Source organism: Podarcis filfolensis (genome assembly GCF_964270895.1).
Source record: "Podarcis filfolensis genome assembly, chromosome: 13".
Classification (NCBI taxonomy): domain Eukaryota; kingdom Metazoa; phylum Chordata; class Lepidosauria; order Squamata; family Lacertidae; genus Podarcis; species Podarcis filfolensis.
Genome location: NC_139615.1, coordinates 261,280 through 789,357, shown reverse-complemented (window position 1 = coordinate 789,357; position 528,078 = coordinate 261,280). Strand labels below are relative to the sequence as shown.

General features: G+C 49.3%; 34 protein-coding genes and 4 long non-coding RNA genes across 71 annotated transcripts; 13 read left to right on the top strand and 25 right to left on the bottom strand.

Annotated features, from left to right (window-relative positions):
* The first annotated feature begins 26,982 nt into the window (after positions 1-26,982).
* LOC310746801 (E3 ubiquitin-protein ligase TRIM56-like) lies at positions 26,983-30,785 on the top strand. Its single transcript, XM_083580918.1, has 2 exons — positions 26,983-27,108; positions 28,328-30,785. The coding sequence occupies exon 2, from the start codon at positions 28,359-28,361 to the stop codon at positions 30,522-30,524; it is 2,166 nt and encodes a 721-aa protein (XP_083437044.1). The 5' UTR covers positions 26,983-27,108; positions 28,328-28,358; the 3' UTR covers positions 30,525-30,785.
* A 6,795-nt stretch (positions 30,786-37,580) lies between these two features.
* Positions 37,581-43,012, bottom strand: LOC310746815 (E3 ubiquitin-protein ligase TRIM56-like). Of its 3 annotated transcripts, XR_014540797.1 has the most exons (3): positions 41,962-42,104; positions 38,585-41,135; positions 37,581-37,781 (listed from the first exon to the last, which is right to left on the bottom strand). XR_014540797.1 is itself a non-coding variant. In XM_083580942.1 (2 exons), exon 2 carries the CDS (start codon positions 41,102-41,104, stop codon positions 39,077-39,079), a length of 2,028 nt encoding a protein of 675 aa, XP_083437068.1. In that variant the 5' UTR covers positions 41,105-41,135; positions 42,906-43,012; the 3' UTR covers positions 37,581-39,076. The 3 variants fall into 3 exon arrangements, 2 of the variants coding, with proteins under 2 accessions (XP_083437068.1, XP_083437067.1); XM_083580942.1 differs by lacking the exon at positions 41,962-42,104 and adding an exon at positions 42,906-43,012 and having other exon boundaries at positions 37,581-41,135; XM_083580941.1 differs by having other exon boundaries at positions 37,581-41,135.
* An 8,888-nt stretch (positions 43,013-51,900) lies between these two features.
* Positions 51,901-70,327, bottom strand: LOC310746808 (uncharacterized protein). Its single transcript, XM_083580929.1, has 18 exons — positions 70,237-70,327; positions 64,549-64,674; positions 63,802-63,920; positions 62,925-62,983; positions 62,584-62,714; positions 61,768-61,827; positions 61,409-61,586; positions 61,052-61,260; positions 60,012-60,137; positions 57,539-57,657; positions 56,964-57,022; positions 56,619-56,749; positions 55,635-55,691; positions 55,119-55,296; positions 54,591-54,764; positions 54,342-54,463; positions 53,568-53,665; positions 51,901-52,967 (listed from the first exon to the last, which is right to left on the bottom strand). The coding sequence occupies exons 1-18, from the start codon at positions 70,310-70,312 to the stop codon at positions 52,932-52,934; spliced, it is 2,058 nt and encodes a 685-aa protein (XP_083437055.1). The 5' UTR covers positions 70,313-70,327; the 3' UTR covers positions 51,901-52,931.
* A 1,140-nt stretch (positions 70,328-71,467) lies between these two features.
* Positions 71,468-76,117, bottom strand: LOC310746937 (mucin-17-like). Its single transcript, XM_083581203.1, has 7 exons — positions 75,956-76,117; positions 75,254-75,379; positions 74,507-74,625; positions 73,590-73,648; positions 73,249-73,379; positions 71,884-71,943; positions 71,468-71,713 (listed from the first exon to the last, which is right to left on the bottom strand). The coding sequence occupies exons 1-7, from the start codon at positions 76,092-76,094 to the stop codon at positions 71,532-71,534; spliced, it is 816 nt and encodes a 271-aa protein (XP_083437329.1). The 5' UTR covers positions 76,095-76,117; the 3' UTR covers positions 71,468-71,531.
* A 19,799-nt stretch (positions 76,118-95,916) lies between these two features.
* LOC310747052 lies at positions 95,917-101,344 on the bottom strand. The gene is made up of 2 exons (XR_014540875.1): positions 97,435-101,344; positions 95,917-96,164 (listed from the first exon to the last, which is right to left on the bottom strand). It is a non-coding gene; the product is annotated as an uncharacterized lncRNA (long non-coding RNA).
* Positions 101,345-110,897: 9,553 nt separating this feature from the next.
* Positions 110,898-118,577, bottom strand: LOC310746941 (mucin-17-like). Its single transcript, XM_083581206.1, has 8 exons — positions 118,449-118,577; positions 117,650-117,768; positions 116,789-116,847; positions 115,863-115,993; positions 114,710-114,769; positions 113,966-114,143; positions 112,925-113,098; positions 110,898-111,039 (listed from the first exon to the last, which is right to left on the bottom strand). The coding sequence occupies exons 2-8, from the start codon at positions 117,704-117,706 to the stop codon at positions 110,913-110,915; spliced, it is 786 nt and encodes a 261-aa protein (XP_083437332.1). The 5' UTR covers positions 117,707-117,768; positions 118,449-118,577; the 3' UTR covers positions 110,898-110,912.
* Positions 118,578-145,091: 26,514 nt separating this feature from the next.
* ACHE (acetylcholinesterase (Yt blood group)) lies at positions 145,092-169,879 on the top strand. Of its 2 annotated transcripts, XM_083580994.1 has the most exons (5): positions 145,092-145,211; positions 160,958-162,479; positions 164,090-164,256; positions 164,730-164,866; positions 168,611-169,879. In XM_083580994.1, the coding sequence occupies exons 2-4, from the start codon at positions 160,978-160,980 to the stop codon at positions 164,831-164,833; spliced, it is 1,773 nt and encodes a 590-aa protein (XP_083437120.1). In that variant the 5' UTR covers positions 145,092-145,211; positions 160,958-160,977; the 3' UTR covers positions 164,834-164,866; positions 168,611-169,879. The 2 variants fall into 2 exon arrangements, with proteins under 2 accessions (XP_083437120.1, XP_083437119.1); XM_083580993.1 differs by lacking the exon at positions 164,730-164,866.
* Positions 147,127-272,519, bottom strand: LOC310746788 (uncharacterized protein). Of its 7 annotated transcripts, none has more exons than XR_014540794.1 (7): positions 254,613-254,877; positions 251,350-251,832; positions 251,093-251,174; positions 202,200-202,282; positions 201,466-201,592; positions 197,415-200,395; positions 147,127-147,198 (listed from the first exon to the last, which is right to left on the bottom strand). XR_014540794.1 is itself a non-coding variant. In XM_083580888.1 (7 exons), the coding sequence occupies exons 2-7, from the start codon at positions 271,279-271,281 to the stop codon at positions 198,669-198,671; spliced, it is 2,415 nt and encodes an 804-aa protein (XP_083437014.1). In that variant the 5' UTR covers positions 271,282-271,362; positions 272,093-272,519; the 3' UTR covers positions 197,382-198,668. The 7 variants fall into 7 exon arrangements, 6 of the variants coding, with proteins under 6 accessions (XP_083437014.1, XP_083437010.1, XP_083437011.1 ...); XM_083580888.1 differs by lacking the exons at positions 147,127-147,198; positions 251,350-251,832; positions 254,613-254,877 and adding exons at positions 270,653-270,694; positions 270,880-271,362; positions 272,093-272,519 and having other exon boundaries at positions 197,382-200,395; positions 251,093-251,126; XM_083580884.1 differs by lacking the exon at positions 147,127-147,198 and having other exon boundaries at positions 197,382-200,395.
* On the top strand, positions 175,573-177,451 carry LOC310747549 (uncharacterized protein). 2 transcript variants are annotated; one of them, XM_083582022.1, is made up of 7 exons: positions 175,587-175,787; positions 175,879-175,957; positions 176,071-176,123; positions 176,207-176,261; positions 176,354-176,403; positions 176,517-176,575; positions 176,758-177,451. In XM_083582022.1, the coding sequence occupies exons 1-7, from the start codon at positions 175,702-175,704 to the stop codon at positions 176,829-176,831; spliced, it is 456 nt and encodes a 151-aa protein (XP_083438148.1). In that variant the 5' UTR covers positions 175,587-175,701; the 3' UTR covers positions 176,832-177,451. The 2 variants fall into 2 exon arrangements, with proteins under 2 accessions (XP_083438149.1, XP_083438148.1); XM_083582023.1 differs by lacking the exons at positions 176,207-176,261; positions 176,354-176,403; positions 176,517-176,575 and having other exon boundaries at positions 175,573-175,787.
* Positions 182,453-186,643, bottom strand: BACC1 (BPTF associated chromatin complex component 1). 3 transcript variants are annotated; one of them, XM_083581960.1, is made up of 6 exons: positions 186,515-186,643; positions 185,166-185,260; positions 183,918-184,019; positions 183,482-183,660; positions 183,253-183,357; positions 182,453-182,980 (listed from the first exon to the last, which is right to left on the bottom strand). In XM_083581960.1, the coding sequence occupies exons 1-6, from the start codon at positions 186,533-186,535 to the stop codon at positions 182,913-182,915; spliced, it is 570 nt and encodes a 189-aa protein (XP_083438086.1). In that variant the 5' UTR covers positions 186,536-186,643; the 3' UTR covers positions 182,453-182,912. The 3 variants fall into 3 exon arrangements, with proteins under 3 accessions (XP_083438086.1, XP_083438084.1, XP_083438085.1); XM_083581958.1 differs by having other exon boundaries at positions 182,453-182,976; positions 186,515-186,636; XM_083581959.1 differs by lacking the exon at positions 183,918-184,019 and having other exon boundaries at positions 186,515-186,636.
* On the bottom strand, positions 188,354-191,871 carry RNASEK (ribonuclease K). The gene is made up of 3 exons (XM_083581571.1): positions 191,683-191,871; positions 189,832-189,908; positions 188,354-189,560 (listed from the first exon to the last, which is right to left on the bottom strand). The coding sequence occupies exons 1-3, from the start codon at positions 191,758-191,760 to the stop codon at positions 189,419-189,421; spliced, it is 297 nt and encodes a 98-aa protein (XP_083437697.1). The 5' UTR covers positions 191,761-191,871; the 3' UTR covers positions 188,354-189,418.
* On the bottom strand, positions 211,362-277,980 carry LOC310746890 (uncharacterized protein). Of its 10 annotated transcripts, none has more exons than XR_014540800.1 (4): positions 260,502-260,520; positions 242,487-242,613; positions 239,149-241,115; positions 211,362-212,026 (listed from the first exon to the last, which is right to left on the bottom strand). XR_014540800.1 is itself a non-coding variant. In XM_083581112.1 (4 exons), the coding sequence occupies exons 3-4, from the start codon at positions 242,497-242,499 to the stop codon at positions 240,028-240,030; spliced, it is 1,101 nt and encodes a 366-aa protein (XP_083437238.1). In that variant the 5' UTR covers positions 242,500-242,613; positions 243,477-243,532; positions 277,675-277,980; the 3' UTR covers positions 238,348-240,027. The 10 variants fall into 10 exon arrangements, 7 of the variants coding, with proteins under 7 accessions (XP_083437238.1, XP_083437236.1, XP_083437237.1 ...); XR_014540801.1 differs by lacking the exon at positions 211,362-212,026 and having other exon boundaries at positions 238,348-239,905; positions 239,961-241,115; XR_014540802.1 differs by lacking the exon at positions 211,362-212,026 and having other exon boundaries at positions 238,348-239,926; positions 239,975-241,115.
* On the bottom strand, positions 218,303-261,886 carry LOC310746991 (uncharacterized protein). The gene is made up of 4 exons (XM_083581281.1): positions 261,811-261,886; positions 221,159-221,235; positions 220,401-220,516; positions 218,303-219,803 (listed from the first exon to the last, which is right to left on the bottom strand). The coding sequence occupies exons 3-4, from the start codon at positions 220,411-220,413 to the stop codon at positions 218,971-218,973; spliced, it is 846 nt and encodes a 281-aa protein (XP_083437407.1). The 5' UTR covers positions 220,414-220,516; positions 221,159-221,235; positions 261,811-261,886; the 3' UTR covers positions 218,303-218,970.
* LOC310746867 (uncharacterized protein) lies at positions 224,611-262,048 on the bottom strand. 5 transcript variants are annotated; one of them, XM_083581068.1, is made up of 4 exons: positions 262,030-262,045; positions 234,087-234,226; positions 233,408-233,533; positions 224,611-227,562 (listed from the first exon to the last, which is right to left on the bottom strand). In XM_083581068.1, the coding sequence occupies exon 4, from the start codon at positions 227,543-227,545 to the stop codon at positions 226,229-226,231; it is 1,317 nt and encodes a 438-aa protein (XP_083437194.1). In that variant the 5' UTR covers positions 227,546-227,562; positions 233,408-233,533; positions 234,087-234,226; positions 262,030-262,045; the 3' UTR covers positions 224,611-226,228. The 5 variants fall into 5 exon arrangements, with proteins under 5 accessions (XP_083437194.1, XP_083437195.1, XP_083437191.1 ...); XM_083581069.1 differs by lacking the exons at positions 233,408-233,533; positions 262,030-262,045 and adding exons at positions 227,685-227,896; positions 236,437-236,528; XM_083581065.1 differs by lacking the exon at positions 233,408-233,533 and having other exon boundaries at positions 262,030-262,048.
* LOC310746938 (uncharacterized protein) lies at positions 256,519-276,509 on the bottom strand. 2 transcript variants are annotated; one of them, XR_014540815.1, is made up of 3 exons: positions 276,084-276,509; positions 274,343-275,661; positions 256,519-256,808 (listed from the first exon to the last, which is right to left on the bottom strand). XR_014540815.1 is itself a non-coding variant. In XM_083581204.1 (2 exons), the coding sequence occupies exons 1-2, from the start codon at positions 276,094-276,096 to the stop codon at positions 274,865-274,867; spliced, it is 810 nt and encodes a 269-aa protein (XP_083437330.1). In that variant the 5' UTR covers positions 276,097-276,509; the 3' UTR covers positions 274,219-274,864. The 2 variants fall into 2 exon arrangements, 1 of the variants encoding a protein (XP_083437330.1); XM_083581204.1 differs by lacking the exon at positions 256,519-256,808 and having other exon boundaries at positions 274,219-275,661.
* LOC310748492 (uncharacterized protein) lies at positions 257,308-260,155 on the bottom strand (the record flags this gene model as incomplete). The annotated part of the gene is made up of 2 exons (XM_083584323.1): positions 260,069-260,155; positions 257,308-258,104 (listed from the first exon to the last, which is right to left on the bottom strand). The coding sequence occupies exons 1-2, from the start codon at positions 260,079-260,081 to the stop codon at positions 257,308-257,310; spliced, it is 810 nt and encodes a 269-aa protein (XP_083440449.1). The 5' UTR covers positions 260,082-260,155.
* Positions 265,210-284,353, bottom strand: LOC310746846 (uncharacterized protein). Its single transcript, XM_083581019.1, has 5 exons — positions 283,505-284,353; positions 283,240-283,321; positions 282,716-282,798; positions 269,003-269,129; positions 265,210-266,491 (listed from the first exon to the last, which is right to left on the bottom strand). The coding sequence occupies exons 1-5, from the start codon at positions 283,904-283,906 to the stop codon at positions 265,506-265,508; spliced, it is 1,680 nt and encodes a 559-aa protein (XP_083437145.1). The 5' UTR covers positions 283,907-284,353; the 3' UTR covers positions 265,210-265,505.
* A 2,812-nt stretch (positions 284,354-287,165) lies between these two features.
* On the bottom strand, positions 287,166-295,607 carry LOC310746862 (zinc finger protein with KRAB and SCAN domains 4-like). 2 transcript variants are annotated; one of them, XM_083581053.1, is made up of 6 exons: positions 295,545-295,607; positions 290,685-291,188; positions 290,451-290,532; positions 290,113-290,195; positions 289,546-289,672; positions 287,166-288,913 (listed from the first exon to the last, which is right to left on the bottom strand). In XM_083581053.1, the coding sequence occupies exons 2-6, from the start codon at positions 291,105-291,107 to the stop codon at positions 288,186-288,188; spliced, it is 1,443 nt and encodes a 480-aa protein (XP_083437179.1). In that variant the 5' UTR covers positions 291,108-291,188; positions 295,545-295,607; the 3' UTR covers positions 287,166-288,185. The 2 variants fall into 2 exon arrangements, with proteins under 2 accessions (XP_083437179.1, XP_083437180.1); XM_083581054.1 differs by having other exon boundaries at positions 290,706-291,188.
* Positions 295,608-296,810: 1,203 nt separating this feature from the next.
* On the bottom strand, positions 296,811-298,926 carry LOC310747029. The gene is made up of 2 exons (XR_014540854.1): positions 298,848-298,926; positions 296,811-298,429 (listed from the first exon to the last, which is right to left on the bottom strand). It is a non-coding gene; the product is annotated as an uncharacterized lncRNA (long non-coding RNA).
* A 2,631-nt stretch (positions 298,927-301,557) lies between these two features.
* Positions 301,558-305,399, bottom strand: LOC310748679 (uncharacterized protein; the record flags this gene model as incomplete). Its single annotated transcript, XM_083584525.1, has 5 exons — positions 301,558-303,235; positions 303,883-304,009; positions 304,482-304,567; positions 304,768-304,849; positions 305,025-305,399. The coding sequence occupies 5 exons, from the start codon at positions 305,397-305,399 to the stop codon at positions 302,244-302,246; spliced, it is 1,662 nt and encodes a 553-aa protein (XP_083440651.1). The 3' UTR covers positions 301,558-302,243.
* A 3,115-nt stretch (positions 305,400-308,514) lies between these two features.
* Positions 308,515-353,769, bottom strand: LOC310746797 (uncharacterized protein). Its single transcript, XM_083580911.1, has 7 exons — positions 353,649-353,769; positions 349,690-350,174; positions 349,406-349,487; positions 349,071-349,162; positions 348,382-348,508; positions 341,421-343,040; positions 308,515-309,724 (listed from the first exon to the last, which is right to left on the bottom strand). The coding sequence occupies exons 2-6, from the start codon at positions 350,122-350,124 to the stop codon at positions 341,458-341,460; spliced, it is 2,319 nt and encodes a 772-aa protein (XP_083437037.1). The 5' UTR covers positions 350,125-350,174; positions 353,649-353,769; the 3' UTR covers positions 308,515-309,724; positions 341,421-341,457.
* LOC310746851 (uncharacterized protein) lies at positions 309,851-313,423 on the bottom strand. Its single transcript, XM_083581024.1, has 5 exons — positions 312,791-313,423; positions 312,535-312,616; positions 312,230-312,306; positions 311,758-311,884; positions 309,851-310,833 (listed from the first exon to the last, which is right to left on the bottom strand). The coding sequence occupies exons 1-5, from the start codon at positions 313,190-313,192 to the stop codon at positions 309,929-309,931; spliced, it is 1,593 nt and encodes a 530-aa protein (XP_083437150.1). The 5' UTR covers positions 313,193-313,423; the 3' UTR covers positions 309,851-309,928.
* On the bottom strand, positions 318,222-321,615 carry LOC310746835 (uncharacterized protein). The gene is made up of 5 exons (XM_083580992.1): positions 321,153-321,615; positions 320,937-321,018; positions 320,626-320,711; positions 320,053-320,179; positions 318,222-319,415 (listed from the first exon to the last, which is right to left on the bottom strand). Exons 1-5 carry the CDS (start codon positions 321,570-321,572, stop codon positions 318,331-318,333), a joined length of 1,800 nt encoding a protein of 599 aa, XP_083437118.1. The 5' UTR covers positions 321,573-321,615; the 3' UTR covers positions 318,222-318,330.
* On the bottom strand, positions 328,720-338,013 carry LOC310746852 (zinc finger protein 213-like). 2 transcript variants are annotated; one of them, XM_083581025.1, is made up of 6 exons: positions 337,951-338,013; positions 335,822-336,329; positions 335,538-335,619; positions 335,235-335,317; positions 334,763-334,889; positions 328,720-330,037 (listed from the first exon to the last, which is right to left on the bottom strand). In XM_083581025.1, the coding sequence occupies exons 2-6, from the start codon at positions 336,236-336,238 to the stop codon at positions 329,166-329,168; spliced, it is 1,581 nt and encodes a 526-aa protein (XP_083437151.1). In that variant the 5' UTR covers positions 336,239-336,329; positions 337,951-338,013; the 3' UTR covers positions 328,720-329,165. The 2 variants fall into 2 exon arrangements, with proteins under 2 accessions (XP_083437151.1, XP_083437152.1); XM_083581026.1 differs by having other exon boundaries at positions 335,837-336,329.
* Positions 353,770-355,517: 1,748 nt separating the features above from the next.
* PELP1 (proline, glutamate and leucine rich protein 1) lies at positions 355,518-373,728 on the bottom strand. Its single transcript, XM_083580856.1, has 18 exons — positions 373,588-373,728; positions 373,260-373,324; positions 372,661-372,766; positions 372,295-372,444; positions 371,460-371,531; positions 371,303-371,362; positions 370,604-370,754; positions 367,381-367,510; positions 367,191-367,278; positions 365,315-365,403; positions 365,084-365,200; positions 364,370-364,520; positions 363,599-363,740; positions 363,421-363,476; positions 362,480-362,686; positions 359,686-360,495; positions 357,896-358,606; positions 355,518-355,840 (listed from the first exon to the last, which is right to left on the bottom strand). The coding sequence occupies exons 4-18, from the start codon at positions 372,421-372,423 to the stop codon at positions 355,748-355,750; spliced, it is 3,006 nt and encodes a 1,001-aa protein (XP_083436982.1). The 5' UTR covers positions 372,424-372,444; positions 372,661-372,766; positions 373,260-373,324; positions 373,588-373,728; the 3' UTR covers positions 355,518-355,747.
* Positions 373,729-374,052: 324 nt separating this feature from the next.
* ARRB2 (arrestin beta 2) lies at positions 374,053-398,915 on the top strand. Of its 2 annotated transcripts, none has more exons than XM_083581081.1 (15): positions 374,053-374,203; positions 376,636-376,666; positions 379,066-379,126; positions 379,890-379,934; positions 384,044-384,240; positions 384,686-384,745; positions 384,933-385,000; positions 385,673-385,808; positions 393,465-393,549; positions 393,721-393,793; positions 394,523-394,660; positions 395,794-395,877; positions 396,621-396,703; positions 396,839-396,893; positions 397,915-398,915. In XM_083581081.1, the coding sequence occupies exons 1-15, from the start codon at positions 374,181-374,183 to the stop codon at positions 398,009-398,011; spliced, it is 1,236 nt and encodes a 411-aa protein (XP_083437207.1). In that variant the 5' UTR covers positions 374,053-374,180; the 3' UTR covers positions 398,012-398,915. The 2 variants fall into 2 exon arrangements, with proteins under 2 accessions (XP_083437207.1, XP_083437208.1); XM_083581082.1 differs by lacking the exon at positions 374,053-374,203 and adding an exon at positions 376,417-376,493.
* Positions 398,908-406,180, bottom strand: LOC310746912 (uncharacterized protein). Of its 5 annotated transcripts, none has more exons than XM_083581163.1 (9): positions 405,997-406,180; positions 403,943-404,022; positions 403,403-403,478; positions 403,093-403,166; positions 402,597-402,827; positions 402,016-402,078; positions 400,551-400,647; positions 399,505-399,577; positions 398,908-399,418 (listed from the first exon to the last, which is right to left on the bottom strand). In XM_083581163.1, exons 1-9 carry the CDS (start codon positions 406,147-406,149, stop codon positions 399,387-399,389), a joined length of 879 nt encoding a protein of 292 aa, XP_083437289.1. In that variant the 5' UTR covers positions 406,150-406,180; the 3' UTR covers positions 398,908-399,386. The 5 variants fall into 5 exon arrangements, with proteins under 5 accessions (XP_083437289.1, XP_083437288.1, XP_083437290.1 ...); XM_083581162.1 differs by having other exon boundaries at positions 402,036-402,078; positions 403,929-404,022; positions 405,997-406,089; XM_083581164.1 differs by having other exon boundaries at positions 404,984-406,081.
* A 95-nt stretch (positions 406,181-406,275) lies between these two features.
* On the top strand, positions 406,276-409,097 carry MED11 (mediator complex subunit 11). The gene is made up of 3 exons (XM_083581292.1): positions 406,276-406,437; positions 406,670-406,800; positions 408,631-409,097. Exons 1-3 carry the CDS (start codon positions 406,302-406,304, stop codon positions 408,766-408,768), a joined length of 405 nt encoding a protein of 134 aa, XP_083437418.1. The 5' UTR covers positions 406,276-406,301; the 3' UTR covers positions 408,769-409,097.
* A 2,482-nt stretch (positions 409,098-411,579) lies between these two features.
* LOC310748491 (uncharacterized protein) lies at positions 411,580-418,196 on the top strand (the record flags this gene model as incomplete). Its single annotated transcript, XM_083584322.1, has 6 exons — positions 411,580-411,673; positions 413,027-413,489; positions 413,659-413,740; positions 414,005-414,087; positions 414,655-414,781; positions 416,533-418,196. Exons 2-6 carry the CDS (start codon positions 413,118-413,120, stop codon positions 418,194-418,196), a joined length of 2,328 nt encoding a protein of 775 aa, XP_083440448.1. The 5' UTR covers positions 411,580-411,673; positions 413,027-413,117.
* Positions 418,197-430,354: 12,158 nt separating this feature from the next.
* On the top strand, positions 430,355-437,038 carry LOC310748490 (uncharacterized protein; the record flags this gene model as incomplete). Its single annotated transcript, XM_083584321.1, has 6 exons — positions 430,355-430,454; positions 431,869-432,331; positions 432,501-432,582; positions 432,847-432,929; positions 433,497-433,623; positions 435,375-437,038. Exons 2-6 carry the CDS (start codon positions 431,960-431,962, stop codon positions 437,036-437,038), a joined length of 2,328 nt encoding a protein of 775 aa, XP_083440447.1. The 5' UTR covers positions 430,355-430,454; positions 431,869-431,959.
* Positions 437,039-449,189: 12,151 nt separating this feature from the next.
* Positions 449,190-456,335, top strand: LOC310747536 (uncharacterized protein; the record flags this gene model as incomplete). Its single annotated transcript, XM_083582002.1, has 6 exons — positions 449,190-449,292; positions 450,708-451,170; positions 451,340-451,421; positions 451,703-451,785; positions 452,357-452,483; positions 454,672-456,335. Exons 2-6 carry the CDS (start codon positions 450,799-450,801, stop codon positions 456,333-456,335), a joined length of 2,328 nt encoding a protein of 775 aa, XP_083438128.1. The 5' UTR covers positions 449,190-449,292; positions 450,708-450,798.
* A 5,559-nt stretch (positions 456,336-461,894) lies between these two features.
* On the top strand, positions 461,895-469,210 carry LOC310746844 (uncharacterized protein). The gene is made up of 6 exons (XM_083581017.1): positions 461,895-462,071; positions 463,531-464,016; positions 464,205-464,286; positions 464,496-464,581; positions 464,806-464,932; positions 466,407-469,210. Exons 2-6 carry the CDS (start codon positions 463,615-463,617, stop codon positions 467,390-467,392), a joined length of 1,683 nt encoding a protein of 560 aa, XP_083437143.1. The 5' UTR covers positions 461,895-462,071; positions 463,531-463,614; the 3' UTR covers positions 467,393-469,210.
* Positions 469,211-471,601: 2,391 nt separating this feature from the next.
* LOC310747025 lies at positions 471,602-475,367 on the bottom strand. The gene is made up of 3 exons (XR_014540849.1): positions 475,283-475,367; positions 472,086-472,179; positions 471,602-471,706 (listed from the first exon to the last, which is right to left on the bottom strand). It is a non-coding gene; the product is annotated as an uncharacterized lncRNA (long non-coding RNA).
* Positions 475,178-481,315, top strand: LOC310746828 (uncharacterized protein). Its single transcript, XM_083580964.1, has 6 exons — positions 475,178-475,931; positions 476,915-477,384; positions 477,516-477,597; positions 477,808-477,893; positions 478,365-478,491; positions 479,458-481,315. Exons 1-6 carry the CDS (start codon positions 475,844-475,846, stop codon positions 480,546-480,548), a joined length of 1,944 nt encoding a protein of 647 aa, XP_083437090.1. The 5' UTR covers positions 475,178-475,843; the 3' UTR covers positions 480,549-481,315.
* LOC310747031 lies at positions 480,247-490,746 on the bottom strand. Its single transcript, XR_014540856.1, has 2 exons — positions 490,261-490,746; positions 480,247-480,464 (listed from the first exon to the last, which is right to left on the bottom strand). It is a non-coding gene; the product is annotated as an uncharacterized lncRNA (long non-coding RNA).
* Positions 490,747-492,896: 2,150 nt separating this feature from the next.
* On the top strand, positions 492,897-499,088 carry LOC310746794 (uncharacterized protein). The gene is made up of 6 exons (XM_083580902.1): positions 492,897-492,946; positions 494,126-494,595; positions 494,772-494,853; positions 495,079-495,161; positions 495,619-495,745; positions 497,023-499,088. The coding sequence occupies exons 2-6, from the start codon at positions 494,176-494,178 to the stop codon at positions 498,687-498,689; spliced, it is 2,379 nt and encodes a 792-aa protein (XP_083437028.1). The 5' UTR covers positions 492,897-492,946; positions 494,126-494,175; the 3' UTR covers positions 498,690-499,088.
* A 4,677-nt stretch (positions 499,089-503,765) lies between these two features.
* Positions 503,766-507,814, top strand: LOC310748678 (uncharacterized protein; the record flags this gene model as incomplete). Its single annotated transcript, XM_083584524.1, has 4 exons — positions 503,766-503,835; positions 504,062-504,144; positions 504,787-504,913; positions 506,148-507,814. The coding sequence occupies exons 1-4, from the start codon at positions 503,775-503,777 to the stop codon at positions 507,812-507,814; spliced, it is 1,938 nt and encodes a 645-aa protein (XP_083440650.1). The 5' UTR covers positions 503,766-503,774.
* A 7,319-nt stretch (positions 507,815-515,133) lies between these two features.
* LOC310746955 (uncharacterized protein) lies at positions 515,134-523,926 on the top strand. Its single transcript, XM_083581229.1, has 6 exons — positions 515,134-515,315; positions 520,846-520,972; positions 521,112-521,197; positions 522,519-522,764; positions 522,867-523,046; positions 523,184-523,926. The coding sequence occupies exons 1-6, from the start codon at positions 515,267-515,269 to the stop codon at positions 523,222-523,224; spliced, it is 729 nt and encodes a 242-aa protein (XP_083437355.1). The 5' UTR covers positions 515,134-515,266; the 3' UTR covers positions 523,225-523,926.
* Positions 523,927-528,078: the final 4,152 nt, after the last annotated feature.

The following is a 528,078-nucleotide window of genomic DNA, read 5'->3' as shown; positions in this document are numbered from 1 at the left end:
CTCAGGGGTCGTCTAGTCTGACCCCCTGCAATGCAGGAATCTCAGCCCTTGGCTGCAGAACTGGAGCTCCCTCCTTCTCCTGTGGCTTCAGAAATATTGCCACCTCCCACAACATAAAGCCACTGACAACCCTCTCCTCCTCCATGAATTTGCCTAACCCTCTTTTAAAGCCACCAAGGTGGAAGGCCATCACTCCCTCCTGTGGCAGGGAGTTCCGCAAGTTAGCCATTTCTTTTATCCATCCTGAATCTTCCAAATTCTGCTTCCTTGAATGGCCATGAATTCTAGTGCCACGAGAGGAGAAAAACCTTCCTCTATCCACCCTCTCCATGCCATGTAGCATTTTATAAACTTTTATCGTGTCTCATATTACTTGCCTTTTCTCTAAACTAACCCCCCCCCCACACACACACACTGCACCTTTCCCTCCTTTTGGTTGCTCTTCTTTAAACCTTCTCCAACTCTGCAATGTCCTTTTCGCAGTGAGGCCACCTGAACTGGACACACAGCACTCCAAACAGGGCCACACCACAAATTAGTATTTTGGCCGTGTGATACTGCCGTGGTCCATTCCTAAAGATCCTTAGCATGGGAACCTGCCTTGTCCACAGCGGCCACACTCTGGGTCAACATCTTCGGAGAGCTCTCTGCTGTGACTCCCAAGGTCTCCCTCCTGGCCCACAGACCCCACGAGGGCACAGGTGGAATGAAGATTCCTTGTCCCTCTGTGAACTGCATTTGCCATTTTCATTTGCCTTTTGCCTCCCACTCACTCAGTTTGGAGAGGTCCTTTTGGTGCTCTTCACAATCTCTTAATATTTTTGCAGCCACGAACAATTTAGTATCATCAGCAAACCTGGCCGCTTCACTGCCTGCGCTTAACTCTGAATCATTTTATCTATGATCAAGTTCAAATCACAGGTCCCAGCACAGATCCTTGGGGAACCACTTTCTACATCTCTCTGACTCCATTTGGAGAGCTGTCCATTTATTCCTACTCTCTGTTTCCTGTTGCTTAACTGTTTTAATGCTCCCTGGGGTTTCCTTGAACACCCACAAACCCGTATCCATTTCCGTGGCTTATTTTTTCCATTCAGCCTTTAAGGGAGTATGTTCTTGGGCTACAGATAGGCAGATCTATCAATTCTGGTTTCTCTCTATTGCTCATCTTTCAGTTGTTCACATTTGCACCTCAGTTTGTGGGTGGGTGTGTCTGCATGAAAACCTACTGGCATTTTAATGCCATTGTATCCTAATATTCACATCCTTGCCTGCAATTTCACTTCATACGCGCATTTTTGCAAAACCTGTTTCCGTCATCCAAAGCATTTCTCTCTGCTATTTCATATAGGTTCTCTTTGCCATAGTCTGTACATTTTTGTGCTCCTTACTCGATTGGGAAACTGCATTGCATAACCATGGAATTCTAGAGCTGAAAGGGACCCATCTCGTCTGTCTCCCTGCAATGCAGGAAACTCGGCTGAAACATCCATGACCGATGGCCACACAGCCTCAGTCAACAAAAATGTTGAATAGACAACTCCCTTCTCTTCCAAAGAACATTGTTGTTGGTGTCCTTCTGTCTCAGGAAACAATGGAGGACTGTTCCTTTGGAGGTGAAGTCAAGCTTTTGGAAGGTTGCAGCGCCTGCTGTGGCTACAGAAACCGATACAGGAGAGACATGTTTTGTTGCAGCCGGGGCAGAGGAAGGCGGCCGGTTGGGCTGCTGCAGATGCACCAGGGCATTTCTTCAACCTGCGCTCCCCAAAGCAGCCATTCCTCCTCTGGTCACTGCTTCGGATGCACAATCGACTGTCTCCAGGCACTGCAGTCATTTGCAAGGGATTCCCACACGGCGGAGTTGATGTTGCAGCCTCCATGTCACGCTTGCAGACATCTTTGTCATGCAGAGTTGGTCTGGTGCTGGAAGCTACTGATCTCTTGCGGGATCCTGCCCTCTTCCATTCTGTGGACGTGGCCAAGCCAGCGTAGACATCGCTGGGACACATTCTGGGAATGTGGGCTTGGGAGATCTGTTTGAGACCCTGTCCTGCCATGTGATGCCCAAAATCTTCCCAACTCAGTGCATGTGGGCGGCGTTGAGATATTGATATAGGTAGAGGGGGTGGGAGGAGACCAGCAGCACCTCCTATTTATCAAGAGGCCATTGCTGAGGCTGCATGGGGGGGGGCTGCCAATGAGGAGGCAGGTTTGGCCTCGAAGGAGTGAGAGCCAGTGTGGTGTAGTGGTTAAGAGCGGTGGACTCGTAATCTGGTGAACTGGGTTCCCGTCTCCGCTCCTCCACCTGCAGCTGCTGAGTGAAATTGGGCCAGTCACACTTCTCTGAAGTCTCTCAGCTCCACTCACCTCACAGAGTGTTTGTTGTGGGGGAGGAAGGGAAAGGAGAATGTTGGCCGCTTTGAGACTCCTGAAGGGGAATGAAAGGCGGGATATGAAATCCAAACTCTTCTGCTTCTTCTTCACCACAGCCGCTTCAGCAGCATCAGCAGTGGCTAATAATAATAATAATAATAATAATAATAATAATAATCTTATAATAATTTATTATTTGTACCCCGCCCATCTGGCTGGGCTTCCCCAGCCACTCTGGGCGGCTTCCAACAATATATTAAAATACAGTAACGCATCAAACATTAAAAGCTTCCCTAAACAGGGCTGCCTTCAGATGTCTTCTAAGACTCTGGTAGTTGTTGTTCTCTTTGACATCTGATGGGAGGGTGTTCCACAGGGCGGGCGCCACCACTGAGAAGGCCCTCTGCCTGGTTCCCTGTAGCTTGGCTTCTTGCAGGGAGGGAACTGCCAGAAGGCCCTCAGAGCTGGACCTCAGTGTCCAGGCAGAACGATGGGGGTGGAGATGTTCCTTCAAGGATACTGGACCGAGGCCGTTTAGGGCTTTAAAGGTCAGCACCAACACTGCGCCAATGTGTTCTTTGGAGGCCAGATCTGCTGTGCCTTTGGATCCTGCCACCTGAGGCATTTGCCTCATCTTGCTCCATGTTTGGAGGCGCAAGTTTGCTCCCAAAGGCATCTAGCCATCCAATCAGCCGTAGGGTCAGTCAGTGGTGTGATGTGCTTCCTAGCGCTTGCTGCACATTTGGCGAGGGGTCTGGGCCGAGCGGGTGCATCGCCGTGATGCCAGCTGAGCTCTGGGGCCGGAAAGGTCAGGGCTTTATCAGGAGAAGGGGTCAGGTTTTGCACCCTGGCCCTATCTCCTGCTGATTCAGGGGAATGGCTGCTAACTGCCCCTGCTGCACTTTTGGGGCCTTGACTCAGCATATTCCTGCCTGGCTGCCAGGCAGCTGGGCCCCGTGACGGAGGAGGCCATGCTGAGAGCTGCTGAGGAAGATTTTCCAGTGACTCTCTCCTCTGGGGGAACAAACGACAACACACAGATGAACCCGGTGTCCCCAAACACCCACAGGATGACCGCAGCTGTTCCTGAGTGTCGGGGAATGCCCCACAGCAACCACCACGCTCCCCACACATGTCAGCTGAGGTTGCTCTGGGTATGGGGCAACAGGAGGCCTGGGCAGGAAGGTCAAGAGAGCAGAAAGGAAGTGGGGAATCCCTGGTCCTCTTTAGGGGCCAAGGAGCCACATGTGAGACAGAGAGGAAGGAAGGGAGAGAAGGGGGCTGGAAGTACGTAAGACGGCAGCACAGCTATTATTATTTATTTATTAAATTTGTATACTGACCTCCACTCGAAGATCTCAGGGTGGTTCACCCTGCATATCTCCACCCTGACCTCCACCCTGAAGATCTCAGGGTGGTTCACAGCATAAGTGTACAGAGTAAAACCACAAAGTACGTAACAGGAACTGGAAGAGGAACAAAACAATAACTAATAAAGTTATTTGTCACTTTTTTTCCACAACGGCAATGCAACTTACAATATTGTAAGCCAAAAAACACATGTTGTTGTTGTTTAGTCGCGTCCGACTCTTCGTGACCCCCTGGACCAGAGCACGCCAGGCACTCCTGTCTTCCACTGCCTCCCTCATGCTAGTAGCTTCGAGAACACTGTCCCACCACCTCGTCCTCTGTCGTCCCCTTCTCCTTGCGCCCTCCATCTTTCCCAACATCAGGGTCTTTTCCAGGGAGTCTTCTCTTCTCATGAGGTGGCCAAAGCATTGGAGCCTCAGCTTCAGGATCTGTCCTTCCAGTGAGCACTCAGGGCTGATTTCCTTCAGAATGGAGAGGTTTGATCTTCTTGCAGTCCATGGGACTCTCAAGAGTCTCCTCCAGCACCATAATTCAAAAGCATCCATTCTTTGGCGATCAGCCTTCTTTATGGTCCAGCTCTCACTTCCATACATCACTACTGGGAAAACCAGAGCTTTAACTATACAGACCTTTGTACATTAAAACCAGCATTAAAAAACACACACCCCTACACCAAAATAGTTCTGCGTTGCAGGGGGGTTGGAGTAGACAACCCTCAGGGTCTCTCCCAATTCTACAATTCTGTGATTCTATGATGCTGCTAGATGAGCCTCATTGGGGAGAGTGTCCTACAAGTGGGGAGCCACCACGGAAAAAGCCCCATTGTTCTCATGCTGCCACCCTCCCGTGGAAGGGGGGAACACAAAGAAGGACTCAGATAATGATCACAAGGTCGGCGTTGGTTCCTACGGGGAAAGAGGAAGCCCTTGAGATACTGGGGTCCTGAGCCATTTCGGGCCTTCAGAAACCAGCCCTTTGAATTGGGCCCAGAAAGTGATCGGCAGCCAGTGCAGTTGGGCCAGGATTGTGTGCGCACACACACACACAAGTCTGAATCCCTGGGCCCCTCATGGCTCCCAAGGATGGCACACTGCGCATGCCCAGAGTGCAGACTGCTCCAAGGGGCCTGGACATTCAACGGACCCTGGCTTCAAGAAAGGTTTCTGGGCTGAGGCCTGAAGGACAGCGTGACCCCCGATTAAGCCAGGAGCACGTCGCCTTGTCCTTGCCAAATGCACACATGTAGTGCCATCCATGTGCAAAGGTGCGTCGTGGTGTCAGAAGTGCAAAGGCAGGTCCCTGCCCCCAAGACCCTCACGACCCAAGCTTAGCAACGGCAGAATGGCTGTGCCATGTAACCGATTGCTCTGAAGGGCTGGGCACCTGCTTTGCATCCAGAAAGTCCCTGGATCAGTCCCCAAATGGCAATTGCCAGGTAGGAACCCTGGAAAGGCCCTGCTGCCAGCCAGTGTGGGTGTTGCTGAGCGAGGTGAATTCCACCGGGTCAGACTCCACCCAAGGCGGCAGCTTCCTCTCTTTCCTTCTGCACGCCTGAGAGCCGGTGGTAGCGGACTGGTTAGAGTGTCAGGAAGTCGCAGACCTGGGTTCGAATCCCCCACTTGGCCGTGAAGCCCACTGGGTGACCTTGGGGGGCAGCCGCTGTCTTCTCTCAGCCTTGCCTACCCCACAGGGTTGTTGTGGGGATTAAGCGAGGAGGTGGGAGAAGAACCAGGCATGGAGGAAAAAGACTGGAGGAAAAAGACGGGATAGAAATGCAAATGACAGTACTGTTGGCACCCGTCTGTCTTGAGAGGCAATGGAGTGCACTTCCAGGGGTGAAGTGAAACCGCTGTGAGTTCCCCAGGGTGCAAGCCTGGGCAGTGTGTCTTGAGGTCCTGGGCTGCCCTGATGACAAGACCCCCCCCCCCGGCCTCTCAAATGTTTCCTGCAAGGCAGCAGAGGTTTAGGACCGGAGTTTTCCTTCTCCTACAGGGGCTCTCTTCCCAGGTGGATCAGCCCCACCTGCCCCTCACTTCCCTACACAGCAGAGGCAGAAACTGCCTTCTTGACTGCTGGACCCCGTCTTGGTCTTGTCCACTCAATCGGCCAGAGCCTGTCTTCACACACAGGGAAAGCCCCTAAATGAGTGACGGTTTGAGACCCACCAGCTCCCCTCACCTGCTTTAGCCGGCCTGTTCCTGGGCTGTGGCTGCTGTCACACGCCAACAGCTTCCAGGGGTGTGTGGGGTGTTGGGGGAGAGGCAGTGTCTCTGGGGGGGGGGTGTATTTTGCCCACCTTTGGTCCCCCCCTTTCCCTGCATTCAGCTCTCAATTAATAATAATAGATTTGACACAGACTCTCCTCTTTGCCTTCTGCCTAAACCTTGAAGGTCGAGGGAGGGAGCTGTGTGTGAACTACGTGGGTTTGCAGCACTCTTGATTCTGGTCCAGGGTGAGAGCTGTGTGTGTGTGTGTGTGTGTGTGTGCACGTGCGTGGAAGAAGGAGGAGGGCAGCAGCAGCAGCAGCAGCGAGGCCCCTGCCCTCCCCACCCACGTGCGAAGGAAAACATGAATGAGAGGCTAACCCCACCGGGATGCTATTTCTGTCCTGGCTGCTCTCCACGCCTCCGAGGCCCAAAATATCTCGCCTCCCCTGCGAGGGGGACACTCACCCTGCAAGCATCCCAGCCGCTGGGACTCCTGGGTTCCCTTCCCAGCACCGGGACTGGGAGAGAGGAGAGTGTGTGAATTTTTGTGGTCCACTCACTCAGCGGCTGGAGAGGGCAGGATCCCCGGATCCCCTCCTCCCGCTAAACTTCCGCCGCTGCTGCTTCGTGTGAGCCTTGAGTCAGGCATGTGGCTGGAGGGGGCCGGCCAGGGGCCAAGTGAGTGGCCCTCGGGCAAGGACATTCCGAGCCGGCTGCTCAGACCGGCAGCCCAGCGGGACTCCGCTCCATAAAGGGCCGGGCGGGAGGTCTGGATCGCGTCCCCGCGCATCGCAGAGGAATGGGGTGGGCGGGTTACGCAACGGGGGTCTCTGGGACAGCAGCGACTTTCCGTTGCCCCATCACCCGCTCCCGTCCTGCTCTTGCTGAACAATAGGCTGCTGGTCGGCCGCCCGCTCAGCGTTCCCAGGGCCGGGAGGAGCCGGAGAGAGACAAAAGCGGGGGAAGCCTCTGGGCCTGGTCAGGAGATGCCCGGGAGAGGACCAGAACAGCGCGGCCTTGGGCTGCTGACAAGCGGAGGCCTCCCCTGGGCTGACCCTGCCTCCAGGCAGACACACACACACGCACGCACACGCACACACACACACACACACACACACACACACACACACCGTGGTGGTCCTGAAACTGTGGCTTCCCATTGAAGAACTGCAGTGCTGGAAGGCAGGGACCCCAAAGGGACATCTAGCCCAACCCGCTGCAATAACGGAGGGGTCGCAGCTGCTTCAGTGCCTGCAAACTTCATTTCCTTAAGCAGCTCCTCTCTGTCTTCCCTCAGGGCCTTTTCTGCAGGTCCCTGAGCCCTCAGGCCCTCAACATTTCTTTCCTCTGCAAGGAGGGCTCCGAAAGGGGTCTTCCTTTCCTTCCCAGCTCTGCTGAACAGAGCAGGAACCCCCAGACTCTGGAGGAAAGAGAAATAAATGAGGCTGCCCTTCACGGCCTAGGACCCTCGTACCTACGGGACCGCCTCTCCCGGTCTGCCCCACGGAGGACCTTAAGGTCCATAAATAAGGTCCCGGGCCCTAAGGAAGTCAGATTAGCCTCCACCAGAGCCAGGGCCTTGTCAACACTGGCCCCGGCCTGGTGGAATGCTCTGCCTCATGAGACCAGGGCCCTGCAGGATCTGATTTCTTCCCACAGAGCTTGTAAGACAGAGTTGTTCCGCCTGGGCTTTGGCTTGGAATCAACTTGATCCCCTTCCGCTCTTTCTTTTTTCCAGGTTGGCCAAGGCTGTATTGAGCCGTGTCACACTGGGGCTTTGGGGACCCTAGGAGAGACCCTCCCTCCAGGCCATTGGCCAAGGTTCTTGCTGGCTACAGTTGCTCAACCCTGGGCTCACCCATTTTTTTAAAAGGAAAAGGCTTCTCTGGCGTGAATTTTGCTCTTGCCGCTGGACCCTGTAATGCAGCCGTGAATTCATTTCTTAGAAGCTCACAGGCTGACTGCTCTGGACGAGGGTTGAGTTGAGGGGACGGAATGACTCCCCTATGAGGAAAAGCCACAGCAGCGTTTGGGGGTTTTTTAGTTCGGAGAAAAAGCGAGGGAGAGGCAAGGTGAGAGGGGACAGAAAAACCTCCTCCTCTCTCCCTCTCCTAACAGTAGAACTCATGAACATCCACGGAAGGTTGAGTATTGGAAGATTTGGGACAGAAAACTTAATAAAAATTATATACCAAAGAAAAAGGAAGTCCCTCTGCAGGCAGCGCATAGTTGGTCTATGGAACTCACTCCCACTGGAGGCAGGCATGGCCACCAACTTAGATAGCTTTAAAAGAAGGTCGGACAAATTCACAGAGGAGGAGAGGGCTATCGGTGGCTCCTGGCCACAATGGCTGTTCTCTGTCTCCACAGTTGGAGGCAGCAATGCTTCGGGGTATCAGTTGCTGGAAAACACAGGAGGAGAGAGTTGCTCTTGCACTCGGATCCTGCCTGAGGGCTTCCCATTTGGCTGGCCACTGTGAAAACAGGATGTGGGACGTAGATGGGCCATTTGGCCTGATACAACAGAACTCTGGTTATGTTCTCACGTCCTTACATTTTCTAGAACAATAGAATTGTGGAATTGGAAGGGACCCTGACAATCATCTAGCAGTCCAATGCCCTGCGATGCAGAAATATGCAGCTGACCCGTACAGGGATCGAACCTGCAACCTTGGCATTATCAGCACTACGCTCTAACCAACAGAGCTACCCAGTGCTTGGTCCATATAGTTAAAGCTCTGGTTTTCCCAGTAGTGATGTATGGAAGTGAGAGCTGGACCATCAAGAAGGCTGATCGCCGAAGAATGGATGCTTTTGAATTCTGGTGCTGGAGGAGACTCTGGAGAGTCCCATGGACTGCAAGAAGATCAAACCTCTCCATTCGGAAGGAAATCAGCCCTGAGGGCTCACTGGAAGGACAGATCCTGAAGCTGAGGCTCCAAGACTCTGGCCACCTCATGAGAAGAGAAGACTCCCTGGAAAAGACCCTGATGTTGGGAAAGATGGGGGGCACAAGGAGAAGGGGATGACAGAGGACGAGATGGTGGGACAGTGTTCTTGAAGCTACCAGCATGAGTTTGACCAAACTGTGGGAGGCAGTGGAATACAGGAGGGCCTGGCGTGCTCTGGTCCAGGGGGTCACGAAGAGGCGGACACGACTAAACGACTAAACAACAACAACCCAGTGCTAGACATTTGCCAGGGTGGACCAGGGTGGACCATCTCTCACCTCCCCCCGTTTTGATGTTAGGGACCCCATTTGCCCACCTGCACCCTTCCATCACCTCTCCCGTTCGCCAAGCCATCAGAACGATTACAAGGAGAACCAGCAGCTCCGAGTTCCTCCAGCACCCTGGAATGGAATTCCCTTTGCCTCAAACTCATTCAGGAGTCCTCAAACTGTAATTATTATTATTTAACTCTGCTTGTGTTATTTCCCGCCTTTGTCGTTATGCGGGAACAACAACAACAGCGTCTCGTGATATTCCGGCACAGAATCTTTCATGGGTGACTCTCCACTTTGTCAGATAAACCCCAAGCCCTTATCCTGAGTTCCTGGCAGAGTTGGCAGGGAAGGAATTGTAAACAGTGAAGTCAGAGGAGAATGAAGTCCGTAGACAATGGCAGCTGCGCAACAAACTGTGTGGACATTGCTCCTGCTATCGCTGGCTTCCGGAGATTGATAGGCCCATTGGCACACGCAGCATGATAACAAGAAGAATCCCCGATTGTTTCAATTTGAGCTCTGGATTTCTAGGTGAATCCTGAAATCTCTCCCTGCTGGCTTTCAGGTATTGCCATTTCTCATGTCAGGTTTGTGTTCATCTCCATGGACACCGGCCTCTTTTACTTTATCTATAGTATTCGTTCTGCTTCTCTGGGGCTGAACGCAATTCCCCTTCGGGGAGAAGACCGAGGTAACACAGAAGCAGAGTACTTTTGTCTTCTTCCTCAGAAAGCAAGACAGACTTATTCCATGTGATTCTTCTCGCTGCAAACATAGCCTAAAGAGTCTCCTTGTGTGGTCTTAGCATCCCTCATCTACCTTTCAGCTAATGGAGAAAGGGGGCTTCTTTTTGTCATCCACCCCCACTACTGAGCAAGGAATGAGCTCCTGCTTTACTTCCAAGGAGCACAAGTCAGACAGCTGAGCTCATTTCGGCTAATCTTTCCCCCTTTGTCTTCTGTTTGGCTTCCATGGGCCCCTCCTTTCCCTGGCTCCCTGCCATGTCTGCTGGAGAGCTGCCATTACCCCAAGCCAGCCGACTGGCAAATATTTATCGGCTGGAGATGGAGGTGGGTGTGCCAGCCCCATATGGAGAGCAGCTGCTGGCGGGGCTAGGAAGGCCTCTGCAGCTCCTGCAGGACTCAAGACCTTTAATTTCTGTTACGGAAAAATCTAGGTGCGAGGCAGCTCGTGGGTCCCTGCGGAACAAAGAAGGAGTCCAGCTGCCTGTTGGATTACTTCCGCAATAAAGTGTGTTCCCCTGTCACTGTCCAGCCGACGGGGTACCCCATATCGCGGAATGATGTCCTGTAAAAGGGCTCTAGCGACTACTGAGGCGGTTGCTTTCTTACAAGGTGATATGTACTGAGTTGAATAGGATCCAAATCGCAGCAGTCTGATTGGTCCTAGAACAGTAGGACCCAGGAGAGGGTCTTCTCGGTGGCGGCCCCTGAGCTGCAGGACTCCCTCCCCACAGAGGTGTCATTGCACTGCTTCCTGCGAATGCTGAAGAAACATCGTGGAAGGAAGGACGGGGAGTCAAAACGATAAGAGAATATTGTGCTGAATTTGTTAAACTGTATGAAAAGTAAAAAAATATATGTGTCGGGGGGGGGGGGAGAGAATGGCTTTTGGCACCTCAGGTGTATGTTTTCAGCACCCACCTTATTTTTCTGGTTTCAAAATGTTTTCAATGCTGTGCTGTGCCCTTAGGGCGAAGACGGGGCAATTAAGAATGCTTATACTAATCTATTACTAATTATTTAAGCTTCACGTCTTCCAGGAAGGACCTGTCTCTCTGGCTCCAGAGACAACCCTATCGCCCCCTGACCCCCCTTGGTGTCCCAGATCAATGCGGGAGTCCTGGGACACCCCACCAGCCCCACTGCCTCCTCCCTACAGACATTTGCCCCATGAGCTGTCCTTGATTCATGGATGCCTCTTCCCCGCGATCTCCTGCTCCAGGCAGACTCGACTCAGCCCTGCATCACCACCCGGCTCTGATAAAAGCTGTGCCCGGGAGTGCAGGACGGGCCTGAACTGAGAGGTGCTGGGGCTCACAGCTTCCTGGACCCCACGGGTTCTGATGCGGCAGGAAAGGCCCTTTTCTGGCAGAGGGCAGGGGTGCCAATTGAATAAAATACTGTGAGGGCGGGGCCAGGTAAGCCCCGCCCTGCAGAATCGGTCACATGACGCAGTGCACACAAACCATCTGAATGGAAATGCCCATCGACTTTTCAAATATTTTATTGCGGGGGCTTCTAGGTGTTGGCTCCTATGACAGTGGGTGACTTAGCTGTGATTCCTGTACTGCAGGGGGATGACTTTTGGGGGTTCCCTTCCAATGCTATGATTCTAACTTATTAGCTGGGGCGGCACTCTCCGCATGCTCAGAGGCTCCGTTGTTCATTGCCGGCTGATTCACATACCCGAGGATGGAGCTCTGGCAACTGAAAACGGTTGCTGGCGGTCTAGTTAAAGGAACAAAATGCAAAAATGGCGGGTTTTGGAGTCTGTTCAGGGCTTCGAGTTAATCCCAGCACCAACTGGCAGCTTCTGCAGGAACAGGCTCAGGCACAGTGCAAAGCAACCCAGCCAGATGGGCAGGGTATAAATAATAAAAGTATTGTTTAAAAAAAGTATTATCTGGTGGCCACTGGCCTTTGTTCCTGGTCCTCGGGGGTAGGCTGCCTTTGAACATGGAGGTTTCCTCTTTGACGCTAGCCCAGAGCAGGGTTTGATGTGGAGGAGCTTGTTATGGGAGGGTAGACCCATAGCCCAGGGGGTGGGGGCTGCCTTGCAGGCAGGAGGCCCAGGTGGAGAAACCTTGGGGGGGGGAGAAGTGCTGCCAGTCAGAGCAGACAATACCAGCCTAGGTCAGGGTGTGTGTAGCTAACTACAGGGGGCCATTCTCAAGCCCAGAGGGATCCAGCAGAGAGCAGGGCCAAAGGCGAGGAGGGGGGAGGAGGAGGAGGAGGATGCTGGAAGCCAGAGCCCAGCACCCTCTGGGTGGGATCCACCCACTTCCTCACCTGGGGGCTAGCTCATGCAGGGCGGTTTCACAGGAGGGTCCATCCTGGCTATGAACCCTGGGCTGTTATTAGCCTTCTTAAGCTGGGCAATCAAAAAAACTCAATATCAAAAAAAACGAAGATCATGGCCACTGGTCCCATCACCTCCTGGCAAATAGAAGGGGAAGAAATGGAGGCAGTGAGAGATTTTACTTTCTTGGGCTCCATGATCACTGCAGATGGTGACAGCAGTCACGAAATTAAAAGACACCTGCTTCTTGGGAGAAAAGCAATGACAAACCTAGACAGCATCTTAAAAAGCAGAGACATCACCTTGCCAACAAAGGTCCGTATAGTTCAAGCTCTGGTTTTCCCAGTAGTGATGTATGGAGGTGAGAGCTGGACCATCAAGAAGGCTGATCGCCGAAGAATGGATGCTTTTGAATTCTGGTGCTGGAGGAGACTCTTGAGAGTCCCATGGACTGCAAGAAGATCCAACCTCTCCATTCTGAAGGAAATCAGCCCTGAGTGCTTACTGGAAGGACAGATCCTGAAGCTGAGGCTCCAAGACTTTGGCCACCTCATGAGAAGAGAAGACTCCCTGGAAAAGACCCTGATGTTGGGAAAGATGGAGGGCACAAGGAGAAGGGGACGACAGAGGACGAGATGGTGGGACAGTGTTCTTGAAGCTACCAGCATGAGTTTGACCCAACTGCGGGAGGCAGTGGAAGACAGGAGGGCCTGGCGTGCTCTGGTCCAGGGGGTCACAAAGAGGCGGACACGACTAAACGACTAAACAACAACAAAGCTGGGCAATGCATCTGGTTGGCCACTGTGAAGAGCGGGTGCTGGCCTCGATGGGCCTCTTTTCTTGGGTCTTGGCCCTCTCCCCAGCTCCCCTTCCCCTCAATAGGGCCCATCAATCACACACACGTCCCCCCCAGCCCCCCAGCTCCAGGTTCTCCATAGCTGAGTCACCCCCAGCTGCCGTGGAGCCACTGGGTTCGGCGCAGCCCAGAATTCCCCGCCGGTCTTTATCTGCCGCCGGAGCCTTCCTCCGTCCTTCCTGTCCCTGTCGCTCCATCTCCGAAAAGGCCTTTGGGTTTCCGTTCTTTCTCCAGATGTTTCCTGAGGGGGCGTCTCATCCTCATCCCAGATGCTTGGAAAGCCCCGAGGGGGGAGCCCAAGGAATGACTGGGCTTTCTGGGAAAGTGGGTGTCAGGATGGAAGAACAGAGAGAGAGAGAGCGGAGGAGCTGCGATGGTTCCTTTGGTAGTTGGGGCATTGAAGGGGGCTGGACTAGATGCTCCTCGTGGCCCCCTGCAAGATTCTGTGAAGAGCCTGCTGGATCAGGCCCACCGAGTCCAACACCCGCTTCTTACCAGGTGAGAAGCACCCAAGCCCAAGAGACCTCTGCCCTTCTGTCGTTTTCAGCAACTGGGGTTCAGAAGCATCGCTGCCTCTGACAGTGGAGACAGAGCCTCCTGCAGCAGGGAGTTCCACGGTTTAACTTTGTGCTTCATAAAGAAGAGTTTTTAGGGGTTTTTGAATGTTTTATGTAGTTTTATGTAGTTTTTCAATTTCATTGTTCTGCATGGGACAATGACAATAAAGATATCGTATAACTTAGGTGGGGGGGAGGGCAGTGGGCACCCTGGCAGCGTTCCCCTTGCCATAGCCTGACCTGTACCTCCTGAGCTGCTCCCAGAGATGTTCTGCTTCATCCTCCACGTCTGAACTGCTCCCTGTCACAGGTTCTTCCTGCTCACTAAACCCTGTTGCCCCTTCAGCATCCATCATCACCTCCCCCCCCCCCAATCTTCTCCCTCTGGCCTCAGGGTCCCACCACCAATCCCAGGGCTCTGAGCCTGCCTCCTCCCGGGTTTCCCTTGGGGGGGGATACCACCACTCCCCTTCCTCCAGCCAGTCCAAGACACCGTGCAAGATATCATCCGAATCCACGAGCCCTCTAGGGTCTCCTCCAGACTTCCAGCATCTTTTAAGTGCTGCTCGAGGTGGCTGCCAATTCCTCCTCCAACTTTTCTCCCCAGCGATGAATCAGGAAGAACCCACTCACCCCACTCGGGGCTCAGCCCCTGCCCCAGGGGGAAGGGGCGCCTGCCCTCTCCCTCCCTCCCAGACACAGACTCATCCCCACAGGCTTAGAGGTCTGGGTGAGAGTTCTGGGCGGGAGGCTGGGCTATGAGCTATGAGCCCCTGCAGAGAAGAGATGTGGGCGCGGCTGGCCGGCAGACAGACGCGGTGAGTTTGGCCACATGGAGAGACATGTGCCCGCTTGCTCCCTGCGCCACGGAGGAATGCCAGCCCTGCGTGTGTGCATGTGCGCGCACGGAGAGTTTCTTTAGCTCCCCCTCCCCACTGCACACACCTACACACAAGCGGCTACCGCGCAGCCACAACTCTGGATTCTGTGGGCTGACGGTTTTGGAAACTATTCCCCGGGCAAAGTTTTCCTTCGGACGACAGAGGTCCCGAGCCCCAGCTTAGCACAAGGAGTTCAACGTGACAGATGGGCGGGGAGGGAGGAGGGGCACACTGCCGGGTCCCACACAAGTCTCGGAGCAGCAGCCAAGCTGAGTCACTTCTGTCTCTTGTCTTGGAAGAAGGCGCAGAGCCGGCTCTTGAGGAATCCGAAGATCGCGGAGAGGCGAGCAGGGGGCGTGGGGAGCTCTCTGAGTGACAGCAGGGCAGGAGTTTTCTCACTAGCACCAAAACGCTTCACCGGCCAAAGTGTGCATAGGGGGGAGGCCGGCCAGGATCCTATCACCTGATAAAGAAGAATTCTGGGGTGCGGATTTACTCCGCTCCTTGGGGCGCCCCTCTCTCCGGTCAGCAAAGGAAGGTGTCTTCAGCCAAGTTGAAGAAGCAAACAGCGGTCCGTAGACCTGATCTTTATTTGTTGCAGCAAGGTTCAAACACACAAAGAGTGGGGAACCCCCCCCCCAATTCTCGGGCTGCGTGAACTTTTAAGACCTCTCCCTATTTCCCATAATCCATTTATCCAGTAGCATCTCCATACATCACAAATATGTCACAAAGTAATAATAATAATAATAATAATAATAATAATAATAATAATAATAATATTTTATTTATACCCCGCCCTTCCCGGTTCAAAAACCGGGCTCAGGGCGGCTAACAACAAATTTAAAACACTTAATTATAAAAGCAGCATAAAATACGGTATAAAAACATGAATAAGTAGGAGTGTTTGGCATTTAGAAACACGAGCCTGTCACCCATCCCTTTCAACAGCCCCCGTTCCCGACACCTTTTAACTACCCTCTTCCCCAAAGAACAATAGAAAGTATTTACACATCCCTCCGGCTGCAGGGCTTTCCTGCGCTTCTCCTTCGAAAGTATCAGCCTTCAATCCACTATCCCGATGGATGGCTGTCTGGGGTATGGGCTGCCCTTGATCGCCTCCTGCCTCCGCCTTGTGGAGGGGGAAGGAGTATGTGACCTTGTGTTTAAGGGATTATGGATTCCCCTCTTCCAGAGGAGTCATTAGCCGCTGGAAGCAAGGAAATCCGTCAATCCGTTGAATTTTGGCGATTATTTTATTCTATTTTGGAGCCAGCACCATTCATGGTATCTGCTTATTGCTACAATTTCATAGACTGCTTATCTGAGCCTCTTTGCTGTGGTGTGTTTATGGTGCTTGCATAAATGGTCATTGTCCTGGCCTTAGTTCGAGGCTGTGGTGGGGACTTGGGGTTTTGGGGGAGCTGTTTAACTGCCCACCCACTGGTTTTAACACACCAGTGGCTCTCTGGGGTTGGCATGAGAGATGCACACTTTAGATTGAAACATTTGCACAGGTAGTAGAAGCCAGCCCCATATATTGGGGTAACTAAAACACAGCTAGATGCATCTTATCTCTGCATATTCCCTGGGCACCACATTGGGCAAAGATTCCTGCAGCAGGGGGGCTGGACTAGATGACCCTGGGGGTCCCTCCCAACTCTACAATTCTATGATTTTCCAGATCCAAAGGAGATCCAAAGGGTTCCCCCACCCTCTGCTCCTCTTCTCTAGTTAATGAACAATCCACTCCAAAGTTCTCCAGGGCAAACCTCGTAGAGTTGGGAACGGTTCCCAGCGGTCATCTAGCCTGACCCTCCACAAGTCTGCCAGGGTGATGCAACAGCAACTCCTGCTACAGGCCCACATCCTCCTTTCACACCCCTCTGCTGTCGCCAGAGGATCCCACCCCCCCCCCAAAAAAAATAGAAGAACCTTTGGCTGGAGCTCTAAGTGGGTGCACTGTGTGTTTAAATGTCTTCCAGAACCTTGTGAACTGCCTGAGTGTTCAGACAAGAAGTCGCCACAGCAGATTCACCTGTAGGCCCGTTCAGACACCCCCTCTTTCCTTCCCCATTGCAGGGGGTTGGGCTAGATAACCCTCAGGGTTCCCTTCCAACTCTACAATTATAGGACTCTGTGGTTCCAGGGCCTGGAGACACAAATGCGGGGCTTCTCGCGTGTGTGGACACCCGTTCTTGCCTGTTATGCTGTACTTTGCTGTATTTTCACGAAAGTGTGGCCTACGAATGTTGAATAAATATACCCAACTCAGCCTCCTCCTGCAGAGCATCAACCCCACACCCCTGGGGCAACGTCCCACCCTCCCCACAGAGGCTGCTGATGCATCATGCGCCACCTTCGCCCCACGGATCCAGCCGTGTGGCTGCATGTCTGAACCGGCCTCCAGCCAGCCTCGTCCCTGGGCCTCCGCAGCGCAACCTTGCCGGGCTCCTCTTTGGGGAAAGAAGCTGCAGGCCGGCACCCCCCACCCAAGAATGTGGCCCAGCGGCACAGCTGGAGACTTCTGTGACTGTTGTGACAAGAGGAATGCGAGAGGGGCAAGCCCAGAGGTTTCTTCATGTCACTGGGCTTCTGAGGGAGCCTCCTCCCCTCTCGCTTTCGGGCAGTCCTTTGGCATGTAGGAATTCAAGGTTATGCAACAGGGGTTGCGTAACTTGCGGTCGGCTGACTGTGCGCACCCCTGCTTGCGCGTGTGTGTCATGGAAAGAGGCTAGATGCAGCTGGGGCAGCCTGCTTTGGTTTCAGGAGATCTTGCTGATTAAGAGGATTAAAAAGAAAAGGTTTCACCGTCTTGAGTTCAAGTTCAGAGCTTGCGGGGAGAAGAATCGAAGGAGGGCCACACCGAGCAGAAACTGCCAAGTCCACTGGCATCGTCTCTGCCACCCTGGCCGGGCGGAGGGCCATGAGCAGGGCAGAAAGGGCAGTGCCCCACCCCAGCAACTGGCATTCAGAGGTAGACTGCATCTGAATAGGGAGGTTTCGCTTAGCTAGTATGTCTTGTAGCTCAGTCCTCCTCTCTCTCCAAGCCTGCCTAGTCCAGCCAACCAGATGCTCTCCAGATGTTGGGCCGGTGGGCTTTCTGCTGGAACTCCATGGGCTCATATTAGAGCTGAGTTGGGTCTCCCCTCGATAGCAGCCAGAATTGATTTAGCTCATCTCAGATACTAAATGCCTTTGAGGACCATATTTTCACCAAGCTCTGCTGGTTGGAGCAGCTACAGGCAGGAGGCTGGTTCCCCAAAGTGTCAGACTCTCCAAATGGAGAAATATTTATCTCTTAGTTCACATGATCTTAGAAACTGGATCTTCGACCACGAAGCCAGCCAAGGCAGGGCCATCCATTATCGTTGCCCATTATTCTGTTTGGTACCCTCAAATTAAGGACATCCATTCAGGGCCTCACTGCCTTGAGATGCTGACGTTTCCACAATTACGCAGGGCCTTGGTTGAACTTGGATTTCAACAGGTGCTCAGAGGGGAGAAATCTTGGAATAGCACACATGGAACAGAAATGCACTTTAGTAGTCGGGGTGAAGATATCATTCACTATTGGTGCCTCCTCCGTGAGAGGTCTGGAGAGGGGCAGCAACAGAACAGGCCTTTTCGGCAATCTCCATTTGTGGAATACTTTGTGTTTTTGTTTTTATTATGTTTTTGTTTTTATGTTGTGATTTTAGGTTGTGAACTTCCCTGACATCTACAGGTATAGAGGTCATATACTACTACTACTACAGTGGTACCTCGGGTTAAGTACTTAATTCATTCTGGAGGTCCGTTCTTAACCTGAAACTGTTCTTAACCTGAAGCACCACTTTAGCTAATGGGGCCTCCTGCTGCTGCCAGAGCACGATTTCTGTTCTCATCCTGAAGCAAAGTTCTTACCCCGAGGTATTATTTCTGGGTTAGCGGAGTCTGTAACCTGAAGCGTATGTAACCCCAGGTACCACTGTACTACTAATAGTTGATTTGCAATTTAAATACGGTGCCCAGAGAAAAATTTATAACTCCACTTCTGGTTCTTGGATTGATCCTTCCAGGAACTGATAGTTGACCTCTTAGCCGATAAATACCTAAAAATTACACACCAGGCAACCAAATTTGCTCTGGCAGCTAAGAAGATTTGCTCCAGTTAGGTTAATGCATTGTGATTTTAATTTTGACACCAAATTATAGACTTCCAGCATCCTGTCCTCACAGTGGCCAAACAGGTGAAACTTCCCTGTTTCCAGCTACTGGCATTCAGAAGCGTTACTGCCTCCAGTTTATTATTATTACTCCAACTTTGGAGGCAGAGCAAAACCATCCTGTCTAGTGTTAATGGAGAAATCTGAGGGCTCCCTTGGACAAAAAGCAAGGACCCCAGCCCAGAATACCAGAGCAAAACAGCAGCCAGTCGGCTTGGTCTTGATGGAAGACTGTCAGACAGGACTCCCACCTGCCACCAGGTGGAACAAGATGGAAGCCCCAAACAAAAGAGAACCCAAACTTTTATTAGCTGCTAATCCCCATGCTACCCCCCCAAAACAACAACAACAACAACAATTTATTTGTACCCCGCCCATCTGGCTGGGTTTCCCCAGCCACTCTGGGCAGCTTCCAACAAAGATGAAAAATACATTAAAATGTCACACATGAAAAACTTCCCTGAACAGGGCTGCCTTCAGATGTCTTCTAAATGTTAGGTGGTTATTTGCGGGCACACGCTCTAAACCCTGTCTGTGGTGCCTACCCCTTTTCCCAAATGATGAGACAAGAGACCAGAGTATGGGTTCAAATTGGCCACAACTTTATTGAGCTTCAGACGTGGGAAACTTGGCACAGGCCTTGGCAGGTAACCCTCTCAGCCCGCCTGGCTGAGGATATGCAGGCAGTTGAGGCCCAGTGAGAGGGGACTGCAAAGCGCAAACTTACACAGCATGCCCTTCCACCGACCTCGTCCAGGGAGTTTGACCTACATGCCACAGCTCTAGGACCAGTGATAAGGAGAAGGAGCCAGGACGGATGTGACTTTTGTAAGCTGTCGTGCGCCAGCGCCCCAGTGTCCTGATGTGTGCGGGGTCCCAACACTGTATCGCTGCTGAAGTAGCAGCCCCGATACGAAACGAGTGCCCGGAATATTCCTGGGGACTAACACTGCAAGCAAATATGGCTTTGCGTAAAACCGCTGTGAATTGTGATCGCGTCAATGGGCGCGTGTTTGAGTGAATGAAGAAAAGGCCCTTGGACTTTGGCCGGACCCTGAAGAAGCGGCGTGTGTCGCGATATGGGCAGGGACCCGCCTGTTCCGTCGAGGGCAGCGCAAGCGTGACCCCTTTCCGCAATTGGTCAGTTTTGGAGGACCGAATCTTGACATTCAACGTATGCCCAGAGAACTTGATGTCGTTGTCTGCCAACCCTGATTGCAGGGGCCCATGGGCCCATGGCACCAAAAAAGGCTAGGGAGAATGCTGCCCGAAAGAGACGAGTTTCAAAATTTGACCAGCAGATCTCTGGTAGTTTTTTCCAAATTAGATAAAGTATATCTATGGTGATAGGCTTCCTGCCATCCTGACGTGGGGGAATGACTCGCCGCCACCCAGCCAGCAACTTCTTGACATGGAAGCTGTCACAGGGGTCTGGCCAATGATGGAATTTACAAAAGAAAGAAATAGCCGCCCTGTAAAGCATTAAAGTTTTTATGGCAAGGCCCTTGCGCTTTAGGAGCACCAAGAACTGAAGCACCTCCTCCTCGGATGCGCGTCGTGTTGCAGAGCCACGAAAGCGCCCAAAGGCATCCCAGGCCCTGGAATAAGAACGTCTAGTGGAAGGTGCTATTGCTGCCAACACTCCCTGGTTTACTTCTCGCTTCCAATCTCCCACAGATCGTCTGGGAAGGCGTCCGGGGACTGGGCTGCTTCTGGTGCCATCGCGCGGAAACGCTCCATCTGGAAACGAGACAGGGCATCAGCAATGTTATGGATAAGGCCAGGTATGAAGCGGGCAGTGAAAGGAATATTGTGCCGCAGGCACTCCAGCACAAACAGGCGCAGGACCCTTATGACCCTCTGGGACTTTGCTGACTGCCTAGATATAACTCTTACCACCGCTTGATTGTCGGACCAGAAACAGACCCTGGAATTCGAGAAGAGGGTTCCCCAGATGCAAATGGCGACTAGAATAGGAAAGAACTCCAGAAAGGTTAAATCCCGAGTAACGCCTGCTGCGTGCCAAGAAGATGGCCGCGGCTGGGCGCACCAATGTCCAATTCAATACCCAAGTAGGAAAGGATAGTCGAAGGGCCCTCGGTCTTGTCAGCAGTCAGAGGTATGCCAAAGTCAGCTGCAAGGCGCATGAATGTAGCTAGGGATAGAGCGCAGTCAGGGGCGTCTGGGGAGCCCCAGGGGAGTCTGGGGCCGCCATAGTAAGAAAGTCATCTAAGTAATGGATGACAAAAGGGGAACCAGATGTGGTTTTGAAGGCCCATGCAATGAATGTGCTGAAGGTTTCAAAGGCCGCGCAGGCCACAGAGCAACCCATGGGAATAGCCTTGTCAAAATACCAGCTATCCCTGAATTTGAATTGTAGAAGCCAAAAATCTTCAGGATGAACCGGGAGCAGCCGAAAGGCTGACTCGACGTCGCATTTTGCCAATAAGGCCCCAGTGCCCAATTCCCTAATCATTTTGATGGCCACGTCCAAGGACGCATATTTAACTGAACAAAGCTCCCGTGGTATGGCGGAGTTTACAGACCCACCCCTAGGATAAGAAAGGTTATGTATCATGCGGAACTCACCAGGAAGTTTTTTGGGAACTATGCCGAGAGGGGAAACTATAAACTTTTTGAAAGGGGGAGCCGGGAAAGGGCTGGCCACTCTGCCTAAACGCCGCTCTTTTTCAATTTTGTTAAATGCAACAAGGGGCATTTCCATTACCAACTTTTGATTGGGAGGGGTTCTGGATCCGGTGAACTGGAGACAGGGATGCGAAACCCTGCCTCCAAGTAGTTGGCTGCAGTCCTGTTGGGATAAGCCTGTAACAAAGGTAACATCGCGGAGAGGCGGACAGGGGTTGGGGCTAGGGTGGGGGGGGACTCATTTTCGGGAGGCAGCCTTGGCTTGCTGGGCTCCAGTGGTAGAGGCTCCTGAGTCTCCCTTGGTGTCCTTGGCTCCACTCCCCAATCCTGTTTTTCGAAAACTGCAAAAAGGGGGCTTAGCCCGAAAACACTTAGTCCGTGAATGAGGACCACCACAGCGCTCACAGGCGTGGTCAAAGCGGCTTCGGTCCCTGCTGCACAACCCATTATTAAACTCCCAACATGTTGATATTGCCACCCTTTGCACCTTGGAGGGGGGTTTACCTTACTTCTCCCCAAAAGCCCTTTTTTGGAAGTTTGGGGCCACTACTTCGGACCAAAGATCATTGTCCTTGATGTCCCAACGGGCCGTGGGTTCTTCAGCGGCCCTCTCACAGAGCAGCTCATTGTAAGCCAAAGCCGCTGAGTCCCCCGCCATTTTTCTGGCTTTTCAGATGATGCCCAGATAGTTAGCCAAGTGCCAAGCCCTATTGGGGTAAGCAGCAGCCACCAATCCCATGTAAGAGGTGAACACAGTTAGCCAATTGTCGAAAGTTCTATCAATATCCATTGCCTTGTCTTTCTTGCGACCCGATTCAGGCTTAAACTTGGAACTACAAGAATAAGCCGGGGATAGCAGGGCAAACATGTCCACAAATTGCCCATTTAGAATGCGATTGCGAATATTGTTTTTTTAAAAAATAAAATATTTATTGAAATTTTACAAAAACATAAATTTACAAAATAAATAAAAGAAAAAAAAACATACAAAAATACATAAAAAATAAAAAATAAAAATACAAAGTACAAAGAACAAATAGATACAAGAGTTAAAAACAAACCCATTTTTTGTAACTTTAAACTCATTAGCTTGTTTCCTTGACTTCCTCACACCTCCCCTTTTTGTATTCCCATTTAAATAATCAAATCAGCAAATCCTTACCCTCTTTCGTTTATCTTAACTCTATATCTTAACATATTATAACTCTATATTTTCATCCATTATCAACTCATTTTTGCATATTCTCATTAACTTTGTTGCTAGTGCCTCTTATTTTCAATTCAACATCATTTTTAACATTCATTAATTTTACAGTGTTTCTGAAGATAGTCTTTAAATTTCTTCCAATCTTCTTCCACCAACTCTTCTCCCAGGTCTCGGATTCTGCCAGTCATTTCCGCTAATTCCATATAGTCCATCACATCTTCATCTGCCACTCTTCCAGGGTGGGTAAATCTTGTGTCTTCCAATACTTTGCAATGAGTATTCTTGCTGCTGTTGTTGCATACATGAAGAAAGTTCTATCCTTCTTTGGCACCAATTGGCCGACTATGCCCAGGAGAAAGGCCTCTGGTTTCTTCAGGAAGGTATATTTAAATACCTTTTTCATTTCATTATAGATCATCTCCCAGAAAGCCTTAATCTTTGGGCACGTCCACCAAAGGTGAAAGAATGTACCTTCATTTTCTTTACATTTCCAACATTTGTTATCAGGCAAATGATATATTTTTGCAAGCTTGACTGGTGTCATGTACCACCTGTATATCATTTTCATAATATTCTCTCTTAAGGCATTACATGCCGTAAATTTCATACCGGTGGTCCACAACTGTTCCCAGTCAGCAAACATAATGTTGTGTCCAACATCTTGTGCCCATTTAATCATTGCAGATTTAACCGTTTCATCCTGCGTTTTCCATTTCAACAGCAAGTTATACATTCTTGAAAGTATCTTAGTTTTGGGATCTAACAATTCTGTTTCCAATTTTGATTTTTCCACCTGGAAGCCAATTTTTTTGTCCAAATTAAAGGCCTCTCTTATTTGATAATAATGAAGCCAGTCTCGCACTTTATCTTTTAATTTCTCAAAACTCTGCAATTTCAATTTATCTCCTTCTTGTTCCAGTATTTCCCAATATTTCGGCCATTTGGCCTCCATATTGAGCTTTTTCTGAGCCTTCGCTTCCATTGGTGACAACCACCTTGGGATTGCGAATATTGTTTTTGAGCCGGATGCCAGGAGGCTGATCCGTGGTCTTGAAGCTTGACGCCCACACCCTCCCGTTTGCAACAAGCCCATCCTCCCCACATGGCTCCTTGGCCCCAAAGGCACAGCGATAGCGCCGGGTGCGGTGTTCCCAAATCCAACTAGGCAGGCCAGGGGCCTTGTGGGTAGTAACCCAGTACTCTTTGCACCGTTCTTCCGACTTGCCACAGGAGGAATCACACGTACCTGAAAGATCTGAAGAATCTGAAGAGTCCCTCTGGCACTTACACCCATGCTTCCTTGATCTGCAAGACCTCTTCTTCCTGTGATGTGTTGGGCTGGAGGGGCTGTCCGATGAACTCGAAATGGGTGACCTATGCCTACACCTGCCCTCATGAGACCGCCGACAAGGTGACTTAGACTTATCTAAGCGCTCCTCGGCCCGAGCCAGGCGACGCTGCAGGCTGCGGTTCTGACGCAGTAATTCCTGCACATCATCCTCACTTGACTGTGCAGAATCACCCTCAGCAGAGAGCTCCTCCGGGTATACGTGCTTTTTCTTTTTTGGAAGGGCCCTGATGGGCCTGGCATCAGAGGTGGAGGGGCCAGCACCCCTCACTTTTCTCTTAGAGATTATTAACTTCATAGGTGGGACCTTCCGGCCGGAAGACAAGGCCCTTTTCTTCATTCTGTTGGCTGCCTTTCCGGCATTGCTAGGGGTGCCCTTCGCTGCAGCTCTTGGAGTGCCCCCCACCAGGTGTGGGCAAGGGAGAGCCTTCCAATTGTTCAGCTGCCACGGCAAGAGACATAATGCACCTAGAAGCAATGTTCTAGTAAAATGGCAGGGTTTTGTTTGTTTATTTTATTATTATTATTATTACTAATATACTTTGCAAACAAAAGATTTGGGCTAGGGACAGAACCAGCCAACCTAACTGCACACAAACACTAAAACTGCAAAAGAGGAATAACAGTTAGCACACATCCTTAATCATGGGCTCCTGCTATAAAGCGGGGGGGGGGGAAGGGGGTGAACATGACCGCCATGCGGCCTGACATAACCCCCCCCCCCCGCCAGACAACTGAAAGCCACGCTTATAAGACTTTTCAGTGGGTGGCTGATATGCGGCCTAGCAGCGAGGCACCCCCCCCCCGTGCCACTGCCAAATGAGAAGCCCCCCAAGCGGCCTGTTGCCAAGGAACCCTCAGGCCTGATGAGGCGCCTCCCATGGCACGGTTGGCAGCAGGGGAGCTATGCCATACCCCCGCCCGCAAACAAGCAGGCCGGCCCTTGCAGCCTGGTAGGGGCCCGCCACTCACTTGGGCCAGCAACACCGGTGGCTGGCAGCGGCTGGGGAGCAATGCCACCCCTCACCACCGTAAAAGTTATCGGGCTGCTCGGGCTGGCAGTACCCATGCCGGCGGCTGTGGGAGAGCAATGCCCCCCTGCCGTTGCCAAAGCAAACAGAGAAGGGGAGGAGGCCAGCACCGCAGCCTGGTCAGGCTCGCACAGCGCACCCGGGCTGGCCGCACTCCTCCCACCGCCACAAAAAGGCGAGCAGGCCGTGTTTGCGGCCTAGCCGAGCCCACACTGCCCGCCGGGTTGGCAGGAGCCCCAGATCGGTGGCAGGCGGTGGGGAGCGATGCCACCACCACCCCCGCCGCTGCAAAAGGCGACCAGGCCGCGATTGCGGCCTAGTTGGGCCCACAATGCCCCGGGCCGGCAGCAGGCAGCGTTGGGGAGCGATGGCACCCCCCGCCGCAGGGAAAGGGGAGCAGGCCGCGTTTGCGGCCTAGTCGGGCCCACGCCGCCCCCCTGGGTCAGGCTAGCAGCGGCCCGGGCGGCAGCCAGCGGTGGAGGAGCAAGGCTCCTTCCCACGTTGGGGACAAAAACAAAACAGCAAAACCCCCAAAGGGCCACAATGTCCCCAACTGGGCACGCCAAAATTGGGGCCTAGCTTGGCGGAGGGGGCCAAATCCCCCTCCCCATCCGGGCAAAGGAAAGAAGGTCAGCTACGTACCTCAATCTGGTGGCCTGGATACACTCCGGATCCTGATCTTGATCCTGGAAGAAAGAACAGCAAAAGAGGCTTGAGCCCAGGGGTCAGCCTCTTTTCTTTTTGGCCTTAGGCCCACCCCCAGCCGGCCGTCCATTGTCCTCCCTGGCCGAGGGCGGGTCAAAGGCCAGCTCAAGCAGGTGGGTGGCACCTGCCCAGGTGAGCCCCGCTCGGTGCCGCAAACCCCGCCCACCTGTGGGGAAGGGAGGGCGGATAATCGCTTTTGTGACTTTTGTGATTTGTCCCCACAAAACACTTCATCGCAGTTTCTTCCTCTCTATTCAAAGGGCCTTTGCTGCACGATACCAAATGTCAGAATTCACTGATCAATGTATCTCTGTACTGGCTCACTGGGAAAACTTCAGAAATTCATATAGACCTGTGAGCTCAGCTCCTCAGCAGCCCCTCTGCCTGAGGGATAATCCCTGGCCTCCTGATACCTGAGTGCCAGACAGGTAGCCATTCCAGATGAAATAACAAACCCAGATGAAGGCAAAAGGGTGGGATTCACTTGGCTGGGAAACAGGGAAATGTAAATATCTCTTTTGTTGCACTTGATGGGTGTTTGGTGGAGGGCAAGGGGAACCATGGGGCAGGGTCCAGGATGCTCAGATTCCTGCCACCAGACCTCTCCTTTCATGATGTAACCATGATGTATGAGTGATGTATTAGTAAGTTTCTGAGCACAATTCAAAGTGTTGGTGCTGACCTTTAAAGCCCTAAACAGCCTCATTCCAGTATATCTGAAAGAGCATCTCCACCCCCATCGTTCAGCCTGGACACTGAGGTCCAGCTCCGAGGGCCTTCTGGAGGTTCCCTCACTGCCAGAATCAAGTTTACAGGGAAGCAGGCAGAGGGCCTTCTCGGTGGTGGCGCCCACCCTGTGGAACGCCCTCCCACCAGATGTCAAAGAGAACAAGAACTACCAGACTTTTAGATGACATCTGAAGGCAGCCCTATTTAGGGAAACTTAATGTTTGATAGGTTGTTGTATTTTAGTGTTCTGTTGGAAGCCGCCCAGAGTGGCTGGGGAAACCCCTCTCCAGCCCATTGGCTCCCCAGCGGAACCATCCCCGACCCCCCCCCTGCCACCCCCTTGTCACAACCTCCCAGCCCCGCGGCGCCTTGCGCAAGGGGTGCCCAAACACTTTTTCAAAGAGAGACAGATTTGATGAAGTGAACATGCGTGAGGGCCGACCAAAGCTTTCTATATGATTTTACCCCAATGTTGTTGAACTTTTTTGTTGATTCAAGTTGTTGAGCTTTTAGATGGGGTTTTACCCCAGTAAATAAACTAGGCGCCGTATTAAACCTTTGGACTTTGAACACGCCTGCCCTTGCGGAATCTTCCACCCCCTGTGAGCGTCAGATTCGCTTTCGCTTCCGCGCGGTGACGCTCCCAGCCCCACATCTCGGGGCGACCTCTGGGGGAAGGGCAAGCGGAGAGGTCCCTCAGCCCAGCTGCCACTCTGAGGTAGGGGCTCCTTCGCGGGTGGGCGTTTAAGCTGCCAGTCAGTCAGGAGTCGCCCCCGAGATATGGGGTTCAGGCGGCCACCTTTGGCCTGGAGACCTTCGGAGGGTTAGGGGCGGCCGGGGTGGGTCAGGGGCAGTCCTTCTCTCCCTGGATCCCGGGAAGGGGAGGTCATGCTGGTCGCAAGGGCCTCGATGAGAGCTGGGCAAGGGCGCCCCCGCCGGCGCCAGGAGTCTCCTGGGAACCCAGGAGTCCTGCCCCCTAACCCCACTCCCATTGCACGTGTTGTAAAAACCGGGGGTCGCCTGTGCAGCTCAACCCACGGAGAGTGGCGCTTTCATCCCCGTCTGTGGGTTTCCCCGTGTTCGTGGCTGTGCGTTTAACGCGCTCCTGTGCGCTCCTTCCTACCTAGCGCACTTACGGACGTGCGCTTCTTGTACAGAGCCTCGGTTTCCTTACATCAGGCGCAAGGGCTCCTTCTCCTGCCTCCTGGGCACACCCCGATCCGGGGAGCCCCCTCTCACCCCAGCCTCCTAGATGGATTAAAGGGGGGAGCCCCAGCAGGGCTCTCCAGATGTTGCTGGACTGCCGCTCCCTCCCTTGCAGGGAGTTCAAAGGTCCAGCCATATCTGGTGTTTGCAGAACTTTTGTCCCGAGAGGACTGGACAAAGTCAGGGAGGAGGAAAGCTGTCCTTGGCTCCTAGTTACAATACAGACTCTGCTGTGCCTTAGTGAATGGTGATCTGCTCTATTGTCAAGCTGCTCTTCCTGTCAGAAAGTTCTTCCTGATGTTTAGGCTGCAATGTCCTTTCTTGTGACTGAACTCCTTTGTAAGTGAACTCAGGCTTGCTTCCTTTCCCATGTGGCAGCCCTTGAGATGTTTGAAGATGGCTCTCCTATCTCCTCTCAGTCTCCTCTTTTCCAGGCTAAACATACCCAGGTCCCTCAACTGCTCCTCATCAGGCTTAGTTTCCAGACCCTTGATCATCTTGGCAGCCCTTCTCTGCATACCTTCCACCTTGTCAACATCCTCTTTAAATTGTGCTGCCCTGGACTTCTGATGATGCCGCCTAGAATCACGTTAGTCTTTGTTTGCTGCTGCATCACAGCGTTGACTCATATTGAGCTTGTGGTTTACTAAAACCCCTGGATCCTTTTCACAGTGCGCGCTCTCTCTCTCTCTCTCTCTTTCTTGTCCACCCCCTGGCAGGTTCCCTTCAAGGCAACCTCCCTGCAGCAGGGACCACCCCACCATGGCTGCCAAGGCCCCGTCCCTCTCCGAAGCCCTCACCAGCGGCTTCCTGACCTGCACCATCTGCCTGGAGCGCCTCTGCCGCCCCAAGATCCTTCCCTGCCTGCACAGCTACTGCCAGGAGTGCCTGCGGAAGTTGGCAGGAGGCCGGAAGGAGCTTCAGTGCCCTGAGTGCCGTGAGCGGGTGGCCCTCCCAGAGGGGGGCGTGGGCGCCCTCCGGACCAACTTCTTCATCAACGGCCTGCTGGACCTGGTCCACCCCACAGGGGAGGCAGAGCCCACCTGCAGCCTCTGCCCGCTCATTGGCCAGGAGGCCGGCCGGCCAGCCGTCTCCCGCTGCCTGGACTGTGCCGACGACATGTGCCGGGACTGCGCCAGCGGGCACCGCTGCTCCCGCCTCACCCACCTCCACTGCGTGGTGGCCATGAAGGACTACCTCTCCGGAGAGCACGACGAGGAGATCCGGAAGCGCCAGGCGCTGCAGTGCAAGGAGCACACCGGCGAGGAGCTGCGCTTCTTCTGCACGCCTTGTGCCGTCGTCCTCTGCCGGGAGTGCCGGCTGGGGGCCCACCTCCAGCACCCTTGCCTGCCCCTGGCTGAGGCGGCCCAGGCCCGCCGGCCGGTCATTGTGGAGCTCCTGGCCGGGGTGGAGGAGACGGTGCAGGTCATCCGGACGGGGAGGGCCAGCCTGGAGAGGGAGGCTGCGCAGCTGCAGGTGCGCGAGGCTAGCATCCGGAATGCCGTGGAGCAGGCGTGCTCGCGGGCGGTGCAGCGGCTGCTGGCACAGCAGGAGGAGGTCCTGGCCCAGCTGGAGGACTACGTGAAGGAGCGGCAGAAGGCCTGCCAGGCCCTCTGCTCCGATCTGGAGTTCCAAGAGCAGGTGGCCTCCAGCACTGTGGCCTTTGCCCAGAAGGTGCTGAGTCTGGGGAGGGAGGTGGAGATCGTCTCCCTGGAGCAGGTCATCTGTGAGCGTCTCAGGCATCTGCAGGGCTTCTCCTGGGAGCCGCTGGCCACCCGCCTGCCCTGCCTGGAGGTCAACGCTGAGATCGAGGGCAGCGGCCCCCGCCTGTTCCACCTGGAGTTCCGGGAGGAGAGCCCCACTGGAGTGCCGGAGGGCCCGCAGGAGGCGGCTACAAAATGGGCCAAGAAGAAGACCCACCTGCCCTGCCTGGAGGTCAACACTGAGATCCCCACTGGAGTGCCGGAGGGCCACAAGGAGGCAGCCACAAAAGGGGCAAAGAAGAAAAGGAGGAAGCAACAGCAGCAAGAGCAGCCTGCCAAGGAGGGATTCCACATGACCACCCTCATCCTCAGGGGCTGCCAGCAAGCCGTAGCCCCTGTGCCTCCTCCCAAGGCCCCAGGAACCCCCCTTCTGACACCCAAGCCTCTCTTCTCATATAGCTTCTGCGTCAAGAGCCCCAGCGACCAGAAGTGCCCCCTGGTCACGGGGCTCTGCCCCTTTGGCTCTGGAGAGCTGCTGGTGGCCGACAATCAAAACAAGAATCTGAAGCGCTTCTCCCTGCAGGGGGAGTTCAAGGGCACTGTCCCTGTCCCCAGTGGCGTGGCCCCGGTCAGCGTGGCCGTTGTGGGCAGCAAGGTGGCCTTCACGGCTGGCTCCTGCCTCTACCTCCTGAATGGTGAAGGTGGCCTGGTGTGGCAGAAGGCCCTGGGGCAGGGGCAGGCCAGCCATGCCGTGGTGGGTCTGGGGGGAGACCGTATGGCAGTGTGTGTGGCTGGGCAGTTGGAGGTGTACGACCTGGAGGGGCGGCTGCTGGAGAAGATTGTGCCCGAGGGCAGTGCAGAGAGGTGCCTCGTCTTCCTGGCCAACCACAAGCACGGCTTTGTGGGCTCGGACTGGTACCACCGCAGCGTGGTCCTGTTCACCAGGACGGGGCAGCTGGTGGCCGAGTGCTCTGAGGAGCAGCTGGGCGAGTGCCAGCCGGGGGCCGTTTGTGCCGACACCATGGGCATCATTTACGTGGTCTTGAGGGAGCTGAACAAGGTGGTGGCCTTCTCCCCCAGAGGGAAGGAGTTGGGGGCATTCCTCACTGCCAAGAACAGCATCAACCGGCCGCGGGTGGTCACGGTGGCTGGGAAGCGGCGCTTTGTCGTGGCTCTGAGCAACGGCACCGTCCACATCTTCCGGATCAGGTATCAGGGCAAGTGAGACAGAGAAAGGGCAAGGGAGGGGGGTTAAAAGCTGTATGTCGCAGAGTTAATGACGCAAGGCAGACTGGTGTGACCAAGGTGAGCAATGGTGTGTGTAGGAGAGTAAAAGCAACAGTTCCTCCCGCCTGCCCTCCTGTCTGGATTGGGTCGGCTCCCAGAGTTTTGCTTTACTTACCTGGGGTTGTTGTTCCCAAGGGTGGCCACCAGAGGGCAATGTGGAAATGATAGAACCTGGCATAGATCGCCTTTGGCAGTTGCCAAAGTTTGCCTTCCTTTTGTTCTCCTGGGTAAATCAGGGGCATGAAAAAGGCTGCAACAGCTAGATAACGGCAGGCAGCAGCAGAGACCTGCTTACTCTTATATTTAGACCAGCTTGCGGTCAGGATGCTCGTAAATGGGACAGTTTGTTTGTATACAAAAAAATCTGCCCTTTTCCCTTATGGGGTATCCAAGAGCCCATACAGAGTCCTTACATAGGTTCCCTATTGGTAGGAGAAAATAAGAGGCCAACCAGAGAATACTGAGAAGCGAAGCAGCTCGTAAGCCTGATCTTTATTGAACTGTTGCAACAGGGTCCTCACGCCCCACACGCAGGAGAAGGAGGAGGAACCCAGAACAATGGCGTGCAAGGCCTTATATAGACTTTTGAAATTGCCACCCTGTAGATCAAGACCACCCCCAGAAACACCATACATACATCACAGAAGGGGTGTAGCTCAAGACCACCACCCCAGACACATCATACCTACATCACAGAAAGGGCACTTTACAGTAGAAATCTGAGTGGTTGGTTTACCTCCTGTCTGCCAGGTTACCTGTTTAATGGTCACTTGATTGGATACCCTGGGGAGCCTGGCCAGTCTTTTGTAATGATAAATACTTAGTTCCTGAGCCAGGTCAGGCTCACACCCTATTCATATATTAAGTGTGCTCTTAAGACAGGATTTGTGAGGAAAGAAACAATGGGGAGGTTTCCTACTTTGACCTTGCAGAGAAATCATTTGCTCAGTCTGGGAATCAAAATGGTTTCAGGTCGGTCTTCCTGTGCTGATCTATGTACGTGCTTGGTTGGTACACTTAGGAACATTTAACATATACCTAAGACCTCAAAATTCCTATCACAATACTTCAACAGGTATAGAACTTGTTTACACCTGTTAGTGGTCAGGATGTGGCTTTGTCTCTTGAGTCAATGTTTGAAAAGCATAGAAAACATGGACAAAATAAGGAGAAAGGTAAACAGGAGGGGTGGTCCTTGAAATCAGAGTGATGGGAGATGTCGACAAAGGCGGGAATTTAGTAGGGAAATTAGGCGGTCGTGATGGGCTGTAAACCTTGCAGTACCCAGCCAGTGGGGAGACAAGGGAGGGACCCTGCGCTTCAGGTATAGGGAATATAAGCTTATGCTTTGTCAATATTGGGTGTGCCTGCTTTGGACACCCGCTCTTGCAAGGGCGTATTGTATTCAATAAACTCTCTGCTTTTTCACCAATTTTATTCAGATTAAGGGATCAAGGGTCTTAGGAGCCACTTTTTTAAAACTTCTGACAGAGGAGGACCCCTCTGACAAGATGGTGGGCATCAAAACCTTTCCAAAGTGCCTTTTCTGCTCTCAGGAGGAAACTCGGGGCTTGGCCAGGTGTTCTGCAAAAGGGTGGCAGAATCCATTACGCAGGAGGGCTCTCGGATTTGGCCTGCTGGTGTGGCCAGCTTCCAGCTGCTAAATGGGGCATAACACAACAGAGTGTGTAATTGGAGTGCAAATCTGAGAGTGTGGGGCACGATATTAAGCCTGAACGTTATATTCATTTGCACCCCAAGGAGACCATCACTGAGTGGGGATCCCGTCTGTGCCTTCCGGAACAATCTGACAGAAGAACATGCTTTGTAACTCTGCTGTGATCACCATCCCTCTCTCTTTTTCTATAAATGTCATGCAATAATAAAACAAACGTGTATATTTGCATCTTTGCAAGAGAGGACAATTGTATATGAGCTGAAATAAAGAGTCTGGATAAAAACTTCCTGCAGTTCTGAGATTTTTGTCCTGGGATGCTTTCAGATGGGAACTTAATATGTAAAAGGGCAACAGAAACATCCTGTATGAGAAGCATAAACTCCACAGCAAACAGCTGCCTGGGAAACCCCCCCCCCCCATTTTTGAACATGCAGAAACTCCACTGGGAGCAGCCAGAGAGTCTGGGAGCAGGAGCTCACCTGTTCAGAAATGGGGCAGAATCTCACCATACAGCATATTGGAAACAACAATGAGCAGATATTTGTTTCATTCATTAATTTAGCACCCCAAAGCGATTTACAATATATTACAACAACTAAAAGAATTTCAAATATGGAAACTCTTCTTATATATATGAGAACAGTTTCAAACAACAATGTCTAAAATCAGTCTGATTCCAATGCTGATACTGGCTGGAATTGTTGCAGGAATTTATGTATAGATGGGGGCGGGTTGCTCCTCCAGCAGATACCATGCACATGCAGCCCACTACCAAAATCAGCACACTCACTTTGTGACTTTTGTGACTTGTCCCCACAAAACCCTTCATCACAGTTTCTTCCTATCTATTCAAAGGGCCTCTGCTGCACGATACCAAATGTAATAATTCACTGATAAATGTATCTATGCACTGGCTCCCTGGGAAAACTTCAGAAATTCCTATAGACTTGTGAGCTCAGCTGCCCAGCAGCCCCTCTGCCTGAATGATAATTCCTGGCATCCTGATACCTGAGTGCCAGACAGGTAGCCATTCCAGAAATAACAAACCCAGATGAAGACAAAAGGGTGGGATTAACTTGGCTGGGAAACAGGGAAATGTAAATATCCCTTTTGTTAAACTTGATGGGTGTTTGGTGGAGGGCAAGGGGAACCATGGGGCAGGGTCCAGGATGCTCAGATTCCTGCCACCAGACCTCCCCTTTCATGATATAACCGTGATGTATGAGTGATGTATTACTACATTTCCGAGCACAATTCAAAGTGTTGGTGTTGACCTTTAAAGCCCTAAATGGCCTTGGCCCGGTATACCTGACGGAACGTCTCCACCCCCATCGTTCTGCCCAGACACTGAGGTCCAGCGCCGAGGGCCTTCTGGCGGTTCCCTCATTGCGAGAAGCAAAGCTACAGGGAACCAGGCAGAGGGCCTTCTCAGTAGTGGCGCCCGCCCTGTGGAACGACCTCCCATCAGATGTCAAAGAGATAATATCTGTCCTCCCTTCCCCACAGGTGGGTGGGGTTTGTGGCACCGAGCGAGGCTCACCTGGGCGGGTGCAACCCACCTGCTTAAGCTGGCCTTTGACCCACCCTTGGCCAGTGAGGACAATGGACGTCCAGCCGGGGGTGGGCCTAAGGCCAAGAGAAAAAAGGCTGACCTTTTGGCTCAAGGCTTTTTTGCTGTTCTTCCTTCCAGGATAAATGCCAAAATGTGACATTGAGTTAGCCTTCTGGCTGCTCCCGGTTCATCCTGAAGATTTTTGGCTTCTACGATTCAAATTCAGGGATAGCTGTTATTTTGACAAGGCTATGCCCATGGGTTGCTCTGTGGCCTGCGTGGCCTTTGAAACCTTCAGCACATTCATTGCATGGGCCTTCAAAACCACATCTGGTTCCCCTTTCATCACCCATTACTTAGATGACTTTCTTACTATGGCGGCCCCAGACTCCCCTGACTGCACTCTATCCCTAGCTACATTCATGCGCCTTGCAGCTGACTTTGGCATACCTCTGGCTGCTGACAAGACCGAGGGCCCTTCGACTATCTTTTCCTACTTGGTTATTGAATTGGACACAATTTGGCAGTCATCGCGCCTCCCACAGACGAAGCTGGAATCCTTGAAAGTGTTTCTGGAGGCAATGCTTGGGGTTCAAAAGACCACCCTTTGCCAGGTGCAATCCCTATTGGGTCATCTTAATTTTGCATGTAGAGTAGTGGCGCCAGGCCGTGCCTTTTGTGCTCGTCTGGCTCGGCTCACGGCCGGGGGGGTAGTCCCCCACCATCACATCAGGGTGACAAAGCAGATAAAGGACGATCTGAGGGTTTGGCTTGCATTCCTGCAGGATTATAATGGGGTTTCATTTTGGCAGAAGAGCCTTAACCCCGAGGCGGAGTTCCAGGTTCATTCTGATGCTTCTGGCCGCTTTGGTGTCTTCTTCAGGGGACATTGGTGCGCCCAGCCGTGGCCATCTTCTTGGCACACAGCAGGCATTACTCGGGATTTAACCTTTCTGGAGTTCTTTCCTATTCTAGTCGCCATTTGCATCTGGGGAACCCTCTTCTCGAATTCCAGGGTCTGTTTCTGGTCCGACAATCAAGCGGTGGTAAGAGTTATATCTAGGCAGTCAGCAAAGTCCCAGAGGGTCATAAGGGTCCTGCGCCTGTTTGTGCTGGAGTGCCTGCGGCACAATATTCCTTTCACTGCCCGCTTCATACCTGGCCTTATCCATAACATTGCTGATGCCCTGTCTCGTTTCCAGATGGAGCGTTTCCGCGCGATGGCACCAGAAGCAGCCCAGTCCCCGGACGCCTTCCCAGACGATCTGTGGGAGATTGGAAGCGAGAAGTAAACCAGGGAGTGTTGGCAGCAATAGCACCTTCCACTAGACGTTCTTATTCCAGGGCCTGGGATGCCTTTGGGCGCTTTCGTGGCTCTGCAACACGACGCGCATCCGAGGAGGAGGTGCTTCAGTTCTTGGTGCTCCTAAAGCGCAAGGGCCTTGCCATAAAAACTTTAATGCTTTACAGGGCGGCTATTTCTTTCTTTTGTAAATTCCATCATTGGCCAGACCCCTGTGACAGCTTCCATGTCAAGAAGTTGCTGGCTGGGTGGCGGCGAGTCATTCCCCCACGTCAGGATGGCAGGAAGCCTATCACCATAGATATACTTTATCTAATTTGGAAAAAACTACCAGAGATCTGCTGGTCAAATTTTGAAACTCGTCTCTTTCGGGCAGCATTCTCCCTAGCCTTTTTTGGTGCCATGGGCCCATGGGCCCCTGCAATCAGGGTTGGCAGACAACGACATCAAGTTCTCTGGGCATACGTTGAATGTTAAGATTCGGTCCAGTTGCGGAAAGGGGTCATGCTTGCGCTGCCTCCGGCGGAACAGGCGGGTCCCTGCCCATATCGCGACACACGCCGCTTCTTCAGGGTCCGGCCACAGTCCAAGGGCCCTTTCTTCATTCACTCAAACACGCGCCCGTTGACGCGATCACAATTCACAATTCACAGCGGTTTTACGCAAAGCCTTCTCTGCTTGTGGTGTTAGTCCCCAGGAATATTCCGGGCACTCCTTCCGTATCAGGGAACGATACAGCGGCGATACAGGGTTGGGACCCTGCACACATCAAGACATTGGGGCGCTGGCGTTCGGCAGCCTACAAAAGTTACATTCGTCCCGATCCTCCTCCTTATCACTTGCAATTTAATTGTCTTACAGGTTTGCCCACCATGAAGATCTGGGTGATAGGCCACAGCATTGTCCATTGGGCGGCAGATTATGCATGGTCTCAAAATCGTGGCCATAACCTTTATACGCATTTATTGAATGGCCCAGCACGTCATGGGTTGGCGGAGCTTGATGCCCATGCTGCGTAGTGCCACAGCGGCCCGTGGCCCTCAAAGGGTCTTGATTATACATGCGAGGGAGAACGATCTAGCGGAGCAAAAAGGCATTGCCCTTGCGCTGGTCCAATCTCCTACCCTGTCTTCTCTGGAGGGGGGCTTCCAATCCCTCTCGCATTAATTATGCGGTGAGTAAAATTAGCAGGGCCATGCGCAACACCATGCGGCAAATTGGTGGGTTCTCTATCCCACATCCCACCATCACAGCAGATAGAGTTGACCTATTCCGGGGGGACGGGGTGCACCTGACCCCACTGGGCAGTGACTTCTGGCTCCACGACTTGCGACGAGCCCTTGGGGACTGGATAGATTGCGGGGTTTGATTGGTCCTTGGTTGTGGGACTTGGTCGCGAGGCCCGTTAGGGTCTCAAGTGGCGCTTTTAGGCCTTGGCAAGGTAGCCTTTAGTCTAACATCAAGTTGGGGGGGATGCATTCATGCTCCCTCCCCATGCGGCGGCGCTTGCAGGGCCTGTTAAAGGGCAAAACCAGGAGTCCCTGGTCCTAGAGCAGTGGCATGTAGGTCAAACTCCCTGGACGAGGTCGGTGGAAGGACATGCTGCTATGCAGTCCCCTCTCACTGGGCCTCAACTGCCTGCATATCCTCAGCCAGGCGGGCTGAGAGGGTTACCTGCCAAGGCCTGTGCCAAGTTTCCCACGTCTGAAGCTCAATAAAGTTGTGGCCAATTTGAACCCATACTCTGGTCTCTTGTCTTATCATTTGGGAAAAGGGGTAGGCACCACAGACAGGGTTTAGAGCGTGTTCCCGCAATATCCGCCCTCCCTTCCCCACAGGTGGGTGGGGTTTGCGGCACCGAGCGAGGCTCACCTGGGCGGGTGCCACCCACCTGCTTGAGCTGGCCTTTGACCCGCCCTCAGCCAGGGAGGACAATGGCCGGCCGGCCGGGGGCAGGCCTAAGGCCAAAAAGAAAAGAGGCAGACCCCAGGATATCTGCTGGAGGAGCAACCCGCCCCCATCTATACATAAATTCCTGCAACAATTCCAGCCAGTATCAGCACTGGAATCCAACTGATTTTAGGTATTGTTGTTTGAAACTGTTCTCATATATATTAGAAGAGTTTCCATATTTGAAATTCTTTTAGTTGTTGTAATATATTGTAAATCGCTTTGGGGTGCTAAATTAATGAATGAAACAAATATCTGCTCATTGTTGTTTCCAATATGCTGTATGGTGAGATTCTGCCCCATTTCTGAACAGGTGAGCTCCTGCTCCCAGACTCTCTGGCTGCTCCCAGTGGAGTTTCTGCATGTTCAAAAATGGGGGGGGGGGGTGTTTCCCAGGCAGCTGTTTGCTGTGGAGTTTATGCTTCTCATACAGGATGTTTCCGTTGCCCTTTTACATATTAAGTTCCCATCTGAAAGCATCCCAGGACAAAAATCTCAGAACTGCAGGAAGTTTTTATCCAGACTCTTTTATTTCAGCTCATATACAATTGTCCTCTCTTGCAAAGATGCAAATATAGACGTTTGTTTTATTATTGAATGATATTTATAGAAAAAGAGAGAAGGATGGTGATCACAACAGAGATACAAAGCATGTTCTTCTGTCAGATTGTTCCGGAAGGCACAGACGGGATCCCCACTCAGTGATGGTCTCCTTGGGGTGCAAATGAATATAACGTTCAGGCTTAATATCGTGCCCCACACTCTCAGATTTGCACTCCAATTACACACTCTGTTGCGTTATGCCCCATTTAGCAGCTGGAAGCTGGCCACACCAGCAGGCCAAATCCGAGAGCCCTCCTGCGTAATGGATTCTGCCACCCTTTTGCAGAACACCTGGCCAAGCCCCGAGTTTCCTCCTGAGAGCAGAAAAGGCACTTTGGAAAGGTTTTGATGCCCACCATCTTGTCAGAGGGGTCCTCCTCTGTCAGAAGTTTTAAAAAAGTGGCTCCTAAGACCCTTGATCCCTTAATCTGAATAAAATTGGTGAAAAAGCAGAGAGTTTATTGAATACAATACGTCCTTGCAAGAGCAGGTGTCCAAAGCAGGCACACCCACAATTGACAAAGCATAAGCTTATATTCCCTATACCTGAAGCGCAGGGTCCCTCCCTTGTCTCCCCACTGGCTGGGTACTGCAAGGTTTACAGCCCATCACGACCGCCTAATTTCCCTACTAATTTCCCGCCTTTGTCGACATCTCCCATCACTCTGATTTCGAGGACCACCCCTCCTGTTTACCTTTCTCCTTATTTGGTCCATGCTATCTATGCTTTTAGAGACGCTGGTGGCACTGTGGGTTAAACCACCAATAAAGCGAGATGAGCGCCGCAACCCCAGAGTCGGCCACGACTGGACCTAATGGTCAGGGGTCCCTTTGCCTTTACTTCTATGCTTTTACACATTGACTCAAGAGACAAAGCCACATCCTGACTAAACAAGTAAACAAGTTCTATACCTGCTGAAGTATACAAAAAACCGTGTTCCAGCCACAGGCCGTCCCATTTATGAGCATCCTGACCGCAAGCTGGTCTAAATATAAGAGTAAGCAGGTCTCTGCGGCTGCCTGCCGATATCTAGCTGTTGCAGCCTTTTGGATTTTTGGTGAAAAAAAGCAGCATTATCATTCCTCACATCCTCTGGACTTTGTCGTGCCCCTGATTTACCCGGGAGAACAAAAGGAAGGCAAACTTTGGCAGTTAGGCGATCTATGCCAGGTTCTATCATTTTCACATTGCCCTCTGGTGGCCGCCCTTGGGAACAACAACCCCAGGTAAGTAAAGCACAACTCTGGGAGCCGACCCAATCCAGACAGGAGGGCAGGCGGGAGGAACTGTTGCTTTTACTCTCCTACACACACCATTGCTCACCTTGGGCACTCCAGTCTGCCTTGGGTCATTAACTCTGGGACATACAGCTTTTAACCCCCCTCCCTTGCCCTTTCTCTGTCTCACTTGCTCTGATACCTGATCCGGAAGATGTGGACGGTGCCGTTGCTCAGAGCCACGACAAAGCGCCCCTCCCTAGCCACCGTGACCACCCGCGGTCGGTCGATGCTGTTCTCGGCAGTGAGGAACGCCCCCAACTCCTCCCCGCTGGGGGAGAAGGCCACCACCTTGTTCAGCTCCCTCAAGACCACGTAGATGATGCCCGTGGCATCGGCACAAACGGCCCCCGGCTGGCACTCGCCCAGCTGCTCCTCAGAGCACTCGGCCACCAGCTGCCCCGTCCTGGTGAACAGGACCACGCTGCGGCGGTACCAGTCCGAGCCCACAAAGCCGTCCTTGTGGTTGGCCAGGAAGACGAGGCACCTCTCCGCACTGCCCTCGGGCACAATCTTCTCCAGCAGCCGCCCCTCCAGGTCGTACACCTCCAACTGCCCAGCCACACACACTGCCATACGGTCTCCCCCCAGACCCACCACGGCATGGCTGGCCTGCCCCCTTCGCAGGGCCTTCTGCCACACCAGGCCACCTTCACCGTTCAGGAGGTAGAGGCAGGAGCCGGCTGTGAAGGCCACCTTGCTGCCCACAACGGCCACGCTGACCGGGGCCACGCCACTGGGGACAGGGACAGTGCCCTTGAACTCCCCTTGCAGGGAGAAGCGCTTCAGCTTCTGGTTTTGCTCATCGGCCACCAGAAGCTCTCCAGAGCCAAAGGGGCAGAGCCCTGTGACCTGAGGACGCTTCTTGTCGCTGGGGGTCTTGACCCAGAAGCTACACGAGAAGAGAGGCTTGGGTGTCAGAAGGGGGGCTTCTGGGGCCTTGGGAGGAGGCACAGGGGATCCCTCCTTGGCAGGCTGCTCTTGCTGCTGTTGCTTCCTCCTTTTCTTCTTTGCCCCTTTTGTGGCCTCCTCCTTGGGGCCCTCCGGCACTCCAGTGGGGATCTCCTCCCGGAACTCCAGGTGGAACAGGCGGGGGCCGCTGCCCTCGATCTCAGCGTCAACCTCCAGGCAGGGCAGGCGGGTGGCCAGCGGCTCCCAGGAGAAGCCCTGCAGATGCCTGAGACGCTCACAGATGACCTGCTCCAGGGAGACGATCTCCACCTCCCTCCCCAGACTCAGCACCTTCTGGGCAAAGGCCACAGTGCTGGAGGCCACCTGCTCTTGGAACTCCAGATCGGAGCAGAGGGCCTGGCAGGCCTTCTGCCGCTCCTTCACGTAGTCCTCCAGCTGGGCCAGGACCTCCTCCTGCTGTTCCAGCAGCCGCTGCACCGCCCGCGAGCACGCCTGCTCCACCGCATTCCGGATGCTAGCCTCGCGCACCTGCAGCTGCGCAGCCTCCCTCTCCAGGCTGGCCCTCCCCGTCCGGATGACCTGCACCGTCTCCTCCACCCCGGCCAGGAGCTCCACAATGACCGGCCGGCGGGCCTGGGCCGCCTCAGCCAGGGGCAGGCAAGGGTGCTGGAGGTGGGCCCCCAGCCGGCACTCCCGGCAGAGGACGACGGCACAAGGCGTGCAGAAGAAGCGCAGCTCCTCGCCGGTGTGCTCCTTGCACTGCAGCGCCTGGCGCTTCCGGATCTCCTCGTCGTGCTCTCCGGAGAGGTAGTCCTTCATGGCCACCACGCGGTGGAGGTGGGTGAGGCGGGAGCAGCGGTGCCCGCTGGCGCAGTCCTGGCACATGTCGTCGGCACAGTCCAGGCAGCGGGAGACGGCCGGCCGGCCGGCCTCCTGGCCAATGAGCGGACAGAGGCTGCAGGTGGGCTCTGCCTCCCCTGTGGGGTGGACCAGGTCCAGCAGGCCGTTGATGAAGAAGTTGGTCCGGAGGGCGCCCACGCCCCCCTCTGGGAGGGCCACCCGCTCACGGCACTCAGGGCACTGAAGCTCCTTCCGGCCTCCTGCCAACTTCCGCAGGCACTCCTGGCAGTAGCTGTGCAGGCAGGGAAGGATTTTGGGGCGGCAGAGGCGCTCCAGGCAGATGGTGCAGGTCAGGAAGCCGCTGGTGAGGGCTTCGGAGAGGGACGGGGCCTTGGCAGCCATGGTGGGGTGGTCCCTGCTGCAGGGAGGTTGCCTTGAAGGAACCCTGCCAGGGGGTGGACAAGAGAGAGAGAGAGAGAGAGAGAGAGAGAGAGAGAGAGAGCGCACTGTGAAAAGGATCCAGAGGACCAGCAGAGTCTGTATTGTGGCTCGGAGCCAAGGACAGCCTTCCTCCTCCCTGACTTTGTCCAGTCCTCTCGGGACAAAAGTACTGCAAACACCAGATACGGCTGGACTTTTGAATTCCCTGCAAGGCCAGCGCTCAGGGAGGGAGCGGCAGTCCAGCAACATCTGGAGAGCCCTGCTGGGCCTCCCCCCTTTAATCCATCTAGGAGGCTGGGGTGAGAGGGGGCTCCCCGGATCGGGGTGTGCCCAGGAGGCAGGAGGAGCCCTTGCGCCTGACGTAAGGAAACCGAGGCTCTGTACAAGAAGCGCACGTCCGTAAGTGCGCTAGGTAGGAAGGCGCGCACAGGAGCGCGTTAAACGCACAGCCACAAACACGTGGAAACCCACAGACGGGGTTGAAAGCGCCACTCTCCGTGGGTTGAGCTGCACAGGCGACCCCCGGTTTTTACAACACGTCCAATGGGAGTGGGGTTAGGGGGCAGGACTCCTGGGTTCCCAGGAGACTCCTGGCGCCGGCGGGGGCGCCCTTGCCCAGCTCTCATCGAGGCCCTTGCGACCAGCGTGACCTCCCCTTCCCGGGATCCAGGGAGAGAAGGACCGCCCCCCGACCCACCCCGGCAGCCCCTAACCCTCCGAAGGTCTCCGCGCCAAAGGCCGCCGCCCGAACCCCATATCTAGGGAGCGACTCCCGACTGGCTGGCAGCTTGTCCGCCCACCCGCGAAGGAGCCCCTACGTCAGAGCGGCAGCTGGGCTGGGGGTCCTCTCCGCTTGCCCTTCCCCCGGAGGTCGCCCCCGAGACGTGGGGCGGGGAGCGTCACTGCACGAAAGCGAAAGCGCATCTGACGCCTGGCCCGGCCCCCAGGGGGCGGAGGATTCCCGCAAGGCGAGGCGCCGCGGGGCTGGGAGGTTGCGACAAGGGGGTGGCGGGGGGGGGGCTCGGGGATGGTTCCGCTGGGGAGCCAAAGGGCCGGAGAGGGGGCGTCCAGCCCTCCCGCTCCCCTCGGCTCTCCTCGCTCCCTTTGAGCCTCGCAGCCCGTCTCCTCTTGGGGCATCCAGGCTGGACCACTCCCCGAGGAGTTAGCGCAAGCGGGTCTGGGCAACGTGCACTGTTCTGGGGCCGCCCCACTTCCCACCCCCCCGTCGGAGAGCTCCCTGTTTCCTTCGTGGACGCAAGAACGGAGGACAGCAGCTGGGTCAGGCCAAAAGAGTCCAGCTGTGATTCATGCATCGCAGGGGTTGGACTAGATGACCCCCGGGTTCCCTTTTGACTCCCCTAAGGTCCCCTGCAGGGACGCGGGTGGCGCTGTAGGTTAAACCACAGAGCCTAGGACTTGCCGATCAGAAGGTCGGTGGTTCGAATCCCCGCAATGGGGTGAGCTCCCGTTCCTCGGTCCCTGCTCCTGCCAACCTAGCAGTTCGAAAGCACGTCAAAGTGCAAGTAGATAAATAGGTACCGCTCTGGCGGGAAGGTAAACGGCGTTTCCGTGCGCTGCTCTGGTTCCCCAGAAGCGGCTTAGTCATGCTGGCCACATGACCCGGAAGCTGTATGCTGGCTCCCTCGGCTGGTAAAGCGAGATGAGTGACGCAACCCCAGAGTCGGCCACGACTGGACCTAATGGTCATGGGTCCCTTTACCTTTACCTTAAGGTCCCCTGCACAGCCTAGTCCTTTACTCACCAGCTCCGAAGAACATCACCCAAGAATAAAATGCAAAGTTTTATTTCTTGCAGGAGCAGGAAAGGTTACAGCAAGCGACCAAGAAAGCAGTCGGAGGCTGAACCCCGATCTTTGTTGTACACCGTTTTTATAGTCATTGTATTGTTTAGACACACCAGCTAACCACCCGGGATACAGTCCTACCACCAGCTTTAACCACAAAGGTAGATGTTTGCATGCCTCAGCTAACCTCGGCATTTCCTCTTTCTTCCCCTTTGTGTATGCTGTGCCCTTGCATGCTCACAAAACTTCCCTTTACACACCCCTTTGTGGTTTGCTCTTTCTCTGCCCCCTTTTCAGCCTGCGTTTCAGCGCAATTACAGTGAGAATAACATGTGACCATGGTGCCGGCCAGCAACAAGAAGGTGTTAGTCTTGCTGAAGCTCGAACAAAGGTGAGATGTAGGTGGTCTTGCTTAGGTTACTGCAATTCTATGGTTCTTGTCCAGCGCGTGGCTGTGTGCCAACCAAGAGACGACCTCCGCAGGTGTGTGTCAAACAAGGCCTTGGAGGCCTAATCCTGACCTGCAGGCAGGGATGTTTCAGGCAACATGGCTGGGTTCTTCACTTTGGCACAGCAGCACGTTTTTCTTGTGGGAACCATTTTAGCATCATCATTTTATTTGTATGCGCCTTTCCACAGTTAAAACAATGCTCAAGGCAGCTTGCCGTATGGGGAGGCAGTTACCAATTAAAAAAAAAAGTGCACCAACAGTCTTATTTGCCCCTGCAAGTATATAAATATATGTATGTTGTTTAGTCGTTTAGTCGTGTCCGCCTCTTCGTGACCCCCTGGACCAGAGCACGCCAGGCCCTCCTGTCTTCCACTGCCTCCCTCAGTTTGGTCAAACTCATGCTGGCACCTTCGAGAACACTGTCCAACCATCTCGTCCTCTGTCGTCCCCTTCTCCTTGTGCCCTCCATCTTTCCCAGCATCAGGGTCTTTTCCAGGGAGTCTTCTCTTCTCCTGAGGTGGCCAAAGTCTTGGAGCCTCAGCTTCAGGATCTGTCCTTCCAGTGAGCACTCAGGGCTGATTTCCTTCAGAATGGAGAGGTTTGATCTTCTTGCAGTCCATGGGAATCTCAAGAGTCTCCTCCAGCACCAGAATTCAAAAGCATCAATTCTTCAATGATCAGCCTTCTTTATGGTCCAGCTCTAACTTCCATACATCACTACTGGGAAAATCATAGCTTGAACTATACGGACCTTTGCTGGCAAGGTGATGTCTTTGCTTTTTTATATATATATGTGCAGAGCTTAAATAAAAAGGCATTTTAGCTGCAATATTTTTGGGGGTGGGGGAGTGGGAATGATGACTTAAGGGGAGTGCAGAGAGAAGAAACACAGTGGTCCATCTGCAGCAGCATAACTGGACGCCTTCATCTGCCCCTGCTGCAATAAAAACTCCTCTCATGTATCGGTGTCTACAGCCCCAGTAAATGCTGCAACCTTCCAACAGTTTGGCTTCACCCCTGAAGGCGCACTCCTCCATTGTCTCCCGAGACAGATGGGTGCCCAAAATCAGCTTCCCACATCTGCAAAACCAGGCATGAAATAAAATAGGGGGGGGGGGGGGATAAACCACAGGCATGTGATTGTGTGGAAAGTAGCGACTGGAACTATGTATAGCATAGACATAATGATTAAACAAGACATGGTTACAAGGCAAGGTAGCCTGTTATACCAAGGGAATGTCAATAAAATTATCCAAATGCCCAAAGCCAGATTTGTTCCTAGGTTGAGGGGGGGGGCATTCCTTGACTGTGTTCCTTCTTGCTTACAAATGAATTATTATTATTATTATTATTATTATTATTATTATTATTATTTATACCCCGCCGATCTGGCCGGGTTTCCCCAGCCACTCTGGGCAGCTTCCAACAAAATACTAAAATACAATAACCTATTAAACATTAAAAGCTTCCCTAAACAGGGCTGCCTTCAGATGTCTTCTAAAAGTCTGGTGGTTATTTTTCTCTTTGACATGCGGTGGGAGGGCGTTCCACAGGGCAGGTGCCACTACCGAGAAGGCCCGCTGCCTGGTTCCCTGTAACTTGGCTTCTCACAGCGAGGGAACCACCAGAAGGCCCTCGGAGCTGGACCTCAGTGTCCGGGCAGAACGATGTGGGTGGAGACGCTCCTTCAGGTATACTGGTATAAGACCAAACAGGTATTAAATCACCCCCTTTGGAGTTTTGGCCCCTAAGGACTCTCAGCTGATTAGTTCGTTCCCCCTGTGTAGCAGTTCTATGTTCTTTGAGCTGAAATTTCCACATATCTGTAAAACAATGGCCTGCAGGGTCAATAGCGGATTAGATGGCGTGGAGCGTTTTGCAAACTGGAAAGGCTGCCTGAGCAATATCCAGCAGCGGATATATCTTGCCTGCAGCCAGTTCCACTTGTTTAATAATTTCAGGAGGAGAAGCTTCCGGGTTATCCTGCTCCAGGAGAAAGAGACGGGAGTGTCACGGTGGCCACTTAACATGTTTGTTTTTGCAGGAGGAGGTTTCGTGGCCCAGGGGCCGCTTCATCACGTGTGAGATAATGCAGCAGTGACAAGAGAGGCTCCCGGCGTTCACCCCTCGGGATCGGGACCCTCCAGCCCCACTTGAAAATGCAAGGAGCACCCACAGCCCCCCCTCCCTTGCCCCACGCCCAGGCAGTGCACACAGCCAGGTCGGCAGAGCTGGAAATGTCCACACCCAAACATTCAGAGCACCACTCCTGCCTTGCAAGAGAGCTGTCACCTTCGAAGGCGGAAGTGAAACCCAGAGAAGGAACCTGCAAGCCTCAAAGCACACCAAGCATGCCACACTGGGCACGGCAGAGGGAAAGGCATTCTAGGTATGCTCAGAGGCATTCTCTGCTGCTGCATCACCTGCCCTAAGGCTGAACTCTGGAACTGAAGCACGGCCTGGAGGAGAGCGTATTCCTGGTGTGCTGTGTGGGCTCAGAGGTGCATCGTTCTTCACCACACGGCCGCAAGCTCCACATAGCTGAGTGCAGGTGCTGGGGCTCAGCCATGGCTTTTAACTCTTCTCCCTGCTTAAACTCTCTTATTAATTCTATTTACAGTGGTACCTTGGTTCTCAAGCGCCTTGGTACTCAAACAACTTGGAACCCAAACACTGCAAACCCGGAAGTAAGTGTTCCGGTTTGTGAACTTTTTCCAGAAGCCGAACGTGCTCCGTTTTGAGTGCCACGCCTCTGTTTTGAGTGTTGCGCTGAGGTCTGTCTGTTTTTGCTATTTATTTTGTGTTTTTGTGGCTCTTTTTTTGACTGCAGTACATTGTTTATTGCTTTCGTTTTATGGGTAAATGGTCTTGTTAGATAGTAAAATTCATGTTAAATTTCTGATTTAGGGCTTGTTTTTAAAAGTCTGGAACGGATTAATCCATATTGAATTACTTTCTATTGGAAAGCGTGCCTTGGTTTTGGAACACTTTAGTTTTGGAACAGACTTCCAGAATGGATTAAGTTTGAGAACCAAGGTACCACTGCACTATCTTTAGTAAGCTAATTCCCTCCTGATACAATAAACTCACTGGGTGACCTTGGGGGCCAATCGCTGCCTCTCAGCCTACCCTCACAGGGTCCTTGTGGGGGTTAATTGAGAAGAGGGGGGAGAACCATGCATTGTCTTATTAGTTTGCACTCCTGTCTCAGCAACATCCATGCTGGCTTGGTCCACGTCCACAGAATGGAAGATGGCAGGATCTCCAAGGATGTGCTCCACGGTGACCTGGGTCCCAGCACCAGGCATCACTGGAAGCCCAACTCTGCCTTACAAAGATGTCCCCAAACGTGACATGAGCACTGGCAACATCAACCCCGCTGTGTGGGAATCCCTTTCATAAGACCGGGCAGCCAAGTCCATAGCAATGACTAGAGAAGAAATGACCGCCGGGAGGAGCGCAGAGAGAAGAAATCACATGGTGGATCTGCGGCAGCTCAACTGTGGTGCTCCCAAAGCAAAGGAAGGATTAGACTCTGATTAATAGAATATACGGGACGCGGGTGGCGCTGTGGGTTAAACCACAGAGCCTAGGACTTGCCGATCAGAAGGTCGGCGGTTCGAATCCCCGTGACGGGGTGAGCTCCCGTTGCTTGGTCCCTGCTCCTGCCCACCTAGCAGTTCGTCCCTTTACCTTTACCTTAACAGAATATACACAAAGGCTTGACCAGCAAGACTCTGGGCGGGATGCGTATAATAATAATTCCTGTCCACCCTCCGGCCCAGGTCGTTTTATTCACAAAAGGGCGTTTTACACAGTGTTCATAAGAACCAATCAGATTTCCTCTGAGCATTTCAAAAACCCCACGTGGGACAAAGTTAAAGATTCAAACTACAAAGAGCTAATTTCCTACTTGAGCATGCATATGTACCGGTAATTCAGAGTAAATAAAAGGAAACTCCGGAGGTCATAAACAGCAATAAAGGAATGAAGGATGGGTAATATTTACCATCTCTTTGTGAACACTCTTCCTGGTCCTTAAGATCTATCTAAAGATTAACAAACTACTGTATTTTTTGCTCTATAAGACGCACCAGATCACAAGACGCACCTAGTTTTTGGAGGAGGAAAACAAGACAAAAATATTCTGAATCTCAGAAGCCGGAACAGCAAGAGGGATCGCCGCACAGTGAAAGCAGCAATCTCTCTTGCTGTTCTGGCTTCTGGGATAGCTGCGCAGCCTGCATTCGCTCCATAAGATGCACACACATTTCCCCTTACTTTTTAGAGAGAAAAGTGAGTCTTATAGAGCAAAAAATATGGTACATCAAAGAAGCTACCTACTATCTTTTATGGCTCAGGATGCCTGATAAAGCAACTGGCAACTGGGCTGTGTACGTGACACAGAAGGAAATGGACAGTAGAGGAAATGGCCAGAGATGCAGAGGCTTGTGGGATTTGATCAGAAATTATTGTCCATGAATCGAACCCAGTCAACGCCATGCTTTCATAGCGGACACAGTGGCTTGATGCATATTTTATAATTCCTCATAGTAATCCCACCTGACCCCCACACTCTGGATATTTGCACTCCTACATCAACTGGACACCTTCCTCTTCCCCAGCTGCAATAAAACATGTCTCCCGCGTCAGTCTCTCTAGCCACAGATATAGGTGCTGCAACCTTCTGGCAGTTTGACTTCACCTCTTGAAGGCAGAGGAGCCAACTCCCAGGGGTGCTTTCCTCCTCACAAGACAGACAGGTGCCAACCAACTATTATATGTGGGCCACCTTGAGCTCCTGGGGTTGGTAGGCTATGTATGGAGAAAGTAAAATAAATGGTAAATAAAGCCCTGTTCCCCACAGATCACTTTTCAAGGCATCGGATCATTTTTCAAGGCCGCCTGGATAAAGGTAGGCTGAGGTCTTCCTGACGGGGAAGAAGAGAGAAAGACAGGAAGACATAATCACACAAAGCCCTAACTAGGCAAGTAAGTTGCTCAATGGCATCACCTGGTGGTTCTTTGCTTTCCCTAGAAAGTCACACAATGTTTAACTGTGTTTTTTTAAATTACCGTTCCCCTCCCCATAAGTTCGTTTTGGCCAATTTTTAAAAAATTGATTTCCCAGTATTTGTAACCATTTTCCACCAAATCAATACAAGTGGATTTGCAGAGGGCCTTCTCGGTAGTGGCGCCCTTCCCTTCCATCAGACGTTAAGGAGATGAGCAATTATATAACATTTAGGAAACGTCTGAAGGCAGCCCGGTATAGGGAAGCTTTTTAAGGTTTAAGGTTTTACTATGTTTTTATATATGCTGGAAGCCGCCCAGAGTGGTTGGGGCAACCCAGTCAGGTGGGCGGGGTACAAATTATTATTATTATTATTATTATTATTATTATTATTATTATTCAAATTTAATACTGATTTAAAAGCTGACTTCCCACCCCTCAGACGTTCCCTCTGTTTTCCTTCCTTCTTCGCTGCTCTCAGTGCAATAACTTTTCCAACTTTGGTTTCGAAATTCACTCATCCTTTCTCCTTGTACAATTACCAATTTATGCTACGCCTTTTGTACATTATTATACCCCGTCCTCAAAACAATTGAGTAAGAGTAAACCTAAGGAGCGCCAGGACTGGAAGCTGAGGAAATCTTAATCTATTTCAGCATTTCAACTTTTGTATGTTACGAAGTACACTTGTGAATCTCTCTCCGTTTTACTGCTTTCTCCTTTGTAAACTGCTTCGAGGGTTCCTGTTATTTTTTGCAGTCAAGCGGCGTGTAGGTATAAATGAATAAAATAAATGCGTTGTTCCTGAGGAGATGCTTTTCCTCCCCAGAAATGAGACACTTTCCTCAGAAAGGGGACCCTTTTTCTCCTCAGAAGAGGCCGGGATATGAAGAGACGGAGCAGAGGCCTCCCTCCGCCTGAGGTGTTTTCCCGCCTCTTTCTTCCCCTCAGAAAGTGCCAGAAGAGCTGCCCCTCCCCCTCTCTCCTCAGGCAATGGAGGGAACCATCGCTTGCTCCCTCAGGAGGATTTTCTTTCCTTCCAAAGGTTCTTTCTTGTCCTCTTTCCTCAGGGGCAACTTATTTACTTCATGACATTTATATGCTCTTGATCGTGAGGTGTGTTTGTGTGTGTGTGTGTGTGTCAGTTTGGGAAAAAGGAGGCCAGGCCCTCAAATCCGGAGGCCTCCTAAACAGCCACCGTTTGAAATCCATTAATTCATGTACTGTATTTTTCCGTGTATAAGACGCCCCCATGTATAAGACGCCCCCTACTTTTGGGGACCCCAAATTTAGAAAATGGGCATATGCACTATCCGTGTATAAGATGCCCGCAGATTTTAAACCTTATTTTAAAGTAAAAAAAACCCTAGTCTTATACACAGAAAAGTACGTTAATTCCCTCAGGCGCCCATGGGGAGTTTTAGGGGCTCCCGGGCCAGAGGATGCCTTGGGGTTCCCCTCCAGCCTCAAACAGAAAGATCAGGGGCTTGTTCTGGTTTTCCTGGTCTCACAAGCCTTCTCCCTCAGCTTGGAAAACATCACATTTGCCTCTCTGCTCCCTCAGTTGCCCAGTTCATTGGCCTAAGGCGTCCCTTAGAGTTAAATTTTCTGTACGATCTCATGTAACCAGAGTTGGAAGGGACCCTGAGGGTCATCCAGCCCAACCCCCTGCAATGCAGGAATCTCAAATAAGGCAGCCATGACAGGTGGCCATCCAGATGTGTTACTGGGCTGTGGCTTGTAGGCGCGGGGAGATACGACCTGCTTTCCCCCCGCCTACATCTTGACAGTTTGCTGTTAAATAAATGTAGCTTTAAATGTACAGTATAATAAAAATTCTTTCATTTTGTTCTTTGGCAGAGAGCTCCCCTGGAAAGTTTTGAAGACGACTTTAATAGGATGGAGGACGTCTTGCTCAACTGAGAGGAACGGCAGCCCCACACCCACCGAGCTTTCTGGTAGTCCACTATCATTTATTTCATTTTGTAAAATCCACACACTGCTTGACGGTGAAGCAGAGGGGAGAGCTGCTCTTGTGCTCGGATCCTGCCTGCGGGTTTCCCAATAGAGGCATCCTGTTGGCCACTGTGAGAAGAGGTTGCTGGGCTACATGAACCCCCTTTGGTCCTTCTTATGTTCTGATGGAACCTCCAGGTCCAGGGGCAGTCCATCTAGATTGCTAAGTTATTTGGGGTATTTGGCCACTTGGAGGGCAGGAGGCTGGGCTGGATGGGCCCCCTTTGCCCCGATTCAATAATAATAAATACAGTGGTACCTCGGGTTAAGTACTTAATTCGTTCCGGAGGTCCGTTCTTAACCTGAAACTGTTCTTAACCTGAAGCACCACTTTAGCTAATGGGGCCTCCTGCTGCCGCCGCGCCACCAGAGCACGATTTTTGTTCTCATCCTGAAGCAAAGTTCTTAACCTGAAGCACTATTTCTGGGTTAGCGGAGTCTTTAACCTGAAGCGTATGTAACCTGAAGGTACCACTGTAATAAATAAATTTTATTTATACCCCGCCCTCCCCAGCCAAGACCAGGCTCAGGGCGGCTAACAACCAATAATAAAACAAATTGATTGAAATACAACTTTAAAAACAAAATTAAAATACAACATTAAAACATTAAAATGCAGCCTCATCACAGGAGGAGAAAGGAAAAGAAAAAAAAAAAAGAAGAAAGAGGGGGAAGGAGTCAAACTGATTTAAGCCAAAGGCCAGGCGGAACAACTCTGTCTTCCAGGCCCTGCGGAAAGAAATCAGATCCCGCAGGGCCCTGGTCTCATGAGGCAGAGCGTTCCACCAGGCCAGAGCCAATGTTGAAAAAGCCCTGGCTCTGGTTGAGACTAATCTGACTTCCTTAGGGCCCGGGACCTCTAGGGTGTTGCTGTTTATGGACCTTAAGGTCCTCCGTGGGGCAGGAGAGGCGGTCCCGTGGGTACGAGGGTCCTAGGCTGTGAAGGGCTTTAGAGGTCAAAAGCAGCACCTTAAATCTGACCCTGTACTCCACCGGGAGCCAGTGCAACTGGAAAAGCACTGGGTGAATATGCTCCCATGGCAGAGACCCCGTGAGGAGCCTCACTGCAGCATTCTGCACCTGCTGGAGTTTCTGGGACAGCTTCAAGGGCAGCCCCACATAGAGCGAAGTACAGTAGTCAAGCCTGGAGATGACCGTCGCATGGATCACCGTGGCCAGGTCGGGGCGGGAAAGGTAAGGGACCAACTGCTTGATGCGGCGAAGGTGGAAAAATGTCGCCTTGGCTGTTGCTGTAACCTGCGCCTCCATGGAAAGGGAGGCATCAAGGATTACACCCAAACTCTTAACGGAAGGCAATGGCACTAATTGGGCCCCCACAAGAGAAGGGAGTTGGTCCAGCAGGCCCTTCTTATGTGGGGTGAAGGGAGACCATTGTCCAGGGGGAACAACTCTCCCCCCGCCAGCCTCTCTTCTCCAAGCCCCATTGATTGACACCACAAAAGATGGAGGAGGACACTTTCCTCAGTTGCTTTATTTTCTCTCTCCCACCCCAATGAATCGTTCACCATGTTGACCGCTTCGTCATCCATCGTCATCATCTTCCTATATCATTTCTCTGGCAACTGACCGGTCGCTGTGCTTCCTTCCATATTGCACTGAAAATCTGATCAAGTAAAAGGCTGGATGGGAGGAGGGGGATGCGAGTGACCAAAGGGTTCTCCGTGGGCAGACCATGGCTGTGGGGCCAGGGTGACCCAGGGGAAGGAAAAACGGCAGGCAGTTTCCTGTCGCTTGCACCCAGGGTGCATTGCTGTGGGTTCAGATGCATGGCGTCGTGGGGAATCAGTGTTGCTACAGGTGTACCTGGGACTGACCTGGAAGGGGCAGGGGGGGAGCACAGCCAGTCTGTAGAGAGGGACAAACAGAACCACAAAGTTGGACGGGACAACGAGGGTCATCTAGTCGAACCCTCTGCAATGCAGGAATCTTTCACCCAACATGGGGCTCAAACCCCTGGCCCCGAGATTAAGAGTCTCATGCTCTACCGACTGAGCTGGAGATCAGATTGTGGGCTGGTGCAGAAAGGGAGAAAGCGATTTTTCCAAAAGTGCTAGCTGTGGTCCCCGACCTGCAGAGACGACGCAAGACCCTTGCAATGCGGCCTCCTCTTGCACCAGATGGCCTTGGCATCCAGGCAGTGGTCAAAGGCTCCTCGCTGAGGGATGTGCTCCTGCAAGTTCAGCCTCGGTGGGCAACGCGAGTCCTCAGGGGCAGAAGCCCAAATACCCCCATGGGGCCCTGTTCCTCCTCCACGTCCTCCTATCAATGTCGCCAAGGAGAGGCGCTGATGTTCAAGGGTGGCGGCAGCACCCCAGTCCTAAAGTGCAAGAGTAAGCAAGAAGAAGGCAGCACTGTAGCCCCCCTGCAAGTCACTGCAGCTCCACTGCCTCTTCCTGGATCTGGGCCCCTGGGGACACATCCTGTGCAAATCCAGCGTGCGGCCAGGCCCAGCGTCCTTCCCGTGGCCTGTTTCCAGGCTTCTTCATGGCCGCTTCAACTGGGGCCGAGCGATCCGTCTCTGCAGCCGCAGTAGCAGGGAGAGAAGGAGAAAGCAGAAGAGTGAGGCAGGGTCAGTGGAAAAGACAAGCACTTTTCAGGAAGACCCCTGCTCTGGATCAGAGCTAAGTCCACCTGCAGCAGCATCCGGATTCCAGCCAGATGCCCAGAAGAAAAGCCCTGAGCAGCTGGCATCCAACTGTAGACTGCTTCTGACCCTGGAGGCCACATTTCACTACCCAAAGTAGTGAGAGATATTTGCAGTGCCAGGAATTTGGCTAACCCACCTGTGCCTCTAAGCCAGTGGCCTCCACCACCTCTTGTGGCAGGGAGTTGCATACACTGATTTTGCCACCAAGGTGAAGACAGACTTCCTGTCTTCTATTCTGAACCTCCCGCCTTTTCGTTTTGTGGAATGACCCTATATCACGAGATACATACCTCTCGCACCCCATTTCCCCACGCCACCTAGAAACCTATCCTGTGCCCGCCGGAACCCCCTGCCTGTTGCTTCTCCCCCTAATCTGAAAGGCACCCTTGCTTGGAACAGGCCTTTTCAGCCGCCAGATTGTTCTGGCTGTGCTTTCTTGCACCCCACCCCAAGCACCCTCTTTCCTTGTACCGGCAGGGAGGTGTCCACTTTGTCCAGGCGGGGCTGGAAGGAGCCCTGGTCTGCGGTGGAGCTGTCTTGCTCGCTGCTCATGCTGCTGTAAGGGTCTTCTGTGCAAAGGGCGAAGGAGGGGGAGGGAGCATGTCAGTCATTTTTAAAGATTTGGTGGCCTCTTTCAAAAGGGCTTCCTCTTGTCCTTGTCCAGTCTCTCCACTTGCCCACCAAGACCTCTTCCAAGAAGGGAGGGATCCGCAGAGCCAGCTAGAACCTGCTTTATTTTTACAAACCGCATCTTCTAAGCTCTGGCAAGCAAAGTGGTCTTCCCTGGTGTGATAATGCAGCCCGTAATCAGGGCTGAGGCTCATCCTCCCCCTCAGGTGCCTAGCACTCCCTCCCAGAGCACAGAGTACATGAGAACCCCCACATCTCATTTATTTATTTCTATTTCCTTCTCCTGGATCAGGGCAGGGTGGGGTGGCATGGCATGGAAAGCCCTTCCGTCTGATTGCAGTTTGGGGACGTGGCTGTGTTTGACCTCCCCTCTTGCTCTCCCCTTCCCTTTCTTATTTCCTTATTTCTGCATGTGGGGTGGAATGTTTCTGTGCAACTTGAACCCCTTCTGCAACCCCAGACCACCTGTAATCCAATTAACGTGGTGCTTCCTTCCAGGGCAAGGTGAGGAGCATCCTCTGGGATGGAGTCTGGCAGCTGCCATGGAAACCCGGGCTTAACACCACCACCACCTCCAAGTCCTCCCCTTCCCGACCTAGGCCTTCTGCCACATACCACCTGCTGCAGCACTGCTGCTTTCCATTGCTGGGGCACTCGGATCGAGGCCTTCAGGACGGGCCACCCACTCGGGCTCATTTTCGTACCACCTCTCTTCATCGGGAGGCATACGCGTCAGCCTGGAAGTGGGAGACCGACAGAGGCCATCAGGTCAAAGATCTGTCCTTTCCAGAGTCAGCGCCAGTTAAAACAGCAGAGACTGACCGGGACGCTGACCGGACTCTGAGTGCCCAGGCCTCCTCCTACCTGTGTCCTTTCTCCCTCGGGCAACAGCGCCTCCAGCAGAGAAGCACGACCAAGACCAGGATGATCAGCAGCAGCACCGCCAGGCCCAGGGCCACCCCCACGGCCACCCCCACCTTGCTGATGCCCTGCTCACAGCGCCGGCCCACGAACCAGTAGGAGTCCGACTGCTCACAGCTGTGGGAGGAAAGGCAGCATCAGAAACCGGCAAGGAGGCAGGTAATGGGGCCCAGGATGCCTGGGTTCTTTACGGGGTGGGGAGCAGGGGGTGTTTCTGATGCTGCAATTCGGGGGGGGGGGGGCTGGGTGGCATCCAGGGCCCTAATCCAAGGCAGGAGCAGTGGTGACTGGTGCCCACAGGGAATTGCAGCAAAAGACAACATGCACATGAATGACACTGTTTTCTTCAAAATGACATTTAAATGGTTCCTACTAGCACAGCTGGTAGGAACAGCCTACGGGCATGATTTCACCCCCCTGTGCCACAGGCCCAGATCCTTTGCCCGCTTCACCCCCTGGCAGGCTACTCACTAGCAACTGGGCCCCTCAGGGGTGACATAGCAGTTTCCGTTCACACAGCTGAAGGGGTCGGGGTGCCAAACGCTGCAGTTAGAGACGCACTGGAGGTTGCCACTGATGTTTCGTGCCACATAAAATTGCTGAATGTTTTTTGCCACCACAGAGGTGTTCTTGCATTCCGTTGACAGATCTGGAAAGGGAAAGGAAGGACTCATTGGGGGCCCTGAATACCTCCCTTGTTCTTCCTTATCCTACTTTCTTCCCCACCAACTATGATGGCGACTGATGGCCCTAGGATTAGCCTCTGTGCTTCTCATATGTGACTGCACATGCAGAATCCTGGCAACATCTGTACCATACAGTGGTGCCACAAGGTGTACAGGGCCTCATTGCATTTGTTTGCATGTGGTGGTCATGTTTTCTTCCTCATACGGGTCCACCGCCCCCATCCAGACAGCCCGCTGCAACTCTTCAACATTAGGAGTGTGTTAAGTACACACTGACCCCCTCTCACACCCCATTCCTCACCTTCAGGGCTCAGGGGCACTGCAGTCACATAACGCTCTCCAGTAAACCAAAGCGAATCTGAAGGAGAGGGGGAAAGTATAGGTGAGGTTTATGTAAGGGAGAAATCATGGGGAGGGGGAGCATCCAAGGGGAGGGACCTGTTCCCCCACCCACCCGCCATGTCTCCCTGCCACCAGAGTTGAAGGAAACACACTTCCTCTGCCATCCCTCCTATGTCCAACCAGCAACCTGACACTCATCTCTGTGTGGGCAAGGGTGAAGCAGTTGGGGCTGGTTGATATTACAGGGGCAGCTGCTGGTAACAGAGAGATGGGTCTGAACCCTCACACCACAGCATGGATGGATAACTCCAGGTTGCCTCAGATTAGGCATAGATAGATGAAACTTGTTCTGTTCCATATGGCAGTGAAATGGGAAGACTAGGGAGACATTGATTGGCTCCCTTTTGGAAAATGTTCCTCTGTTCCTCACCATACAGGACAAACCCAGTAGGTGGCCTCAGATATGGCGTAGATGAAGTACATTCTATTCTTGATGCCTGCTTTTCTCTGGGTGATTTCAAAGGGGTAGCTCTGTCCCTAGAAAAACAGCGTACGGTAATTGTTTGGTTCAGGAGAGTGCGGGTGGGCTTGGACTCAGTGGAGCCAGTCAACTTATGCAGAGAGCTGGTACACCGGCCATCTCACAGCCTGGTTTTGGGTTACCGCATTGGGAGCCCCATCTGATACATGTTGACTCAGAGGTACATGCACTTGTGATGCTGGTGCAATTTACTCCCAACTAAGGAGGTACAGGATCACAACCCTTGGATGACTTCTGCTTCCTCGTGACAGCTGATCTGAAGACGTTTAATAAGAAGCCTTTCCTCCTACTCCGTTAGATGGATGGGAATGTAGCGTAAAAGTCTGCAACATTCATGCCATCTTTTGGCTCCTTCAGCTGCCAGCCAGACCTTCCCACAAGAAGTGGCAGGTGCCTCCTCACCGTTGCCATTGGAAGTGGAATTTTTTTTCAGGGTCTGTTTGAGGTCCTTCACGGATTCATCGTAGGAAGCATTGAAGTCTGAGAAGTGAAGCTGCAGGAGCACCTCGTGGTCCACGATGACACTACCATTGCTGAGAAGAGGCAGCAGGAAGGAAGAGAGAGAAATCACTTAGCCACAACCCCAAAGGTGCCCTCAGCCAGCCTGATGTGAGGTCAATGATGGTAGTGGGGGCTGTCACTTAAAGGGGCGTGGCCACTCACAGCAGCAGCCCAGGAGATTGCATGCCACCAAGCAGACCCTCCCTCCCATACTTGGTCCCCAGCTGTATCACTTCTGTGACTAACCTCAGCCGAATCACCTTTACACCCGTGTACCCAGGAATGTCCGCATAGAAGATGTTCATCTGCAAGGAGAGAGAGGTCTCATCTCAGCTGCATAGACAGCAACAGTCGGAAGCACCAATCAACAGCAGGGTCTGCACAGAGGCAGCAGAGCAGCTGCTGTCTGCAAGCATCACCAGCCCTCTGTATCTACTCAGACAGAGCGCGGCTTTGAGGTGTGTGTGAGCAGTCCTAGAATCATAGAATTGTAGAGTTGGAAGGGACCTGAAGGTCATTTGGTCCAATCCCTGTCATAGACGCATTTCCACAGCAGCAGAAACAAGAAGAAATTCTGTGTAGGGTATGAACCATCAGATCTAAGCTACATATTGCATATACTCATCTGATAGTTAGGTGTTCCAAAGAAAGGAAATCTGACTGTTTCCAGATGTGCTAAGCGGACAAATCTCTGTTAATGAAGTTTACCACAAAGGAATGGCACGTTAACGGGACCCAGACTCAAAAGTAACAATAGGTCTGCCTGGAAGTGATCATTTTCCTGAGTGGGCATCCTCTATGAACTCCCAACCACCCCTCACCTGTTCCACAAACATCTTCACGAATGAATTGAAGGCAGACGAGTTGTAAATCGCCATCTCTGGGCTGAACTCCCGATTCTTCACTGTTACAGAGACATTGATTGTGGCCACAACAGTCACTGTGATCAGAAAGCACAGGAGTCATTAAACATGAAGGTACAGCCACAGTTTCAGATGTGAGGAAAAGCACTTCCGGTGTCCATTGAGTCACAGTGATCATGTAAACAACATGAATCACCTATGGATCCACACCAAGTGTGCAGAGAAAGGGCGCTGGTGCAGGGTGTGAAATACATGGGAATGTGCGCGTATCAGCTCAGTGTAGTCTACTCTTGCTGACAGGAACTCTCCAGGTCCTGAGGCAGGTGACATTCTTGTCCAGCTGCTGCTGCTGCTATCAGAAGCTTTTTAAACTGCAGGTGTCAGGGTGATGCCACAGAAGCAACACACCATTTTGAAGCAAGCAAGTTGGCCATCTTTCCTTGAGAACCAGTTGAGGGTTCATCCACACTTCCATTTGCCTCTGCACTTTCCTTTGGAAAGCAGTTTTGTGCTGAATAGGAACAAATGGCAATTGGTTTTTCCACAAAGAGCAGGTTTCCCAGGGGAAAACAGTGTAGCAAAGGCAGAACTGCTCAGACCTAGTAAGCACGCCTAGTGAGCACAGGACAAGCGGAAAACCCCACAGACCCAGACTTCCTAGGCATGTGGACAAGCCTGAGTAGATTGTATATACACCTCCTAAAGATACAACCAGTTTTATACACGGTTGGTATGGAAGTCATCTGCATCCAGAAAAGGTAACGTTCTAAATCAAAGCATGTCCATGGGTGGCTGGAATTTTCAAATCAGGCATTTTTCACAATCATGACTACACAACAGCCCAGTTGAAGGGAGCACAATGCTGCCATGCCCTTTATCTGTCTCCTGCCCCCCATCATGATCTTGTCAAAAGGGGTTGCAGCACTTAGGTAGCCCATCAAGAAACCCATCCACAAGGGTATTGTTTTCTTCACCCCAGTCTTGCAAGCTGGGTGCTTCTCCCAGTTAAGTTTGCACAGGTTTGCCACCTCAGGTAGCACTTGGGAAGTGTCTTCCCATTGACACCTTCTGTCTCTTTGGGGTGAAAAGACACCTTGTGAGGATGAACCTGTCAGATGTCTGTGCAGTTGCAGGATAATTTGCAGTGATAATGGGAACAACATGGATTGCCTTTGGATCCACATCAAAGAGTTCAGAGAAAGGGTGCTAATACAGGTGTGAAATGCACTGGAACCTGCGCACCTCAACTCAGTGTAGTCTACTCTGAGTGGCAATTACTCTCCAGGGCCTGAGGCAGACGAGGCTCTTGCTTGTTGGCCTCTGTTTGTCTCCAGAGACAATGGCAAGCACCTCTGGGGTGAAGTCTAACTGTGCATTAGCAGCACCAAAGCAAGCCTGGGCAGTATGTATGGAGGCTCTGGGTTGGCCAGACGACAAGATGCCCCGCCTCCCGCAGCCTCACTGATGTAGTCCAAAGGAAAGCAGAGCAATACGCTTGGCAATAGCTTGGCTGCAGGAGTTGCCAGGAGGAGGCGTAAGACGCACCATCCAACCCTCTTAAGGACTCCGCTCTGGGTTGGCGTACGGTTTACTCCTCAGCCTTTTCTTCTTCCAAAGATCTCCCACAAGACAGCAGCATCCAGAAAAGCCGCCATTCTATCTCTTCCCACATCCATGGGGGCTGCAAACCTTTCCCTTCTTTCTCAGTGTTGAAAGAAACTTTAAATCTCACCATGGACAGAATTCCCTTTGCAAAGTGAGAGTGCAGGCAAGGTCCTCCAGATGTTGGGCCACAACTACTCATCCTCCCCTGCCATTGGCCATGTTTGCTGGGGGAGCTGGAAGCCCAAGAGAACAACATCTGGAGGGCACCAGGCTACAGAAGGCTGTCCTGGCCCTAGGCTTCCGTGGAAAAATGGTCAGCATGACAGAGAAGCAAGATCACTCCCAAGAGTGGCAGGTGGTCATTGGACTAAGGGGGCTAGCCTAGTCCCCTAAATGGTCCCCTGGAGCCTCCTTTGCAAAGCCCAGGAAGCTTCTGCTCAGCTTAGGGAGGGAGGTGCAAGGCTCTGATGGGTTCAAGACCTGTCCTTTCATCTTCCCAAAGCCCATCTGGCTTTTGGAAGGAGGCAAGAGACTCCAGTGTCCTGTCAGAGCCCTGGCACCTCCTTAGGAAGATTCTACCTGGCTTGGGGAGGGAGGCGTGATGCTCACGTCCGCAGTGTCAGGAAGTCACATGCATTACATAGACCCCCCAGGCCCACCCCAGGCCTCTGGCCCTGTTCCCCTATGAAAAATTTCACTGCACGATACTGAGTCGCCCAACAACACAAAACCAAGCCTACAGCTTCAGAGCCATGGATACTGCCCACTCTTTTCAAAGGAAAAACCTGTGAGCAGGGAGCCATGTACTAATAATGCTCAGACTTACCCACTTGGACTTCATTCTCTGCCTCTTCGCATCGCTGCCCAGTATAGGGAGATGGGCAGTGACAACGACCCCCGACAAGCACTCCTCCATTAAGGCACTTAAGAGGGACAGCTGTGGTGGAAGGAGCTGAGCAAGAGGAAGACAACAGAGCATAACCAAAATTTAAGAACAAGTTTACAAAGGAGCCCACATATATGGCGATGATGTTGACGATCCAACCATTTATATGCTGTATCGCTTAATGGTATTATTTCCAAGAAGTGTCCAGTGAGGGTTCAAGAGCGATAGGTAAAAGGTAAAGGTACCCCTGCCCGTACGGGCCAGTCTTGACAGACTCTAGGGTTGTGCGCCCATCTCACTTAAGAGGCCGGGGGCCAGCGCTGTCCGGAGACACTTCCGGGTCACGTGGCCAGCGTGACGAAGCTGCATCTGGTGAGCCAGCGCAGCACACGGAAACGCCGTTTACCTTCCCGCCAGTAAGCGGTCCCTATTTATGTACTTGCATCTGGGGGTGCTTTCGAACTGCTAGGTTGGCAGGCGCTGGGACCGAGCAACGGGAGCGCACCCTGCCGCGGGGATTCGAACCGCTGACCTTTCGATCGGCAAGCCCTAGGCGCTGAGGCTTTTACCCACAGCGCCACCTGCGTCCCCATCAAGAGCGATACAAATGATCAATTAGATTTCATCAGAAAATCAAAAAGTGTTGCTTAAACTGCTCGCTGAAAACAACAAAGCCTTCATGGGTGCCTGAAGTTCACTAAAGATGAGGTGTCAGCCAAGACGGAGTTACACAGAATTGGGCCACAATTCTGAACACGCAGCTCCTGGGGGAGGGGTGAGCTGTGTGCCTGAGTCATCGGGGACCACTTAGAGCCACTCCTACAAAGATGGGAGTGATCTAACAATGCATCAAGCGGTATTGAAGAAATCCTGGACTCGAGTTAAGGCACCGAAACGTATGCACAGCACATGTAAACTGTTAAGCCCTGGAATACTGTGCTGGGAGAGAAACATTTCCATATGAATATATAGATACCTACCAGAGGAGCTTGTAATCTGTGAATGAGTCAATGTGTGTCCACGAGTAGTGGTGGAAGGGGAAGATGTCTTTGTGGTGGTTATTTTTCTACTAGTATAAGCAGAGGGTGTTGTAGTTGCATTAGCAGAAGGTGTTGTAGTTGCATAAGTAGATGGTGTTGTTTTCAAATTTGTAGAAATGGATGTTTCACTTGTTGTGCTTGGCGTCTCCCTAGAACGGATAGGCAACAATTGTATTAGACTATTTTAGAAAAATGCACATAACTATTCACCACTGGTAGTGCTTATTGGACCCGCCTACAGGGAAGAGTTGACCCCACGTCTCCGCTCCCTCCTTCACCCCCTGGCAAGCTACTCACTGGCATTTGGGCCCCTCAGAGGTGATGTGGCACTTTCCATTCACACAGTGGAATGGGTGGGGGTTCCAATCACTGCAATTAGAGACACAATGAAGTGTGTTGTTGATGACCCGTGCCACATAATATGGCTGGAGGTTTTGTGCCACCACTGAGGCATTCTTGCATTCGTCCGACAGATCTGGGAATGGAAAAGGAGAGAGTAGGGTCAGTAATGGAAGAATGCAAATGTCTTACAACACCACATGCATGGGACTAGGAGAACAAAAGGGGAGCTTGGCTTCTGGATCATCATCATTATATATATATATATATATATATATATCCCACACACTAATCCCCTCTCACACGCCAGTCCTCACCTTTAGGACTCAGGGGCACTGCAGTCACACGAGATGCTCCTTCAGTAAAGCACAGCTTATCTAAAGCAGAGGGGGAAAGCAAAGGTAAGGCTTCTGAAAGGAAGATGGGGAGGAGCATCAATGGAGAGGGACCTCTTCTTTTCCACCCCCACCCCCACTTGTCATGAATCCCTGCCACCAAGGTTGAAGGTAGCACACCTCTTCTGAGAAGAAGCAACCTGATATTCATCTCCATGTGGGTATGGGAAAATCAGCTGGGGTCGTTGGATGTTGCAGGAGAGCTACTGGGGTATCAGAGAAGGGTTTGCACCCTCACTCCTCAGCATGGATAGATAACACTAGGTGGTCTCAGATACGGCCTAACTGAGGCACATTCTATTCTTGATTCCTGTTTTTCTCTGGAGTGAAATTGGCAGGCTGGGAAGACCTTGATTTCATTCCATTTTGGACAATAAGCTTTCGTACAGTTTCGTCTTTCTCAATCTCAAAGGGATACCTCTGTTCCTAGTGAAACAACTCCAGGGGAGTCGGGGTGACCTTCGACGGTGGAGCTGCTTAGGTTCTGCAGAGAGCTGGATCACCGGCTTCCTCACAACCTCCCTTTGGGCTCCCGGTGTGACTGGCAACCCCAGGCTTGACTCCTGGCTACCACCTTGGGAGCCCCATCCTATGCATGTTGACTCAGGAGTACATGCACTTGTGATGCTGGTGCAAATTGCTCCCAAATAAGGTGGGACAGGATCACAACCCCTGGATGACTTCTGCTTCCTCATGATTGCCAGACCTTCTCACGAGAAGTGTCAGTTGCCTCCTCACCTTTGTCATTGGAAGTGCAATTCTTTTGCAAGGTCTGTGTGAGGTTCTTCATGGATTCATCGTAGGAAGCATTGAAGTCTGAGAAGTGAAGCTGCAGGAGCACCTCGTGGTCCACGATGACACTACCATTGCTGAGAAGAGGCAGCAGGAAGGAAGAGGGAGAAATCACTTAGCCACAACCCCAAAGGTGCCCTCAGCCAGCCTGATGTGAGGTGAATGATGGTAGTGGGGGCTGTCGCTTAAAGGGGCGTGGCCACTCACAGCAGGGGGGCCAGGCATGGCACCAAGCAGCACCCTCCCTCCCATACTTGGTCCCCAGCTGTATCTCTTCTGTGACTCACCTCAGCCGAATCACCTTTACACCCGTGTACCCAGGAATGTCCGCATAGAGAATGTCCATCTGCAAGGAGAGAGAGGTCTCATCTCAGCTGCATAGACAGCAACAGTCGGAAGCACCAACCAACAGCAGGTTCTGCACATAAACAGCAGAGCAGCTGCCCACTGCGAGTATGACCGCCACCCCGATCATATCAGACAGGGTGCCTCTTTGAGGTACAGGTCAGCAGTCCTAGAATCATAGAACTGTAGAGTTGGGTTTTTTCCATGGCAGCAGAAACAACAAAAAACTCCACATGTAAACTAGTTTGTTGATCTGAGAAATACTAAACCCCCCATCCCAGCCGATTCTGGGTCCCTCCTGTGTGCTGAGTAGGGCCTCTCTATCCTGCTATGCTCCTTTAACGCCTCCACCCTTCCAACACACCTTTGGGGTATCTCCTGTGCTGGGCATGGCTAGTCGGGGGCCCTCCCCCAGCTGTTTTTGGACTCCAGTTCCCAGCAGGCAGCCTGGCCAAAGGGATGGGATGATTATAGAGGCTGGAAGAGGACCTTTGACACTTTAAGCTTGGTCTTTCAAAAGTGACAATTAGGAAGACGGTTCCTGATGTGTGTATTAGGGTTTGAACCATCAGTTCTGAGCTACAAATTACAGAAACAGCTTTCTATACTCATCTGATGGCTACATTTCTGAAGCTGGATATCCAGGTATTTCAAATGAGGGAAACCTGACTGTGTTTCCAGACTTGCTGTGAATGAGCTTCACCACTGAGGAATGGAGTATGAATGGGGCCTGGACTCAGAAGTCGCCATAGAGTTCGGGTTTGGGTGTGAGTATTTTGGGGGGTGTCATCTCTCTGTGCACTCCCAGCCACCCCTCACCTGTTCCTCAAAGATCTTCACGAATGTCTTGAAGACAGAAGAGCTGGAATTTGCCATCTCTGGGCTGAACTTCCGATTCTTCACTGTTACAGAGACATTGATTGTGGCCACAACAGTCACTGTGATCAGAAAGCACAGGAGTCATTAAACATGAAGGTACAGCCACAGTTTCAGATGTGAGGAAAAGCACTTCTGGTGTCCATTGAGTCGCAGGAGAATTGCAGTGATCATGGTAACAACATGAATCACCTATGGATCCACACCAAGTGTGCAGAGAAAGGGCGCTGGTGCAGGGTGTGAAATACACTAGAATGTGCGCGTATCAGCTCAGTGTAGTCTACTCTTGCTGACACGAACTCTCCAGGCCCTGAGGCAGGTGACATTCTTGAGGCCAGAGTGGTCCCCCAACTTGGTGCCCTTCAGGTGTCATTGGGCTGCAATTACAAGTCCTCCCTGGCCATTGGCCACGCTCACTGAGTCAGATGGGAGGACAGCCATGTCTGGAGAGCACAATGTTATGGAAGGCTGGCTTGGGCACTCGTGTCTCAAGACTTCAATAGAGAAACACTCATGTCATCAAAGAAGCAAGATCACTGCCAACAATGGGAAACACAAAGTTTGAAGCCGTAGGACCAAAAATGTTGCCCACCTAGAAAATTATTACAATTACCCAGACATTCCTGAGCTTTTTTTTTCAAAGGAAGAGCCAGAGGGCGGGAGGCGTGTACTAATAATGCTCAGACTTACCCACTTGGATTTCATTCTTTGCTTCTTCACATCTCTGCCCAGTATAGGGAGATGGGCAGTGACAAAGACCTCCGTCAAGCACTCCTCCATTAAGGCACCCGAGAGGGACAACTGTGGTGGAAGGAGCTGCGGAAGAGGACAAGAACAGAACAGAATACTAACAATATTTAAGAACAAGCCGACAAAAGAGCCCTCATATCAGGATCCTACAATATATATACTGTACCGCTTAAAGCGATGATTTCTAAGAAGTGTCCAGTGAGGGTTCAAGAGAAATACAAATGATAGAATCAATTAGATTTCATCAGAAAATCAAAAAGTCTTGCCTACATTTCTTGCTGAAAACAACAAAGCTTTCACAGGTGCCTGAAGTTCAGTCAAGAAGAGGTCTCAGCCAAAAGGGAGTTCCACAGAATTGGGCCACAATTCCGAACACACAGCTCATTGGAGAGGGGGTGAGCTGTGTGCCTGAGTCATGGGGAACCACTTAGAGCCACTCCCACAACGACGGGAGTGATCTAACAGGGATATAACGCATCAAACAGTATTGAAGATATCTGAGACTCAAGTTGTTAAAGGCCTTGTAAATTAATACAATAACTTTGTAGTTGGCCCAGTATGGGCAGCATGTGTAAACTGTTAAGCCCTGGAATACTGTACTGGGAGATAAACATCATTTCCGTATGATACACAGATACCTACCAGATGAAGTTGTAAGCTGTGAATTAGTCGATGTGTGTCCATGAGTAGTGGTGGAAGGTGAAGATGCCTTGGCGGTGGATATTTTCGTAGTGGTATAAGCAAAAGGCGTTAATGTAGTGGGCAACAGTGTTGGGGTCATTTCTGATATGCTAATAGTAGAGTGTGTGGTTATGGTCTTAGCGATGGATGCCGATGATAATGTTGTATTGGAAGTGTTTTGAGCTACAATAGTGGTGAGAGTCTCTCCACTTGTTTCAAGGGATGTCGATGCATGAGATGTTCCACTAGTGGCAATTTCAGTGCTAGCAGATCCATGATAGGCTGTGGAAGTTGTAAGCAGAGGTGAGCTATGTTCTGGTGTACGGGTGGTGTTGGTGCTAGCAGATAGGATGGCTGCAGTTGTCTCAGAAGGCTCAGAACTGGAAGTAAAAGGGGTGATGGATGAAGTAGATGTTGTGATCTCACTAGTTGTGGCTGGAGTTTCAGAAGTCACCTCAATGGAGGTGAAGGACAATGTAGACTGAGAAGACAACTGTTTTGTGAATGGTTGCTCAGTGGTGGAAGAACTAGACATCACTGTGTACTCAGATGAGGTTGCTTGTGGTGTAGTCTGCTCCACATGCTCAGTGGGTGTGTTTGTGCTTGAGGACAGGTTGGGTGCAGTTGTCTCTGAATGCTCAGGACTGGATATAGAAGAGGTCTTGGATGGAGTAGGTGTTGTGGTCTCATTAGTCGTGGCTGGTGTTTCAGAAGTCACCTCAATGGAGGAGGCAGAGAATGTTATTTGAGAAGACATCTCTGGTGTGGATGGTTGTTCAGTGGTGGAAGATCTAGACATCACTGTGTACTCAGATGAGGTCCCTTCTGAGGTATTTTGCTTCATGTGCTCTGTGGGTGTGTTTGCGCTTGATGATAGGCTGGGTGCAGTTGTCTCAGAAAGCTCAGGACTGGAGGTGAAAGGGGTCTTGGAGGGAGTAGATGTTGTGGTCTCATTAGTTGTGGTTGGAGTTTCAGAGGTCACCTCACCAGAGGGGACTGACAATGTTATCTGAGAAGACACCTCTGTTGTGGATGGTTGTTCAGTGGTGGAAGAATTAGACATCACTGTGTACTCAGCTGAGGTTCCTTGTGGTGTAGTCTGCTCCACCTGCTCAGTGGGTGTGTTTGTGCTTGAAGACAGGGTAGGTGCAGTTCCCTCAGAAGGCTCCGGACTAGATGTAGAAGGGGTATTAGATGGAAGAGGTGTTGTAGTCTCACTAGCTGTAACTGTAGTTTCAGAAGTCACCTCACTGGAGGAGACAGACAATGTTGACTGAGGAGAAAGCTGTTTTGTGGATGGTTGCTCAGTGGTGGAAGAACTAGACATCACTGTGGACTCAGATGAGGTTCCTTGCGGTGTAGTCTCCTTCAAGTGCTCAGTAGGTGGGTGGGTGTTTGAAGATAAGAAGGGTGAAGTTGTTTCAGAAGGCTCTTGACTGGATGTAAAAGGTCTCATGGAAGGAGTAGGTGTTGGAGTCTCACTAGTTGTGGTTGTAGTTTCAGAGGTGACCTCACCAGAGGGGACTGACAATGTTGACTGAGAAGAAAGCTGTTTTGTGGATGGTTGCTCAGTGGTGGAAGAACTAGACATTACTGGGTACTCAGATGAGGATCCTTGGGATGTAGTCTGCTCCACATGCTCAGTGGGTGTGTTTGTGCTTGAAGACAGGGTAGGTGCAGTTGTCTCAGAAGGCTCAGAACTAGAAGTTAAAGGAGTCATGGAATGAGTAGGCATTGTACTCTCACTTGTAGTGCTAGTAGTTTCAGAGGTCAACTCACTGGAGGAGACAGACAATGTTGACTGAGAAACCAGCTGTTTTGTGGATGGTTGCTCAGTGGTGGAAGAAGTAGACATTACTGTGTACTCAGATGAGGTTCCTTGGGATGTAGTCTGCTCCACATGCTCAGTTGGTGTGTTTGTGCTTGAAGAGAGGTTAAGTGCAGTTGTCTCAGAAGGCTCAGAACTAGAAGTTAAAGGAGTCATGGAAGGAGTAGGCATTGTACTCCCACTTGTAGTGCTAGTAGTTTCAGAGGTCAACTCACTGGAGGAGACAGACAATGTTGACTGAGGAGAAAGCTGTTTTGTGGATGGTTGCTCAGTGGTGGAAGAACTAGACATCACTGTGTACTCAGATGAGGTTCCTTGCGGTGTAGTCTCCTTCAAGTGCTCAGTAGGTGGGTGGGTGTTTGAAGATAAGAAGGGTGAAGTTGTTTCAGAAGGCTCAGGACTGGATGTAAATGGGGTCGTGGATGGAGTAGGTGTTGCAGTCTCACTAGTTGTGGTTGTAGTTTCAGAAGTGACCTCACCAGAGGGGACTGACAATGTTGACTGAGAAGAAAGCTGTTTTGTGGATGGTTGCTCAGTGGTGGAAGAACTAGACATTACTGTGTACTCAGATGAGGTTCCTTGGGATGTAGTCTGCTCCACATGCTCAGTGGGTGTGTTTGTGCTTGAGGACAGGGTAGGTGCAGTTGTCTCAGAAGACTCAGAACTAGAATTTAAAGGAGTCATGGAATGAGTAGGCATTGTACTCTCACTTGTGGTGCTAGTAGTTTCAGAGGTCAACTCACTGGAGGAGACAGATAATGTTGATTGAGAAAACAGCTGTGTTGTGGGTGGTTGCTCAGTGGTGGAAGAACTAGACATTACTGTGTACTCAGATGAGGTTCCTTGGGATGTAGTCTGCGCTACATGCTCAGTGGGTGTGTTTGTGCTTGAAGACAGGGTAGGTGCAGTTGTCTCAGAAGCCTCAGAACGAGAGGTAAAAATTGTCATGGATGGAGTAGGTGTTGTACTCTCACTAGTAGTGCTTGTAATTTCAGAGGTCAACTCACTGGAGGAGACAGACAATGTTGACTGAGAAGAAAGCTGTTTTGTGGATGGTTGCTCAGTGGTGGAAGAACTAGACATTACTGTGTACTCAGATGAGGTTCCTTGGGATGTAGTCTGCTCCACATGCTCAGTGGGTGTGTTTGTGCTTGAAGACAGGGTAGGTGCAGTTGTCTCAGAAGGCTCAGAACTAGAAGTTAAAGGAGTCATGGAATGAGTAGGCATTGTACTCTCACTTGTAGTGCTAGTAGTTTCAGAGGTCAACTCACTGGAGGAGACAGACAATGTTGACTGAGAAACCAGCTGTTTTGTGGATGGTTGCTCAGTGGTGGAAGAAGTAGACATTACTGTGTACTCAGATGAGGTTCCTTGGGATGTAGTCTGCTCCACATGCTCAGTTGGTGTGTTTGTGCTTGAAGAGAGGTTAAGTGCAGTTGTCTCAGAAGGCTCAGAACTAGAAGTTAAAGGAGTCATGGAAGGAGTAGGCATTGTACTCCCACTTGTAGTGCTAGTAGTTTCAGAGGTCAACTCACTGGAGGAGACAGACAATGTTGACTGAGGAGAAAGCTGTTTTGTGGATGGTTGCTCAGTGGTGGAAGAACTAGACATCACTGTGTACTCAGATGAGGTTCCTTGCGGTGTAGTCTCCTTCAAGTGCTCAGTAGGTGGGTGGGTGTTTGAAGATAAGAAGGGTGAAGTTGTTTCAGAAGGCTCAGGACTGGATGTAAATGGGGTCGTGGATGGAGTAGGTGTTGCAGTCTCACTAGTTGTGGTTGTAGTTTCAGAAGTGACCTCACCAGAGGGGACTGACAATGTTGACTGAGAAGAAAGCTGTTTTGTGGATGGTTGCTCAGTGGTGGAAGAACTAGACATTACTGTGTACTCAGATGAGGTTCCTTGGGATGTAGTCTGCTCCACATGCTCAGTGGGTGTGTTTGTGCTTGAAGACAGGGTAGGTGCAGTTGTCTCAGAAGACTCAGAACTAGAATTTAAAGGAGTCATGGAATGAGTAGGCATTGTACTCTCACTTGTGGTGCTAGTAGTTTCAGAGGTCAACTCACTGGAGGAGACAAATAATGTTGATTGAGAAAACAGCTGTGTTGTGGGTGGTTGCTCAGTGGTGGAAGAACTAGACATTACTGTGTACTCAGATGAGGTTCCTTGGGATGTAGTCTGCGCTACATGCTCAGTGGGTGTGTTTGTGCTTGAAGACAGGGTAGGTGCAGTTGTCTCAGAAGCCTCAGAACGAGAGGTAAAAATTGTCATGGATGGAGTAGGTGTTGTACTCTCACTAGTAGTGCTTGTAATTTCAGAGGTCAACTCACTGGAGGAGACAGACAATGTTGACTGAGAAAACAGCTGTTTTGTGGATGGTTGTTCAGTGGTGGAAGAGCTAGACATCACTGTGTACTCAGATGAGGTTGCTTGTGGTGTAGTCTGCTCCACATGCTCAGTGGGTGTGTTTGTGCTTGAAGACAGGGTAGGTGCAGTTGTCTCAGAAGGCTCAGAACTAGAAGTTAAAGGAGTCATGGAATGAGTAGGCATTGTACTCTCACTTGTGGTGCTAGTAGTTTCAGAGGTCAACTCACTGGAGGAGACAGACAATGTTGACTGAGAAACCAGCTCTTTTGTGGATGGTTGCTCAGTGGTGGAAGAACTAGACAACACTGTGTACTCAGATGAGGTTCCTTGGGGTGTAGTCTCCTTCAAATTCTCAGTAGGTGGGTGGGTGTTTGAAGACAAGAAGGGTGAAATTGTTTCAGAAGGCTCAGGACTGGATGTAAAAGGTGTCATGGGACGAATAGGTGTTGCCCTCTCACTAGCTGTGGTTGTAGTTTCAGAAGTGACCTCACCAGAGGGGACTGACAATGTTGACTGAGAAGAAAGCTGTTTTGTGGATGGTTGCTCAGTGGTGGTAGAACTAGACATTACTGTGTACTCAGATGAGGTTCCTTGGGATGTAGTCTGCTCCACATGCTCAGTGGGTGTGTTTGTGCTTGAAGACAGGGTAGGTGCAGTTGTCTCAGAAGGCTCAGAACTAGAAGTTAAAGGAGTCATGGAATGAGTAGGCATTGTACTCTCACTTGTGGTGCTAGTAGTTTCAGAGGTCAACTCACTGGAGGAGACAGACAATGTTGACTGAGAAAACGGCTGTGTTGTGGGTGGTTCCTCAGTGGTGGAAGAACTAGACATTACTGTGTACTCAGATGAGGTTCCTTGGGATGTAGTCTGCGCCACATGCTCAGTGGGTGTGTTTGTGCTTGAAGACAGGGTAGGTGCAGTTGTCTCAGAAGGCTCAGAACTAGAATTTAAAGGAGTCATGGAATGAGTAGGCATTGTACTCTCATTTGTAGTGCTAGTAGCTTCAGAGGTCAACTCACTGGAGGAGACAGACAATGTTGATTGAGAAGACAGCTGTTTTGTGGATCGTTGCTCAGAGGTGGAAGAACTAGACATCACTGTGTACTCAGATGAGGTTCCTTGGGGTGTAGTCTGCTCCACATGCTTAGTGTGTGTGTGTATGCTTGAAGACAGGGTAGGTGCAGTTGTCTCAGAAGCCTCAGAACGAGAAGTAAAAGTTTTCATGGATGGAGTAGGTGTTGTACTCTCACTTGTAGTGCTAGTAGTTTCAGAGGTCAACTCACTGGAGGAGACAGACAATGTTGACTGAGAAGACAGTTGTTTTGTGGATGGTTGCTCAGTAGTGAAAGAACTAGACATCACTGTGTACTCAGATGAGGTTGCTTGTGGTGTAGTCTGCTCCACATGCTCAGTGTGTGTGTTTGTGCTTGAAGACAGGGTAGGTGCAGTTGTCTCAGAAGGCTCAGGCCTGGATGTAGAAGGGGTCGTGGATCGAGTAGGTGTTGTAGTCTCACTAGTAACTGTAGTTTCAGTACTATGCTCACTGGAGGAGATAGTAAATGTTGACTGAGAAAAAAGCTGTTTCGTGGATGGTTGTTCGGTGGTGGAAGAACTAGACATCACTGTGTACTCAGATGAGGTCTCTTGTGGTGTAGTCTGCTCCACGTGCTCAGTGGGTGTGTTTGTTCTTGTGGATAGGCTGGGTGCAGTTGTCTCAGAAGGCTCAGGACTGGATGTAAAAGGGGTCGTGGATGGAGTAGGTGTTGTAGTCTCACTAGTTGTGGTTGTAGTTTCAGAAGTGGTGGATATTTTCGTAGTAGTATAAGCAGAAGGTGTTGTAGTTCCATTAGCAGAACGTGTTGAAGTTGCATAAGTAGATGGTGTTGTTTTCAAAATTGTAGAAATGGATGTTTCACTTGTTGGGCTTGGCGTCTCCCTAGAATGGATAGGAAACAAATTGTATTAGACTATTTTAGTGCTTATTGCACCCGCCTATGGGGAAGTGTTGACCCCACGTCTCCACTCCCTCCTTCACCCCCTGGCATGCTACTCACTGGCATTTGGGTCCCTCAGAGGTGATGTGGCACTTTCCATTCACACAGTGGAATGGGTGGGGGTTCCAAGCACTGCAATTAGAGACACAATGAAGTGTGTTGTTGATGACCCGTGCCACATAATATGGCTGGAGGTTTTGGGCCACCACTGAGGCATTCTTGCATTCGTCCGACAGATCTGGGAATGGAAAAGGAGAGAGTAGGGTCAGTAATGGAAGAATGCAAATGTCTCACAACACCACATGCATGGTACTAGGAGAACAAAAGAGGATCTTCGCTGCTGGATCATCATCATCATTATACATTTATATCCCACACACCAATCATCTCTCATACGCCAATCCTCACCTTTAGGACTCAGGGGCACTGCAGTCACACGAGATGCTCCTTCAGTAAAGCACAGCTTATCTAAAGGAGAGGGCGAAAGAAATGGTGAGGCTTCTGAAAGGAAGATGGGGAGGAGCATCAATGGGGAGGGACCTCTTCTTTTCCACCCCCACCCCCACTTGTCATGAATCCCTGCCACCAAGGTTGAAGGTAGCACACCTCTTCTGAGAAGAAGCAACCTGATATTCATCTCCGTGTGGGTATGGGAAAATCAGCTGGGGTCGTTGGATGTTGCAGGAGAGCTACTGGGGTATCAGAGAAGGGTTTGCACCCTCACTCCTCAGCATGGATAGATAACTGTCAGGGAACTGCCATCGGAGCCCGAGGGAGAGGGAGGGCTCCAGAGGGGTTCCGGAGAGCATCCCGGGAGGGAGAGAAGCAGCCCATCTTCTGGGGAAGGAATTCAGCGTAGCACCAGTGGAGAAGGGGGGCAGATGGGGGAATCGGCGAGGTGGCTCCATGACTCCTCGCCGGAGACCAGCGGGGAGAGCACGGGTCCTCCGCTGCCCACACCCTCCCTGCGCAGAAGGCTTCCACGCAGGGAGAGTAGGCGGCGACTAGGCGTCAAAGAGCTTTGCTGGAAGAAGTTCAAGAAACGCCCACTGACGGATTCTGCCAGCGATTGAGACAGCCACAGGTGAGTGGCTGTCCAGACAGAAAGGGTTCACCCAGGTAATCTAGCCAGGTGTGGCGTCGATTTACGCACGAGCAACCCCTAGAACCATTACAATAACACTAGGTGGTCTCAGATACGGCCTAACTGAGGTGCATTCTATTCTTGATTCCTGTTTTTCTCTGGAGTGAAATTGGCAGGCTGGGAAGACCTTGATTTCATTCCATTTTGGACAATAAGCTTTCGTACAGTTTCGTCTTTCTCAATCTCAAAGGGATACCTCTGTTCCTAGTGAAACAACTCCAGGGGAGTCGGGGTGACCTTGGACGGTGGAGCTGCTCACGTTCTGCAGAGAGCTGGATCACCGGCTGCCTCATAACCTCACTTTGGGCTCCCGGTGTGACTGGCAACCCCAGGCTTGACTCCTGGCTACCACCTTGGGAGCCCCATCCTATGCATGTTGACTCAGGAGTACATGCACTTGTGAGGCTGGTGCAATTTGCTCCCAAATAAGGAGGGACAGGATCACAACCCTTGGATGACTTCTGCTTCCTTGTGACAGCTGATCTGAAGACGTTTAATAAGAAGCCTTTCCTCCTACTTCGTTAGATGGATGGGAATGTAGCGTAAAAGTCTGCAACATTCATGCCATCTTTTGGCTCCTTCAGCTGCCAGCCAGAGCTTCCCACAAGAAGTGTCAGTTGCCTCCTCACCTTTGTCATTGGAAGTGCAATTATTTTGCAAGGTCTGTGTGAAGTTCTTCATGGATTCATCGTAGGAAGCATTGAAGTCTGAGAAGTGAAGCTGCAGGAGCACCTCGTGGTCCACGATGACACTACCATTGCTGAGAAGAGGCAGCAGGAAGGAAGAGGGAGAAATCACTTAGCCACAACCCCAAAGGTGCCCTCAGCCAGCCTGACGTGAGGTCAATGATGGTAGTGGGGGCTGTCGCTTAAAGGGGCGTGGCCACTCACAGCAGGGGGGCCAGGCATGGCACCAAGCAGCACCCTCCCTCCCATACTTGGTCCCCAGCTGTATCTCTTCTGTGACTCACCTCAGCCGAATCACCTTTACACCCGTGTACCCAGGAATGTCCGCATAGAGAATGTCCATCTGCAAGGAGAGAGAGGTCTCATCTCAGCTGCATAGACAGCAACAGTCGGAAGCACCAATCAACAGCAGGGTCTGCACAGAGGCAGCAGAGCAGCTGCTGTCTGCAAGCATCACCAGCCCTCTGTATCTACTCAGACAGAGCGTGGCTTTGAGGTGTGTGTGAGCAGTCCTAGAATCATAGAATTGTAGAGTTGGAAGGGACATGAGGATTATTGGGTCCAAATCCTGCAATGCAGGAATTTCCACGCACAAGAAGCAACAAAAAACTCCACATGTAAACTAGTTTGTTGATCTGAGAAATACTAAACCCCCCATCCCAGCTGATTCTGGGTCCCTCCTGTGTGCTGAGTAGGGCCTCTCTATCCTGCTATGCTCCTTTAACGCCTCCACCCTTCCAACACACCTTTGGGGTATCTCCTGTGCTGGGCATGGCTAGTCGGGGGCCCTCCCCCAGCTGTTCTTGGACTCCAGTTCCCAGCAGGCAGCCTGGCCAAAGGGATGGGATGATTATAGAGGCTGGAAGAGGACCTTTGACACTTTAAGCTTGGTCTTTCAAAAGTGACAATTAGGAAGACGGTTCCTGATGTGTGTATTAGGGTTTGAACCATCAGTTCTGAGCTACAAATTACAGAAACAGCTTTCTATACTCATCTGATGGCTACATTTCTGAAGCTGGATATCCAGGTATTTCAAATGAGGGAAACCTGACTGTGTTTCCATACTTGCTGTGAATGAGCTTCACCACTGAGGAATGGAGTATGAATGGGGCCTGGACTCAGAAGTCGCCATAGAGTTCGGGTTTGGGTGTGAGTATTTTGGGGGGTGTCATCTCTCTGTGCACTCCCAGCCACCCCTCACCTGTTCCTCAAAGATCTTCACGAATGTCTTGAAGACAGAAGAGCTGGAATTTGCCATCTCTGGGCTGAACTTCCGATTCTTCACTGTTACAGAGACATTGATTGTGGCCACAACAGTCACTGTGATCAGAAAGCACAGGAGTCATTAAACATGAAGGTACAGCCACAGTTTCAGATGTGAGGAAAAGCACTTCTGGTGTCCATTGAGTCGCAGGAGAATTGCAGTGATCATGGTAACAACATGAATCACCTATGGATCCACACCAAGTGTGCAGAGAAAGGGCGCTGGTACAGGGTGTGAAATACACTGGAATGTGCGTGTATCAGCTCAGTGTAGTCTACTCTTGGTGACACGAACTCTCCAGGCCCTGAGGCAGGTGACATTCTTGAGGCCAGAGTGGTCCCCCAACTTGGTGCCCTTCAGGTGTCATTGGGCTGCAATTACAAGTCCTCCCTGGCCATTGGCCACGCTCACTGAGTCAGATGGGAGGACAGCCATGTCTGGAGAGCACAATGTTATGGAAGGCTGGCTTGGGCACTCGTGTCTCAAGACTTCAATAGAGAAACACTCATGTCATCAAAGAAGCAAGATCACTGCCAACAATGGGAAACACAAAGTTTGAAGCCGTAGGACCAAAAATGTTGCCCACCTAGAAAATTATTACAATTACCCAGACATTCCTGAGCTTTTTTTTTCAAAGGAAGAGCCAGAGGGCGGGAGGCGTGTACTAACAATGCTCAGACTTACCCACTTGGATTTCATTCTTTGCTTCTTCACATCGCTGCCCAGTATAGGGAGATGGGCAGTGACAAAGACCTCCGTCAAGCACTCCTCCATTAAGGCACCCGAGAGGGACAACTGTGGTGGAAGGAGCTGCGGAAGAGGACAAGAACAGAACAGAATACTAACAATATTTAAGAACAAGCCGACAAAAGAGCCCTCATATCAGGATCCTACAATATATATACTGTACCGCTTAAAGCGATGATTTCTAAGAAGTGTCCAGTGAGGGTTCAAGAGAAATACAAATGATAGAATCAATTAGATTTCATCAGAAAATCAAAAAGTCTTGCCTACATTTCTTGCTGAAAACAACAAAGCTTTCACAGGTGCCTGAAGTTCAGTCAAGAAGAGGTCTCAGCCAAAAGGGAGTTCCACAGAATTGGGCCACAATTCCGAACACACAGCTCATTGGAGAGGGGGTGAGCTGTGTGCCTGAGTCATGGGGAACCACTTAGAGCCACTCCCACAACGACGGGAGTGATCTAACAGGGATATAACGCATCAAACAGTATTGAAGATATCTGAGACTCAAGTTGTTAAAGGCCTTGTAAATTAATACAATAACTTTGTAGTTGGCCCAGTATGGGCAGCATGTGTAAACTGTTAAGCCCTGGAATACTGTACTGGGAGATAAACATCATTTCCGTATGATACACAGATACCTACCAGATGAAGTTGTAAGCTGTGAATTAGTCGATGTGTGTCCATGAGTAGTGGTGGAAGGTGAAGATGCCTTGGCGGTGGATATTTTCGTAGTGGTATAAGCAAAAGGCGTTAATGTAGTGGGCAACAGTGTTGGGGTCATTTCTGATATGCTAATAGTAGAGTGTGTGGAAGAACTAGACATCACTGTGTACTCAGATGAGGTCCCTTCGGAGGTAGTCTGCTTCAGATGCTCAGTGGGTGGGTGGGTGTTTGTAGAGAGGGTAGGTGCAGTTGTCTCAGAAGACTCAGAACTAGAAGTTAAAGGAGTCATGGAAGGAGTAGGCATTGTACTCCCACTTGTAGTGCTAGTAGTTTCAGAGGTCAACTCACTGGAGGAGACAGACAATGTTGACTGAGAAGACAGCTGTTTTGTGGATGGTTGCTCAGTGGTGGAAGAACTAGACATCACTGTGTACTCAGATGAGGTTGCTTGTGGTGTAGTCTGCTCCACATGCTCAGTGGGTGTGTTTGTGCTTGAAGACAGGGTAGGTGCAGTTGTCTCAGAAGCCTCAGAACGAGAGGTAAAAGTTGTCATGGATGGAGTAGGTGTTGTACTCTCACTTGTAGTGCTAGTAGTTTCAGAGGTCAACTCACTGGAGGAGACAGACACTGTTGACTGAGAAGAAAGCTGTTTTGTGGATGGTTGCTCAGTGGTGGAAGAACTAGACATTACTGTGTACTCAGATGAGGTTCCTTGGGATGTAGTCTGCTCCACATGCTCAGTGGGTGTGTTTGTGCTTGAAGACAGGGTAGGTGCAGTTGTCTCAGAAGCCTCAGAACTAGAAGTTAAAAGAGTCATGGAATGAGTAGGCATTGTACTCTCACTTGTAGTGCTAGTAGTTTCAGAGGTCAACTCACTGGATGAGACAGACATTGTTGACTGAGAAGAAAGCTGTTTTGTGGATGGTTGCTCAGTGGTGGAAGAACTAGACATCACTGTGTACTCAGATGAGGTTGCTTGTGGTGTAGTCGGCTCCACATGCTCAGTGGGTGTGTTTCTACTTGAAGACAGGGTAGGTGCAGTTGTCTCAGAAGCCTCAAAACGAGACGTAAAAGTTGTCATGGATGGAGTAGGTGTTGTACTCTCACTAGTAGTGCTTGTAATTTCGGAGGTCAACTCACTGGAGGAGACAGACAATGTTGACTGAGAAGAAAGCTGTTTTGTGGATGGTTGCTCAGTGGTGGAAGAACTAGATATTACTGTGTACTCAGATGAGGTTCCTTGGTATGTAGTCTGCTCCACATGCTCAGTGGGTGTGTTTGTGCTTGAAGACAGGGTAGGTGCAGTTGTCTCAGAAGCCTCAGAACGAGAGGTAAAAGTTGTCATGGATGGAGTAGGTGTTGTACTCTCACTAGTAGTGCTTGTAATTTCAGAGGTCAACTCACTGGAGGAGACAGACAATGTTGACTGAGAAACCAGCTGTTTTGTGGATGGTTGCTCAGTGGTGGAAGAACTAGACATTACTGTGTACTCAGATGAGATTCCTTGGGATGTAGTCTGCTCCACATGCTCAGTGGGTGTGTTTGTGCTTGAAGACAGGGTAGGTGCAGTTGTCTCAGAAGGCCCAGAACTAGAAGTTAAAGGAGTCATGGAATGAGTAGGCATTGTACTCTCACTTGTAGTGCTAGTAGTTTCAGAGGTCAACTCACTGGAGGAGATAGTAAATGTTGACTGAGAAAACAGCTGTTTTGTGGATGGTTGTTCAGTTGTGGAAGAACTAGACATCACTGTGTACTCAGACGAGGTTACTTGTGGTGTAGTCTGCTCCACATGCTCAGTGGGTGTGTTTGTGCTTGAAGACAGGGTAGGTGCAGTTGTCTCAGAAGGCTCAGAACGGGAGGTAAAAGTTGTCATGGATGGAGTAGGTGTTGTACTCTCACTAGTAGTGCTTGTAATTTCAGAGGTCAACTCAGTGGTGGAAGAACTAGACATTACTGTGTACTCAGATGAGGTTCCTTGGGGTGTAGTCTCCTTCAAGTGCTCAGTAGGTGGGTGGGTGCTTGAAGACAGGGTAGGTGCAGTTGTCTCAGAAGGCTCAGAACTAGAAGTTAAAGGAGTCATGGAATGAGTAGGCATTGTACTCTGACTTGTAGTGCTAGTAGTTTCAGAGGTCAACTCACTGGAGGAGACAGACAATGTTGACTGAGAAAACAGCTGTTTTGTGGATGGTTGTTCAGTGGTGGAAGAACTAGACATCACTGTGTACTCAGATGAGGTTGCTTGTGGTGTAGTCTGCTCCACATGCTCTGTGGGTGTGTTTGTGCTTGAAGACAGGGTAGGTGCAGTTGTCTCAGAAGCCTCAGAACGGGAGGTAAAAGTTGTCATGGATGGAGTAGGTGTTGTACTCTCACTAGTAGTGCTTGTAATTTCAGAGGTCAACTCAGTGGTGGAAGAAGTAGACATTACTGTGTACTCAAATGAGGTTCCTTGGGATGTAGTCTGCTCCACATGCTCAGTGGGTGTGTTTGTGCTTGAAGACAGGGTAGGTGCAGTTGTCTCAGAAGGCTCAGAACTAGAAGTTAAAGGAGTCATGGAATGAGTAGGCATTGTACTCTCACTTGTAGTGCTAGTAGTTTCAGAGGTCAACTCACTGGAGGAGACAGACAATGTTGACTGAGAAGAAAGCTGTTTTGTGGATGGTTGCTCAGAGGTGGAAGAACTAGACATCACTGTGTACTCAGATGAGGTTCCTTGGGGTGTAGTCTCCTTCAAGTGCTCAGTAGGTGGGTGGGTGTTTGAAGATAAGAAGGGTGAAGTTGTTTCAGAAGGCTCAGGACTGGATGTAAAAAGTGTCATGGGAGGAGTAGGTGTTGCAGTCTCACTAGTTGTGGTTGTAGTTTCAGAAGTGACCTTACCAGAGGGGACTGACAATGTTGACTGAGAAGAAAGCTGTTTTGTGGATCGTTGCTCAGTGGTGGAAGAACTAGACATTACTGTGTACTCAGATGAGGTTCCTTGGGATGTAGTCTGCTCCACATGCTCAGTGGGTGTGTTTGTGCTTGAAGACAGGGTAGGTGCAATTGTCTCAGAAGCCTCAGAACGAGAGGTAAAAGTTGTCATGGATGGAGTAGGTGTTGTACTCTCACTAGTAGTGCTTGTAATTTCAGAGGTCAACTCACTGGAGGAGACAGACAATGTTGACTGAGAAGACAGCTGTTTTGTGGATGGTTGCTCAGTGGTGGAAGAACTAGACATTACTGTGTACTCAGATGAGGTTCCTTGGGATGTAGTCTGCTCCACATGCTCAGTGGGTGTGTTTGTGCTTGAAGACAGGGTAGGTGCAGTTGTCTCAGAAGGCTCAGAACTAGAAGTTAAAGGAGTCATGGAATGAGTAGGCATTGTACTCTCACTTGTAGTGCTAGTAGTTTCAGAGGTCAACTCACTGGAGGAGACAGACATTGTTGAATGAGAAGAAAGCTGTTTTGTGGATGGTTGCTCAGTGGTGGAAGAACTAGACATTACTGTGTACTCAGATGAGGTTCCTTGGGATGTAGTCTGCTCCACATGCTCAGTGGGTGTGTTTGTGCTTGAAGACAGGGTAGGTGCAGTTGTCTCAGAAGGCTCAGAACTAGAAGTTAAAGGAGTCATGGAATGAGTAGGCATTGTACTCTCACTTGTAGTGCTAGTAGTTTCAGAGGTCAACTCACTGGAGGAGACAGACATTGTTGAATGAGAAGAAAGCTGTTTTGTGGATGGTTGCTCAGTGGTGGAAGAACTAGACATTACTGGGTACTCAGACGAGGTTACTTGTGGTGTAGTCTGCTCCACATGCTCAGTGGGTGTGTTTGTGCTTGAAGACAGGGTAGGTGCAGTTGTCTCAGAAGGCTCAGAACGGGAGGTAAAAGTTGTCATGGATGGAGTAGGTGTTGTACTCTCACTAGTAGTGCTTGTAATTTCAGAGGTCAACTCAGTGGTGGAAGAACTAGACATTACTGTGTACTCAGATGAGGTTCCTTGGGGTGTAGTCTCCTTCAAGTGCTCAGTAGGTGGGTGGGTGCTTGAAGACAGGGTAGGTGCAGTTGTCTCAGAAGGCTCAGAACTAGAAGTTAAAGGAGTCATGGAATGAGTAGGCATTGTACTCTGACTTGTAGTGCTAGTAGTTTCAGAGGTCAACTCACTGGAGGAGACAGACAATGTTGACTGAGAAAACAGCTGTTTTGTGGATGGTTGTTCAGTGGTGGAAGAACTAGACATCACTGTGTACTCAGATGAGGTTGCTTGTGGTGTAGTCTGCTCCACATGCTCTGTGGGTGTGTTTGTGCTTGAAGACAGGGTAGGTGCAGTTGTCTCAGAAGCCTCAGAACGGGAGGTAAAAGTTGTCATGGATGGAGTAGGTGTTGTACTCTCACTAGTAGTGCTTGTAATTTCAGAGGTCAACTCAGTGGTGGAAGAAGTAGACATTACTGTGTACTCAGATGAGGTTCCTTGGGATGTAGTCTGCTCCACATGCTCAGTGGGTGTGTTTGTGCTTGAAGACAGGGTAGGTGCAGTTGTCTCAGAAGGCTCAGAACTAGAAGTTAAAGGAGTCATGGAATGAGTAGGCATTGTACTCTCACTTGTAGTGCTAGTAGTTTCAGAGGTCAACTCACTGGAGGAGACAGACAATGTTGACTGAGAAGACAGCTGTTTTGTGGATGGTTGCTCAGAGGTGGAAGAACTAGACATCACTGTGTACTCAGATGAGGTTCCTTGGGGTGTAGTCTCCTTCAAGTGCTCAGTAGGTGGGTGGGTGTTTGAAGATAAGAAGGGTGAAGTTGTTTCAGAAGGCTCAGGACTGGATGTAAAAGGTGTCATGGGAGGAGTAGGTGTTGCAGTCTCACTAGTTGTGGTTGTAGTTTCAGAAGTGACCTTACCAGAGGGGACTGACAATGTTGACTGAGAAGAAAGCTGTTTTGTGGATCGTTGCTCAGTGGTGGAAGAACTAGACATTACTGTGTACTCAGATGAGGTTCCTTGCGATGTAGTCTGCTCCACATGCTCAGTGGGTGTGTTTGTGCTTGAAGACAGGGTCGGTGCAGTTGTCTCAGAAGCCTCAGAACGAGAGGTAAAAGTTGTCATGGATGGAGTAGGTGTTGTACTCTCACTAGTAGTGCTTGTAATTTCAGAGGTCAACTCACTGGAGGAGACAGACAATGTTGACTGAGAAGACAGCTGTTTTGTGGATGGTTGCTCAGTGGTGGAAGAACTAGACATTACTGTGTACTCAGATGAGGTTCCTTGGGATGTAGTCTGCTCCACATGCTCAGTGGGTGTGTTTGTGCTTGAAGACAGGGTAGGTGCAGTTGTCTCAGAAGGCTCAGAACTAGAAGTTAAAGGAGTCATGGAATGAGTAGGCATTGTACTCTCACTTGTAGTGCTAGTAGTTTCAGAGGTCAACTCACTGGAGGAGACAGACATTGTTGAATGAGAAGAAAGCTGTTTTGTGGATGGTTGCTCAGTGGTGGAAGAACTAGACATTACTGGGTACTCAGATGAGGTTCCTTGGGATGTAGTCTGCTCCACATGCTCAGTGGGTGTGTTTGTGCTTGAAGACAGGGTAGGTGCAGTTGTCTCAGAAGCCTCAGAACTAGAAGTTAAAGGAGTCATGGAATGAGTAGGCATTGTACTCTCACTTGTAGTGCTAGTAGTTTCAGAGGTCAACTCACTGGAGGAGACAGTCATTGTTGACTGAGAAGAAAGCTGTTTTGTGGATGGTTGCTCAGTGGTGGAAGAACTAGACATCACTGTGTACTCAGATGAGGTTGCTTGTGGTGTAGTCTGCTCCACATGCTCCGTGGGTGTGTTTCTACTTGAAGACAGGGTAGGTGCAGTTGTCTCAGAAGCCTCAAAACGAGAGGTAAAAGTTGTCATGGATGGAGTAGGTGTTGTACTCTCACTAGTAGTGCTTGTAATTTCGGAGGTCAACTCACTGGAGGAGACAGACAATGTTGACTGAGAAGAAAGCTGTTTTGTGGATGGTTGCTCAGTGGTGGAAGAACTAGACATTACTGTGTACTCAGATGAGGTTCCTTGGTATGTAGTCTGCTCCACATGCTCAGTGGGTGTGTTTGTGCTTGAAGACAGGGTAGGTGCAGTTGTCTCAGAAGCCTCAGAACGAGAGGTAAAAGTTGTCATGGATGGAGTAGGTGTTGTACTCTCACTAGTAGTGCTTGTAATTTCGGAGGTCAACTCACTGGAGGAGACAGACAATGTTGACTGAGAAGAAAGCTGTTTTGTGGATGGTTGCTCAGTGGTGGAAGAACTAGACATTACTGTGTACTCAGATGAGGTTCCTTGGTATGTAGTCTGCTCCACATGCTCAGTTGGTGTGTTTGTGCTTGAAGACAGGGTAGGTGCAGTTGTCTCAGAAGGCTCAGAACTAGAAGTTAAAGGAGTCATGTAAGGAGTAGGCATTGTACTCCCACTTGTAGTGCTAGTAGTTTCAGAGGTCAACTCACTGGAGGAGACAGACAATGTTGACTGAGAAGAAAGCTGTTTTGTGGATGGTTGCTCAGTGGTGGAAGAACTAGACATTACTGTGTACTCAGATGAGGTTCCTTGGGATGTAGTCTGCTCCACATGCTCAGTGGGTGTGTTTGTGCTTGAAGACAGGGTCGGTGCAGTTGTCTCAGAAGGCCCAGAACTAGAAGTTAAAGGAGTCATGGAATGAGTAGGCATTGTACTCTCACTTGTAGTGCTAGTAGTTTCAGAGGTCAACTCACTGGAGGAGATAGTAAATGTTGACTGAGAAAACAGCTGTTTTGTGGATGGTTGTTCAGTTGTGGAAGAACTAGACATCACTGTGTACTCAGACGAGGTTACTTGTGGTGTAGTCTGCTCCACATGCTCAGTGGGTGTGTTTGTGCTTGAAGACAGGGTAGGTGCAGTTGTCTCAGAAGGCTCAGAACTAGAAGTTAAAGGAGTCATGTAAGGAGTAGGCATTGTACTCTCACTTGTAGTGCTAGTAGTTTCAGAGGTCAACTCACTGGAGGAGACAGACAATGTTGACTGAGAAGACAGCTGTTTTGTGGATGGTTTCTCAGAGGTGGAAGAACTAGACATCACTGTGTACTCAGATGAGGTTCCTTGGGGTGTAGTCTCCTTCAAGTGCTCAGTAGGTGGGTGGGTGCTTGAAGACAGGGTAGGTGCAGTTGTCTCAGAAGGCTCAGAACTAGAAGTTAAAGGAGTCATGGAATGAGTAGGCATTGTACTCTCACTTGTAGTGCTAGTAGTTTCAGAGGTCAACTCACTGGAGGAGACAGACAATGTTGACTGAGAAAACAGCTGTTTTGTGGATTGTTGTTCAGTGGTGGAAGAACTAGACATCGCTGTGTACTCAGATGAGGTTGCTTGTGGTGTAGTCTGCTCCACATGCTCTGTGGGTGTGTTTGTGCTTGAAGACAGGGTCGGTGCAGTTGTCTCAGAAGCCTCAGAACGAAAGGTAAAAGTTGTCATGGATGGAGTAGGTGTTGTACTCTCACTAGTAGTGCTTGTAATTTCAGAGGTCAACTCAGTGGAGGAGACAGACAATGTTGACTGAGGAGAAAGCTGTTTTGTGGATGTTTGCTCAGTGGTGGAAGAACTAGACATCACTGTGTACTCAGATGAGGTTGCTTGTGGTGTAGTCTGCTCCACATGCTCTGTGGGTGTGTTTGTGCTTGAAGACACGGTAGGTGCAGTTGTCTCAGAAGCCTCAGAACGGGAGGTAAAAGTTGTCATGGATGGAGTAGGTGTTGTACTCTCACTAGTAGTGCTTGTAATTTCAGAGGTCAACTCAGTGGTGGAAGAACTAGACATTACTGTGTACTCAGATGAGGTTCCTTGGGATGTAGTCTGCTCCACATGCTCAGTGGGTGTGTTTGTGCTTGAAGACAGGGTAGGTGCAGTTGTCTCAGAAGGCTCAGAACTAGAAGTTAAAGGAGTCATGGAATGAGTAGGCATTGTACTCTCACTTGTAGTGCTAGTAGTTTCAGAGGTCAACTCACTGGAGGAGACAAACATTGTTGACTGAGAAGAAAGCTGTTTTGTGGATGGTTGCTCAGTGGTGGAAGAACTAGACATTATTGTGTACTCAGATGAGGTTCCTTGGGATGTAGTCTGCTCCACATGCTCAGTGGGTGTGTTTGTGCTTGAAGACAGGGTAGGTGCAGTTGTCTCAGAAGGCTCAGAACTAGAAGTTAAAGGAGTCATGGAATGAGTAGGCATTGTACTCTCACTTGTAGTGCTAGTAGTTTCAGAGGTCAACTCACTGGAGGAGACAGACATTGTTGACTGAGAAGAAAGCTGTTTTGTGGATGGTTGCACAGTGGTGGAAGAACTAGACATTACTGGGTACTCAGATGAGGTTCCTTGGGATGTAGTCTGCTCCACATGCTCAGTGGGTGTGTTTGTGCTTGAAGACAGGGTAGGTGCAGTTGTCTCAGAAGGCTCAGAACTAGAAGTTAAAGGAGTCATGGAATGAGTAGGCATTGTACTCTCACTTGTAGTGCTAGTAGTTTCAGAGGTCAACTCACTGGAGGAGACAGACAATGTTGACTGAGAAGACAGCTGTTTTGTGGATGGTTGCTCAGAGGTGGAAGAACTAGACATCACTGTGTACTCAGATGAGGTTCCTTGGGGTGTAGTCTCCTTCAAGTGCTCAGTAGGTGGGTGGGTGTTTGAAGATAAGAAGGGTGAAGTTGTTTCAGAAGGCTCAGGACTGGATGTAAAAGGTGTCATGGGAGGAGTAGGTGTTGCAGTCTCACTAGTTGTGGTTGTAGTTTCAGAAGTGACCTTACCAGAGGGGACTGACAATGTAGACTGAGAAGACAGCTGTTTTGTGGATGGTTGCTCAGTGGTGGAAGAACTAGACATTACTGTGTACTCAGATGAGGTTCCTTGGGATGTAGTCTGCTCCACATGCTCAGTGGGTGTGTTTGTGCTTGAAGACAGGGTCGGTGCAGTTGTCTCAGAAGCCTCAGAACGAAAGGTAAAAGTTGTCATGGATGGAGTAGGTGTTGTACTCTCACTAGTAGTGCTTGTAATTTCAGAGGTCAACTCACTGGAGGAGACAGACAATGTTGACTGAGGAGAAAGCTCTTTTGTGGATGTTTGCTCAGTGGTGGAAGAACTAGACATCACTGTGTACTGAGATGAGGTTCCTTGCGGTGTAGTCTCCTTCAAGTGCTCAGTAGGTGGGTGGGTGTTTGAAGATAAGAAGGGTGAAGTTGTTTCAGAAGGCTCAGGACTGGATGTAAATGGGGTCGTGGATTTATTAGGTGTTGCAGTCTCACTAGTTGTGGTTGTAGTTTCAGAAGTGACCTCACCAGAGGGCACTGACAATGTTGACTGAGAAGAAAGCTGTTTTCTGGATGGTTGCTCAGTGGTGGAAGAACTAGACATCACTGTGTACTCAGATGAGGTTCCTTGGGGTGTAGTCTCCTTCAAGTGCTCAGTAGGTGGGTGGGTGTTTGAAGACAGGGTAGGTGCAGTTGTCTCAGAAGCCTCAGAACGAGAGGTAAAAGTTGTCATGGATGGAGTAGGTGTTGTACTCTCACTAGTAGTGCTTGTAATTTCAGAGGTCAACTCACTGGAGGAGACAGACAATGTTGACTGAGAAGACAGCTGTTTTGTGGATGGTTGCTCAGTGGTGGAAGAACTAGACATTACTGTGTACTCAGATGAGGTTCCTTGGGATGTAGTCTGCTCCACATGCTCAGTGGGTGTGTTTGTGCTTGAAGACAGGGTAGGTGCAGTTGTCTCAGAAGGCTCAGAACTAGAAGTTAAAGGACTCATGGAATGAGTAGGCATTGTACTCTCACTTGTAGTGCTAGTAGTTTCAGAGGGCAACTCACTGGAGGAGACAGACATTGTTGACTGAGAAGAAAGCTGTTTTGTGGATGGTTGCTCAGTGGTGGAAGAACTAGACATTACTGGGTACTCAGATGAGGTTCCTTGGGATGTAGTCTGCTCCACATGCTCAGTAGGTGTGTTTGTGCTTGAAGACAGGGTAGGTGCAGTTGTCTCAGAAGGCTCAGAACTAGAAGTTAAAGGAGTCATGGAATGAGTAGGCATTGTACTCTCACTTGTAGTGCTAGTAGTTTCAGAGGTCAACTCACTGGAGGAGACAGACAATGTTGACTGAGAAGACAGCTGTTTTGTGGATGGTTGCTCAGAGGTGGAAGAACTAGACATCACTGTGTACTCAGATGAGGTTCCTTGGGGTGTAGTCTCCTTCAAGTGCTCAGTAGGTGGGTGGGTGTTTGAAGATAAGAAGGGTGAAGTTGTTTCAGAAGGCTCAGGACTGGATGTAAAAGGTGTCATGGGAGGAGTAGGTGTTGCAGTCTCACTAGTTGTGGTTGTAGTTTCAGAAGTGACCTTACCAGAGGGGACTGACAATGTTGACTGAGAAGAAAGCTGTTTTGTGGATCGTTGCTCAGTGGTGGTAGAACTAGACATTACTGTGTACTCAGATGAGGTTCCTTGGGATGTAGTCTGCTCCACATGCTCAGTGGGTGTGTTTGTGCTTGAAGACAGGGTAGGTGCAGTTGTCTCAGAAGGCTCGGAACTAGAAGTTAAAGGAGTCATGGAATGAGTAGGCATTGTACTCTCACTTGTAGTGCTAGTAGTTTCAGAGGTCAACTCACTGGAGGAGATAGTAAATGTTGACTGAGAAAACAGCTGTTTTGTGGATGGTTGTTCAGTTGTGGAAGAACTAGACATCACTGTGTACTCAGATGAGGTTACTTGTGGTGTAGTCTGCTCCACATGCTCAGTGGGTGTGTTTGTGCTTGAAGACAGGGTAGGTGCAGTTGTCTCAGAAGGCTCAGAACTAGAAGTTAAAGGAGTCATGTAAGGAGTAGGCATTGTACTCCCACTTGTAGTGCTAGTAGTTTCAGAGGTCAACTCACTGGAGGAGACAGACAATGTTGACTGAGAAGACAGCTGTTTTGTGGATGGTTGCTCAGAGGTGGAAGAACTAGACATCACTGTGTACTCAGATGAGGTTCCTTGGGGTGTAGTCTCCTTCAAGTGCTCAGTAGGTGGGTGGGTGTTTGAAGATAAGAAGGGTGAAGTTGTTTCAGAAGGCTCAGGACTGGATGTAAAAGGTGTCATGGGAGGAGTAGGTGTTGCAGTCTCACTAGTTGTGGTTGTAGTTTCAGAAGTGACCTTACCAGAGGGGACTGACAATGTTGACTGAGAAGAAAGCTGTTTTGTGGATCGTTGCTCAGTGGTGGAAGAACTAGACATTACTGTGTACTCAGATGAGGTTCCTTGGGATGTAGTCTGCTCCACATGCTCAGTGGGTGTGTTTGTGCTTGAAGACAGGGTCGGTGCAGTTGTCTCAGAAGCCTCAGAACGAAAGGTAAAAGTTGTCATGGATGGAGTAGGTGTTGTACTCTCACTAGTAGTGCTTGTAATTTCAGAGGTCAACTCACTGGAGGAGACAGACAATGTTGACTGAGGAGAAAGCTGTTTTGTGGATGTTTGCTCAGTGGTGGAAGAACTAGACATCACTGTGTACTCAGATGAGGTTACTTGTGGTGTAGTCTGCTCCACATGCTCAGTGGGTGTGTTTGTGCTTGAAGACAGGGTAGGTGCAGTTGTCTCAGAAGGCTCAGAACGGGAGGTAAAAGTTGTCATGGATGGAGTAGGTGTTGTACTCTCACTAGTAGTGCTTGTAATTTCAGAGGTCAACTCAGTGGTGGAAGAACTAGACATTACTGTGTACTCAGATGAGGTTCCTTGGGGTGTAGTCTCCTTCAAGTGCTCAGTAGGTGGGTGGGTGCTTGAAGACAGGGTAGGTGCAGTTGTCTCAGAAGGCTCAGAACTAGAAGTTAAAGGAGTCATGGAATGAGTAGGCATTGTACTCTCACTTGTAGTGCTAGTAGTTTCAGAGGTCAACTCACTGGAGGAGACAGACAATGTTGACTGAGAAAACAGCTGTTTTGTGGATGGTTGTTCAGTGGTGGAAGAACTAGACATCACTTTGTACTCAGATGATGTTGCTTGTGGTGTAATCTGCTCCACATGCTCTGTGGGTGTGTTTGTGCTTGAAGACAGGGTAGGTGCAGTTGTCTCAGAAGCCTCAGAACGGGAGGTAAAAGTTGTCATGGATGGAGTAGGTGTTGTACTCTCACTAGTAGTGCTTGTAATTTCAGAGGTCAACTCAGTGGTGGAAGAAGTAGACATTACTGTGTACTCAGATGAGGTTCCTTGGGATGTAGTCTGCTCCACATGCTCAGTGGGTGTGTTTGTGCTTGAAGACAGGGTAGGTGCAGTTGTCTCAGAAGGCTCAGAACTAGAAGTTAAAGGAGTCATGGAATGAGTAGGCATTGTACTCTCACTTGTAGTGCTAGTAGTTTCAGAGGTCAACTCACTGGAGGAGACAGACAATGTTGACTGAGAAGACAGCTGTTTTGTGGATGGTTGCTCAGAGGTGGAAGAACTAGACATCACTGTGTACTCAGATGAGGTTCCTTGGGGTGTAGTCTCCTTCAAGTGCTCAGTAGGTGGGTGGGTGTTTGAAGATAAGAAGGGTGAAGTTGTTTCAGAAGGCTCAGGACTGGATGTAAAAAGTGTCATGGGAGGAGTAGGTGTTGCAGTCTCACTAGTTGTGGTTGTAGTTTCAGAAGTGACCTTACCAGAGGGGACTGACAATGTTGACTGAGAAGAAAGCTGTTTTGTGGATCGTTGCTCAGTGGTGGAAGAACTAGACATTACTGTGTACTCAGATGAGGTTCCTTGGGATGTAGTCTGCTCCACATGCTCAGTGGGTGTGTTTGTGCTTGAAGACAGGGTAGGTGCAGTTGTCTCAGAAGCCTCAGAACGAGAGGTAAAAGTTGTCATGGATGGAGTAGGTGTTGTACTCTCACTAGTAGTGCTTGTAATTTCAGAGGTCAACTCACTGGAGGAGACAGACATTGTTGACTGAGAAGAAAGCTGTTTTGTGGATGGTTGCTCAGTGGTGGAAGAACTAGACATTACTGGGTACTCAGATGAGGTTCCTTGGGATGTAGTCTGCTCCACATGCTCAGTGGGTGTGTTTGTGCTTGAAGACAGGGTAGGTGCAGTTGTCTCAGAAGGCTCAGAACTAGAAGTTAAAGGAGTCATGGAATGAGTAGGCATTGTACTCTCACTTGTAGTGCTAGTAGTTTCAGAGGTCAACTCACTGGAGGAGACAGACAATGTTGACTGAGAAGACAGCTGTTTTGTGGATGGTTGCTCAGAGGTGGAAGAACTAGACATCACTGTGTACTCAGATGAGGTTCCTTGGGGTGTAGTCTCCTTCAAGTGCTCAGTAGGTGGGTGGGTGTTTGAAGATAAGAAGGGTGAAGTTGTTTCAGAAGGCTCAGGACTGGATGTAAAAGGTGTCATGGGAGGAGTAGGTGTTGCAGTCTCACTAGTTGTGGTTGTAGTTTCAGAAGTGACCTTACCAGAGGGGACTGACAATGTTGACTGAGAAGAAAGCTGTTTTGTGGATCGTTGCTCAGTGGTGGAAGAACTAGACATTACTGTGTACTCAGATGAGGTTCCTTGGGATGTAGTCTGCTCCACATGCTCAGTGGGTGTGTTTGTGCTTGAAGACAGGGTAGGTGCAGTTGTCTCAGAAGCCTCAGAACGAGAGGTAAAAGTTGTCATGGATGGAGTAGGTGTTGTACTCTCACTAGTAGTGCTTGTAATTTCAGAGGTCAACTCACTGGAGGAGACAGACAATGTTGACTGAGAAGACAGCTGTTTTGTGGATGGTTGCTCAGTGGTGGAAGACGGGGTCGTGGATGGAGTAGGTGTTGTAGTCTCACTAGTTGTTGCTGGAGTTTCAGTTCTATGCTCACTGAAGGACGCAGAGAATGTTTTCTGAGAAGACACCTCTGTTTTGGATGGTTGTTCAGTGGTGGAAGAACTAGGCATAGCTGTGTACTCAGATGAGTTCCCTTGTGGTGTAGTCTGCTTCAGGTTCTCAGTGGGGGTGACAGTCCTTGTGGATAGGCTGGGTGCGGTTGTCTTTGAAGGCTCAGGACTGGATGTAGACGGGGTCGTGGAGGGAGTAGTTGTTGTAGTCTCACTAGTTGTTGCTGGAGTTTCAGAAGTCACTTCACTGGAGGAGGGAGAGAATGTTTTCTGAGAAGACACCTCTGTTGTGGATGGTTGTTTAGTGGTGGAAGAACTAGACTTCACTGTGTACTCAGATGAGGTCCCTTGTGGTGTAGTCTGCTTCAGGTGTTCAGTGGGTGTGTTTGTTCTTGTAGATAGGCTGGGTGTAGTTGTCTCTTCAGGCTCTGGACTGGATGTAAAAGGAGTCGTAGGTGAAGAACCCGTTGTCATATTATTTGTTGTTTTTGGAGTTTCTGTTGTCAAGTCACTGGAGGAGACTGACATGCTTGACTGTGAAAACTCCTTTGTGGATGGTTGCTCAATGGTGGAAGAACCAGGCATCTGTGTGGACTCAGTAGAAGTATCTTTTGGTGTAGCATGCGAGAAATGGTCAGTGGGTGTGTTGGTAATTGAGGGTAGGGTGGGTGTAGTTGTGTCAGAAGGCTGATTACTGGGTGTAGAAGGAGTCGTAGATATAGAACTTGTCTCTGTGGATGAAAAATATTTCCATCAATTACTTCTCTTTGTGGATTAATTAAGAAATGAATTGCCTAAATCAGTATATCCAACGCGCAGGCTTCAACACACTCCCCAGTAAGAGATAGCCCCCAGCATAGTTTAAAATATAGAATCATGCAGCAGAATACAGGCTTCTGTACCACTTCAGTATCTCATTTAGTTTGCTTATAGCACTACGCCATTTCTACCCCTTTTGTAATAAACAGACCACAGTAAGTTTAAAACAGTTTTCCTAGAAATACTTCAAACGTCATCTTCACGCCTTCAGCCAAGGAGGAACAAGTAAACACTGGTAGAACATCTTGAGTTACACTATGTAGAGAAATGTTTATAAGGACGCAGTGTGAGCCTGGAGCACCAGGCCAGACCTCCATTTGATCCTGAGCTCACATAGTAGACTGAGTGAAGAAAGAAGTTTCATATCCTCCTTCTTCAGAGGTAATGGGGCATGACCAAACAAGTCTAAGGATACAATTCTGTGGTCGTATTAAATATTAGGTAGCCCAGACCTGCTTGTTATATTTAACTGCAATTTCCCACAGTCTCAACAATTGTGTTTGGAATCTCTGTAGTTAGCTTACTGGAAGGGACAGACAGTGTTGACTGAGAAGACATCTTATTTGTGGATGGCTGTTCATTGGTGGAAGAACTAGATGTCTCTGTGGGCTCATTTGAGGTCTCTTCTTGTGTACTATGCCTCGAGGGAGGGAGGCTGAGGAGCTAGCAACCAGCAGCAGTCAAAGTTAGCCCAGTGCAGATCCTAGGAGCCTGTGACCAGAGCTTGCGACCAGACTTCGCAAACAGGTGTTTGCAAGGACATTTAGCAGGGGAGTTTAAGGGGGAGGCCCAGAGTTCTGTCTCTTGATGTACACAGGACCAGAGACATGGAGGGCGAGGGAGCTGCTGCGGTGACCTGTTACACCTGTGCCACGTTTGTCATTCTGCCAGAGAACAAGCAACTGTACACTTGTAGCAAGTGCAAGCTGGTTGTCTTGCTGGAAGAGAAGTTGCAACAAGTTGAGGCCCGCCTAGCCACACCTCAAGCGACAACATGCAGAGTTACTTGATAGATCTGAGTTGGCTGAGACTGAGCACCAAGAGGGATGCAGTGTCACCAAGTGGAAAAAGATTGTCCATTGCAAGAGTCTAACCCCTGGAGGAATGTGATGCACATAAGTAGGACAGTCACAAACCACACTTGGTCTTAGAGTTGCAAAATCGCTTCCATGCTCTCACCTTGGACACTGATTCTGCGCCAGAGGAGCTAGGACAGCAGTTGTCAACCTCAGAAGACACAAAGGTGGCTGTGAAAGCTACAGTGCACAGAACAATTATTGTCATCCCCCAGAGGAGAAAGAGACAGGAGGAGATGGATTTGTAGGAGTCTTTTTCCATTCTTAATCTAACCCCATCAGATCCAAGGCTACTGACTGTGGATGTGTATGCTAATGCCCTTGCTACCTTCCGTGGAGATGACAGTAGAGAAAGGGATTTGCAGCCTAGAGATGACAAGCTGGGAGGAAGGAGTAGGAAGTACTCAAACCATAAGGTTCCGGCCTTGGTAACTTATCCCAGCAATTTCAAAATAAGCTCCAATAAACAAGAGGGAAAGACACAAGAACAACAGAAGCAGACCCCAGGACACTCCAAGCAGCCTTTGGAAGGCACAGCCCATAGAATGATTCCTGCTACAGAAGGAGGAGACGAGTTGTGTATGTTTAGTCTGGAAAAGAGGAGATTGGGAGCAGATATGGTAGCCATCTTCAAATACCTAAAGCTTGTTTTCTGCTGCAGAGGGGAGGACCCAAATCAATGGATTAAAGTTACAAAAAAGGAGATTCCAATCAAACATTAGGAAGAACTATTTGTTGGTAAGAGCTTGTCAGCTGTGGAATGGGCTCCCTTTCTTCAGAGGCTTCTAAGCAGAGGTTGGATGGCCATCTGTCATGGATGCTTTCATTGAGATTCCTGCCTTGCAGATGGTTGGACTAAACGAGTCCTAGGGTCCCATCCAATTCTTTTGTTATTTAACCCCTTTTGGACTACTGTGTACAGTTCTTATCACCTCAAATATGGTATGGTAGATTTGGAAAAGGTTCAGACAAAGGCGACGGAAACAATCAAAGGGATGGAGTGAAAAGTTCCTATGAAGAAAGGGACTTTTTAGTTTAGAAAAGGTGAGTAAGAGGCAACATAATAGAAGTTTGTACGAATCATGCATGGCATGGAGAAATTGGATAGAGGAAAGTTTTTCTCCACCTCTCTTAATACTTGGACCCGTGGACATCCAAAGAAGCTGAATGTTGGAAGATTTAGGACAGATAATTTTTTTTATTTTTATTTACACAGCACAGAGTTAAACTGTGGAACTCCCTCCCACAGGAGGCTGGGATGGCCACCAACTTGGATGGCTTTAAAAGAGGACAGGGCAAATTTATGAAGAAGAGGGTTATCAAAGGCTACTAGCCAAGATGGCTTGGCTCTGCCTCCACACACAGAAGCACTAACGCTTCTGAATCAAGGACATAGGTATGGGATGGAGGGTGGACCTGGCTTGGCGGCAGAACGTGTGAAAGGGATCTAGGTGCCTCATTGGTTTCTCACAAGCTAACTCTAAGCCAGCAATGTGAAGCAGCTGCGTAAAAAGCTAACACAATCAAAGGCGACATAAACAGGCGCTCACAATATCAGAACAAGTCCAGACCGCAAGAAGCAATAGATCCACTCTATTCTATGCTTGGCAGGCTGTGTCTGGTTCTGGGCGCCACCTTTTAAGAAGGACAAAGTTGAAGGTGACCAGGATGGAAACAAAGACCATGGCTCAGTCGGAAGAGCAGGAGACTCTTCACCTCAGGGTCATGGGTTCAAGCCCCACGTTGGGCAAAAGATTCCTGCATCGCAGGGGGTGGACTGGATGACCCTTGGGATCCCTTCCAACCCTATGAATTTATTATTCTACAGGGATTAACTGAAAGAACTGGTTAGGTTGGCCCCTGGCAAAGGGAAGGTGAAAGGGACTCATGGTGACAGCAGTCTCGTAATGCTTACAGGGGTGCCATGGAAAAGATGGCGCAGACTCGTGTTTTCTGCCATTCCAGAAGGGCAGGACTAGTACCAGTGGGTGGAATTGGCAGGGAAATGGCAGATTCTGACTGAGCAAGAGGAGGAGCTTCCCAGTGGCATGAGCTGCTTGGCAGGGGAATATCGAGTGCCTCAGGTGGGGATGGTGGGCTCCCAGTCACTGGAGGGATATCAAGCAAAGAATGGGCTGCCCACTTGTCAGGGAAAAAGCGACAGCTGCAGGACTCATGAATGGCAGGTCTCCCGCTGTAGGGTTTCACTAGATGACCTCCCAGATCTCTTCCAATCCTAAAATTCTGTTATTCCAATTGCCAAGCTAAAAGAAGCTATGGACACTTCACAGCTATTGTTGTGTCAGGGGGAAACTGAACACTCTGGTCACATATCCTGTGGAGACCAAATGTGGAAATCAATGGCCTTGTGTGCCTGTTTCTGAGAATGTGCCTCCAGACCCAAGCGGCTCCTGGAGCTCTCGCTCTGCTTGATCTCTGTCTCTTGCCACCCTGGCCTCTTTCCAGAGGAAGTGCCAGATACAAATCCAATAATTAAAGACCTCGTTAAGAACAAGCACAGGCCCCACTCCTTTCCCAGAGAAAACCCACTCTTTAGCTCTAAATCGGAACAGACAGCAGTCCATGAAAAACCCGAATTCATACCGCACAACTGTCCCGTGTTAAGCGGGGCATCCCAGGCTGACAGGAGCCTCACTGGCTTCCAATTCCAGTCCTGGATGTCTTGTTTTGGCTCCCGCGCTCTGGCCACACCAGAGAACGGGAACAAAAAACAGAAGGAAAACTTACTTGACCCGCATGTCGCCACTCGTGGCATATTTGTGGCACTGGTGGAGGAGGCTGTGCAGGCGGGCACAGATTCTTCCAAGACAGAGGAGGAGGGGGAGGAGGCCCCAGACGAAGGTAGAAGGGGGACAGGGAGGAGGGAAAGTGGGGTGGGCAACAGCAAATTTCCATGTTATTATTGCCTTTACACCCTGTCTTTTCTCTAAGGAGCTCAAGGTGATGACCCCACACCTCCCTCCTCTCCTTTTGGCCTTACAGACACACTCTGACGCAGGTTAGGCTGTGAGGGAACGTAGCTGGCCCAAGATCGCCAGTGGTCTACAAGGCTGAGTGGGGATTTGAATGCTGGTCTCTCCCAGGCCCTAGCCCGGCTTCCTGACAGCCTCCACCGCCACCGGCTGAGAGGTCCTGAGCCTTCAGCCTCCTGCAGCCATTCTTTCTGCCTCAATGTCAGATATGTGGAGGATAAAACTAGGTGTGACTTGTGACAACACCCAATCTGGGTCCTGCCAGTTGCCTATAAAGGCGGGGGGAGGGGGGCTTGGACGGTGCAACGTGAGTCCCCTGTGTCTTTTATCACCTGAAACCACCTTTAAATAAACAAATAAAGTTCTTGTTCTTTCCTGTGGTTACTCCAGGACTTGAAGGCCCACCAGGTGGAAATTGGCATTTACAGAACAGAAGGACAGTGGCTGCGGCTGGATGGACTCAGGGAGGGAGAGCCTTAGTTTCCACCCACCCACTCTCTCAGCACTGTCAGCCACCCCCACAAATTTGGCCCACAGGGACCTCCCCCACCACCACCACATTCAGGCAGAATTCAGGGCTTGCCCACACTTGCCCCATGTCTACAAAGCACGGGTCCAAGAGGTTTTCTGCTTCTTTCGTGTTTTCTAGGAACGAGTCTGAGCAGTTTTCCATTTCCTTCTCCTTACTGCTGAATCGGCACAAACATCAGTCTGAGGAAAACCCGATGGACGTTAGTTCCAACTGAGCAGTAAAGAGCAAGTTTTCCCGGGTGGGGGGGGGGTGGGAGTGGTGGGGAAAGCGGAAGTGCGGACGATCCCTCAGCCGTGCACCAGCAAGTCAAGTTTGCCTATTTACAGTTCATTGATAGCTCCTGTGCAGAAAACCCTCTTCCCCAGCATATGGGAATGTTTGCAAGAAGGAAAGTGGCAGGGAACAAATGTGACAAAACATTCTTTGAGGATTGGAAACCTTTTGTAGAATATCTAAAGAGCTATTATAAATTGCATGGAAACATGGGCAGGATTTGAAATATGAGCAACAGCGGAAATACATTAAGGCTAATAATTTGGGATGTATAAATGGAGTGGTTATAAGTTAAAATATGCACCATTAAAGGATGAACATCATGGAGGGCGGATGGGACGTCAACTGATAAATTAAACATCTTGTTGATGGTAAACTTTTGAAAACAAAATAAACAATTATTTATTTTTTAGAAAAAGGAAAAAGAAAGTGGCAGGGAACTGCCCTGGAAAGTCTGGGGTGATAACGCTTGTTTTATAATCGTTAGAAAGCCAACACCTTCTAATCTCCCTGCAAACAAATCAGGGGAAATGCTCCATAAACCCATTGGCAGAAAGCTGCCTGGGACCCAGACGGGGCCATCAAATGAAGCTGAGGAGCGAGAGGCAGAAAAGAAAGTCCTTCTTCACACAGCACATGGTTAAACCATGGGACTCCTTCCCACAAGCTGTTGGAAGAGGGTTGGACAAAATCATGGCTTTCCGTAGCTAATAGTCATAATGGTCGTGTATGGGGATGAGAGGCAGTCTGTCGCTAGGACACTCATCGTCAGTGGGGAGAAAATCAGCAGGAGAGGGCTGCTGCTCTCCTGTCCTGGCTTATGGGCCTCTCACAGGGGCGTCTAGTCAGCCACTGTGGCGAACGGAAAGCTGGACTAGAGAGAACTTTGGTCTGACCCAAGAGCAATCTGGCTCCCCTGACGTTCCTTGTCTGACTGAGAGTAAGTTTCTCTGTGAGGAGGGAATGGGACTCTGCACATGCTCCGGGAAAGTCTCTTTTTAAAAAAATAATTTAGGTATTTTGTGGATGAGCGACAGCTTCTGGGCTTGGGCTGCCAGGAGCCTTGGCGTGCGTTGAGCCCTGGCAAGGGGGCTGGCGACTCTCCTGTGACTCCACCCCTTCCCCAAATGCACCCTCCACGCAGCTGGTTGCCCAAGCGGCAGAGTTCCCACCCCTCCCGTGCTCCCAAATACTTACCCTCTGTGGAGGAGGCCATGATCAGCCCCATCCAGAGGCAGAGAGCAAAGAGGCTCACCCCCATTCTCCAGTCATTGGGTCTCATGGGTTGAGGCACCAGGGGCCGCTGGCAAAGGGGAGGGCAGGTGCCAGAGGGTTTTCCAGGCCGAGGTCAAGGAGCGCACCTTCCTCCGATCAGCACCAAAGCTGGATTGAAGCTCAAAGCTCCAGAGAGAGATTTCTAGCGGGGAGGGGAGGAGGAAGAGGAAGAGGAGGAGGAGGTGGCTGGCCACACCATCCCTCAAAATTCTTCTGATAAGGGCAGGGATGTGTCACCTTCAGGGAGAGGCGTCCAGCAGGAGGTGTCTCATGGAGGAAACACCCTGGCAAGTGGTGGGTCAGTTGGGCATGGGGGGGATTTGACCCGCTGGCACGGAAAGGGCACTGGTAAGGAGGGAGGGCAGTCATTCTTGGCAGGTATGCTCCAAGTGTGGTGCTCAGCCCGCCCAGTGTAAATAGCGACTTTGACAAAGGACCTTGGGCAAATATTTGCAGGGGGGAAGCTGTGAGCCAGGCCGGCCCCTCCCTAGAGCAGGTGAGGGAGGGATTGAATGAGGGAAAGGCAAAAGGGGCAATGGCGAGACTGCGGAGGAGAGAAAGGGGGAGAGAGGGAGGGGAGATGATTTGGAAGGGACCCCAAGGGTCATCTAGTGCAACCCACAAATCTCAGCTGAAGCATCCCTGGTGAATGGCCAGCCAACCTCTGATTAAAAACCTCCAGGGAAGGAGAGTCCGGCACATTCCAGGGGAGTCCGTTCCGCTGTCCAGCAGCATGGAATCATTAGATTGGAAAGAATCCCAAGGGAGTCATCTAGGCAACCCCCCTGCGATGCAAGAATCACAGTTAAACATCCAGAGTGGTATTACCACCCCACACCCCAATATGGTGTAATGTGGAATGCACGAAATACTTCATAATACCTCCCCAGTATTTTTTATACTTTTGATCAATTTTGACAACTCTCCGTGCTTTTTTTCAGGGGGTCCTCAAGGGTATGCAGCACTGGCACCTCCTCTTCTTGTTGTTGTTAAAAGGTGTGGCACTTACTGGAGCAACTTCATGCTGCGTGCCAGCGCCCATTTTTCCAGAAAAAAAGCCCTGAGAACCTTGATAATCTTTTTAACAAGTCTGATGCATTTTGAGAACTTTTAAACGTCCTGTAACGTACTAAGGCTGCACCAGGGCCAAAGGGGGAAGGGTAGTTTGGTGGGAGAGTTTTGAGATGACATTTAGATTTTATGATAATCCTAACAACTGTAATTTTTACTTATGAAGCAATAAAAATCATCATCATCATTATTTTGTAACACACTGCCCGGGAAAAGTGCTCCCCCCTCCACCTCGTGCAAGTTTACTTTGCAAGAAATAGCTAACAATTTACAAAAGGGCTGCTATGGGTTTAAAATTCAAACTGTCCAAGGTGGCAAATATTACGGCAAAAAGTGTATGTGTGTGTGTGTGTGAGAGAGAGAGAGAGAGAGAGAGAGAGAGAAAAGGACATATTCTAGAAGCTAAATGAAAATGACAAAGGCGATCCTGAGTTGCGCTGATGCAATGGACAGAAAAATCCAGCAATGAATTTTGGGTGACCCACTTTGGCCTCCTTGGCTTCAGGAGTTTGAGGACATCTGGCCTTCCATCTCAGACCAGTCTGGTCCTCGCTGCAGCTCTGATGCTCTTCTGGTCTGCAAGACCCCCTGGAGGCCTTTCTTCACCGTGGCCTCTGTGTTCGCCTTCCACAATCACTGTGCAAGTGATGCTTCAGTATCTGCACACAACTGGACTTGTGAGCATGAGCAGGTTCCAGGGAGAGACTTTGCTGCTGAGTGCAGATCCAATGTTACTGCGCTTTGTCATCCTGCAAGGCGCCTAGGAAAGTCTCCCTAGGAAAGTTGCCCCATGGAAAGCTTGAGGAGAACAATCTGAGCCCCAGAACCCGCCGCTTGGCCCTTGAAGTGTGTGTCTCTGCGTGAGAGAGAGGCTGAAAGAGAGACAGAGAGACTGCCTATCTCTGTACATGTTCTGTGAGAATGCTCTGGGTGGGTGAAACATGGTTCCATGGGCTTACGTCTCTCTCTCCCTCTCTCTCGCCTCCTGAGGTTGTTCAACGGTGTGAATGTCGTTGGGTGAAGCATGAAAACAATGGTGCCTGTTGCCTGCATCTCAGCAGCGTCACAATCCTATCTGATTACATATTTGTAGTCCTGGGAAAAGAGAACGAAAGAAGGCTGTGTATGAGTCTAGACGTTGTTGCTGCAAATATGTGCCCTGTTAACGATGGAGGGAAAACAAGACTTGTGTGGGGTACAAAGCTCTGGGGCACGACCCCTGGTGTCGGTTTGCCTTTGCGCCAGGAGCAAGCATGTGTTTATCTCGGCTGTATCGCTTTCTGATAAATCCAGATTGACGTCAGGCAGTGCCCATTGGGGCTCATTTGCCTGCCTTGAAGTGGGACGTGCTACCTGCCCAGGTCAAAGGGCCCTGAGCACCAGCCATACCCAAGAAGCTGTTTATCTAATAGGAGCAGCCACAGAACAAGGGCTATAAATAGCATTCCTTGGGTTTCTGCCTTGTCACTTGATTGCCTCTTAGTAATGCCCCAAATAGACACCTCCTGGCCAAGACTCCACCTAGGCCATCTCTCCTCCTCCTCCTCCATCAGAGCAGCTCCACAACCTTTGCCCAACTTGGAGTTGGGGGGGGCCTCCAAAGCTGTAGTCTTGAAAGTACAGAAACTGAAAGGTGGGGGGCTGACCAGTGGTGCTGGCAGGATGCCAGGACTTGGGGGCTTCCGCAGTCCCCGCTCACTTGGAGTGTGGTGGCATTTGGGGGACAAGGACCTCTTCAAGTGCAATGGATCCTGTTGAATATTGCGGTAGCATTGTGATTTCACTAAGGCATCTTTGTGTCACTTATGATTTTTGTAATCGTTATTGTAACTTACAACAAAAAGTCTGCCCTGAGACTCCTTTGCCATTCAGCTTCATAAGATGATCCCAGATGGGTTCTTGCGTTGTGAGAGAGGAAAGCTTCTCTCCGTCCCCTTTCTCGATGCCGTGCATAATTCTGCATACCTCTGTCACATCTCCCCTTACTCATCTTTTCTCCCCGAAGCAAAAGAAAGCCCCCAGTGGTGTATTCTGTCTTCCTAGGAGTCTTGCTCAAGCCCCTTCATCCTCCCGGATGCCTTTCCTGAACCTGTCCAAGATCCAAAACACTCCTTTTGGAGGCCTGGCAACCAGAACTGTACACAGTATTTCCAGTGCGGTTACACAATAGATTTGCATAAAGGCCTTATAATATTGACAGTTTCCCTTCCCTAGTGATCCCTAGTGATCTTCACGGCCATCCTCCACACACTGGTCTCATTTGCATGTAATGCTCAGGCAAACTATGAATTAGCAAGAATGAGCACGTGTGCTTGGGGGCACAGTGAGAAATATGCGACTGCTTTATTATCAATTGATTAATCAGTTTATATCCTGCCTTTTCCCCTTACGGGACTCAGGGCGGTTTTGCTCTGCCCCAGCTCTTGCCATGCAACCGGGAGTTAAGACACAGTTTGGCTTAGCGTCACATCCGAACACCCAGCGCACTGAGTTGCAGAGAAGATCCAGCGGGTTACTCCTGGTTTATGGGCTGGTGCTTCCATGGAGCTTACCCCTTAAACTTCGATTCACCATTGAGGCCTCAAGTTCATGCCACACAGTCTCTCTCTGAAGACTGAGTCAAAGAAGGCTGCAGACGGATGACTTGTTTATTTCTCCACCAAATACACAGAAAGTTTGAGATCCCTTTTTTACTACAACTGCCACTTAGGAGGATGCAGAGGGCAGTTGGAAATCTGAACACAGCACTATTGCGCAGTTCCTTCCTCCCCCAAGATAAGACTCTGAACAGGTTTTACTGGACTCCAAATTGTTTATTTAAGGCTATCTTGAGCAGTTATGGTCAGTTGCATGGAGTATGGTGAGGGGGGGCCTCTTTGCAAGGCCCGACCATGGAAACACCAGCCTTGTGGAGGGCACACTGGAGGCCTGAAATGGCTTTGCACCAGTCCAATCAGAGGGCCTTTTGTGCCAAGTAGGAATGCCAGAATATCTGAGATTACAGGGAGACGGGAAAGCCCCTCCTCCCCACCTCCACCTCCCTCTGTGCATGGGCAGAGACACCTCGCCCTGCCATGCTCACACTCTTCTGCTGGAGCCACTCCCCCCCCCCCGAGGAAAACCCAGCTGTGCCTCCTGTTCTTGTTATTATTACTGACAAGAGTTTAGCATCGGAATTTAGAAAGAGAGTTAATGTTTACCACAATCCCATATGGTAGGCTGGTGGAATTATCCCCACTCTGCAGAAAAGGGCAACTGAGGTTGGGAGGGGGCGTGGGGCGTCTCAGAACCCCTACTAAGTTTCTGGTGGGAGTTGGATTTGACCTGAAGGCTTGCAGACTCACCATGGCTCATGACCCACTAAGGACCCAGGGGCTCCGTCACAGGCTGGCAACAGGCTGGTGAGTGCCTGGAGGTGGTTGGAGGATGGATGGCAGCTAATGGATTGAGTTTGATTCCTGACAAGACAGAAGTACTGTTCTTGGGGGATGGGGGACGGGCAGGTGTGGGGGACTCCCTGGTCCTGAATGGGGCAACTGTGCCCCTGAAGGACCAGGTGCGCAGCCTGGGAGTCATTTTGGACTCACTGCTGTCCATGGAGGCACAGGTTAATTCTGTGTCCAGGGCAGCTGTCTACCAGCTCCATCTGGTGCGCAGGATGAGACCCTCCCTGCCCACAGTCTGTCTTGCCAGAGTGGTGCATGCTCCCGCTTGGACTACTGCAATGCACTCTACATGGGGCTACCTTTGAAGATGACTCGGAAACTGCAATTAACCCAGAATGTGACAGCTAGACTGGTGACTGGGAGTGGCCACCAGGACCACATAACACCGGTCCTGAGAAATCTTCATTGGCTCCCAGTACATTTCCGAGCTCAATTCAAAGTGTTGGTGCTGACCTTGAAAGCCCTAAACAGCCTCGGTCCAGTATCCCTGAAGGAGTGTCTCCACCCCCATCGTTCTGCCCGGACACTGAGGTCCAGCTCCGAGGGCCTTCTGGGGGTTCCCTCCTTGCGAGAAGTGATGTTACAGGGAACCAGGCAGAGGGCCTTCTCGGTAGTGGCACCCACCCTGTGGGACGCCTTCCCATCAGATGTCAAGGCAATAAACAACTATTTTACTTTTAAAAGACACCTGTTTAGGGAAGTTTTTAATGTCTGACGCTGTATTGTTTTTGATATTTGGTTGGAAGCTGCCCAGAGTGGCTGGGGAGACCCAGTCAGATGGGCGAGGTATAAATAATTTCTTCTTCTTCTTCTTCTTCTTCTTCTTCTTCTTCTTCTTCTTCTTATTCTTATTCTTATTCTTATTATTAATATTATTAATATTATTAATATTATTATTATTACTACACATACCCCTCCCCTGAGACTCCCCCACCCAGCAGAAGTTGCCGTCGCAACATGCACCCCCTCCCCCGGCTTGCAAAACAGAACCCACCTGAAGCTTCTGCCCAGGGGATCTCACACCCCAAGAAGGCCCTTACATTTTGTGGTACAGACAGTGCCAAGCACTGCAGAGGATCCTTCCCAGCCAGAGGAGATGGCTGGCATTTATTACTTCCCATCCTCGAGGTTGCGGGACCATAAACAATAAGCAATTGCGCTGAATAAATAAAGGAGGGTTGGGTGCCACAGCTGGGCAGGGAAAGGGTGGGGGCCACAAACTATCTGTATGCCAAACCCAAGTGGGGGTTATCCAGTCTCCTGAGGGGTCCTGAGCTCCCCACCTTCTTTTTGCCAGCCATGCGAAGGGGTTCTGCGACACCGCTGCCCTCTGTGTGTGCCGGTTGCTAGGTGCTCAGAGGGCAAGGGCCCGATCCGGAGGTCACAGGATGACTCAGCCGCACCGTTAGGAAGCCAAGGTGCTGAGGCCACTCACTTCAGTGCCTCTCCCTGCCCAGGGAAGGACTGACTGCTGGCCTGGCCCTCCCTCTCTGTAAGCCACCCAGCCCCACCAAATTCCTTGAGAACCCAGGAGTCCTGGCTGGCACCCTGCCCTGTGAGGCCTGAGGCCCACTGCCAAGTCTACGCTGGCCACCCACATGACTAAATCACTTCACAGGAGGAGCCCTTCAGGGACCCAGTGTCCTTTTCCTGCTCCTCCCTCCAAAGGCTTCCTCCCATGGTGTCCAAAAAGGGATCTCAAGCTTCCTGTGATTGGTCTGGGCAGAAGCCTTCCCCTCTCTCTCCTCCTTTGTTATTAATAACCCCACCCCACTGGGTCTTTTATCAAATATTGGCCAAATTTGCCCCATGGCATCCAAGCAATTTCCCTGCATGTAGCCTCCTGCTATGCACTGAGTCTTTGTTCTTGCCACACCCTGAGCTGTGCTCAGCTCAAAAAGGGAAAGGTGCAGAAAACAGCAAGCAGCGTCCTACCGTGTCCAGTTCTGGGGCCCCCGGTTTAAGAAGGATGCTGGCAAGCCTGAAATGGTGCTGACAAAGGTGACTCAGAGGATCAAGGTTCTGGAAACCAAGCCTTAGGAGGAACATTTGAGGGAGTTTGGGATGCTTAGCCTGGAGAAGAAAAGACTGAGAGCACAAGATAGCCATCTTCAGATATCTGAAGTGCCATCACAGGGGAGATGGGGTGAGCTTGCTTTCTGCCTCTCTGGAGGGGAGGACTCGGAGCAACGGATTCAAATGGCAAGGAAGGAGATTCTGACTAAACATTAGGAAGAACTTTCTGAGGAGCTGTTCAGTCGTGGAACTGACAGCCTCAGGTGGTAGACTCTCTTTCACTTTCGTTGTTGTGTTGCTGTTTAGTCATTTAGTCGTGTCCTCTCTTCGTGACCCCCTGGACCAGAGCACGCCAGGCACTCCTGTCTTCCACTGCCTCCCTCATGCTGGTAGCTTCGAGAACACTGTCCCACCATCTCGTCCTCCGTCGTCCCCTTCTCCTTGTGCTCTCCATCTTTCCCAACATCAGGGTCCTTTCCAGGGAGTCTTCTCTTCTCATGAGGAGGCCAAAGTCTTGGAGCCTCAGCTTCCATCTGTGTTCCATCAGCTGAAAGTCCTTACGTTGAAAGGACAACTTAGGGCTTGGCTTTTACGAGCTGCGTCAGGAAACGAGTTCACCTGATGTTTGAAGGCTACATTCCTAGTGGATGAAATGCTCCATGCATTGCTCACACTTCTTCCTGCTGCTGTGCTGTGTACTTGGAGGCGTCCTCAGCGGGTGTTGTTTGCATCGGAACAGCAGTTGTGGATTGTGTTTGATTCCCGACTGATCATTTCATTTCACTCATTTCATTTGTATGCTGCTTTTCCATACACACAAAACCAAGCTCAAAGTGGCTTACAGCAAAGAAACAGGGGTGCAATTCAAACAAACGCTACAAAAGCAATTTCATAATAACATAGGAGAACAATAGCAAATATAACAACCTACCAAAAAACCCCAACCATTCCAATATTAGAAGTATAACAAGATTACCTGAACACTATGTAGCATCCAAGATGCTGCAAGGGAGCTTCACAGTTTCACCTTATTCCTGGAAACACCCCTGCCAGGATGTTGCTCACAGTCCCTCTCCTGCAACCACTTTCAAGGCTTCCAAGGGCAAAGGGTGGGGTAGCTGGAAACACCCCTCCCATGACAATATTCGCTGATCGCGGACGTACCGCCTTTGCTGCTTGTAGTCTTGCTTGTTCACTGAACAGGCACATCATAAAGCGTACCTTAAGTCTTCAGTGTGCGTTCGTCGTCAGCTTTCCTTGTTGCAGTTGGAGGACCCGTGGTGTTTTCCATCCACACGTGACAAAGAAATGTAAGAGCCTTGCATCACAGTACTTGCCAAGCTGCACTGAGGCAGGGCCTTCGGTCTGGCTCTTTCCCCCTGACCACATACCTGGTACAATGTGGGCAGGGGGTGGGGACAGGTAGAGCAGGGATTCTGCTGCAAGCTGCATGTCCTCCTCAACACCTGGAGGTGATTCTTGTGGTGAGGACAGTTGCCATCAGTTTGCGGTACAGGAACGCCAACATCTTTATGGCAGTTTTCATAAAGGAAACATGGTTAAGCATGCATGGCACTCGTGTTTGTTAAAGGAGTCCTGGATCTCATAGGAAGCATGCTGTTTCCTCCTCATTGTACGCACAAGGATTGCAGAACATCACGCCCAACAAACAAATGGATTTATGCTGCAGGCATGTCAGTGCCCACCAAGGATAGGAAATGGATGCTATGCGTGAAGCTGTTCAGATCTAAAAATGAGTTCAAGAAGAGCAAGATTAGGAGTCTGGTACCAAAAAGCACTTCCCTAACACTTCAACAAAGGTCAATATAGTAAAAGCTATGGTTTTCCCAGTAGTGATGTATGGAAGTGAGAGCTGGACCATAAAGAAGGCTGATCACCGAAGAATGGATGCTTTTGAATTATGGTGCTGGAGGAGACTCTTGAGAGTCCCATGGACTGCAAGAAGATCAACCCTCTCCATTCTTAAGGAAATCAGCCCTGAGTGCTCACTGGAAGGACAGATCCTGAAGCTGAGGCTCCAAGACTTTGGCCACCTCATGAGAAGAGAAGACTCCCTGGAAAAGACCCTGATGTTGGGAAAGATGGAGGGCACAAGGAGAAGGGGACGACAGAGGATGAGATGGTGGGACAGTGTTCTCGAAGCTACCAGCATGAGTTTGACCCAACTGCGGGAGGCAGTGGAAGACAGGAGGGCCTGGCGTGCTCTGGTCCAGGAGGTCACGAAGAGTCGGACACCACTAAACAACTAAACAACAACAACAACACTTCAAAGCTCTATATGGTGGCTTGTCTGGACTCCCCATGGCTGGGATTACACTTCCAACCCAAAGGCAGCAAATACTTAGGACCCTGATGGCAATGGCACAATGAGTGGCAAACATCACACAGACCCTGGTACCCAGTGGGGGACTTTGGGCTTTCAAACTTCACAGACCCAGATGCCAAAATTTAATCACACACCCCCACCTGCCTCCCACCTCCCATTCTGCATTACTGTTGTGTTGCCCCCTCGGATTGGTGCCCAGTGCGGGTGAACCGGTCATGCTCCTCTAAATCTGCCTTTGCTAGTAACCATATTGTAGTCCTGAGTTACCATCTGGTGGATCAGTTCCAACTAGAAAGCGAAATCCACCCCATTTGCGATTCTCTGGTGTTGCAAGGTGTTGTCTGAACCCACCCACCTGCACACACACCAGCCATGAGTGTCCCTCTGTGCGCTCTCCAGAGTTTCAGGTTCTTCTACTGGAGTTCAAAGCTGCATCTGTCATGGCCATGTGTACCTACCCTTGGCTTTGTGCCCGCAATAAGTTCCCAGACAAGAGCAATAAAGGAAGATTGGTTTACAACTTGAAATAAAAGTGATGGAGTACATGGCTGCTGGCTCAAACCGCAAAATTGCAATATAAGCTGGCAGCAAATCACAAAGTACATACACGTCTGAGCAGGATCCCTGCGTAACCACCTCCAAAGCCAGAAGAGCAGGCACAGACCCACTCTAAGGCATACCTTGCGCAGTTTCTGGTTGAAAGGACACGACCTCAGTGGGAAATGTTGTTGTTGGCATCCGTCTGTCTCAAGAGACAATGGAGTGTGCCTCTGGGGGTGAAGTCAAACCGCTGCGTTAGCAGCACCCAAGTTACCTCCCCGGGGGCCAGATGAGACCCTGGTCAGGGCCATTCTCCCACCATTTTGCAGCATCTTCACACACACAGTGCAGCATCCTTGAAGGCACAGAAGTTTTTGCTCTTTCCTCCAACGTCCTTTTCCTGATCCAAATCCCCCCCCCAAAATTCTGCAAGGGGGCCAAACAGTTAAAAAGTCTCTATCTTTTTTTCCCTTTTGGGGAAGAGGGATTAAGTTTGAGGAAAGTACTTGCAAATGGGAACTTAAGTGCCCTTCCTCAGCCTTCCTCCAGATTGGTGCTGCTACTTAGCAGAACAATCTCCTAGGGGGCAGCTCATTGCAGAACCTCTCTGGCCTCCCCCTTAGCCAAGGCTTCATTTCCAGAAAAAAGAGCAGCTGGGACCCAATTCTGCTCACACAAAGCTATCTCCTCCGCAAGCTCTTCCCCTGCTCAGGTTCTTGCTGTGGCTTCTCAGGGGTGCTGAGAGAAGTGCACTCTGCACTTGCTCAGGGGCCCTTGAATCTTATCATTGCATTTTAAAAGGTAAATGAATTGGAAATGTGGGGGGTGAGGAACCATGGAGAAAGACCACAGTACAAAACAGGGAAAGTCAACAGGCATCTAAACAAACAGCACAAATAATTTTTATTTGATTTTACAAATATGAATTTATAACCATGCCAAATACACATCCATGTAGAGAGATCACTCTGAATCTCAGGTCTTCCCCCCCCCCTCCCCTCCATGCATCCTGTTGTCAACATTTTCAAGTGCATATTATTTCGTAATCTCTATTTTATATCTATCCATAGTGTCCATAGTATTTGTTACATTACAAGTGAGATAAAAATCCTGCTAATGTTTTCATCTTCTTACAGTGGTCTCATAAATAAATTATAAACTTTCCCCATTCTTTCTTGAATTTCTTGTCTTCTTGGTCTCTGAGTTTTCGGGTCAATTTTGCCATTCCGGTGTAGTCTAACAGCTTGGTTTGCCATTCCTCTCTGGGACTCTTTCTTCTTTCCATCTCTGGGCTAGTAGCATCCATGCTGCTATTGTCACATACATAAAGAGTCTTTTCTGTTCCTTCAGAATGTCAGTACCTATAATTCCTAATAGAAAGGCTTCTGGGGTTTTTTACAAAAGTTATTTTAAACATTTTTTTCAGTGCATTATATATCATTTCCCAGAAAGCCTTTATTTCCTTACATGACCACCACAGACATCTAAACAAACCAGCGTCTCTAATTCTACAAATGGACACACACCCTGCAAGTGTCCCAATTTTCCAGGGACAGTCCCAGAATTACGAAACCCATCCCAGCTTCTGATGTGATTCCAGAATGTCCCTATTTCCCTGCAATAGTCTCCCAAACAGAGATAGTAATCTAAACTTCAGTTAAATACCCCTCCAAGAAGACAGACAGCAGGTTAAGGACACTTTATTCTGATAGTTTTGGTTTCTCACTTGGTGAACTGAGAACAAATTTCATGACTTCCGGTTTGCCCCGGACCGCATCGTAGCATGGATATCGTCCTCCAGGAAAGACCCGATCTTCTGAAGGGTATGGGCCGGGGAAACACAAGGGGGCTATGTACCCCTGTAAAAGGCTCAAAAGGATAATTTGATCACCTGGATCTGGCTGCACTTGTCAGCAGGCTCTCCCAGCCTGAACTGTGCTGCAAAGAGGAGAGGTGGGATCGAGTTGCAAGCACTGGGATCTATTTGATTCCCTCAGAAGAGAAGCCTCAAGCTTCGAGTGGATAAAGCAGCAAAGTTTCCATAAAATATATATAAAAGCCAAAGGAACTATCAGAAATTTGGATTACAAAGTGCTAAAGGTTCTTTTTTTTCTTTTGACTTTGCCTACGCTGCCAAATAACTTATCCTATACAAATTACATGGTGAATTAAGGGGTGTGAACCCCTCACCTGTGCATGGGGGGGCACCCCTTTGGAAATCAACCCACCAGTTGCACTGTGCATCCAACCTGTGGTGCATCTCAGGATGCAACTCTGTGGGTACCGGTGTGTGGCATCGTGGGTCATCAGTGATGTTACAGGTGTATCTGGGGCTGGGATGGAAGGGGATGGGTAAGCTTGTACCAAGAGAAGGAAAAGCCAAGTGGGAGCAGGTTGGCATTGGAGGGAGGAATCCAGAGCCAAACTGGAGAGAGGCAAAGGGGAAATAAATAGGCTGGTACAGAAAGGTACCAAAAGTGCTAGCTATGGCCCCCGACCTGCAGAGACTATGTGAGACCCTTGCAAGGCGGCCTCCTCTTGCACCAGCTGGCCTTGGCATCCAGGCAGTCGTCAAAGGCCCCTTGCTGAGGGATGTGCTCCTGCAATTTCTGCCTCTGTGGGCAACGCGAGTCCTGGGGGGGCAGAAGCCCAAATACCCCCAATGGGGCCCTGTTCCTCCTCCACCTCCTCCTTCCAGCATCACCACGAAGAGGCACTGGTATTCAAGGGGGCAGCAGCACCCCACTCCTGAAGTGCGAGAGGAAGCAGGAAGGCATCACGGCATGTCCTGTGCAAATCCAGACCCAGCGTCCTTCCCGTGCCTGGCCCCGGGGCTTCTTCACAGCCGGGCCAAGTGGGGCCGAGCGATCCGTGTCTGCAGTGCACAGGGAGAGAAGGAGAAAGCAGGAGGGTGAGGCAGGGTCAGCGGAAATGACAAGCACCTTTCAGAAAGTGCCACACTACTCAGAGCTAAGGTCCACCTGCAGCAGCGTCCGGATTCTGGCCAGATGCCGAGAAGAAAAGCCAACAAGCAGGAAATGGAGCCAACAGCCCTTCCTTGCTGCTGACGCGGATCCCCTGCTAGCTCCCTGAGCAACTGGCACCCAGTGGTAGACTGCTTCTGATCCTGGAGGCTCCATTTCACTATTCTAACTGGTAGCTTTTAATTGATGGACTTCAGGTCTGCCAGGAATTTGGTCCACCTCTCATACCACACTTCTTGTGGCAGGGCGTTCCATATGTCAATCATTGCACCAGTATGAAGAACATAGCTGTCAACGTTTCCCTTTTTTAAAGGGAAATTCCTTTATTCCGAATAGGATTCTTTGCAAGAAAAGGGAAAAGTTGACAGCTATGATGAAGAAAGACCTTCTCCCCATTCTGAACCTCTTGCATTTTGGCTTTGTGGAATGACCTCATATCATGAGAGATAACCCTCCTCTTGTCCACTGTCTGCTTACCACCCATAATGTTATAAACCGATCATGTACTTTTTTTTGTAATTCAAAAAGTCCCTGTCCTTTTTGGGAAAGGGCTTGGCTCTGCTCCCGGATTGTTCTGGCTGTGCTTTTCTGTGCCGCTTCTAATCCCTGCCTGCTGTCTCTCAACTGTGACACACACACCGAACCCCAAATGCCCTCTTTTCTTGTACCGGCAAGGATGTGTCCACCGTGTCCAGGCGTGGTCGGAAGAAGCTGCCTCTGTCACCAGCGAAAGGGTCTTCTGTGCAAAGGGCGAAGTAGGAGGGGGCATGTCAGTCATTTTTTAGATTTGGGCTTCCCTTCTCCCCAGTCCAGCCTCTCCACTTGCCCACCAAGACCTCTTCCAAGAAGGGAGGGATCCGCAGAGCCAGCTAGAACCTGCTTTATTTTTACAAACCGCATCTTCTAAGCTCTGGCAAGCAAAGTGGTCTTCCCTGGTGTGATAATGCAGCCCGTAATCAGGGCTGAGGCTCATCCTCCCCCTCAGGTGCCTAGCGCTCCCTCCCAGAGCACAGAGTACATGAGAACCCCCACATCTCATTTATTTATTTCTATTTCCTTCTCCTGGATCAGGGCAGGGTGGGGTGGCATGGCATGGAAAGCCCTTCCGTCTGATTGCAGTTTGGGGACGTGGCTGTGTTTGACCTCCCCTGTTGCTCTCCCCTTCCCTTTCTTATTTCCTTATTTCTGCATGTGGGGTGGAATGTTTCTGTGCAACTTGAACCCCTTCTGCAACCCTAAAGGTAAAGGTAAAGGGACCCCTGACCATTAGGTCCAGTCGTGACCAACTCTGGGGTTGCGGCGCTCATCTCGCTTTATTGGCCAAGGGAGCCGGCGTACAGCTTCCGGGTCATGCGGCCAGCATGACTAAGCTGCTTCCGGTGAACCAGAGCAGCGCACGGAAACGCCGTTTACCTTCCCGCCGAAGCAGTACCTATTTATCTACTTGCACGTGCTTTCGAACTGCTAGATTGGAAGGAGCAGGGACCGAGCAACGGGAGCGCACCCCGTCGTGTGGATTCAAACCGCCAACCTTCTGATCTGCAAGTCCTAGGCTCTGTGGTTTAACCCACAGCGCCACCCACGTTCCTCTGCAACCCTAGACCATCTATAATTCCATTGACGTATTTTCTTTCATGCATTAACCCGCAGGGCAAGGGAAGAAACATACGTTGGGGGCCAGCAGTTGACATGGACACCAAGGCATGCCACCCCCACCATGGCCTCCCCTTCCTGGCCTAGACCTTGCCCCACATACCTCCTGTGGCAGCTGCTGGGGTACTTGGAGCAGGGCGTTCGGGATGGAACACCCAGTAGGGCTCATTTTCATACCGCTTCTCTTCATCAGGTGGCAAATGTGTCAGCCTGGGAGAGGGAGACCAACAGAGGCCGTCAGGGCAAAGGCCTCTCCCTCAGCCCATTTCTATGGCAGCTTCCAGAGTCAGCACCAGTTGAAAACAGCAGAGACTGGCCTATGGCGGGTGAGGGGGGAGACCGAAATGTGCACCTGCATCCCCACCACCAGCAGGTGGAAATAGGGCAGAGAATGAGACAGGAAGGAGCAGGGCCTCTGAGGGGCTCCATCCAGACACAAACAGCCTGGATATCCTTTCTACAATGTGGTTATTATTAGTAGTAGTAGTTGTAATAATAATAATAATAATAATAATAATAATAATAATTCTTTATTTATACCCCGCCCTCCCCAGCCAAGGCCGGGCTCAGAGCGGCTTACAAGCAATAATAAAAACAAGATGAATGATTACAACTTAAAAACAAAAATAAAATACAACATTAAAATAATGGAACATTAAAATATTAAAATGTAGCCTCATCGCAGGAGGAGAAGGAAAAGAAAAAGGAAAGGGGGGAAGGGGATCAAGTTGATTCTAAGCCAAAGGCCAGGCGGAACAACTCTGTCTTCCAGGCCCTGCGGAAAGAAATCAGATCCTGCAGGGCCCTGGTCTCATGAGGCAGAGCGTTCCACCAGGCCGGAGCCAGAGTTGAAAAGGCCCTGGCTCTGGTTGAAGTTAATCTGACTTCCTTAGGGCCCGGGACCTCAAGGGTGTTGTTATTTATGGACCTTGAGGCTCTCCGTGGGGCATACCAGGAGAGGCGGTCCCGTAGGTACGAGGGTCCTAGGCCGTGAAGGGCTTTAAAGGTCAAAAGCAGCACCTTAAATCTGACCCTGTACTCCACCGGGAGCCAGTGCAGCTGGAAAAGCACTGGGTGAATATGCTCCCATGGCAGAGACCCCGTGAGGAGCCTTGCTGCAGCATTCTGTACCCGCTGGAGTTTCTGGGACAGCTTCAAGGGCAGCCCCGCATAGAGTGAATTACGGTAGTCAAGCCTGGAGATGACCGTCACATGGATCACTGTGGCCAGGTCGGGGCGGGAAAGGTAAGGGACCAACTGCTTGATGCGGCGAAGGTGGAAAAATGTTGCCTTGGCTGTTGCTGTAACCTGCGCCTCCATGGAAAGGGAGGCGTCAAGGATTACACCCAAACTCTTAACGGAAGGCAATGGCACTAATTGGGCCCCCGCAAGAGAAGGGAGTTGGTCCCTCATCCCCATGCCATCCTGACCTAGCCATAGGACCTCTGTCTTTGAAGGATTTAGTTTCAATCGGCTCCCACGAAACCATCCAGCTACAGCTTCCAAGCATCTGGTCAGTGTGTTCGGGGCCGAGTCGGTGTGGCCATCCATCAGCAGATAGAGCTGAATGTCACCAGCATATTGGTGACAGCCCAGCCCAAAGCTCCAGATAATCTGGGCAAGGGGGCGCATAAAGATGTTAAAAAGCATCGGGGAGAGAATTGCGCCCTGCGGCACTCCACACACCAAGGAGTGGCGTGACGACATTTCCCTCCCTAGTGCCACCCTCTGTCCCCGACCAGAGATAAAAGAGCACAACCAGTTACGGGCTATGCCCTGTATCCCCACGTCTGCGAGGCGGTGGTCCAGAAGATCATGATCGACCATGTCAAAGGCTGCTGACAAATCTAAAAGGATCAGCAGTCCTGACCCGCCTCGATCCAGTTGTCTATGGAGATCATCTAGTAGTACACTATAGTTGTAGTATAATGCCCTTCATCCGTAGTTCCCAGGGCAATTCACAGAGAATGCCTTTCCAATCCCAGTGCACTCCCCCACACAAGGTGATCACTGAGAGAAGATGAAAAGCAGAGACTGACCGGGACGCAGAGCTGACCGAGCTGACCGGACTCTGAGTGCCCAGGCCTCCTCCTACCTGTGTCCTTTCTCCCTCGGGCAACAGCGCCTCCAGCAGAGAAGCACGACCAAGACCAGGATGACCAGCAGCAGCACCGCCAGGCCCAGGGCCACCCCCACGGCCACCCCCACCTTGCTGATGCCCTGCTCACAGCGCCGGCCCACGAACCAGTAGGAGTCCGACTGCTCACAGCTGTGGGAGGAAAGGCAGCGTCAAAAACCGGCAAGGAGGCAGGTAATGGGCCCAGGATGCCTGGGTTCTTTACGGGGTGGGGAGCAGGGGGTGTTTCTGATGCTGCAATTCGGGGGGGGGGGCTGGGTGGCATCCAGGGCCCTAATCCAAGGCAGGAGCAGTGGTGACTGGTGCCCACAGGGAATTGCAACAAAAGATGACATGCACATGAATGACACTGTTTTCTTCAAAATGACATTTACCGTATTTTTTGCACCATAACACTCACTTTTTTCCTCCTAGAAAGTAAGGGGAAATGTCTGTGCATGTTATGGAGGGAATGCCTACGGGTGGCATGCCTACGGATTTTCCTCCTCTAAAAACTACGTGCGTGTTATGGTCGGGTGCGTGTTATAGAGCGAAAAATACGGTAAATGGTTCCTACTAGCATAGCTGCTTTTGAATTCTGGTGCTGGAGGAGACTCTTGAGAGTCCCATGGACTGCAAGAAGATCAAACCTCTCCATTCTGAAGGAAATCAGCCCTGAGTGCTCACTGGAAGGACAGATCCTGAAGCTGAGGCTCCAATACTTTGGCCACCTCATGAGAAGAGAAGACTCCCTGGAAAAGACCCTGATGTTGGGGAAGATGGAGGGCACAAGGAGAAGGGGATGACAGAGGACGAGATGATGGGACAGTGTTCTCGAAGCTACAAACATGAGTCTGACCAAACTGCGGGAGGCAGTGGAGACAGGAGTGCCTGGCGTGCTCTGGTCCAGGGGGTCACGGAGAGGCGGACACGACTAAACCACTAAACAACAACAACTAGCACAGCTGGTAGGAACAGCCTATGGGCACCACCCACTTCACCCCCTGGCAGGCTACTCACTAGCAACTGGGCCCCTCAGGGGTGATATAGCAGTTTCCGTTCACACATCTGAAGGGGTCGGGGTGCCAAACGCTGCAGTTAGAGACGCACTGAAGGTTGCCACTGACGTTTCGTGCCACGTAAAATTGCTGGATGTTTTGTGCCACCACAGAGGTGTTCCTGCATTCTTTTGACAGATCTGGAAAGGGAAAGGAAGGAAGCAGAGTCAGAAACGGGAGAACGCAAGTGCCTCTTAGAAAACCACCGCATGCTTGAGACCAGGAGATCAGAAGAGGAGCCTGCTGCAGGATTAGGTCCAAGGCCCCGAGGCTTCAGCATCCCAGAATGCTCAGCCACTTGTCTCTGGGAAAGGCACCAGCAGAAACACTCTCTGGCTCTGCTTCTCCCAGCAACTTAGAGTTAGACTGACCCTGAATATGGAGGTAGTATACAGCCACAATGCCATAAAACCCTTTTCTCTCATCCTCCTTTGAAGCCATCCAGACTTGTGGCAGAGAATCCCACAGGTTAATTGCACTTGATGGGACAAAGGATTAGCCTCTGTGCATCTCAGTTGTGACTGCACTTGCAGAATCCTGGCAACATCTGCAGTGTCCACACCAGCAATGCATTTGTTTGCACGTGGAGGTCATGTTTTCTTCCTCATATGGCTCCACCGCCCCCATCCAGGCAGCCCACTGCGACTCTTCAACATTAGGAGTGTGTTAAGCACACACTGACCCCCTCTCACACGCCAGTCCTCACCTTCAGGGCTCAGGGGCACTCGAGTCACACGAGATGCTCCTTCAGTAAAGCAGAGCTGATCTAAAATAGAGGGGAAAAGCAAAGGTGAGGCTTCTGAAAGGAAGAAATCATGGGGGGGGGAGCATCCAAGGGGAGGGACATCTTCCCCCCACCCACCCGCCATGTCTCCCTGCCAGTTGAAGGAAACACACTTCCTCTGCCATCCCTCCTATGTTCAGCCAGCACCCTGACATCCGTCTCTGCTGGGGTTGTTGATGTGAAAGGGGTCTGTCACTGCGTATCCCCTCAGCTTGCATGGATAACACTAGCTGGCCTCAGATCTGGCATAGATGAAGCTTGCTGCCTGTGAAATGGGCACATTAGGAAGACTAAGTTTTTCCCCAATAAGCTTCCGTACTTCTGTTCCTAGAGAAACAGCATGATTGTTTGGATCAGGGGAGCGGGGGTGGGCTTGGGCTCAGTGAAGCTGCTCAGGTTCTGTAGAGAGGTGGGTCACCGGCTGTCTCACTGCTCCGATTGACAAGTAGAGAAGTGGACAAGCTCTTAAGTGCCACTGATGCCGGCAGGATTTACTGTATTTTTCGCTCTATAAGATGCACCAGACCATAAGACGCACCTAGTTTTTGGAGGAGGAAAACAAGGGAAAAAATATTCTGAATCCCAGAAGGCAGAACAGCAAGAAGGATCGCTGCGCAGCGAAAGCAACACAAAGCCTCTTCAGGGCAGCAGGAGGAAGGCTCTCCCTGCCCTGAAGAGGCTTCGCGTGGCTATCCAGAAGCCAGAACAGCAAGAGGGATTGCTGCGCAGCGATCCCTCTTGCTGTTCTGGCTTCTGGGATAGCTGTGCGGCCTGCATTCACTCCATAAGACACACACACATTTCCCTTTACTTTTTAGGAGGGAAAAAGTGTGTCTTATAGAGTGAAAAATACGGCGCTCCCAAATAAAAAGTGGCACGATTGCTGCCCTTGGGTGGCCTCTGCTTCCTCGTGGCATCTGATCTGGAGACGTCTTATAAGGAACCTTTTCCTCGCACTCCACAAGCCAGATATGGGGCAGGAATGTAGTGGCAAGGGCTGCCCCGTGGCATGCAAGCAAAGGAAGCCTTTTCGCTCAGGAAGCTGCCAGCCAGCCAGTGGCAGCTGCTGCCTCACCTGTTTGGTTGAAAGTGCAATTATTTTGCAGGACCTGGAGGATGTCCTTGATGGATGCCTCATAAGAACCACTGAAGTTCGAGAACGGCTCACGCAGACGCACATCGTGCTCCACGATGACACTGCCTCGCCTGGAAGCAGGAAGCAAGAAATCATTTAGCCCCAGCTGTGAAGGTGCCCCCAGTTGGCCTGTTGTGACGGGGGTCATAGAATCATAGAATCATAGAATCCTAGAGTTGGAAGAGACCACAAGGGCCATCGAGTCCAACCCCCTGCCAAGCAGGAAACCCCATCAGAGCACTCCTGACATATGGTTGTCAAGCCTCTGCTTAAAGACCTCCAAAGAAGGAGACTCCACCACACTCCTTGGCAGCAAATTCCACTGTCAAACAGCTCTTACTGTCAGGAAGTTCTTCCTAATGTTTAGGTGGAATCTTCTTTCTTGTAGTTTGGATCCATTGCTCCGTGTCCGCTTCTCTGGAGCAGCAGAAAACAACCTTTCTCCCTCCTCTATGTGACATCCTTTTATATATTTGAACATGGCTATCATATCGCCCCTTAACCTCCTCTTCTCCAGGCTAAACATGCCCAGCTCCCTTAGCCGTTCCTCATAAGGCATCGTTTCCAGGCCTTTGACCATTTTGGTTGCCCTCCTCTGGACACGTTCCAGTTTGTCAGTGTCCTTCTTGAACTGTGGTGCCCAGAACTGGACACAGTACTCCAGGTGAGGTCTGACCAGAGCAGAATACAGTGGCACTATTACTTCCCTTGATCTAGATGCTATACTCCAGGTCGACATGGCCTGTTTAGGCTTCTGTGTTCAAGGGAGTGTGGTGTTTTACATCAGGCGCCAAGGAATTTGGTGGAACCCAAAACCACACTCCCTCCAATTCTTGGTCACCAAACTTATCTGTTCTGTGCCTCACCTCAGATTAATCACATGTACGCCCTGGTACCCAAAAACGCCCGCATAGAAGATGTTCATCTGCACAGAGAAAGAAAGAAAATCTTAGCTCTGCTGCAGTGACCACGGAATGTGAGGAGCAGCAATCTAGAGCAGGTCTGGCCAGGAGCAGAGGAGTCACTGCCACTTGGCAGCATCAACAGCTTAGAAGGTGTGCATGTCAGCAATGCTGCTGATGTTTGCAACGTACCAAAAATCAGCAACAACAAAATACTCTACAAGTACAAGATACTAGTTTGTAGATCTGAGAAATACTAAACCCCCCATCCCAGCAGATTCTGGGTCCCTCCTGTGTGCTGAGTAGGGCCTCTCTATCCTGCTATGCTCCTTTAACGCCTCCACCCTTCCAACACACCTTTGGGGTATCTCCTGTGCTGGGCATGGCTAGTCGGGGGCCCTCCCCCAGCTGTTCTTGGACTCCAGTTCCCAGCAGGCAGCCTGGCCAAAGGGATGGGATGATTATAGAGGCTGGAAGAGGACCTTTGACACTTTAAGCTTGGTCTTTCAAAAGTGACAATTAGGAAGACGGTTCCTGATGTGTGTATTAGGGTTTGTACCATCAGTTCTGAGCTACAAATTACAGAAACAGCTTTCTATACTCATCTGATAGCTCCATTTCCACATCTGAATATTTAGGTGTTCCAAAGGAAGGAAATCGGCCTGTATTTCCAGATGTGCTAAGCGGACAAATCTCTGTTAATGAAGTTTACCACAAAGGAATGGCACGTTAACGGGACCCAGACTCAAAAGTAACAATAGGTCTGCCTGGAAACGATCATTTTCCTGAGTGGGCATCCTCTATGCACTCCCAGCCACCCCTCACCTGTTGCTCAAAGACATTCACGAATCTCTTGAAGTCATGCGAGCCGTAAATCGCCATCCCTGGTTTAAAGTCCCAATTCTTCACTGTTACAGAGACATGGATTATGGCCACAACAGTCACTGTGATCAGAAAGCACAGGAGTCATTAAACATGAAGGTACAGCCACAGTTTCAGATGTGAGGATGAGCTCTTCAGGTGTCCATTGAGTCACAGTGATCATGGAAACAACATGAATCACTTCTGGATCCACACCAAAGTGTGCAGAGAAAGGGTGCTGGTGCAGGGTGTGAAATACACTGGAATAGTAAAGTAAATGTGAAAACCAATAAAATAATTTAATTTTTTTTAAAAATAAAAAACTAGCAGAAGGCTTGGGTTTTAAACGGTATTGTAATCAGATTTTATTAATGGAATTTGAATGCCTCTAGGTCTTTTTGTGGCTGGGTTATGAATCTAAACAAATAAAATAAGTAAAATTAGAAGAAAAGAAAAACACTGGAATGTGCGCGTATCAGCTCAGTGTAGTCTACTCTTGCTGACAGGAACTCTCCAGGTCCTGAGGCAGGTGACATTCTTGTCCATCTGCTGCTGCTGCTATCAGAAGCTTTTTAAACTGCAGGTGTCAGGGTGATGCCGCCGAACCGATACACCATTTTGAATCAAGCAAGTTGGCCGCAGGACCAAAAATGTTGCCCACCTAGAAAATTACTACACATACCCGGACATTCCTGAGCTTTTGTTCTCAAAGGAAGAGCCAGAGGGCGGGAGGTTTGTACTAATAATTTGTACTAAGACTTACCCACTTGGATTTCATTCCTTGCCTCTTCACATCGCTGCCCAGTATAGGGAGATGGGCAGTCACAACGACCCCCAACAAGCACTCCTCCATTAAGGCATCTGAGAGGGACAACTGGGGTGGAAGGAGCTGAGGAAGAGGAAGAGAACAGAACATTAACGATATTTAAGAACAAGCCAACAAAAGAGCCCTCATATATGATGATGATGATGACAATAATAATTTATATATTGTACAGCCTAATGCTATTATTTCTAAGTGTATAGTGAGGGTGAAAGAGCAATACATAAAATCAATTAGAATTAATCAGAACTTTAGCTGCTTGATGAAATCAAAAAAGCCAAGGGCCTGGAGTTCAATAAAGAATGGGTCTCAGCCAGGAAGGAGTTACACGGTGGCTATACGTCGTGTGCCTTGACTCATGAGGGACCACGTAGAACAACTCCCACAAAGACAGTACTGATCAAAGAGGGATATAACACATTGATAGGTATTGAAGATATTCTGGACTCAAGTATATTAAGGGCCATGTAAACTGATGCAAGAACTTTGTAATGTGCCAAGAAGCATGATTGCAACAAGTCCAAACCATTAAGCCCTGCAGTCGTGTGCTAGGAGATAAACATCATTTCCATATGAAAATATAGACCCCTAACAGAGGAACGTTTAAGTTCAGAAGGAGTCAATGTGTGTGAACGGGTAATGGTGGAAGGGAAAGGGGCCCCAATGGTGGAGATTTTCATACCGGTAGACGTAGATGCCTTTGATGTGCTTGCTTCAGGGCGCTCTTCTGTGGAACTGGAGGAGGTGGAAGATGGACTCAGCTTATCAGTCACACTAGTTGTACTTAGGATCGCTGTAGTACCCTCAATGGAAGGGGCAGGCAACGTTGACAGAGAAGGTGTCCCTGTGGTGGATGATTCCTCTGAGGTGGAAGGAGCGGAGGTCACTGGCTGCATAGTACTAGGGTCTCCTGCTGTACTCGGACTTGTGGATTCAGTTGCAGTGATCACACTGGAAGAGGCAGGCAACGTTGACAGAGAAGGTGTCCCTGTGGTGGCTGATTCCTCCGAGGTGGAAGGAGCGGAGGTCACTGCCTGCGTAGTACTAGTGTCTCCTGCTGTACTCTGAGTTGAGGGCTCAGTTTCAGTGATCACACTGGAAGAGGCAGGCAACGTTGACAGAGAAGGCGTCCCTGTGGTGGATGATTCCTCCGAGGTGGAAGGAGCGGAGGTCACTGGCTGCATAGTACTAGCGTCTCCTGCTGTACTCTGAGTTGAGGATTCAGTTGCAGTGATCACACTGGAAGAGGCAGGCAACGTTGACAGAGAAGGTGTCCCTGTGGTGGGTGATTCCTCCGAGGTGGAAGGAGCGGAGGTCACTGGCTGCGTAGTACTAGTGTCTCCTGCTGTACTCTGAGTTGAGGATTCAGTTGCAGTGATCACACTGGAAGAGGCAGGCAACGTTGACAGAGAAGATGTCCCTGTGGTGGCTGATTCCTCCGAGGTGGAAGGAGCGGAGGTCACTGGCTGCATAGTACTAGTGTCTACTGCTGTACTCTGACTTGAGGATTCAGTTGCAGTGATCACACTGGAAGAGGCAGGCAACGTTGACAGAGAAGATGTCCCTGTGGTGGCTGATTCCTCCGAGGTGGAAGGAGCGGAGGTCACTGGCTGCATAGTACTAGTGTCTACTGCTGTACTCTGACTTGAGGATTCAGTTGCAGTGATCACACTGGAAGAGGCAGGCAACGTTGACAGAGAAGGTGTCCCTGTGGTGGCTGATTCCTCCGAGGTGGAAGGAGCGGAGGTCACTGCCTGCGTAGTACTAGTGTCTCCTGCTGTACTCTGACTTGAGGATTCAGTTGCAGTGATCACACTGGAAGAGGCAGGCAACGTTGACAGAGAAGATGTCCCTGTGGTGGATGATTCCTCCGAGGTGGAAGGAGCAGAGGTCACTGCCTGCGTAGTACCAGTGTCTCCTGCTGTACTCTGAGTTGAGGGTTCAGTTGCAGTGGTCACACTGGAAGAGGCAGGCAACGTTGACAGAGAAGATGTCCCTGTAGTGGATGGTTCCTCCGAAGTGGAAGGAGCGGAGGTCACTGCCTGTTTTGTACTACTGTCTCCTGCTGTACTCTGAATTGAGGGTTCAGTTGCAGTGGTCACACTGGAAGAGGCAGGCAACGTTGACAGAGAAGATGTCCTTGTGGTGGCTGATTCCTCCGAGGTGGAAGGAGCGGAGGTCACTGGCTGCATAGTACTAGCGTCTCCTGCTGTACTCTGAGTTGAGGATTCAGTTGCAGTGATCACACTGGAAGAGGCAGGCAACGTTGACAGAGAAGGTGTCCCTGTGGTGGGTGATTCCTCCGAGGTGGAAGGAGCGGAGGTCACTGGCTGCGTAGTACTAGTGTCTACTGCTGTACTCTGACTTGAGGATTCAGTTGCAGTGATCACACTGGAAGAGGCAGGCAACGTTGACAGAGAAGATGTCCTTGTGGTGGCTGATTCCTCCGAGGTGGAAGGAGCGGAGGTCACTGGCTGCGTAGTACTAGTGTCTCCTGCTGTACTCTGAGTTGAGGATTCAGTTGCAGTGATCACACTGGAAGAGGCAGGCAACGTTGACAGAGAAGGTGTCCCTGTGGTGGCTGATTCCTCCGAGGTGGAAGGAGCGGAGGTCACTGCCTGCTTAGTACTAGTGTCTCCTGCTGTACTCTGAGTTGAGGGCTCAGTTGCAGTGATCACACTGGAAGAGGCAGGCAACGTTGACAGAGAAGGCGTCCCTGTGGTGGATGATTCCTCCGAGGTGGAAGGAGCGGAGGTCACTGGCTGCATAGTACTAGCGTCTCCTGCTGTACTCTGAGTTGAGGATTCAGTTGCAGTGATCACACTGGAAGAGGCAGGCAACGTTGACAGAGAAGGTGTCCCTGTGGTGGGTGATTCCTCCGAGGTGGAAGGAGCGGAGGTCACTGGCTGCGTAGTACTAGTGTCTCCTGCTGTACTCTGAGTTGAGGATTCAGTTGCAGTGATCACACTGGAAGAGGCAGGCAACGTTGACAGAGAAGATGTCCCTGTGGTGGCTGATTCCTCCGAGGTGGAAGGAGCGGAGGTCACTGGCTGCATAGTACTAGTGTCTACTGCTGTACTCTGACTTGAGGATTCAGTTGCAGTGATCACACTGGAAGAGGCAGGCAACGTTGACAGAGAAGATGTCCCTGTGGTGGCTGATTCCTCCGAGGTGGAAGGAGCGGAGGTCACTGGCTGCGTAGTACTAGTGTCTACTGCTGTACTCTGAGTTGAGGATTCAGTTGCAGTGATCACACTGGAAGAGGCAGGCAACGTTGACAGAGAAGGTGTCCCTGTGGTGGCTGATTCCTCCGAGGTGGAAGGAGCGGAGGTCACTGCCTGCTTAGTACTAGTGTCTCCTGCTGTACTCTGAGTTGAGGGCTCAGTTGCAGTGATCACACTGGAAGAGGCAGGCAACGTTGACAGAGAAGGCGTCCCTGTGGTGGATGATTCCTCCGAGGTGGAAGGAGCGGAGGTCACTGGCTGCATAGTACTAGCGTCTCCTGCTGTACTCTGAGTTGAGGATTCAGTTGCAGTGATCACACTGGAAGAGGCAGGCAACGTTGACAGAGAAGGTGTCCCTGTGGTGGGTGATTCCTCCGAGGTGGAAGGAGCGGAGGTCACTGGCTGCGTAGTACTAGTGTCTCCTGCTGTACTCTGAGTTGAGGATTCAGTTGCAGTGATCACACTGGAAGAGGCAGGCAACGTTGACAGAGAAGATGTCCCTGTGGTGGCTGATTCCTCCGAGGTGGAAGGAGCGGAGGTCACTGGCTGCATAGTACTAGTGTCTACTGCTGTACTCTGACTTGAGGATTCAGTTGCAGTGATCACACTGGAAGAGGCAGGCAACGTTGACAGAGAAGATGTCCCTGTGGTGGCTGATTCCTCCGAGGTGGAAGGAGCGGAGGTCACTGGCTGCATAGTACTAGTGTCTACTGCTGTACTCTGACTTGAGGATTCAGTTGCAGTGATCACACTGGAAGAGGCAGGCAACGTTGACAGAGAAGGTGTCCCTGTGGTGGCTGATTCCTCCGAGGTGGAAGGAGCGGAGGTCACTGGCTGCGTAGTACTAGTGTCTCCTGCTGTACTCTGAGTTGAGGATTCAGTTGCACTGATCACACTGGAAGAGGCAGGCAACGTTGACAGAGAAGGTGTCCCTGTGGTGGGTGATCCCTCCGAGGTGGAAGGAGCGGAGGTCACTGGCTGCGTAGTACTAGTGTCTCCTGCTGTACTCTGAGTTGAGGATTCAGTTGCAGTGATCACACTGGAAGAGGCAGGCAACGTTGACAGAGAAGATGTCCCTGTGGTGGCTGATTCCTCCGAGGTGGAAGGAGCGGAGGTCACTGGCTGCATAGTACTAGTGTCTACTGCTGTACTCTGACTTGAGGATTCAGTTGCAGTGATCACACTGGAAGAGGCAGGCAACGTTGACAGAGAAGATGTCCCTGTGGTGGATGATTCCTCCGAGGTGGAAGGAGCGGAGGTCACTGGCTGCATAGTACTAGCGTCTCCTGCTGTACTCTGAGTTGAGGATTCAGTTGCAGTGATCACACTGGAAGAGGCAGGCAACGTTGACAGAGAAGGTGTCCCTGTGGTGGGTGATTCCTCCGAGGTGGAAGGAGCGGAGGTCACTGGCTGCGTAGTACTAGTGTCTCCTGCTGTACTCTGAGTTGAGGATTCAGTTGCAGTGATCACACTGGAAGAGGCAGGCAACGTTGACAGAGAAGATGTCCCTGTGGTGGCTGATTCCTCCGAGGTGGAAGGAGCGGAGGTCACTGGCTGCATAGTACTAGTGTCTACTGCTGTACTCTGACTTGAGGATTCAGTTGCAGTGATCACACTGGAAGAGGCAGGCAACGTTGACAGAGAAGATGTCCCTGTGGTGGCTGATTCCTCCGAGGTGGAAGGAGCGGAGGTCACTGGCTGCGTAGTACTAGTGTCTACTGCTGTACTCTGAGTTGAGGATTCAGTTGCAGTGATCACACTGGAAGAGGCAGGCAACGTTGACAGAGAAGGTGTCCCTGTGGTGGCTGATTCCTCCGAGGTGGAAGGAGCGGAGGTCACTGCCTGCTTAGTACTAGTGTCTCCTGCTGTACTCTGAGTTGAGGGCTCAGTTGCAGTGATCACACTGGAAGAGGCAGGCAACGTTGACAGAGAAGGCGTCCCTGTGGTGGATGATTCCTCCGAGGTGGAAGGAGCGGAGGTCACTGGCTGCATAGTACTAGCGTCTCCTGCTGTACTCTGAGTTGAGGATTCAGTTGCAGTGATCACACTGGAAGAGGCAGGCAACGTTGACAGAGAAGGTGTCCCTGTGGTGGGTGATTCCTCCGAGGTGGAAGGAGCGGAGGTCACTGGCTGCGTAGTACTAGTGTCTCCTGCTGTACTCTGAGTTGAGGATTCAGTTGCAGTGATCACACTGGAAGAGGCAGGCAACGTTGACAGAGAAGATGTCCCTGTGGTGGCTGATTCCTCCGAGGTGGAAGGAGCGGAGGTCACTGGCTGCATAGTACTAGTGTCTACTGCTGTACTCTGACTTGAGGATTCAGTTGCAGTGATCACACTGGAAGAGGCAGGCAACGTTGACAGAGAAGATGTCCCTGTGGTGGCTGATTCCTCCGAGGTGGAAGGAGCGGAGGTCACTGGCTGCATAGTACTAGTGTCTACTGCTGTACTCTGACTTGAGGATTCAGTTGCAGTGATCACACTGGAAGAGGCAGGCAACGTTGACAGAGAAGGTGTCCCTGTGGTGGCTGATTCCTCCGAGGTGGAAGGAGCGGAGGTCACTGGCTGCGTAGTACTAGTGTCTCCTGCTGTACTCTGAGTTGAGGATTCAGTTGCACTGATCACACTGGAAGAGGCAGGCAACGTTGACAGAGAAGGTGTCCCTGTGGTGGGTGATTCCTCCGAGGTGGAAGGAGCGGAGGTCACTGGCTGCGTAGTACTAGTGTCTCCTGCTGTACTCTGAGTTGAGGATTCAGTTGCAGTGATCACACTGGAAGAGGCAGGCAACGTTGACAGAGAAGGTGTCCCTGTGGTGGCTGATTCCTCCGAGGTGGAAGGAGCGGAGGTCACTGGCTGCATAGTACTAGTGTCTACTGCTGTACTCTGACTTGAGGATTCAGTTGCAGTGATCACACTGGAAGAGGCAGGCAACGTTGACAGAGAAGGTGTCCCTGTGGTGGCTGATTCCTCTGAGGTGGAAGGAGCGGAGGTCACTGGCTGCATAGTACTAGGGTCTCCTGCTGTACTCGGACTTGTGGATTCAGTGGCAGTGATCACACTGGAAGAGGCAGGCAACGTTGACAGAGAAGATGTCCTTGTGGTGGCTGATTCCTCCGAGGTGGAAGGAGCGGAGGTCACTGGCTGCGTAGTACTAGTGTCTCCTGCTGTACTCTGAGTTGAGGGTTCAGTTGCAGTGATCACACTGGAAGAGGTAGGCAACGTTGACAGAGAAGATGTCCCTGTAGTGGATGGTTGCTCAGCGGTGGGAGAACTGGAGGTCACTGCCTGTTTTGTACTAGTGTCTCCTGCTGTACTCTGAATTGAGGGATCAGTTGCAGTGGTCACACTGGAAGAGGTCCCCAACGTTGACAGAGAAGATGTCCCTGTGGTGGATGGTTGCTCAGCGGTGGGAGAAGCAGAGGTCCCTGCCTGTTTTGTACTACTGTCTCCTGCTGTACTCTGAATTGAGGGTTCAGTTGCAGTGGTCACATTGGAAGAGGTCTCCAACGTTGGCAGAGAAGATGTCCCTGTGGTGGATGGTTGCTCAGCGGTGGGAGAAGCGGAGGTCACTGCCTGTTTTGTACTACTGTCTCCTGCTGTACTCTGAATTGAGGGTTCAGTTGCAGTGGTCACACTGGAAGAGGTCCCCAACGTTGGCAGATAATATGTCCCTGTGGTGGATGGTTGCTCAGCGGTGGGAAAAGTGGAGGTCCCTGCCTGTGTAGTACCAGTGTCTTCTGCTGTACTCTGAATTGAGGGTTCAGTTGCAGTGGTCACATTGGAAGAGGTCCCCAACGTTGGCAGAGAATATGTCCCTGTGGTGGATGGTTGCTCAGCGGTGGGAAAAGCGGAGGTCCCTGCCTGTTTTGTACTACTGTCTCCTGCTGTACTCTGAATTGAGGGTTCAGTTGCAGTGGTCATACTGGAAAAGGTCCCCAACGTTGACAGAGAAGATGTCCCTGTGGTGGATGTTTGCTCAGCAGTGGGAGAAGCGGAGGTCCCTGCCTGTGTAGTACCAGTGTCTTCTGCTGTACTCTGATTTGAGGGTTCAGTTGCAGTGGTCACACTGGAAGAGGTCCCCAACGTTGGCAAAGAAGATGTCCCTGTGGTGGATGTTTGCTCAGCGGTGGGAGAAGCAGAGGTCACTGCCTGTTTTGTACTACTGTCTCCTGCTGTACTCTGAATTGAGGGTTCAGTTGCAGTGGTCACACTGGAAGAGGTCCCCAACGTTGACAGAAAAGATGTCCCTGTGGTGGATGGTTGCTCAGCGGTGGGAGAAGCGGAGGTCCCTGCCTGTGTAGTACCAGTGTCTTCTGCTGTACTCTGATTTGAGGGTTCAGTTGCAGTGGTCACACTGGAAGAGGTCCCCAACGTTGACAGAGAAGATGTCCCTGTGGTGGATGGTTGCTCAGCGGTGGGAGAAGCGGAGGTCCCTGCCTGTGTAGTACCACTGTCTCCTGCTGTACTCTGAATTGAGGGTTCAGTTGCAGTGGTCACATTGGAAGAGGTCTCCAACGTTGGCAGAGAAGATGTCCCTGTGGTGGATGGTTGCTCAGAGGTGGGAGAAGCGGAGGTCACTGCCTGTTTTGTACTACTGTCTCCTGCTGTACTCTGAATTGAGGGTTCAGTTGCAGTGGTCACATTGGAAGAGGTCTCCAACGTTGGCAGAGAAGATGTCCCTGTGGTGGATGGTTGCTCAGCGGTGGGAGAAGCGGAGGTCACTGCCTGTTTTGTACTACTGTCTCCTGCTGTACTCTGAATTGAGGGTTCAGTTGCAGTGGTCACACTGGAAGAGGTCCCCAACGTTGGCAAAGAAGATGTCCCTGTGGTGGATGGTTGTTCAGCGGTGGGAGAAGCAGAGGTCACTGCCTGTTTTGTACTACTGTCTCCTGCTGTACTCTGAATTGAGGGTTCAGTTGCAGTGGTCACACTGGAAATTGTCCCCAACGTTGGCAGGGAAGATGTTCCTGTGGTGGATGGTTGCTCAGCGGTGGTAGAAGCGGAGGTCCCTGCCTGTGTAGTACCAGTGTCTTCTGCTGTAGTCTCAATTGAGGGTTCAGTTGCAGTGGTCACATTGGAAGAGGTCTCCAACGTTGGCAGAGAAGATGTCCCTGTGGTGGATGGTTGCTCAGCGGTGGTAGAAGCGGAGGTCCCTGCCTGTTTTGTACTACTGTCTCCTGCTGTACTCTGATTTGAGCGTTCAGTTGCAGTGGTCACACTGGAAGAGGTCCCCAACGTTGGCAAAGAAGATGTCCCTGTGGTGGATGGTTGCTCAGCGGTGGGAGAAGTGGAGGTCCCTGCCTGTTTTTTACTAGTGTCTCCTGCTGTACTCTGAATTGAGGGTTCAGTTGCAGTGGTCACACTGGAAGAGGTCCCCAACGTTGACAGAGAAGATGTCCCTGTGGTGGATGGTTGCTCAGCGGTGGGAGAAGCGGAGGTCCCTGCCTGTGTAGTACCACTGTCTCCTGCTGTACTCTGAATTGAGGCTTCAGTTGCAGTGGTCACATTGGAAGAGGTCTCCAACGTTGGCAGAGAAGATGTCCCTGTGGTGGATGGTTGCTCAGCGGTGGGAGAAGCGGAGGTCACTGCCTGTTTTTTACTAGTGTCTCCTGCTGTACTCTGAATTGAGGCTTCAGTTGCAGTGGTCACATTGGAAGAGGTCCCCAACGTTGACAGAGAAGATGTCCCTGTGGTGGATGGTTGCTCAGCGGTGGGAGAAGCGGAGGTCCCTGCCTGTGTAGTACCACTGTCTCCTGCTGTACTCTGAATTGAGGGTTCAGTTGCAGTGGTCACATTGGAAGAGGTCTCCAACGTTGACAGAGAAGATGTCCCTGTGGTGGATGGTTGCTCAGCGGTGGGAGAAGCGGAGGTCCCTGCCTGTGTAGTACCACTGTCTCCTGCTGTACTCTGAATTGAGGGTTCAGTTGCAGTGGTCACACTGGAAGAGGTCCCCAACGTTGGCAAAGAAGATCTCCCTGTGGTGGATGGTTGCTCAGCGGTGGGAGAAGTGGAGGTCCCTGCCTGTTTTTTACTAGTGTCTCCTGCTGTACTCTGAATTGAGGGTTCAGTTGCAGTGGTCACACTGGAAGAGGTCCCCAACGTTGGCAAAGAAGATGTCCCTGTGGTGGATGGTTGCTCAGCGGTGGGAGAAGTGGAGGTCCCTGCCTGTTTTTTACTAGTGTCTCCTGCTGTACTCTGAATTGAGGGTTCAGTTGCAGTGGTCACATTGGAAGAGGTCCCCAACGTTGGCAGAGAATATGTCCCTGTGGTGGATGGTTGCTCAGCGGTGGGAAAAGCGGAGGTCCCTGCCTGTTTTTTACTAGTGTCTCCTGCTGTACTCTGAATTGAGGGTTCAGTTGCAGTGGTCACACTGGAAATTGTCCCCAACGTTGGCAGGGAAGATGTTCCTGTGGTGGATGGTTGCTCAGCGGTGGTAGAAGCGGAGGTCCCTGCCTGTGTAGTACCAGTGTCTTCTGCTGTACTCTGAATTGAGGGTTCAGTTGCAGTGGTCACATTGGAAGAGGTCTCCAACGTTGGCAGAGAAGATGTCCCTGTGGTGGATGGTTGCTCAGCGGTGGGAGAAGCGGAGGTCCCTGCCTGTTTTGTACTACTTTCTCCTGCTGTACTCTGATTTGAGCGTTCAGTTGCAGTGGTCACACTGGAAGAGGTCCCCAACGTTGACAGAGAAGATGTCCCTGTGGTGGATGGTTGCTCAGCGGTGGGAGAAGTGAAGGTCCCTGCCTGTTTTGTACTAGTGTCTCCTGCTGTACTCTGAATTGAGGGTTCAGTTGCAGTGGTCACACTGGAAGAGGTCCCCAACGTTGACAGAGAAGATGTCCCTGTGGTGGATGGTTGCTCAGCGGTGGGAGAAGCGGAGGTCCCTGCCTGTGTAGTACCAGTGTCTTCTGCTGTACTCTGAATTGAGGGTTCAGTTGCAGTGGAAGAACTAGTCATACTAGTTGGGCTTGCTTCTGTTGATTCGACTGCAATTTCAAAACATTCAAATCGGTTACAGAAAGAACAAGCAATGAATCTATAAACAATATATTTTTTCATAAACACAATATCATCATAAGTATTTATTTTTCAGAACCAATGCAAAAATCTTGAGAATCGATGTGGATCCGTGCTTTGTAACCACGTTTTTGCGCCATTGCGGCCCCACGAAACAGTGGATGCGTGATTTTTTTGGTAGAGGCTGTACCCATGGACATGCTATGTGATCTGATGGTGAATTTGGAGTGACCCAAAGCAAAAATCCTGAATATCCTTGTGCTTTTACCTCCCCCCTCCCAGGCAGCCTCCTTTATCTCTGGAGTCCCTTATCTCGCTCCCAATCGCTTGCCGATCAGCTGCTCAGGGGCTTTGTTTCAATACGCATTTCCTTCTTTCCAAAAAAAAAAAAAAGCACAATCTGTTTTTTGCCCCTGGGCAATTCAGCTCCAGGGACGAAACATTCGCTGCATAAAACGCACAGACATTTCCCCTTACTTTTTAGGAGGAAAAAAGTGCATCTTATGGAGCAAAAAATACAGTAAGTTTTTAACCCGACGTACCACTGTACTAGTTCACAAATACAAGCTTAAAATACAAAAATTCATGGGGAAATTATGAAAAAAGAGGCTTAATTGTATAAATTCCCAATCCAGCCCTGTACTGGGAAGTCTGGAGAGCCACTACTGGTCAGTGTAGAGGACGCAGAGGCCAATGGACCAGCGGCCTGACTCAGTAGAAAGCAGCCTGGGATTCTAAACAAAGGTCTTCCTGGCCCAATGCAGCTAACAGCAAGTTCACTTAGCCCTTCACAAAGCCAAGGAGGCGGCAAACTATCTGAGCTGATCAAAACCCAGAGCAAGCAGCAAAAACAACATGGAAATGGGAATCTCCACTCCACAAAACGTGAGAAGCAGAATCCGTTTTGAAAGCTGCAAGTTCATTCCCCAAACTTGGCAATAGGAGGAGGATAGAAAGCGCAGGGGAAAGAGAACAGAGGAAATGATGAGATGTGGGAGTTACGAGATGTGCCTGAGAGGGGAGCCCAGCCAGGGGAGAGCAGCACCACCAGAAGCATCTTGCCCTGGCAGCATGCGGATGGTACAGGAAGTGATCCCAGCAGTCAATGGCTTTCCGGCTGATCCAGCTGCTAGACACACATTAAGAAGGAACATGGCAGAGTTTTGTGGGTGGAAAAAGACCCTCCTAAAGAGTTCAGCCTTCCATTCTGACTGCAAGCTGCCCAGAACCCAAACGGGGCCGTCAAATAAGCTGAAGAGTGAGACACTCAAAACAGAGAAACAATCAGAATCAGAATCATAAAGTTGGTGGACTTGATTTGCTTACAAGAAACCCACGTGACTAGAGTACACCGAAAATTACTTATTAACAAAAGACTAGGACAAGAATTTATTTCATCGGATAAAGTGAAGAAAAGAGGAGTGGTGATTTATGCAAAGGAAAAGTTGGCCCCTAAATTAATATTTAAAGATGAACAAGGAAGATATTTGGCAATTGAAATCCAATTTCAAGGAGAAAAATTATTGATAATAGGAGTTTATGCACCGAATGAAGGGAAGTCAGAATTTTTTAAGAAATTGCATGAGACATTAATGGACTTTTTGGACTATAATGTAATTTTAATGGGAGACATGAATGGAGTGGTCTCTACAAATATGGAGAAAGCACAAAGACAGGTGATTTCCAAGGATGGGAGACTACCTAAGACCTTTTTCGAAATGACTGACAATATGAACCTGATTGACATTTGGAGAACAAGGAACCCTCTTGAGAGAGAGGGAACTTTCTTTTCTGAGGCAAAAATGACTTGGACTAGAATTGACCAAATATGGGTAACTAGTGGGATGGCATCAAAGATTAAGAAAGTGGAAATCTGCCTAAAGACTTGCTCCGACCATAATGCTGTAAAGATGGAGATGAACCCAACAACAGCTGGTTCCTTTAGATGGAGGATGAATGACTCCCTGTTTAGAGATGAAGAGGTGTATAAAAAGGCCCAGAAAGTGGTAAAGGACTACTTTGAGATAAATCTGAGAACAGAAGTGGAAAAAAGAGTAATTTGGGACGCAAGTAAAGCCGTCATGCGAGGATTTTTAATACAACAGAATGCCATAAAAAGGAAGAGACAGAATGAGAAGAAGGATAAGATCTTGGAAAAGATAAAAGAAGGAGAAAAAAGATTGAGATCTAAACCAAAGTCACATGAAATTCTGAGAGAAATTAAGTTCTACCAGAGACAATATATGGAACTGATGAATCAAGAGATAGAATGGAAAATAAAACAAATGAGACAAAAGACATTTGAATCGGCAGATAAATGTGGGAAACTCCTGGCATGGCAACTGAAGAAGAGACAAAAACAGAATACGGTTACAAATCTAGAAGTGGAGGGAAAGAACATTTATAAACCAAATGAGATTAGAAATTGTTTTCAGAGTTATTTCAGGAGACTTTATGCACAAGGGCCGGTGAATGAGAAAGAAATAGAAGAATTTCTTAAAAAATATGGATTACAAAAAATTTCCGAACAAAGTAAAGTGATTTTGAACCAGAAGATAACTGATCAAGAAATTGAGGGAGCCATTCAAAATATGCAATTGGGAAAATCTCCAGGACCTGATGGACTGACCTCCAGATACTACAAAGTCTTGAAAGAATGGCTTATACAACCGTTGAAGGAGGTCTGTAACGAAATTTTAGAGGGGAAGAAGGCACCTGAATCGTGGAAAGAAGCGTATATTACACTTATACCAAAGTCAGAGACTGAGAAGAACCAGGTCAAGAACTACCACCCTATATCATTACTTAATGTGGATTACAAAATTTTTGCAGACATTTTGGCAAAAAGATTGAAGAGAGTTTTGGTGGGGGAGATTCACAAAGACCAAGCGGGCTTTCTTCCAGGAAGACATTTGTCAGACAATGTGAGAAACATAATAGATATTATGGAGTTACTGGAAGTTAATATTAATACTAAGGCAGTATTAATATTTGTGGATGCGGAGAAAGCCTTTGACAATATTTCTTGGAGTTTTATGAAAAAGAATCTCCAAGGGATGGGGGTAGGCCAAGGTTTTGAGAATGGTATAGGTGCAATTTATTCTGAACAAAAAGCAAAATTGATTGTAAATAATGTGGTAACAGAAGAATTTGCTATTGAAAAAGGGACACGACAGGGGTGCCCAATATCCCCATTACTTTTTATATCTGTCTTGGAGGTCTTATTAAACATGATCAGAGGGGACCAGCTGGTTAAAGGGATTCAGGTCGGAGCTAAACAATATAAATTGAGAGCGTTTGCAGATGATCTAGTATTAACTTTACAAGAGCCAGACACTAGTACGAGAAGACTTTTAGAGCTAATACAAGTATTTGGTCAAGTAGCAGGTTTTAAGTTGAACAAACAGAAAACGAAAGTACTGGATAAAAATCTAACAGTTGCTGAAAGAGAGAAGTTCCAGAGTGAAACTGGTTTAATGGTAGCAAAGAAGGTGAAATACCTGGGGATTAATTTGACATCTAAGAATGTGAACTTATTTAAAGATAATTATGAGAAATGTTGGACAGAAGTTAAGAAAGATTTAGAAATATGGTCAAATTTGAGACTTTCCTTGTTAGGCCGAATTGCTGTTATTAAGATGAATGTTTTGCCGAGAATGTTGTTTTTGTTTCAAACATTGCAGATTGTGGATAAAATGGATTGTTTCAAGAGGTGGCAAAAAGACATCTAGATTTGTCTGGCAGGGCAAAAAGCCCAGAATAAAATTTAAGATACTAACTGATGCAAAAGAAAGAGGGGGGTTTGCCCTGCCGGACTTAAAGCTGTATTATGAATCAGCGGCTTTTTGCTGGCTGAAAAGCTGGCTGCTTCTTGAAAACACAGACATTTTGGATTTGGAAGGGTTCAATAACAGATTTGGCTGGCATGCATATATATGGTATGACAAGGTTAAAACCCACCAAGGTTTCAAAAACCATATTGTTAGGAAAGCATTATATAATGTTTGGATTCGGTACAAAGATTTGTTGGAAAACAAAACCCCTAGGTGGTTGTCACCAATGGAAGCTAAGGAAGTGAAAAAACTTAATATGGAATCCAAATGGCCAAAATATTGGGAAATTATAGAACATGAGGAGGGAAAAGTGAAATTGCAGAGTTATGAGAAATTGAAGTCCAAAGTAAGAGACTGGCTTCATTATTACCAGATAAATGAAGTTTTCAAACAGGACAGAAAAATTGGCTTCCAGGTGGAGAGGTCAAAATTAGAAACAGAGCTTTTGGAACCCAATACTAAGAATCTGTCAAGAATGTATAACTTGCTGTTGAAATGGAATACACAGGATGAGACGGTTAAATCAGCTATGATTAAATGGGCACAAGACATTGGTCATGACATTATGTTTGCTGACTGGGAACAGTTATGGACCACCGGTATAAAGTTTACGGCATGTAATGCCTTAAGAGAGAACATTATGAAAATGATCTATAGGTGGTACATGACCCCAGTCAAGCTTGCAAAAATTTATCATACGCCCAATAATAAATGTTGGAAATGCAAGGAAACTGAAGGTACTTTCTACCACCTTTGGTGGACGTGCCCAAGGATCAAGGTCTTCTGGGAAATGATTTATAATGAAATGAAAAAGGTGCTTAAATGCACTTTCGTGAAGAAACCAGAAGCCTTCCTCCTGGGCATGGTAGGCCAATTGGTGTCAAGGAAAGATAGGACGTTTTTTATGTATGCTACAACAGCAGCAAGAGTACTCTTAGCAAAGTATTGGAAGACACAAGAGCTACCCACATTGGAAGAATGGCAGACCAAGGTGATAGACTACATGGGACTGGCTGAGATGACTGGCAGAATCCGTGACCAAGGGAAAGAGACGGTGGAAGAAGATTGGAAGAAATTTAAAGTTTATCTTAAGAACTGTTGTAAAATTAATGAGTGTTAAAATGTCTTGGGTAATGCAAAATAGAATTGCAGTGACAAACAATTGGATATGAGAAAAAGGATTTAAAGAAAGTGCTACAAGTAACTGAAATTAGGGGTTGCTGGAAAGATTTAAAACAGGGATGCAGAAAGGGGAGGTATGGGGAAGTTGCTGAAAGAAGGTTTAAGGAAAAAAAGGTCAAGAAATTATACGTGTTTATATGTTTGTTTGTTTATGTATTGTGTTGTATTGTCTTTTAATATGTGTTGAAAGACCAATAAAAAATTTATAAAAAAAAACAAACAGAATCATAAAGTTGGAAGGAAACCTGAGAATTGTCCAGTCTGCAGGAATATGCAGCTGTCCCTTACGGAGGATCGAACCTGCAACCTTGGCGTTATCAGCACCACACTCTAGCCAACTGAGCTTCATGCAGTGCTTGTGGAACTCACTCCCACAGGAGGCAGTGATGGCCTCCAATGTAGAAGGCTTTTAAGGAGAATTAAATAGTTTCATGAGGGAGGATACTAATCGCGATGGCCATGTATGAGGATGAGAGGTGGTTTGCCACAGGATGCTCATCACCAGTGGGGAGAAAATCATCAGGAGAGGGGGGCCGCTCTTCTGTCCTGGCTTGTGGGCCTCTCACAGGGGCGTCTAGTCAGCCACTGTGGCGAACGGAAAGCTGGACTAGAGAGAACTTTGGTCTGACCCAAGAGCAATCTGGCTCCCCTGACGTTCCTTGTCTGACTGAGAGTAAGTTTCTCTGTGAGGAGGGAATGGGACTCTGCACATGCTCCGGGAAAGTCTCTTTTTAAAAAAATAATTTAGGTATTTTGTGGATGAGCGACAGCTTCTGGGCTTGGGCTGCCAGGAGCCTTGGCGTGCGTTGAGCCCTGGCAAGGACGCTGGCGACTCTCCTGTGACTCCACCCCTTCCCCAAATGCACCCTCCACGCAGCTGGTTGCCCAAGCGGCAGAGTTCCCACCCCGCCACACCCACCGCATCCAGAAGGCTCCTGTGCTCCCAAATACTTACCCTCTGTGGAGGAGGCCATGATCAGCCCCATCCAGAGGCAGAGAGCAAAGAGGCTCACCCCCATTCTCCAGTCATTGGGTCTCATGGGTTGAGGCACCAGGGGCCGCTGGCAAAGGGGAGGGCAGGTGCCAGAGGGTTTTCCAGGCAGAGGTCAAGGAGCGCACCTTCCTCCGATCAGCACCAAAGCTGGATTGAAGCTCAAAGCTCCAGAGAGAGAGCTTTTAGAGGGAGGAGGAAGAAGGGGTGTCTAGCCACACCATCCTTCAAGATGCTTCTGATAAGGGCAGGGACAAGTCACATTCAGGGAGAGGCATCCAGGCAGAAAGAGAGAATGAGGAAAAGGAAAGAAGGCCTGGGGAGTCTGAGGAGAAATAAAAGGTTTAGGGTGTGGGGAGATTAGAGGCAGAGAACAGCAGCAGTGATGCAGAGGCCACAAAAATCCAGCAATGAATTTTGGGTGACCCACTTTGGCCTCCTTGGCTTCAGGAGTTTGAGGACATCTGGCCTTCCATCTCAGACCAGTCTGGTCCTCGCTGCAGCTCTGATGCTCTTCTGGTCTGCAAGACCCCCTGGAGGCCTTTCTTCACCGTGGCCTCCGTGTTCGCCTTCCACAATCACCGTGCAAGTGATGCTTCAGTATCTGCACACAACTGGACTTGTGAGCATGAGCAGGTTCCAGGGAGAGACTTTGCGGCTGAGTGCAGATCCAATGTTACTGCGCTTTGTCATCCTGCAAGGCGCCTAGGAAAGTCTCCCTAGGAAAGTTGCCCCATGGAAAGCTTGAGGAGAACAATCTGAGCCCCAGAACCTGCCGCTTGGCCCTTGAAGTGTGTGTCTCTGCGTGAGAGAGAGGCTGAAAGAGAGAGGCTTCTGGAGGCAGCCCTGTTTAGGGAAGTTATTAATGACTGATGTTTTAATGTATTTTTACTCTTGTTGGAAGCCGCCCAGAATGGCTGGGGAAACCTGTGGGTGAGTGGGTGAAACGTGGTTCCAACCGTGGGCTCACGCCTCTCTCCCTCTGTCTTCTTTAAATATATGAGGAGCAGGAAACAGCCTAGTGAGGTGGTTGGACCCGTCAGTGACAAGGTGTGCTCCAGGAGGTCAAGGAGATGTGGCAGAGAAGCTGAATGAATTATTGGCCGTGGAAGATCTAGAGCAGAGCTCAGTACCTGAACTAACTTTTGCAGGAGGAACTGGGCCAGATAGTGGTGTTGAGAGCTGAGTTTCTAGGCCCGATAGGCAAAATAAAAACTGACAAATCACCGGATTGGGATGCCTGATCCCGATGGCCTTCTGTGCCAACTTTTAAGCGTCTGCTGAAAACTTTTATATTCCGCAAGGCCCAAGCAGGCAATCAAGGATACATCCCCCACAACGCCCTATGAAGGTTTGTTTTTAATTTAGGTTTTTCAAACATTTTTAACGTTTTATGATTTTTTGGCTTGGTTTTATGTTTTTATATTGTTGTAAACCACAGTGGTATATTTTTTTATGATACAGTGGTATAGAAATGTTTTTATAAACAAACAACAAAAAATATGTCACTTGTTCCTCAGCTCTACCTCCACACCTGAGGACGGGAAAGTATCCTGTGTAACACCAATTTTTGAAAAGGTGTTTCCAAGGGCAATCCTGGTGGGAAGTATGAAGATAATATAGCCAGGCAGGTAGAAGAACAAGGCTTCGGGCCCATCCACCCTTCACTTCCTGCCCTGCTTTCTAGCACAGCCCCAGGATTTCCAGGTCCGTGTGTGTCTGAGTGATTTTATTATTACTTTTGCTCTCACACTTTCCCTGGGAACACCTGCATTTTACTGCTGGATCAGAGCAAACAGCAATCTTTGGGAATCCCACTTGCCATTTCCTCCAATTCAGTGGTAAAATCTCGAGAGGAAAGAACCCGCTCAGATACAGACCTGGAAATCCCAGACCTGTGCCTAAAAATGCGGCACAAAAAAGGGTTTGTCCACACTTCCCTTTACTCCGGGCTTTCCAGGTACTGTCCGTGCTTTAAAGCTCTGTGTCCCAGCTGAATCAGGGCAAACTGCAATCTGCAGGAAACCTGAATTGTCATTTGTTGCACTTTAAGTGCGGAGAAAGCTCAGGCACAGATAAAAGGGCACTTGGAAGCGTTGACCTGTGCTCAAAACGCAGGGGACAAAAGGTAAGTGTGGATAAGCCCATTCCGAAGTAAAGCCAGCCTGGCTTCTGCAAGGACAAGTCCTGCCTCCGGAACCTATTCGGGTTGTACGAGAGAGTCAACAAGCATCTTGACGGAGCTGATCCAGTTGACATAGTACACCTGGGCTTCCCAAAAAGCTTTTGATAAGGTACCGCACCAAAGACTGTTGAGTAAATGTAGCTGACATGGATAATAACAGTAATAAACATAATTTATTACTTATACCCTGCCCATCTGGCTGGGTTTCCCCAGCCACTCTGGGCGGCTTCCAACAGGAGATTAAAAATACATTAAAACATGAGTCATTAAAAAACTTCCCAAAACAGAGATGTCTTCAGATGTCTTCTAAAAGAGTCAGATAGTTATTCATTTCCTTGTCATCTGATGGGAGGGCGTTCCACAGGGTGGGTGCCACTACTGAGAAGGCCCTCTGCCTGGTTCCCTGTAACTTTGCTTCTCGCAGTGAGGGAACCAACAGAAGGCCCTCAGAGCAATGGGGGTGGAGACGCTCCTTCACGTATACAGGGCCAAGGATGTTTAGGGGACCTCTTATGGGTCAGGAATTGGTTAAGTAGCAGGAAGTGGAGAGCAGAAATAAGCGGATAGCTCTGTAGAAAGTCGAGTCCCCCAAGGATCTGTATTGGGAACTGTGAGGTGGCCAAGTTTGCTGATGATAATAAATTGTTCAGGACCATTAAAGCAAAAAGAGATTGCCAAGAGCCTCCAAAGGACCTTTCCAAACTGGATGAGTGGGCAGCAAAATGGCAAATGCAATTCAATGCAAACAAATGCATGCAGGGGGTTGGACTAGATGATCCTCAGGATCCCTTCCAACTCTATGACTCTATGATTCTAAGTATAAAGTGATGTCTGGTGATGCAAGAAATCTTCCTTTCACATATACGCTCACGGGGTCTGAACTGGAGGTGATAGTCATAACAGATCGCTTGATGAAGACGTCAACCCAGCGTGGAAAGGGCAATTTCCACTTGGGATCACTGGGAAAGGAACTGAAAATAAAACTGCTCATATAATAAAGCCATTCTACACATCTATGATGTGATTACATTTGGAATACTGTGTACAAATCTGGTTGCTTCACCTCAAAATCTAGCCATAATAATAATAATATTTTTTTATTTATATCCCGCCCTCCCCAGCCGAAGCCGGGCTCAGAGCGGCTAACAACAATAAAAGTAACACAGTTAAATAAAATCACAATCAATTAATTAAAATACATTCTAAAATCAATTCATTCTAAAATCAATTTGTTCTAAAATCAATTCAGAATCAAATTAATGGCAACCATTGGGCTAGAGTTCTATGAGGATTACAGAAGGAGAGAGGGGGTCAGACTGTGCCTTGGCCAAAGGCCTGGTGGAACGGCTCTGTCTTGCAGGCCCTGCGGAAAGATGTCAAGTCCCGCAGGGCCCTAGTCTCTTGGGACAGAGCGTTCTACCAGATCGAGCCACGGCCGAAAAAGCCCTGGCTCTGGTTGAGGCCAGCCTGACCTCCCTGTGGCCCAGGACCTCCAAGATGTTTTTGTTTGAAGACTGTAAGGTCCTCTGTGGGACATACCAGGAGAGGTGTTCCCATAGGTACGAGGGTCCTAGGCCGTATAGGGCTTTGAAGGTCAAAACCAGCACCTTAAACCTGATCCTGTACTCCACCGGGAGCCAGTGCAGCTGGTATAGCACTGGGTGAATGTGATGGCTCTGCTCCGCCTTCCACGGCTGGAGGCATCAATGCTTCTGAATACCAGTTGCTGGAAACGACAGGAGGGGAAAGGGCTCCTGCTCAAATCCTGCTTGAAGGGTTCCCACTGAGGCATCTGGAGGCCCACGGTGTGAACAGGATGCTGAACCAGATAGGCCACTGGCCTGACCCAGCAGGCTCTTGCGCTCCCACAATCCTATCTGATTATGTTTCTGGAGCCCCAGGAAAAGAAAGCAATCTCTGTTTGAGTCCAGGTGTTATTGCAAATATCTCTCTAGTGCCCTGTTTGCACTGGAACGAAAGCAAAACTCGTCTGTGGGGTTTGGAGCTCTGGGGCATGACCCCAGGTGTTGGTTCCCCTTGTACCAGGAGCAAGCGTGTGTTTGTCTCTGCTGTATCGCTTCCTGATAAATTCAGGTTGTCGTCAGGCAGTGCCCATTTTGGCTGCCTGCCTACTCTGAGGTGGGGTGTGTTACCTGCCCAGGTGAAAGGGCTCTGAGCACCAACCTCCCCAAGAAGCTGTTTATCTAAGAGGAGCAGCCACAAAACAAGGGCTATAAATAGCATTCCTTGTTTAGGTCAACACAGCCCAAGGGGTGCCAAGTGCAAGGACCCAGCGCATGGTAGAAGGTTACCTGCAGGGCAAATTTGCCACGGGGCAAATATAGCCAAAACTTGATTCAGCCATGGGGCAAATTCAGCCCAAACCAGAGGTGTTGGTGGTTAATAACAGAGGAGAGAAAGTGCAGGTCTTCCTTCACGGGAAGTCTGAGGTCCCCTTTTGGGGTGGCAGGAGGACTGCTGGGTATATGAGCACAGCACTGTGGTGCAGTTCCCTCCCCAATCCCTAGATAAGACTCTAAGCAGGTTTTCTTTAAATTGTTTATTTAAGATTACATTGATGGGCCATGATCGGTTGCACAGGGCGTGGCAAGGGGGACTCCTTGCAAGGCCTGATCGTGGCCACAGCGGTCTCAGCAGACATGAAACTGCTTGCTTTCCACCAATCCAATATGGGGGCCTTTTGTGCCAAGCAGGAATGCTATTTCATCTGAGATTACAGAGAGGGAGGTGTGGGGGGAACCCACCACACCTGCACTCACCTCTGTGCATCAGCAGAAATGCAGACACCTCATCCTACCATGTTCACACTCTTCCTCAGGCCACTTTCCCCCCAGAGGAAGACCCAGCTGACCACGCAGCATAACCCTCAACCATCCCGATTTGAGTGGGACAGAGCTGCAGAAGCCATCCCAGCTTTTGATTGGATCCTAGAATGTCCCATTTTTTGGTTTGGTGCTCTGGTGCAAGAAAGCTGACTCACGCCAGAGCGCCGACCAAAGGATGCTCATTTATTGATGCCGTGCTTTCATGCAAATCAGCTGGTTACCAAGAGAGCTCAGGACCAAAAAAACAAGCAACCCAATTTTGATCAGTGGGATTTTGGAGGGTATGTATTGGCCTGGAGAAGGTGGGGGGACACAAAGATGGGGATGGGGCAGCCTGAGTGCTCCAGGAAGAGTGGAGGTGACACACAGCAGGCCGGTCCACCCCCCCCCCCAAGGGCAGGACATTTGGGGTGAACAGCAGCCAGAGTCGGGAAGGGACCTGCCCTTAAATTGATCCAGGTTGTGAGTTAGGGCGCAAAGGAGACTCTTTCTCCATTGTTAAAGTAAGGGAAGAGTGGCATTCAGGAGTTTGGAAAGGGGACAGGACTCCTGGGTCCCTGAGAGCCACAATGGAGTGATTGAGCTGGGAGGGGGGCAGTCAGGGAAGAGGTGGAGGGCAGGGCAGGCTTGGCAGTGGGCCTCAGGCCTCACAGGGCAGGGTGCCAGCCAGGACTCCTGGGTTCTCAAGGAATTTGATGGCAGGGAGTGGCACTGAGTGAGTGAGGTCAGCACTTTGGCTTCCTAACGGTGCCGCTGAGTCATCCTGTGACCTCCAGGTCTGGCCCTTTCCCTTTGAGCCAGTAGCAACTGGCATGCACAGGGGGAAGTGTGGGCATATGTGTTTGCCTCCTCTCCCTCCTGCTGCTGACATGGCATGACTGGCAGAAAGAACTGGATGGCCCTCACCTGGGCTCTTGTGGGGCTGGGAAGCCGGCAAGGAGCAGTGGAGGGCACGGAGAAGCTTTTGCCCACCTGGTGCCTAAATTTGTTATTAGCTTGGGAAACAAAAGGCGAGCTTGTCAAAGCCTCTATGACACACTGGGCAATAGATATAGGACATACCGTATTTTTCCGTGTATAGGACTAGGTTTTTCCCCTAAGAAATAAAGTCAAAAATTAGGGGGCGTCTTATACACGGATACATCTCCCGCCCCCATTTTCTTAAATCTGAGTCCCCCAAAATAGGGGACGTCTTATACATGGGGGCGTCTTAGACAAATGCAATGATATAGATTTTAACCTCTGGCGAAAACTCTGGAGGAGTGATCTAAAGTTTACAGCATGTTATTTCCTGAAGGAGAACTACTTGAAAATGATTTATAGGTGGTATTTAACTGCGAGTAGACATGCTAAGATGTATTAGACTGAATCATTTAAGTGCTGGAGATGCAAAGACGTCGAGGGCACGTTCTTTCACAGGTGGTGGACCTGTAAAAGGGTAAAAGAGTCTTGCATTGCTCCTTGAATTGGTGGAGAAATTGGCAGAATGGGCACTGCTGCAGGTGCCACAGAATGCTTGTTTTCTGCATTTGTACGAACTCAAACTTTTATCCTGGAAGCGCCCACACCTTTGGAACTCCCTGCCTCATGGCACCAGGCAGACACCTTCCCTGCACTCTTTTTGGCACCTGCTAAAAACATTACTGTTTAGACAAGCCTGTCCAGAGGTTTAGAAATCTGGTGTGAATCTTAATCTGTGTTTAGTCTCTTGCCATTTCAACTTTTGGAACCGTCGATTTGATTGCTTTATCTTTTGTGTAAACCACTTTGAGGCTTTTAAACTATCCCTAGTGGTGTACAAATTTTAAATTAAGCCCGCTGGGGGCTGTTGCAAACCCAAGAGCAGACGATTTTAGTGCATTCTCATGCAAAACTTCAACCCTCCAGGTTTGCCATCTCCCTCCTTGCGGCAGCCACTCCTCATTCCCAACTAATCCTGGCTTGGCCTGGGTCTCTTTGTCTCGGCCCCGCTTCACTTCTTCTCGGCTCTCAGCGAGGCCCTCTCCTCCCACGTCACAAATATTTTCCACCGAAATTCAGATTTAAAAACTTCCCGCTTCCTCTTTCTGGCGAAACCTATCGCACAATGCCGCGCTGTGTCAAGCAGAATTGGCTTGCGCTAGCCAGAGAGGGGCTACCTTTGAGCTGATGTTTAACTTGCGGGCTGTGCCTCAGCGCCAAAATATGTGAGGTAAACACTGAGAATTGCATCTGAGAGGAGAGCTACTCCCTCGCCGCTTCACACACAGCCAAGGCAAATAGGAAGCGCTTTACTTCCTTCTCAAGACAAGAAAGGAAGGAGGTGAGAATAATCCCCCTGTGGCCACCTGGGGAAACTGAGGCACACAACCCCTGCTTCCCTTCCCGGTGGGTGCTGGGGCTCAGCAGCCCTCCTGCCCCCCAATCTCGGCGAGAGAGACTCTTCCTGACGACTTGTGTTGGTGCACTCTGCGCATGGTCTCAGGAACAGTGTGTGAACACCATGCTTTTCTTAAAGCACATTTCTCTCCCCCGTCAGAGAGTTCTGGGTGCTGTAGTTTGTTAGGGGCTGCTGTGGGAATTGTCATGGGAGAAAGAAGAGGGCCCGGAATTATTTGAGGAGAGAAAGAATATGCCTTAAATGCACTGTGAGTACACAGCCTTGGGGTTGTGTCCAATCACCAAGAGGGTTGGGCTAGATGACCCTCTGGCTCCCGACCGACTGCAGTTCTATGATTCTGTAAGGAAGGAAGCAACAAAGGCTTCTCTTCTAAAACAAGCCTGAACAAGTGTTTCCGCAGCCTAGAAATTCCTCGTTGCCACTTCCGACCTTTGCGCATGGGCTGAATCCTTCCGGCCGCCTTAAGACTTCCAGAGATACTCCGCATTAAATCCCCACATTCAGCTGCTCCTGAGCTTCACCCAGTGCTGCCCAGTCAGGAAAAGGGCCCCCTCCCTGGCTCCGAAAGGGGGGGGGGCAAACAGCCTTTGCCTCTTCCTTATTTCCCCTGAGCTCTCATAGCAAGCCAAAGCCACATTCCCCTCCCTGCCCCAAAGGCCTTTGCAAAGATGCTCAGACAAACCTGCAAGAGGGACTTGGGGGCGCCAAAGACACCCACAAACAATTGGCGGTGCTGCGATTACTTTGTACGTTTTTATTTCCCTGACTCTTGAGTGAGCTGGGAGTGGGAGTGTCCCAGCTGAAGAGCAAGAGGTCTCCCTCTGCTCTTGGCCAAGGGGATGTGCAAAGTGGTGCAGCCCACTCAAGACCCCCTCCTCATTTTTGCAGCGGGTGCTGATCCGGCCTTCTCCTCTCCCTCTTCTTGGTGGGATCCAGACAGGCCACTTTCACATCTCAAAGGGGGCATTGACTGCCTGCGCTAGGGAGCCCCCCGTGGACCAGCACCCCCAGATCTGGCCAGAGAGTTCACCCTGAAATGGAGCTGCAGAACTCTGCTTATTACACGCCTCACCTGTGAATGCAGCCAGAGTCACAGCGCCACACGGAGGCAAAGTCTTCAGGCGCATTGCAGGGGGCTGGACTGGATGACCCTCCGAGTCCCTTCCAACTCTACAATTCCGCGATTCTATAATAATGGGAAGAGGAGGCGGCAGCCTTGGATGTGTTCATGTGGTACTTTTAAAGCACATGCAAAGTGCACACACACCAAAGAATTCTGGGCACCGTAGTTTGCTAACAGTTCGCAGCTGGTTGGACTAGATGACCCCATTGGGTTCCCCTTCAATTCAGTGATTCAGTGATTCAATTCAGTTGCTGGGGATTGTAACCCTGTGAGGGGAAACCCCAGTGCCCATAATTCCTTGGGTGGGGAGTATGTGCTTCAAAGGCATCGTGTGAACTCAGCCTTAGAGTCACCTCCTTCTCTGCTCCGCCCCAAAAGAGGGTCTGCTCGTGTGGACGCTGCCGGCGCCCCGGGGGAACCGACGCGCTGCTGCCACCTGCTGGCAGTCGGGGGTACTGTTTGCAGATTCAGTCCCCTGGGACGTGTGAACTGGCTGGATGGTGGGGGTCGGGGAGAGACGTGGTTGTCGTTTGCGCGCGTGCATGTGCCGGCCGCGCGAGCCCGTTCTGCAAGCCCCGCGCCTCCCCGTAACCGGATCTTGCTCCCTCCCCTCCCTCCTGCCGGATTCCAGGCATCGCCGGCCAAAAATACCCCGGGGGGTCCATCTCTGCCGCCTCCCGGCCCTTGGCGGGGCCCCGCTCGGCTCCCACGGCCAGCCGCGCTCCCCTCCGGGCGTCGCCGCGAAGGGGATCCCGGCCAGGCCCGGGCCAGGCCCGGCTTGCCATGGGGAGGGGGAGTGACGTCAGCGCAGCGCTGTCCACCCGGCGGAGGTGCTGGAGAGAGAGAGCCGGAACTCCTGGGTTCTTTCCTGAGTAGATGGGGGGGCCGGAGATATCTGGATGCGGGGACTCCAGGCTGGTGGCCGGAAGGCGCTTTGCACGCGCTCAGGGGCACGCTCTTCCTCCTCCCCTGGAGCTGGCGCGAAGAAGGCCTTGCCGAGGGAGGGGGCCGAGGGGGTGTATGAGGTCGTTAGAAGGAGGATTGGGGTGCGTGGCTGGGCGGAATTTGGAGTGCCGGGGATAAAAATCGGGCCCCGTCCCTGCGAGGAGCCGTCCGCCCCCTCCCCTCCGGACCGGACCCTCGGGGCTTGTGGCGCACTTGGCGGGCGGCTGCCGAGCCCTCCTGGAATTCGCTTCCCAAAGAGGCCGACGAGTCCCGGGTTCTCAGGGTTCGCCGTCGGGGTCCCGGGGGTTCGCACGTGCCGTCTTTGTAAAACAAAACAAAACCATCGCGAGGCATCCTTTGCAATACGCCCCGGGAACTTTTACCGGGGTGGGAGAAGGTCGGTGATTCTCCTCCAAGGAACCCAAGGCTAAACGGGTGGTCCCAATTCTGAGACCTACAGAAGAGGAGGATTTGGGGGGCGGGGGGGCCTCGGGCGAAGCTCCAGAAGGCTGGCGTTGCGCACAAGTTCTTCAGCCAGACGCACCTTTCGGGCGCTGGCCGGCCGGGGGTCTCCCCGCACTCCCATCCCCGACGGGGGGGACCCGCAACTTGCCCGACATGTGCCAGACGGGGACGGGACTGAAGCCCCGCCCAGGCCCGCCTGCTTGGCTGGAGGGGGCGGGAGGAAAATTGACGGGGCGTCTCCGAGGGGCCCCTTCCCCAGCGTGGGAGCGCCCGGCTTAGCCGCTGCCCCCTCCTCCTCCACGGGGAGCCCGGGGCTGGCGGGGGGGGGGTGAGGCTCGCGAGATCTGCTGCCTCTGGCCGCCGCCCGGCGGGGTGGGGAGGCTGGGCCAGCCGGGCGGGGCTGGGGGGGCGCCTCTGCTGCTGCTGCCGCTGCTCCTCTCGCCCCCGCCAGCCCGGAGTCGGCAGAGGCAGCGGAGCCAGAAACAGCGGCGCCCTCGTCCTCCTCCTCTTCGGCCCAGGTAAGGGGCAGCTGCTCCCCCCGCCCGGAGGGAGGAGGGTCAGTGGAGCGAAGCCCCCCCCCAAAGGGCTCCCTCCTCGGCCCCTCGGCCTGGGCGCCTCTGACGCAGACGCCCCGGCATCCCTTCTCCACCCCCCCACAAATCCTGTTTCCCCAAATCTGGTCATCTCTCTCTTCCGCAAAAAGAGGCTGGGGCTGGCCTGGGAAATTACAGCACCCCTCTCCCCCCATGTGGAGGTCGGGGTGCCCGTGACAGGCTGGCGCGTGCCGGGGAGGGGGGCCGAGGTTCTGACTCTCCCTCCCGGGCCGCTGTTTTCCTAAGTCCTCGAACGCGCAGCTCCCTCCGGCTCCAGCCCCATCTTTCCCGAGTCATCTCCTACCCCGCCACCAGTTTCCTATTCCTTGTCTGCCCATCCAGCGCCGCCCCCCAGTTCTCTACCCCTCTTTCTCCACCGCCCCTTGCCTGCTCCCCTTCCTCAGCACCTGGCCTGTGTTGTGGGGGCTACCGAGGACATCCTGCCTGGGGGTTTTCCCAACCGGGGAGGCGGGGGGCTGAGCAAGGCCAGAATGTTTCGTTCTAGGGGGGGGCTCGTGCTTGGAGGAAACGCCTCTGAGAGTGTGTAGAGTGCGCACCCCTTCAAAGATGTAGAGCGTGGAGCTGGACATGCAGGGGAGGGGCATCTTCTGATGGAAAATCATTAGCTGGGGGGGGCGGAATCCTGGCTTCTCCCAGGTGGGGTGAGGCTGTCGGGAGATCCGGCGGAGGTGGGGGCCTGGGAACCTCCGCTGGTGCAAAGAGAGGGAGCAAAGGGAGTCCTCTGCCTGTGCGCCTGCGCATCCACGCGGTGGGGGCGCGCTGTGAGGAGCAGCGGGTGGGTCGCAATCCAGCCAGGCGCTCACCCGGAGCCAGATGCGATCCTTAATGCGCTCAGCTGCACTTGGCTGCTGCAGGAGGTGAGGGGGTCCGGCCGGGCGCATCCCCCCCCCAGGTCACATCAAGGCTGTCTCTATGGCCACCTCCCCCTTGTTTGCAAACAGAGCAGCTGCAGGAATCAAAGGGAGGGAGGGAGGGAGGAAGGAGGGGGAGGGGAGAGCTATTAAAAGCCTGGCCAGGCGGGGGGGGGGGGCGCTGGGTGTCCCAGAAGCATCCAGGCTAAATCTGCCCCTCTCCCAAATGCTTGGAAGGAGCCACAGTGGTGGGGAGGGGGAGGCATGTGCTCCCCCACCCAGGAGCATCTAAACACTCACCAGACTTGCCACCCCCAGCCAGACATGCAGACTCAGTCTCCCACCCCCCCCAGCGGTGGCCTGATCCCACCCCTTCCAACATTTCCCCGATGAAGATAGCGACATCCTATTCCACATCCGGAAGCTTCTCCTGCGTTTGATCTCATTGCACACATAGATGTCATGCGCACACAGACGTCGGTCACCTTGAGCCAAGTGCAACCTCTCCACCTCACCTACCTCACAGGATCGTTGTAAGGAAAAATGTGTGAGGGGAAGGGATTGTGTGCAACACTTTCCACAGATAAATGGAAAGAAATAAAATGTTGGCGGTAAGCTGCCTTGAGTTCCTGTCAGGGAAAAAGGTGAAATAATATTAGTAGAAGAAGAAGTAAAATAGACTTGAAAGAGAAGTTGCTGAATTACAACATATTACTAAACTGAAAACCATGGAGAGGCCTGGTCGGAATAGAGATATTGGATTCTTGTCTCATTACATATGCTAAAGCTATTTTTGGTCATATGCATACCATCCCTTGCTTTTTCCTGTAGGACTAATTACAGTCGTTAACAGGTTTACAATACCCATTGAGTCAATCACCCATCTCCCTTCTGAGGAAAACCCTACTATATATATATATACCCTCGCACTATATATAAGGGTCTGGTGACTTCTGTTTCACTGTATCTGAAGAAGTGTGCATGCACACAAAAGCTTATACCCAGAACAAACTTAGTCGGTCTCTAAGGTGCTACTGGACCTTTCTTTAGTAATAGTAATAAACATTGTTGTTTAGTCATTTAGCCGTGTCTGCCTCTTCGTGACCCCCTGGACCAGAGCACGCCAGGCCCTCCTGTCTTCCACTGCCTCCCGCAGTTTGGTCAAACTCATGCTGGCACCTTCGAGAACACTGTCCCACCATCTCGTCCTCTGTCGTCCCCTTCTCCTTGTGCCCTCCATCTTTCCCAGCATCAGGGTCTTTTCCAGGGAGTCTTCTCTTCTCATGAGGTGGCCAAAGCATTGGAGCCTCAGCTTCAGGATCTGTCCTTCCAGTGAGCACTCAGGGCTGATTTCCCTAAGAATGGAGAGGTTTGATCTTCTTGCAGTCCATGGGACTCTCAAGAGTCTCCTCCAGCAACATAATTCAAAAGCATCCATTCTTCGGCGATCAGCCTTCTTGATGGTCCAGCTCTCACTTCCATACATCACTACTGGGAAAACCACAGCTTGAACTATACGGACCTTTGTCGACAAGGTGATGTCTCTGCTTTTTAAGATGCTGTCTGGGTTTGTCATCACTTTTCTCCCAGTAATAAACATACCAGAGAGTAAATCCTAATGAACTCAGTGGGACTTACTTCTGAGTAAAAATGCTGAGGATTGCAGCATCAGGCTCAATTTACAATAACGGAATAAACAGTGCCTGTGTTTCCTAAGAAGTGGCTGGCTGCTTTTTTTCTTTTTTCTAGTAACATTTTATTAGTTTTCCAAAAATAACAAAAATAAAAACAATACAAAACACAAAGGAAAAAGATCATATGCAAGTTTTTAAAACCATATTCTTTTTAGCCATCTTCCCTCTACTTCTTGGTTCCATTACGTTAAGCTTATTTATGCACATCCGTGGAACCTTATATTCTTAGGAATCCAATTTTAAAACCACCTTCATCTTATTACAAGTTACTTTTAAAAGTTATACTAATGTAAATGTCTAAACACAAGCTTAATAGATGTTCTTTGAACATCTGCCCCCTTTTTTAACTCAAAGTCCTTCTTTCTTTGGCTTCAGATTAACTAAGTTGTCCTGCACAGTTCAATAGTTTATTCAATAGTACATCTTTATCTTCTTTGGCGTGGGTTCTTCCTTAGGTAGGAACTGGCTGGTCTTGGCCTGGGATTCTCAAGTACAGAAACAAAGTCTTTCGTTCAATGAGTCCATTGAGTCCTGTACATCTCAATATCATCACTTTGATTTTTTAAAAACATTAATCATTTCCCACATACTCTTCAAATCTTTATACATCTTTTCCCAGGCTTTTTAAATAATTATACATTGCCACCACAAATAGTAACCTCTTACGCATTTTGCCCTCCCTTCCTGCTTCTTGTCTATCACGGTCAAAGCCTCCCAAATCTTTTCACATATAATACCATTTTTGTCTTGTACTCCTCTTTCTTTCCCTTGTAATTTCCTCGAACCTCGTCTCTACCATTTCCACCTTGGTGGTTTGTGTATTCGCCTCTTTTAATTGTCTCACAGCCTCTGCAAGTAAGTTATTATTTTTACAAATTTGAGAAGCTGCCTTATGAACGTCTTCTTTTACCTGATCAAACAATTCTCTTTTCATGTCGGAAAGAAAACCATACAGTTCATCTCTTCTAAAAGAACATAAGAAGTGGCTGTCTGCTGAAGCATCACAATTAAAGAATTTAAGGCAGGTTGGCAACATTTTCATTCAAAATTATAGGAAAGGCTTCATACGCCAGCGTCACTATTTTCTTCATTTGGTGCAGGAATTTTATTTTCAGTTCAGACAGGACTCTGTTTTTGCATCCACACACCACTTCCAATTGTCTTCTGAGATGAGGAGGGGAGGGGGAAACAGTGGCGTAGCGTGGGGGGTGCAGGGGGGCCGGCCGCACCGGGCGCAACATCTGGGGGTTAGGGGGCACAAATCCACGGGTTAGGGGGCGCAAATTACTTGCCTTGCCCCGGGTGCTGACAACCCACGCTACGCCACTGGGGGGAAAGGGACATTCCAGGATCAAATCCGTAACCGGGATGACTTCTGTCATTCTGGGACTGTTCCTGGAAAGTCAGGAAACTTGGAGGGTATGTGATCCTGTGCCTTGCGTAGGAAGTAAACACCTCCCATCCTTGAGCTTGACCCCTCTTGCAGCAGCACAACTTCTGCAGGGACAGGCAGAGTCTCTTTCCTGTTTGCCCCCACCCCCGGAGAGAGAGGATTTCCCCGTTGTGTTTACAGAAAGCCCTTCCTGTTCCACTCTTAGCCTGAGCTGAGATGGAGACACTCCAGGGATGCGGTCCAGAATCTCAATGTCTGGAATATGTCTAGCAGTGCCAGGCTGCATCTGGGCATGTGCAGAGCACTTTGCCCTCAAGGAGCAGGAGCCAGCCCCCACTCCACGCTCTTCTGGACTGTAGGCAGGTTTGGTTTCCAAAGCTAAACTCTGTAGGAGTTCATTGGCTGGAGCGAGCGAATATAAGGGGATCCACCTGGTTAGGCTCTTCTCTGGAAGGCAAGTGGGTGGGTGGCTTTCTGTCAATCTCAAAGTAACTGAAACACTGCCTTGGTTGTAAGAAAAACCGTAAGCAGAGCTGGATCAGGCCAAAGGAGGCCGACCGAGTCCTGTTCTCACAGTGGGAATCTAGATAAACTGCCTCTGGACCTGGAGCCTCCGCAGGAACATAGGAAGAGCCTGCTGGATCAGACCAAAGGGGACCCATCAAGTCCAGCGTTCTGTCCTCACAGTGGCTGAAGGAGATGCCCCAAGACTACGCAGGACTTTGGCTGGGGCCCCATAGCAAATGACATTTGGGGCATGGTGCCCCCCAATACGGGAGGCAGTACATAGCCATGATGGCTAATAGCCCTTCCCTCCATGGATTTCCCCCATCCGCTCTTAAACTGGCAGACAACACTATAATAGGAAGAACTTTCCGACAGCAAGAGCAATTTGATGGCGGAACAGACGCCTTGGGAAGGTGCTGGACTTTCTCCTTCAGCAGAAGTTCTTAAGCAAAGGTCAGATGGTCGTTGATCAGAAATTGTTTAGCTGGGATTCCTGCATTGCAGGGGGTTGGGCTAGATGACCCCCAGGGTCCCTTCCAACCCTGCAGTCCTCTGATCTTCTGGAATTCCATCATTTTCATGACATGCTTCAGAGAGAAGGCCCTTCCTTTGATCTGTCCTCCATCTCCCAGATTCCGTCCAACCCACACATGAAAGGGCCTCTTTCACGCACCCGATTCTAAAAATTCCAGCCTTGTCAAGAATGCCAGCAAACACTTACGAAACTAAAGGAATGAGGGGAAGGCAAGCCTTGAGCATTCACATCCCAGCTCCCTTCCCACATTTCACAAACACACATCCATGCTCCAAAATCGGATCATTTTCCCCCTATTGCCTTCTGATGCTGGGGCTTTGGTGAGGTCCCAGCGAGGGAGGAGCTGCAAACGAGTGAGACAGTGCCCAAGAAGGCCTCATCCTGAACACCAGGTGTCCTTAATGTGACCAAAATGGAAACCATCAGAGAACAGCCACGAGGGACAAGGAGGCCTTTGCCTGCGATTCCAGTGTAATGCTTGTGCTTTCCTGTTGTGAGAATCAAATGAAAGCAACACACTCTGCAACCTGCCTTGGGGCCAGGCGGCTTGGAAGAGCCTGTCCCTCTTTATGAACCTGCCCTGGGTGCTCAGACCCTCAGGGAACACCTTCTATCAGTCCCACCAACATCAGAGTCACGGCCGGTGGTGAAAGGAGACAAGAAGAGCCTTTTCTTTCTGCTCCCAGATTGTGGCATTCCCTCCCAAGAAACACCAGACTGGCTCCCTCCTTCATTTTCTTTGGAAACTAAGGTGCACTGCACTGTTAGTTGCTGGTTCTAAATGTACTTTGGTCTATTTTAATTCCTATTGCTTTAGTCTTCTTGTTTCCCCCCTTTGCAAGTTTGCTGTCTTTCCCTCCCCCCTCCCAGGCAGCCTCCTTTATCTCTAGTGTCTCTTATCTCTCTCCCCAATAGCAAACGATCAGCTGCTTTGTTTCAACACCCACTCCCCTCTTTCAAAAAAAAAAAAAGATCTGCTTTTCTCCCCTGGGCAATTCAGCTCCAGGGACCACGCATTCGCTCCATAAGACGAACAGACATTTCCCCTTACTTTTTAGGAAGAAAAAAGTGTGTCTTATGGAGCGAAAAACACGGTACCTTGTTTTCACAACTTTGATCCCCCATTTGGAAAAGAAAAAAAACATTGGCAATACAGTCAAACCTCGGCTCCTGAACACCTCTGCTTTGGAACGTTTCAGCTCCTGAACACTGAAAACCCAGAAGTAACTGCTCCAGTTTTCAAAAGCTGAATGGCTTCTGGGGAGTTCCCTCCCCCCTTTTCCCTCTATTGACTTTGCCGATCGCCCTTTGATCCTTGGTTGTTGAATGTTTCGGAAGTCGAATGGTCTTCCAGAATCGATTATATTCGACAACTGAGGTTTGACTGTATCAGGATCACAGACCCAGTTTCTTTCAAACTAGGAGAGGAAACACAAACACACACACCCCATTGTGGTCCTTTAGCCCCATACAGACCACAAACCAATTATCAAGAGTCTCTCGAAAACCCTCCAAAACTACTTTAAAGACAATGACGTAGATAACATAACAACCCTCCTCCTCTGGGACGCCATGAAAGCAGTCACCAAAGGACCTTGTATAAAAGAAAAAGCATCCCTTAAAAAACAAACCTCAAAAAGTAATTATGAGAGCCGCCTTGAATCCCACCTTGTAAGAAAAGCTGGATACAAATACATGAAATCATTATCATTGACTCATAGAACTGCTGATGGTCAACAGTTGACTCTCTTTCCACTGGAGGCTCCCAACATGCTACCACGTCTCACAGTGGAAGGAGCGCATCAGCGAGGGCCATGTGCCCGGAACTGTGCCAAGACCAGCTTCTGGCCCTTATTTCTGAAGGTGCCACGCGCACCTTGTCTTCCCCTGCTGCTCCTGATCTCATCCTGTCCTCCCCAGAGTTTGCGGTCCCTCCTGCTTTTGTATCATCTGCAGTAATGTGTAGGCCAGAAGCAGACTTGCAGGCGAGAAGGCAGGCTCCAAATTCTGAACCACGAAAAACCAGATTCCGTAATCATGTGCTTGCTCAGCTTTTGCTAGCCAGGGAAGTCGAGAGGGGCTCCTTTGAAAAGACTCGGAGAGCTCTGCATGCAGGAAAATGCTCTTCTTGAGCCCAGCCAAGGATAAGCCTCTAGTAAAGGCTTCCAAGAGCAAACCACAAATATCACCTCTTTGGCTCACTTCCTTTTGGTGGGCAGAGCTGGATAAGGTACAGAAAAGGAGTTGTGGGGAATCGAGAGGGAGCAGTGATCTTAAAACAGGGGTCAGCAAACTTTTTCAGCAGCGGCCCGGTCCACTGTCCCTCAGACCTTGTGGGGGGCCGGACTATATTGGGGGGGGAATGAACGAATTCCTATGCCCCATAAATAACCCAGAGATGCATTTTAAATAAAAGGACACATTATACTCATGTAAAAGCACACTGATTCCTGGATTGAGAAGGCGATTGGGCCAGATCCGGCCCCCGGGCCTTAGTTTGCCTACCCATGTCCTAAAACCTGACATTTTTAAGCCATGACTATTGGGAGGTGAGAACGACATGTTTCAGAAGCAGCTCCTCTAGTCCCCGGGAGCATTTTATTATATTCTTAGCAAAGGCTCGGGGGAAGCCAGCTGAGACCCCTGCAAGTGGCAGCTGGTGGATCTTGCAGAGTTGCCCAGTGCCTGCTCTAAGAACCACTCTCCTGTCTGTCTCTCTGCCACCCCATCCCTGCAGGCTACACGTGGCATTGGGCTGAAGGGTGCATGGAGCCCACAAGACGTAGGTTCCCCAGCCCAGGATTACAGAACTATGAAAATGCACCCGTTTCTGCATGCCCCACATCCTTGGCATGCAGCCTCCAAGTGCAGGTTCCTGGGAGGCAGTGGGCCTCCCACCCCCTGGCCCAGACAGCTCCAGGGGTTGCACCAGAGACCTTCAGCCCGCAAGGCATGTGCTGTTGCCACTCAGTGAGACGGCCCTTCTTCTCTTTTTGGCAAGGGGCCAAAGACCTGCGTGGTAATCTTGGGTGCCCCCTCCCCCACTTCTGCTGTTTATTTACTTATCAAGTCTGCAGATGACACAAAACAGGGAGGGGCTGCATGCACTTCTGGAGGACGGGATTAGAAGGCAACGTGATGAGAGTAGCAACAAAGGAGAGCAGGACAGGGAGGTGTGACAATGAGGTTCGGGGAAGACAAGCAGAAGCAGCAGAGCCAGGAGAGACAAGGCAGGTGAGAGGGGTGAGAGGAAGGAGCCGACTTCTGCCAAATTCCTTTGGGGGGCCTCATCAACAGGTGGCACCCTCCCAATGCTGCTGGGGGGCTGCAACTCCCACTATCCCTGGCCAGCCTGGGGACACCTGGGGCGTGTGTGTGTCCATAGCACCTGAAAGGCTTGAGGACAGCAGAGGTCAAGGCTGCAGTCCTCAAGAAAGTGTTACGGGCAGGGGGCAAGGAGCAGCACCCCCCTACCCAAAAGAGGCAGGGAAATGGGGAGGAGGGGAGGAAGAGAGAGACGGAAGCAGGGGGTTGGGCTAGGTGACCCTTGGGGTCCTTTCAATGCTGCCGTTCAATTATTCAATGTCTGACTGGCAGCCGAGATAGGAGGCACCTTTCTCCGAAAAGCAGGCAGGGAGCTCTCTCTGGGGCACAGACAGGGTGAGGGGCCTCCAACTGCTCCTGATTCCAGCTCCTATTTCAACTTTGGGGTGGGAGTCACAGGAGGGGAGGGAGGGAAGTGTCTCCTTCCCTGCTGAACTGCAGGAGTGATGGGGGGGGTGCTGCCAGCGTGAGCCCTGGCACTCGGATGGCGGGGTTTCAGTTTCCACTTGCTAATCCTTGGGCAGGGGATGCATTAGTTCCGGCCGGAGGGTTTCCTGACAGGCGCATGACGAGTGATGCAGATGGCACTGTCAGGGAGACTGACCCCCCCATCTCCTGTCGTGTCCCCCCCCCTCAAAAGCCACGACAGAGACATTCTGCTGCAGCAGATCAACACCCAAATGCAAAAAAGGCTGTCATTGCAAACATGGTTTCATCCTGGCAGGAATACAGGGGTATTTTGCTCTGTGTCCCCCCCCCCCTCGTGCCCCTGCTGGGAGAAGGGGGAACAAGTGTCCATTTTATGTGCAATGCCCCCCCCAAAAAACTCTAGGAACCAGACCAGCATTGTCTCCCCAGCAGCCACAGAAGGGCTGATTCTGCCCTCCGCAAAAGGGGGCACACATATGCCCTCGCCCCACCTGCCAGCGCATCAGGATACCTAATGGGTCAGAGCAAATGATTCCACCCCCCACCCCACCCCCATGTACACACTCCCCCCCCCGTCTCCCCATATCACACACAGCCAGCTGGTTTATTTTTGACCCGGGTTCTTTTAATAGCTGAGCAGCTGCTGGGAGGACATCCCAGAATAGAAACTGGACATCCGAATCCCACCCCACATAATGCACACTTGGGGTCTCCGTTACACTCCTTCCCTGGCCCCACACGGAACGGTGACCCCACCTCTAAGGTCCACAGGGGAGAATTTGGGTGGTAATTATTTTTTGAAAACCCTCTTCTGATCCCCAAGGAAGCACAGGGACTTCCAGTGAGTTCACAGCACTGCAGAGCGGGAAGGGGACCCTGGGGGTCATCCAGCCCAACCCCCTACAATGCAAGCTCTGCTTGAAGACCTCCAAGGAAGGAGAGTCCGCCACCTCCTGAGGGAGCCCATTTCACTGTCAAGCAGCTCTTGCCGCCAGAAAGATCTTCCTGAAGTTGAGTCTCCTTTCTTGTAACTTGAAGCTGTGGGTTCGAGTCCTCACACAGATTTGCATTAACATTGCGATATCAGCAGTTTTATTTCCAGCTCATTTCCTAATGATCCCTAGCATGGAATTCGCCTTTTTCTCCACACACAAAGTCAACATCTTCGTTGAGGGGAAAGGGGCTTGGCTCCGAGATTAGGCCTGGGAGAGACCCACTGCCGCAGGGACCCATGGTCTGACTCTGTACAATGCCTATGAGAAATCCCCTCACGTTCCTGGGCTGTCTTTCTTCTTCTTTGGCGATCACTCATTTCTCCCTCGCGTCCTGAGTTCGAGTGTCTTCAACGCCCACAACACCTTTGGTCAAGGCTGCTCTCCAACTGCAGCCCTCGCAGGCCAGTGTTTCCCAGTTGCCGGTGTTTATACTGTATTTTTTTACATTTGCCTTGAGAGAATCTTTAAACCTCTTTTGTTGACCACCAGAGGGAAAAGCAGGCTATACAATAAATATAGAATAATAATCAAAATCATAATACTAATACGCCGAGGGGCTGCTCAGAGATTCCCTCCAGGAAACCTTCAGGTCCTCCTTCCCCATCGTCCATCTGAGGGGCTTGAGGTGTCTGGGGAAGAGGAACCTAAGGAGCGCCAGGACTGGAAGCTGAGGAAATCTTAATCTATTTCAGCATTTCAACTTTTGTATGTTCCGAAGTACACTTGTGAATCTCTCTCCGTTTTACTGCTTTCTCCTTTGTAAACTGCTTCGAGGGGTCTTATTTTTTGCAGTCAAGCGGCGTGTAGGTATAAATGAATAAAATAAATGGGTTGTTCCTGAGGAGATGCTTTTCCTCCTCAGAAATGAGACACTTTCCTCAGAAAGGGGACCCTTTTTCTCCTCAGAAGAGGCCGGGATATGAAGAGACGGAGCAGAGGCCTCCCTCCGCCTGAGGTGTTTTCCCGCCTTTTTCTTCCCCTCAGAAAGTGCTAGAAGAGCGGCCCCTCCCCCTCTCCCCTCAGGCAATGGAGGGAACCATCGCTTGCTCCCTCAGGAGGATTTTCTTTCTTGCATGAGGATTCAAAAGGTTCTTTATGAGGATTCAAAAGGTTCTCTTCCTCAGGGGCAACTTATTTATTTCCTAACATTTATATGCTCTTGATTGTGAGGTGTGTTTGTGTGTGTGTGTGGCAGTTTGGGAAAAAGAAAGCCAGGCCCTCAAATCCGGAGGCCTCCTAAGCAGCCACCGTTTGAAATCCATTAATTCATGTACTGGATTTTTCCGTGTATAAGACGCCCCCTACTTTTGGGGACCCCAAATTTAGAAAATGGGCATATGCACTATCCGTGTATAAGATGCCCGCAGATTTTAAACCTTATTTTAAAGTAAAAAAAACCCTAGTCTTATACACAGAAAAGTACGTTAATTCCCTCAGGCGCCCATGGGGAGTTTTAGGGGCTCCCGGGCCAGAGGATGCCTTGGGGTTCCCCTCCGGATTTGCCAAGCATGCCTTCCTCTCAGCACGTTTCCCCCTTGCGTCCTGAGTTCGAGTGTCTTCAAAGCCCAGGACCCCTTTGGTCAAGGCTGCTCTCCAACTGGAGCTCTCACAGTGTTTCCCAGTTGTCGGTGTTTATACTACATTTTTAAAGATTTGCCTTGAGAGATTTTTTAAACTTCTTTTGTTGACCACCAGCATTACGCTTTCCATTTTTAAGTTCGGAATAGAGTAGTTGCTATGGAAGACGATCATCAGGCATCCGCACAACATGACCAGTCCAACGAAGTTGATGTTGAAGAACCATTGCTTCGACACTGGTGATCTTTGCTTCTTCCAGTACACTGGTATTGGCTTGCCTGTCTTCCCAAGTGATGTGTACAAATTTTCAGGAGACACTGTTGATGGAATCTTTCAAGGAGTTGGAGATGGCATTTATAAGTGGTCCACGTTTCACAAGCATACAGTAAGGTTGGTAGTACAATAGCTTTGTAAACAAGCATTTTGGTCTCCCTGTGAACGTCCCAGTCCTCAGTCGGAAGAAAGCTGCACTCGCAGAGCTCAGGCAATGCTGGATTTCGGCATCAGTGTCAGCCCTTGTGGAAAGATAACTGCCCAGGTAGAAGTGATAGACATTTTCCAACGCTGCACCACTGAGTTGGATTTGTGGCGCTGCAGAGGGGTTGTTTTGTTCTTGTTGGTGCAGCACTTTGGTTTTTTGGATGTTGAGTGACAGGCCAAGCTTTTCGTAAGCTTCTGCGAAAATATTTAGGATGGTTTGGAGGTCATCCTCTGAGCGTGCGCACACTACGTTGTCATCGCATAGTGAAGCTCTATGATGGAAGTTACGGTAACCTTACTCTTTGCTTTCAGCCTGCTTTCCATCTGTTCTATATATGATTTTTACCCTATTGTGGAGTTTCCCTTCAATGAAGTGTAGAATCATGGCAATGAAAATAATGAATAGAGTTGAGGTGATAACACATCCCTGTTTAATACCCAATCGCACTGTGAATTTTCACTTTGAGAGCCATTGCTATCCATGATTGTTGCTGTCATATTATCATGGAGGAGCCGAATGATATTCACAAATTTATCTGGGCAGGCCAGTTCACAGGGCAGTATGATTTAGTGTCTAAGACCTTAGTCAGGTCAATAAACCATATATACAGGGGTTGGTTTTGCTCTCTGCATTTTTCTTGAAGCTGTTGAGCAGTGAAAATCATATCCACTGTCCCCCCAGAAGGTTGAAAGCCATTTTGGGATTCAGGAAAGGTGTCCTCAGATATAGTTTGGAGACAGTTTGCTAAGATCCTTGCAAGAATTTTGCCATCCGTAGAGAATAAAGAGATGCCTCGATAGTTTCCACAAGCCGTTCTATCACCTTTTCTAAAGATTTTGATAATTTTGGCATCCCTAAATCTGCTGGCATCTCCTCCCAGATTTTTTCGATGAGCTTGTGAAGTTGTTATGTATGTTCAGTTCCACCCACTTTGAAGATTTCGGCAGGAATCCCATCAGGTCCGCTGGCTTTGTTGTTTTTCATTTGGTTAATAGCTGTAAACAACTCTCCCAGATTTGAGGATACTGCAAGCTCATCTCTAATTTGTTAAAGCACTTGCTCTCCAGGTAGGCCAGGATGGATCCCACTGCCTGATGGATCCATGGTCTGACTCTGTACGATGCAGCTGCCTACGAGCAATCCCCTCTCATTCCTGACCCCAGGAGCATATATATGGAATATATTTTTGCCGTGATCTGCATCAACTCATGCTTGCTTACCGTATTTTTTACTCCATAAGACACACTTTTTTCTTCCTAAAAAGTAAGGGGAAATGTCTGTGCGTCTTGTGGAGCGAATGAGTTGAATTGCCCAGGGGCAAAAAGCAGATCATGCTCTCTTTTTTTGAAAGAGGGAAGTGGGTGTTGAAACAAAGCTGCTGATCGTTTGGTGATCGGGGAGAGAGATAAGGGAGGCTAGAGATAAAGGAGGCTGCCTGGGAGGGGGGAGGGAAAGACAGCAAACTTGCAAAGGGGGGAAACAGGAAGACCAAAGCAATAAGGAGAGAAATTAGAAGAAAAGGACGAGCAAAAAACTGCTCCAGCTAAGGAAAAGACACTAAGGCAAACAAGAGGGAAGGGAGTGTTGAAAGGAAGCAGCTGATCTGTGCTATAGGGAGAGAGATAAGGGACGCTAGCGGAGGCTGCCTGGGAGGGGGAGGTAAAAGCCCATGGATCCTCAGGATTTTTACATTGGGTCACCCCAAATTCACCATCAGGTCACATAGCATGTCCATGGCTACAGCCTGCACCAAAAGAAACACGCACCCACTGTTTCGTGGGGCCGCAAAGGCACAAAAACATGGTTACAAAGCACAGATCCACATGGATCCTCAGGATACTTTTTGCATTGGGTCACCCCAAAGTCACCATCAAATCACATGTCTGTGGACACAGTATGAACCACAAAAATCATACACCCACTGTTTCATTCAGAATATTTTTTTTCTTGTTTTCCTCCTCTAAAAACTAGGTGCGTCTTATGGTCAGGTGCGTCTTATGGAGCGAAAAATATGGGTACATTGAATTGCATTTGCCATCTTGCCCCCCATGATTTGAGAGGTCCTTAAGCAATTTGGTATCACCAGTAAACTTGGCGGCTTCGCTCTCTGTGTGGCTTATGAGCAAACACCCAACGGAGGAATTTAAGCAGAGAGTTGGGTGGCCATCTGCTGAGGTTAGCTAAGATTCCTGCCTTGCAGTGGACTGGACTAGATGACCGCTGGGGGTCTCTTCCAACCCTACAATTCTGCAATTCTATGATTCATCCCGATATCAAATCCTGGGGGACTCCACGCTCTCTGGAGAAATGCCCCATTTATTCCTATTTTCTGCTTCCTGTTTCTTAGCCAGTCACTGATCCGTAGCAGAGCCTCTCCTCTCCTCCCACGACTGCTAACCTTTCTCAGCAGCCTTCGGAGAGGCACTTAAGCAAAGAAAGCTTTCTGAATGTCTAAATACACAAAGGCTTGAGGATGTCAACAGAAGACTCTGAAAGGCTAGCGAGAAAGGGGGGGGGGACTCCCCAGGCCAGAAACCTATTACGTCCACAAGAGCAGGGTGGGACTACAAAAACACAAGTCTTGGGTATCAGAGGCCACACACCCAGGCATGTGCCATCCTCCTCCTCTGTGGCGCCCTCACCCACCCTGGGTGGCACTGAGGGTCTGGATTCCTTCCTCCACCCCCTAGAAAGACCTTGAGTCAAACCCCCACCCTCCCAGGAAACTGGTGGGGGGCTAAAGGAGGGGAAGAGGGCCTCTCAGATGGGGGGCACTGAGGCACCTGAGAGTGGGGGTTTCTGGCTTTTTTCAGGGCAAAAGCGAGTCTTTTGACTCCCACGTTGGCATAACCTCCAAGTGTCCCGGTTTCTGATTTGCTCCCAGAATATCCCACTTCTCCTTTTTCCAACCCTGCTTATTTTTGGAGAACAATTAAAAATGGTGTTGGTGCAAAAGTCCTGTTTGAACTGACAATAAAATCCCTGCATCAAATGAAGGAAAAAGTGACGCTGGCATGTGAAACCCTTCCTATGATTTTGAAGGAAAAGGTCCCCAATCTGCATTAAATTCTTTAATTGCAAGGCTTCCACAGCCAGCCATTTCTTAGGAAACATGTGGAGTGTTCATTCCTTTACTGTAAATGGAGCCTTACACTGTCTACTCAGAAGTAAGTCCCACTGTATTCAGTGGAGCTTACTCCCAGGTAACTGGGTCCAGCTTGGGCAGCCTTCCAATGCAATCCTAGACATTATTACTCAGAAATAAGTCCCACTGAGTTAAATAGGATTTATTCTCTGGTATGTTATTGATCATTCTCATGTTGTTGTTGTTGTTGCAGTTGCATCCTATCTCTTTCTCTAACAGGGACTCAAGGCAGTTTACTGCTAAAATTTCATTTCATTCCATTTATCTGTGGAAGGTGTTGTATTTGATCCCTTCCTTCACAATTTTATTCTTTACAACAATCCTGTGAGGTAGGAAACATGCAACATGCAGCTGTCCCCTATGAGGATTGAACCTGCAATTTGGCAATCTTGGCCACGCTCTAACCAACTGAGCTATCCACACAGCTGATGGGCACAGATGAGTGTCAGGCTCCCTGCCTGAGCTGGAGGCTCTGGGCCCGCTCCTCCACTTGAACCCAGGGCCTCGCCCTTCTCCTTCAGCCCCTGAATCAGAGGCAGAGAAGGAGCCTGCTATTTTCCCCGCTTCCTCCCCCTGTGGCCTGGCCTGCGCTGATATCAGCCTGCGCTCCCTTTATCAGACAGCAGAAGGAGGGCTGGGCAGGCTGGGCCCTGACTCTGTGGCAACTGCAGGCAGCTAGGCAGAGGCCTCTTCTAACCCTCTCCCCTTTCTCCCACAGGTGCCCCCAGGCAGGCTGGCATGATGCCCGCCTCGCGGCTGCAGCCCCTCTTCCCCCTCCTCCTGGCCTTCCTCATCGGCTTGGCCCAGGCGGATGAGCTGCTGGTGGCCACCCAGACCGGGCGGGTGCGTGGCATCCGTGTGAGGGTGCTGGATGGCCAGGTCTCGGCCTTCCTGGGCATCCCCTTTGCAGAGCCCCCCGTGGGCCCACGCCGCTTCCTGCGCCCGGAGCCGGTCAAGCCCTGGAGCCACGAGCTGGACGCCTCGTCCTACCGGCACGCCTGCTACCAGTTGGTGGACAACACTTACCCTGGCTTCCACGGGACGGAGATGTGGAACCCCAACCACAACATGAGCGAGGACTGCCTCTACCTCAACGTCTGGGTGCCCTCTCCCCGCCCCAAAAATGCCACCGTCCTGGTCTGGATCTACGGAGGCGGCTTCTACAGCGGCTCGTCCTCGCTGGACGTCTACGACGGGCGCTTCCTCACCTACACTCAGAACGTGGTCCTGGTCTCCATCACTTACCGGGTGGGCGCCTTCGGCTTCCTGGCCCTGCTGGGCAGCCAGGAGGCCCCGGGCAACATGGGCTTGCTGGACCAGCGCCTGGCGCTGCAGTGGGTCCAGAGCAACATCCAGTTCTTCGGGGGCAACCCCAAGGCTGTCACCATCTTTGGGGAGAGCGCCGGCGGTGCCTCGGTCAGCATGCACCTCCTCTCGGCCCAGAGCCGGCCCCTCTTCCAACGGGCCATCCTGCAAAGCGGGACGGCCAACGCTCCGTGGGCCACCATCACCCCGGCAGAGAGCCGCCGCCGTGCCACGCTGCTGGGCAAGCGGGTGGGCTGCCACTTCACCAACGACTCTGAGCTGGTGAGCTGCCTGCGCACGAAGCACCCGCAAGAGCTGGTGGACGAGGAGTGGTCGGTGCTGCCCTACAAGAGCATCTTCCGCTTCTCCTTCGTGCCCGTCATCGACGGGGACTTCTTCCCGGACACCCCCGAGGCCATGCTCAGCACGGGCAACTTCAAGGAGACGCAGGTGCTGCTGGGCGTGGTGAAGGATGAGGGCACCTACTTCCTTATCTACGGGGCGCCCGGCTTCAGCAAGGACAACGAAAGCCTCATCAGCCGAGAGGACTTCCTGGACGGCGTGCGCATCGGGGTGCCGCACGCCAACGACATCGCCGCCGAGGCCGTGGTGCTGCAGTACACCGACTGGGAGGACGAGGACAACCGCGAGAAGAACCGGGAGGCCATGGACGACATCGTGGGCGACCACAACGTCATCTGCCCCGCCATGCACTTTGCCCGCCGCTACGCCGAGCACGGCAACAAGGTCTACGCCTACTTCTTCGACCACCGCGCCTCCAACCTCATGTGGCCGCTCTGGATGGGCGTCCCGCACGGCTACGAGATTGAGTTCGTCTTTGGGCTGCCGCTCAACGACAGCCTCAACTACACCCCCGAGGAGAAGGAGCTCAGCCGCAGGATGATGCGCTACTGGGTCAACTTTGCCCGCACAGGGTAACGAGGCTGGGGGAGGGGGCAGGTGGGGGCAGAGAAGGGAGGCGGCTGCCCTCCAAGGGAGGGAGGAAAGGGGGCAAAGGTCCCTTCCCACTCGGGGGTGGCGGGATGCAGGGGAGGGCCTTCTCTGTGGCGGCCCCTGAGCTGCAGGACTCCCTCCCCACAGAGGTACACCTGGCCCCTTCATTGCACAGCTTCCGGAGAATGCTGGAGACGCACCTCTTTGCCCTGCCTTTTGGCACTTGAGGTGCATGTTTTTAGGTCCCATCTTATTTTACGGTTGCTTTCTTGAACTGTTTTTAATCTTGTGTTTTAATGCTGTAATCTGCCCTGTGACCAGGGCAGGTATTTCATTAATTAGTTAATTAATTAAATGCTTGAAGAAGCTGCCAGTGGGGTCACAAACAGGGCCCTGGGCATAGGTCAATTGGGGGAATGAATTTTGGGAGATTCTCAGGATTCAGGTTTATTTGCAGGACTTGGTTAGATTTATTTATATCCCCCGTGCACACAACTAGAAAGATGAAAAATGTTCCTGGTTATGGATGGTATTTGATTGTCTGGCCGGTTTTAAGTGAGAATTACTGATTGGGGCAATCAGGAATTAGCAATATTTCCTTAGTTTTGATTTATATGTAGCAACCAGGCTATTCTGTCCCTCAATATAGATATTCAAATTTCAAAATGTTGACCTTTGACCATGATGAGAAAAACTTGGGTTTGAATTTTAAAATATACAGACCCACCACTTTTGATTTCTGCTCAGGTGTGTCTTGTGTCTGTGTGAGTTTGTCTGGGCAAATAGCAGGAAGAGAAGGGATTAATACAAATCAGTCTCTGAGTGGGAAGGGACTCCAGCCGCTTCCCCGGGGCTCAGTTTCCTTGGAATGAGGGACAGCAGACATGGTTTTAGAAAATGATGGAGGGAATCACAGAATTAAAACCTCAACGGATCTTGCTTCTCGGTTAGTCGCAGCTCTGCATTCTGCACAGAACAAGCAGGTCTCTGTATCTCCAGCTCCTGGGCTGCTTCCAGCTCGGCTCACACACCTTCTCTGGCTCCTCCTAGGTGAGGGGACTAGAGGAAAGGCCCACCCATCAGCCTGGAGGGCCCCCTCACTTAGTTGCAGCTCTTGCAACCTGGCCGGTTCTTTTGGGATGTTGAGGAGGACACTTAAGTGGCCAGCTGAGGTCGTTGTCCTACAAAGAAACTTGTCTGACCAGTTCAGCAACAGAATCTGCCATGAAATTCTAACCCTCCCTGGGTCCTGGACCCCAAGGCTTGGAAGGGACTCGAGGCATCATCCAGACTGACCCCACCCCATACACCTCAAACCCATAGCAGGGGAAAGGAGAAGAGCAAGTACTTAAAAGAACAATGAAGCACTGAGCCAGAATACTGGACTAGTCCTGGCCCTGTACTACTGTTGTTGTTTGGTAGACCGCCCTCCAGCCATGGATCTCAGGGCAGTTAACTGCATAAAAATACAAGATAAAAACACCCAAAATGCAGCGTCTCCTGCTAGGTTGACCCAAGCACAGAGGCCGGTGCAAGAATTCCGGGGGGGGGCCTGGTCCAAAAACTGACCTCTCACTCTCTCCCCACGCAGGAACCCCACGGACCCCTCGGACAAGGAGGAGTCCTGGCCCGTCTACAACCTGTCTGATCAGCAGTACGTCAAGCTCAACACGCAGCCGCTCAGCACCGACCGCAGCCTCCGGGCCCAGATCTGCGCCTTCTGGAACCACTTCCTCCCCAAGCTCCTCAACGTGACCGGTGGGTCAGGGCCCCTGGCGGGGGGGAGGCCTGCTGATAGTGGGCAGGGACATGGGGGGGAGAGAAACAGGCAAAACACAACCCAGCCCAGGAATTGGGCCGCTCCTTCGAAACAGATGCAGAAATTCCAGCCCCCTCCCCAGGTCTTCTTCAGCCGGCCCCTTGACCGCCCCCCACCCGCCAAGTCTCCCCAAATCCGATCTTTTGCTTCCCACCCCTTTCCACCAAGAATGACCTGCTTCTCCAGCCTCATCTCTATCTCTCTCTCTGTCTTGACCAAACTGACCTCTCACTACCACAGCAAAAGGTGATGCGTTTGTGGGCAGCCCGTGGCTGCCTCCTCCCTCCCTGCCGCCATTGCAATCTGGGGGAATGGCAACTTTTCCAATGAGTGTTGAGCCGGGCCTTGCACCCCACACACCCCTCTCCCCTTTGCCCAGGGGTTTAACGCCTCATTCTCTTCTCCCTTGTAGAGTCTTCCAGGCATTGTGCTGAGTCCAGCTGGGGGCCCGGGGGCCCCTCCGCCCCACTGGTGGTCCTCCTCCTCCTCTTCCCCCCATGGCACCTCCTGTCCTGAGCACCCCACGGATCACACTGAGAAAAGGAGCAGGTGGAAGCCGCTGCTGCCTGCCGCAGACTGGCGGAGGGCTGGGCCTTGGGGGAGGGGGGAGGGGGCTCAGCCTAGCTGCTGCCGCTGTTGCCATGCATGGACTGGGAGGTCAAGAGGGGCCTATGCCCAGGGGCGCCGTGGGAGCAAGAAGGCCAGAGGGGTGGGCAGGAGGCAGGGACTCACTGGGCACGCAGCCCCACAGGAGCCCGCAGGCAGCAAAGGCAGGCTGCCCTTTTGGCACTGCAGCGGATTGACTTTGGGAGACAAAGACCCGTGAGCATGGATTTTGTGGCGTGCTGCAAACCGGAATGAGCCGTCTAGGCAACTGAGCCCCGCAGTTCTTCCGTGACAATCCTGCTTGTCCCAGAACCAGCATCTGGACCCCTGAGAGCCCAGCAGTGCTTCCCCTTTGGGCTTGGGGAGAACAGTTGGATTTCGGGAACGCAAATTCAGATTTTGGCAACTGAGTGGAGGGTTTCCACCCAGTTGCAGCAGGATGGAGTGGAGGGTGTCTCTGGTTTTAAGGGCAAAGGAGGCAGACTGGGAGACACTGAGCCCCTTCCCACCTTTTCCCAGTCCACCCCCCCCCTCTCAGCACCACTGCCTGCCTTGGGAGAAGCTTGGGGCGGGGGAGAGTGGCAGGGAGGTGAACCATTGTGTGAGGGGGCTCAGCACCCCCTGCCCAGGCGCCCCACACCAGACCTCCCACCCACCTTGCAGCAAATGTCTGGTTCAGGCAGTGTCAGGGTCTCTGTGTGTGTCTGTATAGCTCGTTTTCAATGGTTTTATGGTTCTGCTCCTGTCTGGTGTTTTGTTGTTCTCGTTTCATGTTCACATGCTTGAAACTTTGTGGGTTGTGTGTTCCTGAGGTCCCTGTTTGGGGGAATTGCAATAAGAATCAATAATTCCAAGCACACACGGTCTTTGGCGCTTTGCAATATGGGGGGAGGCGAGGCACGCAGCAAGTGGGAGATCCTCTCTTTCCATCTGCTCTCCAACTGCATGACCAGAGGGGGAAAACAGAGGTGGGGGATTGGGGGCTGGGGGGTGAAGAGGCGGGTGCATGGGGGGTGCATAAATGTGTCTGCAAAGGGGGGGGTTCAAGGAAGGCCTTTTGGGGTCAAGGGAGAGGCTGCAGGAGGAAGCATGCTCCATGTTCTGCTGGACTTACAGGCACACAGATATTGGGGGTGGGGCTTCATTCCATGGTGGGTGATCCCTTTCTCAGCCTGGCTGTGGCCCCATACCCCTTTTCACAGGGGCTTCTTGGGGGCCACCAAAATGCCAATTGCCATTTGCAGAGATGGCTGCAGCCTTGGTTGTGGGGAGTGTGTTAGATGTTCGTTTAGCCAAGGAGTCAGGGGTGTAAGTTGGGGTTTGGAGGCAAGGCACATAGATAGATAGTTAGATAGATAGATAGATAGATTGATAGATAGATAGATAGATAGATAGATAGATAGATAGATAGATGATAGATACCGCATGTCCTGGCATATAAGATGACTTTTTAACCCTGAAAATCTTCTCCAAAGTCGGGGGTCATCTTATATGTCGGGTATGGTTGTGGCGACGCAGAGCCACCCGCTGGGAAGGAGGAGAGAGCTGGTGAGCACAGCCCGCCGCTTTGCTGGATGGCCGACCGGGGCTCGCTCACCTCGCCTCGGGCTGCTGCTGCTGCAACTGCAGAGGCAGCGGAGGGGTGCGCGCTCTGCCCCTGGCAGCATTTGGTGGGCTTTAGATTGGGGTGCTCCGGCCTGTGCCTGCTCCTCGCCTCACCTTGCCGAGGGTCTGGCAGCTCTGGGCCTGTCTTCCTCGCTCCAAGGAGTGGTGAGCAAAGCGGCGTCCGGAGCCGGAGCTCAGGGCCTGCGCTGTCTGTGGTCTGTGGCGGGGCTCGAGGGCGCACGGCTTTTCTTGGTGCACGGACTCACCGCCTTGTCCCAAACCACAAACATGACAAGAGGGACACGGAGTGCATGGGGAGCCCACCGGGGGCGCCGCCAGCCCTGGTGCCGTGTGGGGCGGTGGCAGCAGCCAGCCAGTCCCCACCGCTTCCTCTCCACCCCCCCCCCCACGAGGAGGACCAGAAACGGGTGGGGGTAGTCTTATACGGCAAGTATATCCCAAACTCTATATTTTAACTGGAAAAATTAGGGGTCATCTTATACATCTAGTCGTCTTATACGCCGGAAAATATGGTAGGTAGATAGATATAGAGATAGAGATAGAGATAGAGATAGAGATAGAGATAGAGATAGAGATATATAGATATAGATAGATAGATTTTGAGAGAGGGAGAGACAGACATGTCTATCCTCCAGCCCAGAAAATAAATGGAGCTGAGTGATGAACCTCCGAGCTCCTGGGCTGCAGATCATGCTCTTAACCGCAATGCTGCCGCAGCTGTCTTTAGCTTGCTAATGCTAACCACCTCTTTCTTACATGGGTGTCCTCAGTGCATCTCCCCCACCCTCAATAAATCTTCTGCTTGGTCCACCCAGACTCCCCTCCCGGCCCCAGAGCTCCGAGTCAAAATCAAAGTGCCCCCCTTTCAGATCCTTCTGGGAAGCCACCCCAAGAGGCTTCCCACCCAGTGGCAGTGCATTCCACAGGCTAGCAGCAGGTGCATGATGGAAGGGAAGCTGCCTCCTGCCAGTGAGAGAGGTGCAGTGGTTAGAGCACTGGATTACTATTTATTTTCTTTATTAAATTTGTATGCCGCCCCTTCATGGACTCTCCTTCGTTGGAGGCTTTTGAGCAGCGGCTGGGTAGCCTTCTCTCGGGGATTCTTCCGCTGGGATTCCTGCCCTGCAGGGGTTGGGCTGGATGACCCTCGGGGTCCCTTCCAACTCTATAATTCCAGGATTCATTGGAGGTTTTTAGGCAGAGCTTGGCTGGCCGTCTGTCAGGGATTCTTGAGTGGGGGGTCCTGCATTGCATTCCTAGCCATGAAGCCCACCAGGGTGACTTTGGGGCAGTTACTACGTCTCAGGCCAACTTGGTTTTTGTGAGGATAGAATTGGGGGCAGACACAGTCATGCAGGCTGCTTTGGAGAAAAGTTAAAAAAGGTGAATCTTGCAGTGAAATCCCTGCCTTAGGAACCCACTTTCCCCTGTCCGATTTGTACACCGAGACTCTGGGTTTCATGGAATTGTAGAGCTGGAAGGGACCCAAAGGGTCATCTAGCCCAACCCCCTGAAAAAGCTACTTTTATCACGGGAAATCTGAGGGGAAAAGGTCCCTGAGGCAGAGGTGCTGTGAGCCAGGCCACCTCTTCCATCGCAGCAGGAGAGACACAAATGTCACCTCCTCTGCAAGGTAGAGGACGAAGGAAGGAGGAAACAGAGGCCAGCATCCCTAAGAGGTATCAGCCTAGTATTGGAGGGAAAGTCATGGTGAGAGGATGAGGTCAGGAGAGAAGCTGGAGGGCTCCATCTCCCCCTGGCCACGCAGGGCCCACCCCCCACACCAGTGAAAGCCGAATTGCATTCTCAAAACTCCCCACAGACAGAGGGACAAGAGAGATGGAGGAACATGTCCCCGTCTGACCCCAGGTGTGGAGTCCGGGGTTCTGCAGTGGGGAGGGGGCTTTGGAGCCTGGTGAGTCTGCACCCCCCCCCCCCGCAAATGCGCTTTGGCCTCTTAGCAGCTCTTCCTGCCACTTAACTCTATTTCCTTTCTCCTCCTTTCTCTCTCCTTCCCTTCCGCTCCTTCTTGCTTCCCCTCCGCGCCTGCCACCCCCCCAGACAACATCGAGGAGGCCGAGCGCCAGTGGAAGCTGGAGTTCCACCTCTGGAGCGCCTACATGATGCACTGGAAGAGCCAGTTTGACCACTACAGCAAACAGGACCGGTGCTCAGAGCTGTGACGCAGAGGGGGGAGACGAGGGAACGGCCCCTCAGCCCCAACTCAGTCAAGCAGCTCAAGGAAACCCCCCATCAGCCCCTCTGGTGACACTCACCCCAACTCTCCCACCTCCCCAACCCAAACACCTTCCAGTGCAGCTGGATCCCAGCCGATCTGAGCGTCCCTAATGGACCCCCCCATCCAACTTCCCTCTCCCCTGACCACCCGTCCAGCCACCCAAAGCCAAGAGATGTGCCCATCAACGCAAGCCAACCAATCCAAGCAGCCCCTCCGGGCGCCCCCATCAATCTAGCTGGCCCAGCCTGCCAACACCCCCCACCCCAAATCTCCACCACCCCCAGAAAGAGGACCCGGGCAGCAAGTTGATCTACTGCTTCCGTACTGGGGTGGGGGACACAGCACCCGGCCTTCCCCCTCCATGGTCCCCGCGGTCACCAGTTCCCAGACCCCCCCCCCCACCAACTGGCCCCCCATCGTAGCACCCCAAACTCGTTGAGCCCGCCACCCCCTGTGGTTCCTCCCCTTTGCTGTTTGGGACCCCCCCGCGCCCAACTCCTGACTCTTTGCTGTGATTTGTATATAATGTTTATTTAAAGGGGGGAATGTGATAAATAAATAAATACACACACATATATATAAATATAAATATAAATATATATCTATATTTGGACTGTATAGCAACCGGAGCTACAGGCAACACTCCCCGCCCTCCACACGCATCGCCCCCCCCCAATCATTCACTCTGATTTCCCCACACGTCACGAGGCACCCCAAGGGAATCCCCCCCCAAGCCATCCTCAGAGCCCCCCCCCAAATACGTATTACAGTAGAGCCTTGGCCAGATCCAGGGCCTGGCCCCCACCCCTCAAAGCAACTGCTCTCCCAAATCCAGACACCCCAAAAGCCCAACTGACCTGCTGCCCCTGTTATCAGCCCCGACCTCTGGACAAGCCCCGTGACTCAAGGGCTCCTTCAGAAACAGAGAAAGACCCACTGGCAGACCCCTGGAGAGCTGGGTCCCCGCCAAGTCAGTTTGCCCCCCTTCCCTGCCCCCAGCCTCCCACCTCTTCCGCCTGCATGGCCAGCACCTGTGGAACTCCGACCTGTGTGTGAACTCCTGCAAAACCCAATAAAAAGAGTTAACCTGGTGCGGCGTCTGTGTGTGTCTGTGATGGGCGGGGAGGGCAAGGTGGGCTGGAGCCGGGGAGGGGGGCGCTGGGTGGGCAGGCAATATGAGGCAGCAATGCTCAGCCAGCCAACCTCTGTTCGACTTTGAGAAAGTACTGTTGCGTTCTGAAGGAAGGACTGGTCCCTGATTAATACAATGGACACAAGGCTTGACCAGCAAGACTCTGGGAGGAAGTGCACATCCCACCCCCTGGCCCAGGTCGTTTAACACAGCGTTTGTAAGAACAAATCAGATTTCCTCTGAGCATTTCAAAAAATCCCCATGTGGAGACAAAGTCAGATCAGAGGAAGCCTCTTAACTACAAAGAACTATTTGCCATTTGAGCATGGATACCTGTTCAGGCTAACTAAACAAGAACCAAGGAGGAATGCATTTAGTAAACCCCGGCAGTAATAAACCCATAGGAAAGACAGGCATTTTACCACCTCCATGTGAACTCTGTTCCTGGCCCTAAGATCTACCTAAAGATTAACAAAAGCTACATCAAAGCTGCCTCCTTATCTTTATGTACCCAGGATGCCTGGTAAGCAACTGGTCTGTGTTAGAATGCTTTACACGTGACCGTCAGGCATAGAGAAAATGGGGCAGAGATGCAGAGGCCTGTGGGATCAATCAGAAATCATGCCAATGACCCAAACCCAGTCAAAGCGATGCTTTCACCGCCGACACAATGGCTTGCTCCATTTTTCGTAATTCCTCATAGCAATCCTACATGACCACTACAAAGTACTAGATCATTCTGAGAGATAATGCAGAAAGAGTCGTTGGACAGCAGGACGGACTCTCTGGGAAGACGGGGGTCTCTCCTTCCTTGGAAGCTTTTAAGCAGAGGTTGGAGGGCTGTCTGCCTGAGGTTCTTGATCAGAGATTCCTGCATTGCAGGGGGCTGGGCTGGATGACCTTTGTGGACTCCCTTCCAACTCTACAAATCTATGATTCTATGGCCATGTGAAGAGGCACCCAGCGGGTTCAGACTAGGGCTGGGCAATATCTTGTTTTCAGCATCCCAATATATCGCCAGCTAAACATTGTGATATCCAGTACCAATATGTTGCGATGCCTGAAATAAGGATGGAGCTATGCAGAGGCTCAGCACCCTCTTTCTCAGAGTGGCTGAGCAGACAGCTTGCAGTATTCTATGAGGTTGATACCTTGCCTTTTAGAATACCTCTCGCCTGTGGAAAGCCCGCAAGAAGAACTCCACTCCCTCCAAAAAAGTCCTCACCTGTGGCTCCTACACAGAAGTAAGTTGCTGCCTTGTAGGAACATAAGAAGAGCCTGCTGGATCAGGCCAAGAGCCCACCAAGTCCAGCATCCGTTTCTCACAGCGGCCAACCAGATGCTAATTGCCAGAAACTCACAAGCAGGATCCGAGTTCAAGAGTAACATTCTTCCCTCCTGTGGTCTCCAGCAGCTGGGATACAGAGGCTCACAAATTCTGGCCAGCTTTTCATGGGTAGTAGCCATTGATCGCTCTCTCCTCCTCCACAAATTTGCCTGATCCTCTTCTAAAGCCATCCCAAGTTGCTGGCCTTCCCTGCCTCCTGTGGTGGCAGGGAGTTCCACAGTTTCTACTCTGCCTGCACTTGGAAGGCCCTCCAAGCAGCCTATCCTTAACCTGGCACCCTCCACTTTCAGACTACAACTCCCATCAGCCCCAGCCAGTATGGGTCACATGAAGGGAGTGATGTAAGAAAAATGAAACAAGTGCACTAGCTACAAATAAGTGCATTAAACACACATCCAGAATCAGAGAACCCAGAAAACAAACCCATAGGAGCTTGCAAAACCCACACCTTAAAACAGGGTCTCTAGTTTTACTTTGACCGATGAGCAAACATTGAGGGTGTGCAAGTCCTTTGATTGGGTTTGAGCTGAAACGGTGATCCCTGTTTTTTTATAACTGCTTTGGCGACCACGAAGGGACTTTCGTCCACCTGTTTTGGGGGTGCCAGAGATCCTGACAACCCAGCATGCACCTTTTGAGAGGCTGCCCCCTCTCCCCCAGCTGATGCAGGAGGAACGCGGATAAAATGCCATCCCTGCATGACAACCAAGATAGGTGCCTCAGACAAATAAGTACCCCACCTTCCCCACCTGTGGTGGGCACATGTACGGATGCTCCTCAGCGCCTGACTTAACAAAGCAGAAAGAGGCAAAATTCTGACTGCAGCAGGAGAGGCTCAAAGGCAGCCAAAATGCCCACCAGAAAAATCTCAGGACGAACCACAGTGGAATCACAACACCCTTGTTGCAGGAATTTATGTAAAAGGGGAGGGGTTGCCACTCCAGCAGATATCATACACACACACACACACACACCAACTACCAAATTCAACACAATCACTCCTGCAAATGTCCCCACAAAACACTTCATCAGTTTTTTCCTATCTCTATTCAAAAGGGCCTGAGCTGCACATTACCAAATGTAACAATGCACTGATAAATGCATTTATGTCCTGAAGAAAGTCATATAAAATCGCTCCAGTATCGGATTTGCATAATTCCAACTTTGTTCTGTTCAGGAAAGGAATGGCTACTGAGGGGGGAGCCTGGGATGTGGGCAGCCGTAATCCTGAAACCTGGGATCCAGGAACACAGCAGCCTCTTGCACAAGAGACAATCACTGGCATCCTGGCAAATGGGTGCCAGACAGGTAGTCATCCTGTGGACAATAGCAAACCACCCAGGAATGGGTTAGGTTCTTGGTGGGGACAAAGAGGTGTGATTAACTGGGGGGAGGGGGGACACCAGGAACTTGTAAATATTTCTTTTGTCTTCCTTGATGGGTTTGAGGTGGAGGTCAAGAGGAGGGTGGGGACAACCCACATGCTCAGGTTTCTGTCACCAGACCCTCCCATTTGTGGTGTATTTGTGATGTATGCATGATGCATTTTTAGGGGTGTTGTGGGTATCTTTGTAAAACTGATAAAAGTGGAAGCCGCCCTTTGTTCTGGGCTCCTTCCTGCTTCTCCCATGGGTGGAAGCTCTGTTGCAACAGTCACTGGAATAAAGACCAGGCCTACTGGCTGCTGCTTTGCTCCTCTATTCCTGGCTGGTGTCTTTGGTAATCCAAGGGAGCCCAAGGATTTTCCCATAACACCCTTGAAGGTGCTGGAGTTTTAAGAAAGCAGTATGAGACAGAATTAAACCTGCAGGCAGCAGTGGAGGAACCCTCTATGGAACCCGGGATGGGATGCCGAGGGGCGGGGCAAACCGCCCGGTGATGCACGCATGATGTCCGTACAGGCTGCGCATGTGCGGCATCCCGTACGGTCGCCATGCGAGAGGCAGCCTGTACGGATGCCCGTATGGACGGCACACGAGAGCGGCAGCGTGGCATCCGTACAGACTGCACGCACCCTCGGCCGCTCTACAGCTGGGGGGGGGGAGGCAGGGGCCATCTTGTCACCCCCCAGAGTGGCACCCGGGTGACCCGCCCCCTCCACCCCCCACTTCGTACGCCCCTGCCTGCAGGGCAGCTATCCATCAATCAGACTAACATTCAAGCAGTCATACGAAAACCCAACAAGCGTCCGTCCGAATATTATACCCGTTTGTGCTCAGCGCTAAAGATTTGGGGAGGACAAGACCCTGAGAAGGCAGACAGTCAGCTCACCCATAAAATTTTCTTTAAAGATCAATCATCCCCTTAAAAGGTCAGGAGTATCCAGCTAGGCTATGACAGGAAGCTGATCTTTCCAAAGCAATGTCCATCTTTAACAGCAGAGATATAAGGGGAAAGGAGGAGATTGAGGAGGACGGAGAGGAGGAGGCGGCAGCAGCCGCAGTTCTCACAGCAGGAGGAGGAATGGCAACAGCAGCCTCCGCTGGTCATGGACTTGTTGAAACCAGGAACAGGGGGTGGGCAGTTAAACGACTCCCCCAAAATCCCAAGTCCCCACCACAGCCTCTAACTAAGGCCAGGACAAGGACCATTGACACAGGCACCAGACACCCATAACAGGAAAAAAGATCAGAAAAGAAAACTGTAGCAATAAGTGAATACCATGTATGTACTGTTCCCCCTGACAATCCAATATAGAATCAAATAATTCGCCAAAACTCAATGGTTTGCGCCTTCCTTTTCAACACTGCGATGTATCGTCCTTTCAGAATATTTAGCTGCTGACACATCGCGACGTTGAAAAGCTGGTCGCACCCGGCCCTACTCATGAGATAAAGGTAAAGGGACCCCTGACCATTAGGTCCAGTCGTGGCCGACTCTGGGGTTGCGGCGCTCATTTCGCTTTATTGGCCGAGGGAGCCGGCGTATAGCTTCCGGGTCATGTGGCCAGCAGGACTAAGCCGCTTCTGGAAAACCAGAGCAGCGCACGGAAACACCGTTTACCTTCCCGCCGGAGCGGTACCTATTTATCTACTTGCACTTCGACGTGCTTTCGAACTGCTAGCTTGGCAGGAGCAGGGACCGAGCAACGGGAGCTCACCCCGTCATTGCGGGGATTCGAACCATTGACCTTCTGATCGGCAAGTCCTAGGCTCTGTGGTTTAACCCACAGCGCCACCTTGGTTTCTCTCCACCTTGGTAACACCCCAATGAAGTCTGTTACGGAAAAATTATGGGTGCAGGTTTACTCCACTGCTCAGTTCGTTGGATTGCCCCTCCCCACAGGTCTTGGCAAAAAAGAAGGAACTTCCAGCAAAGTACAGTGGTACCTTGGTTCTCAGACACTTCGGTTCTCAAACTCCGAAGTAAGTGTTCCGGTTTTTGAACATTTTTCGGAAGCCAAACATCCGATGCGGCTGTCAGCTATTGTTTCCGGGGCACCTGCACCCATCAGAAGCTGCCCCTTGGTTTTTGAACCTTTCAGAAGTCAAATGGACTTCCAGAACAGATTAAGTTTGGAGCTTTTGTTTCTGCTATTTATTTTGCTGCTTTTTTTTTTTAGGCTTTTTAGTTTAATTTGTTTTTTGACTGTGTGGAACCCAAATGTTGCAACCTTTCCTCCTAGCAGGGTTGCTCCCTTCCCTCCATATCCTTTGTCATCTGTTTCCGAAGCTTTCCCAACTCTACAGTATCCATTTTAATTTTTTTTAAGTTGTATGCTGCTGTGCCATTATATGTATGGGGTGCTGCTGTTTATAATAATAAATGCAAACAATAAAAAACATAAAAAGTTTAAATCAGAAATCAACTAACCTTTGTGGAGCGACGCCTTGCCTGCCTAGGCTTGTCGGAACAGAAACCTTACCAGCAGGTGTTTGGAAGTGGACACGATCTCCAGTGGCAGGGAGTTCCACAGGGGTGGGCAGATGGCACTAGAGGCTCACTTTGTGCCCGTTGCCAAAGGAGCCAAGGGCGCCCCTGCAGCTCTTCTTGCAAGGGACCCCAGGGGGTCCCACGCTGGGGGGGGGCGGCTCCGCAACACTCTTCTCTTTGCCGAGGGACCTTTCTCCCGCGCGCCAGCAGGGGGCGCCCCACCCCCGCCCTGCCCGCTCCGTGGCAAAGGGGCTCCTTTTCACGTGCAGGTGTGTATGCATGCGCGCGTGTATTCTGGGGGTGGGAAGGAGAAACCCCCCTCCTCCCCGTGCACTTCCTTCCCGCGACCACTGGGGGAGGAGGGGGCGGAGTCTTCTCGGGGGCGGGGCTCCCAGAGGGGCGGCTCCCCCTCCCGCGAGGAAGTATTTGCACTGAAAAGAAAGGGGGGGCGAAAGAAGAGGCGGAGCCGCCAGAAGGGCCCCCCCCACTTCGCGGCTGGCTCGCCGCCTCTTCCTGCGGGGGGGGGCTGGGATGCGAGGCGTCGGGCTGGGGGGCCCCCCATGGAGCGCATGGAAGTGGAGCCCAGCGGGGCGGGGGGGGCCCTGCGGAGGTCCAACAGCGCCCCCCTCCTGCCGGGGTCCTGCGGGTAGGAGGGGGGCTCCGCGGGGGGGGCAGGAGGGGGGTCCCGGCGCAGCCAGTGACGCAACTCACCCCCCCCCGCCTTTCCTTCCTCGCAGGACCCCCCCGCGGAAGGAGGAGCCGGCCGGGCCCCCCCGGAGCCGCCGCAGCAGCGTCTGCCTGGACAGCGGGCTGGGGGTGAGCGCCCCCCCCATAGCCGCGTTGAGAGGGGGGGGCTCTGCATGTGGGCCCCCCAAATGAAAGCCCCCCCTTGCAAACGCTCATTGCCCTTTCCCTTTTTCTCTTGCAAGGTTGAGGCCGTGAGCGAGGCGCTCCCCAGAGTTTGGGGGCCCCCCAGCAGCAGGTGAGGCTTTTCTTTTAGGGGGTGCAAAATGGGGGGGGGACCTGGCCCGGCAGCTCCAGCTTCAGCTTGTCCTGCTTTTGCAGGGCGCCCCCCGGCGGCCTCCTCGGCAGCAGCCCCGGCCCGGGGACCAGCTATGGGGTGAGTGTGGGGCGCAGAGGAGACCCGGGGATGGAGGGGCTTCGCAGGGGCAGGGCCCCCCTAATTGTTTTCCCCCCCTCTCTCTCTCCCAGTTTTGCAGCCCCCCCAGCGCTGTGACCCCCCACGCCTGGCATCTCCAGAGGTGGGTCGGAGGGGGGTGGGATGGATGACCCTGGGGTCCCTCCTCTGCCACTGCAGGCTTCTCTAGGTGAACTGGCATGACCTTTGCCCCCCCCATCTGCTCCCCTCTTCCAGGCTCCCCTCCTCCCCAAGCACAAGGACCCCCCCAGCGCTGGAAACCCTGAAGAGGAAAGGTAGAAAAAGAAAAGGGGGAAACATGGAAGAACATTGGCATTGCCGGTGGGGGGGCCACTCTCATTTGTGGGGGGCTCCAAGAGCATGAGCAAAATGGGGGGGTACCTGGGAGGGGGCAGTTACTGGGGGGGCACGATACGGATTCTCTACCCCTCACCCACATCTCTGCTTCTCGTTGCAGGAGGACTGGACATCGACTCCCCCCCGAAAAAGCTCTTTGTGGCGGGGGTCCCTCTCACGCCCCCAGCCCCATAGCTGACCCCCCCCAGGCGACGGCAAAGGGCACTCCAGCTCCATTCCTTGTGTGGGGGGGTTTGCATCAGGCTGTGCTCGGAGCTGGTCTTCGTTCGGGGGGGGGGGAATACCCTCCAGCAAGGATGGGGGGGTCAGGAAAGAGGTGCAGCGGATCCTTTAATTAAAAAAAAGGCACCCAAGGATTTGGGGGGGGGAGGCAGAGGTTTCATTTAGTGGCTTAATGCGAGGGTCAATTTTGCAGGAGCCCCCCCATGCTTTAAACTTCCCTCCCAACATCCCCGCACAAGGTGGGGGGCACCCTTGGAGTTTCTCAGGTGGGGAAGCCCAGGAGTGACTTTGGGGGGGGCATAAGTGATATTCCCTGAGCTCATTTGGACAAGGATGTCCCCCCCCCCAGCAAGAACTGTGTACCAAGATGGACTGAAAGGGGTCTCTTATCGCATCCCCCACCCTTCTGCTACCAAATCATGTACTGTATAAACCATGTTTTTCGGGGGGGGGGAGGCATTTGCAGGATTATTTTTCTATTCTATGTATATATATATAATTTGTACATATCTTCTATAAATATATAATATATATTTTTCTGTTAGGGAATTGGGGGGGTTGCCCTGGGGGTTGGGGGGCATTGCTTGAAACAGGGCCCCCCCTTGCCACTCCTGGTGGATCTGCTGTGCATTTTGCAATTCTGTAATAAAAGGACCTTGAAGCAAGGACCCCACTGGCTCCTTATTGGCTTGGCATTTTTAGGGGGGGGGGATTTAAAAATGGCTGCAGGCGAGAAGAATGTGCCCCACAAGGTGGTTTGGTGGGGGGGGCAAATTACAGGAAATGAAACCCCAGCGGAAGAGGAGGAAGAGGCCCTGCCAGTTGGGGGGGGTTGTGTCATCTCACAAAAAAAATCCTTTCCTGGAAAGGAATCGTCTCCCAACACATACAGCTGCCCCCCTCAAAAAAAAATGAATAATGCCACTGCTGCCCTAGCAACCAACCAGCTGCCCCCCCCCCACAAAAAAATCATATGCGATTGGTGGGCCCAGACCCACAAGCAAAAGGGGGTTGGACTAGATGTCCCTTGGGGTCCCCACTCTACAATTCCATGACACGCAGGACCCCCAGCGATCAATTCCTACGACTATTGGGGCTCCCTGCCTTGGAGGAAACGCTCTGCGCGCGCACAGAAGCCCCCTGCCGCCCTTTGACCTTTGCCGCCCGCAGGTTGATTGACACTTCCTCCCGGGGACCTGCTGCCCCTCCCGGCTTCTGCAGGGGTCAAACGGAGGCCGTTGCCCTTTGACCTCTCCTGCTAGGGGCGGCCAAGCAGCTCTTTTGGGGGGCCGCTCTGAGAAGGAGGCAGGGAGGGGGGCTGCTTGCAGGTGGGGAGGGGGCCTGCGGGAGGGAGGGGGGTCAAGGGGTGCCCCCCAGCCCCTGCCTGGGAGGGGGCGCATGCCCTGTGCCAGGGAGGCCTGCCTGCCGTGCCAAGGCCCCGTTTGGGGCAGGGTGGGGGGGCTTTGGCGCTGCCTGGTAAAGCCGGCTGGCGTTTTGCATCGGCAGATTCAACAGCCTCGGTGGCAGGAAAGCGAGAGGCGCACACAAACACACACACACACCAACACACCGGCCTGGCTTGTGGAGAAAAGCACACTCACACGGGGGGGGGGACCTGGGGGGGCTGCAAGGCCGAAGCCTGGCCCCGTGCCGTGGGGCGCCCTCCGTCCGGGGGGGGGGAGGGAGCCAGAGTGGCCGTTTGAAAAGCTGAGCGGCTGCCAAGCCAGCCTTGCAAGTTGGCACCGTGTCAAAGTCAGCTGGGGACGTTGAAGCTGGCGGGAGACGGAGCCGCTCAAAAGCTATTTTTTCCCCGGGGAGCGCCTGCCCGGATCCGCCCCAAACTCCGCACGCCGCCAGTGGGGCACCAAGGCTCCCCCCTGAATTTTTTGCAGATTTTTCCGAGCGCCCCAAAGGGGCTTTTTCAAGTGTAGAAACTTGCGTAGGGGGAAAAAGGACCAGGCTTTTTTCCGTTCACCCCTGCTCTTTTTTTCTCTCTCTCCCTCTCTCGTTGCCTCCACAATCGCACGGAAAAGGGCTGGCAGCTCCTGGGGGGGCCTGCTTGGGGAGGGGGCCCCTCTTATTTTCTTTTATTTCCTTTTGCCCCCCACACCCTCCGAATCTGGACTCCCTGGAAAAATCTAAGAGTGGGGCGAGCTGGAAGGGGGTCCCCCGATTCTGGGACCTGAACAAAAAGCGGGGGGCCAGTTTTTCCTCCCTTTTGCAGGAGGGGGGGGCCACACGCACACAAACCCCATGCGGATCCAGAGCGGGCAGCGTGCCAGGACTGGGTGGCAAAGACATCAGGGCCCCCTCTTGCTATCTCTCCGTGGGTGTAAAAGTGCTTTTTAAGGGCTTCTGGAAAACTCGCCCCCCCAGCGCCCGGATGGGGGCAATGGGGCAGCAGAGGAGGTAAGTTGGAGGTGCCCAGGGAGGTGGCGTGGGGATCGGGGCCGGCTCAGGACTGTCCTTGCCCCGGGAGGAGCTGGGTGTGTTCCTTTCCACGGCTGCAAGCTGGGCAGAGTGTGGTGCAGGCAGCTGAGAGGCCTGGCAGGCCCCAGACAGGATCCAGAAAATCCAGGAGGGGGGCAACCCCCAGAAGACACCCCGAAATTGGCTTTGTAGGCCAAAAAAAGGGGGTGGGGGTCTGATCCTGAAACAGAGAAGGGTGAAACCTCACCTCACCAAAATAGCCCAAAAGCACACCCTGTGTGGTTGGAAAACAGCAAAAAGAGGCTCCCAGGACAACAAAGGCTCGGATCTTGCGGGGGTGAAGCCCCCGGGAACCCCAGAATTAGACCGCAAGACACCCCACAATTAAGAGAGAGGAGCCCGGCCCCCCATGCGGACCCCCTCCTTTAAGAAGAAACCCGTCATTTACAAAAGACACCACATCCTGCCCTCAAAGGCGTCAGCCTCTTCCTCCCAGAGGACGGATCGGGCCCCGGACACCTCTTGGGTGTCTCGCTGCAAAACAAAGGGGTGGGGTTGTTGTTTTTCAGTGGGGGGGGGATCACGCCTTTGAGGGCACCCGAGAATCCTGAAATTTAAGGGCACCCACCACACACAAAAACAGCAGCTGGACACCTCTGAAGCAAAACAGGTTCCTTTTTACTCTCCCTCCACAATAAAAAAATAAATCAAGCCCCCCAACCAAATATTTCGATCCCCCACCCCACAAAATATGTATATAAGCTTTCAGAGCCTCTAACCCTGAAAACAGGGGAATATTGAGAGCAAGGCTTGGGCCCATCGATGATTTGACTGCCATCTGCCCCACTGCCGGTCCCTGTACCCCAAAAACAGCATTTTGTGGGTGTCCTTTCAACTCACTGCCCACAAATGAGCACCCCCTGCTCCGAAAAAAAACACAAACCCCCACACCCCCAGCCCTCCAGGGCCACCCTCTCCAATTCCTCTAATTTCCCCGGTTTTCCTTTTGAGCAAATCACACCCTTTGGCTCTCGAGGAGGCCAGCCAGGCAAAGGCACCAGGCGCCTCGAAACTTCTCTTCGGCCATTTGCAACGTTGGAGAAAATAGGTGGGGAGGGTGGAGAAACGGAAAATGGACGCAGCAAATTCTTAGAAAAGAGTTTGGGGGTCACTTTTTTGAGGGGGTGGGAGAATTAGATACCCCTGCAAAAAACAAAGAAAATGGAATCGAAGTGAACACTTCCTTTCCAGTTAAAATGGAACATGGCGAAACGGGGGGGGGGGAGCAGTTAATTTATTAATAGTAATAATAATAATAATAATAATAATAATAATAATAATAATAATAATAATAATTTATTACTTATACCCCACCCATCTGGCCAGGCCTCCCCAGCCACTCTGGGCAGCTCCCAACAGAATATTAAAAAAACAATAAATACACCAAACATTAAAAACTTCCCTAAAGAGGGCTGCCCAGCATGTTGGGGGGGGGGCGGTAGTTTTACAGGACAAAACTGCTATATTATTTATTGAAATAAGGCCTGCCAAAGAGATTTCGGGAATAACGGGGAAGGCAGGGCGGCTTTGTCCCAACTACTCACAGACCCACCGGCTCTCCACAAAGGGGGGGGGGGGGGTCCCACGTTCTTAGGCGTCGGCCTGCCCCATCTATCAAATATGTTACCTACCCCCAATAGGGAGGGACGGGCTTTTTTGGGGGGGGAACAAACGCCCCCCCCCGACCCAGGGCCTTTTGAGGGTGCAGCTGGATGTGTGCACAATTGCATGACCCCCCCACCCCGTCCCTTGGCATGAATTGCTTGTGTGCAAATTGTGGCGGGGGCGGGGGGGGGGGTGCACCCCTTGTGCAGCCAGGAAGGGGGTGCTGGCCTTGCCCTCCGCCCGGTCCATTTCCTCCTGCTATGCCGCTGCCCTTGGGGGGCTGCAAGGCCTCCTCCTTGGGGGGGGGCACCCCGGCCACTCTGTGTTCCTCGTGGGGTGGGGGTGGCAAGCCCAGCAGCTACTTCGGGAAGGAGTTTGGGGTGGGGACAGGGACACACACGCCAGGCCTTTTCAGGAATGCAGACCTTGCACAGAACTGCCGAGCCAGGCAGGGACCAGAGGGTCATCTAGTCCAACCCTCCGCAGTGCAAGCACGGGTTCAAGAGTGGCCGGGGAAGGGGTATAAATAATAAAATTATTATTCGTTATTATTATGATAAGAGATAAGAGGGTCCCCCTGCCAACAAACACACACACGGCGATTTTATCCCAGTTTCCCAAGCTCCTTCCTGATACCCCCCCAAAAAATACAGGCCTCCTTCTTCCCACCCCTCTTCTCTCCACCCCCCAGGAGTGGGAAATGGCACAAGTGAAACCGAAGGCACTGAGGTTGGCAGCTCTGAACTTGCAAGGTGAGCGTGTTTGGGGGGTGGGGGGCAGAACAAGCAATGCTCCGGAGTCCCCAGCACTGACTCCACCCCCTGCCCCCCCCCTCAATTCTGGACTGGATCCTGTTTCCGCCCAAGCAGCACAACATGGTTTGTTTGGTGGTCTGGGAATCCACAAACCGTCTTGTGGTGTTGACGCGAGGGCAGGCAGGACTTCGAGGGGGGAAGAGAGCGGGGGGGCCCTCTCCACCCCCCCTCACATGATGGAAAGCAGATGCCCCCTCTGGACACACCCCCGGCGGACCGCGCCCCCCCTCCACACTGAGGCTCGTCCCGCCGTAGCAGCACAGAAATATTGGCACTGCCTTGTGCAGCCAGTATTGCTTGCGCTGCTCCCGTGGGCCTGGCACGCACCCCGGGGGGGCAGGAAATGGGGGTGGGGAGATGGGGGGCACGTAAAAAAGAGGCTGGGGAGAGGAAATGGCGAGGGGGGGAACAGAGATGTCCTGCTCTGCTCACCTTCTCAATACAATACGATATCTCTATTGTCATTGTCCCATACAGAACAATGAAATTCTCCCACCAAAGGACTCTCCCTCCAGACCTGCCAGGCCGCCCCCTCTCAGCCCCGGGGTCCCAAATTGCTGGGGGGGTCTGTGTGTCATCAGTGCCCCCCCCAAATCCCTGGTGCTGCTGTCTCCAGAGGCCTCGGGCGCAAGACGGGATGCTCAAAGAGACAGGAGACCCAGGAGGGAGGAAAGAGGCTTTTATTGCTACCATCATCATCATACAAAAGGAGAAAACCGAACTTGGGGGGGAGTGGGGTGAAGCTAAGGAGGGCCCCCCATTTGCAGAGGAGTCCTGCCCCATGGGGCGCAGCAAGGGAGTCAAGGGGGCCTCCGTGGGTCAGCAGGGACTGAGGGCAGCCGCATCCATCATGGCAGGGCAGGTGAGGAGTGGAGCGTGAGAACACCCAGGTGGGGAAGAAGGGGGCAGCCCCCCAACTCCTCAACCTCTCCTCTCCCCACGGGGGGGGCAAAGATCCAGGAGGAGGTTGAGCAGCTGAGATTGATACCCCCCCTTCCCAGAGGCAGGACCAGAGGAGGAGAAACAGTCCTTGGCATGGAGTGGCAGTGCTTGCATGGGGGGCCACAAGTTCGGGGGGTGGGAGGAGAGAGCCCCCCACCGGAGGGCAGGGGCAAGTGGTCCGTCAGCGGGAGAGGAGGGGCAAGTCTGTGCCAGGGGTCATGAGGAGTCCAGAGTCCAGATTCAGGCTGTCTAGAAAGAGAGAGAGAAAGGACCAGGGAGCTGGAGGGAGGGGGGAACGGGGGGGGGCGCCACAGTCCAATCCACCCATAGGGCCCCTGCCCCACCCAGCAGGGGGAGCCCAGCCCCCTAACACGGGGACATTTAGCACCCGGCACCTCTCACCCAGCCCACCAACCAAACCCCACAAAGTAGGTGTGAGGAGCCAATTCCCCATGGGGGGGGGGAGAAAGAGAGGGAGGGAGGGGCCCCCCAGCACCCACTCGGGACCCCTGAGTCTTTACCCTGGTCGAAGTTCAGCTTCTTGGCAGGGGGGGCGTCTCCCAAGCCTTCAATGTCCACCAGGTCGCTGTGGGCGTCAGAGTCGTTCAAAGCGCTGAGGGTCACGTCTGTCGGAAGGGGGGGGGAGAACCTGGTTTAATGGGGGGGGTGAGCACGCAGACCCCTGCTCCTGGGACAGAGAGAGACCCTCCCCAAAACAGAGAGAGAAAGCCCCCCCCGAGTCCCACTCACCAGACGCCTTCTGCTTCTTTGCAGGGGGAGCCGAAGGGTCGGGGTGGCCGGCCGCCCCCTGGGTGGAGGGGGGGCCTTGTGGCTGCCCCTTGCGGGCCCCCTTCTTGGGGGACTCCGAGGGGAGGGGCAGCCCGCTGTCCTCGTAGACCTTCCGCTTGGCCGCCCCTTTCAGCTGGGCCCTGGGGGTTGGGGGGAGAAGATAGGTCAGATTCCCTCAACAGGAGCGCAGTGGCGTGGTTAGAGAGCCAGACACCGCCATTCAAAAGCCTGGGCTTCTGGGCCTGGCCCACCTCACAGGGCTGCTGTGAGGAGAGCAGGAGCAGGACAAGCTTGACACGTCCAGCACCTGTTCCCTACGCTGCCCTGCGGAACGGCCTCTCTAGAGCTGTGCAAGGACCCCCCTCCCGCCCCCCAGCTGCCCCCCAACAGCCCTTACACAGTCCGGTCTTTGATGAGAGCACTGATGCGGTTTAGGTCGTCTCCAAAGCGCTGGACGGAGGCCCGGAGCAGGGAGATCTCCGCATCGGTCCATTTGGCCCTGGGGGGACAGTGGGGAGTGGGGGGTCAGGATTCTTGCACCACTGCTACCTGCTCCTCCTCCTCCTCCTCCCACCCCTTCTGCTGCCAGGGTGTCCTTCAAGCAACATTCCCCCACCCCCAAAATGCAAAAAAGGGCATGCAACCTCTTGACCCCCCTGCACAGGGAGAGCCTATGGGTGAGAGGGTTTGGGGGCTGGGTGGCGTCCGCACTGGGGCCCAACTGCGTTTCCATGGCACTTGGGACCTCAGAACTGGTGCTGGGCCATGCAGTTATTTGCATGGTCTTAATACAATATATAAGATATATTTAACACTGTTCTATACTACACACACCTAGATTTATATGGCGACTTATACATATAGTATAGATAGATATGCAATTTATACATATAGTATAGATAAAATCACAGGCCCGTGCAGAGGCACGTCAGTTGGGCGCATGGAAAAAGGTTGCCCCCAGCTATGTGATGATTTTAGTGCTTGGAGGGGGGGCACACCTAGGGATTAGTGCAAAAACTAGGGCCGGGGCCTTTTTAGTACTGGCCCCGCTCTGTCCCAAGAGACCAGGGCCCTGTGGGATCTGACATCTTTCCACAGGGCCTGCAAGACAGCTGTTCCGCCTGGCCTTTGGTTTGGACTCAAGTCTGACCCTATTATTTTCCTCCCCTTACGGTTTTGATCTACAGGCTACTTTTAAAATGAGGCTGCATTTTAAATTGCATTTTAACCTGTATTTTAAATTGGTTGTTTTTTTCCTATTATGTTTTTATTGTAATTTTACTGGTGTTAGCCGCCCTGAGCCCGGCTCTGGCCGGGGAGGGTGGGGTATAAATAAAATTATTTATTATTATTAAAAACCACTGCTCTCCACTGTGGCTCAGAACCCACCAGCTCACCTGCCCCCTATGAGGAGCGTTGTTGACAAAAGTTGACAAAATGCAGCCTTTTTGAGTTTCTGGTCCATGGTGAGGGCGCATTTCCTTGCCAAGGTGCAAGGGAGCCCAGGGACACCTCTGGGAGCGGCCTGTGGAGCCTGCATCCCACCTTGCCCACACCCTTTGGAAGAGATAGGCAGCCCCCTGACTGAGATCACAGAAGCATAGTGGGGGGGTCTCCCTCCCTCCCTCCCTCCTGTGGGGCTCACCCGGCTGGCGAGGAGTCGGCCACAGGGTGCAGCTGCATGGTCAGCTCGCCCAGCTTGGTGAAAGCGGCGCCAGCGGCAGAGAAGATCTCGCCCACCTGTGGAAGGGAGAAGAGTTTGTTGAAGAAGGCAGGGGGGAGAAAGGGTGGGCAGGGGGGTGGGCAGCTGCAAAGCCCCCTTGCTGAGAGCCCTCTTGACCTCCACCAAAGGTATTTTTGCTTGTGGAAATAAGGGGGCAGGCATGCAGAACGCCAGCCAGGAGGTGTGTTTCTCTGGGTGCCTCTGAGCATGAACAGAGTATGTTTCAGTCATACCTCGGGTTACAGCCGCTTCAGGTTGTTTTTTTGGGTTGCGGACCGCCAAAACCCGGAAGTACCGGAACTGGTTACTTCTGGGTTTTGGTGGTCGCGCATGCGCAGAAGCACTAAATCACGCTTTGCACGTGTGCAGATGTGCAGACGCGGGTTGTGAACGTGCATCCCGCACGGATCACATTCGCAACCCGTGTCCTGTGTATTTATTTATTTATTCGTTCGTTCATTTATTAAATTTGTATACTGCCCTTTGTCTGTAGATGGCAGGGCGGTTTGCAACATCAAAACACAAAATAAATAGCTTAAGGGAAAACAAAGCAATAACCAAGGGCTTTTTTCCGGCTGGAGCTCAGCTCAGGCCCCTCTCAGGTGGCGCCATTGTCATGCTAAGAGAACAAGGGAGAAGCTTGGGGTTGGCTCTGCGGCCTCTTTCTCTAGAAAAACTGCAGATAACCCCAAACACTTTTAGAAGGCCAAAGGCCTGTGAGAAGAGGAATGCTTTCTGCCTGGTGCTGAAAGGTATATAAAGGAGGCGGCAGGCAAGTCTTCCTCCAAGGGGGAGCCGCTGCAGAAAAGGCCCCGTTCTGGCGATGCCCACGGGAGAGGAACGCGAAGAAGGGCCTCAGGGTCCGGGGAGGGAGAGAGGCGGCCCTTGGGGGAGCCGGGGCAGAAGGGCCAGGGCGGGGGTCTCGGGCTCAGACCCTCTGGCGACCTGGATCCCGAGTTCTGCCCCAGCTGATGTTCCCGAGCCGCCCTGAGCTGCGTGGGATCCCCAGGGGTCATCCAGCCCGACCCGCGGCAGTGCGGGAAGGGGGGCTCCCCATCCCTTGAGCGGAAGGGGCGGGGAACGTGGCCCCCGTCGCCTCCCCCCGTCTCCCTCGGGGTCTCGGGCGGAAGAAGGGCGAGCCAGCCCCGGGAGGGAGCGAGCGAGCTCTGCCCCCTCCTCCTCCCGCTGCGCGGCACTCGGCCCATGCTCAGAGGCACCCTCCCCACTCCTCCCAGAATCCTTGGCGGCGGCGCTTCCCCCTCCGCCGGTACCTTGGTGGAGGCGGACGTCATGGCGACCCCGCCGCCGCCGCCGCTCCGGGAAGGAGACCCGGCCGCTCTGCTGCCTCCCCTCGCCGACACTCTATGGTCCCGCCCTCGCCCGTCTCCATGGCGACCGCGCTTCCTCTCCGCCCGTCTAGCCCTCGCGCTCCTCTGTGCCGCGCTGCCAATGGAGAGCAAGGCCTCGGAGGAAGGGGCGGGGCTTCGGCCTCGCTCTGGCGGGAAAAATAGGCCCCTCTGGCCCGAGGAGGACCCGAGGCTCTATGGGCGCCGCTGCCCGGCCTCTCCCTGTTCACTGAGGCACGTGACACCCGCCCAAGGAAAGCCCTCGTGACTCCCTTTCTCCCGCGCCTGCGGAACTCCCTGCCCCGAGACATGCCTTCAGACGGGGATGGCGTCGCCTGGGCTCCGCCGAACCTCCAGGCCCAGAGGCAGTCTACCTGCGAGGTCTAGCCCCGGAGTTGGGGGGGGGGGAGCCCCGAGGGTCTTCTAGCCCCACACGGGGTGGGAACCCCCAAGCCTGAGACTGAGTGTCGTGCTTTCATTCGTATTTTGATGCCCCCGCGCTGGGCTGGTGAGGAAGGCGATGGGAGGCTGATGGAGGACCCTTCGCAGGAGGCAGGGAAGGGAACATCTTCCGGGAGGAGAGAAGAAGGGGACGCTGCCCGGGGAGAGCTGCGAGGGTGCGAGAGAAGGGCGAAGATCCACAGAGGGTTAAGGCCTCTGCACTTTCTTCTTTCTTCCCACTTTCTCTCTTTTTCCCCTCTGTTTTGTTTATATTAGATTGGTTTTTATTGTATTGTACGCTGAAAAGTTCCAATAAAAAATTATGTCGATATACAAATGAGTTTCATGCTCTACTGCTGGAGCGATCCCGTATTGTGACAGGAAGGGAAAATACAGACAGGCCGCACAACTGTGCCAGAAGGCAGGGCTTCCTTCACTGCACCACCCCAGAGGCACACTCCTCCATCGCCTCCTGGAACAGAAGGATGCGAACATTTACAGGTGGGCAGCACCAATGGAGAATGGAGACTGTGAGGTGTGGGGTGGGCACAAACTCCCCCCCCCCCATGACTCTGGCCCCAAGAGCTTCCTGCCCTTTCTGCATTTGAGTCTTGGCATCCTCCTGTCTCGCCTGGACCCAGAGGACCCCACGTGAATGATTTAAACTGGGATTGATGGGTTATTGTATTTTTGACAGCTTCTTCTTATTAACTGGAGCCTCCCATGAGCCTTTCCTGCCCCAACGTTTCGTTAGATTCGCAACAAAGCACAAACTTGCTTCTACCTCTACCGGCAGCTTCAAACAAACTGAGGGAGAAGGCGGCAATACATGGCAAACAGCCATGATAGCCATGTCCTGCCTTCACTGTCTGGGCAGTGAATGCCTCTGAGTGCAAGTTCCCGGGGAACGTGTGGGGTGAGTTGCTGCTGCACTCAGATGCCTCCCCATGGGCTTATTCCCTCTGGGGCACCTGGCTGTCCACTGTGAGGACAAGATGCTGGACCAGACGGGCCCCCTTCGGCCTCATCCGGCAGCCAGGATCTTCTGGTGTCCTTATGGAACCTCCAGGTCCAGAGGCAGTCTATCCCGATTCCTAAGACCTTTGGGTTATTTGGCCACTGTGAGGTCAATAGGTCCCCGCTGAACTGACCCAGCAGCCAGGACCTTCTGGTGTTTTTATAGAATCACAGGCTTCCCTCGCTCCCTGAAAGCCAAATACAGAGAATGGCAGGACTAGCAGTCTTGGCCAATGCCCCCCTTCCCCAAAATTGGGGGGGATGGAAGGGCACTGAGGAAGAGGAACAGAAAAACAAAGCAGCCCACACAGATCAAATGCTGTTTATTGCACAGGTGACCAAATGGAGAGGAGGACAACTTTCAACACGTTAGTCCCCTGGGTGCACAACCAGATCCCCCCCACTGCACCCCCAACTCAGAGCCCCCCTCCCAACACCACATCCTGATCAAGGGCCCAAAACGTTGCTGAGGGGACACCCCATCGTACAGCATACAAGCATTCCACTCTCAAATCCACGGCTCTGAGCAGCCACTTCCAGGCCAAGTCTGCAAGTCAAGCGTGAAGGGGCAACTGAGCTTGCAGCCCCATGTGCCAGTTGGGGGGGCTGTTGGCAACACGGGCAGAGACTAGGGCAAGTTGCCTGGCCACCCTTGGTCCTACAACAAGGAGAGAGTCAACGTCTGCACAACGAACACTGGGGAAGAAACACCCAAGTTCTAGGATCGAGACACAAAAAGGACTGGGACTGGAATGGGCTGGCTCTTTCAAGCACTGTGCTAACCTCCCCGGTTAAAGAGACAACAGAGACTTGGAAAAGAAGAGGTGGGGGCTGTTTTCACTGTACACATACTGCGGGGGGGGGGGCGCCTTGTGCTATTTACACAACAACCCTGGCACAGAGGTCCTGCCAGCCCAAACCAGCCCTTGCTGGTCTTTGATGGCGAGGAGAGGCCGTCGCAGGGAGGGCGTTGGCAGGCAGAAGTGGGTCAGGTGATGCACTGGGGGGGCGGGGGGGAGAGAAGGTGCAGCAGCCAAGAGCAGCCCTGGATATGTCCCTTTCGTAAACTAGGTGCTCCAGACCAAGTTGGGAAACTGCACTTTACCCGCACAAACACACACGGATATATATATATGATTTAAAAGGAAATATTCCGCCCTCTCTCCCCACCCACCTGCCCCCTTCCCCAGCCGCCAGACCCTGGACCTGGGGCGACCAGAGGATCCGTTGCGTGGAGAGCGACGGCTGAGGAACCCCAAAGCAGGGCCCCAATGTCCAAAGAGGGAATAAATATCAGAATCAGAAGGAGAGGGTCGGCCTTCCCCACCGGCAGGAGGCGAGAGCCTGGGGGCTGGGCGTGGGGGGGCGCCATTAGCGGACCATGTACTCCTTCCGTTTGTTGAGGCGCACTTGGCAGAAGGAGAAGCCCCCCAGGAGGACGTAGAGGCCAGCCGCGATGAAGCAGTTGTAGCTGACTTGCTCATACAGGGCGTAAATCTTGTCTGGACCACCTCTGGGGGGGGGAGAGAGAAAGAGGGTGGTCAGGTTCCCAGCTCCCCCAGGAGACACACACTGCCCCACAGTTCCTCCAGAATCCCACTTCACGACCCCCTTTCCCGCCAGGAGCAGCAGCTAACCAAAGGCAGTGGGGGGGGGGTTGTGTGTGTTTGACCCCCATCAGTTCTCCTTCCAGGCTGATCCTCCCCCCTCGCCAGCCCCAAGGCTGCTGCTGCCACTGCCCACCACCCCACAGGAAAAGAAGGACCCCACCCTGCCCCACTCACGTGAAGTCTTCTTCGGTGGTGGGGACGTCCTCGATGAGGACCGCTGAGTGGACGTTGAAGAAGATGCCCAGCAGCACCTAAAGGAGCAGAGGAGAAACAGGGGTAGTCTCTCCGGAGAGTGGAGGGCAGGGGGAGCCATGATGGCCACCCCCTACAGTAGTTCTTATTACATACATTCATTCATTTATGCCCCACTCATCTGGCTGGGTTCCCCCAGCCACTCTGGGCAGCTCCCAACAGAATATTAAAAACACGATAAAACATCAAACATTAAAAACTTCCCTAAACAGGGCTGCTTTCAGATGTCTCCTAAAAGGCAGGTAGTTCTTTATTTCCTTGACATCTGGTGGGAGGGCGTTCCACAGTGCGGGCACCACCACCAAGAAGGCCCCCTGCCTGGTTCCCTGCAACCTCGCTTCTTGCAGGGAGGGAACCGCCAGAGGGCCCTCGGAGCTGGACCTCAGTGTCTGGGCAGAACAATGGGGATGGAGACGCTCCTTCAGGTCTACTGGGCCGAGGCCGTTTAGGGCTTTCAAGGTCAGCACCAACACTTCGAATTGTGCTCGGAAATGGACTGGGAGCCAATGCAGGTCTTTCAAGACCAGTGTTATGTGGTCTTGGCGGCCATTCCCAGTCACATTCTGGATTAGTTGTAGTTTCTGGGTCACCATCAAAGGTAGCCCCACGAAGAGCACATTGCAGTAGCCCAAGCAAGAGGTAACTAGAGCATGCACCACTCTGGCCAGACAGTCCACAGGCAGGGAGGGTCTCATCCTGCGTCCCAGATGGAGCTGGTAAACAGCTGCCCCGGACACAGAATTGACCTGCGCCTCCATGGACAGCTGTGAGTCCAAAATGACTCCCAGGCAGGGGCACAGTTACCCCATTCAGGACGAGGGAGCCCCCCAGACCCACCTGCCCCCCAAAGAGGGACAAAGAGCAAGCCGCAGAAGTGAGAGGAGAAACCAGCCCAGATCTCCTTTGGCAGCAGGCACAAGCTAGGCCTGAGGCGCCCAGCACCCTCTGCAGCCGGGCGGCAAGCCCCTCCAAAAACAGACCCCAAACTACATGCCAGCTGCTTGCTCAGGTCTCCTCTGCCACCTGCCAGCCCCCCAAAACAGATCGCCCAGTTCTTCCAACTGCACATGAAGGAAACCCTGAACTCCCAGAAGGAACCCTACCTGACAGGAGTCCCACCCCTACAAAGCCACTCAGGTGTCCACCCTGAAGGTATTCCTGCCCTCTGGCCAGTTACCTGCTGCTCTCTGCACATGCTCCATCACCCCACCTCCTCCTCTGCTGTTTACCCAACATGCCTCTATTTAGACAGGCCTGGTTTTTCCCCGGGCTGTGTGCGTGTGGGGGGGGGCAGGATTCGCCCTGGTGGCCCCCCTCGCCCAGTGACTGACACCCGCCTGAGCCACAGTCACCCTTTCCAAGCCTCTAATGGGGAAGCTGGAGGAGGAAGCGGAAGCGAAAGACTGCCAGTGGCCAAGGGAGACACCCCCGCCCGAAAATAAGCTTAATTACTAAATTCGTGGGAGGGGGCCCGTCTCCCCATCACTTCCCCCCACATTCTGCCCTTGCTCCCAAAGATTTGCCCCCCAAGCCCCAAAATCCATCTTCCCTTCATTGCACCCTCCCCGGAAAAAAGGGCTCCTTGCAGTTCCGGTTGCTGCTCCTCTTGCACGTCTGAATCAGCCGCTCTGGGTGCAGCAGCCCCGGATCAAGGGGCGGGGACCAAACTCGGGTGGGTTAATGGGGGGGAGAGAGAAGAAGCACCAAGGCTGTCAGCCCCCCCCGGCCCCGACACGCATCTGGGCGTTCGCATACACACGCATCGCTCCTTACCAGCATGATGACTCCCCAGGCGCTGAGCACGATCCCGCAAGCGGCCATCTTCGGCCCGCAGCAGAGGAGGGAGACCATGGCTCCCGTGAAAAGCCCGGCGGAGGGAGGGACGGAGGGAGAGCGAGCGAGCGAGCGAGCGAGGACCCCCTTCTTGGAGCTGCTGCCTGGCCGAGCCGACGCAGCAGACTGAGCCCGCCCCTCCCGACGCCCTTGGCGGGTCAGCTGCCGGGCGCCACCAATCGCGCGAGGGGAGGAGGGGTTCGCTGCCGTCTCCCCCTCGCGCTGAACGGAGCAGTGGAAGAGGCCGGGGGGCGGGGCCGCGCTGGGCGCAGGCGCGCCTTGGGCTGGGCTTGGCGCGTCCCATTGCAAGAGAGCGGGGGGGGGGCGTTCTGGGCGCAGCCAAGAAGAGGAGGACCCTTCCGACCAGGGAAAAGCTTTCTATAATGAAATAAAAATAGAAGCAGCTCTTTTGGAGGGAGGCAGGTTGCCTGCCTGAGCTGCTTGGAGGCTGCAGGTTCCTGCATTGAGGGGGCTGGGCTAGAGGACCCTTGGGAACCCCTTCCAATTCCCCAATTCTGTCTAGGGAGACAAGGGGAGAGTGCGCATTTGGGGGCTGAAGTGAAGTCAAACCCTTGGAGAGTCGCAGCACCTGCTGTGGCTGCAGAGACCGATGCAGGAGAGACATGTTTTGTTGCAGCCGGGGCAGAGGAAGGCGTCCAGTTGTGCCACCGCAGATGCACCAGGGCTTTCTTCAATCTGCGCTCCTCCCAGCGGTCGCAGGGGTGAACATGCTGGGAATGTGGGCTTGGGAGAGTACATCTTTGAGACTCAAAACCCTCCTGATGCAGCGCATATTGAGGTGTGTTGAGACGTCACTCCTGGAAGGTATAAGTTGCCCACGACTCACTTCCATAAATGCTCAACACGCAAGCCTGGTAGACCTTCATCTTGGTGTTGGACTTTAGTATCACATTCTCCCGTACCTTTTTGGAGAGGTAAGTTGCAGCTGTGGCTGCCTTGCCAATGCGCTTGTCCAGCTCAGCACTGCTGGTTATGGTGGGACCAGTGTGTGGTCACCAATGCTGATGGCGATGTCCTGATCAGAGATGTTGGTCTTCTTCAAGCCAAACTCCCTGCAGGTTTGGGCAAGAAGGTTGAGGAGTCGCTGTAGGCGGGCTTCCTCCGTGGAGTAGAATTCCACAATTCTATTATTGTTTCTCTGTTTGCGGGTGTGGCTGTGTGTTGTGCTACAGCACATGATCAGAGGAAGAGGAGCTACTGCCAAGAGGAAGCCAGGCTGAAGGAGGAAGTTGGTAGCCAGCAGCAGTCCTGCTTGGCTGACTGCAGCCTCTGGGAGCTTGTGACCAGGAGCTCATGACCAGGGGAGTTTGAGGGAGAGGCTGTGTGCATAGGACCAAGAGACATCGATGGCAAGGGACCTACAACACCTGTGCCATGTTTGTCTTCCTGCCCGAGAATGTTCAAAACTACATCTGCAGCCAAGTGCAAGCCAGTTGCCTCGCTGGAAGAGGAGGCACAGGAACTTGGGGCCTTCCTATCCACATTTCGAACTACCTGGCAAGATGAGGAATTTCTCAAAGGAGCAGAGTGGACTGTGCTGGAACAGCACCACAGGTGGGGTGCCCCTAGGCAGGAGGAGGATCGCCTATTGTATTACAGTATTTTAATATTTTTTGGGAAGCCGCCCAGAGTGGCTGGAGAAGCCCAGCCAGATGGGCGGGGTATAAATAATAAATTTATTATTATTATTATTATTAATAATAATAGATGAACCCCTGGAGAAATCTGACACACAGAAGTAGAACTGTCAGGAGCCATGCTCCGTCACTGAAGCTGCAAAATCGATGCCATGCTTTCACCTCAGACACAGATTCTGGGCCAGAGAGGCTAGGACAGCAATTGCCAAGCTTGGAACACACCAAGGTGGCTGTGAAAGAGACAGCATACAGAACGATTCCTGCCATTCCCCAGAGGAGGCAGAGATGTGTGGTGGTGATAGGCGACTCCCTACTGAGGGGGACAGAGGCCACGGGGTGCAGAGGTAACAGGATGTCCTGGGAGGTGTGCTGTCTTCCAGGAGCAAAAAATCACAAAGTGACTGAGAAATTGCCAAGTCTTATAAAGGCCATGGACCACAACCCCTTCCTTCTGAAACCTGGCGGGATGAGACTCATGACTGGAATGTATCACCTGGGGGGGGCATAACCTGTTCAAAAGGAATAGACCAAATGGGGAGGGAGGAGTAGGGGTATTATACGTAAAGGATGTGTATGCTTGTGAAGAGATCTGTGACATGGAGCGTGGAAGGCAGTCTGACAGTATCTGGGTAAAAATTGTAGGAGAGGGAAACAACAGTGGCCTTGCTGTGGGTGTATCCTTATCCACTGGCCCAAAGGTGGGTTCATGGGAGTGGTTTGGTGCAGGTATGCCAAAGGAGGATGTCAAAAACACCAGAGTGTTCAGTTCTAGTGCTTTATTTGGAGGGTAAGCTTACAGTAAATCAGCCTGCTAGATCTCACTGCCATTACAGACGCAGAACGGACACCACATCAGCGAGAGGTCGCCATAACTTGTCTGCTCTCAATCAAATGTTTATGCACACTTTATGCACTAAGCAGCATAGGTCAGTTTGCCCAGAACCTCCTGTCACATCTGGTGGCAGCTGTCCAAAGGATTTCCCCTCTCCGGGCTGAGAGCCCAGCACCCCAAGGCCTATGAATAAAGACAGCATCAAAGCAAGCCAATTAGCATATATACAAGCAAGAAAACAAACATATGAGCTCATTCTCACAATCACCAAATATTTTTAGGGTTATCTTGACCACCAAGATGGCGCTTGCAGGCCCTTCCGGATCATTTCACTTTGGTTCAACACAGGGATCTCCAAGCCAGACTGAAGACTTGGGTGATGCCTTCCTAGAGCAGACTACCAGAGATTCAAACAGGAGAGAGTCATGGGAGACTCTGACTACCCAAATATCTGTTGGGACTCCCAACTCTGCTAAGAATGTACGGTCCAAAAATTCCCCAGTTGCTCGCTGACCATTTCATTTCTCAGAAGGGGGAAGAAGCAACAAGGAGGCCATCTATCTTGGACCTGGGCCACAACAACTGATTGATAAAGTGGATGTGCCAGGAAACTTGGGAGGAAGTGATCATGAGAACCAGTGTGGTGTAGTGGTTAAGAGCGGTAGACTCGTAATCTGGTGAACCGGGTTTGATTCCCCACTCCTCCACCTGCAGCTGTTGGGTGACCTTGGGCTAGTCACACTTCTCTGAAGTCTCTCAGCCCCACTTACCTTACAGAGAGGGAGGAAGGGAAAGGAGAATGTTAGCCGCTTTGAGACTCCTTAGGGTAGTGATAAAGCGGGATATCAAATCCAAACTCTTCTTCTTCTTCCTTCTGGGTTTCACAATATAGAGGCAAGGGAAAGTTGAGTGTAGTTGGACATGCACTCTGGACTTTAAGGCGGCCAATTTCAAAAAACTGAAGGAGCTACTGGGTGAGATCTCATGGGCTTGTTGTTGTTCAATGTCTTTATAAATGACTTGCATGAAGAAATTGAGGGGATGCTCATCCAATGTGCAGATGATACCAAAGTGGGAGGGCAGCTAATGCCGCAGAAAACAAAATCAGGATTCAAGTTGACCTTAACAGATTGGAGAACTGGGTCAAAACTTACAAGAAAAATTTCAAAAAGGACAAATGAAAGGCATGTCAGGGGTTTCCTGACATTCATAAGGCATGAATAACCAAATAAAAGATGCACAAATATTAGATGAAGAGCACCTGGCTTGTCAGTAGTACATGGGGAAAGGATCTTAGTAGACCACAAGCTTAATATGAGCCAACAGTGTGATGCTATTCTAGGCTGCATCAACAGAAATATAATTTCCAGATTTGTCGGACCACACCTGAAGTACTGTCTCCAGTTCTGGGCTCCACAATTTAAGAAGAATATTGACAAGCTGGAATGTATCCAGAGGAGGGTGACCAAGATGATCAAGGGTCTGGAAACCAAGCCTTATGGGGAACGGTTGAAGGAGCTGGGTATGTTTAGCCTGGGAAAGAGGAGACTGAGAGGAGATAGGATAGCCATCTTCAAATATCTCAAGGGCTGCCCCATGTAAACTTGTTTTCTTCTGCTCCAGAGGCTAGAACCCAAACTCATGGCTTCAAGTTACAAGAAGGGTGATTCCTCAAACCAAAATATCACTAGTTCATTTTCTTTTTCATGCAAGAAGTCTGCAGTTTCCAATATTCAGTAAATGTTGACCATGACTTTTCTCTGATTAAACATGTCAACTTTGACATCTGAGCTAAATCCAGTAATTTTAACAACCATTCCTCCATTGTAGGTAATGAGTCTTCCCATCTTTTTACATATAACAGTCTCACAGCTGTAATCATATAGTGAAATAAAGTTCCATAGTCTTTTCCTAATTGTATATCCCTAACTTCCAACAGGAACAATTCTGGTTTCAGTTGAAAATATCTTCAAAATTCTCTGAATCATTTTAAAGCTTTTTATACATGTCCACCAAGCATGAAGAAATGTCCCTTCATGTTCTTTACACCTGCAACAAGTATTTGGAACATTTTTATACATTTTATATAACCTCAAAGGACTTAAGTGCCAAGGATACATCATTTTGTACACATTCTCTTTTAAATCATAACACAATGTATATTGTAATTCTTTGGTCCACATATGTTCCCACTGTTCCCTCTGTATATAACCTAATTTCCCCCACAAATGTAATCATGTATTCTTTAAGATTCAGGTAGGCAGCCGTGTTGCTCTAACGCAGTCGAAATAAATAAAAAAATTGCCCAGTAGCACCTTAGAGACTGACTAAGCTTGTTCTTGGTATGAGCTTTCATGTGCATGCACACTTCTTCAGATACACAGAAACAGAAGTCACCAGACCCCCTATATATAGTGGGAGGGTGGGGTTTTTCTCAGAAGGGTAGTAGGAGATGGGTGATTGACTCAATGGGTATAGTAAACTGAAATTAGTCCTACAGGAAAAAGCATGGGAAAGTATGCAGATGACCAAAAGTAGCTTTAGCATGCATAATGAGAGAAGAATCCAATATCTCTATTCAAACCAGGTCTCTCCATAGTTTTCGGTTTAGTAAAAGGTAAAGGGTAAAGGGACCCCTGACCATTTGGTCCAGTCATGGACGACTCTGGGGTTGCAGTGCTCATCTCACTTTACTGGCTGAGGGAGCCGGCGTACAGCTTCCGGGTCATGTGGCCAGCATGACTTAAGCCGCTTCTGGCGAACCAGAGCAGCGCACGGAAACGCCGTTTACCTTCCCGCCGGAGCGGTACCTATTTATCTACTTGCACTTTGATGTGCTTTTGAACTGCTAGGTTGGCAGGAGCAGGGACCGAGCAATGGGAGCTCATCCCATTGCTCCCTTCAGTTTAGTAATAAGTGGTAATTCAGCAACTTCTCTTCCAAGTCTATTTCTGAAATTCTTCTGCTGTAAGACTAATTGCAGTCGTTAACAGTCCAACCGGTTTACCATACCCATTGAGTCAATCACCCATCTCCTACTACCCTTCTGAGAAAAACCCTACCCTCTCACTATATATAGGGGGTCTGGTGACTTCTGTTTCAGTGTATCTGAAGAAGTGTGCATGCACACGAAAGCTTAAGACCCAGAACAAACTTAGTTGGTCTCTAAGGTGCTACTGGACATTTTTTAATTTATTTCAAATATATTCTTTAATTTGTTCTTCTTGCATTTCAAATTTCAATAAAAGCTTATGGTGCTGGAGAAGACTCTTGAGAGTCCCATGGACTGCAAGAAGATCAAACCTATCCATTCTGAAGGATATCAGCCCTGAGTGCTCACTGGAAGGACAGATCCTGAAGCTGAGGCTCCAAGACTTTGGCCACCTCATGAGAAGAGAAGACTCCCTGGAAAAGACCCTGATGTTGGGAAAGATGGAGGGCACAAGGAGAAGGGGACGACGGAGGACGAGATGGTGGGACAGTGTTCTTGAAGCTACCAGCATGAGTTTGACCAAACTGCGGGAGGCAGTGGAAGACAGGAGTGCTTGGCATGCTCTGGTCCAGGGGGTCACGAAGAGTCGGACACAACTAAACGACTCAACAACAACAAATGTTTTCATAATAACATATTTGTCTGTACACAACTATATTTCAAAACCTGTCTTTTTTCTGTACCCAAAGTCTTTTTATCCAACTTAAATCTTTGTTAGTTGTAATAAGAAAACCACTAGAATCTATAAACTTCCCTTGTTTGTTGTTCCCTTGTTTTAATTTTACAGTCTCCTTGACTCATTAGAGTGGAGTTATTCAACTCTTGATAAGTTAACCATTTCTCTTTGCCTATTGCCTCTTTTCTATGAACGCTTCTTGCACTGAAATCCATAAAGGTATCTTCACGTATAACTTAGGTTTATATCTATTGCAAATTCTCAATATGGTATGTCTCAATAAACAGTTTCTGAAATCCACATTAACTTTGACCTTATCATACCACAAATATCCATGCTTTTAAATCATGACCTTCTAATTCCAGAAGTCTCTTATTTCTCAATGTCATTCTCTTCTTCATCCACACTAAACAACGGGCTGCAAAGGCCAATTTCATATCCGCTAAACCAAATCCTCCCCTTTCATTCTCATCTTGCAATATTTTCATTTGGACTCGTGGTTTTTTCCCTTGACATAAAAACTTTGATGAATCTCTTTGTCATAGTAATACCCAAGTATTTAACTTTTCATTCAATTTGAAACCCTGTTTTCTCCATCAAAACTTTCTATATGAATTCTTTGATAGGAAGTGAAACTTTTCTTCCAGGTAATTTCTTTCCACCTTCGAAGCACTGATACGGTTTCTTTCCTGTATGAATCATCTGATGGAAAGTGAGATGACAGCTACTGCTGAATTTCTTTCCACATTTGATGCACAGATATGGTTTCTACCCTGTATGAATTCTTTGATGGGAAGTGAAACTTTTCTTCCAAGTGAAGCTTTTTCCACATTCGATGCACTGATACGGTTTCTTCCTTGTATGAATTCTTTGATGGGAGGTGAGACTTTCCTTGTGGGTGAAGCTCTTTCCACAGTCCAAGCACAGATACGGTTTCTCCCCTGTATGAATTCTTTGATGGGAAGTGAGATTACTCTTCCAAGTGAAGCTCTTTCCACATTCCAAGCATTGATACGGTTTCTCCCCTGTATGAATTCTTTGATGGGAACTGAGGTGGCCCCTCGTATTGAAGTTCTTTCCACATTCAAAGCACTGATATGGTTTCTTCCCCGTATGAATTCTTTGATGGGAATTGAGAGAGGAGATTTGACTGAAGCTCTTTCTACATTCCAAACACTGATATGGTTTCTTCCCTGTGTGAATTCTTTGGTGGGAAGTAAGACTTTCCTTGTAAGTGAAGCCGTCTCCACACTCCAAGCACTGATATGGTTTCTCCCCTGTATGAATTCTTTGATGGGAAGTAAGACCTCCCTTCTGAGTGAAACTCTTTCCACATTCCAAGCATTTATATGGTTTCTCCCCTGTATGAATTCTTTGATGTAAAGTGAGACTTCCCTTCTGAGTGAACCTCTTTCCACATTCCAAGCACTGATATGGCTTCTCCCCAATATGAATTCTTAGGTGTAAGGTGAGACTTTGCTTCTCAGTGAAGCTCTTTCCACATTCCAAGCACTGATTAACTTTCTCCCCTGTATGAATTCTTTGATGGGAAGTGAAACTTTTCTTCTGAGTGAAGCTCTTTCCACATTCAGAGCATTGATATGGTTTCTTCCCTGTATGAATTATTTGATGGAAAGTGAGACTTTCCTTCCGACTGAACTTCTTTCCACATTCCAAGCACTGATATGGGTTCTCTCCCGTATGAATTCTTTGATGGGCCATGAGATTAGTCCTTGCACTGAACCTCTTTCCACATTCTAAGCACTGATATGGTTTCTCTCCTGTATGAATTCTTTGATGGGCTATGAGATTGGCCCCCACACTGAAGCTCTTTCCACATTCAGAGCACTGATATGGCTTCTCTCCTGTATGAATTCTCTGATGGTAAGTGAAATTTTTCTTCCAGATGAAGCTCTTTCCACATTCCAAGCACTGATATGGTTTCTCTCCTGTATGAATTCTTTGATGGGCAACAAAATTGGTCCTCCCACTGAAGCTTTTTCCACATTCTGAACACTGATATGGTTTCTCCCCTGTATGAATTATTTGATGGGCTGTGAGATTTACCTTCCAGGTGAAGCTCTTTCCACATTCCAGACACTGATATGGTTTCTCCCCTGTATGAATTCTTCGATGGGCGGTGAGATGGGCTCTCTGACTGAAGCTCTTTCCACATTCCAAGCACTGATACGGTTCTTCCCCTGTATGAATTCTTCGATGGGAAGTGAGACTATCCTTCCGGCTGAACCTCTGTCCACATTCCAAGCACTGATAGGGTTTCTCCCCTGTGTGAATTCTTTGATGGGAAGTGAGTTTGGCCTTCTGACTGAAACTCTTTGCACATTCCAAGCACTGATATGGCTTCTTCCCCACTGGGTTTCTTTTACGGGAAGTGGAATGGGAGCTCTCAGCCAGCTCCAAATATGTATGTGGCTTTTCCACTTTCTGGATTTTGGCGTTGTCCCCTTTGTTTTTTAACTCCAAATTATCACCACCTGCAAGAAAGATAGAAACAGATTAGATCCTCAGGAAGAGATAGAATCCCAAATTACAGAACCATGCTAATCAACACGTGTGGTAGAGGGAGAACCGAAGAGAGTTAGAAGTGAGGCCTTACTACAGGGTTCAGTGCCTTTTTTTGACTGCCAGCTTATATTTGTGCCTTTGGTTAGGCAGGAATTTAAGAAGGATGTTGACAAGCTGGAACGTGTGTGATCAGTCTGGAAACCAAGCCTTGTGAGGAATGGTTGAGGGGATTAGGTATGTTTAGCCTGGAAAAGAGAAAACTGAAAGAAGATATGATAACCATCTTCAAATATCTAAAGGGATGTCATATGAAAGATGAAGCAAGCTTGTTTTCTCCTGCTCCAGAGAGTAGAATCCAAGCCAATGAATTCAAGAAAGGAGACTCTGGCTAAACATTAGGAAGAACTTTCTGACAGTAAGAGCTTTTCGACTGTGGAACGTCTCCAGCGGGAAGTGGTAGACTCTTCTTCATGGGTGGTTTTCAAGCTGAGGTAGGATGGCCACCTGTCATGGATGCTTAATTGGGATTGCTGCACTGTAGGTGGTTTTACATGGACTGGTTGGACACAGTGGTGATACAGGAAGAGATTTAGATTCACAGACATATTTATGGGAAGCTGAGATTTGAAAAGCCTGGCTGTTCTGGGGGGCAAACTTTGTTTGGCCCAATCATAGAATCCACTCCATCTCCAATGTCTGTCATCTGTTTGGTCAACCAAAAATGGACAGAAGCAAACTTACAATTCTATGATTCTATGAAATAAAAATACCTGACAGAAGCTACTTGTTTCCCTAACCACCCTGAAGCCTACATTTAAAGGGCCTGGCCACTTCAGACCAGCCTGACGCATGCTTAAAAAGGCAGAATTGAAGGAAGAGTATTCACAGACAAAACACTTGATAGCCCTCCATTCAAGGTGTGCGGTAGGGGTGTTAGAATCCCAGATGTGGTAGGTATCGCTCATGAATATCAAAATGTTGGAGGTTCATCTCATGGAGAATTTCAAAACAGAAATTATGATCCAACAGGGAGCCTTACCAAGAGAGTCTATAATCCCACGATTCTCCCCCATGACATCCTTATGCAGAGCTCTCTGGTCAGGATCCAGCAACGCCCACTCCTCCTCCGTGAAATTAACAGCTACATCTTCAAAGCACACTTGATCCTAAAAGGAAAAGGAAAAGTTCCTCCACTTAGACAGCATAAAGATCATCTACTTCACATTGCACTTTTGTTTCCTGCCTATTAATTGCTCTGTTGTTTTCATGGGATTTCCCCCCCACATATTTTAAGTATAGCTGCCCCTTTCAATATATTAATAGAATTGTTTTATTGTGTATTTTATTGTGTGCATTGTTGGGGGGGGGGCTCCCAATGCCCTAAGGCCAACTTCAAGGGGTGCATAGGGGCACAAGGAGAAGAGGGTGGGGAAAGCCCCATTTTCCAAGAGATGGGGCTGGTAAAAGTTAATCCTGGTTCCTGTTCTTTACAGTCTGTAAACTGGTGAGAAGTGTATTTTAGTATTTCACAAAAAAAAATAGACAAATAAAACTGCAACAACTGATAAATTAGCAACATTCAGAAGGAAAGTTAAAGTGAGGTGGCCGTTCATTAGTTTCAGCAGATAAACCTTCTCAAATAGCATTTTCGGACTTTCTAAAGGGCAGTTGTGACAGAAGCAAAGAGGAGGAGAGAGATTTGTTTGGGTCCAGACTGACACCCTGGCTGCCCCACCTCTCAGCCTCTTTGCCCACAAGGCTCTTTCCCCCTACCTGATCTGGCTCCACAGCCGCTACTTGTACTTTGCCACCATGGAAAGAAGGATGAGGAGGTCTTGCTGGCATCCTTCCGTCACCTGCAAGAGACAAAGGTAAGTGGGGAGCCAGGAGTGCATGATGCTTCTCTCAGAGGTGAAGCAGTGCATCTCTAACTGCAGGGGGGCCTTAGAAGAAGTCTCCCCTGCTGAGTGCACTTGAGCATTTCTATCCAATTCATATTTTAGTAGTGCAAGAATACATCTCCCCTCCTCTGCGGTCTTGGCCTCAGATATCTTTCTGGAAAAGATGAAAAGAACCCGCAGATTAGTTTCAAAATCCACAGAATGTGAAAAAACTGAGAAAAAACTCATTTATCACTTGGAAGGTAGTGGACTCTCCTTTCTCAGAGGTTTTCAACAGAGGGTTTTAATTGGTTGTGGATACTTTAGTTGAGAACGATGGCATTGCAGATGGTTGGACTAGATGTCCCTTGGGGTCACTCTTCCAACTCTACAATTTTAGGGTTCTATGAATGTCTCGCCAGCTGAGTCCACTTCAATGTCCCAACCTATTTCATATTCTAGTTGTGTAAAAAATACATCTCCCCTTCTCTGGGCCCCAAGTGTCTTCCACTAAAAGCTGAAAAGAATCCGCAGGTTAGATTCAAAATCCACAGAATGCAGCAAACAGAATCAAAGCTCCTTCCTTACCCAGCGGCCACTTCCTGGCGACCGATGGAATCCTCTCTGCCTCAGATGAATCAGGACCCATTTCTGCAAACAGATCCTTTCCCTGAAAGAGCAACGAAGATTTTAAACAGAGAGTTTTACAGAGGCAAAAACTTTAGGAGTATCCGATCTTACTCCTTGGATGCTTTCCAAAAAAAAGGATGGGATTTAGTGATCTTCTCCTTCCTGTTTGGAGCCCCTTGGGAGCATCCAGAGGAAAGTCTCTCTCACCTGCTTCCTCTCCTCTGCCTGACTCAGGAGGAAACCTTCAGCCAGGGCCACGGCCTGGGAACTGGTCTCTGCTCCGCATTCCCTCACCCAGCTCTCCATCTCCACTGGAAGGACAGCCAGGAACTGCTCCAAGATCACCAGGTCCAGCATCTCAGCTTTCGTGTGCCTTTCTGGCTTCAGCCACTGACAGTCAAGGTGGAGGAACCGGTGGCAAACCTCACGGGGTCCTTTGGCCTCCTGGGAGCAGAACTGCCCGAACCTCTGGCTCTGCACCTCTGAGCGAAGGGTGTCCTTCTCACCCAGGATCCTCTGCACAGAGTTTGCCCAGAATCCCCCACTGCTCCCATTGACAATGCCATGGCCTCTTCCTGCTCCAGGACCAGCTGAGTCTTGCTCATCCATCTGTGCTCTCAGAAAGTCTCCAAAAGATCAGAAGGAATTGCTTGGTCCTCTGTCAAGTTCTGCCCATCCAAACGAGAGACGGTGGCAAATCCTACAAAGCAAATACATTATTCTGTTGTAAAATTTAAACACTGTCAGGTGAATTAAATTTATTAATGGCATTTCTATCCCACTTTTTTCTCCAAAGAGATCCCGGTGGTATCCATGGGTCTACCCCTCCCCAGCAAATCCTCACAACACCTCTTGAGAACACATTTAATTCCTATTTCAAAACAGCTGCCTTGTTGGTCAGTTCATTTCTTAGGCCTCCAAATATCTGAAGAACCGCTTCCTTCCCTACAGGCCCTCCTGGGTTCTCAGGTTAATGGTGGCAGAGGGAGCCCCCTTGCCAGTTTCACCACCCTCCATGTTTTGGGTGAAAAATGGCTCAAGAGGGGGCATCCTGGTTGGGGAATTCCCTCCCCACAGAGGCACCATTCAAAACTTGTTTTCAGGACCCACCCTATTCTTGTGACTGTCATTACCGGTAATTCTAATGGTTAAAATGGTTGTAACCCGCCCTGGGTAATATATGTATTATTGTTATTATTATTATCATCATCATCATCATCTTATTTTTTGTTTTTGTTTACCGCCCTTCATCTGAAGGCCATAGGGCAGTTCACAACATAAAAATACAGAATGAAAATGCAAAATACATAATAAAGGCAAAACAAAAGCAAAGAAAACCAATAACCCCCGCCCTTTCCACTGACACATTTAAACCGCCATATAATGTTGATCAGCCAAATGCCTGGTGGAAAAGGTTTGCCCTGTTGCCTAAAGATTTGCAATGAAGGCGCCAGGCGAATCTGATGGGGAGAACATTCCATAAACGGGCAGCAGCAGTAAGAGCAATAAGACTAACCACCAGAAGAACAGTAACGTAAAGCCTCAAGTCTGGGGGTGGAAAATTAAGCTTCAACATACATATGGAACCTCAAGAAAGCAAAGAGAGCATCTTCAAAGCAGGATCAGTCCACTTTAAAGAGCCATGGCTTCCTCCAAAGAATCCTGGGACGTGTAGTTTGCTAAAGATGCTATTTTGGGCAGAAGGGGCTGGTGGGAGAGGGTCTCCCAAGCGCTCTCAGGACTTGAGGGGTGGCCTATTTCACCCCTCCCCACACCACAGGTTTGTTTCCTTTCAGTAGAAACGGAGCATTGTGGAGTTGGATGGGATCCCAAGGATCATCTAGCCCAACCCCCTGCAATGCAGAAATCACAACTCAAGCACTCTTGACAGGTGGCCATCCAAGTTCTGTTTAAAAACCTCCAAGGCAGGAGAGTCCGCCTCTTTCTGAGGGAGTCCTTTCCTCTTTCCACAGGGACCTTTCCTGGCTTGGATGGTGAGACCTCCTGTACCTCTCAGCAGGTGTAGCAGACCCCACCGCCAGCCCCCAATTAAAATGTGGTAGACTCACCCCCCAAGTAACCCCAATTAAATATAGTGGACCCACCTCATGGTACACCAGTTACAAAAATTCCTACAATTTACCACAAGCTATCTTGTGGGGGGGTCTTCGTGAGGGAAAACTCAAGTCTTAGGCAGAAGCGGAACAAACAAGTTTTATTTACAAAAAAGAGGTTTATGAAACAAAATTGGGTTGGGAGATGCATTGTTTCAGGTAGAAGTTACCTTATTAAAGTAAACATAGGAATGTCACAGGCTTAAACACAGTAGCATAGGCACAGCTTTCCTTAAACTTCAGTTGCTGAAATGAGCTGTTACACTTCAGGGGGTGAAGTGTTCAGGTCAGAGTTCTGGGGTGGCAGTGGGACTAAGGGGGTGGGGTTGGTGAAAGGCCCATCTGTGCCCCTTGAATGCAGAGGGAAGAGGGAGCAGGAGGGGGTGGGAGCAACATGGGGAGAGAAACAGCCTCCGCATGGTATATTCTGAAGCGTTTTTCAAAGTGCTCCATAAAAACAAACTTTTATAACATTCCTATAAGGTAGACCAGTAGCATAGGCACACCTTTCCTTAAACTTCAGTTGCTAAAATGAGCTGTTACACTTCAGGTAAATAGATGTTCCTGTTTCTAGACGAGGTGGGAAAAGCTCAGCTCGGTTTCTGTTACTTTTCTCTCACTCCTTTCCTTAGTTTTGGCAGGTGTGGCAGTTCAATCCTTTTAACCAGACCAGGTTCCTTTCCCTCAGCCTCCCTCTCTCTCAGCAATGCCCCTCCTGAGGCGTTTTATTTTGGGCGCCAGACCCAGGGGATCCCTCGGCCCCCTTCTTTCTCTCAGACCCCCGGAGCCTGTCTCCCCCCAGACTCAGCCCCTCTTCCTCTCTCCTCCTTCTCCTCAGGCCAGAGCCACTTCTCCCTCAGACACAGCCTCTCCTCCTCCTCCCTTCCTCCCGTCTCAGCTCCAGCCTCAAAACTCCCTCAGAAAAGGCGCCTCATTTTCCCGCCAAAAGGGCTGGCTCCGCCCCCTGGTGGTCTGTCTGGGTAGCCAATCAGAGAGAGGTTCCAGCCCCCTGGTGGTGTTTCTGAGGGACTGCAGCTCCAGACTCAGCCCGGGCTCAGCTGTCCATCACAGCAGGGCTTTCTGTTCAGTCTCCTCTGGACATCGAAGTGATTGCATGTCTGAATGGGGACACGAGTGTCAGCCTGGATTCCGGATAACACCCCGGTCTGATACATGGGTTGTGTTGGGGAGCTTTACTTCCAGGACAACTGAGGAGTCCTGCAGGATGAGGCCATTGGGCCCCTCTGGAGTCCCCCCTCCTGTTCCCCCTGGGGCCTCAATGGGAAGCCCCCCAGCCGGACTGGGGCGCCAGAGCCCCTCTCTCCCCCTGCGCTTCCTTCCAGCAACTGGGATTCAGCAGCATCGCTGGGGAGACAAGAGCTCAGCTCTGGAGGATGAAGCCACCAGGAGCCCCTCCTCCTCCTCCTCCTCCCTGCCCTGGTCCCAGCCTGGCCTAAAGTGGCAGGGAGTTCCGCAGGCTTGACTCTGCCCCGCACCAAGAAGCGCTTTCTCTTCTCTGCCCCCCATCTTCCCAAAGACTTTCTTTCTTTCTTGCATAGGTCAGGTTTTCCTTTTTATTTTTTGCGTATATTTTACGTAAAATTATTTCCGTCCGGCTACCACCTCGGCCTGATTGTCCCCACAGAGGAAAGCAGCGCAGGGTTCCAAAGGAAGACTCGACTTGCCCGCCTGTGACCTCGCCCCCAACTCGGTCCTTGCAAAGAGGAGGCTGGCAGGAACCTTGGCTGTGACTTGGGGGGTCTCCCCAGGCAGGAGCTCAGCAGCCCCCCCCCCTGCATCCCTGGGTCCCCCCTTCTCCCCATTGCACCCTCTGGGGGAAGGGAGAAGAGACTCACCCGAGCCCAGAAGGGGCAGAGAGACAGCTGCCCCCCCCTTGCAGAAGAAGCCCCCCAGGCTGCGCTTGCAGAGGAGACAAAAGCCTTGCAGGAAGGACCGGGCAGCCAGGGAGGGGCTCTGGCTCTGGAGGACCCGGCTCCCCCTTCCATCTCGCCTTCCCTCTAGGAATGCAGCTCAGTTCCTTTAACCCTTGGCCAGCCGAGCGCACCCAGCTCCCCCTCCCCCCGCCCCTTTGTCGAGTGGGATCCCAGGAAAACCCACATTCCCAGCACGGATTGGCTTCCTCCCCGGCACTCTGGGCGCTGACGCGGTTTCTACCTGTGTGCATTCTCTGATGGGAGTTGAGACTTTGCTTCCGACTGAACCTCTGTCCACATCCCAAGCACTTTTATGCTTTCTCCACTATATGAATTATTTGATGGCGATTGAGGTGGGAGCCACGATGGAATCTCTTCCCACATTCCGAGCACTGATAGGATTTCTTCCCAATGTGGTTTCTTCGATGGGAAGTGGAATGGGAGCTCCGACGGAAGCGCTCTGCAAACTCCCCGTGGTTCTGATTTTCCAATTCGTCCCCACCCTTCTCTGCGGGAAGCCAGGGGAGCGCGTTGGAAGGCAGAAGAAGGGGATTTGGAAACCATCTGGATTGGATAGGATTTAATGGCACCCTTGTCCGCCGCCCCTGTCCTTAAATGGCACCCTTGCCTGCCCCATTGCTACCCTTTTCCTAGCTCGTCTTTCCCCTCATATCCTTGTGTGGGCCCCTCCTTTTTCAGGCACACAGGCAGAAGACCCACTCCTGTTTTTTTGTTTTTTTAATGATATTTATTAAGAATTTTGGAGTTACAAAAAAAGAAACGAAAAAGAAAAAAAGGAAAAAAATACAGGGAAAACAAGCCACCATCAAGCAATACAGATTAATAAAAATCAGAATCAAAAAATAACACATCACAATCAAAAGACAAAAATGTGCCACAAACATTTAAAAACAAATCCAATGTTCTCAAATCCTTAATTATCATTACCTTCTTTCTTTGACCTCCTCATCCCTCCCTTTTTTTTGTATCCTAGTTATTAACTGCCGCAGCAAATCCTTTCCATATTTCATAATATTCTGTCATTACATTACCTTAATCTATTTTAATCTTATCTTACTATAAAAAACCTTAAAATTTAAAACTTAAATCTTATTTATACCAATTTCTCATATCCATAATATTCTTACATACTTCTTTAAACATTTTTGCTAAAGCCAAATAATTTCGTTCCAACATTTTTCTAACATTCGTCAATTCTATTAAAACAATCCTCATAATTTCCCCCCCCCCCCAATCTTCATCCAGCGTCTCCTTCTCCTGGTCCCGGGTTTGTCAGTCCTTTCTATCTCATCAATCTAGCGCATTAACCTGGTAATCTATGTCCGAGGCCCTTAAGTCCCTTCCATGTCCCTTCCGCGGCTCTTCTTCATATTTATACCTGTACTTTACTTTGTCTCCTACTCCTTTCACTCGTGGGAACTCCAACTTAACAATGTTTTTGACCCTTCTCGACAAATCAGCCCCTTTTCCATAGTCCACACTGAACTCCATGTGGTGTTTAAAAACATATTTCAAAGTCCCTCCAAAATTAAGAGCCCCCACAACCCCAAACATCTCACGACTCATTGCCAGACTTGAAAAGTCCAAACATCTCTGCATAGGGGGGTCTATCCAACCCCCCATTTCCAAACCAAACCAAACTTTATCTTTCCAAATCTGGCTTTTTCCAAGTTCATTTGTCAAATCCAAGAACTCATGTTCCTGCTGGGCCACAACTCCCTCCATCTCTGGCGCCCAAGGTTCAGCAACATCCTCTCTCATCTGTTCTGTCAGAGCACACTCCTGATTTGAATCCTGGGTGGGCTCTATATAATTTCCCACTACCTGTCCAAAGTTTCTGATCGCATCAGTCATCAAGTCCGTCTTCTCATGTAGCTGTTCCAGTAGGGCACTTATTTTACAGAAAGCACACAGCAGAGCTTCTGAATACATTATTCTGCAAGGTCAGAAGGCTATTCCCACGATCGTAATCTGTAGCAGCTGCAAGCTCCCCGATTCAGAATTTGAAACTGTTTCACAGGCTCCCTCTAGGGGAAGAACTTCTTTTTGTTCTTTTCTTTTAGAGGCAGATCTGACAACAAAGTTTCCTTTTTCAGATATTTTGTCAATATTTGTTACTTTAAAATGCGAAAAGGAACAGTGGAACCACTATGTTTCTCTTCTTTTAGCTATCTGTCAAAAGCGTTTGTCTCTGGTCAATGAGCTTCCCAAAGGACATCAGTCCTGACACCCCGCTCCAGGATCAAGACGGTGGAAAGTTACTTTACCTTACACTCTCTTCTGCAGGTTTAAACAGTCCGGAAAAAATCCCCCCTCTTCTCCTGCTTCCGAAGGGGGTTCAACAATTTTAAATGATGGAAGTTAATCCTTACAAGCGATTTTCTGAACTCTAGTTTGCCATGTCTTTGCTTTGATCTGTCTACAAAAAAGGGGAAGGCTGACTTCCTGTTTAGACCTTCCCGTTTCAGTACCAAATTAAAATAAATTTTTAAGTCCAATTTTCCTTTCTACTCACAAATCATTATTTAGAGTCCAATTGTCCGAGCTATAAATACTCACGGGTGATTATTTTAAAAGCCAAATTGTCCCAGGAAAAAGGCAGCGCTCTCTGGCAACGGCTGTGCAGCTTCGCTCCACGGAAGCAGTTGACTCTCAGCACCGCGCCACTTCCCCCTCTTCACTCCGGAGCCCGTTAGTGGGTTCCTTTGCGGGTGGGGGGGGCGCTAAAGGTGCCCGAGTCCCATGGTCACAGGCTTCATCCGCCTGTGATTTTTGAAAGGGTCCCCGCTTCGCCGTAGCGGGAAAGACCCGTTTCCCGTGGAGCTGGTCCCTCCAGATCAGAGGGAGTCCGCCATTACCGATGGCGCCACCCCGGAAGTCCTGTAGAAGACCCACTCCTGGGGTGGATTTGACAGACAGACAGCTGAGCCCCGGCCGAGTCTGGAGCTGCAGTCCCTCAGGAACGCCACCAGGGGGCTGGAGCCTCCCTCTGATTGGCTACCAAGACAGACAGCCAGAGGCGGGGGCGGAGCCAGCCCTTTTGGCGGGAAGATGAGAGGCGCCTTTTCTGAAGGAGTTTTGAGGCTGGAGCTGAGACGGGAGGAAGGGAGGAGGAGGAGAGGCTGTGTCTGAGGGAGAAGTGGCTCTGGCCTGAGGAGAAGGAGGAGAGAGGAAGAGGGGCTGAGTCTGGGGGGAGACAGGCTGTGGGGGTCTGAGAGATCTCCTGGGGAAAAAAGAGGGCCGAGGGATCCCCTGGGTCTGGCGCACAAAATAAAACGCCTCAGGAGGGGCATTGCTGAGAGAGAGGGAGGCTGAGGGAAAGGAACCTGGTCTGGTCAAAAGGATTGAACTGCCACACCTGCCATAACTAAGGAAAGGAGTGAGAGAAAAGTAACAGAAACCGAGCTGAGCATTTCCCCACCTCGTCTAGAAACAGGAACATCTGTTTACCTGAAGTGTAACAGCTCATTTCAGCAACTGAAGTTTAAGAAAAGCTGTGCCTATGCTACTGGTTTACCTTATAGGAATGTTATAAATGTTTGTTTTTACGGAGCGCTTTGAAAAACGCTTCAGAATATACCATGCGGAGGCTGTTTCTCTCCCCATGTTGCTCCCACCCCCTCCTGCTCCCTCTTCCCTCTGCATTCAAGGGGCACAGATGGGCCTTTCACCAACCCCACCCCCTTAGTCCCACTGCCACCCCAGAACTCTGACCTGAACACTTCATCCCCAACGTAGCGAAGAATGAGGGGTGAAGTGGCGTACAACTGATTTATTTAAAAATGAACAAGAAGGTCAAGGTAACGGTGTACATACAGTGTACAACAGGGAGCCAGTGTGGTGTAGTGGTTAAGAGCGGTAGACTCGTAATCTGGGGAACTGGGTTCGCGTCTCCGCTCCTCCACATGCAGCTGCTGGGTGACCTTGGGCCAGTCACACTTCTCTGAAGTCTCTTAGCCCCACTCACCTCACAGAGTGCTTGTTGTGGGAGAGGAAGGGAAAGGAGAATGTTAGCTGCTTTGAGACTCCTGAAGGGGAGTGATAAAGCGGGATATCAAATCCAAATTCTTCTTCATAGCTGTATGGTTTCAAATCTTCAGTTTTCTTTTCTTTTGTCACTTTATTTGTACTGTAACAATGGGTATTGGAAGGCTGTTCCTATAGTACTGAGTTCATCTTCTGACTTTTACTGAAGAGCCAGAGGCCATCTTGGCTGAGTCCTGGAAGAATTTCTACTTTGCAGGCCTTTTCCCATGTGGCCTAGGAGAGTCCAGACTGTCTCCAGCTACAAAAGCTGAGGCCGCTGAAAAGTACAGGGACTATAATGACTGGAAAACCAGGAAGTCCAGAAGGTACTAACTTTGAATATGACTATTTTAATTGTATTTGTTTGTTTGTTTGTTAATTATATTTTATACCACATTTCATCCAAAGATCTCAGGGCGATTCATGGCATAAAAGCACAAAACAGAAATACAAAATGCATAATAAAAATAGGAACAAGAACAAAGCAAACCAATAACTCCCCCTTGCCAAAACAATTTACAATCACATATATTGTTGAATTACTCCAACCCGTTTCCAACTCTCAGCCAGTCAACACTCACCTCTCTCCTGCTCCCTAGCTAACATTACCTTAAATCTAGGATTATACTATCCTCACCACAATTGTTTTGGTACATGTGCATACAACTTTGAATATAAAGACCAAAATATTGCACTTAATGTTAAGCAGAGGCACATGCATGCACACTTTCTGAGTTTCAAAACGGAGCTAGTGTGATATAGTGGTTATGTGCCGGACTATGACCTGAGAGACCTGTGTTCAAATCATCATTTGGCCATGAAGCTAGTTGGGTGACCTTGGAGGCCAGGCTCTGTTTCAGAGCCTAGTTTACTTCATAGGGTTATTGTCAGCCTTAAATGAAAATGTGGAGAACCATGTAACACCACCTTGGAGGAAATCGTGGTATAATTATTGTCAGCATTAGATGAGTAGGGAAAGAACCGTGTAACACCACCTTCAAGGAAAGGGTGTTATAGGAATGCAATTCATGAATTCCAATAAGGACAAATGTCAGGATGTGCATTTAGGCAGGCACAACCAGCTGCACAAATATAAGATGAGGGACAACTAGCTAGCCAGTAGTACACATAAAAAGCATCTAGGGCTCTTATGTCAACAGTGTGAAGCACCAACAAAGAAAGGCTAATGCTATTCTAAGCTGCATCAAGACAGGATAACAGAATCATAGCGCTGTAGAGCTGGAAGGAGCACAGAGGGTCCTTTAGTCAAACCCCTTGAAATGCAGAAAAGAGATGTTGTATACGGGGCGGGAAAGGAGGTTTCAGCTTCCTCTCACTAACACTGTTTATGCACTTCACTACGGATGATGCATTTTGGGTTACCTCCATCCCTTTTGCAAGCTGCTTCCTTTGTATCTCCACAATGGCTTTCATGTCTCTGGGGCCAAACCTTTTGTGCCAGATTCTGAATGAGCTTCATCCCTGATGAGCTGGAATGGGTGCAGAGGAGGGAGACCAAGGCGATCGAGGGTCTGGAAACCAAGTCTATTGAGGAATAGTTGAGGGAGATGGGGATGTTTATCATGGAGAAGATTGAGAAGGAGATGTGAAAGCCGTCTTCCAATATCTAAAGAGCTGGGCCATGGAAGAGGGAGCAAGCAAGCTTGCTTTCTCCTGCTCTAGTTGAAGGACCCAAACAAATCCATTCAAGTTACAGGAAAGGAGAATCTGACTAAACATCAGGCAGAACTTTCTGACAGCAAGAACTGTTTGACTGTGGAACAAACTAGTTCATGTGGTGGACTCTTCTTGAAGGATTTTAAGCAAAGGTTGGATGGCCATCTGTCATGAATGCTTTTGTTGAATATCCTGCATTGCAGGGGGTTGGAGAAGATGACTCTCACCATCCAATCCAATGCAACAATTCAATGATTCTGGGACACTGTGATTCTCCCCGCTATGAGTTCTTTGATGGGAAGTGAGGTAGGAATACTGACTAAAATTCTTTCCACATTCCAAGCATTTATATGGTCTCTCCATTGTATGAATTATTTGATGGGATATGAGATAGGAGTCCTGACTAAAACTCCTTCCACATTCCAAGCATTTATAAGGGCTCTCCCAGGAATGAGTTCTTTCATGGGAAGTGAGACATTCCTTACGAGCAAAGCACTTGCCACATTCCTCACACTGAAATGGTTTCTCTCCCGTATGAATTCTTTGATGGGAAGTGAGATCACCCTTCTTACCAAAGCTTTTCCCACATTCCTCACACTGAAATGGTTTCTCCCCTGTATGAATTCTTTGATGGGAAGTGAGAGAGTTGCTCCATGTGAATCTCTTTCCACAATCCAAGCACTGATATGGTTTCTCCCCTGTATGAATTCTTTCATGGGAAGTGAGACATTTTTTCTGAGTGAATCTCTTTCCACATTCAACACACTGATAAGGTTTCTCCCCTGTATGATTTCTTTGATGGAAAGTGAGACTGGCTCTTACATTGAAACTCTTTCCACACTCCAAGCACTGAAATGATTTTTCTTTTGAATGAATTCTTTGATGGGAAATGAGATTGGACTTCTCACTGAAGCTCTTTCCACATTCCAAGCACCGAAAAGGCTTTTCCCCTGTATGAATTCGTTGATGGGAAATGAAAGAGTCGCTCCGAGTGAAGCTCTTTCCACATTCGAAGCACGGAAAAGGTTTCTCCCCTGTGTGAATTCGTTGATGGGAAGTAAGGCTGGACCTGTGACTGAAGCTTTTTCCACATTCTACACACTGATATGGTTTCTCCCCTGTATGGATTCTTTCATGGATAATGAGATGACCCCTCCGACTGAAGCTCTTTCCACATTTCCAGCACTGATAGGTTTTCTTCCCAGTTGGATTTCTTTGATGGGAAGCTGAATGGGAGATTTGACTAAAGTTCTTCCCACATTCCAAATATTCGTTTGGTTTCTCCCCTATGTGAATATCATCATGCTCTCCCTTGATCTTCATTTCCAATTCATCACCTGCAGAGAAAAGTGAAATGGATTAGAGCCTCAGCAAGAAATGGAGAACCCTAATTACTGAACAATGCTCATTAATGCTTGTGAGAGAGGAAGAACAGAAAGGAGATAGATGAGAGGTCTTCAGGGTTCGCTGGCTTTGTTTACTGGCATTCAGGGATATGGGAACCTGAGATTCCAAAAGCCTAGCTCTTTTCTGGAATGGATTTTGTCTGGGCAATCACCAAATCCGTTCCATCTCTAATGTCAGACATCTCTTTGGTCAAGCAAAACGGACAGAAGCAGTGACTTCCAGGGTGGGGGAGGCTGGCTAGTTCTTAGCTGTTGCCACTCTGCCAGCAAAGATTCTTATGTGATGATTTATGATAGCCAGGGCAAAGATACCAGAATCATTCTCTCCCTCTGAAGATGGGAGATGAATTGGGGGTGAACCTCACATGCTCTTAAGGAGCCGCTTTTCATACTGAGATAAGAAGTTTGTTTTCAGGGGTTTCAATATTTTTTTTACTAATATATTCTTACTAAAAGTTTTCCATTTAGGATACAATGGAAGCCAAACTAAATAAAAATGAAACACAGAGGATAAATAGAAAAAGAAAGTAAATTGGATAAATAAAAGATGATGATGAAGAAGAAGAAGAAGCAAAAGAAAAGGAAAATATAAAGTCCTGTGTCAAGGTTACCAAAAGAGGCCATGATTCCACAATTCTCCTCTACGACCTCCGTTCTCTGGTCAGGATCCAGCAATGCCCACTGCTCACCCGTGAAATGAACGGTGATGTCTTCAGAGGACAGTGAACTCTTTAAAAAAAAAGAGAGAGAGAGAGAGATGTCCTCCTCTTAGCCAGTATAACAATTATTTACTACAAATTGTTTTGTTGTTTTCTGCATTGTCTTCATGGGATTGTTTTGCTGCACTATTTAAGTATGGATGCTTCTTTTAACATCTTAATGGAATTATTTTTATGTCTTTTGTTTGTGCATTAAGAAAGCTCCAATGGCACATGGGGCACAAAGGAGGGAGGGTGGGGAAAGTCCCATTCTGCAACAGATGGGGCTGGTTAGGTGAATCATGGCTACTGCTCTTTATGGTTTGTAAACTGGTGAGAAGTGTATTTTAGTATTTAACAATAATTAGACAAATAAAACTGCAACTAATGATAGGGACATTCAGAAGGAGAATTAAGGTGAGGTGGATGTTCCTCATTCTCAGCACATTAACCTTCTTCAGTAATGTTGTCAGTCTTTGTTAAGGGCCGTTTTGACAGAAGCCAAAAGACAGAGGCGAGAGATTCGTTCTACTCCAAAGTACCCCCTGGCTGCCCCACCCCTCCGCCTCTTTCCCCACAAGGCTGCTTTCCCTACCTGAGCTGCTTCCACAGTCGCTGCTCCGCCACCAAGAAAAGATGGATGAGGAGGTCTTGCCGGCAATCTCCTGTCCCCTGAAAGAGACAAAGGTAAGTGGGAAGCCAGGAGTGCATGATGCTTCTCTCAAGAGGTGATGCACTGCCTTTCTAACTAAAGATGGACCTTAGAGAAAGTACAGATGTCACTGAGGAATTTCCAGAGGGACAAATGTAAGGTTCTTCACTTAGGCAGGGGGAACCAGCCACAAAAATGTAAGATGGAGAACATAGGGGTTTCGTAGACCAAAAGCTGGACATGAGCCAACAGTGTGATGCAGCAGCAAAAAAGGCTAATGTGATTGTAGGCTGCATCCACAGAGGTCTAGAGTCCAGATCAAGGGAAGTAACAGCACCACTCTATTCTGCCCTGGGCAGACCCCTCCTGGAGTTAGGGGCAGCAGAATTTAGGAAGGATATTGGGAAGCTGGGAGGTGGGCAGAGGAGGGCAACCAGGGTGACTGAGGGTCTGGAAGCCAAGCCTTATGAGGAATGGTTGAGGGAGATGAGAAAAGAGGAACCTGAGAGGACGGGAATTGACCCAATGGATTCAAGGAGCTTCTGTCTAAGTATCTGAGGGTAAGGGATGTTCAACAATGGAACAGCCTCCCTGTGAAGTTGGTGGACTCTCCTTCCATGAAGGTTTCAAAACTGTCATGGATGCTTTAGTTGACATTCTTGCATTTCAAGGGGTTGGACTAGATGACCGTAAGGACCCCTTCCAACACTACGATTCTAGGAGTCTCCTGCGCTGAGTGCATTGCCCTCTGTGGAGCTGCCTTTGAAGAGGACTTGGAAACCGGTGCCAAATGCAGCGCCAGGTTATGGACTGAACTCCCTCCCTTTATTTATGACTTTTCTACGCCTCCCCCCGCTTTTTCTCCATATTGCCCAGCATTTTAGTGGAGATTCCTGCATTGCACAGGGTTGGACCCTCGTGGTTCCCGTCCAAATCTCTGATTCTGAGATTCCTCCCGGGATCTGGCCCCTCCCTGGGTTTGCAGAGAGGGGGGAGCATGGAGGGGGGAGCATGGGCGTAGCAGGGGGGAGCAGCTGCAGGGGAGGACCCTCTGCTTCCCCACTTTGCGGGATGTGGGGGGAGCCCCCCATGCTCCCTGCCCGGCAGCCCTGGGACCCCCCCTTCTCCCCGCGGCACCCTCTGGGGGAAGAGAGAGGAGACTCACCCAGCGGAGAAGGCGACACCGAGGAAGCTCTTGCAAAGGCGACCAGAGCCCCCTCTTCCGGGGAGGGTGGGGCTTTGCCTCCGAAGGTCCCGCCCTCCTCCGATCTTATTTCCGCTCCTCTCTGGGAATCCAGCTCCGCTCCTCCGCACCCATCGCGCCCTTCCCTCCCTCTCCAGAGCAGGAGGCGCGTGCTTTGCGCGCCCCCAGAGAGGGTATTGGGGGACCCTCTGGGCTGGCGAGAGGAGCAGGAGGAGCAGCTGGCTGGGGAAGGGGCTGTGCCAGAATCTCAGCAGAAGCAGCCACGACAGGGGGCTCGCCAAGCTGGGAAAGCTCAGCTAACCTCAGTTGGCTATGCATTTATATGGATTGTGACTGATTTGGGGGGCAGCAACCCTCCCTGCCCCCTCTTTGCTGCGCCCATGGAGGGACCCCCAGTATTTCCTTGCAATCTCCTTTCTTCTCCTCTTGGTACTGACCTTGAAAGCCCTAAATGGCCTCAGCCCAGTAGACCTGAAGGAGCATCTCCACCCCCATCGCTCTGCCCGGACGCTGAGGTCCAGCTCCGAGGGACTTCTGGCGGTTCCCTCCCTGCGAGAAGCCAAGTTACAGGGAGCCAGGCAGAGGGCCTTCTTGGTGGTGGCGCCTGCCCTGTGGAACTCCCTCCCACCAGATGTCAAAAAGAACAACAACTACCAGACTTTTAGAAGACATCTGAAGGCAGCCCTGTTCAGGGAAGCTTTCAATGTTTAATAGGTTATTGTATTTTAATATTCCTTTGGAGGCCGCCCAGAGTGGCTGGGGAAACCCAGCCAGATGGGCGGGGTATAAATAATAAATTATTATTATTAACCTGTGTCCATTATTTCGGATCATCAAGAGAGCCCCAGATGAAACCTCAATCCCTTCTATTTTTGAGACTTGGTCTATAGTTTTGCATGATAATAAGCTCTTGGGGAAAAGTTAAATTAATGGACAAGGGAACAACAGGAAAAGCTCCTGCTGAAAGAACAAGATGAAATTTCATTGGAGCAAATCTCATTGCAGCAATTTAAAAGCCATCTCCTCCATGGGTTGCTTTCTCTCTTCTGACTACCCATCCCTCACAGCAACTCCCTTCCTTCTGCCCCAGAAATAAGGGCAAAGTCACAGGCACCATTCCAGCTTAAGGAGGCAGACATAGCTCAGTGCCCCCTCCAGAACAGCCCCACTTTAAAGTCAGTTTAAGAAAGCAACCATGATCAAAGGCTAAAAAATCAGGACCTAACACAGTTCAGCACCAAACAGGTGTCAATAGACAGAAAAAAACCAGACTCTTTGGTGGGGGGCAAGGAACAAAGTCCCGGTTCACACCCTTCTCCGCTCTCCATCCATTTTCTTTAGCATACTGCAGTACTGGACAAATGATACTGGTCCACCAGTTGTCAGAGTTTGTTTTTATGAAGCGCTTTGAACACTTTGGAATGTCCCATGAAGAAGTCTAGTTTATCTCCCCACGTTATGCCCCCTTTGCCATCACTAAGAGGTGCTCTGGCAGTGCCCACACCTCCCTGCGCCACCTTCCCACTTTTATTCAAGCGGCCTTTCACCAAACGCACCCTTGATTCCCGGTGCCACCCCAGGGAGCTCCTATCTGAACACTTCTCCCCCAACATAGCAAGGAATGACATGTCTGGTGCAGTATAACGGTTTTATTAAAACATAAAAATGGAAGTTCAAGGTAACTTTGTGTACATAAGCATGTGCTTTCAGATGTGCCTGTTACTTTTATTTTATTAAAACTGTAAAAGGAGGCTTTATTATGCTGTTCCTATTCTACTGATCTAACCAACCCTCCTTCACAACTCCCACCGCTCTCCCACCCCACTCCGACCTCCAACTGCCTCTCTTGAAGAGGCCAGAAACTACCTTGGCTGCGAGTCCTGGAAGACCATCTCCATGCCTTGCAGGCCTAATTCCACATGGCTAGGAGAGAAGGGCCAAGTAAGATGGATGGAAAGAGAGACTCCAGCTACAAAAGTTAAGGCTGCAGAGGGCGACCAAGGTGATCAAGGGTCTTGAAACCAAGCCTTATGAGGAACGGTTGATTGGAGTGGGGGATGTTTATTATGGAGAAAAGGAGATGGAGAAGGAGATGTTATAGACATCTTCCAATATCTAAAGAGCTGTGCCATGGAAGAGGGAGCAAGCTTGCTTTCTCCTGCTCTGGTATATTGAAGAAAGGAGATTCTGAGTAAACATTGGGAATAATTTCCAACAGCAAGAACTGGAAACAATAAGTTCAGGTGGTGGTGGACTCTTCTTGAATTGGAAGGGTTTTAAGCAAAGGTTGGGTAGCCATCTGTCATGAATTCTTTTGTTGAATATCCTTCATTGCAGGGGGTTGGAGAAGATGACTCTCACCGTCCAATCCAATGCAACAATCCAATGATTCTTGGGGAATCTGATTCTCCCTGCTGTGAGTTCTTTGATGGGAAGTGAGAAAGGACTCCTGACTAAAACTCTCCCCACATTCCAAGCATTTATATGGTCTCTCCATAGTATGAATTATTTGATGGGATATGAGATGGGAGTCCTGACTAAAACTCCTTCCACATTCCAAGCATTTATGTGGACTCTCCCAGCTATGAGTTCTTTCATGGGAATTGAGACTTCCCTTCTGACTGAATCTCCTTCCACACTCCAAGCACTGATAGGGTTTCTCCCCTGTATGAATTCTTTGATGGAAAGTGAAAGAGTCACTCCGAGAGAAGCTCTTTCCACATTCCAAGCAATGATAAGGATTGTCTCCTGTATGAATTATTTGGTGGGAAGTGAGCTTGGCCTTTTCATTGAAGCTCTTTCCACATTCCAAGCACTGGTAAGGTTTCTCCCCTGTATGAAGTCTTTGATGGGTAGTGAGATTGGCCCGCTGACTGAAGCTCTTTCCACACTGCACACACTTGTATGGTTTCTCCCCTGTATGAATTCTCTCATGGACAGTGAGGTGAGCCCTCCAACCAAAGCTCTTTCCACATTCCAAGCACTGGTAGGGTTTCTTCCCAATGGGATTTCTTTGATGGGAAGTTGCATGGGAACTTTGACTGCTCTTTCCACATTCCAAATTGTTATATAGTTTCTCCTCTGTGTGAATTTCATCATGGTCTCCCTTGTTCTTCATTTCCAATTCATCACCACCTGCAGAGAAAAGAGAAATGGATTACAGCCAAAGCAGATAGCAGGAGATAGATGGGAGGACTTACTTGAGGTTTCATTGAATTAGTTGACTGGCATTCAGGGACATCTTTATGGGAACCTGAGATTCCAAAAACCTAGCTCTTTTCTGGAATGGATTTTGTCTGGCCCAATCACCAAATCCGTTCCATCTCTAATGTAAGTCATCTCTTTGGGCAAGCAAAACGGACTTTGGGTGGGGGAGGCTGGCTAGTTCTTGGCCATTACTGCACTGCCAGCAGAGATTCTTATGAGATGATTTATAATAGCCAGGGCAAAGATACCAGTATCACACTCTGCCTTTGAAGATAGGGAGATGAATTGGGGTGAACCTCACATGTTCTGTAGGAGCCGCTTTTCATACTGAGATAAGAAGTTTATTTTCTGGGGTTTCAATATCATTTTTTACTAAAGGTTTTCCACTTAGGATACAATGAAAGGCAAACTAAATAAAAATGAAACACAGAGGATAAATAGAAAAATAAAGTAAATTGGATAAATAAAAGATGATGAAGAAGAAGCAAAAGAAAAGGAGACTATAAAGCCCTGTGTCAAGGTTACCAAGAGAGGCCATGATCCCACAATTCTCCTCTATGACCTCCGTTCTCTGGTCAGGATCCAGCAATGCCCACTGCTCACCCGTGAAACGAACAGCGATGTCTCCAGAGGACAGTGAACTCTTTTAAAAAAAAGAGAAAGCGAAAGATCCTCCTCTTAGCCAGTATAACAATTATTTACTACAAATTGTTTTGTTGTTTTCTGCATTGTCTTCATGGGATTGTTTTGCTGCAGTATTTAAGTATGGATGCTTCTTTTAACATCTTAATGGAATTATTTTTATGTCTTTTGTTTGTGCATTAAGAAAGCTCCAAGGGCACATGGGGCACAAAGGAGGGAGGGTGGGGAAAGTCCCATTCTGCAACAGATGGGGCTGGTTAGGTGAATCATGGCTACTGCTCTTTATGGTTTGTAAACTGGTGAGCGGCAGTGGAAGACAAGAGTGCCTGTCGTGCTCTGGTTCACGAAGAGTCAGACATGACTAAACGCCTAAACAACAACAACAAAACTGATGAGAAGCGTGTTTTAGTATTCATGACAAATAAAACTGCAACTACTGATAGGGACATTCAGAAGGAGAATTAAGGAGGTGGATGTTCCTCATTCTCAGCACATAAACTTTCTTCAATAACATTTTTAGTCTTTGTTGAGGGCCGTTTTGACAAAAGCCAAGAGGAAGAAGCGAGAGATTCATTTGACTACGGAGGAATCATGGCTGCCGCACCCCTCCGCCTCTTTCCCCACAAGGCTGCTTTCCCTACCTGAGCTGCTTCCACAGTCGCTGCTCTGCCACCAAGAAAAGATGGATGAGGAGGTCTTGCCGGCTATCTCCTGTCACCTGCAAGAGACAAAGGTAAGTGGGAAGCCAGGAGTGCTTGATTCTTCTCTCAAGACGTGATGCACTGCCTTTCTAACTAAAGATGGACCTTAGAGAAAGTACAGATGTCACTCAGGAATTCCCAGAGGGACAAATGTAAGGTTCTTCACTTAGGCAGGGAGAACCAGCCACAAAAATGTAAGATGGAGAACATAGCGGTTTTCGTAGACCAAAAGCTGGACATGAGTCAACAGTGTGATGCAGCAGCAAAAAAGGCTAATGTGATTGTAGGCTGCATCCACAGAAGTCTAGAATCCAGATCAAGGGAAGTAACAGCACCACTCTATTCTGCCCTGGGCAGACCCCTCCTGGAGTTAGGGGCAGCACAATTTAGGAAGGATATTGGGAAGCTGGGAGGTGGCCAGAGGAGGGCAACCAGGGTGACTGAGGGTCTGGAAGCCAAGCCTTATGAGGAATGGTTGAGGGAGATGAGAAAAGAGGAACCTGAGAGGACAGGAATTGACCCAATGGATTCAAGGAGCTTCTGTCTAAGTATCTGAGGGTAAGGGATGTTCAACAATGGAACAGCCTCCCTGTGAAGTTGGTGGACTCTCCTTCTATGAAGGTTTCAAAACTGTCATGAATGCTTTAGTTGACATTCTTGCATTTCAAGGGGTTGGACTAGATGACCGTAAGGATCCCTTCCAACACTACGATTCTAGGAGTCTCCTGTGCTGAGTGCATTGCCCTCTGTGGAGCTGCCTTTGAAGAGGACTTGGAAACCGGTGCCAAATGCAGCGCCAGGTTATGGACTGAACTCCCTCCCTTTATTTATGACTTTTCTACGCCCCCCCTGCATTGGAGATTCCTGGATTGCACAGGGTTGGACTCGAGGCCCCTCGGGGTTCCCTTCCAAGTCTCCGATTCTGAGGTTCCACAGCTGCAAACCTCCCAGGATCTGGCCCCTTCCGGGGTTTGCAGAGAGGGAGGGGGGCAGGGGCGTGGCAAAGGGGGGCAGGGGGGAGCAGCTGCAGGGGAGGACCCTCTGCATCCCCACTTTGCGGGTTATGGAGGTACCCCCCATGCACCCTGCCCGGCAGTCCTGGGACCCCCCCCCCTTCTCCCCACGGCACCCTCTGGGGGGAAGAGAGAGAAGACTCACCCAGCGGAGAAGGCGACACCGAGGCAGCTCTTGCAAAGGCGACCAGAGCACCCCCTTCCGGGGAAGGAGGGGATTCGCCTCCGGAGGACCTTCCCGCCTGCCATCCTATTTCCGGTCCTCTCTAGGAATCCAGCCCCGCTCCTCTTAACTCTTGGCCTGCCGAGCGCACCCTGATTTGGGGGGCAGCAACCCTCCCTGCCCCCTCTTTGCTGCGCCCATGGAGGGACCCCCAGTATTTCCTTGCAATCTCCTTTCTTCTCCTTTTAACCCTTTACTTTGGATCCATTATTTTGGGTTCCAGATGAAACCTAAATCTATTCTACTCTTGAAATATGGATCATAGTTTTGCATGATAATACGTTCCCGTGAAAAAGTTATATTAAAGGGGAAGGGGGTTTTCTAGCATGTATTGTTTTACAGAACTATACAAATTTTCGTTGGAACACATTTCATTGCATTCATTCATAAGGCATTTCCTCCATGGGTTGTTTTCACTTTTTTCTGTTCCATGCTTGAGATGGATAATAATAGTTTTTACAAGATAATAAGCTCCTGATAAAAATTTTTGAAACATGAAAAGTTCCTGCTGAAAGAACCCGATAAAATCTCGTTGGAACAAATCTCACGGCAACATTTTATACGCCATTTCCTCCCTGGGTTCTTCTCTCTTCTTCTCTGCCTGCCCCTTCCTTCTCCCGCAGCAACGAGGGCCAAGTCCCAGGCGCCTTTCCATCTCCGGGGAGACAGAGCTCAGCCCCCCTCCGAGCAGCCCCACTTTCAAGGCCCAGTGTCAGAAAGCAGCAATACTAAGCCGTGTGTCTGAGAGAGAGAGGTAGAGAGAAAAACAGCTGAGCCCCGGCCGAGTCTGATTGGCTACCGAGACAGCCAGCCCTTTTGGCGGGAAAATGAGAGGCGCCTTTTCTGAGGGAGTTTTGAGGCTGGAGCTGAGACGGGAGGAAGGGAGGAGGAGGAGAGGCTGTGTCTGAGGGAGAAGTGGCTCTGGCCTGAGGAGAAGGAGGAGAGAGGAAGAGGGGCTGAGTCTGGGGGGAGGCAGGCTGTGGGGGTCTGAGAGAAAGAAGGGGGCCGAGGGATCCCCTGGGTCTGGCGCCCAAAATAAAACGCCTCAGGAGGGCATTGCTGAGAGAGAGGGAGGCTGAGGGAAAGGAACCTGGTCTGGGTCAAAAGGACTGAACTGCCACACCTGCCATAACTAAGGAAAGGAATGAGAGAGAAGTAACAGAAACTGATTTGAGCATTTCCCCACCTTGTCTAGAAACAGGAACATCAATTTATCTGAAGTGTAACAGCTCATTTTAGCAACTGAAGTTTAAGGAAAGCTGTGCCTATGCTACTGGTCTACCTTATAGGAATGTTATAAAAGTTTCTTTTTATGAAGCACTTTGAAAAACGCTTCAGAATATACCACACGGATGTTGTTTCTCTCCCCATGTTGCTCCCACCCCCTCCTGCTCCCTCTTCCCTCTGCATTCAAGGGGCACAGATGAGCCTTTCACCAACCCCCCCTTATTCCCACTGCCACCCCAGAACTCTGACCTGAACCCTTCACCCCCAACGTAGCGAAGAATGAGGTGTGTGGTGGAGTACAACTGATTTATTAAAAATAAACACTAATTTCATGATAACTTGTAGATAAGTTAGGGCTGCCGTAGGTCCAGATTTTCCCAGACATTACCAGGATTTAAAAGTGGAACTGACGTCAGGGGGGAATTAGTGGAATGTGGTTCTTTGTCCTAGATCTTAGGCCAATCAATTGGAAAATTACGTATTTCTGGCATTTTCATAAAACTGTTTTTGAGGGGGGTTCCTTAAAAAATGCTCAACAGCTTCCGGGATGTCCTGGTTTTTACTTTTTGAAATAAGGCAACCCTAACATTAAGTGTATGCTTTCAAATCTTCCATTTTTTTCTGTTCATTCTTCATTACTTTATTACTACTGTAACAATAGGTATTACAAGGATGTTCCTATACTTCTGAGTTCAACCTCCAACTGTTTCCTTGCAGGCTTTCTCCACCAGATGAGGGGGCCGGGTCCAAGGTGATGAACAGATGGAGTCCAGCTACAAAAGCTGGGGCCGCTGAACAAACTCTTGGCCTTAGCAGGTTTGTTGTTGCTATAGGTTTTTCTATCTGTATTTTAGATCTTCTCGTGATTTATGTGGCTATTTTACAGTGTGGTCGTGTATTTTAATGTTCTATTTATTGCTTATTACTACTTTGCTATTTATTTATTTATTTAATTTATTACATTTGTATGATGACTTTCTCCTGAAGATATCAGAGTGCTTTACAGCATAAAAATACAAAATAAAAACACAAAAGACATAATAAAAACAGGAATCAAAACAAAAGAATGACCACCTCCCCACAAACACATTTGAGAGGACATAGATGGTTTAATTAAACAAAGCCCTGGTTATTATGCTGTAGTAACTCAACCCCCACTTTCTGACGCTCCGTCAATCAACACTCACACGCAGCAGCCCAAACTTTCCCTTTCTGCCTCTCTAGCTAACAGTACCTTAAATGCACCAGTGGTTTTTTTCTTTAAAAAGGTTTAGGTGTGCTCTCATTTTGACTCAAGAAAATCACCATTTTATAGTTCAAATCAGGAAAAATAAATACAGTAAATGGACAAAAGTACAAGGATTCACAAAATGTTTAGGGGTATGTGTACCCTGCGTACCCCCCCAAACAAGCACTGAAATGCACTATTGTATTCTTCTTTTGATACAGGTGTACACAATTTAAAAACAAGGACCAGAACACTGCGCCTTAATGTGAAGCAGAAGCGCACAAAGGCACAATTTCTGGCAGTCTCATGACAGAGCTAGTGTGGTACAGTGGTTAGAGTGTCAGAGTATGACTTGGCAGACCGGGGTTCAAATTCCTACTCGGCCATGAGGCTCACCAGGTGTCCTTGGGGGCCAGGCACTGCTTCACATCCTCACCAACCTCACAGAGTTATTGTCAGGATTAAAAGAGGACGGGATTCCATTCTTACAAATATTGTAATAGGTTAAGATCTGGTGAAATACAGTAACAACAGAAAATAGAAACAGAAATAAAGGATTAAAAGAGGAGGGGGAGAACCATGTAGCAGCACCTTGGAGGAAAAAGTGGTATTTGAATGCAATAAATGAATTTCAGTAGGGACAAATATCAGATTCTGCAAGTAGGCAGGATTAATCAGCAACACATATATGTTAAAAGGATCAAGGGCTCTTAGTAGACCACAAGCTTGTAGTGAGTCAACAGTGAGATGCAGCAGCAAAAAACCCCAACTAATGCTATTATAGGCTGCATCAACACAGAATCATAGACTTATACAGTTGGAAGGAACCCCAAGGGTCTTCCAGCCCAACCCCCCGCAATGCAGGAATGTTGTGTTGCACACATTCTGTCTCCACAATGGCTTTGATGCTTCTGGGGCCAAAACTTTTGAACCAGAGTTCTGGATCTGCTTCATCCCTGACAAGCTGAAATGGGTGCAGAGGAGGGAGACCAAGGTGATCAAGGCTCTGGAAACCAAGACTTTGGAGAAATGGTTGAGGGAGCTGGGATGTTTTTTATGGAGGAAATGAGATGAAGAAGGACATCTGAAAGACATATCTAAAGGGTTGCGCCATGGAAGAGGGAGCAAGCTTGCTTTCTTCTGCTCCAGTTGAAGGACCCAAACCAATGCATTCAAGATACAAGTAAGGAAAATCTGACGAAACATCAGACAGAACTTTCTGACAGCAAGAACTGTTTGACTCTGGAACAAGCAAGTACAGGTGGTGGTGGACTCTTCTTGAATTGAAGGTTTTAAAGCAAAGGTTGGATGGACATCTGTCATGAATACTTTTGTTGAAAATCCTGCATTGCAGGGGGTTGGAGAAGATGACTCTCACCGTCCAATCCAATGCAACAATTCAATGATTCTTGGGGAATCTGATTCTCCCTGCTGTGAGTTCTTTGATGGGAAGTGAGAAAGGACTCCTGACTAAAACTCTCCCCACATTCCAAGCATTTATATGGTCTCTCCATTGTATGAATTATTTGATGGGAAATGAGATGGGAGTCCTGACTAAAACTCCTTCCACACTCCAAGCATTTATATGGGCTCTCCCAGGAGTGAGTTCTTTGATGGGAAGTGAGACCTGCCTTCTGTGTGAATCTCTTTCCACATTCCAAGCACTGAAATGGTCTCTCCCCTCTATGAATAATCTGATGGGAAGTGAGTTTAGTGCTCTCATTGAAGCTCTTTCCACATTCTGAGCACTGATAAGGTTTTTTATGAATTCTTTGATGGGCAGCAAGGGTGGCACTCTGATTGAAACTCTTTCCACATTCCGAGCACTGAAAAGGTTTCTCCCCTGTATGAATTCTTTGATGGACCGTGAGTAGGTCACTCCGACTGAAACTCTTTCCACATTCCAAGCACCGATAAGGTTTTTCCCCTGTATGAATTCTCTGATGTGAAATGAAGCTGCACCTGTGACTGAAGCACTTTTGACATTCCTCACACTGATATGGTTTCTCCCCTGTATGAATTCTTTCATGGATAATGAGATGACCGCTCCGAGTGAAGCTCTTTCCACATTCCAAGCACTGATACGGTTTCTTCCCAATGGGATTTCTTTGATGGGAAGTTGAATGGGAGCTTTGATTGAAGCTCTTTCCACAATCCAAGTATGGAAAAGGTTTCTCCCCTGTATGAATTCTTTGATGGAAAACGAGGCTGGACCTGTGACTGAAGCTCTTTCCACATTCCAGGCATTGGAAAGGTTTCTCCCGTGTATGAATTCGTTGATGGGAAATGAGCTGGAACTTTTGACTGAAGCTCTTTCCACATTCCAAGCACTGATAAGGCTTCTCCCCTGTATGAAGTCTTTGATGGGTAGTGAGGCTGGACCTGTGACTGAAGCACTTTTGACATTCCTCACACTGATATGGTTTCTCCCCAGTATGAATTCTTTCATGAATAATGAGATGACCCCTCCGACAGAAGCTCTTCCCACACTCCAAGCACTGGTAGGGTTTCTTCCCAATGGGATTTCTTCGAGGGGAAGTTGAATGGGAGCTTTGATTGAAGCTCTTTCCACATTCCAAATATTTACTTGGTTTCTCCTCTGTGTGGATTTCGTCATGGTCTCCCTTGTCCTCCATTTCCAATTCATCATCCCCTGCAACAAAGAGAGAGATGAATTAGAGGCTCAACAAGAAATGGAGCCCGCAATTATTGAACATTACTCATTAATGCTTGCGAGAGAGGAAGAACTGAAGGGAGTAGGATGGGAGGACTTACTTTAGGGTTCACTGCCTTTGTTGACTGGCATTCAGAGACATCTTTATGGGAACCTGAGATCCCAAAACCCTGGCTCTTTTCTGGGATGGATTTTGGGATGGATTTTGTTTGGCCCAATCATGGAATCTGTTCCATCTCTAATATCAGTTGTCTTTGACAGAAGCGGTGACTCCAGGGTGGGGGAGGCTGGCTAGTTCTGGGCTGTCGACACCCTGCCAGTAGAGATTATGTGATGATTTTTGACAGCCAGGGCAAAGATACCAGTACCATGCTCTCCCTTTGAAGATTGGGAGATGAATTGGGATGAACCTCACATGCTCTGAAGGAGCCACTTTTCACACTGAGATAAGAAGTTTCTTTTCAGGGCTTTTCAACATTAAATACAATGAAAGCCAAACTAAATAAAAATAAAACAGAGAGAATGAATGGAAAAAGAAACAAACAAATAACAGAAGAAGAGAAAAAGAAAGAAGCCCTCTATCAAGGTTGTATCTTAACCGTTATTCTGGAGCAGAGGAATGGAGCCATGGACAGAAACACTAAGAAACATTCTGTGATGGCAGAGAAAGAGCTGGGAGAGAAATGATCTTTTGTTCAAACTGGAGTAAACTCAGGGGGAAAAGCCACCAAGCAGCTGGTAACTTGTCTGGAGAGAAAAAAATGGAAGAAGTGGAATGGAAGGACTTTTAGGCTTCTGGTCAACACCCAGATTCAAGGGTGGCAGTTCTTTAGAACCCCTCTGGGGATTGTGAATAAGTTCAGGCAGAGGGAGGGAGAGAATGAGGCATGACCTCTTCCGGACGTCTCTGGGAAGAATCAGAGAGACTAAGGTGCATGTAGATGTTAGTTGACCCCATGACTGCCTCCATGGAAGAAGAAATGAAGGGGGCACTGGGAGTGAGTTCTCTGCCAAAGAACCAGCCTCCAGAGCCTTTTTCTGAAGCGTGGAAGGATTCCTCCTTCAATCTGGCTAATTGGATGAAACTAAGAGCATTCTCTGCACAAGATATGCAACGCAGGTTGCGACTTAACCAGCTGTCGTGTATGAACTGGAATTTCTGAAGATACCTGCAACAAACTTGAATAGAGAAGGAGGGGGGAAGACTGTTTTATGTTACACTATTTCCCCCTGTACTTTCTCTGCCCTCTCCTGATTAATGAAAAGAAGATGCAAGTGTTGGGAACATGGGACTTTTGGCTGAGGAAAGCAGACGTTTTTATGTTTTACTGGGAATTTGAAAAAGTCTTACTATGCCTGCCCTCTTCTGACTAAGGACTGACTGATTGGTCATTCGATTTGTGTTTACAATCATCTCTGTGCATTGTTTGCTGTTTCTGGAGGGAGAAACGTAGGAATTGCAATTTACGACTCTTCAGACTAGCAAGAATGCAGTCTACTCTGTTACTATGGAAGGAACTCAGGCCATGAAGAGGTTGAGAGGAGCGTGACACAGCTTGGCATAGAGGCGAAACAGGTGACCTGGAGGTACTGGACAGGATGTGCCTGCTGTGTGTTGGAGAGGGACAGAGACTCTAATGGCGGGGCTGTTTGATAAATTATCCTGTTTGAGAGCCAGATTTATCTGCGGTTGTAATCTCTGTGGAGGAAAATCTGAAGTGACCTTGGGCAGCATGAGCAGGAACATAAGAGATGCAGTTAAGCAGCAAAAAACAGGATCTTAACAAGAAAAATGCGGAGGTACAAGTTGGAAGACAACAATGAACTCTGAAAAATGGAACTTATTAAAATTCAAGCAAATGTTTAAAGGGAAGATGGAGTAATAACCACAACAGCTGTCATTGAATATATATACAAGGCGAGTCTTATTAAGGTTCACTTTTTCCGTATGCAGGGATGTAAAGGAGCAGCTGATGTATAATGATTTTGGTTAATACTAGGGACGCGGGTGGTGCTGTGGTCTAAACCACACAGCCCAGGGCTTGCCGATCAGAAGGTCGGCGGTTCGAATCCCCGCGACGGGGTGAGCTCCGGTTGCTCAGTCCCTGCTCCTGCCCACCTAGCAGTTCGAAAGCATGTCAAAGTGCAAGTAGATAAATAGGTACCGCTCCGGCGGGAAGGTAAACGGTGTTTCCGTGCGCTGCTCTGGTTTGCCAGAAGTGGCTTAGTCATGCTGGCCACATGACCCAGAAGCTGTACACCGGCTCCCTCGACCAATAAAGCGAGATGAGCTGCAACCCCAGAGTTGGCCTGGACCTAATGGTCAGGGGTCCCTTTACCTTTACCTTTGGAGGATGTTATCTAGAGATTAACTGAGAACAATAAACAGCAATAGAGGTTCATCTTGGACATATCTTATACGTGGAATGGAAAGCCGGTTTGGGAAAATTATATGAAACTGAATTAATTGGTTTGCAATTGATTTGCAGCAATTTGGAAGAACAAGAAAAAATAAATGAAAGAAGTGGAAATGGAAGGACTTTTCTTCCTAAATCAAGGTGGGACATCATGGCCAACAGGAGATGGGATTGGGTACAAATTAATGAACATATAGTAAGTAAAGAATTATTTATTATTATCATCCAGATAAGAAACATTTGTTATACTGGACTGGAGGAAGAATTTTCTTGATAGCTAGTGATAATAACAACTGGACTTTTTGCGCGGAAAGCAAAATGAACGAACTTGAGGTGTCTGTGACTGATGATCGAGAAAACACCGCCTAGCAGATTGAGGAACAGCTGGGCATTCTCTTGCAATGCAGCTGGATATTATCCTGGAGTGAATGCTTTTTTAAAAGATATTTATTGAAGTTTCACAAAAACATAAGTTTATAAAATAAAAAAGGTCATATACTAAGAAAAAGATACACAAAAAAGAACATAGAGAAATACATGAAAAAGAAAAAAGATGAATGAAAATACAAAATACAAAAGACAAATAGCTAAAAAAAGAATTAAAAACAAATCCGTTTTTTGTAACTTTGAACTCATTAGCTTATTTCCTTGGCCTCACACCTCCCCTTTTTATATTCCCATTTAAATAATCAAATCAGCAAATCCTTACCCTCTTTCATTTATCTTAACTCTGTATCTTAACATATTATAACTCTATATTTTCATCCATTATCAATTCATTTTTGCATATTCTTATTAACTTTGTTGCTAATGCCACTTATTTTCAATCCAACATCATTTTAACATTCATTAATTTTACAGTATTTCTGAAGATAGCCTTTAAATTTCTTCCAGTCTTCTTCCACCAACTCTTCTCCCAGGTCTCGGATTCTGCCAGTCATTTCCGCCAATTCCATATAATCCGTCACCTTCATCTGCCACTCTTCCAGGGTGGGTAGTTCTTGTGTCTTCCAATACTTTGCAATAAGTATTCTTGCTCCTGTTGTTGCATACATAAAGAAAGTTCTATCCTTCTTTGGCACCAATTGGCCGACTATGCCCAGGAGAAAGGCCTCTGGTTTCTTCAGAAAGGTATATTTAAATACCTTTTTCATTTCATTATAGATCATCTCCCAGAAAACCTGAATCTTTGGGCACGTCCACCAAAGGTGAAAGAATGTACCTTCATTTTCTTTACATTTCCAACATTTATTATCAGGCAAATGATAAATTTTTGCAAGCTTGACTGGTGTCATGTACCACCTGTACATCATTTTCATAATATTCTCTCTTAAGGCATTACATGCCGTAAATTTCATACCGGTGGTCCACAACTGTTCCCAGTCAGCAAACATAATGTTATGACCAATATCTTGTGCCCATTTAATCATAGCAGATTTAACCGTTTCATCCTGCGTATTCCATTTTAACAGCAAGTTATACATTCTTGAAAGTATCTTAGTTTTGGGATCTAACAATTCTGTTTCCAATTTTGATTTTTCCACCTGGAAGCCAATTTTTTTGTCCAAATTATAGGCCTCTCTTATTTGATAATAATGAAGCCAGTCTCACACTTTATCTTTTAATTTCTCAAAACTCTGCAATTTCAATTTATCTCCTTCTTGTTCCAATATTTCCCAATATTTCGGCCATTTGGCCTCCATATTGAGTTTTTTCTGAGCCTTCGCTTCCCTTGGTGACAACCACCTTGGGGTTTTATTTTCCAGTAAATCTTTGTATCTTATCCAGACACTGAACAATGCTTTCCTGACAATATGGTTTTTAAATGCTTTATGTGCTTTAACCTTGTCGTACCACAAATATGCATGCCAACCAAAAACGTTGTTAAATCCCTCTAAATCCAAAATGTCTGTGTTCTCAAGAAGCAGCCAGTCTTTCAACCAGCAGAATGCTGCTGATTCATAGTAAAGTTTAAGGTCTGGCAGGGCAAATCCACCTCTTTCCTTTGCATCAGTTAATATTTTAAATTTTATTCTAGGCTTCTTGCCCTGCCAGACAAATCTGGAAATGTGTCTCTGCCACTTCTTGAAACAGTCCATCTTGTCCAATATTTGCAATAATTGAAACAAAAACAACATTTTTGGCAATACATTCATCTTTATAGCTGCAATTCGACCCAACAAGGAAAGCTTCAAATTTGACCATATTTCCAAGTCTTTTTTCACTTCTGTCCAACATTTCTCATAGTTATCTTTAAATAAGTTTAAGTTCTTAGCAGTCATATTAACCCCCAAATATTTTACTTTCTTCACTAATGTTAAACCAGTCTCCTTCTGAAACCTCTCTTTCTCAATCGGTGTTAAGTTTTTCTCAAGCACTTTAGTTTTTGACTTGTTCAGCTTAAATCCTGCCACATGACCAAATTCTTGAATCAATTCTAATACTCTTTTCGTGCTAGATTCTGGCTCCTGTAACGTCAAAACTAGGTCATCTGCAAAAGCTTTCAGAGTCGTGGAAGGAAGCTTATATTACACTTATACTGAAAACTGAGTCTGAAAAGACACAACTTAAGAACTACCGCCCCATATCCCTGCTTAATGTGGATTACAAAATTTTTGCTGATACCTTGGCTAATAGATTAAAAAAGGTATTAGTTGAAGAGATACATAAAGATCAAGCCGGCTTTCTCCCAGATAGACATTTGTCGGACAATACAAGGAATATAATTGACATTTTGGAGAAGCTGCAAGTGAACATCAATACCAAAGCAGTTTTAATTTTTATAGATGTGGAAAAAGCTTTTGATAATATTTCTTGGAATTTTATGAAGAAAAATCTTCAGGGAATGGGGGTGGGCCAAGGGTTTGAAAATGGTATAAGTGCAATTTACTCAGAACAAAAGGCTAAGTTAATAGTTAATAATGTGATGACAGAGGAATTTAAGATAGAGAAAGGGACACGACAAGGCTGCCCAATTTCCTCATTGCTTTTTATTTCGGTTCTGGAGGTTTTGCTGAATATGATTAGAAGGGACCGTCTGATTAAAGGTATTCAGGCTAGAGTGAATGCTTTGAATACTTTGAACAATCTGAATACAGTGGTACCTCGGGTTACATACGCTTCAGGTTACAGACTCCGCTAACCCAGAAATAGTACCTCGGGTTAAGAACTTTGCTTCAGGATGAGAACAGAAATTGCGCGGCGGCGGCGGCACGGCAGCAGCAGGAGGCCCCATTAGCTCAAGTGGTGCTTCAGGTTAAGAACAGTTTCAGGTTAAGAATGGACCTCCGGAACGAATTAAGTACGTAACCAGAGGTACCACTGTATACATAATGGGCAGAGGAAGAATAGGAAGTCCTCTCTATTTATTTCCTTTATTTCTATTTTCCTTTTTCAGTGATACTTACTGTAGCTTTACTCCATTTTTTTTGTTAGTTCTATTTTTGTCCTTGTTTTATTTTGTATTTTCAAGTCCTCAACGCTAGTCTGATGAGGATATTCACAGAAAGCTGCTGTATTACTGATGAAGGACCCTGCGGGGGAGGCAGGGAAGGGATCATCTCCCAGGGAAGGAGGTTGGGATAAGAAAGCGAAGTTCCCTGGTGAGAGCTGGGAGCGTTGATCCCATTTTTTGTGAGATGAGGGTTAAGATCTACCCCTGGTAGAGGGCACTGTAATTTATTTTTTCTTCTCTCTCACTCTCTTTCCCCTATTCTGTTTTTTTCTTTCTCTCTTTGTTACTGTTCTTTTCTTCTCTATGTTTATATAGATCAGTTGGTTTTTAATTCTATTGTATGTTGAAAACTTTCAACAACAACAACAAGCTACTTCAATTTCCCTAACCACTCTGAAACCTACATTTAAAAAGGACTGGGCAATTCAGATCAGCCTTGTTTTAAAAGGCATAAGTGGTGGAAGAATATTCACAGGCAAAACAGACAATAGCCTCCATTCAAGGTTAATTGTGTAGGTGCAAGAATCCCAGATGCTGTAGGTGGCGCTGTCAAAATCCATCAAAATCTGGGAGGTTCGTCACATATATATGTATGGAATTTCAAAACATATTGATCCAACAGGGAGCCTTACCAAGAGAGGCCATGATCCCACAATTATCACCTATTATTCTCCTCTATGACTTCTGTATGCAGAGCTTTCTGGTCAGGGTCCAGCAACGCCCACTCCTCACCCAGGAAACGAACAATGACGCCTTCAAAGCACAGTGAACTCTAAGAAAAAGAGAGAGAAAGGTCCTCCTCTTAGCCAGTATAATTATTTACTATGAACTGATTTGTTGTTTCCCACCTGTGCTGTTTTAATGGGATTGTCTTGCCGCACATTGTAAGTATGGATGCTTCTTTTAACATCTTACTGGAATTATTTTATTTTATGTTTTGTTGTGTGCATTAGGCCAACTTCAAGAAGCATATGGGGACACAAGGTGGAGAGGGTGGGGAAAGCCCAGTTTTGCAATAGAGGGAGCTGGTTAGGCAGAGGTCAGCAAACTTTTTCAGCAGGGGGCCAGTCCACTATCCCTCAGACCTTGTGGGGGGCTGGACTATATTTTGAAAAAAAATATGAACAAATTCCTAAGCCCCACAAATAACCCAGAGATGCATTTTAAATAAAAGCACACATTCTACTCATGTAAAAACATGCTGATTCCCGGACTGTCCATGGGCTGGATTGAGAAGGCAATTGGGTCGGATCCAGCCCCTGGGCCTTAGTTTGCCTACCCATGTGGTTAGGTGTATCCTGGCCACGGTTTTTTATGGACTGCAAACTGGCGGGAAGCATATTTTAGTATTTCTACTATTAAGAAAAATAAAACAGAAACTACTGTTAAATAATGCTAGCGACATTCAGAAGGAAAAATAAGGGGAGGGGGCTGTTCCTTATTCTCAGCAATGGAACACCCTTCCTCGGAAGGTGGTGGACTCTCCTACCATGGAGGTTTTTAAAGCGTCAGGGATGCTATAATTGAAATGGCTATATTACCGTGGTTTTGACTGTCCCTCAGGGTCCCTTCCAACTCCACAATTATATTAAAGTCTCCTTTGCTGAGTGCGTTGCCCTCTACGTTAAGGTTACCAGATGTCCCCGTTTCCCGGGGACAGTCTCCAGATTTACAAATCAGTCCCCATACAAAATCCATTGAAGTTGAAAAATGTCCCCGGAGTAACTGAAAATAATCTGGTAACCTTAACTCAACGTGGAGCTGCCTTTGAAGAGGACTCGGAGACTGGTCCAAAATGCAGCAGCCAGATTACGGGCTGAGCTCCCGCACTTTATTTATGGGATCTCTATCCCCCCCCTTATCTCCAAGGAGATCCAGGTGGCATCCATGGGTCTATCCAGGGACGTCTTTTCTGCTGGGCGTAGTGGCGCGGCGAGCCAGGGCGCCAAGCAGTGGAGGGCGCCAGGCGGAGTGTCCGGGGAGGGGAGAGCGGGCATGTATGCGAGGCAGAGCAGGGGCTTGGTGCCTGCGTGCCTCCAGCACCTGTCGGAGGCAGGAAGGCTCCGGATGCTTTCCGAGACACACCACCTTGGCTGCATCCCAAGCTCTGCACATAATAAACGACTCTACCACCGCTCCCCCCATCCACTCTACCTCAAATGATCCCCGCGCTCGAGGCTACACGCTGCAACTGCTGCCCCCAGCACCCCTCCCTCCTTCTCCACCGCCTTGCAGGGAGCCTGCCTCCTCCCGCTGCCCCCACCACCTTGGCACTCCTTCACACGAACCTTGTCATGCTCCCCCCGCCCGTTCCTCCCCAAGCAAGGATGGTGAGACTGTGGCTGAGCGAGTGTGCTTCTCTGCTGCAGCAATGCAGACTCGCTTCGCCTGGCCCTGCCCGAACGAGACCCCTGCCTGCCTCCCGTGCCGCCCCATTGCGCCCGGCTGCCCAGCCCCACACCACGATCTCACCACGGCAGCCGATGTCCGGCTGCGTGCGAGGGTGGGAGCAGCCTTTCCTAAAAAAGGTCAACTTTGGGTCCCCCCCCTTTAAAAAGGTCAAAATGGGGGGGGCGCCAGAGGGATCTTTCCACCACTGTGTCGGATATGCTTAAGACGGGCCTGGGTCTACCCCCTACCCATTTCGCCCAACATTTTAGTGGAAATTTCTGCATTGCACAGGGTTGGACTAGAGGACCCTTGTGGTCTAAACCACTGAGCCTCTTGTGGCTGCTGATCGTGAGGTCGGTGGTTTGAAACAGCAGAAGGGAGTGCGCTCCCAGCTCCTGCCAAGCCAGCAGTTCGAAAGCAGGCAAGTGCAGTAGATCAAGAGGTACCGGGGCGGCAGGAAGGTAAGCACTCATCCCGGTGTCCCGCTGCGCCAGAAGCCGGTTAGTCCTGCCGGTCACCTGACAAAGGCCGGCTCCCGCAAATCAGGAGGAGAGCCGCACCCCAGAATCCCCTTGGACCCCTAAGCTGTGCAGGGGTCCTTCCCCTTTGACCGTGGATGGGGGAGGGGGTCCCACGCTGCATGGATTGGGAAGACCCCCCTCTGCCCCCTCCCCTTCTCCCCAATGCACCCTCGGGGGAAGGGAGAGGAGGCTCACCAGATCCCCGAGGAGAGCGGGCAGATCCCTTCCTCTCGAGGAAGGAGGGGCTTGGGCTCCGGAGGACCCGCCAGCTTCGCCTTCCTTTCCTGTCCGCTCTAGGAAGGCAGCTCCGCTCCTCTTAACCCTTGGCCAGCCGAGCGCCCCTTCTCTCCCTCTCCAAAGCAGGAGGATTTGGGGGTCCCTCTTGGCTGGCGAGCTGAGCTGCTCCCTCCCTTGGAAACGGCAGCAGGAGGGGAGCTGGAAGGAGGAATCGGAGGTGGGGTGGGGGGACCCCCTTCCTCCCTGGGTTCTTTTCTCTCCTCTTCTCTCTGCCGGCCCCTTCCTTCTGCCCCAGCAACGAGGGCCAAGTCCCTAGGCTGCATCAGCAGAAAGCAGTAAGGATCCAATACTAAGCCGAGTCGGGTGGCGCAGTCCCTCATCAACGCCACCAGGGGGCTGGAACATCTCTCTCTGATTGGCTACCAAGACTGCCAGCCAGAGGCGGGGGCGGAGCCAGCCCTTTTGGCGGGAAGATGAGAGGCGCCTTTTCTGAGGGAGTTTTGAGGCTTGAGCTGAGGCGGGAGGAAGGGAGGAGGAGGAGAGGCTGTGTCTGAGGGAGAAGTGGCTCTGGCCTGAGGAGAAGGAGGAGAGAGGAAGAGGGGCTGAGTCTGGGGGGAGACAGGCTCCGGGGGTCTGAGAGAAAGAAGGGGGCCGAGGGATCCCCTGGGTCTGGCGCCCAAAATAAAACGCCTCAGGAAGGGCATTGCTGAGAGAAAGGGAGGCTGAGGGAAGGCATGTGGCTGTGAAGGAACCAGGGCTGTGCAGAGGCCGAGCTAGCTGCTCTGGCACCTGGAGCAGCACACAAGCTGTGCACCTGGGGGCAGGGCTAGCCACCCACAGGGGCGCTACCTGCGGCAAGTGTCCAGGGGGGCAATGTCACCCCCCCAGGGATGACACTCGGGGCAGCCCACCCTCACCGCACCCCCCTTCCTCTAAGAGTGGAGCTGTTTCAAAAGTAGTTAACTGCAACACCTGTCATAACTAGGAGAAAGACAGTGAAGCATTATTGGGGTAATGCTACCGGTTCACCTCACAGGTACCGTATTTTTCACCCCATAGGGCACACCGGCCCATAGGGCGCACCTAGTTTTTTTGGGGGGAAATAAAGAAAAAAAATTATTTCACCCCCAGGGGCTGGGGCGGGGGAAGCCCGAGCTTCCCCCGACCCCAGTCCCTAGAACAGGCTGCTATCCACAAGGCTTGCAGAGAGCTGCGCGAAGCCTGGGGCGCACTGAGCTCAGCGCCCCCCAGGCTTTGGGGTGCAGGCAGCTCTCCGCAAGCCGTGGGAGAGCTTCCTCCCACGGCTTGCGGATGTCTTCCTGAAGCCTGGAGAGCGAGAGGGGTCGGTGTGCACCGACCCCTCTTGCTCTCCAGGCTTCAGCGAAAGCCTGCATTCGCCCCATAGGACGCACACACATTTCCCCTTCATTTTTGGAGGGGGAAAAGTGCGTCCTATAGGGCGAAAAATACGGTATGTTGTAAGAGTTTCTTTTTATGAAGCATTTTGAACACTTCAGAATGTACCAGGTAGAGGCTGAGTTTATCTCCCCATGTTGTGCCGCCACCACCTTCGCTCTGCCGGTGCCCACACCCTCCTGCGCTACTTTCCCACTGTATTCAAGGGGCCCAGCTGCGAGCTCAGTCTTTACTGGGTCTTTCACCAATAACCCCCTTTCTTCCCGCTGCCACCCCGATGACTCTTATCTGAACACTTCACAACCAACACACCAAGGAATGATGCGTCTGGAGTATAACTGATTTATTAAATAATAAACAAGAAGTTCAAGGTAACTTTGTGTACATAAGCATGTGCTTTCAGATGTTCCTGTTCCTTTTTTTTACTTTATTAAAACTGAAACAAGGGGCAATATTATGCTGTTCCTATTCTACTGCTCTAACCAACCCTGCTACTACCCCCTCACTACCCACTCCAAGTGTCTCTATTGAAAAGGCCAGATACCATCTTGGCTGTGAGTCCTGGAAGACCTGCTCCCTGCCTTGTGGGCCTTTTCACAAGTGGCCTGGAAGAGTAGGCCCTAGAGTGACTGGTGGACGGACTGACTCCAGCTACGAAAGCTGAGGCTGCTGAATAAACCCTTGGACTTAGGAGGTATGGTCAGGCGTTCTGAGGTTGGAATTTGTATCTTTATTTTACATCTTCTTGTGATTTATGTGGCTATTCTTCAGTTTGGTTGTGTATTTTTTATGAGTTATTTCTAATGACTTTAATTTTATCTATTTATTTGGCTGTTTGTAAAATGTTATACCACCCTTCATTCAAAGATCTCAGGGCGGTTCATGGTGTAAAAATACAATATAAAAATAAAAAATGCATGCACACTTTCTGAGAGTTTCATTATAGAGCTGTGTGATATAGTAGTTAGAGTGCTGGACTATGACCTGGCAGACCTGGGTTCAAATCCCCACTCAGCCATGAAGCTCACTGTGTGAACTTGGAGGCCAGGAACTACTTCACAGCCAAACTTATCTCACAGGATTATATAGTCAGCATTAAATGAGATAGGGAAGAACCGTGTAACAGCACCTTCAAGGACAGGGTGTTATAGGAATGCAAATAATGAATTTCAATATGTCAGGATGTGCATTTAGGCAGGCACAACCAGCTGCACAAATATAAGATGAGGGACAACTAGCTAGCCAGTAGTACACATAAAAAGCATCTAGGGCTCTTATGTCAACAGTGTGAAGCACCAACAAAGAAAGGCTAATGCTATTCTAAGCTGCATCAAGACAGGATAACAGAATCATAGCGCTGTAGAGCTGGAAGGAGCACAGAGGGTCCTTTAGTCAAACCCCTTGAAATGCAGAAAAGAGATGTTGTAGACGGGGCGGGAAAGGAGGTTTCAGCTTCCTCTCAGTAACACTGTTTATGCACTTCACTACGGATGATGCATTTTGGATTACCTCCATCCCTTTTGCAAGCTGCTTCCTTTGTATCTCCACAATGGCTTTGATGTCTCTGGGGCCAAACCTTTTGTGCCAGATTCTGAATGAGCTTCATCCCTGATGAGCTGGAATGGGTGCAGAGGAGGGAGACCAAGGTGATCAAGGCTCTGGAAACCAAGTCTATTGAGGAACAGTTGAGGGAGATGGGGATGTTTATCATGGAGAAGATTGAGAAGGAGATGTGAAAGCCGTCTTCCAATATCTAAAGAGCTGGGCCATGGAAGAGGGAGCAAGCTTGCTTTCTCCTGCTCCGGTGGAAGGACCCAAACCAAGCAAACTTGCTTTTTCGTGGGAAGGACCCACACCAATGCATTCAAGATACAAGTAAGGAGAATCTGATTAAACATCAGGCAGATTTTTTTGACAGTAAGAACCGTTTGACTTTGGAACAAACTAGTTCACATGGTGGACTCTTCTTGAATTGAAGGATTTTAAGCAAAGGTTGGATGGCCATCTGTCATGAATTCTTTTGTTGAAAATCCTGCATTGCAGAGGGTTGGAGAAGACGACCCTCACCATCCAATCCAATGCAACAGCTCAAAGATTCTGGGAGACTGTGATTCTCCCCACTATGAGTTCTTTTATGGGAAGTGAGAAAGGACTCCTGACTAAAACTCTTTCCACATTCCAAGCATTTATATGGTCTTGCCCCTGTATGAATTATTTGATGGGAAATGAGATAGGAGTCCTGGCTGAAACTTCTTCCACATTCCAAGCATTTATATGGGCTCTCCCAGGTATGTGTTCTTTCATGGGAAGTGAGATTGCCACTATGAGTGAATCTTCTCCCACATTCCCTGCACTGAAATGGTTTCTCCCCTGTATGAATTATTTGATGGGAAGTTAGACCTCCCTTCTGTTTAAAGCTCTTTCCACATTCCAAGCACTGATAGGGTTTCTCCCCTGTATGAATTCTTTGATGGGAAGTGAGCTTGGCGCTTTCCCTGAAGCTCTGCCCACATTCTAAGCAGTGATAAGGTTTTTCTCTTCTATGAATTCTTTGATGGGAAGTGAGATTATATTTCCAGTTGAAGCTCTGCCCACATTCCAAACACTGATAAGGTTTTTCTCTTGCATGAATTCTTTGATGGGAAGTGAGAGTGGCACTTTGACTAAAGCTCTTTCCACATTCCAAGCACTGAAAAGGTTTCTCCCCTGTATGAATTCTTTGGTGGACCATGAGTTGTTCCCCCCGAATAAACCTCTTTCCACATTCCACGCACTGATAAGGTTTCTCCCCTGTGTGAATTCTTTGATGGGAAGTGAGGCTGCACCTGTAACTAAAGCTCTTCCCACATTCCAAGCACTTATAGGGTTTCTCCCCTGTATGAATTCTTTCATGGATAGTGAGGTGACCCCTCTGATTGAAGCTCTTCCCACAGTCCAAGCACTGGTACGGTTTCTTCCCAATGGGAGTCCTTTTTTGGGAAGCTGAATGGGGGCTTTGACTAAAGCTCTTTCCACATTCCAAATATTTACTTGGTTTCTCCTCTGTGGGGATTTCATCATGGTCTCCCTTGTTCTTAATTTCTGATTCATCACCATCTGCAGCAAAGAGAGAAATGGATTAGAGCCTCAGCAAGAAATGGAGCCCCCAATTATTGAAAGTGTTTTCTTTTCTTTTTTGTATTTTTCCCACACGCTAAATTAAGTTTTTTCTAATAACATGGTTGGCAAAGGTTTCTCGTCTTCCCACTTTGCCATACCAGATTCAAGCATGGCAGCTGTGTTTGACATCTTGACCCTCCAAGTCTAGGAGCTGTGTGTTTTCCAGCAGTATCCAGTCTTTTATCCAACACAGGCAGGCAGCTTCAAAATACAATTCCAAATATGGGAGTGCAGACCCTCCTCTGTCTTTTATATCAATGAGAATCTTGTGTTTTATCCTAGGTTTATTCCCCCTCCGAATAAACTTAAACAGGTCTGTTTTGTCTTTTTCTCCCCATTGCATTCTGTCTCATGTATCTAAATCTTTTTAATTCCCCCCCAAAAGTTTTCGCATTGATATCATTATAGACGACATGATCCTTTGTCGATACCCACATGCCTAAACACTTCACTTTTTTCTCTATTTCCCAGCCGGTAATTTCCCCTAAATTCATTTTAGCTTGGTTACCCATGTTTTTAACTAACATTTTGGTTTTATCTTTATTTATTTTAAAACCCGCCAATTTTCCAAATTCAATTACCTCCTTTAATAACTCTAATATACCTTCTAGAGGTTCTTCCAGGGTTAAGACAATATCATCTTTTGTTTTCTAATTTTGTTTGCCGACTTTCATTCCCCTATTTTAGTCATTATTCCTAACATTTTGCAGTAACATTTCTAAGGTAAGGATAAATAATAACAGAGAGAGTGGGCACCATTGTCTTTTTCCTTTCCTAATGTTACATTTCTCTGAGACAACATTGTTTATTATAATCTTTGTCCCTTGTTCCTTATATAAAGCGTTAATGCCTCTTAAGAAGGCATTACCTGGTTCCATCTTTTCCTTCCCTGTTTTTATGATACTTAACTTTTCTCTCTTTTTCGTTTCTGTTGTTTTCTTCTCTATATTTACATTAGCTTGGTTTTTGTTGCATTGTATGTTGAAAACTTTCAATAATAATAATAATAATAATAATAATAATAATAATAATGGACAGAAGTTACGTCCACTTCCATAACCACTCTGAAGCCTGCTTTAAAAAAAGGCCTGGGCAGTTCAGACCAGCCTGATCCTTGTTTAAAAAGGCATAAGTGGTGGAAGAATATTGGCAGGCAAAACAGTCAGTAGCCTCCATTCAAGGTAAATTGTGTGGGTGTGAGAATCCCAGATGCTGTAGGTGGCGCTGTCAAAATCCATCAAAATCTGGGAGGTTCACCACATATATGTATGGAATTTCGAAACATATTGATCCAACAGGAAGCCTTACCAAGAGAGGCCATGATCCCACAATTCTCGACTATAACTTCCCTTTGCAGAGCTCTCTAATCAGGATCCAGCAATGCCCACTGCTCATGCAGGAAACAAGCAGCGACGTCTTCAAAGGACAGTGAACTCTTTAAAAAGAGAGAGAGAAAGGTCTTCCTCTTAACCAGTATGAAGATTATCCTCTATGAATTGTGGGGAGTTTTTTCGTTTCCTGCCTGTTAAGTACCGCCCTGTTTTAATGGGATTGTTTTGCTGCACATTTTAAGTATGGACGCTTCTTTTAACATCTTAATGTAATTATTTTATTGTCTGTTGTGTGCATGGTTCTCCCAGTGCCCCAAGGTGAACTTCAAGGAGCACATGGGGGACAATGTGCAGATGCTGGGGAAACAGATGGGGCTGGTTAGGCGAATCCTGGTTAGGCCTGGATGCGCACCAGTGGGACACGGGGCTTGCTCAGCTGGGGAGCGAGAAGACCCAAAGAGGCCCTCCTGCCCCCCCAGCTGAGCCTCACCAGTCCCCCTTGCCTGTCTCAAGGCAGTGGGTGAGAGTTTGCCCGCCTGCCTCACCCATTGCTGCTTTGAAATGGGCTCCTTTCCAATATTGTGATATATCGCCCTAGTGTGGTGTTTAGCTGGTGGTACCATAGATGTTGAAAAGCAGTTATGGCCCAGCCTTAGTCCTGGTTACTGTGGGGTTTTTTAATGGTTGGTAAACTGTTGAGAAGCGTATTTTAGGATTTCACAATAAATAGACAAATAAGGCTGCAACGATCGATAAATAACGGTAATGACATTCAGAAGGAGAATTAAGGTGAGGTGGAGGTTGCTTATTCTTAAGACGTAAACCTTCTTCAATAACATTGTCAGTCTTTGTTAAGGGCTGTTTTGACAGAAGCCAAGAGGAAGAGGCGAGAGATTCCTGGGACTCCAGAGGCCCCCTGGCTGCCCCACCCCTCCGCCTCTTTCCCCACAAAACCGCTTTCCCCTACCTGAGCTGGTTCCAGAAAAGATGGATGAGGAGGTCTTGCCGGCTATCTCCTGTCACCTGCGAGAGACAAAGGTAAGTGGGAAGCCAGGAGTGCACGAAGCTTCTCTCAAGACGTGATGCACTGCCTTTCCAACTACAGATGGACCTTAGAGAAAGGACAGATGTCACTCAGGAATTTCCAGAGGGACAAATGTAAGATTCTTCACTTAGGCAGGGGGAACCAGCTACCCAAGTGTAAGATGGAGAAGATAGGGGTTTTCGAAGATTGTAGGCTGCATCCACAGAGGTCTAGAGTCCAGATCAAGGGAATTAACAGCACCACTCTATTCTGCCCTGGGCAGACCCCCCTGGAGTTAGGGGCAGCACAATTTAGGGAGGATGTTGGCAAGCTGGGAGGTGGCCAGAGGAGGGCGACCAGGGGGATCTGGCTGCCCCACCCCTCCGCCTCTTCCCCCCCGAGGCTCCTGCCCCCAACCTGAGCTGCTTCCACAGCTGCTGCTTCTCCTCCGCCCCCAAGATGGACGAGGAACCTTCCCCCTCCCTGAACGGGTCCACCTTTTACCGTCCATGGGGAAGGGGGGTCCCACGCTGCATGGATTGGGAAGACCCCCCCTCTGCCCCCTCCCCTTCTCCCCAATGCACCCTCTGGGGAAGGGAGAGGAGGCTCACCAGATCCCCGAGGAGAGCGGGCAGATCCCTTCCTCTCGAGGAAGGAGGGGCTTGGGCTCCGGAGGACCTTCCCGCTTCGCCTTCCTTTCCTGTCCGCTCTAGGAAGGCAGCTCCGCTCCTCCTAACCCTTGGCCAGCCGAGCGCCCCTTCTCTCCCTCTCCAGAGCAGGAGGATTTGGGGGTCCCTCTTGGCTGGCGAGCTGAGCTGCTTGGAAACGGCAGCAGGAGGGGAGCTGGAAGGGGGAAACCCCAGCGGGGAATCGGAGGGTTGGGGGGACTCCCAGGGTCATCTAGTCGCACCTCCTCCTGCAATGCAGGAATCTCAGCTGAAGCATCCACGACGGATGGTCATCTGTTTAAAGACCTCCAAGGAAGGAGAGTCCGTCAGCTTCCAAGGGAGTCAGTCCCTTTTCTGTCCTTTTAATCCTTTGGTCCAGGGTGATGGATGTACAGATGGACTCCAGCTGCAGCAGCTGAGACTGCGGATGAGGACAGAGACCATCCTGGCTGTGAGTCCTGGAAGACCTTCTCCTTCCTTGCAGGCCTTTCCCCATGTGGCCTAGCAGAGTCCAGACTGACTCCAGCTATAAAAGCTGAGGCTGCTGAACAGAGACTTGGGTTTAGCAGGTTTGAGGGTGGGGTTGTAGCTGTAGGTTTTTGTATATTTTAGAACTTCTCATGATTTATGCAGGTATTCTTCAGTCTGGTTGTGTATTCTAAAGTTTTATTTATTGTTTATGACTACTTTGCCATTTAATTTATTACATTCGTATAATGCCTTTCACCAGAAGATCTCAGAGTGCTTCACAGCATAAAAATACAAAATAAAAACACAAAATACATAATAAAAGCAAGAATCAATACAAAAGAATAACCATCTTCCCACAAACACATTTGAAAAGACATACAGTGGTACCTTGGTTCTCAAACGCCTTGGTCCTCAAACAACTTGGAACCCACAAGGAAGGAAGTGTTCCGGTTTGTGAACATTTTTCGGAAGCCAAACATGCTCTGTTTCGAGCGTTACGCTTCTGATTTGAGTGCCCCACTTCCATTTTGAGTTCCCCAGTTTCATTTTGAGTGTTATGCTGAGGTCTGTCCTGTTTTTGCTATTTATTTTTGCAGCTCTTTTTTGTGTGTGTGACTGTGTGGAACCCAGTTCAGTTACTGATTGATTGTGTGACTGCAGTACATGATTTATTGCTTTCATTTTATGGATCAATGGTCTCGCTAGTAGAAAAATTCATGTTAAATTGCTGTTTTGGGTTTTTTTTTAAAAAAAGTCTGCAACAGATTAATCCATTTTGCATTACTTTCTATGGGAAAGCGCAGCTTGATTTTGGAATGCTTTGGTTTGGGAACGGACTTCCAGAATGGATAAAGTTTGAGAACCAAGGTACCGCTGTAGATGGTTACTCACCCTTTCTGCCCCCTTAGCTAACAGTACCTTAAATGCACTATTATATTATTGTTTTGATACATGTGTACAGAACTTTTAAGTACAAGGACCTGTGCCTAAACGTGAAGCAAAAGTGCACACATGCACAATTTCTGAGTCTTATGACAGAGCTAGTGTGGTACAGTGGTTAGAGTGTCAGAGTATGACTTGGCAGACCTGGGTTCAAATTCCTACTTGGCCCTGATGCTCACCAGGTGTCCTTGGGGGCCTGGCACTGTTTCACATTCTCACCAACCTCACAAGGTTATTGTGAGAACCCTGGGGGGAAGGGGGGGAAGAACCTTGGGGGGGGAGGGTGTATTTGAATGCAATAAATGAATTTCAGTAGGGACAAATATCAGGTTCTGCACATAGGCAGGAATAACATGCATATACAGTGGTACCTTGAGTTACAGACGCTTCAGGTTACAGACTCCGCTTACCCAGAAATATTACCTTGGGTTAAGAACTTTGCTTCAGGATGAGAACAGAAATCGTGCAGCGGCAGCAGTGGGAGGCCCCATTAGCTAAAGTGGTACCTCAGGTTAAGAACAGTTTCAGGTTAAGAACAGACCTCTAGAACGAATTAAGTTCTTAACCCGAGGTACCACTGTACTGGAAAAGGATCAAGGGCTCTTAGTAGACCACAAGCTTGTAGTGAGTCAACAGTGAGATGCAGCAGCAAAATAAAAAGCTGATGCCATTCTAGGCTGCATCAGCACAGAATCATACAGTTGGCAGGAACCCCAAGGGTCTTCCAGCCCAACCCCCCGCAATGCAGGAATGTTGTGTTGCACACATTCTGTCTCCACAATGGCTTTGATGCTTCTGGGGCCAAACCTTTTGAACCAGAGTTCTGGATCTGCTTCATCCCTGACAAGCTGGAATGGGTGCAGAGGAGGGAGACCACGGGGATCATGGCTCTGGAAACCAAGACTTTGGAGAAACAGTTGAGGGAGCCGGGATGTTTATTATGGAGAAAAGGAGATGGAGAAGGAGATGTGATAGACATCTTCCAACACTGAAAGGGCTGTGCCATGGAAGAGTGAGCAAACTTGCTTTTTTCTGTTCTGTTCTGGTGGAAGGACACACCAATGCATTCAAGATACAAGTAGAGGAATCTGATGAATCATCAGGAAGAACTTTCTGACAGCAAGAACTGTTTGACTGTAGAACAAACAAGTTCAGGTGGTGGTGGTATCTTCTTGAATTGAAGGATTTTAAGCAAAGATCTGATGGCCATCTGTCATGAATTTTTTTGTTGAATATCCTTCATTGCAGGGGGTTGGAGAAGATGACTCTCACCGTCCAATCCAATGCAACAATTCAATGATTCAAGGGGATTCTGATTCTCCCTGCTGTGAGTTATTTGATGGGAAGTGAGAAGTGACTCCTGACTAAAACTCTCTCCACATTCCAAGCATTTATGTGGACTCTCTCCCAGGTATGAGTTCTTTGATGGGAAGTGAGACTTCCTTTCTGAGTGAATCTTTCCACAATGCAAGCACTGATAGGGTTTCTGCCTTGTATGGATTTTTTGATGGGAAGTGACATAGGCCTTTGAACTGAAGCCCTTCCCACATTCCAAGCACTGATAAGGTTTCTCCCCTGTATGAATTATTTGATGGGTAGTGAGATGGGATCTCTGACTGAAGCGCTTTCCACATTCCAAGCACTGATACGGTTTTTCCCTTGTATGAATTCTCTCATGGATAGTGAGATGGGACCTCTGATTGAAGCTCTTCCCACAGTGCAAGCACTGGTAGGGTTTCTCCCTTGTATGAATTCTTTGATGGGAAGTGACATAGGCCTTCTTACTGAAGCTCTTCCCACATTCCAAGCACTGATAAGGTTTCTCTCCTTTATGACTCATTTGATGGGCCGTGAGATGGGCCCTCTGACGGAAGCTATTCCCACATTCCAAGCACTGATGCTTTTTCTTCCCAGTAGGACTTCTTGGATGGGATAAGGAATGAGAGCTCTCTCCACACTCCACATATTGATAGGGGTTCTCCACTGTGTGGATTTTGTCATGGATTCGCTGGTTCTTCATTTCTAATTCATCACCACCTGAAACAAAGAGAGATATGGATTTTCAACATCTACATGCAGCCAATGGGAGAGATCATCAGGGGGTTTGGGCTGGGTGTTCAGCAGTATGCTACCCCTCTTTCAAATCAGAACCAGTGAAGGCGGTGAAGGTCCTGTGTGAGTGTCTGGAGGCGGTTGGAGGATGGATGGTGCTTAACTGATTGAGGTTGAATCCTGACAAGACAGAAGTACTGTTCTTGGAGGACAGGGGGCGAGTGGGTATGGAGGACTCCCTGGTCCTGAATGGGCTAACTGTGCCCCTGAAGGACCAGGTGTGCGGCCTGGGAATCATTCTGGACTCACAGCTGTCCATGGAGGGGCAGGTTAATTCTGTGTCCAGGGCAGCTGTCTACCAGCTCCACCTGGTACGCAGGCTGAGACCCTCCCTGCCCGTTGATAGTCTCGCCAAAGCGGTGCATGCTCTAGTTATCTCTCGCTTAGACTACTGCAATGCGCTCTATGTGGGGCTACCTTTGAAGGTGACCTGGAAAGACAAATTGCTGATGATACACTGAGCAATGGATATATGATATAACATTGAAATGGCAGCTTGGGAGAGATTGTGGAATGGAAAATTGAAATTTACAGCATGAGTTAAAAGAACACTATAGGAAAATGATGTATAGATGGCATTTGACTCCTAGTAACTTAGCTAAAATGGACAAGACCAAATCAAATGCCTGCTGGGAACGTCAAGGGAAGGAAGGTACCTTTTTCACATGTTGTGTTTGTGTAAGATAGTAAAAGTCTTCGGGGAAATGATTTATAATGAGTTGAAAAAAATGCTGAAAATAACCTTTTTTAAAAACCGGAAGCTTCCCTTTCAGGTATAAGAGGGAGAAGGTACCCAAAGATGAGGGGAAAAACCTGTTTATGTATGCTACCACAGCTGCCTGAATGGTATAGGCCCAAGATGGAAAGAAAAAGCAGTACCAACAAAAGAAGATTGGCATCTAAAAAAGGCTCCCTTTACCTTTTATAAGAATGAAGCCTCCTTTTAAAAGGTTTGGGCAGTTCAGACCAGCCTGATCTCTGTTTAGGGTAAAGGGACCCCTGACAATTAAGATCTCTGTTTAGAAAGGCATAATTGGAGGAAGTATATTCCCAGACCAAGCAGTCCTCCATTCAAGGTGACTTGTGGAGGTGCTGGAAGCCCAGCTGCTGAAGGCAGCGCTATTGAGCTCCCTCACAATAGAGATATATGTATGGAATTTCAGAACAGATCTCGTGATCCAACTAGGAGCCTTACTGAGAGAGGCCAGGATACCACGATTCTCCTCTGTAACCTCCTTATGCAGAGCTCTCTGGGCAGGATCCAGCAACGCCCACTCCTCCGCCGTGAAACAAACAGTGACATCTTCAAAGCACACTAGACCCTAAAAGGAAATAAAACGGTCCATATCTGCAATGTATTCCATGTTCAGGCAATGGTCATTCTTGCCGTGGTTACCAGATGAGTTATAAATTCTTTGTTTCCTGACTGTACAAGTTAAGCAGAGCCAGTCCTGGGGTCACAGGTTCTGCCTGTCTTGTGATCAAAGAGATCTTTGCAAAAACCCTTCCCCAGAACTAATCTACTTTTGGACACACCCACCACATGTGTCGGCAGTGCTATTTTTCAGGAAAGGAGGTGTCAGAACTTAACAGGAACATCTCCTTTGTTCTCTTATAAAGGTAAAAAAGGCAAATGACCCCTGGATGTTTAAGTCCAGTCAAAGGCGATTGTGGGGTTGTGGCACTCATCTCACTTTTCAGGCCGAGGGAACTGGTGTTTCTCCACAGACAGCTTTCCAGGACATGTGGCCAGCATGACTATACCACTTCTGGTGCAACGGAACATCGTGAGGAGTGCCAGAGCGCACTCTTATGATGGCAGTGGTGCCCACCTGAAAGGTTCCATAACTCAGTCCCAGCAAATTCCCACTCAAGAAAGGGTGTCGGTGTGCCATACTGGTACACCCTCTCCAACTCATGAGAGAACTTTTTGGGTTTATATAGGCTAGGCATCTAGGTGTTAAGTACCAACCGTGCCTAATTTTAAGGGCTCTTTCACTGGTTGTTGCTGATCTAGGTTTATATGGCACTTTTGTCCATTTTTTCAATTATTTATTCTTCTTTTTTGTTCTGTAATTGCCCCTTCCATGAATTTTGCCTCCGTTTCTTATACAGTTGGTATTCTGGCTGTGCTTAGTTTTTTATTCTTATTTCTGAAGGGGAGGATTTTGTACAAACAAGAGAAAAATTATTTGATTTGTTTATTGGGGGTACAACTTTCTCCTGCTTTGCTTTTAATACCAGTTATAATTGCTGTATTTCTGTTCTCGCTTAATCTTGTGGCTAAGAGCCTACATAGCCCTACAGATAGAGCTCCCGTAAGGAGCTAAATGGAGACACATCCATCACAACTTGGGTCCCGTTGTAAAACTGGGGCACAGTCACGCTGCTTGAAGTGTATGTTATTAGAGTCCCTCAAGGTCAGAGCAAGCATTTGCCCAATTGTGCATGATGAACTTTGAATTTTGAGGCCTCAAAAATGATTTCTGCGTCAACCCGTGGGCACTGAGATCCATTCCCCCGCTGCCACAGCAGCACCTCTCCTTGTTGGAGGGAGGGAGTCATGTTCTGTCTGGCCACCCAAGTTCACAGCTGGGCTCCCCTCACTCGTCCGCTGACTTCAGCCCAGGGTTGGAGGGGATCCAGTGCAAAACATCGGATAAGTCCGAGTTCTTCGATGCGTTATCCCTCGCATTGTTGTTGTTGTTCCCAAGGGTCCTGACTTGCCTCAGGTCCTTGGTTCCCTGCTGCCCTGCATTCAGAACAGACGCAATCAGGCCTTTAAGCAGTGGGTGGGCGCCACCGTATTAGATGGCTTGGATGCTTAGAAGCCGATTTTAGTGCCCCGTGATAAATATAAAAAATGGAACTGCGAGGACTGAGAAATAACACTAGTTTCATTCTAAGCTGAGGTGACTGTTCCTTATTCTCAGCAGATAAACATTATGGGATGGCATTTTCTGAAGAGTTGCTGTGACAGAAGCAAAGAGATGCAAAGAAACTTGTTCTGTCTCAGAAACCCCGTCTCCCCCCCCCCCAGCCTCTCCCCCCCATTGCTCCTTCCCCGCACCTGATCCGGTTCCTCAGCCACTGCTTCCCCTCCACCAGGATGAAGAGATGGAGGAGGAGGAGGTCTTGCCGGCATCCTTCTTTCACCTGCGAGAGACAAAGGGAAGTGGGGAGACAGGAGTGCAGGATGCTTCTCTCAGAGGTGCATTTGGGAGTTTGTCCCCATTTCATATTTTAGTTACGTTCAAATATATCTCATCTCCTTTGGGTTCTTGGCCCCAAGTGGCTTCTCCCAAAATATTAGTTTCAGAATCAACAGAATGGAATCAAAAGAAGAAAAACTTCCTTTCTCCTTACCCAGCAGCCTCTCTCTGGTGTCCAACGACGTCCTCTCTGCCTCAGAGGAATCTGGTCCCATTTCTGCCAACAGATCCCTTTCCTGAAATAGCAACAAGAATTTGTAATAGAGAATGTGGAGAAGGGTTTGAAAAGGAATGGCTGGGGTGAAAACTTGAGGGGTGTCCAATGTCATTACAAAAAAAGGATGGGATTTAGGGATCTTCTCCCTCCTGTTTGGAGCCCCTTGACAGCATCCAGAGGAAAGTCTCTCTCACCTGCTTCCTCTCCTCTGCCTGACTCAGGAGGAAACCTTCGGCCAGGGCCACTGCCTGGGAACTGGTCTCTGCTCCGCATTCCCTCACCCAGCTCTCCATCTCCGCTGGAAGGACAGCCAGGAACTGCTCCAAGATCACCAGGTCCAGCATCTCAGCTTTCGTGTGCCTTTCTGGCTTCAGCCACTGGTGGCAAAGGTGGTAGAGTCGGCTGCAAACCTCTCGGGGTCCTTTGACTTGCAGATAGCAGAACCAGCTGAACTGCCGGCTCTGCGCCTGTGAGCGAAGGGTGTCCTCCTCTCCCAGGATCTTCTGCACAGAGCTTTCCCAGAATCCCACACTGCTTCCTGTTTCCATGGCCGTGCCTCTTCCTGCTCCAGGGCCAGCTGAGTCCTGCTCATCCATCTGTGCTCCCAGGAAGCCTCCAAGAGACAGGAAGGATCCCCTTGGTCCTCTTCCAAGTTCTGTTCGTCCGAATTAGAGGTGCTAGAAATTCCAACAAAGAAAAAAGAGAAGTAATGCTCTTGCCCTCCTAGAAGGAAAGTGACCATCCCAGAAGTGCAGGAAAGTGAAGGGATTTCTGTGAAATGAATCAGCCTGGTTGATCCTGCCTTTCCGTGTTTGCAGTGAAGGAATAAAGTCAGAACGGCGAATGACAAGTGAGTCATTCGTACCAAGTGTAACGTGGAAACCAGGCTATAGCGAGGAGTTCCCACCTCCTCAAGACAAACTACTGAGATGGGGTCCTTTTTCCCTTGTTCTGAGGGCCATATCCTCATCTGGGAAACCCCCTGAGGGCCAAGTGGGTGAGGCCAAAGGACAGAACTCAAAAGCAGGTAAAGTAGGACCTACCTTTTTTCTGTGATTGTAAGTTGTTTTAAACTCTTTTCAATGTTGTGTTTTAATCCTGAAATATGCTCTGGGAATTCAGGATGGTGGCTGTGTCATTAATAATGTGACACAGCAGAACCCCCACATCTGCGTGGGGTACTTCTGGATCCAGCATAGTCCCTTGAGTGGGTGAGGCCAAAGGACAGAATTCAGAAGCAGGTAAAGTAGGACCTACCTTCTTTATTTAAAATTGTAAAAGATGATGCTGTTAAGGTGCTACACTCAATATGCCAGCAAGTTTGGAAAACTCAGCAGTGGCCAGAGGATTGGAGAAGATCAGTCTACATCCCAATCCCAAAGAAGGGCAGTGCCAAAGAATGCTCCAACTACCGCACAATTGCACTCATTTCACACGCTAGCAAGTTTATGCTTAAAATTCTACAAGGCAGGCTTAAGCAGTATGTGGACCAAGAACTCCCAGAAGTGCAAGCTGGATTTCGAAGGGGCAGAGGAACCAGAGACCAAATTGCAAACATGCGCTGGATTATGGAGATAGCTAGAGAGTTCCAGAAAGACATCTACTTCTGCTTCATTGACTATGCAAAAGCCTTTGACTGTGTCGACCACAGCAAACTATGGCAAGTTCTTAAAGAAATGGGAGTGCCTGATCACCTCATCAGTCTCCTGAGAAATCTCTATGTGGGACAAGAAGCTACAGTTAGAACTGGATATGGAACAACTGATTGGTTCAAAATTGGGAAAGGAGGACGACAAGGCTGTATAATCTCTCCCTGCTTATTTAACTTATTGTTGTTGTTGTTTAGTCGTTTAGTCGTGTCCGACTCTTCGTGACCCCCTGGACCACCCTCCTGAATTCCCAGGGCAAATTTCAGAATTAAAACACAACCTTTGCAATCACAGAAAGAAGGTTGTTGTTTAATCATTTAGTCGTGTCCGACTCTTCGTGACCCCCTGGACCAGAGCACGCCAGGCCCTCCTGTCTTCCACTGCCTCCCGCAGTTGGGTCAAACTCATGCTGGTAGCTTCGAGAACACTGTCCCACCATCTCGTCCTCTGTTGTCCCCTTCTTCTTGTGCCCTCAATCTTTCCGAATTCATCATGCGAAAGGCTGGGCTGGATGAATCCCAAGCCGGAATTAAGATCGCCGGAAGAAATATCAACAACCTCAGATATGCAGATGACACAACCTTGATGGCAGAAAGTGAGGAGGAATTAAAGAACCTTTTATTGAGGGTGAAAGAGGAGAGTGCAAAATATGGTCTGAAGCTCAACATCAAAAAAAACGAAGATCATGGCCACTGCTCCCATCACCTCCTGGCAAATAGAAGGGGAAGAAAAGACGCCTGCTTCTTGGGAGAAAGGTGATGACAAAGCTAGACAGCGTCTTAAAAAGTAGAGACATCACCTTGCCAACAAAGGTCCGTATAGTAAAAGCTATGGTTTTCCCAGTAGTGATGTATGGAAGTGAGAGCTGATCGCCGAAGAATTGATGCCTTTGAATTATGGTGCTGGAGGAGACTCTTGAGAGTCCCATGGACTGCAAGAAGATCAAACCTCTCCATTCTGAAGGAAATCAGCCCTGAGTGCTCCCTGGAAGGACAGATCCTGAAGCTGAGGCTCCAAGACTTTGGCTGCCTCATGAGAAGAGAAGACTCCCTGGAAAAGACCCTGATGTTGGGAAAGATGGAGGGCACAAGGAGAAGGGGACAACGGAGGACGAGATGGTGGGACAGTGTTCTCGAAGCTACCAGCATGAGTTTGACCAAACTGCAGGAGGCAGTGGAAGACAGGAGTGCCTGGCGTGCTCTGGTCCAGGGGGTCACGAAGAGGCGGACACGACTAAATGATTAAACAACAACCTTCTTTCTGTGATTGCAAAGGTTGTGTTTTAATTCTGAAATTTGCCCTGGGTATTCAGGAGGGTGGCTGTGTAATTAATAATGTGACACAGCAGAACCCCCACATCTGCGTGGGGTACTTCTGGATCCAACATAGTCCCTTGAGTGTCCGCTTCAACATCCCACTAGTGGCCAGGGGACTCCATGCTCTGCTTCTGGTGGGATATTTGCAATGCCCTCCATGTGGAGCTGCGCATGAAGATGACTCGGAAAGCGATGGAAAGCAGGGACCAAATGACGGGCTGGCTTCCCTCTCTGTATTCATGGCATTTCTATCCACCTTTCCCCCCATGGGCTCCAAAAGGCAGCCATGGGTCTCGCTCATCCGTATCCTGACCAGCCTTTGAGTGGAGATTCCTGCACTGCTCATGTTTGGCCTAGATGCTCTCGTGGTTCCCTCCCCACCCCCTGGATCCTTTGCAGAGAGGACCCTCTGCTCCCTGATTTGGGGGGTCCCCCTTCCCCCTCCCCTTCCCCCCAAAGCAGCACCCCAGGCAAGAAGAGAGAGAGACTCACTCGATGCAGGAGGGGCCTCCGAGGAGACAACAGCTGCCTCTTGACAGGAAGGGGCTGGGGAGGGCGGGGCTTGGACACCTTCATTTCTGGTCCTCTCTAGGAATCCAGCTCAGTTCCTCTTAACCCGGCTGAAAGAACCAGATGAAATCTCGTTGGAACAAATCTCACGGCAACATTTTACGAGCCATTTCCTCCGCGGGTTCTTTTCTCTCCTCTTCTCTTTGCCTGCCCCTCCCTTCTGCCCCAGCAATGAGTCCCAGGCGCCTTTCCAGAGGAGACAGAGCTCAGCGCCCCCTCAGAGCAGCCCCACTTTCAAGGCGCAGTTCCAGAAAGCGGCAGGGATGCAACACTAAGCAGTGGGTCGGGGGCCGAGTCTGGTGCTGCAGTCCCTCAGAAACGCCACCAGGTGGCTGGAACATCTCTCTCTGATTGGCTACCGAGACTGCCAGCCAGAGGCGGGGGCGGAACCAGCCCTTTTGGCGGGAAGATGAGAGGCGCCTTTTCTGAGGAAGTTTTGAGGCTTGAGCTGAGATGGGAGAAAGGAGGAGGAGGAGAAGGAGAAGAAGAAGAAGACAGACAGGCTGTGTCTGAGGGAGCAGTGGAGAAGTGGCTCTGGTCTGGGTGGAAGATCCGCCCTGAGGAGAATCTCTGGCCAGAAGAAGGAGCCTGGCAGCTGAGCAAGGAAGAGGAGCTAGGGGGGAAAGGGAGGCTGAGTCTGGGGAGAGACAGGCTCTGGGGGTCTCCTTCCAGGCCGGAGGGGAGAGAAAGAAGAGGGCCGAGGGATCCCCTGGGTCTGGCGCACAAAATAAAACGCCTCAGGAGGGGCATTGCTGAGAGAGAGGGAGACTGAGGAAAAGGAACCTGGTCTGGTTAAAAGGATTGAACTGCCACACCTGCCAAAACTAAGGAAAGGAGTGAGAGAAAAGTAACAGAAACCGAGCTGAGCTTTTCCCACCTCGTCTAGAAACAGGAACATCAATTTATCTGAAGTGTAACAGCTCATTTTAGCAAGTTTAAGAAAAGCTGTGCCTATGCTACTGGTCTACCTTATAGGAATGTTATAAAAGTTTGTTTTTATGGAGCACTTTGAAAAACGCTTCAGAATATACCATGCGGAGGTTGTTTCTCTCCCCATGTTGCTCCCACCCCCTCCTGCTCCCTCTTCCCTTTGTATTCAAGGGGCACAGATGGGCTTTTCAGCAAACACCCCCTTAGTCCCACTGCCACCCCAGAACTCTGACCTGAACACTTCACCCCCAACGTAGCGAAGAATGAGGTGTGAGGTGGAGTACAACTGATTTATTAAAAATAAACACTAATTTCAAGATAACTTGGTGTAGATAAGTTAGGGCTGCCATAAGTCCAAATTTTCCTGGATCTTAGATAAATCAATAAAAAAACATGTTATTTTGGCATTGTCATAAAATGGGGGGTCCTTTAAAAAGCACAACAATGTTAGGGTCTTCCTAAAAATTGCTCAACAGCTTTCAGGGTGTCCTGGTTTTTACTTTTTGAAATATGGCTACCCTAACATAAGTGTATGGTTTCAAATCTTCCAGTTTTTCTTTTCTTTCTTTTCTTACTTTATTACTATTGTAAAAATGGATATTACAAGGGTATTCCTATAGTACTGATTTCACCCTCCAACTGTTTCCTTGCAGGCTTTCTCCACCGGCCTGAGGCCCGGCCCCCTCAGCCTGGCTGTGAGTCCTCTAAGTCCTTCTCCTGCCTTGCAGGCCTTTCCCCATGTGGCCTAGCAGAGTCCAGACTGACTCCAGCTACAAAAGCTGGGGCCGCTGAACAAACTCTTGGGCTTAGCAGGTTTGTTGTTGCTACAGGTTTTTCTATCTTTATTTTAGATCTTCTCATGATTCATGTGGCTATTCTCCAGTGTGATTGTGTATTTTAATGTTTCATTTATTGCTTATGACCATTTTGCTATTTATTTATTTAATCTATTACATTTGTATGACGTCTTTCATCCAAAGATCTCAGTGTGTTTCACAACATAAAGATGCAAAATAAAAACACAAAATACATAATAAAAGAAAGAATAACCCCTTCCCACAAACACATTTGAAAGGACATACATTTAATTAGAAAGGACATAGGTTTAATTAAGCAAAGCTCTGGTTTTTATGCTGTTGTTACACAAGCATGATTCCCAGTTCTCAGCTATAGCACCCCAAAACTCACCTTTTCTGCCTCCTTAGCTAACAGTAATTTAAATGCACTCTTATTATTTTGAGCCAATGTGGACACGTTAAATACAAGCACCAGAACACCAGCATGCACACTTTCCAAGAGTCTCCTGACTAGTGTGGTATAGTAGTTAGAATGTCAGAATACAACTTGGCAGTCCTGGGTTCAAGTCCCTACTAAGCCATGATGCTCACCGGGGGACCAGGCACTGCTTCACATCTTTCAATATGCGAAGGACCGTGCCGTGGAAGATGGAGCAAACTTGGTTTCTCCTACTCTGGTGGAAGGAGTACCCAAACCAATGGATTTAAGGTAGAAGGAAGGAGATTCTAACTAAACATCAGGAAGAACTTTCTAGCAGCAGGAACTGTTCAACTGTGAAAGAAAGTAGTTCAGGTGGTGTGGGACACTCCTGAACTGGAAGGTTTTTAAGCAAAGGTTTGATGGCCATCTGTCATGAATTCTTTTGTTGAATATCCTTCATTGCAGGGGGTTAGAGAAGATGACTCTCACCATCCAAACCAATGCAACAATTCAATGATTCTGGGAGACTGTGATTCTCCCCGCTGTGAGTTCTTTGATGGGAAGTGAGAAAGGACTCCTGACTAAAACTCTCCCCACATTCCAAGCATTTATACGGTCTCTCCATTGTATGAATTATTTGATGGGAAATGAGATGGGAGTCCTGACTAAAAGTCCTTCCACATTCCAAGCATTTATGTGGACTCTCCCAGCTATGAGTTCTTTCATGGGAAGTGAGACTTCCCTTGTGACTGAATCTCATTCCACACTCCAAGCACTGAAACGGTTTCTCCCCTGTATGGGTTCTTTGATGGGAAATGAGATTATATTTCCAGTTGAAGCTCTTTCCACATTCCAAGCAATGATAAGGATTCTCCCCTGTGTGAATTATTTGATGGGAAGTGAGCTTGGCCCTTTCCTTGAAGCTCTTTCCACATTCCAAGCACTGGTAAGGTTTCTCCCCTGTATGAATTCTCTGATGGGTAGTGAGATTGGCCTGCTGATTGAAGCTCTTTCCACATTGCACACACTTGTATGGTTTCTCCCCTGTATGAATTCTCTCATGGACAGTGAGGTGAGCCCTCCAACCAAAGCTCTTTCCACATTCCAAGCACTGGTAGGGTTTCTTCCCAATGGGATTCTTCTGATGGGAAGTTGAATGGGAGCTTTGACTGAAGCTCTTTGCACACTCCAAATTTTTATATGGTTTCTCCTCTGTGTGGATTTCGTCATGGTCTCCCTTGTCCTCCATTTCCAGTTCATCACCCCCTGCAACAAAGGGAGAGATGAATTAGAGGCTTAGCAAGAAATGGAGCCCCCCCCCCAATTATTGAACAATGGTCCTTAACGCTTGTGAGAGAGGAAGAACAGAAGGGAGATAGATGGGAGGTCTTACTTCAGGGTTCATTGAATTGTTTGACTGGCATTCAGGGGCATCTTTATGGGAACCTGAGATTCCAAAAGCCTGGCTCTTTTCTGGCATGGATTTTGTTTGGTCCAATCATGGAATCTGCTCCATCTCTAATGTCAGTCATCTCTTTGGTGAAGCAAAAGGAACAGAAGCAGTGACTTCCAAGGTCGGGGAGGCTGGCTAGTTCTTGGCTGTTGCCCCTCTGCCAGCAGAGATTCTTATGTGATGATTTATGACAGCCAGGGCAAAGATACCAGTATCACACTCTCCCTTTGAAGACAGAGTTTGGGTTTGATGTCCCACTTTATCATTACCCGAAGGAGTCTCAAAGCGGCTCACAAATCTCCTTTTCCTTCCTCCCCCACAACAAACACTCTGTGAGGTGAGTGGGGCTGAGAAGAAGAGTTTGAATTTGATATCCCGCTTTATCACTACCCTAAGGAGTCTCATTTTGAATTATGGTGCTGGAGGAGACTCTTGAGAGTCCCATGGACTGCAAGAAGATCAAACGTATCCATTCTTAAGGAAATCAGCCCTGAGTGCTCACTGGAAGGACAGATCCTGAAGCTGAGGCTCCAATACTTTGGCCACCTCATGAGAAGAGAAGACTCCCTGGAAAAGACCTGATGTTGGGAAAGATGGAGGGCACAAGGAGAAGGGGAGGACAGAGGACGAGATGGTTGGACAGTGTTCTCGAAGCTACAAACATGAGTCTGACCAAACTGCGGGAGGCAGTGGAAGACAGGAGTGCCTGGCGTGCTCTGGTCCAGGGGGTCACGAAGAGTCGGACACGACTAAACGACTAAACAACAAGGAGTCTCAAAGCGGCTCACATTCTCCTTTCCCTTCCTCCCCCACAACAAACACACTGTGAGGTGAGTGGGGCTGAGAGACTTCAGAGAAGTGTGACTGGCCCAAGGTCACCCAGCAGCTGCATGTGGAGGAGTGGAGACGCGAACCCGGTTCCCCAGATTACGAGTCTATCGCTCTTAACCACTACACCACACTGGCTCTCTAGGGAGATGAATTGGGAGATAAATTGGGGGTGAACCTCGCATGCTTTGTTTTCAGGGGGTTTCAGCATAGAATACAATGAAAGTCAAGCTAAATAAGAATAAAACAGAGTGGATAAGTAGGAAAAGAAAGTAAATTGGATAAATAGAAGATGAAAAAAAAGAAAAGAAAAACACAAAGCCCTCTAACAAGGCTGTATCTTCACTACTATTCTGGAGCAGAGGAATGGAGGAGCCATGGGCTGAAACAGTAAGAAACATTCTGTGATGGCAGAGAGAGAGCTGGGAGAAAAAGGATCTTTCGTTCAAGCTGAAGTAAACTCAGGGGGGAAACCACCAAGCAGCTGGTGACTCATGGGGGGGGGGGGAGGAGAGTAATTGGAAGGACTTTTCTTCCTAGATTAAGGTGAGGCATCATGGCCAACAAGAGATGGGATTGGGTACAAATTAATGAACATATAATAAAGGATTATAGATTATTATCCTAATAAGGAACACTCATTCTACTGGACTGGAGGAAGAATTTTCCTGATAGCTAGTGAGAATAAGAATTGGAGTGTTTGCATGCAAAGGAAAATGAACGAACTTGAGTCATCTGGGAAAACACCACCTAGCAGAATGAGGAATAGCTGGGTATTGTCTTGCTATACAGCTGGATAGCCCTCCATTCAAGGTAAGCTGTGGGGTGTGAGAATCCCAGATGCTGTAGGTGGCGCTGTTCAGCCCCATCAAAATCTGGGATGTTCCTCACATAGATAGATTAGTACGGAATTTCAAAAAAGATATTAACATCCAACAGGGAGCCTTACCAAGAGCGGCCATGATCCCACAATTCTCCTTTATGACTTCCGTATGCAGACCTCACCCGGGAAAGGAACAGCGACGTCTTCAAAGGACAGTGAACTCTTTAAAAGAGAGAGAGAAAGGTCCTCCTCTTAGCCAGTATAATGATCATATTACCACAAATTGTTTTGCTGTTTCCTGCCTGTTCCTGCTGTGCTGATTTAATGGGATTGTTTTGTTTCCCATACATTCTAAGTATGGATGCTTATTTTAACGTCTTAATGGAATTATTTTATTTTGTGTTTTGTTCTGTGCATTGTTCTGTGTAGGTGGAGGACCCGCCCAATGCCCTAAAAACAACTTCAAGGGGCAGTTTTGACAGAAGACAAGAGGAAGAGGCGAGAAATTCCTGGGACTCCACCCCTCCACCTCTTTCCCCACAAGGCCACCTTCCCCTACCTGAGCTGGTTCCACAGTCGCTGCTTCCCCTCCACCCCCAAAAAAAAGATGGATGAGGAGGTCTTGCCAGCAACCTTATATCACCTGCAAGAGACAAAGGTAAGTGGGAAGCCAGTCTGGTGTCCAGATTCAGGGAAGTAATAGCAGCATTCTATACTGCTTGGGATGCGGGTGGTGCTGTGGGTTAAACCACTGAGCCTAGGGCTTGCTGATCAGAAGGTCAGCGGTTCGAATCCCCACGACGGAGTGAGCTCCCGTTGCTCTATCCCTGCTCCTGCCAACCTAGGAGTTCAAAAGGACGTCAAAGTGCAAGTAGATGAATAGGTACCGATCTGGCGGGAAGATAAACAGCGTTTCCATGCACTGTTCTGGTTTGCCAGAAGTGGCTTAGTCATGCTGGCCATATGACCTGGAAGCTGTACACCGGCTCCCTCAGCCAATAAAGTGAGATGAGCGCCGCAACCCCAGAGCCGGCCATGACTGGACCTAATGGCCAGGGGTCCCTTTACCTTTATTCTGCTTGGTCAGACCACACATGGAATACTTTAGCCATACATGGACAACAATTTAGGAAGGATGTTGACAAGCTGAAACATGTGCAGAGGAGGGTAGCCAAGATGATCAAGAGTCTGGAAGCCAAGCCATATGAGGAATGGTTGAGATGAGAAAAGAGGAACCTGACAGGAGGGGAATTGATTCGTGGAATCAAGGAGCTGCTGTCTAAGTATCTGAGGGTAAGGGGTGTTCAAGAATGGAACAGCCTCCCTGCAAAGGACTTCCATGGAGATTTCTAAAATGTCATGGATGCTTTAGTGGCGATTCTTGTAATGCAAGGAGGTGGACTAGATGACTGCCAGGGTCCCTTTCCACTCTACAATTCTGTGATTCTATGAAAGTCTCATTTGCTGAGTGCCCTCTGATTTGGGGGGGTGTTGGGCTGTTGTGGATGGGGTGGTGCTGTAGTCTAAACCACAGAGCCTCTTGAGCTTGCCGGTTGTAAGGTCGGAGGTTCGAATCTGCGTGACAGGCTGAGCTCCCATTGCTCTGTCCCAGCTCCTGCCAACCTAGCAGGGTTGAAAGTGAGTAGATAAATAGGTACCACTGCAGCAGGAAGGAAAATGGCATTTCCATGCCCTCTGGCACTCATCACGGTGTCCTGTTGCGCCAGAAGCGGTCTAGTCCTGCTGGCCACCTGACCCTGAATCCTGCCTGGTCAAACGGCGGCTCCCTCAGGCTGAAGTCAGCGATGAGAGCCACACCTCAAAGTTGAATTGGACTGGACTTAACCATCCAGAGGTCCTCTACCCACCTGTACCTCACCTTGTCTGGCTCCTTCATGCAGAATTTTGTGGGTGCCCCAGGGAGTTGGCACAATAACGAACACAGTTTCATACCTGCTGCGAACTCGCCTCCCGCTCAGGTTTGCAGAAAAGAAGGAGCCAGGACCCTCTGCCCCCTCACTTGGGGGTCCCACGTTGCATGGATTTGGAAGACACCCAATGCACCCTCTGGGGGAGAGGAGGCTCACCAGATCCCAGAGGAGAGCGAGCAGATCCCTTCCTCTGAGCAAGGAAGGCACTGCGGAGGGAAGGGCTTTGGCTTGGGAGGACTAGCTTGCTTCCTCTTCTTTTCCTGTCTGCTCTAGGAATGCAGCTCAGCTCCTCTTAACCCTTGGCCAGCCAATCTCCTTTTTTGTTTTTTTAATCCTTTGGTCCAGGGTGATGGATGTACAGATGGACTCCAGCTACAAAGGTTGAGACTGCTGATCAGACTCTTGGACTTAGCAGTTTGTGCCTGCCCATTCTTCATAGCAATTCCCTTCCTTCTACCCCAGTAATCGGGTGTTGCAGGAATTTATATATAGGTTTGGGGGGTGTTTGCCCCTCCAGCAGATATCATACACTTGCAACCCACTACCAAAATCAGCACAATCACTTTTGTGATTTGTCCCCACAAAACACTTCATCACAGTTTCTTCCTATCAATTCAAAGGGCCTTTGCTGCACAATACCAAATGTAAGAATTCACTGATCAATGGATCTCTGTACTGGCTCACTGGGGAAACTTCTGAAATTCATATAGACATGTGAGCTCAGCTCCTCAGCAGCCCCTCTGCCTGAGGGATAATCCCTGGCCTCCTGATACCTGAGTGCCAGACAGGTAGCCATTCCAGAAATAACAAACCCAGATGAAGACAAAAGGGTGGGATTCACTCAGCTGGGAAACAGGGAAATGTAAAGATCTCTTTTGTTCCACTTGATGGGTGTTTGGTGGAGGGCAAGGGGAACCATGGGGCAGGATCCAGGATGCTCAGATTACGGCCACCAGACCTCCCCTTTCATGATGTAACCATGATGTAACCATGATGTAGTTTTTTGAGGGGTGTAACATAGGGATTAGCAGCTAAAAAAAGTTTGGGTTCTCTTTTGTTCGGGTGCTCTGGCAGTGCCCACACCTCCCTGCGCCACCTTCCCACTTTTATTCACGGGGCCTTTCACCAAACACCCCCTTGATTCCCGGTGCCACCCCAGAGAACTCCTATCTGAACACTTCTCTCCCAACATAGCAAGGAATGACGTCTCTGGTGCAGAATAACCGTTTTATTAAAACATAAACAGGAAGTTCAAGGTAACTTTGTGTACATAAGCATGTGCTTTCAGATGTGCCTATTACTTTTATTTTATTAAAACTGTAAAAGGAGGCTTTATTATGCTGTTCCTCTTCTATTGATCTAACCAACCCTCCTTCACAACTCCCACCGCTCTCCCACCCCACTCTGACCTCCAACTGCCTCTCCTGAAGAGGCCAGAAACCACCTTGGCTGCGAGTCCTGGAAGACCATCTCTCTGCCACGCAGGTCTTTTTCCACATGGTCTGGGGCAGAAGGACCCAGTGCTACAAAGGTTGAGGCTGCTGAAGATGACAGAGACCATCCTGGCTGTGAGTCCTCTAAGACCTTCTCCTTCCTTGCAGGCCTTTCCCCATGTGGCCTAGCAGAGTCCAGACTGACTCCAGCTACAAAAGCTGAGGCTGCTGAACAGAGACTTGGGTTTAGCAGGTTTGAGGGTGGGGTTGTAGCTGTAGGTTTTTGTATATTTTAGAACTTCTCATGATTTATGCGGGTATTCTTCAGTCTGGTTGTGTATTCTAAAGTTTTATTTATTGTTTATGACTACTTTGCCATTTAATTTATTACATTCGTATAATGCCTTTCACCAGAAGATCTCAGAGTGCTTCACAGCATAAAAATACAAAATAAAAACACAAAATACATAATAAAAGCAAGAATCAATACAAAAGAATAACCATCTTCCCACAAACACATTTGAAAAGACATACAGTGGTACCTTGGTTCTCAAACACCTTGGTCCTCAAACAACTTGGAACCCACAAGGAAGGAAGTGTTCCGGTTTGTGAACATTTTTCGGAAGCCAAACATGCTCTGTTTCGAGCGTTACGCTTCTGATTTGAGTGCCCCACATCCATTTTCAGTGCTAAACTTTCGTTTTGAGTGTTATGCTGAGGTCTGTCCTGTTTTTGCTATTAATTTTTGCGGCTTTTTTGTGTGTGTTTTAGGGGTTGTTTTTAAAAGTCTTAAATGGATTAATCCATTTTGCATTACTTTCTATGGAAAAGCGCATCTTGGTTTTGGAATGCTTTGGTTTGGGAATGGACTTCCAGAGCGGATAAAGTTTGAGAACCAAGGTACCACTGTAGATGGTTACTCACCCTTTCTGCCCCCTTAGCTAACAGTACCTTAAATGCACTATTATATTATTGTTTTGATACATGTGTACAGAACTTTTAAGTACCAGGACCTGTGCTTAAACGTGAAGCAAAAGTGCACACATGCACAATTTCTGAGAGTCTTATGACAGAGCTAGTGTGGTACAGTGGTTAGAGTGTCAGAGTATGACTTGGCAGACCTGGGTTCAAATTCCTACTTGGCCCTGATGCTCACCAGGTGTCCTTGGGGGCCTGGCACTGTTTCACATTCTCACCAACCTCACAAGGTTATTGTGAGAACCCTGGGGGGAAGGGGGGGGGAGAGGGGAAGAACCTTGGGGGGGGAGGGTGTATTTGAATGCAATAAATGAATTTCAGTAGGGACAAATATCAGGTTCTGCACATAGGCAGGAGTAACATGCATATACAGTGGTACCTTGAGTTACAGACGCTTCAGGTTACAGACTCCGCTTACCCAGAAATATTACCTTGGGTTAAGAACTTTGCTTCGGGATGAGAACAGAAATCGTGCAGCGGCTGCAGCGGGAGGCCCCATTAGCTAAAGTGGTACCTCAGGCTAAGAACAGTTTCAGGTTAAGAACAGACCTCTAGAACGAATTAAGTTCTTAACCCGAGGTACCACTGTATTGGAAAAGAATCAAGGGCTCTTAGTAGGCCACAAGCTTGTAGTGAGTCAACAGTGAGATGCAGCAGCAAAATAAAAAGCTGATGCCATTCTAGGCTGCATCATCACAGAATCATACAGTTGGCAGGAACCCCAAGGGTCTTCCAGCCCAACCCCCCGCAATGCAGGAATGTTGTGTTGCACACATTGCGTCTCCACAATGGCTTTGATGCTTCTGGGGCCAAACCTTTTGAACCAGAGTTCTGGATCTGCTTCATCCCTGACAAGCTGGAATGGGTGCAGAGGAGGGAGACCACGGGGATCATGGCTCTGGAAACCAAGACTTTGGAGAAACAGTTGAGGGAGCCGGGATGTTTATTATGGAGAAAAGGAGATGGAGAAGGAGATGTGATAGACATCTTCCAACATTGAAAGGGCTGTGCCATGGAAGATTCAGCAAACTTGCTTTTTTCTGTTCTGTTCTGGTGGAAGGACACACCAATGAATTCAAGATGCAAGTAGGGGAATCTGATGAAACATCAGGAAGAACTTTCTGACAGCAAGAACAGTTTGACTGTCGAACAAAGAAGTTCAGGTGGTGGTGGTATCTTCTTGATTTGAAGGATTTTAAGCAAAGGTTTGATGGCCATCTGTTATGAATTCTTTTGTTGAATATCCTTCATTGCAGGGGGTTGGAGAAGATGACTCTCACCATCCAACCCAATGCAACAATCCAATGATTCTTGGGGAATCTGATTCTCCCTGCTGTGAGTTCTTTGATGGGAAGTGAGAAAGGACTCCTGACTAAAACTCTTTCCACATTCCAAGCATTTATACGGTCTCTCCATTGTATGAATTATTTGATGGGAAATGAGATAAGAGTCCTGACTAAAAGTCCTTCCACATTCCAAGCATTTATGTGGACTCACCCAGGTATGAGTTCTTTGATGGGAAGTGAGACTTCCTTTCTGAGTGAATCTCATTCCACATTCCAAGCACTGATAGGGTTTCTCCCCTGTATGAGTTCTTTGATGGAAAGTGAAAGAGTCACTCCGAGAGAAGCTCTTTCCACATTCCAAGCACTGAAATGGTTTCTCCCCTGTATGAATTATTTGATGGGCAGTGAGTTTGATGCTTTCACTGAAGCTCTTTCCACATTCCAAGCACTGAAAAGGTTTTGTATGAATTCTTTGATGGGAAGTGAGATTATATTTCCAGTCAAAGCTCTTTCCACATTCCCAGCACTTATATGGTTTCTCCCTTGTATGGATTTTTTGATGGGAAGTGACATAGGCCTTTGTACTGAAGCTCTTCCCGCATTCCAAGCACTGATAAGGTTTCTCTCCTTTATGAATTCTTTGATGGGTAGTGAGATTTTGTTTCATGTTGAAGCTCTTCCCGCATTCCAAGCACTGATAGGGTTTCTCCCCTGTGTGAATTCTTTGATGGGCCGTGAGATGGGACCTCTGATGGAAGCTCTTCCCACATTCCAAGCACTGATATGGTTTCTTCCCAATGGGATTTCTTGGATGGGATGAGGAATGAGAGCTCTCTCCACACTCCACATATTGATATGGGTTCTCCACTGCGTGGATTTTGTCATGGATTCGCTGGTTCTTAATTTCTAATTCATCACCACCTGCAACAAAGAGAGGAACAGATCAGAGCCTAAGACAGAAATGGAGTTCCCAGTGTTCGAAAACCAAGGTTCAGCTTCCGATTGGCTGCAGGCGCTTTCTGCACTCAAGCGGAAGCCACGTCGGACGTTTGGCTTCTGAAAAATGTTCGCAAACTGGAACACTTCCGGGTTTGCAGCGTTTGGTAGCTGATTTGTTTGGCGACTAAGCCATTTGAGAACCAAGTTACCACTGTTTATTATGCCTTTACTGGTTAAGGGAGTGGTTAACATTGAGAACTGTTCAGATTTTGTAGTTAGAAGGGCATGATCATAAATTGGGCTGGTACACATATTTGTGGCATGGAAAAGCTGAAAGGCATAAAGCTTTCATGAATCATGTTATTAGGAAAAACATATATATAGTTTGGGATATATGTAAAAACTTGCTGGGAAATAGAAACCATAATGGCAAAATATTATTAGAATGGTAGACAAAACACAAACAGGTCAAATCGCTGATGATACATTGAGCAGTGGATATATGATATAACATTGAAATGGCAGCATGGGAAAGACTGTGGAATGGAGATTTGAAATTTACAGCATGTTATGAGTTAAAAGAAAATGATGTATAGATGGTATTTGACTCCTAGTAACTTAGCTAAAATGTACAAGACCAAATCAAATGCCTGCTGGGAATGTCAAGGGAAGACGTGATTTAACAAGAATCCCCTCCCCTAATAAGTCAGAACTTTAAGGACTTAAGCTGTGATTTAAGGCTGTGTGGAGATAAACTTTCGAACCAAAGCAATGCTTCAAGACGAAGCTGGAAAGTTAAGAGTTTTGGAATGACGCAGTTAAAAATGCCGTCGCCATCTTGGGAGGCATTGTTGGAGCTCTTGGGTCTGAGAGGAGAAAGAGAGAAATAGTGCTGTTTATATATCGTGTAGACTAACAGAGGAGATCGTAAAAGAAAAAGAGAAATTAATGAACAAGATATGATGTGGAAACACCAAGATAAGACTGGATAGAATTATGAACTTTGTCTGGACTGATTGGGATTGATTTGGACACTAACGCAGTAATAAGAAGATGATTTGAATCCCCCTTTGGATCTTGAAGTATGGGTTCCCCCAACAAAATTTAAAAATTTGGCTTTGTAATTTGGAATTTATGTGATGTGATTTAATTTGATGTGATTGGCCAGTTAATAAAAATTATTTAAAAAAAAAAAGGAATGTCAAGGGAAGGAAGGTACATTTTTCACATGTTGTGTTCGTGTAAGATAGTAAAAGTCTTCGGGGAAATGATTTATAACGAGTTGAAAAAAATGCTGAAAATAATCTTTGTTAAAAACCCGGAAGCTTCCCTTTCAGGTATAATGGGAAGAAGGTCCCCAAATATCAGGAAAAAACCTGTTTATGTATGCTACCGCAGCTGCCTGAATGGTATACACCCAAAGATGGAAAGAAAAAGCAGTACCAACAAAAGACGACAGGCAAGTAAAACTGACGTAACATGCTGAGATTGCGAAACTTGCCAGAAGAATAAGAGATCAACGTGAGATACTTATTTTTAACAGAATGGGGAAATTTTGCTTGATATATAAAGATAAATTGAAAACAATTGAAAACGTTAGCAGGATTGACATAAATATGAGCAATTAGAAATAAGTTAAAGGAAGTATAAGGATACATTTGCAAATAGATTTGAATTGATTATGCAGTAAGAATAGAATATCAAATAAGGAACCCCAGAGTTGGGGGTGGGAGGGAAGTGGCAGAAAATGTAGGCTGAATTTGTTCAGATTTAAATATTGTTGTTGAAACATTGTAGAATGTAAAATGAATATATATATATATATATATATATATATATATATATATATATGAGAATGAAGGGATGCGGGTGGTGCTGTGGTCTAAACCACTGAGCCCAGGGCTTGCCGATCAGAAGGTCGGCGGTTCGAATCCCTGCGACAGGGTGAGCTCCCGTTGCTCAGTCCCAGCTCCTGCCAACCTAGCAGTTCGAAAGCACGTCAAAGTGCAAGTAGATAAATAGGTACTGCTCTGGCGGGAAGGTAGACGGCGTTTCCTTGCGCTGCTCTGGTTTCGCCAAAAGCGGCTTAGTCATGCTAGCCACATGACCCGGAAGCTGTCTGCGGACAAACACCAGCTCCCTTGGCCAGTAAAGCAAGATGAGCGCTACAACCCCAGAGTCATCCGCGACTGGACTTAAGGGTCAGGGGTCCTTTACCTTTTATAAGAATGAAGCCTCCTTTTAAAAGGTTTGGGCAGTTCAGACCAGCCTGATCTCTGTTTAGGGTAAAGGGACCCCTGACAATTAAGATCTCTGTTTAGAAAGGCATAATTGGAGGAAGTATATTCCCAGACCAAGCAGTCCTCCATTCAAGGTGACTTGTGGAGGTGCTGGAAGCCCAGCTGCTGAAGGCAGCGCTATTGAGCTCCCTCACAATAGAGATATATGTATGGAATTTCAGAACAGATCTCGTGATCCAACTAGGAGCCTTACTGAGAGAGGCCAGGATACCACGATTCTCCTCTGTAACCTCCTTATGCAGAGCTCTTTGGGCAGGATCCAGCAACGCCCACTCCTCCGCCGTGAAACAAACAGTGACGTCTTCAAAGCACACTAGACCCTAAAAGGAAATAAAAAGGTCCATATTTGCAATGTATTCCATGTTCAGGCAATGGTCATTCTTGCCGTGGTTACCAGATGAGTTATAAATTCTTTGTTTCCTGACTGTACAGGTTAAGCAAAGCCAGTCCTGGGGTCACAGGTTCTGTCTGTCCTGTGATCAAAGAAATCTTTGCAAAAACCTTTTGCCAGAACTCATGTATTTCTGGACACACCCACCATGTGTGTCGGCAGTGCTATTTTTCAGAAAAGGAGGTGTCAGAACTTACCGGGAACATCTCATTTGTTCTCTTATAAAGGTAAAAAAGGCAAATGACCAGTTATAATTGCTATATTTCTGTTCTCGCTTAATCTTGTGGCTAAGAGCCTACATAGCCCTACAGATAGAGCTCCCGTAAGGAGCTAAATGGAGACACATCCATCACAACTTGGGTGGGTTGTAAAACCGGGGCACAGTCACGCTGCTTGAAGTGTATGTTATTAGAGTCCCTCAAGGTCAGAGCAAGCATTTGCCCAATTGTGCATGATGAACTTTGAATTTTGAGGCCTCAAAAATGATTTCTGCGTCAACCCGTGGGCATTGAGATCAATTCCCCCGCTGCCACAGCAGCACCTCTCCTTGTTGGAGGGAGGGAGTCATGTTCTGTCTGGCCACCCAAGTTCACAGCTGGGCTCCCCTCACTCGTCCGCTGACTTCAGCACAGGGTTGGAGGGGATCCAATGCAAAACATCGGATAAGTCCGAGTTCTTCGATGCGTTATCCCTCGCATTGTTGTTGTTGTTCCCAAGGGTCCTGACTTGCCTCAGGTCCTTGGTTCCCTGCTGCCCTGCATTCAGAACAGACGCAATCAGGCCTTTAAGCAGTGGGTGGGCGCCACCGTATTAGATGGCTTGCTAACTGCTGAGAAGCCAATTTTAGTGCCCAGTGATAAATATAAAAATGAAACTGCAAGGACTGAGAAATAACACTAGTGTCATTCTAAGCTGAGGTGACTGTTCCTTATTCTCAGCAGATAAGCATTATGGAATGGCATTTTCTGAAGAGCTGCTGTGACAGAAGCAAAGAGGTGCAGAGAAACTTGTTCTGTCTCAGAAACCCCCTGTCTCCCCCCCCAGCCTCCCCCCCCCATTGCTCCTTCCCCGCACCTGATCCGGTTCCTCAGCCACTGCTTCCCCTCCACCAGGATGAAGAGATGGAGGAGAAGGTCTTGCCGACATCCTTCTTTCACCTGCGAGAGACAAAGGGAAGTGGGGAGACAGGAGTGCAGGATGCTTCTCTCAGAGGTGAAGCAGTGCATCTCTAACTACAGATTAAGAAATACCCCCCTATACCTATTTCAGATTTAATTGTGCAAAATTATTTATCAGGCTCCTCTGGGCTCAGGGCCTCAAGTGTCTTCCCCAAAAAGATCAAAAGAACCACTAGATTACTTTCAACACCAACAGAATGGGACCAAACTGAGAAAATACTCCTTCCTTCTTACCCAGTGGCTTATCTCTGGTGTCCAACAGAGACTTCTCTACTTCAGAGGAATCAGGACCCATTTCAGCAAACAGATCCTTTCCCTGAAACAGCAACAAGGATTCAAAACAGAGACGGGGAAGAGAATCAGAATAGGTATGGCAGAGACAAAAACTTTAGCAGCATCTGATATCCTTCCTTGGATGTTTCCAAAAAAGGATGAGATTTAGGGACCCGTTCCCTCTTGTTTGGAGCCCCTTGGGAGCATCCAGAGGAAAGTCTCTCTCACCTGCTTCCTCTCCTCTGCCTGACTCAGGAGGAAACCTTCGGCCAGGGCCACTGCCTGGGAACTGGTCTCTGCTCCGCATTCCCTCACCCAGCTCTCCATCTCCGCTGGAAGGACAGCCAGGAACTGCTCCAAGATCACCAGGTCCAGCATCTCAGCTTTAGTGTGCCTTTCTGGCTTCAGCCACTGGTGGCAAAGGTGGTAGAGTCGGCTGCAAACTTCTCGGGGTCCTTTGGCCTCCTGGGAACAGAACTGCCTCAACTGCTGGCTCTGCGCCTGTGAGCGAAGGGTGTCCTCCTCTCCCAGGATCTTCTGCCCAGAGCCTTCCCAGAATCCCGCACTGCTTCCTGTTTCCATGGCCGTGCCTCTTCCTGCTTCAGGGCCAGCTGAGTCTTGCTCATCCATCTGTGCTCTCTGGAAGCCTCCAAGAGACAGGAAGGATCCCCTTGGCTCTCTGCCAAGTTCTGTTTGTCGGGATTAGAGGTGCTAAAAAATCCAACAAAGAAAAAGCATTCTTCTGTTATAAAATCACAACACGGACAAGAGGAGAAAAATGTTCCCTGAGCAAGCGAGGATGAGTCTCGCTAGGAACCAAGGCTGGACTGCACCACTGGGCGGACTTTGAACTTTGCTTACGAAAGAAAAGGAGAAGTAACGCTCTTGCCCTCCTAGAAGGAAAGTGACCATCCCAGAAGTGCAGGAAAGTGAAGGGATTTATGTGAAATGAATCAGCCTGGTTGATCCTGCCTTTCCGTGTTTGCAGTGAAGGAATAAAGTCAGAACGGCGAATGACAAGTGAGTCATTCGTACCAAGTGTAACGTGGAAACCAGGCTATAGCGAGGAGTTCCCACCTCCTCAAGACAAACTACTTAGATGGGGTCCTTTTTCCCTTGTTCTGAGGGCTATATCCTCATCTGGAAAACGCCCTGAGGGCCAAGTGGGTGAGGCCAAAGGACAGTACAGTGGTACCTCAGGTTACATACGCTTCAGGTTACGCACTCCGCTAACCCAGAAATATTACCTTGGGTTAAGTAGTTTGCTTCAGGATGAGAACAGAAATAGTGCTCCAGCGGCGCAGCAGCAGCAGGAAGCCCCATTAGCTAAAGTGGTGCTTCAGGTTAAGAGCAGTTTCAGGTTAAGAACGGACCTCCGGAATGAATTAAGTATATAACCTCAGGTACCACTGTACTCAAGAGCAGGTAAAGTAGGACCTACCTGCTTTCTGTGATTGCAAGTTGTTTTAAACTGTTTTAAATGTTGTGTTTTAATCCTGAAATATGCCCTGGGAATTCAGGATGGTGGCTGTGTCATTAATAATGTCACACAGCACAACCCCCACATCTGTGTGGGGTACTTCTGGATCAGTCCCTTTGTGGCCAGGGGACTCCATGCTCTGCTTCTGGAGGGATATTTGCAATGCCCTCCATGCGGAGCTGCGCATGAAGATGACTCGGAAAGCGATGGAAAGCAGGGACCAAATGACGGGCTGGTTCCCTCTCTTTATTCATGGCATTTCTATCCACCTTTCCCCCCATGGGCTCCAAAAGGCAGCCATGGGTCTCGCTCATCCGTATCCTGACCAGCCTTTGAGTGGAGATTCCTGCATTGCTCATGTTTGGCCTAGATGCTCTCATGGTTCCCTCCCCACCCCCTGGATCCTTTGCAGAGAGGACCCTCTGCTCCCTGATTTGGGGGGGTCCCCCTTCCCCCTCCCCTTCCCCCCAAAGCACCCCAGGCAAGAAGAGAGAGAGACTCACTCGATGCAGGAGGGGCCTCCGAGGGACAACAGCTGCCTCTTGACAGGAAGGGGCTGGGGAGGGCGGGGCTTGGACACCTTCATTTCTGGTCCTCTCTAGGAATCCAGCTCAGTTCCTCTTAACCCTTGGCCCGCCGAGCTCACCCAGCTGCGGCCCCTGTGCCTCCCCATCGCCACTCCTTTTATGCGGGAGAGGGTATAATCAGAAAACAAGTTCTATAAAAGGATAAGGGAGTTTTGTAACAGAAAAAGAACATTTTATACGCCATTTCCTCCCTGGGTTCTTCTCTCTTCTTCTCTGCCTGCCCCTTCCTTCTCCCCCAGCAACGAGGGCCAAGTCCCAGGCGCCTTTCCATCTCCGGGGAGACAGAGCTCAGCCCCCCTCCGAGCAGCCCCACTTTCAAGGCCCAGTGTCAGAAAGCAGCAATACTAAGCCATGTGTCTGAGAGAGAGAGAGAGGAGGTAGAGAGAAAAACAGCTGAGCCCGGGCCGAGTCTGGTGGCGCAGTCTGATTGGCTACCGAGACAGCCAGCCCTTTTGGTGGGAAAATGAGGCGCCTTTTCTGAGGGAGTTTTGAGGCTGGAGCTGAGGCGGGAGGAAGGGAGGAGGAGGAGAGGCTGTGTCTGAGGGAGAAGTGGCTCTGGCCTGAGGAGAAGGAGGAGAGAGGAAGAGGGGCTGAGTCTGGGGGGAGACAGGCTCTGGGGGTCTGAGAGAAAGAAGGGGGCGGAGGGATCCCCTGGGTCTGGCGCACAAAATAAAACGCCTCAGGAAGGCATTGCTGAGAGAGAGGCTGAGGGAAAGAAACCTGGTCTGGTCAAAAGGATTGAACTGCCACACCTGCCAAAACTAAGGAAAGGAGTGAGAGAAAAGTAACAGAAACCGAGCTGAGCTTTCACCCACCCAGTCTAGAAACAGGAACATCAATTTACTGTACAATAATAATAATAATAATAATAATAATAATAATAATTTATTATTTGTACCCCGCACATCTGGCTGGGTTTTCCCAGCCACTCTGGGCGGCTTCCAACAAAGACCAAAAATACACTAATAAGTGTATGGTTTCAAATCTTCCAGTTTTTCTTTTCTTTCTTTTCTTACTTTATTACTATTGTAAAAATGGATATTACAAGGGTATTCCTATAGTACTGATTTCAACCTCCAACTGTTTCCTTGCAGGCTTTCTCCACCGGCCTGAGGCCCGGCCCCCTCAGCCTGGCTGTGAGTCCTCTAAGTCCTTCTCCTGCCTTGCAGGCCTTTTCCCATGTGGCCTAGCAGAGTCCAGACTGACTCCAGCTACAAAAGCTGGGGCCGCTGAACAAACTCTTGGGCTTAGCAGGTTTGTTGTTGCTGCAGGTTTTTCTATCTTTATTTTAGATCTTCTCATGATTTATGTGGCTATTCTCCAGTGTGATTGTGTATTTTAATGTTTTATTTATTGCTTATGACTATGTTGCTATTTATTTAATCTATTACATTTGTATGACGTCTTTCATCCGAAGATCTCAGAGTATTTCACAACATAAGGATGCAAAATAAAAACACAAAATACATAATAAAAGAAAGAATAACCCCTTCCCACAAACACATTTGAAAGGACATAGATTTAATTAGAAAAGACATAGGTTTAATTAAGCAAAGCTCTGGTTTTTATGCTGTTGTTACACAAGCGTGCTTCCCAATTCTCAGCTGCAACACCCCAAACTCACCCTTTCTGCCTCCTTAGCTAACAGTAATTTAAATGCACTATTATTATTTTGATCCCATGTGTACACAACTTTAAATACAAGCACCAGAACACTGTGCCTAAACTTAAAGAGACGCACATGCATGCACACTTTCCAAGAGACTCATGACAGAGCTAGTGTGGTATAGTGGTTAGAGTGTCAGAATACGACTTGGCAGACCTGGGTTCAAGTCCCTACTTAGCCATGATGCTCACTGGGGGACCAGGCATCTTTCAATATGCAAAGGGCCGTGGCATGGAAGATGGAGCAAACTTGGTTTCTCCTACTCTGGTGGAAGGAGGACCCAAACCAATGGATTTAAGGTAGAAGGAAGGAGATTCTAACTAAACATCAGGAAGAACTTTCTAGCAGCAGGAACTGTTCGACTGTGAAAGAAAGTAGTTCAGGTGGTGTGGGACACTCCTGAACTGGAAGGTTTTTAAGCAAAGGTTTGATGGCCATCTGTCATGAATTCTTTTGTTGAATATCCTTCATTGCAGGGGGTTAGAGAAGATGACTCTCACCATCCAATCCAATGCAACAATTCAATGATTCTGGGAGACTGTGATTCTCCCCGCTGTGAGTTCTTTGATGGGAAGTGAGAAAGGACTCCTGACTAAAACACTCTCCGCATTCCAAGCATTTATATGGTCTCTCCATTGTATGAATTATTTGATGGGATATGAGATGGGAGTCCTGACTAAAACTCCTTCCACATTCCAAGCATTTATGTGGACTCTCCCAGCTATGAGTTCTTTCATGGGAAGTGAGACTTCCCTTGTGACTGAATCTCATTCCACACTCCAAGCACTGAAACGGTTTCTCCCCTGTATGGGTTCTTTGATGGGAAATGAGATTATATTTCCAGTTGAAGCTCTTTCCACATTCCAAGCAATGATAAGGATTCTCCCCTGTGTGAATTATTTGATGGGAAGTGAGCTTGGCCCTTTCCTTGAAGCTCTTTCCACATTCCAAGCACTGGTAAGGTTTCTCCCCTGTATGAATTCTCTGATGGGTAGTGAGATTGGCCTGCTGATTGAAGCTCTTTCCACACTGCACACACTTGTATGGTTTCTCCCCTGTATGAATTCTCTCATGGACAGTGAGGTGAGCCCTCCAACCAAAGCTCTTTCCACATTCCAAGCACTGATAAGGTTTCTTCCCAATGGGATTCTTCTGATGGGAATTTGAATGGGAGCTTTGACTGAAGCTCTTTGCACACTCCAAATTTTTATATGGTTTCTTCTCTGCGTGGATTTCGTCATGGTCTCCCTTGTCCTCCATTTCCAATTCATCACCACCTGCATAGAAAACAGAAATGGATTACAGCCTCAGCAAGAAATTGAGCCCCCAATTATTGAACAATGGTCCTTAACGCTTGTGAGAGAGGAAGAACAGAAGGGAGATAGATGGGAGGACTTCAGGGTTCACTGGCTTTGTTTACTGGCATTCAGGGATATGGGAACCTGAGATTCCAAAAGCCTGGCTCTTTTCTGGAATGGGTTTTGTCTGGGCAAACACCACCTAGCAGAATGAGGAATAGCTGGGTATTGTCTTGCTATACAGCTGGATAGCCCTCCATTCAAGGTGAGCTGTGGGGTGTGAGAATCCCAGATGCTGTAGGTGGCGCTGTTCAGCCCCATCAAAATCTGGGATGTTCCTCACATAGATAGATTAGTACGGAATTTCAAAAAAGATATTAAGATCCAACAGGGAGCCTTACCAAGAGCGGCCATGATCCCACAATTCTCCTTTATGACTTCCGTATGCAGACCTCACCCGGGAAAGGAACAGCGACGTCTTTAAAAGAGAGAGAGAAAGGTCCTCCTCTTAGCCAGTATAATGATCATATTACCACAAATTGTTTTGCTGTTTCCTGCCTGTTCCTGCTGTGCTGTTTTAATGGGATTGTTTTGTTTCCCATACATTCTAAGTATGGATGATTATTTTAACGTCTTACTGGAATTATTTTATTTTGTGTTTTGTTCTGTGCATTGTTCTGTGTAGGTGGAGGACCCACCCAATGCCCTAAAAACAACTTCAAGGGGCAGTTTTGACAGAAGCCAAGAGGAAGAGGCGAGAAATTCCTGGGACTCCAGAGGAACCCTGGCTGCCCCACCCCCCCGCCTCTTTCCCCACAAGACCATTTTCCCCTACCTGAGCTGGTTCCAGTCACTGCTCCACCACCAAGAAAATATGGATGAGGAGGTCTTGCCAGCAACCTTGTATCACCTGCAAGAGACAAAGGTAAGTGGGAAGCCAGTCTAGTGTCCGCATAAAGGGAAATAATAGCAGCATTCTATACTGCTTGGTCAGACCACACACGGAACACTTTAGCCACACATGGACAACAATCTAGGAAGGATGTTGACAAGCTGGAACATGTGCAGAGGAGGGTAGCCAAGATGATCAAGGGTCTGGAAGCCAAGCCATATGAGGAATGGTTGAGATGGGAAAAGAGGAACCTGAGAGGAGGGGAATTGACTCGTGGCTTCAAGGAGCTTCTGTCTAAGTCTCTGAGGGTAAGGGGTGTTCAAGAATGGAACAGCCTCCCTGCGAAGGCTGGTGGACTCTCCTTCCATGGAGAGTTTTAAAGCGTCATGGATGCTTTAGTGGTGATTCTTGCAATGCAGGGAGGTGGACTAGATGACTGCCAGGGCCCTTCCCACTCTACAATTCTGTGATTCTATGAAAGTCTCATTTGCTGAGTGCCCTCTGATTTGGGGGGGTGTGGGCTGTCGTGGATGGGGTGGCGCTGTAGTCTAAACCACAGAGCCTCTTGAGCTTGCCGGTTGTAAGGTTGGAGGTTCGAATCTGCGTGACAGGCTGAGCTCCCATTGCTCTATCCCAGCTCCTGCCAACCTAGCAGGGTTGAAAGCAAGAAGATAAATAGATACCACTGCAGCAGGAAGGAAATGGTGTTTCCATGCGCTCTGGCACTCATCACGGTGTCCTGTGGCGCCAGAAGCGGTCTAGTCCTGCTGGCCAGCTGACCCTGAATCCTGACTGGACCAACGCCTGCTCCCTCAGGCTGAAATTAGCGCTGAGAGCCACACCTCAAAGTTGAATTCGACTGGACTTAACCGTCCAGGGGTCCTTTACCTCACCTTGTCTGGCTCCTTCATGCAGAATTTTGTGGGTGCCCGAAGGAGTTGGCACAATAAGGAACATTGTTTCATACCTGCGGCGAACTAGCTTCCGGCTCTGGTTTTCAGAAAAGAAGGGGCCAGGACCCTCTGCTCCTTCACTTGGGGGTCCCACGCTGCATGGATTTGGAAGACCCCCAATGCACCCTCCCCTTCTCCCCAATTCACCCTCTGGGGAAGGGAGAGGAGGCTCACCAGATCCCAGAGGAGAGCGGGCAGATCCCTTCCTCTTGAGCAAGGAAGGCGCTGAGGAGGGAGGGGCTTGGGCTCGGGAGGACCTGCCAGCTTCGCCTTCTTTTCCTGTCTGCTCTAGGAAGGCAGCTCCGCTCCTCTTAACCCTTGGCCTGCCATGCACCCCTTCTCTCCCTCTCTAAAGCAGGAGCCTCGCCATCCCCGCCAGGGAGGATTTGGGGTGCCCTCTTGGCTGGCGAGCTGAGCTGCTCCCTCCTTTGGAAACAGCAGCAGGAGGGGCAGCTGGAAGGAGGAAACCCCAACGCGGAATCGGAGGGTTGGGGGGACCCCCAGGGTCATCCCATCGGCCTCCCCCACCCAGGAAATGGGGGACAAGAACCGGGAGACCCAGGAGATGGGGGCGAAGAGGGTGGGGCTGGGAGACACCAGGGGCTCCAATTCCTCTCCCAGCCCTGCCCTCTCCTCTGAGGAGTCGCCCCAGCTGGGCAGGGGGGCCAAACAGGCAGTGCTGGCACCAGACTCTGGGCCCTGCGCCTCTTAGGGGCCCCGCGACAACGGATCAACAGAATATTGATTGGGTTTGTTGGAATTGCTGGTTGGTAAAATCAGAAAGGGATTCGGAGATCATTTGCGAGGGGACCCAGAGATTTCGACGGCCAGGGGGCCTCCACAGGGTTTAATGGGGTCATGGTCCCCAGGCGACAGGGGCCCCCTCTGCATGCCCACCCTCAGCAGGGCGAATGCCCCTGCTCCCCAGAAGACCCCCGGGTGCTGCTGCCTCCTCGGAAGGGGGACAGGAAGAAGTTGGTGCCTCCTGCCAGGACAGATCCTGGGGTCCCTCCAGCTGCTCCAGGTTCCCAGCCCTGACTGGCAGCCGTGACCCTCCAGGGTTCAAGACGGGAATGTTCCCAGCCTGACCTTGAGGTGCTCGCAGGGGAGATGGAGCCTGGGCCCTTCTGCATGCCAAGCAGGTGTCCTGCTCCTGAGCTATGGTGGCCCTTCCCAGAGTACTCAAGGGGCAGAGGTGTGAGCTGCGTCTTGACTGGGTCTTGAACCAAACAGCCCCTTCAATCCAGCTGCCACCCCAGAGTATTTTTATATTTTCCTTTATGATTTATGACCTTATTTTTCATTTATTAAAATTCATATACTGCCTTCATTTGAAGATATCAGAGGATTCCCCAGCATTAACATTCAAAATAAAAACACCAATTACATAATAAAAACAAAAATGAAAAACACCAATATTTCCGTCTCCCACAAAGACACTTAAAATGATAAAGTTTAATTAGCCAAAGGCCTGATGGTTATGTTGTACTTACTTAAATACCCTTCCAAACTCTCAGCCAATCAACAGCCCCTCCCCCAGATAACATTGCCTTAAATCTATTATAATATTGAACTTGACTTACTATTATTACATAAATTACTTTGCTAGAGGAGTACACAGCTTTAAATACAAACACCAGAATATGGCACCCAACTTTTAAGCAGACACAAATGCATGAACAATTTCTAAGAGTCTCATAGGAGAGCCAGTGTAGTATATTCCATAGAGGATTTGACTACACCCTGGGAGACCTGGGTTCAAATCCCTCCTTGGCCATGAAGCTCACTGGACGGCCTTGGGGAGCCTAACCTACCTCACAGTTATTCTCATGATTGAAAAGGAGGTGAAGAACCATGTAACCCCACAAGAACAGAACAAGAAAGGAGATTCTGACTAAACATCAAGACGATGCATTGCAGTTGGTTAGACTAGATGACCCTCAAGATTCCTCCCAAAGCTACTATTCTATAATTCCAGGATTTCCCCCGCTGTGAGTTCTTTCATGGGAAGTGAGATTTCCTTCCAGCTATTTCCACATTCCAAGCACTATTTGGGTTTCTCAGTCACTGGGATTCTTTAGTAGGAAGTGAGAGTTTGCTTCAAGGTGAGTCTCTTTCCGCACTCTTGGCATTGAAATGGTTTCTACCTGTGTGAATTCTTTGATGGCAAGTGAGATGGTCCTTTCTACTGAAGCTCCTCCCACATTCCACACACTGATATGGTTTTTCCCCTGTATGAATTCTTCGATGGAAAGTGACACTATCCTTCCTAGAGAAGTTCTTTCCACACTCCAAGCACTGATACGGTTTCTCCCCGCTGTGAATCTTCTGATGTCGACAGAAGTCTCTTCCTGTAGTAAAGCACTTCTCACATTCCAGGCACTGATATAGTTCCTCACCTGTATGAATTCTTTGATGGGAAGTGAGATGGCCCCTCTTACGAAAGCTCTTCCCACATTCCAAGCACTGAAATTGTTTCTCCCCTGTATGAATTATTTGATGGTAAGTGAGACTTCGCTTTTGACTGAAGTTCCTACCACATTCCAAGCACTGAAATGGTTTCTTCCCTGTGTGAATTCTTTGATGGGAAGTGAGATTTTGCTTAAAGGTGAATCTCTTTCCGCACTCTTGGCATTGAAATGGTTTCTCCCCAGTATGAATTCTCTTATGTTGCCATAACTTTTTTGTTGAAGCAAAACATTTTGTGCATTCCAAGCACTGATATTGCTTCTCCTCTGTATGAATTCTTTGATGGGAAGTAAGACTATTATTCCGAGTGAAGCTCTTTCCACACTCCAAACATTGATAGGGCTTCTCACCCGTATGAATTCTTTGATGGGCAGTAAGACTATTATTCCGAGTGAAGCTCTTTCCACACTCCAAACATTGATAGGGCTTCTCACCCGTATGAATTATTTGATGGGAAGTAAGACTAGTCTTCCCATTGAAGCTCTTTCCACACTCAAAGCAGTGATAGGGCTTCTCCCCCGTATGAATTCTTTGATGGGCTTTGAGATGTGAGATGTCACTGAAGCTATTCCCACACTCCAAGCACTGATATGGTTTCTCCCCACTGTGAATTCTCTTGTGTCGATGTAAATCTTTTCCTGTAGTAAAGAACTTCTCACATTCCAAGCACTGGTATGGTTTCTCCCCTGTATGATATCTTTGATGGGAAGTGAGACGGTCCTTCCTGGAGAAGCTCTTTCCGCACTCCAGACATTGATATGGTTTCTCCCCTGTATGAATTCTTAGATGGCAAGTAAGACTAATCTTCCGACTGAAGCTATTCCCACACTCCAAGCACTGATATGGTTTCTCCCCACTGTGAATTCTCTTATGTTGATCAAAGTCTATTCTTGTAGTAAAGCACTTCTCACATTCCACACACTGGTATGGTTTCTCCCCTGTATGAACTCTCTGATGGGAAGTGAGATTGTCCTTCCTGGAGAAGCTCTTTCCACATTCCACGCACTGGTATGGTTTCTCTACACTATGAATACTCCGATGTCGACGGAAGTTTCTGCTTGTAGTAAAGAACTTCCCACATTCCAAACACTGATATGGTTTCTCCCCGGAATGAATTCTTTGATGGGCTTTGAGGTGTGAGCTGTGATTGAAGCTCTTTCCACATTCCAAGCACTGATACGGTTTCTCCCCACTGTGAATCCTCTGATGTCGACGTAAGTATCTGCTTGTAGTAAAGAACTTTCCACATTCCAAACACTGATATGGTTTCTCCCCTGAATGAATTCTTTGATGGGAAGGGAGACTGTCCTTCCGACAGAAGCTCTTTCCACATTCCAAACACTGAAAGGGTTTCTTCCCAATAATATTTATTTGACGGGAAGTGGCATGGGAGTTCTGACTGAAGTTCTCCCCACACTCTAAATTCTGACATGGCTTCTCCACTGTGAGGTCTAAATCATCACCACCTGCAACAAAGAGAGGAACAGGTCAGAGCCTAAGAAAGAAATGGAGTTCCCAGTTTTTGAATAATGCTAATGAACACTTGTGATAAAGGAAGATCTGCAGGGAGTTAGATGGGAAGTCCTACTGCAGAATTCAGTGACTTTGCTCACTAACATTCACTGTTATATTTATGGGAAATTCATATTCAAAAAGCCTGTTCTTTTCAGGGATGAAATTTCTTTGGCTCAATCATTGAACCAACTCCATCTGCAAGGTCAGAAATCTATTTGAATATGAATTGGATTCTCTGTCTACCAATTACCTAGCGTCCAGGGGAGAATTAAACTGCTGAGTAATGACAGAATTCTAAATGGGTTTGGAAAATAGATCAAAAAGCTCTAAACTAACTATTGGTGATTTCAAAAGATTAAGCGACGTCCACTTCCCTAGACACTCAGAAAGCCTATCCACACCCTGATCCCTGTGCAAAAAGGCAGAAGGGGAGGAACAATATTCACAGACAAAACAGTCCATAGCCCTCCATGCAAGGTGAGCTGTGGGGGTGTGAGAATCCCTGGCACTCTAGGTGGCAATGTTGCGAGCCATCAAAATATTGGAAGTTTGTCCCAGAGAAATATCTATTGAATTCCAAAACAGATATGATGACCCAACAGGGTACTTTACCCAGAGAGATCATGGTCCTACAAGTCTCCTCCATGACTTCCTTATGCAGAGCTCTCTGGGCAGGATCCAGCAACGCCCACTCCTCAGCCGTGAAACGAACAGCGACATCTTCAAAAGTAACTGAGCTCTGAAAGAAAAATATCCTTCTCTTAGGCAGCATAAAGATTATTTCCTGCATGTTGCTCTTTTGCTTCCTGCCTGGGTTGTTTAAATCAGATTGGTCTGTTGCACATTTGGATTATTGGTGCTTATTTCAATGAACACCACGTTGTTTTATTCAGATCAATTTGTCTGTGCAAGCGTCCCAGGTTGCCAAATGGAAGAATCCCTCTCTCCTCTCCCTATGTGTTGTTCTGGGATGGAAAGACTCTCCAGATGTCCCAAAAACAATTTATAATGAATAATACTAGTGACATTTAGAGTTAAGGTGAAGGGGTTACTCTTTATCCTCAGTGCCTAAACCTTCATTAATGGCATTTTCAGCCTTTGTTAAGGGCAGCTTTGACAGAAGTCAAGAGGGGGTTCATTTGCCCCCAGAAATGCCCTGTCTCCCCCCCTCAGCCTCTTTCCCCCCATGGCTCCTTCCCCCTACCTGATCCGTTTCCTCAGCCGCTGCTTCCCCTCCACCAGGACGAAGAGATGGAGGAGGAGGTCTTGCCGGCATCCTTCTTTCACCTGCGAGAGACAAAGGGAAGTGGAGAGACAGGAGTGCATGGTGCTTCTCTCAGGGGTGCATTTGGAAGTTTGTCCCCATTTCATATTTTAGTTAGAAAGAAAGAAAGAGTTTGGATTTGATATCCCGCTTTATCACTACCCTAAGTAGTCTCAAAGCGGCTAACAATCTCCTTCCCCTTCCTCCCCCACAACAAACACTCTGTGAGGTGAGTGGGGCTGAGAGACTTCAGAGAAGTGTGACTGGCCCAAGGTCACCCAGCAGCTGCATGTGGAGGAGCGGGGAATCGAACCCGGTTCACCAGATTACGAGTTATGCCAAAGTACATCTCTCCTTTGGGTTCTTGGCCCCAAGTGTCTTCCCAAAATATTGAATGAACCCGCAGATTAGTTTGAGAATCGCCAGAATGTGACCACACAGAGGAAAAGCTCCTTCCTCCTTACGCAGCAGCCTGCCTCTGGTGTCCAACGAAGTCCTCTCTGCCTCAGAGGAATCAGGACCCGTTTCTGCAGAAACATCCTTTCCCTGAAAGAGACACAAGGATTCAAAACAAATAATGAGAACTATTAGAAAAGGAATGGCAGGGGCAAAATCTTTAGGGATGTCCAATATAGCACCTTGGATACTTTCCAAAAAGGATGGGATTTAGGGATCTTCTCCCTCCTGTTTGGAGCCCCTTGGGAGCATCCAGAGGAAAGTCTCTCTCACCTGCTTCCTCTCCTCTGCCTGACTCAGGAGGAAACCTTCGGCCAGGGCCACTGCCTGGGAACTGGTCTCTGCTCTGCATTCCCTCACCCAGCTCTCCATCTCCGCTGGAAGGACAGCCAGGAACTGCTCCAAGATCACCAGGTCCAGCATCTCAGCTTTCGTGTGCCTTTCTGGCTTCAGCCACTGACAGTCAAGGTGGAGGAACCGGTGGCAAACCTCACGGGGTCCTTTGGCCTCCTGATAGCAGAACTGCCTCAACTGCTGGCTCTGCACCTCTGAGCAAAGGGTGTCCTCCTCTCCCAGGATCTTCTGCCCAGAGCTTTCCCAGAATCCCCCACTGCTCCCATTGATAATGCCATGGCCTCTTCCTGCTCCAGGGCCAGCTGAGTCTTGTTCATCCATATTTAGGAGGGAATCCCCTTTTTCTTTGACCAAGTTCTGCCTGTCTGATTAAGAGGTGCTGGCAAATACTGCAAAGGAAATATATTGTTCTGTAATGAAATTGGCACACGGTCAGCAGAAGAAGAAGGTCCCCTGAGCAAGTGTGGATGAGTCTTGCTAGGAACCAGGGCTGGACTGCACCACAGGCCAGACTCTGAGCTTTCTCTAAGAAAAAAGGGAAGAATGAAGAAGAAGAAACCCTCTCGCCCTCCTCGGGGGAAAGTGACCAGGCCAAAAGTGGAGGCAGTGGAAGCAGTTTCTGTGAGATGAATCAGCCTGATGGGCACCAGGAGCCTCTCCTCCCTGCATTGGACTAGATGACCCTCGGGCTCCCTTCCAATTCTACGATTCCGTGTTCCTATGATTCTCACAGGGGCCACCCAGGGGCCTGAATGGGAAGCCCCCCAGCAGGACTGGGGCGCAAGAGCCCCTCTCTCCCCTTGCGCTTCCTTCCAGCAACTGGGATTCAGCAGCATCGCTGGGGAGGAAAGAGCTCAGCCCTCCTGCATGAAGCCAAGCAGAGCCCCTCTTCCTCCCTGCCCTGGTCCCGGGCTCGCCTCCTGGGGCAGGGAGTTCCACAGGCTTGACTCTGCACGGCACCAAGAAGCGCTTTCTCTTCTCTGCCCCCTGCCCTCTTCCAACAGTCTCAATTGATTGCATGGCTCACGCTCCCCTATTATTATTATTTGCATCTATTTTCCGTACAAATCTTTCTTTCCCACGACGACGTCTGGATTCCTGGGTCTGAAGGGGGCTTCTTTGCAGGCCCTTTTCTTCCCTCCCCGAAGGGATCGAAAGGGATCCTGTGCCCTCGCCCCCACCCGGGCTTTGCAGAGAGGGGGGGCAGGAGCTTCTGCCCCTTGACTTGGGGGTCCCCCTGCTCCCCCCTGCATCCCGGGGACCCCCCTCTTCTCCCCAATGCAGAGACTCACCAGCTTCCCGGAGGCACCATGGATGCAGCACGTGCAGAAGAGAGAGACAAAGGCCCCTCCTCCTCAGGTGGAGTTCCCGGTCCCCCCCCTTGAATTCCTCTCCCCTCTAGGAATCCAGCTCAATCCCTTTTAACCCTTGGCAAGCCAGCGCCCCCCTCTCTTCCTCTCCCTTTCCTGTCCTGTGCCAGGGAGTTCCACAGGTGAACTCTGCCTTGCGTTTAATTTTATCTGTCCTGAATCTTCCAACATTCCGACTCCTTGGATGTCTTTGAGTTCCACTGTCAGGAGATGGAACTCTCCATCCACTTTCTCTAGGCCAGGATTGGATTTTGAAAATTAGGGGGGGGGCTCAGTAATTAGCTAATTGGGAACCACTGCTCTGAAGTCTAAACTAAAGAGCCCCAAAGGCTCTTTCTTCATAGAAAAATTTTGCCTAGATCATTTTGGCAGCACTTTTGTGAACCTTTTCCAACTCCTCAAACATCCTTCTTGAGAGGCGACTACCCCCCATGAGGTTACGCCATAGATTGGGGACCAGGGGGGGCTGCAGGGCTCTGTCCGGGGCCTGTTGTTGCTCAGTCTGTCGATAAACGTCTTGGATGGAGGAATTGAGGGGATGCTCATCCAGTTTGCAGATCCCACCAAACTGGGAGGGCAGCTAATGACACAGAAGACAGAATCAGGATTCAGGATGACCATTACAGATTGGAGACCTGGGGGCAAGCTGACAAAATGAATTTCAATAGGGGAAATGATCCTCCTCCAGCCTCAGCATTTTTTTGTCTTTTTGTTTTTGTATTATCGGTCACTCGATGTTTTAAATCCCCTGTTGCTTCTGTTATCTCTTTTTTTTCCTTTTCCTTTAAGTATTTGCCCAGGACGATATCTACCTTTACCCCCCTACCCCCATTTTATGTTGTTATTTCTATGTATATCATGCTATGGCCGCACGGCTAATGCAATAAAATCTACCTGAAGGTCAGGTCCTGCACTTAGGCAGGAAGAACCAGATGCACAAATGTAGGATGGGGGACATAGCAGTGCATGTGAAAAAGATCTAGGGGTCTTGGTGGGCCACAAGCTCAACATGAGTTCACAGTGTGATGCAGCTGAGAAAAAGCAAATGCTATTCTAGGCTGCATCCAAAGAAATCCAGTGTCCAGATCAAGGGAAGACATAGTACTGCACCATTATGACTTGGTCAGACCACACCTGGAATACTGTGTCCAGTTCTGGGCAAAGCAATTTAAGAAGGATGTTGACCAGCAGGAAGGTGTGCAGAGGAGGGCAGCCAAGATGATCAAGGGTCTGGAAACCAAGCCAGATGAGGAACGGTTGAAGGAGCTGGGTATCTTTAGCCTGGAAAAGAGGAGACTGAGAGGAGAGATGAGAGCCATCTTCAGATATCTTAAGTGCTGTTCCATGAAAGATGGAGCAAGCCTGTTCTTTTCCTGCTCTGGAGGAGAGGACCAGAACCAATGGATTCAAGTTACAAGAAAGGAGTCCGACCTCTGCAGCATTGCAGGAATCTTTCCCCCATGTGCCGACCCCATTATATATTTGAGGGGGGGCATGCAAGTGGGAGGGGGCATGCAACCTGCAGCAGGAGATGGAGGATGAGGTGCTGCTGCTGAGTCAGAGGGCGCTCATTTATGCTCAGGAGGGAAGCAGGAGACAAGAGGAAGAAGCTGCTGCTATGGGTTGCCAGCACTGACTGGCAGCCTGGACCCTCCAGGGGGCCAGATGGGGGGGGGGTTAAGCCTGGACCCTTCCACATGCCAAGCAGGTGCCCTTCCAGTGATCTTTGTAGCCTTGTTCATATTATGGGGTGTTGAGGACAGCCGGGTTAGTTTCCATGAAGCGCTTTTAATGCTTCAGGATGCGCCATGCAGAGCAGCGTAAGAAACTGAGCTATATCAGCTGGGTGCCAAGGGGCACTTTCAGCCTAAGTTGGTCACCATAACGGGGTCCCTTCCAACGCTTCAATTCTACGATTCTATTATCTCAGCTGTGTTGCTGGGCTTTAGTTTGCTCTTACAACAGTTCACTGCTCCCAGTGCCTGGGACCTGGCTAATTTCAAACACTATTTTTTTTAAGTAACGGACCCCTGGACGGTTAAGTCCAAAGGTGACTTTGGGGAGCGGCGCTCATCTCGCTTTCAGGCCGGGGGAGCTGGTGTTTGTCCAGAGAATAGTCAGCTTAGCCTAGCAGTTACTTTGCAGATTCACCAATTGCTTAACAGAACTTCGTTTTTTAAAAAAGAAAGAAAGTAGCAAAGAATGAGGCGTTTGGTGGAATACAATCAATTTATTAGAAAATAAACAAGGCTAAGTTTGTGCACATATCATTTCAAGTGCTCCTGTTCCTTTTTCCATTCCTTTATTACTACTAACAATGGGCATTCTTAGGCTGTTCCTCTCCTCCTGATCCAACCAAGCCTGGCTGACACTTCCCCCCTCTCGCTCTCGCACCTCCAAGGGTCTCTCCTGAAGAGGCCAGAAACCACCTTGGCTGCTTTGAGTCCCGGAAGACCTGCTCCCTGCTTTGCAGGCCTTTTCCCATCTGACCACAGGGATGTGCAGCTGGGGTTGTCTGTATCTGTTTTAAGTCGTTGCTGTGATTTGTGTGGAAATTGCTGGTTTTGGTTGTGTATTTTTTGATGTTTGACCACTTTCTTATATACAATCTATTAAACTGATATATCGCCCTCAACCGAAAATCTCAGGACGGTTTCCAGCATTAAAATACAAAACAAAACACAGAATAAAGAATAGAAACCAGAAAAAATGAAGCAAACCAATAATTCACCTCCCATAATTGCATTTAAAAGGACATTGAATATTAAATCTGTCTAAGGCCATCCTTTCGAATTCCCCACCAATCACCTCTCACCCCCAGCATTCCTAACTGGCCCCTCCCCCTCCCTAGCAGATGACCCTCAGTGTCCCTTCCAACACTACAATCTTATAATTCTATTACATTCCCTGCTGCAAGTTATTTGATGGGAAGTGAAACTTTCAATCAAGATGAAGCTTTTTCCACATTTCAAGCACTATTAGGGTTTCTCTGTCGTATGAATTCTTTGATGGAAAGTGAGTGTTTGCTTCAAGGTGAAGCTCTTTCCGCACTCTTGGCATTGAAATGGTTTCCCCCCACTGTGAATTCTCTGATGTCACAGAAGCGCTCTTCTTGTAGTAAAGCCCATCGTGCATTCTAAGGACTGATGTAGTTTCTGCCCTGTATGAATTATTTGGTGGGAAGTGAGACATTTCTTGTGGGTGAAGATCTTTCCACATTCTAGCAATTATTAGAGTTTCTTCCCTCTATGAATTCTTTGATGGTAAGACAAATATATCTTCCAACTGAAGCTCTCTCCACATTCCAAACACTGATATGGTTTCTCCCCTGTATGAATTCTTTGATGGGAAGTGAGATCAATATTCCGATTGAAGCTCTTTCCACATTCCAAACACTGATAGGGTTTCTGCCTTGTATGGATTTTTTGATGGGAAGTGACATAGGCCTTCGAACTGAAGCTCTTCCCGCATTCCAAGCACTGAAACGGTTTCTCCCCTGTATGAATTATTTGATGGGTAGTGAGATGGGACCTCTGACTGAAGCGCTTTCCACATTCCAAACACTGATATGGTTTCTCCCCTGTATGAATTCTTTGATGGGAAGTGAGATCAATATTCCGATTGAAGCTCTTCCCACAGTGCAAGCACTGGTACGGTTTCTCCCTTGTATGAATTCTTTGATGGGAAGTGACATTGGCCTTTGTACTGAAGCTCTTCCCACATTCCAAGCACTGATAAGGTTTCTCTCCTTTATGAAATCTTTGATGGACCGTGAGATAAGAGCTGCGACTGAAGCTCTTCCCACATTCCAAGCACTGATGCTTTTTCTTCCCAGTGGGAATTCTTGGATGGGATAAGGAATGAGAGCTCTCTCCACACTCCACATATTGATAGGGGTTCTCCACTGTGTGGATTTTGTCATGGATTCGCTGGTTCTTAATTTCTAATTCATCACCACCTGAAACAAAGAGAGATATGGATTTTCAACATCTACAAGCAGCCGATGGGAGAGATCATCAGGGGGTTTGGGCTGGGTGTTCAGCAGTATGCTACCTCTCTTTCAAATCAGAACCAGTGAAGGCGGTGAAGGTCCTGTGTGAGTGTCTGGAGGCAGTTGGAGGATGGATGGTGGCTAACAGACTGAGGTTGAATCCTGACAAGACAGAAGTACTCTTTTGGGGGGACAGGAAGCGGGCGGGTGTGGATATATGTATATGTATGCTACCACAGCTGCCTGAATGGTATAGGCCCAAGATGGAAAGAAAAAGCAGTACCAACAAAAGAAGATTGGCATCTAAAAAAGGCTCCCTTTACCTTTTATAAGAATGAAGCCTCATTTTAAAAGGTTTGGGCAGTTCAGACCAGCCTGATCTCTGTTTAGGGTAAAGGGACCCCTGACAATTAAGATCTCTGTTTAGAAAGGCATAATTGGAGGAAGTATATTCCCAGACCAAACAGTTCTCCATTCAAGGAGACTTGTGGAGGTGTTGGAAGCCCAGCTGCTGAAGGCAGCACTATTGAGCTCCCTCACAATAGAGATATATGTATGGAATTTCAGAACAGATCTCGTGATCCAACTAGGAGCCTTACTGAGAGAGGCCAGGATACCACGATTCTCCTCTGTAACCTCCTTATGCAGAGCTCTTTGGGCAGGATCCAGCAACACCCACTCCTCAGCCGTGAAACAAACAGTGACGTCTTCAAAAGAAACTGAGTTCTGAAAGAATAATATCCTTCTCTTAGGCAGCATAAAGATTATTTCCTGCAAGTTGCTCTTTCGCTTCCTGCCTGGGTTCTTTTAATCAGATTGGTCTGCTGCACATTTGGATTATTGGTTCTTATTTTAATGCTTTAATGGAGTTCTTTCATAGTGTATTTTAATGATGGATATGAATCTTAGTGAAAATGGGTAGAACTCCACCTTGTTTTATTCAGATCATTCTCTCTGTGCAAGCTTTTCCGTTTGCCAAATGGAAGAATCCCTCTCTCCTCTCCCTGTGTGTTGCTCTGGGATGGAAAGACTCTCCAGATGTCCTAAAGACAATTTATAATGAATAATTCTAGTGACAAGAGGAGGGGAGAGATTTGTTCGGTCTCAGAAACGCCCTCTGTCCCTCACCCCTCAGCCTCTTTCCCCCCAAGACTCCTTCTTCCTACCTGATCCGGTTCCTCAGCCGCTGCTTCCCCTCCACCAGGATGAAGAGATGGAGGAGGAGGTCTTGCCGACATCCTTCTTTCACCTGCGAGAGACAAAGGGAAGTGGGGAGACAGGAGTGCAGGATGCTTCTCTCAGAGGTGAAGCAGTGCATCTCTAACTACAGATTAAGAAATACCCCCCTATACCTATTTCAGATTTAATTGTGCAAAATTATTTATCAGGCTCCTCTGGGCTCAGGGCCTCAAGTGTCTTCCCCAAAAAGATCAAAAGAACCACTAGATTACTTTCAACACCAACATAATGGGACCAAACTGAGAAAATACTCCTTCCTTCTTACCCAGTGGCTTATCTCTGGTGTCCAACAGAGACTTCTCTACTTCAGAGGAATCAGGTCCCATTTCAGCAAACGGATCCTTTCCCTGAAACAGCAACAAGGATTCAAAACAGAGACGGGGAAAAGAATCAGAATAGGAATGGCAGAGGCAAAAATTTTAGCAGCATCTGGTAACCTTCCGAAAAAGGATGGGATTTAGTGATCTTCTCCCTCCTGTTTGGAGCCCCTTGGGAGCACCCAGAGGAAAGTCTCTCTCACCTGCTTCCTCTCCTCTGCCTGACTCAGGAGGAAACCTTCGGCCAGGGCCACTGCCTGGGAACTGGTCTCTGCTCCGCATTCCCTCACCCAGCTCTCCATCTCCGCTGGAAGGACAGCCAGGAACTGCTCCAAGATCACCAGGTCCAGCATCTCAGCTTTCGTGTGCCTTTCTGGCTTCAGCCATTGACGGCAAAGGTGGTAGAGTTGGCTGCAAACCTCACGGGGTCCTTCAGCCTCCTGGTAACAGAACCAGCTGAACTGCTGGCTCTGCGCCTGTGAGCGAAGGGTGTCCTCCTCTCCCAGGATCTTCTGCCCAGAGCCTTCCCAGAATCCCGCACTGCTTCCTGTTTCCATGGCCTGGCCTCTTCCTGCTTCAGGGCCAGCTGAGTCTTGCTCATCCATCTGTGCTCTCTGGAAGCCTCCAAGAGACAGGAAGGATCCCCTTGGCTCTCTGCCAAGTTCTGTTTGTCGGGATTAGAGGTGCTAAAAAATCCAACAAAGAAAAAGCATTCTTCTGTTATAAAATCACAACACGGACAAGAGGAGAAAAATGTTCCCTGAGCAAGCGAGGATGAGTCTCGCTAGGAACCAAGGCTGGACTGCACCACTGGGCGGACTTTGAACTTTGCTTACGAAAGAAAAGGAGAAGTAACGCTCTTGCCCTCCTAGAAGGAAAGTGACCATCCCAGAAGTGCAGGAAAGTGAAGGGATTTATGTGAAATGAATCAGCCTGGTTGATCCTGCCTTTCCGTGTTTGCAGTGAAGGAATAAAGTCAGAACGGCGAATGACAAGTGAGTCATTCGTACCAAGTGTAACGTGGAAACCAGGCTATAGCGAGGAGTTCCCACCTCCTCAAGACAAACTACTGAGATGGGGTCCTTTTCCCTTTGTTCTGAGGGCCAGAACTTCATCAGGGAAACGCCCTGAGGGCCAAGTGGGTGAGGCCAAAGGACAGTACTCAAAAGCAGGTAAAGTAGGACCTACCTTCTTTCTGTGATTGTAAGTTGTTTTAAACTCTTTTCAAGAGTTTCCTGGGCAGGAAATTGAAGCAATTAAATGCACAAATTGTCATCTCATCTGTCCTCCCAGTTGAACGACGTGGCCCAGGGAGAGAGGGAAAAATAGTGGAAGTGAACAGCTGGCTTCGCAAATGGTGTAAACAGGAACGGTTTGGATTCTTAGATCACAGAATGCAGTTTCTTGAAGATGGACTTCTGGCAAGCGATGGGCTGCACCTCACAACGGTTGGGAGGAATGTTTTTGCCAAAAATCTCAGAAACCTCATCAGGAGGGCTTTAAACTGACTAATGTGGGGGAGGGAGACAGTGCTCCTGAAGGTAGGAGTCTATCAATTGATGAAGATGATCATCCAAATGTCATAGACCGAATGGAGCAAACAGCACACAGACCTAGTGGTGGGAGGAAAAAATCCTTAAATAAGAGACACGGGGGAATGATTAATGGACTTCAATGTCTGTACACTAATGCGCAAAGCATGGGAAATAAACAAGATGAGCTTGAGCTCTTGGTGCGGCAAACTAAATATGACATAATAGGAATCACTGAAACCTGGTGGGATAAGTCCCACGATTGGAATGTAATAATGGAGGGATACAATCTATTTCAGAGAAACAGAGCAGACAAGAAAGGAGGAGGAGTGGCGTTATATGTCAGGGATGTGTATACCTGTGAAGAGATCCAAGATTTAGAACCTCAAAGCCAAAGTGAGTGCATTTGGGTCAAAATTAAGGGAGAGAAAAATAACAGTGACCTCATTGTGGGAGTTTACTATAGATCCCCAAGCCAAACGGAGGACATAGATGATGCCTTCCTGGAACAGATGGCCAAGCATGCAAAAGGAAGGGAGATAGTAGTAATGGGGGACTTCAATTACCCGGATATTTGTTGGATGTCAAACTCAGCCAAGAGCATAAGGTCAAACAGATTCCTCACTGGCCTTGCAGACAACTTCATTGTCCAGAAAGTGGGAGAAGCAACAAGAGGAACAGCCATTTTAGATCTGGTCCTAACCAATGTTGATGACCTGGTTAGTGGGGTAGAAGTGGAAGGATCATTAGGCGCGAGTGATCATGCTCTTCTGAAGTTTACTATACAGCGGAAAGGAGCAGCCAAGCATACTAGGACTCAATTTCTTGACTTTAAGAAAGCCGACTTCATAAAACTTAGGGAAGCTGGGTGAGATCCCATGGACAGTAATACTAAAAGGAAAGGGAGTTCATGATGGCTGGGAGTTTGTTAAGAGGGAGATAGTAAAAGCACAACTTCAGGCAATACCAATGAGACGGAAACATGGAAGGTGCCTAAAGAAGCCAGGGTGGCTATCTAAAGAACTTTTAACTGAGTTAAGATTAAAAAAGGATGTGTACAAAAAATGGAAAAGGGGGGAAACCACCAAAGAGGAATTCAAACAAATAGCCAGCACGTGTAGACACAAAGTCAGAAAAGCTAAAGCACAGAATGAACTCAGGCTTGCTAGAGAGGTTAAAAGCAACAAAAAAGGCTTTTATGGGTATGTTCGTAGCAAAAGGAAGAACAAAGAAACCGTGGGGTCACTCAGAGGAGAAGATGGTGAAATGCAAACAGGGGACACAGAAAGGGCTGAACTCCTCAATGCCTTCTTTGCCTCAGTCTTCTCCGATAAAGAAAACAATGCCCGACCTGAAGAATTTGGAGCAAATGATTCAGCAGAGGAAACACAGCCCAGAATAACTAAGGAGATAGTACAAGAATACTTGGCTAGTCTAGATGTATTCAAGTCTCCAGGGCCAGATGAACTGCATCCAAGAGTATTAAAAGAACTGGCAGATGTGATCTCAGAACCACTGGCAGTCATCTTTGAGAATTCCTGGAGAACAGGCGAAGTCCCGGCAGACTGGAGGAGGGCAAATGTTGTCCCTATTTTCAAAAAGGGGAAAAGAGAGGACCCAAATAATTACTGCCCAGTCAGTCTGACATCAATACCAGGGAAGATTCTGGAGCAGATCATTAAGCAAACAGTCTGTGAGCACCTAGAAAGGAATGCTGTGATCACCAATAGTCAGCATGGATTTCTGAAAAATAAGTCATGTCAGACGAACCTGATCTCGTTTTTTGACAGAATTACAAGCCTGGTAGATGAAGGGAACGCAGTGAATGTAGCCTACCTTGATTTCAGCAAGGCATTTGACAAGGTGCCCCATGATATTCTTGTAAAGAAGCTGGTAAAATGCGGTCTTGACTATGCTACCACTCAGTGGATTTGTAACTGGCTGACTGACCGAACCCAAAGGGTGCTCATCAATGGTTCCTCTTCATCCTGGAGAAGAGTGACTAGTGGGGTGCCACAGGGTTCTGTCTTGGGCCCGGTCTTATTCAACATCTTTATCAACGACTTGGATGATGGACTCAAGGGCATCCTGATCAAATTTGCAGATGACACCAAACTGGGAGGGGTGGCTAACACCCCAGAGGACAGGATCACACTTCAAAACGACCTTGACAGATTAGAGAACTGGGCCAAAACAAACAAGATGAATTTTAACAGGGAGAAATGTAAAGTATTGCACTTGGGCAAAAAAAATGAGAGGCACAAATACAAGATGGGTGACACCTGGCTTGAGAGCAGTACATGTGAAAAGGATCTAGGAGTCTTGGTTGACCACAAACTTGACATGAGCCAACAGTGTGACGCGGCAGCTAAAAAAGCCAATGCAATTCTGGGCTGCATCAATAGGAGTATAGCATCTAGATCAAGGGAAGTAATAGTGCCACTGTATTCTGCTCTGGTCAGACCTCACCTGGAGTACTGTGTCCAGTTCTGGGCACCACAGTTCAAGAAGGACACTGACAAACGAACGTGTCCAGAGGAGGGCAACCAAAATGGTCAAAGGCCTGGAAACGATGCCTTATGAGGAACGGCTAAGGGAGCTGGGCATGTTTAGCCTGGAGAAGAGGAGGTTAAGGGGTGATATGATAGCCATGTTCAAATATATAAAAGGATGTCACATAGAGGAGGGAGAAAAGTTGTTTTCTGCTGCTCCAGAGAAGCGGACACGGAGCAATGGATCCAAACTACAAGAAAGAAGATTCCACCTAAACATTAGGAAGAACTTCCTGACAGTAAGAGCTGTTCGACAGTGGAATTTGCTGCCAAGGAGTGTGGTGGAGTCTCCTTCTTTGGAGGTCTTTAAGCAGAGGCTTGACAACCATATGTCAGGAGTGCTCTGATGGTGTTTCCTGCTTAGCAGGGGGTTGGACTCGATGGCCCTTGTGGTCTCTTCCAACTCTATGATTCTATGATTCAATGTTGTGTTTTAATTCTAAAATTTGCCCTGGGAATTCAGGAGGGTGGCTGTGTAATTAATAATGTGACACAGCAGAACCCCCACATCTGCGTGGGGTACTTCTGGATCCAACATAGTCCCTTGAGTGTCCACTTCAACATCCCACTAGTGGCCAGGGGACTCCATGCTCTGCTTCTGGTGGGATATTTGCAATGCCCTCCATGTGGAGCTGCGCATGAAGATGACTCGGAAAGCGATGGAAAGCAGGGACCAAATGACGGGCTGGCTTCCCTCTCTGTATTCATGGCATTTCTATCCACCTTTCCCCCCATGGGCTCCAAAAGGCAGCCATGGGTCTCGCTCATCCGTATCCTGACCAGCCTTTGAGTGGAGATTCCTGCACTGCTCATGTTTGGCCTAGATGCTCTCGTGGTTCCCTCCCCACCCCCTGGATCCTTTGCAGAGAGGACCCTCTGCTCCCTGATTTGGGGGGTCCCCCTTCCCCTCCCCTTCCCCCCAAAGCAGCACCCCAGGCAAGAAGAGAGAGAGACTCACTCGATGCAGGAGGGGCCTCCGAGGAGACAACAGCTGCCTCTTGACAGGAAGGGGCTGGGGAGGGCGGGGCTTGGACACCTTCATTTCTGGTCCTCTCTAGGAATCCAGCTCAGTTCCTCTTAACCCTTGGCCCGCCGAGCTCACCCAGCTGCGGCCCCTGTGCCTCCCCATCGCCACTCCTTTTATGCGGGAGAGGGTATAATCAGAAAACAAGTTCTATAAAAGGATAAGGGAGTTTTGTAACAGAAAAAGAACATTTTATACGCCATTTCCTCCCTGGGTTCTTCTCTCTTCTTCTCTGCCTGCCCCTTCCTTCTCCCCCAGCAACGAGGGCCAAGTCCCAGGCGCCTTTCCATCTCCGGGGAGACAGAGCTCAGCCCCCCTCCGAGCAGCCCCACTTTCAAGGCCCAGTGTCAGAAAGCAGCAAGGATCCAATATTAAGGGGCGGTGAGAAAGAGATGGACAGCTGAGCCTCGGCAGAGTCTGGTGGCGCAGTGCCTCAGCAACGCCACCAGGGGGCTGGAGCCTCTCTCTGATTGGCCAGCAGGAGGCGGAGCCAGCCCTTTTGGCGGGAAGATGAGAGGAGCCTTTTCTGAGGGAGTTTTGAGGCTTGAGCTGAGACGGGAGGAAGGGAGGAGGAGGAGAGGCTGTGTCTGAGGGAGAAGTGGCTCTGGCCTGAGGAGAAGGAGGAGAGAGGAAGAGGGGCTGAGTCTGGGGGGAGACAGGCTCTGGGGGTCTGAGAGAAAGAAGGGGGCGGAGGGATCCCCTGGGTCTGGCGCCCAAAATAAAACGCCTCAGGAGGGCATTGCTGAGAGAGAGGGAGGCTGAGGGAAAGGAACCTGGTCTGGTTAAAAGGATTGAACTGCCACACCTAAATCACTAAGGAAAGGAATGAGAGAGAAGTAACAGAAACCGAGCTGAGCTTTTCCCACCTTGTCTAGAAACAGGAACATCTGTTTACCTGAAGTGTAGCAGCTCATTTCAGCAACTGAAATTTAAGAAAAGGTGTGCCTATGCTACTGGTTTACCTTATAGGAATGTTATAAAAGTTTGTTTTTACGGAGCACTTTGAAAAACGCTTCAGAATATACCATGCGGAGGTTGTTTCTCTCCCCATGTTGCTCCCACCCCCTCCTGCTCCCTCTTCCCTTTGTATTCAAGGGGCACAGATGGGCTTTTCAGCAAACACCCCCTTAGTCCCACTGCCACCCCAGAACTCTGACCTGAACACTTCACCCCCAACCTAGCAAAGAATGAGGTGTGAGGTGGAGTACAACTGATTTATTAAAAACGAACACTAATTTCAAGATAACTTGGTGTAGATAAGTTGGGGCTGCCATAAGTCCAGATTTTCTTGGATCTTAGGTAAATCAATAAAAAAATCAGGTTATTTTGGCATTGTCATAAAATTGGGGGGGGGGTTTCCTAAAAAAAGCACAACAATGTTGGGGTCTTCCTAAAAAATGCTCAACAGCTTTCAGGGTGTCCTGCTTTTTACTTTTTCAAATATGGCAACCCTAACATAAAGTGTATGGTTTCAAATCTTCCAGTTTTTTCTGCTCATTCTTCATTACTTTAGTACTACTGTCACAATGGGTATTATAAGGATGTTCCTATACTACTGAGTTCAACTTCCAACTGTTTCCTTGCAGGCTTTCTCCACCGGCCTGAGGGGGCCGGGTCCAAGGTGATGAGCAGATGGACTCCAGCTACCAAGCTGAGACCGTGGATGAGGACAGAGACCATCCTGGCTGTGAGTCCTCTAAGTCCTTCTCCTGCCTTGCAGGCCTTTTCCCATGTGGCCTAGCAGAGTCCAGACTGACTCCAGCTACAAAAGCTGGGGCCGCTGAACAAACACTTGGGCTTAGCAGGTTTGTTGTTGCTGCAGGTTTTTCTATCTTTATTTTAGATCTTCTCATGATTCATGTGGCTATTCTTCAGTGTGATTGTGTATTTTAATGTTTTATTTATTGCTTATGACCATTTTGCTATTTATTTATTTAATTTATTACATTTGTATGACGTCTTTCATCCAAAGATGTCAGAGTGTTTCACAACATAAAGATGCAAAATAAAAACACAAAATACGTAATAAAAGAAAGAATAACCCCTTCCCACAAACACACTTGAAAGGACATAGATTTAATTAGAAATGACATAGGTTTAATTAAGCAAAGCTCTAGTTTTGATGTTGTTGTTACACAAGCGTGCTTCCCAGTTCTCAGCTACAGCACCCCGAAACTCACTTTTTCTGCCTCCTTAGCTAACAGTAATTTAAATGCACTATTATTATTTTGATCCCATGTGTACACAACTTTAAATACAAGCACCAGAACACTGTGCCTAAACTTAAAGAGACGCACATGCATGCACACTTTCCAAGAGACTCATGACTAGTGTGGTACAGTAGTTAGTGTGTCAGAATACGACTTGGCAGACCTGGGTTCAAGTCCCTACTTAGCCATGATGCTCACTGGGGGACCAGGCACTCCTTCACATCTTTCAATATGCAAAGGGCCGTGGCATGGAAGATGGAGCAAACTTGGTTTCTCCTACTCTGGTGGAAGGAGTACCCAAACCAATGGATTTAAGGTAGAAGGAAGGAGATTCTAACTAAACATCAGGAAGAACTTTCTAGCAGCAAGAACTGTTTGATTGTGGAAGAAAGTAGTTCAGGTGGTGTGGGACACTCCTGAACTGGAAGGTTTTTAAGCAAAGGTTTGATGGCCATCTGTCATGAACTCTTTTGTTGAATATCCTTCATTGCAGGTGGTTGGAGAAGATGACTCTCACCATCCAATCCAATGCAGCAATTCAATGATACTGGAACACTGTATGAATTTCATCATGGTCTCCCTTATTCTTCATTTCCAATTCATCACCACCTGCAGAGAAAAGAGAAATGGATTACAGCCTCAGCAAGAAATTGAGCCCCCAATTATTGAACAATGCTCATGAATGCTTGTGAGAGAGGAAGAACAGAAAGGAGATAGATGAGAGGTCTTCAGGGTTCACTGGCTTTGTTTACTAGCATTCAGGGATATGGGAACCTAAGATTCCAAAAGCCCAGCTGTTTTCTTGAATGGATTTTTTCTGGGCAAACACCACCTAGCAGAATGAGGAATAGCTGGGTATTGTCTTGCTATACAGCTGGATAACCCTCCATTCAAGGTGAGATGTGGGGTGTGAGAATCCCAGATGCTGTAGGTGGCGCTGTTCAGCCCCATCAAAATCTGGGGTGTTGCTCACATAGATTAGTACGGAATTTCAAAAAATATATTAAGATCCAACAGGGAGCCTTACCAAGAGCGGCCATGATCCCACAATTCTCCTTTATGACTTCCGTATGCAGACCTCACCCGGGAAAGGAACAGCGACGTCTTTAAAAGAGAGAGAGAAAGGTCCTCCTCTTAGCCAGTATAATGATCATATTCCCACAAATTGTTTTGCTGTTTCCTGCCTGTTCCTGCTGTGCTGTTTTAATGGGATTGTTTTGTTTCCCATACATTCTAAGTATGGATTCCTCCATTGACGTCTTAATGGAATTATTTTATTTTGTGTTTTGTTCTGTGCATTGTTCTGTGTAGGTGGAGGACCCACCCAATGCCCTAAAAACAACTTCAAGGGGCAGTTTTGACAGAAGCCAAGAGGAAGAGGCGAGAAATTCCTGGGACTCCAGAGGAACCCTGGCTGCCCCACCCCTCCGCCTCTTTCCCCACAAGACCACTTTCCCCTACCTGAGCTGGTTCCAGTCACTGCTCCACCACCAAGAAAATATGGATGAGGAGGTCTTGCCAGCAACCTTGTATCACCTGTAAGAGACGAAGGTAAGTGGGAAGCCAGTCTAGTGTCCGCATAAAGGGAAATAATAGCAGCATTCTATACTGCTTGGTCAGACCACACACGGAATACTTTAGCCATACATGGACAACAATTTAGGAAGGATGTTGACAAGCTGGAACATGTGCAGAGGAGGGTAGCCAAGATGATCAAGGGTCTGGAAGCCAAGCCATATGAGGAATGGTTGAGATGGGAAAAGAGGAACCTGAGAGGAGGGGAATTGACTCGTGGCTTCAAGGAGCTTCTGTCTAAGTCTCTGAGGGTAAGGGGTGTTCAAGAATGGAACAGCCTCCCTGCGAAGGCTGGTGGACTCTCCTTCCATGGAGAGTTTTAAAGCGTCATGGATGCTTTAGTGGTGATTCTTGCAATACAGGGAGGTGGACTAGATGACTGCCAGGGCCCTTCCCACTCTACAATTCTGTGATTCTATGAAAGTCTCATTTGCTGAGTGCCCTCTGATTTGGGGGGGTGTGGGCTGTCGTGGATGGGGTGGCGCTGTAGTCTAAACCACAGAGCCTCTTGAGCTTGCCGGTTGTAAGGTCGGAGGTTCGAATCTGCGTGACAGGCTGAGCTCCCATTGCTCTGTCCCAGCTCCTGCCAACCTAGCAGGGTTGAAAGCAAGTAGATAAATAGATACCACTGCAGCAGGAAGGAAATGGTGTTTCCATGCGCTCTGGCACTCATCACAGTGTCCTGTTGCACCAGAAGCGGTCTAGTCCTGTTGGCCACCTGACCCTGAATCCTGCCTGGTCAAACGCCAGCTCCCTCAGGCTGAAATCAGCGCTGAGAGCCACACCTCAAAGTTGAATTCGACTGGACTTAACCGTCCAGAGGTCCTTTACCCACCTGTACCTCACCTTGTCCGGCTCCTTCATGCAGAATTTTGTGGGTGCCCCAGGGAGTTGGCACAATAAGGAACACAGTTTCATACCTGCTGCGAACTCGCCTACCGCTCAGGTTTGCAGAAAAGAAGGGTCCAGGACCCTCTGCTCCCTCACTTGGGGGTCCCACGCTGCATGGATTTGGAAGGCTCCCTCTGCCCCCTCCCCTTCTCCCCAATGCACCCTCTGGCGAAGGGAGAGGAGGCTCACCAGATCCAAGAGGAGAGCGGGCAGATCCCTTCCTCTCGAGCAAGAAAGGCGCTGCAAAGGGCGGGGCTTGGGCTCGGGAGGACCAGCCTGCTTCCCCTTCTTTTCCTGTCCGCTCTAGGAAGGCAGCTCCGCTCCTCGTAACCCTTGGCCAGCCTAGCACCCCTTCTCTCCATCTCCAAAGCAGGAGCCTCGCCATCCCCGCCAGGGAGGATTTGGGGTGCCCTCTTGACTGGCGAGCTGAGCTGCCCCCTCCCTTGGAAACAGCAGCAGGAGAGGCAGCTGGAAGTGGGAAAGGCTCTGCCAGAAGGAGGAAAGAGTTGGGGGGACTCCCAGGGTCATCCCGTCAGCCTCCCCCACCCTGGAGATGGAACGAAGAGGGTGGGGCTGGGAGACACCAGAGGCTCCAACTCCTCTCCCAGCCCAGAGGATGCTGCCTTCAGCCCTGCCCTCTCCTGAGGAGTCGTCCCAACTGGGCAGGAGGGCCAAACAGGCAGAGCTGGCACCAGACTCTGGGCCCTGGGCCTTTTAGGGGCCCCACAACAACGGATCAAAATAAGATTGATTGGGTTTATTGCAATTGCTGGTTGGTAAAATCAGAAAGTGATTCGGAGATAATTTGTGAGGGGACCCAGAGATTTCAACGGCCACGGGGCCTCCACAGGCTTTAATGGGGTCATGGTCCCCAGGCGACAGGGGCCCCCTCTGCATGCCCACCCCCAGCAGGGCGAATGCCCCTGCTCCCCAGAAGACCCCCGGGTGCTCCTGCCTCCTCGGAAGGGGTACAGGAAGAAGTTGGTGCCTCCTGCCAGGACAGACCCTGGGGGTCCCTCCAGCTGCTCCAGGTTCCCAGCCTGACCTTGAGATGCTCGCAGGGGAGATGGAGCCTGGGCCCTTCTGCATGCCAAGCAGGTGTCCTGCTCCTGAGCTATGGTGGCCCTTCCCAAAGTACTCAAGGGGCAGAGGTGTGAGCTGCGTCTTGACTGGGTCTTTCACCAAAAAAGCCCCTTCATTCCAGCTGCCACCCCAGAGTATTTTTATATTTTCCTTTATGATTTATAACCTTGTTTTTCATTTATTAAAATTCATATACTGCCTTCATTTGAAGATATCAGAGGATTCCCCAGCATTAACATTCAAAATAAAAACACCAATTACATAATAAAAACAAAAATGAAACACACCAATATTTCCGTCTCCCACAAAGACACTTAAAATGATAAAGTTTAATTAGCCAAAGGCCTGATAGTTATATTGTGCTTACTTAAATACCCTTCCAAACTCTCAGCCAATCAACAGCCCCTCCCCCATATAACATTGCCTTAAATCTATTATAATACTAAACTTGACTTACTATTATTACATAAATTACTTTGCTAGAGGAGTACACAGCTTTAGACACAAACACCAGAATATGGCACCCAACTTTTAAGCAGACACAAATGCATGAGTAATTTCTAAGAGTCTCATGGGAGAGCCAGTGTAGTATATTCCATAGAGGATTCGACTACACCCTGGGAGACCTGGGTTCAAATCCCTCCTTGGCCATGAAGCTCACTGGGTGGCCTTGGGGAGCCTAACCTACTCACAGTTATTCTCATGATTGAAAAGGAGGTGAAGAACCATGTAACCCCACAAGAACAGAACAAGAAAGGAGATGCTGACTAAACATCAAGAAGATGCATTGCAGTTGGTTAGACTAGATGACCCTCAAGATTCCTCCCAAAGCTACTATTCTATAATTCCAGGATTTCCCCCGCTGTGAGTTCTTTCAGGGGAAGTGAGATTTCCTTCCAGCTCTTCCCACATTCCAAGCACTGATATGGTTTCTCCCTGTGTGAATTCTTTGATGGGAAGTGAGATTTTGCTTGAATGTGAATCTCTTTCTGCACTCTTGGCATTGAAATGGTTTTTCCCCTGTATGAATTCTTTGATGGGAAGTAAGACTATTATTCCAAATGAAGCTCTTCCCACATTCCAAGCACTGATATGGTTTCTTCCCTGTATGAATTTTTTGATGGGAAGTGAGATTTTCCTTGAAGGTGAATCTCTTTCCACACTCTTGGCATTGAAATGGTTTCTCCCCAGTGTGAATTCTCTTATGTTGCCATAACTTTTTTGTTGAAGCAAAATACTTTTCACATTCCAAACACTGATATGGCTTCTCCCCTGTATGAACTCTTTGATGGGAAGTAAGACTATTTTTCCGAGTGAAGCTCTTCCCACACTCCAAACACTGATATGGCTTCTCCCCACTGTGAATTCTCTTATGTTGATCAAAGTCTATTCTTGTAGTAAAGCACTTCTCACATTCAAGGCACTGAAATGGTTTCTCCCCTGAATGCATTCTTTGATGGTGTTTGAGATGTGAGCTGATATGAATTCTCTGATGGGAAGTGAGATTGTCCTTCCTGGAGAAGCTCTTTCCACATTCCACGCACTGATATGGTTTCTCCCCACTGTGAATCTTCTGATGTCGACGTAAGTATCTGCTTGTAGTAAAGAACTTTCCACATTCCAAACACTGATATGGTTTCTCCCCAGAATGAATTCTTTGATGGTCTTTGAGATGTGAGCTGTTATTGAAGCTCTTTCCACATTCCAAACACTGAAAAAGTTTCTTCCCAATAGGATTTATTTGATGGGAAGTGGAATGGGAACTCTGACTGAAGTTCTCTCCACACTCCAAATCTTGATATGACTTTTCCACTGTGTGGATTTTGTCCTGTTGTCCCTTGTTCTTAATTTCTAATTCATCGCCACCTGCAACAAAGAGAGGAACAGATCAGAGCCTAAGAAAGAAATGGAGTTCCCAGTTTTTGCTCATGAACATTTGTGATAAAGGAAGATCTGAAGGGAGTTAGATGGGAAGTCTTACTGTAAAGTTCACTGCCTGACTAACTTTCACTGACATATTTATGGGAAATTCAGATTCAAAAAGCCTGTTCTTTTCAGGGATGAAATTTCTTTGGCTCAATCATTGAACCAACTCCATCTGCAAGGTCAGAAATCTATTTGAATATGAATTGTATTCTCTGTCTACCAATTACCTAGCGTTCAGGGGATAATTAAACTGCTGGGTAATGACAGAATTCTAAATGAGTTTAGAAAATAGATCAAAAAGCTCTAAACTAACTATTGGTGATTTCAAAAGATTAAGCGACGTCCACTTCCCTAGACACTCAGAAAGCCTATCCACACCCTGATCCCTGTGCAAAAAGGCAGAAGCGGAGGAACAATATTCACAGACAAAACAGTCCCCAGCCCCCCATGCAAGGTGAGCTGTGGGAGTGAGAATCCCAGGTGCTCTGGGTGGCAACGTTGGGATCCATCAAAATATGGGACGTTTGTCCCAGAGAAATATCTATTGAATTCCAAAACAAAGATTATGACCCAAGAGGGAACTTTACCCAGAGAGATCATGGTCCTCCAAGTCTCCTCCATGACTTCCTTATGCAGAGCTCTCTGGGCAGGATCCAGCAACGCCCACTCCTCAGCCGTGAAACAAACAGCGACATCTTCAAAAGAAACTGAACCCTGAAAGAAAAATATCCTTCTCTTAGGCAGCATGAAGATTATTTCCTGCATGCTGCTCTTTTGCTTCCTGCCTGGGTTGTTTAAATCAGATTGGTCTGCTGCACATTTGGATTATTGGTGCTTATTTTAATGAACTCCACGTTGTTTTATTCAGATCTTGTCTGTGCAAGCGTCCCAGGTTGCCAAATGGAAGAATCCCTCTCTCCTCTCCCTGTGTGTTCTGGGATGGAAAGACTTCCCAGATGTCCCAAAGACAATTTATAATGAATAATTCTACCGACACATTCAGAGTTTAGGTGAAGGGGCTACTCTTTATCCTCAGAGCATAATCCTTCATTAATGGCATTTTCAGCCTTTGTTAAGGGCAGCTTTGACAGAAGCAATGAGGAGGGGAGAGATATGTTTGGTCTCAGAATATCCTGTCTCTCCCCCCCCCCTCAGCCTCTTTCCCCCCAAGGCTCCTTCCCCACACCTGATCTGGTTCCTCAGCCGCTGCTTCCCCTCCACCAGGATGAAGAGATGGAGGAGGAGGAGGTCTTGCCGGCATCCTTCTTTCACCTGCGAGAGACAAAGGGAAGTGGGGAGACAGGAGTGCAGGATGCTTCTCTCAGAGGTGCATTCAGGCCTTTGTGCCCATTCCGTATTTTAGTTATGTTTAAATATATCTCATCTCCTTTGGGTTCTTGGCTTTTCCAAAAAAATTAGTTTCAGAATCAACAGAATGGAATCAAAAGAAGAAAAACTTCCCTTCTCCTTACCCAGCAGCCCCCCTCTGGTGTCCAACGAAGTCCTCTCTGCCTCAGATAAATCAGGACCCGTTTCTGCCAACAGATCCTTTTCCTGAAAGAGCAACAAGAATTTGTAATAGAGAATGTGGAGATGGGTTTGAAAAGAAATGGCTGGGACAAAAACTTGAGGGGTATCCAATGACATTCCCCCCAAAAAGGATGGGATTTAGTGATCTTCTCCCTCCTGTCTGGAGCCCCTTGGGAGTATCCGGAGGAAAGTCTCTCACCTGCTTCCTCTCCTCCACCTGACTCAGGAGGAAACCTTCGGCCAGGGCCACTGCCTGGGAACTGGTCTCTGCTCCGCATTCCCTCACCCAGCTCTCCATCTCCGCTGGAAGGACAGCCAGGAACTGCTCCAGGATCACCAGGTCCAGCATCTCAGCTTTCGTGTGCCTTTCTGGCTTCAGCCACTGGTGGCAAAGGTGGTAGAGTTGGCTGCAAACCTCACGGGGTCCTTCAGCCTCCTGGTGACAGGACTGCCCGAACTGCTGGCTCTGCGCCAGGATCTTCTGCCCAGAGTTTTCCAGGATCCCCCCCCTGCTCCCAGTTTCCATAGCATGGCCTCTTCCTGCTCCAGAGGCAGCTGAGTTTTCCTCAACCATCTTTAGGAGGGAATCCCCTTTTTCTTTGACCAAGTTCTGCCTGTCTGATTAAGAGGTGCTGGCAAATACTGCAAAGGAAATATATTGTTCTGTTATGAAATTGGCACACGGTCAGCAGCAGAAGGAGAAGGTCCCCTGAGCAAGTGTGGATGAGTCTTGCTAGGAACCAGGGCTGGACTGCACCACAGGCCGACTCTGAGCTTTCTCTAAGAAAAAAGGGAAGAATGAAGAAGAAGAAACCCTCTCGCCCTCCTAGGGGGAAAGTGACCAGGCCAAAAGTGGAGGCAATGGAAGTGGTTTCCGTGAGAGGAATCAGCCTAGTGGGCACCCAGAGCCTCTCCTCCCTGCGTTGGACTAGATGACCCTCGGGCTCTCTTCCAATTCTACGATTCAATGTTCCTATGATTCTCACAGGGGCCACCCAGGGGCCTGAATGGGAAGCCCCCCAGCAGGACTGGGGCGCAAGAGCCTCTCTATTCCCCTGCGCTTCCTTACAGCAACTGGGATTCAGCAGCATCGCTGGGGAGACAAGAGTTCAGCTCTGGAGGATGAAGCCAAGCAGAGCCCCTCCTCCTCCTCCTCCCTGCCCTGGTCCCGGGCTCGCCTCCTGGGGCAGGGAGTTCCACAGGCTTGACTCTGCACGGCACCAAGAAGCGCTTTCTCTTCTCTGCCCCCTGCCCTCTTCCAACAGTCTAAATTGATTGCATGGCTCACGCTCCCCTATTATTATTATTTGCATCTATTTTCCGTACAAATCTTTCTTTCCCACGACGACGTCTGGATTCCTGGGTCTGAAGCGGGCTTCTTTGCAGGCCCTTTTCTTCCCTCCACGAAGGGATCGAAAGGGATCCTGTGCCCTCTCCCCCACCCGGGCTTTGCAGAGAGGGGGGGCAGGAGCCTCTGCCCCTTGACTTGGGGGTCCGCCTGCTCCCCCCCTGCATCCCGGGACCCCCCTCTTCTCCCCAATGCAGAGACTCACCGGCTTCCCGGAGGCGCCCTGGATGCAGCACGTGCAGAAGAGAGAGACAAAGGCCCCTCCTCCCTTTTAGGCAGGCGGGAGAGGGAGGGGCTTGGGCTCGGGAGTTTCTCCCCCCCCCGACCCCCCCCCGCCTTGACTTCCTCTCCTCTCTAGGAATCCAGCTCAATCCCATTTAACCCTTGGCAAGCCAGCGCCCCCCCACTCTCCCTCTCCCTCTGGTGTCCTGTGCCGGGGAGTTCCGCAGGTGAACTCTGCCTTGCCTGAAGAGCTTAATTTTACCTGTCCTGAATCTTCCAACATTCCGACTCCTTGGATGTCTTTGAGTTCCATTGCCAGGAGATGCAACTCTCCATCCACTTTCTCTAGGCCAGGCTTGGCTTTTGAAAATTAGGGGGGGGGGGGGGCTCAGTAATTAGCTAAGTGGGAACCACTGCTCTAAAGTCTAAACTAAAAGCCCCAAAGGCTGCAACCTTTCTTCATAGCCAAGTCTGCCTAGATCTATTTGGCAGCCCTTTTCTGAACCTTTTCCAACTCCTCAAACATCCTTCATGAGGAGAGGCGACTGCACCCCCCATGAGGTTATGCCATAGAGTTGTGACCAGGGGGGGGCTGCAGGGCTCTGTCCGGGGCCTGTTGTTGCTCCATCTGTCGGTAAACGTCTTGGATGGAGGAATTGAGGGGATGCTCATCCAGTTTGCAGATGACACCAAACTGGGAGGGGCAGCTAATGGCACAGAAGACAGAATAGGGATTCAAGATGACCATTACAGATTGGAGACCTGGGGGCAAGCTAACATAATGAATTTCCAGAGGGACGAAGGTCAAATTCTGCACTTAGGCAGGAAGAACCAGATGCACAAATATAGGATGGGGGACACCTGGCTTACTAGCAGTGCATGTGAAAAAGATCTAGGGGTCTTGGTGGGCCACAAGCTCAACATGAGTTCACAGTGTGATGCAGCTGAGAAGAAGCGAATGCTATTCTAGGCAGCGTCCACAGAAGTCCAGTGTCCAGATCAAGGGAAGACATAGTACTGCACCATTATGACTTGGTCAGACCACACCTGGAATACTGTGTCCAGTTCTGGGCAAAACAATTTAAGAAGGATGTTGACCGGCTGGAAGGTGTGCAGAGGAGGGCAGCCAAGATGATGAAGGGTCTGGAAACCAAGCCTGATGAGGAACGGTTGAAGGACCAGGGTATCTTTATCCTGGAAAAGAGGAGACTGAGAGGAGAGAGGAGAGCCATCTTTAGATATCTTAAGGGCTGTTCCATGAAAGATGGAGCAAGCCTCTTCTTTTCCTGCTCTGGAGGGGAGGACCAGAACCAATGGATTCAAGTTACAAGAAAGGAGTCCGACCTCTGCAGTGCAGGAATCTTTCCCCCATGTGCCGACCCCATTATATATTTGAGGGGGGGCATGCAAGTGGGAGGGGGCATGCAACCTGCAGCAGGAGATGGAGGATGAGGTGCTGCTGCTGAGTCAGAGGGCGCTCATTTATGCTCAGGAGGGAAGCAGGAGACAAGAGGAAGAAGCTGCTGCTATGGGTTGCCAGCACTGACTGGCAGCCTGGACCCTCCAGGGGGCCAGATGGGGGGGGGTTAAGCCTGGACCCTTCCACATGCCAAGCAGGTGCCCTTCCAGTGATCTTTGTAGCCTTGTTCATATTATGGGGTGTTGAGGACAGCCGGGTTAGTTTCCATGAAGCGCTTTTAATGCTTCAGGATGCGCCATGCAGAGCAGCGTAAGAAACTGAGCTATATCAGCTGGGTGCCAAGGGGCACTTTCAGCCGAAGTTGGTCACCATAACGGGGTCCCTTCCAACGCTTCAATTCTACGATTCTATTATCTCAGCTGTGTTGCTGGGCTTTAGTTTGCTCTTACAACAGTTCACTGCTCCCAGTGCCTGGCACCTGGCTAATTTCTAACACTATTTTTTTTAAGTAACGGACCCCTGGACGGTTAAGTCCAAAGGTGACTTTGGGGAGCGGCGCTCATCTCGCTTTCAGGCCGGGGGAGCTGGTGTTTGTCCAGAGAATAGTCAGCTTAGCCTAGCAGTTACTTTGCAGATTCACCAATTGCTTAACAGAACTTCGTTTTTTAAAAAAGAAAGAAAGTAGCAAAGAATGAGGCGTTTGGTGGAATACAATCAATTTATTAGAAAATAAACAAGGCTAAGTTTGTGCACATATCATTTCAAGTGCTCCTGTTCCTTTTTCCATTCCTTTATTACTACTAACAATGGGCATTCTTAGGCTGTTCCTCTCCTCCTGATCCAACCAAGCCTGGCTGACACTTCCCCCCTCTCGCTCTCGCACCTCCAAGGGTCTCTCCTGAAGAGGCCAGAAACCACCTTGGCTGCTTTGAGTCCCGGAAGACCTGCTCCCTGCTTTGCAGGCCTTTTCCCATCTGACCACAGGGATGTGCAGCTGGGGTTGTCTGTATCTGTTTTAAGTCGTTGCTGTGATTTGTGTGGAAATTGCTGGTTTTGGTTGTGTATTTTTTGATGTTTGACCACTTTCTTATATACAATCTATTAAACTGATATATCGCCCTCAACCGAAAATCTCAGGACGGTTTCCAGCATTAAAATACAAAACAAAACACAGAATAAAGAATAGAAACCAGAAAAAATGAAGCAAACCAATAATTCACCTCCCATAATTGCATTTAAAAGGACATTGAATATTAAATCTGTCTAAGGCCATCCTTTCGAATTCCCCACCAATCACCTCTCACCCCCAGCATTCCAAACTGTCCCCTCCCCCTCCCTAGCAGATGATCCTCAGTGTCCCTTCCAACACTACAATCTTATAATTCTAAACGTCTTTCCTTCTGCAGTGTTGGATGGCAGGTTGAGAGGAGTTCCTTACCAGGACAGACTTTGCTCGTGTGCTCAAGACATCGATTCCATAAAACATATTTTGTTGCATTGTGCAAAATATGAGCAAGCCAGGGCTGAACTGATACTATCCTTGCTGGTACCTTTCCCGGGAAAATCAGAGGCTCACTATGTCAGGTTCCAATTGGAAGACCGGACAAACGCTAGAACATTAGCAGTGGCAAAGTTTTTATCAGTGGTTGCAAGAACCAATGATCCCTATATTCTGAACAAAATGCGTGTTTAACCTGGAGGTAGGCTGTATGAATTGTGTATTGCTTTGTAATGATTTGTTGGGTCTCTGGACCATAATAAAGATTGATGATGATGATAATTCTATTATATTCCCTGCTGCAAGTTATTTGATGGGAAGTGAAACTTTCAATCAAGATGAAGCTTTTTCCACATTTCAAGCACTATTAGGGTTTCTCTGTCATATGAATTCTTTGATGGGAAGTGTTTGCTTCAAGGTGAAGCTCTTTCCGCACTCTTGGCATTGAAATGGTTTTCCCCCACTATGAATTCTCTGATGTCACAGAAGCGCTCTTCTTGCAGTAAAGCCCATCATGCATTCTAAGGACTGATGTAGTTTCTGCCCTGTATGAATTATTTGGTGGGAAGTGAGACTTTTCTTGTGGGTGAAGATCTTTCCACATTCCAAGCATTATTAGGGTTTCTTCCCTCTATGAATTCTTTGATGGTAAGACAAATATATCTTCCAACTGAAGCTCTTTCCACATTCCAAACACTGATATGGTTTCTCCCCTGTATGAATTCTTTGATGGGAAGTGAGATCAATATTCCGATCGAAGCTCTTTCCACATTCCAAACACTGATAGGGTTTCTGCCTTGTATGGATTATTAGATGGGAAGTGAGACTGGAGCTGCAACTGAAACTCTTTCCACATTCCAAGCACTGATAGGGTTTCTCTCCTGTATGAATTCTTTGATGGGAAGTAAAACGATCCTTCCTGTCGAAGCTCTTTCCACATTCCAAGCACTGATAGGGTTTCTCCCCTGTATGAATTGTTTGATGGGAATTGAGATAGGAACTGCAACTGAAACTCTTTCCACATTCCAAGCACTGATAGGGTTTCTCTCCTGTATGAATTCTTTGATGGGAAGTAAAACGATCCTTCCTGTCGAAGCTCTTTCCACATTCAAAGCACTGATAGGGTTTCTCCCCTGTATGAATTGTTTGATGGGAAGTGAGAGAGGAGCCCTGACTGAAGCTCTTTCCACAATCTAAGCACTGATACGGTTTCTGCCCTGTATGGATTCTTTGATGGCAAGTGAGATTGTCCTTTCTCCTGAAGCTCTTTCCACAATCCAAGCACTGATATGGTTTTTGCCCTGTATGAATTTTTTGATGGCAAGTGAGATTGTCCTTTCTACTGAAGCTCTTTCCACAAGCCAAGCACTGATATGGCTTCTTCCCAATGGGATTTTGATGAGACATGGAATCGGAGCTGTTAGTGAAGTTATCTCCACATTCCAAAGACTGACATGGCTTCTGCACTGTGTGGATTTTCTCATGGTTTCCCTTGCTCTTCATTTCTAATTCCTCAACACCTGAAATGAAAAGAGAGATGAATTAGAGCATCAGGGTTGAACAATGCTCATTAGCGCTTGTGAGAGAGGAAGAACTGAAAGGATTTAGATGACGAGCGTACGCAGTGCTCCCTTCCTTCCCTCTCTGAGTTTTCTTTCTCTAGAGCAGGAGCCCAGGACCAGCTGCGTGTGTCAGGCACCCCCAGAGGTGCTTTCTTTGGGGGACCCTCTTGGCTGACATGCTGAGCTGCTTCTTCCCTTAGATACAGAAGCAGGAGGAACAGCTGCGTGTGAAAAACCCTCTCCCCTCTGCAGCCTCTGAATTATGACCGTCTGCAAACCACGGTTCTAAATCTATACTGTCTTCTTGCCCATGGGAAGGTTCAGGAGAAGGGGGGCAGCCCCCACCATTCCTTCTCAGTCCAGCCCCTGACAATAGGAGAGGGGGCAGTGATTCCTACAATTTGCATAATTCTGTCAGGATCTTTCTGCCTCTTTCTCACCTTGCCAATTTTTGGTTATCCTGTTACCGTTTAACAACAAGGCGAAAGACTTGTGATTGTGAGCAATGATCTGAACCTAGACATCTCTGTCTCCAACCTGCCTTTACACCCCCTTGCCATGGGGTGGGTGGATCCCACTGGGGAGCTGAGAATCCTGCAATGAGCAACCCCATATTTGCATGTGTTGATAATGCCTGATGTGTGTGAACTCAGGATGTTCCAGAATGCCTTTCAGGATGCGGGAATAAGGCTTCGACTTTATGTCGTATTAGAGTTATGTCAATCTTATACAGAGATAAGCCATATTATGAATTCAGATTAACACACATCTCCTGACACTCCAGGTGGCAAAGTTGAGATCCGTCAAAATATGGGAGGTTTGTGATATGAAAATATTGACTGAATGTCAAAACAACTATTATAACCAAACAGGGAACCTTACCGGGAGAGTTCATGATCCTACAAGTCTCCTCCATGACTTCTTTATGCAGAGCTCTCTGGGCAGGATCCAGCAACGCCCACTCCTCAGCCGTGAAACAAACAGCGACATCTTCAAAACAAACTGGACCCTAAAAGAAAAAAGGTCCTTCTCTTACACAACATAAAGATTATTTACTGCACATTCCTCTTTCTGCCTGCATTGGATTAATCGGAATTGTTTGCTGCACATTTTGACCATGGATGCATAATTTAATGTTTTGGGAATCTTTAATGCTGTTTTCAATGATGGGTATGAATCTTAGTGAAAATGGATGAAGCTCTAGGTTGATATCTTCAAATCATTCTGTCTGTGCAAGAATGACAGTTTTCCAGATTTGACAGATGAAAAAAGACCATGAGATTCATTTGCCCCCAGAAAAATCCTGGCTGCCCCACCCCTCATCCTTCCTCCCCACATAGCTCCTTCCCCACACCTGATCCGGTTCCTCAGCCACTGCTTCCCCTCCACCAGGAAGAAGAGATGGACGTCTTGCCGGCATCCTTCTTTCACCTGCGAGAGACAAAGGGAAGTGGGGAGACAGGAGTGCAGGATGCTTCTCTCAGAGGTGCATTTGGGAGTCTGTCCCCATTTCATATTTTAGTTATGTTAAAATATATCTCATCTCCTTTGGCCTCTTGGCCCCAAGTGTCATACCGAAAAATACTGACAGAACCCACAGATTGGTTTGAGAATGGCCAGAATGTGACCCCAACTGAGAAGAAACTCCTTCCTCCTTACCCAGCGGCTGCTCTCTGGTGTCCAATGGAGTCCTCTCTGCCTCAGAGGAATCTGGTCCCTTTTCTGCAAACAGATCCCTTTCCTGAAAGAGCAACAAGAATTTGTAATAGAGAATGTGGAGATGGGTTAGAAAAGGAATGGCTGGGGCAAAAACTTGAGGGGTATCTAATGACATTCCCCCAAAAAAGGATGGGATTTAGGGATCTTCTCCCTCCTTGGATCCCCTTGGGAGCATCCAGAGGAAAGTCTCTCTCACCTGCTTCCTCTCCTCCGCCTGACTCAGGAGGAAACCTTCGGCCAGGGCCACTGCCTGGGAACTGGTCTCCGCTCCGCATTCCCTCACCCAGCTCTCCATCTCCGCTGGAAGGACAGCCAGGAACTGCTCCAAGATCACCAGGTCCAGCATCTCAGCTTTTGTGTGCCTTTCTGGCTTCAGCCACTGGTGGCAGAAGTGGTAGAGTCGGCGGCAAACCTCTCGGGGTCCTTTGGCCTCCTGGGAGCAGAACTGCCTGAACTGCTGGCTCTGCGCCTCTGAGCGAAGGGTGTCCTCCTCTCCCAGGAGCTTCTGCAGGGAGTTTTCCCAGAATCCCCCACTGCTCCCCATTTCCATAGCATGGCCTCTTCCTGCTCCAGGGCCAGCTGAGTCTTGCTTATGCATCTTCACTCTCAAGAAGTCTCCAAAAGATCAGAAGGAACCCCTTGGTCCACTGCCAAGTTCTGTCCTTCCGAAGTGAGGTGCTGGCAAATTCTACAAAGAAAGACATTGTTCTGTTATAAAACTGATAGACAGGAAGGAGAAGAAGGTGGTTCCCTGAGTAAGCGTAGATGAGTCTTGGAAGGAACCAGGACTGGACTGTACCCCAGCCCAGACTCTAGGCTTCCTTTACGAAAAAAAAAGGAAGAGAGAAGAAGGAGAAATATTCGGGTTCTAGTTTTAAACAATTTTTCTTATGGTGTTTTAATGGTGAAATCTGCCCTGGGAACTTAGGTTGAAGCACATGTAAATAATAGAATGGGTAATTAATAATTATAATGCAGTGGTACCTTGGGTTACATACGCTTCATGTTACATATGCTTCAGGTTACAGACTCCGCTAACCCAGAAATAGTGCTTCAGGTTAAGAACTTTGCTTCAGGATAAGAACAGAAATCGTGCTCCAGTGGCACGGCAGCAGCGGGAGGCCCCATTAGCTAAAGTGGTGCTTCAGGTTAAGAACAGTTTCAGGTTAAGTACGGAACTCCGGAACGAATTAAGTACTTAACCCAAGGTACCACTGTAATTAAAATAACAATAATGTAGCATAGCATAACCCCATCACCACCACCACATCTGCTGAGAGGTTCCCAGGTGGCCTCAGTGACTGGCATTGCCCCCTTCCAGCTCTGGCGAGTTTGCCAGCCCCAGTCTCTTTGGGACGAGAGGAGGAGGCCATGGTATTCCATGCTCTGGATCCAATGGGATCATTGCAATGCCCCCCATGTGCATCTGCCCTTGAAGACAACTCAGAAAGAGATTCAAAATGCAGTTGTGAGATTATGGGCTGGGCTCCTTGTGGCGTTGGGTCACCTAGGAGGGCAAACGACAGACTCCTTCTCTTTATTAATTTCATGTCTATCCTACCTTTTACTCCAAGGAACCCCTCCTCACTGAATCCCTAAAACAACTCTTGAGAACACATTTAATTCCTGTTTTGAAACAGCTGCATTGCTGGTCCATTCACTTCTGGGCCCAGTTCAAGGGACTCACAGGAGCTGTTCCTTTTGGCCCCCAAGTATCTGAAGAAAGGCCTCCTTCGCTAACCCCCCCTTGGGGGCTCAGGGGGGCAGAGGGGCCCTCTTGGTGGTTTCCCCACACTAAAGAGCTTTGGGTGGCCAGAGAGAGGGCAGCCTGGTGGCGATTCCTCTCTCGGGGAATTTCCTGCCCCCTTCCCCTCTTGACTGAGCTCTCGGATGCCTGCCCCACACCACAAGCTTCTTTCACAGAACCCCAGAACTGTAGAGCTGGAAGGGGAGCTGGGGGTCATGTAACCCCTGCAATGTAGGAATCTCAACTCACACATCCTTGAGAGCTGGACATCCAAACTGCTTAGAAATCTTCAGGGATGCAGAGATTCCTGCTTTGCAGGGGGTTGGACAAGATGACCCTCGGGCTCCCTTCCAACTTTACGATTCCATGTTCCTATGATTCTCACAGGGGCCCCCCAGGGACCTCAATGGGAAGCCCCCCAGTAGGGCTGGGGCGCAAGAGCCCCTCTCTACCCCTGTGCTTCCTTCCAGCAACTGGGATTCAGCAGCATCTCTGGGGAGACAAGAGCTCAGCCCTCCTGCATGAAGCCACCCGGAGCCTCTCCTCCTCCCTGCCCTGGTCCTGGGCTCACCTCCTGGGGCAGGGAGTTCCGCAGGCTTGTCTCTGCACTGCACCAAGAAGCGCTTTCTCTTCTCTGCCCCCTCCCCTCTTCCAACAGTCTCAATTGATTGCATGGGTCTCGCTTTCCTTTTTCTCTTTATTGTATTTTACGTACAAATCTTTCTGTCCGACTACGACGTAGATGACCCAGATTCCTCGGTATGGAGGGGGTTTGTTTTCAGGCCCTTTCCTTCCCTCTCCAAAGCTATGGATGCAAAGGAAGGAAAGAGTCGCAGGCATCCTGTGCCCTGGTCCCCCTTCCATGCTTTGCAGAGAGGAAGGGGGCAGGAGCCTCTGTCTCCCTGGACTTGGGGGTCCCTCCATGCATGAGCTGAGCACACACACCAGGGTCGTAGCTTGGGGGTGGCGGGGAAGGCCCCCACCAGGGGCGCTGGTGGGGGGCTGTATGTCCATAATATGTCCCCGAGGGCTGCGCCTGGGCAGTCAGTGAGGTACAAGGTGGCAAGGAAGGAGTTGAGAAGTGGGGCTACAAGGGAACGGGGCAAGGTGGGTGTTGAATGTATGAATAAATATTTATGTGCATCAGCCACCAGCCATAGCAATAACATAAAATGCAGCTTACAGAGGATAAAGGTAAAAAGTTGATTACTGTACATAAAATACATTTTGGGGGTGAGGATCAAAAGTCAAATGATGGTTCTTATTCTAACTGACCCGGTTAAAAACCTTGCACCTTTTGCTGTCTCCTGTTCACCTTGATCTGCCAAGAGAATGGAGACTGCAACAACGGTTGGGCATCCCAGAATAGACAATAATAGAGGGGTAACAACTTCGCTCCTCAAACCTTGTAAAGAGGGACATGAGCCACCGATTCGATACTGCCATCTCCACAGGGACATAACCGTGTTTCCAGTGGGGTTTTTGAGAATCGCCCCTAGAGGGCAGACAATAATAATAATAATAATAATTTATTATTTATACCCCGTCCATCTGGCTGGGCTTCCCCAGCCACTCTGGGCGGCTTCCAAAACAAATATTAAAGTACTGTAATACATCAGACACTAAAAGCTTTCCTAAACAGGGCTGCCTTCAGATGTCTTCTGCCAAAGGCAGTATATTCGACCTTGCGAGAGTAAAAGTGTGCCTCTATTTTGGAAGTTTTAAGTTAGACAAATAGAGTGGCAAAGAGTCAGAATGACGAGGTACAAGGCGGGCGTTGGGGAGAGAAACCCAAGTCACTCTTTGGGGAGCGATCCCGCTTTTCCTAGCAGCGGGGGGGGGGCTCCTCCTTTGCCCCCTCCCTAAGAATAAGAGTTTCCGGGGGTCTCGGTTGGGGGCGGGCTTTCCTTCCCCTCGCTGGATCTCCTGCCCGGGAACCGGGGGAGGGGAGAGAGAAGGGTCCCCTTTCCCCGGACCGAGAAGAAGGAGCTGCTCTGAGGCCTTCGCGTTTCCAGAGGGGGGCAGCCTGTCCCCTCCTTGCCCCAACCGGACCCCGATTCCTCGCCTCCGGACCCTCGGGAAACCTTTCTCTATCCCCCCCCCCTTCTCCCTGCGGAAGTTCCTTGGGGGGCGAGAGGCCTTCCCTCCAACCTCCTGCCTCAGGGATGCTGAGAGAGGAGGGAGAAGGAAGGGGCCTTGCCTGGGGGGGGCGCCCTCTGGACGGCTCTGCCCCCCCCCTCGCCCTCCGGGGGAGAGAGAGGAGACTCACCCGGCGAGGCAGCCTGGCAAGGGCGACCAGAGCCCCACTTCCGGGGGAGGGAGGGCGGGGCTTGGGCTCCGGAGGATCTGCCCCCTTCCACTATTTCCTGTCCCCTCTAGGAACCCAGCTCCGCTCCTCTTAACCCTTGGAATGCCGGGCGCCCCATCTCTCCCTCTCTGCGCTCTCGCTCCAAAGCAGCCCAGGCGGATCCCGAGAGGATTTCCTGGAGGATTCCCCGTCCCCTCTAGGAAGGCGGATCAGCTGCTTTTAAGAATAATAATAATAATAATAATAATAATAATAATAATATAATATTATCCATCTGGCTGGGTTTCCCCAGCCACTCTGGGCGGCTTCCACAAAGACCAAAAATACACTAATATGTCACACATTAAAAACTTCCCTGAACAGGGCTGCCTTCAGATGTCTTCTACAAGTCAGGTAATTGTTGATCGCTTGGACATCTGATGGGAGGGCGTTCCCTTGCGACCGGGAGGACCAGGGAGAGGACCAGGGAGACGGCTCCTGCCTGCCTTTCCCAGCCAGCGTCACTGGCTGATAGAGATGCTCCTGGGGAGATGGAGCCTGGGCCCTTCTGCATGCCAAGCAGATGTCCTGCTCCTGAGCTATGGTGGCCCTTCCCAAAGTACTCAAGGGGCAGAGGTGTGAGCTGCGTCTTGACTGGGTCTTTCACCAAACAGCCCCTTCATTCCAGCTGCCACCCCAGAGTATTTTTATATTTTCCTTTATGATTTATGACCTTATTTTTCATTTATTAAAATTAATATACTGCCTTCATTTGAAGATATCAGGGCATTACGCAGCATTAACATTCATAATAAAAACACCAATTACATAATAAAAACAAAAATGAAACACACCAATATTTCCGTCTCCCACAAAGACACTTAAAATGATAAAGTTTAATTAGCCAAAGGCCTGATGGTTATGTTGTGCTTACTTAAATACCCTTCCAAACTCTCAGCCAATCAACAGCCCCTCCCCCAGATAACATTGCCTTAAATCTATTATAATACTGAACTTGACTTACTATTATTACATAAATGACTTTGCTAGAGGAGTACACAGCTTTAGACACAAACACCAGAATATGGCACCCAACTTTTAAGCAGACACAAATGCATGAGTAATTTCTAAGAGTCTCATAGGAGAGCCAGTGTAGTATATTCCATAGAGGATTCGACTACACCCTGGGAGATCTGGGTTCAAATCCCTCCTTGGCCATGAAGCTCACTGGACGGCCTTGGGGAGCCTAACCTACTCACAGTTATTCTCATGATTGAAAAGGAGGTGAAGAACCATGTAACCCCACAAGAACAGAACAAGAACGGAGATTCTGACTAAACATCAAGAAGATGCATTGCAGTTGGTTAGACTAGATGACCCTCAAGATTCCTCCCAAAGTTACTACAGTGGTACCTTGGATTAAGAACTTAATTCGTTCTGCAGGTCCGTTCTTAACCTGAAACTGAGTTACCACTTTAGCTAATAGGTCTTCTGCTGCCGCTGTGGCGCCGCCGCACGATTTCTGTTCTCATCCTGAAGTAAAGTTCTTAACCCGAGGTACTAATTCTGGGTTAGCGGAGTCTGTAACCTGAAGCGTATGTAACCCAAGTTACCACTATATTCTATAATTCCAGGATTTCCCCCGCTGTGAGTTCTTTCATGGGAAGTGAGATTTTCTTCCAGCTGAAGCTCTTTCCACATTTCAAGTACTATTCGCTTTCTCCGTTGTATGAATTCTTTGGTGGGAAGTGAGACTATTCTTCCTACTGAAGCTCTTTCCACACTCCAAACACTTATATGGTTTCTCTCCCGTATGAATTCTTTGATGGGAAGTGAGATGTGAGCTGTGATTGAAGCTCTTCCCACATTCCAGGCACTGATATGGTTTCTCCCCACTGTGAATTCTTTTATGTCGATGGAAGTCTCTTCTTATAGTAAAAAACTTCTCACATTCTAAGCACTGATATAGTTTTTCCCTTGTATGAATTCTTTGATGGAAAGTGAGGCTATCCTTCCGACTGAAGCTTTTCCCACACTCTAAGCACTGATAGGGTTTTCCCTCACTGTGCATTCTCTTATGTTGATGCAAGTCTCTTCTTGTAGTAAAGCACTTCTCACATTCCAGGGACTGAAATGGTTTTCCACCTGTATGAATTATTTGATGGTAAGTAAGACTATTATTCCAATTGAAACTCTTTCCACACTCCAAGCATTGACATGGTTTCTCCCGTGTATGAATTCTTCGATGAGAAGTGAGACCGGAGCTCTGACTGAAGCTCTTTCCACACTCCAAGCAGTGATAGGGCTTCTCCCCAGTATGAATTCTTTGATGGGTTTTGAGATGTGAGCTGTGATTGAAGCTCTTCCCACATTCCAAGCACTGATATGGTTTCTCCCCACTGTGAATTCTCTTATGTCGATGGAAGTCTCTTCTTGTAGTAAAGAACTTCTCACATTCCAAGCACTGATACAGGTTCTCCCCTGTATGAATTCTTTGATGGGAAGTAAGACTATCCTTCCGACTGAAGCTCTTTCCGCACTCCAAGCAGTGATAGGGCTTCTCCCCAGAATGGATTCTTTGATGGGCTTTGAGGTGTGACCTGTGATTGAAGCTCTTTCCACATTCCAAACACAGATAGGGTTTCTTCCCAATATGATTTCTTAGATGGGAAGTGGCATGGGAGCTCTTACTGAAGTTCTCTCCATGTTCCAAATCTTGATATGGCTTCTCCACTGTGTGGATTTTGTTGTGTTGTCCCTTGTTCTTAATTTCTAATTCATCACCACCTATAACGAAGAGAGGAACAGATCAGAGCCCAAGAAAGAAATGGAGTTCCCAGTTTTTTAATAATGCTCATGAACATTTGTGATAAAGGAAGATCTGAAAATGGGAAGCCTTTTTTGAATTTTCATATCTTGGATAAGGGAGGATACACACAGGAAGGTGATGGAGAGAAGATGAAGGGCTGAGGAAAGGGGACGAGGCTCCCAGGTGAGAGCTGGGAGGGTTCGCTCTTCTGTGTCTGGAATAAGGATACAAAGAGCTTGGGCTTAGCATACTCTAATTTTTATTCTATTTTAATTGGAAAACTTTCAATAAAAATCAATTTCTTAAAATAAAAAGTCCCTTTGCTCAACCAAAGAATGGACAGAAACAAAAACCTGACAGAAGCGACATCCACTTCCCTAGACACTCAGAAAGCCAATCTACATCCTGATCCTTGTGCAAAAAGAGAGAAGCAGAGGAACAATATTCACAGACAAAACAGTCCCCAGCCCCCCATGCAAGGTGAGCTGTGGGGGTGTGAGAATCCCAGGTGCTCTAGGTGGCAACGTTGGGATCCATCAAAATATGGAAGGTTTGTCCCAGAGAAATATCAATTGAATTCCAAAACAGAGATGATGACCCACGAGGGAACTTTACCCAGAGAGATCATGGTCCTACAAGTCTCCTCCATGACTTCCTTATGCAGAGCTCTCTGGGCAGGATCCAGCAATGCCCACTCCTCAGCCGTGAAATGAACAGCGACATCTTCAAAAGAAAATGAGCTCTGAAAGAAAAATATCCTTCTCTTAGGGAGCATGAAGATTATTTCCTGCACGTTGCTCTTTTGCTTCCTGCCTGGGTTGTTTAAATCAGATTGGTCTGCTGCACATTCTGATTATTGGTGCTTATTTTAATGCTTTAATGGAGTTCTCTCATAGTGTATTTTAATGATGGGTATGAATCTTAGTGAAAATGGGTGGAACTCCACCTTGTTTTATTCAGATCAATATGTCTATGCAAGCTTTTCAGTTTGCCAAATGGAAGAATCCCTCTCTTCTCTCCCTGTGTGTTGCTCTGGGATGGAAAGACTCTCCAGATGTCCTAAAGACAATTTATAATGAAAAATTCTAGTGACAAGAGGAGGGGAGAGATTTGTTCGGTCTCAGAAACGCCCTCTGTCCCTCACCCCCACCCCCCAGCCTCTTTCCCCCCAAGGCTCCTTCCCCCTACCTGATCCGGTTCCTCAGCCGCTGCTTCCCCTCCACCAGGATGAAGAGATGGAGGAGGAGGAGGTCTTGCCGGCATCCTTCTTTCACCTGCGAGAGACAAAGGGAAGTGGGGAGACAGGAGTGCAGGATGCTTCTCTCAGAGGTGCATTTGGGAGTTTGTCCCCATTTCATATTTTAGTTATGCTAAAATACATCTGATCTTCTTTGGCCTCTTGGCCCCAAGTGTCTTCCCCAAAATATTGAATGAACCCGCAGATTAGTTTGAGAATAAGAGGATGTGACCACACAGAGGAAAAACTCCTTCCTCCTTACCCAGCGGCATCTCTCTGGTGTCCAACGAAGTCCTCTCTGCCTCAGAGGAATCAGGACCCGTTTCTGTGAAAAGATCCTTTTCCTGAAAGAGAAACAAGAATTTGTAATAGAGAATGTGGAGATGGGTTTGAAAACAAATGGCTGGGGCGAAAACTTGAGGGGTGTCCAATGTCATTACAAAAAAAAGGATGAGATTCAGAGGAAAGTCTCTCTCACCTGCTTCCTCTCCTCTGCCTGACTCAGGAGGAAACCTTCGGCCAGGGCCACTGCCTGGGAACTGGTCTCTGCTCCGCATTCCCTCACCCAGCTCTCCATCTCCGCTGGAAGGACAGTCAGGAACTGCTCCAAGATCACCAGGTCCAGCATCTCAGCTTTCGTGTGCCTTTCTGGCTTCAGCCACTGGTGGCAAAGGTGGTAGAGTCGGCGGCAAACCTCACGGGGTCCTTTGGCCTCCTGGAAGCAGAACTGTCTCAACTGCTGGCTCTGCGCCTCTGAGCGAAGGGTGTCCTCCTCTCCCAGGATCTTCTGCATGGAGTTTTCCCAGAATCCCCCACTGCTCCCAGTTTCCATGGCCTGGCCTCTTCCTGCTCCAGGGCCAGCTGAGTCTTGTTCATCCATCTTTAGGAAGGAATCCATCTTTTCCTTGACCAAGTTCTGTCTGTCTGAATGAGAGGTGCTGCAAATACTGCAATGGAAATATATTGTTCTGTTATAAAATTGACGCGCTGTCAGGAGAATAGAATCACAAGCCAGACTCTGAGCTTTCTTGAAGAAGGAAAGGAAGAAGGAAGGAGAAGAAGAAACTATCTCGCCCTCCTAGGGGGAAAGTGACCAGGCCAAAAGTGGAGGCAAATGAAGGGGTTTCTGTGAGACGAATCTACCTGGTGGCTCCTGCCTCTCAGTGTTTTCTTTTTTCTTTTTTTTTTTTTTTATTAAATATTTATTGGTATTTTCAAAAAACACACAACAAACAAAAACAAAAAAAAAACAAAATATTCGAAACTAAACAAAAAAATAGAAAAAACACATACAATTTCTGATACTTATTTTCCTCAACCTTATTTCTCAGACCTCCTCACACCTCCCCTTCTTGTATTCCAATTTAAATTGTCAATTCAGCAAGTCCTTAACTTATTTCTTCACCTTAACTTAAACATTTATTCTAACATACTGTTATTTTACTTTACTTCTTTTTTCCATTTCCTCCATTTATTTTTAACAGCCTTATTCTCACTTAGTTTAAAAAAAAAGAAAAAAAAAACCAATTTCACCTTATTAAAATTACACATCAATACTTATACCTCATTAATTTATTCTTGAACCTTTTTCCTAAGGTCGACCAAAATTTCCCTTCCACGGTTTACCCAATTTCCTTACCACTAACAAAATATAAAAGAAACAAAGCAATGCAAATTATCCTTATGTACCCTTTGGATTCCCAACCTCCACCCACCCTTCTCCCGGTTCCAGTCCCCAACCAATATCCCTCAGTCTTTATATTATTTATTTAGCCTGGAGATCTCAGGTCCGAGGCCCTTAGGTCTCTCTCAGTTCCTTTCTGCCGGTCTCTTTGATAGACCTTGATGTTAAGCCCCAGGTCTCGGAGGGGCTCCGGCCCAACAGAATCGGTGTTGCTTCTAGCCAGTCCTCTAGCCAGCCTCTCAGTGTTTTCAGCCCAGGAATGAAGTCAGAACAATGCTTCATTTGTTCCGAGTGTAATGTGGGCACGAGGCCAGAGTGGGGCTCCTCAAGAGTTGCTCTCCCTCCCACCCCCATTTCAGGGACCTCTCCTTTTCTGCTTCTGTCTCGTTTTCTAGCACTCTGCATCTCCAACTTCCTCCAGACAGACTGCTGGGGTGGGATCCCTTTTTCTCTGTTCTGAGGGTCAGATCCTGATCTGGCCAAGCCCTTGAGGGCCAAATGGGCGAGGCCAAAGTTCATGTGGGCCAGACCAAAGAACAGCACTAAGAAGCAAGTGCAATATTGTTTTATTATTGTATTTTAAAGTCATCGGCTGCTCCGGGATCTTACGGTGAAGAGCGGGTAATGAATAATCATAAAAATACTGTGACGTAGCTTGACCTCCCCACAGCCAGCGATGTCTGGGGCTTCTCCTGGATCCCACCTACTCACTGGGGGCTCCGGTGGCCTCAGTGACTAGCAGGATCCCTTTCCAGCTCAGACAGAGAGGACCAGGCCAGGGTCCTCCACGCTCTGGACCCCATGAGGCCATGGCAGTGCCCTCTAGGCGGAGCTGCCCAAATGCAGTGGGCAGGACCCCTCTCTTGATTCCTTGTCTTTCTATCTCCCCCTTTTCTCCAAGGAGCTCCAAGGGGCATCCATGGGGGGGGGCCCTCCTCACTGAAGCCCCACCACCTTGAGAACACGTCTAATTCCCCTCTCAAATTCTCCAGTTTTCCTGGCCCAATTCAAGGGGCTCACATTTGTTACCCCAAATATCGGAACATCTGCAGGACTGGGGCGCAAGAGCCCCTCTCTCCCCCTGCGCTCCCTTGCAGCAACCGGACCCCCCTGCATCCCGGGACCCCCCTCTTCTCCCCAATGCAGAGACTCACCGGCTTCCCGGAGGCGCCCTGGATGCAGCACGTGCAGAAGAGAGAGACAAAGGCCCCTCCTCCCTTTTAGGCAGGCGGGAGAGGGAGGGGCTTGGGCTCGGGAGTTTCTCCCCCCCCCAGACCCCCACCCGCCTTGACTTCCTCTCCTCTCTAGGAATCCAGCTCAATCCCTTTTAACCCTTGGCAAGCCAGTTCCCCCCTCTCTTCCTCTCCCTCTGGTGTCCTGTGCCGGGGAGTTCCACAGGTGAACTCTGCCTTGCGTTTAATTTTATCTGTCCTGAATCTTCCGACTCCTTGGATGTCTTTGAGTTACACTATCAGGAGATGCAACTCTCCATCCACTTTCTCTAGGCCAGGCTTGGCTTTTGAAAATTAGGGGGGCGGGGCTCAGTAATTAGCTAATTGGGAACCACTGCTCTAAAGAGCCCCAGAGGCTGCAACTTTTCTTCATAGCAAAGTCTGCCTTGATCATTTTGGCAGCCCTTTTCTGACCCTTTTCCAACTCCTCAAACATCCTTCATGAGGAGAGGCGACTGCACCCCCCATGAGGTTACACCATAGATTGGTGACCAGGGGGGGCTGCAGGGCTCTGTCCGGGGCCTGTTGTTGCTCCATCTGTCGATAAACGTCTTGGATGGAGGAGTTGAGGGGATGCTCATCCAGTTTACAAATCCCACGAAACTGGGAGGGGGAGCTAATGGCACAGAAGACAGAATCGGGATTCAGGATGACCATTACAGATTGGAGACCTGGGGGCAAGCTGACAAAATGAATTTCCATAGGCATGAACCAGATGCACAAATATAGGATGGGGGACACCTGTCTTACTAGCAGGGCATGTGAAAAAGATCTAGGGGTCTTGGTGGACCACAAGCTCAACATGAGTTCACAGTTTGATGCAGCTGAGAAGAAGCGAATGCTATTCTAGGCAGCGTCCACAGAAGTCCAGTGTCCAGATCAAGGGAAGACATAGTACTGCACCATGATGACTTGGTCAGACCACACCTGGAATACTGTGTCCAGTTCTGGGCAAAACAATTTAAGAAGGATGTTGACCGGCTGGAAGGTGTGCAGAGGAGGGCAGCCAAGATGATGAAGAGTCTGGAAACCAAGCCTGATGAGGAACGGTTGAAGGACCAGGGTATCTTTAGCCTGGAAAAGAGGAGACTGAGAGGAGAGATGAGAACCATCTTCTTTTTTTGTATATAGTTTTTATTAATTTTCCAATAAAAACAAATTTATAACACAATTAAACATTAGGAATTCATCACACATCTTTTTTCTTTCAGACTTCCATCAGCATGTCTGATAATTTTCCGTAGTTATTACATATCTTCACATTTCTTCATTTCTATTGCACTATGAATATCTTATCTTACCATGTTATTTAAACAATATTTCTACCAAACCTTCTTACAGAGCTTCTTGGAAACTTACAAACGTCATATCATTATCACAAATATTTTTAATATATTCTGTAAATTTATTCCAGTCCTCAGCGAATCTTTGGTCCCGTCGGTTGCGAATCCTCCCTGTTAATCTGTCCAGTTCTACATAATCCATTAATTTCGTTCTCCATTCTTCAATCGTGGGCATTTCTTCTTGTTTCCATTTCTGGGCCACAAGAGTTTTAGCTGCTGTTACTGCATACAAAAATACTTTCTGATCCTTCCTTTTTATCTCACCACCTAAAATTCCTAATAGGAATGCTTCTGGTTTTTTAACAAATGTATATTTCAATATTTTCTTTATCTCATTATATATCATTTCCCAGAAACACTTCATTTTTGAGATGAGAGCCATCTTCATATATCTTAAGGGCTGTTCCATGAAAGATGGAGCAAGCCTGTTCTTTTCCTGCTCTGGAGGGGAGGACCAGAACCAGTGTATTCAAGTTACAAGAAAGGAGTCCGACCTCTGCAGCATGGCAGGAATCTTTCCCCCATGTGCCGACCCCATTATATATTTGAGGGGGGGCATGCAAGTGGGAGGGGGCATGCAACCTGCAGCAGGAGATGGAGGATGGGGTGCTGCTGCTGAGTCAGAGGGCGCTCATTTATGCTCAGGAGGGAAGCAGGAGACAAGAGGAAGAAGCTGCTGCTATGGGTCGCTCCAGGGGGCCAGATTGAGGGGGGGTTTAAGCCTGGACCCTTCCACATGCCAAGCAGGTGCCCTTCCAGTGATCTTTGTAGCCTTGTTCATATTATGGGGTGTTGAGGACAGCCGGGTTAGTTTCCATGAAGCGCTTTTAATGCTTCAGGATGCGCCATGCAGAGCAGCGTAAGAAACTCAGCTATATCAGCTGGGTGCCAAGGGGCACTTTCAGCCTAAGTTGGTCACCATAACGGCGCGATGGGGCCCTGCTCTCACACAGATAAATTGCCCCCGCCTCACTGAGCAACCCTTTACCTGAAGGTTTTTCCCTTTCCCCTTAAAAATTCTAGCCCAGAGTATCCTGCCGGGGACTTTTGTGAGGGGATAACTAGAAAGTTGGGAGTCTCAGACAGGTTTTATTTAAAGAAACAAAAAGGATTTATTTCAGGCAAGATAGTATATAACAAATGGATTCAACTTAGGTTACTTCAGGAGTACAGTGCGATTTCACTTGAATTTGTCCTCAGTGGTTTTTGCGTTCCATGCTTGGTTCCTTTTATACGGTGATGTTTCTTTCAGTTCTCCACCCCCCCCCCCTGGACAATCCTGCTCCTGAGACCCAAGGACTCCCCCCCCCCACGCTTCACTGGGTTTTCCTTCGCAGAATCTCTCCCCTCCCGACTAGATTGGAGTCCCAAGAAGGCTGTTCCTTCCCAGCTCCTTCTTCTCCTGGCTCAACCTCGGCTGCCCAGTAAAAGGTCAGTCTATTCCTCCCCCAGGACTCCACACTCTGTCCTTACCAATACGCCCAGAACCACCTCTTTCTCCCGCTCACTCTTTATACCTCACCCTGTCTCCTAACCCGTCTCCCAACCTCTCCAACCTCAATTCCAACCCTCTCATGTCATACAGTGGTTCCTGTTAGCAATTTCACTCCACCTATGCTGCAGAAACAACCTCAGATATGCAGATGACACAACCTTGATGGCAGAAAGTGAGGAGGAATTAAAGAACCTTTTATTGAGGGTAAAAGAGGAGAGCGCAAAATATGGTCTGAAGCTCAACATCAAAAAAACGAAGATCATGGCCACTGGTCCCATCACCTCCTTGCAAATAGAAGGAGAAGAAATGGAGGCAGTGAGAGATTTTACTTTCTTGGGTTCCATGATCACTGCAGATGGTGACAGCAGCCACGAAATTAAGAGACGCCTGCTTCTTGGGAGGAAAGCAATGACCAACCTAGACAGCATCTTAAAAAGTAGAGACATCACCTTGCCAACAAAGGTCCATATAGTAAAAGCTATGGTTTTCCCAGTAGTGATGTATGGAAGTGAGAGCTGGACCATAAAGAAGGCTGATCGTCGAAGAATTGATGCTTTTGAATTATGGTGCTGGAGGAGACTCTTGAGAGTCCCATGGACTGCAAGAAGATCAAACCTATCCATTCTTAAGGAAATCAGCCCTGAGTGCTCACTGGAAGGACAGATCGTGAAGCTGAGGCTCCAATACTTTGGCCACCTCATGAGAAGAGAAGACTCCCTGGAAAAGACCCTGATGTTGGGAAAGATGGAGGGCACAAGGAGAAGGGGACGACAGAGGACGAGATGGTTGGATAGTGTCTTCGAAGCTACAAACATGAGTCTGACTAAACTGCGGGAGGCAGTGGAAGACAGAAGTGCCTGGCGTGCTCTGGTCCATGGGGTCACGAAGAGTCGGACACGACTAAATGACTAAACAACAACAACAACATGCTGCAGAATGAGATTGTTATAATTCACATGCCTGTCTGAGAAGTCTGTGAGAAAGGAAGAACATCTTCTCTCTCTTCCGCTGCAGTACTGTTACAATGTGCTTTCACTTGTGCCTGTTCTCTCTCAGAGCTGGATGAGAGAGGTGTCATGACTCTGTGTCTGTAATACCGTGTAAATAAATACGTAGTTTAGATCTACGGATGGTTCATTCTTCTTGCTGTGCAATGACAGAAGATTAGTGTGCATAAATCAAGCTGGTTTATGTCGCTGAAAGGCACACTGGAATGAGGGGACGTGCCATTCCAGAGTTGTGCTTACTGGGAAGACGCCTGGAAAGGTCAGGGAGACTGAGGGGTCGACCCCAGAGCATCATAAATCCCAACAGTTCCGCTCCTTCCTCCTGGGCCTTGTCAGGAAAGTGGTGTTGGGGGATGAGTGTTCAGACCCCTGGGCTCTCACTTGCGGGGTGCCCCAGGGCTCCGTCCTCCCCCCATGCTTTGTAATCTCTACATGAAGCCACTGGGAGACATCATCCAGGGGTTGGGCTGGGTGTTCATCAGTATGCGGATGATACCCAGCTCTACCTCTCTTTTAAATCAGAACCAGTGAAGGCGGTGAAGGTCCTGTGTGAGTGGAGGCACTTGGAGGACGGATGGCGGCTAACAGATTGAGGTTGAATCCTGACAAGACAGGAGGACTGTTTTGGGGGGACAGGGGGCAGGTGGGTGTGGAGGACTCCCTGGTCCTAAATGGGGTGGGTGCACAGCCTAGGAGTCATTGTGGACTCACAGCTGTCCATGGAGGCACAGGTCAATTCTGTGTCCAGGGCAGCTGTCTACCAGCTCTATCTGGTTCGCAGGCTGAGACTCTACCTGCCCACAGACTGTCTCACCAGAGTGGTGCATGCTTTGGTTATCTCCCGCTTGAGCTACTGCAATGTGCTCTATGTGGGGCTACCTTTGAAGGTGACCCAGAAACTACAACTAATCCAGAATGCGGCAGCTAGATGGGTGACTGGGAGCGGCTGCCAAGACCGTATACCACCAGTCCTGAATGACCTACATTGGCTCCTAGTGCATTTCTGAGCACAATTCAAAGTGTTGGTGCTGACCTTAAAAGCCCTAAATGGCCTCGGCCAAGTAGACCTGATGGAGCATCTGCACCCCCATTGTTCTGCCCGGACGCTGAGGTCCAGCTCCGAGAGCTTTCTGGAAGTTCCCTCCCTGCGAGAAGCGAAGTTACAGGGAACCCGGCAGAGGGCCTTCTCGGTAGTGGTGCCCGCCCTGTAGAACACCCCTCCCATCAGATGTCAAGGAGATGAAGAACTACACAACTTTTAGAAGAAATCTGAAGGCAGCCCTGTTTAGGGAGGTTTTTAATGTTTGATTTATTATTATTTAGATATATATTTGCTGGAAGCCACCCATAGTGGCTCAGGAAACCCAGCCAGATGGGTGGGGTATAAATATAACAACTACAACACAACAATTACTACTACTACTACTACTACTACTAAAATCCCTTCTCAGCCATGAAGACCACTTGAGGACCAGGCACTACTTCACAACATTGCCAGGGGGTTGGACTAGATGACCCTCAGCATCCCTTTGAACACTACAATCTTATAATTCTAGTTATTTGATGGGAAGTGAAACTTTCATTCCAGGTGAAGCTTTTTCCATATTTCAAGCACTATTAGGGTTTCTCCGTCACATGAATTCTCTGATGGGAAGTGTTTGCTTCAAGGTGAAGCTCTTTCCGCACTCTTGGCATTGAAATGGTTTCCCCCCATTGTGAATTCTCTGATGTCACAGAAGTGCTCTTCTTGCAGGAAGGCCCAATGTGCATTCTAAGGACTGATAAAGTTTCTGCGCTGCATGAATTATTTCGTGGGAAGTGAGATGGTCTTTCCTGCTGAAGCTCTTTCCACATTCTAAGCACTGATAGGGTTTCTCCCCTGTATGAATTCTTTCATGAGAACTGAGAGTGGAGCGGTGATTGAAGCTCTTTCCACATTCCACACACTGATATGGTTTCTCCCCTGTATGAACTCTTTGATGGGAAGTGAGATAGGTCTTCATACTGAAGCTCTTCCCACATTCCAAGCACTGATAGGGTTTCTCCCCAGTATGGATTCTTTGATGGGAAGTGAGACTGACCTTGTGAATGAAGCTCTTTCCACATTCCAAGCACTGATAGGGTTTCTCCCCTGTATGAGTTCTTTGATGGAAAGTGAAAGAGTCACGTCGACTAAAGCTCTTTCCACATTCCAAGCACTGAAATGGTTTCTCCCCTTTATGAGTTATTTGATGGGCAGTGAGTTTGATGCTTTCACTGAAGCTCTTTCCACATTCCAAGCACTGATAGGGTTTCTCCCCTATATGAATTCTTTGATGGGAACCAAGGGAGCGGCTATTATTGAAGCTCTTTCCACATTCCAAGCACTGATAGGGTTTCTCCCCACTATGAGTTCTTTGATGGTCAGTGAGATGTTGCTTTGTTCTGAAGTTCCTTCCACAGTTTGAGCACTGATACGGTTTATTCCAAATGGGATTTTGATGACACATGGAATCGGAGCTGTTAGTGAAGTTATCTCCACATTCCAAAGACTGACATGGCTTCTGCACTGTGTGGATTTTCTCATGGTTTCCCTTGTTCTTCATTTCTAATTCCTCAACACCTGAAATGAACAGAGAGATGAATTAGAGCATCAGGATGATATGAAGCCCCCAATTATTGAACAATGCTCATTAGCGCTTGTGAGAGAGGAAGAACTGAAAGGATTTAGATGACGAGCGTACACAGTGCTCCCTTCCCTCCCTCCCTGAGTTTTCTTTCTCTAGAGCAGGAGCCCAGGACCAGCTGCGTGTGTCAGGCACCCCCAGAGGTGCTTTCTTTGGGGGACCCTCTTGGCTGACATGCTGAGCTGCTTCTTCCCTTAGATACAGAAGCAGGAGGAACAGCTTCGTGTGAACAAGGCTCTGGAAGCAGGAAACCCTTTCTGAGAAGGAGAGAGTTGCAAGCGAACCCCCAGGGTGATCTGGTCCTGTCCCCTGAAATGCAGGAATCTCATCTTACACACCCAACCTCTGCTTGCAAAACTCCAATGATTCCTTCTGCAGAGGCAGAAGAGTCATCCAGGCTCTGCTTGAAGTCCTCCAGTGAAGGAGAGTCCTGCATCTTCCACAGAAGTCCAAGGATTGAGTCAGAATCTCCTTTCTTGTAACATGAAGCCACTGGGCTTGAGTCCTCCCCTCCAGAGCAGCAGCAGAAAACAAGGTGGCTCCAACTTCCATGGGAGAGCCCCTTCGATACTGGGAAATCTCCCGATGTTACCTCCCATTCTGCCACATCCCAGATAAGTTATGTCTTTTTTTTTTATTGGTTTTAATTCATTTTGCTACATCCAACATTAAAACAAGTGAAAAAATAAACATACATAACACATACATACAAAAAAGGAATACATAAATAAAAGAAATAATAATAAAAAAAACAAATCTCCTAACATAAAACACCAACTAATTAACTTACATTAACTAAATAACTAAATAACACACAACATTAATTGACTTCCCTTCATCTTGGTTTCAGAATATATTATATGATTTTTTATCTGCAGTTTCTTTTCCTCAGAAGACTCTTTACGTCACAAGTGTTACGTCACACCTACTGTGATTTTTAGATTTTTTACCTCTGTTTCCATATATGTCATAAATTTATTCCATTCTTTATTAAACTTTATGTCTTTCTGATTTCTTATTTTCTGTGTCATTTTTGCCAGTTCTAAATAATCAAATAGTTTGGTTTGCCATTCGTTTATAGTTGGGATTTTTGATGTCTTCCAATTCTGCGCTATTAGAGTTCTGGCAGCCACTGTCGCATACTGAAAGAGTGTGTGGTCTTCCTTTTTGATTTCCTCCCCAATTATCCCCAGCAGAAAGGCTTCGGGTTTTTTTTATAAAGGTATATTTGAGGATTTTTTTTAATTCATTGTAAATAGATTCCCAGAATTTTTTGATAGGCTCACACAACCACCACATATGATAGAAATCGCCCTCCTTGATCTTGCACTTCCAACATAATTTATCACCAGTTTTATATATTTTTTCCAATTTTACGGGCGTTACATACCACCTGTACATCATTTTATACATATTTTCCCTGAGTGTTGTGCATGCCGAGAATCTCATGCCTTTATTCCATAATGCCTTCCATTTATCAAACTCTATGTTATGTCCGAAGTCCATTGCCCATCTGATCATTACCTCCTTTACTTCTTCATCTTTGGTATCCCATTCAAGTAACAGGCTATACATTTTCGATAGGAGTTTTGTTTTACTTTCTAGTATTTCAATCTGAAATCTAGATTTTTTCTCACTTATCCCATTCTTTTTATCCTCAGACCATATAGAATTAATTTGGTGAAATTGGATCCATCCTGTCAATTTGTTCTTTATTTCTTCATAAGGCCTAATCCTCCAACCAGTCTCTGTTTTTACTAGTAGGTCTTCATATGTCCATCTTTCTCCTTCGATGTTTGGTTTTTTTATTGTCAGGATATCAATTGGCGATAGCCACCAAGGGGTCTTCTGTTCCAATAATTTTTTGTTTCTTTCCCACACTTCCAGCAGTGGTCCTCTAAAAATGTGGTTAGAAAATCCTTTATGAACCTTTCCCTTGTTACGCCATAGGTAAGAGTGCCAACCAAATCTTATATTAAATCCTTCTAGATCTAACAAGTCTTTATTTTTAATGACGATCCAATCTTTAACCCAACAAAGACACGAGGCTTCATAATACAACTTTAAATTTGGAACTGCAAATCCTCCCCTATCTCTTTGATCTGTGAGTAGTTTAAATCTGATTCTGGGCCTTTTCCCTTGCCAGATAAATTTAGAGAGTATTTTCTGCCAATCTTTGAATACTGAGGTTCCCCTGATTATCGGTATATTTTGAAATAGGAACAACAATTTCGGTAATAAACTCATTTTAATCGCCGCCATTCTACCCGACCAAGAAAGTTTTATTCTGTTCCAGGTGTCTAAGTCCTTCCTTATTTCTTTCCATGTGGTTATGTAATTATCTTCCATCAAATTTATATTTTTCATCGTTAACCAGATTCCAAGGTATTTTACTTTTTTTGTTACTTTAATACCAGTTTGAGATTCAAGATGGTTTTTTACCTCCTCTTTCACATTTTTAGTCATCATTTTAGTTTTTGTTCTATTTAATTTAAAACCGGATAAGTGATGTCTAATGTCAAGAAGGTGACAGATTCAAGATGGGAGACGGTACATCCATCCCAGTAAACATTTTTAACTGCATTTGGCTTCCGTTTCCGGTCTGTGCCAGGAATGGATGACTCCTTTGACATCGCAGGAAAATGCAGATAAAGAGGATGGTGGGGTTAAAGCATTCTCTGGATTCCTCTCAGGGCAGGGGAGGAACGGGCCCTGGGGTCTGGCATTCGCTTCCCCATGGAAGGCAGGCACTGGGGCAGGAGCACTTTGTCTGCTGCAACCCCCCCCCCAACACCCCGACTCCGTTTCTGGAAGCAGAGGTCATCCTACGAATTGGATGTTAATTGGCAATTAAAGTAAAGGCATGGGCTGGAGGAGATGCAACTATAATCTGTGGTACATTCAGCTGCATGGATTTAAGGTTTGAACTGAGATAAGATATCATTCTGTGGGAGAGATGGTTGGGGGAGAGAATCCCATGGTTGTTTGAGTTTTTCGCTTTACTTTTATGATATGGCAACCCTCTCCAGAATGCAGGTTTAAGAAATATATACAAGTGAGGATGGAATAAGTTGGAGTAACATTAAGATTAACAAACAACAACAGAGATTGTGTGTGATTTGAAAGGAAGGGGAAAGCGGGGAAGCTCTAGTGTTTGGACTATGCTGGCAATATAGAGCCAACCCGCCACCCGTCACTTTTTATAAAATAACAAGGAAAGGAAATAAAGACTGAGGGGATTCGGATTGTAATCTAAATTGAAGGAGAATTGGCCATAAATATCAGTTGTAAGGATGAAAGGAAACTGAGCTGTGGGAAGAAGGCAACACACTGCTCCCTTTGTGTTGAAACAGAGCATTAAATCTGGCGGGAGGTCAAGAAGACAGTGATACAGTGTAATAGATACGGACAATTATTTGATATTTATTTGTTATGGATGGTTTTGATTTTGTGTTATGTCTTTTTTAAGTTCAATAAAGCAATAAAAAAGGAGCATTAAATCACTCTCAGACCACAATTCAATGCTAGTTATATTCCAAGGAGTAAAATTAACACATAGAAGATGGAGACTAAGTTAAGACATAGTGAATAATAAAGATGCGATAGAGAAAGGCAAGAAAATTAGTAATGATTACTTTGAACTTAATTGCAACCAAGGTGTTAATTCAAAGGTTGTTTGGGACGCAAGCAAGGCAGATTTAAGAGGCTATTTTATTCAGCAAAGTGTGTATCAGAGGAAAGAAAGGGAAGGGAAGAAACTGGATACATCTAACAAGCTAATAAAGAAAGAGAAAGATTTCTTTACAAAAGTGGGAAATAAAGACACACTACAAGAGATAAAGACCTTACAGATACAATACTCAATGCTTGCAAACCAATGCTTGTTCTCCTGCCCTCAATGCTTGCCTGGTTCTGGGAGAAGGGGGTCAAGAATGCTTTCCAAAGACACAGAGTCTGTCAGCTGCCCTCCCTAGTGTTTCTTCTTCCTGCTGTTCCTCTTCCAATATTTCCCCGCTTCTCCCCTCTGCAGCCTCTGAACTATGACCGTCTGTAAACCACGGTTCTAAATCTATACTGTCTTCTTGCCCATGGGAAGGTTCAGGAGAAGGGGGGCAGCCCCCACCATTCCTCCTCAGTCCAGCCCCTGACAATAGGAAGAGGGGGCAGTGATTCCTACAATTTGCATAATTCCGTCAGGATCTTCCTGCCTCTTTCTCACGTTGCCCATTTTTGGTCATCCTGTTTCCGTTTAACCAAAAGGCAAAAGACTTGTGATCGTGAGCAATGATCTGAACCTAGACATCTCTGTCTCCAACCTGCCTTTACACCCCCTTGCCATGGGGTGGGTGGATCCCACTGGGGAGCTGAGAATCCTGCAATGAGCAACCCCATATTTGCATGTGTTGATAATGCCTGATGTGTGTGAACTCAGGATGTTCCAGAATGCCTTTCAGGATGCGGGAATAAGGCTTCGACTTTATGTCGTATTAGAGTTATGTCAATCTTATACAGAGATAAGCCATATTATGAATTCAGATTAACACACATCTCCTGACACTCTAGGTGGCAAAGTTGAGATCCGTCAAAATCTGGGAGGTTTGTGATATGAAAATATTGACTGAATGTCAAAACAACTATTATAACCAAACAGGGAACCTTACCGGGAGAGTTCATGATCCTACAAGTCTCCTCCATGACTTCCTTATGCAGAGCTCTCTGGGCAGGATCCAGCAACGCCCACTCCTCAGCCGTGAAACAAACAGCGACATCTTCAAAACAAACTCGACCCTAAAAGAAAAAAGGTCCTTCTCTTACACAACATAAAGATTATTTACTGCACATTCCTCTTTCTGCCTGCATTGGATTAATCGGATTTGTTTGCTGCACATTTTGACCATGGATGCATAATTTGATGTTTTGGGAATCTTTCATACTGTTTTTAATGATGGGTATGAATCTTAGTGAAAATGGATGGAACTCTAGGTTGATTTCTTCAAATCATTCTTTCTCTGCAAGCACGCTAGTTTTCCAGATTTGACAGAAGAAAAAAGAGCAGGAGAGAGATTCATTTGCCCCCAGAAATGCCCTGGCTGCCCCCCCATCCTCCCTCCCCCCAAGGCTCCTTCCCCGCACCTGATCCAGTTCCTCAGCCGCTGCTTCCCCTCCACCAAGACGAAGAGATGGAGGAGGAGGTCTTGCTGGCATCCTTCTTTCACCTGCGAGAGACAAAGGGAAGTGGGGAGACAGGAGTGCATGATACTTCTCTCAGGGGTGTGAAATTTGTCCCAATTTCATATTTTAGTTATGCTGAAATATATCTGATCTCCTTTGGGTTCTTGGCCCCAAGTGTCATACCCAAAACACAGACAGAAACCACAGATTAGTTAGAGAATAAGAGGATGTGGCCAGACTGAGAAGAAATTCCTTCCTCCTTACCCAGCGGCCTCTCTCTGGTGTCCAACAAAGTCCTCTCTGCCTCAGAGGAATCAGGACCCATTTCTGCAGACAGATCCTTTTCCTGAAAGAGCAACAAGAATTTGTAATAGAGAATGTGGAGAAGGGTTAGAAAAGGAATGGCAGAGGAAAAAAACTTCAGATATATCACATCTCATTCCTTGGATGTTTCCGAAAAAGGATGGCCCTTTTTTTTTTTAGCATTTGGGTTTGTTCCCCCTTCTGTTTGGAGCTTCTTGGGAATATCAGAGGAAAGTCTCTCTCACCTGCTTCTTCTGCACCTGCTTCCTCTCCTCCGCCTGACTCAGGAGGAAACCTTCAGCCAGGGCCACTGCCTGGGAACTGGTCTCCGCTCCGCATTCCCTCACCCAGCTCTCCATCTCCGCTGGAAGGACAGCCAGGAACTGCTCCAAGATCACCAGGTCCAGCATCTCAGCTTTCGTGTGCGTTTCTGGCTTCAGCCACTGGTGGCAGAAGTGGTAGAGTTGGCTGCAAACCTCACGGGGTCCTTTGACTTGCAGGTAGCAGAACCAGCTGAACTGCCGGCTCTGTGCCTCTGAGCGAAGGGTGTGCTCCTCACCTAAGATCTTCTGCACAGAGTTTTCCCAGAATCCCCCACTGCCTCCAGTTTCCATAGCATGGTCTCTTCCTGCTCCAGGGCCAGCTGAGTCTTGCTTATGCATCTTCACTCTCAGGAAGTCTCCAAAAGATCAGAAGGAACCCTTTGGTCCTCTTCCAAGTTCTGTCCGTCCGAACGAGAGGTGCTGGCAAATTCTACAAAGAAAGACATTGTTCTGTTATAAAACTGATAGACGGGAAGGAGAAGAAGGTGGTTCCCTGAGTAAGTGTAGATGAGTCTTGGAAGGAACCAGGACCCAGACTCTGAGCTTTCTTTAAGAAAAAAAGGAAGAAGGAAGAAGAAGAAATCATCTAGTCCCCCTACAAGGAACGTGATTTATCTGGCAACACCTTGAGGGTCAAGTGGGTGAGCCCAAAGTTCATGTGGGCAGGGCCAAAGGACAGCGCTAAAAGAAAGTACAGTAGGATTCACCTTATTTCTGTGATTGTAAGTGGTTTTAAACTGTTTTTGTTATACTGTTGTAATGTTGAAATCTGCCCTAAAATCATAAGGTGAAGCGCATGTAAATAATAGGAAGGGTAATTAATTATTATAATAATTAAAGTAACAATAATGTGGCATAGCATAACCCCATCACCATCACCACATCTGCTGAGAGGTTCCCAGGTGGCCTCAGTGACTGGCATTGCCCCCTTCCAGCTCTGGCGAGTTTGCCAGCCCCAGTCTCTTTGGCACGAGAGGAGGAGGCCATGGTATTCCATGCTCCTGATCCAATGGGATCATTACAATGCCCTCCATGTGCAGCTGCCCTTGAAGACAACTCAGAAACGGATGCAAAATGCAGTCCTCAGATTCTGGGCTGGGCTCCTTCTCTTTATTAATTTCATTCACTTCTGGGCCCAGTTCAAGGGACTCACAGGAGCTGTTCCTTTTGGCCCCCAAGTATCTGAAGAAAGGCCTCCTTCGCTAACCCCCCCTTGGGGGCTCAGGGGGGCAGAGGGGCCCTCTTGGTGGTTTCCCCACACTAAAGAGCTTTGGGTGGCCAGAGAGAGGGCAGCCTGGTGGCGATTCCTCTCTCGGGGAATTTCCTGCCCCCTTCCCCTCTTGACTGAGCTCTCGGATGCCTGCCCCACACCACAAGCTTCTTTCACAGAACCCCAGAACTGTAGAGCTGGAAGGGGAGCTGGGGGTCATGTAACCCCTGCAATGTAGGAATCTCAACTCACACATCCTTGAGAGCTGGACATCCAAACTGCTTAGAAACCATCAGGGAAGCAGAGATTCCTGCTTTGCAGGGGGTTGGACTAGATGACCCTCGGGCTCCCTTCCAACTCTACGATTCCAGGTTCCTATGATTCTCACGGGGGCCCCCAGGGGCCTCAATGGGAAGCCCCCCAGTAGGGCTGGGGCGCACGGGCCCCTCTCTCCCCCTGCGCTTCTTCCCAGCAACTGGGAAGTCCTCGCACCTGAAGCCAAGCAGAGCCCCTCCTCCTCCTCCCCTCCCTGGTCCCAGCCTGGCCTCCTGGGGCAGGGAGTTCCACAGGCTTGACGCTGCACGGCACCAAGAAGCGCTTTCTCTTCTCTGCCCGCTCCGCTCTTCCCACAGTCTCACGCTCTCCTTTATTTTATTGTATGCATCTATTTTCCGTGCAAATCTTCCTTCCCCACTGGGGCGTCTGGAGGGGCTTCTCTGCAGGCCCTTTTCTTCCCTCCCGCAAGCCAGGGGTGCCGAGGAATGCCCTGCTCCCCTCCCAGGCCTCTCTCCCCCCGCAGCCCCTTCTCCCCACGGCGCCCTCTGGCGGGGAGGAGACTCACCCCAGGCAGGAGCTGCACAGGCGACCAGAGCCCCCTCCTTGGCTCCGGAGGACCTGTCCCCTCTAGGAACCCGGCTCAGTTCCTCTTAACCCTCGGAGCGCCGAGCTCCCCACTTCTCTCTCCTTGCTCTGGAGGACCTGCCCCCTCCCGCAGGATTTCCGTCCCCTCTAGGAAGGCAGGTCCCTTGCTTTTAACCCTTGGGACGGGGAAGATGTTCTTAGCCGGGTCGGCCTCTCGGTGACCCCCCGGACCAGGGCACGCCAGGCCCTCCTGTCTTCCGCGGCCTCCCTCATGGCTTAGGAATGCCTTATTCCTATGGGTAGCCAGAAGCCCATTGCTGATTGCCCCGATCGCCTCACCCAGAGTAGTTTAATTCTGTCGAAGAGAGGAATGGAAGCCAGACTGAGAGAGAGGAATTAAATAGCGGGTGGACATAGCAGACGACATATTTCTCCAAATGGTTCTTTGTAAGTAAGCTGAAACTGAACTAAACTGAAAACAGTTTTATAGGCAGCCAGCTGTCAACATTGTAACAACAACCCAGGGTTTCCCGCCTCAATTAACTGAGGTGGACCTGAGTGAAAACTACACACACACCCACACCCACACAATACACCCTGGTGGCCAGGGTGAGAATTTCAATACATAACACCAGGAATTCTATCCGGGAAGAAAAAGGAGGTGCAGCTTTAATAAGGAGATGGGAACAGCAGAATGACCTAGCAGTGTCTTATTATTCTGGATAGTATTTCAGATGTCATTGGCCATCTGAGAAAAGTGTGTGGAGAAAAGAGCAATCACTCCAGCCAAGAATGGAAATTCCAGTGATTCAAAATATGGGTCACAGTCTCAGAAGAGAGCCAAGGCTCCATCCCAAAGAGTCGTTTGCTTCAGATATAACAAAGAGGGACACATATCCCAATTTTGTGAAGCTCCAAACCAGCAAAATCCCCTTCATTTTAGCAATCAAATTAAAATCAGAGAAGCAGAGATCAAGAAATCAATCTTCTTTTGCAACAGAAGCATCTAGCTGTAAACAGATGTGATACAAAAAGAAAAAAAGAACTTAAACCAACGGTTGCTCGATTGTGGATGTTCTTCATATATGTGTTAGGATGAAGATTTACTTGGCGGCATTGACAATCTTAAACTGTGAGTGGGGGTGGCCATATTCCAATTGCAAATGGAGAAGCCATAAAGAGATACAGTACAGGTTCAGGGACCCCAAACTGAAAGGCAAACAGTCAATGAAGAGATAACCATGTGGAGAGTGTCATATATATGTCTCACACTTTGAATAAAATTCACCAGAAACCCAACAGGCTATTCTAAGCGCTTATGCACCAACACTGGATGCTGATGAAGACATTAAAGAACATTTATACTCTCAGCTGGATACCATCCTATCAGAGACGCCTAAGGAGGATCAAATTATCCTCCTGGGTGATTTTAATGCAAGCGTTGGGCAACAGCAATAGTTGGGACTATTGGGAAAGAAGGAATTGGCAACAACCAGAACGCAATGTTACTTTTGACGATATGTGCAGCACACTACCTTGTTATTACCAACAAACTCTTTCGACAAAATAATAAATTTAAAACATCTTGGGAGGCACCCTCAGTCAAACCACTGGCACATCTTAGACTATGTACTAATTGTCCAAGCTGAAGATCAAATTGCAACCTGGCCAGTGACCAAGGATGGCCAAGTGTGTGCAGAAGCGCATTTGATGAAGAGGGCCTATGAGACTAATCTCTCAGAAATCCAGACTGCAGATGTGGCACACAAAAGCCAGACCCAGAACTCTGCGCTTTGGGACAACCAAGTGTGTAAGTTGCATTACTGAGTAAACCTCCTTTCCCACCACACACTGAAAAGAGAAGTGCCAGGGTGCTAGATTTAATCTCCGGGGATGTGGGGGTCCACCCAGGGGTGAATGTGCCATAGGGGATCGTAGCTGTCGGGTTTTTTGCATCTCTGCTTTTTAGCTCCTTGGGATCTATGTGGAAATGGTTCACTGTGGTTGGTCTTTTTTATGTTTTATTGCTTATGACTACTTTTTAGTATTTATTTAAAAAAATTGTATATGACCCTTCATCTGAAGATATTGGGCAGTTCACAGCACAAAACCACAGAACAAAAACACAAAATACAGAATAAAAACAAGAACAAAATAAAAACAAAAATCCCCCCTTCCCACAAGCACATTTAAAAGGACACAGAATGTTTAATTACCCAAAGTCATGATTGTTATGTTGTCGTCATTCAAACCCCTTTCAAACTCCCAGCCAATCACCTCTCACCCCCAGCATTCCAAACTCCCCCTCCCTAGCCAACTTTACCATAAATCTTCTAGTATCCTGTACTTACTTCTGTTACGTTAATTATTTTGCTATAGGTGTATATAACTTTAAATTCAAACACCAGAACATCACAACTGAGCTTTAAGGAAACACACATGCACATGAAGTTTCTGAGAGTCTCACTAGAGAACAAGTGTGGCATAGTGGTTAAAGGCTCAGATCTGGGGGACCTGGATTCAAATCCCTACTTAGCTGGGTGACCCTGGGGACCAGGCACTGCATCACAGCCTAACCAACCTCACAGGATTATTGTCCGTGTTAAATCAGGAGGGCAAGAGCCATGTGACACCACCGGGAGCTCCCTGGAGAAAAAGGTGGCCTTTAAATGCCATAAAGGAATTTCAGTAAGGACAAATGTCAGGTTCTGCATATAGGCAGGTATAATCAGCAAATATATAAGATGGGGGACATCTGGATTCCCAGTAGTACATGTGAAAACGATCCAGGAGTGTTAGCAGAACTAAAGCTAAACATGAGTCAAAAGTGTGACGCAGCAGCAAAGAAAGCTAATGCTATCCAAGGGCGCATCAACAGAAGCCGAGTGTCCAGATAAAGGGAAGTCACGGTACTGTTATCTTCTTCCTTGGTCAGACCACATCTGGAGTGCTGTGTCTTGTTTTGGGTGTCACAATTTGAATAGGATACTGACAAGCTGGAAGCATGACCAAGGGCCTGGAAACAAAGCCTAAAGTGGAACAGTTGAGGGAATGGATATGTTTAGCCTGGAAAAGAGGAAACTGGGAGAAAACAGAATAGCAGTCTTCAAATATCTAGAGGACTGTCCCAGGCAAGATGCAGCAAGCTTGTTTTCTCCTGTTCTGGAGGGTAAGACCTGAACCAATGCATTCAAGTTACAAAAAATGAGATTCCGACTCAATATCAGGAGGAAGCTTCTGGTGGTATAAGCTGCTCAGCAGTGGAACAGATTCCCATAAGAGGTGTCATCTCCTTCCTTGGAGGTTTTTAATAAGAGATTAGATGGTTATATGTCATGGGTGCTTTAGCTGAGATTCCTGTACTAGGTGACTAACACAGCCCCTTCCAACACTACAATGCTATTATTCTGCTGTCTTCCCTGCTGTGTGATCTTTGATGGGAAATAAGACTTTCCTTACAGGTGAAGCTCTTTCCACATTCCAAGCACTAATGTGCTTTCTCCCCTGTATGAATTCTTTGATGGGAAAGAAGACTGATTCTCTGCCTGAAGCTCTTTCCACATTCCAAGCACTGATGTGGTTTCTCCCCTGTATGAATTCTTCGATGGGAAGTGAGACTGGTCTTTTGTATGAAGCTTTTTCCACATTCCAAGCACTGATGTGGTTTCTCCCCTGTATGAATTCTTCGATGGGAAGTGAGAGTATCCCCCCGAGTGAAGCTCTTTCCACATTCCACGCACTGATATGGCTTCTCCCCACTATGAGTTCTTTGATGGGAAGTGAGATGTTGCTTTGTTCTGAAGTTCCTTCCACAGTCTGAGCACTGATATGGTTTGTCCCCACTGTGAGTTATTCGATGGTAAGAGAGAGCTGCCTTTGAGGTGAAGTTCCTTGCACAGTCCAAGCACTGATGTGGTTTCTCCCCTGTATGAATTCTTTGATGGAAGGTGAGAGCTGCCTTTGAGGTGAAGCTCCTTGCACATTCCAAGCACTGATGTGGTTTCTCCCCTGCATGAATTCTTTGATGGGAAGTGAGACGGTACTTCCGAATGAAGCTCTTTCCACATTCCGCGCACTGATATGGCTTCTCCCCACTATGAGTTATTTGATGGTAAGTGAGTTGTTGCTTTGTTCTGAAGTTCCTTCCACAGTCTGAGCACTGATATGGCTTCTCCCCTGTATGAATATTTAGATGGGTGGTGAGACTCACCTTCTGACTGAAGCTCCTTCCACACTCCAAGCACTGATGTGGTTTCTCCCCTGTATGAATTCTTTGATGGATAGTGAGATGAGATCTGTGACTGAAGCTCTTTCCACACTCCAAGCACTGATGTGGTTTCTCCCCTGTATGAATTCTTTGATGGGAAGTGAGATGAGATCTGTGACTGAAGCTCTTTCCACATTCCACGCATTGATATGGCTTCTCCCCTGCATGAATTCTTTCATGAGAAGTGAGACTATCTTTCCAAATGAAGCTCTTTCCGCATTCCAGGCACTGATATGGTTTCTCCCCTGTATGAATTCTTTCATGAGAACTGAGACTGGAGTGCTGACTGAAGCTCTTTCCACATTCCACACACTGATATGGTTTATCCCCACTATGAGTTCTTTGATGGTAAGTGAGATGTTGCTTTGTTTTGAAGTTCCTTCCACAGTCTAAGCACTGATATGGTTCCTCACCTGTATGAATTCTTTGATGGGAAGTAAGACTCTTTTTCCAACTGAAGCTCTTTCCACATTCCAAGCATTGATATGGTTTCTGGCCCATATGAATTCTTAGATGGGAAGTGAGATATTCCTTTCTACTGAAGCTCTTTCCACACTCCAAGCACTGATATGATTTCTCCCCTGTATGAATTTTTAGATGGGTGGTGAGAATCACCTGCTTACTAAAGCTCTTTCCACACTCCAAGCACTGATGTGGTCTCTCCCCTGTATGAGTTATTTGATGGGAAGTGGAATAGGAACTCTGACTGAAGCTCTTGCCAGACTCCAGATATGTATAGGGTTTCTCCACTGTGTGAACTTTGTCTTGGTCTCCCTTGTTCTGGATTTCTAATTCATCACCACCTGCAATGAACAGAGAAATGGATTAGAGCCTCAGGAAGAATTGTACTTCCAGGTCAGCCATGATCACAAGAGCAGCTTCTCCGAGCTTGGGGAAGTCTCAGATGCAGAAATTGGGGTAGCGAAGGCAAACATTCCTTAGGACTCTGAGTGTAGCAGGGTGACAAGCCCGTTTCTCTGCCGCTCCCTGCTTGGAGGAAGTTGGAGGCCCCTGTTCCAGGCTGGTTGAGAGGCAAGGCACTGGCAAAAATATTTCTGACTCAATTACTGAGAAGACTCAGAGGCAATCGTGTAAGTGGCTGACTTCCTTATAAATTGGACTTGACTTAAATTTAAATACACTTTACCATAAAGGGTGGGCAGCAGCTGCAGGGGAAAATTCTGGCTGTTGGTGTGTGAATGTCAGGGAACGGCCATCAGTGCCGGAGGGAGAGAGCAAGCTCCAGAGGGATTCCAGAGAGCGTCCCGGGATTGGGAGAGGCAGCCCATCTTCTGGGGAAGAGAATCAGCGTAACACCAGTGGAGAAGGGGGGCAGATGGGGGAAGCGGCAAGGCGGTCCCATGACTCCTTGCCTGGGACCAGCGGGGAGAGCAGGGGTCCTTCGCTGCCTACGCCCTCCTTGCGCAGAAGGCTTTCGCGCAGAGAGAGTAGGAGGAGACTAGGCGTCAAAGAGCTTCTTTGCTGGAAGAAGTTTAAGAAATGCCCACTGACGGATTCTGCCAGCGATTGAGACAGCCACGGGTGAGTGGCTGTCCGGACAGAAAAGATTCACTCAGGCAACCCAGCCAGGTGTTTGCACCGGCTTACGCACGAGCAACCCCTAGAACCATTACAGTGAAGAAAAGAGTGAAAGAAGTAAAAAAAAAAAAATTGCTGCCACAAAGGAGAAGGGAGAGGAGAGGGAAGGGAGAATGTTGATACAAAGCTATAAATTCCTTGGGAGAATGCTACCCAATCCTCGTGGCTAATGGAATAAAGAACAATATAATCCAAAAGGGAACTGTCTGGGTACAATTTGACTTTGCCATATAAAGAGAGAGAGAGCTAAGAGAGAGAGAGCTTGGAATATTGCCAGCAGAGTGGAGGTGCACGGTGGGATGGAGCAGGCTGAAATGTTATGTCTGAATGAGAGAGATCTGCAGAACAAAACTTGTCCCAGAAGGACTGTTGTTTAAGCATGGATTATAGAAGTGAATTACAGTACTAAGATGACCAGAACCAAACAAAAAACAAAACCTGAACCAGCCAGCCTCACAGAGGGCAACATCTGTAACAGCAACATTGACAAGGCAGCAATGGATTTAAATGAAACATGGATAGCAATCAAGTTGGCACTGGAGGCAAATTCCAATGCAATATCCCAACTTTCTTGTAACATCCAGGATTTAACTAAAAGAACTGCTTCAGTGGGAGAGACTGTTAATAAGCTTTCTTATGGGAATCGTGAAACCAAGAAGCAAGCAGAGACAATGCAGGGGGAAGTGACAGAAATGAAGCAACAAGGAGAGCTGCTGTCAGATCAAATGGAAGTTTTAGAAATGCGACAAAAGGAGTCCTTTTTGATATTCCATGGGATCCTGGAACTAGGTGATAAAATCCAAGAGAAACTGGTGAAGCAGTTGGTGGAATTCCTTGAGATGGAAGCGGAGGAGATAATCTAAGTTTTCTGTATAAAGTCGGCCTTTGCAAGCACAAAGAAACTACCAGGAGTTTGTTTGGTTCAGTTCTGCTCAAGAAAAATCAAGGATAGAATTCTTCAAACCCACTTCCAATAGATGGACAAAGGATTATATGGTGGAACCTCAGGTTACAGATGCTTCAGGTTACAGACTCTGCTAACCCAGAAATAGTACCTCGGGTTAAGAACTTGGCTTCGGGATGAGAACAGAAATCGCGCAGCGGCAGTGGGAGGCCCCATTAGCTAAAGTGGTGCTTCAGGTTAAGAACAGTTTCAGGTTAAGAACAGACCTCTGGAACGAATTAAGTTCTTAACCCGAGGTACCACTGTAATGATATATCATGAAATGAAGAAGATGTAAGAATTGGTAATTTTCAAAAACCTGAAGCTTTTCTTTTAGGGATATTGGGGACAAATGTCCTGAAGAATATGATTAAACTATTTGTGTACGCAGCAACACTTTATATGCACAGAACTGGAAAGAAGAAACAAAGAGGAATGGCTTGTAAAAACATTGGAGTATGCAAAATTGGCAAAGTTGAGAGCAAGAGTGAGAGACCAAACTTTTTACTGAAGAGTAGAAACCCTTTTTGGAATATCTGAGAAAGAAATTTAGTCAAATAAAATCATGGGCAGGATTGGAATTATGAGCAGCGGATTGGAAATGATAATAAATGTAATGGATTAAATATGTATTAGATATAGTTTGATATATATCAGCAGCAGGAAAAGATGGGAATGAAAGCACCACGGAAATGAGGGTAGATGTCCCCTCACTGTTGTTGTTTTTTGGTAAAAGAAGCATATATTGAATTTGAAGTTAATTTGTTAAAGTTTTCTAAACTGAATAAAAATTATTATGCAAAGAGGAAAAAATGGAGTTGCCAATTATTGAATAACACTAATGAACACCTGTGATAAAGGAAGAACTGAAGTTAGATTTCTTACTGCAGAATTCACTGCCTTTGTTGACTGACATACTGTATTTTTCGCTCTATAACATGCACCTGACCATAACACGCACGTAGTTTTTAGAGGAGGAAAACAAGAAAAAAAATATTCCGAATCAAATGTTGTACTAAACTATTTAATAAACAACCGGTATATCAGAATCATATTACAACCATGTAAAGTGAACAGAGGTCAACAGTGGCATTAAGAACCATCATCACTGTCATTAACAAATGAAGAGAGAATTTTAGGTTTGAGAACTCTTCTAGTCTTCTGTGAACCCCAAGAACTCATCAGTGCCAGAGTCAGAATTTATGAAGTTCAGTTGCTCACAATCACTGACATCACTTTCTTCGCTATCTTCATATAAAATACCATCTTCGCTTCCATCCAAAGCATTGCTAATGCCCCTTTTTTTGAATGACTGGACAATGATTTCCTCCTTCACGGAGTGCCATGATGTTTTCACCCATTCACAAACCTGAGTGATAGTGGGCCTCTTCATTCGTCCAGTAGGTTTCAGATCATGATTACCAGCAGCCATCCATTTGTTCCACTCTTCTCGCATAAAGACCTTAAATGGCTTGTTGATGGAAACGTCGAGAGGTTGCAACTGGCTGGTAAGACCTCCAGGAATTACAGCTAGATGAGTCTTCGCTTCTTTAAAGCACTTTTTTGTAGTTTCGCTAATATGTGCTCTAAACTGGTCCAGTACTAATAAGGCAGGTTTTTTCAAAAGCCCTCCAGGATGTTTGGACCACACTTTTTCAACCCATACTCTCATTCCATTTTCGTCCATCCATCCTTTCTCATGAACATGTACAACAATTCCTCGTGGAATCACTTCTTTTGGAAATGTTTCCCTTTTGAAAATTAACATGGGTGGCAATTTGGTGCCATCTGCACAGCAAGACAACACAACCGTGTAATGGGTTTTCTCATGTCTGGAGGTTTTCACAGCAAGTTTTGGCACCTTTCAGATCAACAGTCCTATTAGATGGCACATCAAAGGTTAGCGGGACTTCATCCATATTCCCAATCTGGCCAATTTCAAATCCATTTCTCTTCCTAGCATCAATTACAAATTTATGAAAAGACAGAATCTTAGATTCATATTCTTCTGGCATTTTTTACGCAATTCTAGTTTTGGTGCACATAGCAAGGCCACATCGCTTCATAAATCTGTAGCACCATGATGGTGAGCCAGTAAAATCGTGAATGCCTTTCTCTAAAGCAATGCGTTTGGCTTCATATATTATCATTTTTGTAGAGACTGTGAAGCCATTATTCCGGTGATGTGTGATCCATTCTTTCATGGCAATGTCCATCTGTGGCCACTTTGCAGCATGTCCACGAAAAGTGTGCTTGCTTTTATCTGCTTTTTGCAGCTGATCCTCCTGTTTCCTCCAACCTCTTATCATTTTTTCAGTTGGAGGTGGTCCAAAATGTCTCTCTGCTGCTCTGTTTCCATGCTCCTTAGCATATTTTACTACCTTTAGTTTAAAAGGAATCTTATATGCTAGTCTTCTCTGCTTTATCATCCTTATCAGAACGGGGGAGGTTTTCTGCAAGAAAATACAGTTTTCTGCAAGAAAACGATGAAGGAACTGTCAGTAATGTATGGTATCTCCAATACAGTGATGAAGGAAGAGAGGGGGGGAGCTCACATTTGTCCTAGGCAAAGCAGCTAACTCCTATAGGCCTAGGTGCCTTCACCTCCCCATTAAATATTTGAGGGAGTCATCCCCCACCCCCCATTGTGGTATGTGAGGTGGGGCTTACCTGGCCGCCCCCCAATATTTTTTGAAGTTGGAAGAGGGAGGGAGGGAGGGAAGGAAGAGATGCAGGGACACGAGCCTTGTAAGCCGCTTTGTTTGAATTTACCGGTGAGGTGCTGGGGGAGGGATGGAAGGGGATGCCCTCTTTGTCCCTCCTTCTGGCTCATTGTAAAGAAAGCAGAGTAAGAGCCGCTTACATGTGTGTAAGCGGCTCTCCCTTTGCTTGAATTACAGTCAGCCCATCAGACTATAAAGTCACCTCGCCAAAAAACAATAGAGCAGGCAGACACGGAGAAAGAGAGGCTCTCCCTTCTCCCACCTTGGCTTTTACACGCTGTGCTCAGCTCTTGCCGGCTTCCGAGCCAGAGGAAAAGAGGCTGCCTCCCTTCTCCCACCTCGACGAAAAGCCAGCAAGAGCAGCTCTTCCCGCCTGCATTTGCTCCATAACGCGCACACACATTTCCCTTTACCTTTTAGGGGGGAAAAACTGAGTGTTATGGTGCAAAAAATACGGTACTTATGGGAAACTGAAATTCAAAAAGCCTGTTACTTTCTGCAATGAATTTTCTTTGGCTCAGTCATGGAATCTGCTCCATCTCCAGCGTCAGAAGAATTTTTGCAAAACCAAGAACTGACAGAAGCAAAAAGAAAAACACAAAACCTGACAGAAGCTACTTCCACTTTCCTAAATATTCAGGAAGCCTACAATTTTAAAAGGCCTGGGCAGCTCAGACCAGCCTGATCCTTGTTTTAAAAGGCTTAAGTGGTGGAAGAATATTCACAGGCAAAACAGACAATAGCTTCCATTCAAGGTAAATTGTGTGGGTGCGAGAATCCCAGATGCTGTAGGTGGTGCTGTCAAAATCTAGGAGCTTCATCACACAGAGATATATGCATGGAATTTTGAAACAGATGTTGTAATAATATGAGCTATACCAAGAGAATCTATGGTCCCACGGTTCTCCTCCATGACTTCCTTATGCAGAGCTCTCTGGTCAGGATCTAGCAACGCCCACTCCTCCTCTTTGAAACAAACAGAGACATCTTCAAAGCACACTGGACCCTAAAAGCAAAAGGGAAAGTTCCTCTTCTTAGACTACATAAAGATTATCTACTACACATGGCTCTGTTGTTTCCTGCCTGTCAATTGCTCTGTTGATTTCATGGGAATATTCTGCTGCAGATTTTAAGTGGAGATGCTCCTTTTAAGGTCTTAATGGAATTGTTTCATTGTGTATTTCACTGTGATGGGGGGGCCCTCCTGATGCCAACTTCAAGGGGCGCATGGGGGCCACAGGGAGGAGAAAGCCCCTTTCTGCAGTGGATGGGGCTCATTAGGTGAATCCTGGCTGCAGTTTTTTTATTGTTTCTTGATTCCATAGAATCAAATTTTAGCATTTCACAATAAATTGACAAATAAAATAGCAACTACTGATAAATACTAGTGACATTCAGAAGGCGAGTTAAGGTGAGCTGGTTGTTCATTATACTCAGCAGATAAACGTTCTCTTTCTTAAGGGCAGCTACGACAGAAGCAAAGAAGAGGACAGATTTGTTTGGCCCCCAGAGACACCCTGGTTGCCCCACCCCTCAGCCCCTTTCCCCCAAAGGCTCCTTCCCCCTACCTGATCCAGTTCCACAGCCGCTGCTTCCCCTCCATCACCCAGAAAAGATGGAAGAGGAAGTCTTGCCAGTTCCGCCAGTATAATTCCGTCACCTGTGAGAGACAAAGGGAAGTGGGAACCATGAGAGCATGCTTCTCTTGGAGAAAAAGCCTCACCTGCTGAGTGCATTTCAGTGTTTGTACCCATTTCATAGTTTAGTTGTGCAAAATTACACCTCCCCTCCTCTGGGCTCCTGGACCTAAGTGTCTTCCCCCAAAATGATGAAAAGAACCCATGGAATCACTTCGAAACCCACAGAATGTGACCCAACTGAGAAGAAACTACTTCCTCCTTACCTAGTGAACTCTCTCTGGCGTCCAACGGAGTCCTCTCTCCCTCAGAGGAATCAGGACCCATTTCCGCAAACAGATCATTTTCCTGAAAGAGAAACAAGGATTTGTAATAGAGAATGTGGGGAAGGGTTAGAAAAGGAATGGCAGAGGAAAAAAACTTCAGATATATCACATCTCATTCCTTGGATGTTTCCGAAAAAGGATGGTCCTTTTTTTTTTTAGCATTTGGGTTTGTTCCCCCTTCTGTTTGGAGCTTCTTGGGAATATCAGAGGAAAGTCTCTCTCACCTGCTTCTTCTCCACCTGCTTCCTCTCCTCCGCCTGACTCAGGAGGAAACCTTCAGCCAGGGCCACGGCCTGGGAACTGGTCTCTGCTCCGCATTCCCTCACCCAGCTCTCCATCTCCGCTGGAAGGACAGCCAGGAACTGCTCCAAGATCACCAGGTCCAGCATCTCAGCTTTAGTGTGCCTTTCTGGCTTCAGCCATTGATGGTCAAGGTGGCAGAACCAATTGCAAACCTCTCGTGGTCCTTCAGTCTCCTGGGAGCAGAACTGCCTGAACTGCCAGCTCTGCACCTCTGAGCGAAGGGTGTCCTCCTCTCCCAGGATCTTCTGCCCAGAGCTTTCCCAGAATCTCCCACTGCTCCCATTTTCCATAGCATGGTCTCTTTCTGCTCCAGGGCAAGCTGAGTCTTGTTCATCCATCTTTAGGAACGAATCCATCTTTTCCTTGACCAAGTTCTGTCTGTCTGATTTAGAGGTGCTGCCAAATACTGCAAAGGAAATATATTGTTCTGTTATGAAATTGGCACACGGTCAGCAGCAGAAGGAGAAGGTCCCCTGAGCAAGTGTGGATGAGTCTTGCTAGGAACCAGGGCTGGACTGCACCACAGGCCGACTCTGAGCTTTCTGTAAGAAAAAAAGAAAGGAGAAGAAATTCTCTCACCCTCCTGGAAGGAAAGTGACCAGGCCCAAAGTGGAGGAAACGGAAGAGATTTCTGTCAGACGAATGAGCCTGGTGGCTCCTGCCTCTCAGTGTTTTCAGCCCAGGGATAGAAGCAGAACAGTGATGGAGAAGTGAATCATTTGTTCCAAGTGTGGAATATTTGATGAATTATTGTATTGTAATATTTTGCTGGAAGCCGCCGAAAGTGGCTGGGGATACGCAGCCAGATGGGTGGGGTATAAATAATATATGGACACTAGTCTCTATTGAGGGTCCTAATCCTGGGCTCCTCAAGAGTTGCTCTCCTTCCCAACCCCACTTGAGGGCACATTTCCTTTCTGCTTCTGTCTCGTTTTCTACCCCTTTGCATCTCCAACGTCCCTTTTTCTTCTTCTGAGAGCCAGATCCTGATCTGGCCAAGCCCCTGAGGGCCAAGTGGGTGAGGCCAAAGTTCCTGTGGGTAGGAAAGTGCTAAAAAGCCAGGAAAAGAACAACTCAGTTTCTTTCTGTCACTGCAACTTGTTTTAAATGGTTTTAATGGTGTCCTCTTCCCCGGGGAACTTAAGGGAAAGCATGGGTTATAAATTAATAATATTAGTAATAAGAAGAAGTGTTACACAGCTTAACCCCCACAGAGCCATATATGCGTTGCTATTTGCAAACCCCTGAGGAGTGGGATTGCCAAGAGAGAGGGGAAGTGACGGAAAGTGAGCCCCAGTTTTAAGCAGAGAAGGAAGCTGTGCTGCGTCCAAAGGATTAAACTCATAACTGAGTAAAGGAATGAGAGGGAGGAAAGAGGAACCGAGTGAAGCATTTCACCTCCTCTTCTAGAAAGTTGAACATCTACCTTTGATTTTTAGCAAGAGAAGTTTATGAGAAGCTGTGCATTTACTAATTTGTTTTAAGGCCTGCAACCTCTTTAGGTTTAGTGTCATTAATAAGTTCACTGTTTCCTGAAAGGACACAACTCCTGACCCTTCTTTGTTTTACCAACTTGGTTTTGTAAATAAAACCTTTCTTATCCGTTCAACGTCTCCCTGAGTCTCCAAGCATCTAAGGTTTCCCTCACACAAAATCCAAGAGAGAACCTGAAAACGGAAATAATCAGTTCAGCCCAGAGACTCTGGTCAAGCGGAGCAGAGCCGGCCGGAGAGAGAGTTATGGGGAGGTCTACAAATTCAATTAATAATAAAAATAAGAAGCATAATGGCAGCCCAGGAGGAGGAGCTGAGGGGATTCAGGGATCTGAGGGCCAAGATGGTGCAAAGAGAGGCCAGAATCTGGCAGGGAAATGGTGGCCTGGAGGCGGAGGCAAAGGAGGCAGGGACTATTATTTTATTCATTTAATTGATTTTCATTTTATGAAATGACAGGAACTATTCCCACTTGTGTCAGCCTGAGCCCACATTCACAGACATGAATAGAGATGCCTTTAATCTGATAATTCTTGCATTTGGAAGCTGCCAAGAGGAGCTCAGAAACTCTGGTGCGGTTTCTTAAAATGCTGGCGGAGTAATTAAGAGAGATTTCCCTTCATAGGAGACAGTTCTGCCAAGGATGCGAAGCCTGGAGTCCGGATATCTCCCTTGCCTGATTCTCGGGTGGTGGTGGGGGAGCTTCACTCCAACTGAGGAGCTCAGCATGTTAACGGGAAAATCCGAGGGCTCCCTTGGACAAAAAGTAAAGACACCAACCAGAGTAAATTGGAGCAAAAAAGCAGCCTGTAGGCTTGGCCTTTATTGAACTCTTGCAACAGGGTGCTCCCCTCACTTGCAGGAGAGAGGAGGGACCCAGAAAAATGGTGTGCAAGGCCTTATAAAGACTTTTGAAATTCCCATCCTGTAGGTCAGGCCCACCCCCAGAAACATCATGCATACATTACAGAAAGGAGGGGTTGAGGGAGGAGTTGTGGTGGTAACCTGAGTGTCCTGTCACCTGGCTGGTTCCCTTCTCCCCCCCTCCCCACGAGTCACTTCCAAGAGACAAAGGGGAGTTTGCAGTTTCCTGCCCCCAGAGGGAAGAGCTGATCATTGTCCTTTGTTCCAGTCCATGCTGAATCCTCTCCCATATGCAAGTTCTTTGTGATCTTGATGGTCTTCTGTCTAGGACCATCAGGGTTGGCATAGCAACTGGGCAGGGCTCCTGTGGATGTGCTGGGATGGTGAAGGGATTATGGCTGGCCTGTATCAAACCTTCCCCATTTTGTAGTCCTTCCTTCATGGAGTAAAATAAAAGTGGAACAGTGCAAATCCGATGTATGGTTGATTTTCTATGAATTTATAACAGAAGCGTAGCGTATGTAGTGTGTGAGTGTGAGTGTGTGTGAAGTTGGTACAAACTGAATGATGGGGGGGGGCGTTTCCTGCAACAGCAGGAATTATTATTATTATTATTATTATTATTATTATTATTATTATTATTTTCATTTAATTGATTTTCATTTTATGAAATGACAGGAACTATTCCCACTTGTGTCCGCCTGAGCCCACATTCACAGACATGAATAGAGATGCCTTTAATCTGATAATTCTTGCATTTGGAAGCTGCCAAGAGGAGCTCAGAAACTCTGGTGCGGTTTCTTAAAATGTTGGCGGAGTAATTAAGAGAGATTTCCCTTCATAGGAGACAGTTCTGCCAAGGATGCGAAGCCTGGAGTCCGGATATCTCCCTTGCCTGATTCATGGGGGGGGGGGAGCTTCACTCCAACTGAGGAGCTCAGCATCGGAGCAGGAGGGGAGCCCTGCAGGATGAGGCCATTGGGCCCCTCTGGAGTCCCCCCTCCTGTTCCCCCAGGGGCCTCAATGGGAAGCCCCCCAGCCGGACTGGGGCGCCAGAGCCCCTCTCTCCCCCTGCGCTTCCTTCCAGCAACTGGGATTCAGCAGCATCTCTGGGGAGACAAGAGCTCAGCCCTCGAGGATGAAGCCACCAGGAGCCCCTCCTCCTCCTCCTCCCTGCCCTGGTCCCAGCCTGGCCTAAAGTGGCAGGGAGTTCCGCAGGCTTGACTCTGCACCGCACCAAGAAGCGCTTTCTCTTCTCTCCCCCTCCCCTCTCCCAACAGTCAGCCTTTCCTTTCTATTTTTTCGGGATGCTTTGTGTCCTAATATTTCCGTCCCTCTACAACCTCTGCTAATAAATGGGACTGATTTCTCAGTCTGGGGGGGTTATTTTCAGGCCCTTTTCTTCCCTCCCCAAACGACTTTGCAGAGAGGGGGGTCAGGAGCCTCTGCCCCTTGACTTGGGGGTCCCCCTGCTCCCCCCTGCATCCCGGGACCCCCCTCTTCTCCCCAATGCAGAGACTCACCGGCTTCCCGGAGGCGCCCTGGATGCAGCACGTGCAGAAGAGAGAGACAAAGGCCCCTCCTCCCTTTTAGGCAGGCGGGAGAGGGAGGGGCTTGGGCTCGGGAGTTTCTCCCCCCCCCGACCCCCCCTTGACTTCCTCTCCTGTCTAGGAATCCAGCTCAATCCCTTTTAACCCTTGGCAAGCCAGTTCCCCCCTCTCTTCCTCTCCCTTTCCTGTCCTGTGCCGGGGAGTTCCACAGGTGAACTCTGCCTTGCGTTTAATTTTACCTGTCCTGAATCTTCCAACATTCCGACTCCTTGGATGTCTTTGAGTTCCACTGCCAGGAGATGCAACTCTCCATCCACTTTCTCTAGGCCAGGCTTGGCTTTTGAAAATTGGGGGGGGCGCCTCAATAATTAGCTAATTGGGAACCACTGCTCTAAAGAGCCCCCAGAGGCTGCAACCTTTCTTCATAGCCAAGTCTGCCTTGATCATTTTGGCAGCCCTTTTCTGACCCTTTTCCAACTCCTCAAACATCCTTCATGAGAGGCAACTGCACCCCCCATGAGGTTATGCCATAGAGTTGTGACCAGGGGGGGCTGCAGGGCTCTGTCCGGGGCCTGTTGTTGCTCCGTCTGTCGGTAAACGTCTTGGATGGAGGAATTGAGGGGATGCTCATCCAGTTTGCAGATCCCACGAAACTGGGAGGGGCAGCTAATGGCACAGAAGACAGAATTGGGATTCAGGATGACCATTACAGATTGGAGAACTGGGGGCAAGTTAACAAAATTAATCTCAATAGGGACACTTGCCATTATTTTTTTTGACGGGGGAATGTGTGTAGAATTGCCTAAAGAATGTGTAAGTACAAATAAAAATGATTGCTAAGTATTCAGTTATATATATTACTAGGTATGACCTACACATATTTTCGGGACGCGGGTGGCGCTGTGGGTAAAACCTCAGCGCCTAGGACTTGCCGATCGCATGGTCAGCGGTTTGAATCCCCGCGTCGGGGTGCGCTCCCGTTGTTCGGTCCCAGCGCCTGCCCACCTAGCAGTTCGAAAGCACCCCCGGGTGCAAGTAGATAAATAGGGACCGCTTACCAGCGAGAAGGTAAACGGCGTTCCGTGTGCTGCGCTGGCTCGCCAGATGCAGCTTGTCACGCTGGCCACGTGACCCGGAAGTGTCTGCGGACAGCGCTGGCTCCCGGCCTATAGAGTGAGATGAGCGCACAACCCTAGAGTCTGGCAAGACTGGCCCGAAGGGCAGGGGTACCTTTACCTTCTTATACATATTTTATATTAAATTTTGTATTACAATCACACACACACACACATTGACAAGCACCTCTCGGCCACTGGAGGTGATTCTACAGCTGTTATGGATGTGTGTGCCATGCTGATCTGGTTGGTTTGTGCCCTTCACACTGATGAGCGACCCAAATGCAGCATTCAAGGGGAGGTTGTCTGGCAGAACCTGAAACTGATCCTTCACTCACCAAGCTCAACTGCGGAGCCTCTTACTCCACAGAGCGACAATATCAAAAAGGCTCAGCCTACTGATCAAGTGTGCAGGTGTTGGATCACACAGGAAAACCTGACTCCCAAAGGTCATCTAGTCCAATTCCCTGCAAAGCAGGAATCTCAACGAAAGCATCCATGACAGACCTCTGCTTAAAAACCTCCACTGAAGGAGAGTCCATCACCTTCCAAGGGAGTCTCTTACTGTCAAGAAAGTTCTTCCTGATGTTCAGTCGGAATCTCCTTTCTCGTTTGTTCAGATGCTGCCCTCTGGAGCAGCATAAATCTTCCACCTTGACCCACCCCCCCATGGGTCCGACTCGCCCTGTTGCCTTTGCCCCAGCTGCACCACAAACCAAAGTGAACATGCAGTATAAAGAAATTTTATTGAATGTCTTTTGTATTAAAAAAACAAACAAACAAACAAACCCAAAACCTTCCTCCCCTCAAAACACAAACACATAAAAAATAGAATATGGAGGCTCCTCAGTCCAGAAGGCAGTGATGCGCACAGGGGGAACGTCTGGGATCACAGCGCCCCCCTTCTCAGCCCCCAATTCACCCACCACCGTTGACCAGGTTGGATCCAGCGCCCCCTCAGGAACTGGGTTCAGATGGCACCTTCTCCTCGTCTGGGGGACAGTCCACAAAGTCCGCCAACATGGCTTCTGTTTCATCCACTTCTGTGCCCTGCAGGGGAAGAGAATTAGGTGGGGTCACTTCATTGAGGTGGCATGACAACTCACCCCACCACCCACCAGAAGTATCCCCCCACAAGGCGTCCAGTAAAAGTATTAGGGCGCTTAGCTGAACAAAGTTTTGAAGACTGGCGGAAAAGACAGCATTTCGGCACTCAATCTAAAAGAAGACGTACACACACAGAGGAAACCCAGAATGCAGGCCTTAGAGAATCACAGAATTGTGGGCTTCCCAAGGCTCATCTAGTCCAACCCCCGAAATGCAGGAATCCCAGCTGAAGCATCGCTGACAGGCGGCCATCCAACCTATTAAAAAACCTTCCGAGGGAGTTGCTCTGCCACTGATGGGCTCTTACCCTCAGGAAAGCCTAAACGTTGAGTATCTCCTTTCTTGGAATCTGAAACCACAGGTTCGGATCCTGCCCTGCAGAGCAGGAGATAACAAGCTTGCTCCTTGTGACAACCCTTCAGATACTGGAAGTCGGCTCTCACGTCTCCTCTTTTCCAGGCTAAACATCTCCATCTCCCCCCCAGCTGTTCCGCATAAACAAGGCTTGGTTTCCAGACCCTTCAAAATCCTGCTCACCCTCTTCTGCGCACCTTCCAGCTTCTCACCCATATCCTTCTGGAACTGGGGTGCCCAAAATTGGGCCCAGGTGGGGTCTGGCCATTGTTCCCAGCTGCCACTGCAAGACCCCTCGCTGCTCCCTCCAAAGCTGGAGAGACTGCAGAACACACAACACCTCCCACCCCACCACCTGCACAATAAACCATCCCAGCTCCAGACTTGGGAACCTGCCCTAGACACACCCTCCCTCCAGACTCTCCGCCGCCCCAGAGAGGACTTTTTCTGCCATTCAAAGTGTAGCCAGGATTGTTCTCCTGCTGGCTTCCCAAACCAGAATGGTTTTAGCGGTTGCTGATAAAGAGTACAGCAAAGAAGCCTGCTTGATCTCAAGAGGCGGGGAGTTCCAAAGGGCAGGGGCTGCCAGAGTTCTTGCAAAAGCAGAACGGGTGTCATGCGGCGCCTGCAGCAGGGCCAGATCCGCCGGCTGAACTGGCCAAGTGGGAGCAGGTGGGGCAAAGCGATCTCACAGGTAAACTGCTTTCAGACAACAACCCACATTACGAAGCACATGCGAGTTCCTGATCTGCTTTCGGTTTTTTGCTGTGTTAACTGTTCAGAAGCCTAAATGTTGTTGCTGCAAACTTTTCTGATTGACAATTTATCATCATCATCATCATCATCATCATCCTTTTGCAAACCACTTTGAGGTTTACTTATTTGCTTCATAAAATCTTTATGTGGTTTCACTGAGAAAACCTTTCCGGCTTCGAGGCTTTTCCCTCTACAATCAATCAGCGAAGAGATTTTGTGAAGCAAAACAAATGAATAAATAGAAAGCAGCACTGTGTAGAAGTCAAACAAACAGCTTAATTTGGAAAGAGAGAAGAGCCAACTCTAAACTGATACAATTTCACTCCCACTTTTGCCCTTTCTTGGGGGTGGGAGGGGGGAGAAGATCAGGCCCGGGACAGAGGACAGAACCAGAGAACTGTGAGAATCTGGAAGGGGATCCCAAGGGATCATTGTTCTGATTTTTATTATGCATTTTGCGCTTATTAGACTGTAATTTTACACTGCGAAAGCCCTGAGATCTATGGGTCTACAAATTTACCAAACAAAACAAAACCCTCCACCTGTAATGCCTTCATACTTGGAATGATGGAGTCATAGAACTGAGAAGTTGGAAGGACCCCCCGGAGGGGGGGAGCACCTAGTCCCACCCCCTGCAGTGCAGGAACCTTTTGCCCAGCGTGGGGCTTGAACCCTGGACCCTGAGATGAAGGGTCTCCTGATCTACCGACTGAGCCGTCCCAGCTTCCTTTCCCCCTGGAACTTCAACGCCACACCCTGAGCTCCACTATCGCCCCAGAGTGGAAGATGCACCATACAGAGTTCAGTTAACGAAGGAATATTCTTCCCCACATGTGCGGGGGGGGGGGCAGCCGTGCCCTCTCTTCCCGCCCTGCCCCTCATGCCCACCTCCTCGCCCAGCGGCGGCTCCTGCTTCTCCGACTCCGCCCGCAGCACTGCAGCCTCGGGGGCCGCCCCTCCTGGCTCTCTCCGGCCCCCTTCGTGCACCACCACTTCCTCCTCCTCTTCTTCCTCCTGCCCCTGTGGAGTCGTGGTCCGTGGGGCAGCTGCAGCCGCGGGACCCTCCTGCTCCTCCTGGGGGGGCTGCTTCTCGCCCTGCTCCTCCTCCAGCTTCACGGAGGGCAGGGGGGCCGCGCTGGGGAGGGGGGGCTGCCCTTCGGCCGTCCGCAGAGGAGACGCCTGGCCTTCTGCCTTCCCCGGGTCCCGCTCCAGCCGGCCTCCTTCCTCTTCCTCCTCTGCCATTTCCCCTGGGGGGTGGAAGGCTTCCTCGTCCACCTCCATCAGGAGTCCGGCGGCCGCCTCTTCGTCTTCGTTTTCCTCCTCTTCCTCCTCCTCCAACTTGGGGGGCTCGTCCTTGATGGGCAAGAGCTCCGGCGGCTCCTCGTCGCTCCGGTGGGGCGGCAGTGGGGGCGGCAGCGAGGGCAGCACCCTCCGCTCCTCCTCCTCCCCTTCTTCCTCCTCCTCCTCCTCCTCTTCTGTCAGGCCTTCCTCCTCGTCCTCTTCCTCCTCCGTCAGGCCTTCCTCCTCGTCAAACTCCTCGTCCTCTTCCTCCTCCAGATCCTCCCCAAACTCCTCATCCTCCTCGTCGTACTCTTCCTCCTGGCCAGCAAAAAAAAAAGGGTGGGTGGGAGAGAATCAGGACTGTAGTGTTGGGAGAGGGCCACCCAAAGGCCATCCAGCCCGACCCCGGTGCGCAGGGACCACAGCCTGATGGGCACCCAGCAAAGGGCAGCCTGCTACCTTGTGAGGGACCCGGCTGAGGGTCATGCAGCCCAACCCCTTGCCACCCAGGGCTGCCAAGGGGCCCCTTACCCTCATCCCGCAACCCCTAATCGGGGCCCAGAGCAAGCCCCGTCTTCACCTGTCAGGCGTGGGGCTGACAGCTGTGGCTTGGGGGTGATGTCAACATTAGAGACCAAAGTGTCTGTTTTTGATTTTAAAAACAATATTTCAATATGAATGGCATTTAACCTCAAGATGAAATCCATCAGGGAATGACTTCTGTGAGGCTCCTGTGTGCCGACATTTTACAACCCTTGTGCTCTCTAGGCCATAAACTAAAACTGCTATCTAACCCCCAAAGTGGCAGAAACAGCCAATGGTGATCTTTTCCTAAGTCTGCTTCACAAGCTGGCAATCCAGCATCTTCTTGAAGCTTCCCCCGATGTCCCAGGGACGAGGGAAGTGAGAGTGGGGCTGCCCAAGGCCTGCTAAGGGCGGCAGCTGAGACCCAAACGGCCTGAGCACTTGGGGGTGTAAGGACTGGTATGGAGCCATGCGTGTTTTACATCCCATGACCTGTGACCCTTCTCAATGTACATTGAAAAATGTTTGATGTTTTATGGCTCTCTGCGTGCGATCCATTTGCAGCTACTCTATAAGCTCTGTTAAGCTGAGCTCTGTCCTACTGCAAGAGCAGATAATAAACCGGGTCCCTAACGGGGCTGCTGGACTTATTTCCTTGGTTCCATGTTTTATGTAAAGGTGTTCCCTCTACCTGGGTAATGTCCTGGTGGTGGTGAAGTTCTTACCCCGGGGGGAAAGCAGGGATGAATTTGACCCACAGGGTCACAGCACCTCCCACCCCACAAGCCCTGCCTCTTCGCTGCCTGGCCATCATAATAAAAAATAAGAATTAACACGCCGCCCGTCTGACCGGCCCCTGCCTCCCAGTGCACCTCTTCCTCGTCCTCTTCAAAGTATTCCTCGTCCTCCGGGTAGTCGTCTTCATCGTCCTCTTCCTCCTCGCTGCTGTTGATGTTGATGACGGTGGGGTCTTCCTCCAGCAAGGCGGGGAACGGGGGATCCATGGCTGCGGGGGAAGGGGAGGTGGGCAGCGCCAGGACAGCGGCAGGGGCAGGGGGCAGAGGGACACCCAGGGAGAGGGGCGGGGCAGGCGGCTCCAGAGGGGTCTCCTCGGAGGTTGGCGGGGGGGAAGGGGGGGCCGGGGGGGCTGGCGGAGGAGCGGGCGGGGTGGGGACCTGGGCTGCGGTGGCCGCCACTACCATGGCGCTCCCGGGGCCCTTGCCAAGCTGCCCCTTGGGCACAATGACCACGGAGTCGTCCGAGTCGCTCTCCAGGGAGATCTCCACGTCCTCCTCCTCCTCCTTGTCGTAGTGGACAAAGACCGAGCGGCGCAGCTTGGCGCCCAGAGCCGCCTCGGCCGCCCCGGGGGACGTGGGCAGGGAGGGCTCCTCGGGGGCCAGGCGGGGAGGCAGCTGGGCGGGGGAGGCCAGGCCTGGGGGGGGCAGCCCCAGGGGGTTGGCTGCCGAGGAGGCGGGGGGAGGGAGGAGGAGGCGGGGGGCCGAGAAGGGGGCCGGGGGCGCCGGGCGGAAGGGCGAGGCCAGGGCGGGGGAGAGCTCCGAGGGGCCCGGAGGGGGGGCCTGGGGACCCCCCGGGGGGGTGGCCAGAGGGAGCTGCAGGGAGGGCACCCGGGGGTGCAGGAGAGCGTTGCAGACAGCCAGGGCCTCTGTGCAGAAGGAAGAGACCTGCAGAGGGAGGAGGAAAATAAATGCCAAATTATTTTCATGTTCATTCTTACATTTTTCTTATTACTATTATAATTTTTAATTTGCAAACCGCCCTTCATCCGCTGATCTCCGGGCCGTTCACAACATCAAAATACAAGACGAAAGCAGAAAACACAGATAACGTTATATCCTTATTCACACGTGATATAGTTATTTACACCTAACGGGACTCAATTTCATTTAGCAGATAAAAATGAGAGCAGTCTGAAAACTTAAGGGGGTGGGGGAGAAACAACAATTAAAAAATGATTAAACATCCACAGAATTAAAGCTATACACCCACCCATTAAAACTATGCAAATAATTACAGCACGATTAGAGTGCGATCTCCTTTCTGATGCACAGATACGGGGAAATGGAGGGAGAGGACAAACGGGAAATGTATCTCCCATCTGCATAAAAGGAAGAGTTTTGGATTGAGCTTAGATCAGAACCAGGACACATAGAGGAGAAAATGGGGTGGGGGGAGATTCAGGTCAGAGAACAGCCAGGAAATCCAGGGAGCTGGGGCTAAAGGAGAACTATTTCAAAACTGCCTATGAATGGTATTTGAGCACCATATAGACTGAACTCAATATGCCAGTCAAGAGCAGACAAATGCTGGAGACCAGAATTAAATAAAGCAGAGGACGCACACGTCTTTCAGAATTGTTCCCAAAAAGAAATATTCCAGAAATCGGTGCAGGCCAATATATCTTACACCCTCAGGACCTGATGTATTACGCTATTTTAGTATTTTTTTGGAAGCCACCCAGAGTGGCTGGGGAAGCCCAGCCAGATGGGTGGGGTATAAATAAATTATTATTATTATTATTATTATTATTATTCCAGAAAATGAAAGAGAACTAACACTCAACCTCATTGCTACGGCTAACATATAAATGGTTTCGAATAATGGGAGAAAAGGCCATTTCCTACTCTAGCTGAACGGAGGGAAGAAACTGGGTTTGTGGCAGCTACAACTCACCACCTTCTTGCAAAAGAAAACCTACTAAAGCAGCAGCCCCACAGGCTTATGGGGGGGGGGGGAGTGGGCCTTTTCTGTGCTGCTCTGGAGCAACAATTATCCGAGCCCAACCTTAAGCTGCTTCCAACCAGCTGTAGCAGTTACTGCCTTACCTTGGTTTACTTTCTAATAATAATATTATTACAGGTGAAACTTGAAAAATTAGAATATTGTGGACAAGTTCCTTGATTTCCGTAATCCAACTTGAAAGGTGAAACTAATAAATGAGATAGACTCGTGACATACAAAGCGAGATCTGTCAAGCCTTGATTTGTTATCATTGCGATGATCATGGTGTACAGCTGATGAAAACCCCAAATTAACAATCTCAGAAAATGAGAATATTCAAGGAAATCAGCAAAATAAGGATTGCAAATCGAGCAAGACTGGACCCCTGAGAAGTAGAAGCACATCTCGCTTTGCATGTCGTGAGTCGATCTCATATATTAGTTTCGCCTTTTAAGTTGAATTACTGAACTAAAGGAACTTTTCCACGATATTCTAGTTTTTTGAGTTTCACCTGTATTATGTATATGCTGCCCATTTGACCGCATTGCCCCAGCCACTCCTGGACGGCTTTCAACAAAATATTAAAACATTAAAAACTCAAAACATTAAAAACCACCCTGTATTATTTATGAATAAAGTAAAGCAATTCTTTTAGGAAACATTTAAGAGGGCCCAGCCGGGGGGCTGACTTCCTGCCTCCAAGGACTGGCGAAGGGGGAAAGGAGGATGGACGGATGGGCTGGCGAAGGAGGAACCTCCAGGCCGAGAGGCAGTCTACCTGCTGTGCAGAGACTAGGCCGGGGGGGGGGGAGAGATGCCCAATGTGGGGAGGGGGCTCTTCCCTACCTGCCCTGCTCCCCGGCTTCCCTTTGGGCCAAACCCCAAGTGAGTGTTGGGGGAAAAAGAGAGAGAGAGAGAGAGACTCACCTGGAGGTTCGGGTCGGCGCGCCCCTGGCTGAACAAGCGGAGGGCGCAGTGGAAAGGGGGCGGCCAGGAGGGCGGGGGGGCCAGGACCAGCGCCAGCAGGAGGCGGTGCAGCTCCCTGCGGCAGGGGGCGCTGGCGTAGGGGGACCCCGGGGGGGTCTCGGCCTGAGCCAGGCGGATGAGCAGAGGGACCACCAGCTCCTGCAGCCTCTGTGGGGAGGAAGAAGATCCAGAGAAGTTGCTTTTTTGGGTGGGTGGGGGACACGCAAGACAGTTTGGGGGATCCTCCTGACCCTTGTGGCGGAATGGGGGTTCCCTAGCCCCCACCATGAGGAAAAGGAGGCAGATGGTCAACCAACAGGCTCCCTGCCCTGTTCTGACTATCATTCTATCCTGTATCTTGTGTTTTATGCTGGAAGCTGCCCTCTCGCCTCTCCAACTAAGGGAGGGATATAAATTTAACAATTAAAAATGTCGCTTCAGATTGTTGTGACCAACCCCCCCCCCCACAACAACAAAGCGGCTGGTCAGCTTATTTTTTTCATTTCATAAAATTTCTACACCACCTGACTGTAAACAAGTCAACCTTGAAGCAGCTTCACAAAGAGAATAAAAGAGCCATTGATTTAAGAAACTATTTACAACATTCAACAGCACTGAAATCAACAAACAGATTCGAACATAGTAATAATGATCACAGATCTCCTTTGAAATTCTCCTTCTCCTTCCCCTCGTCTTCCTCAATCTTCTCTGTCTCATTTTCCCGCACTGAAAGCTCCTTGGGGCAGAGACGCCACCGGCCAACCACTACAGCGCTGCAAGGGGAAGGCTCTCTCCGGAAACCAAGAGCCGGGCTCGGCCGCCAGGACTCGCTCTCCACCCCACCCCCTTGCCTGGCAGCCCAGACCCCCAAGTCCCCCAGGGCTGCCCCACAGACCCCTCACCTTGTGGACCTGCTCCTTCATCAGGCTTCCAGTCAGGAGGACGGCACGGCTCAGGCCTGGGGGGGGGGTAGAGAAGAGTTTGGGGGGCAGGATGAGTTTGGGGTGAGTGGGACTGGAGGAAGCAGAGCCCAGGCCCGGCCCCCTCTCCACCCCGCTGCTCAGCTACAGGTTTCCTCACCTCGCAAGGCGGCCAGGCAGGTGCTGCTGTTGGCCTGGGAGTCCTGCTTGGGGTGCAGGGACCCCAAAGTGCCCAGGTCAGACAGCTTGGGCTTCTTGGGGGCGCTGGGCTTCAGGTCCGAGGCCGGCCGGCTGTCCCGCATCTGGACGGGGCAGAGAGAGAAGGGGATGGGGAAGTTTTGGGTGTTTTATGACACTTTTATAGTTTCTGGAGGCCACAGAGGGGGGCTGGGGCAGCCCAGTCAGATGGGTGGGGTACAAACGACAAAATAGTAATTATTGTTGTTATTCTTTTAAAAAGAGGGAGAGAGGCCTTGAACCGGAGGCCAGGAGGGAGGGGTGGGGGAGAGAATTCATCAGTGCAGCTAAAATACTTCATTCGTATCAAATTTCAATTTGAGATTTTCTCCTCATACAACCAAATTGCAGCTACCTAAGATGCAAAACAAGGAAAAGAAGCAGAAGAAAAAAAGAGATAAAGGGAGAGGAAAGAGAGAGAGAGAGAGAGAGAGAGAGAGAGAGAGAAAGAAAGAAAGAAAGAAAGAAAGAAAGAAAGAAAGAAAGAAGAAACGGGGAAATATTAGCAAAAATTACAAAAGAAGGAATATTTTCCATGCACTAGATGAAAATATAATTATTTAAAACTACCAGTCAAGTCAGTACAACAAACTATCAACTGCACTCTCTGTTCAACAATATTTCCTGCAGCATCTTGTGGTCCTTCATTTTCTTTTCCCTTTCCAATACTTCTTTCTTCATGGGGGGGGCTCACCTTGAGGGTGTCGGCCGGGGGGCTGATGTCGCTGATCAGGTGACCCAGCAGGGCCTCGCTCTGGGTCCTGGGTCCCTGCAGGATGCCACAGGCCGCCCCAGCCGTCTGGACCCACAGATCCAGGACTTCGTAGAGCCGAGTCCGCACCGCACTGAGGAGGAAGGAAGAGGAGCTGGAGGAGGGGGCAGCCTGGCAGGCCCCACACCTCACCTGGGGCTGGCTTCATGGCAATGCAGAATTGGACGGGGGCCCCAAAGGTCATCCAGCCCAACCCCCTGGAACCCGGGAATCGCAGCTAGAGAACCCCGGACAGGGGGGCACTTGACCTCTGCTTAAAAACCTCCAAGGAAGGAGGAGAGGCCGAGAGAGAGGAAGGCCTGACCCAGGCAACCCTGCAGGGGCGTCGCTAATGCTGGACTAAGCAGGAGAGGCAACAGCTGGTGCTGTTGGGGGGGGCGAGGCAGCTTTCTGGAGAGACAGTGTGGCGTCGCCGTGAGGACTGTCGAGGTCCAGATCCCCCATCTTGGCTGTGATGTGCACTGGGAGACCTCAAGGGCTGGCAGCTGCTTCTCAGCCGAAACTCCCTCGCAGGGCTGTTGTGGGGAGAACCACGAACACGCCGCCTTGCTCCCTACTTCTCTAGGCCCCCCCAGGGGGTGGCGGTACACATTGGCCCAGAGCAGTAAGGGCCCCCTTCCTCAGCTCCCCACACACCTGTAGGGGCGCTCCTGCCCGGGGGGGAAGAGGTCTCGCCCGCTGCTCCAGGTGGTCAGGACCTGGGGGAAGAGGCGGCAGAGGGTGGCCCCAAAGCGCACCAGGCGGGGGCCGCACCTGCAAAGGGAAAGCGAGAGGAGGGGGGCGTCAGAGAAGGGACAGCCAGGGCTGGGGGTGGGATGTGGAGCCCGGTGGGGGTTCCCAACGCCCTCTCCCCTCCCTGGGACTTACGCCAAGATGAGCGCCGAAAGGAGGTCCAGGGCCTCCAGGTGGACGGAGGGCAAGAGGAGCATCCGCAGGGGGCCGTCACCAAACCAGCTCTGGAAGGGAGGGGGGGTCAGGGGCGGAAGGGAGCAGCACCACCCCCACTTCCCACCCCTCCCCATTATAAAGTGACCAAGGTCACTGGATGAATCTGTCTACTAGGCTGCATTATTTTTTCTAGCATTATTGTACGCAGTAATAATAATAGCAATAGCCATAGGCATAGCAGTAAACAACAATTCTGCTAATCTTCATGATCCCTTAAGGCAGTCCTGGCCAAACTTGGCCCTCCAGCTGTTTTTGGTCTACAACTCCCATCATCCCTAGCTAACAGGAACAGTGGTCAGGGATGATAGGAATTGTAGTCACAAAACATCCGGAGGGCCAAGTTTGGCCATCACTCCATCACTGCCGTGTGTGTGTGTGTATGTATATACATACATATATATATATATATACACACACACACACACACACACATATATATATATATATATATATATATATATATATATGTATATATATATATATGTATATATATATATATACACACACACATATATACACACACACCCATTGCAAAAAATAAACCCATTACAAAAGAAACAACAATTCTCATAATAATAATTTTGACGATGAAACCTGTATATATGTGGGTTTTACGTACACATATGCATATGGCATGAACGTATTACAGCAACATATAATTATAATTCTGCTATACTTTGTTATTCCTTAAATGTAAGCTTGTAGGTCATTTATATTTCCTCCCCCATAAATAAATAAAGCATGCATCCATGTACAAAACAGCTATTCAAGGAGCACCCCTGTTTGCTACTGCACTGGACACAAAAGGTGAAATTAGAGGGAGGAATTAAAACTACACAGGGGGTTCCCCTTGCCCTGGAATTCTACCTTCCAATAACAAACAAGCCCCATTCTTCATTTAATCTTTACGATGCCCTCTCCTCCAGCACCTCTTTGGTCCAGGTTAGAAGGAAGGAGGAGGTCCCTACTAAGCACTTCCTGACGGAAGGAGCTGTTTGAGAGGGGAGGGGGCTCCCTTGGAGGGAGGGGGGCTCCCCTTCCTTGGCGGCTTTCCAGAAGAAGTGAAGAGGCCCATCGTCTTGGATGCTTTAGCTGAGGTTCCTGCACTGCAGGGGGTTGAGCTAGATGAGGCCTGGGGGGCCCTCCCAGCTCTCAAGCTCTTCCGAGCACAATTCCAAGTGTTGGTGCTGACCTTGAAAGCCCTAAATGGCCTCAAAGGCCCAGCAGACCTGAAGGAGCGTCTCCAGCCGCATTGCTCAGCCCGGACACTGAGGTCCAGCACCGAGGGCCTTCTGGCAGTTCCCTCCCTGAGAGAAGCCAAGTTACAGGGAACCAGGCAGAGGGCCTTCTCGGTAGTGGCACCCTCCCTGTGGAACGCCCTCCCGCCAGATGTCAAAGAGAAGAACAACTACCAGACTTTTAGAAGACATCTGAAGGCAGCCCTGTTCAGGGAAGCTTTTAATGTTTAATAGGTTATTGTATTTTAATATTCTGTTGGAGGCCGCCCAGAGTGGCCAGTGAGGCCCAGCCAGATGGGCGGGGTATAATTAATAATTATAATTATGATGATGATGATTCTGGGGCCAAAATAAGCACAGGAGCAGCTGAGAGGGGCTTTGCTGAGACAGGCACTGCCAGCCTCTGGTCATCTTTGGTACTACGATGCCCTGAGTGAGGCACTGGGCACCCCCAGAAGAGATCTTCTCCACAGTGGATCTTCTCAGTTGTGTGCCCCCTCGGCTCGGGGACCTGCCTGCCCCACCCTGACCCCAACGCTGCCCCCATGGCTACTCACGATGTTCTTTGTGGAGATGTTGAGGGCGCGGCAAATGAGGTCCAGGATGTCTTGAACTGGGACGGAGACGGGAGCCACAAAGTCGTTACTGGAACGGCAAATGAAGTGCTTGTTTTAGGGGGAGGGGAGGTCTCAAGTACAGTGGCAAGGCTGGAAAGGCGGGGGGGGGGAGGAGAGAGGGGCCCCTGACCTGAGCATCTGGCAGAGGCATTTGGCCAGTCCGGAGAAGCGATGCTTCAGGTGGAGGATGAAGTTCACCTCTCCATCTTCGGGGGTCGGGAGCAGGATCTCCACGCCAGGCCCTTCGTAGTGCAGGGGATCTGGAGGAGAAGGAGGAATGGGGGGAGAGAGAACCCATCAGGTCTGGTTGCATAGGTGGAAGAGGACCCCCAAAGGTCATCTGTCCCAACCTGCAGAACAAAGGACAGCTCTAAAGTGGCCTGCAAGGTGGTCCAATGTGCAGCACTTGGCAACATTCAAGAACAAACATCTTAAAGCACTTAAACAGTTGTTTTTTGTGCATATTTACTTATTAAATCTGTATTCCGACCTATAGCCAAACACATCTGTGTATTAGTTCAGTTTAAATACGCTAAATCTACGAACTCTATTTAATGATATATATTTAATTAAGTATATGAATCACATATGTTAAATATATGGCAGGCCTTTCCATTCACAGTACGGAAATTTAATTCAGCGTGTGGCTCGCGGGTTCTGCGATCTGAGAGGTTGGACTGCCCTGGTCTAAGATGCTCATTTAAAGTGCCGATAAGGAACAAAAATTAAGAACACGTTGCCCAAAGAATCTTTGATCTCAAGTAAGAGCTTGAGGGCTGGACGGTATCTGGTTTTCAACATCGCGGTACATCCCCAGCTAAACATTGCGACATACTGATGCATCACAATCTTTGACACTTAGATGGTGCTATGTAGAGGTACTGACCGGCTTCATGGTTTCTCCTTCGTTGTGATTTTTGCATAACACCCACCCACACTGCTGTGGGTAAAACCTCAGCGCCTAGGACTTGCCGATCAAAAGGTCGGCGGTTCGAATCCCCGCGGCGGGGTGCGCTCCCGTCGCTCGGTCCCAGCGCCTGCCCACCTAGCAGTTCGAAAGCACCCCCGGGTGCAAGTAGATAAATAGGGACCGCTTACCAGCGGGAAGGTAAACGGCGTTCCATGTGCTGCGCTGGCTCGCCAGATGCAGCTTTGTCACGCTGGCCACGTGACCCGGAAGTGTCTGCGGACAGCACTGGCTCCCGGCCTATAGAGTGAGATGAGCGCACAACCCTAGAGTCTGTCAAGACTGGCCCGTATGGGCAGGGGTACCTTTACCTTTTACACCCACACACCACGATTTGTGATATATTACCAGGTCAAAAATTACGAAACCTATATCACGATATGGGCTTCAAACCAGTTTTGGATGATATATGGATATATTGCTTGACCCTATTAGAATGAGGTAAGAGGGTGCTTCTTGCAATTGAAAGATGCCCCCCCCCCCACAAAAGACAGTAGGAGAGCCACTGCAAGCTCTTTTAAAATACTGGACCACAAGGACAGTATTTTAATTTTTAAATTTTATTAATACAAGCTCATAGACAATACAGTAAAAGTCATAAGCGCAGCCGATAAAAAAAAGCATATAGAAATAAATTAAATAAAATGGAGACACAACAGGGAGGAAGACACAGAAATCAACTGAGAATACAATACTGTACTCAACTCTCAAAAATGAAAAGAAAAGGAAAAAACAGTGGGGGGGGGAGTCAATTCAGTTCTCAATAAAATCTGTCCACATATTTATCTGTGGAGCAGCAGGTTTGGTGGGCTGTTCATGGGAGAAAAACTTATACCACGCTGAGTAGAAACTTAAGGACTCTTGCTTATACAGAATCATAGAATGGAGGACTTGGATGGGATGCCAGGGGTCATCTAGTCCAACCCCCGCAATGCAGGAAGGCAGGCCAACGGCCCAGACTTTTGCTCGCTCTTCCCCTGGGGAAGGAGTTCCTTTGGGCTTCCAGCTGCAGCCAGACGGCCAGGAAAGGGGAATTTGGGCTGAGCAGCGGGGCTGAAACGCAATGATCACAACAGACAGCGGTCTGGGATTTTGCCCGTCTCCTCTGCCGTCAACATCCATCACTGGTCCTGTTTCCGTCATGTGGGTTCCGCACAACACGTCAAATTGGCTCGTCAACAAAGCACTTATCTTAATTGCTCCCTCAAGGGCAGGAGACGCCCCGGCCTCAAATTAGCCGAAGGGGGGGCGTGACGTGAGCAGGTCTGCTGGGAGTATGGCTGCTGCAAAACAAGAGCCTCCTGGCTGGGGCTTAGTTTGCACCCCCCCCATGTGGGGCTTCCCTCGCCCTTGATCCGGAAGCTGCCGTTGGTGCAGGATGCTGCAGCACAATTGCTGACAGGAGGGAGGTCTTATCGGCAGAGAACACCTGCACTGCCTGCAAATTTGCAACTGAATCGAGTTCAAGGTGTTGCTCTTGGTACAGGAAAGCCTTAGGAAATCTGGGACCAATTTACATGCATTTTTTTATTATTATTAATAACTAAATAAATTCAGGGAAGTTTTAAATGTGTGACATTTTAATGTATTTTTAATCTTTGTTGGAAGCTGCCCATAATAATAATAATTACTTTTTATGCGCCAGGCGAAAACATTCCTCTTAAGCCAGGCCTTTGGCAGATTAATATTCTACAGCTATTTAAATGAGTCTGTGGAAAGGGGGAGGTTACTGTTTTGCTGTTCGGTTTTACTTATTGACTTGTTTTAATCCTGCATTTTCTGTGATCTGCCCTGAGATCTTACGATGAAGAGTGGTAAATAAATGGAATAAAATAATAATAATATTTATATCCCACCTTCCTCCCTTATTTTACAGATAAAAATAAAGGTAAAGGTAAAGGTACCCCTGCCCGTACGGGCCAGTCGTGTCCGACTCTAGGGTTGTGCGCCCATCTCGCTTAAGAGGCCAGGGGCCAGCGCTGTCCGGAGACACTTCCGGGTCACATGGCCAGCGTGACAAAGCTGCTCTAGCGAGCCAGCACCACCGCAGCACACGGAAACGCCGTTTACCTTCCTGCTATAAAGCGGTACCTATTTATCTACTCGACTTAAGGGTGCTTTCGAACTGCTAGGTGGGCAGGAGCTGGGATCGAAAGACGGGAACTCACCCCGCCGTAGAGATTTGAACCGCCGACCATACAATCGGTGTCACAGTGTAAGAAAACAGCCCGGCTCCAAGGATCCCCCGAGGGTGGAGATGTCAAGGCGCCATCGTCGCAAGTAGCCGACAGCCAGGTGCAAAATGCGCCTGGCGAATTCCGAGCCCTGCTAACCCCCTCCCCCAAAGTAAGAGCAATATCAACATTAAAAGCATGAGGAGACGCACCTGTCTCTGCTCCCTCGTAGAGCGTCCCCAGCAGGCTGTGGAGCGTGGCCAGGAGGCAGTGGGCCTGCTGCCCCCAGCACTCGGTGTACTTGAGCCCCTGCGTGAAGCCGGCGCCCAGAGAGGGCAGGAGAGCGTAGCAGTCGCAGGCCAGCTGGGGGGAGGAGGAGGCAGAGCATCAGTGGGGCAGCCCACAAGGGGAAAGAGGGAAGGGATCCCAAAGAGTCTGGGTTCAAATCCCCACCTCACAGAGTTCTCGTGGGGATTCAATGAGGTCGAGGGCCTGGGAGACCTGGGTTCAACCCCCACCCCGCCCCGCTGCTATGAAGCTTGGTGGGGGTGACCTTGGGGGCCAGTCACAGGCTTCTCTCAGCCTGGCCTACCTCACAGGGTTGCTATAGGGATCAAGTGGGCGAGCTGCGTACGCCAGCTTGGGGAACTATAAAGGTGAATTATAAAATACCTACGAAGCTTCTGACTGGGTCATTCAGGCCCTGCTGGTGGGATTCTTCCCCTTGGGGGCACCTGGTCAGCCAGGTGTGGGGAGGCCGGGATGCTGGGCCCCTCTGGCCTGATCCACCTGCTCTGGGGCTCTTCCTAGGTCCCACAACCACCCCCTGCCCCCAGGGGAGTTTCCCAGTTTAAACCACAAGGTGGGGTCCCTGCGCAGCGGAAGGGAAAGCAAGAGAGGTTGGTTTTTACCTGTTGCAGGTGGGGCGTCTCTGCATCCACGCGGGCCAGGAAATAGGCCGCCAGTTTGCCCTGGGGGGCAGGAAAAAAAGGATGGGGGGGAGAGGTCAGTGGGGATTCTGCAACCTAGTGCTGCTCCTCTGCCCCCCCCCCGAAACAGAAGACTTACCCGCAAAGAGCCACATGCCCTGGGGTAAAACATCATGCAGGCCTTGCTTCCTTCCAGGGTGGAAATCTGGCACTAGGAAGAGTCCCGGGGGAGGCAAGGGGGGGGGTCAGAAAAGAGAAAAGGGTTAGATAAAAGTTTTCTCTCCTGTAACACCAGAGCCGGTGGGAGACAGCCAGAGAAGCCAGATGCGGGGAGATCCAGGAGGGATGAGAGCCCTTCTTCGTTGCACTGCGGAACTCCCCGCCACAAGAGGCAGAGATGGCCCCCCCCAATAGAAGAGGACTGGTCAAATTTGTGGAGGAGAAGAGGCTGCTGGTGGCTGTGCTCTGCCTCCACGGCCAATAAATGCTTCTAAACACCAAATGCTGGAACACGCAGGAAGGGGAGCTGCTCTTGCATTCGAATCCTGAGCCCGGGTTTCCCATAATGGGCACTTGGTTGGCTGCCTTGGCCTATCAAGAGCCGGGCTCTTCTATCCTCATGGAGCCTCCAGCTGCAGAGGCAGTCTACTTCAACCCCTCGGTGCGAAGAGGTCTTTGGCCACTGGAACCTCACCCAGCCAGGCTCTGAGCTTCTTACGTAAGGGGGGGGAGTCACATTTTGGGGGGTGCATCCATGTAACGAGCTCACCGATTGTTAAATTCCATTTTGACTGTTTTAATATTTTTGTAAACATTATGTTGAATTTCTGGTTTTCCCAAGCTGGCTGTTTTGCCATACTAAAAATTATTCATTCATTCAATTTGTGGGTTTTGTTTTATGCCTTCAGACGTGTACATGGGGGGGGGTGCAGGCCACCCCCAGCTCCCCAACTAGGGTGGGTTGGGGGTCTCACCTCGGGTTTGAGAGCCAGCAAGGAGGTGAGCAGCCCTGGGATGTGGTTGGTGCCGATGTCTCGTGCCAGCTCAGGGATCTGGCAGGAATACTCCAGCAGGTCACGGAGGATGAGGACGGCCAGCTCCATCGTGGGGGGCGGATCCTGAGACTTGGGGGGGGGAGGAGAAGAAATGAGGTTAGTTGGGGGGCAGCCTTCCTCAGCCAACACCTCCCACCCAAAAGGAGCATTAAGGCACCCAAAACATCTGACCCACCCAGCCTTCCCAGGCACAGAAAGGGCAGCTTCTCCTGGTGGGTGCAGCTGCGGAGCTCTTGGGCCTGGGGGGAGGCAAAGCGGGTGGGGGGCACTGGCGCCCCCCCTCACCTGAATGAGGTGCTGCAGGCTGCGCAGCCAGCCCAGGCAGTTCTGGCTGAAGGCTTCTGTGGAGCTCTCGGTCACCAGCAGGGAGAGGAGGCAGAGGCCCTCAAACCTTTGCAGGGAGAAGAAAAAGCAGGGCAGAATCAGAGCACTGGAGGGCTGAAAGGGGCCCCCAAGGGTCATCCAAACCAACCCTGGCCAGATGATGACGTGTCAAGAGAAAAAGGTGCCAGCAGCCTGCGGGGGGGGGGGGGGGTTGGACTAGATGCCCCTTTGGGTCCCAATCCTGAGACACCTGGCCTCCAAGCCCCCACCCACAGCCAGCACGGCCCATGGGCGACAGCGCTGCGCCAATTTTAGAGAGGAGCCGCAAGACCCCGGCCACCCTGTTTCCCAGAAACTGTGAAAGGGGGTGCTGGGAAATTGGTACAGTGAGAAGAGACCCCCCAGGGTCATCTATCCCAACCCTTGCCAGGCAGGAATGGCAGCTCCAGAATGCAGGACCAAGGGCTGCCAGAAAATCTGCAAGGGATGCTGGGAGTTGTAGTCCAGAGTGCCTGGGGGGGCATTTGGGGAGGGAGGGCGAGAGAGAGGCAGCTACTCACCGGGTTTTGATGGAGCCCAGGCGCGCGTTGCTGAGGCTGACCAGCCCCCCCAGGGTGGGCGAGGCCTGGAGGGAGACAAAGGGGCCCGGTCAGAGAGCAGCGCCGGGCAGGAGAACGAGGGGCGCCCCGGGGACCCCACCCTGAGGAGGAGGCGCAGCAAAGGGGATGCTCCCCCCGCCTCCCTTCGGGTCCCGGGGCGCAGGAACCCCCCCCCCAGGGGAAAAGGCCATTCCAGCGGGGGGACCCGTCATGGGGGGGCCAGTGGGGGGAGCGGCCCCCCATGGTGTTCTTGCCCTTGCAATGGTCTCCCCGGGGGGGTCTCTCTCACCTGGGCGCCCCCTCCCCCGCCGGCCTCCCTGGCGCAGCGCAGCAGCCCGGCCAGGCCTCGCGGCGTCTCCGGGCCCCCCCCCGCCTGCGCGCCCCCCCGCAGCAGCCCCGCCAGGGTCTCCAGCACCAGCCCGGGACCCCCCGGCGGGGAGGAGGAGGAGGAGGAGGAGGAGGAGGGCCCCGCCGACAACCCCAACCCCAGCGCCGCCGCCGCCATCGCGCTCCCCCCCCGCCAAGGGCGCGTGCGCGGGCAGGGAGCGAGGCATGCCGGGAGGCGCCGGGGGGGGGGCCTGGAAACGCCCGCCGGGGAGGGGCTCCGCGAAACCGCCGCCGGAGCCTCGGGGGGGGGGCGGGCGGCGCTCTGCACATGCTCGGGGTCGCGCTCCCGCCCCGCCTCCCCTCCCGCGGCGCCGCTGACGTCGCCCCCTCCCACCCCGCCTCCCGCGCCGGCCCTGGGATTGGCTGCCCAGGCGCCCACGTGACCGCGGCCCGGAGGCCAGCCATGGCTTCACTGTGGTCCGCTCCGCCCTGCAGCCCGGACTCGGGGCCGGAGCACTAGAGGAGGAGGAGGAGGAGGAGGAGGAAGGCGGCGGCATGGGGGAGAAGGCGGGAACCAGGTAGGAAGGGACCCAGGCGTCCGGGCGCCCCCCGCCCCCCCCCCACGCAGCGGCTGCTCGGGAGGGAGCCCAGGCGCCCGCTCCCCGCCAAGGGACCCAGGAGTCCGAGACCCCCGAGGAGGGGCCAGTGGTCCCGGACTCCCCCCTCTCCGTCCCCTGACCAAAGCGCCCCCACTCTGGGGGACCCAGGCGTCCGAGCGCCTCTTCAAGACTTCTCCCCCCCCCACCCCTCTGGAGAACCCAGGTGTCCTGGCCGCCGGCTGGAGCCCCTGCTCCCAGCGAGGACCCAGGCGTCCGGGTCCCAGATTGCGCAGAAGGGCTGGGGGATCTCTCTGGGGCGGCGGGTGGACTTGGCTGCAAAGAGGGGCCCCCTGTCCTCCTGGGGGGCTGCCGTGTCTGAGCCAGGAGGCATGAGGGGGGCTGGCAGCTGCCCCAGCACCCAAAGGCTTTCCTCCCATTTCCCGGGGGGGGGGAACCCCCTTCCCCGCCCAGACTCCTGCCAGCTGGCATGTCTGTTCCCAATGCTTCTTAGGGGGTGTCCTTTCCCCCCCCCCTTTGCCTTGGGTGGGGCAGAAAAGAGAAGTTCCTTCTCCCTCCCTCTCTCCCTCCTCTCCGTTATTTACTTTTATTAGTTGGCTATTAACCTCTTCCCGGAGCCAGGCGGGAGTTGGCACCAGAGCCCCAGATGTTGTGGGGGGAGAGGGAGGGCCGGCCACGTCCGCCTGTGTACACACAAGACACACACACTCTGGCCTCTGGACCCGGAGCTGAGAGGGGGCCGGACACGGCCAGGGCGGTTATTCCCGTTTATTAGTTGCCTTCATACCCTGCGCTGGGATGGCCAAGTGGGAGGACTGGAACCCTGCTCCCTCCAGGGCCCTCAGCCCCATTCCAGCCCCACGACAGCCCTGCAAGGCGGGCGCAGCACCCCAGGCTCTTTGGGTGGTGGGCGGTAATCGAACCCAGGTCTGAACTCTACCCACTATGCCTGCTTTCCTCAACTCTCTTCCAGACACAAAGCCCCCCAGGGGATGATTTTCCAGCGCTGCGCTGAGGGAGAGGGTGCTTTGCACGGGGGGGGGGGGGGGAGAGAACGAAAACAGCCCATTTATAAGGAAGCGGTTTCTCGCCTCCCCATCTCTGCACAAAAACAGGAAGTCATCTGCAGGGTGACATTTGGAAGAGGGTGTAAATAACTTTTTCTGCTCCGCACCCGCCGTCCCTCCGGACAGCTCTTCTTCCGCTCTGCCAGCCCCCCCCCTTGAGACAGCCCAGGACGGAGGTTTCTGCACCAACATGCAATAGGATGCAGCACCGCTCCCTGCGGTGATGGCCAGCCCCCCTTGAACGTCTGGGAAAGGAGGGGCAGATGGCAGGTCTCTCTGCCTCCCCGATTTTCCTGCCCTGATGAATCCTCCATTGGGCTTCCATAGGGCAGGGAGGGAGGTGTGTTTATAAGGGGGAGCCCTGTAGCTGCAGAGCTGGAAGGGGCCCCCAACGCCTTGCAATGCAGGGATCCGCGGCAGGCGCTGCCCCACCTCTGCTTACAAAATCCCAGTGAAGGAGAGCCCAGGCAGTAGAGCTCTTTGTCTCAGGGGTGTGAGTTTGGGTCTCTCGTTGGGCAAGGCATTGCACGGGGTGAGGCTGGATGACCCCACAGGGTCCCTTCCAAGTCTCGATTCCGAGGTAGAAACATTGGCCTTTTCTGAGGAGAGAGCCTGTTCCCCACCCCCTTTCCCTCCCCCTTTGGGGCAAGAGCCCCCCCCCAGGAGAACAGGATATTTGGAGGAAGTGCAGCGTGTTCTGAAATTCTCCTGCATCCCCATCCAGTTCCTTTTAAGGTCTCAGAGCGCTTGTGGCAAAAGTTTGGATTGGGGGGGCAAGGAAAGAGACGGCTGGTTTATTATTATTACTTTTTCAGATGGGGCTTATGGGGGCTGCGATTTGTGAGATCAGTGGCTCCAGGTTCAAATCCTGCAGATGGCATTTCCAGGCTGGGGGAGACTCCTGGCCTGGGTCCGTCCAGAGAGCAGCAGCTGCCAGCCCGTGTGGGCAGAACAGAACTGGCGGGACCCCCAGCGACAGCCTCTGTCTCTGCTGGGCTGGACCCCGCCTCCCCCACCCAACCCCTTGACAACAGGGTGACAGCTGCTCCCGTTGCTGCGGCAACCCTCAGGCACCTGGTCCTGATGCGGTTCCCACGGCAACACATTGTACTAAGCCCTGCTGGTGGTGGATTTCTGTTCCTGGGGGAGAGAGGGAGCCGGCCTGAGCATTGGATAATTTAACGGTGGGGAGAGGAGAAGGGGGTGGGGGGAGGGATGGTGTTTCTTTTTGGGGGGGTGTCCCATTTGTAGGGGGGGAGAGATGCTGCACGGGCCCCACTTATCCTAACTGCCTTGTCCTCTTTCTCCCTCTTCTGATGAAAACAGGGTTTTCAAGAAGTCCAGCCCCAATTGCAAAGTAAGTGACCCCCTTTCACCCGGCGTCTCCTCTAAATACCCCCTTCCCAGTCCGATGGGCGCTGTACAAATAATAATAATAATAATAATAATAATAATAATAATAATAATATAATAATAATAATAATATTAGCAGTAGTATTTCCTACAAAATCCAGCCAAGCCCAAATCCTCCCCTCTGAGCTTGGTGCCTGGGCCAAAAGGCACGTTTAACGGTTTATTCCTGTGGCCTCCTCTCTCCCCCCCCTCGCCATCTCTCTCTTTGTGGGTTTCCTGTCAGCCGCCCTCCCCCTCCCAGCTTCCTTCCTCCCCAACAGGCAAGCGCGACTCTCGAACCAGGAACTGAGTCCCGCCTGCCGCTGCCTCTCTCTTTCTCCCTTCTGAATTGCACTCTGCTTCTCCCCCCCCCCCCACCTGTCAGTCGCCCAAGAAACACCCCCCCTCGCTCTTTGCGGGTGGCCCTGCCCCTCTCCCCACCACGTCCAGCAAAAAGGATCTCTTGCGTTAGGGTCTGGCTGGTGGATCAGGCCCACCCAGCCCAGCATCCTCTTCTCGCAGTGGCCAACCAGATGCAAAACACACACACATCCAGGATTTGAATTCGGGAGCAGCTTCTCCCCTCTTGGGGTTTCCAGTTTGCTGCCTCCGAAAGCAGAGCTTTTGCATATTCCATCGCATTTAATGTCTATCCACCAGCTTCCTCCATGATTTTTTAACATTCATCCAGGTTGGTGGGCCATTGCTGCCTCCTGTGGCAAGGAGTTCCGCAGTTCAACTCTGAATGAAGAAGGACTTTTCTCTCTCCTGCGTCTTCCAACATTCAGCTTCCTTGCATGGCATAGGGGGGAACTTTTCTCTGCCCAGTTTCTTCATGCCATGCATAATTTTGCATTCTTTATAAATTGATTTTATAAACTTAGTTGCACAAGAACAACCCCCCACCTCACCCCCACCAAAAGAGATCTCTCTTCTTGCTGATGGGGTGTGGGAAGAGAGGGGAGGGGTGCAGATGGGGGGCTGGCTTTACAGGGGGGCTGAAGGAGGAGAGTTCGGCTCCTGCGCTTGGCAGGGAAGGCGCAGAGGTGATGAACTGGAAAATTCAATTTTTGAGCTGGTTGCGGGGGGTGGTCTTGCGGGGTTGAGAAAACCACTGTTGGTGCAGGGGGGGGGCTTTTGTTTGGGGTGGGGGCAGCGAGGAACCTGGTGCGTGTGGCTGCCAGCCCTGCTTTCAAAGGACCTGCCTGGAATCCTGAATCTTGGGCAAGGCAGCTGAGAGGCAAGGATGGAGGCAGGCAAACATATATTTCCTTCCTTCCTTCCTTCCTTCCTTTCTCTCTCTCTCTCTCTCTCTATCTCTATCTCTATCTCTCTTTCTCTCTCCCCCCCCCCTTATTGCCCCCTTTCTCTCTCCCGGTTTATTAGGGGGTTGGGCTAGATGACCGCTGGGGGATCTCTTCTTGGGAGGTGCTTAAGCAGAGGCCCGGCTGCCCCTCTGCCAGGGATCCTCTGGCTGTTGTTGCAGCGTTTCAGGGGGTTGGGCTAGATGTCCCCTGGGGTCCCCCCCAAGCCTCCAACGCGCTTTGTTGACTCCCGGCGTCTCCGTGGTGATGCTGCTCCCCTCCCTCCCTCCCTGGGGGGCAACCCACAACGCAGACTCCTGGCAGGGTAGGGCAGCCAGAAAGCGCTGCAGGCCAAACAGTGTTTGGGGCTGGGGGGGAAGTGAAGGGGGGGCCACTGGGACCAGCGGAGGACGTGGGGAGGGCAGGATGGAGCCCCTGGAGCTGGACCGGATCTGGTGCGAGGTGCCACCTCGGGGGGTGCAGGTTTATCGGAAGCAGCTCAGCAGCCAGGTGGGGGTCTTTGGCGGATGGCAATGGGGGGGTCCTTCCTTGCAGCTTCCTCCCCCAAAAAGCCACTTGCAGGTTATGGATTTTGGTCTGGGAGGAGGATGGTGGGGCTGGAAGTGAGCTTAAGGGGGGCCAGTTCCAGGTCTGGGGGGGGGTGAGAAGACAGGGGGCCTTGGCTGTGTGAGGGGGGGCAGACACTTGATTTCACAAGATTTGGGGTATTTCCAGTGTCCTATGACCCTTATCTGTGCCACCGATACAGAATCGAAGAGCCGTAAGTTTGGAAGGGCCCCCCAGGTATGACGCAGCCCAACCCCCTGGCATGCAGGAGCCGCAACCAAGGATCCCTGACAGATCCCCCCCCCCCGACCTCTGCTGAAAGATCCCCAGGGAATCCGGGAATTGTAGAGTTAGGGGGGGCTCCCGAGGGCCATCTAGCCCACCCCCTGCCATGTTGGATTGGGGGAGGGGCTGTTTCCCTAGAGATGCCCCCCCTCTAGGGGGTGTCCCCTCTCGTCTCCACCTAATGGGGGTCTGCCTCTCCTCCCTCCAGCTCACCGTCTACCTGGGCAAGAGGGACTTTGTGGACCACCTGGACAGAGTGGACCCCGTAGGTGAGTAGGGGGCAGAGGGGGGGAGAGCCCCTGGGGCAGTCGGGGGTGCAAGGGGGGAGAAGAGGAAAGTGAGTTATGGGGTTATTTGGGGTCCATCAAAGTCATCCCCCCCCCAGCTCCATTCAGGGGACTTTTAGACCACTTTATTTTCCTGCAAGCAGCTCAAGACTGCAGGAAGGCAGCGCCTGGTCCCTGAGGTCCCCCCCGGGGGGGTCACAGCTTCCAAGTCGGAGCATTTGAACCCGGGTCTTTTTTAAAGCAAAGGGCGCTGTGCTGCTACTGTTTTTAATTACATGTAACCATATTTTAATAGGCATGGCTTTCAAATATTCTTGCAGTTCTGTTAGAGTTTGATTACATTTTTCAACAGCGATAGCCGATGATAGACAGAGGTATACCTTAATAAATTCGGATACTGCCCTTCACCTGTAGATCTTAGCGCAGTTCACAGCACAAAATCACAAGACCAAAACCCCAAATGTGCTTTGAAACGAATACAGAAACAAAACAATACCTGCCCCACAAACACATTGAAAATTGCATAGGGTATTAATCAGCTTTTAGCTTTTTGTATCTTAACTTTATTGGTTTCATTTAGTTTATTCCATGAAATTTATACACTGCTTTATTTTTAAAACACCCCCCAATATAAACAATAAACTTATCAATAAGGAAGAAGAATAACAGGAACGACTTAATACTCTGCGCATGGAGGTTTGCGTTCCCCCCCTCACCCCCCTCTGTTTCTTTTCTGCCCCCTTAGATGGTGTCGTTCTGGTGGACCCCGAATACCTCAAGGACCGGAAGGGTAAGTCGGGGGGCAAGGAGAGGGGCCGGTGCTTGAATTTTGGGGACACTGATTTCTGCTTGTTTGCCTTTATTTATTGTGCATTTTATAGAATCATAGAATTGGAAGGGCCCCTCAGGGGTCATCTACTCCAGCCCCCTTCAAGGCAGGAATCTCACCTTTTCCTCCAAGGAGCTCAAGGGGACTTGCGTAGTTCTGTCTCTCCCCCCCCCACCATCCAGTCCTCACAACAATCTTGAAAGGTAGGCTAGGTCTCCACTGGCTCCCGGTGGAGTCCAGGGTCAGGTTTAAGGTGCTGGTCTTAACCTTTAAAGCCCTACGCGGCCTAGGACCCTCATACCTACGGGACCGCCTCTCCTGGTATGTCCCACGGAGGACCTTACGGTCTTCAAACAAAAACATCTTGGAGATCCCGGGCCACAGGGAGGTTAGGCTGGCCTCAGCCAGAGCCATGGCCTTTTCGGCCGTGGCCCCGATCTGGTGGAACGCTCTGTCCCAAGAGACTAGGGCCCTGCGGGACTTGACATCTTTCCGCAGGGCCTGCAAGACAGAGCTGTTCCACCAGGCCTTTGGCCAGGGCACAGCCTTTGGTAATCCTCACAGAACTCTAGCCCAATGGATGCCATTAATTTGATTCTGAACTGATTTTAGAATGTATTTTAATTAATTTACTGTGTGATTTTATGTACACTGTGCTATTTTTACTTGTTTCTTTAAAAAATATATATTTATTTAAATATTTTATTTTTTACCAACCACCAAAACACAAACAGTGAAACCCCCCAGGCAGCTGATACATTGGGTATACAATATTCAATAATATGTTGTTGTCGTTTAGTCGTGTCCAACTCTTCGTGACCCCCTGGACCAGAGCACGCCAGGCACTTCTGTCCTCCACTGCCTCCCGCAGTTTGATCAAACTCATGCTGGTAGCTTCAAGAACACCATCCAACCATCTCATCCTCTGTCGTCCCCTTCTCCTTGTGCCCTCCATCTTTCCCAACATCAGGGTCTTTTCCAGGGAGTCTTCTCTTCTCATGAGGTGGCCAAAGTATTGGAGCCTCAGCTTCACGATCTGTCCTTCCAATTCAATAATATACATATTCAATAATATTCAATAACATATTCAAATCGGCCATGTGTACACTTCTATATACCTTAACACTCCTCCCTTCACAAGGTTTATTTAACGTTTAACATTTTAATTGCCCCAAATTGTTCAGCCCTACCCAAATAATTCAGTATCTTCTCAAACCAATCCTCATTTTTACTTGTTGTTATCCGCTTTGAGCCCAGCTTTGGCTGGGGAGGGTGGGATGCAAATAAAAATTTATTATTATTATTTATTGAAGTCACAGCCAGCAAGCCGAGTGGGGATTTAACCCTGGTTCCTCCCAGGTCCTAGTCCTCAGGGAATCCCCACGACAGCTCTGTGAGGGAGGCCAGGCTCAGAGGCAGCCCCTGCCGCCTCTCCCAGGTCACGCCCAGGGAGCTTCATTCGTGACCAGGTGGGAGGATTTGAACCCACGTCTCTCCCAGGTCCCAGTCCCAACGCCCCAACTGCTGCACCACAACAGTACTCTGGGACCTGCTTGTGTGTAGAAAAAGAAACTCAAAGCGGTTTACAAAAATAAAAATGGAAAATAACTTGTTATTATTTATTTCAGGGTGCGGTATATCACTATATCAGTTAACAATTACATATATACTTACCTAATAGAGATGTTATCCAAATAGTTATTTCTAATACACCTTTTAACCTACTGTATTTTTACAAAAGAGTTCCAAATCTCATCTCTAAGCAATCTGCTCATTGACGGCAGGGAGAGTCAGATCTTCAATCTATTGATTAATTGGAGCCATACATTAATGATAATAATAATTTTATTATTCATACCTTGCCCATCTGGCCGGCTTACATCTTCGCAATGCATCAAGATCCGTCTTTCAGCCCTAGTAAGGGCACAGAAAATCTAATCACGTTGCCAAATCTCATATAGTAGGTATGTCGTTCAAGAGAATATTATCCTCTGAAAATAAATTATCGATGGGAAAAATTAACAGCAATAATTTAAAACATTTGAAATGTCGAAATGGCAAAAGTCTGGATGCAGGTTAAAACTTGCGTCGACTTTCTAAACGAAACTGCTTTAATCGGGCGCCAGAAAGTTTTCAGCTGAAGGCCAATCTCAATAGGCAGGCAGTTCCACAGTTCTGCCACATTAATTTCTACAGAGAGATAGTTGCAGGAGACCCGTCTGTGCCATTTTAAGTCATTTTTGCAAGCAAAGCCCTTTGAATTCCCCAAATCCCAATTGTGCCGTCTGAAGATGGTATTCAAGTGGGTGAAGATTTGTCTAATTTCCGCGCTCCCCGCCAAGCTCAGGGAAGCCTTTTCAGAGAGAAAAAGTTAAAACCGGCAGCCTAGAGAACAGAAGTATTGTTCTCCTGCTCTCAGAGAAGAGATTTTCCCTGCTCCTGACGCCAGTGAAGTTGGCAGCTGTTTGGGGCTTGATGGGAGCCCAGCAGGGCTAATCCGGGAAGTAAAAGCAGGTGTAAACTTTACATTTATGCCTGGAAATTAGTCTCTCTCTCTCTCTCTCTCTTTTGATAATAATAATATATAATAATAATTTATTATTTATACCCGCCCATCTGGCTGGGTTTCCCCAGCCACTCTGGGTGGCTCCCAACAGAATTAGTGATGATAATAATAATAATAATAATAATAATAATAATAATGCGATAAAACATCAGACATTAAAAACTTCCCTAAACAGGGCTGCCTTCAGATGTCTTCTAAAAGTCAGATAGTTGTTTATTTCCTTGACATTTGAAGGGTGCCACTACTGAGAAGGCCCTGTGCCTGGTTTTTCTGTCTCCAGTCCTTAAGATGCTCCAAATTGCTCAGTGTCTGATCATTTGAGGAGGGCGGGGGCAGCAGAGGAAAGTTATCTGGGTAATTCTGTGGAAAAACGGTCAACCTACAAACCCATTTTTCCTGTTCACAAGTGGTCTCTATACTATCCTGAAGATAATTCAGTTCACAGTTTGATTATCAGTCATTCTGCGCAAGATTAGAGCAGCTGGGAGTGTGAAAGGAAGATGACTCAGAATTTCTCTAATTCTCTAATTTCCGCCCAAGACCTTGCCAGAGAAAACAGACAGTAGGTTAACGACCCTGGATTGTACTGATAGTTTTGCTTCCTCCTCCGGGGAACTGATAAGAAGTGCCATGCTAGGGGCGGAACTCAGATGCCTGGAGGGCAAGGAAAATTGCGTTGCTTGAGCATGTTACGTTGGTCACGCACACCTCCCCCTCCCCATAGCAAAGGAAAAGGAAAAGGTATGGTTTTCCCCTCTTCTTTGAGGTTCTTAGCATTAAGGTAACGGGGTGAGATGTTACCTGAAAGGTTTCGTACATTCAGCATTTCTTGTGACCAACGTAACATCACAGCAGACAACTTAGAAGAGGTTGTGTCATTTGAAACCTCCTTTTAGGACTGTCATAATTCCTTCCCTGAGAATTTAATAAGCATTAGGGCTGCAGTTTGGACCATACTATCAGCGTCAGGCATCTGATAGCTCTTAGGAAGTTTGAAATAATAATAATAATAATAATAATAATAATAATAATAATAATAATACAACTTTTAGAGAAAACCATTATCCAAGTTGCAGGTCAATTCTTGAGGTTGCAGAACCTTTGTCACAGTCACATCTTGTCAAACACACCTTTTAATTGCAAGAAAAGCAGTTAAACGACAGCTTTTTAGTTATTTTTGCAGAGAAGTCCGTCTGCACGCAAAGAGGTCCCCTGGAGTTCAAAAAAACATGAGCTTGGAAGAAACCAAAACATTACGTGCTGGGGATCTTGCAGATGTTACGTTGGTCACGGCGGAATCGCCCCCTGATTTCCGTCACCAAGCAGAAGTGGCGAAGCCCTAGCTTTCTGCAAAACCACAAAATCCTAAATGCCTGGGTTGCATCTTTGTGGGGGGGGGGAGAGAACAGTTTCCCGTTCCCCTTTTCTGCGCTTGTCCTCCCCTTTGGCTCCTGCGCTGTGGGACTTTGGGGGGCCTGACCCTGTCCCCCTTCTTCCCTTGCAGTCTTTGTGACGCTGACCTGCGCCTTCCGCTACGGCCGCGAGGACCTGGACGTGCTGGGCCTCTCCTTCCGCAAGGACCTCTTCCTGGCCTCCTGGCAGGCCTTCCCGCCCCCCGAGGAGACCGCCGAGCCCCTCACTCGCCTGCAGGAGCGGCTGCTGCGGAAACTGGGGGCCAACGCCCACCCCTTCAGCTTCATAGTAAGAGAGGGACCAAGCTCACTCAGCCTTTGCACCCCAAAACTCCTGCATTGCAGGGGGTTGGGCTAGATGCCCTTTGGGGGTCCCCCCTTCCAACTCTCTGCAGTTCCGTGGCTCTATGATTTCCTTTCCATCGCCTGTCACAGAATCAAAGGGCTGTCAGGTTGGAGGGGAACCCAAGGGACATCTAGCCCAACCCCTGGCTTTGAAAGTTGCCATGGAAGGCGCCTGCTGCATTTCCAGTGGCAGGGAGTTCCGCAGGGCTGTTATCTCAGTTTCTGGTCTCTGTGCATGGGGTGGAGAAAGTGGCAAGGGAGGAAAGCGGGCGGGGGGGGTCAGGGACTCGGAGGAGAGGTCCTTGGGGTGGGGGCCATGTGGGTGACCCCAAAGTTGGAGTCGAGGGGGGAAACTTTTGCACTGCTCTATTTCTTTCTGTGCCCCACAGATCCCACAGAACCTGCCCTGCTCTGTGACGCTGCAGCCGGGTCCAGAGGACACAGGAAAGGTAGGGGGTTTCTGAAGGGATGGGGGCAGATTTTGGGGGTTCAGGGGAAAGAAAAGGATGGGACTGTGTGGCTTCTGCCCTGGAAGCAGCATTAGGGGCAGAGCTGCTTATGGGGCAGCTGGGGGGGGCAGGACAGGACCACCAGTGTCACTAAGGGACCCGATCCCCCGCTTTCCCCCTCCTCCAGGCTTGTGGCGTCGATTTTGAGATCCGGGCTTTTTGTGCCAAAATTCAAGATGAGAAGATTCACAAAAGGTGAGCCAGCTCCGCAGGGCTGTTCTTCACGGGCAAACAAATCCTTTGGCTGAGAAACTGCAAAAAACAAAACAGATTTATTGTTATTTTGGGTGTTACGTGGCCCAGTCTTCCCTGCCAAACCTCTGGGAGTTTCCTAGAATGGAAGAGTTACAAGGGGACCCCCAGGGGTCATCCAGCCCAACCCCCTTCAATGCAGGAACTGTGGTTGATCAGGGAAGGTTGTGGGGCAGGTGGACAAGGCTGTGTCATTTCCTGTGAAGCCCCTTGCCCCCTTTTCCGCCTGCTTTGCCCATGGCGGGCTCCGGGTTCGGATCCCTGGCAGCACATCCAGTTCAGGCCAGAAAATACCTTTGTCGTAGAAGGGAGAAGCGTTCGGCCCGACTCCATATTTAATTCTTTGCTATTTATTTCTTTGCTCGATTTATATACTGCACATTATCCTGACCCCCTTCTCTCAGACTTGCCCACCTCGCAGGGTTGTTGTGGGGTTGCAGTGGGGAAGAGAGCCTACTTGAGATTCCTAAAGGGGGGCTTCTGTTCCTGCAACGGATTAATCAGGCTTTGAACTGCCCCCTCCTCACTTGCCTTGGGGAGAACCCAGGCGTCCTGGGCCGCAGCCCCCTCCTCTTTCAACCCCTCTCCCTTCTTGCCCCCCTCCCTGACCCACAGGAATTCCGTCCGCCTGGTCATCCGGAAAGTGCAATATGCCCCGGAGAAGCCCGGCCCCCAACCCATGGCCGAGACCACACGCCACTTCCTGATGTCCGACCGCTCCTTGCACCTCGAGGCTTCGCTCGACAAGGAGGTATTATTGGGGGGGGTTGTGATGCACATAGGTGCATTTGCGGGGTGGGCGGGTGTGATACGTGCTTCTGACTGAGACCCCCGCAGACCCCCCCCACCACCAGTCAGGAATCCGGGAGTCATAGCTCAATGCCCTGCAAGGTGTGAACCATAGCTTGAGAATCCCTTGGTGCCCGGCCTTCTTAACAGCAGCCCCCGTCTAGTCCCAGTCTCCCCCACCCCCGAGCAATAGCTGCCCCCCCCAATGCCCCACCTGCAAGTTGCTGCAATGAGGGGAAAGGCCCTGAAAGCAGATTAAAAACACACACCAGTATCCTCAGGCTGCTCTGAGCAAATCAGTGCTTTTTAAAATTCTTGATTATTTTGATTATTTAAATTTGCTGGAAGCCACCCAGAGTGGCATAAAAATACAGTGGTACCTGGGGTTACATACGCTTCAGGTTACAGACTCCGCTAACCCATAAATAGTACCTCAGGTTAAGAACTTTGCTTCAGGATGAGAACAGAAATCGTGCTCCGGCAGCAGCAGAAGGCCCCATTAGCTAAAGTGGTGCTTCAGCTTAAGAACAGTTTCAGGTTAAGAACGGACCTCCGGAACGAATTAAGTACGTAACCAGAGGGACCACTGTAATGTGTTATTATTACTATTATTTTAGAGCAATTTTATTTATAAAAGAAAAGAGAAAAAGGAAATGCGTGAGAAAGAGGATGCAGAAATAAAATCAGTACATTTCCTTACATTGAAATAAATGATGTTGTATCCCTGATACGGTGAGGGGGGAAAGTATTTGATCCCCTGCTAAATTTACCCGTTTGCCCTCTGACGAAGAAATGACACATCCATAATTTTAATGGTAGGTTAATTGTAGCTGTGAGAGACAGAATAACAACAGGAAAAACCCCGGAAACCCAGAAGACAAAAGTCAGAGATTGATGAAGACCCTACCATTAAAATTATGGGCTGGTCATTTCTTCATCAGAGGGCAAATGGGCAAATTTAGCAGGGGATCAAATACTTGCCCCCTCACTGTACAAGTGCAGTTATTCAAAATCTATTTTTTTTTTTAAATACATATTTATTAAAGTTTTACAAAACAAAGAATTCATCATTTCAAAATGTATCATTTCCATACATAAAGCTCAAGAGAAACAACAATATGTGACAGAAAAAAGAAAAAAAATGAAAGAAGAAAAATAGAAAAACAGAAAAAAGAAAAACACTCTTTCTTAAATTTATAAAGTTCCATGCCCCTCTGTCTTGACCTCCTCACATCCCCCTTTTTTGTGTTCCACTTTACTCCAATCAGATTCAGCAAATTCAAAACCTTGTTTCAACCATACTTAATGTTATATTCTAATTATTATGTCCCCATTTTCCATTTATTTTAATCCGTACCTCGTCTTATAAAATATGACATAATATTGTTCTGTTCATAACCCCTTATCCTTTTTTTTCTTAGATTCTTCTTTTCACACACCTTTGGCCAAAGTCACACAAACCCTGTTACTTTTACTTCCCACATCCTATTGACACTCAAAGATTTTACAGTATTTTTGTAGATAGTCCTTAAACTTTTTCCAGTCCTGTTCCATCGATTCTTCTCCCTGGTCACGGATTCTGCCAGTCATTTCAGCCATCTCCATGTAGTCTATCACTTGCGTCTGCCATTCCTCCACGGTGGGTAGATCCTGTGTCTTCCAAAATTTAGCTAAAAGTATTCTTGCTGCTGTTGTTGCATACATAAAGAGTGTTCTATCTTTCTTTGGCACCCATTGGCCAACTATGCCCAAGAGAAAGGCCTCTGGTTTCTTGGAGAAGGTACTTTTAAGTACTTTCTTAAGTTCATTATATATCATTTCCCAGTAAGCCTTAACTCTTGGGCAAGTCCACCAGAGGTGAAAGAATGTTCCCTCAGCTTCTTTACATTTCCAACATTTATTGTCAGGCAGGTGATAAATTTTAGCAAGCTTGACTAGGGTCATGTACCACCTGTAAATCATTTTCATAATGTTCTCCTTTAAGGCAATACATGCCGTAAATTTCATACCGGTGGTCCACAACTGCTCCCAATCAGCAAACATAATATTATGACCTAGATCCTGCGCCCATTTGATCATTGCTGATTTGACCGTTTCATCCTGCGTGTTCCATTTCAACAGCAAAATCTTAGTTTTTGGTTCTAACAGTTCTGTTTCCAATTTCGATTTATCCACCTGGAAACCAATTTTTCTATCCAAATTATAGGCCTCTCTTATTTGATAGTAATGAAGCCAATCTCGCACTTTGTCTTTTAATTTTTCAAAACTCTGCAGTTTCAATCTGTCACCTTCTTGTTCCAAAATTTCCCAATATTTTGGCCATTTAGCCTCCATATTGAGCTTTTTCTGAGCCTTAGCTTCCATAGGTGACAACCACCTTGGGGTTTTACTTTCCAGCAGGTCTTTATATCTTATCCAGACATTAAACAAAGATTTTCTGACAATATGGTTTTTGAATGCCTTATGAGCTTTAACCTTGTCGTACCAAAGATATGCATGCCACCCAAAAACATTATTAAAACCTTCCAAATCCAAAATGTCTGTATTTTCAAGAAGCAGCCAGTCTTTCAGCCAGCAGAATGCTGCTGATTCATAGTACAATTTAAGGTCTGGCAGGGCAAATCCACCTCTTTCTTTTGCATCAGTTAAAATTTTAAACTTAATTCTAGGTTTCTTGCCCTGCCAGACAAATCTAGAGATGTCTCTCTGCCACTTCTTGAAACAATCCATCTTGTCCAAAATTTGCAAGGATTGAAATAAAAATAGCATTTTAGGCAATACATTCATTTTTATAGCTGCAATTCGACCCAACAAGGAAAGCTTCAAGTTAGACCAGATTTCTAAGTCTTTTTTAACTTCTGCCCAACATTTCTCATAGTTCTCTTTAAATAAGTTCAAATTTTTCGCCGTCATATTAATCCCTAGGTATTTCACTTTCTTAACCACCATTAAACCTGTTTCATTCTGAAACCTATCCTTTTCCATTGGAGTTAAATTCTTCTCTAATACTTTAGTTTTTACCCTGTTTAGTCTAAATCCCGCCACATGACCAAATTCTTTAATCAATTCCAAAGCTCTTTTCATACTGGATTCCGGCTCCTGTAAAGTTAGAACCAAATCATCTGCAAAGGCTTTCAATTTATATTGTTTGGCTCCGACCTGAATGCCTTTTACAAATCGGTCCCCTCTTATCATATTTAGCAGCACCTCCAGGACCGAAATAAATAATAATGGAGAGATAGGGCAGCCCTGACGTGTTCCTTTTTCTATCCTAAAGTCTTCAGTCACCACATTGTTTACAATCAATTTCGCTTTTTGTTCTGAATATATTGCTCCTATACCATTTTCGAACCCCTGACCCACTCCCATCCCTTTCAAATTTTTCTTCATAAAACTCCAGGAGATATTATCAAATGCTTTCTCCGCATCAATAAAAACTAAAACAGCTTTCGTGTTGATATTCCTTTGCAACAACTCCAGAATGTCAATTATATTCCTTGTATTATCAGACAAGTGTCTGCCTGGGAGAAAGCCTGCCTGGTCCTTATGTATTACTTCCATTAATACTTTTTTAAGTCTGCTAGCTAAAATGTCTGCAAAGATTTTGTAATCCACATTCAAAAGGGAGATGGGACGGTAGTTCTTTAGTTGTGTCTTTTCAGCTTCTGTCTTGGGTATCAATGTGATGTATGCTTCTTTCCATGATTCAGGCGCCTTTTTCCCTTCCAAAATCTCATTACACACCTCCTTTAATGGTTGAATTAAGAGATCTTTCAAAGTTCTGTAGTATTTGGAGGTTAGTCCGTCCGGTCCTGGAGATTTGCCCAGTTGCATGTTCTGAATGGCACCTTCAATTTCTTGTTCTGTAATTTGCTGGTTCAATACTAGTTTATTTTCTGAAGATATTTTTTGTAATCCATTGGTTCTTAAAAATTTGTCTATCTCAGTTTCTTTCTGCGGCCCTTGCGTATAAAGTTGTTTAAAATATCTCTGAAAGCACCTTCTAATCTCCTCCGGGTTCTGTATGTTTTTTCCATTGATCTCAAGATTTGTGATCGTATTTAACTTCTGTCTTTTTTTCAGTTGCCACGCCAATAATTTCCCACATTTATTAGCTGACTCAAAAGTCTTTTGTCTCATTTGTTTAATTTTCCACTCTATTTCTTCATTAATCAATTTCATATATTGCACCTGATATAACTTAATCTCTCTTAGAATCTCTTTTGAGTTTGGTTTAACTCTTAACTTCTTCTCCCCTTGTTTTATTTTTTCCAAAATTTTCATTTTCTTCTCATTTTGAGATCTCTTTTTTATTGCATTCTGTTGAATCAAGAACCCTCTCATAACCGCTTTGCTTGCGTCTCAAACCGTTCTTTTTTCAACCGTAGTTCTCATATTAATTTCAAAATAGTCTTTCAGAGTCTTTTGGGCCTTCCTTACGATATCTTGGTTTCTTAGTAAGGTGTCATTCATCCTCCATCTGAAGGAACCGATAGGTGTTAGTTTCATTTCCATCTTTACCGCATTATGGTCGGAGCAGGTTTTTGGGCAGATTTCCACCTTTTTTATTTTAGGTGCCAGGCCTCTAGTTGTCCAAATTTGGTCGATCCTTGTCCATATCATTTTGGCTTCAGAAAAGAATGTTCCCTCTCTACCTAGGGGATTTTTGGTCCTCCAAATATCAATTAAGTCCATATTGTCAGTCAGTTCAAAAAAGGTTTTTGGTAGTCTGCCCTCTTTCGTTATGGTCTGTCTTTGTGCTTTATCCATGTTCGTGGACACCACTCCATTCATGTCTCCCATCATAATAATGTTGTTATAGTCAATAAAGTCCATCAACGTCTCATGCAATTTCTTGTAAAACTCTGATTTCCCCTCATTTGGTGCATAAATTCCTAAGATCAAAAATTTCTCTCCTTGTGTTTGGATTTCTATTGCCAAAATTCTTCCTTGTTCATCTTTAAAAAGAAGCTTTGGTGATAGGCTTTCTTTTGCATAAATTGCCACACCTCTCTTTTTAACCTTGTCTGATGAGATAAATTCTTGGCCTAATTTTTTATTAATTAACACTTTCCTGTGCAGCCTAATCACATGTGTTTCCTGCAAGCAAATTATGTCCAATTGTTCCTTTTTTAATAAATGAAAAACCTTCTTCCTCTTTTCCGGGGAGTTTAGACCGTTGGTATTCCAACTTAGTAATTGCAGAGACATGTTAAGATGGTGTTATTTTCCTCCTGTTGCTCCCGGAAGTGGCGTGTCTTTAGGATCTTTCAATTCCCCAGGTGCAGGTATTAGACTTGATGATCCCGATCCTGGATCGCTTGGCTCTTCAATCCCTTTCTGAAGGTCTTCTCCGTAGTCGTTCAAAAATTTGTCTTTTTCTTCCACCGATTTGATTTTAACTTTTTTCCCTCTGAAGGTAAAGGAAATCCCTTGGGGGAATTCCCATCTGAAGATAATCCTGTTGCTTCTCAAAAGTTGCACCAGATCACCGTAATTCACTCTGAGCTCCAACAAATGCTTAGGAATATCCTTATAAATTTCCAACCTTGATTCTTGGATCTCTAATGGCGTCTTGAAGTGCGCACTCAGGATTTTGTCTCTTTCCTCCCTCGTTCTGAGGGAGATTAGACAGTCTCTCGACTTAATCTTCCTCCCTCCCTTTCCCAGTCTGAATGCGCTCACAATTTTAAAGTCCTTTTCTTCTTCCAAGGGCCAAGATTGTGTAAATTCCTTCGTGAGGTACTCAGTTAGATTTTCATTATCAATTTCCGGTACAGATCTGATCCTTAAATTGTTTTCCTTATTTTTCAGTTCGATCATAGACAGCAGTGCCTGGTGTTCTCCTATCTGTTTGCGCATAGGTTTGATTTCCCCCTGAACTTCTTCAACTTTCTGCTTTGCCTCTTCAGCAATTTTACGGTTTGCAGTAGTGTCTTCCACCAACTTTCCAATAGTTTGTGCATTTAAGTTTACTTGTTGAGTCAAGTTATTAATGCTTGCGGTGTTTTGGTCTATCTTATCTGACTGGTCAGAGACTTGTTTACTTAAACCTTCCAACTTTTCAAATATTTTATTTAACACTGAAGTAAAGTCCCCACCTGAGGCCATTCCTTCCGGCCTAGGTTGTTCTATATCTTCCACTTGTGCCACAGGGATTGTGGGGACAGAGGATCTGCGCAGCTGAGAAGTTAAAGTGGTTTGCAGTGTTTTGGCTTTGGCTGATCTTGTCCTTCCGCTCATAACCCTTCTTATCTATGCGTCAAGGTCGGTCTCACAGTCTGTCTTTCTCATGGAAATCCCCAAATCAACAGATGGAAAATTCCCCCAGTAGGTTGCCAAACCAAATTAATCCACTAGAGGGATACTGTAGTCAGGAAAGCTCAGAAATGTCGCAGTTCATAAAAGTTAAAAGTTCCCTCTAGACGTTAAACAATATCCAATTTGTAAAAGACCTTCAGACTCCTCTTAAATTCCTTAAATTTCCACAGAGTTACTCTTTGGCAAAGATGAGTTGTCTCAGCAAAGTGCGAGATATAAAGTAACAGTTCCAAAGTAGCCTTCAAATTCCAAACCCTGGCAGCTCAGTAGCCAGGGATTCAATGTTCTACAGTCCCGAAGTTCAAAGGAATCGGCTGGAAAAAGCTGATTTTTCACCCCTCCTCCCCTCAATAAAATTGAGAGGGGGTCTTCAAAGCTTGATGTGAGAGTTTGCAACTTATTTATCCCAAAGTCTGGGGCTTGGGTTTTTAAAGAGTCTTTGCTTTGTTCTTGAAACAAAACCCGGGAGACGGACTTCCTGGTTGCGTCTCCCGCTTGTGTGCCAAATTCTTAAATTTATCTTCATAAATCAAATAAAGTCTCCCACTTACGGGTTGAAGTTTGTAGCCGAATAGTCCCAGGAAAAGGGTCAGCGCTCACCGGCAGCAGCTTAGCGGCATCACTCCGCAAAAAGAGCGATCGACTCACAACGCCGCGCCACCCCCGACACGATCCGGAGCTCCTTACGGGGTCCCTTCACGTAGCGGAGGAGCGCTACAGGCGCCTGCCGAGTCCCACGACCACAGGCTATCCCCACCTGTGGGTTTCTAGCAGGGGTCTCCGCTTTGCCGTAGCGGATGACCCGTTTCTGCGGAGCTTCCCCTTCACGAGTGGAAGGAGACCGCCATTACCGTTCGCGCCGACCCCGGAAGTCCAGTTATTCAAAATCTAATACATTCTTTGCAAACTCATTCCAAATATCACTATACGTATCCAAACAAAGTATCTGTTGTCCGACTGTCAAGTTCCATATAATAGGCGTCTAGTAGTTCAAGAGAATATTTTCCCCTGAGTATTTTAGCTTTTAGGAGGCTCTGAAAAAAGGCGTCAAGAGGCAGTGAGTTCCAAAGACAGATCTCTTGCGAATGTGGGACTCTTGGCAGCAATGGTTGCAGGTTCCCTGTCCTTCTGGGGGCACCAGGTTCATGGTGGATGCTCCCCGCTATGAATTGGGGGGACGGTGCCGCTTGGGGGGGGCGTTGCAAGAGAGAGGCGCCAGGTCCCAGGGGGTCTTGGGAGGGTGGGCCGTGTCTTCCTTGGCCAGATATCCTGACCCCCCCTTCTCTCCCCCCTCCAGCTATATTATCACGGGGAGCCCATCAGCATCAACGTTCACGTCACAAACAACTCCAGCAAAAGTGTCAAGAAAGTCAAGGTGTCCGGTAGGAAAGGGGGGTCCCTGCGGAGCTGGGGGGAGCATTTTGGGGGGTTCTGCTGGTTTGGAAAAAGGGGGTGCATGGGGGACGAGCGGCCCCCCCGACACCCCCATTTGGCACTCCCTTGACCTGGCTTCCTCCCGACGTCTCCTGACGCTTTTCCTCCCTCCCGACCAGTGCGGCAATATGCGGACATCTGCCTCTTCAGCACAGCCCAGTACAAGTGCCCCGTGGCCCAAATCGAACAGGAGTAAGTCTCCGGCCTGGGAACTGGGGTGGGGGGTGCGAGGGGATGCGGGGTGGGTGATTTCGGAAAACTCAGCCTTGAATTCGTCGTCTCCCCAAGCATGGAAATGTCCTGGGACTCACTTCTCTGCTTAAAACCTCCAATGGAGGAGACTCCTGTAGATCAGGTCCCAGAACTGGGTGGGACCCCCAAGGGTCATCCAGCCCAACCCGCTGCAGTCTCAACCAGACAGAGGGCCTTCTCGGTGGTGGCACCTGCCTTGTGGAACACCCTCCCACCAGATGTGAAGGAAATAAGCAGCTATCTTATTTTTAAAAGACATCTGAAGGCAGCCCTGTTCAGGGAAGTTTTTAATATTTAATGCTGTATTGTTTTTAACACTCGATTGGGAGCTGCCCAGAGTCGCTGGGGGTGGGGATCAGCCAGATGGGCAGGGTATAAATAATAAATTATTATTATTATTTTGGCCCTGGCCTGACGTTGTCCCCTGCAGCCCTGCTTGCAATGGAGGTTCGTGGAAGGGCAATGAGGGCTCAGTGGTTAGAGCAGCTGCCTTGCAGGCCGTTCCCAGGTTTGAGCCCCAAGAGGGTCCTGCCTGACAGCGCAGATAATTCTGCATTGTGTGGGCTGACAAGCAGCCTGACTCCCAAGCAGCTTGCGCCGTTCCTGGCAGGCGGGCCGCGCTGGGCCGGCAGGGACCTTGACGCCTCTCTCTCTGGCTTCCTCCGCCAGCGACCAAGTGGCGCCCAGCTCCACCTTCTGCAAGGTCTACACCCTGACGCCGCTGCTGAGCAACAACCGGGAGAAGCGGGGCCTGGCGCTGGACGGGAAGCTCAAGCACGAAGACACCAACCTGGCCTCCTCCACCATGTGAGTCCAGCAATTCCACACCAGGACCCCCAGGGGTCATCCAGTCCAACCCCCCGCCGTGCAGGAATCGTGGCTGAAGGATCTTAGGATTGCAGAGGGACCAAACAGGGGTTGCAGCCCCCTGGTGGGGGGGGCAGGAGGGTCCTGGGGGGGTGTTAAGAGGCAAGGGGGCAGGGAATATAGGACACTGCAGAGCTGCTCACCCTGGATTGATTGCGCTCTCCATGGGGGTGCCCAGGGTGCAGGATGCTGCAGCACACTTGCTGACGGGAGGGGAGACCCAGTCGGCTTCTTGGAGATTTGCGCTGGCTGCCCATTTGCCCCCGGGCCAAGTTCCAGGTGTTACTCTTAGTCTATAAAGCCCTTAAAAGGGGGTTGGACTAGATGACCGCTGGGATCCCTGCCAATTTGACGAGGCTGTGATTCTAACAACTTGGGACCAGCTTCTCTGCGAGATCGCTTGACCGCCCTTAAGTCCTTTCAGGGGAAAAGGTGGGGCATAAATAAATAAACAATATTAATAATTTTTGTTAATAATAAATAGTGGCAGCACCAGCGCTTAGGAACCCCCGGCCTCTTGATATCCTCTCGCGCAGTTGCCTTCACTCTATTCTTTTTGGCGCCTGTTGAGACGAGTTTGCACAAGTTTCAGTCTATTCCGCTGTGGTTTTAAACGGTGCTTGTAGTGTGGTTTTGCAGTTTTAGCGACAATTTTATTGTTTTATCCTTTTTGTAAACCTCTCTGAGGTGTTTTCCCTTACATTCAAGCAGTATATAAATTTTATGAAGTAAAATACAGAGTTAAGTTTCAGTTGGATTTTGAACAATTTGGCCATTACCTACTCCTGCTCTGAATCTCCTTTAGGGGGTCCTACAAAAAACCGCTGTTCTGAACAATGCTTTTCGGAGGGGAGGGGCCACTGGGGCTGAGTTCATGGCACTGAGGGGGCGGAAGGGACCCCAAAAAGTTTGGAGAACGCTGGTTTATTATGTGGCACAGGAGGAATGCATGCATGGTGAGAAGGGGTAAAAAATGTGAGCGTAGGAAAAAGGGGAGGCCTTGTTCCTTGCGGGGTCCGTGGGGTGTTTCCAGGTTGAGTGACCCCCCTATTTCTTTTTCCTTGGCATTGCAGTGTGAAGGAGGGCGCCAACAAGGAGGTCCTGGGCATCCTGGTCTCCTACCGGGTCAAGGTCAAGCTGGTGGTGTCCCGGGGAGGGTAAGTATGAACATCGGGTGGGTTGCTCTTCTCTCGTTGTCCCATGTCCCCCCAAAATCCCAACCCATCTTTTGCTAAGATATGTTTGGAAGAGAGATTCCTGCTCTCTAGTAGCAGAGTTAAGCGCAAGGGCGTTCGCTCCAGGCGCATTTAAATTTGGTTAGATTTTGCATCGGCTCTCTCCCACTTTTAAACAAATACCGAGACTAGAATAAATCACAGGCACTTGGCATTGCAGATAAGTGGATATTTTGGGGGGTTTTCAGAAATTGCAGTCGACAAGTCGCAACTGTAAAAAAAAAAAGTGTGTGTGTGTTTCCAATCGACCTAAAAAGAAGAGAACGAAAAGGATTGTGCAATATTTGGGGTTTGCAAAGATGCAGGCTGCAAAATCTCCCCAAGGAGTTGTAGCAAACCAAGGATTTGAAGGAAGATGCCAAGGGAAGATAAGTCGGGAAGTCTCTGTAAGAGTAAAATAAGAGTTGTATAGATGCAATGTGCAAAATGATTAAATAACTAAATATGAATACCTATATATATATGGCACCTGTTCAGCCACGACACTGGACCAGCCTCATCCATTTCATATGTCCGTATGGAGCTTCCAGGTCCAGAGGCAGTCTACCTCCATTCCGGGTCCTACGGGGCATTTGGCCCTTTGAGGCCAGGCTGCCGGGCCAGACGGGCCCCCTTGGGCCTGATCCAGCTGCAGACTCTTCTCACGATCTTCTCCTGCCCCCCAGGGATGTTTCCGTGGAGCTGCCTTTCGTCCTCATGCACCCCAAGCCACCCGACCAGGCCTCGCCCACCTTGCAGCCTCAGCTGGGTAAGTCTCTCAATCGGGGTGCAGGCCCTCTCCTACCACCCCCCAGGCAGCTGCGCTTGATCAAAGGGGGGGCGGGGGCGGGGGAAGTTTCACGGGGTGGAAAGAGGAACCTCACGCCTCCCCTTTCCCTTCCAGCCGCCCCCGAGACGGACGCCCCCGTCGACACCAACCTCATCGAGTTCGAAACCAAGTAAGACAAGTCTGGCCCTTTCCCTGGGGGGCTCAGAGGCCAGCACCCACAAGGCCCTGCTCTCGGGGGGGGGGGGGGAGAGGGAGCCAGGCTGGGCCCAGGGCGTCTCTCTCTCTTTGTGCCTAGTTATTTAGTAGTAGTACTTCTTTTCATGCTGCCCTTCATCCGTAGAACTCAGGGCAGTTCCCAGGGTAAGAATGCAAGATGGAAACCCAAAACGCGCAATAAAAACAAAGCAAATAATATGATTTATTATTGCATTTATACCCTGCCTTTCCTCCCAAGTTGTTCAGGGAGATGTGCCTTGTTCTCCCCCTCCCCTTTTTATCCCCCCCCCCACGACAACCCTGCAAGGGAGGTTTGGGGGCCCCAGTCACCCAGTGGGCTCCCCAGTCCTAGTCTAGAACTTACAACACCCTGAAATTTCTATTTTCTATTCCGCAAGTTGGAATGGTTGTTTTTTGGGTTTGTTTTTTAATATAGGGCAGGGATAATATGGGGGGAGCCCACAAACCCCCTTTGAGGACTTCTATAGGGTGACTGCATGGCCCATCTAACACATGGGGTGGGAGGGAGTGTGTTTAATTGGGGTGGGGGGTTTAAAAGTGGAGAATCTGGGTCAGCGGTTGCGGCATGGAAAGGAGAATGCACGGGGGGGGGGACAGCTGCAAGGGCCCCCCCTCCAGCCCCAGGCCCCCAGGAAAGGAGCTGGACCTTTGGGTCTTGCGCAGAGAGCTGCCAGTGGCAGTGTGGTGCAGTGGTCAGAGCCCCCGGGTTCGAATCTCTGCTTGGCTGGGGGTCTGGAGGGGGCCGGTTTCTCCCTTTCAGCCCCAGCCCACCTGGCAGGGTTGTTGCTGCAGAAAAGCGGAGCGAGGAAATTATGGGATGTAGGAATGCGGGGAAACAAGCAGGTCTTTTACGGGTGCAAAGGGGAAAGAAAAGCCACCGTTTTTGTGCATATCCAAAGCAGCCTGACTCTGCCATTTTCTCCTTTCCCTTTTCTCCCCCCCCCCCCCCTCAGCTACGGGCAGGACGACGACATTGTGTTTGAAGACTTTGCCCGCCTACGCCTGAAGGGGCTGAAGGACGACAAGGAAGATGACGACCATTTTTGCTAGGGAGGGAGGAACACCCCCCTCGCCACCACAGGTCCAGCCAAGTTGGGGGGGGCGGAGAGGAAAGAGCAGAGAAATGGCCCCCCACCCCCTACGAATGTCGCCTCATCCTCTACTCCCCCCTCCTTCCTTATAGGAGCCATCACCCCCCCCCGCCTTGTGTCTTCATGCTGTATTTGGGGGGGGGCTTTTAATGTGACTAAAAATGGAGGGGGGAGGGCCGCCACCTCCACCCCCCCAGCTTTTAATCTTTATCTGCTGCTGCGTATCTTCTCCACAGATGGATTTTAACGCCACCGTCCTCGTCTGTCCCCCTCTCCCAAATTTTTGTCTAACGCACTGGAACATTTATTGGGCATTATCGTCTGACTGTCGTATCCCCCCCCCCCCCGCAAAAGCACCACGTTGTGTGTGTCTAATCTCTCTGGGCAACCCCCCCCCCTCTCCCCACCTGCTCTTTATATAAATGTCTTATTTTTAAATGCTGTTTTAACTGGTTAGGGAAAACAATTGGTCAGTTGAACTCTCTCCTCTTTCCCTTTTAAAAAAATCAATGGGGGCTGGGAGGCCTCTTCTGTCTGTCTCCCCCCCTTCTCTTTTTCAAAAAAGCCCCCCCCCCCCGGAGATGTGCCTCTGCTGGCCAAGGGGGTGTGAGCTGAGCCCGTCTGCCTGGGATTGGGGACCCCTCCCCATGCCCCCAAATGCCGAAGGGGGCAGGTGTGTGCCAACGTCTCTGTGCTTTGTGCCCAGTCGCCCCCCCCAAAAAAACCCTTGCAGGGCTGCCCCCCTGTACAAACAGGTGCAGGGCAGGCAATGCGTGTAAAAAGAAATTTTAAAAAGGCCATTATTGTTTCCTACATTGTCTGAGCAGAGAGCAACAAATGAAAATTAAAAAACGGTTAACAGATGTCTGGAAGTTTTTATTAAGTGGTTTGAGCATTAAAATCGGGGAGGGGGTGTGGGAGAAGTGGAAAGGGGGCTCCTGTGAAAATAGCAGCCCCCCTGCCAGAGATTCTCAGGTCTGCAGCAAGGACTCCCCACTTTTGCTGCACCGCTGTGGGGCCAGACGGTCCCTGACCCCCAAGTTTTGCAAGAAGGAAGACCCTCACCCGCAGAAGAGCTATGTGGGGCTTTCGGTACCCGCCCAACCCTGGGGGGGGCCTTGAGGCCATGCTACCCCTGACCCCCAAAAACTTGTAGACTCCAGGGTTGGGGGGTGTGGCTTAGCCCCCTTTTCCTGAGCAATTCACACAACCAGCACACTCTCCGTGACATGAGGTCCAGGTAAAGAATCAAGGTGCCATTGCAAGCGTGCTGTGACCACTGAGCAAGCCGACCGACGGCCGTGCAGACATTCTCAGAAAGGGCCAGGCTGCATTCACGGGGCGGGGGCTGCCTCGGGAATTGGACCTGCGGCGAGAAAGAGGGGGCCAAGTTAAGGACCTGGAGGAAGTCCGCTGCCCCACGGACTCCCCGGGAAGGAGGGACAAGGCTACCTGCAGCTGCGTGCTGACCCAGAGGGGATGAGGCCCGAGGGGGGCTGGACTCTGCTGCTCCTGCTTCTGAAACCTAGAAGGAGGGGAAGGAGCGCTAAGAACCGCAGGATTGAGGGGGAACCCCAGGAATCGCAGTTCAGGCATTCCTGACAGGCGGCCACCCAAACTGCTTGAAGACCCCCAACACAAGAAAAAGGTTCTTCCTGACGTTAGCTGGAATCTCCTTGTAAATTGAAGCCATTGCCTCAAGTCCTCTCCTCTGGAGGTCCTCCTCCGAGGGCCTTCTGGCGGTTCCCTCCCTGCGAGAAGTGAGGTTACAGGGAACCAGGCAGAGGGCCTTCTTGGTGGTGGCACCTGCCCTAACAAGGAAATAAACAACTACCCAACTTTTAGAAGACATCTGAAGGCAGCCCTCTTTAGGGAAGCTTTTAATGTTTGACACACTATTGTATTTTAATATTTTGTTGGAAGCCGCCCAGAGTGGCTGGGGAAACCCAGCCAGATGGGCGGGGTATAAATAATAAATTATTATTACTATTTTTAGGGAGCAGGAGAAAACCAGCTTGCTCCATCTTCCCTGGGACAGCCCTTCAGATATTTGATGGTTCTCATCTCTCCTCTTTCCCAGGCTAAACTTCCCCAGCTCCTTCAACCATTCCTCATAAGGCCTGGTTTCCATCCTGCTTGCCCTCTTTCAGCTTGTCAACATCCTTCTTAAATTGTGATGCCCAGAACTGGACACAGGGCTCCAGGTGGGGCCTGACCAAGGCAGAATAAAGCGGCATTATTCCTTCCCATGATCTGGACACTCGACTCCTGTTGCTGCCGCTAGGATAGTATTCACCTTTTTTGCTGCTGCGTCACACCACTGGCTCACGGTCTACCAAGCCCCTTGGTCGTTTCCAAGATTGCAATAAACCGTTATCAAATGGTACGAGAATGCAGTTTGATGCTTTCCTAGAAACCTTCCGCCCTGGAAGAATCTCTTGCCTGAAAGGTGGGGCGCACATTACTTGACTAAATATGCCCCCCCCCGCCACACCCACCTTTGGGCTGCTCCCACCTTCTGCGCTGGTTTCCTCGCAAGACGTGCTGAAGGTGCTGTCGCTGGGAGACGATTCTGCAGCTGCCGGCCTGGGAATCCTGCGTTGAGAGAGAGGGGAAGACCATGTTGGGGGCAGGCAGTAGGGTGCCCCACTTTCCTAAGAAAAACTGGGGGTCTTTCAGAGCAAAGGCAGCTGCTGCTCAGAAGGCAGGGCCAGCCTCTGCAAACTGGCTCTTCTTTGAAAACGACACCCTGCTTTCCCTGCAGAGGGAAATTGAAAACATTTAAAACTGTGAAAAACAAAACGCTCAATCTAGGATTCTCCTCCATTGGAGGTTTTTAAGCAGAGTCGAGTGATTTCGATACCGCTTTACATTTTAAAAACATCTCTAAGCGGTCTACAAAAAACAGGCAACTTAAAGTGTTGCAAAAACACACAAGTTTAATTTTTTAACAATAATTCAAAGGTTTGGTAGCCGTCTGCCATGAATATTTCAGTTGCAATACCTGCATTGTAAGGGCTGCACCAGAGGGCCCTCGCCGTCCTTCCAGCCTTTCAATTCTGTGATTTATTAATTGCATTTTTATCCTGCTGCTCTTTTATTTTTTAAGACATAAAGGACCAGACCCGGGATCAATGCACACAGAGCGGTCAGCCAAGACTACTACTACTACTACTAATCTTAAGGGCCTGGTCCATAGAAAAGGGATGGGAAGCTTCAGGGGCTGCCATCGGTTTCCCCACTGAAAACCAGAGGTGCTCAGGGCCCAGAGATGGTTGGGGAAAAGCCAGGTGCCCTCCAGGACTCCTCGGATTGGCACCATGATGAAGGGCGAGGTGCAGAATGCCCACCTCCCTTCTCAAAGCAGCCCAACCCCACAGCTTCCTGGAGCTGGGAATGGCTCCCCCCTCCCCATAAGGCGGGCCTTGAAGCAGCTGCCCCCTCCATCACAAAACGGGGAGAGAAAGGCACCCCAAAACCTTCTGCCAGGACTGATAACCCCCATTGAAGGCCCCAAGGGGAGCTCCTCCTCCTGTTCTCCCAGGGGCCAAATGCCCCCAAGAACTGAGGAATGGAGGTAGACTGCATCTGGAGCTGGAGGTTCCCCAAGAACACCATGGCTGGGTCAGGGCAACGGGGGGCCACCTAGTCCCGCCTCCTGGCCTCGCAGTGGCCAACCAAATGCCCATCATGGGAACCCGCAGGCAGGATCCGGGTGAAAGAGCAACTCTTCCTTCCTGCGGCTTTGGCAACTGGGATTCAGAAGCACGGCCACCTCCAACTGCGGAGATGGAGCAGACCCACCGATGGCCCATGAATCTGCCTCGTCTCCCCCTTTCACCGCTGCCTCCTGTTCCGCAGTTCAACTCCGCGCTGCGTGCCAGAGTGGCCCAGGGAGCTTCAAGGCCGAGCAGGGATGGCAGCCCCCCCTTGCCCTCCCTCAGGAAAAGGAGACGGACTCACATGCCGGCCGCTTCCCTCGCCTCCTGCAGCTTCTCTTGGAGGCGCCGGACTCTCCGCTGATACCTGGGGTGGAAGAGAGACGGAGTCGGGGCTGCAGTGGATTTCAGGGAAGAAAAGCCTTGTGCAAAGAGGGCAGCATATGAATTCTAACCCAAATGTCTTGGCACTCCAATGTTTTGGCTCCTGAACGCCGCAAACCCGGAAGTGAGTGTTTTGGTTTGCGAATGTTGGTTGGAACCCGGACACCCGACAGGGCTCCAAACGCATTGTAAGGAGTCTCTATGGGAGTATATTGTATTTAAAAATGGGGTATCAGTTTTTAGGGAGCGAACCAGGTTGGGATAGCAGGCTTGTTGGGTTTTGAATGTCTTATGTAGATTTTTCAATTTCGTTGTTCTGTATGGGAAAATGACAATAAAGATTATCGTATTGTATCGAGCTTGCTGCAGCCACGTGGAAGCCGGGCCTTGGTTCCCGAATATTTTGGAAGTCAAATGGACTTCCGTTCGGCTTCCGTGGTGTGACTGCACCTCCACAGCCCCCTGCCTGAGCATCTTTCCGGACAGAGCCTCTCTGCTCACCGGTCGTGCTGCTCGTTGGCCTGGTTCAGCCGGCCGGCCTCCAGCGCCTTCTCGCGCACCCAGCGCGCCTCCAGCTCCTCCCTTTTCCGCTGCGCCTCCTGCATGAGTCCCTGGGCCTCGGCCAGCTCCCGGCGCAGCCCCTCGGCCTCCTGGGAAAGCGCCCAGGCCTGGCACTGCGCCTCCTCGTGCCGGCGGGTCAGGGCAGCCAGATCCTGGGCCAGGCGCCTCGTCCTGCGGAGGGGCAGAAAGCAGCGGATCCTAGAGAAAGCCAGGAGGGACACCCAGGGGTCATCCAGCCCAACCCCCGCCGATGAAAGATTTCATTTTCTAACGTTTTGTGGGCTTCCTGGTGAATTTTGCAGCAAAGACAGGGGGAACGGAGGAAGGAAAGCTGCTGGGATGCAACGCCGGCGAACCAGCTGCACCCAGCTTCTTTAAAAGGCCGGGCCCCCCTCCCCTCCCACACCTGGGGGGCCAGAGAGACCAAGACTCCTACTTTGCCCGCTGCTCCTTGTTCTCTGCCTCCGCCTCCCTCAGGATGTCCGTCAGGAGGGCGACCCGCTGGTGCAACTGCAAAGCAAGCGCAGCACTTATTCATTTCTCTCCCGCATTTGCACCCCTACGTTTTTTGTCCCGGGAGCAGAGATTGGGTGGCTGTCTGTGGGAGATGTCAGCCTTGAGATTCCAGCACTGCAAGGGGTTGGACTAGATGACCCCTGGGGAGCTCCTCCCGCCCCACAATTCCATAATCCGACGGAGCCACAGGAGCTGGCCCCGATCCAGGCCCTCGCGGAGCCTCCACTCACCTCCTCTCTCTCTTTCCGGAGTTCGATCAGCTCCATCTCCTGCTGCACCCGGACGGAGGCCACTTCCTGGGGGGGCCTGGAAAAAGCCAGAAGAGGGGGACTAGGCAGAATTAGATAAACTAACAGGTAGGATTCGAAACCTTCCAATCTCTGCGGGATCAGAGATTCTCAGAGGACTGGAGTAAACATATGAACTATTTGAAAAGTAATTGTGATGAACAGTTTTGCAAGGTGGATTATTTGAAATATTAGAAGACTACGAAAAGAATTATTAGTTAAGGATAATTAAATGCAATATAGAAATTATGAAATGCAGAATAAGTGATAAAGAATGGAAAATCTTCAGAGGTGCTGACAGAAGTCTAAAACATGTTATGAGAAAATATGTTGTATGACTGTTGGAACTGATATGTTAAAAAATCAATAAAAATGTATCAAAAAGAAGGAAAAAGCCAGAAGAGGACCCCCCCCAGTTCAGCAAACGCCCGTCCTCCCCTCATGCCAGCACCCCACCCCGCGCACTCACCAGCAGGACCCCACAGCCGCCGGCCACTGCCCCCCCTCCTCTGCCGCTGCCAGCAGGGTCTGCAGAGCATCCAGGCAGCTATACAGCTTTTCATCTGGAAGAGCAAGAAGGAGCATCTCAGGAGGGGGCTGGGAAGGAAGGGGGTCTCTGGGCAAAGGGGCTTTTAGAAAGGGCAGCCCCACCCTAGGCCTCCACTGCCCCGCTTGCCTCTCCAAAGGCTGGGGAGAGAAAGCAACTTCTTCATGCAGCATGCCGTTAACCTGCGGAACTCCCTCCCACAGGAGGTAGCAAAATGGCCACCGACCTGGACGGCTTTAAAAGAGAATCGGGGAATTTTGCAGCGGAGGACAGGCCTGTCAGTGGCTACTAGCGAGAATGAAGGCCCTTTGCTGGTAATCGTGGGGAGAGCTGCTCTTGTGTTCGAATCCTGCCAGGTGGCTTCCCATCAGAGGCGTCTGTCTGGCTGCTGTGAGATCAGGACGCTGGGCTTGGGGCCCCCACTTTGGCCCCTCCAGCAGGTGGTTCTGATGTTCAAGGCAATGGTTGCCAGCAGAAGGGGCCCTCGGGGTCATCCAGCCCAACCCGCTGCAGTGCAGGAATCGCAGCAAAGGAAACACGCAAGCCAGTGGGTGCTGTGGTTCAGCCTTCACCCAGCTGGTGGCTGCTGGGAGTTGTAGTCCCGCAACCTCTGGAAGGCGCCAGGAAGGCGAGGGCTGCTGTAGCAGTTGCAGAATTCTGCACCACGAAGAGCCAAGAAGAGGAGCTCAAAGATCCTAATCTGAGTCTATGGCAGGGAAGCGGCCCTCCAGCCCTTTCTGCCTGGCCCTTGAAACTCCTGCCAGGCTTCACGCTTCTCTGCCCCTGCTTTATAGCCTCCCAGAGTTTCTGTCTAACCAGAAGACACCTTCAGACTCCCAAAGGTGTGGGCCCAGGGGGTGGCAGCTGCGAAAACGGCCAATCCTCGCACCAGGGATCCTTGGCATAATTATGGACGTTATGCAAATCAACGGTGTGTCTGTATTTGGAATAACTCTGTGCGGTTCTGGTTATCTCACCTGAAAAAGGATATTGCCAAGTTGGAAAAGGTTCAGAAAAGGGTCACCAAAGTTATTATTATTTATTAGCGTTCTATGCTGCCCTTCATCTGGGGGTCACGGACGGGGAGGGTTAAAATGATCAAGGGGGCGGGCTTTTTAGTCAAGAGAAAAGGTGAGGAAGAGGCAGCAAGATGGAAGTTGATAAAATTATTACTATCCTGGAGAAAGTGGAGAGAGGAAAGCTTTTCTCCCCCTTTGGTCACAGCAGAACTTGGGGGCAGCCAATGAGGCTGAAGGGCGGGAGAGGCGTTCTCCTGCAGCGCCTAAAACGGCGGAACTCCCTCCCACAAGAGGCAGTGGCGGCTGGAGATGGATTATCCAGAATGTGACAGCTAGACTGGTGACTGGAGCAGCTGCTGGGACCACATAACACCGGTTCTGAGAGATCTGCATTGGCTCCCAGGATGTTTCCAAGCACAGTTCAAAGGGTTGGTGCTGACCTTGAAAGCCCTAAGTGGCCTCGGCCCAGTAGACCTGAAGGAGCGTCTCCACCCCCATCATCCAGCCCAGACACTGAGGTCCAGCTCTGAGGGCCTTCTGGCGGTTCCCTCCCTGCGAGAAGTGAGGTTACAGGGAACCAGGCAGAGGGCCTTCTCGGTGGTGGCACCTGCCCTGTGGAACTCCCTCCCACCAGATGTCAAGGAAATAAGCAGCTATCCTATCTTTAAAAACACCTGAAGGCAGTTTTTAATATTTAATGCTGTCTTGTTTTTAACCCTCAATTGGGAGCTGCCCAGAGTGGCTGGGGAAACTGAGCCGGATGGGAACAAATTATTCTTCTTATTATGATTATGATTAATGGAGGAGAGGGCTGGGCGGAGCTCGGGTGGCCCCCGGAAGGCTGCCCTGCGGGGAATGTGGCCCCCGCCCCGCTGACTAGGGCGACCCCAACCGAGCCCCCCCCCCGCCGGGAAGAAGCCCCAGCGCAGCCAGTCCGGTGGCGGGGAGTTCCCTGGGCCCTCTCGTCTCACGTCGCTCCAGCAGCAGCCGCAGGCCCCGCGCGCGCCGCTCCCGCCGCTGCAGCTCCGCGCGCACGTGCTGCCGCCAGCCCGCGCCAGGCATGGCCCCGCCCCTCGCCGGGTCACGAGGTGCACGACGGGAGACCGAGTGCGGAAGACGCGCATTTCAAGGCCTCGCCTCAGAGAGGCGCATGCGCACGCCTCCCGACGGCCCCGCCCGCCCAGGGTCACGTGCCCAAGAGAGCGCGGGGCGCGCCGGGAGACGTAGTTCTTGACTGCTCGGCGCATGCGCAGGCGTCCCGGCGGGCGGGAGCGCGATGGCGGCGGGCTCCTCGTCGGCGTCGGCGGCGTCCGTGTCCGGCTCGGGCGCCTACGGGCTGGGCTTGGCCAACGAGCGGCTGCGGCTGCTGGAGGAGCTGGAGCGAGAGATCGGCGCGGCCATGCAGAGCGCGGGTGGGCGGGGCCTCGAGCTGTGCTCTGCGAGGGAGGGGACTTCTGGGCGGGGCTTAGAGGCCTCTGGGGCGGGGCTTCTTCAATCCAGGGCGCCGGTGGGCGGGGCCTTAGGGAAGCAGGAGGGGCCAGGCGGTCCCATGGGCGGAGCTGGGTGGAACTCCCCCTGCGCCTGAGGGGGCACCTGCTTGCCCCGCCCACCACTGACATCACCCCTTCTCCCCCCCCCCCGCAGGCACCGTGATCCTGGAGCTGTCCAAGGAGAAGCCCAACTGGAGCCTGCTGGAGCGCCAGACCTCCCAGTTCATGGGCTCCGTCCAGAAGGTGGAGTCGGAGCTCTCCGCCCAGATCCGCTACCTCACGCAGGTGGGTGGGCAGGGCTGGCGCTTGGGGGGGGGCTCCTGTCAGGGAGCCCAGCCCCATCCAGCACCCCAGAAGCCCCAGTAGCAAGAATAGGAGACGGAGTCGATGTGTCTAAATTGACGCTCCTGCTGTCCGCCTTCCCAGCTGGGGAAAAGTCCCCCCGTTCACCTGCCGTATCTGGCGAGGGATGCTCAGAGCTCTGAGGACTTGCTTGGGGCTCCTGGGCTGGTGGCTGCCGTGGCCTCCAAGTGGGGTGGCTCTAAAAGCTGAGGAAGCCAATTCATGGGGGGTGAGAAAGGTTGTCTGTGGCTGCCAGCCGTGCTCTGCTTCCACAGCCAGAGGCAGCAATGGTGCTTCTGGGTACCAGTGGCTGGAAACTCACCGCAGGAGGGCACATTGCTGCTCTTGGGCTCGGATCCTGCCGCCAGATTCCCCACCTTGTGGGCCAGTGTGAGAACTTGAGGCTGGGCTGGAAGGTCCCCCTTTGCTCTCCTCCAGGGGCGGCGGCTGCAAGACTATTCTGATGATCAAAAACTGACTTGCAAAGCTAAGCCAGACCCGTGTGGTTTCAGATGGGATGACGGGGGACGGCATGTTGAGATTCCTGCATTTCAGGGGGCTGGACTAGATGGCCCTCGAGATCCCTTCTAGCTCTACGATTTTTTGAAAAGGAGACATTGTGCACAGTTTGAGGGAAGGGGAGGGAAACAGGTTGCAGGGGACCAAGCAGAACTTTATATATCGACATTATTTCCTTGTTGCATTGCTATTCCACCTTTTCCTCCAAGGAGTTCAAAGTGGCTTACATGCTTTCCCTGTTCTGCATTTAAGCGCTATGAGGTAGGAGAGGCTGAAAGAGGCAGGGACAGCCCGCCCCCCCCCCCCATGTCACATCCAGTGTGTTTTATCGTGGCCGGGTGGGGAATTCAAACCCTGGCTTCTCCCAGGTCCTAGTTCTCATTTAATCCCACACCAACCCTGCAAGGTAGGCCAGGCTGAGAGGGACAGGGATGGACCCAGGGTCACCCAGTGAACTTCACAGCTGAGTTGTCTGCATCCGTCTGTCTCGGGAGACCCTGGAGAAGGGCACCTTCGGGGGGTGAAGTCAGCACAGAGCGTTACATCGACTGCTGGGGCTGTGGAGACCGATGTGCAAGAGACAGGTGCTGTGGCAGCCAGCATTAGAAACTAAGGTATATAATAAGCAAGGCGCCAAAGGCTACTTTAAACTTGAGTTTGGTCACCACAACGGAATGTCTGTTTGATTCTTGTATTCTATTATCTCAATTGTGTTGTCTGACCTTTGCTTGCTCTTCCAACACACACGGTGGAAACGGAAACAGTGTTCACTATGGACTAAGGCGGAGGCTTTTAAACTGGGCTTGCCCAGAAATCTCCACGCAGTCTGGACAGTAGCATAATGTGCCTGGCTAATTTTGAGTCCTGGTTGCAGCCGGGGCAAGGAAGGCGCCTGGTTGTGCTGCTGCAGCTGCAGCCTGGCGTCCCTTCTCTCTGCGCTCCCCAAAGCGGCCATTCCTCCCCTGGTCACTGCTAGAGATGCGCAACCTGCCTGTCTCCAGGCACGGCCGTCGTCTGCAAGGGATTCCCACATGGCTGATGTTGCCAGCTGTCGTGCCACGTTTGCAGACGTCTTTGTAGTGCAGAGTTGGTCTGTGATGGGCCTGGAGCCAGCTCCCCATGGGGGGATTTGAACCCTTGCCTCCCGCTTCCTAGTCCGACACTGCCCATTACGCCGCACCGGCAAGGGAGGCAGGTCCTTCCTCTGAGCTGCCGGCTGCCCTCTCACCTGGCCTGCTTTCCTCTTCCCTCCAGGTGGCCACAGGGCAGCCCCACGAAGGCTCCAGCTACTCGGCCCGCAAGGACTGCCAGATGGCCCTCAAGAGGATCGACTACGCCCGGGTCAAGCTGGGAGAAGTCTCCCGGACCTGCGAGCAGATGCTGGAGCAGTGAGGCCGAGGCACCGAGGGGAGGCCTCTCCCGGGTGGCACCTCCTGGCCGCCAGCACTCGCCAGGCTGCTCTTTGTGGACAAAGGACTCTGAGCAGCCCGCCTGGCAGGGACGGCGGTGGAAACTGCCTGCGGGGCAGAAGAGGAACAGCAACGTCTCTGTCGCCTTTTGCAGTTTCATAGCTTTACTTCCTCCTCTTTGGCTTCTTTCCTGGAACAAACTTGTGATATTTATGAAGCGTTTCCACAATTTTTTTTCACAAAACATTTGTTAGTTTTTCAACAGATTCGTGGTATGCACATTTTCATTAAATGAGATCTGCCAGAAGGGCATCCAGTGTGGGCTCAGTTCAGTGTTGGCATACCGCATGCAGCCTCTGGACTCCCCTTCCTTGGAGGTTTTTAAGCAGAGGTTGGGTGGCCGTCTGCCTGGGTTTCTCTCGTTGTGATTCCTGCGTTGCAGAGGGTTGGTTTGGATGACCCTTGGGGTCCCTCCCAACTCTCCAATTCTCTGATTCTCCACTCCCGTCTTTCAGCCCAGACACTGATCCAACTCCAAAGGCCTTCTGGTAGTTCTCCCACTGTAATGAAGACTTGGGGAGGGCTTAGATATTGGAAGACCTGGAGAAAAAATGGGGGGAAACCAGGTTTTTTTCTGTTTTTCCCCAAAGCCATTCTTTTCCAGAAAAATGTGGGCGGGGAGGGAGTGGGTGGAATATTCAAACTATATCTCTAGGAGGGTTAGACCCCAAGAATAATGGAATCATAGGTGTGTAGAGTTGGAAGGGACCCCAAGGATCAACTAGACCAGCCCCATGCAGTGCAGGAACTTCCCCTGTTTTTTCCAGGCCATCAGCACAACCTCAACGGATGGGTTTGATGGGAGACTTGAGGCAGGAATTGATCTGCTGTCAGGAGAATAGAAAGGTTCACTGAGCAAGCGTAGATAAGTCTAGCTAGGAGCCAGGGCTGGACTTCATCGTATTCCAGACTCTGAGCTTTCCTTCAGGAAAGGAGAAGGAAGCCTCTAGCCCTCCGAGAAGGAAAGTGACCATACAAAATGTGCAGGCAACTAGAGGGGTTTATGTGCAATGTATCAGCCTGGTTGCTCCTGCCTTTCAGTGTTGCAGTCCAGGAAGGAAGTCAGAACGGTGATTGACAAGTGAGTCGTTTCTTCCAGGTGTAATTCAGACAAGAGGCTATAGGGAAGACATGCCACCACTTCAATGTCCAGAGGAGACTGAACAGAAAGCCCTGCTGTGATGGACAGCTGAGCCCGGGCTGAGTCTGGAGCTGCAGTCCCTCAGAAACACCACCAGGGGGCTGGAACCTCCCTCTGATTGGCTACCCAGACAGACCACCAGGGGGCGGAGCCAGCCCTTTTGGCGGGAAAATGAGGCGCCTTTTCTGAGGGAGTTTTGAGGCTGGAGCTGAGGCGGGAGGAAGGGAGGAGGAGGAGAGGCTGTGTCTGAGGGAGAAGTGGCTCTGGCCTGAGGAGAAGGAGGAGAGAGGAAGAGGGGCTGAGTCTGGGGGGAGACAGGCTCCGGGGGTCTGAGAGAAAGAAGGGGGCCGAGGGATCCCCTGGGTCTGGCGCCCAAAATAAAACGCCTCAGGAGGGCATTGCTGAGAGAGAGGGAGGCTGAGGGAAAGGAACCTGGTCTGGTTAAAAGGATTGAACTGCCACACCTGCCAAAACTAAGGAAAGGAGTGAGAGAAAAGTAACAGAAACCGAGCTGAGCTTTTCCCACCCAGTCTAGAAACAGGAACATCTGTTTACCTGAAGTGTAACAGCTCATTTCAGCAACTGAAGTTTAAGGAAAGGTGTGCATATCCTGCTGCGTTTAAGCCTGTGACATTCCCATATTTAGTTTAATAAGCTGACTTCTGCCTGAAAGAACGCATCTCCCGACCCAACTTTGTTTCACAAACCTCTTCTTTTTGAAAATAAAACTTTTCTCGTTTGATGACCTCCTGCCCGAGACTCCCTGAATGGAAGTTTCCCTCACACAAGACAGCCTGGGGCAAACGGTGGAGATGCCTTGAATTGGCATAATGTTCGCTGGTTGTGCTATATTTCACGGGGGGGGGCAGTTAGTGGGATGAGTCCACTGCAAATGAACTGGTTAGTGGTGGGATCTGCTCCATCCTTCATTGACGGTTGTGTCATGATCCAAAATAAAACCCGCAAGGAGAATGCGTTACCACAGAAATGTCTATATTTTGTGAGGAGGAAACTGAGGAGAGGAGAAGGCAGCCCCAGCCAGGACTCCGAAGTGAGAGGAAGCACAAAGGGAGGTTTTTCTTTTTTAAAAATAAATTTTTATTTATTTTCAGTTTATCGAGACCCACACATAAAAGACCCATTTTGACCTCCCTCCACCCTTCCATGGTTCTCTCTTAATTTCCCTGCAAGGTAACCTTGCTTGCTTTTAAATTAACCCTGCTGTTGTATTTTGAAGGGAAGCCCCATCATGTCCCCCTTCTTCTGGATTCCTCCTCCGTCCCGTTTGGCCATTGCCTTTATCTGGGATTCCTTGGCGGGGACCAAACGGGGGGGAGAAACGCCTGAGGGAACTTTCAGTCGGGAGGTGGAATGGAGGGAACTAGCACGGGAAAGATGGCAGCTCGGGGGGTCCGGCCCAGGGGGCTCCCGCGCCCCCAATAAAGTACTTGAGGGGGCCGAGCCCTGCCATCCCAATAGGGCGCCCGCCTCCCTTGGGTGGCCCCCCATATTCTCTTCAAACGGGCGCCCCCCCCAGCGCATGCGCGAAGCGGGACCCGGCGCTCACCCACGGCGCAGGCGCGAACTCCGGGCGGGGCTCGCCCCACAAGAGAGACCCCCCCCCTTCTCCTGGGCAGTTCAGTCCTTTGTTCCTGCGCAGCCGACCTGCCCCACAGGGGAAAGAAAGGTAGGAAGCGAAACAAAGGGAAAGTCAAGCTGGCTCTCAAGGAAGTCCTGAGATTCCTGCTGCCTGGCGGGGGTTGGACTAGATGACCCGGGGGGGACCCTTGCAGGGCTCCGATGCTGTGATTCATTGGAGGTGATCCAGGGCTCTTTCACTGCTCCGATCTTGCAGTGCATATGGGACCTGGGCGGGGGGTTGCTGTCTTTTCCTTCTCTTCTCGCAACTTCTTTTGGGGGGGGTTGGGGTTGGGTTAGAAACAAGGATCAGGGGAGTGAGGAATAATACAAAGAAAGATTTCTCCTGAGCTCGGCTTGCCAAGGGTGAAAATGAACTTGGGGCGGATTCCTAGAGCGGACCGGAAGAAAGGTGCGCGGGGGAGGGAGTTCCTCCTCCAAAGTCCCAGCCCCGCCCTGCACCTCCTTTCCTGCAAAGGGGCGTGGTTTTGAGTGGGGGCTCTGGGGGCTCTCCCTTGGGATCTGGTGAGTCTCCTCTTTCTTCTTGCATAAGGTGCATTGCAGAGGAAGATGCATGGTGGGGGGTGCTCATCTCATGAATGGGGGACCCCCAAGTCAGGGGGCAGAGGGTCCTCCCTCTTCCTCTCTGCAAAGGCGGAGGAGAGCCCAGTGAGAGGCACCTTGACAGAATTTCAGTCTGGCAGAATTATGCCTGGCCTGGAAAAAGGGGGAAAAGAAAAGGGAAGAGAGAAAACATCAAGGCGGTTGAGATGTGCTCCTGAGCAAAAGCCCCTCCCTCTCAAGTGCCCTTCTGCAAGGGGAGGGGGGCTTTGTCTCTCTCTTCTGCAGGGATGTGGGGAGTCGGGGGGGTGCAGGGGTGGGTCTTCTCAGCTCATGCAGCAGGGGACCCCCAAGTCAGGGAGCAGAGGGTCCTCCCGTCATCTCTCTGCAAAGCCCGGGAGGCCTCACAGGAAGGCTGCAAATGTATTTTTTCATTTGGACCCACACACTGCTTGCCACTTTCCGGAGGGGGGAAAACTGGTCAGGTGAAAAAGTGATGGATATTATTATTATTATTATTATTATTATTATTATTATTATTATCAGTGCCATGCCCATCTGGCTGGGCCTCCCCAGCCACTCTGGGCAGCCTTTAAAAATCTCCCCAGGCTGCCTTCAGATGTCTTTTAAAAGTTGTGAAATTCTTTATCTCCTTGACCTCTGAAGGGAGGAGTGATGGATTGTTTAATTTCTATACCTCTTAATATAAAGCTCAGAGTCTGGCCTGTGGTGAAGTCCAGTCCTGCTTCCTAGCAAGACTCATCCACACTTGCCCAGGGAACATATTTCTCCTTCTGCTTGTGTTCCAATCTAATAATGGAACAATGTATTTGCTTTGCAGGATTTGCCACCATCTCTCATTAGGACAGACAGCTCTTGGCAGAAGACCAAGGGATTCCTTCTGATCTCGTGGAAGCTTCCTAAGAGCACAGATGGATGAGCAAGACTCAGCTGGCAATGAGAGCAGTGGGGGATTCTGGGCAAACTCTGTGCAGAGGATCCTGGGTGAGGAGGACACCCTTCGCTCAGATGGGCAGAGCCAGAGGTTCGGGCAGTTCTGCTCCCAGGAGGCCAAAGGACCCCGAGAAGTTTGCCACCGGTTCCTCCACCTTGACTGTCAGTGGCTGAAGCCAGAAAGGCACACGAAAGCTGAGATGCTGGACCTGGTGATCTTGGAGCAGTTCCTGGCTGTCCTTCCAGCGGAGATGGAGAGCTGGGTGAGGGAATGCGGAGCAGAGACCAGTTCCCAGGCCGTGGCCCTGGCCGAAGGTTTCCTCCTGAGTCAGGCGGAGGAGAGGAAGCAGGTGAGAGAGACTTTCCTCCGGATACCCCCAAGGGGCTCCAGACAGGAGGGAGAACATCCCTAAATCTCATCCTTCTTTGAAAGTATCCAAGGCGCTATATTGGACATCCCTAAAGATTTTGCCCCTAATAGTTCTCATTCTACGTTTTGAATCCTTGATTCTCTTTTAGGGAAAGGATCTGTTGACAGAAACAGGTCCCGATTCCTCTGAGGCAGAGAGGACTTCATTGGACACCAGAGAGAGGCCGCTGGGTAAGGAGGAAGGAATTTCTTCTCGTTTGGGTCACATTCTCTGGACTTGGAAATTAATCCATGGGGTTGTTTCACCTTTTTGGGGAAGACAGTTGTGGCCAAGAGCCCAAAGGAGATGAGATGTATTTTTGCACAACAAACTATGAAATGGGTAGAAATGCAAAAATGCACTTGGCAGGGGAGACTTCTTCTAAGGCCCACCTGCAGTGAGAGAGGCACTGCTTCATGCCCTCCTGGCTCCCCACTTGCCCTTGTCTCTTGCAGGTGACGGAAGGATGCCGGCAAGACCTCCTCACCTGTCTTTTAATGGTAGTGGAGAGGAAGCAGTGGCTGTGGAACCAGATCAGGTAATGGGAAGCAGCCTTGTGAAGAAAGAGGCTGAGGGGTGGGGCAGCCAGGGATCCTCTGGAGTCAGAATGAATCTCTTCTCTTGGTCTCTGTCAAAACTGCCTTTAACAAAGACTGGCAGTGCTGTGCTGAGAATAAGGAACAGACACCCCACCTTAACTAGCCCTCTGAATGTCGCTAGTATCTATGAGTAGTTGCTTTTTTATTTGTCTATTTATTGTGAAATGCTGAAATAGGCTTCTAAGGAATTAACAAACCATAAAAAATTGTAGCCAGGATTCATCTAACCAGTCCCATCTGTAGCCCAGGGCTTTCCCCCCCTCCTCCTTGTGTCCCCAGTCCATAGGGCATTGGGAGGGTTCCCTCCCTACACAGAACAATGAATACAATAAAAGACACAATAAAAAATTCAATTAAGACGCTAAAGGAGCATCTGTGCTTAAAATCTGTGGCAAGACTATCCCATGAAAGCAACACAGCAATAAACATGCAGGAAACAAAAGAGCAATGTGTAGTGGATAATATTCATGCTGTCTAAGAGGAGGAACTGTTCCTTTTCCTTTTAGGGTCCAGTGTGCTTTGAAGATGTAGCTGTTCGTTTCACGGAGGAGGAGTGGGCGTTGCTGGATCCTGACCAGAGAGCTCTGCATAAGGAAGTCATGGAGGAGAACCGTGGGATCATAGACTCTCTTGGTAAGGCTCCCTGTTGGATCACAATAGCTGTTTTGAAATTCCATACGTATATATATCTATGTGACGAACCTCCCAGGTTTTGATTAGCTCAGCAATGCCACCTACAGCATCTGGGATTCTAACCCACAGCTCACCTTGAATGGATTGTTTTGTCTGTGAACATTTTTCCTCTAGCTATTTCTTTTAAAACAAGGATCAGGCTGATGTGAACTATTCACACATTTCTGAATGTATGCTTCAGGGTGTTGCAGGAAGTTGAAGAAGCCTCTGTCAGGGTTTTTGTTTTTGCTTCTGACCAAAGAGACGACTGACCTTGGAGATGGAGCAGATTTCATGACTGAGTCAAATAACATCCACCCCAGAAAAAAGCCAGGCTTTTCGAATCTTAGGTTCCCATAAAGATGTCTGTGATTGCAAATCCCCAAAGGCAGTGAATGCTGTATTAAGATTTCCCATGTAACTGCCTTCAGTTCTTCCTCTATCAGAAGTATTAATGAACATTGTTCAATAACGGGTACTCTTTTGGCCGGGGTGGTTCTTTGGGTCTCAGTGAATGGAGAGCAGACAGACTATTGGGTGTCAGAAGCAAGCTTTATTTAACTGATGGATGATCCAATGAAGCAAGCAAAATAACATCCATCTCCCACACTCACTACAAAACAATAACTGCTGTACAATCTAAAGCGAATAGCATACAAAATAACATAGCACACGTGTATAAAATGGGCTAAAATACCAGAAAGAGCCACACCAAACAGTTAAAATGCCAGAAAGAGGTGGTTGTTGTTATTTTTATACTCTGCCTGTCGGGAGCCAAGCTGCTGTCTTGATAACACAGCACGCAAGTCGTAATTAGCTGGAAGATTTATTGCAATACAAACACTGTGGAGGTTTGTGTATGCTCTTTGCAGTAAGCAGCCTCTGCTCACTCAGAGAGATATTTGCAGTTCTTTATTTTACATATGTACAAGCAGCACAGTACAACTTATGCATCCGAATTGTCCGGTTCAGATTCGGGGAGTGGTCTTCACCTGCTTCTCCTCCAACAGAAGGGGCAGGGAAGTTTCATGTGACGTCTCTGATCCTTGCGCTTTAACCCTCTCCTTTCCTGTGCCGAAGGCACAGGCATAGGCTCTCCGCCTGCCCCTGAGCTCTCTGTGCAGTGCTGGGGCTCTGCTTCAGCATAGCAGAGCCTTGACACCTCCTGGCTCCCTCCTGCTGAGTGAAGTCTCTCAATAGTTTTTCAGAAGTTTCAACGGAAGACGTCTCAAAAGGACAGTGTCTCCGGAATGATACTACTTTTTTGTAATAGTCTTCATCAGCCAATATTTTTCAACAGAATATGTAAGTAGGATTCATGCTAAGGATCAGCAGAGCATTATTGAGAGACTTTACTTTTGAAACTTTTGAGACGTCTTCTGTTGATACTTTTGAAAGACTATTGTGAGGCTGTCCTTAGACATCTGTTTTGAACACATGGCTTGACAGTCCTCGCTACCACTCTGTTATATTGCATATATGAACTTTGATTGGCTTACTCCTATAATTTGAATGATATCATTATTCTATTATATATTTTCTACTATTAGCCTACGTGTTGTGTTTGTATTGTGTTGATTCTTCAGTCAGAGCCAAATCTAATGCTGCAGCAGATATATCTATTAGAAGCTACATAAAAAGCAGTAGCACTACGTAGTCCCCATTTCTTCCTGAAATTAAAGGAACATGATCCATTTCTCTATTTCCTGCAGATGGTGTTAAATTGGAAATGAAGAACAAGGGAAACCTTGACAAAATCTGCACAGTGGAGAAGCCATATCAATATTTGGAATGTGGAGAGAACTTAAATCAGACCTCCCATTCCACTTCCCATCAAAGAAATCCCTTTGGGATGAAACCCTATCAGTGCCTGGAATGCGGGAAGAGCTTCAGTCACAGGTCCCTTCTCGCTTACCATCAAAGAATTCATACAGGGGAGAAACCATATCGGTGCTTGGAATGTGGAAAGCGCTTCAGCCAGAGCTCCAGTCTCAGTTCTCATCAAAAAATTCATACAGGGGAGAAACCTTATCAGTGCTTGGAATGTGGAAAGCGCTTCAGCCAGAGCTCCGGTCTCAGTTCTCATAAAAAAATTCATACAGGGGAGAAACCTTATCAGTGCTTAGAATGTGGAAAGAGCTTCAGTCAGAATTCCACACTCATCTCACATCAAAGAATTCATACAGGGGAGAAACCATATCAGTGCTTAGAATGTGGAAAGAGCTTCCGCAGGAAGACCCATCTCTCATCCCACCAGGCAATTCATACGGACGAGAAACCATATCCGTGCGTGGAATGTGGGAAGAACTTCAGTCAAAGAGACAAGCTCATGGCTCATCAAAGAATTCATACAGGTCATAGACCATATCGGTGCTTGGAATGTGGGGAGAGCTTCTTTAAGAGTTCTGCTCTCATTTCCCATCAAAGTATTCACACAGGTGAGAAACCTTTTCATTGCTTGGAATGTGGAAAGAGTTTCACTCAGAAGGGAGGTCTCACTTCCCATCAAATAATTCATACAGGGGAGAAGAAATATTTGTGCTTGGAATGTGGGAAGAGATTCAGTCAGAGGAGCAAGCTCATAGCCCATCAAAGAATTCATACGGGGGAGAAACCATATCAGTGTGAGGAATGTGGAAAGAGCTTTGCCTTGAAGGACATACTCACTTCCCATCAAAGAATTCATACAGGGGAGAAACCGTATCAGTGCATGGAATGTGGAAAGAGGTTCAGTAATAGGGCCTACCTCACTTCTCACCACAGAATTCATACAGGGGAGAAACCACATCAGTGCTTAGACTGTGGGAAGAGCTTCACCTGGAAGGAAAGTCTCACTTCCCATAGTATAATTCATCGAGAAGAGAAACCATATCAGTGTGTGGAATGTGGAGAGAGCTTCCCTCGTAAGAAAAGTCTCTCCTGCCATCAAAGAATTCATACAGGGGAGAAACCATATCAGTGCTTGCAATGCGGAAAGAGATTCAGTGACAGTTCCCATCTCTCTTCCCATCAAAGAACTCATACAGGGGAGAAACCACATCAGTGTGTGGAATGTGGAAAGAGATTCAGTGAGAGGGCCAAGCTCACTACCCATCAAAGACTTCATACAGGGGAGAAACCCTATCAGTGCTTGGAATGTGGAAAGAGATTCAATCAGAGGGCCCATGTCACTTCCCACCAAAGAATTCATACAGGGGAGAAACCATATAAGTGCTTGGAATGTGGAAAGAGCTTCAGTCAGAGTTCTGCTCTCACTTCCCACCAAAGAATTCATACAGGGGAGAAACCATATAAGTGCTTGGAATGTGGAAAGAGCTTCAGTCAGAGTTCTGCTCTCACCACCCATCAAAGAGTACATTTAGGGAAGAAACTATAGAAGAAGAAGAGTTTGGATTTGATATCCCGCCTTTCACTCCCTTTAAGGAGTCTCAAAGCGGCTAACAATCTCCTTTCCCTTCCTCCCCCACAACAAACACTCTGTGAGGTGAGTGGGGCTGAGAGACTTCAGAGAAGTGTGACTGGCCCAAGGTCACCCAGCAGCTGCAGGTGGAGGAGCGGAGACGCGAACCCGGTTCCCCAGATTACGAGACTACTGGCTCTGCTTGGAGTGTGGAAATAACTTAGGAGGGCCAAGCTAGCTTCCAATCAGATGGATGACAACACATTGGCTATCAAGCAGACGGCATCTTATTCCCTGCAGGAATAGGTTTGGAAGATGTCTTCTCTTTTCCTCACTATTCCATGGACAAGAAAATCAACCCACAAGGCAAGAAACAGCTAGAGTGGGTTTACTCACATGATCTTTATATCCTGCATGGGAGTCCTGTCAATGTTTTATATGGACAGATCAGATTGTTACATAAAAGGAAGGGAAGTGTGATCGACTACATCATAGTGTCACCATCTCTTTTCCACTCAGTGAATTCTTTTGAGGTGCTCCAGAGAGCAGAAAGCAACCATTTCCCATTATTAGTTACAATCTACCCCCTGTTAGAATCTCCACCCCCCCCCCGAGCCAACAGATACTACCAGAGAGCTTGTGGGTGCAAAAAAGCTGAAATGGTCATTGAGACTAAGTGACAACATCCTAAAGACCCTGGTCTCTGAATATCGGATGTGTCTATGCAAATTCCTTGAAAGAAACTCGTCCAACCCGGTGGAGATTTACCAACAAACAACAGCAGAAATCAAACCCTTCTTGATCAACACCAAAGAACCTAAAAATGATCTTGTAGAACAGTGATACTGGTTTGACACAAGAGTGCAGAAATGCAAGGAAAAGGCTGGCTGGATCTATTAGAGCACCGGGGTTCTTTCAAAATACTCTTAACTTTTGGGACACTCAATAAAGACAGGATAGCATATAAGAACATTTTAAAAAAGCAAAAGATAGGCTTGGGAAGACAGCTGTGGCAAGACTTGGCTCAAGAAGCAGCTGACTGGAGGGAGGACAAATTTTGGGAATTGGTGTCCTGTGGAATGAAATATGTGAAATTAACACATGATACCATAATCCCAGCCTGGAAAGGGTTGAATACTACAGCAAGCTTCTTAGCGATCCTTCGAGGCTCCCAAATAAGGCCGGTATCAACACCAACCCGTCAAATTTACTGAAATGGTGAGAGGTGTCCCCAAATGAAATGAAACATCTCACTGAAGGCTTAAAACCAAAGAAAGCCCCAGGAAGACATGATGCCTCCAGAGCTCATCAAGACTCACTTGGAATGGTTGGTGGCTACCTATTTTGGCCAGGCTATTTACACAGATACACAACACAGCCCAAATTCCTCCCAGCTAGAAGTTGAACATAATTGTTCCATTTTTCAAGAAAGGAGACAGATCTTTGCCCCATCAGCCTGTCCCCATCCCATGGGGCAGCCCTTTAGCTAATGGAAGGTGGCTATCATATCTCCTCTCAGTCTCCTCTTCTCCATGATAAGCATCCCCAGCTCCCTCAACTGTTCCTCATAAGGCTTGGTTTCCAAACCCTTGGTCGCCCTCTTCTGCACCCATTCCAGCTTGAAAAGGATGGAGCAGATCCAGAACTTTGGCAGCTAGCAAAAGGGATGAAGGAAATCCAAAATACACCACCCAAAGCAAAGTGCATAGGCTGCATTTTTGAGAATAGGGTTAAACCTCCTTTCCCTTCCTGCACACAACATAACTGTGATGGGATGTTGAGCTGCTTGTGCGTAAAGTTCCTAGTCCCTCAGTGTTTGGCTAAGTCCACAAACCACTGTCTGTAACGGAGCTCCATAAGCATGGCTCCGTCAGTCGCTGGCAGAATCCGACAGTGGGCGTTTACGGAATTTCTTCCAGCATAAAAGCTCCTTAACGGAAACACGTTTTCTGGACTCTCTGCGTGACAGTTTCCGGCGAGGAGTGGGTGTCCCTATAGGAGGTCCTGAAACCTCCCCGCTGTTCTCGCTGGAATTGTCTCTGAGCCATTCTTCCGACTCGCTTTCCCTTGGAGCTCTTTCTCTCCCCCTGCTGGTTCCCTCCTCCGCTGATAAGTCTCTCTCAACCTCTGGGAGCCCTTGCACCACCGGTTCTTCCGATGACAGTTCCCTGACAATAACTTTCCTGCATTGCAAGGGAAAAGAAGACTAGAAGACCCTCAGGGTTCCCTCCAACTCTCTGATTCCATCATTCCATGATTCTATGTTGATGCAGTCTAGAATAGCTTTGTTGGTGCCATAATAAATAACAAGATGGAAGATGAAAAAATCTTTTTTAATAATTCCAGTGGCACCTTTGTTAGTGCAACACTGTTGACTCTTAATAAGCTTGTGATCTACTAAGAGCCCTAGATCCTTTTTACATGTACTACTGGCAAGGCAGGTGTTCCCCATCTCATTCATATATATATATATATATACACACACGTGCAGGGTGATTGAGCAGGTGGTCGCTAAACAGCTCCAGGCACATCTGGAGGAAGCAGACCATCTGGATCCCTTCCAGTCGTCATTAAGGCCCCATCATGGAACTGAAACCGCTCTGGTTGCACTGCTCAATGATCTCCGACGGGCTAGGGACAAAGGTGAAAACTCTTTTTCTGGTTCTGCTGGATCTCTCAGTGGCTTTTGTAACCATTGACCATGGTATCATTCTGGACCGTCTAGCGGGGTTGGGAGCTGGGGGCACTGTTATGGAGTGGTTCTGTTCCTCCTGGGCCATGTCTAGAAAGGGATGAGTGTTTGGACCCCTGAAGGCAGCCCTGTACCAAAAGGTTTCTAATGGTCAGTGTTTTATTGTGCTTTTAATATTTACCCATCTTATATATTTGCTGCTGATTATTCCTGCCTGTATGCAGAACCTGACATTTGTCCTTGCTGAAATTCCTTGATGGCATTAATATGCCATCTTTCTCTCCAGGAAGCTCCTGGTGGAGTCACATGGGTCTTGCCCTTCTGATTTAATCCTGACAATAACCCTGTGAGGTAGGTTAGGCTGTGAAGCTACGCCTGGCCCCCAAGGTCACCCAGTGGGCTTCATGACCAAGTGATTAACTTGGCTGGGAAACAGGGAAATGTAAATATCTCTTGTTTCACTTGGTGGGTGTTTGGTGGAGGGCAAGGGGAACCATCGGGCAGGGTCCAGGATGCTCAGATTCCTGCCACCAGACCTCCCCTTTCACGATGTAACCATGGTGTATTAGTGATGTAGTTTTCGGGGGGGGTGTAACATGGGGATTAGCAGCTAATAAAAGTTTGGGGGCTCTTTTGTTTGGGGCTTCCATCTTGTTCCACCTGGTGGCAGGTGGGAGTCCTGTGGCAACAGTCTTCAATAAAGACCAAGCCTACTGGCTGCTGTTTTGCTCTGGTATTCCTGGCTGGTGTCCTTGTTTTTTGTCCAAGGGAGCCCTCGGATTTCTCCATTGACATGGTTTATACCGTATTTTTTGCTCCATAAGGTACACTTTTTTCTTCCTAAAAAGTAAGGGGAAATGTCTGTGCGTCTTATGGAGTGAATGCGTGGTCCCTGGAGCCGAATTGCCCAGGGGCAAAAAGCAGATCTTTTTTTTTTTTGAAAGAGGGAAGTGGGTGTTGAAACAAAGCAGCTGATCGTTTGCGATCAGGGAGAGTGATAAGAGACGCTAGAGATAAAGGAGGCTGCCTGGGAGGGTGGAGGTAAAGACAGCAAACTTGCAAAGGGGGGAAACAGGAAGACTAAAGCTATAAGGAGAGAAATTAGAAGAAAAGGAGGAGCAAAAAACTGCTCCAGCTAAGGAAAAGACATTAAGGCAAACAAGAGGGAAGGGAGTGTTGAAAGGAAACAGCTGATTGGTGGGATCGGGAAAGAGATAAAGGAGGCTGCCTGGGAGGGGGGAGGTAAAAGCCCATGGATCCTCAGGATTTTTGCATTGGGTCACCACAACAGCCACAACCCACGGAAAACCTGTTAAAACCTATAGTTTGTTCAGCAGCCTCAGCCTTTCTAGCTGGAGTCCGTGGGCCCATCAGTCAATCACTCGGGGGTGGGGGGGAATCTTGCAAGGCATGGAGCTGGTCTTCCTGGACTCCCAGCTGTGGTAAGAGTTTGCTGCTAGACTACTGGTCCTTGCCCAGTGAAGAAATGAACCTTGGAATGAAAAGGCAGCTCAGCACATTGGCCAAGAAAGTCCCCAAATAAACGGGGGTGGGGTGGGGCAGGGGGGTTGACGCATGAGGCTCCTGCTGGGCTTCTGCTTTGGAGAGGGAAAGAAGGGTTACATGGTGTGCTTGGCTTACCAAGGGTTAAAAGGAAGTGAGCTGGATTCCTAGAGAGGACAGGAAATAAAGGTGGGGGAGGGGCAGGTCCTCCAGAGCAAAAGGCCGTCCCTCCCCAGTCCCTTTATTGAGCTACGTAACTGGGAAGCAGCGGCAAAGGCAACTGCTTATATACATTCCTGAAAGCCTGGGCCACTCCCAGTCCCAACGTGATTGGCTGTCTAAACTGCCAAGCTGCGAATCATGACTCTGAGTTCAAGGGCCAATGGCAGAGGCCCAAATCCTGAAATGTTCTGTGATTGGACATCATGTATCGAATCAGAACACAGGAGCTCAGAATCCTTAGTCCAGACTCAGGCTCAGGCAAACACAGTCCAGTGAATACATAACAGGCTCCAGCCTCAAGATACACATGGCGCCCCCAAAAAGCATTTTTTGGGGGGTGCGGGGAGCCTGTTGGCATTTGTAGCGGTTAGAACATATTCAAAGCTGGATCAAAGCCAGGAGTTTCTGCCAAGGAATCCCAGGAATCAGAGGGGAAAAGAGTAGTCTAATGATCTGTCCTGGCCAGGGAGTTCTGGGAATTGTAGCTCAAGTGGAAGGCGCTGGTGGGGGGGGGTCTCCCAACAACTCTAACCACTTTGGGGAGGGGTTGTCTCTTTCGCCCCCACCCTAGGTTTGTTTCCTTTCCTATAATCCTTGAACTGTAGATTTGGAAGGGCCCTCGAGGATCATCTAGTCCAGCCCACTGCAATGCAAGAGTCTCATCTACAGCATCCCTGGCAGGTGGCTGCCCAACCTCTTCTTAGAACCTTCCAAGGAAGGAGAGTCCCTTCCTCTTTCCAGCAGGGCTTCTCCTGCCTCGGATTCCTTGGCTGGGGAGACCTCCAGGGCTTCTCAGCAGGGCTTTCTCTTCAGTCTCTAAAGATCCCCTGAACACCCGAGCGGCCTCATGTCTGAATGGGCAATCACATGTCGATCGGGAGTCTGATGGGTGGGTGGTGGGGAGAGCTTTACTTCCAACGGAAGGACAATAGAGGACTTGCTTGCATCTTGATCTCAGCATCTGAGGAGCCCTGCAGGATCAGGCCAGTGGGGTCCCCGCACTGAGTCCAGCCTCCTGTTCTTCTGGAAAGCCCACCAGCAGGACTGGGGGGGGGGAGAGCCCCTCTCTCCACCTGCGCTTCCTCCTTCCCAAAAACTGGGATTCAGAAGCAAGGCTGCTTTCGACTGGAGACAAAACATGAGCCACCCCTGGACCTCTCTTCCTCCATGCAGTGCCCTCATCCTCTTTGCTCTCCATCTTCCAACAATCTGTGTCTCTTTATAGCATAGGTCAGGTTTTCACTTCTCCTCTTTGTTCATATTTTATGTCCAGATGCTTTCATCTGCTTAATAAATGGGAATTTGCGGGCTTTATGTTTTTGTGGTTCTCATTATTCCTGTTATTAGGATAGTGCCATTTGTTGTTGTTTAGTCGTTTAGTCGTGTCCGACTCTTCGTGACCCCCTGGACCAGAGAACGCCAGGCACCTCTGTCCTCCACTGCCTCCCGCAGATTGGTCAAACTCATGCTGGTAACCTCGAAAACACTATCCAACCATCTCGTCCTCTGTCATTAGAATGCTGTTATAATAGAATCCAGTTCTGCAGAGCAAAGGTACCTCCTTCCAAGGGTTAAAATGAAGTGAGTGTTACATTCCTAGAGAGGACCGGAAATAACTGCAGGGGGGAGCAGGTCCTCCCAAGCAGAAGCTTCCCTATCCTTTCCTGCAAGGGGGTGGTTTTTGTCTCCTCTGCAAGGAGAAGGGGGCTGTTGCCTCTGCTCTGCCTCTTCTGGGATCTGGTGAGTCTCTTCTCTCTTCTTGCATGGGCTGCATTGGGGCCGGAGCTGCAGGGGAGGGTGCATGGGGGGCTGGGGGGATGTTCGGCTCATGCAGGGGGAGATCCCCAAGTCAGGGAGCAGAGGGTCCTTCTCTTGCTAAGAGGTAAAGGGACCCCTGACCCTTAAGTCCGGTCAAAGGCAACTATGGGGTGCAGCGCTCATCTCGCTTTTCAGGCCAAGGGAGCAGGCGTTTGTCCACAGACAGTTTCTGGGTCATGTGGCCAGCAGGACTAAATAATAATAATAATCAGTGCTTTTTTCTGGGGGGACGCAGGGGGACGAATACCCCTAGACATTTTCTGAATCTAAGTTTGGCCTCATTGAGGGGCAGTATTTCAATATGAGTAGGAAAATGAGAGTACCCCTAAACATTTTAAAGGAAAAAAGGCATTGATAATAATACTAATTTATTACTTAGACCCCGCCCATCTGGCTGGGCCTCCCCAGGCACTCTGGGCGATTCCCAACAGAATATTAAAAACACAATAAAACATCAAACATTAAAAACTTCCCTAAACAGTCTTCTGAAAAGTCAGATAGTTCTGTATCTCATTGACATCTGGTGGGAGGGTGTTCCACAGGGCAGGCGCCACCACCGAAAAGGCCCTCTACCTGGTTCTCTGTAACCTCACTTCTCACAGGGAGGGAACCGCCAAAAGGCCCTTCCTGATTCATCAACTTCATATATTGTACTTGGTATAACTTTATCTCTTTCAGGATCTCCTGTGACTTTGGTTTTAGTCTTAGTTTCTTCTCTCCTTCCTTTATTTTCCCCAGGATTTTATCCTTTCTTTCATTCTGAGTTCTTTTCTTAATTGCATTCTGTTGTATTAAGAATCCTCTCATAACCGCTTTACTTGCGTCCCAAATTACTCTTTTTTCCACTGTAGTATTCATATTTATCTCGAAATAGTCTCTTAGAGTTTTTTGGGCCTTCTTGGTCACCTCTTCATTCCTAAATAAAGTATCGTTCATCCTCCATCTAAAGGAACCAATTGGCGTCAATTTCATTTCCATCTTCACAGCATTATGGTCAGAACAAGTTTTGGGGGAAATCTCCACTTTGCTGATCTTCGGAGCCAATCCCCTGGTTACCCAGATTTGATCAATTCTTGTCCATGTCATTTTAGCCTCAGAGAAGAAAGTTCCCTCTCTTCCCAGAGGGTTCTTCATTCTCCAAACGTCAACTAAGTCCATATTTTCAGTCATGTCAAAAAAAGTTTTTGGTAGTCTACCATCTTTGGTGACTACCTGTCTCTGTGCCTTGTCCATATTTGTAGACACCACTCCGTTCATATCTCCCATCAAGATCATATTATAGTCCATGTAATCCATCAGAATCTCGTGTAGCTTCTTAAAAAACTCCGATTTTCCTTCATTTGGTGCATACGGTAAATACCTACAATCAAGAATTTCTCTCCTTGTGATAGAATTTCAATTGCAACAAATCTTCCTTGGTTATCTTTGAATATGAATTTCGGTGATCGGCTCTCCTTTGCATAAAGGACCACTCCTTTTTTTTTAACTTTATCTGATGAGATAAATTCTTGGCCCTGTCTTTTACTACTCAATATCTTCCTGTGTAGCCTTATCACATGTGTTTCTTGCAAACAAATCAAGTCCAAATGTTCTTTTTTCAATAAATGGAAGACTATCCGCCTTTTTTCTGGAGAATTTAGTCCATTCACATTCCAGCTCGAAAGCTGCAACGCCATCGTGTAATTACACTGATGTTCCTCCAACAGCACCCAATGCTTGCTCTTCTTCTGTTGGTGGTGGTGGTGAAACGTTCACTGGGAGATCCAATCCAAAAGATAATGCTGATATATCCAATATTCCCCTGTTTGGTGATCTTCTATCCGATGCTCTTTGCTCTAGTCCTCTATCTGGTGATCTTCTATCCGATGCTCTTGGCTCTTTTCCAAGTCCCTTCTGCAGATCTTCTTCGTATTTATGCAAAAACTTTACTTTATCTTCTACTGATCTTATTTTTATTTTCCTTCCTTTGAAACTGAAGGATAGACCATGGGGAAACTCCCACCTAAAGATGATTTTATTCCTTCTCAGCAGGGCAACCAAATCTCCGTAGTTAGGCCAAAGATCCAAAAGATATTTTGGGACGTCTTTAAAATTTCCCACTCTTGACTGTTGTACTTCTAGGTTCTTCTGATAGTGCCAACCCAATATTCTATCTCTCTCTTCTTTAGCTCAAAGGGTGATCAAGCAGTCTCTTATTCTATTCTTCTCTTTTTTCCCTCCTCTTCCAAGTCCGAAGGCCCTCACAATTCTAAACTCTTCTTGACCCAAGTCCAAGTCCCAAAAGTCAGCAAGTTCTTGTGTGAGAAAATCTATCAATCTTTCCTTCTCCAATTCAGGTAGGGCTCTGATCCTCAGATTCGTCTGTTTTTCTTTAAGTTCAATCATAGCAAGCGTCAACTTATGGTCGTCAAGTTGCCTCTGTAAGGCTGGGACTCTCTCTCTCTCCAGTTGTGTTACTCTACATTCCGCAGCAACAGCTTTCTCCCTAGCTTCCTCCGCAGTCTGCCGTATCAAAGTAGATTCCTGTATCAATTTCTGGATGGTTTCTATATTGGTATTCACCTTTTGTCCCAGATTATTTATACTTTCTGTATTTAAATCAATTTTAATAGTTGCAGCATCCACTTTTGCATTTGTCGCGTCTGCTTTCTTGTTAAGCTATTCCAGTGAATCATTTATCTTATTTAATGCAACCGCTAAAGCCTCTTCTGTCGACATTCCTCTTGGTTTTGAGTGTACTGGTGCAGCAGCAGCAGCAGCAGAAGAGGCAGGGAGGCCTGATGTTGAGCCTCTCCTGGATTGCTGCCAAGTCCTCCCAGACCTTAATGTTTTTTCAGCAGTTGACTGGTCTGTTTTTTCCTTTCCATCAAGGTCAGTCCCGGAGTCTCACAATTTTTTATCTTGCAGCTGGAAATTCCCCTAGCCCAGCTTTTGTAAAGCAACCAATTTCAGAGGCTTCCACTAGGGGGAAACAGTTTCTATTTATATTAGTCAGTAATGTCCTCTTCTAAACACAGTTCAAACAATCCAAAGTTAGTTTCAGTTTTCAGTTACTTTTTTACTCCTTTTTAAAAACAGCCGGAGACAGTAGAAACAATGTATTTCTCTTATTAGCTAGCTGTCAACGAACGTTCTAAACGCTGTCAATGAACGTTCCAAAAGACGTCAGTCCTGCTAGCAGCCCGTTTCCAGAGTCAGAGCGGCGGTATTTTAACTCTCTTTTTTTTATATATAGATTTTTATTGGTTTTTCAACACATATTAAAGGACAATACAAAACAATACATGAACAAACAAACATATAAACACGTATAATTTCTTAACCTTTTTTTCTTTAAACCTTCTTTCAGCGACTTCCCCATACCTCCCTTTTCTGCATCCCTGTTTTAAATCTTTCCAGCAACCCCTAATTTCAATTTCTTATAGCACTTTCTTTATATCCTTTTTCTCATATCCAATTGTTTGTCCCTGCAATTCTATTTTGCCTTACCCATGACATTTTAACACTCGTTAATTTTGCAACAGTTCTTAAGATAAACTTTAAATTTCTTCCAATCTTCTTCCACCGTCTCTTTCCCTTGGTCGCGGATTCTGCCCGTCATCTCAGCCAGTCCCATGTAGTCTATCACCTTTGTCTGCCATTCTTCCAGCGTGGGTAGTTCTTGTGTCTGGTATTTTAACTCTCTTCGCTCTCTCCTGCAGGCATACTCAGTCCACAACTTCCCCCCCTCTTCTCCTGCCTCCAAGGGGGAGTTTAATGTTCTTTACCTATGGAAATTTAGTCTTTTACAATAGGCTTTCCAAGACTTCAGCTTGCAGCCTCATTGCTTCAGTCTATTTACAAAAGGGGAAGGTGGACTTCCTGTGTTGAACCTCCCCGTTACGATACCAGATTAGACGTTTAAAAATCCAATTCTCCCGGTTCAGTTCTACTCACGGGTAGTTACTTTAAAGTCAAATTGTCCACAGGAAAAAGTCAGCGCTCTCCGGCAACAGCTATGCGGCTTCGCTCCGTGGAAGAAGCAGACGATTTGAAGCACCGCGCCGCTCACCCCACATCACTCCGGAACCCCGAAACCGGGTTTCCCCGCGAGTAAGGGAGGCACAAAAGGTGCCCGCCGAATCCCATGCTCACAGGCTTCTCCCGCCTGTGATTTTTTGCGGGTCTCCGCCTTCGCCATGGCGGCCAGACCCAAATTCCCACGGGGCAAATTCCTCACGATCAGAGGAATTCTGCCATTACTGGAGGCACCAACCCGTTTCTTCCAGGTGTAATTCAGACAAGAGGCTATAGGGAAGACATGCCACCACTTCGATGTCCAGAGGAGACTGAACAGAAAGCCCTGCTGTGATGGACAGCTGAGCCCGGGCTGAGTCTGGAGCTGCAGTCCCTCAGAAACACCACCAGGGGGCTGGAACCTCCCTCTGATTGGCTACCCAGACAGACCACCGGGGGCGGAGCCAGCCCTTTTGGCGGGAAAATGAGGAGCCTTTTCTGAGGGAGTTTTGAGGCTGGAGCTGAGACGGGAGGAAGGGAGGAGGAGGAGAGGCTGTGTCTGAGGGAGAAGTGGCTCTGGCCTGAGGAGAAGGAGGAGAGAGGAAGAGGGGCTGAGTCTGGGGGGAGACAGGCTCCGGGGGTCTGAGAGAAAGAAGGGGGCCGAGGGATCCCCTGGGTCTGGCGCCCAAAATAAAACGCCTCAGGAGGGCATTGCTGAGAGGGAGGGAGGCTGAGGGAAAGGAACCTGGTCTGGTTAAAAGGATTGAACTGCCACACCTAAATCACTAAGGAAAGGAACGAGAGAAAAGTAACAGAAACCGAGCTGAGCTTTTCCCACCTCGTCTAGAAACAGGAACATCTGTTTACCTGAAGTGTAACAGCTCATTTCAGCAACTGAAGTTTAAGGAAAGGTGTGCATATCCTGCTGCGTTTAAGCCTGTGACATTCCCATATTTAGTTTAATAAGCTAACTTCTGCCTGAAAGAACGCATCTCCCGACCCAACTTTGTTTCACAAACCTCTTCTTTTTGAAAATAAAACTTTTCTCGTTTGATGACCTCCTGCCCGAGACTCCCTGAATGGAAGTTTCCCTCACACAAGACAGCCTGGGGCAAACGGTGGAGATGCCTTGAATTGGCATAATGTTCGCTGGTTGTGCTATATTTCACGGGGGGGGGCAGTTAGTGGGATGAGTCCACTGCAAATGAACTGGTTAGTGGTGGGATCTGCTCCATCCTTCATTGACGGTTGTGTCATGATCCAAAATAAAACCCGCAAGGAGAATGCGTTACCACAGAAATGTCTATATTTTGTGAGGAGGAAACTGAGGAGAGGAGAAGGCAGCCCCAGCCAGGACTCCGAAGTGAGAGGAAGCACAAAGGGAGGTTTTTCTTTTTTAAAAATAAATTTTTATTTATTTTCAGTTTATCGAGACCCACACATAAAAGACCCATTTTGACCTCCCTCCACCCTTCCATGGTTCTCTCTTAATTTCCCTGCAAGGTAACCTTGCTTGCTTTTAAATTAACCCTGCTGTTGTATTTTGAAGGGAAGCCCCATCATGTCCCCCTTCTTCTGGATTCCTCCTCCGTCCCGTTTGGCCATTGCCTTTATCTGGGATTCCTTGGCGGGGACCAAACGGGGGGGAGAAACGCCTGAGGGAACTTTCAGTCGGGAGGTGGAATGGAGGGAACTAGCACGGGAAAGATGGCAGCTCGGGGGGTCCGGCCCAGGGGGCTCCCGCGCCCCCAATAAAGTACTTGAGGGGGCCGAGCCCTGCCATCCCAATAGGGCGCCCGCCTCCCTTGGGTGGCCCCCCATATTCTCTTCAAACGGGCGCCCCTGCAGCTGAGCGCATGCGCGAAGCGGGACCCGGCGCTCACCCACGGCGCAGGCGCGAACTCCAGGCGGGGCTCGCCCCACAAGAGAGACCCCCCCCCTTCTCCTGGGCAGTTCAGTCCTTTGTTCCTGCGCAGCCGACCTGCCCCACAGGGGAAAGAAAGGTAGGAAGCGAAACAAAGGGAAAGGGGGCGGGAGAAGCCCCCCGTCAACTGTCAAGTCAGGCTGGCTCTCAAGGAAGTCCTGAGATTCCTGCTGCCTGGCGGGGGTTGGACTAGATGACCCGGGGGGGGACCCTTGCAGGGCTCCGATGCTGTGATTCATTGGAGGTGATCCAGGGCTCTTTCACTGCTCCGATCTTGCAGTGCATATGGGACCTGGGCGGGGGGGTGTTGTCTTTTCCTTCTCTTCTCGCAACTTCTTTTGGGGGGGGGTTGGGGTTGGGTTAGAAACAAGGATCAGGGGAGTGAGGAAGGATACAAAGAAAGATTTCTCCTGAGCTCGGCTTGCCAAGGGTGAAAATGAACTTGGGGCGGATTCCTAGAGCGGACCGGAAGAAAGGTGCGCGGGGGAGGGAGTTCCTCCTCCAAAGTCCCAGCCCCGCCCTGCACCTCCTTTCCTGCAAAGGGGCGTGGCTTTTGAGTGGGGGCTCTCCCTTGGGATCTGGTGAGTCTCCTCTTTCTTCTTGCATAAGGTGCATTGCAGAGGAAGATGCATGGTGGGGGTGCTCATCTCATGAATGGGGGACCCCCAAGTCAGGGGGCAGAGGGTCCTCCCTCTTCCTCTCTGCAAAGGCGGAGGAGAGCCCAGTGAGAGGCACCTTGACAGAATTTCAGTCTGGCAGAATTATGCCTGGCCTGGAAAAAGGGGGAAAAGAAAAGGGAAGAGAGAAAACATCAAGGCGGTTGAGATGTGCTCCTGAGCAAAAGCCCCTCCCTCTCAAGTGCCCTTCTGCAAGGGGAGGGGGGCTTTGTCTCTCTCTTCTGCAGGGATGTGGGGAGTCGGGGGGGGGTGCAGGGGTGGGTCTTCTCAGCTCATGCAGCAGGGGACCCCCAAGTCAGGGAGCAGAGGGTCCTCCCGTCATCTCTCTGCAAAGCCCGGGAGGCGTCACAGGAAGGCTGCAAATGTATTTTTTCATTTGGACCCACACACTGCTTGCCACTTTCCGGAGGGGGGGAAATTGGTCAGGTGAAAAAGTGATGGATATTATTATTATTATTATTATTATTATTATCATCATCATCATCATCATCATCAGTGCCATGCCCATCTGGCTGGGCCTCCCCAGCCACTCTGGGCAGCCTACAGCATATATAAAAACATCAAGCTTTAAAAATCTCCCCAGGCTGCCTTCAGATGTCTTTTAAAAGTTGTGAAATTCTTTATCTCCTTGACCTCTGAAGGGAGGAGTGATGGATTGTTTAATTTCTATACCTCTTAATATAAAGCTCAGAGTCTGGCCTGTGGTGAAGTCCAGTCCTGCTTCCTAGCAAGACTCATCCACACTTGCCCAGGGAACATATTTCTCCTTCTGCTTGTGTTCCAATCTAATAATGGAACAATGTATTTGCTTTGCAGGATTTGCCACCATCTCTCATTAGGACAGACAGCTCTTGGCAGAAGACCAAGGGATTCCTTCTGATCTCGTGGAAGCTTCCTAAGAGCACAGATGGATGAGCAAGACTCAGCTGGCAATGAGAGCAGTGGGGGATTCTGGGCAAACTCTGTGCAGAGGATCCTGGGTGAGGAGGACACCCTTCGCTCAGATGGGCAGAGCCAGAGGTTCGGGCAGTTCTGCTCCCAGGAGGCCAAAGGACCCCGAGAAGTTTGCCACCGGTTCCTCCACCTTGACTGTCAGTGGCTGAAGCCAGAAAGGCACACGAAAGCTGAGATGCTGGACCTGGTGATCTTGGAGCAGTTCCTGGCTGTCCTTCCAGCGGAGATGGAGAGCTGGGTGAGGGAATGCGGAGCAGAGACCAGTTCCCAGGCCGTGGCCCTGGCCGAAGGTTTCCTCCTGAGTCAGGCGGAGGAGAGGAAGCAGGTGAGAGAGACTTTCCTCCGGATACCCCCAAGGGGCTCCAGACAGGAGGGAGAACATCCCTAAATCTCATCCTTCTTTGAAAGTATCCAAGGCGCTATATTGGACATCCCTAAAGATTTTGCCCCTAATAGTTCTCATTCTACGTTTTGAATCCTTGATTCTCTTTTAGGGAAAGGATCTGTTGACAGAAACAGGTCCCGATTCCTCTGAGGCAGAGAGGACTTCATTGGACACCAGAGAGAGGCCGCTGGGTAAGGAGGAAGGAATTTCTTCTCGTTTGGGTCACATTCTCTGGACTTGGAAATTAATCCATGGGGTTGTTTCACCTTTTTGGGGAAGACAGTTGTGGCCAAGAGCCCAAAGGAGATGAGATGTATTTTTGCACAACAAACTATGAAATGGGTAGAAATGCAAAAATGCACTTGGCAGGGGAGACTTCTTCTAAGGCCCACCTGCAGTGAGAGAGGCACTGCTTCATGCCCTCCTGGCTCCCCACTTGCCCTTGTCTCTTGCAGGTGACGGAAGGATGCCGGCAAGACCTCCTCACCTGTCTTTTAATGGTAGTGGAGAGGAAGCAGTGGCTGTGGAACCAGATCAGGTAATGGGAAGCAGCCTTGTGAAGAAAGAGGCTGAGGGGTGGGGCAGCCAGGGATCCTCTGGAGTCAGAATGAATCTCTTCTCTTGGTCTCTGTCAAAACTGCCTTTAACAAAGACTGGCAGTGCTGTGCTGAGAATAAGGAACAGACACCCCACCTTAACTAGCCCTCTGAATGTCGCTAGTATCTATGAGTAGTTGCTTTTTTATTTGTCTATTTATTGTGAAATGCTGAAATAGGCTTCTAAGGAATTAACAAACCATAAAAAATTGTAGCCAGGATTCATCTAACCAGTCCCATCTGTAGCCCAGGGCTTTCCCCCCCTCCTCCTTGTGTCCCCAGTCCATAGGGCATTGGGAGGGTTCCCTCCCTACACAGAACAATGAATACAATAAAAGACACAATAAAAAATTCAATTAAGACGCTAAAGGAGCATCTGTGCTTAAAATCTGTGGCAAGACTATCCCATGAAAGCAACACAGCAATAAACATGCAGGAAACAAAAGAGCAATGTGTAGTGGATAATATTCATGCTGTCTAAGAGGAGGAACTGTTCCTTTTCCTTTTAGGGTCCAGTGTGCTTTGAAGATGTAGCTGTTCGTTTCACGGAGGAGGAGTGGGCGTTGCTGGATCCTGACCAGAGAGCTCTGCATAAGGAAGTCATGGAGGAGAACCGTGGGATCATAGACTCTCTTGGTAAGGCTCCCTGTTGGATCACAATAGCTGTTTTGAAATTCCATACGTATATATATCTATGTGACGAACCTCCCAGGTTTTGATTAGCTCAGCAATGCCACCTACAGCATCTGGGATTCTAACCCACAGCTCACCTTGAATGGATTGTTTTGTCTGTGAACATTTTTCCTCTAGCTATTTCTTTTAAAACAAGGATCAGGCTGATGTGAACTATTCACACATTTCTGAATGTATGCTTCAGGGTGTTGCAGGAAGTTGAAGAAGCCTCTGTCAGGGTTTTTGTTTTTGCTTCTGACCAAAGAGACGACTGACCTTGGAGATGGAGCAGATTTCATGACTGAGTCAAATAACATCCACCCCAGAAAAAAGCCAGGCTTTTCGAATCTTAGGTTCCCATAAAGATGTCTGTGATTGCAAATCCCCAAAGGCAGTGAATGCTGTATTAAGATTTCCCATGTAACTGCCTTCAGTTCTTCCTCTATCAGAAGTATTAATGAACATTGTTCAATAACGGGTACTCTTTTGGCCGGGGTGGTTCTTTGGGTCTCAGTGAATGGAGAGCAGACAGACTATTGGGTGTCAGAAGCAAGCTTTATTTAACTGATGGATGATCCAATGAAGCAAGCAAAATAACATCCATCTCCCACACTCACTACAAAACAATAACTGCTGTACAATCTAAAGCGAATAGCATACAAAATAACATAGCACACGTGTATAAAATGGGCTAAAATACCAGAAAGAGCCACACCAAACAGTTAAAATGCCAGAAAGAGGTGGTTGTTGTTATTTTTATACTCTGCCTGTCGGGAGCCAAGCTGCTGTCTTGATAACACAGCACGCAAGTCGTAATTAGCTGGAAGATTTATTGCAATACAAACACTGTGGAGGTTTGTGTATGCTCTTTGCAGTAAGCAGCCTCTGCTCACTCAGAGAGATATTTGCAGTTCTTTATTTTACATATGTACAAGCAGCACAGTACAACTTATGCATCCGAATCGTCCGGTTCAGATTCGGGGAGTGGTCTTCACCTGCTTCTCCTCCAACAGAAGGGGCAGGGAAGTTTCATGTGACGTCTCTGATCCTTGCGCTTTAACCCTCTCCTTTCCTGTGCCGAAGGCACAGGCATAGGCTCTCCGCCTGCCCCTGAGCTCTCTGTGCAGTGCTGGGGCTCTGCTTCAGCATAGCAGAGCCTTGACACCTCCTGGCTCCCTCCTGCTGAGTGAAGTCTCTCAATAGTTTTTCAGAAGTTTCAACGGAAGACGTCTCAAAAGGACAGTGTCTCCGGAATGATACTACTTTTTTGTAATAGTCTTCATCAGCCAATATTTTTCAACAGAATATGTAAGTAGGATTCATGCTAAGGATCAGCAGAGCATTATTGAGAGACTTTACTTTTGAAACTTTTGAGACGTCTTCTGTTGATACTTTTGAAAGACTATTGTGAGGCTGTCCTTAGACATCTGTTTTGAACACATGGCTTGACAGTCCTCGCTACCACTCTGTTATATTGCATATATGAACTTTGATTGGCTTACTCCTATAATTTGAATGATATCATTATTCTATTATATATTTTCTACTATTAGCCTACGTGTTGTGTTTGTATTGTGTTGATTCTTCAGTCAGAGCCAAATCTAATGCTGCAGCAGATATATCTATTAGAAGCTACATAAAAAGCAGTAGCACTACGTAGTCCCCATTTCTTCCTGAAATTAAAGGAACATGATCCATTTCTCTATTTCCTGCAGATGGTGTTAAATTGGAAATGAAGAACAAGGGAAACCTTGACAAAATCTGCACAGTGGAGAAGCCATATCAATATTTGGAATGTGGAGAGAACTTAAATCAGACCTCCCATTCCACTTCCCATCAAAGAAATCCCTTTGGGATGAAACCCTATCAGTGCCTGGAATGCGGGAAGAGCTTCAGTCACAGGTCCCTTCTCGCTTACCATCAAAGAATTCATACAGGGGAGAAACCATATCGGTGCTTGGAATGTGGAAAGCGCTTCAGCCAGAGCTCCAGTCTCAGTTCTCATCAAAAAATTCATACAGGGGAGAAACCTTATCAGTGCTTGGAATGTGGAAAGCGCTTCAGCCAGAGCTCCGGTCTCAGTTCTCATAAAAAAATTCATACAGGGGAGAAACCTTATCAGTGCTTAGAATGTGGAAAGAGCTTCAGTCAGAATTCCACACTCATCTCACATCAAAGAATTCATACAGGGGAGAAACCATATCAGTGCTTAGAATGTGGAAAGAGCTTCCGCAGGAAGACCCATCTCTCATCCCACCAGGCAATTCATACGGACGAGAAACCATATCCGTGCGTGGAATGTGGGAAGAACTTCAGTCAAAGAGACAAGCTCATGGCTCATCAAAGAATTCATACAGGTCATAGACCATATCGGTGCTTGGAATGTGGGGAGAGCTTCTTTAAGAGTTCTGCTCTCATTTCCCATCAAAGTATTCACACAGGTGAGAAACCTTTTCATTGCTTGGAATGTGGAAAGAGTTTCACTCAGAAGGGAGGTCTCACTTCCCATCAAATAATTCATACAGGGGAGAAGAAATATTTGTGCTTGGAATGTGGGAAGAGATTCAGTCAGAGGAGCAAGCTCATAGCCCATCAAAGAATTCATACGGGGGAGAAACCATATCAGTGTGAGGAATGTGGAAAGAGCTTTGCCTTGAAGGACATACTCACTTCCCATCAAAGAATTCATACAGGGGAGAAACCGTATCAGTGCATGGAATGTGGAAAGAGGTTCAGTAATAGGGCCTACCTCACTTCTCACCACAGAATTCATACAGGGGAGAAACCACATCAGTGCTTAGACTGTGGGAAGAGCTTCACCTGGAAGGAAAGTCTCACTTCCCATAGTATAATTCATCGAGAAGAGAAACCATATCAGTGTGTGGAATGTGGAGAGAGCTTCCCTCGTAAGAAAAGTCTCTCCTGCCATCAAAGAATTCATACAGGGGAGAAACCATATCAGTGCTTGCAATGCGGAAAGAGATTCAGTGACAGTTCCCATCTCTCTTCCCATCAAAGAACTCATACAGGGGAGAAACCACATCAGTGTGTGGAATGTGGAAAGAGATTCAGTGAGAGGGCCAAGCTCACTACCCATCAAAGACTTCATACGGGGGAGAAACCCTATCAGTGCTTGGAATGTGGAAAGAGATTCAATCAGAGGGCCCATGTCACTTCCCACCAAAGAATTCATACAGGGGAGAAACCATATAAGTGCTTGGAATGTGGAAAGAGCTTCAGTCAGAGTTCTGCTCTCACTTCCCACCAAAGAATTCATACAGGGGAGAAACCATATAAGTGCTTGGAATGTGGAAAGAGCTTCAGTCAGAGTTCTGCTCTCACCACCCATCAAAGAGTACATTTAGGGAAGAAACTATAGAAGAAGAAGAGTTTGGATTTGATATCCCGCCTTTCACTCCCTTTAAGGAGTCTCAAAGCGGCTAACAATCTCCTTTCCCTTCCTCCCCCACAACAAACACTCTGTGAGGTGAGTGGGGCTGAGAGACTTCAGAGAAGTGTGACTGGCCCAAGGTCACCCAGCAGCTGCAGGTGGAGGAGCGGAGACGCGAACCCGGTTCCCCAGATTACGAGACTACTGGCTCTGCTTGGAGTGTGGAAATAACTTAGGAGGGCCAAGCTAGCTTCCAATCAGATGGATGACAACACATTGGCTATCAAGCAGACGGCATCTTATTCCCTGCAGGAATAGGTTTGGAAGATGTCTTCTCTTTTCCTCACTATTCCATGGACAAGAAAATCAACCCACAAGGCAAGAAACAGCTAGAGTGGGTTTACTCACATGATCTTTATATCCTGCATGGGAGTCCTGTCAATGTTTTATATGGACAGATCAGATTGTTACATAAAAGGAAGGGAAGTGTGATCGACTACATCATAGTGTCACCATCTCTTTTCCACTCAGTGAATTCTTTTGAGGTGCTCCAGAGAGCAGAAAGCAACCATTTCCCATTATTAGTTACAATCTACCCCCTGTTAGAATCTCCACCCCCCCCCCCGAGCCAACAGATACTACCAGAGAGCTTGTGGGTGCAAAAAAGCTGAAATGGTCATTGAGACTAAGTGACAACATCCTAAAGACCCTGGTCTCTGAATATCGGATGTGTCTATGCAAATTCCTTGAAAGAAACTCGTCCAACCCGGTGGAGATTTACCAACAAACAACAGCAGAAATCAAACCCTTCTTGATCAACACCAAAGAACCTAAAAATGATCTTGTAGAACAGTGATACTGGTTTGACACAAGAGTGCAGAAATGCAAGGAAAAGGCTGGCTGGATCTATTAGAGCACCGGGGTTCTTTCAAAATACTCTTAACTTTTGGGACACTCAATAAAGACAGGATAGCATATAAGAACATTTTAAAAAAGCAAAAGATAGGCTTGGGAAGACAGCTGTGGCAAGACTTGGCTCAAGAAGCAGCTGACTGGAGGGAGGACAAATTTTGGGAATTGGTGTCCTGTGGAATGAAATATGTGAAATTAACACATGATACCATAATCCCAGCCTGGAAAGGGTTGAATACTACAGCAAGCTTCTTAGCGATCCTTCGAGGCTCCCAAATAAGGCCGGTATCAACACCAACCCGTCAAATTTACTGAAATGGTGAGAGGTGTCCCCAAATGAAATGAAACATCTCACTGAAGGCTTAAAACCAAAGAAAGCCCCAGGAAGACATGATGCCTCCAGAGCTCATCAAGACTCACTTGGAATGGTTGGTGGCTACCTATTTTGGCCAGGCTATTTACACAGATACACAACACAGCCCAAATTCCTCCCAGCTAGAAGTTGAACATAATTGTTCCATTTTTCAAGAAAGGAGACAGATCTTTGCCCCATCAGCCTGTCCCCATCCCATGGGGCAGCCCTTTAGCTAATGGAAGGTGGCTATCATATCTCCTCTCAGTCTCCTCTTCTCCATGATAAGCATCCCCAGCTCCCTCAACTGTTCCTCATAAGGCTTGGTTTCCAAACCCTTGGTCGCCCTCTTCTGCACCCATTCCAGCTTGAAAAGGATGGAGCAGATCCAGAACTTTGGCAGCTAGCAAAAGGGATGAAGGAAATCCAAAATACACCACCCAAAGCAAAGTGCATAGGCTGCATTTTTGAGAATAGGGTTAAACCTCCTTTCCCTTCCTGCACACAACATAACTGTGATGGGATGTTGAGCTGCTTGTGCGTAAAGTTCCTAGTCCCTCAGTGTTTGGCTAAGTCCACAAACCACTGTCTGTAACGGAGCTCCATAAGCATGGCTCCGTCAGTCGCTGGCAGAATCCGACAGTGGGCGTTTACCGAATTTCTTCCAGCATAAAAGCTCCTTAACGGAAACACGTTTTCTGGACTCTCTGCGTGACAGTTTCCGGCGAGGAGTGGGTGTCCCTATAGGAGGTCCTGAAACCTCCCCGCTGTTCTCGCTGGAATTGTCTCTGAGCCATTCTTCCGACTCGCTTTCCCTTGGAGCTCTTTCTCTCCCCCTGCTGGTTCCCTCCTCCGCTGATAAGTCTCTCTCAACCTCTGGGAGCCCTTGCACCACCGGTTCTTCCGATGACAGTTCCCTGACAATAACTTTCCTGCATTGCAAGGGAAAAGAAGACTAGAAGACCCTCAGGGTTCCCTCCAACTCTCTGATTCCATCATTCCATGATTCTATGTTGATGCAGTCTAGAATAGCTTTGTTGGTGCCATAATAAATAACAAGATGGAAGATGAAAAAATCTTTTTTAATAATTCCAGTGGCACCTTTGTTAGTGCAACACTGTTGACTCTTAATAAGCTTGTGATCTACTAAGAGCCCTAGATCCTTTTTACATGTACTACTGGCAAGGCAGGTGTTCCCCATCTCATTCATATATATATATATATATACACACACGTGCAGGGTGATTGAGCAGGTGGTCGCTAAACAGCTCCAGGCACATCTGGAGGAAGCAGACCATCTGGATCCCTTCCAGTCGTCATTAAGGCCCCATCATGGAACTGAAACCGCTCTGGTTGCACTGCTCAATGATCTCCGACGGGCTAGGGACAAAGGTGAAAACTCTTTTTCTGGTTCTGCTGGATCTCTCAGTGGCTTTTGTAACCATTGACCATGGTATCATTCTGGACCGTCTAGCGGGGTTGGGAGCTGGGGGCACTGTTATGGAGTGGTTCTGTTCCTCCTGGGCCATGTCTAGAAAGGGATGAGTGTTTGGACCCCTGAAGGCAGCCCTGTACCAAAAGGTTTCTAATGGTCAGTGTTTTATTGTGCTTTTAATATTTACCCATCTTATATATTTGCTGCTGATTATTCCTGCCTGTATGCAGAACCTGACATTTGTCCTTGCTGAAATTCCTTGATGGCATTAATATGCCATCTTTCTCTCCAGGAAGCTCCTGGTGGAGTCACATGGGTCTTGCCCTTCTGATTTAATCCTGACAATAACCCTGTGAGGTAGGTTAGGCTGTGAAGCTACGCCTGGCCCCCAAGGTCACCCAGTGGGCTTCATGACCAAGTGATTAACTTGGCTGGGAAACAGGGAAATGTAAATATCTCTTGTTTCACTTGGTGGGTGTTTGGTGGAGGGCAAGGGGAACCATCGGGCAGGGTCCAGGATGCTCAGATTCCTGCCACCAGACCTCCCCTTTCACGATGTAACCATGGTGTATTAGTGATGTAGTTTTCGGGGGGGGTGTAACATGGGGATTAGCAGCTAATAAAAGTTTGGGGGCTCTTTTGTTTGGGGCTTCCATCTTGTTCCACCTGGTGGCAGGTGGGAGTCCTGTGGCAACAGTCTTCAATAAAGACCAAGCCTACTGGCTGCTGTTTTGCTCTGGTATTCCTGGCTGGTGTCCTTGTTTTTTGTCCAAGGGAGCCCTCGGATTTCTCCATTGACATGGTTTATACCGTATTTTTTGCTCCATAAGGTACACTTTTTTCTTCCTAAAAAGTAAGGGGAAATGTCTGTGCGTCTTATGGAGTGAATGCGTGGTCCCTGGAGCCGAATTGCCCAGGGGCAAAAAGCAGATCTTTTTTTTTTTTGAAAGAGGGAAGTGGGTGTTGAAACAAAGCAGCTGATCGTTTGCGATCAGGGAGAGTGATAAGAGACGCTAGAGATAAAGGAGGCTGCCTGGGAGGGTGGAGGTAAAGACAGCAAACTTGCAAAGGGGGGAAACAGGAAGACTAAAGCTATAAGGAGAGAAATTAGAAGAAAAGGAGGAGCAAAAAACTGCTCCAGCTAAGGAAAAGACATTAAGGCAAACAAGAGGGAAGGGAGTGTTGAAAGGAAACAGCTGATTGGTGGGATCGGGAAAGAGATAAAGGAGGCTGCCTGGGAGGGGGGAGGTAAAAGCCCATGGATCCTCAGGATTTTTGCATTGGGTCACCACAACAGCCACAACCCACGGAAAACCTGTTAAAACCTATAGTTTGTTCAGCAGCCTCAGCCTTTCTAGCTGGAGTCCGTGGGCCCATCAGTCAATCACTCGGGGGTGGGGGGGAATCTTGCAAGGCATGGAGCTGGTCTTCCTGGACTCCCAGCTGTGGTAAGAGTTTGCTGCTAGACTACTGGTCCTTGCCCAGTGAAGAAATGAACCTTGGAATGAAAAGGCAGCTCAGCACATTGGCCAAGAAAGTCCCCAAATAAACGGGGGTGGGGTGGGGCAGGGGGGTTGACGCATGAGGCTCCTGCTGGGCTTCTGCTTTGGAGAGGGAAAGAAGGGTTACATGGTGTGCTTGGCTTACCAAGGGTTAAAAGGAAGTGAGCTGGATTCCTAGAGAGGACAGGAAATAAAGGTGGGGGAGGGGCAGGTCCTCCAGAGCAAAAGGCCGTCCCTCCCCAGTCCCTTTATTGAGCTACGTAACTGGGAAGCAGCGGCAAAGGCAACTGCTTATATACATTCCTGAAAGCCTGGGCCACTCCCAGTCCCAACGTGATTGGCTGTCTAAACTGCCAAGCTGCGAATCATGACTCTGAGTTCAAGGGCCAATGGCAGAGGCCCAAATCCTGAAATGTTCTGTGATTGGACATCATGTATCGAATCAGAACACAGGAGCTCAGAATCCTTAGTCCAGACTCAGGCTCAGGCAAACACAGTCCAGTGAATACATAACAGGCTCCAGCCTCAAGATACACATGGCGCCCCCAAAAAGCATTTTTTGGGGGGTGCGGGGAGCCTGTTGGCATTTGTAGCGGTTAGAACATATTCAAAGCTGGATCAAAGCCAGGAGTTTCTGCCAAGGAATCCCAGGAATCAGAGGGGAAAAGAGTAGTCTAATGATCTGTCCTGGCCAGGGAGTTCTGGGAATTGTAGCTCAAGTGGAAGGCGCTGGTGGGGGGGGGTCTCCCAACAACTCTAACCACTTTGGGGAGGGGTTGTCTCTTTCGCCCCCACCCTAGGTTTGTTTCCTTTCCTATAATCCTTGAACTGTAGATTTGGAAGGGCCCTCGAGGATCATCTAGTCCAGCCCACTGCAATGCAAGAGTCTCATCTACAGCATCCCTGGCAGGTGGCTGCCCAACCTCTTCTTAGAACCTTCCAAGGAAGGAGAGTCCCTTCCTCTTTCCAGCAGGGCTTCTCCTGCCTCGGATTCCTTGGCTGGGGAGACCTCCAGGGCTTCTCAGCAGGGCTTTCTCTTCAGTCTCTAAAGATCCCCTGAACACCCGAGCGGCCTCATGTCTGAATGGGCAATCACATGTCGATCGGGAGTCTGATGGGTGGGTGGTGGGGAGAGCTTTACTTCCAACGGAAGGACAATAGAGGACTTGCTTGCATCTTGATCTCAGCATCTGAGGAGCCCTGCAGGATCAGGCCAGTGGGGTCCCCGCACTGAGTCCAGCCTCCTGTTCTTCTGGAAAGCCCACCAGCAGGACTGGGGGGGGGGAGAGCCCCTCTCTCCACCTGCGCTTCCTCCTTCCCAAAAACTGGGATTCAGAAGCAAGGCTGCTTTCGACTGGAGACAAAACATGAGCCACCCCTGGACCTCTCTTCCTCCATGCAGTGCCCTCATCCTCTTTGCTCTCCATCTTCCAACAATCTGTGTCTCTTTATAGCATAGGTCAGGTTTTCACTTCTCCTCTTTGTTCATATTTTATGTCCAGATGCTTTCATCTGCTTAATAAATGGGAATTTGCGGGCTTTATGTTTTTGTGGTTCTCATTATTCCTGTTATTAGGATAGTGCCATTTGTTGTTGTTTAGTCGTTTAGTCGTGTCCGACTCTTCGTGACCCCCTGGACCAGAGAACGCCAGGCACCTCTGTCCTCCACTGCCTCCCGCAGATTGGTCAAACTCATGCTGGTAACCTCGAAAACACTATCCAACCATCTCGTCCTCTGTCATTAGAATGCTGTTATAATAGAATCCAGTTCTGCAGAGCAAAGGTACCTCCTTCCAAGGGTTAAAATGAAGTGAGTGTTACATTCCTAGAGAGGACCGGAAATAACTGCAGGGGGGAGCAGGTCCTCCCAAGCAGAAGCTTCCCTATCCTTTCCTGCAAGGGGGTGGTTTTTGTCTCCTCTGCAAGGAGAAGGGGGCTGTTGCCTCTGCTCTGCCTCTTCTGGGATCTGGTGAGTCTCTTCTCTCTTCTTGCATGGGCTGCATTGGGGCCGGAGCTGCAGGGGAGGGTGCATGGGGGGCTGGGGGGATGTTCGGCTCATGCAGGGGGAGATCCCCAAGTCAGGGAGCAGAGGGTCCTTCTCTTGCTAAGAGGTAAAGGGACCCCTGACCCTTAAGTCCGGTCAAAGGCAACTATGGGGTGCAGCGCTCATCTCGCTTTTCAGGCCAAGGGAGCAGGCGTTTGTCCACAGACAGTTTCTGGGTCATGTGGCCAGCAGGACTAAATAATAATAATAATCAGTGCTTTTTTCTGGGGGGACGCAGGGGGACGAATACCCCTAGACATTTTCTGAATCTAAGTTTGGCCTCATTGAGGGGCAGTATTTCAATATGAGTAGGAAAATGAGAGTACCCCTAAACATTTTAAAGGAAAAAAGGCATTGATAATAATACTAATTTATTACTTAGACCCCGCCCATCTGGCTGGGCCTCCCCAGGCACTCTGGGCGATTCCCAACAGAATATTAAAAACACAATAAAACATCAAACATTAAAAACTTCCCTAAACAGTCTTCTGAAAAGTCAGATAGTTCTGTATCTCATTGACATCTGGTGGGAGGGTGTTCCACAGGGCAGGCGCCACCACCGAAAAGGCCCTCTACCTGGTTCTCTGTAACCTCACTTCTCACAGGGAGGGAACCGCCAAAAGGCCCTTCCTGATTCATCAACTTCATATATTGTACTTGGTATAACTTTATCTCTTTCAGGATCTCCTGTGACTTTGGTTTTAGTCTTAGTTTCTTCTCTCCTTCCTTTATTTTCCCCAGGATTTTATCCTTTCTTTCATTCTGAGTTCTTTTCTTAATTGCATTCTGTTGTATTAAGAATCCTCTCATAACCGCTTTACTTGCGTCCCAAATTACTCTTTTTTCCACTGTAGTATTCATATTTATCTCGAAATAGTCTCTTAGAGTTTTTTGGGCCTTCTTGGTCACCTCTTCATTCCTAAATAAAGTATCGTTCATCCTCCATCTAAAGGAACCAATTGGCGTCAATTTCATTTCCATCTTCACAGCATTATGGTCAGAACAAGTTTTGGGGGAAATCTCCACTTTGCTGATCTTCGGAGCCAATCCCCTGGTTACCCAGATTTGATCAATTCTTGTCCATGTCATTTTAGCCTCAGAGAAGAAAGTTCCCTCTCTTCCCAGAGGGTTCTTCATTCTCCAAACGTCAACTAAGTCCATATTTTCAGTCATGTCAAAAAAAGTTTTTGGTAGTCTACCATCTTTGGTGACTACCTGTCTCTGTGCCTTGTCCATATTTGTAGACACCACTCCGTTCATATCTCCCATCAAGATCATATTATAGTCCATGTAATCCATCAGAATCTCGTGTAGCTTCTTAAAAAACTCCGATTTTCCTTCATTTGGTGCATACGGTAAATACCTACAATCAAGAATTTCTCTCCTTGTGATAGAATTTCAATTGCAACAAATCTTCCTTGGTTATCTTTGAATATGAATTTCGGTGATCGGCTCTCCTTTGCATAAAGGACCACTCCTTTTTTTTTAACTTTATCTGATGAGATAAATTCTTGGCCCTGTCTTTTACTACTCAATATCTTCCTGTGTAGCCTTATCACATGTGTTTCTTGCAAACAAATCAAGTCCAAATGTTCTTTTTTCAATAAATGGAAGACTATCCGCCTTTTTTCTGGAGAATTTAGTCCATTCACATTCCAGCTCGAAAGCTGCAACGCCATCGTGTAATTACACTGATGTTCCTCCAACAGCACCCAATGCTTGCTCTTCTTCTGTTGGTGGTGGTGGTGAAACGTTCACTGGGAGATCCAATCCAAAAGATAATGCTGATATATCCAATATTCCCCTGTTTGGTGATCTTCTATCCGATGCTCTTTGCTCTAGTCCTCTATCTGGTGATCTTCTATCCGATGCTCTTGGCTCTTTTCCAAGTCCCTTCTGCAGATCTTCTTCGTATTTATGCAAAAACTTTACTTTATCTTCTACTGATCTTATTTTTATTTTCCTTCCTTTGAAACTGAAGGATAGACCATGGGGAAACTCCCACCTAAAGATGATTTTATTCCTTCTCAGCAGGGCAACCAAATCTCCGTAGTTAGGCCAAAGATCCAAAAGATATTTTGGGACGTCTTTAAAATTTCCCACTCTTGACTGTTGTACTTCTAGGTTCTTCTGATAGTGCCAACCCAATATTCTATCTCTCTCTTCTTTAGCTCAAAGGGTGATCAAGCAGTCTCTTATTCTATTCTTCTCTTTTTTCCCTCCTCTTCCAAGTCCGAAGGCCCTCACAATTCTAAACTCTTCTTGACCCAAGTCCAAGTCCCAAAAGTCAGCAAGTTCTTGTGTGAGAAAATCTATCAATCTTTCCTTCTCCAATTCAGGTAGGGCTCTGATCCTCAGATTCGTCTGTTTTTCTTTAAGTTCAATCATAGCAAGCGTCAACTTATGGTCGTCAAGTTGCCTCTGTAAGGCTGGGACTCTCTCTCTCTCCAGTTGTGTTACTCTACATTCCGCAGCAACAGCTTTCTCCCTAGCTTCCTCCGCAGTCTGCCGTATCAAAGTAGATTCCTGTATCAATTTCTGGATGGTTTCTATATTGGTATTCACCTTTTGTCCCAGATTATTTATACTTTCTGTATTTAAATCAATTTTAATAGTTGCAGCATCCACTTTTGCATTTGTCGCGTCTGCTTTCTTGTTAAGCTATTCCAGTGAATCATTTATCTTATTTAATGCAACCGCTAAAGCCTCTTCTGTCGACATTCCTCTTGGTTTTGAGTGTACTGGTGCAGCAGCAGCAGCAGCAGAAGAGGCAGGGAGGCCTGATGTTGAGCCTCTCCTGGATTGCTGCCAAGTCCTCCCAGACCTTAATGTTTTTTCAGCAGTTGACTGGTCTGTTTTTTCCTTTCCATCAAGGTCAGTCCCGGAGTCTCACAATTTTTTATCTTGCAGCTGGAAATTCCCCTAGCCCAGCTTTTGTAAAGCAACCAATTTCAGAGGCTTCCACTAGGGGGAAACAGTTTCTATTTATATTAGTCAGTAATGTCCTCTTCTAAACACAGTTCAAACAATCCAAAGTTAGTTTCAGTTTTCAGTTACTTTTTTACTCCTTTTTAAAAACAGCCGGAGACAGTAGAAACAATGTATTTCTCTTATTAGCTAGCTGTCAACGAACGTTCTAAACGCTGTCAATGAACGTTCCAAAAGACGTCAGTCCTGCTAGCAGCCCGTTTCCAGAGTCAGAGCGGCGGTATTTTAACTCTCTTTTTTTTATATATAGATTTTTATTGGTTTTTCAACACATATTAAAGGACAATACAAAACAATACATGAACAAACAAACATATAAACACGTATAATTTCTTAACCTTTTTTTCTTTAAACCTTCTTTCAGCGACTTCCCCATACCTCCCTTTTCTGCATCCCTGTTTTAAATCTTTCCAGCAACCCCTAATTTCAATTTCTTATAGCACTTTCTTTATATCCTTTTTCTCATATCCAATTGTTTGTCCCTGCAATTCTATTTTGCCTTACCCATGACATTTTAACACTCGTTAATTTTGCAACAGTTCTTAAGATAAATGTCAGAGACAATAAACTTTAAATTTCTTCCAATCTTCTTCCACCGTCTCTTTCCCTTGGTCGCGGATTCTGCCCGTCATCTCAGCCAGTCCCATGTAGTCTATCACCTTTGTCTGCCATTCTTCCAGCGTGGGTAGTTCTTGTGTCTGGTATTTTAACTCTCTTCGCTCTCTCCTGCAGGCATACTCAGTCCACAACTTCCCCCCCTCTTCTCCTGCCTCCAAGGGGGAGTTTAATGTTCTTTACCTATGGAAATTTAGTCTTTTACAATAGGCTTTCCAAGACTTCAGCTTGCAGCCTCATTGCTTCAGTCTATTTACAAAAGGGGAAGGTGGACTTCCTGTGTTGAACCTCCCCATTACGATACCAGATTAGACGTTTAAAAATCCAATTCTCCCGGTTCAGTTCTACTCACGGGTAGTTACTTTAAAGTCAAATTGTCCACAGGAAAAAGTCAGCGCTCTCCGGCAACAGCTATGCGGCTTCGCTCCGTGGAAGAAGCAGACGATTTGAAGCACCGCGCCGCTCACCCCACATCACTCCGGAACCCCGAAACCGGGTTTCCCCGCGAGTAAGGGAGGCACAAAAGGTGCCCGCCGAATCCCATGCTCACAGGCTTCTCCCGCCTGTGATTTTTTGCGGGTCTCCGCCTTCGCCATGGCGGCCAGACCCAAATTCCCACGGGGCAAATTCCTCACGATCAGAGGAATTCTGCCATTACTGGAGGCACCAACCCGTTTCTTCCAGGTGTAATTCAGACAAGAGGCTATAGGGAAGACATGCCACCACTTCGATGTCCAGAGGAGACTGAACAGAAAGCCCTGCTGTGATGGACAGCTGAGCCCGGGCTGAGTCTGGAGCTGCAGTCCCTCAGAAACACCACCAGGGGGCTGGAACCTCCCTCTGATTGGCTACCCAGACAGACCACCGGGGGCGGAGCCAGCCCTTTTGGCGGGAAAATGAGGAGCCTTTTCTGAGGGAGTTTTGAGGCTGGAGCTGAGACGGGAGGAAGGGAGGAGGAGGAGAGGCTGTGTCTGAGGGAGAAGTGGCTCTGGCCTGAGGAGAAGGAGGAGAGAGGAAGAGGGGCTGAGTCTGGGGGGAGACAGGCTCCGGGGGTCTGAGAGAAAGAAGGGGGCCGAGGGATCCCCTGGGTCTGGCGCCCAAAATAAAACGCCTCAGGAGGGCATTGCTGAGAGGGAGGGAGGCTGAGGGAAAGGAACCTGGTCTGGTTAAAAGGATTGAACTGCCACACCTAAATCACTAAGGAAAGGAACGAGAGAAAAGTAACAGAAACCGAGCTGAGCTTTTCCCACCTCGTCTAGAAACAGGAACATCTGTTTACCTGAAGTGTAACAGCTCATTTCAGCAACTGAAGTTTAAGGAAAGGTGTGCATATCCTGCTGCGTTTAAGCCTGTGACATTCCCATATTTAGTTTAATAAGCTAACTTCTGCCTGAAAGAACGCATCTCCCGACCCAACTTTGTTTCACAAACCTCTTCTTTTTGAAAATAAAACTTTTCTCGTTTGATGACCTCCTGCCCGAGACTCCCTGAATGGAAGTTTCCCTCACACAAGACAGCCTGGGGCAAACGGTGGAGATGCCTTGAATTGGCATAATGTTCGCTGGTTGTGCTATATTTCACGGGGGGGGGCAGTTAGTGGGATGAGTCCACTGCAAATGAACTGGTTAGTGGTGGGATCTGCTCCATCCTTCATTGACGGTTGTGTCATGATCCCAAATAAAACCCGCAAGGAGAATGCGTTACCACAGAAATGTCTATATTTTGTGAGGAGGAAACTGATGAGAGGAGAAGGCACCCCCAGCCAGGACTCCGAAGTGAGAGGAAGCACAAACGGAGGTTTTTCTTTTTAAAAAATAATTTTTATTTATTTTCAGTTTATCGAGACCCACACATAAAAGACCCATTTTGACCTCCCTCCACCCTTCCGTGGTTCTCTCTTAATTTTCCTGCAAGGTAACCTTGCTTGCTTTTAAATTAACCCTGCTGTTGTATTTTGAAGGGAAGCCCCATCATGTCCCCCTTCTTCTGGATTCCTCCTCCGTCCCGTTTGGCCATTGCCTTTATCTGGGATTCCTTGGCGGGGACCAAACGGGGGGGAGAAACGCCTGAGGGAACTTTCAGTCGGGAGGTGGAATGGAGGGAACTAGCACGGGAAAGATGGCAGCTCGGGGGGTCCGGCCCAGGGGGCTCCCGCGCCCCCAATAAAGTACTTGAGGGGGCCGAGCCCTGCCTCCCTTGGGTGGCCCCCCATATTCTCTTCAAACGGGCGCCCCTGCAGCTGAGCGCATGCGCGAAGCGGGACCCGGCGCTCACCCACGGCGCAGGCGCGAAGTCCGGGCGGGGCTCGCCCCACAAGAGAGACCCCCCCCCTTCTCCTGGGCAGTTCAGTCCTTTGTTCCTGCGCAGCCGACCTGCCCCACAGGGGAAAGAAAGGTAGGAAGCGAAACAAAGGGAAAGGGGGCGGGAGAAGCCCCCCGTCAACTGTCAAGTCAGGCTGGCTCTCAAGGAAGTCCTGAGATTCCTGCTGCCTGGCGGGGGTTGGACTAGATGACCCGGGGGGGGACCCTTGCAGGGCTCCGATGCTGTGATTCATTGGAGGTGATCCAGGGCTCTTTCACTGCTCCGATCTTGCAGTGCATATGGGACCTGGGCGGGGGGTTGCTGTCTTTTCCTTCTCTTCTCGCAACTTCTTTTGGGGGGGGTTGGGGTTGGGTTAGAAACAAGGATCAGGGGAGTGAGGAATAATACAAAGAAAGATTTCTCCTGAGCTCGGCTTGCCAAGGGTGAAAATGAACTTGGGGCGGATTCCTAGAGCGGACCGGAAGAAAGGTGCGCGGGGGAGGGAGTTCCTCCTCCAAAGTCCCAGCCCCGCCCTGCACCTCCTTTCCTGCAAAGGGGCGTGGCTTTTGAGTGGGGGCTCTCCCTTGGGATCTGGTGAGTCTCCTCTTTCTTCTTGCATAAGGTGCATTGCAGAGGAAGATGCATGGTGGGGGTGCTCATCTCATGAATGGGGGACCCCCAAGTCAGGGGGCAGAGGGTCCTCCCTCTTCCTCTCTGCAAAGGCGGAGGAGAGCCCAGTGAGAGGCACCTTGACAGAATTTCAGTCTGGCAGAATTATGCCTGGCCTGGAAAAAGGGGGAAAAGAAAAGGGAAGAGAGAAAACATCAAGGCGGTTGAGATGTGCTCCTGAGCAAAAGCCCCTCCCTCTCAAGTGCCCTTCTGCAAGGGGAGGGGGGCTTTGTCTCTCTCTTCTGCAGGGATGTGGGGAGTCGGGGGGGGGGGTGCAGGGGTGGGTCTTCTCAGCTCATGCAGCAGGGGACCCCCAAGTCAGGGAGCAGAGGGTCCTCCCGTCATCTCTCTGCAAAGCCCGGGAGGCGTCACAGGAAGGCTGCAAATGTATTTTTTCATTTGGACCCACACACTGCTTGCCACTTTCCGGAGGGGGGGAAATTGGTCAGGTGAAAAAGTGATGGATATTATTATTATTATTATTATTATTATTATCATCATCATCATCATCATCATCAGTGCCATGCCCATCTGGCTGGGCCTCCCCAGCCACTCTGGGCAGCCTACAGCATACATAAAAACATCAAGCTTTAAAAATCTCCCCAGGCTGCCTTCAGATGCCTTTTAAAAGTTGTGAAATTCTTTATCTCCTTGACCTCTGAAGGGAGGAGTGATGGATTGTTTAATTTCTATACCTCTTAATATAAAGCTCAGAGTCTGGCCTGTGGTGAAGTCCAGTCCTGCTTCCTGGCAAGACTCATCCACACTTGCCCAGGGAACATATTTCTCCTTCTGCTTGTGTTCCAATCTAATAATGGAACAATGTATTTGCTCTGCAGGATTTGCCACCATCTCTCATTAGGACAGACAGCTCTTGGCAGAAGACCAAGGGATTCCTTCTGATCTCGTGGAAGCTTCCTAAGAGCACAGATGGATGAGCAAGACTCAGCTGGCAATGAGAGCAGTGGGGGATTCTGGGCAAACTCTGTGCAGAGGATCCTGGGTGAGGAGGACACCCTTCGCTCAGATGTGCAGAGCCAGAGGTTCGGGCAGTTCTGCTCCCAGGAGGCCAAAGGACCCCGAGAAGTTTGCCACCGGTTCCTCCACCTTGACTGTCAGTGGCTGAAGCCAGAAAGGCACACGAAAGCTGAGATGCTGGACCTGGTGATCTTGGAGCAGTTCCTGGCTGTCCTTCCAGTGGAGATGGAGAGCTGGGTGAGGGAATGCGGAGCAGAGACCAGTTCCCAGGCCGTGGCCCTGGCCGAAGGTTTCCTCCTGAGTCAGGCGGAGGAGAGGAAGCAGGTGAGAGAGACTTTCCTCCGGATACTCCCAAGGGGCTCCAGACAGGAGGGAGAACATCCCTAAATCTCATCCTTCTTTGAAAGTATCCAAGGCGCTATATTGGACATCCCTAAAGATTTTGCCCCTAATAGTTCTCATTCTATGTTTTGAATCCTTGATTCTCTTTTAGGGAAAGGATCTGTTGACAGAAACAGGTCCCGATTCCTCTGAGGCAGAGAGGACTTCATTGGACACCAGAGAGAGGCCGCTGGGTAAGGAGGAAGGAATTTCTTCTCGTTTGGGTCACATTCTCTGGACTTGGAAATTAATCCATGGGGTTGTTTCACCTTTTTGGGGAAGACAGTTGTGGCCAAGAGCCCAAAGGAGAGGAGATGTATTTTTGCACAACAAACTATGAAATGGGTAGAAATGCAAAAATGCACTTGGCAGGGGAGACTTCTTCTAAGGCCCACCTGCAGTGAGAGAGGCACTGCTTCACCTCTGAGAGAAGCACATGCCCTCCTGGCTCCCCACTTGCCCTTGTCTCTTGCAGGTGACGGAAGGATGCCGGCAAGACCTCCTCACCTGTCTTTTAATGGTAGTGGAGAGGAAGCAGTGGCTGTGGAACCAGATCAGGTAACGGGAAGCAGCCTTGTGAAGAAAGAGGCTGAGGGGTGGGGCAGCCAGGGGTCCTCTGGAGTCAGAATGAATCTCTTCTCTTGGTCTCTGTCAAAACTGCCTTTAACAAAGACTGGCAGTGCTGTGCTGAGAATAAGGAACAGACACCCCACCTTAACTAGCCCTCTGAATGTCGCTAGTATCTATGAGTAGTTGCTTTTCTATTTGTCTATTTATTGTGAAATGCTGAAATAGGCTTCTAAGGAATTAACAAACCATAAAAAATTGTAGCCAGGATTCATCTAACCAGTCCCATCTGTAGCCCAGGGCTTCCCCCCCCCCCCTCCTCCTTGTGTCCCCAGTCCATAGGGCATTGGGAGGGTTCCCTCCCTACACAGAACAATGCATACAATAAAAGACACAATAAAAAACTCAATTAAGACACTAAAGGAACATCTGTGCTTAAAATCTGTGGCAAGACTATCTCATGAAAGCAAGACAGCAATTAACAGGCAGGAAACAAAAGAGCAATGTGTAGTGGATAATATTCATGCTGTCTAAGAGGAGGAACTGTTCCTTTTCCTTTTAGGGTCCAGTGTGCTTTGAAGATGTAGCTGTTCGTTTCACGGAGGAGGAGTGGGCGTTGCTGGATCCTGACCAGAGAGCTCTGCATAAGGAAGTCATGGAGGAGAACCGTGGGATCATAGACTCTCTTGGTAAGGCTCCCTGTTGGATCACAGTATCTGTTCTGAAATTCCATACGTATATGTAATGGTTATAAGGGGTTGCTCGTGTGTAAGTTGCCGCCACTCCTGGCTAGGTTGCCTGGTTAAACCTTTTCTGTCTGGACAGCCCTTCACTTCGTGGCTGTTTCAGTCGCTAGCAGAATCCGTCAGTGGGCGTTTCTTGAACTTCTTCCAGCAAAGAAGTTCTTTGACGCCAAGTCTACGCCTACTCTCCCTGCGCGGAAGTCTTCTGCGCAGGGTGGGTGTGGGTAGCGGAGGACCCGTGCTCTCCCCGCTGGTCTCCGGCGAGGAGTCCTGGAGCCCCCTTGCCGATTCCCCCATCTGCCCCCCTTTATCCCTGGTGTTACGCTGATTTCCTTCCCCAGCCGATGAGCTGCCTCTCTCCCTGCTGGGCCCTTCTCCAGCATCGCTTGGGAGCCTTGCCTCCGCCTCTGGCTCCGATGGCAGTTCCCTGACAGTATATATATGTGACGAACCTCCCAGGTTTTGATTAGCTCAGCAATACCACCTACAGCATCTGGGATTCTAACCCACAGCTCACCTTGAATGGATTGTTTTGTCTGTGAACATTTTTCCTCTAGCTATTTCTTTTAAAACAAGGATCAGGCTGATGTGAACTATTCACACATTTCTGAATGTATGCTTCAGGGTGTTGCAGGAAGTTGAAGAAGCCTCTGTCAGGGTTTTTGTTTTTGCTTCTGACCAAAGAGACGACTGACCTTGGAGATGGAGCAGATTTCATGACTGAGTCAAATAACATCCACCCCAGAAAAAAGCCAGGCTTTTCGAATCTTAGGTTCCCATAAAGATGTCTGTGATTGCAAATCCCCAAAGGCAGTGAATGCTGTATTAAGATTTCCCATGTAACTGCCTTCAGTTCTTCCTCTATCAGAAGTATTAATGAACATTGTTCAATAACGGGTACTCTTTTGGCCGGGGTGGTTCTTTGGGTCTCAGTGAATGGAGAGCAGACAGACTATTGGGTGTCAGAAGCAAGCTTTATTTAACTGATGGATGATCCAATGAAGCAAGCAAAATAACATCCATCTCCCACACTCACTACAAAACAATAACTGCTGTACAATCTAAAGCGAATAGCATACAAAATAACATAGCACACGTGTATAAAATGGGCTAAAATACCAGAAAGAGCCACACCAAACAGTTAAAATGCCAGAAAGAGGTTGTTGTTGTTATTTTTATACTCTGCCTGTCGGGAGCCAAGCTGCTGTCTTGATAACACAGCATGCAAGTCGTAATTAGCTGGAAGATTTATTGCAATACAAACACTGTGGAGGTTTGTGTATGCTCTTTGCAGTAAGCAGCCTCTGCTCACTCAGAGAGATATTTGCAGTTCTTTATTTTACATATGTACAAGCAGCACAGTACAACTTATGCATCCGAATCGTCCGGTTCAGATTCGGGGAGTGGTCTTCACCTGCTTCTCCTCCAACAGAAGGGGCAGGGAAGTTTCATGTGACGTCTCTGATCCTTGCGCTTCAACCCTCTCCTTTCCTGTGCCGAAGGCACGGGCATAGGCTCTCCGCCTGCCCCTGAGCTCTCTGTGCAGTGCTGGGGCTCTGCTTCAGCATAGCAGAGCCTTGACACCTCCTGGCTCCCTCCTGCTAAGTGAAGTCTCTCAATAGTTTTTCAGAAGTTTCAACAGAAGACGTCTCAAAAGGACAGTGTCTCCGGAATGATACTACTTTTTTGTAATAGTCTTCATCAGCCAATATTTTTCAACAGAATATGTAAGTACGATTCATGCTAAGGATCAGCAGAGCATTATTGAGAGACTTTACTTTTGAAACTTTTGAGACGTCTTCTGTTGATACTTTTGAAAGACTATTGTGAGGCTGTCCTTAGACATCTGTTTTGAACACATGGCTTGACAGTCCTCGCTACCACTCTGTTATATTGCATATATGAACTTTGATTTGCTTACTCCTATAATTTGAATGATATCATTATTCTATTATATATTTTCTACTATTAGCCTACGTGTTGTGTTTGTATTGTGTTGATTCTTCAGTCAGAGCCAAATCTAATGCTGCAGCAGATATATCTATTAGAAGCTACATAAAAAGCAGTAGCACTACGTAGACCCCATTTCTTCCTGAAATTAAAGGGACATGATCCATTTCTCTATTTCCTGCAGATGGTGTTAAATTGGAAATGAAGAACAAGGGAAACCTTGACAAAATCTGCACAGTGGAGAAGCCATATCAATATTTGGAATGTGGAGAGAACTTAAATCAGACTTCCCATTCCACTTCCCATCAAAGAAATCCCTTTGGGATGAAACCCTATCAGTGCCTGGAATGCGGGAAGAGCTTCAGTCACAGGTCCCTTCTCGCTTACCATCAAAGAATACATACAGGGGAGAAACCATATCGGTGCTTGGAATGTGGAAAGCGCTTCAGCCAGAGCTCCAGTCTCAGTTCTCATCAAAAAATTCATACAGGGGAGAAACCTTATCAGTGCTTGGAATGTGGAAAGCACTTCAGCCAGAGCTCCGGTCTCAGTTCTCATAAAAAAATTCATACAGGGGAGAAACCTTATCAGTGCTTAGAATGTGGAAAGAGCTTCAGTCAGAATTCCACACTCATCTCACATCAAAGAATTCATACAGGGGAGAAACCATATCAGTGCTTAGAATGTGGAAAGAGCTTCCGCAGGAAGACCCATCTCTCATCCCACCAGGCAATTCATACGGACGAGAAACCATATCCGTGCGTGGAATGTGGGAAGAACTTCAGTCAAAGAGACAAGCTCATGGCTCATCAAAGAATTCATACAGGTCATAGACCATATCGGTGCTTGGAATGTGGGGAGAGCTTCTTTAAGAGTTCTGCTCTCATTTCCCATCAAAGTATTCACACAGGTGAGAAACCTTTTCATTGCTTGGAATGTGGAAAGAGTTTCACTCAGAAGGGAGGTCTCACTTCCCATCAAATAATTCATACAGGGGAGAAGAAATATTTGTGCTTGGAATGTGGGAAGAGATTCAGTCAGAGGAGCAAGCTCATAGCCCATCAAAGAATTCATACGGGGGAGAAACCATATCAGTGTGAGGAATGTGGAAAGAGCTTTGCCTTGAAGGACATACTCACTTCCCATCAAAGAATTCATACAGGGGAGAAACCGTATCAGTGCATGGAATGTGGAAAGAGGTTCAGTAATAGGGCCTACCTCACTTCTCACCACAGAATTCATACAGGGGAGAAACCACATCAGTGCTTAGACTGTGGGAAGAGCTTCACCTGGAAGGAAAGTCTCACTTCCCATAGTATAATTCATCGAGAAGAGAAACCATATCAGTGTGTGGAATGTGGAGAGAGCTTCCCTCGTAAGAAAAGTCTCTCCTGCCATCAAAGAATTCATACAGGGGAGAAACCATATCAGTGCTTGCAATGCGGAAAGAGATTCAGTGACAGTTCCCATCTCTCTTCCCATCAAAGAACTCATACAGGGGAGAAACCACATCAGTGTGTGGAATGTGGAAAGAGATTCAGTGAGAGGGCCAAGCTCACTACCCATCAAAGACTTCATACAGGGGAGAAACCCTATCAGTGCTTGGAATGTGGAAAGAGATTCAATCAGAGGGCCCATGTCACTTCCCACCAAAGAATTCATACAGGGGAGAAACCATATAAGTGCTTGGAATGTGGAAAGAGCTTCAGTCAGAGTTCTGCTCTCACTTCCCACCAAAGAATTCATACAGGGGAGAAACCATATAAGTGCTTGGAATGTGGAAAGAGCTTCAGTCAGAGTTCTGCTCTCACCACCCATCAAAGAGTACATTTAGGGAAGAAACTATAGAAGAAGAAGAGTTTGGATTTGATATCCCGCCTTTCACTCCCTTTAAGGAGTCTCAAAGCGGCTAACAATCTCCTTTCCCTTCCTCCCCCACAACAAACACTCTGTGAGGTGAGTGGGGCTGAGAGACTTCAGAGAAGTGTGACTGGCCCAAGGTCACCCAGCAGCTGCAGGTGGAGGAGCGGAGACGCGAACCCGGTTCCCCAGATTACGAGACTACTGGCTCTGCTTGGAGTGTGGAAATAACTTAGGAGGGCCAAGCTAACTTCCAATCAGATGGATGACAACACATTGGCTATCAAGCAGACGGCATCTTATTCCCTGCAGGAATAGGTTTGGAAGATGTCTTCTCTTTTCCTCACTATTCCATGGACAAGAAAATCAACCCACAAGGCAAGAAACAGCTAGAGTGGGTTTACTCACATGATCTTTATATCCTGCATGGGAGTCCTGTCAATGTTTTATATGGACAGATCAGATTGTTACATAAAAGGAAGGGAAGTGTGATCGACTACATCATAGTGTCACCATCTCTTTTCCACTCAGTGAATTCTTTTGAGGTGCTCCAGAGAGCAGAAAGCAACCGTTTCCTATTATTAGTTACAATCTACCCCCTGTTAGAATCTCCACACACACACACCCCGAGCCAACAGATACTACCAGAGAGCTTGTGGGTGCAAAAAAGCTGAAATGGTCATTGAGACTAAGTGACAACATCCTAAAGACCCTGGTCTCTGAATATCGGATGTGTCTATGCAAATTCCTTGAAAGAAACTCGTCCAACCCGGTGGAGATTTACCAACAAACAACAGCAGAAATCAAACCCTTCTTGATCAACACCAAAGAACCTAAAAATGATCTTGTAGAACAGTGATACTGGTTTGACACAAGAGTGCAGAAATGCAAGGAAAAGGCTGGCTGGATCTATTAGAGCACCGGGGTTCTTTCAAAATACTCTTAACTTTTGGGACACTCAATAAAGACAGGATAGCATATAAGAACATTTTAAAAAAGCAAAAGATAGGCTTGGGAAGACAGCTGTGGCAAGACTTGGCTCAAGAAGCAGCTGACTGGAGGGAGGACAAATTTTGGGAATTGGTGTCCTGTGGAATGAAATATGTGAAATTAACACATGATACCATAATCCCAGCCTGGAAAGGGTTGAATACTACAGCGAGCTTTTTAGCGATCATTCGAGGCTCCCAAATAAGGCCGGTATGAACACCAACCCGTCAAATTTACTGAAATGGTGAGAGGTGTCCCCAAATGAAATGAAACATCTCACTGAAGGCTTAAAACCAAAGAAAGCCCCAGGAAGACATGATGCCTCCAGAGCTCATCAAGACTCACTTGGAATGGTTGGTGGCTACCTATTTTGGCCAGGCTATTTACACAGATACACAACACAGCCCAAATTCCTCCCAGCTAGAAGTTGAACATAATTGTTCCATTTTTCAAGAAAGGAGACAGATCTTTGCCCCATCAGCCTGTCCCCATCCCATGGGGCAGCCCTTTAGCTAATGGAAGGTGGCTATCATATCTCCTCTCAGTCTCCTCTTCTCCATGATAAACATCCCCAGCTCCCTCAACTGTTCCTCATAAGGCTTGGTTTCCAAACCCTTGGTCGCCCTCTTCTGCACCCATTCCAGCTTGAAAAGGATGGAGCAGATCCAGAACTTTGGCAGCTAGCAAAAGGGATGAAGGAAATCCAAAATACACCACCCAAAGCAAAGTGCATAGGCTGCATTTTTGAGAATAGGGTTAAACCTCCTTTCCCTTCCTGCACACAACATAACTTTCCTGCATTGCAAGGGAAAAGAAGCCATCATTCCATGATTCTATGTTGATGCAGTCTAGAATAGCTTTGTTGGTGCCATAATAAATAACAAGATGGAAGATGAAAAAATCTTTTTTAATAATTCCAGTGGCACCTTTGTTAGTGCAACACTGTTGACTCATAATAAGCTTGTGATCTACTAAGAGTCCTAGATCCTTTTTACATGTACTACTGGCAAAGCAGGTGTTCCCCATCTCATTCATATATATATATATATATATACACACGCGTGCAGGGTGATTGAGCAGGTGGTCGCTAAACAGCTCCAGGCACATCTGGAGGAAGCAGACCATCTGGATCCCTTCCAGTCGTCATTAAGGCCCCATCATGGAACTGAAACCGCTCTGGTTGCACTGCTCAATGATCTCCGGCGGGCTAGGGACAAAGGTGAAAACTCTTTTCTGGTTCTGCTGGATCTCTCAGTGGCTTTTGTAACCATTGACCATGGTATCATTCTGGACCGTCTAGCGGGGTTGGGAGCTGGGGGCACTGTTTTGGAGTGGTTCTGTTCCTCCTGGGCCATGTCTAGAAAGGGATGAGTGTTTGGAGCCCTGAAGGCAGCCCTGTACCAAAAGGTTTCTAATGGTCAGTGTTTTATTGTGCTTTTAATATTTACCCATCTTATATATTTGCTGCTGATTATTCCTGCCTGTATGCAGAACCTGACATTTGTCCTTGCTGAAATTCCTTGATGGCATTAATATGCCATCTTTCTCTCCAGGAAGCTCCCGGTGGAGTCACATGGGTCTTGCCCTTCTGATTTAATCCTGACAATAACCCTGTGAGGTAGGTTAGGCTGTGAAGCTACGCCTGGCCCCCAAGGTCACCCAGTGGGCTTCATGACCAAGTGATTAACTTGGCTGGGAAACAGGGAAAAGTAAATATCTCTTGTTTCACTTGGTGGGTGTTTGGTGGAGGGCAAGGGGAACCGTGGGGCAGGGTCCAGGATGCTCAGATTCCTGCCACCAGACCTCCCCTTTCACGATGTAACCATGGTGTATTAGTGATGTAGTTTTCGGGGGGGGTGTAACGTGGGGATTAGCAGCTAATAAAAGTTTGGGGGCTCTTTTGTTTGGGGCTTCCATCTTGTTCCACCTGGTGGCAGGTGGGAGTCCTGTGGCAACAGTCTTCAATAAAGACCAAGCCTACTGGCTGCTGTTTTGCTCTGGTATTCCTGGCTGGTGTCCTTGTTTTTTGTCCAAGGGAGCCCTCGGATTTCTCCATTGACATGGTTTATACCGTATTTTTTGCTCCATAAGGTACACTTTTTTCTTCCTAAAAAGTAAGGGGAAATGTCTGTGCGTCTTATGGAGTGAATGCGTGGTCCCTGGAGCCAAATTGCCCAGGGGCAAAAAGCAGATTTTTTTTTTTTTTTTGAAAGAGGGAAGTGGGTGTTGAAACAAAGCAGCTGATCGTTTGCGATCAGGGAGAGTGATAAGAGACGCTAGAGATAAAGGAGGCTGCCTGGGAGGGGGGAGGTAAAGACAGCAAACTTGCAAAGGGGGGAAACAGGAAGACTAAAGCTATAAGGAGAGAAATTAGAAGAAAAGGAGGAGCAAAAAACTGTTCCAGCTAAGGAAAAGACACTAAGGCAAACAAGAGGGAAGGGAGTGTTGAAAGGAAACAGCTGATTGGTGGGATCGGGAGAGAGATAAAGGAAGCTGCCTGGGAGGGGGGAGGTAAAAGCCCATGGATCCTCAGGATTTTTGCATTGGGTCACCACAACAGCCACAACCCCCGGAAAACCTGTTAAAACCTATAGTTTGTTCAGCAGCCTCAGCCTTTCTAGCTGGAGTCCGTGGGCCCATCAGTCAATCACTCCGGGGTGGGGGGGGATCTTGCAAGGCATGGAGCTGGTCTTCCTGGACTCCCAGCTGTGGTAAGAGTTTGCTGCTAGACTACTGGTCCTTGCCCAGTGAAGAAATGAACCTTGGAATGAAAAGGCAGCTCAGCACATTGGCCAAGAAAGTCTCCAAATAAACGGGGGTGGGGTGGGGCAGGGGGGTTGACGCATGAGGCTCCTGCTGGGCTTCTGCTTTGGAGAGGGAAAGAAGGGTTACATGGTGTGCTTGGCTTACCAAGGGTTAAAAGGAACTGAGCTGGATTCCTAGAGAGGACAGGAAATAAAGGTGGGGGAGGGGCAGGTCCTCCAGAGCAAAAGGCCCTCCCTCCCCAGTCCCTTTATTGAGCTACATAACTGGGAAACAGCGGCAAAGGCAACTGCTTATATACATTCCTGAAAGCCTGGGCCACTCCCAGTCCCAACGTGATTGGCTGTCTAAACTGCCAAGCTGCGAATCACGACTCTGAGTTCAAGGGCCAATGGCAGAGGCCCAAATCCTGAAATGTTCTGTGATTGGACATCATGTATCGAATCAGAACACAGGAGCTCAGAATCCTTAGTCCAGACTCAGGCTCAGGCAAACACAGACCAGTGAATACATAACAGGCTCCAGCCTCAAGATACACATGGCGCCCCCAAAAAGCATTTTTTGGGGGTGCGGGGAGCCTGTTGGCATTTGTAGCGGTAAGAACATATTCAAAGCTGGATCAAAGCCAGGAGTTTCTGCCAAGGAATCCCAGGAATCAGAGGGGAAAAGAGTAGTCTAATGATCTGTCCTGGCCAGGGAGTTCTGGGGAATTGTAGCTCAAGTGGAAGGCGCTGGTGGGGGAGGGTCTCCCAACAACTCTAACCACTTTGGGGAGGGGTTGTCTCTTTCGCCCCCACCCTAGGTTTGTTTCGTTTCCTATAATCCTTGAACTGTAGATTTGGAAGGGCCCTCGAGGATCATCTAGTCCAGCCCACTGCAATGCAAGAGTCTCATCTACAGCATCCCTGGCAGGTGGCTGCCCAACCTCTTCTTAGAACCTTCCAAGGAAGGAGAGTCCCTTCCTCTTTCCAGCAGGGCTTCTCCTGCCTCGGATTCCTTGGCTGGGGAGACCTCCAGGGCTTCTCAGCAGGGCTTTCTGTTCAGTCTCTAAAGATCCCCTGAACACCCGAGCGGCCTCATGTCTGAATGGGCAATCACATGTCGATCGGGAGTCTGATGGGTGGGTGGTGGGGAGAGCTTTACTTCCAACGGAAGGACAATAGAGGACTTGCTTGCATCTTGATCTCAGCATCTGAGGAGCCCTGCAGGATCAGGCCAGTGGGGTCCCCGCACTGAGTCCAGCCTCCTGTTCTTCTGGAAAGCCCACCAGCAGGACTGGGGGGGGGGAGAGCCCCTCTCTCCACCTGCGCTTCCTCCTTCCCAAAAACTGGGATTCAGAAGCAAGGCTGCTTTCGACTGGAGACAAAACATGAGCCACCCCTGGACCTCTCTTCCTCCATGCAGTGCCCTCATCCTCTTTGCTCTCCATCTTCCAACAATCTGTGTCTCTTTATAGCATAGGTCAGGTTTTCACTTCTCCTCTTTGTTCATATTTTATGTCCAGATGCTTTCATCTGCTTAATAAATGGGAATTTACGGGCTTTATGTTTTTGTGGTTCTCATTATTCCTGTTATTAGGATAGTGCCATTTGTTGTTGTTTAGTCGTTTAGTCGTGTCCGACTCTTCGTGACCCCATGGACCAGAGAACGCCAGGCACCTCTGTCCTCCACTGCCTCCCGCAGATTGGTCAAACTCATGCTGGTAACCTCGAAAACACTATCCAACCATCTCGTCCTCTGTCATTAGAATGCTGTTATAATAGAATCCAGTTCTGCAGAACAAAGGTACCTCCTTCCAAGGGTTAAAATGAAGTGAGTGTTACATTCCTAGAGAGGACCGGAAATAACTGCAGGGGGGAGCAGGTCCTCCCAAGCAGAAGCTTCCCTGTCCTTTCCTGCAAGGGGGTGGTTTTTGTCTCCTCTGCAAGGAGAAGGGGGCTGTTGCCTCTGCTCTGCCTCTTCTGGGATCTGGTGAGTCTCTTCTCTCTTCTTGCATGGGCTGCATTGGGGCCGGAGCTGCAGGGGAGGGTGCATGGGGGGCTGGGGGGCTGTTCGGCTCATGCAGGGGGAGATCCCCAAGTCAGGGAGCAGAGGGTCCTTCTCTTGCTAAGAGGTAAAGGGACCCCTGACCCATAAGTCCGGTCAAAGGCAACTATGGGGTGCAGCGCTCATCTCGCTTTTCAGGCCAAGGGAGCAGGCGTTTGTCCACAGACAGTTTCTGGGTCATGTGGCCAGCAGGACTAAATAATAATAATCAGTGCTTTTTTCTGGGGGGACGCAGGGGGACGAATACCCCTAGACATTTTCTGAATCTAAGTTTGGCCTCATTGAGGGGCAGTATTTCAATATGAGTAGGAAAATGAGAGTACCCCTAAACATTTTTAAAGGAAAAAGGGCATTGATAATAATACTAATTTATTACTTAGACCCCGCCCATCTGGCTGGGCCTCCCCAGACACTCTGGGCGATTCCCAACAGAATATTAAAAACACAATAAAACATCAAACATTAAAAACTTCCCTAAACAGTCTTCTGAAAAGTCAGATAGTTCTGTATCTCATTGACATCTGGTGGGAGGGTGTTCCACAGGGCAGGCGCCACCACCGAAAAGGCCCTCTACCTGGTTCTCTGTAACCTCACTTCTCACAGGGAGGGAACCGCCAAAAGGCCCTCGGAGGAGGACCACAGTGTCCTGGCTGGACGATGGGGGTGGAGACGCTTCTTCTGGCGCAATGGGACACCAAGAGTAAAACCATAGTGCCCAGAAACGCTGTTTACCTTCCCGCCGGAGTGGTACCTATTTATCTACTTGCACTGCGTGCTTTCGAACTGCTAGGTTGGCAGGAGCAGGGACCGAGCAACGGGAGCTCACTCCATTATGCAGATTTGAACTGCCAACCTTATGATCAGCAAGCTCAAGAGGCTCAGTAAAGCCAGAGCGGGAGGCAAGTTCTCAGGAGGTCTGCAACTGTATTATTTACCTGGACCCATACACTTATTGCCACTTTAGGGAGGGGTCTCTGGATCAGGGGGAAAAGGGATGAGTTTATGGATTATTTGATTTCTATACCTCTTCATATATTAGAAAAATCTCTAAGCAGTGCACAGGAAACGAAAGCAAGCACAGACTACGTAAACAAAAATATTGCAAAAATACACAGTTGCATATAAAAATGTTACATTGATACAAAGTTACTCATATAGATAAATAATGTAAATCAGTGAAATTAATAAATCCCATTTATTAACCAGATGGAAACATTGGGACATAAAATATACACACACCAAAAAAATGAAAACCTGACCTATGCAAAAAATGAATAAACACTCTTAGAATACGGAGGGCAGAGGCACATCCTCACTTAATAGAGAACTTTTTTCTTCTGACAGTGTGCAAATTTTATAACAGAACAATGTATTTGCTTTGTAGAATTTGCCAGCACCTCTCATTCAGAATTTGACAGGTGAAAAAGGGGATCCCTAACATTCTCTTGGAGGCTTCCTGGGAGCACAGATGCATGAGCAAGACTCAGCTGGCCCTGAAGCAGGAAGAGACCATGCTATGGAAACTGGGAGAAGTGGGGGATTCTGGGAAAGCTCTGGGCAGAAGATCCTGGGAGAGGAGGACACCCTTCGCTCAGAGGCGCAGAGCCAGCAGTTCAGGTGGTTCTGCTCCCAGGAGGCCAAAGGACCCCGAGAAGTTTGCAGCCAACTCTACCACCTTTGCCGTCAATGGCTGAAGCCAGAAAGGCACACGAAAGCTGAGATGCTGGACCTGGTGATCTTGGAGCAGTTCCTGGCTGTCCTTCCAGCGGAGATGGAGAGCTGGGTGAGGGAATGCGGAGCAGAGACCAGTTCTCAGGCAGTGGCCCTGGCCGAAGGTTTCCTCCTGAGTCAGGCGGAGGAGAGGAAGCAGGTGAGAGAGACTTTGCTCTGGATGCTCCCAAGGGGCTCAATAGATAAGGGAGAGTATCCCAAATGCTCTACTAATGGCCCATTCTTTTTTTTTGGAAAGCATCCAAGGAGGGATATCAGAAACCTCTAAAGTTTTTGCCTCTTTCATTCTTATTCTGACCCTCTTCCCTGTTTGGAATCCTATTTCAGGGAAAGGTTCTGTTTGCAGAAACGGGTCCTGATTCCTCTGAGGCAGAGAGGACTTCGTTGGACACCAGAGAGAGGCTGCTGGGTAAGTAGGAAGGAAGTTTTCTTCTTTTGATTCCATACTGTTGATTTTGAAACTAATATTTTGGGAGAAGCCACTTGGGGCCAAGAACCCAAAGGAGATGAGAAATATTTTAGCATAACTAAAATATGAAATGGGGACAAACTCCCAAATGCACCTCTGAGAGAAGCATCCTGCACTCCTGTCTCTCCACTTCCCTTTGTCTCTCGCAGGTGAAAGAAGGATGCCGGCAAGACCTCCTCCTCCTCCATCTCTTCATCCTGGTGGAGGGGAAGCAGCGGCTGAGGAACCGGATCAGGTAGGGGGAAGGAGCCTTGTGGGGAAAGAGGCTGAGGGGTGGGGCATTGGAATGCACAATTTAAAAAATTCCATTTAGACATTAAAATAAGCATCCATAGTCAAAATGTGCAGTGAAACAAAGCCATTAAAACAGCACAACAACAAACAGGCAGAAAACAACAGAACAATGTGTAGTCGATAATATTTATGCTGTCTAAGGGGACGACCTTTTTCTTCTTTCAGGGACCAGTGTGTTTTGAAGATGTCGCTGTTTGTTTCATGGCTGAGGAGTGGGCGTTGCTGGATCCTGCCCAGAGAGCTCTGCATAAGGAAGTCATGGAGGAGAATCATGGGATCTTCGCTTCTCTAGGTAAGGTTCCCTCTTGAATCATAATATTTGTTTGGAAATTCCATAAATATATCTATGTGTGAAGCCTCCCAGATTTTGATTGAGCTCAACAGCACCACCTAAAGCACCTGTGATTATAACACCCTCACAGCTCACCTTGAATGGGGGGCTATGAACTCTTTTGTCTGTGAACATTATTTCTCCATTGATGCCTTTTTAAACCATGATCTGGCTGTTTGAACTACCATGGACTTTTAAAATATAGACTTCAGAGTGGTTAGGGAATCATAGAATCATCTAGTCCCACCCCCTGCAATGCAGGAATCTCATCTAAAGCATTCATGACAGATGGTCTTCCAACCTCTTCTTAAAAACCTCCAAGGAAGTAAAGTCCACAACATTCCAATGGAGACAGTTATTTCTGATAATTAGTCAGACTCTACTTTCTTGTAACTTCAAGCCATTGGTTTGGATCCTACCCTCCAGAGCAGGAGAAAACAAGCTTGTTCCTTCTTCCATGAGGCAGCCCTTGAGATATCTGAAGATGGCTCTCATATCTCCTCTCAGTCTCCTGTTTTGCAGGCTAAACATACCCAGCTCCTTCAACCGTTCCCCATAAGGCTTGGTTTCCAGACCCTTGATCATCTTGGTCATCTTGGCTGCCCTCCTCTGCACACCTTCCAGCTGGTCAGCATCCTTCTAAAATTGTGGTGCCCAGAACTGGAAACACTATTACAGATGTGGTCTGACCAAGCCGGAATAGAGTGGGACTATTACTACCCTTGATCTGGACACTAGACTTCTGTTGATGCTGCCTAGAAGATCATTCGCCTTTTTTGCTGCTGCATCACACTATTGTCTTATATTAAGCCTGTGGTCAACTAAGACCTCTAGATACTTTCCACATGTACTACCATAAGGCCAGGTGTCCCCCATCCTATATTTGTGCATCTTGTTCTTCCTGCCTAAGTGAAGAACCTGACATTTGTCTCTGTTGAAATTCATTTTGTTAGCTGGGGCCTAGTTCTTCAATCTGTTAAGGTCATTTTGATTTCTGGTTCTTTCTTCTGTGAAATTAACTACCCTTCCCAGTTTGGTGTCATCTGCAAATTTGATTTGCATCCCCTAAATTCCTCTATCCATGTCATTTATAAAGCCATTGTACAACAACAGATTCTGACAATTTTTTTGTTTTTGCTTTTGCTTTTGCTCTGGTCTGTTTTTTGTTGACCAAAGAGATGACAGACTAGAGATGGCCCAGATTCCATGATTGAGTCAAACAAAATCTGTCCCAGAAAAGAGCCAGTCTTGTCAAATCTTACGTTTCCATAAATATGTCCCTGAATGCCAGTCAACAAAGGCAGTTAACCCTGAAGTACGTCCTCCCATCTAACTCCCTTCAGTTCCTCCTCTCTCAAAAGCGTTAATGAGCTTTGTTCAATAACGGGGCTCCATTTTTTTCTGAGGCTTTAATCCATTTCTCTCGTCATTGCAGGTCGAGATGGATTGGAAATTAAGAACAAGGGAGACCACGACAAAATCCACACGGAGAAGCCATATCAATATTCGGAGTCTGGAAAGAACTTTAGCCAGAGCTCCCATTCAGTTTCCCATGAAAGAAATCCCATTGGGAACGAACCCTGTCAGTGCTTGGAGTCTGTTAAGGGCTCTCATATAAGCACAAGTGTCTGTCGACATCAGAGAATTCACAGTGAAGAGAAACCATATCGGTGCTTGGAATGTGGGAAGGGCTTCGTCTGGAAGATAAGTTTGACTTCCCATCAAAGAATTCATAGAGGGGAGAAACCATATCCGTGCTTGGAATGTGGGAAGAGGTTCAACCAGAGAGCCCATCTCACTTCCCATCAAAAAATTCATACGGGGGAGAAACCGTATGAGTGCCTAGAATGTGGGAAGAGGTTCAGCCAGAGGACCCACCTCAGTTCCCATCGAAGAATCCATACAGGAGAGAAGCCATACCAGTGCTTGGAATGTGGAAAGGGCTTCAGTCAAAGGGCCCACCTCACTATCCATGAAAGAATTCATACAGGGGAGAAACCATATCAGTGTACCGAATGTGGGAAGAGCTTCCGTAAGAGTTCCGTTCTCACTAACCATCAAAGACTCCATACGGGGGAGAAACCATATCATTGTTTGGAATGTGGGAAGAGGTTCAATGAGAAAACAAATCTAATTTCTCATGAAAGAATCCATACAGGGGAGAAACCGTATCAGTGTGTGGAATGTGGGAAAAGCTTCCGTAAGAGTACTTTTCTCACTTCCCATCAAAGAATCCATACGGGGGAGAAACCATATCAGTGTCTGGAATGCGGGAAGAAGTTCAGTCAGAAGGCCCACCTCACTTCACATCGGAGAACTCATGCAGGTGAGAAACCATATCAGTGCTTGGAATATGGAAAGAACTTCAGTCATAGCATCTCTCTCACTTCCCACAAAGAATTCACAAGGGAGAAACTCTAACTGTCCTTGGAATGTGGAAATACCTTTGAAGGATCAAGCTCACTCCCCATCAAAGAAGTCAGAGCGGGGAGAATCATAGGATCATGGAGTCATAGAGTTGGAAGGGATTCTGATGGTTATCTAGCTGAACCCTGTGCAAAGCAGGAATCTCAGCTAAAGCATCCATGACAGAGGACCATCCAACCTCTGCTTAAAAACTTTCTGCTTTCCACCACCTTCTGATGGCATCTGTTCCTCAGTCAGATAGATCTTAGCTTCAGAAGTTCTGCCTGAAGTTTAGTCAGAATCTCCTTTCTTGTAACTTGGAGCCATTGGTTGGAGTTCTATCCTGTGGAGAAGGAGAAATCACATCTTCCATGTGACATCCCTTTAGATATTTGAAGATGCCTATCATATCTCCATGCACTCTTCTCTGTGATAATCACCCCCAGCTCCCTCAAGCATTCCTCATAAGTCTCAGTATTCAAGACCTCCCTTTTTGTGATATTATTTTATTTTCCTTATAGAAAGTTACATTTGTTAATCAACAATTTTATATTCCAATTCAATAAAACTAGCAACTTCCCGCTTAATAATAATAATAATAATAATAATAATAATAATAATAATTTATTATTTATACCCCACCCATCTCGCTGGGTTTCCCCAGCCACTCTGGGTGGCTTCCAACAAAATATTAAAATACAGTAGTCGGTCAAACATTAAAAGCTTCCCTAAACAGGGCTGCCTTCAGATATCTTCTAAAAGTCTGGTGGTTGTTTTTCTCTTTGACATCTGGTGGGAGGGCGTTCCATAGGGCGGGCGCCACTACCGAGAAGGCCCTCTGCCTGGTTCCCTGTAACTTGGCTTCTCGCAGCCAGGGAACCGCCAGAAGGCCCTTGGAGCTGGACCTCCATGTCTGGGCTGAACGATGGGGGTGGAGACGCTCCTTCAGGTATACTGGACCGAGGCCATTCAGGGCTTTAAAGGTCAGCACCAACACTTTGAATTGTGCTTGAAAACGTACTGGGAGCCAGTGTAGGTCTTTCAGGACCGGTGTTATGTGGTCTTGGCGGCCGCTCCCAGTCACCCGTCTAGCTGCCGCATTCTGGGTTAGTTGTAGTTTTCAGGTCACCTTCTAAGATAGCCCTGCTTAAGGGAAGTGTTCGTGCTGCTTCCCTTGTGATTTAAGATTCAGGTTTCTTACTTCTGTGGGACAACCCTTGAGATCTCTCAGGTATCATATCTCCTCTTAGGCTTCTGTTTTCCAGGCTAAACATACCCAGAACACACCCAAGGCAGAACTGAGTGGTGCTATGACTTCCATTGCTCTGCACACCAGACTTCTGTTGATTCAGCCTAGAACAGCATTAGCTTTCCCCCCCTGCAGCATCACATTGTTAATTCCTATTCAGCTTTTGTTCCATTAAGACCCCTAGATCCTTTTCACATGTCCTTATGGCAAGCCAGGCGTCCCCCATCCTATATTTGTGCAGCTGATTCTTCCTGCCTAAGCGCAGAACCTGACATTTGAACCCAGGTCTCCCAGGTCATCGTCCAGCCCTCCTTCCAGTATACTACACTGACTCTCTAATGAGTCTCTTAGAAATTGTGCATGCATGGGTGTCTGCTTAAAGTTCAGTTGTGGTGTTCTGGTGTTTGTACGCATGTGTAACAAAGTAATTAATAGAATAAGAACAGTATAATAGTAGATTTAAGGTAATGATAGCTAGTGAGGGGTAAAGTGTGAGTTTGGGATGTTGGGGGTGAGAGGTGATTGGTTGAGAGTTTGAAAAGGATTTTGAATAAAACATACAATCAGGCCCGTGGCTTATTAAACTTTGCATATCGTCTTAAATGTGTCTGTGGGAGGGCGGTGATTGGTTTGTTTCGTTGTATGCTCTGGGTGAAGGCAGTATACAAATTGAATGAATTAAATACAAAAAGTAGTCATAAGCAATAAATAAAACATTTAAAAATGCAAAACCAAACCGAACAATTTCCACATAAATCGCAAGAGCTAAAAAAAGCAAAATTAGCCACACAGGTACAACTCCCTATGAAACATTTGAAACCATGTGCTTATGTATACAAAGTTATCTTAAAAACCTAATTATTAAATAAATCAGCTGTGTTCCAACACACACTTCATTCTTCACTCCTTTAGGGTGAAGTGTTCAGGGAAGAGTTCTCTGGGGTGGCAGCGGGAACAAAGGGGGTGTTTGGTGGAAGACCCAGTCAAGACCCAGCTCCCAGCTGTGCCCCTTGAATGCAGTGGGGAGGGGGTGCAGGAGGGGGTGGGCACTGCCAGAGCCCCTCTGAGCGAAGGCGGTGGCAGCACAACACAGGGAGACAAACTAGACCTCTGCATGAGTAGAGCTCATCTAGAGCTCTTCATAAAAGCAAACCTAGCTATACAGCAATGTACCAACCAAGCACAAACATAGATATGTGGACCACATGTCTGGAGCAGCACAAGAAGACCGTGCTGAAACCATTTTGACTCCCAAACTGACCAAATGTTTTCTGGGCAAGGAGGGAGGGGGCGAGGGAACCTTCCCATTGTCTCAGGAATTGGGAAATCACCATCTCAAAGGAATGGCAGACTACCAGGAAAGGCAATCAGATAAGGCAATATCAGATAACCTGGCAGACAGGAAAAACAACAACATTCAAATATCTGTTGCAGACCGCCTTTTCTGTGATGTAGGCATGATGTTTGTGGGGGGTGATCTTGGGTTACACCCCTTCTGTGATGTATGTATGATGTATGGAGGGGCGGTCTTGAGCTCCAGGGCAGGGAATTTAAAATGTCTGTATAAGGGCTGGCACGCCTTGGTTCGGGGTCCTCCTCAGGGGAGCACCCTGTTGCAGCAGATCAATAAAGATCAGGCTTACTAACTGCTTTGCTTCTCAATATTCTCTGGTTGGCCTCTGTTATTTTCTCCGACCGATAGAGAACCTGCAAAGGACTCTATAAGGGCTCTTGTGTCCCCCATAAGGGAATAAGGGCAGATTTTTGTTTATTACAGTGCAGTGTTCCCTCAGCCTCCTCTCCTCTCCCTCCTCCTTGGGAGTCCTCTGGACAGCCGTTGCTGCTGCCCTGGTCTCTGAGCTGCCCCCAAGAGAGGTGTCTCCTCATGCTGCCCCACAGGGGCCTGGGACTTGTCTGTCCATTCCTACCAGCAAGGGCTGGCAGGTGGGCTGGCTGGGCTCCCTCGCCCGCTTGCTTGCTTCCTCCGAACCTGCTTCAGCTCCTGCTAACCAGCACCCCCTGGCCTGCCCCAGAGGCACCATTTGTCAGGGGAGCTGGTGACCAAGGCTGCTGCAACAAACAGCTGTGCCAGCCTTTGGGAGGCAGAGACATAACAACAACAACAACAACAACAACAACAACAACAACAACAACAATTTATACCCCGCCCTCCCCAGCCAAGGCCGGGCTCAGGGCGGCTAACAAGCAATAATAAAAACAAGTTGAATGATTACAACTTAAAAAACAAGATTAAAATACAACATTAAAATATTGAAACATTAAAATATTAAAATGTAGCCTCATCACAGGAGGAGAAGGAAAGGAAAAAAGAAAGGGAGGGAGGGAGGGAGGGAATCAAATTGGCTCCAAGCCAAAGGCCAGGCGGAACCACTCTGTCTTACAGGCCCTGCGGAAAGAACTCAGATCCTGCAGGGCCCTGGTCTCATGAGGCAGAGCGTTCCACCAGGCCGGGGCCAGGGTTGAAAAGGCCCTGCCTCTGGTTGAGGCTAATCTAACTTCCTTAGGGCCCAGGACCTCTAGGGTGTTGCTATTTATGGACCTTGAGGCTCTCTGTGGGGCATACCGGGAGAGGCGGTCCCGTAGGTCCGAGGGTCCTAGGCCGTGAGGGCATCAGAGGAGGGAGTGAACAAAAGAAGGCCAGAGGCCAGAGTTGCCTGCAGCACCCCTGAGCATCACTCAAGGCACCCCAGGGTGCCACAGCACGCTGATTGAAAACCACTGCGTTAAGTAATATGTTTGAATGTTGAAGGTGTGTGTCTAGAGACAATGGATAAGACAAACACCGTTAGATGTCCTGCTGGACAAGTGTCCAGAGTCCCTCAGCATGCACCTAGTCATCTCCCTAAGAGACTGAAACTTTCCCTCCTGCTTGAGTTTTGTTGCATGCTGCGCTCACACACCTCCCTTTCCTCTTCCAGGAGGGTTCTCATGTGGCTCGAGGTAAACTCACCTCCATTGTCGCTGACCAGAGTTGTGAGTTTCTTCTGAAACTTGCTGCTCACTGTGGCCAGGTATTTTCTGAACATCTCCACTGCTTCACTTTTCTCTTTTAGAAGTACCTTGAGAAAACACCCAGAAAAATTAGAATATACTTATTCTTCCCTAAGTGTGCCACACACATCTGCATACACTACACTCTGGTGCTTTTCTGTTATACAGTGGTACCTTGGGTTACAAACGCTTCAGGTTACATACGCTTCAGGTTACAGACTCCACTAACCCAGAAATATTACCTCGGGTTAAGAATTGTCGGCTATGCTCGTTTTGAGTTCTGATTCTGTTTTCTATGGCATGAGCTGTCCCTCCCAGTTTGGTGTCATCTGCAAATTTGTTGAGCATCGCCTAAATTCCTTCATCCACCTCATTTATAAACACTTTGAACAACATTGGTCCCAGGACAGAACCCTTTATGCAAAACTCTTAACTTCACATACTCACTCCTGGCATCTGGACTGGTGGAGATGGACCAGGAGTGAGTCCTCCGGGGTTGTAGCCGGCAGCTCAGTGAAGCCGTAGACCCAGTGTGTGGTGGCTGTGAAAAGAGACAAACTTCACACCAGGGATCGCTAGGAAAGGAGTGGAAAATAAAACTGCAAATAGAAATCTATGGTGTGACTGCATTGGGGGCACAGTCTCCAGTCCAGGATATTTGTAGAGTTGGAAAAAGTTTCAGCAAAGGGCCGCCGAAATGAGCAAGGGGGTGGCCGGCTTTCCTACGTGGCGTTTGGGGATGTCTGGTTTAGAGGAAGGCGAGTGAGAGGCAAGTTGATGGAACTGGACAGAATTCTGCCTGGCCTGGAGAAAGCGCAGAGGGAGAGGGAGCAGTTTTCCTCCCTGTCGCATAGCGGGGCTGCGCCGGCTTGCAAAGGGTTAAAAGGCACTAAGCTGGATTCCTAGAGAGGAGAGAGAAGATCCAGGCCGGGGGGGGGGGGCGGGGGAGAGCCCTTCCCGGCCAAGCGCCTCTCCTCTGCACATGCATCGGTGATCTCTTGGGAATCCGGTGGGTCTCTGCTCTTCTTGCAAAGGGTGCAATGGGGCGAGGGGGGGGGGCAGGGAGGGCCTTCTTCCTGCAGCTCTTCTTCCTTGGCCCTTTGGAGGGGGGGTCCTGCAAAGAAACCCAGTTCAAGGCATTGATCACCAGCAGGAGTTGCAGCCCAGCAGAAACATTCGGACTTAAAATATACGCAAAAAATAAGAAGGAAAACCTGACCTATGCAAGAAAGAAAGAAAGTCTTTGGGAAGATGGGGGGCAGAGAAGAGAAAGCGCTTCTTGGTGCGGGGCAGAGTCAAGCCTGCGGAACTCCCTGCCACTTTAGGCCAGGCTGGGACCAGGGCAGGGAGGAGGAGGAGGAGGGGCTCCTGGTGGCTTCATCCTCGAGGGCTGAGCTCTTGTCTCCCCAGCGATGCTGCTGAATCCCAGTTGCTGGAAGGAAGCGCAGGGGGAGAGAGGGGCTCTGGCGCCCCAGTCCGGCTGGGGGGGCTTCCCATTGAGGCCCCAGGGGGAACAGGAGGGGGGACTCCAGAGGGGCCCAATGGCCTGATCCTGCAGGGCTCCCCTCCTGCTCCGATGCTGAGCTCCTCAGGTGGAGTGAAGCTTCCCCCCCACCACCACCCGAGAATCAGGCAAGGGAGATATCCGGACTCCAGGCTGACACTCGTGTGCCCATTCAGACATGAGGCCGCTCAGGTGTTCAGGGGATCTTTAGAGACTGAACAGAAAGCCCTGCTGAGAAGCCCTGGAGGTCTCCCTAGCCAAGGAAACTGAGGCAGGAGAGGCCCTGCTGGACAGAGGAGCAGGATCCCTTGGGAAGACTCTTTCAGGGATGCTGGAGTTGAGATTCCTGCATCGCAGCGGGTTGGGCTGGATGACCCTCAGGAGCCCCTTCCAAACCTACAGTTCTCTGACCCCAGAGCCATTGGAGGACGGAAGTTTTTAAATGTTTATTTATATGTTGGAAGCCTCCCAGAGTGGCTGGGGGAACCCAGTCAGATGGGTGGGGTATAAATAGTAGAATAATAGTAGTAGTAGTAGTAGTAGGAGTAACAACAACAACAACAACAACAATAACAATAATGGAATAGGAGGGTCCTATATTCATTAGAGAAATGTTGGAGGGTATGCAGTCAATCTTCTTTTGAAAGATCTGGACTTTCAACAATCTTTTCGTCTGCCTCGCATAATGAAAAGTAATCCTGCCTTTGCTCTGCTAAGTACTTTGCAGCATGGAAATGATGATGGTGATGATAATTCTTCAATAATAATAATTCCTCAGCATTGTTTTCTTTTCTTTTTTAATATTTTCTTTTAAAGATTTTTTGTTTACATTTTGCATTCATACCAATATAACAAAACAAAATATTTTGGAGGTTCTCGACCCCTGGACTTCCCCCCCCCTACATTATTTTCTCTGCGCTCGGCTGAGGTGCCTGTGGCTCAGCTATTCATGCCTGTTGCTTGGGAATTTTAGGCCTACTCCTGGTTCCTACATATAATAATAATAATAATAATAATAATAATAATAATAATAATAATATTTATACCCCACCCATCTGAGTAGGTTTCCCCAGCCACTCTGGGCAACGTATTCTGCTGGGCTAAGTCATTACCTAAAAGTACTGGTATTTGCACATCTATCTCTTCCCAGACTCCTCTTGGGGGGGTTATTGGCTTAGGTTGTTTTTATTATATATTTTGTGTTTTTAATATTGTGATTTTATGTTGTGAGCACCCTGAGACCTGTGGGTATAGGATGGTATACAAATTAAACAAATTAATTTGATAAATTTGATCTGCAAAGTGTTGAATTGAGCCTCACCAGAATCCTACATATTTTTATTAATGTGTTTGTAAGTTGTCCCTGCAGCTATGAATGAAAACAAATAAAGGCACTAGAGGACTAATCTGCATAGTATTATTATTATTTTAAAATCCGAAGTTCACAAGCTAAGAAACTGGTTTCTTTGGTGGCAGATAGAAAAATGAAGTATAATTTGTCTTTGCATCCTTGATGGAACTGTCTCCTCTTAAACAAAATCTGCGCCAACATTTTAAGAAACCGCACCAGAGTTTCTGAGCTCCTCTTGGCAGCTTCCAAATGCAAGAATTATCAGATTAAAGGCATCTCTATTCATGTCTGTGAATGTGGGTTCAGGCGGACACAAGTGGGAATAGTTCCTGTCATTTTATAAAATGAAAATCAATTAAATGAATAAAATAATAGTTCCTGCCTCCGCCTCCAGGCCACGATTTCCCTGCCAGATTCTGGCCTCTCTTTGCACCATCTTGGCCCTCAGATCCCTGAATCCCCTCAGCTCCTCCTCCTGGGCTGCCATTATGCTTCTTATTTTTATTATTAATTGAATTTGTAGACCTCCCCATAACTCTCTCTCCGGCCGGCTCTGCTCCGCTTGACCAGAGTCTCTGGGATGAACAGATTATTTCCGTTTTCTCCCCTTTGGGACAACAGAGTCCTTTCAAGACCAGACAGGCTTCTTCTCCTCTCGTTTTCCCCCCTGGCATTTGGGATTCATTTCTCCCTCTTCTCTGAGGGAATTTATTTCTCCCTTTTCTGCCCTCAGCTGCATCTCTTGTGCCTGAGGGACATTTCTTTTTGGGCCTCTTTTCTAGGTCTCACTTTCTGCATCTTCCGCCTGAGTTTTGGCTCACAATATTTGACGTTTTCTCTTCAGCGCAGCCTCTTTTTCCTTGTCCCCCTTTTTCCCGCCAACTGAATCTGTTTTCTTCAAAGCCTGAGCTTCTCTGCCAGGTTTTGGCTTCCTCCATTTTGTCTCCTGACTGAAATTCCCTCAGAGGTTTCTCCCTCTGTTTCTGCTTCTGCCTGACTCTCTCTTCCCTTCAGGAGTCCTGGGTCACGGTGGGGCCTTCTCCTCACAGAACTCTCTTTCCCTCACAAATAGACAACTTTCTGTAGCAATTCATTCTCCTCCTGAGTTATACTTCCTGTCATGACTCTTCCACCATTTGAGGCAAACCCCCCAACTCTCCATGACTCCTAGAGATATATGTATTTTAACCACCACAGGTTCTCTCTTGGATTTTGTGTGAGGGAAACCTTAGATGCTTGGAGACTCAGGGAGACGTTGAACGGATATGAAAGGTTTTATTTACAAAACCAAGTTGGTAAAACAAAGAAGGGTCAGGAGTTGTGTCCTTTCAGGAAACAGTGAACTTATTAATGACACTAAACCTAAAGAGGTTGCAGGCCTTAAAACAAATTAGTAAATGCACAGCTTCTCTTAAACTTCTCTTGCTAAAAATCAAAGGTAGATGTTCAACTTTCTAGAAGAGGAGGTGAAATGCTTCACTCGGTTCCTCTTTCCTCCCTCTCATTCCTTTACTCAGTTATGAGTTTAATCCTTTGGACGCAGCACAGCTTCCTTCTCTGCTTAAAACTGGGGCTCACTGTCCGTCACTTCCCCTCTCTCTTGGCAATCCCACTCCTCAGGGGTTTCCAAATAGCAACGCATATATGGCTCTGTAGGGGTTAAGCTGTGTAACACTACTACTACTACTATTAATAATCATCATCATCATCATCATCATCATCATCATTTATAACCCATGCTTTCCCTTAAGTTCCCCAGGGAAGAGGACACCATTAAAACACAATTTTTAAAACCATTTAAAACAAGTTGCAGTGACAGAAAGAAACTGAGTTGCGCTTTACGTGCTTTTTAGCACTTTCCCGCCCACAGGAACCTTGGCCTCATGCATGTGGCCCTCAGGGGCTTGGCCAGATCAGGATTTGGCCCTCAGAACAAGAAAAAGGGGTCCCACCCCAGGAGTCTGTCTGGAGATGTTGGAGATGCAAAGTGCTAGAAGCAGAAATGTGCCCTGAAGTGGGGCTGGGAGGGAGAGCAACTCTTGAGGAGCCCAGGATGAGGACCCTCAATAGGGACTAGTGTCCACACTTGGAACAAATGATTCACTTCTCCATCACTGTTCTGCTTCTATCCCTGGGCTGAAAACACTGAGAGGCAGGAGCCACCAGGCTCATTCGTCCGCCAAAAATCTCTTCAGCTGCCTCCACTTTTGGCCTGGTCACTTTCCCCCTAGGAGGGCAAGAGGATTTCTTCTTCTTCTTCTCCTTCCTTCTTCCTTCCTTCTTCAAGAAAGCTCAGAGTCTGGCCTGTGATGTAGTCATACTCTGGTTCCTAGCAAGACTCAGCCACACTTGCTCAGAGAAGCTTTCTATTCTCCTGACAGCGGGTCAATTTTATAACAGAACAATATATTTCCTTTGTAGAATTTGCCAGCACCTCTCATTCAGGCAGTCAGAACTTGGCCAAAGAAATGAAGGATTCCTTCCTAAAGATGGATGAGGAAGACTCAGCTGGCCCTGGAGCAGGAAGAGGCCCAGCCATGGAAACTGGGAGAAGTGGGGGATTCTGGGAAAACTCCATGCAGAAGATTCTGGGAGAGGAGGACCCCCTTCGCTCAGAGGCGCAGAGCCAGCAGTTCAGGCAGTTCTGCTCCCAGGAGGCCAAAGGACCCCGAAAGGTTTGCAGCCGACTCTACCACCTTTGCCACCAGTGGCTGAAGCCAGAAAGGCACACGAAAGCTGAGATGCTGGACCTGGTGATCTTGGAGCAGTTCCTGGCTGTCCTTCCAGCAGAGATGGAGAGCTGGGTGAGGGAATGCGGAGCAGAGACCAGTTCCCAGGCAGTGGCCCTGGCCGAAGGTTTCCTCCTGAGTCAGGCAGAGGAGAGGAAGCAGGTGAGAGAGACTTTCCTCTGGATGCTCCCAAGGGGCTCCAAACAGGAGGGAGAAGATCCCTAAATGCCCCAGCCATTCCTTTTCAAACCCTTCTCCACATTCTCTATTATAAATTCTTGTTCCTATTTCAGGGAAAGGATCTGTTGGCAGAAATGGGACCAGATTCCTCTGAGGCAGAGAGGACGTCGTTGGACACCAGAGAGAGGCTGCTGGGTAAGGAGAAAGGAAGTTTTTCTTCTTTTGATTCCATTCTGTTGATTCTGAAACTAATATTTTGGGAGAAGCCACTTGGGGCCAAGAACCCAAAGGAGATGAGATATATTTGAACGTAACTAAAATATGAAATGGGGACAAACTCCCAAATGCACCTCTGAGAGAAGCATCCTGCACTCCTGTCTCCCCACTTCCCTTTGTCTCTCGCAGGTGAAAGAAGGATGTCGGCAAGACCTCCTCCTCCTCCATCTCTTCATCCTGGTGGAGGGGAAGCAGCGGCTGAGGAACCGGATCAGGTGTGGGGAAGGAGCCTTGGGGGGAAAGAGGCTGAGGGGTGAGGGACAGAGGGCATTTCTGAGACAGAACAAATCTCTCCCCTCCTCATTGCTTCAAAGCTGCCCTTAACAAAGGCTGAAAATGCCATTAATGAAGGTTTATGCACTGAGGATAAAGAGTAACCCCTTCACCTTAACTCTAAATGTCACTAGTATTATTCATTATAAATTGTCTTTGGGACATCTGGAGAGTCTTTCCATCCCAGAACAACACACAGGGAGAGGAGAGAGGGATTCTTCCATTTGGCAAACTGGAACACTTGCACAGACATATTGATCTGAATAAAACAACGTGGTGTTCATTAAAATAAGCACCAATAATCCAAATGTGCAGCACACCAATCCGATTAGAACAACCCAGGCAGGAAGCAAAAGAGCAACGTGCAGGAAATAATCTTTATGCTGCCTAAGAGAAGGATATTTTTCTTTCAGAGCTCAGTTTATTTTGAAGATATCGCTGTTTGTTTCACGGCTGAGGAGTGGGCGTTGCTGGATCCTGCCCAGAGAGCTCTGCATAAGGAAGTCATGGAGGAGACTTGGAGGACCATGATCTCTCTGGGTAAAGTTCCCTCTTGGGTCATCATCTCTGTTTTGGAATTCAATAGATATTTCTCTGGGACAAACTTCTCATATTTGGATGGATCCCAACGTTGCCACCTAGAGCACCTGGGATTCTCACTCCCACAGCTCACCTTGCATGGAGGGCTGGGGACTGTTTTGTCTGTGAATATTGTTCCTCCGCTTCTGCCTTTTTGCACAAGGATCAGGATGTGGATGGGCTTTCTGCATGTTTTGAACCAATCAGTTGTTCCATATCCAGTTCTAAACTGTAGCTTCTGGCTTTGGAACAGCTTCTTTCTTTCTTCCCTATTTACATTTGTAAATCTGTGGACTTTTCTTCATCTACTGCTGTCTCAGGTTTTTCCCCAACAGATTCTGTCCCTTCTCTCACCTGCAGTCTCTCTCAAACCTCTCCAGCCATTCTGCCCATTTCGTCTCTTAGCTGCTGGTTATGGCATATCAAAAATCAAAAGGCATTCTGTGTTATTTTTGCTATGATTTACTAATTATGATTTATTAGTTTTTCTCCCTTGACCGTCTCCACTTCTCTGCACTTATAAAAAGTTCCCGTCGGTTTTCAGTCCGTTCTGCATAGAAAAAACAAACGGAGAAAGGAGATTTACCAACATTGTAGCCTTTGAAGTTAAAGGCAAAGTCTCATAACTATATATTCATTTTAATCTTTTGAAATCACCAGTACTTAGTTTTGAGCTTTTTTGAGATATTTTCAAGACCTATTTAGAATTCTGTCATTACCCAGCAGTTTAATTCTCCCCTGGATGCTAGGTAATTGGTAAACAGAGAAGCTAATTCATATTCAAATAGACTTCTGACCTTGCAGGTGGAGTTGGTTTGATGATTGAGCCAAATAAATTTCATCCCAAACAAGAACAGGCTTTTTGAATCTGAATTTCCCATAAATATTTCTTTCTTAGGCTCTGATTTGTTCCTCTCTTCATTGCAGTTGATGATGAATCAGAAATTAAGAACAAGGGACAACACAACAAAATCCACACAGTGGAGAAGCCATATTCTATTGGGAAGAAACCCTATCCGTGTTTGGAATGTGGAAAGAGCTTCAGTGACAGCAGCAATCTCACTTCCCATCAAAGAATTCATACAGGGGAGAAACCCTTTCAGTGCTTGGAATGTGGAAAGAACTTCAATCACAGTTCACATCTCAAAGCCCATAAAAGAATTCATACGGGGGAGAAGCCATATCAGTGCTTGGAATGTGGGAAGAGCTTCAGTCAGAGCAGCCCACTCACTTCTCATTTAAGAATTCATACAGGGGAGAAACCATATCAATGTTTGGAGTGTGGAAAGAGCTTCAGTCGGAAGAATAGTCTTACTTCCCATCAAAGAATTCATACAGGTGAGAAACCATATCAGTGCTTGGAATGTGAGAAGTGCTTTACTACGAGAGGTGACTTTCATCAGCATAAGAGAATTCACAGTGGGGAGAAACCATATCAGTGCTTGGAATGTGGGAAGAGCTTCAGTCAGAGGGCCAATCTTACGTCCCATCAAAGAATTCATACAGGGGAGAAACCATATCATTGTTTGGAATGTGGGAAGAGCTTCAGTCGCAGCTCTTATCTCACTTCCCATCGAATAATTCATACATGGGAGAAACCGTATCAGTGCTTGGAATGTGGAAAATTTTTCACTACAAGCAGATACCTCCGTCTACATCAGAGGATTCACAGTGGTGAAAAACCATATCAGTGCTTGGAATGTGGGAAGTTCTTCACTACAAGCAGATACTTCCGTCGACATCGGAGTATTCACAGCGGAGAGAAACCATACCAGTGTGTGGAATGTGGAAAGAGCTTTTCCAGGAAGGACAGTCTCACTTCCCATCAAAGAATTCATACAGGGGAGAAGCCCTATCAGTGCTTGGAATGCACAAAGTGCTTTGCTGCAAGAAAAGAGTTATGGCAACATAGGAGAATTCACACTGGGGAGAAACTATTTCAGTGCCAAGAGTTCAAGCAAACTCTCACTTCCCATGAAAGAACTCACAGCGGGGGAAATCCTGGAATTATAGAATAGTAGCTTTAGGAGGAATCTTGAGGGTCATCTATTCTAACCAGTGCAATGCATCCTCTTGATGTTTAATCAGATTCTTCTTTCTTGTTCTGTTCTTGTGGGGTTACATGGTTCTTCACCTCCTTTTCAATCATGAGAATAACTGTGAGTAGGTTAGGCTCCCCAAGGCTGTCCAGTGAGCTTCATGGTCAAGTAGGGATTTGAACCCACGTCTCCCAGGGTGTAGTCGAATCCTGTAGGCCAGGGGTGGCCAACTTCCAAGAGACTGCGATCTACTCACAGATTTAAAAACTGGCAGTGATCTACCCCCATTTTTAGGGGTTCAGGTCAAAGCCCCATTTTAGGGGGTTTGGGAGGCATAAGTTGGTTGGCTTTGGGGGGGCGCAACATTTTTACATTATTTTGGGGTCAAAGAGAAACAGTAGCTCACCGAAGGATGACAGCGGGGCAGGGCAAGGTAGCAATCAACAACGATCTACCAAAACCTCGCGATCAACCTGTTGGACATCCCTGCTCTAGGCAATATACTACACTGGCTCTCCCATGAGACTCTTAGAAATTGTGCATGTCTGGTGTTTGTATTTAAAGTTGTATACTCCTCTAGCAAAGTAATTTATGTAATAATAGTAAATCAACTAATATATTATAATATATTTAAGGTAATATTAGCTGGGGGGAGGGGCTGTTGATTGGCTGAGAGTTTGGAAGTGTGTTTAAGTAAGTACAACTTAACAATCAGGCCTTTGGCCAATTAAATGTTATCCTTTTAAGTCTCTTTGTGGGAGGAGAATATTGGTATGTTTCATTTTTGTTTTTATTATGTACCGTATTTTTCGCTCCATAAGGCGCACCTAGTTTTTAGAGGAGGAAAACACGAAAAAAAATATTTTGAATCAAATGTTGCACTAAACTATTTAAAGCAGCAAAGCGGGCGGCTCCTGTCCACTTTGCTGCTTTAAAGCGAGCCTCAGAGGAGGGTAGGAAGGGGAACCATGCCTTATCTAAGTCCAGTTAATAATGCTGAGCCTGACTTTATATGCATCTCAAAGCCCTTGACATATATACATTATAATGACAAGCTGAGATAGGCCTCCTGCAGAGGGGCAGGGGAGGAGAAGGGAGGGAGCCATCATAGCTCAATGGGGAGAGCATGGAGAAGATCCCAAGTTCAGTCCTTGAAAGCTTCTCCGGACAGGGCTGAGGGTGTGTCTCCCGAAACCCCGGCGAGCCTCTGCCCATCTACGAAGACAAAACTGAGCTCAATGGGCTCAGGGGTCCTGACTGGTACAGGGAAGGTCCCTCTGTTCCTGTATAAATTAGCCCTTTCTTCATAACCATGAGGACTACAATCTTAGTTTGTTTTTAAAGGGAACAGCTGTAAACTCAGTGGCTTTGCATGCAGAACACCACACGTTCAATCCCTGGCTTCTCCAGGCCTGAAACTCTGGCAGACTGCTGCCAGTTAGTGTTGCCATTACTAAGCTAGATGGAGTAGTGGATCCGACTCCTTATAAGGCAGCTTCCTAGGTTCCCATTTATGCTACGGATCTGGGTGTGAGGCTTGCTGTCCTGTTTAGTGTGGCAAGGGTGGTTCTTTGCACATCTGGAAGACGACTGTGTCACCTCCCATCACCCTCTTGAAGGTGCTTTTTACAGCTAAGGCCAATGGGCAGGCAGACACAGCATCTGTAGACTGTAGCATCCTGAATTAAGGGAGGGGGAATTCCCCTTGCAGCCAAAGGGTTGTTTGAGGCCACCACGAAAGAGCTGATCTTAAGCTTGAAACCAGGACTTGCTCTTTAACCATGCTGCTCCTCCAGCTGCCAATGCCATCCATGTGTGAATATCAAGCGTGGGTTGTGTCCAGGAACCTGGGAGGATTTCTTTCACGTGTGTGCATGTTTTCGTCTTTAAATAAACAGCCCACCCAAGTTTCCAGCTCTTATGGCCATTGAGATTAGCCTGGCTGTCTCAGTGGAAATCTGGGGAGGCTGAGGTGGACTTTCAGTGGTCAAAGTGTGGTTTTGTCTTCCTGCCCGGCATCTATTTCCTGCCCTCTTTCCCCCCTGCACTCTGCTTCAAAGCAAGCCACGGAGGAGGGAAGGAAGCGGAGCCATGGATCCTCTGCTCACAACTGCAGCAGATTCCCTCTGTTTTGAAGCAGGAAAGTGGGAGAGGAGCTGCTCCCCTCCCACTTTCCTGCTTCAAAGAGAGCCCGGGAGGAGAGAATCCGCTGCCGTCGCTAGCGGAGGATCCATGGTCCCCTTCCTTCCCTCTTCCATAGTTGCTTTGAAGCAGGAAAGTGGGAGAGGAGCTGCTTACAACCGCTTATACGCTTACGGGTGTAAGCGGCTCCCCTTCCACTTTGCCAGAAAATGGGGAATTGTGGTTACATCCTCAACAGAAGCTGAGTACTGTGCATTAGCAGAACTATGTAATAAAATGAAATATTATGTACAGATCCACAATGACTTAGGTGTGAAATGTAATTATCCAGTACAAGAGGGGGAGGATAATCAAGCAGTAATCTCATTGGTGGGTTCTGAGCAGTCTAAAGGCAAAACAAAACATATTGAAATTAAATATCAGAATGTAAAAGAAAATGTGAAAGAAAACCTAATAACGTTGAAGTATTGTGCAAGTAAGCAAAACACTGCAGACATTTTTTACAAAAGCTGTCACGTTTGAAAAACATGCAGAACTGGTCACAATGCTGGGAATTGTATTACATGATATGTGAATATGTTTGTATATGTTTCATAATCCTGTATCTGTTTCTGTTCAAATGAGAAGGGGTGTTAGGAATACATTCTTTAAAGAAGCAGATAAGGTTCCTTTAAGTTAAAAAGCATTCCAGAAGTTTCTTCAATGCGTGGGAGTGCCAGCTTAACTGGAGTCAGCTGGAGATGCAGTTGAAAGGAGAAGACAGGAGTGCCTGGCGTGCTCTGGTCCAGGGGGTCGCGAAGAGTCAGACACGACTAAACGACTAAACAACAACAAATGAGTTTGCAATTTGAGGCAGGAGGAGAGCACACATACGTTGATACTATGAGTTTGCAGTATCAGGACTGTTTATCATAAGATTAAAAGTATACCATGCCAATGAAGGAGAAGAACTGTAAATAGTTTTGTAAATAGTAGCAACTAACATGTTTGTAGTAGCTGAAAATGTTTGCATAAAGTAATTCTTCACTGTGCATTTGAGTGTGTCTGCAGTTCTGTCGTCTGCTGCCAGGGAAACTCTGCTAGAGCTTTGGGAAGCAGTTATAGTCAGTAACCTCTAATACCCTGTTCGATCATAATATACATTTTGAAATTCCATACATAAATCTCTATGTGATGAAGCTCCCAGATTTTGATAGAGCTCAACATCACACCTTCGGCCCAGGGATTCAAATCCCCCCCACAGCACACTTTGCATGGATGTTTGTAAAGGCTGTTTGCTAAACACAATAAACCAAACGGATTCACTTTGCATGGAGGGCCATCTACTGATTTGTTGTGAATATGCTTCCTCCAGTTATGCTTTTAAACAAGGATCAGGCTGGTCCAAACTGCCCAGTCCTTTTTAAAATGTGGGCTTCAGAGTGGTTAGGGAAATGGAAGTAGCTTCTGGCAGATTTTTTTTTTATTTTGGCTGTGTGTTTCTGGTTGACCCAAAAAGATGGCTGGCATAAGAGGTGGAGCAGATTTCATAGCTGGGCCAAACAAAATCCATCCCAGAAAATAGGCTTTTCAAATCTCAGGATGCCATAAAGATGTCCCTGAATGTCTGTCAACAAAGGCAATGAACCCTGAAGTAACACCCTCTGATCTAACTCCTCTCAGTTCTTCCTCTCACAAGCGTTAATGAGCATTTTTCAATAATTGGCAGCTTCATATCTTCCTGATGCTCTGATTCATCTCTCATTTCATTGCAGCTGGTGATAAATTGGAAATTGAGAGCAAAGGAAACCATGAAAAAATCTACATGAGGAAGCCATATGAATATTCAGAGAGTGGAGCGAACTTCACTCAGAGCTCCCATTCTACTTCTGATAAAAGAAATTCCTTTGGGATGAAACCATATCAGTGCCTGGAATGTGGAAAGAGCTTCACCCACAAGGAAAGTCTCACTTCCCACCAAATAATTAATAAAGGGCAGAAACTATCCTTAGAATGCACGATGGGCTTTTGTGATGGGATGTTGAGCTGCTTGTGCGTAAAGTTCCTAGTCCCTCAGTGTTTGTCTAAGTCCACAAACCACTGTCTGTAACGGAGCGCCATAAGCATGGCTCCGTCAGTCGCTGGCAGAATCTGACAGTGGGCGTTTACGGAATTTCTTCCAGCATAACAGCTCCTTAACGGAAACACGTCTTCTGGACTCTCTACGTGACAATTTCCGGCAAGGAGTGGGTGTCCCTATAGGAGGTCCTGAAACCTCCTCGCTGTTCTCGCTGGAATTGTCTCTGAGCCATTCTTCTGACTCGCTTTCCCTTGGAGCTCTTTCTCGCCCCCTGCTGGTTCCCTCCTCCGCTGATAAGTCTCTCTCAACCTCTGGGAGCCCTTGCACCACCTGTTCTTCCGATGACAGTTCCCTGACATCCACCTCCCCTCCAGGGCCCCCTCCACCCCCTCCCCTCCCTTCCTCTGCTGGAGGCGAGGGAGCAAAACCCCTGAAAGAACTTCCCTCATCTTCCGAAGTCTCGAACATTTTCCTCCACCGGTTGCTGTTTCGGGTTTCTAAGTACTCATCCTCCTCGGAATCTATTCCTTCTTCCCACTCTGACCCCGTGAATCCTTCCAATTCCTCCTCCTCTTCGGTAGTGCCAAAGTACTCCCTCCGGAACCTCGCTACTGACTGAGGTTTCCTGGGGAACCTTTGATGGAACGCTTCGATCAAGACCTCGTCATTGACTTCCTCTGCCGTTACCCAGGTGTTTTCCGACTCCGGTTCCCCTTCCCACGCTACCAAATACTCCACCTGATTACCCTTCCACCTGGAGTCAAGGATTTCCGCCACATGGTTGCTGCTTTCCCTCTCTTCTAAGACTGGTCCCTGTGGGGAAACCCCTTCTTTTCCCCCCCTATACGGTGACAGTAATGACCTGTGGAATACTGGATGCAGTTTCATGTGGTTCGGTAACCGGAGTCTGAAAGCTACGGGGTTAACCTGTTGAATGACCTCAAATGGTCCCAATCTTTTGGGTCTCAATTTCTTGCAACCCCCCTTGAACGGCGGTCCTTGGGTGGACAGCCACACCTGATCCCCCACCCTTATAGTTTCTCCTTCCCTTCTGTTCTTGTCTGCCTGCTTCTTATATTGTTCTTTGGCCCTTTCTAAGTTGAGTTGGAGTTGACGATGGATCGCTTCCATTTCTTCTACAAAAAGTTCTGCGGCTCGGACGCTCCATCTCTCCCCTCCTCCCCCTGGAAATGCCCTGGGGTGGCACCCATAATTAGCCAAAAAGGGGCTCATCCCGGTGGACACATTCTCCGCATTATTGTAGGCAAATTCCGCCAGCGCCAACTTTTCCACCCAATCGTTCTCTCTGTCATTGACATAACACCTCAGGTATTGTTGGAGGATACCGTTTGCTCTTTCCGCCTGCCCGTTGGTTTCTGGGTGCCGGGCAGTCGAAAAATTGACCTCCACGTGCAGTAAGCTCATGAGCTTCCTCCAGAACCTGGACGTGAATTGTTTGCCCCGGTCTGAGACCACCCTCAAGGGGGCGCCATGCAGTCTAAAAATATGTTCTACAAACAATTTAGCTGTCTTTTCCGCCGTGACTGCATGTGAGCAAGCTACAAAGTGGCCCATCTTAGTTAACAGGTCTACTACTACCAGTATGGCGGTTTTCCCCTTGGATTTCGGCAGATCAGTCATAAAATCTATCAATACCGCCTCCCATGGCCTCTCTGGTGTGGGCAACGGTTCTAACAACCCCACCGGCGCCCGCCTTTCTCCCTTGGCTCGCTGGCATTGGTCACACCCTCTTACATACTCCCTTACATCTTCCCTCACCCTGGGCCACCAAAATTCCCTGGTAACCAACCACATGGTTTTGTGTTGCCCAAAATGCCCTGCTGTAGGGCTGTCGTGCATCTGTTTGAGTACTCTCCCTCTCAATTCCCCTTCGGGTATATATAGTGCCCCTTTGTAATACAATGCCCCGTTTCTTTCTTCAAAACCTCCGGAGTTTTCTCCCTCCCTCCTTAGACCTTGGAGCTTATTCTGGGCGTATTCATCATTCTGCGTCTCCTCTACCAGTTCCCTTTGCCCCACCAACGCCGCCCCACACACCCAGCGGTCCTCTGGGATGATATGTCTCTCTTCGGGTGCTCCCTCCCCCTCCAAATACTCTGGTTTGTGTGAGAGAGCGTCCGCTCTGACGTTTTCTGGGCCTGGCACATAGCAAATTTCAAAATAAAATTTGGAGAACTCCTGTGCCCATCTCACTTGCCGTTGGTTGAGCACTCGTGCCGTTCTCCAGTACTCTAAATTCTTGTGGTCCGTGCATACTTGCACCTTGTGTTGTGCACCAATTAGTAAGTGTCTCCATTTCCGGAACGCTTCGTGAATGGCGAGTAGTTCTCGGTCATATACCGTGTAGTTCCTCTCGGATTTGTTTAACTTCCGCGAGAAGAAGGCACACGGTCTCCACTCCGACTTATCCTTCCCCGGCTGAAGAAGGACCGCCCCCACCGCCCGGTCTGATGCGTCTGTTTCCACTCTCATGGGTTTTTGTAAATCCACGTGCAGGAGCTGTTCTTCCGAAGCGAAGGCCTTTTTCAATTCTTCGAATGCTTGCTCCGCTTCTGCCGTCCAAACAAATTTCTTCTTGCTGCTGAGACAGTCCGTGATGGGAGCCGTTAAATGGGCAAAGTTCTTGATGAACTTCCAATAAAAGTTCCCAAACCCTAAGAATCTTTGCACATCTTTTTTCGTTTTCGGTGTCTTCCATTCCAGTACCGCCTGGACCTTGCCTGGATCCATGGCTAATCCCTTGTCTGACAAGCGGTACCCCAGGAATTCCACCTCCTTGGTGTGAAACTGACACTTCTCCAATTTCACCCACAGCTGGTTAGCTTGCAGTTGGCTCAACACTTCCCTGACGTCCTTTACATGCTGCTCCTCATTCTCTGAATATACTAACACGTCATCTAGGAACGCCACGCAATTCTTGTAGAGCAGAGGTCCCAGGACGTGGTTCATGAATGATTGAAAACATGCTGAGCCTGCTTGTAATCCAAAGGGCATAACGAGATATTCGAAAGCCCCCAAATGGGTGAACATGGTAGTCTTCCATTCATCCCCCTTCCTTATCCGTATCAGGTTGTATGCTCCCCTCAGGTCCAGTTTAGTAAAAATCTTTCCCTTCCTCACCCTGGTCAAAATGTCATCAATTCTGGGCATAGGGAAAGCCACTGGTTCCGACACGGCATTTAGGGCCCGGTAGTCCACGACCAATCTCGGTTTATCCGTGTTTTTTTTGTCCACAAAAAACACTGGGCTGCCCCCCACCGCTCTGGACTCTCTGATGAAACCTCTCTTCAGGTTTTTGTCAATAAACTCCCTCAACTCCTGCATTTCCCTGTCTGACATGGCATACAGCTTGCCCACAGGGAGCTGGGCTCCAGGGACTAGATTGATCTGGCAGTCAAAGGGTCTATGCGGTGGTAGTTTGTCTGCTTCCCTTTCGCTGAAGACATTGCTCAGGTCAGCGTATTGTTTGGGCACCTTTCTTTTGTCCGTTACTTCTGTTCCTGCTAGAAAGGCCCTTGCCCCTTCTGGAGCCTTGCCCTCTTTGCAATGTTCTAGGCAATGTGCTGACCCAAAGGAGACCACTCTCTGATGCCAACCCACTAGCGGATCATGCAACGCTAGCCAGCTCATCCCCAAAATAATGGGAGCCCCTCCCAAGGTGGCCACATTGAACGCTATTCTTTCGGTGTGCCTGGCTACCCTCATTACCATTGGGACGGTCTGTAAGCTGACTTCTCCTCCCAACAGCTCTCTCCCATCGATCGTGGTCACCTGCAAGGGGTTGCTTAAAGGGATCGTCTGTATCTGGTGTTCTGCTGCAAACTCCTTGCTCATAAAATTACAGGAGCTGCCTGAGTCCAATAGCGCCCTTATCTTTAAGGGATGTCCGTTTGGCAGCTCTAGCAACACCTCTATCACTAGGGCTGGTCTCGGAGGTTCCGGCGTGGGCACTTTTACTGCTCCTTGGCCTGACTGCTGTGCCCTGATGGTGGCAGTCAGGCGCTGGCTTTTACTTGGTCCTGCCCTTCCTCCTCCTTCCCCCCAACAGCTCCTGCCATCCCTTGCCATTCCTTTCTTTGTGGACAGACTCTGGCAAAATGACCTGGCTGCTGGCAGAGATAACATTTCTTGGGGCTCTTCCCCTCCTTCTTCCGCCCTTCACTGGGATTTGAAACTGCCCGCTGTTCCAACTTCCATCGGCTCTGCGGGCGGGAAAGTTGGCTCCGTAATCTCTGGAATGCGGAAATCCCTCCAACGCTCCCCTTTCCCTTCCCGCTTCTCCAAGGCTCTAGCCTCCTGGCGTGCTCCAATGGTCAGCGCTGATTTGGCCAGGTGGTCCATAGACTCCGCCCTGGGCGCCCGGGAAAGTTCGTCTTTCACAGCCGAAGAAAGTCCCTCTTCGAAAAGCATTTGAATGGGTTCCGCTGACAGATCCCACCCCAATTTGTGTATCAACATAGTAAACTCAGTCCAGTACTCACGGACAGATCGGCTCCCCTGTTTACAAGCCATCAACTGTCTGCGCACCACTCCCTGTTCAATGTCGCTGGAAAACATCAGGTCCATGGCGCGAAAAAACTTCCGTGCGTCTTTCAAGACTTCATTATGCCCTGCCATCAGGGGTCTAACCCAGTCTCTCGCCCCCCCTTCGAGATGGCTAACCACAAACGCCACTCGCGATTCCTCGTCGGGAAAGTCATCAAACTGCAGATTAAGAGCATACTGCATCTCTGTCCTAAAGGCTTGATAGTTCCTGGGATCCCCCCCAAACTTCTGCACCAATCCTGGCATCTTTCTTGCTTGTGGGGGGGCCTTTGCCTTTTCTGCATCCTGAGCCCTCCTCTCATCGAGCCTCGCCGTTTGCAGCGCTAGCTGGACCTCCAACACCCGGTACCTTTCTTCCAGGCTTGGACCGGCTCCAGCTCCTCCTGCATCTCCGGTTCCGGCTGGGTTGCTCATGATGCTTTCTCTGCACAAGCTGCTTTCAGGGACTGTCGGATTGCTGTGATGGGATGTTGAGCTGCTTGTGCGTAAAGTTCCTAGTCCCTCAGTGTTTGGCTAAGTCCACAAACCACTGTCTGTAACGGAGCGCCATAAGCATGGCTCCGTCAGTCGCTGGCAGAATCTGACAGTGGGCGTTTACGGAATTTCTTCCAGCATAACAGCTCCTTAACGGAAACACGTCTTCTGGACTCTCTACGTGACAATTTCCGGCAAGGAGTGGGTGTCCGTATAGGAGGTCCTGAAACCTCCTCGCTGTTCTCGCTGGAATTGTCTCTGAGCCATTCTTCTGACTCGCTTTCCCTTGGAGCAATTTCTCGCCCCCTGCTGGTTCCCTCCTCCGCTGATAAGTCTCTCTCAACCTCTGGGAGCCCTTGCACCACCTGTTCTTCCGATGACAGTTCCCTGACAGCTTTACTGCAAGAAGAGCGCTTCTGTGACATCAGAGAATTCACAATGGGGGAAAACCATTTCAATGCCAAGAGTGCGGAAAGAGCTTCACCTTGAAGCAAACACTCACTTCCCATCAAAGAATTCATATGACGGAGACACCCTAATAGTGCTTGAAATGTGGAAAAAGCTTCACCTGGAATGAAAGTTTCACTTCCCATCAAATAACTTGCAGCAGGGAATGTAAGAGAGTTGTAAGATTGTAGTATTGGAAGGGGTGCTGAGGATCATCTAATCCAATCCCTGGCAATGTTGTGATGTAGTGCCTGCTCCTCAAGGTTGCCCAGTGATCTTCATGGCTGAGAAGGGAAGCCAGATTTAAAATTATATTATGGGGCGTCCTATCTCTGCTGGCTAAAGGAATGGATAACATTGAAAAGTACAGATATTTTAGACCTGGAAGGTCACGATAATAAATTTGGAATAGATTTGGATTGCATGCATATTTATGATATGAGAAGACCAAAGACATTTTATTTGTAAAATCTAATAAAAAATACTTATAAAAAAGAGAATGGATTTTAATACTACTACTAAGGTAAAGGTAAAGGACCCCATGGCAGTTAAGTCAGTTGACTATGGGGTTGCGGCGCTCATCTCGCTTTCAGGCTGAGGGAGCCGGCGTTTGTCCACAGATAGCCAGGATGACTAAACTGCTTCTGGCGCAATGGAACACCGTGGCGGAAACCAGAGTGCACAGAAATGCCATTTACCTTCCCGCCACAGCGGTACCTATTTATCTACTTGCACTGGCGTGCTTTCAAACTGCTAGGTTGGCAGGAGCTGGGACAGAGTGAAGGGAGCTCACCCCATTGCAGGGATTTGAACCGCTGACCTTCTGATCAGCAAGTGCAAGATGCTCAGTGGTTTAGACCACAGAGCCACCCGCAACCTACTACTACTAATAATAATTGTGTTGTTGTTGTTAAATTTATACCCCACCCATCTGGCTGGGTTTCCTGAGCCACTCTGGGAGCCTTACAGTACATATAAAAAATTATAAAACATCAAAAACTAAAAACTTCCTGATACAGGACTGCCTTCAGATTTCTTCTAAAAGTTGTGTAGTTCTTTATATCCTTGACACCTGAAGGGAGGGTGTTCCACAAGGCAGGTGCCACTGCTGAGAAGGCCCTCTGCCTGGTTCCCGATAACCTCACTTCTCGCAGTGAGGGAAGCAGCAGAAGACCTTTGGAGCTGGACCTCAGTGTCTGGGCTGGACGATGGGGGTGGAGATGCTCCTTCAGATATAATGGGCCAAGATAGTTTAGGGCTTTAAAGGTCAGCACCAACATTTTGAATTGTGCTCGGGAACATACTGGGAGCCAATGAAGATCCTTTAGGACCAGAGTTATATGGTCCCGATGCCCACTCCCAGTCATCAGTCTAGCTGTAGAGCGCATGGCAGTAGTCCAAGCAGGAGATAACTAGAGCATGCACCTCTCTGGTGAGACAGTCTGCGGACAGGGAGGGTCTCAGCCTGTGTACCAGATGGAGCTGGTAGACAGCTGCCCTGGACATGGTGTTGACCAGCATTATCCAGGTCTTGCCCTCAACGAGACTCTGGGAAGTTGTGCCTGCATTTGTGTCTGCTTAAAATTTGACCAACTTCCAGCTCGTCAACATCTTTCTTAAATTGTTTTGCCCAGAATTGGACACAGTATTCCAGGTGTGGTCTGACCAAGTCATCATGGTGCAGTACTATGTCTTCCCTTGATCTGGACACTGGACTTCTGTGGACGCTGCCTAGAATAGCATTCGCTTCTTCTCAGCTGCATCAAACTGTGAACTCATGTTGAGCTTGTGGCCCACCAAGACCCCTAGATCTTTGTCACATGCACTGCTAGTAAGCCAGGTGTCCCCCATCCTATATTTGTGCATCTGGTTCTTCCTGCCTAAGTGCAGAATCTGACCTTCGTCCCTCTGGAAATTCATTATGTTAGCTTGCCCCCAGTTCTCCAATCTGTAATGGTCATCCTGAATCCCGATTCTGTCTTCTGTGCCATTAGCTGCCCCTCCCAGTTTGGTGTCATCTGCAAACTGGATGAGCATCCCCTCAATTCCTCCATCCAAGACGTTTACCAACAGATGGAGCAACAACAGGCCCCGGACAGAGCCCTGCAGCCCCCCCTGGTCCCCAACCTCATGGGGGGTGCAGTCGCCTCTCCTCATGAAGGATGTTTGAGGAGTTGGAAAAGGTTCAGAAAAGGGCTGCCAAAATGATCAAGGCAGACTTGGCTATGAAGAAAGGTTGCAGCCTCTGGGGCTCTTTAGAGCAGTGGTTCCCAATTAGCTAATTACAGAGCCCCCCCCCCTAATTTTCAAAAGCCAAGTCTGGCCTAGAGAAAGTGGATGGAGAGTTGCATCTCCTGGCAGTGGAACTCAAAGACATCCAAGGAGTCGGAAGATTCAGGACAGATAACATTAAGCTCTTCTTCACGCAAGGCAGAGTTCACCTGCGGAACTCCCCGGCACAGGACACCAGAGGGAGAAGGAGGGGGAAGCTGGGGGCGCTGGCTTGCCAAGGGTTAAATAGGATTGAGCTGGATTCCTAGAAAGGAGAGGAAGTCAAGTCGGGGGGGGGGGTCGGGGGGGGAGAAACTCCCGAGCCCAAGCCCCTCCCTCTCCCGCCTGCCTAAAAGGGAGGAGGGCCTTTGTCTCTCTCTTCTGCACGTGCTGCATCCTGGGCGCCTCCGGGAAGCCGGTGAGTCTCTGCATTGGGGAGAAGAGGGGGGTCCCGGGATGCAGGGGGGTCCGGTTGCTGCAAGGGAGCGCAGGGGGAGAGAGGGGCTCTTGCGCCCCAGTCCTGCAGATGTTCCGATATTTGGGGTAACAAATGCGAGCCCCTTGAATTGGGCCAGGAAAACTGGCCAATAAAGTAGCAGTTTGTGAGGGGAATTAGACGTGTTCTCAAGGTTGTGGGGCTTCAGTGAGGAGGGGGCCCCCCATGGATGCCCTTTGGAGCTCCTTGGAGAAAAGGGGGAGATAGAAAGACAAGGAATCAAGAGAGGGAGCCCGGCCACTTTTGCATTTGGGCAGCTCCGCCTAGAGGGCACTGCCATGGCTTCATGGGGTCCAGAGCGTGGAGGACCCTGGCCTGGTCCTCTCTCTCTGAGCTGGAAAGGGATCCTGCTAGTCACTGAGGCCACCGGAGCCCCCAGTGAGTAGGTGGGATCCAGGAGAAGCCCCAGACATCGCTGGCTGTGGGGAGGTCAAGCTACATCACAGTATTTTTATGATTATTCATTACCTGTCCTTCTCCATAAGGTCCCAGAGCAGCTGCCAACATTAAAACTCAATATTGCACTTGCTTCTTAGTGCTGTCCTTTGGTCTGACCCACATGAACTTTGGCCTCGCCCATTTGGCCCTCAAGGGCTTGGCCAGATCAGGATCTGACCCTCAGAATAGAGAAAAAGGGATCCCACCCCAGCAGTCTGTTTGGAGGAAGTTGGAGATGCAGAGTGCTAGAAAACGAGACAGAAGCAGAAAAGGAGAGGTCCCTGAAATGGGGGTGGGAGGGAGAGCAACTCTTGAGGAGCCCCACTCTGGCCTAGTGCCCACATTACACTCGGAACAAATGAAGCAGTGTTCTGACTTCATTCCTGGGCTGAAAACACTGAGAGGCAGGAGCCACCAGGTTGATTCGTCTCACAGAAACCCCTTCATTTGCCTCCACTTTTGGCCTGGTCACTTTCCCCCTAGGAGGGCGAGATAGTTTCTTCTTCTCCTTTCTGCTTCCTTTCCTTCTTCAAGAAAGCTCAGAGTCTGGCATGTGGTGCAGTCCAGCCCTGGTTCCTAGCAAGACTCATCCACACTTGCTCAGGGGACCTTCTTCTTCTGACCATGTACCAATTTCCTAAAAGCAATGTGTTTCCATTGCAGTATTTGCCAGCACCTCTAAATCAGACAGACAGAACTTGGCCAAAGAAAAGATGGATTCCTTCCTAAAGATGGATGAACAAGACTCAGCTGGCCCTGGAGCAGGAAGAGGTCATGCTATGGAAACTGGGAGCAGTGGGAGATTCTGGGAAAGCTCTGGGCAGAAGATCCTGGGAGAGGAGGACACCCTTTGCTCAGAGGTGCAGAGCCAGCAGTTCGGGCAGTCCTGTCACCAGGAGGCTGAAGGACCACGAGAGGTTTGCAGCCAACTCTACCGCTTTGACCATCAATGGCTGAAGCCAGAAAGACACACAAAAACTGAGATGCTGGACCTGGTGATCTTGGAGCAGTTCCTGGCTGTCCTTCCAGCGGAGATGGAGAGCTGGGTGAGGGAATGTGGAGCAGAGACCAGTTCCCAGGCCGTGGCCCTGGCCGAAGGTTTCCTCCTGAGTCAGGCAGAGGAGAGGAAGCAGGTGAGAGAGACTTTCCTCTGGATGCTCCCAAGGGGATCCAAACAGGAGGGAGAAGATCACTAAATCCCATCCTTTTTTTTGGAATGACATTGGATACCCCTCAAGTTTTCGCCCCAGCCATTCCTTTTCAAACCCATCTCCACATTCTCTATTACAAATTCTTGTTCCTATTTCAGGGAAAGGATCTGTTGGCAGAAACGGGTCCTGATTTCTCTGAGGCAGAGAGGACTTCGTTGGACACCAGAGGGGGGCTGCTGGGTAAGGAGAAAGGAAGTTTTCTTCTTTTGATTCCATTCGGTTGATTCTGAAACTAATCTGTGGGTTCTGTCAGTGTTTTGGGGAAGACACTTGGGGCCAAGAGGCCAAAGAAGATCAGATGTATTTTAGCATAACTAAAATATGAAATGGGGACAAACTTCCAAATGCACCTCTGAGAGAAGCATCCTGCACTCCTGTCTCCCCACTTCCCTTTGTCTCTCGCAGGTGAAAGAAGGATGCCGGCAAGACCTCCTCCTCCATCTCTTCATCCTGGTGGAAGGGAAGCAGCGGCTGAGGAACCGGATCAGGTGCGGGGAAGGAGCAATGGGGGGGGGGGGGAAAGGCTGAGGGGGGGGAAACAGGGCATTTCTGGGGGCAAATGAACCCCCTCTTGACTTCTATCAAAGCTGCCCTTAACAAAGGCTGAAAATGCCATTAATGAAGGTTTAGGCACTGAGGATAAAGAGTAACCCCTTCACCTTAACTCTAAATGTCACTAGTATTATTCATTATAAATTGTCTTTGGGACATCTGGATAGTCTTTCCATCCCAGAACAACACACAGGGAGAGGAGAGAGGGATTCTTCCATTTGGCAAACAGACAAATTGATCTGAATAAAACAACGTGGAGTTCATTAAAATAAGCACCAATAATCAGAATGTGCAGCAGACCAATCCAATTAAAACAACCCAGGCAGGAAGCAAAAGAGCAACATGCAGGAAATAATCTTTATGCTCCCTAAGAGAAGGATATTTTTCTTTCAGAGCTCATTTTCTTTTGAAGATGTCGCTGTTTGTTTCACGGCTGAGGAGTGGGCGTTGCTGGATCCTGCCCAGAGAGCTCTGCATAAGGAAGTCATGGAGGAGACTTGGAGGACCATGATCTCTCTGGGTAAAGTTCCCTCGTGGGTCATCATCTCTGTTTTGGAATTCAATAGATATTTCTCTGGGACAAACCTCCCATATTTTGATGGATCCCAACGTTGCCACCTGGAGCACCTGGGATTCTCACACCCCCACAGCTCACCTTGCATGGAGGGCTGGGGACTGTTTTGTCTGTGAATATTGTTCCTCTGCTTCTGCCTTTTTGCACAAGGATCAGGATGTGGTTAGGCTTTCTGAGTGTTTTGAACCAGTGGCGTAGCGTGGGTTGTCAGCACCCGGGGCAAGGCAAGTAATTTGCGCCCCCTAACCCGTGGATTTGTGCCCCCTAACCCGTGGATTTGCGTCCCCTAACCCTAACCCCCAGATGTTGCGCCCGGTGCGGCCGGCCCCCTCTGCACCCCCCACGCTACGCCACTGTTTTGAACCAATCAGTTGTTCCATATCCAGTTCTAACTGTAGCTTCTGGCTTCGGAACAGCTTCTTTCTTTCTTCCCTATTTACATTTGTAAATCTGTGGACTTTTCTTCATCTGTTGCTGTCTCAGGTTTTTCCCCAACAGATTCTGTCCATTCTCTGATCTGCAGTCTCTAATCTGCAGTCTCTCACAAACCTCTCCAGCCATTCTGCACATTTCATCTCTTAGCTGCTGGTTATGGCACATCAAAAATCAAAAGGCATTCCGTGTTATTTTTGCTATGATTTACTAATTATGATTTATTAGTTTTTCTCCCTTGACCATCTCCGCTTCTCTGCACTTATAAAAAGTTCCCGTCGGTTTTCAGTCCGTTCTGCATAGGAAAAACAAACAGAGAAAGGATATTTATCAACAGTGTAGCTTTGAAGTTAAAGGCAAAGTCTCAGAACTATATATTCATCTTAATCTTTTGAAATCACCAGTAGTTAGTTTTGAGCTTTTTTGAGATATTTTCCAGACCCATTTAGAATTCTGTCATTACCCAGCAGTTTAATTCTCTCCTGGATGCTAGGTAATTGGTAGACAGAGAATCCAATTCATATTCAGATAGACTTCTGACCTTGCAGGTGGAGTTGGTTTGATGATTGAGCCAAATAATTTCATCCCTGAAATGAATAGGCTTTGTGAATCTGAATTTCCCATAAATATGTCAGTGAATGTCAGTCAGCAAAGGCAGTGAACTCTATAGTAAGACTTCCCATCTAACTCCCTTCAGATCTTCCTTTATCACAAATGTTCATTTGCATTATTAAAAAACTGGGAACTCCATTTCTTTCTTGGGCTCTGACCTGTTCCTCTCTTCATTGCAGGTGGTGATGAATCAGAAACTAAGAACAAGGGACAACAGGACAAAATCCACACAGTGGAGAAGCCATATCAAGATTTGGAACATGGAGAGAACTTCAGTAAGAGCCCCCATGCCACTTCCCATCAAAGAAATCCTATTGAGAAGAAACCCTTTCAGTGTTTGGAATGTGGAAAGAGCTTCAATCACAGGTCACACCTCAAAGACCATCAAAGAATCCATTCTGGGGAGAAACCATTTCAGTGCCTGCAATGTGAGAAGTTCTTTACTACAAGAAGAAACTTACATAAACACAAGAGAATTCACAGCGGAGAGAAACCATATCAGTGCTTGGAATGTGGAAAGAGCTTCAGTCAGACGGCAAGTCTCACTTCCCATCAAATAATTCATAAAGGGGAGAAACCCTATCCGTGTTTGGAATGTGGAAAGAGCTTCAATCACAGTTCACACCTCAAAGACCATCAAAGAATTCATTCTGGGGAGAAACCATATAAGTGCTTGAAGTGTGGAAAGTCTTTTCCTACAAGCAAATGCTTCCGTCGACATCAGAGTATTCACAGCGGAGAGAAACCATACCAGTGTGTGGAATGTGGAAAGAGCTTCTGTCGGAAGGATGGTCTCACTTCCCATCAAAGAATTCATACAGGGGAGAAACCATTTCAGTGCTTGGAATGCACAAAGTCCTTTACTACACAAAAATTATTTTATCAGCATCAGAGAATTCACACTGGGGAGAAACCATTTCAATGCCAAGAGTGTGGAAAGAGCTTCAGATGGAGAGCCCATTTCACTTCCCACCAAAGAATTCATACAGGGGAGAAACTATTTCAGTGCCTGGAATGTGAGAAGTTCTTTACTACAAGAAGAGACTTGCAACAACATAAGAGAATTCACAGTGGGGAGAAACCATTTCAATGCCAAGAGTGTGGGAAGAGCTTCAGGCGTAACGACCATCTCACTTCCCATCAAATAATTCATACAGGGGAGAAACCATTTCAGTGTGTGGAATGTGGGAAGAACTTCAATCGGAGGTCATGTCTCACTTCCCATCAAAGAATTCATACAGGGGAGAAACCATATAAGTGCTTGGAATGTGGGGAGTCTTTTCCTACAAGCAAATACTTCCGTCGACATCAGAGTATTCACAGCGGAGAGAAACCGTACCAGTGCGTGGAATGTGGAAAGACTTTCTTCAGGAAGGAGAGTCTCACTTCTCACCTCAGAATTCATACAGGGGAGAAGCCATATCAGTGCCTGGAATGTGAGAAGTGCTTTGCTACAAGAAGAGACTTGCATCAACACAAGAGAATTCACACTGGGGAGAAACCATATCAGTGCTTAGAGTGTGGGAAGAGCTTCAGTCAGAGGGCCAATCTCCGTTCCCATCAAAGGGTTCATACGGGGGAGAAACCATATCAGTGCGTGGAATGTGGGAAGAGCTTCAGTCGGAGCTCAAGTCTCACTTCCCATACTAGAATTCACAGTGGGGAGAAACCATATCAGTGCTTGGAATGCAAGAAGAGGTTTACTACAAGCACACACTTCCGTCGACATCAGAAAATTCACACTGGGGAGAAACCATTTCAGTGCCAAGAGTGTGGAAAGAGCTTCAGTCGCAGGTCTCATCTCACTTTCCACCAAAGAATTCATACAACGGAGAATCCCGAATAGTGCTTGGAATGTGGAAAGAGCTTCACCTGGAATAAATATTTCATGTCCCATGTAGCATCTGGTGGAGGCTGGGGCCATTTCATCCATCTCAAGGCCTCCACCTGCACTCTCAAAGCATCCCCAGATTGCATGTGACTAGAGGTGGGCGTGACCTCACCTGCCCAGGTAACAAAGAGCAGGACTGGTCAGCCACCTCTCTCTCTGACTACTTTCATCAAAGAAGCAACATCTGCTTAGCCTAAGATGCCTTCTTGGCTTGCAGCCAAGAGAGGACAAAGGGACTGTCTCCTTATGGGATAGTTTCCAGGTGTGCATTACTTTTCTAAGCTAAGTCTGCCTTCTGGGTTCCAATTGTGAACAGAATGTGAGTGAGTAAACTCTTTTTATACTTTTACAGAAGACTGTGTCGTGTCTTATCTTTTATGAGGGACTAAAGGGGACATGACAAATGAAACTTATTATAGAGGCTTTAGCGAGCCTGAGCAAACACATCCGCTGTGAGTTTAAAAGGTGGAATGTTACTCTGCTAAATTGTGGAACTTGTTAACACAAGTTGGAAAGGATATAATCAAACAATATATCCTCTCCTGCATCCCTGAACATTCCCACACTAACTACCGGCCGGTTGCTCATCTCCCTTTCCTGGGCAAGGTTCTGGAGTGGGTGGTTGTGGACCAGATCCAGGGGCTCTTGGAGGAAACTGATTTTCTACATCCATTTCAATCAGGGTTTAGGTCCAGTTTTGGCACAAAAACTGCTTTGGTGGCCCTGAATGATGACTTCTCTCAAGAGTGAGAGACAGGGGAACATGTCCCTATTAATTCCCCTCAACCTCTCAGCGGCTTTCGATACAACTGACCATTGTCTCCTTCTGGAGTGGCTGTCCGAACTGGTCTACTTGGATGGTCATTCCCAGAGGGGATGCTTGGCAAATGCTTTTTAGACCTTGGCTATGCGAGAGACCGTGATAGCCATCAACTAGGATGGCTTTAAAAGAGGATGAGAGACATTCATGGAGGGGAGGGATATGGATGGCTCCTTCTAGCCAGGTGGGACTCTGCCTTCCCAGCTGGAGGCAGCCATGCTTCTGAACCTCTGTTGCTGGAAACCCCAGGAGGGGAGAAGAGGGCTCTTGTCTGAGGACCTCTCTTGTGGGTTTGCCATAATGGGCATCTGATTGGCCACTGTGAGGACAGGAGGCGGGGCCTGTGGGGCCCGATCCAGCAGTTGCAGGACTCTTCTGATGTTCTCATCAGATGTCAGCCACATTGGAGTTTAGTGTGGATATGAAGCTCCTTGTCTTTTGCCTCAAGATAAATAGAAAGGAAGGAGGCGTGGTGTGTGTCGATGGAGAGAACTTCTCTCCTCATCCTAGAAGGTGCGGGGAAGGGGGCTCATAAATCGAAGGGCACTCAAAGGGACCCCAAGATGTGGGAGATGACCCCCGAGGGCTGATGCCCGGGGCTGGGCTGGCTCCCTCCGCCATCCGTCCACTTGGCACACACATGCGCGCCCACTCCCTCCCTCCCTCCCACACAAACACGTGCACGTCCTCTGCCGAGGGGGCAGGACCGGTGGGCTTCTGCTGGCCAGAGCCGTTTCTTTTCTGGCGGAGCCTCCGTCTCCACACAAACCCATTTTCACGTGTCCGGGGGCGCGCGCTCTTCCCGCATCCTCCTCCTCCAGCTCCCTTTCCGCCCAGCCAGGCTCCGATGCTCCGATTGCTGCTGCTGCTGCCGCCGCGTCCACCTCGAAGTTGGACCAGCTGCTCCGGCAATATTTCTAGCCGATTTTGCGCCCCCCAACCGTGGCAGGGGCCCACCTCGCCGCCCCCTGGCTACGGCCCTGCCTGCTTCTCGGGGCGCAGGCACCTTGCTCGCCATCCCGGGAGGCGAATGGAGGCAGGGAGGGAAGATGGGGTCCCGGTCAGTGGGGAAGAAGGGGAAAGGACGGAGGGCGCGAGGGCGAAATAAAGGCAGGAAGCCCCGCGGGAGAGGGAGGCTGAGCCCGAGAAGGACGCTGCGCCTGAGTCCCCGCAGCGCGGAACTGGACGCACCAGAACCGCCGCCTCCCCCCCCCCCGCCAGCTGCATCACACTGTGAACTCAGGTTGAGCTTGTGGCCCACCAAGACCCCTAGATTTTTTTCACATGCACTCTAGTAAGCCAGGTGTCCCCCATTCTATATTTGTACATCTGGTTCTTCCTGCCTAAGTGCAGGACCTGACCTTTTTCCCTATGGAAATTCATTTTGTCAGCTTGCCCCCAGGTCTCCAATCTGTAATGGTCATCCTGAATCCCGATTCTGTCTTCTGTGTCATTAGCTGCCCCTCCCAGTTTGGTGGGATCTGTAAACTGGATGAGCATCCTCTCAATTCCTCCATCCAAGACGTTTATCGACAGATGGAGCAACAACAGGCCCCGGACAGAGCCCTGCAGCCCCCCCTGGTCACAAATCTGTGGCGTAACCTCATGGGGGGTGCAGTCGCCTCTCCTCATGAAGGATGTTTGAGGAGTTGGAAAAGGTTCAGAAAAGGGCTGCCAAAATGATCAAGGCAGACTTGGCTATGAAGAAAGGTTGCAGCCTCTGGGGCTCTTTAGAGCAGTGGTTCCCAATTAGCTAATTACAGAGCCCCCCCCCCCTAATTTTCAAAAGCCAAGTCTGGCCTAGAGAAAGTGGATGGAGAGTTGCATCTCCTGGCAGTGGAACTCAAAGACATCCAAGGAGTCGGAATGTTGGAAGATTCAGGACAGATAAAATTAAACGCAAGGCAGAGTTCACCTGTGGAACTCCCCGGCACAGGACACCAGAGGGAGAGGGAGAGAGGGGGCGCTGGCTTGCCAAGGGTTAAAAGGGATTGAGCGGGATTCCTAGAGAGGAGAGGAAGTCAAGGCGGGGGGGGGGGGGACGGCGGGCCGGGAACTCCACCTGAGGAGGAGGGGCCTTTGTCTCTCTCTTCTGCACGTGCTGCATCCAGGGCGCCTCCGGGAAGCCGGTGAGTCTCTGCATTGGGGAGAAGAGGGTGCAGGGGGACCCCCAAGTCAAGGAGCAGAGGCTCCTGCCCCCCTTCTCTGCAAAGCCGGGGGGGGCGAGGGCACAGGATGCACCGCTTGGCCGTTTGGGAAGGGCGGGGTCTTTGGGGAAGGAAGAAAAGGGCCTGAAAATAACCCCCCCCAGACTGAGGAATCAGTCCCATTTATCAGCAGAGGTTGTAGAGGGACGGAAATATTAGGACACAAAGCATCCCGAAAAAATAGAAAGGAAAGGCTGACTGTTGGGAGAGGGGAGGGGCAGAGAAGAGAAAGCGCTTCTTGGTGCGGGGCAGAGTCAAGCCTGCGGAACTCCCTGCCACTTTAGGCCAGGCTGGGACCAGGGCAGGGATGAGGAGGAGGAGGAGGGGCTCCTGGTGGCTTCATCCTCGAGGGCTGAGCTCTTGTCTCCCCAGAGATGCTGCTGAATCCCAGTTGCTGGAAGGAAGCGCAGGGGGAGAGAGGGGCTCTTGCACCCCAGTCCTGCTGGTGTTCCAATATTTGGGGTACCAAATGTGAGCCCCTTGAATTGGGCCAGGAAAATTGGAGAATTTGAGAGGGGAATTAGATGTGTTCTCAAGGTGGTGGGGCTTCAGTGAGGAGGGGGCCCCCCATGGATGCCCCCTGGAGCTCCTTGGAGAAAAGGGGGAGATAGAAAGACAAGGAATCAAGAGAGGGAGCCCGGCCACTTTTGCATTTGGGCAGCTCCGCCTAGAGGGCACTGCCATGGCTTCATGGGGTCCAGAGCGTGGAGGACCCTGGCCTGGTCCTCTCTCTCTGAGCTGGAAAGGGATCCTGCTAGTCACTGAGGCCACCGGAGCCCCCAGTGAGTAGGTGGGATCCAGGAGAAGCCCCAGACATCGCTGGCTGTGGGGAGGTCAAGCTACATCACAGTATTTTTTATTATTATTTTCATTACCCGCTCTTCACCGTAAGATCCCGGAGCAGCCGATGACTTTAAAATACAATAATAAAACAATATTGCACTTGCTTCTGAGTGCGGTCCTTTGGTCCGGCCCACATGAACTTTGGCCTTGCCCATTTGGCCCTCAAGGGCTTGGCCAGATCAGGATCTGACCCTCAGAACAGAGGAAAAGGGATCCCACCCCAGCAGTCTGTCTGGAGGACGTTGGAGATGCAGAGTGCTGATTTCATTCCTGGGCTGAAAACACTGAGAGGCAGGAGCCAATAGGCTGATTCGTCTCACAGAAACCCCTTCATTTGCCTCCACTTTTGGCCTGGTCACTTTCCCCCTAGGAGGGCGAGAGAATTTCTTCTTCTCCTTCCTTTTTTCTTACAGAAAGCTCAGAGTCTGGCCTGTGGTGCAGTCCAGCCCTGGTTCCTAGCAAGGCTCATTCACGCTTGCTCAAAGAACCTTTCTATTCTCCTTACAGCGGGTCAATTTATTTCCTTTGCAGTATTTGCCAGCACCTCTAAATCAGACAGACAGAACTTGGTCAAAGAAAAAAATGGATTCCTTCCTAAAGATGGATGAACAAGACTCAGCTGGCCCTGGAGCAGGAAGAGGCCATGCTATGGAAACTGGGAGCAGTGGGAGATTCTGGGAAAGCTCTGGGCAGAAGATCCTGGGAGAGGAGGACACCCTTCGCTCAGAGGTGCAGAGCCAGCAGTTCGGGCAGTCCTGTCACCAGGAGGCTGAAGGACCACAAGAGGTTTGCAGCCAACTCTACCGCTTTGACCATCAATGGCTGAAGCCAGAAAGACACACGAAAGCTGAGATGCTGGACCTGGTGATCTTGGAGCAGTTCCTGGCTGTCCTTCCAGCGGAGATGGAGAGCTGGGTGAGGGAATGCCGAGCAGAGACCAGTTCCCAGGCGGTGGCCCTGGCCGAAGGTTTCCTCCTGAGTCAGGCGGTGGAGAAGAAGCAGGTGAGAGAGACTCTCTTCTGGATGCTCCCAAGGGGCTCCAAGGAGGGAGAATATCTTAAAAACCTCTCCAAATTGCTCATCTTTTCCCCTTTTCTAACCCTTCTCCCCATTCTCTGTTTTGAATCCTTGTTTCTCTTTCAGGGAAATTCTGCAGATCTGTCTGCAGAAATGGGTCCTGATTCCTTTGGGGCAGAGAGGACTTCGTTGGACACCAGAGAGAGGTCGTTGGGTGAGGAGAAAGGAGTTTTTCCTCTGTGTGGTCACATTCTGGTGATTCTCAAACTATTCTGTGGGTTCTTTAAGTGTTTTGGGGAAGACACTTGGGGCCAAGAACCCAAAGGAGAGAAGATGTATTTAAACATAACTAAAATGTGAAATGGGGACAAACTCCCAAATGCACCTCTGAGAGAAGCATCCTGCACTCCTGTCTCCCCACTTCCCTTTGTCTCTCGCAGGTGAAAGAAGGATGTCGGCAAGACCTCCTCCTCCATCTCTTCATCCTGGTGGAGGGGAAGCAGCGGCTGAGGAACCGGATCAGGTGTGGGGAAGGAGCCTTGGGGGGAAAGAGGCTGAGGGGTGAGGGACAGAGGGCGTTTCTGAGACAGAACAAATCTCTCCCCTCCTCATTGCTTCTGTCCAAGCTGCCCTTAACAAAGCCTGAAAATGCCATTAATGAAGGGTTATGCTCTGAGGATAATGAGTTGCCAATTCTCCTTAACTCTGAATGTCGCTAGTATTATTTCTTACAAATTTTCTTTAGGACATCTGGATAGTCTTTCCATCCCAGAACAACACATAGGAAGAGGAGAGAGGGATTCTTCCATTTGGCAAACTGGGAAGCTTGCACAGACAATTTGATCTGAATAAAACAATGTGAAGTTCCACCCATTTTAAGATTCATATCCATCATTAAAATACAGTGGTACCTTGGGTTAAGAACTTAATTCGTTAATAACCCGAGGTACTATTTCTGGGTTAGCGGAATCTGTAACCTGAAGCATCTGTAACCCAAGGTACCACCGTACACTATGAAATAACTCCATTAAAGCATTAAAATAAGCACCAATAATCCAAATGTGCAACAGACCAATCCAATTAAGACAACCCAGGCAGGAAGCAAAAGAGCAACATGCAGGAAATAATCTTTATGCTGCCTAAGAGAAGGATATTTTTCTTTCAGAGCTCAGTTTCTTTTGAAGATGTCGCTGTTCGTTTCACGGCTGAGGAGTGGGCGTTGCTGGATCCTGCCCAGAGAGCTCTGCATAAGGAAGTCATGGAGGAGACTTGGAGGACCATGATCTCTCTGGGTAACGTTCCCTCTTGGGCCATCATATCTTTTTTGGAATTCAACAGATATTTCTCTGGGACAAACCTCCCATATTTGGATGATCCCAACGTTGCCACCTAGAGCACCTGGGATTCTCACACCCCCACAGCTCACCTTGAATGGAGGGCTGGGGACTGTTTTGTCCGTGAATATTTGTCCTCCACTTCTGCCTTTTTCCACAGGGATCAGGATGTGGATAGGCTTTCTGAGTGTTCAGGGAAGTCGGTTCTGCCAGGTTTTTGTTTGTGTGGATTTTTTGGTGGAGCAAAAAGTCTTTCTCCAAATTGATTTCCAATAGATGGGAGGTTTTTTCTGCCTATGTATTAATTTCCAGATCAGTCTTTGCCACCTCCAATCGTCCATAAATCTCTTCCTGCTTCGGAACAGCTTCCTTCCTTCCTTCCTTCCTTCCTTCCTTCCTTCCTTCCTTCTTTCATCCCTTTTTACATTTCTAAATCTGTGGACTTTTCTTCATCTACTGCTGTCTCAGGTTTTTCCCCAACAGATTGTGTCCATTCTCTCACCTGCAGTCTCTCTCAAACCTCTCCAGCCATTCTGCACATTTTGTCCATTAGCTGCTGGTTATGACATATCAAAAATCAAAAGGCTTCATTGTTATCTTTGCTATGATTTACTAATCATGATTTATTAATTCTCCTTCTTTGATCTTCTCTGCTTCTCTGCACTTATAAAAATTTACCATCTGTTTTCAGTTCGTTCCACACAGGTAAAACAGAGAAAGGAGATTTACGAACAGTGTAGCTTAGAAGTTAATAAAGGCAAACTTTCAGAATAATATATTCGTTTTAATCTTTTGAAATGACCAGTAGTTAGTTTTGAGCTTTTTGATACATTTTCAAGACACATTTAGAATTCTGTCATTACCCAGCAATTTAATTATCCCCTGAACGCTAGGTAATTAGTAGACAGAGAATCCAATTCACATTCAAATAGACTTCTGACCTTGCAGATGGAGTTGGTTTGATGATTGAGCCAAAGAAATTTCATCCCAAACAAGAACAGGCTTTTTGAATCTGAATTTCCCATAAATATGTCAGTGAATGTCAGTCAGCAAAGGCAGTGAACTTTACAGTAAGACTTCCCATCTAACTCCCTGCAGATCTTCCTTTATCACAAGTGTTCATTAGCATTATTCAAAAACTGGGAACTCCATTTCTTTCTTAGGCTCTGACCTGTTCCTCTCTTCGTTGCAGGTGGTGATGAATCAGAAATTAAGAACAAGGGACAACAGGACAAAATCCACACAGTGGAAAAGTCACATCAAGATTTGGAACATGGAGAGAACTTCAGTCAGAGCTCCCATTCCACTTCCCATCAAAGAAATCCTATTGGGAAGAAACCCTTTCAGTGTTTGCAATGTGGAAAGAGCTTCAGTCGGAAGAATAGTCTTACTTCCCATCTAAATATTCATACAGGGGAGAAACCATATCAGTGCTTGGAATGCACAAAGTGCTTTGCTGCAAGAAAAAAGCTATGGCAACATAAGAGAATTCACACTGGGGAGAAACCATATCAGTGCTTGGAGTGTGGGAAGAGCTTCAGTTGGAAGCATAGGCTTACTTCCCATCAAATAATTCATACAGGGGAGAAACCATTTCTGTGCTTGGATTGTGGGAAGAGCTTCAGGAAGAGGACCTATCTCACTTCCCATCAAAGAATTCATACAGGGGAGAAACCATTTCAGTGTCTTGAATGTGAGAAGTTCTTTACTACAAGAAGAGACTTGCATCAACACAAGAGTATTCACAGTGGGGAGAAGCCATTTCTGTGCTTGGAATGTGGGAAGAGCTTCAGTCAAAAGGGAAGTCTCACTTCCCATCAAAGAATACATACAGGGGAGAAACCATTTCAGTGCCCAGAATGTGAGAAGTTCTTTAGTACAAGAAGAAACTTACATCAACATAAGAGAATTCACAGTGGGGAGAAACCATACCAGTGCTTGGAATGTGGGAAAAGCTTTAGGAAGCGGACCTATCTCACTTCCCATCAGATAATTCATACAGGGGAGAAACCATTTCAGTGTGTGGAATGCGATAAGTTCTTTACTACAAGAAGAGACTTGCATCAACACAAGAGAATTCATACAGGGGAGAAACCATTTCAGTGTCTGGAATGTGGGAAGAACTTCAATCGGAGGTCATGTCTCACTTCCCATCAAAGAATTCATACAGGGGAGAAACCATATAAGTGCTTGGACTGTGGGGAGTCTTTTCCTACAAGCAAATACTTCCGTCGACATCAGAGTATTCACAGCGGAGAGAAACCGTACCAGTGTGTGGAATGTGGGAAGACTTTCTTCAGGAAGGAGAGTCTCACTTCTCACCAAAGAATTCATACAGGGGAGAAACCATTTCAGTGCTTGGAGTGCAGGAAGTGCTTTACTACACGAAAAGGCTTCCATCGACATCAGAGAATTCATAAGGGAGAGAAACCATTTGAATGCCAAGAGTGTGGAAAGAGCTTTAGTGACAGGTCCCATCTCACTTCCCACCAAAGAATTCATACAGGGGAGAAACCATACCAGTGTGTGGAGTGTGGAAAGACCTTCTCCAGGACGGACAGTCTTACTTCCCACCAAAAAATTCATACAGGGGAGAAACTATATCACTGCTTGGAGTGCACAAAGTGCTTTACTACGCGATATGGGTTCCATCGACATCAGAGAATTCACACTGGGGAGAAACCATTTGAATGCCAAGAGTGTGGAAAGAGCTTCAGATGGAGCGCCCATTTCACTTCCCACCAAAGAATTCATACAGGGGAGAAGCCACATGAGTGCTTGGAATGTGGGAAGAGCTTCGGTCGGAGAGATCACCTTACTTCCCACCAAAGAATTCATACGACGGATAAACCCGAATAGGGCTTGGAATGTGGGAAGAGCTTCACCTTGAAGCAAACTCTCACTTCCCATGAAAAACTCACAGTGGGGAAAATCCTGGAGTTATAGAATAGTAGCTTTGGGAGGGATTCTTAGGGTCATCTAGTCTGACCAATGCAATGCATCTTGATGATTAGTCAGAATCTTCTTTCTTGTTATGTTCTTGTGGGGTTACATGGTTCTTCACCTCCTTTACAATCGTGAGAATAACCCTGTACAGAATAATCAGGTTCCTTGTCTGTTTAGATGTTTAGCTTGAATGAGACATAGTGCACCCCAGAGAGAGAACACAAATAAGCAATGAGACAACCAATGCGTATTGGAATTTCTATATAACATTGCTTTATTGATTAACAAACTTAACACATAACAAGACAAGGGAACATGCACTCAGACACACACGCAATCACACACACACACACACACCTTCTCTAGGTTGGCCAGACCTAGAGGGTGGCTGCCAGGCAGCCGGATCTCAACTGCGTCTGACTCACACCTCAATCGGAAAGAGACTAATCTTATACGCTCTTCTCATTGTGCATCTAAGTCTCATGTTCCTGAGTGACATGTTCCTGGCAGTTCTTAGCATGTTCTTGGAAGTCCTCCATCTTTAGCATCTTCTTGGCATATCACAACCCTTACTGTTTGTACCCGGTCTTCTGGCACGGTACAACACTCATTGTTTGGGGCTAGCATTGCATGGCTTAGTCTTTATGCTTCATTGTAGTTACAGAACTTTTTGCCAGAACATGAACATTCCATTCGCTTCTTTTGATCAGCACAGTTCATTAATAACACACTTCATTCATAATAGCATCCATTTTGTGAGGTGTTCTTCAGCCTAAAATGTGTGGTGGTCTTCAGCCATCTTGCGGCTCATTCAAAACATGCCATTCATAACAACTGTGAGTTAGGTTTGGCTCCCCAAGGTCTCCCAGTGAGCTTCATGGCCAAGTCGGGATTTAACCCAGGTCACCCAGGGTGTAGTCGAATACTCTGGCAATGTACTACACTGGCTGTCCCATGAGACTCTTAGAAATTGTTTGTGCATGTTTGCTTAAAATTTGGGTGCCATATTCTGGTGTTTGTGTCTAAAGTTGTGTACTCTAGCAAAGTAATTAATGTAATAATAGTAAGTACAGTATTTTAATAGATTTAAGGCAATGTTAGCTGGGGGAGGGGGAAGTTTCAAATTCTGGGGGTGAGCGGTGATTGGCTGTGAATTTGGAAGGGTGTTTGAGTAAGTACAACATAACAATCAGGCTTTTGGCTTACTAAACTTTCTCTAACCCTTTAAATGTGTGTGAGGCAGATGATTGCTTTGTTTCATTTTTTCTTGTTTTTATTATCTAGGTTGTGTTTTTATTTTGCATTTTAATGGTGGGAACCGTCCTGAGGTTTTTGGATGAAAGCAGTATATAAATTTCATAAACTAAATGTCGGATGGTAGTCATAACCGATAAATGAAACATTTAAAAATACTCAAGCAAACAAAAAATTTCCCACATAAATCACAACAACAACTTAAAAAAACCAGCAACAGCAGCTACAACCCCCCCCCCCAGGAGTCGGTCTGGGCCCTGCCTCCCAGAGCTGGCGGGAAAAGGCCCGCAAGGCAGGGAGCAGGTCTTCCAGGTCTCCTGGTCCAGGTGGTCTCCAGGTTCTTGAGTAGAGACAGTTGTGGAGAGGGGTGGATAGGAGTTGTGAAGGAGGGTGGGTTAGATCCGTAGTGGAGAAACAACCTTACCATGTCTATTGCTACAGTTGTAGTAAAGTTACAAAAAAGAAGACAAAAGAGCATTCGAAACATTTTATTTAAGTAAAACATTAACATTATAGCATATTGTGATGGGATGGTGAGCTGCTTGTGCGTAAAATCCTGATCCCTCAGAGTTTGGCTAAGTTCCCAAACCTCTGTCTGTGATGGAGCTCCTTAAGCATGGCTCCATCAATCGCTCGTTGAATCGGACAGTGGGCGTTTACGGAACTTCTTCCAGCATAAAAGCTCCTTAACGGAAACGCGTCTTCTGGACTCTCGGCGTGACAGTTTCTGCCGAGGAGTGGGTGTCCCTACGGGAGGTCCTGAAACCTCTCCACTGTTCTCGCTTGAAGTATCTCTGAGCCCTCCCTCCGACTCACTTTCCCTTGTAACTCCACTTCTCCCCCTGCTGGTCCCCTCCTCCGCTGAGTGGTCTCTCTCACCCTCCATGAGCCCTTTCACCTCCTTCGTCTCAGATGACAGTTCCCTGACATCCACCTCCCCTCTAGGGCCCCCTTCACCCCCTTCCCTCCCCTCCTCTGCGGGAGGCGAGGGAGCAAAACCCCTGAAGGAACCTCCCTCATCTTCCGAAGTTTCGAACACTTCCCTCCACCTTTTGCTGTTCCCGGTTTCCAAGTACTCCTCCTCCTCGGAGTCTGTACCCCCTTCCAACTCCGATTCCCTGAATCCCTCCAGTTCCTCCTCATCGTCGGTGGTGCCAAAGTACTCCCTCCGGAACCTCGCTACTGTCTGAGGTTTCCTGGGGAACCTTTGGTGGAACGTTTCGATCAAGACCTCGTCATGGACCTCCTCTGCCTTCACCCAGGTGTTTTCCGACTCCGGTTCCCCTTCCCACGCGACCAAATACTCCACCTGATTACCCTTCCACCTGGAGTCGATGATTTCCGCCACATAGTTGCGGCTTTCCCTTTCTTCTATGGCTGGCCCCCGTGTGGACACCCCTTCACCTTCCCCCCTGTATGGTGACAGTAATGACCTGTGGAATACTGGGTGCAGTTTCATGTGGTTCGGTAACCGGAGTCTGAAAGCCACTGGGTTGACCTGTTGGATGACCTCAAATGGTCCCAATCTTTTGGGTCTCAATTTCTTGCAACTCCCCTTGAACGGCAACCCTTGGGTTGATAGCCAGACCCGACTCCCCACCCTAATTGTTTCACCTTCCCTTCTGCTCTTGTCTGCCTGCCTCTTATATTCTTCTTTGGCCCTTTCTAAGTTGTGTTGGAGTTGACGATGGATCGCTTCCATTTCTTCTACAAAAAGTTCAGCGGCCGGAACACTCCATCTCTCTCCTCCTTCCCCTGGAAACGCCCTGGGGTGGCACCCATAATTAGCCAAAAAGGGGCTCATCCCTGTGGACACATTCTCTGCATTATTGTAAGCAAATTCCGCTAGTGCCAACTTTTCGACCCAATCGTTTTCTCTGTCATTGACATAACACCTCAGGTATTGTTGAAGGATACCGTTTGCCCTCTCCGCCTGCCCATTGGTCTCAGGGTGCCTGGCAGTCGAAAAGTTGACCTCTACGTGCAACAAGCTCATAAGCTTCCTCCAGAATCTGGACGTGAACTGTTTCCCTCTGTCGGAAACCAGCCTCAAGGGGGCGCCATGCAGCCTAAAAATATGTTCTACAAACAATTTTGCTGTCTCTTCCGCCGTGACTGCATGTGAGCAAGCTACAAAGTGACCCATCTTAGTTAACTGGTCTACCACGACTAGTATGGCGGTTTTCCCCTGGGATTTGGGCAGATCAGTCATAAAATCTATCGACACCGCCTCCCACGGTCGTTCTGGTGTGGGTAACGGTTCTAATAACCCCGCTGGTGCCCGCCTTTCTCCTTTGGCTCTCTGGCATTGGTCACACCTTCTCACATACTCCCGTACATCCTCCCTCACCTTGGGCCACCAAAACTCCCTGGTCACCAACCACATGGTCTTGTGTTGCCCAAAATGCCCCGCTGTGGGATTGTCGTGCAGCTGTTTGAGTACTCTCCCCCTCAATTCCCCTTCGGGTATATATAGCGCCCCTTTGTAATACAATGCCCCGTTTCTTTCTTCAAAACCTCCGGGGTCTTCTCCCTCTCTCCTTAAACCTCCCGCTTCTCCAAGGCTCTTGCCTCCTGGCGCGCTCCAATGGTCAGCGCTGATTTGGTCAGCTGGTCCATAGACTCCGCCCTGAGCGCCCGGGAAAGTTCGTCTTTCACCGCCGAAGAAAGCCCCTCTTCAAAGAGCATTTGAATGGGTTCCGCCGATAGGTCCCACCCCAATTTATGTATCAACATTGTAAACTCAGTCCAGTACTCACGAACCGATCGGCTCCCCTGTTTGCAAGCCATCAATTGTCTGCGCACCAGCCCCTGTTCAATCTCGCTGGAAAACATCAAATCCATGGCGCGAAAAAACTTCCTCGCGTCCTTCAGCATGTCACTATTCCCTGCCATCAGGGGCCGGACCCAGTCTCTCGCCCCCCCTTCGAGATGGCCAATCACAAACGCCACTCGCGATGCCTCATCGGGAAAGTCGTTAAACTGCAGTTCGAGAGCATACTGCATCTCTGTCCTAAAGGCTTGGTAGTTCCTGGGGTCCCCCCCAAACTTCTGCACCATTCCTGGCATCTTTCTTGCTAGTGTAGCGCCTTTTGCCTTTTCTGCATCCTGCGCCCTCCTTTCTTCTAGCCTCGCCGTTTGCATTGCTAGCTGGAGTTCCAAAACTCTGTACCTTTCTTCCAGAGTTGGACCTTCTCCAGCTCCTGCTGCTCCTCCGGCTCCGGCTGGGTTGCTCATGATGCCTCTCTGCACAAGCTGCTTTCAGAGACTGTCCGATTGCTGTGATGGGATGGTGAGCTGCTTGTGCGTAAAATCCTGATCCCTCAGAGTTTGGCTAAGTTCCCAAACCTCTGTCTGTGATGGAGCTCCTTAAGCATGGCTCCATCAATCGCTCGTTGAATCGGACAGTGGGCGTTTACGGAACTTCTTCCAGCATAAAAGCTCCTTAACGGAAACGCGTCTTCTGGACTCTCGGCGTGACAGTTTCCGCCGAGGAGTGGGTGTCCCTACGGGAGGTCCTGAAACCTCTCCACTGTTCTCGCTTGAAGTATCTCTGAGCCCTCCCTCCGACTCACTTTCCCTTGTAACTCCACTTCTCCCCCTGCTGGTCCCCTCCTCCGCTGAGTGGTCTCTCTCACCCTCCATGAGCCCTTTCACCTCCTTCGTCTCAGATGACAGTTCCCTGACACATATGTATCCATGTTTGGTAACTGATGTGGTTAAACATTTTTTTAAAAAAATCTTAGACTGAGTGTTAGCACATATGAAAAACTTAAATCCTTACTTCCTGATGAATAGCCTTTGGACTATAATGTAACTTAAATAGAAAACTATATTTAGAAAGATCCAGACGCATTTTATTTTTAAAATCGACTTTAAATTTAAAAAACAACCATTGATTCTTATCCACCCTGACCACAACCCAGCTGTTTCCTCCTCTCCCATCCTTCCTGGACAGCCTTTGCCAGCCAGGCCTAGCATTTCCCTGGTGGGGCATTTCATCCATCTCAAGGCCCGCACCTGCACTCTCAATGTACCCCCACCCACCCAGTCTGGCACCCGCAGCCCAGAACAAAGATGGCAGCCAATGGGGAGGTGTCTGTGGAAGAAGCAGCTCCCCACCCACAAACCCCCTTGTCTCCTGCTTCCTTTCTGGCTGCCCCCTGCCTCAGCACCACCCTCTCTTGCTGAAGGCTGCATGCCCCCCACCTCTCCAATACATATCTCATCAGTCATCGCATGTGTGGAAGATTCCTGCACCGCAGGGGGTGGACTAGATGACTCTGTTGGTCCCTTCCCTCTCTCTAGTTCTATGACAAGCTTGCTTTGTCCTGCTCTGGAAGGGAAGACTCAAGATACAGTCATACCTCGGGTTGAAGTAGCTTCAAGTTAAGCATTTTCGGGTTGCGCTCCATGGGACCCAGAAGTAACGGAGCGCGTTACTTCCGGGTTTCGCCGCTCATGCATGCACAGACACTCAGAATGACGTCATGTGCATGTGCGGAATCGGTGAATCACGACACGTGCAGATGCGGGTTGCGTTCGCTTCAGGATGCGAATGGGGCTTCGGAACGGATCACACTCGCATCCAGAGGTACCACTGTAAAAGGCTTCAAGTTTCAGGAAAGGCCCTTCCAAATAAACATCAGGAAGAACTTTCTGACAATAGGAGCTGTCAGGACAGTGGAACAAACTCCATTGGGAGATGGTGGACTCTCCTTCCTGGGAGGTTTGTAAGCAGAGGGTGGGTGGCTGCCTGTCTGTCAGAAGTGCTTTATCTGTGATCCCTGCATTGCAGGTTGCCCCTGACTCTCTGAAGGAGGCAGTGGTAAAACCACTCTTCAGTCAACTTCCCTGGACTTGGAAAATCTAACTACCGGCCAGTTGCTAATCTTCCTTTCCTGGGCAAGGTTCTGGAGCGAGTGGTCGCGGACTAGATCCAGACGCTCTTGGAGGAAACTGATTTTCTAGATCCATTTCAATCAGGGTTTAGCGCAGTTTTGGCACAGAAGCTGCTTTGGTGGTCCTGAATGATGACTTCTCTCGAAAGAGAGAGACAGGGAAACACATCCCTGTTAATTCTCCTCAACCTCTCAGTGGCTTTCAATACCATCAACCATTGTCTGAACTAGGGGTGAGTGGCACTGCTTTGCAGTGGATCTGGTCCGACTTGGATGGTCATTCCCAGGGGGGGATGCTTGGCAAATGCTTTTCAGCCCCATGGAGCCTTCAATGTGGGGTTCCAGAGGGCTCCATCCTGTCCCCCATGTTGTTTAACATCTACGTGAAACCAAGGGTGGGGACTTCTGGAGGTTTGGAGTACACTGTCAGCTCTATTTCTCCTTCACATCTGCAGGTGAGGCACTGGAAGTGCTGGACCAGAGTCTTGCCTCAGTAATGGACTGGATGAGAGCCAACAAAGTGAAGCTCAATCCAGCCTGGCCCCCTCAAATATTTTCTTGGTGGCGCAAAGGGACTGTGGCCCCTAGGAGTTGGCTGCTGTGCAGGAGGCCGTGGCGGCCATCAACAAGGGGGGCTTTAAAGAGGATGTGAGACATTCATGGAGGAGGGGAGAGTTATGGATGACCCCTGTGGGGCCCGATCCAGCGGCTGCAGGACTCTTCCGATGTGCTCATGGGATGTCAGCCAGTCGATGGCAGCACTGAAGCATCTTCCGAGAGGCGAGAGGACTGGATTTGAAGCTCCTCGAGTCTCTCGCTTCAAGGTGAATAGGAAGGGCGGGGGGGGGGCACATGACAGAGACGGACTTTCCCTCAGATGGACCTTTATCCATGCTCGCCCGGTGTGGATGGAGAGAACCTCTCCCCGCTTCTCTCCTCATCCTAGACGGGGAGGGGGGCACTCAAAGGGATCCCAAATGTGGGAGATGAACCCCCACCCCGGGAAATAGCGAGGCTAGTGAAGCTGGGCCAATGGGCCCCCCCCGATCACGCGTTCCGCTCCCTCTTCCTGGGGAGTTCCCCGCTGCCCCCTCGAGGGAGAGGCTTCCGGGCTGGGGCTGCGCTCCGCCTCCGCCTCCTGGCACCGGAAAGTCCCAGGGCGCCGTCCCACCGCCGGGTCCCTTTCGTTTTCGGAGGCAGAAGGAGAAGCATGGGGTGGCGGCTGCCCGTCTTGCTGGCGTTGCTCCTGGCGGGGCCAGGTAAGGCGGGCGGGGGCCGCCTCTCGGGCGTCCGACGGGTGCGCGGGGCTCCGGGAGGGGCTGGAGCCGGGGAAAGGAGGACTGGGCGGCGGAGCGGGGCGGGGAGGGCGCAGGACTCGGGGGGGGGGACCGGGAAGAGGAACCCCTGATTCAGGCAGCGCAGAGTTTCACTGCGGAACTCCCTCCGGCAGGAGGCAGGGGTGGGCAAATTCATGGAGGAGGAGGGGGCTACTGAGGGCTGCTCTGCCTCCCGCTTCTGAATGCCAGTCTCTGGAAACCGGAGCTGGAGTTGGGGGGGGGGGGAAGTGGCCCTTGCGCTCCTTGGCCACTGGGAGAACAGCGTGCTCTGGACTGCATGAACCGTTGGCCTGATCCAGCCGGCTCTTCTGATGGAGCCTTCATGTCCAGTGGCAGTCTATCTGGATTCCTTGGTTCTAAGGGGCATTTATAGGCACGCGGGTGGCGCTGTGGTCTATACCACAGAGCCTAGGACTTGCCAACCCGCGACAAGGTGAGCTCCCGTTGCTCGGTCCCTGCTCCTGCCAACCTAGCAGTTTGAAAGCATGTCAAGGTGCAAGTAGATAAATAGGTACCGCTCCGGCGGGAAGGTAAACGGCGTTTCCATGCGCTGCTCTGGTTCGCCAGAAGCGGCTTAAGTCATGCTGGCCACATGACCCGGAAGCTGTACGCCGGCTCCCTCGGCCAATAAAGCAAGATGAGCACCGCAACCCCAGAGTTGGCCTGGACCTAATGGTCAGGGGTCCCTTTACCTTCACCTTGAAGGGGCATTTGGCCCCAGTGAGGACAGGGCGCTGGACTAGAAGGGACACTGGACTGAGCCAACAAAGCTTTTCTGATGTTCTTAACTGAGGCCTTCAGAGCAGCTATTGCAGAAGCCCCCCCCCCCGTTCTGTGCGGAGGAGCACCCCCCCTTGGACCCCTTCCTGGAGCTCCCTCGGGTGGCACCTAAAAGGCTGAACAGGGTCCTTGGGGCAAGACACCCCCCCACTTTGCCAGGCTCTCAGCCCCATGGGGGTTTTGGCTACAAGAAATCTGTTGTTTGTTTAGGGCAGCCTCCTGCCCCACCAAAAAAAGAAAAACACAACCCGCCAGATGTTTTGGATCACAACTTCCCAGCAGGAAAGGCTGGGATGTGTTTAGTTACTTACCAAGTTTCTATCCTGCTTCCCTCCCTCTGCATGGCGTCCATCGCACCAGACGTCTGGACCCGCGTGGTCAGTGGTGACTCTGCTCTGCCCCCACGGACAGAGGCTTCCTCAGACCAGTTTCTGGGGCCCACTAGTGGGGAGAGTGATCCTTTTTGGTTAATGTTTGGTGCAATTGTAAAATACAAAACAGTGCCACCACAAATGCAAAATACGCAAAGTGTTACTAAAAGCAAATTCAAAATTGACCAAGTACTGTAGAGTGTTCCTGTCGTGCTTGGATCCTGCCTGTGGCCTCCGCTTTGGGGTGTCTGGTCAGTCCAGGATGATGTTGGCCTGATCCAGCAGCCAGACTCTTCTCACCCGTGTTAGGAATCAGCCAGGCTCATCTTGCAACTGTTGTGGGTCCATCTGTGACCACATGGAGACAGATCTCTGGATGCCACGTTGGCAGTGGACATCTCCATCCGGCTGGCCCCTCCAGCTTTCTTAAGCAGGTCAGCGGAAGAGCTGATCCATTGCATTTATACCCCTCCCTTTCCTCCAAGGAAGACACAGTTCACCCCCCCCCAGTTAATCTCTACAACGACCCTGCAAGGGAGGTGAAGAGGCTGTGTTTGACTCCACCCAGGGCTGAGTGCGGGTTTGAACCTTGATCTCCCGGGTCCTCATCTGCCACTCTCACCGCCGCCCCACACTGGCTTCCTAGAGTCCTTTGGCTAGGAGGCAGCTCTAAAAACTGAATAGGTAAATGAATACGGGGGAAGTAAAATGCCCTTTAGAGAAGGATCTGAAATATTTTCCTGGAAGCTTGAATTTCTTTTAATAATAATAATAATAAAATAATTTTATTTCTATCCCACCCTCCCCAGCGGAAGTCTGGCTCAGAGTGGCTAACAACAATAAAAGTAAAATAGCATTCTAAAATCAATTCATTTTAAAATCAATTCAAAATCAAATTCATGGCAACCATTGGGCTAGAGTTCTGTGAGGATTACCAAAGGAGGGGTCAGACTGTGCCTTGGCCAAATTTTATTCTAATTTGTTTAATTTAATGATTTAATGTGTTGGAAATCACTTTGAGATTTTTTCAATGAAATATAAAGCAGTATAGAAATGAATAATAATAATAATGGCTCCTAGGCATACTTTGTTGCGGCGACTGTAACCTAGGTTTAAGGTGCCATCTGGTGATTAGCTTATATATTTGAGTTTCTAACGCTGCTTTTCATGCTCTTCGGGCTTTTCCAAGCTGGTGCCCCCCTCCCCCTCACATAAGAACATAATAAGAGTTTGCTGGATCAGGCCCGTTCCCCCATGAATTTGTCTAATATTCTGAATCCATCTAGGCTCGTGGCCATTGATCCAGCAGGTTCTTTTCATGCCGTCTCACAACCCTCACCCTTAGTAACTGAAAACAAATGCCAAGAGTCTAAAAACAATTAGAATTAAAAACCTATACCTTCCACCCAGTGATTTCAAGGCTTCCGGAAACGGCCTTCTTCTGTTTATTTTTGTTTCGTAAAATGTGTGCACAGCTTGATTGTTGAAAAAAGGGGGGGGAAATGAAACAATAAAATCGAGAGAGAGAAATACAGTGCCTTAAGGCACACAGAAAGTTAACAAATTAAAACCCATGCCAGAATTCCTGCTTTATTCTTCTGCCTCTGGGGAAACAGCAACGCTACCACATTCCTCAAGCCTTTGCTACTTTTGCTGCAACAGAAGTCCAAGGAGAGCGAAAGAGGAGCCCTGCCAGTTTCTGGGCATTCACGTCCTTAATGGACTGACTCCAGCTACAAAAGCTGAGGCCGGGGTCTTGCTTTGGAGGTTTCTGTTGGGGGCAGCGATTGGTGCTGTTACTGATAGTCAAAAGGACTCGCTTTGTGTTGTGTCTTTGTGTTAGACTTTGCTGTGATTTATGTGGAAGTTGCTCAGTTTGGTTTTACATTTTTTTAAACATTTGATTTGTCATTCATGGCTACATTTGTGACGGTTTCTTTCATGTTAGAAGCAGCCTTGAGCATGGATTGAACTGTGGAAAGGAGACATAGCACTGAAATTATTTATTTATGTATGGTTGGTTGGTTGGCCACCGGAGGAAGAGGAGGCTGAGCTGGATCCAGCGGTCAGGCTCTTCTCATGTACTTAAGGAACCTCCAGGCCCAGAAGCAGTCTATCTAGATTCCTAAGTTTTTTGGGGGGGGGCAATTGGATACTCAGGGGACAGGATACTAAGTGAGATGGGTCCCCTTTGGGGCCATGAATTTGTCTAATCCTCTTTCAAAGTCATCTGGGTTGGCGGTCGTTGCTGCCTCTTGTGGAAGGGAGTTCCACCGGTTAACTAGGCAACACACCATCAATGCCATCTCAGTGTATTGGTGGTGGGTTCACACGAGTCATTTCACTTTGTGGGCCATTGTGTACCGCTCCCTCAATGTTCCTGCTTTAGTGCCATCTTGGGGTGGGGGTGGGGGCTCCCTTGTGCTCCTGCGCAAAAACAGGGAGGAAAGTTCTCCCCAGTTTTGGAATGACAAATTACAGTCTTTCGAAAGTGGAAATGAAGCAATCTATCCAGTGCTGTTTTTGTAGGAAAAGAGGTGCCAGAACTCACCATTAACACCTCCCTTGTTCTCTTATAATGGATAATGGCTCCCACCCAGAGGGCCGGAAACTGAGTTCCAGAGAGTTCTGGGTGGACAAAAGCCCTGCATCTATTTGCCCTGAAGCTTTTGCAGGGACAGCTGAGACTGAACACAGGATTGTGCAGCATTATTATTATTATTATTTCATACAATGTATGAAATGATTATGGAAAACCTCAAAGTGGTTAACAAAAAAAGATCACAACCCTCCTTTAAAACATGTTGTTGTTTAGTCGTGTCCGCCTCTTCGTGACCCCCTGGACCAGAGCACACCAGGCGCTCCTGTCTTCCACTGCCTCCCTCACGCTGGTAGCTTCGAGAACACTGTCCCACCATCTCGTCCTCCATCGTCCCCTTCTCCTTGTGCCCTCCATCTTTCCCAACATCAGGGTCTTTTCCAGGGAGTCTTCTCTTCTCAGGAGGTGGCCAAAGTCTTGGAGCCTCAGCTTCAGGATCTGTCCTTCCAGTGAGCACTCAGGGCTGATTTCCTTCAGAATGGAGAGGTTTGATCTTCTTGCAGTCCATGGGACTCTCAAGAGTCTCCTCCAGCACCAGAATTCAAAAGCATCCATTCTTCGGCGATCAGCCTTCTTTATGGTCCAGCTCTCACTTCCATACATCACTACTGGGAAAACTATAGCTTTAACTATACGGACCTTTGTCGGCAAGGTGATGTCTCTGCTTGTCTAGATTTGTCATCACCTTTAAAGCATACAAAAGTTAAAATACTAAAACAAATCAGAATTACCTCGACTTTCTTCTTTTAATAATATTTATTATTATTATTATTATTATTATTATTATTATTATTATTATTATTATTTCAAATTTTACCAATTCATTTACAGTACAATCCGAACAAAACTCTCGTATCCTTTGACTGGTCACCCATGGGATCCTTTTGTTAACTTATATAGCTGCTATATTACTTATATTTTATCCGTTATATGCATTAATTCTAAATCATTAAACTACAATTTCTCCTCTGCTGCTGCCCTTCAAATCCTGCATAGGTTTTAACATAACCATCGTCAAAATCACATCAGCTTTTTGTGCATCTGGGTTAGGCTTGCATAAACAACAATAATTTCAGCAGGTGCCAAAAAGAACACAGGGAAGGCGCCTGTTTCATATCAAGTGGCTGGGAGTTCCAGAGGGCAGGCCGTACTAAAAGATCAGGTTCTTGTAAATGTGGAACAGGCCTTGTGTGGCATCTGCAGCAGTGCCAGTTCCACCAGTTGAAGGGGCAAAGTGTTCTCATGGGTAAACTGGTTTCGAACTTTTAAGGGTGTTTCCGTGTGCTGCTCTGGTTCGCCAGAAGCGGCTTAGTCCTGCTGGCCACATGACCCAGAAGCTGTATGTGGACAAATGCTGGCTCCCTCGGCCAGTAAAGCGAGATGAGCGCTGCAACCCCAGAGTCATCCGCGACTGGACCTAATGGTCAGGGGTCCCTTTACCTTTATGCTAACAGCAGCACCTTGAACGGCCCGGTTGCAAATGGGCAGCCGCTGCAAAGGTGTTCTACGCTGACCAAACCTTGTTCCCTTTAGGAATTAAGCATAACCCCACCCCGAAAGCAAGCCCCCTTTGCTGGGCCCAGGGCAAAGAGAACTCGGCCCTTGCCTGCTTCTCCTCCTTCTCTTCCTCATTCATTGTGGGCCAAAACGGCCCTCTCCGCTCTCCACTCTTTCCTGAAGCTCTGCTCTTCTCTTTCCACAGCTCTAGGGAACGAGGGAGCAGCTGCTGGGACTTGTGGCTCCTGCCAGAAACACTCCAAAAAGCAGGGGAAATTAAGCAAATACCCTGGGAGGATGAAAAACTGGGAAACCTGCATGGACTTAGTCAAGTAAGTAGGCCACCCTCACCAGCCTCAAACAAGGGACTTCTCCCTGCCTGCCATCCTTCGGCGGCTCCGTTACGTCTCTGCCAGCCACCTGGTTCTCCACCTCCATCCCTCCGCTCCATTCCGTCCTTTTCCTCGGCAGGTTCACGTTCCCCCAAGGAGACTGTTACCTCGGCTTAAAGAGCAGTGACTGGGTCCAAGCGCTGATGAAAGAATTCCCTGAAAAAGGTGAGTGAAAAAGAGGAAAAAAAAGGTTTAGGGGTGCTCTGGCTGGCGAGAAGTGAAGGGGCATAGTGTGGAACTGGCAGAAATGACTGGCAGAATCCGAGACCAGGGAGAAGAGTCGGTGGAAGAAGACTGGAAAAAGTTTAAAGACTATTTACAGAAATACTGTAAAATTAATGAATGTTAGAAAAAGGTGGAAATGAAGTGATATGGCTTTAGTAGAAATGTGATAAGGAACTAAGTATAACTAGATTATTAGAGTAAAATAAGGTTAGAAATGTTAAGATAATAATATGTTAGAAAACAGAGGAAGATGGAAAGGAATTGCTGAAACAATTAATAGAAGTGGAATACAAAAAGGAAGGTGTGAGGAGGTCGCTGAAATAAGTGAATGAAAGATAAGATAATGAAATTGTTTGGTGTGTTTTAAATTGTTTTCATTTAGTTCTGTTAGTCTAATGTGTTAGTGTTATGTAGTGTTTTTATGTTATATTATGTAGTGTTTTTGTATTGTATTGTTTATTTCGTTTTGTTTAAATTGTTGGAAAAGCAATAAATATTATTTTTTAAAAAAAGAGAAGTGAAGGGGCATAGTGGACAGGCGGGGACCTGGGAGAGACCCGAGTTCGAATCCCCACTTGGCAGCCACGAAGCTCGCAGGGTGGTGCCCAGGCCCTGCCTCTCTCAGCCCAGCCTCCCTCACAGATTCTGGCTGAACTTTCTGAGGACATCAGCCAACTGGACTCTGGAAAGGGCTTCTTGGGAAGGTGGAGGCTTTCAGACAGAATTTGCACAGCCCCCCATCAGGGAACCTTCAGCCACGATCCCTCCACTAGAAGACACCTGGAAGCATTAAAAACCTGTTCTTCTAACGGGAGGTTTTTAATGTTTCAAGGCTTTAATATTTTGTTGGGAGCCGCCCAGAATGGCTGGGGCAACCTGCTCAGATGAGCAACATATAAATAATAAAATAACCATTACAGTCGTGCCTTGGTTTTGGAACAGCTTAGTTCTCGAACGTTTTGGCTCCCGAACGCCGCACACCCAGAAGTGACACACCCGGTTTTTGAACATTCTTTTGGAAGCCAAACGTCTGGCGGGACTTCCGATTGGCTGCAGGAGCTTCCTGCAGCCAATCAGAAGCCGTGCTTTGGTTTTGGAACGTTTTGGGAGTCAAATGGACTTCCGGAACGGATTCCGTTCAAATTCCAGGGTACAACTGTATTATTATTGCAGGGCTAGAGGACCCTCAATCCTATGAGCCTGTGAATGGCCTGTTTTCCTGCCCCCCAGCCGTCTCAGTGTGCATTTCTCTCTCCCACAGAAAAGGGTCTTGTGATGCTGAGTCCAAGTCCTGCGCCTCCCAAGCCGGCCCTCACCTCTGCACCCAAGCCCTCCACCTCCCAAGCCCCCCTCTCAGCTCAGTCCCCCACGGTCTCGCTGAGGGTCCTTGATGAGACCTCAGTGGGGGTCCTCGATGAGACCCCTGCCATGCATCCAGCTCCAGAGGTCCCCAAGGATGCAACACAGCCCCCCACGTCAACCAGAAGTGCTGCGCCACTCGGCCACGGTGAGTGTGTGGTGCTGGGAGGACTGGGGCACCTGGAAAGGGACTTCCCACCCTCTTTAAAGTCCCTTGACTGTGCTTCGAAATTCTTTGTTTGCCTTGCAGATCCCCGGGCAGCCGGGCCCGCTAGCCAGGCCCCCCAGACGGCAGAAAGGGGGGTCTCACCAACAGTCGTGCTTTCTTTGCTGGCTGTCACCCTGGTTGCCGTGGCCATTGCCACCATCGCGGTGTGCCGCAGGAGACACCGGCAGCGGCGGGCAACCCTCGTTCCTCTCAGAGACCCAGGTGGGCAAGGAGGGGGGCGGGGGGAAGTCTCCTCTGCTCCCCCTCCACAGAACAGCCTTTGGCAACCTGGAGCCCTCCAGAGGTTGTGGGCTGCAACTCAAATCGTCCTAACGAATACCTCTTTCCCCTTTCAACAGAGGAGCAAATACACCTGCCGCATCATCGTGAGGAGACCTGAAGGCAGCCTGGCGGCCGCTGGAGTAAGCAAAAAGCAGATTTTGCCAGAATTTCCAGCAAGTCTGCTGCATCACTTTGTTCCAAGAGTTGCGGGGGGCCATGAAAGGACTTTGAGCCAAGGGGGGAGAGTGGGAAATGTAGATACTGGAATCCCGTTGTGTGCAAAAGGTGTCCCTTGAAAATCTCTCTCTTGTTCTTAAAAGGCTTTTTGGAGTGTGTGTCTGGCAGCCAAACCCCCAAAGCTGCCCCCCCCATTTGCACTTTACCCCGTGTGTCTTTCCCTCTGCCCCTTATTTTTGTACAGAAGCATAGAAACTGTAGAGTTGGGAGGGACCCTGGGGGTCATCTAGTCCAACCCCCTGCAATTCAAGAATCTTCACTACAGTATCCATGACAGATGTCCACCTAACCTCTGGCTAAAAGCCTCCAAGGAGGGAGTGTCCACCATCTCTCGAGGGAGACCGTTCCTCTGTTGAACAGCTCTTGCTGTCAGAAAGTTCTTCCTGAGGTTTAGTGGGAGTCTCCTTTCTTGCAACTTGAAGCCATGAGTTCGAGTCCTGCCCTCCAGAGCGGGAGAAAGCCAGCTTGCTCCACCTTCCATGTCTCCTCTCAGCCTCAACCTTCCGAGGGCCAGAAGACCAAATGATATGTCATAAGGATATGTAAATAGAAATGGTTAAAAAAATAAATAATTTTGCACAAAGGAGGATTCTGCCCTCATGATCTTCGCTTGCTCTCTGCGTGCTCACTTTGAAGGCGAAAGCAGAACCCGGAAGGCCACAGTCTGCTTTCACTTCTCGGTTTGCAAAGCTTCCTCGTGAGTCAAGTCTGGGGAATCCAGCATGCCCCCCCCCCTCCTCCTCTCGCTTCCTCCTCCATGACCTCATGGGGTTTTCCGCCCGCTGTTTTCTCAAGAAGGAAATTTTCAAGGATGGGCGAAGGTGTCGTGTCGCCCACAGGTGCTGCACTGCCTTGCCCGGGGGGCAGGATGGCGCCCCCCAGGCCACCCCCACATTTCCCAGCAGCTATATCTATCCCCAAACACGCCACAATGCCTTTTGAAGGGGCCGCACCAATGAAATTTCTGACAAACTCTCTGTGCGGAGATAAGGTGGAAAGTAAATAAATAGGAACCGGGTTTGGCATTTCAGGCGACTGCGCAATCTGGGCTGGGACTGCAGTTCTGTGGGGGCTGTGCAGGTTGCGACATGACTCAGAACCTGCCACAGACGGACCTTTAGACTTTCTGAGGTGGGAAAAGGACCCTGCGAGGTGTCTAGCCCCCCCCCCGCAGTGCAGGAATCTCCACTCAGTGTGACAAACGGCCACCCGGGCACTGCTTTAAAATCCCCAATGAATCATAGAACAGTAGAGTTGGAAGGGACCCTGAGGGTCATCTAGTCCAACCCCCTGCAGTGCTGGAGAATCCCTGACAGGTGGCCTTCCAACCTATTCAAAAACCTCCAGCGAAGGTGAGGCTACCACCTTCCAACGTCACAGAATCCAAGAAAGGTAGAGATATGGAAAGGGCACTCCAGGGGTCATCCAGTCCAGCTCCCATAAAGGAAGGAATCACCAGCTGCTTAAATGTGTGGTTCCCTCCCCCAGACCTTTCAATAAACTCTGTCAGATGAAACAGTGCTTTGACACAAGAGCCGCGGTCCCATTTCCACCCCCCCCCCCGCGTCCCCCCACCCCCTCAGCCCCCTAAGCAGCAACAGAAGGAGAAGAAGCGGACGTCGTTGAAGGCCGTGTCTTCCTGCATGCCGGCCGAGGGCTGCACTCTCGTCTGGAAGCCGCCCCCCCCAGCCCTCCCAGGGCACCTGCAGCCCCTCGCCAGACTCCCTCTCCATCCGGAGGTTGTTGGCGGCCGTGGCGTCCAGCCTCACTCGCGGTGGCGCCGCCTGCAGCTGAAGGAGAGCCGCCAAGGCCACCGGGTTTTGCTCCAGCTGCCCAAACTGAGAGGGCGAAGCAGAAAGCGCAGGGTTAAACTGCGGAACTCCCTCCCAGGAGAGGCAGCCGGGGCCACCAGCCGGGGGGGGGGGGGCTTTAAAAGAGGGTTGGGCAGATTCTGGGAGGGGGGCTATGGGGGGCTCCTAGCCAGGAGGGCTCAGCTCTGCCCTCTGCAGTCGGAGGAAGGAAGCGTTTCTGAATGCCGGTTCCTGGAAGCCTCGAGAGGGGATGCCACCGGCCAACTGTGAAAAAGCAAAACAAAACAATCCCCAAACGAGGATGAAAAAAGTATAAGGTGGATTTTAGACTGTGAAAAAGTTTAAGCAAGCAAGAGGCTAAAAATGGATTACACCTTGCGTCAGCTTTGGACAAGGCTGTGCCTAAACGGAAAGGGTTTTAGCAGGCGCCGGAAAGCAAGCGGCGAGGGAGCCTGCAGTCGGTCAATGCGCAGGCAGTTCCAAAGACCGCCTGTGCAGCCAGCCGGCCGGCCAGTCCCACATCCCGCAGCCCCGACCTGGAGCCAGAGGCAGAGAAAGCTGCTCCGGTCCCCTGGGGTCGGGGCTAGCTGCCCGCGGCGAGCATCCGGGGGGGGGCACGGCGATGTCACCCCTGTCAGGATGGCACCCGGAGCGTGCCGTCCCCGCCTCCGTATGCCGCTGATGGGCCGGATCCAGCTGCCTCTGTCACTTCTCACCTGATGGGGTCTCTTTTCCCTTTTTCTTGCTTTGCACCCCTTTATAAGGCAGGTGGAGCTCATCCGCCTTTTCCCTTTGCGGCTTTGACGGCGATCCTGTGCCCAGATACGAGGGAGGAAGGGCTGCGACCGAGTAGAGTTTGGGGCTGGGCCTGGAAGCCCACGGATCTCCCCTCGGTATAGTAATTGCGTAAAGTAGGCGGCACCATACCTCCCTGGAGGGTCCCCTCGCGTAATGGGCGACGGGAGATTTTGGTTCACAGCAGGTCCTGAGGGAAGGGTTGGCCCCAGCAGCTCAGGAGGCCTCCTCAGTCCCCGGAACCGCTAATATGGCCTTGACCATCCTCTGCTTTGCAAACCCAGCAGGGCTGTGGCAGTAAGAAAAGGGAGGAAGGAAGGCAAGGGAAGCCCCCTTGAGATGGGTCAGGGGATGAGGGTGATGAGGGTCAACTATAGAGCAGGTAAGGTCAAGGGACCCCTGACCATAGGTCCAGTCGTGGCTGACTCTGGGGTTGCGGCGCTCATCTCGCTTTACTGGCCGAGGGAGCCGGCGTACAGCTTCCGGGTCATGTGGCCAGCAGGACTAAGCCGCTTCTGGCGAACCAGAACAGCGCACGGAAACGCCGTTTACCTTCCCGCCAGAGTGGTACCTATTTATCTACTTGCACTTGGACGTGCTTTCAAACTGCTAGGTTGGCAGGAGCAGGGACCGAGCAACGGGAGCTCACCTCGTCATGGGGATTCGAACCACCGATCTTCTGATCGGCAAGCCCTAGGCTCTGTGGTTTAACCCACAGCACCACCCGCGTCCCACTATAGAGCAGACTCTCTCCCAAAATAGATTAATTTCTCCCCTTCTTTCCCAGCACCCAAAACTCCTTCCAATTACAGGACTCCTTTTTTCCATTAGTCTTCAGGTGACAGGATGCTCAAGCAATAATCTTCACCCCTTTTTTCTATCTCTGCTGTTTTCTTTTTTTCCTTTTTTTCCTGTGTTTCTATATCATTTGTGTATGTCTTGTACTCTGCCATGAGCACATCTTTACAAGGAAACATGAAAGAATGAAGGGGAGACTAGCTAATAGACCCACAGAGGAGGTTTCTCTGCCAAAGCGGACAGGGTCAGTGGGACTAGAGAGCCCCCTGTTGGGTCATTTCCAAACTCTATGAGTGAAGTCCGTAGTCAACAATACTCCTAACATTTTCCCCTCTGTGCACATTTCCACTGTATGCTTAGCCGTCCCTCATTCCAGGTGTGATGAAAGATGTCAACCTGGATATGTCAAGAAGGTGATACCAGGAAAACCCGCTTGCTGCTGTGCTTGCGTTCTGTGTGTGGAAGGGACCATCTTCACCCAGAAAGGTGGGTGACTCCAAGGAAGAGGGCATTTCTGGGGGGAATAGAAATAAGGTACGGACTCCCCCAGATACACTCTTTGAGATGGGTATAAAGACATTTTGAACGTGGGTCCTTTATTCGCTTCTCTGTTTTTCATCACATTGTTACTTGCAGGAAGCTAGGAGACCTTGCAAGGTTGGTGTGGGAGCAAAAGGGGAAACCACACACACACACACACACACACACAAGCCTGAGCCTCCTTGGTGATGAGGGCTATGCAAATTCAGCCAATAAATAATAATAGAAGAATAAAGGAATTGGCACAGGTCAAAGGAAATATTAATTGGGAAAAAAGGTTACAATGCAGTTTACAGATGTGGAGCTGTCATTTCCTCTGACCGAATCCTAGATCACAAGGCTCCTTGGATGAGTAAACTTTTTTTGGGGGGGTGGGTGGACTCCTCTAACTCCACAATGGAAAGTGTGTGCTACAAGTGTGAACATTTTTTAAAAAAACAAAGACACCATTTTTTGCCTCTCGTGATCTATTTACACATTCTTCTTTCCTAACCTCCCCCACAACAGCTGAGATTTTCAAAATGGCGCAGAGCAGAGAAGGTCATGGATGTAGGTGATGCTGAAGCCACGCTTTTCTCTTCCTCAGATGCCAAGAATTTCACCAAATGCCCGGACAATGAGCATGCAAATGAGGTCAGAGATCAATGTGTCTCCAAGATTATCACCTTCCTGGCTTATGAAGAACATCTGGGGATCACCTTAGCTTCCATTGTCCTCTCCTTATCTTCTACAGCAGGAATTGTGTTGGGAATCTTCATTAAATACAAAGACACCCAACTAGTCAAAGCCAA

Coding starts and splice junctions, on each gene's coding strand:
- LOC310746801 (XM_083580918.1), top strand. CDS start 28,359: ATGGCTGCCAAGGCCCCGTCCCTCTCCGAAGCCCTCACCAGCGGCTTC.
- LOC310746815 (XM_083580942.1), bottom strand. CDS start 41,104: ATGGCTGCCAAGGCCCCGTCCCTCTCCGAAGCCCTCACCAGCGGCTTC.
- LOC310746808 (XM_083580929.1), bottom strand. CDS start 70,312: ATGTCTAGTTCTTCCACCACTGAGGAACCACCCACAACACAGCCGTTT. Junction 64,675..70,236: donor AACATTGTCTGTCTCCTCCA/GTGAGTTGACCT, acceptor CCTCTTCCGCAG/CTCCTTCCACCACAGTTGTC. Junction 61,587..61,767: donor AGTGCCCCTGAGTCCTAAAG/GTGAGGACTGGC, acceptor TTCCATTCCCAG/ATCTGTCGGACGAATGCAAG.
- LOC310746937 (XM_083581203.1), bottom strand. CDS start 76,094: ATGACCCCAACACTGTTGCCCACTACATTAACGCCTTTTGCTTATACC. Junction 73,380..73,589: donor GTAAAGGTGATTCGGCTGAG/GTGAGTCACAGA, acceptor GCCTCTTCTCAG/CAATGGTAGTGTCATCGTGG. Junction 71,944..73,248: donor TTGCACTTCCAATGACAAAG/GTGAGGAGGCAA, acceptor CCTCTCCTTTAG/ATAAGCTGTGCTTTACTGAA.
- LOC310746941 (XM_083581206.1), bottom strand. CDS start 117,706: ATGGCGATTTACGGCTCGCATGACTTCAAGAGATTCGTGAATGTCTTT. Junction 114,770..115,862: donor TTGCACTTTCAACCAAACAG/GTGAGGCAGCAG, acceptor CCTCTATTTTAG/ATCAGCTCTGCTTTACTGAA. Junction 113,099..113,965: donor CCTGAGGGGCCCAGTTGCTA/GTGAGTAGCCTG, acceptor TTCCTCCCACAG/CTGTGAGCAGTCGGACTCCT.
- ACHE (XM_083580993.1), top strand. CDS start 160,978: ATGATGCCCGCCTCGCGGCTGCAGCCCCTCTTCCCCCTCCTCCTGGCC. Junction 162,480..164,089: donor GTCAACTTTGCCCGCACAGG/GTAACGAGGCTG, acceptor CTCCCCACGCAG/GAACCCCACGGACCCCTCGG. Junction 164,257..168,610: donor CAAGCTCCTCAACGTGACCG/GTGGGTCAGGGC, acceptor CCACCCCCCCAG/ACAACATCGAGGAGGCCGAG.
- LOC310747549 (XM_083582023.1), top strand. CDS start 175,702: ATGGAGCGCATGGAAGTGGAGCCCAGCGGGGCGGGGGGGGCCCTGCGG. Junction 175,788..175,878: donor CTCCTGCCGGGGTCCTGCGG/GTAGGAGGGGGG, acceptor CCTTCCTCGCAG/GACCCCCCCGCGGAAGGAGG. Junction 176,124..176,757: donor TGGGGGCCCCCCAGCAGCAG/GTGAGGCTTTTC, acceptor TTCTCGTTGCAG/GAGGACTGGACATCGACTCC.
- BACC1 (XM_083581960.1), bottom strand. CDS start 186,535: ATGACGTCCGCCTCCACCAAG. Junction 185,261..186,514: donor TGACGTCCGCCTCCACCAAG/GTACCGGCGGAG, acceptor TCCCTTCCACAG/GTGGGCGAGATCTTCTCTGC. Junction 182,981..183,252: donor GAAGCTGAACTTCGACCAGG/GTAAAGACTCAG, acceptor CTCTCTTTCTAG/ACAGCCTGAATCTGGACTCT.
- RNASEK (XM_083581571.1), bottom strand. CDS start 191,760: ATGGTCTCCCTCCTCTGCTGCGGGCCGAAGATGGCCGCTTGCGGGATC. Junction 189,909..191,682: donor CCTGGGGAGTCATCATGCTG/GTAAGGAGCGAT, acceptor CTGCTCCTTTAG/GTGCTGCTGGGCATCTTCTT. Junction 189,561..189,831: donor ACCACCGAAGAAGACTTCAC/GTGAGTGGGGCA, acceptor TCCCCCCCCCAG/AGGTGGTCCAGACAAGATTT.
- LOC310746788 (XM_083580884.1), bottom strand. CDS start 251,751: ATGGATGAGCAGGACTCAGCTGGCCCTGGAGCAGGAAGAGGCACGGCC. Junction 202,283..251,092: donor CACCAGAGAGAGGCTGCTGG/GTAAGGAGAAAG, acceptor TGTCTCTTGCAG/GTGACGGAAGGATGCCAGCA. Junction 201,593..202,199: donor CGGCTGTGGAGCCAGATCAG/GTAGGGGGAAAG, acceptor TTTTCCTTTTAG/GATCAAGTGTGCTTTGAAGA.
- LOC310746846 (XM_083581019.1), bottom strand. CDS start 283,906: ATGGATGAACAAGACTCAGCTGGCCCTGGAGCAGGAAGAGGCCATGGC. Junction 269,130..282,715: donor CGGCTGAGGAAACGGATCAG/GTAGGGGGAAGG, acceptor ATTTCCTTTTAG/GGTCTAGTGTGCTTTGAAGA. Junction 266,492..269,002: donor TGGTATCCTGGCCTCTCTCA/GTAAGGCTCCTA, acceptor TCTTTGTTGCAG/GTGGTGATGAATTAGAAATT.
- LOC310746862 (XM_083581053.1), bottom strand. CDS start 291,107: ATGGATGAGCAAGACTCAGCTGGCCCTGAAGCAGGAAGAGGCCAGGCC. Junction 289,673..290,112: donor CGGCTGAGGAACCGGATCAG/GTAGGAAGAAGG, acceptor TTATTCTTTCAG/AACTCAGTTTCTTTTGAAGA. Junction 288,914..289,545: donor TGGTATCCTGGCCTCTCTCA/GTAAGGCTCCTA, acceptor TCTTTGTTTCAG/GTGGTGATGAATTAGAAATT.
- LOC310746851 (XM_083581024.1), bottom strand. CDS start 313,192: ATGCATAAGCAAGACTCAGCTGGCCCTGGAGCAGGAAGAGGCCATGCT. Junction 312,307..312,534: donor CACCAGAGAGCAGCCGCTGG/GTAAGGAGGAAG, acceptor TGTCTCTCGCAG/GTGAAAGAAGGATGCCGGCA. Junction 310,834..311,757: donor TAGGATCATGAACTCTCCCG/GTAAGGTTCCCT, acceptor TTTTCATTTCAG/GTGTTGAGGAATTAGAAATG.
- LOC310746835 (XM_083580992.1), bottom strand. CDS start 321,572: ATGGATTCCTTCCTAAAGATGGATGAACAAGACTCAGCTGGCCCTGGA. Junction 320,180..320,625: donor CGGCTGAGGAACCGGATCAG/GTAGGGGGAAGG, acceptor TTTTTCTTTCAG/AGCTCATTTTCTTTTGAAGA. Junction 319,416..320,052: donor TAGGACCATGATCTCTCTGG/GTAAAGTTCCCT, acceptor TCTTCGTTATAG/GTGGTGATGAATTAGAAATT.
- LOC310746852 (XM_083581025.1), bottom strand. CDS start 336,238: ATGCATAAGCAAGACTCAGCTGGCCCTGGAGCAGGAAGAGACCATGCT. Junction 335,318..335,537: donor CACCAGAGAGAGGCCGCTGG/GTAAGGAGGAAG, acceptor TGTCTCTCGCAG/GTGAAAGAAGGATGCCAGCA. Junction 330,038..334,762: donor TAGGATCATGAACTCTCCCG/GTAAGGTTCCCT, acceptor TGTTCATTTCAG/GTGTTGAGGAATTAGAAATG.
- LOC310746797 (XM_083580911.1), bottom strand. CDS start 350,124: ATGGATTCGTTCCTAAAGATGGATGAACAAGACTCAGCTTGCCCTGGA. Junction 348,509..349,070: donor CGGCTGTGGAACTGGATCAG/GTAGGGGGAAGG, acceptor TTTTGCTTTTAG/GGTCCAGTGTGCTTTGAAGA. Junction 343,041..348,381: donor TGGGACCATAGATTCTCTTG/GTATAGCTCATA, acceptor TGTTCATTGCAG/GTGGTGATGAATTAGAAATC.
- PELP1 (XM_083580856.1), bottom strand. CDS start 372,423: ATGGAGCTGGCCGTCCTCATCCTCCGTGACCTGCTGGAGTATTCCTGC. Junction 371,532..372,294: donor TGCTGGCTCTCAAACCCGAG/GTGAGACCCCCA, acceptor GACTCTTCCTAG/TGCCAGATTTCCACCCTGGA. Junction 362,687..363,420: donor TGAAGGAGCAGGTCCACAAG/GTGAGGGGTCTG, acceptor TCCTCCCCACAG/AGGCTGCAGGAGCTGGTGGT.
- ARRB2 (XM_083581081.1), top strand. CDS start 374,181: ATGGGGGAGAAGGCGGGAACCAG. Junction 396,704..396,838: donor CACCTTGCAGCCTCAGCTGG/GTAAGTCTCTCA, acceptor TTTCCCTTCCAG/CCGCCCCCGAGACGGACGCC. Junction 396,894..397,914: donor CTCATCGAGTTCGAAACCAA/GTAAGACAAGTC, acceptor CCCCCCCCTCAG/CTACGGGCAGGACGACGACA.
- LOC310746912 (XM_083581160.1), bottom strand. CDS start 404,179: ATGCTGCATGAAGAAGTTGCTTTCTCTCCCCAGCCTTTGGAGAGGCAA. Junction 403,167..403,402: donor TCCGGAAAGAGAGAGAGGAG/GTGAGTGGAGGC, acceptor CTTGCTTTGCAG/TTGCACCAGCGGGTCGCCCT. Junction 400,648..402,015: donor GCGAGGGAAGCGGCCGGCAT/GTGAGTCCGTCT, acceptor CTCTCAACGCAG/GATTCCCAGGCCGGCAGCTG.
- MED11 (XM_083581292.1), top strand. CDS start 406,302: ATGGCGGCGGGCTCCTCGTCGGCGTCGGCGGCGTCCGTGTCCGGCTCG. Junction 406,438..406,669: donor CGCGGCCATGCAGAGCGCGG/GTGGGCGGGGCC, acceptor CCCCCCCCGCAG/GCACCGTGATCCTGGAGCTG. Junction 406,801..408,630: donor AGATCCGCTACCTCACGCAG/GTGGGTGGGCAG, acceptor TCTTCCCTCCAG/GTGGCCACAGGGCAGCCCCA.
- LOC310746844 (XM_083581017.1), top strand. CDS start 463,615: ATGCATGAGCAAGACTCAGCTGGCCCTGAAGCAGGAAGAGACCATGCT. Junction 464,582..464,805: donor CGGCTGAGGAACCGGATCAG/GTAGGGGGAAGG, acceptor TTCTTCTTTCAG/GGACCAGTGTGTTTTGAAGA. Junction 464,933..466,406: donor TGGGATCTTCGCTTCTCTAG/GTAAGGTTCCCT, acceptor TCGTCATTGCAG/GTCGAGATGGATTGGAAATT.
- LOC310746828 (XM_083580964.1), top strand. CDS start 475,844: ATGACACTAAACCTAAAGAGGTTGCAGGCCTTAAAACAAATTAGTAAA. Junction 477,385..477,515: donor AGGCAGAGGAGAGGAAGCAG/GTGAGAGAGACT, acceptor TTCCTATTTCAG/GGAAAGGATCTGTTGGCAGA. Junction 477,894..478,364: donor CGGCTGAGGAACCGGATCAG/GTGTGGGGAAGG, acceptor TTTTTCTTTCAG/AGCTCAGTTTATTTTGAAGA.
- LOC310746794 (XM_083580902.1), top strand. CDS start 494,176: ATGGATTCCTTCCTAAAGATGGATGAACAAGACTCAGCTGGCCCTGGA. Junction 494,596..494,771: donor AGGCAGAGGAGAGGAAGCAG/GTGAGAGAGACT, acceptor TTCCTATTTCAG/GGAAAGGATCTGTTGGCAGA. Junction 495,162..495,618: donor CGGCTGAGGAACCGGATCAG/GTGCGGGGAAGG, acceptor TTTTTCTTTCAG/AGCTCATTTTCTTTTGAAGA.
- LOC310746955 (XM_083581229.1), top strand. CDS start 515,267: ATGGGGTGGCGGCTGCCCGTCTTGCTGGCGTTGCTCCTGGCGGGGCCA. Junction 515,316..520,845: donor GTTGCTCCTGGCGGGGCCAG/GTAAGGCGGGCG, acceptor CTCTTTCCACAG/CTCTAGGGAACGAGGGAGCA. Junction 523,047..523,183: donor CGTTCCTCTCAGAGACCCAG/GTGGGCAAGGAG, acceptor CCCTTTCAACAG/AGGAGCAAATACACCTGCCG.